This window comes from Oenanthe melanoleuca, chromosome 3, assembly GCF_029582105.1.
Source record: "Oenanthe melanoleuca isolate GR-GAL-2019-014 chromosome 3, OMel1.0, whole genome shotgun sequence".
NCBI classification, from domain to species: domain Eukaryota; kingdom Metazoa; phylum Chordata; class Aves; order Passeriformes; family Muscicapidae; genus Oenanthe; species Oenanthe melanoleuca.
The window spans coordinates 86,703,685-87,210,792 of NC_079336.1; the positions used below are offsets into that span (position 1 = coordinate 86,703,685).

The window sequence follows — 507,108 nt, forward strand, 5'->3', positions numbered from 1 at the left end:
AATCTTACACTGGTTGAGGGGGAAAAAAAAAACCCTGAAAAGGTTCCAACATTCAAGTCCTTTGGCTGAACCTCTCAGGGGCATATCCCATGGTGACAATCATTAGTCTTGACTATCTCAGCTGGCCTCTTCCCCAAAACTGTGCCTGTAGCACAAATTTCCAATTTCTCTTGGTGTAGATGTTACCATGATCCACCATTTCTTGATCATATTCTCCAGAGATTCCTACCATGGCACTGTTCCTCTGAACAGGCTGCAGGTCTCACACAAGGACATTTGCAGAGTGACCTCACCCAGATGAAGCCAGCCCAGGTTTCCACTACAGAACCCAAGAGCAGAGTATGAGCCTAGAAAGTTAGCCCCACAAATCAGCAATTAAACCCAAATTATTCAAGGAGGGAAATGTCTAGTCGATTTTGACTGCAAAGCAGATTAGATGGAGGATTTTACACCTTGTCTGCTGAGCAGTGAATATACAAAAGAGTGAACAAATAATACAGGGGGGCTCCCATCTTACAGACAGCTCAGTGAAATGTACATAGGTTTTCCTGGGCCAGTTTTTAACATAATGGTAAAAAAACTGATATACCAACATTCCTTAGGAAAATTTAACCACTTTTCTTCTGATAGTGAGTCTGTAGTAGTTTCCCACAATGCTAAATCCCCATCTTCTTCACTTAGATGAGTGACCAACTGAAATGATTCTTCAGGACAGACCAAAAATGGAGAAGAGCTTCAGAGTTCCTAACAAATCTGAATTTCATGAAACAGAAAGCTGGTTGTTACATCACTCCATGAAAAAATATTTATATTGGCTCTGGCTTTAAGGTTTCATTTCTCAGTTCATGCAAGTGACAGGAAACACACAGAATCTAATCAAGAGATAGTCCACAAGGCTTTTAAATGAAATGTTAAGTAAAGACTTCTTATGAAAACAAAAAGATGCAGCTCAGGAAATGAGCTTGGTCATCTCACAGCTTTGTTGCTCCACTGCCAAGCTAAACCAATGGCTAAACATTAGATTATCATTGTAAACAATACACAGGGAAATAATTGCTATCAGGATTTACCCAAAAGTAAGTCTGAAGAGCACCTAGGTGACTTATGAGGCTCAGCTTTATTTTTGAATCTCACTTAAGAGACTAATTCAGATCTTAATGAAAAATCAGAGAAAGTAGGTTTTCAAGTCATGCACTTTTAAAGAATTTACTTAAAATGTAAAATACAGTTTTATGCACAAGCCAGAAAAACCAACAAGAAAATATATTTACAAAATATGAGCTCAAGAAAAATCCTTTCACATAGAAGAGTCCTTCTTTAAGAAAGACTTTCTTTTTATTTTTCAGTGCAGAAGGTCGGTGTGACTAGAAAATAAATAACATGAAAGAGGCGGAAGAGGACAGGGGAAATTGCTCTGCAGAAGAAAAACAAAGAACAGCAGTCACAAACTTCTCATGAACTCCTGAACTACCAAGTTAACCAAGGTAATCTATTGCTCTCCTCCATACTTCCAGCCCTTCTTTCATCTCTTTGGCTCGATGCTGTAACTTGTGTGCATTTGTAAGGGTGAGCTGTGAATCAGCACAGTGAATGTGATCTGAGTTTCCAGGGGAGCTCTCAAACTGGTACACATCAGCCTCAGATGAAGCATTTTTTCCAGATTTTACAAGAGTGACAGCAGTGTCTAGCATTAATGTGGTTGCCTCTGTTTTTATTTGACAGCATGACTGCATTTACATTTCAGGGAAAGCCTGTACAAAGGGATGGCTTTGGAGCTTGGCTCCTGAATGAGCTCCCAGCTCATAACACTGTGAAATTAATAGCTACTTTTATTTCATCTGGCAGGGAGTTTTGCAGTCGATGTAGGATTGCATCTCCTGTGACCACAGGGTTTCTCAGATTTCCCAACAGTTTAATTGCTCCATGCTACGTGAGGTTGCATTTTCTGAGAGAGAAGGAGCTATCTCATACAGACAGGGCTCTGCAAAGCAGCCAGCACTCCTGAAACAGTCTTTGTTCACTGACTGCTAGGAAAAGAAAGTAAGTAAAATTTCAGTGGATAAAGAACCACAATCAAATAAGGGGCTTATGCTTTAAAATTACCATCAGACAAACTAACAAAGGCAAAAAAGTTTAAAGCAAAAACTTGAGTATAGAATTATTTAAACATCTTCATTTCTGGTATTAAAATTCCATAACCTCTTTATTTCTAGAAGGGGAAAAAGGGGAAAGATGAAAAAGGAGGCAACCAAGTGAGTTGGATGTCTGGACAGGCAATGAAAGATAGACAATCAATGAGACTACATGTTTTTACTTTCCTCTCTTCCTGAAAGAATTAATGAAACTCTTGAACTTTGGCCTCTGTTTGAGGCTAGAGCAGCAAAGAGACTGCCTGACAACCCACAGCAATGCCGATGGAAGATTTTAGTGTGAGAACACTGTGTGCTCGTTTGGCATTGCATTCCCGAGAGGAAATGTGATAGACAGTGTATAGATTAAATTTAGCTACATTTGGACATTAAGACACAATACTTGGTGCCTTGATAGAAAAGATCAAGAGAGGTCATACTATATGTGGTTTCCTTTGTAGGTTTATAATGCTTTTGCATTTCTCATTCCTTTTTTCCTTTTCTTTTTATGGCATTATTGTTGCATGGCAGACAACCACTCCATCTTTCTTAGTGATGCTGGTAAGACAATAAGGAAGCTTATGTCAGGAAAGTAATCAGAATTCTCTGAAGAACTCAAAGTCCTTTCAGCATGCCTCATAATTGATTTCAAGTGTCTGATGAAAAGTCACTGTGACACAGTTTTTTCTTGGGCTTCAAAATCAAAAGGAGAAAAATCCCTGCCACAGGAAAACCAAGACTTCAAGTCTGAAATAAGAGTTTTCTGGGATTTTCTGGTTTTACATGAAATTCAGTAGGAATCTTCAGCCCTGCACCAGCTAACAACACAACTATAGTTGTCTGTAGCCACTGCCTTGCAGACAATAAAACCACTCACTTTTAAGGAACATTGCAAAAACAGTTTCAGGTCATTTCCCTGCTGGCTTTTCTTGTCTGGAATGCCTTTCAGAGATTTGGCTATGTTGACACTGCAGGTTAAATTAAATAAAAAATCCAAACAGAAGCCACAAAACTCAACAACTCAGCCTTTTTAATCTACCTAAATGTTTTTTAGCCTGCTCATCACCACAGAATCCAAGTGCCCCTTTTCACATTTCGGTGTTTCCAAAAGGATCAAGTCATGGTAAGACCATAATTCTTGAGTGGCTGTTGCAAGGAAAGATTGCTCTAGAGAAGAACAAATCCTCTTCCCTAGAAATAACCCTGAACAAGACAAATTAGAGGTGGAATAGGAGAGAAAGTAACAGGGCTATTTTTGCTTGGCAAAAAGATTAGTAGAGTCAGCAGCCTATGGAAGCAGAGTTGTAAAGAGTTGGAAGAAAATGCTTTCCTCTAACCTTCAAGTGCAAAGGTATCACAGTTCTTTCACAGAGCTTCCCTTGGGATCATGTGAATATGGATCATCCCATACTTCACGGATTGAATAACCATCTGAAAGGAGAATAATTTGAGATAAACTGAGATTAGTTTCTTGCATTGACATCTGCTTGGAAAATCTAGTGCAAGGGTCATTTGGCTTGCTATGTTAATGGTAATACTGCCAGCAACCAGTATCAAAACACTGAGAAATTTGTAAAGATCTGGCACATTACAGCCTGCTTAATAAATTCAAAGATTTGAACATGACAGCATATTGTAATGTAGCAATATAATATAGTGAATTTGCAGAACCAGGTTGAATCCATAAGGAGACCCAACACTGATTTCAATACAAATGCTTACTGCAATCTGAATGAATTATTTGAATACATACTTAGCTGAATACATACTAACAGCACTACCTATGGAATAAAGAAAAATTGGTTCCCTTTTTTCTCTGTATTATATGCAATTGGAGGGAGGGAAATCCATTTTTTCATACATATTTGTATCTATATTTTTCCAATAAGAAAAGTATGCATTTAAATGCAGGGCAAGATTAACTGTTAAGATCTGGCATGCTTTAGTTAATGTGAGTTAACAAAAGCACAGTCATTCCAAAAGAGGTACAGTAAGCTTTCTGCTGTGGGGCAAGCAGTGAATCATAAATAAGATCTGCTTGAGTCACCCAACACAGACAAACAACTCAGGGGACAAGGAAGAAAGGGACAGGATAACCACCAAGCATCACCTTGGGAGAGACAAGTTACTATTGGTTTCTTGATTCCCCCCATCCCGCAGCAAATGGTGAGACTGATCACCCACTGGAGTGCATGAAAACTGTCTTACATTGTTACCTGGGGAGTCAAAATGAGCACCCAGGATAAAAATCCTCATTCTGGAAGTTCCATTGGCAAAGTTTTACCATAAATCTTCCCAGAAAGAGGGAAGTTTTCAATTATCAGAGATTCATCATGGTATTTCCACTGGGATGGGCTAACCACCACGATCATCTTTTCACTTCTACAGAACACCTGATGAGAAGAGTGTGTTCAGAGCAGGATTGCATCTGGAAGATCATTCCTTTTTATTCATTTACAGGCTGGGTATATGTCCTAGGTTACAATGTGTATTCTATCATGATCTGCTGAAACCAGGTGGGGCAGTGATTCTCATCTCTGTGGGAGATATCCTCTGCTAATGGGCCATCTGTTAAACACCAAGTAGGGCAGTGTTCTTTATCTTTTCCAAGACCCGTCCTTCCTCCATGAAGATATCTTCTGCTAATGGGCCATTGAGTCCCACTGCATGACTGATAAAATTACATCATCCCATTGGGAGGTGCTCCACCCAGGGGGAGGAGTCAAACATTTCCTACCTTGATAAAAACTGAGATTTGGAACACCAAAGCTGCCCTTACCTACTGGTTTCCAGAGGACAAGAGCTACCAGGACCACTGCCAGGATTTCTACAGGATCACTGCTTCAAGAAGACCACTTCATCTGGACTGCTACCACCACGCTAACTAGTGGGGTGTCAGGTTGTATTCTGACTCTGTCAGAGCTTTATTTTCTTTTGTACTATTACATGCATTTTATTTTTTCTCTTTTTCCTATTAAATTGTACTTCTGACTTGGAATCTCTCACTGGTTTTGATTTCAAAACCATTACAGCATAACATTGGACAATCCCTATGCTTCCACGAGATAGAAATGGAGAGGCATAAAAGAAAATGGCCATAGACTGACGGTTCCTGTTGTTCCAAAAACGGAGCTGTGTAAAGAGTGAAAGTTTTCTCTGAGTTCCTCAGTCAGTAACAAACATGGGAAAAGTGACCCAGCGCTATTTCATTATCCAAGACACCGGCATACCTCTTTGGCCACATGGAGAGAGCTGGTGGAGGGGGAAGCTGGGCAGTGTGGAGAGATGGCTCGCTAATCCTGTCAGGAGAAAAAGTGTTTCGTGTCACTCAGCAGCATCTCGGCAGGGCAGTCACGGGAGAAGCGCTGACAGCTCCTGAAAGGAATCACCCTCAGTCCTCCTCCAGCAGGGAGAGGTCAGCTTCCACACAAAGCTTATAGGGTGGGGGAGATGAAAGTGTGGGGCAGGGACATCTGGGCTCCATGTAGGATTTCACCTTCCTCTGCCCCACGAGCAGTCCTGCCTGCTTCCAGCTAGCCTGTCCTTTCTGACCCCTTCACTAAGCAGCTCTGCCATTCTCTCATTCCCCAACTCTCAAAGTTTAAACTTGCCAGCCTTGCTGCCAAAAGTAAAAACAGAAATAGTATTGGGTTTGAAAGCAATTTCAATGTAAGGAAGAGCTGCAGGGGCAGAGCAGGGATTCTTGCCACACGTGACACAGAGTACCTATCATACCACAGCACAGGCTGAAAAATACATTTCACAACCAATTTTACAGACTTATCCTGCTTTTCTTTAGAAAATGTTTAGTCAGACACTTTCAGACAGTGGTGCACTTGAATGATTCTCAGCAGGAGAAGTGGTAAATAAGTGTAGACAAAGAAGTGAAAGATCTACAGAAGGGATGAAGCCATCCAAGACATTAACAGGGTTAAATAAGAAGGCACTTTAATCACATCATAAATGTCTATATTGGCTCACAGTTACCACCTCCAATGTACAAATCAGAAATCATACAGTCTAATCAACATTCTACCTGAGGGTCACGAATCCTCCCTGAGCTCATGGGATTCATCACCCCCACAGCATGACAGAGCACTCCAAGGGACAGGGTGTTCAGCTGTGGCCAAGGACCTAAATTTTCCTCCCAGAAAGCAACTCATGTTTTAAAAACACAAAGGTGTCTGAGTTACAGCTGGGCATTTGGGTTCTTACACAAGATATTCCTAACTGTCTAGGAGGCTTACAGGGCATTTTTACTGCAGCACACTGCCTACTTTGTGCCACACTCTCAGTGGCAGCATTCACACATCCCTCTCAGAGACTCTTTGTCCTCTCCTAGGCCCTCAGAACCCCTTGAAAGAAACAATAATTCTTGCCTCAAAAAGCTAGTGGAAAGTGTTTTTTTCTGATACATGACATCATATAGGGCAGCCCCTCATCCAGTAGGGAATAAAATTCAGAGATCTGGCTGCTCCTTCGTTTCATCACATTTTCCCTGCTTTGGTGGATTAAAGCTGAAAGGCTTTACAGGAAATATGTCTGTTACAGGGATGTAAACAATAAATAATTATAGGAAAGAGAAAGAAAGACTGATTTATTGAAGACTATTCACATCTAGAAAGTAAATAACTGAACTTTCAATTTAAGTGGACATTTTTACTGCCGAATAAATCTGCTTCTACAGATATGAGAAAAGACTTCATGTAGTACACAGAAAAGGAAAAGTCAGAGAAATTCAGATAGTGCCAGTGAGCAGACAGGGCCAGCCTCTTGATAGATGCTGTTGGTTTAGACCAACCTAGGATTGTTTATACACTCATCTGCCATTGAATGACAGTATAGTGAGATATAGCAGATATAAACAAATTGCTGTTGAGTAAGGGAAAAAGAGCCACATGCCTATGTGCCTAAGGCTGCTAGCCTTCACATCACCAAAACTGCAAAGACCTTGATATTTGCTTTTCCCAAGTATGGACCACCAGGACTTTTAAGATAAGCTTCTAAAGTTAGGTACTGCATCTATCTTTATGTTTTTAAATGTCATGCTTTGAAAAGCATTTGAGTACCCAGCAGTTCACCTGGAACAAAAAGTGGCCACAAAAACAATAATTGCACCTGACTTATAACCTGAATCAGGTGCTACATTTGGACACATCCAGTTTCTAGTGAAGGTGAAGGTGACCTGAGTTTCTTATCTCTTCTGAGAAATGTTCAGGCCAAAACCTCAGGTCTTAATATCCTTTGCCAATTTCTGCTCTGCAGTTTCTATACAGTGCAATGCTAGAAATAACACCATTTTCTTGTTCTACATGGGTTATTTCAACATCCTTAGAATTTAAAACCTACCCTCTTTAATTTTCACCAGCTACTCCCTCTAACTGTCCTTTTCCAATCAACCAAATATTATTTCTTTTTTATCTCATTTCCCACAAAGTCAAAGTACAGTTGACACTCCCTGAAGTAACATAACAGATATGGGTATATCTAAAACATGTGAACTCAGGAGAGATTTGGAAAGTTTTATGTACGTGAAATAATTGAATTCACACAGCACTGACTTTTATCTCAAAGGATGGCCACACAAAAAGCTGAGCCTGATTCCTTAGTGGTGAGATATTAGATTTCCATCTGATCTGATGGACAGTCTTAACAATTTTATGGAATGTGATCTATCCCTCAGGCTTAGAGTGAACTTTGACAGGTCATAATTTTAAAGCTCCAAAACATGAATTTTTGGGAGAGACTTGCAAATCTAAAAAGGTTTTGTATGAATAAACCATAGAATAAGACAACTATGGGAGAAATGCAGGGAAAATAAAGGAATACATTCTGAATATTTTTTAATATTTGTTTTACTGTTAAACTTCACATTATTTTCAATTAGTCTACCTCTGCTAGTTTTTAAGGAAACAAATAGAAGAAGCCTCAATCTCCACTTCAGCACTAAAGAGCTGGGTAAGATTATTCTTCATCCATGTGCAAATACATGGATCTTCCAAAACACATAGTAGATTTTTTTTCAGTCATGGCTGGTGAATTTCAAAAGCTCCCTCTGTTTTGTGACCTCACACAAGAAATCCACGTTTCTATGGACAAATCAAGCAGATTTCAAACTTTTCCCTAGACTTGAAGCAGGCTTTGAAATCAGAGACTCAGAGTGATGAAATTAAAATGCAATAGGACATTAGTTCACTGAGTTCATCTACCAGCAAAAATCTGTTTTAAGATTTGAAACTGAAGTTAAAAGCACAATAAAGATACAAATTCCTGCTAATCTGAAACTTTCTCTTTCTCACCTTGTCATAAAAGCCCTTTGTGCCTGTAGCCACAGTCCCTTATCTATCCTGCAGACTCTGCCAAAAGGAAGCTGACACCTCATCAGAAGATATCTGGGGAGAATGGTACTGCTTGAATCCTGCCTCTATCTCCAGAATGATATTTTAGTCTATAAGGGATGGCAAAGGATTTCCACAGGCAGATGAATCACCAGAAAATGTAAGCGAACAGCTCATAAAGAACATGTCCTCCTCATAACCAGACAGTTGGTTTTCAGTTTCATGTTCTAACTTTTAAAAATTAAAAACTCAGCTGGGACTGCATCTTTGCCTGATGCCTCTGAATTCCATTTCCCTAACTCATGCCCTGGAATCAGAAACAATTTCATATTCATCATAAATGCAAATAGGTTTTTTGCGTTCGCTGGTATTTGCTGTGGAAATTGCACAACTTTAAGGTATTAAATGATAAATTTACAGTATTAAATGTTAGCTGTGGCCCTTAGCAAAAGCTGAGCAGTACATTTTTTCTAAGAGATCAGAGTGGGCAAAGCCAGTGCTGTGTGTGAGAGCTGATCCTGCTCAGGTACCCTGTGGTGTCTGCAGGACCTTGCAGGGCAGGACAGCAGGCACCAGTTAAGCTGCAGAAAAACAGGTACCCTTTAGCAGTAAAAATATACACAGAGCTACTTCATCCCTCCTTTCTTCTTCATTAGCAATATTTCTTTTCTTTCTTTTTCTCATGTGTGTACATAGCATTTCTGCGAAAGAAATCTTGGATGCCTGAGATTTTTTGCTCGTGGTTTTTGACTACCTGTGTATCAAAATGCAACTTTTCACAGATGCCCCTTTACTGCAATATTTGATTCCAGATAAAAAATTCAGCAGAGGCACAGACAATGATGATATGGAATAACAGAAAATGAATGATAGGTTATACTGATGTTTATTCAAGATCATCTTTTATTGTGTGTGGCACAGTTATTAAAAATATTGTTCTACTGAACACTCAGGAAAAACAAAACTTGCAGTTAGCAAACCCTTTAAGGGTGTGCTTACCTTTAAGCCTGTAGAAAGCCTTCCAAATATTTGCTGGAGTAGTCATGTGCCTGGAGTTAAGCATGCTTAGAAATACTTCACTGGACTCAGACCCAAAATCTGTTTGCATTATGGTTTGGGAACAGCAAAGGACAGAGAACAAAAAAACAGTTATTCAGAATTTGGACAAATAGCTGTAAATACATTTTTTTGTGTTATTAAGTCAATATTGGCTCTGCTCAGCATGCACTGACTGAACACACAATCCTAACAATCACAGCTGAAAAACACAGACCATGGACATTTATTGATTTAGACAAGATCACTCCTCGCAGGAGAGTGAGCCTCTAGTTTTACAGACCTTTTAATTCCCTGTACACCATTCCTTTCCCTTTTACAAATCTCCTGCTGTGAAACTCTAATGCACTCTTGAGACACTAGAAATCATGGAACTGGCTCTGCAAATTGTCCGTCAGCCAAAAGAGGAAGCAGCTCCCAAGACCAAGGAGTTTAGTTGTTGCTAACCGTGATGGTTTTGTCCAAAAATAAAACAACAGAGTTACTACATACCAAAAACCAAAACGTTGTTGCAAAAGATACAATAACTGCATATAATTGGGATTTTTTATTAGTGTTACTCTCTAGCCACATCCCAACACCCAAAAAAAAGGTACCAAATGTTTGGGGTGTCTACTGGCAGAAACTATAATTTCTTACTTAGGCAAATCCAACATTCCATGCAAATGGAAGTAATTTCTGCAATACAAAAAGTCCTTTCAGAAAATGCTGAACTGATTAGTATTATGGAAAAGTGGAACTAATTACTCTAGTGATATAACAAAAAAAAAAAAAAAATGAAGCTAAAAATTAAAGCCATCCAATTCTTGCAAAAAATAATGGCATATTTCCCAATTCTGCAGTGTTTGTGCAACTCAGTTAAAGGTATGGGTGAGATAATCATGAATCTCCCTAACCCATAAATGCAGGGCTCTTTCCAAATCCTTAAGGACCAGGAAATGTATCAAAAGCCCATACAAAAATGTTCATGCCTAGGCTCAATTATTCTTCAGGAACTCCCCAAAAGGACCAATTTGCTCCCTAAAAATGAGGTTCTCCAGCACAAACCTTATCTGTTCTTTCAATCCCATGTGAGCTCAAGGCAGAGACCTTTCACTGGCCCTTCACTCCATGGCAAATTTCACCTTTGGAAAACAGAGGCCACAGGCTTGTCTGAGCAACACGTGCCCCTTTTTTTTTTGAAAGAGGACTGTCAAGGCTACAGAGCCAACTCATTAACCTATCCCCCAGCAGTTCCATCTGGATGGTCTTATCTGTAGGAATCTGGCCTTTCATTTATTTTTTCAACCACCATTTGTGACAGAGTTTCTTAAGAAACAGACTCATGACTTATTATTAGCACATGGGCAGGTCAGCACACAGGTTTATTTGCTGTTAACCAACATCCTAACATGCTGTGCTTAAAACTTCCAAAGGGACTATGAATAGGCTGTAAAAGTAGGAGGTTGAATTCCTGAAGATAAGAGCTTGTGATGGGACCACTGTCAAAGCAACTCATATTTTCCTCTGATAACCCTTGAAAATCACTATGTAAAGACATATAATTCAAACACATGTGAGTCCCTGACAATTCTCTTTTTAAAGGCATTTTGATGACTGGCCTGTAACACTTCAGCTGTGCCACTTAGGGAATAATGGGAAAAAATAAAGTGTTATACTTTGAAAATACACAGCCCATCCAGAAAAGGTAAAAGAAGGGGAGAAGTCAGAATCAGGAGAGAAAGGAAGGAAAAGAGAAAAAGAAAATATTCCCATTAAAGTATATGCAGCATAGTGCCTGCAGGCTACTATGGAGAATAAATACTCCCATCTCTCTTTTCAGGGGCAAGCCCTAAGAACAGGAGTGTGACCCGATGGACACTGAGGACAATGCCTGGAAGGCAAGATCCCACTTTCTACCTGGGATATCTATCAGATCTCAGGCCATTCAGAGCTTCCCCACTGCAAACACTCTCCAAAGTAGCCATGTCCCTTATTTTGAGTTTATCACACGTGCACACAGCTGGACACCACATCCCAGGAAATTATTCCTAGTGGAAGAAAAAAATACAGCATCACCTCCAGAAAAAAATTATCCACTCACTGGCTTTCATCTTGTGCAGAGCACTGAAAAGTCTGGAGAGAGATAAATGTCTGTTATACAGGGATTTACACATTTCATCCAGACAATTGACTTAAATTTCAAGCATGAAGCCAGAATTGATCATTTATCAAGTTAATCTTTGTGATATATTTAGTGTCTAACCATAATACCTCCAATTGCTTTCACAGTCAGCAGAGACTGGGCAGGAGGGGAGCACCTGTTAAGAATCAAGAACTGAAAAAGAGCTATGCAGTTGATTGGAGTTATAAATACTGGCCTCGATCCTGCAAACTCTTGGCATCCATGGAGAACCAGTGTGAATGAAGCTACAGCTGGCTGCCTCAGTGATAATTGTCTGTCCACTTTAAGCAGGGACCACCTTCCTAATTCATTGTGGGGCAGGGAAAAGGATTAAATGTTCAGCCATGCTCCACTGTTCCTAGCCTCTTGAAATAAAGCAGCAAAAGAAGGTAACTTGATTACAGCAGTGACTTAAATCATTAGGATACCCAGCAGCTTCCTTTCACCACTAGTGTATTGGTGCTTAATCATCACTAGGAAACTTTGGGCTTGATTCTCACTTACTGTATTGCCCCTGCCAAAAGCAAGTATTAATATATATTCATATAACTGTTGATTATTCATCAATCATTGATGAATCCCTCCACACTCATTTACAAGACAGTTTCTGAACATGAGCTTCTTCAGCCTATTAGGGGTCAGAAACTTATTTTCTTTCTTGAAGGAATGAAAGAACAGTTTTGCAAGTAACATCTGAGGACCACAGTAGCAGCTAAAACTGAAACCTCTGATGAAAACCAAAGATTTAAAAAGTAAACATCTTTAAAACTGAATCAGTAATTTCCTAAAGTTTTGCATCTAAAAATTCAAAACTAAACATTTTAAATTATTTTTAACTTTGCTACATTGAAGCAAAAATACCAGAGGAAATACTTCAAGCTCTATATGGGACTTAGAATTTAAATCCTGCTGACTTTTGATAAAAATCTGTGCTCCTGAATCTCTTGGATATATTTTACAAAGCTTTTTTGTAAATGACCACTGCCAGTTTTTAACATTTGCTTTGTTTTTCAGGCTACCCTTCCTGTATGTGTCATCTAATTTTATTTTCATTGAATTATTCCTCTAGATCAGTTTGACTGTAAAAAAAGAGGGTAAACTGTTCATTCTGGAAATCAAAGTGTCCTGTGTCTGCCATCCTATTTCTAGAAGAGTGTGTGTAGGTCAGTTCCTTGGCTGTCTGTAATCATCACACATCAATAAGTGCTGAGTTACAAGAATACTACATGCTGGGGGGAAAAATGACCCCTTAGATCTCTAATTAAATCACCCTCTTCCCTCCATCTAGCTCTACCCTTTCATTTGATGACCACTTCCAGAGCAGTGGGAGGGAGAAAGCTGCTACTGAGGGGATTGAGCAGAGGAATGGAAGAGGCTTTGTGGGTTGTTTTCTATCCCACACATCATAAAAGATGGTTTTTCATTCTGATTTTGTACAACACCTCGACACCACAGAGCCCCAGATAAAGACAGGGTTTTCAGCACTCCTGTAATTCAATTAATGGACCTGGAGGCCACTGAAGTTGTTATTTGGCATCACTGAGTGAAGAGTTGGGGGGCTGCAGCTCTACAGATCTACTCAGATCCAGAGTGATACAATTACTTCCAGTCCAGACTTAAATATTGGCATTGATATAGTGACCAGTTGTGAGGGAGTGTTTTAATTACCCAGATGAATGAGAAGCTTACATTCAAAATAATTGCTGCAGCTGCATGGATTGTCTAAGCTGTACTTTTACATGACATTTTGCCTTCAGTTCAGTAAGCCCAAGCACAGATCACTAACATGTGAAAGTCAGACATTGCAGAGAGACTAAACCTGTGCATTTGCACTCGTGCATTTTTTAACTCTCTGGGGTTAGTTCTGGATTACCTCTGATATGCAAGGGAAAAAAAATTTAAAAAATAATAATGATGTCATGGTGAAAATTCACACATGTGGGTAGCAGTGAAACAATTCTGTTTTGTCCATTTGTACTCAAGAATGGATTTCATTTCAAAATGGGGGAAAAGACACAAGATCTGCATTAATTACGAGCAATTTGAAAAACAGCAAGAACTACGGGCGAGACTATCCAAGGCAGATGAAAGCTACTTTGGTCTGACTTTTGCTTTCTTTTCTGAGCTGCTGCTTCCCTAAGTGGCAAGCAGCAGAGGTCAGAGGCCAAAGGAAAAGGATAAGCATCAATGGGAGACCCTGTGGTGTGACACAAGTGCATAGTGGTATATTGTCCACAGCCCATGAAGAACTTGTCAACAGCTCAGTGAGAATCTCTCAGAGGAGCAGCTACGGTTTCATTGCATCCTGCTCCCTGGAGGCAGTGGCAGACACCCAGGGAAGCTGCAGCTATATAAGCAAGATGGCTCTCTAGGAGCTCTGCTGTCTTCTAGGATTTGTTTTTTTATATACTGGCAGAAAAGATCATCAGTAGGAAAGGCTTCCAAATAACTGGGAAGTACTATGCAAGCAGGAGCAGCTAGATTAAAATTTAATTATGCCTTAGAAAGCTGGGTGGCAAAAATACAAACAGTATTTACTAAATTGGTTCATGTTTAAGCCCCTGTAATATCTTCTTGTGACACCCCAATGCCCAGACTTTCAATCTCCTGTGAATCATGAACATACCTAAGCAGGACACCAGGCTTTGATGAACCCAGATTTCCTACAAGGGAAATGACTAAGACATAGTGTCCTTTTCATGAAAAATTAAATATCAAATTCTCATCTGAAATGCAACCTCTTGCAATAAGCAAGCTCTAATTTCTTCTCCCCATTGCAGTTATCAAGGAGAGCATGAAGAGCATCTACCATTAAATGATAATGGTCAGATTTTTCAGTCCTGGTGTACAGCTAATGGAGTTGAACAGAAGAGAATTTGTCTCATAGTTAAGGAGAAATTCTGCCTTTCTAGAAGAATAAGTTTTAAAAATATAAAACCACCTTTGTTCCAGTTTTATATAGCTCCTGGAACAGCCAAGTAAAATCCCAGGTAAGGGCTTTTAGGCCTAACATCATACAAGTAATAAATCATCATCCTGATTCTATTCTGAAGAGAAACCAGGAAATAAGCTTGAACTGAATTCTGTCTATAATGGTACAGACAATAAGGAGGTTCACAAGGAATAGAAATCAAAATAAATTAAACAACATCTGTTTGGTGGTGAGGCCCAAAATTGTTGAGGATGGATATGTAGTCAGGTTTGTTTTCATAAAGAAACAACAGGACTAATCAGAGAGTGAAAGTTTAGGGGGGGTAAATAGTGAAAGAAAGCAACATTTTGTCCTCTTGGCAGTGGATTTTAAACAAACTGCAGCTTGTGTTTCTGCAGAATGGGTAAGAAATGGGTTTGGGGCTGCAAAGCACATTTTGATGAATCTCTTCTGTCTCTTAATGATTCAAGCATCCTGTATTTTTTACTTTACTCTCCAACTCTCCCTTAATCATCATATTAAACACAACAAAATATGCAAGAAATGAAGACAGATCCCAGTATCCCAGTCACATAACTTTAATGCAAAGAAGGAATTTTTGCCATCTGACAGACTGAGTCAGATTTCTGTATTACTTTTAACCATTTGTAGTGGCCTACAGGCATTTTGGTCAAGTTTTCTGACTTCAGCTGCATTACTGCAGACCAACTGTGTTGAAATAAATGGGGTTATGGCAGCATAACCTGAAACACAGAGATGAACCAGACCCTGGCACTGTAAACATGATGCCATTTGTGAGATGAAATGTCACATGCTTGCACCCACTGCTTCCAAAGCCAGAAAGGCTCAGACTGTCTCACTGAGCAAAGATTGAGAGCAATGAGTTTTTGGAAAATTGACTGGCAAGGAACCAAACCATAGCTCATAAATATTAAAAGATGAGTTGAGCTTCTCTGAATGAAATACTGCCCAAGTCATATAAAATAAATACCTTATGATGGTTAATAACACCAGTAATGTACAGTTGTTTAAACTTCTGAGGGGTCTTGAAATGCTGGCAAATATCAGCCAGCCAAGCCTGACAGCATCCCACACCTTCAAGAGACACTGAGAGACAGTAGAAGCAGCATTTTCAACTGCAAGTCGAAACCAAGAGTGTCCGACCTGGATTAAGTCTGCTATTCACAATGCTGGCACCTGCATCTTCTGTTAATCCTAGCAAGAACTGTGGCTGCTCCAAATCCCTGAAAATTTGGGTTTCAGACCCAGGCCAAAGCTGCCATTGGAGCACAGCCCCTCTTGCTCCAAGCAAGATATTTGCATGGTTATGTCAGATCTCAGCAGACAATGTCCAGGAGTCCCAGCCCAGTCAGAACTTCTATCTTTGGAGCCTGCAACAACTTAATTTAAAATTTAGCAGTACAAACACTCAAAAAAACCTTAGCACTTCATCCCACATAGCTATAATGCAATCCTACTCTTAATTCTGTCCTTCCCTAGAAGCAGCCTGCCCAGAGAGCAGCTGAGAGCTGCTTGTTCAGGGAAGAGGAGCAATGTGGTGAGCCTGGGAAGAACCTGCCTGTCCTTAACCATGCTGCTGCTGCTGCCACAGGGGAACAACTTGTGCTTTTGGGCACAAGTGAAGTGTATTGTGCTCTCTGCACAAAGCCACACTTGGATCAGCTGCCCTTAGGAACCTGGAGGAAGTCCCTTTCATATACAGTATTTGAACCTTTGGCAATAGGAAGCTTTCTAGACTTTTTGTCTGAAAGTTTCCCAATAGGATACAAATGCTTAGGAAATCACAGCTATACTCACCCTCAGAGGCCACATTTATTGGTTTTGTCTCATGAGCTCATTCCCCAGTTACATCAACAGGACATGGATGTGGAAGCTGAAGATCTTAAAGAATCACTCTACTTACCTGTTAAGGCTAAAAGCCATTAAACAGAAGAGCATCCAAATTAACTATACACAGCTTTCAAATCCACTTTCAAAACTGGTCCTGTTCCCTCCACCTCCTTTGAAGTCAAAGCTGGCTTCAGTTTGTGCAAGAACAATCAGACTGTTTGTGCATCCCCACAGGCATAGGATCAGCCCTACATATGACTTGTCTCCCCTGGTTGCCACAATACACCAGCGGGTTGTGGTTCTGAACAGAACCACAGAACTCATTCCTTGGGATATTCAGAGTGGATGGAAGGAAGGAGAAGAGAATTGGAAACTTTTGTCTGCAACCCCACAAAGCACTCCATAGGATTTTCAAAAATGATAGAAAAAGTCAGTCACAAACCTCATCAACTGTTAAGGGATCTCAACACTGAAACAATGAACTCTTCAGAGCTCTTTGTGGAAAATGGATGAGAACAGTTTTTTGAACAAAGGCATAGTAATCTGGCCTCTGAACACAGGAGGTTGGCTGACCTGGGAGAAAACCAGCAACTTAAAGATTCTGCTGAACTGCTCCTCTGTCCAGCCAAAACTATCCTGCAAAAAGCCAACTACATTGGGTGATGGGCACTGTAAGGACATGCAGAACAGAGAGAAACCAAGCAGAAAGAAAACAAAATTTACATGAGTTCTATTCACAAAACCACCAATCCCTGGAAAATCATGGTGTAGGATATGCATTGACCTCTAAAATTCAAAACTATGTTGAAAGGACTAAATGTCACTGTAGAGTTAAAAGATAAACAGAATCCTTCCCTTCAACAGCACCAGTACTATGTGACTTTTAATAAATTATGTGAAAACAGATTTACAGGCTCATGCCCTAAACTTATGCCTCCTTTGATAAGAAAACATGCAAACATAATGATCTAGAGAAGCAAATTAAATTCCCAAGGCTGGATCATATTCAGAATAAAAACAAAGGGGTTCTTCAAAAGCTAATCTCTCAGAAGTCTCAGCACAACATGATACTCTCTCAAGGTGCAGATTTCTCTACCTTGCTGCTTAAGTATGCTTTACTATGCAGAGCATAACAATAAAGAGCTTTTTAAAATTCAGTTAAAAGGTAACATATTACCTTAAATGACAAAAGAGAAACAAGACCCTAAACCCTGAAATTAGAAGTTGTAGGAGTCAGATTTTCACACAGAGATGTCACTCTGCTTATAGGCTATTAGAGTCATTTATTTTACTAAAATTTAGCATAGTGCTTTATTGATCAGCTATGTCAGGCATTTCTGAATAAATATATTCAAAGATCCAAAGCAACACCTGCAATGAAAGGAAGTGAACTTTATCATTACACTGACCTGTAAACAAATCCAACTGCCAAAGGTGTCCCAGGGAGCATCACCCTAATGAAACTGGAGCTGGCAGTTGCCTTCCTACTAATTTCTCAAAATCCAAAATATGAACCTACAGGATTTACAGACCCACCTCCCCTCCTCAAAGCCTTCCCAATCACACCCTTTCCCACAGAATTTGCCTTCAGAAAGGACTAGCACCACAAAATGGGAAGCACCCCCCCTATGGAGTCTGAGGTCCTGTCCAGTTAAAGTTGCCATCGTGGGAATGCTGTACAGGAACCTCAGTGGCAGCAAATTTTCTGGCTGGTGTTCAGTCAGATTGGGACTTCAGGACTGGTAGTGAAGACAGAGCTGTAGATGTCTTATGTTCAAATAGACCAAAGGAGGTCCAGTTTCCTATCCCTCTGTGATGTGGGGGGTTAATTTCCATGGCACAGTGAGAGCTGCTATGGGGCAGAGGAGGTCTCTAGGACCACGTGGTGCTGAGCACCTTCCTGAGTGTTGTCAGAAATCCAGACCCAGCACCTCAGGGCAGCAAGGAACCCCTGTTTCTTTCATGACTTTGGTTCGTAATTTGTACTCCTGTACTGGCAGCATCAAGGACAGAGCCAAAAGCCATGACTCCAGATCTCCAGCTTTGCCAAGATGTCTTGTCTTTCTACATTTATCTCCCTGATAATCAATCTGACAATGCAAGACCACTCCAATCACTGTTCCCAACCACCACTGGGGAGAAGATGCAGCAGAGCATCTTCCAGATCCCTTCCATGGGGTCCAGCTTGACAAAAGATGAAGGCACAGACAGACAGTGCCACCTGTGCCCATGCCGACGGGAGGTTGTCCTGGTTTGAAGGACAGGTGTCTGCTAAGGAAGGCAGGAGCTTCTCTTTGAAATGGAGAATGTAAACCCCCTCCCTCCAAATTATTATAATTTTGAAATTAAGGGGCTCTCAGGCAAAGATATGGGAATTAGGAATAACAGTTCTTTACTTGGAAAATTAAAATAGAAATACAATATCACAAAGAACAAACCCAAAACACTGACAGTCAGGATACAACCTGACACCCTGTCAGTCAGGGTGTTGGTAGCAGTCCCATTAAATGGTGGCTGCATCCCCCTGCAGTGGCAGATGTGATTCAGCTGAAGCAGTGCTGCTGTAGAAGGTGCAGTTTTCCTCTGAAGGTCCCAGTATGATGTGGAAAGATTCAGTTTTCCTCTGGAATCCAGTGGAAAGAAGGCTGCTTTTATGTTCTAAATCTCAGTTTTTATCTAGGTAGGAAATGTTTGGCTCCTCCCCCTGGCTGGAGCATCTCCCAATGGGATGATGTAATTTTATCAGTCATGCAGTGGGACTCAATGGCCCATTAGCAGATGATATCTCCCTGGAGGGAGGATGGGCTGTGGAAAAGATAAAGATGATTGCCCCACCTGGTTTTAACAGATGGTGATAGAATACACATTTCTGGTTACAACCTGTGTTGCAACCCAAGACCAAGGGGCTGCACACAGCTGAGGTCAGAGCAGGCAGGCAGCTCCCTCAGCCAGAGCCTGCACACACAGGCAGACACAGCAGTGAGGTGCAGACTTGTTCAATTAACAACTCCTTCCCTGCTGTGGAGAGGAGACCACCTCCTCAAAATTTCTGCAGAACTACTACTCCAGACAAGTCTTTGAAGAGGGATGGGAGGAATAACATACTGCATATTTACTATGCCACTTCTGGGATCTTTGGTGTGGAAATTTCACCCACCCCTCTACCTTTTACCTCTCAGCTACCACCTGTCACAGTTAAGGACCAACCCTATGAAGTGCTGAGAGTATTAAATGTCTTTCAGCTTGGTTCATAAAGTATTCATTGAGTAAAGGGACTGTCCTGGAAGCCTCTTGAATCTAGACCTAAACACAAGGTTTACTGCCTTTCCTACAGTGTTTCTTTGAATCATCTAATATTGTCTCCAAAAGACCACAACAGAAGATTAAAGAAAAAAAGTATTAAATACCTGGTTCCCAGACTAGCTTCTTCCTACAAGCTTCTCTGCAGAGCAATCCCAACTTTTGAATCAGCAAGGAAGACTTACATTGGCATATCTTGCATCCTAGAGGCATCAGCTCAAGCACATGACTTGTCTTACTCCAGCTGGTCACTTCTGACCAGTTACAAAAGCACCAAAAAAATTTACTTTAACAAGTGACAATTTCTACACATTAGAAACACACATCTTTAACACACTCATTGTGTGTTCCTCACTCCACAGAGCCTGAGGAAAACTTAAGGATATGTAAAATACCTGCAGGCTGATATCCAAATAGCCCACACAGCTCCTGATTGTTCAATGTTCAGGTTGGTCTTCAGGCTGCAATCACTAATAATTGAGTGTTCATATTATCAAAACCTGGGTAATTGGTTAAAAGCATGAATCTAAAATTTGTTAAATCCTTTATTATGTTCTGTTGTTTGTATAGATATGGGGCTACAGAGTGGGGCACTTAGGTTTGTTTTTTGTTTTTTTTCAATGAAAGATAATTTTCTCACATCAAGTTCCTTTTATATACATGTCCCAAAACTTTCCTAGTCTGGGAGGACACTGAGGATTGTTCTTCAACTGACCTTCAAAAGTTAAAATTGGGTTTTGGCATTTTTGTATTTAACTAGGGCCTTCATTGGTACTAGCCTTGCATTGTTTTGAGAAATATCTCAAATAATCAAACATGACTGGAAAAAATACTAATTTGCTTTTATTGCTTTAAAATTAAATGTGCATAGGCATGATGCAAAAGCTATATTAAGTAATCCAGTGTAATCTGGATAATTATTTTAAATGCACACTCTAAACCCCCTAATGTGTCAGCCTACAAGTCCACTTCCTATGTTTTTCTATCTGCAAGATCTGCAAGTAATTTAGTCTTGTTTTCACAGAGCATAGAGACATTCCATTTGTTTACACTAGAGACAAATTTTACTCAATTGACGCAATTCCATTGATTAAATAATGGCTTTCTTCCTCATTTTAGACAATTTTAGCCTTATATCATGACATGAAAGAGGTAAGTGATTGTCATCTGTGCTCATACTATGTGACTGGCAGATGATCAGGTATGAGGCTCACTGCCCAGTGACAGGAACCTTTCAAGGGGTGATTTCAGTCTGAATGCTCATACCCTGTTCTGAAAACTAGGCAGATGATTAAATAAGTCAACAAAGGGTCAATTGTAGGCCAACTGCAGGTGATTTAACTGGAGGGACCTCTAGCAGGTCAAGTGAAATAAAGCAGATGTATTTTGTCCAAATTCTGCATTAAAAATACTGTTGAAGACCAGCTTCTGTGTACCTGCCATCTTTGTGATAACCCTTCTTCAACAAGATTATTGGACATTCAGGCCCCCTTTACAGACAAGTCTGCATATTCTGTATCAGCATGGAGTTTTGCCTCAGAATCAAATGCAGAATTAGCTGTTGCCTTCAAAAGATAAGGAAAATAAAATCCTTACAGTCCTAGTGAATAGAGCAGCGTTGAAATACTTTCACAAAGAGAAAGGCATTTGTCAAAACCTGCATGCATAGTGCTCATCCCAAAAACAGTCCTGTACCCATCCACAGGCTCTTAAAAACCTCAGCATACAACACAGTCCAATTTCCAAGCCTTAAGCTTGTGGGAGGAATTGGCCAGCACACCACGAGCCCGGGATGGCTCTGCTCCTTGGGCCAGCACAGGATGCCCCGTGGAGTGAGAGGCATCACAGCCCTTGCACAGGAGAGGAGCCAAGAAGGGTACAAGCACAGGGATGGTGCCCACTTGTTCTCCATCTTTTAGCTACCTACCAGAGAAGGCTGTTTAAACTTTATTTCAGTGAAGTACCAGTGACATCTAGTGGGCAGCTCTTCTGCAGTTGCACATCTAATGGGGCAAACCCAGTTATATTTCCAATTTAAGGGAGACTACAGAGCAAGGCTCAGACAGACTATGGTAGATTTTAAAGGAAACTTCAAAGTTTTCCTACTCAGTTTCCCTACTCTAATGCAGAACCAGCTACACTGGGAGATAGTGATAAGTCAAGGAGCTTTACACTGAAAGAGGGTAGGTTTAGATTAGATATTAGAAAAAAGCTCATCATTATGAGGGTAGCAAGACTCTGGAACAGGTTGCCCATCCCTGGACATGTTCAAGGCCAGGTTGGAGGGGGCTTTGAGCAACCTGGTCTAGTGGAAAATGTCCCTGCCCATGCCACAGGGGTGGAACTAGATGATATTTAAGGTCCCTTTCAACCCAGGCCATTCTGTGATTCTCTAATATTTGCTTTGGTCCTAACAAAAACACACACAAACAGATCTTAAAACCTTTCTGTGATGTAGCCACAGCCACACTGACCACATCTCCCCCGAGCACTCCAGCAACAAGCTGGGCAGTGAATCACTTGCTGCACTGTGATACTCTTTCCCCTCTTGCCCTGTTCATGCCAGACACAAAGAGCAGGGAGGGCTTATAACTTACCTGTTTACCTGGATGAGCAACTGCAATAGGAGGATATATAAATGGTCCAGGCAGCTTAGTTACTCTGCAACACACACATCCTCACTTTCTCACAAATGCATTGTGGTTTGTCCAAAACTGGGTGAAATTTCACAGATGCAACAAAAAAACAAAGAAACAAGCAAACAAGGTCATACCTAATGACCCAATCAAATTGCAATACTTCATTCCAAAAGGAAAAGCACAACCCCTCATTCCTCATTTTCAGCAATAGTTTCAAAAACAGCCTCCTCAAAGTGACTGCTCACACTGGAGATTTTAGCTCCACAAGCTAGGGTTTACACATGTGCAACAGCAGCAGGGATTTTAGAGGGGACAAAACCAGGCAGCTGTAGCTCTAAGTAGGACTCACCTGCATTTGCCTGTATATAATGTATCAGCAGCTAATCCTTTCCTAAATAACACTGCCCAAATGATATTTCATTTCTTAAAACGTGGTACAGACTTGTGAGGTTTCAGCAGTAATTCCAAACACTAAAACCAGCTAAAAGCTATAAAAACAACAGTAATTTATTTTCTGAATAAGATTCCACACAAGCACTTTATAGACACTGCTGAAACCTGCTTGAACAACACAAGGATTTTTTCCTCCTGAGCCCATATCCAGACCCTGGTGGTTTCAGCTGCTGTGTGTGCTTCACACCAGGCAGCAACATCTGCTAGCAGTTAATTTGGAAAATGGAAGACTGTCACCACAAAATGTAGACCTTTTAAAATAAACACAAGAAAAATATTACCAAGCAAAAATAAAACTGCATAATAAATATAAGTGGGTGGTAGCTACACATTGGTAGAGAGGATTTTGTAATAGATCAAACAAATCACCAGACTGAAACTGCCCTCCAAAGTGCCTGTTTCAAGAGACTGATGTTGTCAGGCTGAGATCTGGAAGTCTCATCTTTCCTTGCCATTTCTTCCCCCATGAAGAAAAGAATTTAAAAGAAAAGTCTTAATAATCTATTTACTTTCAAGTTATAGCAACATTAAAAATATAAAACTCCAAACCAAAATTTCCAAAGTACTCTGTCAGCAAGAAAAGCTTGGTCTTTCTTCTTTATGAGCTCTAACTTACAGAGGAGCAAAGGAGTACATTCCCTCTCAATATCAGTTGAAATATGGCTTAAAAATAAAGTCAGAACTCAGTTACTAGACCTTAGTGAAAGTATTGTTCTCAAATGGACAAAATAAATAATGGGTGTTGAGAAAAAAAGGCAAAGTTTTTCCTTATCTTTATATTCTTCAGGATGAACAAAATTAAAATAACTCTGCGGTCTTCAAAAAGAAAAAAAAATATTGTGAATATTTAAAATGTAGGTCCAGTATCAACTGACAGGGGTCATTTTGTGAGCCTTTCCAAGTGGGGCTTAGTAGATTTTACTGTCAGGATCATATTGAAAGCAATACCCTTCTCTCCTATGCCACTAGCCCTCAGTCAGGAGTCACAAGCCCTCCTCTGTTTCCATTTAACTGGTAAGCCCATTGGCAATAGGAAATTTTCAGCTACAGCTACTGATAAAATCTCCTGTACTGGCTTTTCTCCCAGTTTGGTGCTCTTAGGGAGCCTCCCCCAAGTTTCCATAAAGACTGTAGAACCTTTTTTCATGGTCTTACATGAGTCAGGCTTGTGCATGGCCCCAGCAGCTCAAACCTGTTCACTGACCTCAGGGGGTGTTACACTGAAATGCTAAGGAAGAAGGGCTTTGTGCAAAGCTTCTCAGAAATCACACTAAAAAGTATAACTGTTAAAAATAAAGTCAGAGCATTAAAGCTCTCAGCTGGAGCACTCAGAGTGTTTTGGTGCACGAAACAATTTGGATTTGGCCAGTAGGTTTGATAAAGCTGCAGCTGAAGATAGTGAGGAAAAATATTTGTACTATTATCAGTGAGGCAGAACAGAATCTCTGTTGAACATCAACACTGCTGGGGGGGAATTTAGACAAACAAGCAAACAAAACCCACAGAGATCAACTACCTATTTACCATTCACAGATATCTACACCTCTGGTGCTTTATAAGTAAAGGATGCTTTGGACCCCAAAGAGCTGGCAAAAACACAGAATAATGAAGTGAGATTCTGAATAATTGTTCATTCATCTAGTGCTGTCCATCCTGTCCCCCGTGCAAGGCTGAGCAGTCCCTAAAGTGCAATCTATGTACAGGTACAGAGGGCCTCCTCTGCAGTGAAAAAAGGCATTTTGGACAGTGTCAAGGGAAGAGTGCTGCACAGTGATTTTTTTTCTGGCCCCTCAGGTCTGCCAGGAGCTACAGGAAATGGTATTCCCTACAGCAAAAAGCTGGCTTTAGCAGGCAACTAAATGTGCTGCAACTGATAGCACTCAGGTCAGATGTCAGAGGAGCTGTGGTGCCAGAAGGGTGATATATGGCTGGCATGAAGGGGATGGGGCATCACCATCACCTCCCATCTGAAGATATCAAAGACACTGTTGGACACAAACAGATAACATCCACTCACACTCTGGGAAACAGGAATTCCAGTGCTTCCAAATATTTCTATCCCCAAGGTAGCCCTGATGAGTTAACCCCTGTAAAAAGTTATAAATAAGCAAGGATATATGGTTATCAGGATATAAAGAAAAACAGAAGAAAAGATTTCAGCAAGCAGTTTCAGGTGTGCCAAGTGGCTGATTTTGCTGTTTGATCTAAGTGGTGTACTAGCCTAGGGTCCCTCTTCCTTCAGGATGGATCCATCCAGCTGTGTTTTCTATGGGGAGTCTGTTATTGCATCCTGAGGCTGTCCCTATGGCCAAGCCTGGTTAACCACGTCAGGTCTGTGCTGTTTCTCCCCCTCTTCTGCTGCCATGAGTGCAGCTTCTCATTCATCTCCATCCTTTTGCTCTCAGTGGGAGATGGTCAGCACACAGCACTAGAAATGATTCCATGCAGGAACCAATCTCTGCTGTCAAAGCAAACTGGACCAGAGCTCTCCTGTCAGAGTCTTGTGTCTGTTTCACAGTGGTCATTGTGAAACTAGATCTGCTCACCTGGGAAATATGCTGTGTGTTGGCTGCTGCTTCACCCATAATCCACAGGAATAGCAGGCTGGGAATAGCACATCATCTGACACTTTTACTGGAGGTTCTCACTGCCCTTTTATTACTGCAATATAAAGATACAGTCTGGCATTTAACTTTAATGACCTAATTATAATTGTCTGAGGGGCTCAGCCCTTTCTCACTGAGCGTGGATGCCTCACATCTGTACTGAGGACTAGGAATCTTCCCAGTACAGCACAAGAGAATCCCTGGTGGCTTATCAGCCTTACAGGCTTTTACAGCTCAGATCTCCACATCCCTGTGTTGCAATCACTGCTTCTCCAGAAAATGCACTACACACTTCAGAGCTGTAAGTCATGTTCCCCATTTCAGTTCTTCAGAGCAGCCAGTTCTCCCAAGAAGCATTTACAGCTCTCCACTGACACAGCCTGGTTTGAAACTGGCAGGGGAAGATGAAGACACACACAAGTCAGAGCAGCCTTTGCTCACACGCTGGATTTGCTGGATTCCAGAGCTGGTTTTTATGTCTGTCACAGGGTGTCTGTCATCACTTCCCTTCAGAAGCCCAGCAGGGTATCCCAAACAATACCAGCTTTGCAACAGGGAAGTAGGTTCCCTTCTTCCCAAGGTTTTAGTGGTAAAATCTCAAACAGCAGAGTGAAACAGTGTGTGTCAGAGCCCAAAGTGGAAAAATAAAATAAATAAAACAAAAAACAAACCAAGCAAAAAAAAAAAAAAAAAAAAATCTTTTCCACCCACCCATCTTTCCTGTGAGCCTAAACACTCCCTGGCTTATGGCAAGCACCCCGGAAAATATAAGATTTTTCCAAATTAGAAGACCATATGTCCCAACCACAGTTCCTTTCCAGGGAAAATCATAGAAAGTCCTCCTGCATCATAGCCTTCTCCAGGGGGAACCAGAAAGCCTTGCTTACCCTTTCTCCTGGGATCCTGTGGGAGGAATGAGCAGGGAGTGGTTTCAAGAAGGACATTGTGGTACTAAGATCCAGATGTCACCAGCACCACTAATTTACAAGCAGATGCCTTGGAATTGGTTATACTCTGCTACCTTCTCTCTGTAAAAAGAAAACACAAGTTTTTCTTGGTTTCAGACTATGCTTTCAGCTCAGGACATGCACCACCACACTTTTGGTGACCTGTCCATCTGATGCTCTTGTCCCAGTTGCTGGTCCCTCTGTTACAGCCATCCCAGCATCCCAAGAGCCAGAGGGCCACAGGCACCCATATCCTAAAAACAATAGGGACCAAGATAGGTAACTCCTAAAAGCTGCTCTTCTTCTCCCAAAAACCTGACCCAGATGAAAGACCCTTCCCAAAGTTTCCTAAATCAGTTGCCCATGTAGGGTCCATTTAAAGTCCCCTCTTACCATTCCTTAATCACACCAAATATGTGCTGCATTGAGCCTGGGAATTGACTTCTGAATTCTAATGATTTCTCTGCAGTAATTTGAGGCTGTCCTCATTTTTTTTCCAGGGAGATTGAGGAACATCATATTCATCTGTGGGCTCCTAATCCCTTCAGAGTAAAGACTGCTTTAAAGAGTTCTTTTCAAATTACTTCCAACTTCTTTGGTTAGATCTCACAGGAAAGAATCCACAGAAGATCTTATCTGAAACCTGACATGCAATGACCTCTCTGCTCCATTTCATCACTGGTTTTACAGTCATGTTATTAGGGATAATACTGGGAATTATAGGATTATCTCAGGCTTTCAGATACATTTTACATTGACTAATTTATTCTGTCTGTCCTTTCATGAATGTCTGATGCAATATCAGGGACAGAGGGTTCATAAGAGTGAAGGTATTAGATTTTCCCCTTATCACTGCTGTCTGTGGCTGTATGGAACCTCAGCCTGATCTGCAGCAGGGTGCAGCCAGTGTGTGACCCCAGACACGTGATGGCACATTGCCAGTGCAGTTAAAGTATCTGGTGAGCACATCCATGGGTGGAAGTCAGTGAACTGGTGCTCGGTGCACGCCGCGGGCGGGTGAGCCGTGTCTGGCTGCCATGTGTGCCCAGAAGCCTCTCTTTCCCAGGGCATGCTGAAAAGCTCTGTCACCACAAGTCAGGAACACCCTTGATACTTTTCATAAGGCTCCAGAGGAAATTAAAGTTGTTTCTTCCAGGTTATAGCTTTTATATGATAAAAAAAACCCTACACCAACTGTATCATATGGGATCACAACACAGACAGGTAACATCATCCACTGGCAACTGATAATTCAAGTACCAGTCTGAAGTTCAGCATCTGGCAGAACAACAGAGAGGCCAGAGTTGTCTCCCTTCTCAAAACACTTAATATTGGTGGGAGAAATGAAAGCAGCACCAAAATGTGCAGCCTGATTGTGACAAAGTGAGCTGCAAAAAGGGAATAATCATTATTGAAGGTGACCTTTAGTGTGTAGCAAGTCCCCAGTAATTCAGTGTGCTTTGTGCAGGACCTATGTGACCAACCTGCAGGTATCAGATTTTCTGTATTGCACCAATTTCTGAATGACTGGGTGCTGAAGATGGAGTGGATATACAGTAGCAGCTTGTTAGTGCTGCCAGGCTTGTGCACAGGACTGAAAGGCACTCAGTTTATAAAGTGGCTGGATGCTTAATAAATGCCTTGATGAGACACAGAGATAAAAAGCTCAGAGGTCATTCCCATGGTGATGCATCAATATAAAACTGCTGGAATAATGCAGCAGTGAGTCAAACCAAGGACATACCTACCAACCAATTTGAGGCCTCATTTCCTGACATGCTGCATGTGAGATATGGGAGAGCTTCAAAGCAAACCCTCCAGACAGCATTTTGGGTGAACTATCCCTTCTCCCATTTAGTTACTCATTTGCAGACCCTTTTTGTGGAATAAGGCAAGATTATACATAGAGACAGGCTGTTTTATGGGAACAGAGGAGGTTTGCTCTTAGTGAAATACATCTTGTGCCCAAAACTCAGCACCAAATTTTTCAGTAATTATCTGTATTAGTAGCTTGTGAATGCACCCTTTAAATCTTAACTCAAATATCAAAAAAATATTTGAGTCCAGCTGCACAGAACATGACATTGTCCACACAAAAATTCCTCTTCAGAATCCACAATTACTCCTGTATCCTAATTTGCTGTTTTCACTATCTCTGGATTTGCCTCATCAGAAGAATTCTTCTTTTAACCTGGTTTCATATCAAAGCAAGGTCTATCTTCATTAACACACAATTTATCACAGAGAGAATGAGGATTTGCATCTTTTTTGCCTGAAACATGAAATTATCTACCAATGCAGCTCAGCATGTCTGCAGGTGAAAAGTCACTGGAGCTCGCTGTCCACTGGTAGGAAAAAAATCTTGGTTACAGAGAGGGCCCCACATTTTGCTAAAATTATAAACCTTAGAAGTCTAATTTTTGCATGGCTGAGCTGCTTCACCCATACAAAACTAAGCCCTTGAACTGGGGCTCCACTATTGCAAACAATAAATTAATTGTAGTTCTTAGATACCACGGCAGCAAACATGGCAGACACACCTGGCTTGGTATGTAGAAGGCAGGTAACAAAATTTACAGCCCTGTTCTTTTGATTTTGGTCTGTTTACTGTCACCCAGTGCATTCCAGCTTGAACCTTCTTCCACAGGCATGACACTAATAACCCAGCTTGGGTCAAGGAAGACCCAAACAAACAGCGTTTGCCTTTGACCAGACTGCTGTGCAGGCAGATCCTCAGTGCCAAAGCAGAAAACAGTTCCTTTTCCTTTCCCATTCCTATTCCTTTCTCTGCTGAGCAAAGGAAAGGGCAGAACTAAAAAAAGTGTCAGATTTATGGCTGGCCTGATGCATGCTCACCTAGCTTGCAATTGCATCACATGTGGCATCTAGGAATAAAGTGTTTGGTCTCAAAAGGGAAGGGGACACACACAGGAATGAAACCTTGTGTGGGAACAGCCACACTGTTCTGTCCCCGCTTAGCAGCTGAAAATGCCCTGCTTCAGCTGGGGCTGTGTTTTCTCAACTTTTGCTGCACTATGACCTCAGCTGACCCAGCCTGCTGTGAATCTGGCCAGTGCACACTTGATCCAGAACACTGAACCACTGGTGTCATTTTCAGTCAGGGCTAAATCCAGTCTGACCTAGATTGAAAAGCCCTTACATCCCACCCCTAATCCCTTCAGTTCCACCCAAGCACTGAGGCCTATAAGCAAACACAGCACATGAACTTTAAGAAAAGCAGGCAAACAAATCAAGTTTCACAGAAATCTGAAAGCTCAGACTTCAGGAAATCAACCTCAGTAAAACTCTCCATATTCTCCAGAACAACATTTCTCTGTATTGCTCACTTTCAGACCATTCTGTGACAGTAAACAGATTTTATCTGTCACCAGTCTCTCTATAAGAACAGACTGAAGCAACAAAATATTCATTACTTCTTTCTGGCCTTCTAAAAAGGTACATCTTGCATGAATCTTGCAGGAAGCTCAAAAAAACAAAATAGTTACAATTTTAAAACATTTTGCTTTAACATGCTAAACATTCCATTCCACGTTTTTTCCCGTAAAATCACCATTCTCAGCCACAGCCACTTCATCAGTATAGAAATAGCTGATTTTCCCACAGTCTCTCCAGCAAGTCAGACAGCAAACCTGCACTGAGATGGTTCAATTTCATTGGAGTCAGCACCTACTGAGCAATGTGGTTTTGGTTTCTTTTAAGCATTCAAGAACTTTTCTCATAACAATGCCAGATGGCCTCACAATCAAAACCTTTGCCTTCAGCCTGTCACCTCCAAACTCACTGCTGATAGTCTATGCACTTGAATTTGAATACAAATATACAAAAGCTGTCTCAGATTTATTTAAAAAAAAAAAAGAACAATGATCTCTGGAATGACAAATCTTCCAACTGTATTATCTGTTCTCTGGCTTCCATACACCTTTCCACACATTGTGTGAAGAAATGAGAAAGAGGGAAGCGAAAGAAAAATTTCTTGACTACCATCACCACAAGAAATTGTTCCTTAATTACAAACAGGACACCCTTAAGCTGAGAAGTGAAGAGAGGGGCAATCTATGTGACCTTTCCCCATCTTCTCACTTTGAAATATGGGGTAGGCAGAACCAATTGATGTGAGCAGATTTAGTAAGGTAAACACCAGTGGCAACTTTTGATATTTAACAACATCAGGCTTTCTGCAGGACAAAGAGTAAGAATGAGAATACTCATTATGCACTCTTGCAAAATGTACTGTGTATTTAAAAAGAAAATATTTGCTTACCAGTTGTTGCTGTATGATGTCCAACATACGGTAGCTACATGATATTTTAACCTGACCCCCAGGCTACAAGGAAATTGAGTAGATAGTTGGTTTTCTAGTGTCTTTAAAGTAACTAAACATGAAAGGTCAGACTTAGGGAGAGCAGTAGATAAGCTGCCCAACAAGGCTAGCAGAGCTGAGGAAACATGCTCATGTGCAATGGATATCCCAATGTTTGCTTAGAAATATAATAAATGTAACATTTAGTGATGGTTTAAAGCACCCCACACGAATAAGTGGTGGAATTTGCACAGGAGAAGGAAGGACATCAAAGACCTGGTTCAGAGAGTAGGAAGATGGCTGTTGACACTCTTAGACCAATTTTAATTAACCTTATGATATACCACCATAGTTACTGGTCTTGTGATCATGCACCATAGTTAATCATACTTCCCACAGATGGCCTGTGCTGAGACACTCAGCCTCAGAACAGTGTCTTGTAAACATTTTTTGCCACAGTGTATTAGCTCTTTGTGATGACAAAATTATAAAATGTGAAAAATGTTCCTGGACCTGCCTGGGAATGCTCCTGTCACCAGTCATGCTCCAAAGGTCTCCTGAGATTTTTCCATGTGCCATCTCAGTCAGACAGCATTCACAGGAGTACAGGAACAGGATTCACAGGACAGAAACATCATGTGCCTGCTTTGGCCATGCTCCTGAGCTAAAGCTTGGGCTGCACTTCAAACACACTGGTGAATGGATGTTGGAAAATCGCTGCCTTAAAGGAGGTGCAAGTGCCAATTTGAATGAACTCTGTTTCATCTGATATTCCCCCACTGCAGACTTGAGATATACTTTGCCCTAATTTTTATGAAAGTTTATTTAACTGAAGTTTTGAGTGCTCCCCCTGCCTTCCATAAGTTTGGGGTTTATTGTACACCAGTCAGTTCTCTCACACACAGCGTACAGTGCCCAAAAATTTCAGGTTAATTAACTCACATCTGGTTTTCCACAAACAGAAACACTATGTTCTGCTGCCAACTACTATTGCTAGCTAAAGTGCTTTGTGCTCTCTCTTGTTTGGGGATGAAACCAGGGCATCTTTGATTTTTAAGTCTATATTCTGCACGTCTGATACCTTGTTAGAAAGCCAAGGGTTATTAATTTCAAAAACAGAAGGTAAAGTTTAATGAGTAATGAATAGCAGCTGTTGGAAGCAAACCTTTGTAGCCCTGGGACTGTCTTTCCCTATGTTACAATTACACTTTGATTGACCTCAACAATAACTAACAAGCATGCCCAGCTGGATCATAAACCAAGTATATCCTATGTCCAGATATGGTGTAAAATTTCACATCAATGAAACACTCACTGCCAGTCTACCTTCGTCCCATCATGTGTCAATCAGGCTTACAAATAAACTTACTAGAGCTGGGACACAGTATTTTCCAAAGGAAAAAAAAAAAATGGTTCTTTACTGGCAATGAATGAACACTTTAGAAAAATCACAATTACATCAGAATGGCTTAACCTCTGAAGAAAAGCCTTTTGCCATGACAGACGTGTGGGGCTTGTTCACTGTGCAAATATTTAGGGGGTTAAGAAGTAGAGGCAGGTTTCCAGGCTGCCTGAAAGAGCTGTATCCCCATAGCTGGGAGGCTGAAAGCAGAAAAAGGTGAAGTTTGGACTGATCAAGCAGCTGACATATTTTCTCTATGAAGGAATGAGTTGCACTGGGACCTGGTGCTTCCAGGGGTCTGTGGGTGGGAGGCCCACAGGGTTCACTGGGGATACAGGTCCTCTCACCTGTGGATAACCACATAGTGTTACACCTAAATTTGGGATCTGTCTAAACAAATGGGAATATAAATCCAGGGACAAACTGTTTACACACACAAAACCAGAAAAATCTGGCCTGTGCTGTTTGGTGGATGGATTACTCAGAGTTTTACATCCTGTCTTGTCAGATAGGAACTTTGGTCTATAGCCAAACAATATTAGGGATGAGCCACTGGTGAATAAAACACTCCAGCCTCTGGATTTATATATACTCTCAACTAACACTTTATCCTCCCTCTCCTGACAGTTCCTAGTGAAATGGAGAAGCAACAGATCTTTCTCTCATTAAGTCATTGAGTTCTCCTCTTAAAACAGTTATATATTATTAGTATATGTTATTATTTGTATTATTATTTATACTGCTAAACAAAACAAATAGTCATCATTTCTTCCTGTCCATGAACTACATTATTACAGACACAAAATTCTTGTTACAGCACTTTCTCAAATGGCACAGCACAGCCATGCAAAATTACTCAGATAAACATCCCAGGTTTGGTTTCCCATTTTAATTTCCTTAATGTGAGACCCTATCATGGCACCTTATACAGTCTGAGGAAGAGTCAGCTAAGCTTGCACACTGTGCTCTCTGTACTGCAGAGCTGAAATTGCACATCCTGCCACTCTCCATCAGAAACCAAGGTCAAGCACATCCCAGCCCCTTGCAGCTTCCCCTCTTCTGCACCTGCCTTAACAAGCTGAGAGTAAAGCAGATGACACAACAAACACCAACACAGATTTTGTCTCTCCTGTTTTGCTTGTCTTCACTTTGCATTCTCCAGCTGACATTGATGCTCCATAATGGCTCATCACTGCTCTCAGTCTGAAAGATAAGCCTATTATCTTTGGGTTTCCCCATCTCATCCATCTTGACATAGAATTTCTTTATAGATTCATATCTGGCCTCAAATGATTTGCTCAGGGGAATAAATCCTACAACACCAGGTATAGGCTGCATACATTCACAGATTTTGATGGGACCAGAAATTTAATTAATTGAAAGGCAGTTGGCAGTGCCTTGGTTCTGGCCATATGATTGCAGGTATAAATGCAGCTATGGCTCCATTTCAAAAAGAAATATACTGTTTTTTCTAGCACAAAGAGAAAGGAAACAAAAAACTAAACAGTACTCACCAGCAGGTAAAATGACACACCACCCTCAGGAGAAAGCAAATTCCCAGTACCTCACACCATCCCCTACCTGGGCAGGACAGGCTGAGCTTGCAGCACACACTGAGTTTGGACAGAGCCCAGCCCAGGAGGGTGGATGTGGGAAGAGAATTCGAGATTCCAAAGCCAAGGTCGGGTGTCTCTGGCTGATTCCAGACACGAGTGCTGCGCTGCAGGAAGGGAAGCAGCCTCCTGGGTAACCATTTGGGGCTTTATAGGCTCCAACCAACACCTTGAATTCTTCCCAGGAACTTATTAACAGCAAGCCAGGCTGATCCCAAGTGTTCCTGGCATGGAGCTCCACACTGTGCAGCAGCTCCAGTTTCCAAGGGTCTCAGCACGCGGCTCCAGATGGAGCTCACGGCGATAACACAATCCAGTGTCGAGGTGTCAGAGGCATGCAGAGCTGTGACTGGGTTTCTCCACTCGACATAAAAGACACATTTTTCTTAATAGTACCATAAGGAGGGGAAAGACATGGATATTTTGTCAAAGACTTTTCTCAGAGTGTTTTTTATGCCCTGGACAGCACTAAGCTTGGAGTCCTTATAAAAGATTGATTATCAACCTGGTGTGTGCTTTGAGAATTTCCTGACCTCACCCTGGCAAAATTAATGAAGTTACCTATGTGTGAAAGCAGCATGGGGGGTCAGAGCAGCCCCAAAACTCCTCAGGTGTGAAGATTAAGTAGGATATACTTGGGAAATTTTAGGGGATAAAATGTCTGTCTCTGTTCTCCAAGAGCTTGTTCCTGCCATGCCCCACTGAAGGTTTAGTCAGTTAATTTCTTCACATTCTCAACTGAGGACTGAGATGTACTCAATTCAGGACTGAGGGGGTTTTTTTATTCTATTTAAAGTCATGTATACCTGAGCTGATTTTCTCCACATTTCTTATTTTGTTACTTGCTTTCTGTCTGTAACTACACAAACAATTCAAAGAGCTTTAGGACTGGAGAAAAATCTAAACGTTTCCCTTGATTCCAGCAGACTTGTTGGACCAAAAGCAGAAATAAATACTGCTGAGTCGACTCCTACACACATAATGGCAATTTGAATCTCAGACAGTCCAGCTACAAATGTCCAGCACAAGGCTGGGGATAAAAGCACTGTCACACACAGATTTTCTCTGTCACCAATTTAATAGCAGTAACATGCAGTAGGGGTGCTAATGACTCTGGAGAAAATCAATGAAATAAAATTCCTAGATACACAAAGCTAAGAATTATTTTAGTTCCTTGCCCAGGCTGTAATTCTGTAACCATTTCTTCTATGATTGAATGGATACAGCACCTTATAGGTAGGTACAGGCTCTGTGCTGAATTACCAAGAGTGCCTCAGAGTATTTGCAGTTAAGTATCTTCCTCATAAGTGATGAATCAACAACACAAGGCTCCTGGGCCAAGCAACAAAGCTGGCTAAAAACTAGACATCAAAAGACCACTTCAGTTAAAAAGCTTTCTAAGAGAAAGGGGTCACAGAAGCTATCTGGGGAGACACACTGACAGAAAGAGTGAATCAAAGATTAAGGAGTGGGACAGACTCCTTCTCCATGATATTATGAACAGCAACTATTAAGGAAAATTCAAGCATTTTGGTGCCTTTAAAAAAACAACACATCAACTTCTGATGCAAAAGAATTTTAAAGTAATTGTGTCTTCAAAAATATATCCTGAAAAGCCATTTATTCTACACTACTTGGCTACAAGGGAACTTCAGGTCACTATCCTCTTCTTGGAAAGAAGAAAAATGAATTAAAGTTCTGAACTGTTCCCACAGAAATGGTTGTATTTAGAGCTTGATACACAACAAGGAGATGATCTGAATGTCAGAAAAATGTGTGATTAGGGGGTTCTCCTTTATTTTTCCCTTGCCTAGAAAGCAATATGAGCCCATTTTCAAGCCCTGGTTTTCTCTGAATTTTCAATTCAGAGAGAAATTCTAGACAAGGAGAACTGTGAAACGTGAGTGTGCAAGGCAGATCCTTAGGGATAGATACCAGTTATTACTGTGCAATAGCTAAGAAAAAGTCATTATGTTCATTCAGAACTGGTATTTTCTAACAGCATCAATCATATTCACAAGTTCCCAGAGTCTCAACTCAGAGGCTTTGGAGGACTGAGAATGGGAACAGAGAAACTGCCCCAAAATAGCACTACTCAAAGATACTTTAGCAAAGGTGTCATGCTTCATGTGGTGCAAGCATTATTCCAGACAGAAAATCTGCAGACAGGTCATCCTTTAAAAGGTGAATGCTCAGATTCTACTAAAGTGAGCTCCAGCTGTATGAAAATTACAGTAAAAGTACTGCAGAACTTTAAAAAGCCCACCACCATCCACTCTCAAAATCTCTCACAAAATTATTACAGAGGTAACCATTTCTTTAGGGCTTCACTCTGAGACAAATAATTTTAATACATCATCTGAAAACCCTAAGAATATAGAAAAGCAAAGCTTTTCTCATGTTGCTGTCCATCAGCAAGGCAGAAGAGACACAGATATTAGGAAACAAGAGGTGCCTACAAGAATCACAACCAAGCCTTACAAAGCACACACAGAATTTACATTAAATACTTTATGAGTTTGAATGTCCTTATTTTAAGATTTATTCCACTTCTGTTCCAGAGTTTATTTTTACCTTGGGGTTTTTTAAATAATAAGACCACCCCCATCTTTGTCAAAAAATGTTGAGACAACCTAAATATAAATCTTCTATCCTAAAAATTTTAATGTGTCTTGTAGGCTGTACCAATTCTACCAGAACATACTCTACCTCCACTATAGGAAGAAAACATACAACAATTTGGATTGGATTTGGCAGGACTGAAAATAAACCATAAAAATACTACAGAGAATAACCAGTCACACAGCACTGGAATCCAGAAACACTGACCCAACCAGAAAAGTTTCCATTTGACAAAGAAGAATTCCCTGTATCAAACCCTATTGAGATACAAGATACCTTGCAGATATAGTCACAGTAAAAATGTTCATTTTGTAATTACAGCTCCAATTCAGAAGCACCCTGATTTTCACCAGGATTGACAGAAGCCCAGAATAGAGAGGTGTAAGAAATACTTGCTATAAAGCTGAAATCTTTCCTCCACTGCCAACAGCAAACATTTTTACATTAGGTCAGACTTTTACATTACTTCAGACTATTTGAGTACCAAATGAAAACAGGTTCTTCTTTTGCAGAGGTCTTAGATAACCTATCTTTAAACTATCAAAAGACAACATTCAGAATTTGAGGTGTTTTCAGTATTCACAGACTTATCAAAATACCGGTATTTACTTCAGTCACTAGAAAAAAATAAATCTAAAAAAACTGCAGGAAACACAACATCATACTACTAAAATATCATGAAAGTATTCTTTAAATTAAAAAAATCAGAACTTCTACCAACTATCTCCATGCTAAAAGAAATCAGAGGTCAGATGTGAATCTTAAGAACAGCAAGTTAATAAAGTGTCCTCCTCTGAGCTTCCAGGAGAAGAAAAACAGAAGGGGGTGTTAAATCTTTGAATAAATCTCCAGTAAAGACAGCCAGAAATTATGCTGCCTTTAGCCACATGAAAGAGAATAGAAGGATTTCTCTTTTTAAATTACTCTTTGTCTGCTTCGTAAATCGTGATCACATGTGGTATTTATTACAATGAAATTTTCTTGTTGCTGTAGCTCTCTTGCTTGCATTTGGTGCTTTCTGTTTATTTTAAAAAGAGAAATGTCCAGAAATCCTTCAGTTCTGTGACTGAAATGTTCTGGTGGTGCACAAGCCAGAGGGTCACGGTGACAACCAAGGAGGCTGTGTAAAATATAACCCACACTTTTCAAAGTTTGGACTCAAAGCAGTAGAAAAGGGTCTAGATCCCATTATCCCATCTCTCCATTTCATCCTCACACAGACAACTTTTTATGGGTAGGATGGGAATTGAAGTCCAACGAGATTTTTCTGTGCCTGTGTAACTTCAGGGCTTGCACTCCTTATTCTAAAGCCCAGCAGAACCATCCCATTAGGAACAATTATTTAAGACCTCCTACAAGTGACTTTACAAACTTGCCAAACAGGCAAAGCCAATTCACGGATTGACACAAATTCACCTCCCCACCAAGGCCATGAATCACCACATATATTAAACCAAAGAGAGACACTGATATGACCACGGATAAACACATTCCTTGCATTTTTTTTTTCCCAGTTGGAAATTGACCCACGTTTGGTTTGAATTAAAGATTCATTGCACTGAAACAAATAACTAAATGGAAAGATATGAGTGCCTTTGAAGAGCGTGCAAATCAAATTTAGGTGATAATTAGCAGCAGACAATTGAAACCTACTGTTTATTTGCACAGAACCTGATGTTACTGAGACACAGCTTGAATTCAGGCACACTGAATTTTCAGGAATTAATTTAACAGTTTAATATCTGAGGTAGAAACAACCATGCTTTGAACAAAATGAGACAAATTTACATGTGCTCAGACCCCTCACTCCAGCTACTGTCCCTTCCTGTACAGTTACTGCTCTTCCAAGGCTTTGTATGCTGTAATTTGTTTTTCCCCAGAATACTCCTCTCCTGGGAAAGCGATGCATAGGGATGCCATAATTGGGAAGAAGAATAAGCAGCTCATAGTGGAGTTATAATGAAGTATTACCTCCTAAAACGTCTGCCCAACTTAGTCCCTGTTTGTTTAACTTACTTTGCCAGGGAGCATAAATACACGTGTCATCAGCTGCATGTTTGGCAAACCAAGCAGTTTTTTCTCAGGATGTGCTTGGCCTCAGCATAAGAGGAAGCACAGTTTTGCAGCACAAGTGAAGATGAGAAAAATGTCTCTGCACAGAGCAGAGGCTGGAGTAGCAACTCCCATAAGACAGATTTGGCCAGAGCATCGAAGTGAAATTTTGGTGTATTTTTCAATTCACCACATGTTTTATAGGTTGTTTTTTTTCCAGTCAGCTTAAGCTACCACCAAATAGAAGTGGGATGATAAAGTCCTAAAATGTTAGAAATTATAGCATGTTTGCAATAAAGGGAAATAGAAATTGGATTATTGAATTCCACAGGGGAAAAAAAAACCCTGCAATCCTCAAGACACAGATCTCCTTATATCAGGAGATTGGTCCCAGTTTGAGGTACTAAAGCCTCCATTCCAAAAGGAAGAGACAGTGTTCATTCCACACACACTGCTGGAGTCTGCTGGAGTTAAGACCTGTGATAGTAAAATTTGATTCCTGTAGATTGTTACTGCCTTATTTTACATCAATTTTATAGCAATTTTCCATGCCAGCAGGGGTGGAGGGATGGCTGTGAACCTCTCTCCGTGCAGGTCCAGCAAGGGAGCAAGAGCAGCATCCCAGGCTGTGTGTGCTGGAGGCTGCTGGGCTGTTGGAACCCTGGAAACTGGGAGTTTTGAACTTTCTGTGCTGTCAGGCACTGACCTCCCCAAAAGAGCACTGCTTTTGACCTGAGCCCTCGGAGAAGGCTCCAAAATTGAGTGATAGAACTAGAATCACTTGAGTGTAGTTTGAATAGAAGTGTGCAATGTCACATGGTGGAGAATTTGGAGTTTTAAAATATAGTAATAGCTGTAAAGTAAGATGGAGGTTTTAGGGTGGAGGTTTCTTTCTTTTTCACCTTCTCCTTCTTGGGTATAGATGGTATATATATAGTATATATCATTTTTAATTGGATGGAAAATGCTGCACTGCGGATCATGGGTGTTTGGTCATTGGGTCAAAAGTAAAAATAATTTAGGTGTTAGTTTTTAATGGGACAATTAATCCTTAAAAGACCTTTTAACAAGTGAGATACATCACCATTTACCATTTTTAGCTTGTTAGCTAGAAGTGCTGTTGCACTCACTGTACTATACATAAGAATTAATAAACATCTGAGTCCAAACACAAAATTCCATCTCTCTTGCTTTTAATCCCGACTCTGGCAGAAGAGAAAGAAGATAAAAAGCAATACTGGGTCATTTCAAGAAGCACCACGGCCACCTGCTGAGAGGCTCTGCTATTGTTCCCAGCCCTGAGCATGGATCATCCCTTGCCAGGGAGAGGCCCTGAGTCTGGTCCTTGCTCCAGCCTGACCCTGTAAGGAAGCCACAGAAATTTCTCTGCAGCTCCTGACTGGGTTTTGCTCTGAATCTGCTATTATTAGAGAATTTAAGGCAGTCCCTCCCCTCATCACTCAGAGAAAGCTCTTCACCTTAAGAGTGAAGCCTTAAGGAGACTGCTGTCCCCCCCTGCTTCCCAAATAGGTATTGCCCAATTTGAGTCCTGTATCAAAAATAAAATAGCAAAGCCAACACACTTTCAGGACTCAGGAGAGAAGTTTTGACTCTCTGGGGACAGATAACTCACATAATTTAGCACAGCTCCAGAGATCAGCTATCTCTGGCCAAGCTTTACACACTTCAGAATAAATGTGGTTTTTCTTCAAGTAATTTAGAAGGTGCTCCCATACCCTTTCCCCTCCACCCAGAAAAAGCATATTACTATTAAATTTCCATATTACCAAAGCAGAATTATTTCTATGAAAGCTATGATTCTATTAATCATAAGTATGGTCACCTGAACTTTAAGCCTCTCAAGAGGAATTGGGGCCTGGTCATCTGACTGCTTTTACCACACTAACAGATTGCCACTAAAATGAGTCTTCTGTAAAAAACCACATTCTTTTAGCTGTCACAGAAGCTGGAAAAGCTTGATCCTGTAAACCTTCTTCAGAAGTTTACGTTGAGATTATTTAGCTGTCCACAACGTAGCATTTATAAAGGAGGAGAAATCAAGCCTCACCTGAAGATCATATATCCAAATTTTTTAGAAATTTCAAAGTCCTGCCTGTAAGCTGGATTAGTTACTATCATAGGTTCATCAGCCAGAATCAAGAAGAAATTATGGTTCTAACTAGCAAGGCTATGCTGGAAGAAGCCCCCATGTATTTTGGCCAAAAAAAAAAAACAAAACAACCTTTACTTCTTTTAAGGAAGTGGCACAGCCAAAGGATGGGAGGGGGGAGGGGGAACAAAAAAAAAGAGCATCAACTAAACCAACCAACAATTTGCCTTTCCTCCTGAAAAATAAAAGCTTTGGGACATAATAGAATACACTCCTTCCTACATTTAATAACATCTTCATGGATATTTTCCCTGATACAACGCTATTCATGAAGTCCTCACCTTCCTCACATCCCAGTTCTTTCTGAGCTCTCAGATGCTTCATTTATGGCTACACAATGCTTGTGGGAACACAAAGGCAAGCAGCTCCAAGAAAATGTTCAGGCTAAAAGGAAGCAAAATTGCTTTTTGTGCAAGCTCACAAAAGCAATCTTCAACAGGCTTCTGCCAATAACAGGATGGGCACAGGGGATCAGGTATGGAGGATGAAATGGCTCAACACCTCTTCCCAGCCTTCTTTCCAGGCATTTCAGTCTGCAGTTCTGCTCTCGTGTTCACTAACTGCAAATCACCTTGATAACACCCCATTCTAGTGACTTTCTATTTGGATACAATCGAGTTAGACCTGAAATGCTGAAACAACCTCAGCACGGCTGCAAACACACTTTAATGCCTTGAAAAGTAAGTCAAGTGATCTGCCATAAGATGAACAGGTACAACAGAAACAGTGGTGTGTCTCTCACATAAGAGTGTTAAGAGAGACTTTTTTTCTCCCCAATAGAAATCCACTGAATCAAATTTTAAAACTAGTGTTTTCTATTTTGGGCTTCACATGCTTCATCACAGGCAAAAATAAAAATCAGTTGGGTGAGGACTTCAGACAAGGAAAGAAAATTACAAATTAAATGGAGTTTTTAGGAGCTGCAAAGACTGAAAACACAGGACTCTGCAACAGCCAGTTGTAGCGATAACTGTTCAAGTTAAATCCTTCCAAATCCCACCACAGCCAACAGAAAATCTGAAATACTGTACATGAGTCAGAGCCCTTAGCAGGAATCTAGTCTAAGTTGGAGCATTTTAAATTACAGACACCAGCTGTTATTTTCCCTACTTGTACTTTATCCATAAAGAACAGCAGTTTGACAGTGAAACAGCCCTGTAGGACTGAGTACAGTGCAGCACAGCCAAGCTCAGAGAGCCAGGTTTATCCACCAGCCCCTGGACAGGCAGCACACAGCTGTGGGACCAAGCTTCTCCCATCACAGCCACTCAGCATCCTTCATGAAAGGATGCCAACCCTGCAGGACCACGAGGTGGGTTTCAAAGATCCCTGTGGATCCCTTCCAACCCAGCATATTCTGTGATTCTGTGCAGCCCTTCAAGACCTGCTGATGAACCATAATACCAAAATCCCCACTGTTGTTCCTAAAAGGAGTAAAGCAGAAAGAGCCCTTCCCTGCATCCTGCCTCCGTGGAGTGGGAGGGTGAGGGGGCTGCCAGAGGGAAAGGAAGGCAGCAGGAGTCCTGCTCAGCCACCCACAGCCCCTTCCCACATCACAGCACAAAGCACAAGCTGCTTCCTCCACCTCGTGGAGAATCGTGAGAATTATCTCCAAACCACAGACACCCAAAATTGATAAAATACACAATATTTAAACAAAAAAAAAATCCTTTCCCTGGCACAGAGTGTTGCAAAATTTTTGGAAATAATTTCCTGTTCCATCTGATTTATTGTGACTGCTTTAAAACTCACATTTTTCTTATTAGTGAAGAACAACATTAAATAAACAAGAGATTCAGAGAAGCAACTTAGAGATCACTGCTGAGAAGCAATGGTCAGATCTTAAGCTACCGGGAAAGTTATATTTATTAATGGCTTCATCATTTGAAAGTGTGGAGAATCTCCTCAGTCAGGGTAGGTTTCTTCATCTCACTGTGCTCAAAAGTTTGTACCATTAAATATTGTTGTTACTACACAAGATAGTAACCCTGTTACTACTATTCTGGAACTGTTATATTCTAAATAAAAGTGGTTTTACTTCATTGGTGCTTATCTTTGTTTCATCAGCTGTCTTGTTCTCCTTTATTTCAAGTTTACATGACAGATTCAGATTCCTCTTCTCCTGATTCAGCCCATTTGTCAGGTTCTACTGTATTTGATACCTTTGTGGGTTTAAAATTTCCTGTATTGCAACTCTGTTTTGCTGGGTTTTTGTTTGCTTGTTTGGGGGAAGAGGACAGGTTTGAGGTGGTTGATGGGGCTTTTTGTTTGTTTATTTTTAATAAGAGTAATTGACACTTCATTCAAATAAATTTTGATAGAAATACAATATTAGCAGTTTTTCTGGCATGTTTTTTGCTTTCATTGCCTCAAATTTTGGTTGCTCTTTGCTCAATGATTTACCTTACAAAGATGTTTTGATTGAAGTGTCCATAATGACACCCACCCCAAAGCAAAGTATAGTATCACACTGCTGAACTAATCAAATGTATTCACTGTGTGCTAATTGCATAGCAAGCAGCAGTGAAACTAGGTTTTAAAATCAACACTCCATTAAGATAGCCAGTAGATATTCACACTTTGCAGTGCTACTGTGCCTATAGAATCTATACATACTGTTCTTTTTGAAAGGTGGTCAAAATGTAGGATAAAAAGTGTCTGAACAAGGACTGTAAGTTTGCCATGTGTGCTCAGAGAGCAGCTGCCAGCACTGCTTTCACCAGGAGCTGAAGGAAGAGATTGAGACTGGAGGGGGGAGCTGGCAGAGGGTAACAGACCAGGTAGAAGAGATTGTGGATGAGGATGGACATAGAATATTTTTAATGGTGAAAAGAGACAAAACACGTTAAAATGAAGAGCATTCACTGTATCATCCAGTGAACGTTTTATGAATGGCTGCCTGGAGTTAGAGCTACAGCATGTAGGAGATGCCCCAGCACAGCATCAGTAGCCGCTGGCATTTGGTGAATATTCATTCACGAGACAACTCTGCTAAAGATGACACCTACTTGACTGACAGTTGTTATTTTCTGTAAAATACTAACCATTTGACTGGTAACAATGTCTTAACATATTTCTCACAGTACGTCCTCTTTCTAGGTCATAAAAAGCAGAAATTGATGTATTTTTTGATACACATCATTAGCTGTGTGACCCCATAAAGTTCAATTCAAAACTGCAGTCAGTACTGCATACTCAGATAACCTTTCTACACAATGTTAACTTATAATATTATTAGCATAGAGCTGTTAAGGATGGATGGGATGACTGGAAGTCACTTTGTCTAAGGCCCCTGCTGAAGCAGGGTCACCTGGAGCATGTTTTCCAGGACAATGTATGAGTACATGACAGAGTACTGCAGGATTTCCAGGGCACTGGAAATGTCTTAGTCAATCACTCCAGACGACATACCTTAAATTGCCTCATTTCTTCTCTAGGCCTATAGTTTTTAGTAGGTGCTTTTGGTGGAAGGGAAGGCATGAGACCACTGTTTCAATGCTCTCAGACTGTTGGCTGTAGCACTACAGACAGAGGGATAAATACAGTCTATAAAGGATTATAAATAAATAAATAAATAAATACTGCCTATAAAGAGTAAAAGGATAATTGCTGCAGTACAAAAAAAGCCTGTGTGAAAGACCAACTGGCCCAAAGTTGTGTAAGGGAAATAATATCTGGGGGGAAAAGTCTTCACAATGAGATTTGATTACATCTGTATAATGTTAAAACTTCCTCTCATTACTCAGAGCCCACCAGAACTACTCCATTTGGCACAATTATTTAAGACCCTCTACAACTAACCAAGCCCTTTACAAACTTGCCAAACAGGCAAAGCCAATTGACACAAATTCACCTCCCCACCAAGGCCATGAATCACCACATACATTAAACTAAAATTAAACTGATATGACTGTGGATAAACACATTCCTTGCATTTTTTTTCCAGTAGGAAATTGACCCACGTTTGGTTTGAATTAAACTCACTCATTGCACTGAAACAAATAACTAAATGGAAAGATATGAGTCCCTTTGAAGAGCGTGCAAATCAAATTTGGGTGATAATTAGCAGCAGATAATTGAAACCTACTGTTTATTTGCACAGAACCTGATGTTACTAAGCTGCCTCTTGAATGGACTAATAGATCTGCATATTCTGCTTTCCACTCTTCTCATTTTTAAACCTTTTACAGAACACTGTCAATTCACCAACGTCAAAGGTCCTGCAACTTTGTTAAGTAAATGAGGGGAAGGAAGAAGCAAGTGAAAATCCTCTTTTTTTCTGTTCTAAAAAACAGTAGACCTGTAACAATTTACATCTGCTCCTTCTCCTCTTCTCCATACACACAACAAAAATGGATTTCAAGATAAATCTTGTTTTGGATTGCAGTACAAACAAACAGGTCTGTATTTGAGCATAAGGTTTTAAGGCTCCTGGTCACACCATTTGTGGCATGGTTTATTCCAATCTTCAGTCTCAAATTCTTTCAATGCCTGGACCCTGGTACCAGAGACATAAAACTACTACTAATACCTTCAAGTCTGAAGGAGCATGGCACATGGGAAAAAAAAAAAGTAAATAAATCCAGTTTTCCCTGCCATCAACAATATCTCCCTGGTATTTATTTCTACCAAATCAGACAGGTAATGAAGAAAATACCTTCACTCTGATTGGGGCAGATGCTAAATACATCTGCATGCAAATAGCAGAGGGGATCTCCTCGCTAGACATTTTACAAATTGAAGACAAACATCAATTCCTCCAAAAGCTATGGAAAACTTATGGAGAATGGGAGCACAGGTAAAATATGACTTTTTTGTAGGATCCTGCTTCATTGAAATGGCTCCAAAACAAACCACACAGCCTCTGACAGAACACTGCTGAAGAAACAGGTCAAAGTGACTTAAGACTAGAAGCATCCAAGAATGCTTTATTACTTATATTTAGGAGATTAAAATTTGACTGCCAAAGGCTTAAACAAAACAAAATCAGTGGGATGGTATCTCCCTTTTAGCTTTAACAAAATCATATGTGTTAATATTTCACTTAAAAAAAAGCAGTCCTCAACTTCCTGGAAAGTGAGATTTAGACTGGTTGTCAGAAGACTAAAACTGCCCTTCTGAATAGATGAGAATAACATAATGCATTTTCATAAAGGGAATTCTAATAAGTATAGATATCTTAATGTTATATATTGTTTTCACTAAAAACTCAATCAAATCATTGGGGAAAATTTAACCTCAGGAAAAAAAAAAAACAGTACAGTAGCAAATAGATTCCATACCTTCCTTACCTCTTAGTAAAGACCTATGTTGTCAATGACATTCAGTACCATGAAAATACCTCCCCCATTCCACCATACTTTGGAACTGACTCACAGCTTTTAGCAATGCCCTTGCTCAAATTAACATCAAACCTTGCATATAGAGATATAGATATATAGGTATGTTCTTTCCTAAACAGCTTTCAAACTGTGTGAGCCCATCCTTGCAACTGTTAAGACATACAAATCCTCAGCTGAGTAAAATATTCACTGCACCTATTCTCACCCAGATACAACGGGAAAAAAGAACAGTGTGTTTAATATTATGGCAATTATGTTATCTAGTACATAAAGAGATACAGTACTGTACAACTTCCTGTGTCTACAATACATCCAATATTTTTAAAATCAGGTTTAAGTCATTTAAATCTCAGATCCCTGAAAAATCCATCCCACACACACCTATTCACCTTTCTGCTCACCTCTTCCAAACCCTGGAGCCTCTTGTCATTCAGCCTCATGTGAATTTCCTTCTCTGGACACAAATGTTTCCAAGTCCCTGTTCCTGAACACTCAGTATAGAGCCTTCCACAGACACAGCAGACACTTTATTTGCCCTTGGTAACAGAGGCCTCCAAAATCACTGATTCATTTGGCCATGAAAGCAACATGGCATTGCAATTGTTCAGCCTCAATAACATGAACTCTGTGAATTTCTATCTTGCTGGCCATTTGTCAGCCCCAGATACACTCAGCAATGCCATGCTGTGAGATGAGCTATATCAGGTTTCCAGTGATGGTGACTCCACTTCCTGGGCAGCCCAATCCAGTGATGAACAACCCCTTCAGTGAAGAAACATCCTTTATATCCAGCCTGAACCTCTCCTGGCACAGCTTGAGTCTTTGTCCTTGTTCTGTCACTAGCTGCCCAGGAGAAGAGGTCAATGCTCAAGCTGCATATATATATATATATATATATGTATGTATATGATATATATGTATGTATATGATATATATGTATGTATATGATATATATATATATGTATATGATATATATATATATGTATATGATATATATATATGTATATGATATATATATATGTATATGATATATATATATGTATATGATATATATATATGTATATGATATATATATATGTATATGATATATATATGTGTGTGTGTCTGTGTTTATATATATGTATATACACACAAAATACAGAAGCCTTAAATTCTGATGCAGCTAGTTCCTCCATTTATAAAATACGTTTCCCCTACAAGGTAAGATATGAACTCTAGAAAAAAAAATAAAATAGGGCTTATTCTCAGCAGTGCAACTGTAAAGGTTTTTGCTTTTACCAAAAATACTGGTTCAGCTGGATACTCTGTGTTCTTTGTGGGTTTTCTTCCCTAGCAGAGGAAGCTCCCTCAAGCTTATTTGGTGCTTACCTATTGTAACTCATTATTTTGTACACTTTTTCCATATCCAATATGATAATCAGTTGCAAGACTAGCAGCACTCCCAAATGCCAATCCATAAATCAGAAATAACTCAGTACCACTACTCATCTGAAATCTGTAAATGCATTGCACCTGTGCACCAGAGCTGCTATGAGCAGATCTTCACCAGATCTTGCTTCTTTTCTGCAGCGACTTTCTTTAACCAAGGTGAGAGTCCACCCCCCAGTCACAAAGACCATTTCTCCCATTTTTTGAAGGTGACAAATGCATTGTGGTGAAAACTCCAAGGAAACGTGTGTATGATTTGAAAGGAAAAATTCAAAGGCTTATAAAAAAAAAAACTTACTGAAGAATTCCTCTAAGTTTTAAAATTGTTTACTTACCTTTCCTTGTACCAATCTGATGGTTTTTCTTCATTAACTTCCTCAAAATGAATGCTGTTTTGACTTTCTTCATTTAGCTGAGCATTAACACACAAACCCAAATCTTCAGAAATTCAGCCTTGTAAATTTGAATAAACATAACAAGTGCCAGTATAAAAGTGCTATTGAAAAGCAATAAAAGATATACCATGTTCCTATAACAAGGATATTATTAGGTGAAGATACCTGCACAACAGACTTCATAAAATGTTTAGCAATGCAGAAGGTTTGCCTGGTGATTCTACAGGGATATGACAAAAAGGGCGGAAAAAAAACCAACCCAGGATGCTTAGCCATCCTGACCCAAAAAGAGCTTAAAATAATATATAACTGATTTTATTCCTTTTGTTACTGTCTGAATTCATGTGGGAAGCATTCAAAAGGCATGTTTATTTTGTCTCATTGACAAAATAACAAATACTAACCATGAAGATTTCTACCTTTCAACAGTGCAGGCCCTATTCCAAGATGAGAGGCAGTGCCCTTCACCAATGCTCCACTTCCACAGCCTCCAAAAATAAAGTGAGGAAGTTCTAGGCTTAAGTGCTTTACTCTATCAGAGTCTCAGCATACTCTCTGAAAAATTCAATCACAGTAGGAAAAGGTTCATCATCCCTCTAATAAAAGTAGGAAGATTTGTTGTAGCACCTGCAATTGCAGCATCTTCTCACAAAACACCCAAACACAGGTATCTATAACCAAATGCAGGTGACATGAGTCAAACCTGCAGCATGGGTGCAGCAGCCTCTTGGCTGACAAAAAAAAAAATAGTCCCCCCATCTTCCATCTCCCTGGGGCATCATGAAGATGATTCCTGTACCTTGTGAAAATACACCAGAGAAGGAGAGCATGTCTCAAGAACCTCGCTGTGGCAAGACTACTAATACCAACAAGGCAGGACCATTGGCTCTCTTTGGAGATTAACACTACTGAATGTAGTTATAATGCCACATGAACCAAATCCTACTAGTGTATGCTCAGAAAGATGCATAAGGAGTATGGAAAGTTGGCCTACTAAGTACATTACAACAGAGCTGCATCATGAAAAGCAGAGTAAGAATATTTTGTAGTCATATTACTTAAAACTGAGACCAATCATCTTTTGGAAATGTAAATATTCAACTTGGTTAAATCAAGACAATCACAGATAGACATTTTTTCCCAAATCTTTGGCTGTATTGCAATGGTTGTTTCAATTTGTAATCTCCAACTAAACATTTCCTATCCATGGATTAACAATATATTTACTGACTTGTGTCTTTTAACAGTATTTATCCAACATAACAAAATAAACTGCAATTTGTTATACTTTTTTTTTTACAAAACATTTTATAAATATTTTTACAAAATGTATACAAAGCAATTTCAAGTGAGACATACTTTACAAATGAAGGTATTTAAGCAAATAAAGTCCATACCACGCTGACAATAAGTGACACATCCTCTTTAAGTGAAGTCAGTCTGTAAGGCCTCCCTACTCTAACAGATAAATTATACCAAAATCTTCAAAATGAACATAGTTTTCTTAATTGCCAGTTTAAAATTCGTTTTAATATTAGGCAGTATTAAATAACATTGAAATCACAATGCTGATCCAGCAAAATAATGAAAACATGTTTCAAGTCATGCACATTCACAATACTTTGCTGGACTTGAGCCCATATGATTAATGAACTTTTTTTAAGCACCACAAAAATACAATTCTTTCATTTACTGCTTCACCACGTACCAGAATTCCTTTAGAATTGAATTCAAAGGAGTGAATGACAGAACACTAACAATCTAAGATCAATCTTACTAGGATTGTTCAAGGGGTTCCTCTCATCAGCAGTTCAGAGAAATGGGTCTGACCAAATCAACCACGATTACTTTTGTCATTTTTTACATGCCATTGTCCCCCCTTCCCAATGAGACCCAATTGAAGACACATACCCTGATACTTCAGTTACATATTTGCTGTAGAGAGGCTGGAAACCCCCATACCCATTTGAAGTGGTACAATAAGCAAGGGGACTGATGAATGTGCAACTTCACTTTTTTTCCTCAATAAAAGAAACATTTAACTAGTTAACATACAGCTGTGTAACTTACTGCTCTCCTTCTTAAATAGTTCAGAATGGTTAAGTTTCCAAAGAGATAAAATAAAATATGCATCAGGATACACAGCCATGAGAATATTATTAAATCTAAAAAGGCAATAGGTGAAGACTATCTTGTCAGTTTTGCCAATATGAAAACAACTAACTGCCTGAGAGTCTATTCTGTGGATACCCAACTTAAAATTTAAAACTGGCAATACTTATTAATATTTCATAGAACACTTGGGAATGTAGGGTTTTAACAAACACATACTTTTAAATTGGCACAATTTTTTTAAATGGCAATTAGTAACATACAAAACCAGTACTTCCATTCATGTTGAAGGGGAAATGAGTTTTAAGGAAGTTCATCTTTCTCTCATTGCTTTCTAGATTTGGTTTCCTTTAGTGGTCTGACAGTGGACTGTAGCTCAATACTGAGTTGCACTGTAATGTTCTACTATCTCAAGGGTCTAACTCTGCTTCCTTCTATGCCATTCAGATGGACAGAATTACACATCAGCAAAACCTTTTGGTTTCTCTCCCGGTAATCTGACTGACAACCACAGCTTGTCACAATGAGCCTCTTACATAATGAAAATCATACTCAGCACATCTGGGAAATGGCTGGTAAGGTTTCTGAGAAATGGTGGAGAAGTTCTGGGGGAGAACATGAGCATACCTTAGAAACCACAAAAGCTGGATCCTCCTGAGCAGACATATGTACTACACACACGTGACGAACGTCAGCGCGCTTATGTGCACAAAAGCACTCATGACCAAAGTAAACTAGAACAAAGCAGCATGGGCAGCAAAAAAAAGTCATAGATTAAAATAAATAAATAAAATAATAAGATTCTATCTTAACAACATGACAGCAAGCCAAATACAAACCATGCAATGGTTTCACTTGGCTTTACAATATGAATTAATAATTACACATTTTTTGATATGTTTAACAATGGGATTGCTGATCAACTTTGGTCTGTACATATCTTGATAATTATGACTGCTACAGTGGAAGATTTAACATTCTCTGACAGTAAAAAGCAAAAAAAGAAATCAAAAATAAACACTGGCCTTTAAATTTAATCAGAGTAAGGCTAATATCCTCTTAAAATATAAGCTACAAATACAGTTTTCAAATAAAAGTGCTTTTGACACTTGGTCTAAAAAAAACCAAAAAACAAACAACAAATTAAAAAAAAAAAAACATTTATACCACTTCAGAAAGACTCAAGGCTGACTACATCCAATTATAAAATGCAAAATCTTTTCCTCAAGAGATAACATATATGTATTATATATATAAATTCATGGCTCTATCATGGCCTCATCCTGTACACTTTGCTATTTACTGGCTTCCATTCTACCTTCCTTAGTCAAGCATTTATTATTCCATATCATGCCACTGTGACTAAGATCATATAATATCATCCCACAGACTAAAGTTACCCACTACAAATATATCAAGTACTAGTTTCTGCTCAGAAAGCAATAGAAAAGCACTTAAAGTTTAAATTATGAAGCCTTGTAAACACACTGATGATTTCCTTCCAACTTAAGAATCCAAGAATTCAGATTCATTAACAAAGCAAATAATCACTTCTGAATAGAGGTACAGTGGGTTTTTCAGAAAAACTAAAATTTTGATGATTTGTGGAAGAGAAGGGTAAGGGAGAATTGTTGCTTCCATCACTCTTTAAAAACATTTCCTCAATAAATATATCCTTTCAAATGACTGTGATTGTCAGTATATTATACCGTATTATATAGGGCCTAACGATCTGCAACCTTGTTATGTTGCAGTACTGCTCAATTACCAAAAGCACTATCATAATAATACTTGAAACAGTAAGGCCCTAACAGACTGCATTCTAACAAGGATTAACTTTACTTGGATATCTCACTGTAACCACAATGAGTATTGCTCTCAAACACAGAACAGAATCTAGTTTAGAAAGGTTAACCTTAAATGCATGTCAGGCTGTACTTGTGGTGTCATTCACATTTGCTTCTGCTAAGAGAAACATAACTTGTCCATGGTACTGTAACTATTAACACTCTAAGATACTATTTACAGCTGCTTCTAAAATAGAGTCAGTTTCTACAACACTTTCACTGTGGTCTGGAATAAATTTTTCCAGGCAGTTCTCTTGCGAAGCGATAGGTGAAAAATTAGGGAACTCTAAATCAACGGAGCCACTACTTGCTGCCTCATTTTGTGGCTGCCTCCCAGCTTTTTTAAGTTCCAAGATGTTTTTAAACGTAGTTTCTAAACTCTTACTGAGCAGTAAGTCTTGCTGGGGTTCACCAGAGCCTTTCCTGTTATCAGGATGCAAAACCTCATTCTTTGGAGAGCTCCTCAGAGTTTTGTCTTGAAGTGAATTATTACACGTTACCTTTGAGAAAGGCTGAACTGTGTTCCTCGATATTTTATTGTGTGTTCCTTGACTGCCTCTTGACACAATTTTTGACAAGTCTTCAGAACTCAAAGAATTCTCAGTGGACTTGGCAAGATCTTTCCCACTCATCCTTTCTTCTGAAACAGCCACGTATTGGCTCTCAGAAGAACAATTAGCTTTTTCAAACTTTAAAGCTTTAGTGAGGCTCTCAGATTTTTTAGAGGAAGCTTTTCCTTCTTGTGGTGTCAGAATGTTGTTAGGCACTAGAGGAAGTTTACTGTGATTTGTGGACTCTGCTGAGCTGGATTTTGGTCGGTCTCTGGCTTGGGTTTTGGTAGTCTGACTTCGAGAAGGTAATGTTTTGCTAGATTGATGGTCACTTTTGCTGGACTGTGCTTCTTCAGCTGTTTTCTCAAATGGTTTGGCAGAACAACAAAAATCGGCCTGATAACCATCTGAAAAGTAAGTAGCAACATTTTACTAAAATTACCTACACATCTAAATAACTGACACTCCAACGCAGTTCCTGAGTACTGAAATTCAAATAACATTCACAGCTTACAGATCTGGGTCTTTAAGAGATGTTCATATGTTTAAGTGTTCTGCTGTGTACAGGAGATTAGCACTAAATTAATCAGCAAACTGCTCACGTATGTGCACTGTAAAACCAGATTAAGGGCACTTCCCAGCATTCTAAATATGCAAATATGGTCTCTGGAGATTAATAATTTCTACAACACAACCTGTGAATATCTTTAAAAATATGCAGATCATGCAGAACCTCTAAACAAATCATAGCTGTAGTATTACACAATTAGTGTGTTTCCAGGTGCTATGTTTAACAATATCCCAGTTAAAAATGCTGCCATTTAAACAGCCATGACACTCCAAGAGCAACACTTCATTAAGATGAACATGAGTATTCACACCTCAAACAGTGCTGTTCCTTCGGGCTGCAAGCAAACTCAGACTCTTCCCTGCTAGAATGGAGGCACTGCAGGAGTCAGGACTGCTGTCAAACAGTAAAATACTGTTTCTGCCAAACATGTAAAATATTTTTTCCCCACAAATAACTGCTTCAACCCTACAGTGTCTCTGGATTGTTGGATTCTGGAGTCATACAAAGTTATCTTGCAAATGCTTATTCAGGATTTCAACAACTGGAATCCATAGCAATCAGTGCCTCACTGTGGCCACAACTATTTTTAAACACTCTACACTTAATTTAGAAGTTGAGCATTACTTACCAGGATCCACAAGTGCAAGACGCTTATCCCGGGTCAGAGATGCTCTTTCCTCCTGGTTAAACATCCTATCAATCATAACCATTTCTGCAGAGGGGTTTATCCGCTGGAGGGAAAGGGAAAAAACAACCAATCTCTGTAGTGACTCATGTTGGTACCAAATCAAAACATTGATAGCTTAGTTAATTTTCAGAGAAAAAGAAACTTCTTCTATTATTTGTGAAGAACACTCACAATTCAACAGCTGACTCTGACCCAACCACTACTGAAACTCAATCATGAAATATTATTCACATTGTACTGAAAATTTTATTTGGGAAAGACTTTAAAACAGGGAATTGCTATTCTAGTTGTATCACGACTGAGTATGCTTACTACTATATACCACTATTTTTTTTTTTACTTCGTACACTATCCTTCTCTTTTAGGGGATCAACCAGCAAAAACCTTAAACTGGGACCACCCTATCATCATCCTTGCACTTCTCTCCCATCCTTTTAACTAGCTGAGGCAGAGCTGCATTTTGCTACAGTGTCTTCAAGCCAGTTGGATCCATCCATCACAGAAAACATTCACTGCACTAGGCCGTCACACAGGCAACTGGTTTCAAACCTGAATGCTATGTGAAATAAATCTTTCAAAATTACTAAATGGTATTTGCCATACAACATACTAGATGCTAAAAAACCAAATCTCAACCTCCATCCTCTCTTTGCACCTGCAAATACTTACAAATATTTAATGGCTAGGACCTTTTACAACACAACTGCTAGCTTTAAAACCATATTAATTCTAACAGTTATGTATTACTGTCTCTATCTAAATGTCTATTATACTCAAATTCAAAACTTTTCCAGGCTTGAAAACTAGCATGTCTAAAGTCACAATGGCATTTCCTGATCCTTTTAAAATACATTCTTAAAGCAACTTTGTCAGCTTTATTTTACCTCATACCTGGGATTGTGAAAGCACTTAAATCAGAAGCACTTCTGATGAACTTGCACCTAGCTTTTAAGGACAAGGATTTCCTAAACCGTAACATGATTTGGCTACAATTGTAATATAGCTGGAGGCCTATGAATGGACAACATCAACATTATTTCAGGTTCCATGAGCCACAGAAATACACAAAAATCACCCTCCTGACTATCACAGTGTAAGAGCAAAGCAGAAGCAGAGAACAGAAGTTAATGTGCCTGTTCTGTAGGTATTTTTTTAACAAACTTAATCCCATCCCATAAACAGAGTGTACCTGGGTTCTACACCTTACCATTGCATCTTCTATAAGCAAACATCTGTATTTGTTCAGCATAGCCTGCGTCCTCTTCAGAAGCTGTGTAGCTACAGATTCAAATTCATTGTCCACTAGAAAGACAAAGGACACTTTCAAACACTGCTCTTCAATAACCTGCACAAATTTTAAAATTATCCTTTTCTTATTGCTCTAATTCACATTGAGAATTCTCTCAATATGATTACAAACTTACTGCCAAATTTTAAAAAGAAAGTTACCTTTTCTTAAATCTTCTTCTGTTGGCAACGATCCCTGGCACACATGGTATGAAAGGAGTCTCTGAACTGCATCATTTAATGATCTGAACCGACTTTTATCTGGTGTCACAGCATGCACCTGATCCTTCTGTAATTGTTGCAGAATACTACAAAAAAATTAATGATAGATATTTAACGTACTGTACAGTTTTTACATTGACAAAACTAAAAATTAAGGTTTCTGCAACAAAATTACAATGAAACGGTGACTTACAAAGCTCCTTTAGTTAACTGTTTAGCAGCAGGCCTTTTCTGTCCAACTAAATGACCATCCACCTAAGTTCAAGATAAAAGACAAATTACAATATATCCCCTCATTTGCAAAGCCTAAGTTTCAGGATTTGTTTCTCTCAATTAGGTACATCACCAGCACTAACTGTAACCACCACATAAGTATAAACATTTTCAACTATCTCCTATTTTCACAAGGCACTGTATCCACAAAAATAAACCAAAGGTCTGAAATGTTGTTTGTGGACTAATTCCACTGTTGTGCCTTATGTATTTCACTAAGAAAGAGACGATCAAATTTAACAGATGCAAAGAAGAGACAAATAAAAACTTTTACAAATCTGCTCATACAAACTGTCTGCATTTCTCAGAAGATACCATCTTGCCTGATATGATTAGAGTATCTGTGAGGAAAGCAGGCTAAGGTTGTGCACTTAAATTCTCAAAAGCCACAGCAGCTGGGGGGTAGTAGAAGTCATTCTAGGAATTCTATTTCAGTGTCAATGCTACAGATATACCTGTCAGGTAGAGATCAAATTCATTTTCTCCTTTACTTAGACATTTAATGAAATCAAGATTTTTCCTGGGAACACTCTCCTAAGACCTCAGGTTCTCTGAGGGGGGTAAAGAGTCATGGCAGGCACACTGGAATATTTGCCTCAAAAAGCCTCCAACTTCAGAGCAAAAAAAGTAGTTACCACCAAGCAGAATGAAATCTGACCAACTATTACACAATCAGGCTGAGCACCTAACTGAGCACTACTGTACCTTCTGCTCTACATGTACATTAATAAGACATGTAAAAACATTCCTGTCCTACTGCACTGACAAATACATTTACAAACAAAAATTCTAAGTCAGATCCTCTCCAAAAGAAACTCATCCTGGACAGTGTTTTTGTACACACTTTTGTTATGCGGGAGAATTTTGATGGCAAAGAAAGAGGACTGCAGTAAAGAATAAAACAGAAAAATATCAGGTGGAACTTTTCTACTTCTCACAAACCACCTTCTCCCAATCAGCTAGAGAACAGCTGAGTTTGGAAGAAATAATGAAACGAGTCGGTCAAACTTTTAGCCAACTCAATAAAGAATTGCTATGGGATACAAAATTATCTTCAGAGAACACTACAGTCAGAGTCCACTTACTGAATTGGATCTCAAAGCAGCATGTATCAATTTGCAAAATAACCAACATTTATTATGTCAAGGTAGAATTTGTTAAGTTTGAGAGAGTTCATATACTCTACAAAAAACCTACAATGATTCCTTACTTATAAGCTCACTACCTCCCTTCACCCCAGTGGAGAAGAGAATTAGGAAAAAAGTAAACCTTGTGGGTTGGAAAGAACAGTTTAAAAACAAAATAAAATAATATAGTAATGATAGTTATTATAAAGTTGTAATGAAAAAGAGAAAAAGGGGGAATTAAACCAGGAGAAACAAGTGATGCAAAATACAATTGCTCAGCACCCTCTGACCAATGTCCACCCCATTCCCGAGCAGTGATCACCAGCTCACAGGCAATTCCTACATTTATACACAGAATATGATGTTCCATAGTATGGGATATTCCTCTGGCCAGTTTGGGCCAGCTGTCCTGGCTCTGCACCACCTTAGTGGCACAGCATGGGGCACTGGAAAGGCCATGATTTGCAGACTAAGCATGGCTCAGTAACTAAAACACTGGTGTGTTATCAGTGTTATTCACATCCTAAATCCAAAACACAGCACTGTACCACCTACAAAACAGAAAATTAACTCTATCCCAGAAAAAACAATGACAGACAAGAAAATATAAATAGAAGTATTCTCTACCTGTATACTCTGCTGAACTGATGATGATCCTATCACTTTTTCTTGTGGCTGTGCTGTTCCTAGAGATTGTTGAATGATTTTTCCTCCAGAGTCCTGTCCTATTAAAAAAAGTTTAAAATACTCTTGTCACCCTAAGCAAGAGCAGAGTAATTTTGCATACCTATCCTGATAATTTTACCTTAGGTTTTAGAAAAGATAAAAGCACTAGTGCAACTATCCTGTGGAGAAACCAGCTCAAAAATCAAACAGGACTGATATTTTGTCCTGAAAACCACAAAAATCCTGAGGTATAAATCACATCATCCTACATGGTACTGCAACATAAGAAGAATTTCAAGTATTTTAAGTTTAGTGTCCCAACAATTTACCTAAAATCATACAGTAAATTTTATCAAGCTTTTAGTACTAACCCTCCATCAAGTGCATTACACAAATTTTTCTAGAGCTCTTGGAAGTACTTGGACAGCAAGCATATTTTTTCCCTAGATTTTTTTAGATAGGCAGACTTCCTCCAATTGCCTTGCTTCATAATCCAAACATCAGTCATGCTATGTTACAACTGGAACAAGTAAGAATTTGTGTTTTTTCCCCCAAAGAAACAGCGCAGATTGAACAGAATTGCCTGGACAGCTTATACATAACAGTACACAAGGAAAGAAAAAGCAAGGCAGAGTACAGAACCTTTTTCAAAAGGAACTTATGTACAAAGAGTACAGGAAGGTTACTGCATTTTTCTGCTTGCCTTGAATGTAGTGGTTTTGCTCTTTCAGCAGCACAGTCCTGCTTGAAAAGCTGCTATTTTGCCATGAACAATGCATGAACTATTCTAACTGAAAGTGACACATTCAAGAACAAAGTGAGTGATGACAGCCTGCACATAACCTTGTAATACCTATTTCTCTTCCCTCTGTAACTGAAGCAGCCACCACATTCTAGAAGTTTAATGGAATTTTAGCAGATATCTGTATTTTGAAAATTATTTGTTTCTACTTTCATAAGTTAAAAAAAAAAAAAAAAAAAGAAGAAAAATGAAAGAACATACAATTTTGGATTTTGTAGAGGGGAGAACTAACTGCTAATTTTGAAGATTCAACTTTTCACTCTAGAAAATGAAGTACCATGGTTGGGAAAAATCAAAGCACCATTCAATACTGAAAAAATATAGCTTGAATTCTTCTAAAAATAAGATTCCAACAACCCTTAGAATCCTATGAGCATCAGTGCAAGTCTGACACACTGAAGAAGAATGAATCTCTGTTGCTGGAGAAAATTAAGAAAATTATGTTAAAAAGACCTTAGTTGACCTGATAGTGTGTTGCTCAGAAGACTTGTTAGCTGAGGCTGTCTTAAATTGTCCTGTGTCTTCGATGCAGAAACTGGTGATGTCTGGTTCACAGCTTTTTTCTGTGCCACATACATAAAATAAAAAACAAATTTTTAAAAAAATCACAGTGAAATCTTTACTGAAAGCTTTAAGAAAAATAAGGAAAAGGCACCTAAAATTCATCTGTGTATACTTTTTTAACTTCAAACTCATCAGTGGTGAAATTTCACACATCTCAATCCCTCCAAGTTCTAGAATTTTATAAAGTAAATCAGAAAGGACCAGAAATTACACTAACAGCACAAATACATACCAGTTGCATTCTCTAAGACCCCTGATTTCCCACAAGTGGCCCTCAGAAAAGTCAGCTTCTCACAGTTCCCAAACTGCAAGACAATGCTGCTTTCCCAACAAAAAATACCTGCAGTAGAACAAACCCTCCACTGCTTAGCAACTAAATGATACATGGTTTAGTATAAAGTACAATGTTTAAAATGCAAGAACAAACAAACTAAAAAGATTCTGGCAAATAGTGGCATTTTTTTCTATGTAAATTCCCATTCACAGCTCTGAAATTTCAGCAAGAAAACAAAATGATCTTTTACAACAATAAGAAATATTCTGCTTTTATAACTGCTGAAACTCACTGACCCAGCACATAATCTGCAAACAGGAAGATGTAGACACATGAAGAGAAAGTCAGACCAGCATCAAATTACTCATCAGCAAATAAAATGTTACAACCTGCACCAGAAGTCTCAGCAAGGACTACAAATGTGTTTCTACAACATGCTCATTCTAATTTTTTAAATACACATTATTTTCTAAGACATTATTTAACTGCAGATTTGGGGTTTAGTTAAAAAAAAAAAATCCATCAGGCCTTTGGATAAAGAGAAAGATCTAAGTAAAAGAAGTAAAAGACAAAAAGAGAAAGATCTAATTAGTGCAAATGCATGCTGAGAGAGTGACCAGTATTTTAAAATAGAAAAAAAAAGTAAAAAAAAAGTTTAAAAATGTAAAAAAATTTTTAATAAAATTTAAAAGGACAAATTATTGCTAACTGTGTGAAAAGTCACTGAGTCACTGAGTTAAAATTGGCAGCTCACTCTGGAATTCTATTAATTTCTTTTCTTTTAAAATTTTGATTGTTTTTAAATTCACTTATGAAAACAGAAATATCTGAGTTTAATATATACTGCAAGTGTATCTACTGGACAAAATAGATCACATCCAACCTTCAAAGCAAATTCAGATTTTTTTTTTTAACTACTACCTTGATTTCTTACAGGTTAGAATATATTTTTGTTATGCTTGTACCAATTGCTTTAAAAGGGATTTCTTTTTAAGGATTCTAAGAAACATTTGCATCATTGTCTTTGCATTAAATTTGAAAGCTTCTAACTGCTCCAGGCATACACAACAAAAGTGCCAATGTGATAAATAATAAAAGGAAGCCCAAGAAATCTTTTCATCTCTAATTTCAGTATGTCAAACCTTGCAAATGCATAGCTTTTAGTGAGGTCAAAAGACTTTTAAGTGCTAAAAATGAATCTGAGCCTTTATGGTAAGGTTTACAGGAGAGCTCAAAATTGTATAAACTTACAATGCCCATTCCTTTAAACAGGAGCAGAAATGCATCAATGCTAAGCACTTTTGAAAACAATACTATAAATCACCAACAAAATATTTGGAATTAATCAAAGTGACAGCATTGTTCACTCAGTGACAGATTTAGAAAATACCAAGTGAAACGATGACTGGGTTACCGTAATCTTCAGCAGTTCCACAGTATTTGTAACAATACAAACCAGCAAAATTAACATTGAGTATTTTAGCACAGCTCACCCTCAAGCAGCTTTCATACCTGACCAAAGGCAAACTGTTGCTGTGTTACTGCCACAGAGGTGTGACTGAAGGTGCTGACAGACTTGGAGGAGGATGCTGGAAGACGATGCGATGCACTGACAGCAACTTGAGCTCTGCTCTGGCCCAGCTGATCACCTGTGAAGTTGCCTCCCGAAGCGACAGACTGCACTGATGCTCCCAGGCTGGGGTGTACTGAACCAGAAGAACTTGCAGCAGCAAATCTGTTAGAAGCTGACATATTTGAGACTGTGGACTGCCCAGGTGACATGGTGGTAAAACTCGATCTGCCTTGAGAAACGTTAGCTTGGCTGGGTGACAAATGCAACACGGTTGGCGACGCCTGCTGCAGTGGCACCTGTCCACCAACAATTTGGGAAGTTCCATGATTTACTATAACTTGATTTCCAGGAGCTGTGAATGTCTGGCCTGAAACAAGCTGAACAGCTGTGTTCTGATTATTCAGCATCTGTCCTGAATACGACTGGTTGGCTCTTAGCATGTTTGTAGAGTTCCTGTTGAGCATTACATGCTCAGCAGACACTTGGCCAGGAACCAGCTGGGAAGGCTGAGTCTGAAGAAGTTGTCCATTTATGGCCTGGACATGATGAACTGAATTAGAATTAACAGACAAACTTGTAGGTATGAGAAACTGGTTTTGAGGCGCAGGAGGCTGTCCCATAGGAGAATGGATAACAATACTACCTCCAGCATTGCTAACTGTCTGAGGTGTAACTGATTTTCTTGTATTTTGCTGTTGATTAACAATATTAACAGACATATGAGGACCAACTACTGAACTTTGAGGTGAGTTTGCAGAAGCAAATGGAATCCCTTGCTGTACATGATGTTGCTGTATTCCCAAGTTATTCACATTGTAAGCAGTCTGCTGACCCATCTGAATAGGCTTTGGTTGGATATTAATAGGAACTTTGTTAGAGTTTGGCGCCAAACCCCTTTGAATGATGATATTATGGACAGGCAATGAAGTCTGAAAATTTGTGCTGTTAAATGGAACAGTTACGGGTTGTGCTACTGGACTTGAACTTGAGTTACTGAACAGCGAGTTCCCATTTGGAGTTTGTCTATGAACCAAGAGGCCACTGCTCATGTTTGCAGGTGTCTGCTGACCATTGCCTTTCAGTATGATCTGAGATCCATCGAGGTTATTGATGGTCATCATGGAAGGTTGATTACTAAATGAACCAATCAGCTGTATCTGCCCAGAACCACTAATCTGGCTGCTATTAGACAAATGCTGGCCAGGAACACTAATTCCAACGTGTTGCATAAAGCCATGTTGCACACCGACTGTATTGCTTGCAAAAGATGCTCCAACAGGTTGCTGTACCACTTGAGTAACTCCTATAGGTTGCAACGTCTGACCTGAGTAATTAGAAACATTAGAAGCCTGAGTAAAGGATGCTGATGAAGAAGGATGAAGCTGAGCTTGTGCAAACTGTTGGCTAGAACCTACACTGGCATCCAAATATGCCTCTTCTGCCAAAGTCTGTTCAGTAATATTGGCCTCCTGCAAGGACTTCTGAAGAATATCAAAAGGCTGATCCTCAGTAAGATCAGGTAAAGGAGAAGACACAAGTTCATCTTCAAGAAACTGAAGGCTACTGGACAGCTGAAGTCCATCACTAGGCCCTTCTCCAAGCTGACCACTTACACCTTTTACAGACGACTTAGGATCAGTGTTCTGAAATGCAAAACAAGAAATAAATCACTTTCAGAAATTCCAGCATCTGCTTTGTTTCCTCATTAGTTATTTTTTCATGCAAGCAAACTTTCTAGACAGAATTCTACTCTTGCCATAGCATGTGCAGGGTGATGTTGACCCCATACAGTGAGCCAGCACAAACAGGTCATGGATATCCTTCTCAACCCTCACACTGCTGGAGACACTTCTCTCCTTTCCCTTCTCAAATCTCTCAACACACAGCTCTTAGCTCTACAGCTGCACTGTTTGAAGAGTACATGAAATGCTCTCTAAGTGCCATTTTCCCTTCCTCAAGCGGAGCACTCTACTGACAAAAGGATAAAAGAAACAAGGAGGAAAAACACCTCCACTCTAATTCAGTTTGGGTCAAGGCTTCAGTAGCAACAGAAGCAGAGAAAAGGCAGAAGAAAGCTTTCCTTTCACTGACTTCTATCAAACGAGATTTGCCTCCAAAATCCTACTAGCATTTCAAGAATCACTTAGCATAAAATAGTGACCATTTCAACAAGTTAAGGCATTATGCTAATTCCTTGTAAAAAAAAAAATTAGAAACAAGGGAGTAAGAAAAAAAGGTGTCAGATTGTGGTTTATGCTCATAAAAAGATCCTGATAGCAATAAACATTGGAACTACTACAAATATTAAGTGGCATCCTTAATGAAAAAAATCCTTCAAATCCATATCCATTAACACCATGATAAGGAAAATTAAAACCTATTTACTCTGGCCTACAATATCTTCCTAAAACAAAGTTCTGTCCAGAAACTCTACACAACACAAGCATCAGGCTTCTGCAGATAGAATTTTTAATTTAAATGCAGAATAATACTCACAATAGTTTTAAGTCAAAGTACTCCTTTCTAAACTGCATGATCACATCTCAGCTATTCAGAAGCAACAACCAGTTTCTTTTTAGGTCAGGATAAATGGAAACTGTGGGTGTGCAATTATCAGTCACATTCTTACTCTAAGCCTTCACTCCTTGAAGGTCATAGACGCTTGTTTTCACCTCATGTAAACAGTGAAGATGCTGCAAGCCATAATTATCACATGCAACGATGTCCCCACCCTAACTTCAGTTCCCCAAGCACATTTATTCAGAATTTTACCCCAATCTGCTTCTGAAAAACCTGTATTTTCTGAAACTTCAGTCATGTTTTAAGATATCAAAAGATTTTCCTGAAGATTAGATAAAATATGTTCAAGTTACAACTAGGAAATGACAGCAAGCTTTTAACATTTACGTTAATAGAGGAATTAAACCACCGCTTAAATGTCTCAGTGACTGAGGAGACTTCAGGAACATCTAAAGCTAGACATCAGGTTCTCAACTGTACCTAGCTACCACTGGGCAGAGTAAAAAGGCATCACTAATTAGGCCATAATTAGGACTCTTAGTGTCAGGTTCTGAGGAGAATTCCCTATTGCATCTGCAAGTTGTCTCCAAGGAAATGACCAAACCAAAACCTTTTACAACTGTGTAACTTAAACAGTGCAACTAATGCTATTCCAGTTAGTACAAACAATACAACTATTACTACTACCAATAATAACACAAATAATATTACATGCAATCAAGATTAATAGCTTAAAACTCTCCCACCGGAAGAGAGAATCACCAGCTTCATTCCCTGTTCCCAGGACTATTTAATATTAGAAAACAATTTTATATCAAAAATGGGAACCTTCCAAGTTAACATCTGAACCACTAGTGTCCAGATTCAGAAGAGCCATGCAGAATACCATGCTAATTTCAAGAAGAAATCAAAGCCTCTGCAGCTTCATGAATCTGCTGACCAAGAAGAAGAGCCTTATTCTCACTGGCTCCATGAATATTCTGTTCTCCTATGCTATCCTATTATACTGTAACAGGAGAATGGAAGAAGCCACTCAGTACAAGCCAGGTAACAGGGTAATGTCTAGGGAAGCCTCTCAACTACTGCCACAGACAACCAACCTGGAATCAGCAGAGGTGGTACAGACTCAATCAACTCAGGGAAGGTTGGGATGGGGCATGGGGGCAGTGTAAGAGAGTGGGAAGAGTGGATAGTGCTTTCTTTTCCTACAGTCAGCAGGAACTTCATCTTGCTTGTGTTAGGTGTTGGCTAAGCATGCTTACCAGCTGAGGCACTGAACCCTCGACACTGAATTTGTAAACTCTGCCACTGAAAGGCATGAGACGGGCAGCAAGACAGTCAATCCTACTTCATGGTAGCAATTCTGAATATATACAAAGACAGAACTTTCAGTACCTGCAAAAACTTTAAAGACAAAAGCTTCAGAAGCATGTAATTTTTCAGCTATCCCATTTTATAAGCAGGGACTGTGAAAATATCTGTTTATGGTAACACTTGTTTCTTCCCAATAAACTGTAGAAATCTGCATTTATAATCAAGTCATTCTTCACTTATGTCAGCACAGGGCTCTCACAGGAGGGAGGAGGGAAGTGAAAATGGCATTGGTGTTCCTTATGAAGATAAAAAGGATGAGGACAGAGCATGCTTAGGATTAAACTGTAGTATGCCATCCTGGGAACATACACTAGGAATCCCTGCTCCTCTGATCACCTGCCTTCTAGATTACCTACCCCCAATCTCATACACAAGAAAACTCTTAGCTTTCACCAAATATTTTTATTTCTCACTAGGCAATAACCCCACCTTGTCCAGAATCTCCCACTGCCCCTCAAAAGTTCTCAAAGAAACCCACTTTCTGAAAATACACCAGAAACACCTGACTCCTGCCTACCTAGTCATGCTTATGAGAAGGATATCTACAAAGAACAACTAGGAAGTCTAGGCTATGACAAATACATGTCATATGTCACACTTTTTTTCCCCAAACCTGGTTTTTCCTAGGATAAGTCCTCAAACCCCACATTTGCCAGTGCTGTGTACAGGAATCTGCTGTCTGCTAATGGCCAGCCTAGTATCAAGCTGAAACCACCGTTGCCTATCAGTTGAAAATTGGGCATCCCTGTCACTCTTGGTATCCTACTCCCTCACCATTATCTCAACCAGCTTGTCTGTTTCTTCTACAATATTTAATAACAATCCTGAAAGGGGAAGGACAGGACAAACTCTTCCCATTACACTACTGTGCCTACAGGAAAGTCACTGGTACCCCACACATGGATTAATAGTTTTCAGAATTTCTTCATGTCAATTATTTAAGGTCCTTACACACCTAGAAGTGTATCCACGTATCTGTTACAAATATGGAACAGAGTCAAGGTAATAGTACAATAGCAAGAGGAATTACCAAGAAAATCCTATTCTATGTACTCAACTTAATTGAAGGATTAACAATTCATTTTCAAAAACACACCAATGAAACCAAAGAAATGTGGATCTGAAGGGATCTCAAGTCATCCAGTCCAATGTTCTACTCAAAGCATGATTACCACCTACACTAGAGCAGATTGGCCTTGAATTTATCACCAAAGATTGGGATTCTACAACCTCATTGTGTGAAACATGATCCAGGGCTGCAATGCACTCCTGGCAAGAAGGAGCATTGAAGACTTCTTGCAACACCTAATGAATTTAAAGCAACTTCCCTAACACTGAAGTTACAAAAAGGACACATTCCAAATTAACTCCTAAGTCTAAAGAAAAAAATACAAAAAAGAGAGAAAAAAACCCCACTCATTAATTTAAAAAACCTGCAAGCTCAGGATCAATGTAAGTAGGAAACGAAAAGGCATCCTAGCATGTATGGGAAGCATGTAAATGACTAACTTTCAAGGTCTATCTCTGAGCACTACTACTCCTACAATCACTAAAGCTGTGAGTGCAGTTTACTGGAGAATTACACCAGAGTATTTTCACTGCTCAGCAAGCTGCTTTACATATTTACAAAACACCTCCCAACAGCGCAGTATTTTTCAATTAATTCCCCACTAACAGCACAAGATAGGTTCTGTGTTAGCATTCAGAGCTTTACATGAAAAAGCTGAAACCCACATCTACTTCATTCAGTTTTATAAAAGCAAAGCAAAGGCATACAGAAGCGTGCAATCTCAATAGTAATGCAACTGATCTCATGCCCACTTACATTGGAGTTGGCGAAAATTGAATTTGAGTTGGCTACAGAATACTCTGCATTAGTCAAGTCTTCATTGCTCTGGTAAAAGACAAAAACCATGTTTAGAACTAACACATTCAATGAAGCTTATCTATGTCTAACACATAGCAATGCTACTTACAGATTTACTACTAGGTCCATGTAGAAAATAATTCAGCGCTTGTGGGTCCCTGAAGGGGGAAAAAATAAAGAAGTTAACACTTTTTAGAAGTCCTTTTTACTAATGAGACTAATTTAACTAAGCCACATACTGTACTCATGTAAGTCAGGTTTCTAGTAAAAACACATCTTTCATTGAATCCAATGCAAAGCTGAAAGTTTATTTCATCTGGAAATCTGTGTTTCTCTATCAGCACAACTTCCAGATACTGATCATATCTGCTGCCATTATAACAATGCATTTCAAGCAAATAAACTATGTTGGTCACAAAATTTTAGTTGCACTGTACTGTATTTCCCTTTGAGGGTGATACTCATATTCTCTTGAAAAGCATGGTATTAATGACAGCACAGAGTAGAAAACCTAAGGAATATACTACCAACAAATAATGTGAGAACTAAAACAGGTACCACCTCTTCTATAGCTAAACTGTAATGCCTTGTTTAGCTATAATAGGGTATTTACAAATCTGATCCTTTGACAGGTTCTGTCACCTTTAGCACAAGTTAATAAATATTTATGATTGACAAAGTAGAAGTCCCATAATGAAAAAAAAAAGTGGCACCTTTTCCAAGTGAAACCAACCATAGAAATAATTAACTAAATATTATGAATTTGAGTGTATTTAACTTAGCACTAGCACTAAATAGAACTCATTTTAAATATATAATCTAACAAAATGAGTGTAAGAAATTCAAACAAATATAATTACATTAGTTTAGTTGTATCTACACATCAAGTAAAATGAACAAAAGGCTGTGTTACATGGGATTATTCTAATGCAACAATTATACAGCATTTCCCTAAGCAGAAAGAGTAAACTGACATGGATTTCTTTGATTTTTAAAACATGTTTACTGATTAACAAGTAATAATAAAGCATTTTTTAGAAACAGGAGATTATAATGTAAGAAAGCATTAGTTAAAAATGTCTCTTCCTTGATTGATGGTCCTAGAAAATAAAGAGGCATAAAGTCAAAGACCTTTCAGGTTCACAACTACTCTCCTAAAAGAACAAACACACCTCTTCTCTTTTCTTCTTTTAAAAAACAGACTGTTTTCATGATTTTACAAAAGACATGTTAGACACTACTTGGTGGGGACATTATGGTACTATTATGCTTACTATTATGGTTACATGTATTTTATAATAAAAATGTAACTTTCATAGTAGATTTGACTGAATTTCAAAATTAAGGAGCACAGAACTCATGATCTCATACAGGAATCTATTATGATCATGAATTTTATCAGTAAAATGACCAAGGCATTTAATACTAATTACTATCACTGTCTTTCAACAGTAAAAAATGCAATTAAAATTTAAGAACACTTTATCACCTTAAATATTGTCTTTAGTGAGGAAGGAATTTTAAATGGCACTTACCAAATCACAGCTCAGATGAAAAAAAATTGTTTCCATTTTTCTAGATACTTAAGAAATAATTGCTGCCAGCAGCAGCAAGAACACTAATTTTTCACAACACTCATCTGTATAGAGAGCACTTCATCTTCTGGACCACCTGTGATCTTGTAGCAAGACCCTCATGATGCATGCTCATGAGAGAGCACTTAACTGTCCCATGATCATCTTTATGTTCCAGGCAGGAAGTGTTTTCACCTGGCCACAATCAGTAACCTCACACAACAGTTACTTCACAGAATGGAACTGAGCCTTTACTGGCACAGCTTTTGTTACAGCATCCAGAGCAACCCTCAAACTACAGCAACCACTGTGGGGGGATTTTGGTCTTTCTGAAATTAAAGCACTCACTAGTTTCACTGGAAGTTTTCAGGTGTGTGAAAAAGGTCAAAAGTCTATTTACTTCCTACATTTAAGACAGTAAAAAATTCTTGTATGAACTGGGAATGACCTTTGAGCAACTGCTATGAGACTGATGTCAGTCTAGTTTCTAGCAGAGTTTGAGCAAAGTAGTGAGCATGAAAAGCTCAATTCTCTTCTTGTGTTTTATATGCATTTCTAGCATATTATCTGTTCTTGAATAATGACATGAATGGTAGCCAAAGGAAGGCAACTTGTCACATACACAGTCCACACAACTTGCTCGTGCTTCAGCTATCCTAATTATTTTTGGAGATTGCCATATAGAATTATAAATCTCCATATAAATCTGTTATGGAAATAAGGAGGAGGGGCAAAAAAAAACACCTCATCAACCCACATGACCGTTCAAAATCCCCAGTTTTATTAAAATCAAGTATCTTTGACCAAAATGATGGTAAATTCTTGTTTGTTGTGAATATACAACAGTACAGAGAGCTATTCTTTTTTTCTAACATTTAGATTCAAATGTGTATTAGTAGAAATTAAATAATTAAGTATTTATAATTAAGAAAATAAATTTACTTTTCCCTTAAAATACAAGCATAGTATTAATAAATTATGTAGTTCCAGTACTCAAAAAAATCGAGATCTTTGGAGTTTTTATTTAAAAAAAGCTACTTGCAGTGTAGTTTATAGTAACATGCACCAACATTGATCTGGTATTACCACTACCTGAGAAGATAATCCATTCTCCATGAACACACATTCCTTAGCCTCTCCTGAGGAGAATGTCAGCAAGTGGACTGTCAGCAACCTCCACTGGGACTGAAGGCTTTGCAATCCACACATCTCCACGTGGAAGATGTGAAGCATGTCTGCTCATCTCATTGCAAGTCACCTCATCTTCACACAATATTGAGACAAAATCACCTTCTAGAAGATGACTTTGCCAAATTATTCCAAATTTTTCTAAAATAATTCTTATGGAAAACTTACCCAATAAGATCAAGGAGACAGGATTCATCATCATCATCATCCATGACAACTAGAATAAAGAAAGAGAGGATGTATGTTTGATATGTATCTCAAAATTAAATTCAGTCACATGCAAAGACTTACAAAATGTCATGCAATGTTTTACCATCCAGGGGGTTTTTAGAATTTTAAATCAGAGAAAGACAAATTAATAACCAATCTGATTAAAAAGAACTGTTATGACTTAAAGTAGTAAAAATACAATACTTAATGCAATCTAAGACTCCAATTAAAATGCTTCTATAGAAATTTATTCCCACCTAATCCCAGTGAGATAATAACCAAACACTACAGAGCCTATAAAGGCTGTTACAAATTAGTGGCTGCAACATGGAGCAGCCAAAAAGGTAAATAAACTTAGGTTAGTGTAATGAGGATGCTGCTACAGTCTAGAACCAAAACTGTAGTCAAGACATGACTAAGCACTAAAAGAAACACTGTTTTCTAACAGACCTTTCTTAGCAATAGCTAAGTGACAATGTAGCCACTTGTAGTTTCTCCTCAGCAATACTCAGGAGTGTACTGAAACTTGTGCTTATCAGTACAGAGTTCTGACAGTCCTTTGAACAATGGGGTAGGGAGGGAATTTACATGCACTGCCCAACCTGCGTGCAAGTATCCACTGCAGAACATTTTAAGCCTCACAGGGTCACAACCACCAACTCCTCACACACTGCATACTCCATCAGGGACTGCTACACCAAGAACTCTCACACTCACTCTCCCCTCCAACTGCTGTTCCTTCAAAGCTTCTGTTTGCATATTCTGGGCTCTCCTATTCATTCCCCTAATCCGTGTCAGTACCTTCCAGGACCATCCCATATAATCCACCAGCTCAATTACCAACTGATGTCAGTGTTTCCAAAACCTCTTGATACCCTGGCTTCCTTTATCTCCAATCTTCACCATATTTTCAACTCACATCAAGTTAATCATTGCATTCCATGCTTGTTTTTTTTTTTCCTCAACATCCCTTAAAAATTGTACTGTCAATTGTACTGTGTTTTAACACAGCTTTGGGTTTTAACAAAGCTTTGGCTTTTCACATTCACTTAATTCCTTTTCACTTCTTGCAAATTAAAAACTTATTCTCCCTGACCAGAGATCCACATGAATCACTCCTCATTCTGCTCTCCATGATTAAAACTGAAGGGACTGAAGCACCTGCTATACAAGAGACTGAGAGCACCAGGACAGCTCTGCCTGAGGAACAGAGAACTATGGGAAAATCTTTATCTTGTGTGTAAATACTTGGTGGAAAAGTGACAAGAACACTTAGCCAAACATTTCTCAGTGGTATAAAGTGAATCAACAAGAGGCAAGGGGCACAAATCAAAACAAAATAAACCAAAAAGTCCATGCAGACGAAAGAGAAAACTTTCCTTTTTTACAACTCTGAGGGTAGCCAAATACTGGCACAATTTTTTCAGCAAGCTTATGGAGTCTCCATCCTTGGAGATACCCAGGACACAGCTGGACCACAGCCTTGACCTGCCTGCTCTGAGCAGGACAGGGGATAGGTAACATGATCTCCAGATACTCATTCCCACCTTGGCTGTCCTGTGAGTCTGTAACCTCCTTCCTGGAATTTTTCCATTCTCCATTGGTTCTGAAAATAGCTTATACTGTAGATTAGCAGAGGGTACCGTGTCCTCTATACTGCAAAGCCTTATTTGGGTTTTTTCTGTCTCTGTGGTTTAGCTTACAGTGAGGGTGAAGCAGAAATGGAATCCATGTAAGTGTGAGGATCATTCAGTATCACCGCTCAGGGAATACAGAAAAACAAAGCACAGCTACAGAGAATTACCTCTATGTTGACAAAAATCAGCATTCACAAGTTGATTATGTATCTTAAGAAAAGCAATTTTTCCCACAAATCAGTGTTCCAGCTGCTTACTCTTGCATAGAGCCACCAGCTTGAGCACTGATATTGCAATTCAATGCTAAGCAAATGGTATGACACAGTATGATGTCATGAAATTTAAATGTAAATGTGTATTATAACAGAACAAATTAATAAGCACTTAGCATTCTGCTTTAATTGATAGTACTACTTACAGAAAGCTACTTCCTCTAACTGCTGAAAGCATACCCATGTCTCAAGAACAAGGTTCCAAAATCTCCTAGCTAACCAAAAGCAAAAATTTATACGAAGTAAAAATTATCGTTGTTTTCATACTGAAAGCTTACTTTTGAATGTCCCAACCCATGTGTCTATGGCAATACTGGTTGCATTATTTATATACCATAAAATGTCTTTGCTTTACATAACCAACTACTTTCTGTGCTTTTATTACAATAAGGGCTCACCATTAGCTGAAGTGACACCACATAACTTTCTTCAATTAATACTCATGGAGGTATTAAAACAACTGACACAAATTAAGATAAATTTATTAAGTTCACTGAATTCTTCAAAACTTGCATAGAATGATCAGAAGGAAAATAAAATGCATGAAAATACTGATGTGAGAAAATCCTAATGGTAATATATAATCTTCACTATCACATCCATTACTGAACATACACCTGGCTTTACTAGCTAAATGTGATACAAGAAAAATTTACCCAATATGTTGCAAACTCCTATGAGTTTACCACCGACAATAAAGTTTTATTGTTGCACATGATGCCGTTGGTATGGCACTGCCCTTTGGCCAGCTGGGATCTGATCTGCTGGCTGTTTCCCCTCCCAGCTTCATTCACACCTCCAGTCTCCTCACCGGTGGTGCTGTGAGAAGCTGAAAGTCTTTGACTTGGTGCAAACACTGCTCAGCAACAACTAAAACATCAGTGTGTTATCAACATTATCCTCATCCTAAATGCAAAACACAGCTACTAGAAAGCATATTAACTCTACCTCAGTCAACACCAGGACAATATACACCCCTTATTCTATAGCAACCTCATCATGCCCAGGTCCTACACTTCCCAACGCATCCCACATAACCACAACCACCTTTCCTGCCTTTTGACATATATGCAGACGTATAGGCTCATAATCTATGGGCCATCCCTCTAAGACATCCATTGGGTTCATTTACTCAGGACTTTGGCCTGTTGTATCAGTCCTTCAAAGTGAAGGAGATGGTAAATTGGGTAAACTGCTGGGATTATTACATGCTGAACTCTGGTTCCATCCCTGCTGTGCTTGTCTGGTTCTATCATTGCTGCACTTTGCTCCGTTTCATCAGCACTCATTCTTCATTGATCTGAGCAACTCTAACAGCCATACCATTGATATGGCATAAAGCAAGCAGAGTAGTGATGAAATACAGTGTTATACAGCAACTAATGCCCTCACTGGTTGTTCTACCCAAAACCAAATCCCCATGAGTACATATCAGACTTAATGATCCTTCTGCATCACCTTCAGCAAGTGTAATCCCATGGATGGGTCTGCCTTTGCCCGAGACAGGAACAGCCCAGACTGCCTTCCACAACATAATTTTCTGTGTGCACTATAGGAACTTTACCTCCTTCTACAGTATGTGAAAGTTTTGATTGGGCAGGGCCAGCCCATTTAGCAGATCCCCTGGTGTTAATTAACCAGATGGCTTTTGCTAAATGGATATCCCAATGCCTGAATGTCCCAGTACCCCTTGCTCTCAGAGTGGCCTTTAACAGTCCATTGTATTGTTTGATTTTCCCTGAGGCTGATGCATGATAGGGAAGATGATATACCCAACTTTTTGGCCTAGGTGTCTATGAGGTTGCTGTGGAAATGGAGTCCTGTATGTCCTGTGGCTTTCATGTGCCAAATCCACAGTCCAATAAACCTGGTAGTCTCCTTCCTTCACCCAGCTAGAGACAGGGCCCCTCTAGTCTGATCACAGTATTTACTACTACTCTCAAATACAAATCAGCCCCCATACTGGCACAGCAGTACGAGAAAAGGCCTTGACTTGGTGCAAGCACTGCTTTGCAACAACTAAAGCATCAGTGTGTTATTCTCATCCTAAAGCCAAAACTGTTCCAGCCACTAGGAAGAAAACCAACTCTATCCCAAACGAAACCAGGCCACTGCAGGTTTAAATCTCTTTAACTGATGCCTATTTTCAACAAGGATTACCAAATGATTAGTGCCCTGTTAATTTCAGGAGAGCAGAGGCAGCAAACACTCAGAGTACTTGTACACTCAAAAGTAATCATTCAGTCTACTTCAAAAAGAGGAATTTGGGCAACACATGACCTTGACACAGATGATCATTTAAAAGTGTGTTAACAAAAGCAAGCCTGTCTTGAGGAATTTTCCTAAAGCTTTTTCCATGGTACAAATGATAGAAAATTTGTCACTTTTCTTGCCCACTATCTTTTCTAGTTTTCTGTCTTCCTCACTGTTTGTTAACATACAGTGGGCCAAAGAAATAGTGATGTATGAAATGGGTATAAACCATATTAAGCCATGAGAGTTTGAAAATAAAACCTGCCACAATGAGTGGAGTTAAAAATTTGTGAAGCCTAGACCAGTGTTCTCCAAAGTGGGGTGTGTGCAAGAAGAAAATACTAAAACTTCACTAGTATATGAAGTTTTAATATACACACATACTTGTGTATGCAAATTAATATACATATACTAGGGGTGTATGCTCAAAAATCTTACCAATAGGGGAGTGCAATCAAAAAAATTGAAGACCACTGGCCTAGACCCTTAAACATTGACTCAGTTCTATATTTGGATCAGTCTCTGGAGACTTCAGCCAGTGGAGGCTCTAGGTGAGGCCTGGCTGGGCCATTGGGACCCACCAGTGCATCCAGGGCCCTGCCAAGAGCCCACGCTAGAGAGAGCTGGGGAAAATACACTTTGGGAAGAGTCACACAGCCTGTTGGAGCACTGTTACAATGTAGCATAGCAAATATCTAATTATCAAAACTGGTCTACAGTGTCTTTAAAAAAAAAAAAAAAACCACAAAAAATCTGCTTATAAGAATTAGGCCAAATTCAGCCCTGCTGGTGCATCCAACTAATTTACAGAGGGCAATCCTCACTAATTAGTCACAATCCAGCACAGATATTCCCTGTAGCTTATTAGCAAAGCCCCTACCATTCTATTTCATATCTCTGCTACCACACTGGTGAATATAGCATATATTTCACTTGGACCACAAGTGCAAGAAGCCCTGCCTACCCCTTCTGGGAATAGCCAGAGTGCCCTTTAGCACATGCTCCCAAACAGAATATAAAAGAAGTTGAAAGTAATAAAACTGACAAGGAAATCCCAGCTATGCAAGCCAATCCTCTGGGAGGCTCTTATTACTTGGCCTTAAGGCCTCTGCCTTCATTTCAACACTGACCTACTACAGAGCAAAGAGCAACAGAAGATGAATAGAGCAGTCCTGCCCTCCTCTCACCCACTTTCCTTGGGTCAGCTCAAGGCTTTGAAGAGTCATCTGAAAAAAAAACTGATCTGATAAAATACATTTGATCTGTTTCAACTTATGATGAGCTTCTTGATTGGCTCTGGCTTGCCACAGGGCTACAGCAGTGCTAGTGCCAGCACAAGAGAGGGAATGAGGTAGATGGGTAGTTAAACACAGGGGAAGGCAGCAGTGCTTCAGTCAGCTTAAAGCATGTGTGGGGCTATAGCACGTATGTGAATACAACCACCACCCTCACATTAGCACAGTGGAGTGATTATTCCCTTCCTATCAGCTCATGAGCTCCCAGCTGAAATCTGGCTTTCACAAATAGACACAGCTCTATAAAGAAATACAAAACAATATGAAGGAGTCCAATAGAGTGGAAGTAAAATCCTGTGGTCAGGAACTGCCTTTCTTCAGCCTGGACAACATAAGGCAAACCCAGGTGCTACCTGCAGCCTGCTAAAAGAAACACCAAGATGAGCAAAGCAGGTCTCTCCTCATCAACACAAAGCAAGAGCCAAAACATGTAACACAGAAAATCCCAACCAGATGCAAGGGAAAACATTCACTAACAAGAATGTTCAAGCAAGAGGGTGGAATCATGCTCTCTGGAATTTTCAAAACTCAAATGGCCCTGCCCAATCTGTTCTAACTGTGAAGCTTGTACTGCTTACAGCAGGAGACAGGGCCAAGTAACCCCCAGTGGTCCTTACCAGCCTAAATTTTTAACCAACATACACAGTACTGTGGATTGTGTAGCAACACATGCAGGGCCTAAAACCTACAGTGCCATTAAAACCAGATTTGCCCAGAAGCAGTCCAACTATTCACACATGCTTCATATACTATCCGTATTCGAAGAGCTGTAAACACTGGATTTTAAATTTACTCAAGTTATATTCAAGCTTGCCACAAAAGAATTATTTTCCCTTCTCAAAATCACTTATAACTTCATACAGTCTTAACAGATCATTTCAGATACAAAGCAATAATCCACTATTTTCACTTTCTGTAAAAGGCACAAGCTAATGGATAGCTTAGAAGAGCAACATTTATAAAAATTTCCAGAAAGTGTGTTATAATCAACATCAAAACTTGCTAAGTCACACATAAATAAATGTATTTGCAAAGCTGTTGGAAAAATTGGGACTTAAAAGTTTTGTGCAAATACATGGGATCAATCCCTGACTGGCAGCATGACTCCTGAGAGTGAACACTGACCTTTGGAAATCGATGCTTTAGAGCAAGATAATAACTGCTGTAGCTAAACCTTTATAATGGAAGATAATCAAACCTGCACACTGTAACATACACAGCAGCTGAATTACTGCTGTAGTTATGACCTACACCCACTAACCCTCACAACTTCATATGCCTTTGTACACATCCTGTCAGCAGGATTCTGACGAGATCCCTCTCATGCTTTATAATGAACCTGTCCTATCAAATCTTCTGAATGGTTCTGTTGCTCTATTATTCTCCATTCAGAATTTTGATCTACAATCCCAACAGTAATAGTAACTTCACTATGGAGTATATGAGGAAATGCGTTGCCACTGGAACAATCACCACAACAACAAAACTAGAACAAATCAGTTACTGCAACAGCCACTGCAGAGAACAACACTGCTGTGAACTGAGTGTGCTACAACAAATTCATGGCATTTTCATCCCTCACAACCCTTCTGATGCAAGATAACTCTATTTAACCCAACCCATCCCTTGCCAAATCACATAAAAGGATTGCAGCAGCATTAAGTGACTCCACACTGACTGCAGAGGTGAATACCCAGGACTGAAGTCCTTCCCTCACACAAATTCCCACCACAATTCTCATTCATTTCCACAGTGCTAATATTTTGCTCCGTGTGCTTCTGAACTAGAGAGAAAGAGCCCAAGCTGTTTTATCATCCACTGGGTAACATACCATCTCAGTGTGCACTTCAGGTTGCTGAGGTGCTGTAACCTCTGCCTGCCTTACCCTGTCAGTTCTCTCAGGTTCCTATCCAACAGGCAACTTCGGATTCAGTGAAGGAAGCTCCTACACAGGAACAACCAGACCTCATTTGCGTTCTCTGCAACACAGAAGTGTAAGAAAGGAGTATCAACTCAAACCATTCTTACCATAGACTTAATTCTTAAATTTCAAGTCAATACTTCTTTTGAGCAATCTAGGATGTTGCAAAGTGAATTTCAGATTCTTGTAAGTAACCAAGACTCTATGTTATAATGAACTTAAAAGCTGCTCTCCATGTTAAGCCCTCTGTTTTCAAGAAATTAATTTTTACATGGATGGTATACAAGAATTGATATTAAGAGGTGTTTCTACTTCTCCTTCTCATTACTGTAGAAGAATTATATGCTGCAGAATAATGACACAGTACTCAAGGGAAAAGAGGTAAATATTGAAAAATTCATTGCAAACTAAAACCTCACTCCAAAGTCATAATTATCCAAAAATTGACATTTCAGGACAACAGGAATAAGGAAACAAAATTAATTTTAAAATGCACTTTGTAAAACACAAGGACTTAACTACTCGCTTATAAACTAACTGTGCTGTACTTATATTCTACAATATGAAATTCCTCCTTATGAATATTTTCTTTTCCAGAGTAATCAAAAAAATAACTACTACACTGTTGCAAAATCTACCAGGAACTGTGCTCTAAAATAGAGTTAAAGTAAGAAATCTGAGATCTAATTGAGTAACACAGTGCATTATGCAAGCATTAACTTTCTAATTATACAAAAATAAACTTTCATTCCAAGAATCTAAATCTGAACAGTATTTCTCAGATGAATTTACAATGCCTGAAATTAGCTGTAGAATTTAGCCATCAATATTTCAAAGACATCTGTATACGTAACAGAGTATGATAAAAAATTGGTAATTTAAAATATTCAAAAGAATTATGTAGAACCTTTCTAAGAAAAACTTTAAAAAGTAGAAACTATTCAGGAATCAGAAAAATAGCAAAAAGAAAGGACACAAAAGTGCTTCCTCTCAGGAACTGCCAGGCACAACATTACGCCTCTTCATGGTTTTTAAGATCTGACAGATGAACACCTAAGAGCACAGGCAGGATCCTCACACAGTTGTGAAATACCAGCTCCACACACAGAAGAGCAAACAAAAACCACACACAAACATGGACAGCCTACAACAGGCTGTTTATCCAACTCCCACATTCCCCCTTAAGTACACCACTATAAAAAATACTGATTTGAGTCTGCCAAATGCAGTAACTTATCAAGCTTCCAAAAACTAGAGTGATATTTTATTATGTTAAGTAAAAAAAAAAAGAAAAGGAAAAGTGCAGCTCAACTAACAGTATGTATGGTAGTAAAGGTTAATCCAGCTACAGTCAAGTACACATAACCCCCCAGTGTGGCTTTCTGCAGTCTGATTTCCCTCAGACACACATGTTCAGCACAGAATTTCTAATTTATTCAATGCAAGCTTCTTCCTATTGCATCCAGAACTGCTCTTGGCAATACCAAAATCTTGACAAGAATTTTATCAGGAAATAGATTTTTTTAACCACACAGAAAATCCAGCGTAACCTCCACCTGAAGGTCAGGATGCTTCCTTATCCCATGGAATTTCCCCAGCTAAAGGCTGGGCTCAGTCAGACCTTTCCCCCAGCAGTGACTATCCTCATCACTATGCTGTGGCCTATTTTGGGCTCTGTCTTTCAACCTTCAGGAATTTCAGTATCCATAAAACATTTTGAAAGGTCCCTGTTTCATCCCAAAAGATGCACAGGAGGTATGATCTCAGCAGGAAAGGAAGGAAACATTCACCTGCCCAGAAGATATTAGATGTTCTTAAGCATTTCTATAAACTACTGTATGCTATAGTACAGACTGCTAGTATATGTTATTTGTGCAAAACAATACTCCAAGGAATGTTGTCAGTCCCTCAGATGGTTTTTTACCTTGTTTCTACTTAAGAATACTCCAGTTTAATACTTCTCATTGTGAGCATATAGTATTCAGAGATTTTGAAAAAATATTCTGCAGTCCCATAACTTCTTTATGAATTGATTACTTCTCAGTTGATTTATAAACCAATGCCCAATTAATACCTTTTCATTGACACTCTAGTCCACACTAGTTTAAAAACCAATCTTTGCCACAAGCATGGTTCAGATGAGCTACTATCTGCTACCAACAATAATTAGCTGAACAGCCATTTATACTTCTTACAGTTATTATATTTGGGAAATCTACTGAAAATTGATTAGGATGGACTGACAGATGTGTAACTAATTCAGCAGTGCAGTCCATACCAACACCCCAAATTCAAGCTGAAAATCCTCCATGCTCCCTTCTTGAAGCCAATGCCTTGGTAAATGCCAATGGAGATTTTATCACCTATTTCAGTGGGGCCAAGATAACTTCTGTAGTTGACTTATCTCAATAAATACAAGCTCCAACACCAGATCTTGAAATTCCACACTTAGATCAAGTTCACAGTAAAACTACTGCAAGTTCCACCTGAGACAAGGCATAAGGTCAGATTTCACAAAAATAATCAGTCTCTTGTAACAAAGTTAAATCCTTCTCTCCAGACCTTTCCCCTCTTCACCATCCTTTGTCTGTACCTTCAATGAGAGAAAGTGTTATGTTTTTACAGTGATTTTGCCTGCTTTCTATTTCTTTTGGTACAGATTTTCTTAACTCTAGAACGTCTTTAAACTAGTAAAAGAACATAAAGGAATAAAAAACCTTGATAGCCTCTCTGTGCTAGTTAATGATGGCAATCTTTATTTTGTCTAAAAGATCAACAAGTCTCAAATAAAGCCAAGTAATACTGAGTAGTTGGGGTTTTTCCCAACAATGAAAGCAGAAACAAATTAACACTTGAAAATAAAGATACACATACTCATTTAACTATGTGATGACCTGGAAAAAACCTCAGCTTAGGTTGGTGCTTATGCATTTATGGTGGTGTAACAAGGGCCTTCCCAAAAGGCCCTTTTCAAACTAAAACAGTGGTGTCACTGTCTGAGGGTCTCTTTGTGTCCGAGACCACTCAGATGGACCACTCCCTGGACCCCCACACAGTGGCAGGTCATAATGAATGTTACAACAGTTGAACTGCTTTTCCTCTACCATAAGAAAGGAAAACACACTTGTTTCTGTAGACAATCACCATGTCTATGCTGGACCAGGTATAGGACAATAAAAAACCTCTCAAGTACAGAGGCAGCTTATTCCAGCAGAACCACTGTAAGGAATTCTGCCAGCTCTCTGAACAGAGACTACATTATCAAAGAGGCTCTTATGCCTGCTCTGTAGCTACTACTTAGACAGGAATGACACTTTCATGCTCACTACACCTACCCTAAAAAGCACCAGCCATTAGATTCACCACAAGCCTAATGCAGCATGAAGAAGCATGATCATTGAACATTAGAGTCTCACTGTGAAACCCAACCGCAGCTATGCAGATGCAACTTCTCTGGAAGTTGTGGAAGTACACCAGCAAAACTCTGGAAAGACAGAGGCAGAACACTCAGGCACCCCTGACTGCAAAGCTCTTCAGCTCTAGACTACAGAATTACCTCTGCTGGAAAACATCAAATACAGAAAGGGACCTTGGAGGAAACTGGAAATGCAGCTTATACTAGCACAACTTTGGGGTTTCCTCTCAGTACAATTAAACTAAATACATAAACTGTACTGGAAATAGGCATGTGAAGGAGTTGGGGCAGGGGAGCTGCTGATGTAAATACTTAGCTACAGAACATCCATCTCTGCAGCACTGAACTGAGTGCACACATTTAGCGAGAGTATTTTCAACCCAAGGATACAGGTATCCCATACAAAGCAAGCACTCAAAGTATGAACACAACAAGCACACACCTAAACAGCCGAGTATCACACCAGTGAGTAAGCCAAGGTGTATGAACGGAAGCACAACCAGGCTACTGTATCAACATGGCAAGCTCTGCACTCCTCCGGCAATGCAAACAAGCGATACCCAGTGCAAAGTGCTACTCACAACAAGAACAAACCGTCAAGCTCAGCCAGGCAAAAACACACCTAAAATTAACAGGTATGGAATACTTAAGTAGTAGCCAACAAAGACCTCAATGCAAGATGAGAACATACTGTGCTTTAAAGCAAGCAGGCCAGTGTACAGATTATATATAGTCATTTGGCAAGTACTAGGCCCTGAGAGAATATAAACCAGTCATTTTTATCCCATTTCTGCCATTTCTTCACTATTTTCACAAATTAATGAAGAAAACCACACATAGTCTTCCAGACATTAGGGCATAAGAGAAATTTTATTATTTAAAAGTATGCTACCATTAACAAAAAGAATTCACTACCTTGATCCCAAGATGCCTGCCAACAAAAACAATCACTTCAAGAAGCAGTGACTTTAATGAAGTAAGATTTCTGAAATATGTGAACAAATCCTGTACTCCACATTTAAAATATTTCCAAACAATTAAAGTTTCACAGCTGGTGGTTATTTCCAAAGCTAAAATGTTAACAAGTCCCCAGGAAAGTCTTTTTAAAAAACAGTTTATATCCAGACAATTTTTTGTATATTCCAAGCAATTAGTGTATTTCACAGAAATGTCATTTAAAACCCTTCAATTTCAAAAGGCAACAAAATTTAGAGTCTTAAAATTATTCCTGAATATTAAAAAATCTCCCACTTCCATCTGGAATGAGCAATGAGAATGGGGAAGTCCTCCTCTGATGTGTCAAAAAGCATAAACCCAAGAACTACACAAGCATTCCACACTCCTTAGCATTAAGTTGGTCAGGCAGCACACTTTGCTCTTCCCAGGTACAGGTGATATTGGTATTAAACTCAAGCCTAATGAGCTTACAGCAGATCATAAAGAAATGTTAAAAAAAAAAAAAAGTGGTTTTGATAAAAAAGGTATTTGCAGTGCTCTTCCTAAAAACAGCACCAAAACAAAACTTTAAAAATACACTAAGGTGGAGCTGACAAATTAAGTGATTTGGAAGAGACAGCTTCATCTAAGACATAAAGAAGCAGTAAAAATTTGAATATATGCTAGTCCCTCCCCCCACCAAAAAATTACAACATAACAGCAAGAAAATTAGCAACCTACCCACCAAAATATTACCTATGCTTTTATTTTTGCAAGGACTTGAACAGGTACTGAAGCCTCTTCAATGAAGAATACCTTGCCCTATGCACTACATCGGATTATTTTTTAAAGGTGGATTTCTTTTTTAATATCATGTTTTACTTTTTGGTCACCGTTCAGATGATGTTCTTTTAAATGGTTTTTTAATTCCTGCACGCTGAATGACAAGGAACACGTATTTCAGAGGTAAGCAAGCAAGCTTGGAAGGGATGTTGGCAGGATTGACGCTGCGCGCACGGGCCCGCATGAGCCGAGCCCGTTAAACCGCTCCTCAAGGCGGTGACCCAGGACTGGGAAAGGAGTGTGGGCTACCGGAGGGAAGCAGGGCTTTTAGGATTTCGGGGAGAGGCTCCCCAAGCCCAAGGCAGGAACGCTTCCCAGACGAGACACAGAAATACGGCCCGAGCCGGAGCGACGGCACCGCCCCACCCGGCGCGGCGACAGCAGAAAGGACCTTAAAATGGCGCCCGTGGGGGAGGAGAGCGGGTGAAACTGCGCAACAAACGCTGGCAGGGAGCCAGGCAGCGCCATCTTCCCGCTCCCCCGCGCCGCCGGGGCTGCCTGCCCGCCGAGCCCGGGCACGGCCGGGGCCGCCGCCGGAGCCGCTCTGCCTCTGCCCTGCGGCCCCTCGGGCACCCCGCGCTGCCCGGCCCGGGCACGGAGAGCGGGGAGCGGCCAGCGGGGAATGGCCGAAGGCAGAGGCCTCCACATCTCAGTCCTCCCCGCAGTGCTCCGCAGCGGCTCTAAGGAAATACAAACTGCCGTCTGTACCCTCGTTCGATTTTGCCCGGCTTTTAACATCTCTATACCTGTTTTCTGCCATCAGCTATAACTGAATTTTGCAATTAATACCAAAAAGCAAAATACAATTTACATAGTGAATACTGCCCATGACTCAATAAATGTGAACAAGTGACCATTACAGAAAATCCCCTTCACAACCCACTACTGTTTTAAGCCACAAGTAAAAAATCTATTTACAAAATATTGCTCCTTTTACATAAAATAACGCCAGAAGCACAAAGGACCGGATTCACATTCACTCTACAGCGAAGCCAAAGGGGTCACTCCAGAAAGAGACGCTTTATTGTGTTTTAAAGAGGCGTTACAATTAAATATTTTCTCTCTCAAAAGAAAAGGAAAAAAAATCAAACAAATAAAATAAAAGGCATATTGTAAAAACTTGATCCCGAAAAGGCAAAAGAAAAAAAAAAAAAAAGCGCATTAGCCCAAACCTACCGCCCGAGCATTTCGCGCACCCACAAAAAGCGACACCGTTTCCATTCCTCGGTTAAAAGCAGGAGGCACGGAGCGATTCGGAGAAAATTGCAAAAAAACCAAACAAATAAAATAAAATCTAGTGGCGACACCGAAAACGAGGAAATGAGTGAAAAATAAATCCCCAGAAGGTACAAATCTGAGACACAAGCTCAAAGAAAAGACAAGATTAGGGTGGTGGCGAGTGGATGGGGGAAAGGAAAAAATCAAGCCATGAGCGAAAAAGGAAAAAAGAGAAAAATCCTTCCCAGCTGCACAGCCAGGAGAGAGACGAAGTGTCTCCATTTTCCCGACGAGGAGGAAGAAAAGACTGTTTCACAGACCACAGAGCTTTAGAGAAAAGCAAAGAAACGAGGGGGGAAAAAAAGAGGGAGGAGATTTGAAAAGATTATTTTTCTTTCTCCCTCACACACTCTCTCTATCCCCCTCTCTCCCTCTCACTCTCTCACACTCACACATACACACACACACTCTCTCTCTCCCTCCTCTCCTCTTTCCATCCCTCTCTTGATGGCCATCAAGGGGGCGGAAAATTAAAAAAAAAAAAAAAAAAAAAAAAAAAAAGACAACAACAACAACTAATTTTAAACCGGCTCAATCAATGAGTCATTAAAAGAGATTTTTCTTCCCTCCTCTCCTGAATTTGCATGGCATCAGCAAGAAAAAAAAAAAAAAACCCACCCCAAACCTCTCCCCTCTCTGCAGCTATCAGCCTGGACCTGAAACCTTATCTCTCCCTTCAACCCCCCCCCCGCGCCTTTATTTTAAGAAACAACTTTTTTTTTTAAGTGCCCTCAGCAGCCACCACCACCAGCCTCGCGGAAAAAAAAATTAATATATATAGTTCATTTCCATGTGAATCCACATCTGCCCAAACAACAGCCACCCACAAAATATCCCTCTTCTTCCTCCTCGTCTCCCCTCTCGCTCGCTCTCTCTCTAGATATATATTTATATACATAGCCCCAGAGCCAATAGCTCTCTGGGCTGAAACCTAATATCCTGGTTTTGGCAACTCCTGGTTGTTAATTTGCTCCTCTTTCTTTTCTGTCTGTCTGGAGATAGATTTCCCCCCTCTCTTTTCCCTCCCCGAAGGAAGGGAGGAAGGAGGTTGTGTGTTTTTTTTTTCCTTGAAATTTTTATCACAAAATTATAATACACTCAAAGGGAAACTCACCGTCATGAAAAAGCAGTGCCTTGTCAACGGGGTTTCTTCGCCATCACATCAGGGGCTGGCAGTGTAGGAGAGAGAGAGGGAGAGCGAGAGAGCGAGGGAGGGAGGGGGGAGAGCGAGCGGGAGAGGGAGCGAGCGAGAGAGGGGGAAAGAGAAAGCGAGCGGGAGGAGAGCGCGGCTCCGCTCGGCTCCGCTCGGCGCCCGCACCGCCACCGGCACCAACACCGCACCGCGCCGCACCGCCGGGCCCGGCTCGGCACCGCTCGGCACGGCACGGCCGCGCAGCCCCGCCGGGACACAACGCCGCAGACCGGCGCCCGGGCACACGCACCGCCGCCCTGGCATGATGAGTCCCCAGCCCAGCGCGATCCTCGCTCGCGTTTAGAGACAGGCCTTCTCAGAAACTTTGGCTCCTTTTTTTTTGTTTTTGTTTTTGTTTTTTTTTTCTTTTTTTTTTTTGGGTTGTGTTTTTCAGAAACCCGGAGGTCTGGAGACTTAGCCTGAGCTGCTGGCTTTAGGTTAAAAGTTGGGGTTTATTTTACTTCCCTGTAACCCCAAACAAAGTTTTTATCCTATTAAAATTCACATTGATCTCCTTCATATTAGAGCTGTAAACCACTATAAGCTTTGTGGGTGGGAGGGGGTCCCCAGAAAAATAAAATGCAAGGTCACCTTGAAAAAGATAAGATTTGAGCCCCTGGCAAGGTATAATATTTAAAGCATTTTTAGATATGTTTTTATCAGCCTTGCTGGAAACAAATCACATTAATTGCAACTACTTTAAAAAGTTATGGGTAAACTAAAAATGTTAATTTGAAATCAAAGGTTATAGCACTGAGAGTTCATTGATGCTATTCTACAGTTTACTTCAACTAAAAGCCTTAACTTTATTCAAAGCTTCTTCATTATAGAAAACTAATCCAACATATACCATTCACTCATTCATTAATTGAAAACAATTCTAAAAACTATTTTTGCAGATAATTCAGAGAAGACTAGTTTATTTAAAAACTTGATTGAAAACAGATTTTCAGCATGCAGAGATATGTATGGTAATGCTTTAAAACAACAACAACAAAAAAATCTATTTAAGACCCTTTTTCTGCTAGCAGTGGTAATTCCCAAGGACTTTACTATTTTATTCCTAAGTAACTTTGTTAAAACTCCTTAGAGACAAGGATTTGAAGACTTTATTTAATAGCACATCCTTCTTGATTTATTCCCACAGCTCAAAAAAACTCCTAAAATTTTTTCCTCTTTTTTTAGCAACTGTATCAAAATGGTAGTGTACTAAGTGGACTTTCTCAAGGAAGTTGCCCAGATTGCTTATCTTAAAAAATCTCAGCACCTCAGCATTGTTTTTCAATTAGAATGTGGTTATATTAGTTTTTTAATTAATCAATCAATTCCAAACTTCTGCCAAAGCCAAGACTCACCTACAAACCTTATTTACATGCACACCCACAGTAGAAAACTGAGGTGAAGTTTCAAATCACTCCCTAAGTGGAAGGGCTGGGCCCAAGCAAACAAACCTTAGCACTAGTCCAGCAGATCCTTTGTGCAGCCCAGACTGAACCTGCACATGGCTGTGCCTCAGCCATCAGCCACAATATTAACTGCACATTTCAAGAATACAGCAAGACCCCAAGAGCCACAGCATGGACAGAAGCACCACATGCCAAAGAGCTCTGCAAGAGCTATAAGCCTATACTCCTGACACCAGCATTAGAAAATCCAAAAGGCCAACACTAAAAGGTTCCTAACTTCAGTAAATGCTTCAAGGCCAAACTCTGTCCTGAATTCAAACCTACTCAGCTTCACTGGCTTTGGAGAATACTGCCCAAGCCAGAACTTGTATGGAGGGACACCCACCAGCATTCTGATTTGCTTAACAGGAAGGAACTTTGCTTCAGAGATTAAGGCCAAACATCTGATCAGTGTGTTATTATTATTACTCTCCCAGTCCTAAGAAACCACAAATAGGAAGTAGGCAATACGATACAAAGAAGGAACTGGAGCAAGGAAGACAAATGATTTTGAATGGATTCTGTTATCATAAGAAACACAATGAATCCTACATAAATTTCCCATGATGTTACCATAACTTACTTTCCCTGAAGAGTGTTTCAAGGCAGCATTGACAATATTGTTTTGTACCTGCATTGTATTGTACCTGCATTACTAAGCAGGTACAGTACAAAAAGGGAAGGAGAGCTAACATCATCTATACAATGAAGCACCTTGCAGTGCAGATTTCTCTTTATCTATACATATTTGCTATATTCGTTCACAGGTAGAAATCAAAAAAAAAATCAAGGGTTGGATGTAACTTTGTAGGTCATATTGAAGTGCACACTTAATGTTACCTGCAATACTAAGAGGTCTGAATGCACGCATCAGCTGTAATGTTATCACTTTCAGGTAGTACAGAATTTCCCAGACCATGTTTATAAAGAACTACTGCTTTTTCCTGGCAGGTACTCATGCTGTTTTAAGAGCATCACGTGGTGTTTCAGACCTGGGTGTCACTGCCCCAAGAGGTTGCCCCTCTTCTCACTGCCTTACTGCATTAATACAAAAGACCCTTGTATGTCAACATTCTTCTACCTCAAGGTCACCTGCTCAGAGCTGTCATCTCCAATCAGAGTCCTAGGTACAATGCACAATCAGTTGCTGCCTTTCTTTAGCTTTCACAATCACATTAATACATTTTCCTGTAGCAGCTTTGTAAGGAGCAAAGGAGAAGAAAGGAAAGGCCAGTGTCAAAAGGAAAAAGAGACATCTTTAGATAGACAGAGAGACATTGGTGTAAAAACAGCTACTGGGAATGTCACGTACACCCATCACACCACAAATTACTTGGCTGTATTTTGACACCAGCTGTCACACTGTGACCATGCTGTTTAACAAATACCACTCTCATAGGTGTGCAAAGACACCAAGTGACATTTGGAGTGATCTGATACATTGCCCTGAAATGACAGACTGTGAAGAACTGAAAACTATGCTTAGATAATGAGAGGAAAAAAATAAGGGGGTACAAAACACCCTCATTCATTCTGTCCCCAGGTTTCTCCTACTTTGTGACTTTCTCCAGTCACTTTGTTGATACACAGCCCATTTTTTCAGGCCTGCATCACATGCATTCCATTCTTGTGCAAGCATAAATTGGTACCCCAAAAGAAGGTAAGGCAGCAGTAGGTTCATAATGAAGAATTTAAGGACTAAGCTAGTGTATTAAAGGAATTAATTCCACAGCCATCCCAAGATTCCTGCATGGATAGATGGTTTGTAACCCGAACTCACTGCATCCTTTCAAAGATAAATTGCATGGAAAAGAATGCCATTTGCTTCACTGCAGCCTTCCTTCCTCAGACTGAATCCTTCAGCTCTATTGATGGCACTTCTTCCCATGCACTTTTCATTCATTAACGTGTTTCTTATGTCAGCTCATCACCAGTCACACCTTTACCCATCTACATATGGCTTAATTAATTAATTATTTAAATAAGAATAAATAACTAAGCTTGAAGGCACAGAAACAAATAGGTCATCATTAAAGGGCACAAGCAATAGAGAGAGAGGTCACTTGAAAAGTGGGGCACCCAAATACAGTGGCATGAAGGCAGACAAGGACTTGAACTTGGAATACAAATGTACCATACCACATGAAAAATTCAGTTCAATATCCACATTAACCACCAAACTCTGAATAATTACCACCACTATTTTGATGACTCACCAGCAAAAATCACCTAAACATTACAATGTTCAGCTTGATACCATGCCTTCCTCACCCAAAACAGTACTTACAAAACCTGGGTCATAATTGCAAGATGTAATTTGTAAAGCTGCATGACTCCAGTATCAATCATCATACCAAAGTCAGGACTATCTAACCAAAGCTATCTTAAGGGGTGATTGGTAAGGACGTAGGTAAGAGGGGGTAATGAAGAGTGAACCTCAGAACAAGAGATCTACACCAATACCAGAAGACAGGTTTCTGTCACCAGAGACTGTGTGAAGGTCAACAGGGCTGGTCTGAGATTAATCTAAAGAGCAGATTTTGGAGAACTGTGCTTCTCTGAGATGGGGATCTGACATACAGCAGACAATTAAGTAAAGCCAAAGAAAGCAATGATGACTGGAGGTCCCATTTAAACAAAGGGCAATTCAAAATTATTACTGGAACAGATCGAGAATTACTATATCATTCTCTAGGTTATTTAAATATAGTCTCATTCTTCACCTTGCAGTACCTTAAAAAGAATTAAGTTTGAAAGATTAATAGCTCTCACTTCCAAGTTAGAATAATCTGAAGATATTCAGCCACTGAAATGTATCAGAAAAAAAAAAAACTCACCTCTGGAGACAGAGCTTTACTACAGAAGTAATGGAGAAGTAATCTTGCACAACTAACACTGCCAAAATTGATAGAAGAATTTAAATTAAAAATGATGGCAGAGACTAGGACAACCTTCTATCATATCCAGAGTTAACTTGGCTAGCACAGATGAATGGAAAAAAAATCATGTAAGGAAGGATACAGAAATATAGACAAGTAGAATGAATAGATGATGAATAGATCACAAGGGTTTGGAGTTTGTTTTAATATAGTAGTAATTTAAAACAGCAGCCAGGCAATGAAACTAACGAAAGAACCATTTCTAATACAACTGAGGTGTTGTGGATGATGTTTAAAAAAAAAATAATCAAACAAATAATAGGAGGAATTTAAACAAAAAAGGGAGGCCAAAAACATGAAATGAGGTGATATAGGGATACAGAAACACAGTGGAAATTACACCAAAGGCATTCATGTTCTTGAAAGGAACACAGGCATGCTGAGCTATACTTGTATAAGAACAGGATAAAATGGAGGAACAGAAAGCCCTGCCTAATTCAAAACTTCTGAGACAGCACAGCTTTACTTGGACATTTCTGAGTCCCTGCTATGAAATCAGTTGGGTAAGATTTGGATATGAATGAAGATTTCTGTAAAAGAAGTCTTTATTTTATCACTAGAAAGGGTATCAATATGAATGGAATTTATTCTCAGATTTAGACTGAAGAACAAATGCTAATAATAGGAGGAGAAAGCTCTCATTCAAAATGATAGCTGACAGACTTTTTCATAAGATGAATAAATGGCAAAAAGAATACAAGTATAGTTTTATCCACTAGGGAATATACTACAGGAGAGCTAATAGGAAAACTTGGATATGATTTGGAGTTAATTCTACTTAAATTACTCAGAAAGACAATTGGAATATGTTTGCAAGTAAGATTCACAATTGCAAAATAGAAAACTTTGTTATGCTGTTGAACCTAGGTGGTTCACTGAACTGGCTAGTCCAATAACCAGAGTTTTCTGAAATACACTTAAAAAAAGAATTGTAAAAGTATCTGAAGTGTAAAGCAGGGCAATGAAAAAAATCTCTCAGAAACTCCATAATGAACAGAATAATTGCCTCAAAGGGACAGTCCATAAAGCAGTATCTGTAGCTTACATACTAGGTCTTCAGAATTTAACTACAGTCAATTAGCAAGGCAGGATTCTAAATAGCAGTTAGCAGCTAGACCTGGACCAAACCTAAGTGATTTGCTGCTCTTGAGCTCTTGTGTTTAGCATATTTGGGCCTTGCTTTGTTAATCTGGAAGTACCTCTTGTCATAAAATGCTGTGCTTTGAAGTCTGTCCCTGGTTTGGAAGGGTAACTCATTTTTGTAGAAATTAATCTGTTTCTCCACCTTTGGCATTGGAAATACCAGGTTCTCAGAAGGGACCAGCTCAAACTAGTTTCAAAACAAGTGCACCTTGACTGGTTGGAACATAATTAGTGTCTTAAGCATTCCCAAGGATTACATTCAAAGCTTTTGCATTACTCACAGCAATTAAGTTGCACCAAGTAAGTTTCATAGTTTTAGCTTTAACACTCTAATTAGTGATTTAAAAACACATGTATTTTACATTGTGCTGGCTTTCCATATGGCCAGATACATAAAGCACAACATTTTAATGCAAACAAAAGTTTTCAAAAAAACAATCAGTATGCCAAATGTAATGTTCAAAGAATTTCTTCCTTCCAAATGAACCGAGATACAGTAACTCAACATTCACTTTTAATGAAGCCCCACTGCACCGTGAAAAATGTGCAGCCTACAGTATCTTAAATGAATCATAATATGGCTTACATCTTTAATGCCTGATCACAGTGCCAGAGGAGTTCAAAGAGCCCTTACTAAAACCATCAGTAGAATATGCTGGTTGCACAAACCACTGAAGTACCTACTTTGTAGCCAGAAGTAATTACGTTGCTCTGCTAATCTCTGCTGCAGAAACTCAATCTAACAGACAGATCACATCTATCAGATAAGAGCTCCATGCAAGGCACAGAGGCTGCTGCTTTTCTTGAAAACACACACAGCATTTTGTGTGTGTGGTGGTGCAACATACATGCATTACACCCTTTGGAATAAAAACTGTTGGGAATACATGCTGATAAGGAATAACTCTAGTTCCTTCCTTCCTCTGCTTGAGAGGCTGCAAATCTACATCTTGAGATCACACCACATGAATGAGGTTCCTGACTTTTACAAGCACAGGAACCTCAGGTGTAAGGATCCTTTATTATGAACCTGAGCACACAGTTACCTCTGTGGATCTCCCTTTTATTCCCCACCTTCTTAAAATAATGATGGAATGAGACAGGATCTTGAACCTTCAGCTGAACTATGCAATACATCTCACTTATGAAGCTGTGAGGTAATACTGTTGAGCTATAGCAAACCAGTATGAAATATTTCAGGTAGATAGCATTCCTGACTGATAACCATGGGACACAGATTTAAACCTGGAAGCGTGCACAGAGCTCATGTTTCAGAGTTTCACAGCACTACATCAAAGTCAACAAGTGCAACCTGCAACTTCACATAAAACAAACAGCACTGTACAGTCCAAACAATGGCAGAAGGTCTTACTGAAATGACTGCTTTCTACTTTCTAACTAGAGAGGAACGAAAGCACATCCAAGTGGGAAAAAATAGGAAAAAATATAACACAGAGAATTATGTATGTTACTTTTTTCTCATACCCTGAAACAGCCAAACTACTTGTTACAGCTTACCCAAAAGACTCCAAGCCTGAGCTAGAAGGCTTACATTTTATTCAGGTTGTTACTCTTTGGCACACTCAGCAGCCTCACAACATGGAAATTGCTGCCAGCAAAGTCAGGAAGAAAATTGTCAGTCTTTGTATGACCACAAAAAAAAAAAAAAAAAAAAAAAAAAAAAGCATATGCACATGCCAATATCAATTATACAAAAACCTCAAATTGCAAGAGTGGAAAGTAGTATTGGAACATCAAGATGAAACAGTTGGAAGAATTTTACAGCTCCCTTTTTAATTTTTCATTACAGTCATACAATTCACCTTCTTGTGTCTGGATATTTTTTTGCTTTTAACAAAAATAACCACTTGTGCGTGTTAGCAAGGTGAAAAGATTTCAGTCTCTCCATGAGGCTCCTATTCAAAAGTGTATTTGGTCCTCATCAATTTAAACCTCCAATCACCTATAGAAAAAATAATTCAGAATACCTAGCATTCTAAGTGCCCAGATATAATAAGGAGTATTACACTGCAGCATAAAATACTTAACATTTATTCTGTGTTGTGTACACACCAATGTTTGCTTGCAATCCTTCCACATATGAAGTTCTTTTACCCAGTGCAGTTCATCTGCTGGCTCACATCTGCATAACAATACCAAAGCCATACTCCAGGAATATTTGTGCATATGAAGAACAGCAAAAAACCTTTTTCTATCAATATCCTCATGTATGGGATAAGCACTTCCATCACTGTTACCACTTGTATTAGCTAGACTCACGGGAGCATAAGGCAAAAAGACCCTGCTAGCTAAAATGAAACTTCTGTATCTTTCAACAACATGGAAATAAGGATTTTATTTCTTTACAGAGAATTAATTGCACCATATTCCTGCCTAATGGAACAGTGCTGCAGTGACTGCAGGAGTGGATTTGACTACTTATTAGGAAAAAATACCTAATACTTACTACTAAATACATAATTTAAACAAATTGTTAGGAAAAAAATATCAAGTGAGAATATTTCAATACCGTTCCTTTTTCATGGCTGAGCACACTCCCCTTGTACAGAGTAAGAGGCTTTAATTTTTAAGGCTCAATCTAATTCTTTAGAATCAAAATTCTGAACATTGCAGTAGAGCAACAGATGTAATGCTGCATTAAGAGCTGTAATGCATCAAACACCACCCATCCCACTGCCCATCCAGTCTGCTCCAAAGTGCTGCTGTTACATAACTATCCCTTGCAAACCCCCTAGTTTATATGTTAACACTGGTAAGGAAAGAATATTCTCTATTTTAGTGAGCCCTCTATACATTGCAAGGATTAAAGGTATTTCACTGCCTTTCCTCTGTCATCCAAACTGGATTGACATTATGGCATGAAAGGTTCAGGTACTCCATACATTCTAACAATATGATATCATGTCTAACACAGAAATTAAACCACATTTCTAAGGAAACAGAAAACAACAGCTACTTTCAAGCCAAAGGTACTTTCAAATGCTAACCTTAAGGGACATACTTCCAAACTGGAACATTAAGCAAAAAATTCATGCTATTACCAAACAGAAGACAGAAAAATCAGCATTATTTGCTTTGGGTTTACCACCTTTTTGTTTCAATGGATAGTCTTAGGTCCTATGTTAATTTGCTACAAGTAACTTAAAAATGACAAGGGAAAGGAGATGGTATTCGTAGGAATGGACAGAAGTTAAATTTGTTTTGATATTGCGAAAAGAGTGCTTAGTGTTAACTTTCTTTGCACGAATTAAAACCAAAATAATAGAAAAACAACTGTCAAACGAATACAGCAAAACAATGGCCACTTTTTTTTTACTTTACAGTGTACTTAACTACTGGTTCCTGCTGCAAATTTACTTAAAACACGTCTCCTAATTGCACAAGCCTTCCTTCCCACGTTTCCATACAGGCCTCTGTGGGTTGTTCTCCCTCGGGGGCACAGTAACCCACTGGCACTGCTCCCGCTCTTCCCTCCAGAACCGAACTGTCTTCTGGAACAAAACACTCCAGAAGCCAAACGAGCGGCGAGGGAGACACGGATGCAGCAGGCAGCAGCTCTGCAGTTACCTGCGGGGCTCAGCAGCCTGTTCCGCAGCCATTCGCTGCGCAGAGGCAGCGGCAGGGAAGGTTTACGGGGCAGGGCGGCCGGAGCCCGCCGCAGGGCCGGCCGTGTGGGGCTGCCAGGCCGGGGGACCCGCCCGGCGCCTGCGGAGCGCGGGGGCGGCTCGGCTCCGCTGGGAAGGGCAGCGGAGCTCCGGGCTGCGGCCCCGCCGCCTCCCGCCGGGCCCGCAGCGAGCCGAGCCCAGCCGAGCCGAGCCCGCCCCGGCCCCGCGGGAGCCCCGCGCCCAGGGCCAGCGGCGACGGGCGCGGCCCGGGCGGGGAGGTGTGGGCGTAAGCACAGCAGCGGGGAGAAGCGAGCAGCTCCCCGCGGGCACTGCGGGGGAGCGGCGCGGGGGCTTATTTATGTCCCGGGCGCTAATTTGGGAAGCGGGCTAACCCGCCCCGCACGGCACCTGCCGCCAGCACTCACCCCATCCCGCGGAGAGGCGGCGGCCCCTTTAAGACCGCGGGAGACCCCTCCCTCCGGCCCTCCCGCCCTCCCCCGCCGCGCGCCTCCCGGGCCGCCAATCGGCGGCGGCGGCGCAGCCGGGGCTGCGGGCAGCCAATCCGCGCGTCGCTTGGTGACCGCAGGGGAGGCGAGCGGCAAGATGGCGGCGCCGGGCGAGGCGGCGGCGGCGGCGGCCGTGGCGGCTCTCTCGCAGCCCGAGGTGGCGGCGGGCTCGGCCGCCTCCGCCGTGGTGCTGCCGGAGCGGCTGCAGCGGCGGGAAGCGGAGCGGCAGCAGGGCGTGGAGCGGCAGCGGCAGAAGAAGGAGGCGCAGGTAGTGAAGGAGGAACAGAGCGAGTTCTTCCTGGCCGCCTTCGCCCGGGAGCGGGAGGCCGTGGAGGCGCTGCTGGCGGAGGGCACGCTGGAGGAGGCGGCCGCCCGCCTGCAGGCGCTGCAGAAGCTGCTGACGGACAGCGTGCGCTTCCTGGCGCCCTACGAGGTGCGGCAGGGGCAGGAGACCGTGGCGCGGCTGCAGGGGGACCTGGCGGCGCGGCGGCAGCAGCTGCAGCCCAAGAAGAAATTCGCCTTCCGCGCCCTCAAGAAAGAAGCGGCCCCGGGCAGCGCCCCGCGCCCCGCCGAGCCCGCGCCGCCGGCCCCCGCCGCGCCCGGCCCCGGCCTCGCCGAGGGCGAGTCGGGCGGGCCGCCGCTGTGCGGCTTCAGCGGCGCGCAGGACGCGGAGCTGGAGCTCGGCCCCGCGGAGCTGCTGCAGCGGGACGTGCTGCTGTCGGAGCTGCGCGGCTGCCGGGTGCGGCTCCGCGGCAACCCCAACACGCTGCGGGTGCGCGACTGCCGCGGCTGCACCGTGCTCTGCGGGCCCGTGTCCACCTCCGTGCTGGTGGACGGCTGCAGCGACTGCCTGCTGGCGCTGGCCTGCCAGCAGCTCCGCACGCACCGCACCGCCCGCTGCCGGGTCTATGTGCAAGTCACCAGCCGCGCCGTCATCGAGGCCTGCTCCGAGGTCTCCTTCGCCCCCTACTCCTGGAGCTACCCGGGTATCGAGCGAGATTTCGAGTCGTCTGGGCTCGACAGAAACAGCAACAACTGGAACCTGGTGGATGACTTCGACTGGCTGGCGGCTGACAAGCCTTCACCCAACTGGAGCCTGATCCCCGAGCAGGAAAGAATCACTTGCTGGGACTGACTGCGGGCGCAGCTCTGCTGTGCAAGGGATCCTCGTGTAAACGCACTGATCCACGAACTGTGGGACTTAATCCCCCCCGATATGCCATTAAATAATTCCATTCTGTATTCAAAGTTTGAACTATAATATATGGCTGGATTTCTGAGTTGAAGAATACCAGTCAGATATTGTTTACTTTTCTTGCACAAGTTGCTGCTATAATCTGTATATATCACTGTGGGATTTGCCAATTTCTGAAGTACCTCACTATGAGTTTTAACTTACTGAGGTGGGGCAGAGGCCACTGGTATACGAACAACAGTGAGCCTCTGTTAGAGCTGTTGTGCTGCTTTCACTCACCCAGGCAGGCTCTGAATTAGCTGTGAGTATTGCAAGCTGTACTGGAATGAAAAGATCAATTTCCAAATTTTCCATGTTTTTGTAGTTCTCATGCTGCTGACAGCAGCAATCTTGGGAGTGCAGGGCAGTACTGCTGTGAGGCAATGGGGCAGAAAAAGGTTCATTTGAAGGAAGAGTTTGTAACTGCACAGTGCAGCAGACTGAGATGCAGCCTAGGCTGTGATACAATGATGAGCCAATTTCTGTCGATTAAAGTTAAATCTGTAAGCTGGCTTTGAGAGAGATAAGTCTAAAGGAAGAAAGTGCTGTAATAAACATCTAATGCTCTCCTGATGTATTGACTACTCAAAATTAAAAACCTATGGTGTCTGTATAAATGCTAAAGCTTCACTATCTTGAGTGCTATGTGAAAGGATACTGCTTCTGTGAGCAGCTCAGAGGCATCCAGCAAGTGCTGATGAACATCACAGAAGCTGGGTTAACAGCTCCTCTGCAAGCTTAAACTTCAGGGGAGAGGTGTTCAGGGTTATCCCACTAGTTTTCCAGACAACAAGCTTTGTGTGCTAATTTGCAGCACTCTGCTGCTGCCTAAGTGCAGTGTTGATGGAGAGAGTCAGTAAAACAGAAAGATGCTATATTCCAGAATTGCATGTTATATTGCATAAAGTGCAGAACAATGTCTCTTCACTCCTGCTAAATAATAGTTGAAAAGTAGCAGCACTGTGGAATGCAATGTCTTTACAGTGCCTTGCTAGAAGTGCTGAAGTGACCACTGTCCATATATAAAGTATACATAGCAGTTTTAGGTTTCTAAAATCCCTCCTTAACTTGTGGCATTTTTCAAGAAATAATTATCTTGCCTTAGCATAAAGTTTAATTTTAAAACTTCAAATTGTTTATGCTGTGCAGCCATCATTTGTGTGCCTCTAACAGACACTAAATCCTAGCTGAACCATCAAAAACTGCACCACTGCCAGGAGAAGTACCTGAAGCTTCACTTAGGTGTTTGACTGGTTTTGAGCAGAAAATGTTTTTATATAAGTTCTTTTCAGCATGTTTAATTTAAAGGGGGAGGGCAAAAGGGATTTTTTTTTAATATTCCTGACAACTTTCACTTTTGTTTACTTCTGTTATTGTATGTTTTTTGACTGAATTGGATTTTGCATTTCAAATATATTTGTTTTGAATTATTTCAGTTGTTCCTTTACTAATGAGACTTTTTGCACTGACAGCATCATAAAATGATTTAAAGAATACACCCTAAGTCTTACTTTAATGTACATTATTTATACCCTTTGTTAGAGGGATGTGATCAGTTGAAGCTCTCAAGTATCTTCATTTTAACACATCCATTGTGGTACAGAACCTGCTTGTGTACTTAATTGTTCTCCAAAGATCCCAGCAGTGACAGATCATTCCTGTTAGCATCCTCTAGCCTTGAGACAGCAAAATATTTGGCCTGTGGGAAGTACAGTAATGGCTCTGTTCTACTTGCCCAAAGTTCTAAACATTTACACCTCCTTCCTGTGGCAATGCATCCTGGCAGATCCAAACACTTCCTACCACACTTCTTGTGGAAGTGCCATGTCCTGTTCCAGCTCCTGGCCCATGGCATGCAGTACTGCCTGGATAAACAGAGCAGGAGTCAAAACATGGAAGTTTAAACTTCAGTTTCACACATCGGTTATCGACATCCCAGCTCCTAATGTTTTCTTTCCTCCAAATACTTACTTTGGTCAAGCCACAGTTAGCAGGTAGTACTCTTCAGGAACATGGTGCCAGACAATTGCCCTAAAGATTTAGTATTTCCTTTGTAATACAGAACATGTAACTGGCTCTCGGTCTCAGGCATGGCGTGAAACAAGGAAATTCAGTTTGAGAGAAGCAAGTCCAGAAAAATGTGGTGAGGCAAATACCTAAATGTAATCTATAGTTCTAAAAATACAACTTCATGTATATGTGTATATATATATATATATATATATACACACAGAGTTGCACATGTTCCCATACACCTTTTTCAAATTGTACTTTCCTAATGTAGAATCATAAGAGAAATTCAAGACTATTTTGAAACAGAAGTCTGTTAGTGTTTTATGAGAACTTAAGCACTAGTAAAGGTTTGCTAGCATGTTCATGGGCTACTCAGTATAGAAATTGCAACTTTTTGGGGTCTAAGGAAAAGAAGCCAGTTCCCTAAGTGTTTCTAATCAACTAGCAATCACCCTGCATAATGTACAACTGAAGTGAATAGTCTCTTCAATAGCTCTAGCTCTGGTTTGCATTGCAGTGCCACCAGTTCCACCAGGAACTTCTCTAAAAGTCACATACTTTAAAGAAATTAATGATGCTAAACATCACAAGGGACTGAAAAATAAGTGCCTGCCAGAGGCATGGAAAAACAGAACATCAGCACCACAAACCTTGTGCAGATTTGCCCTGAAGAGCAGCTAACAGGCAGAAAGTTTATAAAAATAGTGACGGGCGTTGAGCTGCAGAAGCATTTTCTGCAGGGAGTCAGGAAAGCAGTCCTGCTTCAAACATTTTTGAAGACAGCCTAGTTGGACAGCCTTCCTCCAGCCAGTGGCCTCACCAAAATCTTTAAAGCCAGTGACACTTCCTTAGTCCACCACAGGGCTGTTACTCAGTGTTTTAGAGCTCCTGTGTGTGTCTGTGGAGGGAACAAAACAGTTCTGTGCAAAGATACACAACTCTGAACCCAGGGGAGAAAACTGAGGCCACACAGAGCCCTAAGCCTTGCCATTTGTTGGGGCACTGAGGGGTGGCACAGACCAAAACTTGTCTCCAGAGAAGCAGCCAGGAGGGCTTCCCATGGGGCCATCACCTCACCCAGAGATCTGTCCTGAGAGGGATCAGCCTGTCCCCTGGTTCCCTTTGGGCATTTCCCTCTGGCTGTCTGCCCCTGCTCCCCTGAGTAACAGGAACAGAAATGGAGTTACTTGTATTCTCTCTTTATCCAGCTCTCTTTCATTTAAATAGATTCTGATGTGAGCTGTAGTAGAATTGTTTTGTGGAAGAAACAGGTAAGAAATACATAAGACAATTTCCTACACAATTTTATGCATTATATTTTGGATTTTTTTTATTTAAGCAATAGCTGCATGTAGACAAGATTCAAATCTCAGTGGTTTTGCCTGGAATTGCTTCAGGTTTTACTAAACAGCCAATTTCGTCACCTACCAGGAAAGACAGAAATAGCAAGAAAAGGAATCTATGCAACTTGGGGAAATTTCAGCATTTCCATTCACATCATGATCTGATTTATCTGACTGACTGGGGGATCCACCTGTTGTGCTGAGATGTTTTCCAGCAGTAATGACTAGCATGAGCTTTTTGTAAGCTTCTTTTAATTCCCAACATATTTCTTTCTGTTTCTGCAAATACAAACTTTGATTTCTAACTCTTATTTTTTCAGCAGTGAATGCTGCACCCCAGGCACCACAATAATACAAAAAACACTCATAATGACTGTATTGGAGGTCAAAAAAAATAAGCTGTGTTTTCTGAACATTTTACACACCCCCACATGAATGATGGCTGAAATTCTGGGAGTTACCCAGAGCAAAACCACACCAAAACCCCCACAGTGTGCTCCAGCCAAGTTCAGGAGCCACAGAGTCCAGCAGGTTGAATTTACAACAATCCCAGCAGTGAATTTAGAATTTGCCTCTATTTCCAGCCTGTCATAAATCAGACTTTTCTCCACCTGATAATGGTACAGTGAGGTACAGCATTTTTATCACATTGTTCCTCAGGAGTGTCCCTGTTCACACCACAGAGTTACAATTGAAACAAAACTGTAAGTGAGGGTACATGAGCAAACCTCTCTACACAATAGCTTCCCATCCAAGGTAAAACCAGACATCATTATTCTTGCAGTGAAATATAACCACTCCTAAGGAAAGGGAAAAAAAAAAAAAGCTCAGAAAGGCACACATTTCATATCACAGAGCAGTGTGAAAGAAAGATTGGGCCAAGAAATGATTCTTTTTGCCATCTGAGGGTACTTCCATGGTTTAGGTATGCATGTGTTTTATACTCCTGAAGATGGAAAGATTAAGATTGGTCCAGGGCTGAGCACCAGACTGTTTAACAAATACTAGATTAAATTGTTTACATTCCTCTCTCTTAATTAATAAATTTGTAGCTTATGTGTAGGTTAGCAGGCATAGCTTTTTGGAAAGGTATCAATATTGTATTGTTATACATACACATTATAATTTTTAACTAGATTTTGGATTTGAACAGATTCATGGTGAGATCAATAATAATTTGAATATTTTACTCTACCTTTCCTTTTTTTTTCTCCAATATCAGCATATGAATTATACAATTGAATTTAATAGACAACCTCTGAGACCATTAACTCAAACATTCTTGCAGCATTTAGCTTTTATCTGCTATAGATCAATTTCAGCATTTTCTCTTTGAAATAGAAAGCAGTAGTAAGTGCCAAACTAAATTGGAGCCAAGAAAAAGCTTTTTAAGAAAAGCAGATGCCAGGCAAGAAGAGTTTTCTTTTTCAAACTGTCCCCACCCCAAAACCCTTCTGATTTCTCCATCACCTTCCTCTCCCTTGGGTGGCTCTGCCAGAGACAGCCCTTGGCTGGTGGGTTTGTGCCAATGCTTGCCCAGGGTCTGTCGGCTCCGTGTCTGGGATAATGGGGAAGAATTCATTCCCACTTTTAAAAGTGTTGAAAATCCCTTTTCAAACTCCTGAGCACGTCGAGCCAGCTGGATGGGTGGGGTAGTTTTTGCCACTTTAAGGCTCCAGCCAGTATTGAGCAATTGAAAACTACTTAAATAAACACCTTAAAACTGCTTAATATAAAACTACTTAAAGAAAACTACTAGAATAGAAAACTACTTAAATAAACAGCATTTTTCCTAATCCAGGTTGTTTTGGTGGTGCTGATTACTCTCTGTGATGATTTAAAGGTACCACCCAAAGTCTCACAGGTCTAATTAGTGAGTGTCCCTTCCTGAGCATCAGGTTCAGGATTTGTACTGATCACCTCCCAGCCAACACTAGCAATTTAGCAGTGATGTATGAGGACCCCTCCCGTTTCCTTTGTTTGTAGGCAGAAGAGTAAATCTGGAGGGATCAGCGAGCCCTGAAGCACGTCCTGCATGTTCTACTTCACTACTTTTATTCCTGAATTAGAGGAAACACTGTAGTGGATACACTTACATGATTTTGCTGCATCAGATTTATCATGGGTATCTAAATGTTAAATTATTAAACTGACAAGCATTCAGATTCATCTGTGCTCCTGAATACGAAATTACCCATATCCAGAGCAGCAGCAGGCTTACATCTGCTGTGGGCAGGAAGTATTTCACTGTATATCCTCATGACCTGCAGCCCTGGTACAGAATTCTTTTCCACTTTAATTACAGTTCCACTGTCATCACTGACAAGAAAGGAAATGGTTTCAAGTTCCTTTATCTAGAATTAACTCCAGGCTGTCAGATAAATACATTTTCCAAACTCAAGTCTCTTAGCTGAACCCTGGAAGAGTCAGTGAAACACAACACGTGCTACATTGGATGTGGGATATTTTGCCAGGAGAGATGCTACTTCAGCACCCTGACTTATTGCACAAAAGCACGAATAGGCTCTCTCAAAAACAGCACTTCTCATCCACTTCATGGCAAGAGGAGAGAATAGTCCCTGATGGATAATCACCTTCCCTCTCATCTTCCACACTCACTCCTCACCAGCAAGGGCAGCAGCAATGCAAACAACCAGCCTGGCTTTAGAAAGCTCCCAGTTACCAGCTGCTCTCCAGCTCACTGCAATAGCACCAGCATGGGCTGGGAAAGGCCCACCACAAAAACCTATTAGGACAGGAAGAAGCAGTGAGTTGCCAGCCTTTGTCCTTCCTGAAGGAACCTTCAGCATTCCAGGATTTCAAACGGTAGCTCAGAAGCATCCATGGTACCACAGAGCTGCATCAAACGTTATTTTTCTGTGCTTGGGCTTTTTAATTATTCACGTTATTGGTTTTCACACTTGCCTTCGTCCCAGCAGATCCCTTTCCTTCTCTGTCCCTGGGGCTGTGGCCATGCTGCTGGCAGCCACTAGAGGATGCCCCCAGAGCCTTGGGTGGTGGCAGCAGCAGGTCTGGCTCACAGGTGAGAGAGAATCCTCCCAGTCCCTCTTCTGGGCTGCTCCTTTCTCCCCCGCAGCATTAGCACCCATGCCCTCACACACCTGCAGAATAATATTCCACTGCTGGAGGTTGCCTGAGGTCAATTTTGCGTGGTGGTGGCAGGGATGAGGCAGTGCAGGAATTTCCCAGTAGCTCCAAACCCCTGTGTGGTGAGTGGGAGATGCTATTCCAAAGCAAGCAGAACTCCTCGAGCAGCGGAGGAGGCTCCTCTGCCTGCCTGGCACAGCTGTGTGCTGCCAGAGGAGCCACTGCCACGGGAGGGGTTGTACCCTCCTGTCTGCCCACTCCAGCATGAGAGCAGAGCGTGAGGACCCCCAGGATGCCTCCCTTGCAACTCACTGAGTTGAATTCCTCCCTGGTGTAAACTCCTGGATGGGTCTCCTTGGGCAGCCCTGCTCACCTCTCTGGTGATTATCCAGTAAGCTGCTCATGCCAGCTCACTTTTTATAAATGCATCTCTAGATTTCAGCCCAGGGTTTATTTATTGAGTTTCTCTGCACTTTTCCTTTCTCCTGCTCTCCTGCCAAGACTCAGAGATGGTACAAGCCCTGGAAGTAAATAGAAAATGCCAAGCTTAGGTTTTTTAGGTCACCGTAAATGACACGCTTATCTGCTTCCAGAATACATAAGCCACAGGATGTCATCTCAAGTCAACACAGAAGGATAAGGATAGAATGTGGGTTTGGCTGTAGATATGAATCTATCAGGATCATGGTGGGGAAGGGTATGTTTGTATACAAGCAACCTTTTTTTAATCCAGAGCTCTCTTCCTGTTTCCTCAAAGGTTCCATATTCTTCTGGCAACAAAGATCTTTTTATATCTCTGGGGTTTCATATTCCACCCAGCAGCCTATCATAGGAGAGCACAAATCTACTAAATAGTAAAATGAGGGATTACTTCCACTCATCTGTTGACAGACATTTCTCCAAATTGGATCAAATGATTAAAGGTATTAGAATGACGTCTTGCAGATCCAGATCAAATCATTTGAAACCTTGAGAGTGTTTCTCCTTTGCTTGGAAGAAACCACCAGAAATACTTGTAGGTGCTAATTGCCCATTATTCTCACTAATGTGAAATTTCTAATTGGGACCTTTGCATATTTTACTTACTTGAATCCTAACCAGGGGAGTTCAAGATGGAAGCACTGTGCAGTGGCTCGCTTCCCGATGTGCCGTTCGGGATCTCTTCCGACGCCTGAATGGTTCTTCCTCGAGTTGCTTACGCTGAGAAGAGGGGTCCAGGCTGTGAAATCTTCCAACATCTCCCACTACAAAGATGGCACTGCTGAAAGTCAAATTCAATCAGAAGAAACGGGTAAAACTAGCGCAGGGACTATGGCTCATGAACTGGTTTTCGGTGTTTGCTGGAATCCTTGTTTTTAGCATGGGATTGTTCCTCAAAATTGAGCTCCGGAAGCGAAGCGAAGTGATGGACAATAATGAAAGCCACTTTGTGCCCAATTCTTTGATATTGATGGGTATATTATCCTGCGCCTTCAACGGTTTTGCTGGAAAAATTTGTTACGATTCTCTGGATCCCGCTAAATTTGCCAAGTGGAAGCCTATGCTGAAACCTTACCTGGCACTGTGCTGCGTCTTTAACATGCTCCTTTTCTTCGTGGCCCTGATTTGCTTTCTCATGAGGGGCTCCCTGGAGAGCACCCTGGCCCAGGGGCTCAAGAACGGCATGAAGTTCTACCGGGACACCGACACCCCCGGGAGGTGCTTCATGAAGAAAACCATCGACATGCTCCAGATCGAGTTCAAGTGCTGTGGCAACAACGGCTACAAAGATTGGTTCGAGATCCAGTGGATCAGCAACAGATACCTGGACTTCAGCTCCAAAGAAGTGAAAGAGTAAGTGACTTGCTGGGGCTTGTGTAGTGTCAGTGTTTGGTCAATGCTGTCCCCAAGCGCCAACAGGCACTGGCTGGAAGGGGGTTTGTGTAAAATGGGGTCTTGTGTAATAAAGCATCCCAAATGACCAGCTAGATTGCTTCCTGCCCTGACAAATTCCTCCAAAGTCATCCATAAAATAAAATAAAAAGCACTCAACTACAATTCCCACTCTTACTCAGTGTGGTGGAAACAGACTTATTAGTTTTTACTGTCTTTTACTGCTTTGTAAACCCATTACCTTGAGCCACACTCCCAAAATCAATAGGAAAGTATCAGAACTTTACTAATCCTTAAGCAGATGTCAATGTTACTTATTAATTTCCTAAAAAAAGAATTCCCTGTAGATATACTGTTGATACCACTTTTAAAACTCCACTTAGACATTAGCAGCTAATCAGCTGCATGGAAATAAATAGAGGCAGTAACATTTTGCCAATAACTCATGTGTTTTAGGTCCTTAAGATTTAGAATTTTATTTTTATATTCACTCAATGGATCACTTCAGTGCTGTGATAATAGCTGTGAGCATCAATTGATGTTCCTAGCTTTACACAGTGGCCCTTGTAGCCATATGTATTTTAAGTTCTGTCCTGTGCCTAATTTTTTTAAACCTTTACATGAAAGCAGCACTAGTTTATTGTTTCTATACAAACCAGACCAGGTTGTTGACCAGAAACACCTTAATGGCTTTGATGTCAGTGCCCAAAGAGGCAGTAATCCCAAAATCAGGTTAGGTGCAGTAAGCTCAAGCAAAAAATAAACATGAGAACAAAATGAACCTTTGAAATTAAAAAAATAGCATTAGGCATAAATACCCACAACCTTTTAAAAAATTAAACACCAGGGAAAGAGATGGTTATTCCAGGTTCTTTGGGAGCATCATTCATTAATGTTTATGCTCTGTGGTTGCATAAGGGGTTCTGTAAACTGGAAGCAATCTGCCTTTCAAATATACTGCCTGTATTAAAAATGTCTGAAGTAATTTTGGAAAAAAAGCTTTGTGTATCTCTTGGGATCACTTGGGATCCCTGCCTGACTGTGTAAATGGTATTTCACTTGTGTGTGACTCTCTGCATGTTCTTTTGACTCGTTGGGTGGTCTGGTTGTTTTTGCAGTTGTGAATGAGGACTTTTTTAGTGAAAACTGTTACAGATTTAACCCCTTGCACTGCAGGGTGTTATAACAAATACATTCACTATTGCATAAGGGGGTGTTTCCATTGTGAAGGTATGCCCATGGGTATAAATAACTACTTGAAAAAACCTTGCCAGCATTATATGGAGATTTGAGAGCTGTAACTTAATCCAGCAGCAGTGGAAGGGCAATGCACAGGGGGAAAACAGGGTTATACTGTCCTTAATAACTGATGCCTTGTTTGGGACTGAGACTCAAGGTAATTTCTTTGTACTACTGAGGCAGGAAATAGGGCATTAAAAATCTACAAATGGGTTTCAGTGAATTCAAGGTTTGTATGGTGTGGTGGTGCACAATCTCTGCTCCCATTCCTGGTGGGATAGTCTGGTCCCTTTGAAGCCAATAGTGAAGTTCTCCTAAATTCCAAGGAAGGTGGGAGTCTGTCCCTCACAATGGAATTTTTATATTATTTGTAGAGCAAAGGTCTGATCCAATACCCAATCTATCAGAAACTGGTGGAGCATTTACACATGAATGGGAATTAGACCCAATCCAGAGCACACTTTACATTTAGAGAGAAAACTTCAACTGAGTTTGCTGCGTAGGTATTTTTAGGTCATGACTGCAAAGTGGAATTTCCCTTCACCAGGTTGCTGGAATCACCTCTCTATGACACAATTTTAAAATACCATATAGAAAGCTACAAGTGACACTCGGATTTTTTTTTTGTTTTTGTTTTTGCCTCTCTACAATTCTGGGTTTCTCCATTCTATGAATTTCTAAGCAAAGTGGTCTATTTTAAAACTGCAGTCCTTTTTGCAGTGTCAGTGGAACTATTTGCCTTCTATGTTAACTTGCATCTAAGTTAACTTGGAGGGCAAACCTCTCCTAAGACCCCAGGCTAAATGATTCTTTACAGAGAACAACCACAGTGTCAGATGAACAAAAGCTGGGGAGCCCCTGCAAGGACTTTGGAAATTTTGCAACATCCTGTTGCTGAAGCATATTTCATGTTTTCAATACTGGCTGCCTTCCCAAGCCAAGAGTAAATAAATGCACAACCCCTCCCTGGAGCTAGTATCATCAAAAAGAAGCTATTAGGTTTGCTGGATCAATGGTGGGTCCTAAGGCTGTTCTGGGCTCTTTTCCAAGCTCAGGTCAACTCCAGCACGTCCTTTCCATGCTGTGATCACTGTCCTCTGACAGCCCCTCCTAAATTATCTCTGCCATTTAATTTTGTTAAAAATGAGTTTATTTGAAGAAGTGACCCAAGAGTGTGCATTTCCACGGGAGGAGTTGATTACAGACTCAGTGTGGCTTTGACACAGGAAAGGATTTTGGGGAGAAAGGACACCCTGGACAAACTCCGCTGTGTGAGCAAGGAGAACCACAGTTCACTGCTATGTGAGCTATGGAGAACAGGCATGGTGGAAAATCCTCCTTGCCTTTGCTTTCCTTCCTGGTGCAGATTTGCTGCTGGATATCTTTGTGTGTGTGTGTGTCTGTCTGTCTGTCTGTGTGTCTGTCACGCTCCCTTCTCGCCCGCAGCCGCATCAAGAGCAACGTGGACGGGAGGTACCTGGTGGATGGAGTCCCCTTCAGCTGCTGCAACCCCAGCTCCCCCAGGCCCTGCATCCAGTACCAGGTCACCAACAACTCTGCCCACTACAGCTACGACTACCAGACGGAGGAGCTGAACCTGTGGCGGCGCGGCTGCCGGGAAGCGCTGCTCAGCTACTACAGCGGCATGATGAGCTCCATGGGCGCCGTCATCCTCCTCGTCTGGCTCTTCGAGGTACCCTCTGCCCTGCAGGAGCAGGGCTGCTCAGGCTCAGAAGCCAGCCTCTTGGAAATAAATTGCCCCGTGGTTTGGCTGAGAAAATATCTAACAGCTCAGTAAGGGCTGAAGCAGAGGTGGAGTGGGATCACAGACCCCTCTTAGCAGAGCCTCGAGTGTCCCACAGCAAGAAGGGAAAAGGAGTCATTTTCTGTCTGAGCAGGGAAGAGAGTGCAAGGGCTCTGCTGTCCAGATGCATTAACTTTACACGGGTCACCATTTGTGGGGAGTGAGAAATACAAAAAAGCAGCACATGAGAAAGATGTGACAGTAACTAGTGGGACAGAAAGTGCAGTTACAGGGTTTAGACACTGAATAAAATAAGGCTTCAAATGAAACTATTTCAAGACAGGACCTTCATCAGCTCCACCAAGGTTTTTGATCAGAAAAAGTGGTTTAGGTGGAGCAAATTTATTTTATTCTGCTTCCTAAAACCACAACACAAATGCAAACAGGTGCCAACACTGCCCAGGGCAGGTGTCTGTGGGCACCATAACCCAAAGTGCAGCTTGGCTGATAAAATACTGTTCATCCAGTGCAATGAACCTCCTCCTCTGGGAGATGGGCAGTTTCTAGCCAGGCTGTTTAATCAACTCTAATGCTGGGGGAGCGTGGGCTGGCAGTGGCACGAGGGCTGGAACGTGAGGTGCTGGATGTGGAGATCAGGCTGGTACAAGGGAGGGTGCAGCTCCCCAGGGTGCAGCAGATCCTTTCCTACCCTCAGCATGGCTGCTGCAAATGGCATTGCCTATTTTAAATGATTCAGCTGCCTTTTAAAAAATTTAGATACATGCAAATTAAAAAAAGATGAGTTACATTTTGATACCAGCACTGGCCCACAGCCTTCCAGGAATGAGGATGCTTTTTAGAAAATAAACACCTACTTAAATCTGTGAACTGGAAAAAAAGAAAATATCATAAAGTTACTCCATGTTGGGCTGTCTTAAAAATAACTGCTCCAAACTGCAGAGAAATGTACTACCTCTTTGCACTGTTCTGGTAAAAAAAAAAAAAAAAAAAAAAAAAAGGTCTTTATTTTAGCCTAGATTCAAGATAGGGGAATTTCAATTGTATTTGAAAGTCAAAGAAATTCAAAAACTCAGGGGAAAAATGCACAAAAATACCAATGCCAGCTGCAAAAAATCATGACTAGGAACCTGTAACATACCTCTGCTAACTTGCAAGAGATTAATGACAGTGATATGTTAACATTAATAGCAGTGATAAAAATGCAGTATTTTATGTCTAACTCTTCAAAGTACACCTGGGTATTTTTTTCAGCCTGTGGCATAACGGGAAATAAGATCTCTTCTCTTCTTTGTCTTTTTCAAAATAGAAGGTGATACTTTTTTTCAGGCAATCAGAGGACTTTTAGGGCAAAACTTGAAAGAAACAACATGATCCTGGGTTACAATAACTTGCCCTCCTGAATATTTATGATATTCTACCATAAAGGGCCCAGATTTGGGTCTGAAATTCCCTTTAGTTTTAAGGCAAACTTTGAAGGGAGGAAGATTTGCAGGAAACAGACATTAATTTAGTCTCCCTTGAAATATAACCACTTCCTTTAAATTCCAGCCAGGATAGGAAACAATTTAATGCTGAGTAGGAGGGCAGCAGAGATTCCAGCTCCTGGCCAAGGTAAGTGTGGGTCTGAGCAGGGTGAGCCCAGGGGCAATGGCTGTGCTGGCTCTGTGCTTCTCATTTCCACTTTGACTTCCTGGGAAGTCACAGAAAAGTGCAAAGGCAAAATCCTGGGTTGCTTTACACCTGCAGCCACCGTGGACTCAAACCAGGTTCTTCTCCAGCAAAGCCCTTCTGGGGGCTGTGGATGATTCTTCCAGCTGGTGGCTGGAACTGAGGTGTGGGAAGGGGGAGAGAACATGGAGGGAAATACTAATCACAGCTGTTATTTTGAGCTGTAGAAAAAGGAAACCTGCCAAACAGGCGCAGGGACCTCAGAGAAGGACATATCTGTTTCACCTTCCTATATTAGGCACAAGAAAGAATGAACTTATTTTGAAACATCAAAACTTGTATTTGAAAAGAATGCTAGTATCTAGAAGCTGCTTTTCCTAACAAAAGCTGAAGGCTTCCCTTGTGTGACAACCAGTCATGAGGGTGACAAAAAAAGATCACACCCTGCTCTGGCTAAGCCGCCTCAGGCTAAACCCTGGCAAACAGATGGGCTTGGCTGCAGAAGGTCAAGAAGAGCAAGCCTGGATGTCTTCTTGACCTGCCTCAGCCAGCAAAGAGGAGAAGAAGGGTTCAAGGTGCCCTGAATAAAGCATTTCCAAAGGAAGAGAGGGCTGAGGCTGGTTCCTGAGATGCTCCAGGTCCTCCAGTTGTGCAGACATGTGGATCTCAATAGGTCACAGCTGCTGCAACAGCCAAGAGCCCGGGATTCCCCTGACATGTGCCACAGAGCGGGCCAGGCTGAGCTCAGGAGAGCAGAGACATTCACAGGGGGCACACTGCATGTCCTGTGTTGGACAGTCATCTCTCTGATGCATTAGCAGCAGGAGTGAGCTCCTGTGGTCTCCAAAAGCAGCCCCAGGCAGCAGGAACCCTCCAGATGGACACAGTTGGCTCTGCTGTCCCAGCTGGAGAGGCTGAATGTGCTGTGGTGCAGGGCATCCACAGCCCAGCCTGCACAGCCCTAGCCCTGGAGAAACACTGTGGTCATGTCCTTCCTGGCACTCCGAAGTTGCTGTAAAATGACAAGAGTTTCCACGGGAAGGAAACATCCCTGAGCAAGACTGGCCTCACTCCAGGGCTCTGACACCCCAGCCTGCTGTGCTGGGCTTGGCTAAGCTCACACCTACAGCTCACACCTGGCCAAGGTTGGAGGTTTAGCTGTGGCCTCACCAGGGCTAGCAGGGGGGAAGAAGGATCACATTCCTCAGCCTGCTGGCAATTATTCATCCAATGCAGCCAAGGATACCATTTCCCCCCTTTGCCCCAAGGGCACATTGTTGGCTCAGGGACAGCTTGGGGTCATCCAGAGCCCCAAGGCCCTTAGCTGCCAGCCAGTTACCCCCAGCACCTACTGGTGCATGGGGCTATGCCCTCCCTGGTGCCAGACTTCAGCCAAACTGGTGGTCCCAGACTCTCTGTGATCATTCAGGGGATAGACTAATTTACCAGATGCTTGTCTCAAACCTCCTGGGCTCTTATCTGGCAGAGAAGGCAGGCTTAGATCAGTGGAGGTGACAAGAGCCCAGACATTTTGCATTGCTTTTAAGGAATCTCAGCTTCAGGGACTCAAATTAAGAAAATAAAATCTTAAACTGAGACAAAATGTCACAAAATTTTATCCAAGGACAGGTCAGATGCTCAGAGCTGCACAAGCACCTTCTTTTTTAAAAGCATGATAATATTTAGTGGCTTAGAGCCATTCAGGAAGCCAGTCCACCTACTTTGGCTGTCAAATAGTGGCACTTGGCAAGTGAATCATGAAACAAACTCCTGCTGACATGCAGCAAGAAGTAGAGAGCAACGTGGAGCCATTTCCTGCACCCAGACCTGTTAATCTGCACTTGCAACAGCCACTGATTTCAAAGATATCAGCCCCATGAGTGAAAGCAGCAAAACTGGGACTCAGAGTGGAAGGAAGATGTCAAAGGCTTTAAATCCCAAGACTAATGTGATGGGATTTGTCACTTGTTGTGACTTTTATAGAATAGTGCTTTAACTGATTTAAGTCATCATATTATTGGCTAGATGAGACTATTTCCAGACTCAGAGCCACTAGAAACTTCCATAGTTACCAAAGCCTGGCTAGTCATGCATTCCTGTGTTAAGCAGTGTGAACATTTTCCTTTGGATATGGAAGTATTTGATGAAACTTGTTTGTCCAATGTTTTTCCCTTTCTGATCTTGAGTGAAGGCAGAGAAATACGAACATCTGCAAATTTTGAGAGTAGCCAAGAGTTAATCTTCCGAGAGTTTGGAGACTCTGATCATACACAAGTAGGGTGACCCCAGTAGACAGGCTGAAGGATGGTCCATGGAAGCACATCCTTGGGCAGCCCCTCAAGTCCAAAAGCCAGATGTGAATTCTGCCACTGGCCTTGCCATGTGGCTGAATCCTAACCTCAAATCTGCCTGCCTCTTTCACCATCAGGGTTGAGGAGGACTAAAGGTCCTCTGTTCCTTGGGAAATTGGATAGGGTGACAGAGGCATCATACTTCTCTTAGGGAACAAATCCTATGAGGTCCTGAGAGCAGGAGGTGAGCACCTGAGCTTTACCCAGCACATGAAGGAGCAAACCAATCTTACTGCTGCCCCAGCCCAACCACCAGCCCTACCACATCACCAGGCTCTTCTCTGCTTTCCTCCTCTACTTCACTCATCAATCACTTTCTCCATAAGCACCACAAGGGTGAGATCAGATTGTTCTGAATGGTGTTAGAAGGCAGGAGACTGGTTAAAGTCACACTTGCTCTCTGAAGGCAGGTGCAGGGTGTTGCCAGTGTCAGCAGTGTTACTCAGCACAGTAGAAAAAGTCTCAGTCAGGGCTGCTGGGACCAGGTAATATTTAATCAGAAATACAAATTTGTTTAAGGTGGAACCAGTGAGAGATCACCTGCTGCCTTGGTTTCCTTATTTTCTCATACCTATGTTAAAACAAAATCAGAATCTGCAGCAGACAAACCAATGGCTCAAACCCTAACGCTGCTCCATCCTGCAGAGACGCTGATTCATTAATATCTCCTTAATCAGCTTAATAAACTCTCCAAACATATTAAGGTCAATGCAAAGCCAAAATATTCAGTTAAAACTAAGTGGTCAAGGACGGTGTCACACATCCTAACTGCCTGTTGGACGTGCAGGGCACAGCAGCCAGGGATGGATTAAAAGCTGCTGGGAAGGCACTGACACTGCTGGGGCAGGCAGAGGGCACAGAGCCGCTCGGGCTGCTGCTCACAGGCAGCCAGGCTGGCACAGCAGGGACAGCAGGGACAGGGAGGGGATCTCCAGCTGGCTGACAGAGCTCTCTGAGGGCGGGTTGGGATCTCCAGCTGGCTGACAGAGCTCTCTGCTCCTGGCACAGATGTCGGTGATGGTCGGCCTGCGCCTCCTGCACACCTCCCTGGAAAGCATTGCCAATCCCGAAGACCCCGAGTGCGAGAGCGAAGGCTGGATCCTGGAGAACAGCCTGAAGGACACTTTCAAATCCGCGCTGGAGAATTTGAAAAAGCTGGGTAAGTTCAACCAGGTGGATGCAGGAGCCGAAGGGGCCGAAGGAGAGGAAGGTGGGAAGACGCCAGCCATCACAACAGTCAGTTGAGCTGCTCATTGAGGTGGACTTTTTCTCAGAGGAAAATAACACAAACTGAGAATTGTGAATATATCTACATTTTAAAAGCTATGTATCAACCACCAGAACACACATTTCTACTCATGTTCACTTTTGTACACGGGAGCATACAGCATAGTGCACCTTGGGATAAAACACTTATGTGAGTACACCACATCCACATCCTTTTGGGAATATGACCCCAACTAGGACTTGCAATATTCACGTGTTCCCTTATCAGAGACAGTTAGTTTAAGGAAAAAAAAAAAAAATTAAAAAAAAAAAAAAAAAAAAAAAAAAAAAAGGTTTCTGGCATCACACGGCGATCCATTCCATCTTATTTTGAAATTAAAAGTGGAATTTGAAAGTTAATTTTTTTTTTGCTCAAGTTGTTTCATCTGAATACTTTCTGTACTTCAGATTTTAAGGACAAACAGATTGGGTTTCTGGAGAGTAACATGATAGAATTCAAAGAAAGAAGGATTTCCAGAATTGTATATAACTTAGCATACAGGTATTTTGACAAACCTCTCATATGTGATTTTTGTTAATGTGCTAAGCAATGGTATTTTCTGCTGTATTCTTAAGATGTACATAGAACAAAATGCAAACTTATGCTGAGAATTTATGTACTAAGCAAAAATTGTAATTTAATGAAGCAGCCAAGCATCATAAAAACAACATTCAGGTAAAATTCAGGGGGTTTGTTTCTCAGGGGTTTTTGCAGGCTGTATATCTTGGATACATGTGTCATAGATTTATGCTTCACCTTGTATTTAAATTCTTCACAGAAGCTTAGAAGATTCATCTTTTAGTGGGTGGAATCCAGGCTATGAGCATGTGCCAGTTATGGTTACTCTGGACATTTTACAGAGTATGTCAGCTCATAATTTGCTCCAGAATATTCAAGCCCAACTATTTTTAAGGCAAGAAAAAGACAAACCCAAATCCAGACAGGCCGCTTAGAACTCACACTTTAAATGTTTTCCAGGGAAAGTGGATACCATTCATCCACGAGTACATCAAGCCTCACCCTTTCAGGCCAGGGAAAACTAAGTTTAAATCAACACCCAATGTGCAAATTTTACTTTATCAGTCCTCATTATATCTTTTCAATCAAAAGGAAGGCACAATTTGCATATGCTGCATCTCTCCAAACATGTCATAGCTGGAGGATCCTGTTCTCAAGCTGGAATAAAATATGGAAAGAGTTTTCTGTGGTGTGCAGCCTCTAATAAGGGAACAGAGCATCATCTTGAGTTAATTTTCAGCTGCCAGATAATTTCAGCTAAAGGGAAAGAAACCCAAGGGAACAAGCCCCAGCCCCTGCACCAATGATTGCAGGCACCTCAGTCCCTCCCTGCAAGCCAGGCACCACACTTATTTTTCCCCTGGCAGTGCAAACCCTGCTTCTCAGGAGTGTACCTGGGAGAGGTTTCTCATGGGTCCCTTCTCCCTGGCGGGTGGCCAGCCCTCAAAGGGAGCAGTGTTTGCAGCTCCATCACCATTGCACAGCCCACTGGTTTTCATTCCTAATCACTTGTGCACTTGCCCCAGCAGCGCTCAGCTCCCCCAGCTTCTGTCCAAACTCCTTCTAGGATGGGCAGATCAGTTCAAGGCAGGACAAGCAGGGATGTGTCCGTACATCAAGCCATAGTTTCCATCTCAGTGCCCAGGCTGTCTCAGGCCACCTGCACACAAGGTGTCTGTGGTGTCCTTTCACTTTCTCAAAGCTGGTCAAAGCTTTCAGCTTCAGTTATGATCACAAATTTAGCTACAACAATGAATTAAGAAGTCACTCTCCCCTTCTGTGCATAAGACTAGGACAAGGGCACTGACAAAAGGCCAACTTGCTACTCACCACAGCCTATCGTCCCTCGCTCTGCGGAGGGACAGAACTGGACGAGCCAGGCAGCTCCTCCCTGCTCAGCAGGACGGCACTGGGGACAGCTGCCCTCTCAGCTGGCCCACTAGAGAGCAGGATTGTGGATGGCACACAGTGTGGCCACATTTCAGAGAAGAGCTTTTCAGAGGAGTCACTCCTATGCGGATAGGAGCTGTGTTACAAGGATTAATTACAGTCTTTCCTTGGGAGGCTTCAGCAAGCTGTGATCTACACCAGTTATGTGACTAGACTGACTTTTCAAAGAGATCTAGATATATTGCTGCCCTAGAAATCCAGCTTAGGCCACTAATTTAGACAGGAGTCTCCAATTATTTGTGGTCTCTATTTTTTTATCAGATTATTGCTAAAGCAACATAACAAATTTTCAAACCATTCTTTCAATGCCACACTGGAGAAGCCAGTTCCCAGAGCAATGGTATCAGGCAGGTAAAGAGAGCATCTGAGACAGGTTTATGAAGAACAGTACTGGAACCAGGGAACAAAGAGTATATGGGCTAATGCTGTCTAAAATAAAGCCTCCTGGTTGATGAAGGTCTTTGTGACATCTTATGATTACCACAAGATTGTAATACGACTGCTTTGTACAATATTACATGTAATATATCACTGGTCCAATCTTACACATACTTGTGATACTGCAAATGCTGCTCTAGATAAAGGTATTTCTGCTGACTGCAAATGTAAATTTAGGTATTAAAATGTTATTGCAAGTAAAGATCTCTTTAAAGAAAATGTTTAAATATATACAATTTAATACAGATTTCTTTAATTTGCATTACTGCTGACTTTTTCCTTCTGAATTCATTTTTTGGATCTGTTTCATGTGTTCCTGTATGTGGGAAGGTTTTCCCCACCTCTATATAAAGCTCTGAGAGAAAGCAAACCTTCCTCTTTTCATGTGCCCAGCTAAGCTCAGGATGTGCAAGCAGACCCCTAAATCACCTTGTTCATGCTAGAAACAGAATTTTCTGTGCTATTTTAATAGCATCCTCTTGTAGTACATAGGAATTAAAACATCTTCAGAGCCATGAAGGTGATGTTCTGGTCATGATGAACCAGAGAAACCACTGGCATCCTCAGGGTCTTTGACAATCAGCTGGGCTTATAACCTCTTTTTCTTCCCCTGTTTAAATCTAACTAGCAATGGACATTCAAAAGAGCACATTGTTCTTATTTTAAATTGAAGTCTAAAGCTCACAAAGTCAAATCTCCCTGCAGCAATCCGACGACTTCCAGAGCCATGCCCTGATTTTCAAACTAATAAACTTCAGAAGGATGTGAACTTAATTCATGCAAACCAGGCCACTTCTTTTTAGGTACCTCCATATGGATTAGCAGCTTAAATCCAAGTACCCAGACCTCAGAGTCAGCCCAAGGCCTTGAAGTGTCAACTCCTAAGAAATACCACTTTTAAAAGAATGACAAAAAGTGTGTTATTTTACCAATGACATTTATTTGAAGGGACACAGAATATTAACTAAAGTGCTTTAAAGGAGGAAATATAAACAGCTTCCTTAAAGCTATTAGTTCCTAAGTAGCCTTAATACAATGGATAAGATTAGCCTCCATGCATTACATGAGCTTGGGCATTTGGTAATACCACACAAACACAAGTGTGCAGCTTAGCAAAGAGCATGGGAATGCTATATTGGGCTCACAGGCACCACAGAGCTCCTAGTGATGGGCTGGGAAGATTTTCCAGGCTGATATAAAGGAAAAGGGATCCCAGCAAAACAGTTACTGATTTACACCCAGCTTGCTTGTTTAATGAAAGAAGCCAATGCTGTTCTTAGCATAACCAATGGAAAACGGGGACGGATCACAAATGCTTATTAAAAAAAAAAAAAAAAAAGAAAAAAAGAAAGAGCATTATTAGAGATTAGTTAATTAAGAGATAAGGCCAGAAAAATAGAATGGAACCATGTGATAACAGCCCCCTGTGGGGAAGATACAGGCTTAGGCAAATTTATTTCTGGCAACAGCAATGCAGCTATCTCAAATCTGATGTCATGTCTACGTGGAACATTTTCTGATTTATATCAGACCTGTAGCGTTCAGTCACTGACTGAAACACTGAAATAGTAAAACGCCTCTCTCAAAGCACCTGCATTTGCTGTTCCCAAGTCATTTCATAGGTATTTCTGAATCTGGATCCAAAGCACAGTTGGGAGGTGGGAAAGCTGGAAAAAACCCTGGCCTGGAGCTCAGTTTTGTAGACTCCCCATCACAGTCTCTGCAGCACCCTGCCCTGGGGAACACTCCTTTTTGCAGTTCCTCCCTAACATTTGGGAGGGCTGAGCAGGACTCCCACCCCTCCCATCCCATCAGTTCCCCACAAAGCACATGCAAACAACTACTCCTGCCTGATTTTTTCTAAGAGGATAGTCCATAAACCAGGAGGAAGCACGTTACCACGGATTGTCCTCAAAGCTCCCCAGAGCAAAGGGTGCTGCAGGAATCAGGAAGCAAACAGTGAAATAAGGACCAAAGGGCAGCTCTGCAGCCTGCCACCAGACTGATGCACACCCCCTGCACCAGGCAACACAGGGTCAAGCATTGCAAAGCAGAAGTGAGGAGACTTGGGCATGTGGAACTTGGAAAGGCACAACTGCAGCTGGAGGGTGATGAAAGGAAGAGAACAAAGCACTAAACAAAACTCAGGCACACAATTCCCCAGACTAACTCCCTTGGTAATAGGGTGAAAATGTTTAGCTCTTGAAAAAAACTCCACAGAAGTCACTTTGAAGTCTGTGATGATACTGAGTTTAACAGCAGCACCAAAGAAATGCTGTCCTTCCCAGCTGGGACACACAGAGCCCTTGCTCCAGCCAGGCAGCAATGTCAGGACACCCAAGCTTGGAAGAAGACTCTGGCAGTGTTCATTGATTCCAGGGCACACACAGTCCCCAAACACAAAGCTTTCCTCTAACAAATCACCCCCTGCCTTCCCAGCAACCTGTCCAGAGGGTGGCACAGCTCTGCCTTAGACAAACACTATTCCAGTGGGTGTGAGTTTTCCTATTTACACACGTGTTTTCTCCAGCACGAATAAAAGGCTGAGGCTAAAAAGTACAAAAACACACGGGGGAAATACCAACAAGGTCAAGATAAATTCACAACTTTGTATGAATGAACTTTCATTAATTACATAAATTAATCAAGAGCATAAGTAAAATTAATTCTGTAATGTTGCTGCTGGCCTATTTTAAGTAAATTCTGACAGCATTTCTTGTTTTCACCCCAGAATATTAAATGCAATTAAGACTTAAAATTCAAATTTATTCTCTATTTCTCAAAGTTCTTTTTTTATTATCAGAGTATTTTAGATTATTTTTGAGATCAGATAATATTAAAAATGGAAAAAATGCATTCCAGGAAGCATTTCATTCATTTTCATTTGAAAGAAAACTTGGATTTCAAATAATTACTACCACACCATATCCCCAACTCCAGTAAGAGGAAACAACTTTCTGTCCCCTCCCTCTTTGCAAGGTGGCACTTGGCCAGGAGTGCTACTTACACAGGTAGACATTCCCAGTGTCACACACCCTCCTCAAACACTTCACAGCCAGGTCCAGGTCTGTGTCACTGGTGAAGGTGGATCAAGTGGATCCTGAATCTCTGAGAGCAGGATTCAACCCCATCCTTGTCTCACCACATCCACTGCTGCTGCAGCCCTGGGAACCACAGGAACTCCAGCCATGCCTGGAGCAGGCACCTACTGTGCTCCAGGGCAGCAAAACAACCACACATGGTCTTGGGTTGCTGTCCTAAATGGATGTGACACACCTTTCAATGCCTGGATAACTGCTCTTCCACATCTGCCCAAGGATTTGAAATGCTGCCCACACAGAAATGTTTGTCTCACACACGTTGGCATTTACCAACAAGCAGTCATCCCCAGCCTCCCAGCTGAACACCCTGTGTTTCTGCATGCTCCAAGTGAACACAAGTTGCTAGTGTAGAGCATTTACCACTCCATTAGAAAAAAAAAAAAAAGCCTCGAAATTCCTTGTTTTCAGCTCCATCCTGTTCAAGCTGACAGAGTGGAGCTTAGAGCCTGGATTACAAAGTAGTACACAGAAAAAAAAAAAACAACAACAACAAAGTTCTTTGTTTCAGAGTTCATGCTATGCCCCAAGCTCTCAGCTATTAGAGCACTTTATGAATTACCAAAATCTGACCTGGAAGGAGTTATTATACACAGATGAGACGCCTGACTAGTTCAACAGCATTAAGTAGATGTTTAGCAATTACTGCAGATTTTTTTTCTTCTTCTAGTGTATTTTGTGCTAAATTGCACATTCATTCCAAGACTCTGATAAAATCAGTGCAAGAAAACACAGGCTTCTTGGAGCTGCATTTACAGGGAGAAAACAGCACCTTTCTAATGCAGGCATCTCTAGTTAGAGGACACCAGTGAATTACATCAGTGAACACATTGCTGATCCCCTCGCCCTCGTTATTTTTATATAATCTTCTCTCCTATTCATTAACACACTACCATCCTCCACACTTAAGAGTACTGCAAGTACAGAAATACGTTTCACACATTGTTCCTCAAATATATGGTGGATTTCAAACCAACACTTTGGTTTTATAAGTCACTAAAATATTCCGCAGTGGTCTGCACAGGCACCATCCCTAACCTGAGCTCAGCTGTCCCACCCTGCCCAGGGCTCTCTACCCAGTCTGGCTTTTCCTTCAGGATCCCACGCAAAGGACAAGCTGGAAAACTTACCACCTCCGAGCTCACGCTGTCTGAAAAGAGACTGTGAAAATATATATTCACAAACTGATGAAAAAGTAACATTTAATCATTGCTGTCATGGAGACGAAGATCAGTACTTGCCATTTCGTAGCTCCTACACCTGGCGCACTGCGAAACTCCTCATACTCTCCTCTTCTTTTTTCCTCCAAGAGAGGAGTGTTTGACAAATCTCTCCATCAAAAATGTAAGATTTGGGCATCTAATGTTTGCATGCCAGGAGAGGGGGAAAGGTGGCAGAAGAGCAGGAAAAAAAAAAAGAGGATGAATATGCAAAAGACTCAAGATAAAAATATGCAAAGCAGTTTTTATCTGTGGAACAAAGATTTGTAGAAATGTTAAAACTGCCACAAATGAAGTATGAATAGAAACGCACATGTATGAAGCAGCAGAAGAAATAACTGAGCAAGCCTTTAAAGAGCAGCATGTATGGATTACAAGGGATGTGACTGACAGCAATAAAGTGGGAAGATGCTGAGAAATGTGTTGTTTCCACCCAGCCCAGGAAGCCTGAGCTCCAAATGGCCGTGGTGCAGTTGCCTTCTCAGCAGCAGACCTGTGCTTTGGCAACAAGAGGGAGAGAGTGTGTTGTAATGTACCAACCAAGGCACCTGAAACAGGCAAAAGACAACAGGCAGCCTTACTTGACATTTAGGATGGATGAAACAAGATACAGAGGCAAAACACAGCCCCACAAGTCCTACTGAATATAAAGAATATAAAAGACATTTCCAAAAGCCATTGCTCCTGTCCTCTGTAGCACCCAGTCCTGGCCAGACTGCTTGGACACACATGCCTTGGTGTGCATGGGTGTGGGTGGGTGGATACAGTGAACTTCAATGAGATAAAATCACTATGCCCTTCTATAGGATCTCAAGCTGAAGTGAGAGGATGTTCTAGTACCGAGCTTTCATAAATAAATACATCATAAGCACTCAGCTACTTCTCAGGGCCAGCTGGTGATAAGGGGCACTGAGCAGCACTCACTGCTCACTCCCAACATGAGCAGCAGCATACAAGGCATGACCAAGTGTGGCAATCACAGGGCTTTGTAAAAACCTGAACTATTTTATTGCAGCTTCTATTCCTCTATCAGCCTGTCACACACTTAACTAATACACCTTGACTACTATAAGGTGACAAACAGTATTATCAGCAAAACTAGCTCAATGCTGTTCCATAAAAGTCACACTGAATTAGCCATGAGAGAGCTGATTCTCCCAGAAAAGAACCAGGAATCACTACTTCTCCTGACCCTTAGCCTTGGAATAAAATGGATAATGAAATCCCTTCTTCCTCTTACTGGAAAAAGCTGCATAACTGTCTGAAAAGCACAGCTCTGTGGGACTTTTAGTCAGGCCTCTTGGAGTTTTCCAATGGATGAACTTCCAGAACCTGGTCTGAGGCAGATGACAGATGGAGAGCCTCAGCCAAGACTGGGATCCCCAAGTTCTTCCCTGTCCCTGACCTGACAATTCAAACTTCCACAACAGCAGAATCCCCAGATTCCACAGGCATTGTTGGCTGGCAGCAAGGAGAGGTAGGGAGGCTCCAGCTCCTCCTGGCCATGCCTCCAAGCTCCAGAGCTGCCTGTGGTGTGTGCTCTCCCTGCAGTCCCAGCAGCCAAGTAAGTAACTTTACATAGTTATCCCAGGCTTACAAAGATGCCCTTCCATCAGTCATTCCCAGTTCAACAAGTGACACTCCCATGGGGTAAAGCTCACTCATAACCTGAAGTTACCAGCAACTGGAGATGAAAGTGTGCAACACATGCATCCATGTGGTTTCCAAAAGTCATTAGCAGATGGACAGCTTTTGTTTCAGCAACACTTATTTACAAAGTCCTTCCCGAGAGATTATTCCTGCATTTGCATGAACGCAGCCCAAAACGAAACATCAACTCTACTCTAATTCCTCAACATTCAAATCCCAAGAGGGAAAAAAAAACACAAAGAAGAATTCATGGTAAGAGAGACATTTCCCTAAAGACAACTTGCCTGTAAGGCTTCCCATTGCTGCTAAGCAACCTTTCTGTGTGCCTGTCCCTGAGGAGATGTAGAAGCCATGGCATGCAGCTTGAACCAGCTACCCAGAGAAGGCAGAGTCAAACTGCTAAGTGTTAGCTGTGCATGCAGAGGGGTGGCTGGCAGGCTCCCTGTTTTGCATCCCTCCTTCAGCACCTGGAAGCAGTCCTGCAGAAGGCAAGCCTGGATAATAGCTGCATCCAGTGTTGCTCCCATGAAGCCTGCAACCTTCTCCATACAGCATCAAGAACTCTGGGAAAAATCACAGTATTGAGCTGAGGAACTGAACAGCTAGTGGTAGAGAAGGAGATGCCTCCCAGTGAAAGTTCCTTTAATGTCAGTTAAGATATGAAAATCACCATTCCATTCCCACTGTGATGCAGGACTGGCTCAACAAAAGCTAAGCTGATTCTAATACAGAAATACTCAGATCCCAAGATCCATAGAACCCCTTAAAGATGATCCCAGTATCTTTTGCTATTACCAGAGGTGTCTGTTTTTATACATTTTGCTGTTGTAAAACATTTTCTCTGTGCAGCAGACATCTTACTTTAGAACTTTCAATATGATTTCTGACATCCTCATAATCAATTTGGGGAGATGTAAACTAGACAGACTGCAAGGTGGACAGATTCTTGGCTGGATTTTCAGGCTCAGAGGGTGGCAATGAACAGTTCGAAGAAAACCAGTTACAAGCAGAATTCCTCAGCAGCTGATATTCAAGCCCAGACTGTTTAATACTGTCATATTTGACTTCTATAATCAATAATCTCAACAGCAGAGTGGAAATTGAGGGTTACCACTTCCTGCTACAGGCAATTCCTAGAAAGGAGCAGAGGAGAGTCCGGGTCAGAAGGGGGGCTGATTGAAAACTCAGTTGATCATGACACAACACTACTGTGAAGAGATTTGAGATGCAACTTCCCTTGCACAATTTAATCTTCCAGAAAGGAAAACAGCTGGGATTTAATGCTGAAGGTGGGTTGAGCAGTTTCTTCTCTACACATTCAGGTCACAGAGAAACTTTTCACAACAGAGCTTCTAAACAGAACACCGTCATTTAACATAAAATAAAAAATAGAATACACTTAAAATGAGATGCCAGGGCTTGAGCACGAGAGCTGGCAGGGGTTCACATCAAATGAGAAAGGATGGCAAAGGGTCTTGTGCAGCTGCACACCCCATGTCCACCAGCCTAGGAAAAGGAGTGAACTGTATAGTGCAGGAACACAGTGAACCCTTCAAATCCAGGTGGTTCCCAGTGCTAACAAAGTGGGAAGGCATACAATTTACTTGCTTAGTGATCAGCATTCAGGACTAGTTTCAGGGACATGGGAGGCAGCTGTAGAGAACCACAGGAGAGCTGAAAATGGAAACAGTCTTGAGAATCCACAAGCACTTCATCTCAGCCAAATTCCCTGTAACATCACATGAAGTGGTTAGAGCGCTGGCACAAGTCAGAAGGCATCAGGGGTTTGTTATCTTGGTTAAAGACTTCCAGCAGAGTAAAAATGAGCCTCATGTGGCAGACTGGGGGGAGTAAAAAGCATTACCTTCTAGTATGAACAGAATAAATAACATTACTGATGTGAACCACAACCCTTATCCCTTTATAAAATATAACTTACAATCCTTTAAAAAGACGATTAGACTTTTTGGTAGAGGTCAAGAAAGCTTTAGCTGACTGAAGCAAGTGACACTAATAATATAATCATCTTACATTATAGCCAGGGAATTGCAGATGTTGCACATCCAGGTATTTCTGTCAGCTTGTGATTAACAAGGGGCACACTTGAAGGAACAAGCTCAGCAAAATTCTAAAAAGGACATTTAAAAAGTACTTATTGAATGTTGACATGAAAAGCCCATACTTGATGCTTTCAGCTTTGTTTTGTATTTTGTTATGGTGGTTTTGTATTTGGGACTTTTTGTGGGTTTTGTTGGGTTTTCTTCCTCCCCCTCCCCACATAATATATTCTAGATTGTACACATCATACATAAATATTAAAGTTATAGCCAATTTATTACAGATATTATTTCCCTGATACTGAAACATTGTTATATATAAATATTTCTACATTAATATAAACACATGCAAAACAAAACAGGAAATGGAAGTCTTGAGTAAAGAATGACCAAACCGCAAAAAAATTATAAACTGTGTACTTTGCAACTATTTGTGGTTGCAGTATCCAACTCTGTTCCCAGAGGAAAAACAAAAAAATCCTTCTTGCTGTCAGTATTTTGGTTTGCACAGAGAAATCTGTCAGAACCATCAATTATCTTTTTAATATTATGATTACAGGAAAAGAGTCTTTTAATGCAGTTACACATTATTTGAAACTGTGGCACATAGCTTAAAAAGTAAAGGAATAGTAACATCACCAAAAAAGTGGGATTTCTAAGTACCATGCATAGAAAATTGTTGGTATGTCAACCACCTTAAGTAGGGAAGGGCAAAGATAAAGCATTAAATGTCATTTTCCCCTGCAACTTCTCCATGTCTCTTCATAAAAAGTGACAACAATATATAAATGATCCAATCTATAACAGGTAATAGAGACAAAAGCAGTCTGTACTGATGTAAGAAAAGGAAATCCACATTGGCCAAGTTTCTTTATTTGATACTTCACATCTTCACTCAATACTATTACTGAATGTTTGAAAAATTGTCCTGTACACCATGAATATACAAAATTTATCTGAAGCATTAAATCTGTAAAAATAGGAACAATTCAGTCAGACCAAGTGTAACTGAAGATCTGGCAGAGAGTGAAGGGAATTGTTTATCCGGGCTGAGACGCAGTCAGAAATTAAGACTTAACTAAAAGAACCATAGACTATTAAGGAAACAGAACTATGTAAATTAAGATTTTACTACTTTTTCAGAAGATAGGAGAGGGAAAGGTAATGAATTTTATTTTAAATCAGTAAGCATAATGTCATTTTTAGAGACACCTTGGAGGTCTAATTACATACAACTAGAAAACTCACTGCCTTCAGGCACCCTCATATCAAGTGCAAATCTGCGCAGTTATAGAATATATTTATAAAATATACTATATGCAAACATCTTTACAGAGCTTTAAATCAAGTCAAAAAGTAAATATACTTGATGGGATAACAGGGGGGAAAAAAAAAAGGGCAGTGTTATTGTGACCCTTCAAAGCCAGAGGAAACCATTCAGTTTATCTGCAACAAAAAGGTGGGATTTGCACCTTAAGAGTTGACTGTTAACAAAAATGAAAAAAAAAATCTTCTGTGCTTCTGAAAATTAACATAAAATTAGCTTTCATGACTTTTACATATTATTGTTATCTTAAAATAACTTCTAAAGCACAATGTCAATCCTTGAGTATCAATAACCAATCATGTAATTGAAAGTGAAAGGGTTTCCCAGCTAAATTCAAATTAAAAACTACGTAATTCTAAGGAGTGCAGTGCTCTGGAAAAAGCTTTAAATTAAATAATTTTACTAGTAATGCTAGTGTTAGTGTTTTTTTGTTAAAAAACAACTGGAAGCAAGAAAGCTGCAAGAGTACAAATGACAAAATCCTTTTTAGATACACCAAGTGAAAGGGTGAATTATCCACTGATGCAGACAGAAACATCCATTTGCTACATTATTTGCTTCCTTACTTCATTCCATTGCATGTACACACAGCATTAAGTATTAAAATGCAGAGTAATAAATAAACCGGCTCAGATTACTAGCAAGGGGCAAAACACAATCCTGAATTGTGCTCTAGTTTCTGTTTCAGCAGTCTTTTTCTCTTCAGTTCATATGAAAAAATCATAGTCAGACTTCCAAAAAGAGTCATTCTTTTTTTTTTTATCAGAAACTTAAGTTCATTTGCCCAGGTTTATAACCCAAGACATTTATGAGAAGGAAGCACAGTGCAAATTATAGGACTAATAAAACTTGCTTACATAGAAAGAAGTTTACTTGATTAATGTTAATTGTTATCTTTATGAAATACATTGTAAAACAAAGATTAAATAACAGGACTGAGTTTGGTGGGGATTTTTTCCTTAGACTTTTTTCCTCATCCCTCCTTTGAAAAGCTTACTGAATTACAAAAATCTTTAATAAAGTTCCAGTCTTCAGCAGATAATCATTATAAATGCTGCCAATCAATGCCAACTAGAGTTTGATTTGCTTCTTGTGCATGTCCAATTTCCTCTGTAATACTGTGCTGCTGCCAGAGTTTTTGAATCTTTTTAAATCGCTCTTTGCACAGATGTAAGGGATTCCCACGTCTGAAAAGGAGATAACACTTATCAGGAATGATAAAACACTGCAACTAAGCACAAACACTCAGGTGTGACAACTAAGTATTAGATAACCCCATAAAATACAACAATATTTAGATAACCCTTTAACATTATTCTGTTGTCAGAGCAAATCAATAGGTATTTGGATGGGTAACCTGCAGTGCTACCTTGTTTGGTGCCCCTTCCTTACAGCTCAACAGTTCCCTCCAGCCTCTGGGAATCTGAAATCCAGCCCACAGATCTCCAAATGCAGGATTTTTGCAACCTTTCTAGGCTTAACCAGTTCAGATTCTCTGGTTTTGGCAGTTTCAGAAATAGCAAGTATTAACAATATGAAGTCCCTAAATTATCCTCACATAGGAAGGAGAGTTAAGACAATGAACCACATTAAATAAAACAATATCATATTATTTCCACTTGGTATTAAATTAACACAAGTTATAAAAACAAATGCACTAGATACAAATGAAATTTTCAGCCTTAGTTTCTAGTCAACTTCACAGATGCTAGAAAGATTTAAAACTTTTAGCAGTTTTCAAGACAACTGTTTTTAACCCAGGGAAGATCTTTCATGAAATATTTGTGACCTAAACCCACATATTAACATTAAAACATCTGAACATACTAGATGCAGCAGCAATGTCAAAATACAATGTTAGCTATATAATTAAAATTAAAAGATAACATAAAAAGTTTTTTTTTCCTAATTACAGACACTTCTATAATTCCTGTCTTTAAAAGACGTAGTTTTTAAAATATTTACCTGAGTCCCTGGTCTGTCTCTCCATAGTCATCAAGATAAGGAGGAGGATAAAAGCAGCCCTTTGTTTTCCCAGCTAAAAATAGCACCTGACATTCTCGTACTCTGGAGAGAAACAGAGAGAAGATTTTTAGGTATTGATTTTTAGGTGAATAGTTTTTCATACTTTCATTGACACTGCTTTTCCTGTTCTTACCTACTTTCATTCTGTATAATCTGCACATACAGATTTTTAAAGGCATGTTTTTTTAAAACTACATCTCTCATTCTCTTCCTGTTATCCCTCCTCAGTAGCAGCTAAAACAATGCTGTTTCATGTCTTATTTGCACTCTGTGCAAAATACTCAACAGAACCACAACAAAAAAAAAAAAAAACGATTTTGCTTCTCGCTGATCTTTGCCAAAGTGAAAATAGACATTATCTAACTCTCCCCTGTATGCAGGAAGACAACTAAAATGAATTTTTACGTTTTCACCAGCAACAGCAGCAACAAAATCAAAGCATTTACCTTCACAATTTTGTAATACTTGAGTAGAAATAAATGCACAGGCAAAACAAATTCCCTTGAAAATGAAATTTGAACTTTCTTTGAAATTTCATCTTCAAAGAAGCAACCTCTGAACCCAACACCAAAGCATAGGAAGATGAATACACTTCAGTTTTTAGGCAACCCTGTCATAAACAAAACACTGCCTTTACAAATCATCCCTGCAATCACATCTATAGAACTATTAATTCAATGACTGTACACACCCTCTAACCCAGCAATGAGAGGTGTTCAGCTCCTCACCTAAGGAATATGCCCACTCCAGAACCACAAGTGTATGTATGTGCAGTGCAGGCTCCAACATCTTCCCCTTCAAGCTCAGTCTGGCAGCAGTAACTCTGAGAACACAGCATGGTCCCACACACAAGGCACAATGTTGGGGCTCTGCTTTTGTCACCACCTGATTTCGGACACCTTTTGTCAGGAAAAAAAAAGGAATAAGAAAACCACTATACATGTAAACTCGAGATAGTAAAAAGAAGTACTTCTGAACATTTATATAGTTAACAGCTAAAATTTCTACTTCACTGTTTCACTGAAATACAGGGCAGTTTGGCTGATAAATGCTATGTGCCACTTATGATTCCAGACACAACCTTCTGAGACTTTCAGGTTAAAGGTCCCCCAGCTGATGGAAAGGGGCAGCAGACTTTGGGGTGCTCACTGTGATTGCACACAACTTACGAGAAATTGGATGCTTGGTTAATGAGGCAGCTGTAGTCGTCCGGAAGGTCTATTAATTTGTTGGATTCTCTTGCATAGCTGGAATAAAGCAATCAAATCAGCACTCATATTTCAGTGAATAACACACAAGCGACTTCAAACTCATTCATGTTTTCCTGACTCATCTAAACAGCATCTGTGAGTAATTAATTTTTTTAAGTTTCACTCTTTTCTGCCGTTCTTTGAGTAAAATGGAAGCACATAAATACATCTCTCAAATAAACCACCTCCTCTTTTATTGGTCTTATTATTTATGAATTTGAGAAAACACAGAGGTGGAAAATACATGTCATTTGTATGCTTTTAGCAAACCTAATTATGAGGTCACTACAGATTTAAAGAAATATTTTTTCTCTCCTGTATACGTTTGCTTGTATTTTTTTTTTTGTCACCAATATTGAATGGAAAATAGTCTGACTTTCAAGTTTAGGGAGCTTGTATTCTGAAGAGAATGAAATATGCATGCCATCAAAAGGCATTTTAATATCAAATACTTATATATTTGAAATATATTTAATATATTTAATATAATATATTTAATATAATATAATAATATAATAATTTAATATAATATATTTAAAAGTAACAGATACTATACACAAAATTGTAATAAACTTCAATTCTTGGAATACAAATTAGACTGAAATGCAAATAGAAGTTTGCCACAGAAGCAATGTACAAGAACATGCTGAGACGAAAAAGAAATCATCACTGTCAAGTTAGACATAAGCTTGGGAAGAGCAGATAAGAATCAGCAAATGGAACACATGGAAAAGATCTCAACAATCACATGTGGCAAGAAATCAATTACAGAACCAGAATATTCTTATCATGCAAGAAATTCTGTTAATGGTCTGGTGTTTCACAGATGAAGTGATTAATTTTTATTTTTATCACAGCCTTATTGTATGCACAATGTTAAAAGATTGGCTTTATGTATTTAACACATGAGAATAAAAAGCAGGGATATGTTTTTAATGACAGAACTGCAAACTTCCCATTCATTTCTAATTATTAGGATAATTGTTAACCACTGTTTTTACCCAGCCTTCAGAAAGAACACCACCCTAAATGGTTTTCTACACCCACTAAGTATTAAATGCATTCTGAATTCAAAGTAATTGTGCAGCAAGAACAAATGTCTGAAAAGCTGATTTTCTTTTCAGCAACTGACTTGGTGCTGGCTTTACAGAAGGAATTGGATTCTTTAAAAAGACAACTTAAAAAGCTCTTCAATGCCTGGTATTTTTAAAGAAAGGTTATATACACCTTTTAGCAACATCATATTTTTTGCATCAGAAGGTTCAAAGTAATAGGAAACATGAGATAAAATTTTATGACTTCTATGACTTCCTGCATATCAGTCTAAATAAAACCTTAATATTAAACTTTGCCTTTAAAATCTACTAATTTAAGCAATATTTCCCTTTCTTATAAAAATATTTTAAAAACCACTTCTTCCCTAATATCTTTATTACTCAATAAAGAAGAACACATGTTATTATAAACACCCATTAGAAAAAGTCTTTGGTTAAAATCTCTTTATGTTTACCTGATTGCATGTCTCTTGCCTTCCAGGTATCTTTTTACTTCATTGTTACTGCACCAACTACAAGAAAAAAAAAACAGAAAAGGCTTTTAACTTCAATAGATGACAGAAAAACAAATAAGTAAAAAATCCACAGTACATCTATTAAAAAACTACTACAACCAAAATGGTTTCTTTCAAAACACTTCTTTCATAAACACTTTTCAAACTCTACTATTCACTTCTATAGTATTCCTGGGAGAATACTTACACTACTATTTTGTGCAGGATTCTTTATCATATTAAAACTGAGCACAAAAACACAACTTACCTTTCTATTAACGTGTTCAGAATCTCACTGTTTTCTTGAAAAAGGCAAGTGAGGTTGTTTGGCAAGGAAAGATAGCTACATAAGTGTTCAAATTGGTTTGCCCCATTTACTGAAAAACAAAAAAATGTATAATTCTCATAACTTCATATTTAAAGTGTTTATTATGATCACCTTCAGATTTGCATTCTATCCCCACATATGCCATATGTGGAGGACAGTAAAGATGTTACCAACATCGATTATCTGGGGTGTAACATAAAATAGTGAATTTACAGAGATATCACAGAATGGTTTGGATTGGAGGGTGCCTTAAAGACAGACAATCTCATTCCATCCCCCCTGCCATGGGCAGGGACACCTTCCACTAGACCAGGCTGCCTCATCCTACCTGGCCTTAATATTAGTTATCAGCAGATGCTGATTGAATGAAATCAATGCAAGAAAAAGCAGGTCTAATTTGAAAATAGCAATCCATAGAAGCTTTGAAACAACCAAAATTCCCTTATTAACAGAAGGCAATCTAGTTCTGTTTTAAGTAATTTAGAATGGCATTTACTGCTATATTAAAAATACATTTTAAAAACAAACAAATTAATTTTTTTTTTGCCTTTTTCACTACGCTGATATAATGCTGCAACTGGTAGCAAGCCCACACCTATGCAATCCGTTCAGACAAGAGAGTTTAAATGTAGTTTATTTTGACCATTAACGTTTATGCCTTGAAAACTGATTTAATACAAAGCAGACAATACCTTGAATTTCTGAGGGTGCTGGGACTCCATTTAAGTAATGAAAAAACAAAGCAGAACATCTCAGGAAAGGCATGATTCCAGCTTTTAGATTCCTCCACAGGTGCCAGCCTGAGGAAATTTCTTTCAAGGCACTTAAGAGAATAAAAGAAAAAAAAGTTTGCTTTGATTTAATGATTTTAGTTTGAGAGCTATATTTAGTAAGTCTTCAGTCACTGCATACTAAATGACTGACTTCAGCTGAAACAGTCACTATGCAAAGTGTTTATTTCAAAGCAAACTCCAAGAAAAACAACAATCCGGAGATTCATAAAAATGTAACCAACTGTGACAGTAATTTAAGGAGAATTCTGCACTAACATTTCAGATCACAGAAGGGTTTGGGTTGGAAGGGGCCTTACAGACCATCTCATTCCAATCCCCCTTGCCACGTGCAGGGACACCTTCCAGTAGACCAGGTTGCTCTGAGCCCCATCTAGCCTGGCCTTGAACAGTTCCAGGGATGGGGCATCCACAAGTTCTCTGAGCAACCTGTTCCAGTGCCTCACCACGCTCATAGAAAACAACTTCTTCCTAACACCTAATTTCACCTAAAACCTACTTTCTTTCCATTGAAAGCCATTCCCATCCTAACAAGTTTTCTGTACTCAAACACTGCCAGATTCTGTAAACTGACTACAAAAATTGTTTCTGAGCATAATCTTCATGAGCAGGTATCTTCCTGATCACAGATGAATTTACAGGAATGGTTACTTAAGTGAATCTAGAAGTGCTGGATAAAAAGCAAGATGTAAGAGTTCCCAAGTTAAAATGTCATCTTTGACAGCACTAGTATATAGAATTCAGTCAGTAGTTAATGCTCAGTTCAGGAGGGAGAAAAATAACAAAATTTTATCAAAAGATCATGGTTTTACCTTCCTGTACACTGGCAAAGAAATTTATACAGTGTAAGCACGGCTACTTCCTCTTCACTGTTAGTGTTTTCTTGGTCCATGCCATTCTCTTCTGAAGAAGAAATAAATAATCAACAAGTTATTTCATACATACATGTTTACACAACAAAGAATGTATTTTGTCTAGTTTTGATAAAAATGCCCATACTCAGAAGTATTCCCCTGGGATAGAATATGATGTATTGGACAGCAGTTTTCTGCTGCACATCTCATGTGGTAAGCTTTTGCTATTGTCAGCTCCAGTGAGGAGCTGGTTTAGCTGTTCAATTAATTGGGTTTCTTGAGGTACTTGCTTGGAGTTCTTTGCTTTTTGGCAAACTATGCCTTATCCAGCTCCTCTTGCCAGGAGATACATAGATTCCTTACTTTGCTAACTGCAACTCATTCATAATGCCTAAGCCAAGCCTGCAATAAACACTCCCAGGCACTGCCACAGCAGTGGAAAGCCAGGATTCATTACTAGCTATGCGCCAAGAAACTCACAGAGTAGAGCCATAAAGACAACATGACTGAGTTTTGATGAGTACAATTTCCAATACTCTTTGTGGGCTCAAAGACAGCACCAATAATTTTATTTTGTAACTGTAAGCTGCACACATTTACCAGCAGCACCATAGCTTTTTCCTAAGTAAAGACTGGAGGAATCTTTTCAGTAACAGCTGAGACAAAGTGGCATTACCTGTTGATGAGGTAAGTAAAATTTGTATTATGTGTGCCATAGTGACAAGATGAAACAGGTGAAGATCTCCAGTGCCAAGACTAACCCCTGAAAAATCCTGACAATGTATGGCAGGGAATGAGAGCACCAAGCTTACCTGTGAAAGAAAACAAGGAAGTTGGTACATGGCTTTTCCTTTTCAATCTTCCCCTTTTCTCTGCTCATGCTGCAACTACACCCTTTGAAGGCAGCATACTACATAAAGCTAATTTTGAAGCTAATTACACAAATGTTGTTTTGAGTCTAGTTGAGTTTGTTGTTTTGCTGGGAGGCTGTTTTCATGTATTTTGGGGTTTTTTAACAGACAAAGAGCATGTCATCTCTCTCATCTTATTCCTTTTTAATTTACAGAAAAGAATACTTTTGTTCAATACTTTTATTTAATTTTAAAAGTCTTCCAAATTTACTAAGTAGTGAAAAAATACTAAAAACCTGAATATTTTTAAATGCTCCTAACCCAGAGTAAAGAGAATGTTTTCAATAGTTTTTCCTATCCAGTGCCTACTGGATCAAAACATTATTAATATATATTAAGAAATACTTACCAATAAATGAAACATGTCAATATCAAGTATGCAAGGAAGATTCCCGTTTTTTTCATTAGGCACCAGTGCTAAGTATTTTGGAGAGGAAAAAAAAAATTAATTGAACATTTATACAAGAAAAGATTTTTGCGTACTTCAGTGAAAAAATGAGAGCCATCTCCTTCATTTACATGCTTAAAGAACTTAAAATACAAACGTATCTGTTTTGGCCAGAGACAATTCAAGAACTGTTCAACATTATTGGAAAAGAATTTTGCCTACTTTATTGTATTAAAACAAAACAAACCCAGGTAGCCATTTCTACTCCCATGGTGACTTTCTTTCATTTCCTGGGTTTCCAGGGGGAGACAAAATGAGACAGTATCTCAAGCTCTCGCAGAAATAAGCTCAAACAATAGTGACTAAACAGGAACACTGATTGTTGTCTCTTGGACAGCTGCTCAAATAAAACTTGTGCAATTTGCTAAACTTCACAAGACTGCCTGAACGTGCCTTACATAAATCATTTGCCTTACTGACTCAAAAATGCATTGCTACAGTCTCTTAAAATCATCACTTTATCTCTGATTAAGGTAGATCTAGATGTTGGTCTCTCTGTCTCTGCAGTATTTACAGTAACCACAAAGTATTAACCAAACCACTCTAGCTGACAAAGAAATTCACACACTTAATGAATTGCAAGCACATTCATCTAAAAGCAAACACAAGTTCAGTGTTTTGAAAAATGTTACAAGGTATTTTAGGTAACAACCAAGAAACAGTTGCCTACTGGATTACTCTAAGCAGTAAAATCTGATTGTAATAAAGCTGCAGTTCTGGGTATATTTTACAATATTTTACAATGTACCTACAAGTATTAAGCTGCCAAGTTTAAAAACACCACTACATTAAAAAATAGCCTCATCATGACAACTTGAAAACAGTTAAAGACTGCTGCCTTGGTGGCCAAAAAAACTGAGAGCTGAAGACATGTGACATTTGGTTGCTATTTCTATTAGCAAACATTTCACCACGACTCAGATTTCAAATGCTTTTCCTTTTGTCAGCATATAGCCACAGAACTCAATCCAAAAGTGTGAAAAATGTCTGTATCAAAAACACGACCAAAGCAAGGGACTTAAAAAATCAAACTCATTTTCAATAAGTCATCTTTATATATTGTTCACAGAATGCAGACAGATCAAAGGCTCATAATTTTCATTATTCCTAGCCTGAAAAATTAAAATAGCAGAAACTTCCTTCATAAAAATAAAAGCAGTACAGTTGCTTCTGGCAGTTGGAAGGAAGGAGAGCTTTGAAGAAATACTGATTCAAGCTTTCAAGGAAACTCGAAACACTCAGAACACCATATATTTCAAAGTTCCAGCATTTTCTCTTCCGCTTCAAACAGAAAACAGCTCAACCATTACTGTTACACTGATACCAATTAAGTTTTTCCCCATAAAACTGCCAACTGTTTGCTGAAGTAGCTGGTATCCATCTACTAGTAATTTCAGTATATCAATGCATTTTAGAAGTTTCTCTGCTCAACTGACTGGAGATATTAAAGTTATCCCATTTTATAATACCCTTTCAGAACAGTCCTCTCATGGGCAATTACTTCATTAGGCTGAACTTCAGACTTTTCATCTGTATCTACTAATGCTTCAAGCTTGGAACATTTTGGCTGTTCTCATTAAAATTCTCAATTAGCATATGACATTACATAGTAAGTCCTGTCTTATCAGAGATCCTGCTTTTCAAAGAGAGAAAAGTTTGCAGATGCATTACAGACTTCTTCAAATATCCTTTCCACATTACATTAATCTTAACTTCTTCATCTTTAAAACTCCAGTGGATTATTTTTGTGAAGGACCACATTTCCTTCTCCTTTGCTCTATGTATCTTTCTCTAACAAAGAATCAACAGAACTCATTCACAGCATAACATGCACACTTCTCTTGGAGCTGCACTCCAAAAGAAATGTCTTCTTTTGTGAATAACACATATAGGTGGAAATAGAAGCTCTTGGCTTACTACTTAAAACCACTACCAAAATAATCATCTTCTAATCAATATTAGCAGTCATTCTGAAAGCACTCATGTGTATCTTCACAAAAAAACCAGCATAAGGTGGCAAACTTACATGCTAATAGAGTACAAAAGTGACCCTGTACTGCTGAAAGAGATGAAACTGTCCAGTGAGCTGCTGCAAATCTCGTTAGTGATGTAAGGCAGTCATCCTGTAAAAACAAGAAAAAGAGACACTGCCACAGTTAATGAAGTTCCTCAACATGAAATGGTCTTTTAAATTAACAGCATTTTTTCAGGCCTCTCAACTGCAGTTTATGGGGGCAGTTTGACTGTTTAAGCATATGACAGATACTTATGTTTATGCAAATATGCAAGTTCCTCTTGGCATTCTTATTTTGACTGTTACCATGAGAAACTACAGCCTTAATAAGTTATGTGTTTATAGGAAAAAAATGTAACAGTTATTCTAGATATGATTTTTAAATAGTTTAATAATCAAATACAGATCAACTAAACAATAGCATCCAACAAATAAAACTATCCAATAACCACAACTTAAAAATGTTGATATTCCTCACTAATGAAGCACAAGTCCCTCTATTTTCCACCAATTCAGAGAGGAAATGCTACTTGTTCCTCACCTGTCGACAAGGTAAATGACCAAATAATGGCTTATCTTCATCAGCTAAAATTCGTTCTGGAAAAAAAAAAACCAAAATTCATTGTTGTGAGCTTAACCAAATTCTGAAAATCTCCTATAAAGAAGCCAAATGAGCAGATCAGTACCTATAGTCTGTATTGTGTAAGCACAGCTGCCCCAGCACATTATAGGTACACGTGGGTCTTCCTCATTTGGATGAACCTTCAAGCCTACTTTGTATGTTGCCGTACCAAAAGTCGTCAGCATCTCTTTTATGCTCTCAGAATAAGGATTCCTGAAACAAAGAAAACAATATTACTAATTCATTATTTCCTCCAGTGGCAGCATAGTACCTCTAATGATAAGCATTCACCCCACAGATGAAAAACTGGAGTTTTAAAATTTAAGTGACAATTCCAATATCCTTCTTTGGATCTAGTATTCTGTAACCTCATTTTTTTGTGACAGATCCCAATTACCTTTTGATTATCTGTTTGGAACCAATCTCATTTTTAGTATTAACAATATCTAGTCTTCAATGACCAAGTCAATGCTAAATTACAAGAAATGTGTGTGACTGAAAGCTAAATCTATCATCAGCTGGGATAAGAGTCTTGCATTTTGAGTGCAGCTGGCAGACCAATGTGTGTACTACATAACAAGTTTTGTTACTCTCTCCTGAAGCGAAGAGAGTGTAGAACCAAATACAAATACACTTTTACAGCTGAAATTACATATTAATATTCTCTCCATTTCATAGTCTTCCTTCATGTTTTACATGTTGTGCTGGCTATAATGATGAATCCTTAATCCAGCTATGAGTAGTACAAAACTTAATCTTCATGCCATAATTTATAAGCATGTTTCTGAACAATGACTTAGCATATTCACTTCTCAAATTCTACTGAATTACTTAGAACTTTTGGACTGGACTTCAATGTCATCATCATAATAATATTAACTTTTCTAATTTAAGCAAAATCCATGTATTTGCCCTAATTATTGAGACCTTCTATGACAGAAGTTATGTTCTATTTCATGTTATGATTTCATTATTAATTTTTAATGATTTGTTAATATGTAAATACATACTTCAGTTTGAAATCTGGTCTAAATCCTTCAGGTAATTGCAGCTGATCCATTTTTTCTGAATGACCAGAATGGCCTGTACAAACAAAAAGTAACAAATCACAGATTATTCACCTATACATAATTCCTACATTATAGAAAGGTGCAGAAGCAGAATCTGAAATTCCATCACCAGAAACTGAAATCCCGAACTGTTCTTGCCACTTTTGCCATCATCTCTCTACTCCATTGTGTGCTTGGTCCCTTCCATGAATATTATAACATTTCCACAAAGAAATATACAGATTTCTTCAGACTTACTTGCACAGTCTTCATTTCGAAGTAACTGTAGGGCTTTTACTTGCTGGGATACTGTTTTGATCCACTGAGTTAGGTTTGGTTGGCCTGAAAAGTCTAACCTGTCAAAAAAAAACCCAAAAAACTGTTAAAACAGCCCATAGACAGAAATAGTATTTCATAAGCATTCCAACGTCATTTATCTGTTCCTCATTGGGCTCTTTCTCTGCTGCCCAAGCATTTTTCTACATTCAGTTCTTTTTCTGCAAGTCCTATGCTTTCCTAATATATAATAACAAAGTAAAATCCAGAAACCTAAATAAGCATACAGGTAATCCACTTGAGTTTATCAGAACAGAAGACAATGAACATTCAGGAAGGTCTTCTGGGGTGTAGCTGGTTTGGCATCTTGTTTTTTTTTTTACATTTATTGAGGATATTTATAAACCAAACTGACCTGTTAAACAAAACTCTTGGTGGAGGAAGCAGAGGAATAACAGTGTTGCTCAAGCATTCACAAAGTGGGCAAAGGAATTCACCATTTTCTACATCATAACTTGTGTGTACTCGTAATCTTTGTTGTCTTCGTTGCTCTTTTGCTTGGACTGCATCAAAATACCTTTAGAAAAGAGCAAGACATTAGCAGCAAATCATTATTACTTGAACATAGAAATTAAAAAATTTTCAGCTTTGTCTTTTCCCAAATATAGATAAGAGTATTATCAGAATCAAAAACCTCTACCCTCTCACTGAAAAAGCATTAGTGCTTTTGGCTGCCAAAATATACCCTAAAGTGCTAAAGGTCACTGGGCTGTTAAAATCACAATTAAGTCTGAACATTGCATTTAGGAAAAAAGGGGAAGAGATAGAGAGAAAGTTAAAGCATTAAAAACCCAAAACCAAACCAACAAACAAAAAACCCCAAACAAAACAAAACATCACAGGCAAACAAAGCCTCCCAAATAAACAAAAAAACACTAAGAAAGAAAGAAAGAAAGAAACAAAAACAACAAGAAAAACCCCAAATCAAAAAACCCAACTCATTTTTACCAAAATTTTTTAGGAAGATGCCATGGGCATTATCCTTGGGTTTTTTCCTATTACAGGCCACAACCAAAACAGCAGCAGTCAAAAAAGCTGTTGGCTGAACTCTCTATGAAAAAGGAACTGAATTCACTGCTTTGCTAAATGTAACTGCTATTCCAGAAGCCTCTGATGTGGTTTAAAGCATGCCCAGTGATGACCCCAAAATGATCTGAATACAGGCACTTAAGGGCATTTCCAGGAGATTATGGCAACCACAAAGGACTGAACACGAGCTACACAAGAAGATTAAAAACCTATCTTCAGTGAGCAGTGACATCAAAGACCACAAATGAAGCCTGTGCAATTACCTGTGTGGTAATAGCCACAGAATCCCTGGGAGCTCCTAACACTCTCCATACACAAGGCAGAATTTGAAATTAGGCACTTCAGAAGCCATGCCAAGGAGCAAAGCAAGGGCCTAATTGAAGTCAGAGGCACGAATGGTTTGAATTTGTCATGTGGCACTAACACCACACAGCACTAGGCATGTTTATATGCCTCCAAAAGTCAAAGAATAAAAATAACTGCAAAAGGCTTTCTTAAAATGCTAAGAAACGAAGGATAAAATCGAGTTTATGTTGAAGATGAACTTGAACTAGGTCATAGATGTTTCTACTTCAAATTAAACCTGTTGGAGGAATTAAGAGTGCAAGAAATACACTATCATTTAAAACTTCAGTAGATAGCAAAAGCAGCAGCAAAAGCATGTCTAGCAGTGAACTGCAAAAAAAACAACAAAAAAAAAAGAAATCTTGAGCTCCAGATACATGTGCACCACAAGGAATTATCCCCCAGGATAAACAAGGAAAGGGAATGAAAGTTGCCATGTATGCTTTGGACTCTTCTTTATCAAGATGACAGTAGATGAAAATTATTTTGAGTATGTTTACAGCATTTGATTTCTATTCCTTTTTTTTCCAACAGAAAAAACTGTTTTAAATTCCTGAAATTCCTTTTCAAGTTTACTACACTGTAGCAACTTTGCCATTGAAATTAGTGCCATTAGGCAAACTGCTTACACAAAATGTTATTTGAAATAAAAAACTTAAATATAACCTTTTACCTTTGCCAACAATGAGCATGCATAATATGCCCACAGCTACCCGTGTGTGTTCCACATGACAGATCTGGGTGCATGAATAAGGGGTCATACTTTTCTGTATTTAAAATAAAAAAAAACAAACAAATTTAAAATATGCATTTTTCAAAAGACTTGACTGCAGATTGATGCTACCATATTTACATTATTATCTAACTTTATCACAGAAGTGTAACACATCTGATGAAGTATAAAACACATTACTAATCCCTAACAATCCAAACTGTTTAAATAATTTATGAGTATCACTTTTACTTTGGTTTGAGGGTATGTACTGTACTTAAAGGCTTCAAACCACACTTTCAGAGGTGTTGGGCTCTGGTAATAGTCCCCAGGATGGACCTGCAGTTTTGGTGGTTCAGTACCATCAAACGATGAGCTCAAGGACATTCATCTTCAAAGTGAGAATGCAAAACAATTCAGTGCAAAGATTTCTATGTGTCTACACATACAGAATCCAGAGAAACCTTTGTAACAGTGGCCTTGCTCGCTGTGATCTGTTTCACAAAGCACCTAAATCTGAGATTTTTTATTATCACTAAGAGGCATTTCAGATTATATAACAGAGGAAGAAAATGTACATCTTGTGCTCTTAAAGCACTACATTAACACCTCCTCTCTCTGATGTTACAGGCATGGTTTAAGAACAAACACTTCTGATTTTAAGGGTTTTTTCAACAGTTATAAATAATTTATCACAAATGACTGGCAGAACATTGAGCTCATGCCTCAAAGTTATTTACATTATTTAGCATTTCAACTTCACCAAAAATATGACATTTTACCACTGATTACAACAAAGCCATTCACAAACAGTTAACATAAGAAGGCTATGTCAGTGTCTCAGATGAAAAAATGCTGCTGTCACCGAAACCCAAACATTCTTTAATATTTAAGAGAACTATGAAGAGTTACTTACCAGGATCTGGAGTAATTTTGTTTCTATTTTTAGACAACACAGTTGATCGTTGAATAAATGCTGCCAAGACCATAGCCCTGCTGTCCACTTTAACTTCTTGCTCCTCCTGGCACAATATACACATAACAACCTGTCTGGGTTCAGCTACTCTAGTTTGCTCTGGACCCAAGGCTGTGAGTTTTGCATCCGAAATTACAGGGCTAGAATATTCAAAGAAAATTAATAATCAAATTATTTGAAAAACATTATAATTCAGATCATGACTTAAGAGTGTTCAGTGAGTTTCCTAAATTTATGATAAATGCTGTCTTACAAAAAATAACTTTGGCATTTGTATCACAATTCTTATGTGCCCAGAAGTAGCATGTATTTTCCAGAAAAAATTCATACCCTCCCAATAGTACAACCCACTCCAGTTTAATACAGAAACTGAATCTGAAGTGCTCCATCATCACTATCCCTTAAGCGTCTGATATGAATTTTGAAAACACTCTCAAGTTCCCCACAAAATTATTAGCATTCTCTAATTCATATTTCCAACTACCAAGCAGATTCTCTTCCAGCTCTTCAACAGACATATAATCAGCCATTTCCAATTTACTATGTTTAATAGCATAGTGTCTTCAGCATCATTAATAATTTACTGGGTGATTTTGTATAAAAAATTATTTGTTTATGGTTTTATTTACCCCACAATTCTGACAGAGAGTGGGAGGGAAGCACTCCATTTACTGCTGGTTTTTTTCTGAAACTAATGAATAGTTTTCCATCAAGATCAAAAAACAACAACAAAAAAAAAAAAGAGCTTTTGAAAGTGTAACAATAGGACAATTTGTAAACATTAATGGGAAAAAATTTAAACAAGATGCCTTTACCTATTTTCATGGACTCCAGAGGCTGAAGTATCCAGCTCCTCCAGAGTTTGCTGAAAGAGTTCTTTGTTTTCATTAATGAAGTGCCGTTGCATCTCAGACATCTGGGCCATGATCTTCTCCCTGCGCAGTCTGGCAATCTCAGCTTTTCGCTTCCTTTCAGCTTTGTCTTTATCACGTGAACTCTGAAATTGTGTTGTTCACTCAGTCATTTTTCAAGTCTTGTTACAACAGATTATTTATTTTAGCTACTGCCACGTGTAACTTGCACAAACAATGAAAATCTCGTAAAAGACAAAAGAAGTCTACCAAAGAGTTATTTTGTGCCCTCTTTTCTTTAGCTTGTGCTCAATGCCAGGCAGAACTGCAGAGCTAGAAGGGGAAGTTCTTCCCCTCAACCTTTAACTGTATTTTGTATTTCTCTTCCCTTTAAGCATTCATAGGATAGAAGGGTAAGAGAGTGACATGTCTCATCTCTGGTGCTGCTCTCCCTCTCCAGCAGCTCCATTCCTAAATTGCACTACAGTGCTCCAATGTCTGTGTGCAGGACCTAGAATGTCATGTGGAGCTACACACATCAGCAGAGCTTATCTGGAATTACCTACATGGCAAAAAATACATCAATACCATTTCTTTTAGCAATTTTCCATGGAGTCTGAAGGTATGGGAACAGCAGAAACATTTAATACTGTGACTGTACTAAACACAACTCTATGGAGTAGAATTGCAAAAGAGTTGAAAATGACAATATATGAAACAAATAAAAATAGCTTAGGGACTTTACCAACAGGTTCTTCAAACAAATGAGTTTGATCTATAAACTGTGAGACAGATTTTCAGAAGTCACTGATGTTTCCCATGTTTGATTTAGAGCTACAATTAGAAATACATTCCTTTGCTAGTCACCACCCAGACCTGTTCTAGATCAGCTGTTACAGATTGCTTTTACCTCCTCCATAATATTTCCTTCTGTCTCGGCCACAGGACTTGAAGAAGAGCTTTCCCTTAGCTTTTTAATAGTATTAAAAGTCTGTAAGAAAAAAAAAAAAAGCCTTTAATTTGTTTGGGACATCAGAGTATAACAGAATATAACTGTATATACCATAATCCTGACTACAAAATGTACAGTATTGGAATCCAGATGAGTAAAACTAGGTACAACAAATTCACATGGGAAATTAGGAAATCATCCCTCCATAATTAGGAAAGTTTCCAAAATTTCATTTCCATGATTTTCAGTGGTAATATAAAATATATTTACCTTCAATATCCATCTGATCATGTCCTTGTGCACTTCCAGATGAGGTGCATTTTGCAGTGTTTCTAGCATAGCTAATATGCTGGGGGAGTTACTGGGTGCTTCTCCTGGTTCTGAGAGAAAAATTACAACGAGAACTGATTACACTATTATGGGCAAATTAATCACTAACATGAAAAACAAGAAACCCCAATGCTTGTTCAGCAACTGAAGAATTCCTTCAACAAATAGGCACAATATGTAATTTTTAATTCTCCCCCCTTGCAAATCTTTTAATGAATAACTTTTAAATTCTGAAAAGTTTTGCTCACTGACTATATTTTCTTACAAAAAAAAGCACTGTATGTGCTCCCTGGCTGTTGTCATCTTGGGAACCTCCAATAATTTATTTTCCACTACTTTAAATTGAACTTTCATGTGTTAGCAGTCAGATGATACAAAGGAGAGTCAAGATCAAAAGGCTGTTTAAGAATGCAACTATGATTTTTGCAATTGCATCTGATCATGGCAGCAATCTTTATTAAAATGCTACTTAAAGATATTAAGAATCAGATCTAGAGGGAATTATTCAAATTCTGGATTTCTCCTCTAGAAAACGCCTTTAGTATTGTACCATCATAGAATCTACTCATGTAGAAAGCATTTACCTATTGTCAACTTGACAACATTTTGATGGAGAACCAAATATACTTTCTGGTAAATACAGTTTCAGAAGAATAAAATATGAGATCCTGGCATTTTCAGTTAATTCAAATTTGCTATACATTTGAAAAGAAAGGCATACTTGATATTTTCTGAGTGAAGGTAAATGTTACAACATTCTCCTCACTGAGATTCTCCAGATGTTGTTTTTCTTCTTGTAGTGCCATTCCAATCAAATGCAAAACCTAGGGAAAAATTACAAATTTTAGTTCTTTTCTTACATAATTCATATAATCTTGTCATATAGTTTGAGTAATTCATTAAGAAACAGGAAAGCCAAACAATACAATTATATATTATGAATATATTTGAAGTTATTCCTATATACAGAATTCCAAAGCTACATTACACAGGAGCAACAGTGTTTGGTTTGAAACTTTGCCACATAAAATCCACATTGAATACTTGCCTCTTTCTGTTTGCTGTCCTGACTAGTGAGTGAGAAGTCAGTACTTCTTATCTTTCTCCCTACCCCCTGCATGTTACTATTGTAGTCTCTGGACAGAAGAAGTATGAAGTAGACTTTAAGCCCTTTTCACACACAAAGTTTAGCAACATAAGATTAAAATTTTTAAGTTAGATTTATTCTCTCTAGAAACACATTTTAAAATAACATCAATTTTTAGGTCAGTGAAGAGCTGTAATCTCCTTGAATTTAAAAAAATGTAATTACCCTATTTAGCACTATGATAGTCTGAATGGCATTTTGAAGCTGAGATACTTTGCTCTTGGTAGTGAACTCTGTCATGCTGCATCAGCCATTTTGCAGCCCTATACAAATTTGGCAGGGTGCTCCAGACACAAAGGTTTACTGATGCCTGGAATCAACACTGACACCATGTAAGGAAAGGATAATCATCTGAAAATCTGTAACAGAACTGGAATGCAACAGACCGAATAACTACAGAAAAAGTGACTCTGATGAGAGTCTTGACTTTTTAAAATTTGTTTTAATAAACAACAATTAATTCTTACCCAGTGCATCACATCTATTTAACAAGCTATCTCACTAGATATAGGCCACCTTTTTGCAAATGTCTCACATCCACCTCTGCAAGCACTTCCAAGAACAAAAGTGGTTGACTTGGGAAAGATGCATGGCACCATGACAGAGAAATGCCACAATTTTCTGAGCAAGTGATAAGTCCCTAATAAATTTCACAGTTTTGAGAATGGATGAAGACATTTTAATTCAGTCAAAAAAACCCCAAAAACCCAACAAAATTATTTTATTCAAAGTCACTCCAAAATCTAGCATTCTTATATTACCTAAATATAACTACATTGTTGTGATTTATAATACCAATATATCATTCCATTTTCAACTTTTTCTGTGTTATACAGAACTGCTTATGCTAATTTAAACTTAGCTGTAATATACTCAATAAGACTGGATGTCAAAAAACCAATACTCAGTTTCAAAACTGGGGTTTCCTTGCAAAATGTTATTTTAAAATCCATCAATACTTTTAAAAAGTTTGGAGTTGGACCCTAAACCAACAACCCTGTCCAATATAAACAGATTCTGGATGGCAGTTCACCACTCACATCTGCACACTCCAGAAAATTACTATTGTGACACCAAAATCTACAATAACCTTCCAGGTTTCTAAAGATCATTATAAATTGAAAAGAACAAACAGCTCAGTTAAGTTTTCCAAAGTGGATAAATTTTCAAGTTAAAAAATTCTTTTGTGCACTTTCATGTATTTTTTCTAAAGTGATTTAGCCTAAACTGAAAATAAGAAAAGAACCAGTATCTGCTTAATATGCAACAACTCAGATTAATGGGTTCTCTACCACAATAAACATTAGTGCCACTGATTCAAGCTAAATTCTTCTCTCTCATGTGTTTCCCATTAGAAATTTACCTGTGTCTTCCATTCACTTTTAAAAATAAATTGCATCCAGAGGCAGAGGGGTATCTCTAGTTTTGCTTATCAGGAAATACCACCTATTTCTCACTCACAGTATTCTGGATACTTCAGACACCAAGTAAACAACTCAAATCTATAAAACCATGATAAAATGTTCTAATGAGCATTCCTCCATTAACATAAGCATTAGTTTAAATAAAAAGCCCATACCCTTTGCAGCATGGACTCTGACCAGGCATAGCCATTGTGCTCCACTGCCCACTGCAGTATGGTTCCCATAATACACAGCATGACATCAGACTGCAGGATATTCACCAGGCTGGCAAAAAGTGGGCAGAAAGGAGGAAGAGCTGGTGGTGGAAGTGCTGAAAGGGAAATTGATGTGTTTGACATTTCTCCAAAACTTGCAACACCCATTTAAAATGTCTGATTTAACTGCTCAACCGAAGGCAGGGGTTGGAACCAGATGACCTTTATGCTTTCTTCCAACCCAAACCCTTCTATGATCCTGAGGCAGAACACAGCTGCTCAATAAACAGCATTACCAATACAGGCTGCACTAGCCAATGTGGCTTGTGTGTAACAAAAAAGCCAAAGGAATAAGCTCTTCAGAGAGCTGATTCCATGACAAAACATATCCCTGACTATAGCCAGGGAGACATAAGGTAAATTGCTTCATTTCTAACCAACTTCTACTCTAGCCCTGGAACAGGCTGTCAGTCTAAACATCAGGGCAATACACAGCTTGGTATGTGATTCCCTCTTCTCCCATCTCCTCTCAAAAACAAATACCTGTATCTTGTCTGTTCTGTCTTTTCAGCTTTCTCTGCGCTTCCTCTGCCTGAAATAGAAGAACATTACTCAAAATCTGTACTAATAATAAAACTAATTAAAAAGCATTCATGCTTTACTACATTGTTACTGGTTTTTCCCAGCCTTAAATAAACATAAAAGCTTTCAGGTCTTTTGAGTTTGTCTTACGTTCTACTTGTAAAGTAGGGCATGCAACTTCAAAATTAATCTTTCCTCTTGAGCAAGCCTGGATTCTTTTCCTACCATAAAACTGCAAGGCAAGTTTGAGCTAAAATGGTATTTTCTATAAAGGTAAGGGAAAATACAGATTGTTTTAAATATTTTCAGTAAAATAAGATGCAAGGGAACCCACAGACAAGCTCTTGGAATGCCCACTGATTTCAACAGCTCTGTATGGGGCACAAGATCCAGTGGCACAGAAATCACTGCAAAAACTTGAGCAAACATTTTCAAATATCCAACTGGTAATACTTCTCCACAGAAGCAAGCTTTGGAAAAGGCAAAACAAAACAAAACAAAAACAAAAAAAAAAAACAAAAAAAAAACAAAAACAAAAAAAAAAAAAGGCACAAAATAAACATCAGGAAGTTAAACTACCAGTTACCTTTGATTGCTCTGCCCTTGAAAAGTGATAGAAATACAGATTGAAGTTCTTGGCACATTCTGGTTTTAATTCATACAGCCCTCTGCCTGTTAATCCAGGTTTTCTATTAAAAAAAACAAACAAAACACTTTATGTCAACTAGCTCTTAACATCTTAACTAGAACAACTAACAAACACTGCCTAACAGGCATTCTAGAAATGAACTAACAGTATTAAGAATTTTGCACATGATTAAAGCCATGGGAAATCACCATGACTCAGCCCTCTTTCTTTCATTCTGTCATTTTCACTAATTTAAACATTCATGTCTAAAGTTGAATCATTAGAATAAAGGGAAACATACTTGAAACATGCCACTTCTTCAATCACACTTTCCATCCCTGTCTCTCTGTTCTCCTACATGGAGTGAAAAAGCAAGTCAGTGTGTTACTGGAGCTCTTGGAATAAACACATTCAAATATCATACAACACTAGAATAAGCATGCAAAATGAATGTAGTACAAAGTCATCTGTACTCAAGAGAACACTAAACCACATAACATGAAATGACATTCAGGAATACCATCTCTGAAAAAGGTTCTTTGAAAAAGTCATGCCATTCTAAGTGCTTCATTTGTACTGCTTTTCCCTGTCATAATGAACTCAGATGTAACAGTAGCAGAAGAAAACACTAAGTTAGCTTACTAAGCACATTTTTACAATACACAGCCAGAATTTCTGGTTTCTAAGCCTTCAAATTGAAATAAACACTGGAAAGCTAAAAAGACCAGTTACTGAAAAATGCTGAAACAGCTACAAAAGGCAGCATGAGACTCAGCTCAAATAAGTAACAATAGTTTATACACAAATTATCTTTTAATATTCCCATTCTCTCCTTCCAATACATATTCATAGCAGTTACCAGGCCAGGGAAAAAGTATTCAGGACTCAGAATATAATTTAGAACTCCAGCTTAAACTGAATTTGCTCTTTCATGCAACCCTAAATTATTCTTAAATAATTTAAAAACTTGACTTTTCAAATTGTTTCAGTTGAAAATATTTAGAAAAAAGAAAAATATTTCATAACTTACCATTAAAATTATTAGCAGTACAGTAAAACATTGACTTTGGAATTTTGACTGCCTTCAGAAATAGTTTTTAAAAGATTGCTTCAATCTTGTTTCAAAAAATATTAAAAGGAGAAAGGAAAGCAAGCTCTACAGAAGTACTTATAATAGAATTCAGATAAATAGTTCTGTTCATGTAAATGAAGCATTTATGTTACACAAGTCACAATACAGTGTCTGATTCCATGTCTTTTCGCTTATTGTCAGGGTTTAAAATATAACAGCTTACAGTTCTGGATAGTTCTAACAACCCACTTCCATACATCTAATTCAGGGTGTACCAGCAGCCTGCAGAGACTGCTGGCCAGATGGCCTGATTAGAAACAGTATTAAAAAGAGAAAGGAGCAGAAGAAGCTCTCAGATTCCTGCCTCTTTCATATGTTGTTCCTTCCTTGCCTCTTTCCTGTGTTGTTCCTTCCTTGCCTCTTTCCTACCCTTGCCACGAGAACTATTAACCTGTACTCATGCCAACCTTGCTCTGAGCACAATCGTGCTGCTCTCACTCCCCATTAAGCAACATGAACTCACATACGACAATTTTTTCCAGCAATCAGCCTTATGAAGTGGAAGTTGGTTCCCCCATCCACAGCCAGTTACTTACATCTTCAGGCAGTGCCTTTACCAATTCACTATGAGCCATTGGTCTGATGCTCAGCTGATGGATGATCTCTCGCTTGATTTCATCTGTTGCGTTCACCTGTCCTATTCCAGGGCTGAACCTTTCACCTGTAGACATAAAATACACTTTATCTTTTTGGATTTTAAAATTTTTTTAATCTTTTTCTCTAAATTAAAGGCTGGAAAATAAGGTGGCTTCTGAAATCTTGCGTTCACCCCACCAGTGTTTCTAAATTCATAGCATTGATCTAAGCTAGTTTCAAGGCTTTTCTCCTAGGAAAGAAGTCAGAGCTACAGAGGAAGTTCACAACAGGACTGAACCTGAAATAGCAATAAAAAATTGCCCTGACCATAAAAGAGCCTGAATTAAAAAAATTAATTATATTCTGAACTTACCAACAATCATTATAATGAGGTATAGCATCTCTTCTATAAGAGTGTTATTTTGTTGAACAACATCCTGAAGTAAAACAAGAAAAAAAGATTACATTCCTCAATAATTATTTCATATGCTGAAAATACTTTTTCAGTGATTCAAAACATTGCATGTTTTCACGCTTAGTACCTCCAAACTGAGCTATGCTGAAACACAGTCATAACTGCAAAAATTATGCAATATTTTCTGACATTTACCAGTTTGACAGGTAAAAACATTTATGCACACTTCAAACTGGCCAAACGAAATTAAAATAGGATAGGCTTTGCTTTTTTATCAAGAAACACCTCTGTCTCAGTACAACAACATCTGATACACTTTGAAAATCAAAACTGAAGATTTTTCTATTGCAGTAGTGCATAAAATACCTTGTTAGTATTTTCTGTGCTAAATCTTTTGCCATAGTCTGGAGAACTAAATATCTGATAAAGTTCAAAGCGACTCAGCATTATCATCAGGAAGTGATTTGGATCCATCATAGACACACCTGTCTATTAAAGGAAAAAAAGATTATAGAGAGAAAACAGATTGGGTGTTATCATAGCATGTTTGTATAGTTATATATGATGTTCACAGTATATTCTTCATAAAATTAATTCCTCTCTCAATCCTATGAATGAAGACTTAATATTAAAGTTTACCCTCCTAGGACACCAAAAACAGAAATGTAAGCCCATTTTACAAGCAGAATCCTATGCTTTATCAAGAATTTCTGATGCCCTTTTAAGGACATCATGCAAAGTATTCAGGGTTACTCCTTCTATCTTAAGCAGTCTAAACAAACTTCAGTAAAAGACTTTTGTTTGGTTGTTTTTATCTCTAAAATTTTGTTCCTGCTGGCTTATCTTCTAGCAGGCATAATATTAGTTAGTATATACCACCGAAGATTTTAGAAACAAATTCCAATCCTCTAAAGAAAGGCTGAAGATTGTAGAGCAAAGCTTCCAAAACCTTCTTGGAAAGAAAAATAAACTAAAGTTTCAATGCAGAACAAACATTGACTTTCAGAAATTTCTGTGTCTGAAAACTACTGGCTGAAGTTTTTTCTGTTTATTAAACAAAGCATTTAAGTTTGCCTATTACAAATATTTGTTATTAGTTTACTGTAGTTAATGGGACCATCTTTAAAACAGAATAAATTTCCAAGAAAGCTACAGAGTATCTACCCAAATGGGCAGTTCACAATGATCATTAAATTACAGTTGCAGATCAAGCCTCAGGGAATTATGTCTGAAAGCAGAAGTAACTTGGGGCATGTTTATCCTATTGGGTATTGCTAACTCTAGTTAAGATCTGAGAGACTTCCTGAGAAAATATTTTGCTGTCCAGGTGAACTATGCACCCCAAGCTGCAAATTCTAGATTATATTTCTCTCAGTGTAGAAGCATTACATCTGTGATAGAGCTAAACAGACTGCTGCATTTGCAAAATCTGTTCTGAAGGGGAAAAACAAAAAAATGAACCCATACACTGAATGCATTTCTGACAACGTGCAGACTCATTCAACTGCTAGTACAGCACTACCAATTAGTTAAAATATTGCATTCTTGAAGATGTGGTATATATACTCTAAACAGAAAAATCTTCACTTTTCAAACTGTAGTTAAAAAACAAGTATTACAACAATAGTTATTTCCTTTAAAAACTTTTTCATAATTATGTAGATAAAATATGAAAACTGAAGTCCTTCCACAAAAAAATAGACTTCCTTAAAAAGGTTCTGATGAAAATAAAAATAAACACAGACATCCTGAAAATACTTGAAAAAATGCAAACTGGTATACATGGTTACCTGAAGCATTACTATGTCCTTGTCAAACATCTCCCTCCTGCACTTCACATTATGATAGTAATAAATCTGAAAAAAATACCCAAAATACCACATCACAATCATTAACAAAGACAATATTTCATCTAAAATTATTTTACTTCTGTAAAAAATAAACTTTGCTATACTGTGTTCATAAACAAAAAATGAAACCTGTAATTTGAAAAAAATTTTACAATTACATCTGCATGCAAAAAGCTTTTTTATAAAGCACAGGACAATCATAGTTGCTGGCTGGGTTGCTGTCTGGATTGCTTAAACTTACAAGCAAAAATCTTTTTGAGCTCTTAGCTTATTTTTAATGTATTTGTTTAGCAATTAACTGCTTGAAATTCACAGGAGACAAAGCGCTTGCAGTTGAAGAAATGTTTTTAATCTGCTCCATGAATTGCTCTTTAATCATTTGAGATACCATCTTTCAGGAATTGCCAGTGTCAGCAAAATGTTAATATTGTGACAGAACTATATTTAACCCAAACCATCCCAGGAAGGAACTCAAGAGGACTGAGCCAGGCAGCAGCAATACCACAACCACTGCATGACACTGAAAGGTGGGAAAGTGTGATTCTACCACAATCGAGGAAAAATAAATTGGACTGACAAGTTTCTGCCTAGGCCTGGAAACAACTTCAGCATGCTAAAGTCTCCTCTAGACACATACCATTTCCACCAGAATTACATGGAGACAGCTAGGCATGCCTTCCCTTTCTTCTCCATCCTAATAATCCACACATATAGATGCCCATTTCTATTATTTGGGAAATATCCAAAAGGAGCTAGTGAACATGAGCTCTCCCCATAGCCAAAGTAAAGAGAAAGGATTTGCAGACTGTGGGAGTTATGTTATCTCAGCTAAACCACACTCTTAACTTCAAGATCCTGACCAGGATCTTGGGGAAACCAAGGGGAACCAGGAGAAATTAACAGAGACTTATTTCACTACCAAAAGCTATGCTGAAAATCCAGATTTGATGTGTGTCTACAACACTATGGGCACTGCTATAATTGTACATAACTAGAGCTCTTTTTGTTGTAATAACAACAAAGACACCACCTTATGAAGATCCTTCAAGAGTCAAGAAGTGTCAGAATATAATATATTTGAGCAGTTTAATTCAAACTCCTAGTAAATATACATTGCAATTATCTAATGGAGATGAGGGGCTGATGACACTGAAGGAATTTTCTTCCAAATAAATCAAGTTAACACCTCACAGAATTAAACCTTATTCCTGTTGTAATCTAAGTCTTGCTGAGAAAATCACTTGAGACACTCACCCTGGTGGGTGGTACTGATACCACAGTAATGCATTTTATAGCTGTTATGCTTGAAACACCTAATTTATACAAACACTGAGAACTGAAGCTTAGAAATGAAAGTCTCCAGAAATATTAGAGTTAAAAGCCAAGAAATACTTAGTTCTACACTGCTTCTAATGCTTCTGTGGGGTCTTCAGATTTCAATTACTTTATAAATCTAAACAGCCATAATGCCATAATGCTACATATTTTTATATCTGAGACACTTTTATGTGGAGGTGAGGAATGCATTACCACAGATGCACAGATCTAATTCTGCACTTCCAGGACAGTGCACAATAAAAAAGCTAGCAGTCATTAACTGCATTAACTAAAACTCTACACACCAAGCACTAAGTTCAGTGGTTACTGTAGCAGTCCTGAAATAAAAAAGGAACTTCTGACTGAAAAAAAAAATGAATCAAATATCAGTTTAAAAGCAAAAAGACTCAGATGATGTCAGTGCTGATAAAAACGCCTACCTCACATTGCCTTCCATATGACTGACATAAGTAAAATTTCAAATCAATACAGGAAAAGAAGGTTTTGAGGTCTGAAAGACCAAGAGCTCCCTCTGTACTCAGCACTGGTGAGGTCCCACCTCGAGTGGTGTCTCCAGTTGTGGCCCTTCACTTCAAGAAATGCATTGAGGTTCTTCCAGGCAACCAGTAACAGGACAAGAGAACACAACTTCAGGGTGTGCCAGGGGAGATTCAGTTTGGACATTGGGAGGAATTTCTTCATGGAAATGGTTGTTAAAAATTGAAATGGACTGCCAGGGAGGTGGTGGAGTCACCATCCCTGGAGATGTTCAAGAAGTGACTGGACATGGCCCTTCATGCTGTGGTCTAGCTCACAAGGTGGTGTTTGGCAAAGAGTTGGACTCAATGATCTCAAAGGTCTTGTTCAACCTAATTGATTCTGTGATTCTGTGAAACTATCCTGAGGGAGTTTTCAGGAAAGTGATTCTACAGCTACAGTGCACTTACCTGATTAACAAGAGAGAAACCATTCCTTCTCCACATCCCTGCATGCACTTGGGCACACAGGACTAGGCATCGTAGAGGATGTTCTATTAACATGGGTGGGCTAAGTTCACTCTGCATCAAGAAAATGAAATATTTTTATGTATACAGAGAAAATAAAAGAAAATGGGACTGAAATTAAGGAGTATGATATTTGTGACCATTAAAATATTTGGGCACTACAAAAGACAAACAAATCCAACAAAGAAGTTAGATGAGCCTATTCACAATATTTCAAATTGTTGATAATCACCCTTACATTCTGTCTTTGCTCCACACAGCTACTGCATGAGGGCTTTAGTTTATTTCTAAAGACAGCAGCTTTCATATTTTAAAACATCAACACAGCAATTTAATAACACTGTAATTTCATTTCTTTCATTTAAAGTTTAAGTACCCCTTCTTTCCAAAGACTTCTTCTCTCAGGTCTTATCCTCTATTATTTTACCTTTTTTGACTACCCCTTAAAAAAAATAGCATATCAAGAAGAAGAAGAAGCAGAAAGCAAGAAGCAGCTGGGGAAGAAAATTAGAACCCAGCCCAAGGAGAAGGAATCAGATCCTGCCTGGGACTCCTAAAAACAGTTTCTACTACAAAAAGGAGGTTATGAACCTGAGTCTTAGTTACTTTTACAGAGCAATACTGACTGCCTATGCTCCAGTTGTGAATATCTAGATATTAATCTTTTAAGAGGTAGTTTTACAGACTAAAGATATTCTGAGTAGAATTCACAGTACAAAGGCCTTTTGTTTTATTTAATAGTATCCTACACTTACATGACCAATTTCTTGTTCAGCATTAATTATATTTAATGAATATACAACATTTAATTACATACCAGGGGTAGCAGCTCTGGAAACTTATATGCCACTTCAGTTTTACTCAGCAAAACATGCAAGCCTACATAAAGACATGAAAAAAACATACAGAATATTACATACAATATTTTACATAATTAAAACAAGACAAAAAAGGTCATGTAATTTAATCTCAGACCATTTTCTGGACACAGCTACAGGTCTGCAAATTTATAATCTTGGAGCTACACAGCTATTTCCTGAAAAAACACATTACAAAGAGTACATTTTAAGAGAACTGAAGGTTTCCCACTGTATCTGTATAAGCCTTAAAGTACAAGTGAGATTTTTTTTGCCTTTTTTTTTTTTTTACTCTGTCATGTCCCCACAGTGAGAGCCAAGAGTCCTTGGTCTGACAGGACAAAACAATCCACAGCAGATACTTCATCCTTTTTATCAGTCCTTGGGGGGGTTTATAAAATACCTCAGGAACTAGAATAAGGCCCCTACAATACATATTAAGATTTTCTGGTTTGCTTTCTTTTGAAGTTACAAGGACTTTGCTCAAAGATTCAAATATTCAAAGCTATTTGACACTGAGCTGCATGGCACTTTACCTAAGAATTACCTTTTTCACTTCATTATTTGTGAATTTATTTTTATGACATTCTTTCTGATTCTGTAAACTAAAATTCACAAAGCTTTTTTCAACACAACTGCTGAACAAGATAGGCACAATATGAAGAGAAAGGCATAGCTCAATTTTCTAGTGACACATCTGTTTGATAAATCTGTTCTCTAACAGAATGTTGATTAGTCTATTCAATCTGACAGCTAAACATATTCCAAAGCAGTCAACCACAGTCCATATTTTGTCACAGTTCTTTTGCATCACTTCAGTGGCAAAAGCAGCAGTAGCTGCCTACAACACAAATCCAAAGGCATGAGACAATCTCCCCCAGCCCGAATGATGATAACTTCTCTAGTGCTTGAGAATATCTGGTCTAGAAGCTACCAAACAGCTACAAATGGCCAAAATCCATCTTATTCAGGCCTTAAACAATGCTTGTGTGTGTCTACATGTACACATAAACACAAATCACATTTATAGAGCCATTTTTCATTTCCTGGAATATTTTCCAACTGTTCATACCTGCAAGTAAACGAGAAACTGGGAGATGAATGCTAACTTTTTCCTGAGAAACGCAGTATCTGATGGTCTCAACTGAGTGTCCACACATACTGAGGACAATAGGCTGTTCTCCATCAGTAAATCCACTATGACACTGCATCAACACTGTCAGGCATTTCTTGTAAGCTTCAATCAGTACTTTTTCCTAAAAGAAAGATTGCAGTTTACAGAGATTATGAAACAACCACAGCTCTGAAAAATAATACAGACAACGTAAAAAAGACCTTGAAGGATTTGCAATTTTTACCTTTAACAACAGTCCTGCAAAATTAAGATAAGGAATCCAACAAAAGAGCTAAATTAAGGAGGGCACAAACTGCAAAACTTGCACTGGTATGTCTGATTAGAAAAACAGCCACTAGGATATTGTTTGGGTTTGGGGTTTTTTTGTAACTGACATTATGGTAACTTTCTGAGCAATGATCATGCTAGGCTACTAAAACCTGCACATTAACTACCAGTAACAGATTAAAGCCAGTCTGAATGTTCAGGTATTCCAGGATCACTTATTCCATAGCCATATTTTACCATGGTCAAGTTCTGAAATCCTAAAACTTGAAACACCAACAAAGCAGAAACATGATTTGTAGTCAGGCAGTATTTTGTAGATCCAGGGCCTACTCCTCCATTCCCTCCTCTCTGAAAATTGTAGCCTGATAGTGTTGTGATAATGACAATCTTCAGAAGTGTGACAAAACTCTTTGCAGTATTTGTAAAAGGCTTAACCATGTTGTTATGAATTGGTCAGTACAAACCATACTTGTGTTTAAATACAGAAAAGATTAGCATTTGCTCATAGAAGTTGTCCTTGGCTTATGGTGAAGCTGTGAGCTGTGTTTAGGTCAACTTTCACATGTATTAATATTTGGGTTTTGTCCCTCTTCACACAGAAAAAACAATTCAGAAGGAACTTACATCTAATGCACACCAGTCCTGCATCATTGAAATAACAAGAGTTAATTTCATCTGCAGTGTAAATGCTGCTTCCCACTCTGGTTCCATTTCAATATGTTGTCCTACTTGACGAGTTATTGGATCCATACCCTAGAACAAGAAGAATTATACATTTCAACAATGTATCACTGAAATACACTGACAGCATTAGCAGAGGTGCGAGACAGTGGTTAGCTATCCTTATAAACATATTGTTGCTGCAAACAGGTAAAAAGAACCTTGGGGCAATGAAAGGGAATGAAACCACAAGTGAAGAGGTCTATTTGTGTGTCAGAAACAATTTATTCCTCAATACAAGGAGCAACTCTGCTGACACTAGATTAATCAGATTTTGCTCACTAAATTAATTGTCTTGTCTGCCTCTACAAGCGCAAAATAAGCCCCAAATTACACTTCTCATTTTGAACAGCTCTTCCTTTTCATTGTCCTTTACAACAAAATTTTTAAAAGTGAGGCAAGATGTTATGTTTTAAGAAAATGCAATGGCTCCAAAAGTGATAATGCACTGAAGTTATAAAATGAACATTAGATCCAATTACTTCTATTTTGACATCATAATAGCTAACTTCTTGCTTATATTTTGCCAAATTTTATAATTCACAGTTACATACCTGCATGCATTTGAGTAATTCTAAGAAGGCATCAAAACCCTCCAGGAACTTGCGTCGCAAGTCATCCGACCACTCCGTGGGTTTACTTATCAACACATACCTGGGGAGATTAGACAGATGCAAGTGTTCATTTTGGATTTTTTATTTTTTAACGCCTCTGTTTCTCAGATCAGCACACAGTTAGTATACTTACTTAAGATCCAAAATAAGGCTCTGGACACGTCTGAATTTGAAAGCCTGCAGAGCAGTGTAACGTTCAAACTGAAACCTGCCTTGGATGTCACGGTGCCTTAAGTGGTCCATGAAAGTTTTGATGATAGTAGTCATGAGATTCTCTTCTGTTATTAGCATTCGAGCCTATGCCAAAGTACATTGAAATTTGTAATTAATAGACACAGCTAACAAGATTTTAATACTGCACCATTAAGTTTATAAAATACATTTTTTTATATCCAAAATAATTACATCAATAATTAGAACAGAACACTGAAAAGCACTGTATTCACAGAATCAGAGAAGACAAAAAAAAGGAATCTAGTCAAAAATTATCATAAGCCAGATTTCTTTTTTCACATCCCTTTTGTACGGAAGTCTGTATGTGGTAAGGCTCCTGCTAACCTATATAATTATGGCACAAGACATGTTATTATGTGTCTTATAATTAACTAGCACCTCCCTTTAAGTATGTGTTGTCTCCTCTCAGGTAGTTTGAGCCCTTTAGGGGAGTGACAGCTCTTCTGTTTTCTGTTTACAAACTGTCAAGAGCTGTGGTGTGCAGAGCCTCTTCCGAACCAGTAAGGAACTGCACATTCAATTTCCACATAGAAATTTCATTAAATAACCTCTAATTTCCCTTAAGGTCTACTGGATATATCCATGTGTTGTATGAAACAAATCAGCCAAGTCTGACAAAGATGGTCTTTATCACCCAGCCTAACATAGCCTAATTTCACAACAGAGGAGGGGGCACTAAGTTATGGCAGCTCCTGCCCATGAACACTTCTACAACTCCCCCATTCTGTTTGTTCTCCAGGTTAAATGGAATGAGCCTTGCAGTCCTTGGATCTGGCTAGTAGACTAAACAAGACTAGCCACTCTCATCTACCACAATGACATTGTGGCTCTTGACTAGAGCTTCCAGGTTCTACAGCTGCTAATGATAATCCAAAATAGTTTCTAAAATGCTACTGCAGTGGCGGAAAAGAATCTGCTGATTAACATTTTCCACCAAAAAAATCATCACAGATCAACAGAGCTGCCCCTCCACCCTCAAACCAAAAAAACACAGTTCTTTGAGAGCTCTAACTCTTAAATTATGAAGATCAGTTTGAAAATGTTACTGGAGGATGGCAGGGTGGTTTAAATTCTTTAACTTATTCATTTAGTTAAGAATGAGTGGCTATAAATATATTAAAAATAATACTTAGTTCATTTGGTAGAAGCTTATCTTAATTATTTTCATGTTATAATTACTTTCATGTGATTGACTTCCATGTTGTCAATCTATTCTATCATTCTGCACAACAGTCAAAATGCATCTGCTTTGCTTTTTCTGCATGCTTTTATAATAGAACACATATAAAAAGGGCACTGCAATTACTCCGCCCTGGGAAATCTTAAAAATTACTTTTTCAAAAAGTATGTATTGATACACATATTGTACCACCCAGTCTGCCAAAAGGAAAAATGCCATAACCAATTGAATAATATTAGTTGGTTAAGTCTAACTGTAAGTCTGAATATTGGCAACATTCTTATTGAAAGCATCAAAATTAAAAGAAGCAATACAATATTGTCCTGAACCATGGGAACAAAATCCTTAGCTCCAAATTTTAATTTGTCTAGTTCATAATACAAACAAAGACAGACTTAAAGGAGACTGGAACAAAACAAAAAAATAGTTTCCCAAACAAGCTGGTGAAAGACCAGCAGATTTAGTGAGCTGGGAGAAGGCACAGTGCTTGTAGCACTGAAACAAAAGTTAACTGGAAATCTAAAAGAAGGCAGTCTTGAGACTCAAAGTACCAAAGGAAGTAGGGAGTATCATGAGACAATTCTTGCTTGCATTTGTGTTGATTGGAAAATGAACATAAAATGGATCACTTAAAAAACTGCACCAGAATGGTGCTCTGAAACCATGATATGCAAACTGTAATATAGATTTCTACAAACAGCAAATGTGGCTCAGTATGATGAGGAATTTAAATGTTATGTGAATGTATCTCTAAATAAATATGAAAGCAACTCTCTAAAAAAAATTAAAAGAAAAATGTAAAAAGAAAAACCAGAAACACCGAGCCCACTCTGGGAAGCCAGACTGAAACTTCCCAGTGTTGAACACTTTAACTTCTAAACCCATAGCAATTTATGCAAACAGTCTTACTGTTCTGCATTTCCACAATAATGTAAAAGAAATCTGCAGCCTTGATTTATGAACCTTGAAAGGCTTTTAACAAATAAAGATTTCCTTTTTTGGTCTTTTAGTACTTACAAGAGAAGGCACTGTGAAAATCTGTATCGAGAGGTCAGCAATTGAGAACTCTCTGTCGTGGTCATCTTTCATAAAATCACTCTGCAATCGCTCATAGTTCTATTAAGAAGGAGGCAAAAAAAGGCAAGGAGTGCCAACTATCAGTTTTTAAAAGAAAGACAGGCACTACTCACCAGAGTAGGTACAGTGAAGAGTTGGACAGACAGAGCAGCCACCGATACTGCCCGTTCGTGATCATCCTCCATATAATCTCTCTGCAACTGCCGGTAATTCTAAACAACAAGGGGAAATTCACCTCTAATCCACACTGACCTGATTTTTTAACTTAAATGTCTGCTCTGGGAAACTTTAATGCCACAAAAAAGGGAAGAGTAGCTCTAAGGGATTATTATTATGGGTATTTTGTACAAAGAATATGACAACTTAATCAGCTCACATGTGAGATCTACTCGCTCTCATTTTCACAATAAAGGTAGTATTTTATTTTCTACTCGAGAGTCTGCAGCAAAGTGAGCAGAATTTTGCAGTGCTGATTTAAAGCATTTCAAATACCAGTTAGTGCAGAAATACTAATCAGCATAACTGAATTTCGGCACTATTTCTGAGCAGTGCTGTAACAGCTTACACCTCAACAATGAGCAGCAATTAGCTCTTAAGAAGTGATAGCCTGCATAGCTGATGGTGAAGACAAAAACATCTGAACTGCTTTAGTTCTGGGGCGTCTGAAAGGCGATTTCCTGCCCAGGAGATGAGATGCCATTATAACTAATATACTGAAGAGTAAAATAAGATTTCCAGCATTTCATTTCAAGTTTTCACCTCCATAAAAAGGGAAAAAAAGTGGGTAACAGCTCATTTAAATCACTGTATGCTAACTAGACTCTCTTCACTAGACAGTTTTAGCATTTAATGGTTCTTTGTAAGAAAGATACTTACTCTTGCAAAGCGGATAGCAAAAAGTTTCTTGTATTTCAAATCCATAAGAAGACTGCTCATGAATAACTGGTGATACACATTTCTAGCTCCTGTCAAGAAAAATGAATGAAATATTGCATGTCACTATTTTCTATCAATGTATTATGGAAACATTTAGAAAAGTAAACTTCTACAGAATGAGGTAAATGTGCATTTCAGAGTAGAAGCTGCTTTGATTAAGTCTGTCAGGTGGTAGCAAAGGATGAAGAAGAATAATAAGTCAAAATTCTTCAAGAGGCATTATTTATTACTCCTGTATAAGATAACACTGTTGAATGGGAATGTATATCATCAAATGTAAGGGAAGTCAGCAAAACAAAAACAGAACTCTGTTCCTCCCCAGTATAAGCAGGGGATTTAGATGGGAAAAGAAGAAAACACTATTATGAGAAGTCTTGGGAACCACAACAAATTTTCCTAGTTGTGAACATCTCCATAAAATAATCAGCTAAGCTATCTCTGAGTTTCTAGTCTGTATGGACAGGTTCCCAGAAAGTATTATCAATACAAATGATATTCATCTCTACGTAGCTTGGAAACAAATGCAAATATGCATAATTTCTTCTGTAGGTCACTTTTAAGTCAAAAGCCATGACACTATCTCCTTAATGCAGAGAACTATGAAATATAAGAAAAAGTAGAGAAATATTGATGTCAAAATAGAAAGGCAAAAGTTACTTCTTGCTTACATGAAAGACATTATCCTAAAAAAACCTGTATTAAAGATGTTGTAATACTCCTCAAAAGCAGTACCTTTCAGATTACAAAATTTGCAGTGCCATTCTCAAGATAAAGCTATTAGATAAACAAAACCTAAAATAATAATTTTCTCCATACTACATCCACTTTCCATCTTACTTCTTACTTATTTTATTGGTACTCCAAGAAGTTTCCTAGGCAGACAGATTGTGTCATTCCATACCTGTTTTTTGTGCTTCTCTTTCTTATACCTTGTCTTACATGCCCTTTCAGGAAATTAGACACAGAAACAATGAGGGAATAGAAATTATCTACCTCCCTTTCCACAAAATCACAACTTTTCCAGCTAATTCCATTATATCAAACAGCCTTTCAAAGTTTCAAGAGCTCTAAAACAACAGAACAGTAATTTTCATTGAATGTTCTCAGAACACTTAAGAATACTCATGAACACAAGTCAAAGCAGAAAGACTCTGTCCCTTAAAAATAGGCATTTTGGTAGATATGAAATGGATGCTGAGATCCTATAAAGCAGACAATTTCTCTATAGTTTACTCAATTTCCATTAACTATCACTATCATTTGCATATTCAAATCAGTTTTCATTTGACACCACTTTGAAAAATTAGACCTAAAACCAACTCCATCTCTAAATGGTCTCTGTATGCTCTTGTCTTAAATACACTTCGGAGTGTACCACAAAGGGAGAGATTTTAACAAATTAGGCAAAATTATCCATAATAACACCACAGTAAAAAATGATCAAACACTAGCAGATGCAGTAAAAGGAAAACTCTCTAGCATTTTCCAGAACTTTGAGAAAACTCACCTTTCCACAGTTTAGAATCATATAGCATCAGCTTATCTACAAGAGAAGAATTTTCACCATCTGGCCCTTCTTGCAAACCAACCTGACACAATATTCGGCGAAGGCCATCTTAATGAAGAGAAATGGTTACAAGTTAGTTACAGCTCAAACACAAACATGTGCTATTTTGATGTCCTGAACACAGAAGCCCTCACACTGCCCCCTTTTCCATGACAACTGAATAACAGCACTCATATTCTGCAAATACAAGCACAAATATTTCACACCTTGCAAGTTTCACACTAGCCTTATACAACATAGTGAAAATCACCAAATGCAATTATTTGGTTGAAAGTTATCATATAAAAATGTGTTTCTTTAAAAATGGCTTACTAAAATAAGAAACAGTTATAAAGCAGACTAATTTCCTAGGGTTTAGTTTTCCTGACTAGACTCCTAAGAAAAGGAAACTATAATCTATATATGAAATGACTCATATATTCATGTATCATTTTAAGGCTTCTCTGTGTATTTTTTTTCTAATGGAAAGAAGAAACAACTGTAGCTATATGAACATGCAAGTTATATGCTTGCAGATAAGCCTGCATCTGAAACAGAGCACAGCCCAGACATGCTCCTGATAAGAATGTTCAGCCTGGCTTTGCATTGCAGGTAATGCATATGCCCTTGGAACCATGGGCCTTACAGAGCCCTTACTTCCATACCCTGCTTGGAATCTCAGCTCCTCCGGCAGAGGAGGGTGTGGCTTAGTGCCGTGTACACTGCACCATGTGCTGCATGGTGCAGTAACACACTCTGAGAACCCCTACAGCAGTTTGGGGTTATTCCCTTTTGCCTTGCAGAGTTCAGTTCCAACTACTGTTATGAAGGATAACAAATTAATGGAAACTACTGCATTGTTCAGCAATTGCCCAACAGACTGGAGGAAGGGATATTTGCTAGGAAGGATGGTCAAACTTCTGACTAATTCCATAGCAAGGTTTTTTCCTTTTTTTTTTTAAATTTGTCATTCCTTTGATAGCAATCATCCAACCTAACTCTGGCACAGAAGACCCCTCCACTCAGCCTTTGTTCAGGGACATTTCAGTGTAATCACCCAAGCAGTGCAACTCTATCACCCCAAGTTACAAATGAAGGGTAACAGACTGTTTAAAAGACTGAGCAGAATTTAGTTGTTTGGGTGTGTTTGTTAAAAAGCTAAGGGAAACCAACTCTTTCAGAAGTGCATTTCACAAAACCAGACTCAGTGTACAAGATTGCATCCCAAGACATGGCAGTTCAAGTAAAAGAGCACAGTGGTCACAGACAAAAATGTTATGAGTGCTGTTTACAATCAAACATGCCTTTTGCCCTTCACTCAGCATTTAATAAGCTGAACTCTTCAGAACTTCAGAAACACTACATACACAACTCAAAATTCAATACTTTCTTCTGTAATATGAGACACAATTGACATATGCAAGATACTTTTTTGCAACTGCTATTTAGTGCTGAAAATTAATGCTCATGGCATCTAGCACAAATGATGTGGCACAAGACTGGGCTTAAAATGAGAAAGCCAGTGCCTGCCTACATGTTTCACTGAAAGGGAAATTTAATCACAGAAAGAAACTATCTTCATAACTCCTTTCTATTAATACCTGCTGTTTACTAACAACACTGGCAAATAGCTGAACAAACTGCTACCCTAAGTTTTGTTCAAAAGTTTGATTTACTTATCTTTAAAACTTAAACATAAACTACTTATGTTTCAAAAACGAGAACATGTTATAAAGACCCTGTGCAGGAAATCTTGGCTAGTTTTCCAGCTATCAGTCTAATAAAACACACAGTCTCTGAAGAAATGTTGCACTTATGCAGAACATATGTGCAATATGACAGCTGAGCGTGCTTTGCTAATACCTCTTGCTAATATTGCCAGATTAAAAAAAAATACAAATTGCAAGGGAAACTGTATCTACATTTCTCCATATCAGCAGTTTGTCACTCTTCCTTTTATTTTCCTTCATACCCTATATCTTCACAATCTTATGATTTACCAGGACAATGAGGGAACCAAGTCAAAACAAAAGCTGAGCATTCCTGTAAAATCTGATACTGTACATCTTGATTCCTTTGAAGAAACCTCTTTCAAAAAATCGATTAAGATTTTGTCAGCTTTTATACTTACCAAAACCCTCCACAATTCCTTGCATTTTCTCTGTTCTACTTAGCAAAAAATCTGAAGCAATCACTTTCATCATCATTCATCAAATTACTTCTGAATAATTTTGTTTTATCTAATCAGACAGGTTATTTTCAGCTTACTGCATTCATTTAAAAAGAAGTAGGGACTGAAAAAATAGCTTTTTGGCATACTGCATTTGACAGCAAGTCTCAGCTTCTGTTCAACAGCAGCTAAACAGAAAAGACTATGTAAGACTGGTAGCACTTTCACATGGAAGTTAGGATTCAGAACAGCACTCCAGTAAGAGAAAATAGAATGAAGTCTGACAAGTTATTAATAGCTTTGCCTTATACATTACATATCTGGAATAAGTAGACAAAATTGCTTCAGAAAATCAGCTCCTCTTGCAAATATTCTCTAACTTATCTCAAAAAGGACAATTTTGCCCACCTGAATATCCAATAACACTGCCAAGCCAAGTTAGGACCTTCAGACCAAAGCTCTGATGGGCAACAATAGATGAATGCATAACTTGCACCTTCAATGGCTTTGTCTGACGACTGGTATTTCTCTTAAAAAGAAAAGGAAAAAGGAGGCAATGCATATTTAAGTGAGAACTGGCAGATACTTCTATACAGAAATGCAGCATTCCTATGATTAATTTTGATAATTTATAATAATAATACATATTCCTAAAACCTATATAGCAAAACCCAAAAAAGTCTAAATTTTGTTTATCCTATTAATATTTGAAGGACCTTATTATGCAATATCAGCATATTTAGGTCAATCCATTTTCCACTCTTGGCCTGTTATCAATGCTCACACTGATCTGCTGCATTTTACTGATAAGCAATCCCACGCTCAACCCAAGACAGCTATGCATGTTTGTCCCTCTCAACATGACAGAAAAGTCACACAGAAGCCCTGTGATGGAAACTGACTGTCCACAGATTATTTTCAAAAATACAAATTGAATACACAGAGTTAAAACAAGAAAGAATTTATCCTCATCTATGTGCTAGCAAGCATAGTAGTTAGATATTACACATAAAAGCCATTTGTTCTTTTGCCTGCATGGGCAGCAAGTTAAAAATATTGCACAACACTATCTTTAAAAATATGTTAATGCATTCAAAATATCTTAAATAGTTAAAGAACTATAGTAACTCTAGTTGCAGGATTTGTTTTTCAATGGTTGCAGTACTATACATAAAATATATATTTCATATGATTCAGCACTGCATTGCAGCAGTTAACAAAAAATTAATTATTTTCACATTTTTATATGAAAGAATCTTGCAATATATAGATATTAATATATATACATACATAAATGCATAGATTCAAAATGAAAGCATTTGCAGTTTTACAGCTGGATTCAATCAGCAATAATTTCCATAACTTGCTGTGAAAGACATAACCAACTTCACAGTATATGAGAAAAATTGTAATAATTTATCTTCACTGATCTGAACTAGCATGTAATTCTAAAAGATTTAATTCAAAGTTCCAGGCCACATCTGTTTTATGAAGGAAAAAAATTGTCTACAAACTTCTTTTTAAAAAATTACTTTGTGTGTCAGGTAGGCCATAGTAGGAAAAAAACCCAACAAAAGACCACCAACAACAAAAACCCCATAAACCAATATTTTGATAGCTCTACTCTATTGTAAATAGTATCTCCAACACTTTGTATCATTAAAATATAATGAGTCATTATGATAACAGTATCACAAACTGGGTAGCAAAGCCTCCTTTTGCTTAAGATGAGGCAAGAAAGCAGATAAGATCCCTTACCACCCTTACTTACCACTATGACTGATTTTGCCTGATCACAGTATTGGAAGTCTCCGTATCGAACAGACCTACGGCCCTGCAAATTCAGAAGGATATAACATCACCACCAGCTCCTAAACAAGAAGTCTCAATTCTGTGTTTGACATTAGTACAAAAAAAAAAACACAGTAAAAGCTTCAGGTGCATGCTAACTACTCTGCCTTTCATGCTATTTTCACTTTTTTAAGTACTGTATATAGTTAGACACTTGGATTTCCCAAATGCACCCTTGTACTTTTTAAAAGATAAAATTGTATCACATATTCAGTTACTTGTTACATTAAATTTTCTGTGTATAACACTGTTCTTAAGATGAACAATTAAAATAACTACACTTCTTTTATTAAGATACTGAAAACATTAGTACAAAGGCATTATTCATTGGTTTTGATATAACTTAAAGATATTTCAGATATTTCAGTGCCTTTTAAAAAGCAGATATTAAAGTTAACTGGTCTTTTAAACATACAATTGGAGCACTTGTTTTATTCCAAAAGGAAGGTTTTTACTCTTTCTCTACTGTCAATCCATACAGCAAAAAAGACAGCTGATTGAATTTTTAGTGTATTACAGGCAGGAGAACTCACTGGTATTTTAGATCTGATGCCAAATCACTGCTTCAGGCATAACATTCTCATTTCCTTCACATACATGCTCCTGTATATATGCATTCATGTAAATATTTAGAAGTAGAAGGGATCAGTAGTAGGGAAAAATCTGAGTGTATCCCACAATACACAGCATGTGCTCAGGTCAGCTCATATTCAGGGATCAGATGTGAATCTTTTGGTTACTTGTATAACAAAACATAGAGCAGTGACAGCACAAAACCAAAATGTAGTTCAGTGCTAAGTAATAAGAAGTGGTTATATTTCCTGCTCCACTGACCTTTTTGAAGTACTTTAACCAGTCAAAATGACATTCCCACTGCCCTTTTGGAAAAGATTTTCTCCCCACACCACCCCCACAAAAAAAGACACAAGTCAATAAGCCAAGTTAAAAGGACTCATTTTTCATGCCATCTGCTTACAGGTTCATTACAAAAATAACAAGGTGCAGTTACCCAATGAAGTATCACTTTCTTTAAAAAAAATGCACATGAGCCACACTACAGACACAGTTGACAGAGTGCTTCTGAAACTGAAATACTAGTTACAATTATGTTCAGCATATAGTGACTCTGAACTCACTGTTCCTCCTAAAAACTGTGTTAAATGCCTCTTCTTGCCACTATAATCTGACAATTATGAAAAAGAGAATGAAATTAAATTTTAAAAAGCAACCACAAACCATTAATAGTTCCACAAGTACCAGAACAAAAGCAGTCAGTTTTGGATTTTATCCCTCACACTCAGAGTAACTGGTGTTATTCTGAGAAGCACTTCCTATGTTTGGAGCATATTTAGGGGCTCCTTCAATGTCAGCTCCCTGATTCAGTAATGCAAGGGCCAAAGCTGGCACCTGACCTTGACAGAGGAGTGAGAAACACCTTGGTATTTACATTTACAAGACTAACTAAAATAGATTTACATTGAAACATACTTAGTATCAGGACTAGTTTGGACTGGCCAAATAGTACTTAGGCACTGAGACATTTAGTATTTAGTATTTAGTATTAAGGCATTTTAGGGTATGACACACAGGACTCACAGACTCACATTAACCACACTCTTTGGGAAAACAGACTAAAGTAAGTACAGTCATAAAGCAAACATTAGGTCAAGGTAATTAAAAGTTCTAACAATTAATTCACTTACATCTCTATCTACTGTTGTTGCAAAACCAATGGCTTCCTTCTGTGTGCAGTTGACAGCCTTCTGAAGAGTATAAATAACTTGTTCATAGGTATGGACTTCATCATTAAACAGCATGCAGTAGTAAGTGTCACTCTTCTCACTTCAAAGCAAGGATTGAATTTATGTCATTCAAAGCAAGGATTGAATTTATGTCATTCAAAGCAAGGATTGAATTTATGTCATTTAAAGCAATGTTAAAAGTAAAAGCAAGAGCAGAGGAAAAAATATGAGAAATATAAACCTACTACATTTACTGTACACAAAATATTTCTGACAATTTTAAGAAGGGCAGAAAAGATTCTTAAAATCAGAACTTGCATTTTCAACTGTGAATATCTGTAAGCTTCTAAAAGGCTGAAGACAAATATAATACTTACATCATTTCTAGTCCAGGCAATTCATTTTCCTTTTCCCATGTTAATATATCTACTGCATATTTAAATGCAATGGCAAAAATATTATAAGCTCTTGCTACCATGTCTTCTGGTAAGTGCACAAGAGGATCCTGGAAAGTAAATATAAATAGCAAATGAGAAATTAAACAACATCCAAAACAAACTGACAAATTTGCACCTCTCTTTATCAAAAATGATGTAAGCATCTTCAATGTCTTTCTTTAAATGACTTTTCAGTTGAAAGGAACAGAGTCAACAATCATCCTGTTTTCTTCTTCCAGTTCTACACTGACAGTCACCAAAGCTCTAATCTAACATTCAGTACCTGAATTTTAACTTGCCTCTGATCACCCATTTACATTTTCACACATTCTTCCATTCTCACTCTCCTTGTTTTCACTCCTGCACACCTTCTAAGACAGTTCTTTGGAAGAACTTTAACCTCAGCTGTATTAAAATCTGCTTCATCTGCTATGCCTTCAAAACCATAATTTCAAATCCCTGTATCTTTTGTTCCACTTATCAATATTAGTAAACTGCAGAATACAAACGACCATGCATCTCGTGTCCTGTTTTATATGCAGCATGCATTAAAAGGCATAAGTCTTATCTCTCCAGACTTACACAACATGCAGCACACTGGCATCATGATTTATGATGCACGTCTCTTATATGCTGTGGTATATAAATAATTAACTGTGAAATGTAAATAGGTGTTTCATAACGATCTGTCCACATCTCAGTCTTGCTCACAGAGAGCTGCTCCCCTTTTGTCTGTAGATTGTGCACCCATTTGTGCCCATTCCATGCTCTCCATTTGACAACTGCAGCAGCCCTTACAAACTTAGCCTGCTCTCTTTGCCAGGGCACAATGGAGGCTGCTGCAGGCAGGGAATGGGAACGTGGAGGGGGAGGAAGAGGAGAGCTGCCCCAGCCTGCCAAGTAGAATGGACTGAGTTTTGGAGCAGCAAATGAGAACCACTGGTCACTCTGAATAAAACAGTGCAGGTACCACTGACATTTCTCTCCAGTCCATTTCAAGGATGGTGAACAGAAAACATAAACCTCTTCTCTTAAGGAAGCTGTCTTTTATTACATCAGAATTTTGAGAACAACTAGTTCCTCTTCTATAAACCTGGAAAGGGAACACTGCATGGCCTGCAGGTCACCTCGACATACACTATACACTGGGTCACTGACTCGATTCATCATTTGATATTTTGATGTACGTGTAATTGTTAGACAATTAAAATATTTAACAGTGGCCTAATTTCTGGTCTAGGATTACCTAACACTAAATTCTGTGCTTCACTACAGCTTAGGTTGTATAAAAATGGCCACAATAATCTTTTCTCAAGTCTGCATCATCTAAAGGAGGCTCCTGACAGTCAGAAATTCACCTGTACAAATAAAGTTTATCCTCTATACCCCAAGACTCTTCGGGAATATTTGAAAGCTTTAAAAGAGTGGTAACAACTGCCATTTCTCTTTTTTTTGGCCTTCATTTAAAAATTATCCAAGGTATGAAGAACTGTGAGCCACAAAAAGCAAAGAAACTGTAAGCAGCAGCTCTCACTCCATTCCCAGCACTTTCAGCAAAGGCACATACCTAAGCAAGGCAGAAAACAGGTACCAATAATGCTCAACAAACCATCCTCAATCTACCTCAAACACAACACTGCATAAGAGATCTCAATCTCCATGGTTCATGGGGAAGAAAGCCTGTCCAAAACTTGGATTTTTCTGTCAGGCACCCTCACTGTGTGAGTGTCTTTGGGCACAGAAGTAGCAGTCCACCCAAGATTTCACAACAGGAGTTTCCTAAGGCTGCTGACTAATGTAAACTGGCATGTACATCAAGTGGTGAGTCCAGTAACCATGCTAGAGCTTGAGGGCTGGAGTGAGAACAGATTTTAGAAAGACCACTGTCACTAAAAATACAATTACAGTTGCTTCACTTAAATCATCAGATCAGCAAAATTACTACCAATGCTTGCCTTAGATTTTCCCTTTTAAAAGTCCTCACAGAAGTTATACTATATAAGAACAGATGTGAGTAGCTAGGTCAGAAGCCCAATTAGCCACACTCATTCCTGAGATGTAATAACAGATAAGAAGAGTATAAGCAGAGGACAAAATGCTTCTCTACTCTCTAGTAACTTAAGACACTAACACTTCCTGCACCAAAGATGGTACCCAAAATTTTAAATGGTCATTGGTAATTTTTCCCTCTACAATCACGTTCAATTTCCTTTCAAACATGTATAAACTTTTAACAAGAGTGTTTTTGCAGTGGTTAGTCCAACAGTGTGAGTTCCTCCTGTAAGATGTGGCATGTCTGTCCAGGTTGTTATGAATCTTTGGTGAAGATTTACCTTCTCCATACCAAACAAGCTCTTTCACAGACTTCTGCCTTACGTCTCCATTATGATTTTCCTGTGACAGCAAGGTCTTTTGATTTTAAAAATCTGTGCACTTCCATTTGGTAAGAAACAGAGTATTTGTTGCACAGACAGCTGAATTTAGCTTTTTGTTGCACATGATTACATACAGATTTTTTTTTTTTTTTCACAACAGAATCCTTTGATCTCTCAGAATACACAGAAAAACAAAGAAACAGAACTAAAGCTGCAGAGGTGACCAAGTTTTAAGTAGAAAACATTTCAAGGAACTTCTTAAGATAATAATTTTTGTCTAACACCGTGGTTCAAATATTACTTTTGAAGTTCCTACAGCTTCTCATGGAGAGTATACAAGACTAAAAATAACCTCACATGAACAATTTATATATACACACATATACACACAGTCAACAATGTTTTAAAACATGATGCCTCAATTGTACCTCTTCTTCTGCAGTTTCTGAAGTGTTAAGTTCATGCTTTTGACAGTAAGGACCTTCCTTCCAAGCTTCTGTATCACCACAGTCACAGAAACCTCCTCCACCTGATGTTGTCATCTGAAATTATTTAAATCAGAACAGTTCATGTGAATATACATATATACCATGTATGCACATTAAGAAATGAGTAGTCACAGCAGTACTACAAAAGTATGATCACAACACCTGATAGCTTTAGACAGAATAGCAGTGGAATCTTGTCTATTTTTATGACGGCTGAAAGCTTGTCTACCTCATCAGTGTGCCTACATCAAAAGAAAAAACCCCGAACAACAAAACACCTTCAAACACCTCCATTGTGCCCCACCTGAAGTTTTTAGATTTTCTGAATCCATCCATGGCATCTGTACTATGCCATATTCTCAGAGTTTTAATTTGAACAAAAGGAAATCACTTCACATGGCACTATAATACAGTGAGTAAAAGATGTGCTTTATGACAAAAGGAATTGAGAGACTTAATAAGTGTAATAATATTTCTTTTTTGAATCACAAACTATTAACTCATGCATAAAAGAGTTCTTCTTTCACCTGTTTTTGGCATACTTGATATACTCTATACATAGATGCACATCTTACACTATCAACAAAACTAGATGGACATTTGAAAGAGCATTTGCTTACACTTTTGGATGTTACCTAGACTTGTAAATTCATTAGGTTCTAAATGTAAAAACCTGTGTACAAGAAGTAAGCTGATATCAGCAAATTTGGCTGGGTTTCTTGATAAAACTTCTTGTCTTGGAGGTTTTTTCCTGAATCCTAGTGCTCAGTGTAACCATGCAGTGAACAGATTCACATTAGCAGCAGTGCAGTATTGTCAAAAACAGATTTACAGAAAGGCTGCACTGGTAGTTTTCACTTAACTTCCTAGTTTAAAAACACATCAAGGTCTTCTTGGCTTTGTTTGCAGGGTTTTTTAAACTAATTTGTACTACTAGTAACAGTATATTACTAAAATAAACACCACTTATAGTTTTCGTTTTCTATTGTAACTTTATGTTTAAGCTTTACATAGAAGTGGCTTCTTAATAAAGGTTTTTCAATTGCTTTTAAAAACAGTCAAACACAAAAGTCAAAACAATTCAAAACCCAAGTCTCAACCTGTAAAATTCACTAAAGGGTATGTGTTTAAAAAAACATACATTTGTAAGATTAACTGTTGCACATAAAATTTAATTGTTCAATATTTTAAAGTGTTAACTTCCAGAAGTTACACACAGATCAAACACTCAACTGCAGAGACATTCTGAACTTTGTGTTCATTCAGCATTTGGAATACAGTATACATTCTTAAACTTGAAACTGTTTCACACGCACACAAAGTAACTAAAAACTATGTCATTATCCCACAGGATCACTAACCCTGTATCGGTGCTCTCTGTGAATGCTTCCAAGAAAGCATTCCATGCACAACACACAAGTTGGGTCAACTGCGCAGTCTCTGAAAACAGCAACAACAGAAAGAAAAAAAAAAAAAGCATTAAACACTTGCTTTTGCCATTAATTACACATTGTGCAACAGATAATTTTCAAGTATCCCCAATATAAACCTTCTAATGAATGTATATACTACTCTGAAAGAGGAAAGGGATGGCTTTAAAGAGGGGAAACAAATGAAATAGCAAAAATAATCTGTTCTCACAACAGAAAAGCCTTTAACATATTGTGTGGGTAGCATGTCTAGCTGGGTAATACAGACATTGCCTTCAAGAGGTGAGACAAGTACATAGGCAAGTAAACAGATGAATTACATAACCCAGAATAAACCCAGGTAAATTCTCTCAACTACAGAGTACCAGCATTAATGATCTCCAGCAATCAGAGGAGACATTTTTTACTGAACACTGGGAAGAAACATCTCATGCAACAGACTAAATCAAACCTCTCCTTCCAAGTTCAGCCCTACAAGCTCACTGGTGAGCTGCAAGAACACAATTTTCTCAACCAGGAGATCAGAGACCATAATAAGGTTTTGTCTACAAACACTCCTGGATTAGACAAAATGAATATTTCTAGTAAGAAGGGCTAAAACAAATGAGACAATTATGCATTATATTTAACTGTCTCCCTGAAAAACACTGAAAATGCATGAATTCATGTAATGCAACTGACTTCAAGGCACCTCAAGACTAAGGCAGCTGGGGTTTGCAATGTAAAAATAAATAGCAAGAGAATGTCTGTCTTATGATGATTATTATTAAAACCAGAATTCAGAGAAACAACTTATTTTGTTTAAAAGAAAATACTAGAGACCACATGAAATCTCATTATAAAAAATTCTTTTAATTTCATTTAACCAAAATAAATGATGGAAAAATCATCAGGCAATCATGACTTGCTATGCACATGCATTTTCTCTAGAGGAGCCACTAAAGATGAAAATCCCAAAGCAAAATTACACAGAGCTCTTCTGTTTTAGAATAGAATGCCATGTCCATGGCATTATTTTTTTCAGATTATAAAAAACCAAACAAACCACCACCTAATGCAACAATGTGCCTGCAGGATTTGGTAGTTCAGTTCTACAATATTGAATGCTGATTCTTCAGAGCTCTAAACTCGTGGCAGTGTACTTACAAATTCAGTACCATTTGTACAACAATTTCTCAGACAAAGCACTGTGCCCATACCTAAAGCAAAAGGAGACCTGTAAGCTGCACAAATGCACAGAAAATCCACTGCTTTTAATGTGGACTTGGAAAATAATTCTTTGCTGTATTTCACAAAAGCTTTAGTTAAACTCTCGTTATTCTTCATTACCATCCAAAGAAAATTAACACACAACAGTATGTTAATGATCAAATACTGTTCATATGGAGCAATGAAAACATTGTCTGTCATTTTCTTCTAAACACACCTGCTTTTTCAAGACCAACAACTCTGTATGTATCTGAAGTACCCACCAGTTTAATCTTATCCCTCCCTTATTATAATGAGTCTCAAAGCATTTCCAAACCCAAAGGCCAGTAAGGTATCATGTTTATAGAAGAGGAGAGCACTAGAAAGAAAAATTCTTCCACTATCATTCCCTCCTTGTAAATGAAGGGAATGGAAACCTAGACAAATAAACCCTTGAAATTAAGAGAGCTGTCCCCATGTCACCTTACCAAGTGTTCAAGTGTCCTAGTGAGTGGTAAAAACCACACAAAAGAAAAGGAATTTGTGACATAAACAAAACTTAAACTACAAACAGTTCAGAAAATAGAAGATGAAAATGAACCTATATCTAGTAATACAATGGCTTAAAACTGAAGATTCTTTTAAATGCTTGTAATTGGTTAGGAACCTTCTCTTTCAAGTAAAAGTATTTTTAGAGAGATCTAGAGATAGAGGTAGGGAAGGAGCTAGAAGCTGATATGCTTGCTTTAACTATCTGATAGATTGGTTAAGCAGGTCATGGAAAGAAAGAGGTCTAAAATACAAGATCAACACTAACAGCTGGTATTAAACATCCAAAATACACACACATACACTTGCCCACTTACTTCTGATTAATGCCCTTAAATGACCCTGAAAGATCACCACAAATTCTTTCTTAATCTTATATTTCTTTGGTACAGAAAACACTCAACATTATAGTAAATTAGTATTTTTCCACTTTTACACCTATAGTGTGTTAATTTTCCCCTGATTCCTGAAAGGAATCTCTTTTACCTGTCATGAAAGGTTACTTTAAAAATACATTTCAGCTATTAACTTTTTATTAGGACAGTACATCCTTATTGCAAAATGTTCCATGCTTTCACAAATCATAAATACTTCACAATATTAAGCTGAACTACCTGCAGGAATACGTAGGCTCTCCCACTTTAAAGACACGGCCACAGAGATGGGAAGGTCTGTTTGCTTGCTCCAGCTTTGGAAAACCAAATGCAGGATCTTCACCACAGAGATACCATTCCATTGGTCCCAGCAAAACATGTTGTGCCAGCATGTCTTCTCTCTGAGGGGCAGGGTTGGGACCCCTGCAGTAAATTTTTGGTACATAATAGGCCAGATGCTGGTATACCTCTTTCTGAAGGTCATTTGCTTGCAGCCATTTCTTTTATATTAGAAGAAATGAGAAAACAAATTCTTCATTAATAAACACACCAAACATAGATCCAGTCATTTCAGTTATTTCTAAATGAAATATCTAAAATGCCATTGCAAAACTAGAAAGCCATGCATCCTTCTAAGTGTTAAATCTAAATGATCACAAAAGGCAGACATTAGGAATCATTTGTTTTCCCTGCTGACACATTTTGTGCTTTTGATATATAGAAGATTTAAGAGAAAAATTCACTAAAATTTTCCTCCAGGATGAATGACCAGCAAAATGTTGGCAGTAATTTTTAGGACATGGCCTAGACTACGTTGGTCACATTTCTCTGGAGTGCAGACAGATGCTGCCAGCTTGGGACACAGAGGATCAGCAGGAGCTGGAGTTGGCAAGGAACAGAGACAAAAAGTACATGGAGAAAAGCAAACACAGCATTAGGTAACAGTCCTTTTCTCATTTAATTTCAACAAATCACCTGTGAAAATGAGGGAGTTTTGGTTTCTCCTGCAACCAAAATAACCCATTTGAATTACTATTTCAAGTTAATGTTAGATCCATGAATTCTTGGACTGGGTTTGTGAGGCAAGGTTTTGGTAGCAAGGGGGCTACAGGCTGGCTTCTATTAAAGCTGCCAGAAGCTTCTGCATGTCCAAGAGAGACAACACCAGATGGCTCCAAGATGGACCCACAGCTGGCCAGGCTGAGCCCATTGAAATCAGCAGTAGCACTTCTGGGATAACAGATTTAATGGGGAATAGCATATTTAAAGGGACAAAAAGAGAGCAATAGCAGCTGGGAGATGTGAGTAAGAATACAAGAGAATAACAGCTCTGCAGACTCCAAAATCAGTGCACAAGGAGGGGCAGGAGGTGCTCCAGACACCAGAGAGATCTCCCTGCAGCCCAGGGAGGTTCAAGGGGATGTACAGATCCACCTGCAGCCCATGGGGATCCCATGCCAGAGCAGCTGGATGCCCCAAAGAGGCTGTGACCCCATGGAAGAGGCTCCTGGCAGGACCTCATGGAGAGAGGATCCCATGCTGGAGCAGGCTTGCTGGCAGGACTGGTGACACCGTGGGGCACCCACACTGCAGCAGCTGTTCCTGAAGGACTGCACTCCCTGTGAGAGACCCAGGCTGGAGCACTTCATGAGGAACTGCAGCCCGAGGGAAGGACTGACACTGGAAAAGTTCATGGAGTTCATGGGAGGGACCCCATGCTGGAGCAGAGGAAGGATGTGAGGAATCCTGACCCAGAGAGGGGCATGTGAGGAGCTGGCCACATCCCCCGTTCTGCATCCACCTGTGCTGCTCAGGGGAGGATGTAGGGAAAACATGAGTGAACTTGAGCCAGGGAAGAAGAGAAGGATGGGGGGAAGGTGTTTTTAAGATTTGGCTCTGTCTCTCATTACCCTACTCTGATTTGATTGGTGAGAAACAAAACAATCTTTTCCCCTATTCGAGTCTGTTTTGCCCATGACAGTAATTGCTGAGTGACCTCTCCTGGTCCTTATCTACACCACAAGCCTTTTGTTGTATTTTTTCCCCTCTCCAGCTGAGGAGGGGAGTGAGAGAGCAGCTTTGGTGGGTACCTGGCACCCAGCCAAGGTCAACTCACTACAATTCTCTTAGTCAATCAATTGTAAAAAACAATTTTAGCAGTTTTTAAAAGGCATCAAACCACCAAACTGCCCTAAGCTACTTAAAAACTCACAGCTTCTCCTAGGATTTTTTTCCCCTGGTATATACACACAGAATAAATTTTAAAAAATTACTCTAGAACAACATTTGTTTTATTTCTGCCTTGTGGATAACAAATTTAGAGAGGTTTAAACTGTAAGTTAAGACTGAAAGGTTTTCATAATGAACAAATGGGAGCAAACAGATTCTGCAAGTGTCCACTGATTAAATCCTGTGTTACATAAACAGCCTCAGCATGCCATTTCTCATTGTAAATGTGACAACCAGATACCCCCTGGCAACTTCCAAAAAAAGAGCTCAGAATCAACCTAAAACTGTCATGAAAACACAAAATTAATTATGCCAAAATAAATGGGTTTAGTGATCAAATGTTAGAGCTTGATTTACTCTGAATTATTTATAACTTACTCGAAAGAACTTATGCTTGAGATAACACAGTTGTAGTAAGTTCCTTGGGATACAGACATTCGGAGTCAACTGAGCATCTGTGCAGACTGGCTGTACTTTTGCCATTTTTTTAATATACTGAAGTATTTTCACTTACTAGATATGTTTTCCTAAAGTAGAACTTGGTATTTTAAAAAACCTAATTTGTCAGGGTGCTTTCTTCACTTCTCCTGTCTTGTTTGACTTCTTAGAATCATGACTGATCTGCTTAATCTTTCTATATTCATCTAGCTTTGATGGTCAAAGCTCAGGTTTTTTTTCCCCAAGGAAGTCCATGGGAAAAGGTTGCCAAAAAGCCATAGCAAAGAAACTAGAAGTTTATAGACAATCTCACCATTCCCACCAGGATTCAGAGAATACTATAGGAAAAAAAGATTAAAAAGTAAAGTTTTCAACGAGAATTTTATTTTTCCCACCAGTCCATTCATCTTTTCCTTTCCTTTCATCAGTTTTGCCAAATAGCTACTACTGCAGGAACTGACCCAATCACAGTGGCAGTGACTTAATCTTTTCCATGATTTCCATTTAATAGGCTTGTTTTTGCATTATTTCTATAGCACATACTTGTTATCAAATGGGATTTTTTTCAGCAAAATATGTTTAACTTCAGCAGCACATTACTAATTTCTATCTAGAAAATACACAGTGCATAGCTACACTACAAGCTACACTACAAGCTCAGACAAATAACTAGGCAGAGAAAATTCTTGTTCCTTGAGTAAATGGCTTTCCCATTCCAAAAATTCTGGGAATAGTTGTCTGATAGCTAGCAGTGGCAACGATGAACATCATCACATCTACATCTGTCTGTGGAGCCAGGTCTACACACATAACTTTGCATATAGTATTGGAAATCAGATCCTGGATGAAATATTATGAGAAGGAAATCCAGGCTACTAGGACAAGGATGTGACTCTAAGAGCTGCCAGGAAGGCAACTCACAGGTCTGTTGTGGAAGTAAGACTGTTAATAGACATATATACATAAGTATACATATGTTGCACTGCCTTTCTATATTGCTACCTGGGGAGCACTGAACTCCAGAAAAACTACTCAAAACTTTGTTCTTTCATAAAAGCATTCTGCATTCAGGCAAGGTTCCAATTAGTATTTGTCTATCTTCTAACCTGAAATCACACGCAAGAAAAGCTAATATTCTACTCTCGCATGAGAGGTTTCTATTAAAACGGGAAGTGTATTCCTCTTCACTTCCTCCCTCCTCACACTTACTCTCCTGCAACAACTTTAACTGCCCTGGGAAAAAAAAAAAAAAAGTGCTTACGTAAGTAAATATCTAATGGTTTATCATGGTTTCTATTAAATTTCCATCTAAGTAAGAGATACCAAGAGAACAAAATGTATAATACAAACAAGCAATAAAACAACTCACTTCTCTGTTTCAAGAGCTAAAAGGTATAATTAACTATAAAAAAAGCTACACAAAAAAAAATATACTTGCAGTGTAGGCTCACATTATGTTAAAGAGAATTTATTTTTTTTATTTTTCTTCCTTGGAAATTTATCGTTAAGTTGTTGCCACAAGAAACTGAAGCCTTAAGTACTGTAACTATTTCTTTGGGACGGTATTTGTTTTGTTAATACTGGGCTATCAGCAAAGTAATGCTATCAGCAAAGGAGAAAGAGAAATCACACTAGATTTGAGTGACAGATTTCAGAATTGGAGCTTGTGCAGGTGATGACATAATAAAAATGAGAAGGAATTGACCAAATTGAAGTAGGCACTTCTACCTTCAGCAAATTCCTAAATGCATTCCCCTGGGAACATGATTGCCTTGAGTTTACCTGCAGTGTGACCCAAAAAAACCATCTGCTATTCACACAGACAAGGTAATTTGGGCTCAATTTGGACTACTTTCTAAATATTTGATGGAATTATTTGGTTTGCTGTAGAGAAGAAGGAAGATCAATCCTAGAGCTAAACTAGCTAGGATATAGCTAACTGTGCACATTTGCCTATCTAATCATACCTTTGTCGGCACTGAAGATATACAAGCATAATCTGAGGATAATCTGAATCATAACTGTCTTTTATTTTCATTTGGAAAGCAGCCAATGTAATTCCCATTGAGACAGATACAGACAGCTCTTCAAGGTTTTATTCTACAGATACACACATGAGCAGTCTCAATACTTTAACATATATATCCAGTTCCTCAAATGCCCAAGTGTCTAAACGGACAAACATTTATACCAGAAACAAAACTTCCTCCAAAGACTTTATCCTCGAGATTACATTCCTCTTCTTTGTAAGAGCAGTAAAAGCATATAAAGAGAAGGAGATTTCTTTAACTGTTACACTGATTTTACTAATACTTCCTCTACAAACACCCCATTCTAATAATCCTAAGATTAACTACTGCAAGCTTTTCCAGAATTGCGTGGAGGAAGGAAGAATCCTGTAATGGCACTTCCACACCGTAAAGCGCATTTGGGGTCAGACATCCACCTAAATTAATAGGGAGAGGGGGATCTCCTCCGGCAGAGAGAGGGGAAAGGCAGCAGGGGCGGAGGACCTAACTTGGGGAAGCAGCTAAGGAAGGGGCGAGATCCCTGCCCGCGGCAGGGGACGGCCACGTCCAGGCGGCTTCAGGGCAGCCACCTGCGCCAGCCGGCACAACAGGAAAAGCTGGCTGATCGCTGCCATGGATTTCGGCTGCTGCAACAGCGACGCTGGCGACAACAGCGCGCTGAGGCCACGGCGGGACGGCGCTGCCGTGCCCTCAGGGCCACCCGGCAGGGACACCCCGTCCCGGGGCTCGCTGGCCCCGCGGAGCGGCCTCGCCGCGGCCCCGGGAACGGCTCCGCAGGCCGGTGCCTCCCGCGGCCTCCGAGCCCCCGCTCCCTCCCCGCGCCGGGCCCGCCGCCTCACCACGGCGATCTCCTCGGCGGAGCACTCCAGCAGGCTCTTGTCAATGGCCTGCACCTCCGCCTCCAGGTCCGCCGCCATCTTCTGCCTCCTCCTGCCTCCTGCCCCCTGCCCCGCGCCGCCGAGGCCGAGGCCGGGACAGCCGGAACGGGGCCCGGCGGCCGCCCAGCCCGGGGAACACACACTTCCGCCCCGCCTCCCGCACGTCACCGCCCGCCGCGCCGCGTTCTGGGGGCTGCAGTCCCTGCCCGGCCCGCCGGCCCAGGCGCGGCGCTCCGGCTGCTGCGGCGCCGGGCCGGGCGGTACCTGCCCCCCCTTCTCGCCTCACGGAAGGCCAGGATCCCGGGATGGGCCACCCTGGAAGGGATCGCATCTGGTCCAACCTCCCTGCTCGAGCAGGGTCATCCCACAGCACGTGGCACAGTTTTAATCCAGGCGGTTCATGAGTATCGCCAGTGAGGGAGATTCCACAACCTCTCTGAGCAATCTGTTCCAGTGCTTGGTCACAGCACTGTAAAGAAGTTCTTCCTCATGTTCAGGTGGAAGTTCTGTGCCTCAGTTTCCACCCCTTCCCTCTTATTGCTCAGCACCGCTGAGAAGAGCCCAGCTCCATCCTCTTCCCTTCACATCCTTATAGACATTGAGGTCCCGTCTCGGTCATCTCTTCTTGAGGCTGAACAGCCCCAGCTCCCTCAGCCTTTCCTCATAGCAGAGATCCCCCAATCATCCTCATTGCCCTCCTGCTGCAGAAGCCCCACATCTCTTCTGCACCAAAGACCCCAGAACTGGGCACAGCACTCCAGATGTGCCTTACCAGGGCTGCGTAGAGGGGCAGGATCACCCCCCGGCCTGCTGGCAATGCTCACCCTAATGCACTCCAGGATTTTGTTAGCCACCCTGGCCACAAGGACACTGCTGCCTCACGGGCAGCTTGTTGAACACCAGCACCAGCAGTTGTTCACCAGCCTCCCCCAGTGCCAAGTGACATCTGGGACTGGGGACATCTCCAGTGTGGCTGGCACAGGGGGTGCCCCCCTCAGCTGAAATGGCCAGGTCAGAGCTGCCAGTGGCTGGGGAGGGCTTCCTGGGAGGCTCTGACATTCCATGCAGGTGAAAAGAAAATAAATCGGTGAATTATATAATGCAGAAACTAAGGCTTTAAGACAAATGTTACTGAGTAGCAGAAGCTGTAAATTCTGTTGCTCAGCTTCCAGGAGGCCACCCAAGCTGAGGCGTGGCTTGCTCACTCAGGTGGGGATGCCGGTCTGCATCTCAAAAAACAAGTCACTACCATCAAACCCAGCAAACAATCATCCTCCATAACTCCTTTTCAGCACATGGAGGCTCGGCATCTTACGAGGCCTTTCTGAAAACCTGTTGTACCACTGCTGTACCCATGGGCTTGCCTTGCACCTCTCTAATTACAGCTGGGCCCAAACCAAGCAGACGTGTCTGACCACGCGTGCAGCCACGGGGCACCTGAGCGTGCTGAGGTTTGAAAACACACCTTCCTTCCCTTGCTGGCAACTTCTGCATGGACCTAAACATTGTGAACAAAGTGAGCACTACTTCTACTTCCCAGCTCCTGAGAGGTTGAGATAATGACCCACCCAGCAAGAGCCTAACCTAGAAAATTCTGCTGAGGCAATCTCTGCTCTGGAGAATTTACACTTCCAAGTCTGGACAATGCATGGGAGGGGAATAAACAGGCAGGAAAGGCAGACCAAGTCATAATTGCCTACAGTACTAGCTGAAGGCACCTGTAAATGTCACCTTTGCCAAACAGTGGCATCAAAGTTACTGCAAAGTTACAGAGTTGAGAGTGAATGCTGCTTCACATCCTACATTCCTTAAAACTTTGTAAGTATTCTCATAGGGAATGTGCATAGTTGCTTCTTCCCTTTTTTAATCTCCTCTCCCTTCTCATTCTCCCCTCAATAAATAATTTACATATCAAGTTTCCCAAGAATAAGCATAATTTCCTTTTGTATGTACCCTTCCTATATGCAGGGTACATATTTTACTGTATTTATTTTTATCTCCTTTGACGCTTCTTAAGTAATTGTTCTTAAAATGGAGAAAATAATTATAGATTCCGTAGAAGATCAGTAAAGCCCACACTGTTTCTCATTCATGCACTATGCATACCTACGGAATACAGAACATGAATCTTCTTTGGAAAATAGCACAGGGTGAAGGAGACCTGTGTGATTTGTTTCTCTTTCTCGGCTTCATGAAGAAAATGTTAGAAAAATCCTGGAGTTTAGTAATGTGAAAGGCATCTTATTTTACCTAGCAAAGTGGGTAACCCAAAGAGAAATTAACCTGCAAAGCCATTATTTCAATATTAACATAACAACTTCCTGAGTATCATTTTTTACAACTTTGGGAAGAATTTTCCATAACATTTAGCCGGTGCCATTTAATTCATAAGCAAAGATACTGTTCAAATTCAGGAGTAATAATTAAGGTTGAGGAGACTGCCTTTATCTTCTGCCAAAAAAAGCCTAACTCTTACCAAAGCTATTATCGGATAGAAACTGAAAAAGAGAAAGCTAGACAATTATAATGTTTCAGCAGGGTTAATAGTAAACCTTCATGGCATTTCTCTGCTCTAGCTGAAATGTTTCTGGGTCTCACCATGCTTTCAACACACAAGATAGCCCATAGAATGCTACAGACCCTGGTTATGAAAGACGCACATGTTATAAAAGATGCAGATGTCATCTATAGGTCTTTCACCTCCTGACCTGTCTGTTCAAGCACTGCTTGCCTCTGACATTAAAAAAAAAAAAAAAAAAAAAAAAAAAGGGAGGTGGGTGGGAAATAAACCAATACCTAAATGGTAGCTGGAATGGAGATCAATTAACTCAATTGAGGTCCAGTATTTTTAATAAATGCTGTGTCCATTAAGAACACAATGCAAAAATGCTCTGTTTAACCCCAGACAGCAGCCAAGTGCCACACAGCCACTTGCTTACCCCCAACCAGTAGGATTGGGGAAAGAATTAGGAGGGCAAAAGGTAGAAAACTTGTGGGTTGAGATAAAGACAATTTAATGGGTAAAGCAAAAGCTGCACTCACAAACAAATAAAAACAAGGAATTAATTCACTGCTTCCCAAGGGCAGGCAGCTGTTCAGCCATCTCCAGGAAAGCAGGGCTTGATCACATGTAGCATTTATTTGGAAAGAAAACACCATCACTCAAAATGTTCCTCCCTCTTCCTTCTGCTCCCCACTTTATATACTGAGCATGATGTCTTATGGTCTGGAATATCCCTTTGGTCAGTTGGGGTCACCTGTCCCAGCTGTGTCTCCTCCCAACATCTCATGCCTCCTTACCAGTGTGGCAGCACAAAAAGCAGAAGAGGCCTTGACTTTGTGCTAGCCTCCCTCTGCAATAACAAAAAAACCTCTGTATTATCAACCCTGTGTTCAGCACAAATCCAGAATATAGTCCCATACCAACCATTGGGAAGAAAATTAACTCTACCCCATCCTAAACCAGCACAAAAGGCATAATTGAGGAAATATGGTCACAGTGGAGACTGACGGTTCCTTTCTAAAATCTGTTTTAGAAAGTGTTAATGAAGCACCCACTGGAAGACTGCTTCTCAATGCACCAGAACCCACCCATGGCAGTTAAGCTGAAGCCCAGCTGGTTTGAAAGGGAAAGGACCTCCAGTAGAGCACACTCAGCATACAGTAATTCCTGTTATCCTGGCTGAATGCTGCGTGAACGTGATCATCTTCAGGGCCTGTTGCATTTGCAACTAGAAAGGGACAAAATCAAAAGATAAAGGGATGTTGGAGGGAATTTGTAAGCAGCTGGTTTGCTGGCGTATCTTAGATGCAGTCAACTTGACATCACTGTATTAATTTGAATGTAAATAGAAAAATACTGCATATCTAGACTGCAGGGATAAATGTCTATAAAGAAGACTCAGAAAAACAACAAGCTATTTAATAGAGTTTTCTGGAAATCATTATGAAAGGTGAGTCTTGTGAGAAGGATTCAGAAATGTTTCTATTCACTGTGAAATGTTTCCTGGTACAGATAAAAAACATTTTAAAAGCACTTCCGTGTCTGTTCACTAAAACAATGATGCACTTGCAACTTAATTTGAGATTTAACTATTAAAGCAAATCATCAGCATTTTGCTGCATGAGGTTGATACTACATACTTATATCTAAAAGCATCACTTTGAAAAGACATTTGTATCTCCTAAATCTTCCCTAAGTCAGCAATCCTTTCCACCAAATAAAGCATGTGTCTCAATGTAGGATTCAGGTTTGTATTTTCAGTAACAGTAATTTTGATGAAACTGTTTGCTTAGCAGATACTGAATGACCAAAGTAGTGATTTTTACACAGCAAATACAATTTTTAAAGTCATTATCATTTACATGGTTTCCCTCCCTTCCTCTTCAGTGCCAGATTAGGTAGGTTTGTAGTCACCATCTCCTGCATAGTCTTCAGATAAATTCAGATGGTAATTATTTTATTTCTGTACTGCCAATTCCAATGACAAATTATGCTGACCAAAATAGAATTTTTCCTGTGATAATGTTAATTAAAAGATGAATTGTGAATGAGGTGAACAATGACACCCAGTACTTGGTGAATTGATAAGACATAGTTCACTAAGCAAGACATTATTCAGAACAAAAGAGCACACAGTAATCTGCAAACACAGGTTATTTTAGGAATTTGGTTCTGAATTAGACTATTAAAAATACTATCTGACAAACTGTAGGTGATTCTTTGTTCCTCTGAGGCTCTAGCGCTATAATATCAGCCCTTTTAGCAATAAATCCAAATAAGCTTTTTCTTTTCCCTGCTCTGTCTTTGCATGAACTTGGATTATAGGTGTATAATATTCTAAACATGATGTCGAGGAAAATTATTTTTAAAAAGACACTGAAAGCAGAGCATATTGCATAATAACACTGAACATAGGAGGCATAATGAAAGCATAAAGATACTGTGGCCATGTTCCCGTCTGGTGAATGCTCTCTGCAAGTCTAGCAAAGACAGTTACATAACTGATTTTTATTGCATTAGGCAACAGCAATATTGCTAAGCAAACCAATGTGCAGAATTAGAAAGCTTCTTCCACAGTGGAAATGAAGAAAAAAGAGGGAGGAAGGGCTCTCACTTACATCCAGTAAGAAGGCAGGGCAAGAGGATGTGCATCTTCATTAGTGGATCATGTCAGGGGGACAACATGATTTATTCTCATCACGCAGTGCCTTAGAAAAAATACAGTGCCAACTCAGTCCATAATTTCACTGCTTTCTGCAGCGTAACGTGCCAACAGTCTAGAGCTCAAGCTGGTAAGTTAGAGCACCAGCCTCTAAAAGACATTTAACTGGAGCTAAGATAATAGTCTCTAATGAGTTGCACAGGGGGAAAAATTAACAAGGGAGCAAAAGAAAAAAAAAAACTACACATGCAAAAATGTGCCTGATCTCATCTGTTTTCACTGTAAATTCAGAACACTGCTACTGTGTATTTAGACATAGCAGTTAATACAGGCTGGGGGATAAACAGATTAAGAGCAGTCCTGCCCAGAACTTGGGGGTGCTGGTGGATGAAAAGCTGGACATGACCCAGCCATGTGCACTGGCAGCCCAGAAAGCCAAACGTGTCCTGGGCTGCACCCAAAGGAGTCTGGGCAGTAGGCAAAGGAAAGGGATTCTGCCTCTCTGCTCCCTCTGGTGAGACCCTCCTGCAGTGCTGTGTCCAGCTCTGGGGTCCTCAGCACAGGAGGGACATGGACCTGCTGGAGGGAGTCCAGAGGAGGCAACCAAGATGAGTAGAGGGATGGAACACCCGTCCTGTGAGAAAATGCTGAGAGAATTGGGATTGTTCAGCCTGGAGAAGAAAAGGCTTCACAGTGCTCTAATTTTGGCCTTTCAGTACCTGAAAGGATCCTACAAGAACAATGGAGAGGGACTTTTCACAAGAGTGTGTTGTGACAGGACAAGGGGGAATGGCTTCAAACTAAAGAGAGTACATTTAGATTAGATACTGGGGAGAAATTCTTTATTGAGAGGGTAGTGAGGCACTGGAACGGGTTGCCCAGAGAAGCTGTGGATGCCCCATCTCTGGAAGTGTTTAAGGCCAGTCTTGATGGAGCTCTGAATAGCCTGCTCTAGTGGAAGGTGTCCCTGCTGACAGCAGGGGTTTCAGACTAGATGATTTTCAAAGTGACTTCTAAACTGAACGGTTCTATGATTTTAGGACACAAAGTGGTCTGTGGCTGGTACCAAAAAAGTCTATGTTTGTGGTGCAGGAGTGGTCAGTTTTCACACCCAGGAATGTGCAAGGACCGCTTGAAATTTGTTCCGTAGATAACGCCCTTCCCCTGCATTTATTGATGCCAATGAACATACAGGCTTATGTTGCAGCTTTCTCCTCCGCAGGACTTTCTTTCACCTGGTCGACTATTTTTCAAGTATGAACAAACTTAAACATTCTTGAGACTTCTGGCACTTGTCTTTGCATGGCAAACCAAGTGGCAGGAAGGGGGTAATACAGAGGGGCAGTCAGCCGTATGAAGCGTATGAAGTGCAACTGTTGATGCTGTGTTGCCGTAGGACCAGCCCTTTAGAGCCCTTGCACTAAGAGCAGTCACGGTATTTAGCACCTATTACAGCGCAAGTAAGTGCACTGTCAGAGCTCGGGGCGTCAAAGCTGCTCCAGCGGCTGTAGCATACGGTGAGGTCGGCAGGCTGAGCAGTCCACCCGAGCCATGGCCGCTGCGGTGGCTCCCACCGAGCCTGCGGGAGAGGCGAGGGCAGAGCGCGGCTCTCCCGCTGTCCCGCTGTCCCCGCTCCCCGCCAGGTGCCGGCAGGCGGCGCGGGCACGGCGGAGCAGCAGCGCCCCGCTCCCGCCGCTCCCAGCCCGCGCTCCCGGCTCCCGGCTCCCGGCTCCCGCCCGCTCCAGCCTCCAGCCGGAAGGGTGTGGGTGGGTGCTGGGCTGGAGCGGCCGTGCGAGTTCACTTCCCTCCCCCACCCCCCTCAAATCAAGCTTTAACTGCTTACAGGCTGATAATTCGGGAAAGTCAAGGCATTTTTGGAATGAGACAGATGTTAGAAGGAAAGAAGTGTGCTGTGCAGTGGCTGGAGGCCATGGATAGGGCTTGGGTGGTAGGAGAAGCAGACAGGGAGGAAGCTGAATTGGCCAAGGAGTTGCCTGCAGAGATGGATGGCAGAATGAGCGCTGCAGTTATCCTTTGGGAGAAGAAACTGGAGCAACCTTCTGTAGCAAGGTCCCTGCCTCAGCACTGCAGTGGAGCAGTGTCGGGAGCAGCTGGGCACCCGATGGTGACACTCGGTGACAGTGCTTGTTCTTGGATGATGGAGACCAGAACTGATACTGAACCGCTGAAGAAAGAGCTCTTGACTCCGTCTGAAGCCACATTTATGTGCAGTTATGCAAGGGATGCACAAAGGAAATGGGAACATACAGCTCACAAGGAAAAGCAGGGTGGAAGAAAGATTTATCTGGGAATATGAAAATGCTTTGAACAAGTGAACTAACTCTTCTTCTCCCCTTCATTCACACAACGGAGCAATTTTAAATTAGAACAGGTTGTAACAGATTTAATTTAGATCACCATGGTGCCTAGTATAATGCTACAGCATATTCTAGTTTATCTTCTTCCCCGATTTTAAAGGGCTAAACAGTTTTTAAATTGTGAATTTGTTATAGAATGTATGGCTGCTAGGCAGTCCTAACCAATTAGAAATTTTTTACTGCACCATGATTAATTTTGCTAGATAAAACTACTGAAATACAACTGAAGGTAGAAATAAAAAGCATTTAAGTGCTCCACAGCCATGATTTACTCTTCAGAGATGCATTTAACGCTGTCTCCGGCAGAACAGCTTCATCCATTTTCCAAACATTCATTTGTTTATTTCAAGATTAGTCTCAGTTATAAACAGACATTAAATCACCTCCAGGCCCTAATACATTGTAATGAAGTATTGTAAACCATGTAGTATGTTGGTTTAAACAATGTAATCAGAAAGCAACAAAACCATTTTCTCCTGGTTCTTGCTGGCTCCCTGACTTCTGTCTGTTCAAAGAAAAGTTCTTTTTAGTCTATAAATGTCAAGGTCACTCAGAGGTCAAGTTTGTGCTTTTGAGCTGTGGTTCCTTTCAGGTTATTGGCTTTGTTTTATTACTGAAAGGAACCATCCATTTTGGCATATAGAGCAAAGAAGTCATGTAATCCTATTAAATACAAAACCAACATGTACAAATAATGGTGAGGGTTTGACAATTGCACAAAAGCCCCCTTTTTCTGCCCATGGTTAAGCCTGCACTGAGTAATTAATGGTCCTTCCACGAGCCTGTCTACAGTGGGAAAACTGCCTAACTAGTTTTCAAAACACTTGCTCACAAACTGGCCAAGAGCCCCTTTTGAGGGAGCTGGCATCCTTCTACTGTGATGCTTAGGAATGGGAGAGGGACAGAAGCACCTACCTGTCACTTTCCATCTCAGGGCAGAACATGGCATAGAAGAAGACAGGCACAGTCCTCGGCAGAGGATCCTTGGAAACAGAGAGAATTAATTAACAAAGAAGGAGGAAAGCATCTTTAGAGTACTTTAAGTTATTAGAAAATAAACTTGCTTTGTTGGCAGGAGAGTGAAGTCTAAAGTGGAGGTTACAGCATGCAAGTTGAGATGTAAGTGGATCATTATGTACTGGGCACAAAAACTAAGACATAAAAAATTAACAACAAATAGCTCACTAATTTCTCTATGAAGAATGTTAATGCATAGTGCAAGGTCAGTAGAAGACAACACTAGGAAGAGGAAATAAGGTATAACCAGAGTTTAAAATGGAGCAAAGAAAGCATATAATGATTTAACTAAAACTGTCCTCAAAGTGGTATCTACATAGAGGTAACCAAGGGAAAATGCTGAGGATTTTCCTGGTCAGTTAGTTAGGATCAGATGTGAATGATGGGCTTGCCATGCTGTCTTTTCTGCTCGTCACTTCTCTGAGGACAGCCAGCTACAGTATGGGAAAACAACTGAAGGTTGTTTCATAAACAACATTCATAACACTATTTTCACATCCCTCAGACAAGCATATAGGTTATCACAACTTTAGAATCTCTGCTGGTAAGACAAAGCATTACCATCCTAGAGTGTATGCAAACAAAAGAACTGACTGGATCTATTACTAATAAAGAGAGATGAGCCAATTGGGAGTTTAGATAGCAATTACAGGCAAGATGAAAAGCTGCATGAAAGGTAGGCAGAAGGTGCAGAAACAAACCCCAAGACATAAAATTGAATATAACAAGTACTACAGAAGTGGAAATGGGAAACTGAGGAATCTGTATAACCCGTATTGTGAAACAAGACATACAAAAGGCCAGACAATAAAAGTTTCTGGCCTATCATATTGCAAACACAGATAGACAATAAAGATGCTTGAAGTTTAAGTGTGGAACAGGTCCAAGATCTTCAGATAGTCTTCTGATAGGAAGGGAAAAACACTGGCACACCACCAGGGAAGGACCTCCATGCAGGACTGCTCCTTAAATACAGACTCAAGAGGTTTTTGGCAGACACTTCAGTGAGAACAGCCTCTAATGGCACAGTCTTAAAACATGTCTGGAAGAAGTCTCTCTCAACCCTGGGTCTCCTTCTTGTGTTGAGCTTAGTTTAAGAAGGCCACAAGTATATTCAGTATGAGTAATTAGGGCTGAATTTAATTTTTTGCCCTCCTTTCTTCCCAGTGCATCACTCAAGTAGTGCATGAAAAGTGAAATACACCCACAACTCCTCATCTGGGGATTTCCTCAACTGATAGACAATCAGAGTATAATTAGCTCCTTTGCCCCTGTCTGGGGTGCAGAGGAATTATCAGTGCCTCAATCTTCAGCTCTTGCTAGCTGCTAGATTAGTCAACTGGCATGGGACTCAAAAATCCATGGAGCTGTACTTGTCCTCCCAAGGGGGTTTAGAGGACGTGTTGGCATGATAAGAGGACACATAAGCTGTAAAATATATACCCAGAGAAACACAAATATATGCCTTAGAATTGTTGTTAGAATTGTTGTTGTTAGAATTTCTGAATAAAGTGAAATGGATTCTGCAGACCAACACATCAACTAAAGCAAATGTTAATCTGAGAAACCTCTTTTCTTTCCCCATTTCTTCAAGCTTTTCTCGCAAGCTGGCAATGTTGTAGGTACTGCAGACTTAAAAGATGAGCCTCATAATCCCTAGGTTATCCAGTCATTATTGGTGGGTTCCCAGGGAGCTCTCAGATGTGGGAGGACCAGCTTGTACTACCCACAGCTAGAAGAAAACTTTGGAGACTTTTATAGGAAAATTCCACCCTTTAGTGACCCAAAAGGAGGTCTCTTCTTTTTCACCTCTGAAAAAAATCTCATGTTTAATTTGCACCATTACCTCTTTTCTCAGCAGAACAGACCCAAAAGTCTGAGAACTTTAGTCTCACAGACCTAACCTTGCATCAGGAGCACTACAGGAGATTGTTTTGGAGATCCTTTGTTTAATTTCCCAACTTCCATACTAATTTAGAGATCCACGGGCCATTTGAATGTGATGGAGATAATTTCCTTTTCTCTGGAAGCAAAACTGATCCATCAAAAAGACTTCATGTGTTTACATATGTCTGGATTTGTCATCTGCTGCCCTTCACCTGCTGCAGGCAAAACTCTTTCAACTATAGAGCAAAGTGGTTTTCCTCTACTATTAATTTTGTTAACCTGTTTTATAGGGGTTCCTTGCAGATCCCCGTCTCACTGCAGCTGTACAGTAACTTCACTGCATTTTCTGCTTTCTGTTTTTCAGTGCAGCTCCCACCTCCTCAAGTGTTTTGGGGTCACCAAACAAAACCAGTAGCACAGAAATGTAAAGGAGCTTGTCTTCTACTGTGAGTGCATTCCCATCACTGTAAAACTGGGAAAAAAATACAGCTTATTTCTATCTGATGATGTAAAGTGCCCTACATCACTATAAGCAGAAACACTGTATATATATTGGATATACAGTGTGAGTCTAGCCATGTGAGTTAATAGCATTTTTAAATCTTGACAGCTGTATCCCTATAGTTTAAATGCATGTCTGCCTGCTATCACATATGAAAGAAACAAATAAGTAAGACACAGTGAGACCTTGAAGTAACTGGTATATGTGACTATAAAAGACTTGTATAAAAATTCAGGTTACAGTTCTGAATGGGAAAGTTCAGAGCAAAAGATGTGGATAGCTGTTTTAAACTCCTTCAGTAAAATCTACACAGGGTACCTTCAATTTTGAATTAAATCAGCAAAATAGTTTTCTTCTGTGCTGAGGAATATAAAATAGAAAACAGAAATGACTGAAAGTGGGGTGATGGGATAGTTCTGATTAGAGGTTAGTGTCTGTGCTCTTCTACACAATATGCAGTGTGCTATTGCCAATATTGCATCTGCTTCCAACAGACAAAATTCTGAAAAAAGGAACAAAACTTTAATCTTGATCTCAGTTGCCAGTGTGGACTTAGACACATTGCATGTTGCAATAGAGAACTGCAGTGACTTAATCATATCTGTATTTAGATATTATCCTTCTGTTACAGAAAGTTAGTTAGATTAACTGTAACTTGAAGTTAATATGCATGCCAGGATTCCTTCTACTCTCATCATACATCTTTTCTATAACCTTTTATCTTTAGAAAATTTTTGATTGTAATCAGCTTAATTTTTCCTTATGTACTCAAAAGTAGGATTTCACATTAGAAGTTAATACAGCCCTCTGTAGCAAGCCATCATAAAGCTTCTTTTTTATATCATTTTTACCACATAACAGATTTTTAAAGCCAATACAAAACAATTCAGAAACATTGGTGGGGGCATTTAACAAAAGCAGTAGGAGAAAGTACCTTAAATCTGTCATTTCACTGGATATCACTGGATTTCAAGTTGATGGCGCCTCTGTAAAGGCAGTTTTCATTAAACAGTGTAATTGAATTGAATCTTTGTCTGCAAACAGGACTAGATATCTTCTTCCAACAGTACAACAGCAGCAGATTTAGAGTAAGGTGTGCTTCTCCATAGAGCAGTTTTCAGCTGTTACCACTGGGAGTGCATACAATGCCAGTGCATACAATAGCTTCTTCAGCCAAAGCTCTGAACATTTCAAATTGGGCATAAGATTTACTTGAACAATACTGGTCAGTCTTCATGACATAACAAGGTGCAGAGATCTAGGAGAATTTTTTTCATACTTTACCTCTGCAGCTACATTCCTGGATGACACTGAACCACCTCTGTTCCCTACATTAACCATCTGTAAAATGGAGACAGTATTACTGGCCCTGACTGCATTCCCAACTCAGATCCACAGTCAATGGTTTCCAAGTGCAGAATAGCTCAAACCACACCATCAACTTAAAATCTGGAAATTATTAAAAAAATTCACTCATGTTAGTTTTATGAAGATACATCAGTTTTATATATTTATGCATTCATAATTTACAAATGCATGTAATATAATTTATGCAATGTGTATATATTAAACAAATTTGTAAATTTACAAATACATATGTCAGTGTATTGTATAAAAATAAAACATTTCCCCTTTTCTGGCATGTGAAAAAGCCACACAAACTGGAGCATTGCTCACTAGGACAAGATCCTGCAAGATGGCCCATGTCACTGTGTCTCTTGTGTGCATATGCACATGCCCACAGATTGTTCCGGACAGCATGATGGTATATGCAACTCTTCCAAGAGGAATAGGAACTGCCACACACCAAATGAAGCAGGAATGTCTCTAGCACCTTTTCCTCTCTGAAGCAAGAATGTCTCTAGCACCTTTTCCTCTCTAGGGCTCACATACAGTTGCAAAACACTAACAGCGTTACTGAAAAAAAAGTCTTTAAGTTATCATTATTTCTCACTTGCCTATCTTTACCAAAATATTTCTAAACACTTTACATGGTTTAATTTGCTTCAGGGCATCCCTATGAAGGGGCATTGTATCTCCCATGTGCCCTACAGTAGGGAGAAGCAGAAAGGTCAAAGCCATGTCCCAGGAAGAGCTGCCAGGAGGGTCCCTCATCCAGCAGCACCACAAGAATGGGCTAGAGCCCCAGGGGCTCAGCTGCTACTGCAGGCTGAGCTGAAGGAGCACCTCAGTGACTAAGAGATGGGCAGCTCTCAGCTTGCTAAAATGTTCCTGAGGTTGAAGTTGAGAGAAAACTAGTGCTTGTGGATTTCCAGAGCTGACTGCAGTGCAAACAGCTGTGCAGGTTCAGTTTTCCTTTTGTTTTTGTGCACTACCTGGACTGACCTTCTTAGAGAGCATCTTATCTGTCAGATGAGGTAGCAGCTGTGGCTTTGAGACAATTAGAGGCAATTTAAAGTGGTGTGGCTGCAAATCCCATTTTTGAGCACACAGTCCTGCCTCCTTTTCTGTTGCTTGTCTGGCAGACTCAGTAAAGTTATCTATGGGCAAAATGATAGGGAATTTCTGCCAGCACTGGGAGGTGCTCTGGCTCACCAGGGAAGCAGTGTCAGTATTGGGTACAAAAACAAGGCAAACCCATGTAGCTGGAGACAGTAACCTCCATAGCAGATAGCAGGACCATAGCCATCACAATTCACTTTTGTTTTAGCCTTCATGGAAAGATTCATAGCATCATCCAGGTGTAAGAAACTCTTAAAATCATCGAGTCCAATCATTAACCTAATACTACAAAATCCACAACTCTCCCTTAGCACCACATCTTGTGTATCTTTTAAATCCCTCCAGGGATAGTAACTTCACCACTTCCCTGGGCAGCCGGTTCCACTGCTTGACTACACTTTCCATAAAGGAATTTTTTCCTAATACTCATTCTAAACCTCTTTTAGTGCAACTTGAGGCCAATTCCTCTAGATCCATTGCTTGTTAATTGAGTGAAGACTAACCCCCACCCTGCCACAGCCTCTTTCCTGGTAGTTGTGGGCAGCAGTGAGGTCTCCCTTGAGACTCCTTTTCTCCAGGCTAAATAACTCCAGTTCCCTCAGTCACTCCTCATAAGACTTGTGCTCCAGACCCTTCATCAGCTCTCTGGATAAGCTCCAGCACCTCAATTTTTTTCTTGTAGTGAGGGGCCCTGTGAGCAGGGCTTTGACCAGCAGTCTGAATGAGAGCAGCATGCTTTCATCCTCTCCCCTCCTTGGCACATTTCCTGCACCATTCCTTATGCTCTGCAATCAGCAAACCAATCTGGCTGAAAGAAAAAAAATAAAATTAAAAAGTCTTACTTCCAGAATTAGTTTTCAAATGGCAGCAGCATGATCTGAGATCATATTAGGCTGCCAGTGAAATCTGTGACTTCAGCTCATATCTGGAATCAGAGCAGCCACTTCACTGGCAAGAGGCAACTTGGACCAGCAAGGCTGGGATGCTGCTCTTCTGACACAGGCCTGCTCCTCACCTGGGTGGTGGAAGCAGACAAAGGGAAGTACGTGGTAGTTTGCAGTAGCTGGGGTCCTGACGCACTTCTACTAAAAATTATTCAGCTCCATTTCAACCCTTGGCCATTTTTTCTAACTTGCAATGGATGCAGTCAGAAGTGACACTGAAGAGGGCAAGCTGTTTTTTCCTGGAAGCTCTCCATATCCTGAGCTTCCAGGCAACAGGACCTAAGAGGTAGAAACACCACACCCCAAGTTACATGAAGGCAAGAGCACCAAGAGAGTGTTGTTAACATTACCTTGAAACAGAGCAGAGATACTGTTTCTTGAACAAAGGGACAACGTGGAATTAGCATTTGTTTTCTGAGCAAGCCCATTGCCAATAATAATGTATTTTTTTGTGTGTGTTTGGGTTATGGGGAGCTGTGGCTACTTCCCTTTTGATGCACAGGGAATGTGGCCACAGAAAACGTTTGGCTTTTTAGAACTATTCTACCAGTGTCACTCCTGTAGTAAGTCTTACACATCTAAAAGGAAAGAGACAAGTGACTGACCTAATCCAAGCGATTCACATGATACTAAACTGATTTAGAAGGGAAAAAACCAGCAACTTCACGCTGGAAAACCCACAAATTGAAAAGAAAAATCAAGGTCAAGCATTTAACCACGGGGTGGATCAGTAATTACACCAAAACAACAGCTACCAAAGGGCAGATCTGTCATCTCTTGAAATTTCCATAACAGCTTTTATTTTTTCTGAAAATAAGGCCATAATCTCAATTACAAATATAAAGGCCACATTATGTACAATCTCAGGTCCTGAAATTGAACTTGCTTTTAAACCTAAATTCATCCTTACACTTTATAGCTCAAAAGATCCCCCTTGAAACAAATCTAAGCCTGTCATTAGTCTTGTTCAATGAACTCAGATAACTATGGTCTGATCATTTTTCTGGGGGAGGGGGTCTAACATCTAACAATTCATAATTCAACCTGGAAACAGGCATCTAAAACCAAGAAACTGGATGAACATCCGTATTTTGGCTGCTGGAACTTTGACCAGTAGATACTTGCATAAATGTGGGGGTTTTTTTTAAGGTGTTTTAAGTGGTTTTATTTTAATGACTCTAGTTGAACAAAGGTATGCTCCCTGCTACCACAGCCATAGTATGTCTTTTTCAGCATTGTCTTTCTTGGAAAGCCTACAAATGCAAGGCAAAGCATTCTTAAAAAAAAAAAAAAAAAAAAAAAAAAAAAAAAGAAGGTGTTGGGGAAAATAATGACACAGCAATTCTGTGCAGAAAGGAATGAACCAGGAGGATGATCAGAGACCTCTGTCAATTCTAAATTTCTGTAATGCTTTCATTTCTGAAACAGCCCAGCTTAGGAAAAAAGAATTAAAACGCATTAATTGCTAACAAGGCTCTGACAGAGCAGTGGCTGTTCCTGTAAGACATTACTTTTGTGCTGTTTGTGAGCGCTGGCAGGTTTCAGAGGCAGCTGAGCCGCTCTGCCGACTTGCTGCAGGGCTGCCCCGGCCCTCGCTGCCCCACGGCCCCCAGCTGCCCCTGTGCTGAGCTCCCAGGAGCTCACCAAAATGGCAGGAACGTCGCCAGAGAGGGAACAGTGCTGTGGCTGGGCGGGCTGAAGCGGCTCGGCGGGCAGGGAAGAGAGGGCAAGGTCTCCCTCTTCTGACAGCAGCGGCGGGACCTCACCCCAGCCTGGGAGCTCCCAGCGCACCAACTCGCCAGGTATCCTGCCAAATCCAGCACGGCAAGCTCACAGAACTGTCCTGAGGCCGAACACTGCAAATCGCAGTCTGCCTTTTTTTATTCAGAAGTGGGAAGCTTGACACTCAACTCCTTAAAAGATTAGAAGAAGGATCAGGAAAACTGAGAACACAAATGAAGGTTTTGTGCTTTTGATGGAGACCAACTCATAACTGGCAGGATAAACACAAAGAATGCAGTCTGGCTGTAGCCAGCCCACACAATTTTATGGAAATGTTGTCCAGAGCTAAGAGTTTTGTGTAGCTAAATTTATGGCAGAGTAAGATGGGTCCAATTTACAGCATGTCAGAAGGCTGCCTGATAATCACAGAATATTCTGGGTTGGAAGGGACCCACAAGGATCATCAAGTCCAAATTAAGTGAATGGCCCATGCTGGAGGCAAACACACAATCTTGGCCTTACTAGCACCATGCTCTAACAAACTGAGCTAATGATTCTTTGTTCAAATATAAATATAAACTAGGCATTTACTTCTATTTTGAGTTATAGCACAAACCCTTGAATTTTAGGTAAACCAAGTAACACCTAGCTGATTCAACAGAGATTTGCTTGTATTGATTAACTGGACAAGTAGAGATGCTGAGACAAATCTAGAAAGACTGTTAAATTCCATTGCTTATTTTCAGAGGTCATTTTGGAAATCACAAGTAATATGGGCTATTCCGGGTTTCAGACTAGACACAAAAAACAAACAGAGGCAAAGCACATGTCGAGTTGTGGTTTTAATTCTATTTTCATCATAGTTTAATTCTATTTTCATCATAGTTTATATGACTTAGGATTCTAGCAAGCAAACAAGCCAACCATTGAATCCAAAACTCAGCATAGATTTTGCATAGCTCAGCACAGAGAACTTACAATATCTAAATGGTATTCTTCAGTTAAGTAATAATAAAATTAGAAAAGCAGTAGCTAGCTAAGAAAAGAACAAGCCTTTCTCACATTTGTGTATAGTTCAAAGAAATTTAATAGCCAAGAGGTGACAGCATACTTCTTCACTCTTGCTCTAATCTACACTGGGAATCAAAACAATCTCATAAAAGGTTAAATTATTAAGAACAGTGGCCCGATGGAAGTGTCATGCAACCAGGAAACCAGGATGACCATAAAAAGAAAATGAGGCTGCTGGTAACCATTATAATGTAAGGCTGAATCACAAATGCTAACACCAAAGACCTTTTTCTGTTCCAGTTATAACCCTTGAGAGTTGTGTCTGTTGGGGTTTTTTCCCTCTTTGAAGGCAGAAGTAGGCCTATAACCATCCCCGTTTCAGTTTCTCTCTTCCCAGCTCTGGTTTCTTAAGTCTGTCATTGTCTGTGAGCTCAAACAGAGCGCTGCATAAGCTGTATGCATCACATATCTGTCCCCAAGATGTAAAACCCTTCCCCGCGAGGGAACATTTTGGTGCAATCTAATGCAAATGCTGAGCCCAAGGGAAGAAGGACCGATGAGGTATTTCACCAAAATGTTTCTGTAGACTTAAAAAGAAATAATTTACGACGACCGGTGGCAAAGATCAGTGACCACAGGAGCGAGTTGCTCGCTGTATTAGAAAATTCACTTCTAAATTAACGCGGAGCGGAGGAGCCGCCTGGAGCCGGAGGCGGCCGCGGCAGGCGCAGCAGCCCTTCCCCGCTCAGGGCAGGAGAGCTCCCGGGTGAGAGACCGAGCGCGCCTTCACCGCGGCCACTTTCCCCTCCGGCGCCCCGCGGCTGGGGGAGCCGTCCCGCAGCCCCGGCCCCGGCACGGCTGCCCCGCTCCGGTTCCAGGGGAGCACCCCCCGCACCGCAGCCCCTCGGCGGCGGGACCCCTCGGCCCCGGGGCTGGCGCGCTGCCGGCCCCCGGCGCCGCCGCCCGGGCGGGAGCGGGAGCGGGAGCGGTGCCGGCCCCACCGCCCTGCGGCATGCGGCGGGATCCCGCGGCAGCCCCTCGCCCGCACCCCGCCGACCCGGCGGGAGCCGCTGACAGGTCGCCGCCAGTGGCCCCGGCACCTGCGCTGCGCTCACCGCCCTGAGAGGAGGGGCTGCCGGCCAGACCGCGGCGCGGCGGAGCGGGAGCGAGAGAGGGAGGGAGGCGGCGGCGGCGGCGCACGGCCGGCGGCGGGCGGGCCCCCGGGGGCGGCGGGCGCCCCTCGCCCCGCCGCGGGGCCGGGCGGCCGCGGCGCCACCGACACCTTACTTCCTGCTTCGCTACCCGGGGCCAGACCCATCGCGGCGGAGGGATCCCGCCGCCTCCCGCAGCCTCCTCCCCCTCCTGCTTCTGCTTTTCCCGGCTCCCTGCTGCAAGGAAATTATTTGACAGCGATTTGCTGACACCGTTTTTTTTTTTTTTTTTCTTTCTTTTTTTTTTTTTTTTTTTTTTTTTTTTTTTTCTTTCTTTCTTTTTGCATCACGGACTCGGCAGCGCGGCGGGCGGGGGAGGCCGTGCCGGAGGTAAGTGCCGGTGCCCGGAGCCTCCCCCGGCGCGGGCCCCCGCCCCGCTCCGCTCCATGTGCCGCCGCCGCCGGGGTGGGTGCCGGGCAGCGGGGCCGCGCCGCGCCGGGCCGGGGGAGCGCGTTTCCTGGCGGAGCGATATTTGTTTACAGGATGGGCGCCGTACTGTAAGTGAAGTAGGACCGAGCACGGGGCAGCTCCGTAATAAATTAATATCGCGATTTGCTCCCGCCTCGCCGACACCGCCACGAGCTCCGCGCCCGCCCCCCCTCCCCTCCTCCCTTCGCCCGCCTGCACTTGTTGCAGACTTCGCGCCAGGTAGGGGCAACGCTTCGCAAGTTTCGTTTTTGCAGGAGCCGGGGCTGCGCTGGGAGGAGAGGAGGAAAAAAAAAAAAAAAAAAAAAGAGGGGGTGGGGGAGGAGGCAGAAAAAAGTTTGCCGCTCGCAGATGACTTTCGGTCCGCAGCGCCGAGGCCCTGGCGGCTGCCGCCGCCTCCTGCCCGTGCGGCGCGGGCGGGCGGGGGGCGCTGCCCGGTACCTGCCCGGGCCGGGCGGGCGCGGGGCCGGCGCGGGGCGCCCCCGGCGCGGCGCTGCTGCGAGTCCCGGGCGCCGCCGCGCCGCGCCGGGAGCAGAGGCGGGGAAGGGCGGCTCGGCGGGGCTCGCCGCGGAAGTTCTCCGAGCCGCGCTGCCCCTCTCGGCCCCTGACACGAGTGGGCGACCCGCTCCTCCTGCCCCTCGTCCCGCAGCGCGCTCGGCGCCGTCTCGGTATCAGTGTTGGGAGCGGAGCGGTCGCGGGGCTCGGCTGTGGAGCCCTTCCCCGGCGGCACCGCGTGGGGCGAGCTCGTTTCGGAGGAATGGGAATTTCTCCCTCCATTCCCGCGGGAGAGGAGCGCGCCGCGGGCTGGGCGCTGGCGGGGCGCTCCGGTTTTCTGGCCCGTCAAAATTACGGGGCGGTAAGGAACAAAAACTCATAACCAGGTGTTTAAATACCGGAGAGGCGATTTGCAAGTGAAATTAATCGGCAGTTAACCAGTTAATAAATGGATAATGCCTATTCATCCTTGTGCTGACTTTACAGAGTGGTTTTCACGTCTGCCTGTCAAGTAACCAGGCTTGACTGATCGAGATGTAAACCTAGCCGGGTTATTGCCTTCATCCAGTAAAATCTGACCTGCACTTGCTGTCCTTGCACATCAGTGCTGGTCATCATTCAGATAGTACAGGTGAGGTTCATACATTTTTACAGACTGACACGATGGCAGAAAAATACATAGGATGACCCATAGCTGAAGTATTTATGGAAAATTTTGTGAAGTGCGTAACTGCATGATAAATGTTTTAAGCAGGTAATCACTGAGGGGGGAGTTTTATGCCTTTGGTAGCTACGATTTGACTGTAGGTATGGGAAGAGGAGAGAGTTAACCTGGCAAGGTTGGCCTGGCTGCTCAGCAGGGCCACTCTGCTGCCTGTGCCCATCGTGCTTGGGCCTCTGGCCCGCAGAGCTCCCCGGGGGATGGGGGATTTCTCTGCTGTCCTCTCTCGGGACAGTGTCGTGATGAAGTGACCCATCCGTACAATGTCAGTGTGTGCTCGGGTTGTTCCTGCATGCGGTACCTGCAGCTGTTCGCTGTCATTGCTTATCTACGTCGTGGTCTTGGATGTTCAGTTGGATTAGAATGGAGCCATTGCATTAATAAGGTGTATCTATCTAGAAAAAAAGCATTTTGCTTTGTAGTCCACTGAAGTGGCTGCATTTAATATGCCCTGGTTGGTATCTACCTTTTTTCTAGGTGTTGTCCAAGGCACACATATAACAGCAGAAGAGATGCTCCATGAGTGCTCTATGCATGCATACTATACAGCTTTGCATAAAGCAAATAAAGACTTTTCTGGAATTTAGATAAGCGATTTTTCATAAGAAGAAAATGTTTTGTATGCATTTTTCTTTCTTCTGTAGAGGATACTCCGATAAGCCTTGGAAAAATTAAAGGCCTCAACATAGCCTACTCAAAAAGTTTTGGTGCAAGTGAACACTCTAGAACAATCTGTTTGTTCTACCATTGATTAGCAGCTTGTTGAGTTGGAGACCTCAATGAGGACCTGAGCAGCACTGTGGTGTGGAGAGGTCAAACCCATGTATCTTGAAAAGGCAAAAGAAATCAGATATAAGTAACGCACTTCACTGTGAAACTTGGCCTGAGTGTGGACTGGAGAGCTGGCCTCTCAGTGATATGATAAGAGTGGAGCTTAATCACGCTGCTGTGTCAATGTATGTCCTGCTGTTGGCATCCCTCCCTGGGAAAGAGGGATGAGGCCACAGGTAGCTGGGCAGGCATCCTGCCTCCAGTGTTTAATATCACAGGCCAGCATGAGCATAAATAAACCACAGCATGACTAACCTCTCTACCTAACATTGACTCATGTTGTATTTCGATAGACTGAAAAAGTCTCCATGCCTAAGCCATTTCATTTTCTCAACCTGTATGTTACTGATGATGACCTGCCTACTGAGAATCCTCTAATATTCATTTAAGACCATAGAGCAAGTCCTTGTTTTAGGTTTGTTTTGCTTTTGGATAGTGCTCAACTAGCCTAGATAGAAAAAATGAATTCTTAGATTTTAAATTCAAAACTCTGATGCTTCTCTTCTCCTGGCCATTTTAATTCTTCAAGTGATACAGTAAGGCTTGCTATTATAAACTGGGCTCATAACTTGGCATCTGGCAGGGCATGTGAGAAAAGTATAAGAAGTGCAGTTCTGTAAAGTACTGTAGCTTTCCTAGAGCAGTAAGTTAATATTTTGCTGTGAATATTCTCAGCTTATTTTATTTTTTTTTTGTTTGTTCTAAGCAAGTGGGGGATATGTCACCTAAAAACTTAGCCAAGTGTTTGAGTATGTCCTTCTCTCCCTTTGCTAATACTGTAATGGGACAGTACAAAAAAGAAGGGCCCAGCGTTGTGGCTCCTTACTATGTGTCATAATAACTGTGAGATAAGACAGTTTCATTTCAGCTTCCTTAGAAATACGTGTTTGTTTTTTGGTTTGTTTTTTTTTTTAAAGCAAGCACCATTTGACAGGCGCAAAATAATGGTTGGTGTGGTAACAATTTGTTTCCTCCCTTTGCATTCTTTTGAGAGCTGCGTAGTTCCAATGAAAAATTATCATCAGAATTACATTTTTTTTCCATCCCTAAAATTAACGGATGCTTTTGCCTGCCCTCCATCTGAGAGAAGCAGGCAAAAGCATCTTCAAGTGCACATGTGAATTGTGCCTGGAGTAGCTGCCACACCCATGGTTATTTAGGAAAGGTGAGGAGCACAAGTGGTCACACTGACCTCCCTGGCACTGCTTACAAGGGTACAGTTACTGCGTGTGTGAGTGAGGGGCTTTTAGTTCAAAACTAAAGAAAAAGGAAGGCAGCAAATCCCACAGTTCTGCTGTATGTGAAGTTTATAAAACCTCTTCTTAACTTGTCCATCTCTGAGAAACCTATTACTGTAATCAGTTGCAGGGCTGTGAGGGGAAATCAGGCCTTCTAAGATAAAGACAAAAATAGCACATTCAAATATATTTTAAGAAAGGCGACTCTTCCTCCAAAGGGTAGGTCTGAACCTAGTTCAAAGAACAGCAACAACAATTTTATTGGGTTGTTTTTCTGCCTTTAACAACTCTACTTGAAACCAAACAAATTTAAGAGATTCACAGAAATTTTGAGCCGCATGTGTTTAGGCACCAAGTTAACTTCTGGAGCTTGTGGGAGTATCTCCTGTTAGATCTGAAATGCTGAGAATGTCTCTTGCACCATCATCTCCTTGCTGTTGCCACTGTATGTCCAGGCTGGCCAGGAGGACAAAGTGGGTCACACAGTTGGCCAGCAAGTCATATTGACACTGGTTCTTGTTGAATGTTGGTTTCTGTGGGCAGAAGGAATAGTGTTCTTGATAGCAGTTTCTTTTCTCTCTTTCTGGCTTGCCTATGTCACTCCATGATTGTGAGGATGTCGGCTCACCTGGACCTGCTCAAAACAGCAGCAGAAAAAAACCCCAAACCATTGATTTGGGTGGGAAAAAAACAGAAAATGTGCTCAGGTTACAACCTGCTGCCACACAAACTTGAAGGAAAATACATCATTTATATTATTATTACTTTCTTCTTGAGAGGATAATGGGTTGGGGAACCCAGGACATGCTCTTAAATATATGCCCTATTACTGTGTAATAGTGGGGTTTGTTTTTTTTTTTTTTTTTTTTTTTTTTAAGTTAAGACTCTTTGCATTAGAGTGGGGGTGTTGCAGAGTTTTGGAGTAGTCTTGTAGCGTTAGGTATATTTTGAGGTTCTGAGTGAAATGAATCTTGTGGTTTCAGCTTACTCTATAACAAAGAGTAATGTGTGGCACACAAACAGCCCACCTAAGTTTTCATAATTGACTGATGATTTGCTCTGGAAAGACCCAAATTCCTGATATGAGGCAGATTCAAAAGGTAGTTGATTTTTTTTTTTCTTTTATTTTTAGTTTGTCATTCTCCAATTTAGAGTTAAAATTTTTTTAGAATTTCAGACAAATCGCTTCTCTTCAGCCTCCCATCCACTGCTCAGGTGGGCTGTTGTCACTTCCCAGGGTGACAAGCGCTGAGTTTCCATACCCCCACCAATGTCTAAAACAGCCATCCTGGGTCTTGTCACAAATTTTTCTCCTGTCTGTTTAGTTCAGCAAGAAAATGGTTTCTGTCTTTCCCCTCCCTCCCCTCATCAACTGCTCATGGTAAGATTTTTTTATAGAGCCCGCATTGTGATATGTCCTTGAAGTTCAGAGCTGCAAGGTTTTGTTTTCATTTGCCATTTTTTCTCTTCGTGTTTAGAGTTCATTGCAACTACAGCGAAGCTGATGCTGAATATTTTTTGATTCCTTCCCTCTCCCCCCCTCCCTCCCCAGCCCCTTCAGCCCATCAAAAATCTCATGTTCAGTAAAAAGGAAGAACTCAGACTTAGGTACTAGAACTTATTCCAACTAACCCTGGAGTGTAGAGTGTAAAAATACAGATTGGAGAACGATTGCCCCAGTAAAACAGGTAGGTGTAAGTTAAATGTTAAATTATCAGCACCTCCTTTTTAAAAGATCCCTGATGGTGAAGTTTTTGTTCACACCATCTGGCTAGAACAAGGCTTACCAGGACTCTTAAAGGACAGGGGCCATTTGAGGTGCAGAATTTATATCAGGTACTTTCTTTTTAAGTGAATGTCAAATCCTAAATAATTTCAGCATCAGACTGTGCAAAAAACCCCAACCCTGTGAAGCAAATTGATAATGGCTGAAGTTTTCTGTCTTAAAAAAAAAAAAAAAAAAAAAAAAAAGGCAATTTTGTCTTTGTTCTCCACTCCCTCCTCTCCTCTCCTCCCTCCCCCTTCTCCCCCCCCCCAATTTTCATTGATGGGGAAGTTTCATTTCCTTTATTTATATATTTTTAGTATATGTGTTTGGGGGGGGCGTGAGGGTGGATAGGAAGGAAGTCTGTGTTCTAGTTTTTATATTTAAAACTAAAAAATAGCTAATGCTGGTGTGTTTAGAAATTACTTTATATACATTTTTCCCAGTAAACCACAAATTCTGCTGGTGAATAATGAGTGTTATTAGGGCATTGAGGGATTTTGCAACATTTCTGTGTCGGTGAGGGTCCTGTCTGAATTACAGTTGTACTAGCAGGAATGTTTTTCCAATGCTTAGAAACTGTTAGTTGTACTAACAGGAAAGTGTACTGTCATGTTTCACCTGCCAAATCAGAACTAGAAGTGCATTTTCCTGGAAGGATCTCTATTTACACTTGGAGGGTTATGCCAATTACAGCTACATTAGGCTTTTATAAACTTTTTTAATTCCACGCTTGACCTACATAGTAATTTCTTTCATTCTGTTAACAGAACACCCACTACAATCCTGGAATGTCAGTAAGGTAATCCTGCTGTCCTGTGGCTCTAATGCATATGGGTACTCTTGTAAGAATATGATTATAAGTGGGTCCTCATGAAGTGAATGCTGCTAGAGCTTTGCATAACTTGAAATAGCCTTCTGTTCTCCAGGCAGAATTAAATACAGTTTGTTGGGGAGCAGGGAATACATTATGAAGTATGTTATCCATACGTAATAATATTTTTTTCCTCAAAAGAGATCCCATGTACTTTAAATCTGAATACAATTTTAAAATACTGCAGGCTAGGAAATACTGCATTGCAAACCTATGAAAGTTTGGAGACATAAGATGAGGTGGTTTTAATATGTTTTTTGATGAGATGCTAGAAGTTATTTACTCTTTTGGACAGTGCAGCAGTTCATGGAGAAGGAGGAGGTGAATGGGGTTTCTTTGGGAAGTGTCTGTAGGTGCTGGGTGTTGGAGCAGGAGTGCAGCTGGCAGTGCTGCCTCCTGGACTTGTACCACCAGTGTTTCATTGTGCTGCTAGTTTGCTGTCTCTTTCTGCTGGAGATGTCCTGGTGGAATATCTTGTTTGTACCAGAAATAAACAACCCTGACTAGTAAATAGTGCTGTCGTTATTTTGTAAACAAATTTACTACCTATTTGCTCTTTTTGTGTTGTTAAAATTAGCATTGTTAGCAACAGTAGCAGTGTATTGAATTAAAAGAAAAGGATGCTGAACAGACTTTGCATGATTCACGAGTATGAATACTTAGAAGACCCTACATAACTAAACTGAACTTTCTTTTCACTAAAATGTAGGCTGCCAAAGCCCTGAAATATTTAGGATATTGACTAAAAGTTTAAGTATCATGTCAGTTGCTTCTTTTTTGGTCTGCCTCTTTTATATTTTATTTTATCCTGAGTGTGGAAGCTGGGCATACCTTGATAGTGTTTGAGTTGGTCCCTTGTTGCTCTCGGCAGGGAGAGGGCTGCATGTTGCACTCTTCTGAGAGACTGAAAGCATCTTCAATGCCTCCTAGGCCACAGTGGCCTTTGAAATAGCCCTGAGCTCTGTGGCCATTACTGTCACAGTGACCTGAACCACAAATACATGCCATGTATAGCTCAATGCTGATACACAGTTTTGTTGCTGCTTGTGCCCCTAGTACACATTTGGAGGAAAATGTGTAGAAGCAGTTTGGATGTTAACTCACTAGCATGATTTTGGGGTTTTTTTTGGTTACCTGTCAAAAGCTTATATTCAGTGTTGCAGGGGAGCCCTTATGTATCTTGATGGAACAGAAGAAATGGTTAATGCTCAGCCACGCTGAGTGGGGCAGCTTTGCAAGAGCACTGATGCTTTGCCCTGCCACGCAGTTCAAACTCAAGCAGAGGTCTCCCATGCAGTTGCTTACATGTGTCCTCCTATCTCTGTTTTGTATCTGCAATTTCGTATATGCTTCCAGAATGATTTTTTTATTCATTTCCAATCATTCTTCAAAGATAACTGGCAAAAACCATCAGGCTGGTTGTGATTTTACAGCAGTAGAAGGTAGACAACTTTGATCTTGTTAAATTAATTTTCTTCATGTGTGGGCTGACTGTGTAGTGAGCTGATTTAGTTTTTATTGATCATTGTAAAAATGTGAATTCAGCATCAGAGCAATGATAATAAACAAGTACTTGCAGTGATATTCTAATGAGTTCCTGGCAAAAATAAGGTGGAAAACCATCTCAGAGATTGTCGTGCTTTAGGTGAGGTGCTGAACCAGGATACTTTATTTGAAAGGGTTGAGTAAAGCTGTTTGAAGTTCTGGCTCTTTTTGGCAACACACTTGCTGCGAGCAGGAGCATGCCAAACGGGGCAAGATGCAGGCTCTTCATGGAGACATATGAGTGTCAGAAATGGCATTCTTGCCTCTTTCACCCCCTGATCACACCAAGGTTGTTGTAACCAAGTATCTGCTTTGGTAGAGGGTGTCTCTGAGCACAGGCGGTGAAGCACTAATGACTCTCCATCCCCATCCGCAGGGATGCCCTGCAGACCATTGCCATGTGTTTCAGTAAGTCTGCATGGCAAAGCGGGGGAGTGGAGAGAGGTTTCTGAATAAGCAGGCAATTTATGTCTGGAGAAGTGAGGTTCATATTCATAACTACATTAAACACATATTTCTGAATCTGGTAGGGGCATCGCTCCATGTAAAGTGGCAGTAATTCCTCTAACCCAAAATATTTGCAAAAGTATGGGCAGGCAAATTCTCTCTCATTCTTCCATTGATGCTGTGTTTCCAAGACTTGAAGAGGCTTCTCAGCTGAGATGGTGAACAGTGATTCTCTGTATTTTTTTTTGTCAGTTAAACTTGTTTTACACTTTGAGAGTTCAATAAATTGGTGTGTGAGCAGTATGGATCACAATGGAAAAGTATTGCTGCTGTCTGTATGAGTTTGATAAAATTAGAAAATGAGAGGCAAAATTTTTTCTAAAGTGAGGAAAAGAAGGTTTTTTTAGGACTATGAAATTTTGAAAGAGATGGTTTATAATGAACTTTAATACTTTTCTAAAGTTGCTGCTATTATAATGAAAGAGCATGAATAAGAGAATATGCCTTGCAGGTAAAACGAAAAAAGATTTCACCGTTTAAATACTTGAAAACCAAAGATGCATTGCAGAGGATGAATTTTACTGTTCCTATATTGCTTGTAGTAAAAAGTTAGTCTTTGAAGTTGAAAACTGCTTTAGATTTAAAGAAATAATACACCTGAAAAGGGAGGTGCACAGAAAAAAGACATTGGATTAAGTACTGTTTTGTTAATGAAAAGAATGTAAGTTAAGCCAAATGTGGTTGCCTGCATAGTAAGGTACTGCTTAACATGAGTGGGAATGATAAAATAAAATCTTAGCAGACTTTTATTTCAACGATTTCCAACTTTCAGAAGTTTTAATCTGGACGTTGCATGCACATACATAAACGATAGACTAATACCACAGAATTACTCTAATTTATGAAAGGAGCTGTACTTTGATGCTAGAAGTCTGTCAGCATATGATCCCTAGGCTAACTACTTGATCGTTAGTTAAAGTAGGGGTTCATTAAAATAACATGGACTCCTTTGGTTTTAAAGGCCACCTCTCAGCCAGTAGGCGATGGTCCAAAGCTAATAAGGTTGCAGTGCAGACATTATATGGCAATGGCACATAGATTACTGCATAAAGCTGTCTGATGGAAAGGCTTCCGTCGGCTTGCGTGCTCAGTATTGGACCAGACTTTCCAATTTTTAGTCATCTGTAGCAGTGCCTGCTCTTATTATAGTCGTTTGAACTACCTGTGTGACTGATTGAGAGAAGGTGCAAGGTTGGATCTGTGTATGACTGCAGTTCCTTCTTGTAATTATTTTACTCTGTTCTAATTGTATTCTTCTAGTTCAACTATCATAATTACAAAGTGGATGATGGGCTTCAGTTATGTAAGGAAACTCCTTACATTTAATCCCCGTACTATCCTTAGCATAAACACGTCTTTTTTCTGTTTTTTTTCAGGTAGAACTTTTACTTTCAGGTTATTTCTGGAAAATCTGTACTGCTAATTATGTAAATTGCAAGAAACGAAAAAAGAGAACAAAAGAGTGGGGCATCTTATTTTAGGCTTCAGCAAATGGAAAGTCATATATGGCCATTACAGCTATCTAGAATATGTACCTGCATTGTTCTGCTACTGCTTTTGTGACCAGTAAAACTTAAACTGGGCATTTCTTGTAGGCTTTGTAGGTTAGGTTGCCAAATGTGGGAACCGGGAAGTTTTTCAAGTAGCAGGGTCAGCTTGTGCCCCCTGGAGAGTCCTTCCCTGCAGGGCTCCTTCCTTGCATACACAGAAGTTTCTTGCTGAAAGAAAATGTGGGGCTTTCTTTTTTTGGTCTGTTTGTTTTTATGCTGTTGTGTAGACAAGCGTGTGTTTTCTTAGGGCAATCCTCTACAAGAGCAGCCGGTTTGTACCTGCACCTCTTGCCTATTCAGGCAGTAAGAAGCTCTGCTTGAATGGAGGAAAGGCAGATTTCAGACCTGCCTGCCGATCAGAGAGAGAGGAGAATGGCAGAAGTGGTGTTTGAGTGAATGAACAAACTTTCAAGCTGACTCAGTGATACAGGGTAGGCTGTAAGGATTAGTCACCAACTTACGGTAAATCTGTGTGGTGCTTGCTGGGGATGTGTCTCTATGGAGCTGTGCTCAGCGAGCTTTGTAGACTGAGAATGCAGGTAAATGTTATTTCCACAGTATTTTCCCAGTGAGCAGCAACAACAAAACACACTCAAACTCAAAGGCTTGTAAATTACTAAGCTAAAGGCAAAAAAAAATCTTTTGCCTATCTCATGGTGCTGCTATCTTCATCTGTGAAACTAGTAGGAAAATTAATAAATTATGCAACAGCCTTTTTTTTACTATTTAGAAACCTGTGCTTACATGTTATTAGTACTGTTCTACCCTGTTCTGTGCAGGTTGGTTTTATCTCGGGTTGTTTTTCTTTCAGTGGGTAGGTTTCAAGCTGCATTTGTGTAAAACACCAATTTACATGATGGCAACAGAATAACAATTACAGGGAAGGATATTCATCTGTTGAAAACACTATTTTCATTTGCCAAACAGAAATTTCAGTAAAATTACCCTCCAGGTTGAATGTTCTTATAAATGTTCTCAAGTTCTGAAATTATTTACTGGCATAATAGGTAAGGCAGCACTTACAGCAGAGTTCCTATTAAGTTACTTTTTCTGGGGGAAAAAGTGGGGGATTTAATTTAAAGAACGTTATTATTTTTTTAAAATGGTAAAATTATTCTGCAGCATTTCCTGAGTTACCCAAAGTTAGTAAATATGTTTTTTTTGTACTTCCAGACTGTTCTTTCAGCAGTTTCTTCTGTTTGGATGAAGTTTATTTTTGTTTGTTTTTTTCTTTTTTTTTCTTTTTTTTTTGTGTTAATTTAGCTGAGCATCTTTCATAATTCTAAGATGCCCTTTCTCTCAGATCTTCTGACCTGTTTTGCTTGGCTTGTTTAATCTGTCCTTAGAGAATAGTTAATTTCAGCCATAATTGTACCAAAAAATCCTTTAGAGCTGTTAGAGCAAGATTTTTTTTATATATATCTACTTAGTTTAAAATTACTTCCTCAAAAATAAAAAGCCCAAACCAAACATCTTGTTGAAGAGTGAGAACCAGACTGTGCTGGCACTGCTGGGTGGGACGGGGCTGAGGGTACGTGCCTGTACAAGTGGTTTGGCTCACTGCTCTCCCAGAGAGCTGATCCTGTCAAAGGGTTTGAGCCTTCTGAAGAGCAGGAGTGAAAGCTTTATTAAGTTTTGGGGTTATCTCACACTGCTTGTTTGAAATGAAAGCCAAGCAATTTATGTATCTCTGTATCTTGGATCAGAAAAAAAAAAAAAAGATCTTTTTTTTTAGATTTATTTTCACTAGCCTGTGTGTGGAAATGACATCACAGCTTACATCAGCCATGCTAAATTCAGAGGTTTTTTCTCCTCCCTGTTGGGTTATTAACTGAGCATTAGCTCTGTGCTGCAAGTCTTCCTTTGTTGGCGGTGGCGCATCGGTAACTTCATCATAAATGCTCTGAATTTTGTGCAGTGAAGAGAAATGAAGATCTGGTGTAGAGCCTTTTGAAACTGGTGGGGATGTAGCTCGTTTCCTTGCTGTGCAGCCAGGCTGGGTGGCCCCTAATGCTGCATTGTTCCCAGGATCCCTGCTGCAGTGGGAGCAACCAAAGGACGGCACCGTGCCTTTTGCCACTTCTGGTGACCAGGTCAGGAGTTTGCTGTGGCACATTGTTGGGTGGCTTATGTCCCCATAGCCCTGGAGGTCAAAACTTGCCCTGTGAGACTGAGTAGGTTTTGAACTAAAGCTATTACGTTGTGGCTGAATGTCCCATGTGCAAAGCTGAGCTCCGTGTCAGGGATTAGAGAGCTCCTCATCCCTCCAGAAATCCAGAAATTTGGAGCTGCCCTTCTGGGGTTGATGTAGGGGCTACAGCTGTGGCAAAGTTTGAAATGGAGGCATGGGGGTTTCCTGAGAGCCTGAGGACCTGGGAGGAGGGAAACAGAAATCAAATTAAAAAATGTGACATTTTGAAAAGTTGATTGCTGTGTTTTTTAATCATAAAGAAATCTTTAAAGTAAGTCACTTTCCAGAGGAAAAATAAATACATTAAGAAAAGGGAGAAATGTGATGTCGAATTTGTGCCCTTGAGTGCAGCAGACTTGGTAGTGAGCTGGTGGTGGTACCAGTGTGCACACCGACAAAGCAAAAGGACAACCATTGTTCTAATTCTCCTGCTAAATTTCCAGCCATAATGTCCTGTATGTAGAGCATTTTAATTTATCTTTACTATTTTGGGAAGGCTGAGGCTGTGGAGGTGGGACTCATCCCAATAACTTAAAAAAACCCCCCAAAAAACACAGCGAAACAAACTCATCTGACATTTCAATGGATCTGGAGAGATTTCCATTCTTGTTGTGTCTCAATCAGCACCCTCTGCCCTGGGAGGAAGGCAAGGAGGTCTCCAGGTATCTCCAGCAGGAAGACTTGCAGGAGCAGCTTTGGATTGGGCTCATTGCATGTGAAAGTTCCCAATATCTGTTCACATGCTTTGTATTTTTTTATGTCTCCTCTTCTGCCCTGGTCAAGAGCATGGGGATGCAGGGGGAAGAACTGAGGGGTGTGCTGGCAGGGCACACATCGGTGTAACCCTGAGTGTTCCTGAGTGGTCAGTGCTTGCACACACCATGGAGCTGGTGCAGTTCCTTGTCTCTTTTAGAGCTTGTGAGGAGCACTTCATTGCTGCAGTTATTTGTATAGCCATATGCTATTTTTTTTCTTACATATGTTCTCTGATAATTGTCAGTAGCAGGTGCCTGCGAGCCAAGGCGGAGCGGTATTTAAAAATCAGATGCTTAATGGGATTAAAGAATTGTGTGAGTTAAGCACCAGCAAAAAGGCCAGGTTGAAAGCATTGGCCTCTGAAGGTTACAGAGCAACAGCATGGCCGGTAGCAGTGCTGGTCTTTCAGCTCCACCATCCACTTAGGGATGTGACCTTCAAGAAGTAGTCAGGAGGTCTAGTTTTGGGTCTTTGTATGTGGTTTGGCTAAATAAAGGAAAACACAAAGTCCCTTCTGAGGTGTGTACCAGCCCCCAGAAACAGAATTGGATGTGTGTTGCATCCCTGCTTGGTGACTTGAGTGATGCAGGGCTGGTTGGAGATGTGACATGAAATCTCTAGTCTGGCAGACGCCCACCCTTCCAACCTGCCTTTCCCCCTGTGTTTGTCAAGCATCCTGAGCTGTTCAGGTTGCATAAGTGGTTGCTGTTACACTGCATGTTTGTGCATTGGATCCCTGTGGATCACTGCTGTGATAGTAATTGCTGATGTTGCATCTCCTTCCACCATCTGAGAAACAACCAGCAAGAGAAGGATCTGGGGAGACTTGTAGTCACTCTGGACTTGATCTTGAATGATGCAGCTGCTTCCACTGAAAATTATTTTGGGGCATTGCATGACCAGAATCCCCAGTGATTTTGATATCCATGTATCCATGATATTGCTGTCACATCATCTTTACATCTCCACAAATAGCTCTCTGAATTACCACTCCTTCTGTGTTTCAGATGGGGGGAACTTAGAGCTCAGTGTAGCAGATGTCTAGGTGACCAACAAGTCAGAAGTATCTTGTATTTCAAAGTGTCAGGAAAGACATAACGCCCCTAACACTCTTTTGTGGGGGGGTTGTTGGTTTGGGGTTTTTTTTTTTCTTCATTTCTGGTAAAGAACTAGTAAAATATAGAGCACATATGGAAATGGCAGACGTTGTTGGGTTTTTGATTTCTTTTTTGTTGTCCTTGTTTCTAAAATTAAGCACACAGGAGTTTGTGAGATCTTGCAAAGAATTTAAATCATATTGCACAGTCATGTGTTCAAGGAATCTTTTTAATCTAGTCACATATATAGTGAAAAGATCAAGTTTTTTAAAAATACATTGCAGTAAGGAGAGATAAACCAAACAGGATAAAGACAAAAGGCTGCTAAATATTTTCAACTGTACTTACCTAGTTTAGTTTGCTGCCAGTATTCTGTTTCCTTTTTGTTTGGTTGTCCTTCATATTCTTCCTATGTAAGAAAGAAACCTGTGGTATGAGCTGTTCTGCTTATCCCTTGCGTAATATTGGCAACTGAGAATTGGATCACACGACTTAAAGTAGGTCTGTCTCTGTGTCAGAAGACTAACAGTTTCTCCTTCCTGTGGGTGGGCACCCATGCACAGGGGTAGTAAGTTTTTATTCTGCCATGGTGTGTTTCTGTAGTATGTTTCTGAGCTGGATTGTAGGAGGAGGAGTGATCTCACAGCTTGACCACAAGTGCACTTGGCAGCACTCACACGGGCAGAGCTGGTTGCAGAATTTGGGTCAGCGGGACAGTATCCTGGTGAGCTGTCTGGCACAGGACCCTCTAAGAGCAGCTAACTGTGTTAATTTACCCTAATTCTTGCTCTGTATACCATGAAAAACTTGCTTGGATGTTTTTCCTGCTGCATCTGCAGAATGTTGACTCGGACTACTACAAAACCTTTGAAATAATTTCGATGGCGTGTCCTACACAACTTCAGAGCACGAGCGACTCAAGTCAGACAGGCTGAAGTCAGGTTTAGGCTTTGTAACTGAAAGGATGTGCAGCACATCATACAGCTGTAGGTGACATTGTTTTACTTGTTTCTCACAGTAAATATAACGAGGAAGTCTTGGCACAAGGCAGATCTGGACAGTGAACGCAGGCATACATGCATTGTCTTGTGATTGTTTTTGCTTGGGGGTTTTGTTATTGTTGTCCCTTTCACAAACTGTGAACTTGTAATTTTTCGTGTGCTGTTCCTTTGCACTCTCTGCCAGAGAGGCTCAATCTATCATGTTAAAAGAAATCAATAAAAAGTCTAGAGATTTATTTATAAAGTGGAACATAGAGAGAGGGTGCAAAAATTCCATTAAAATGGCAGTTTAGCACTAGCTACATCTCTTTGGGACTAAACTCCAATATTTTAAACTATTAAAATTGTTACAAGAGTGCTTTTAAAGTATCACAAATCACAGTAAAGCTTTCTAGCTGAAACTTGCCTTTATATAGTGCATTGGAATTTAGCTTATATATGTTTTTGGAGTGTCTGATGCTGCCCTCAAACACCATTTTAGCATCCATTTTAGAGCTTTATTATAGTTAATAATCTTGCAGGTTTATGCTCAAGGGGAAATACACGAATGTAAGAAGTCAGAATTTATTTTTCCTCAGAAATGTGAATGTATATATGTCTTTGTGCAGATGCAACTCTGAGCAAATTAATTATTTCTCAGAAGTCTATAGGCTTCTAATCTAATTCATCAGGATTGCCTGGCTTGGCACATGCTACTTGCTTACAGGGACTTACAAATTCCAGCAGCTTTGGGCTATTTTATGACATAGCAGTTTTCACCAGTGATGTGATGGTCATCTACTCCATTTATTCTATCCAAAGAAATAAATGTGTCCGTGTGCTCATAAATATGATGCTGGAAAGTTTATGGAATAGTGTCTGTGCTGAACCTCTCAAATATCAGAAGCAGTGTATCTGAAGTGTAAGCTTTGCCTCCACTCAACATTCTTTTGAATTTTTTTTTTTAATAGCTGAAGAAGACTAATCTAGAAACTGTTGAATTTAAAATGCAAATGGCACTGTATAGTTCTGTGTTGTACCATCTTCTGTCCTGGGATAAAATTATTTCTAGTGTAAATGCCCTTTATTTGCTTCCAAAAATACCCAGAAAAAAATGGTGAACTCTCGTTTGGGCCAAAAGTAAGGCTCCTCCTTCTCCAGGAGGCAGTGGAGGCTGTTGGAGAGCATGGCTCTTGGCAGGGACCATGGGAGCAGACTACATAAATGAACATGGTACAAGGCAAATGAGAAACTCCAACTCAACCAAATATTTGTGTGTGGTAAAAATATGCACCCTGTCACACAGTTGTGTCCATACATACAATTCAGTAACCCAATTCATCATTCTTGCTTTGTTCATCAATTTTTCCTTTGCTTACTGACCCACAGCCTAGTTCTAGCTTACTTCTTGTTCTTGATTGTGAACATTTTCCTCTTCCTTTGCTATGTGGAGTAAAGCAAAGATCCCAGCAAGCTTAAAAACACCAAAGCTATTAACACTGCCCTTTCACTGTTAATTAACATCTGAAGTTTCAGAAGAAGGGCTCTAACCTCTGTAGTTTCTGTGTGGTGGAAATGCTAAAGGGAAACCACTAAAGCTTACTTTTCTAAGCACAAATAGCTGAAACCTTTTCTGTAAGGTGAGTCTCAGTATGGAAAAGGAAAGCCTCTAGTGAAGTTATACAGCCCTGAGTAGAAGTGATAGTTAGCATCTCTGCTTTTGCAAAAAATAAGCAAGTTATGACAATAAAGCAGAAGAGCATCATTCAGGAGTTTGCCATGAAGTCTGAAGTCAGCATCCCTCTGGAACTGGGATTGCAGGTGGGTTAGTTAGGTTTGGCCAGATGGTGTTTGTTGCCAGCTAAGGTTGGCATCCCAGCACTGCTCTTCTGCTGAGGGGGCTCCTTCTCCTTCCTCTTCCTCCCCCTGGGCTTGCTCAGGCATGTTGGCTCCATCTCTCTTGGAGCTGGGCAGTGCTGCTGTGCCCAGACTGTGCCACACACCGTGATGTAAGGAGGGGAGTGATGGAAGTAAGGTGATGGTGTGGGAAGGGGCAGATGAGAGAAGGCAGCACAGCCCAAAGCTGCAGCCCTGGAAGGGAGATTTTCCTGTTTGAGCAGTCTGGGGCACAGCACTGCCCTGCTTTCCCCGTGGGGCGGTGTGGAGCCATTCTTGTGGGTTTGCCATGCTGAGGAGGTGGTGTGTTTTAGGGTGTTGTGATGACCTTGCTGAGTCAAACAGCTATCATGTAGCTGCTGGGGACAGCAAAGGATTGTCCTCCTGAAAGTTTGATCCTTTATAGGTTTGAGGTCTGATTATCATAAGAGTGGCTTTCTTGAGACAGTTAAGTCACTATTTACCCAAACTGGCAATACCACGTGTCCTTGGCTTCAAGGAGTTCTCCCCACCAGCTCTGTTGATCTTACCCTTTCTCAGGTGTGGGAATACCTGCACTGGCCTCCCCTGTGTTGGGGTTGAGCCCTCAGTAAGTGAGGGAGGATTGTCTCAGCTTTGCTGATGCTGGTGGCAGCAGGGAGGAAGTGGTAGATACCAATCTTGCCCTCTCACACAGCCTTCCTCATGCATCTTGCTGGTGGCCACCCAAACTGTCCCCTAGAGATGCTGCCCTGCCATGACTAATTTCCTGGCTTTTAATTTGAAAATGCAGTTATCTAAGTTGTGCCAAGTTCCAGCTTTTGTTGTACTTGAAAACCTAGAAAGCATACTTCTGGGAACAAGTGTTGGAGATTTTTTGGGTTTTGGGTATTTCTGGTCATTGGAAGACAGAAAGGGGATGAGTGAGTGTTGAGGATTTGAACAATTTAATTGGTACACCTAGATTTCAAAGCCAAGACTAAGTATGTTGGGAGTAGTAGATGCAAAGTCTGTCAGGTACAAAGACTAATCAAAGCTATGATTGCTAAAGATTTATACTGTTACTTGTAGTGCCATAAAAGCTGAATATGATTGGTGAGCTAATCAACCTGTGTGATAAACAGATTATCTTTCTTTTGTTGTTTATACAAATATTTTTGTGTGTAGTATTTTGTGGACGGCAGTATTTAATGAGCATGCATGTTAGACATAACTGTTAATTAAAGTTCCTGGGAAATATTTTAACTAATAGATGTACAAGCATGTGAATCTAGCAAATTCTTCATGAATTGTTTTCCCAGCTATAAAAATGTTCTAGTTAAGGGAAATAACTTTTCTTAGTAGGTAAATATTACTCCTAAGGAAAAGATTTTGTATTTTCTTGTGTATTTTTCCTTTGGGATATGTGTGTGTGTTTTAAAGATGAGTGCTGAGTGAATAAAAATCCTTGCTTGAAATATTGGTGAGTTAGTAATGCAGGGTCAGTTATTTGTGTTACTTTTATGACCACTTGTTTTAAAAAAAACAAATTCTAATATGCATTTCATGTGTATAAGCAACTACAGATGTTGTAAAATGCAAAGCACAGAGTAGAATAACAGAAGTAAGCTTTAAATGTAGATGCACTGAATTAACTGAGATGCCTGGGGAAGCAAATTTAGAAAAACAGGTATTGAGATGGCCCCTTTCTTTATTTGAGCAATTCAAATGTCAGAAATTGTCTAGAAGGAAATTTTTATGGCCTGTACAGTTTCAATATCTAAAAACCGTTTTTACCAGATTTTGCATTTATTGGTGGAGCTATAAATAGATGTAGAATAATTTTGCTGGGCTTCATGGAGTTTTTGCAGATCAGTATCAGCCCAAAAGCTCTCAGGGTCTGGCCTCACTTCCTCCTTGGCTGGAAGAGCCAACCCAGTTCTTAAAAACTGTGGCAAAACTAGCTGGGCATTGATCTTAGACAAACTGGTTAATTAGGGGCTCTTTTTGTTTTGTTTTTAATTAAAAATGTCTTTTTCAGACAGACAGTTTCCTGGGAATGCTGGGAGAAGTGGTTAACTAAGCAGTTTCCCATTACAAGTCTTAGTCCCAGAGTTGGATAAAGCAAAAAACAACCTCCCCACTGCCCCAGCCTCTGAGATGCCCACCAGACAGAAAGCCTTTGCTCTCCAGGGAAACCCCATTCTGAGCACCTCTGAGGGAAATGTGCAGCACAGAAAACTTAGCAGTTTGGTGAATGAAGTAAAGGGGAAAGTAAAGTTCTTGCTATTCCAGTGTGGAAATCAAGAGAGAAATAACAGGGTTGTCTGTATGTTAGCCTAAAAATCAAGGTTAGCAAGTTCCTTGGGTAGTATGAACTCAGGTTTTTTTTTGCAGGGAACTCTTTTAGATTGCCTGGCTCTTTAGGAATTGGTTGATAAATTATAATTTTAGCAAAAAATGAGTCAGTCGGTTACCTAAAATAACATTTTTGTTAATGCCTTGCACCAGTGTAAAACATTTGAAGTTTAAAAAAAAAAAACCAAAAAAACCAACCAAACCCACTTTTCTTTTTTCTGGATTTCTTCTGTCTTTAAAATTGTCTCTATGATCTGACAGCTAGCTGTGAAATGGTTGTGACACTCACTATCTTGACTTCAGCCCTGCATCAGGACTCCAGGGCAGGCAGTGCAATCATGCGATAAGCAGAGTAGTGAAACACGTCTTAATTGCTGCATACTCCATTTAGTTGCTTTTTAGGGCCTTTTCCTCGTGGGGTTTTGCAGGATCAGGACCAGGAATTAGCTTCTCCATACACTGCTTGTGACCCTTGACTGAACAGGGTAAAGGAAAGAAAAGATAGGCTGTGTACTCATAGAGACATAGCAAATAAAGGGACAGTTCACCTTCTATTTTAGCTTCTGGAAGTGCAGCTTTTATTGAGTTGCTGTTTAAGGGAGGCTTGGTGAGATGTAAAATGGGCTTGTCCTGACTTCTGCAGTGATCCCAGCACTGCAGTGCTGTGGTGCCTGTCCTGTGTTTCATGGGTTAAGAAAAGTGAAACGAGGCAGCAGGAAGCAGGGATGTAAACTTCTCAGAAGCTGCAGGAAAATAATGACATCACTGTTTTTTCAAACTTGGAGCAGTCTTAAAGTTCTAGAGCTGTTTTCATCATACCTGTTTCACGAGGAAAAATGTGCATTTTTCACAGTGCTTGATGTGATCATATTCTTAACTTTTTACAGTGCTGGCATTTACAGACATGGCAACTGCTTTGAAATAGTGTTTCTTTTATTACAGACCTGATTAGTTGGGAGGGAATGGGAATTAAAAATTTTTATAACAAGTGCTGGCAATATCTCATCTCCCCCCCCCCTTTAAATAATCTTCTGCTTTTATTTCTTTTTATTTGAACTCATTAGGTGAGGTGTATCTTATCCACTGAAAGAGAAGTACATGAGGCAGTTGGAATTCAGCATTCTTGTGAAGTAATCTGTTTCAGCAAAAAAAGGCCATGAAACTTTTAATAAAAAGTAAAGAAAAAAGTTCTGAAAGTTTCTGACTCTAGAAACCCACTTTCTTCTGAAAATTTTACTTGTTGGTGGAATTCTTTAAGGAGGTTTTACTGCTTTTAGGAAAAAAAAAAAAAGATGCTGAATGAATATCATGGATGATACAGAAGTCTTTGTAGATGTTCACTGACCTACCTAAGAAACCCAAGAGAGATAATTACAAACTTTGGTAGTCTACATGTAAATGCATCTTGCAAACTATTTTCCATGCAAAAAATGCAAACCAGTTATGTTTTGGAATTTGTACATATGTGGAAAATGGACTGTAAAAGAGATGCCTATTTCAGGCAACTTTTGATGAGATCCAGATTAAAAAAAAATAAAATTATGGCATAATAAATTATTAGGCATCTTTACTAGGGTATAAGGAAGATTTATGGTGCAATGAAATATTGCAGCAACCTGATTTAGGACTTGACAAATCTGGTTTTATAAGGTTGAATTATAAGGGATACCTCATTACTTGTGGGGAAAACTTCTTTTCTTGTTATTTTTGGCACCCTGGTCTTGTCTTTGGTTGGGCTGTGCTCTGTAGAAGCTGCTTTGGGCAAGATGTCTCAGCTGATCCTTTTTCAGGGGAGCTGTGCAGGATGAAGTCATAATTAAGGATCACATCCTGGCAGGCCTTTCTTACCATGTGTGGTTGCTGATTTCAAGATAAATGCTTGCAGTCCTCATTGCTCGTCTCAGTCAGAGATGTAGTTTTTCTTAAAAGCACAGAATTGTACTTCATTGTCAGATATTCCTTACTGATAGAGAATATCAAATACTGTATATACAGTATCAGTAGTTACAGAAAATTTAGCTACACCAAAATTACATGTGTGCTGCCTTTTTTTAAAATCTTCTGTTCCTTTCTTCTGCATACAGGCCTCTTGATTGCATAAGGGCATGCTTTGAGCTTAAAGTAAGAGGCATTATGGCTTGCAGCAGTAAATAGAGAACATTAAAAAAAATCTCATTATTTTTAGTTTAGGAAGTCTGTGAAAAATTTGAGGTAGCAAATACTTCAATCCATTTTGGAGACTGCTGAGAGTATTCTTACAGTGCTGCTTACAGGTTCTCATGTGAGAAAAAAACCTGGAAAAGAAGTTTGTGCAAGAGGAGATTTTACCTGGAAATAGTACTTCTTCATAGGGTAATAGAGTTTCTTGTGTGCATTGTTTCCCCCACTGCACTGACATACAGAATGATTGATCTTAAGCAAATTGCACACACGTGTAACTACAGCCATCTATGTGCACATACAGGAGCATGTGACAAAGGAAAACAAAACCACAGGCTTTGAGTACAGACAGTAAATCTTTTGAGGACCTTTTCTCCTCATTTCTGTGAGAGAGAAGTCTCAGCTTCTCCTGATGCTGTGTTCCCTGACCCTGTGGCTCCACAGGTGTGCTTTTTGGGGTGTTGTGCCTGCCACATGGGAGGGGCAAGGCATTGCTGGATGGCTTATGTGGCCAGGTATAAGAAGCAGAGGAAGTGTTTACATTTAGGAGACTCTCACATTGAATACTTAAATGACTTACTGGGAAGCACAGCTTCAAAAGTTTAAGGAGAGTTGCAGTTTGGTGTGTGTTGAATGTGCACTATGTTAAGCACTTAGCTTCAATTATAAACCATTTGCTGAGTTTTAGTGACTCTGATGTTTAGTCTTTGCCCCCCCTGTTTAGACATTAGTAGCCAAGTGTTTTGCCTATGTATGTAGCCTTAAGTTGCACTTTTTTCTGTTGTAGTCATCAGATCAAATTATTTATAAAATGAAGACATCCTTTTGGACTTCATGTGTAAACAGTCTTAAATATGTGCACAGGCAGAGAGATTCTTCTCTGTTTATCCACAGCTGAAGGCTAAACATTAATAAATGCTAACATTAAATAGTGGGGTTTTGCCTCCCCTCATTCTTCACTGAAATTTTCCCTTTAAGGTTCAGATTCCTTCTCTAGATTACCCAAAGAACTTTCCCCTTGTCCTTGAACAAGATATTGGTTGCAGTATGTCTCTGCTACTGTGATTATTGTGAGCTAGAGTAAGCAAGTGGTTCCTCTGGAGTGGTTCCTGCTGGACAGGTATTAATGTCATCAAAACCACGTCTGCAATGCTGGCACGTGTGTTTGAGGGTAGGACCTGCTGTCTTCAGGCAATATGGTGAGTCCAGGACTCTTAATTCTGGAATTCTCAGTAAGAACTGGAAACATGCCACCAGCTCACCAGAGTACCATTTGAAATTTCCTTGGAGCCAAGTTGGTCTTTGGCTTGGCTTATTTCTAAGATATCTCAGTGGGCAACAAATTTGTAATACGGGTTTGGGGCTGGTGGGGAGGGATTCTCAAAGATCAGAGGTGACTGATGATGGCTCAAACTGCTGCAGCAGAGAGACTCTCCTTTTGCTGTCTCTGCTTTTTGAATATGTGTTGCTGGAGACCTAGGAGATGCCCATCCAAGAAACTGCCTTCAGCTGGAAGGGAAGATGGAAAAGAAAGCTGTAAAAATGGGGTTTCAGAAATGTGCATCTTGCTTAGGTTTTAAAGGTACCTACTGCTGCCAGGGTAATTTCATTTGTGTGTTTCAGCTTTCTAGCTTTTGTTTTTTGCCTATTTTAACAAAATTTGAGACATCCTCTTAGCCAATGACAGCAAGGTTTGCAAATCAAAACCAAATCTGAGCATAGCACTACACTTGAGTGAGCTGTGCTAATCTAAGACAAGCTTCTGTTTCCTGCTTGGAGCTTCTCCCCCATGCTCTCGTTTGGCACATGTACAGCACTGTGTGCTGACAGGCACCTTTGAGGCACAGATCAGTTAAAGAAAGTGTCTGTGGTGGCAACTGCTCCAAGTTGTGCTCATTGGCTTCCTACTCGTGGCTAGGAAATAGGAGTTTGGAGTCATGCAGGCTAGGGAGAAGTCCTGCACTTGTGAATTAACACAGTGATGGAGTGGTCTCAGGTCTTTTTTGTGTTCTTATGATCAGACAAAAAGCTTAATCTGCCAATGGAAATATTTCCCATAAGAAGCAGTGTGTGAGCAGAATATTTTAGTGAATATTTTAGTGAATATTTTAATGAATTTGCTGAACTGATGGAGTCCTGCATAGCCCAGCACTGCAGTCCCTTGAAGACTCTCTGGTCTCATGTTCTATCAGCAACTCTATGACTGACTTTCACTTTCCCTCCAGTACGAGAAGAGATAGAGAATTTGCCATCAGTTTTCTCTCCCTGCATTTTTCCAGACAGTTTGGCCTCAACAAATTGTACAGCCTCCCTCTTGTCTGCGTGGGAGAGTACAGACTGCTGCTGGCGGCAAGGAGGAGAGATTAACATTCATCTGTTCTCTCCCCACTTGCTTTTCCATCCCGTGGGCATGGGAGTCTTATGAATGTTCTGCTCCTTTGGGGTGTGTTTCTGCTCCTTGCCCTGATGGGAAGACCACAGAGACACTGGTAAGGTTGTGCAAGTGTCACATTGCTGGTTAAATAGGCGCATGGGGAAGTCAGATGCAGTGTCTCCCTAGAAGGGGTCAGAGAGGAAGATGGAAGCACTGACATAAGCCTTAGGTTGGTTGCTTGCTCAGAGATCTCCTTTTCCAGAGTGTGTGCACGTTGAGGGCTTCATGGAAAATCTGCCTCTTCACTTGGGTCTTCCATGAATAGTCTGCTCCAAGCAGAGATTGTTACTTCTTTGATCTTTACTCTCTGTGTTAATGTTGCACATACAGCCAGGAAATCTGATGGGGAATATGGGGAAAGAAGTGATTGGTGGGGTTTGTTTATTTTTCAGGTTTTTTTAAGGAAAGTTTTTTCTGATGTGGAAGTTAAAGTTGTTACTGTATAAATGTCCATCAGTACACAGCAATGGTTGGTAACACTCAAATATAAGATGAGGAGTTTTGCTTTCACTTTGTGGCATTGTGCGGGACAAGGAAGTGTTTTGCAAACACATCTTTGTGAATGACCCTGCTGCAAGGGGAGCTCTCAGCTGCCACTGTCCTTTGGTACCCATTTACCCTACCTAGGGGTCAGGTACTATGGTGGGGGTGATGTATCATGCACACCACGAGGGGTGATGTGTCTGCTTGCTCCTTCCTTCTGCAGGAACTGGCAGGCTCTTGTCCCCAGCATCTCCTGCTGCTGCTGAATTAAGGATTCTCTCTCCTGAAAGAGCCAGGTATTTTTTCTCCTGCTGCTCCCCATCCTAAATGGGGAGTGGTTGATGGCCAGCATTTAGTAATTTAGCACTGTGGGGGGTTTGTTCTTTATGGCATGGAGTTGAGAGGTCTTGCTCCTTCTTCAGTTGGTAGTTCCTGCAGGAGAGAGGGCAGGAGGCCACTTCCCATCATTTCCAGTGCTGGCTGCTGCCTCGTGGGCTGTGATGAGCCAGGTGCCACTGGCCTGGAGGTGATGGAGCTGCCAGTGTGAACAGCAGTTGTGACAATTGCAGAACCTGGGGAGCCTTAAGGCAGCCAGCACCTTGCATGAGGTGGTGGAAGAGTACAAATGTGGTAATTTTTTGAGAGGTACAGTGAGGATTTTACCTAGGGTAGCATGTGTATTGCTTACAGTGGTAGGGAATTTCTACAGAGCTTGTTTGAACTTCTGGAAGGATGTTGCTAACAGGCATCAAGTATGGTGAGGTCAGTACAAGAACAAAACCTCCCATTCAGATAAAAGCAGGGAAAGGGAAATAGTGCCACGTGTGGGACTGCTTCAGGCTGAACTGGTCCGTGCAGTAATTAGTGCAGCTCCCCTGAAATGCACTATGGGTTTGAGCTTCCCAGCTCAGACAGGTCTATGTTCATGTTTCAGGCTTTGGGAAAGCAGGAACGTCACCATCTGTGTCCTACTTCATTTGAAAAAGAAAATTTAAAAAAAATCTTGAATGCCAGCCATCTGCTGATATTGCATCCAAACTTTATCCTGGTATCTGGGGGCAGAGGAGGAAGATAGTTTCTAAGGGGAGAGGCACTGTTCAAAGAGCCACCATATTGATGTCTGACACAAAAAGATAAGTCACTTTTTCCTTAAAGCCTGGTCATTGGGTGTAATGTTGTTTCAGAAATACACTGAGTTGTGGTTTTCTTCAAGCTGCCTATGAAAATAGGCCCACAATTTCAGTGAGAACTAATATGGGCCCTTGGCTGGACACAGAGCAAGAGCAGACTTGCTTCTTTTAAATTCTTATAACAGATCTCCCCCAGCAAATGCCCACTGAATTTTGATTTGAGCTGCTTTTTCTGAAGTCAGCATGTCATTTTTCTATGTTGTATTTTCTTCTCTGTATTACAGCAGTTGAGTGCTGCTTCTGTCCTGATGGCTCTGTGTGAATGTGAATACAAGTAAGGCAGTAGAAGAGTTAAAAAAATTCCATTAATTAAAATATTTACATTGGAAGCTGCAAAACATTTACTCTTTGAGTAAAACAAACTTCCCCATTGTTCTTGTATGATTGCTACAGTTGCTCTGAAAATAGCCAGGAAGAGGTTGTGCTCTGAGGAATTTTACTGGGCTGGCAGGGGAATAGGAGGGTAGGGATACTGAAGTGGGCTCTTGGTCAGTGGCTCTCTTTTGTTCAGATCTTTCTGTAACGTGGACAGAAGAGCTCTTCTTCCTAACGGAAAAACCAAAAAACTAACCAAAGAAATTTAAAAAAGAAAAACAAACCCCATAGTGGTGTAACTGTGTTGCCATATTATTCTGGTAATGCAAAAAAAATTAATAGTCATCAGTAGAATCTGAGAAAATGGCATTTACAGGATGAAAATTTTTTTTAGCACTTAGTGTGTACTAGTGTACACGTAGGGGAAGAAGGAAGCACCCCAGAGCTGGCAGTTTGGACCCTGGCTGGGGACCCCCATGCTGCCATCCCCCTTTTGGTGGTGGGGAAATGGCAGTGCAGTGTGGTGAAGGGTGTCACCTCTCTGTGGCACTGAGCTCCTCTGGGTTGCTGCTGGGGTCTGTTGGCATCATGGCTGCAGCTGCTTGGCATTGAAAAAAGACAAGTGAGGGTCCACCTTTTTTTTTTTTTTTTTTTTTTTTACTTTAGGCACTGGGATACCTTTAGTAGCATCACTGCAGGAGAGGAAGGCAAACATGAAAACTGTTTGCTTCAAATCCTTTAATTCCCACTGTATCTCCCCCCAGATAACTGGGTTGAAAAATTAAGCATGATTTGTTTGGTTTTTTAATAGTATTCTCTTGTGTGCCATTTCACTGTTGCACATTTCAGACCTTTTCCACTCTGGCACTGGACTAACAGGCTTCTGGACTTTGTGGGCAGGACACTAGAAGGGCTAAAAGAGTTCAAAGGGATTGGTTTGGTTGTTTTTTTAGTTCCTTGATTCACACTTCTGACTCTAGGCAGACTCTTGGAGCTTTTCAGGTTGCCAGATGGGAGGTCTCCCTTCTACCCTAGTGACTCATGGACTGGCTGGATTGCAGGTCATGTCATCTCTTCTTAATAGAAAAGTGTTTGTTCAAGCCTGAGTCTATCCAGACTGTAAATTTTATTGACAATTTTAAGGTTGCAAATATGTTGGTTAGGTGTTCCTTCATCTGATCCCAAGTGTGCCAGACTGTGTCATGTTTACCTATATTCTGAAAACACCTTGGTTGATTTGAAAGGTTGGTCTGTAAAGGAGTTAGGAAATTAAATGTACTTGTTTGGGGTAGGCATCATTTAAACTTGAGCATAAGAGTTTTGTTCCATCCATTTCTTGCATGCTTTACTGTTTTTTAAGAGAGGCTGCCTGCTGACAGTTTCTTGGCCTGGAGATAAAAAGTGCTGCTTACCCATGTTTGATAGTCTGATGGAAAATTGTCTCCACGATGTATAACACCACTGGGATTATTTCTAGCCATTACCATTGGTCTCATTTTACAACTGTTCACATTATGTAATTTGATGCTCATTTAATTTAATGAGAGGATGCTACAGACTTACTTATGACTCTGCAGGACAACCTGTATGCTTTGGCCACCTCTGTTAGCCCTGCCAAAGGAGGAAGAGCATATTTCTTACAGGACATGTTACAACATCTTTAATATCTTTATTATCCACGCTTCCCAGATTGCTGCAAACAGGAGGGTGACTTGCCTGGGGTGTAGATTATACTGGAATGGCAGGAGAAGCTTAACTTTTTTTTTTTCTTGAACTGCTTATTAGACTCCTGTTGTAAGGTTATCAGGAGGTATTAATGGGCTCTTCCTTTTGTTGCAGATGGAATTTCATGACTTGCTGTGTTTTGAATAGGACGAGGAGATGTGTCTGATAAGGTAAGAGAGAGGGTAAGATAAACATGTTCCTACACAAAACTGTCACACTAGTTTGTTTTTTGGGTTGAGGATTTTTTTTTTCCCCTGGCAGAACCCTGCAAATAATTGTGATAATTATTTTTAAGTTAAATCTGCCTCTAAGCCATCTCTGTTCTGTACAGCTTCTGACCAGTTCTTTCTCCTGGTGAACTGGTGTGCAAAGGCCAGAAGACAAAAAGCAATGCCCTTGCAGGCACAGGGGTTAGCAAGATAGTAATGATATTATTTTAGAGTTTTTTGTTGGGTTTTTTTTTAAGTAATAGAGGGTGTAGAGAAGTTTTTTCTTTTGTTTTGACATATTGCCTCCCCCAACATCCCCAGCCCAGATATTTAGAAGTTCAAAAGATCTTCGAGCTGTTTTAACTTCTACACTTAAAAACTTGATTTTCTGGTTGCAGTATTTTCAAATTTGGGCTGTTTTTTATTAGGACAGAGTATGCATGAGTAGAAGTGCTCTAGATTTGAGTTTGTAATTAATATTTGGTGGCACTAATGTTCTGAAGAAAGCTGCAAGTTTGCTGATCTTTTAAAATTGATCTTCTAATACTGGTTTTAAAAGGTAGTGTTTAGGTGGTTACTTTTTTCATTTTGGTTTCTACTTCAGAAGTTTCCACTGTTAGAGAGGAGGAGATGTCTATGAAACTCTTAGGTGTTGGGAGAGCCATATTCAAACAACAAACAGCCAAGCACAAAAGTTGTATTACCTAGGGATTGTCACTTCTTTCAATGTAAATCCACACTGCAACTATCCAGCTCTATCACTTGCTTGTTTCATTTTTGTCTCCCCCTTTTTCCTGAGTTCTGTACCATTTACAGGCCTCAAAAATCCCTATTGTTCTTTTTGGCTCTTGGTTGGAAAATGTCATGGAAACAGCTAAATGCATGATGCCATTGTATGAGGATCAGGACTAAATGACTTTTTCCTTGGATTCAGACATTTAGCTCTTGCAGATGCTCTTGAGTTTTTTTTGGCTTGTCAGGGTTTTTTTGTTCCTTTCATTTAAGTTTTATTTTCCAAGTTGAGTTAGCCTTTGGAGGGTGGCTCCTCAAGCAAGAACTGAAAACTTTGAATGACTCTTGGCACTGTGTGGTGTATGCAAGAATCCAGGACTTGGTGGCTGCCTGTTTTTTTGCAAGTGGTAGACATTTTGTCCATTCAAACCACCCTCTCATGCCACTGTTGGATCATGTAATGAATATTTTGCCTTCTCTACACGAAGGTGGTCTTGTGTGTGTGTAGCTGGTAAAACACAGCTCTCCAGGTGAGAGAGCTCACAGTGTGCAGCACTTTACACAAAGCACCTCACAAGCATACCTCCTTTGTTATGTAAACAAGCTGCTTCACTTGCACGTGTTCCAACCAGTCCTCCTGTGCTCCAAGAATGGGTAATTAAAATTGTTTTCAGGACACCTTATAGAATTCAGCCAACGTGGCACCCCTCTGCAGCACTCTGTGCCAGCAGCATGGCTGGAGGCTGAGGGTGCCCTCTGTGGCACTGCCACCAGTGTGTCTGTGCTCTTGGTGAGGATGGGACAGGTAGAAGTGCTCATGTTCAGGCTGCTTTGTTCAGATTCAGTTCACTGAGAAGTCTGTTTGTCCAGTGTCAAAGCATTGCTGGGGACTTCGGTCTGCGTCAGCAATTGGGATGGGACAATTTGGTGAGACAACAATTTGGTCATTCAGCTGCTGCTATTTCCTGAAAACATTATTCTCATGTATTATAGATGTATTAAATAGTGTACATATATTACATTTTTAAATTTTATGTACTGCTCTCGTCTGTGGAGTAAATATTGACGAATCTGCGTGCTGTAGCAGGGGCAGCTCTCGGAGCACAGCAGCTGATTGCTGTTGTGCTGTCTCTCCCACTGCAAGTTCACTCTGTGTCTTGTAGAACAACCACTGGGGAGGCTGTTTCTAGCAAGTTCTGAAACTTGAGGCCATGACACCTCCATGACACCTCTCACCCCTGCTTTATTCCCAGCCCTAGGCATGTGCAAATTGTAAGGTAGATCCCAGCAACTGGACTGGCATTAAAATGAGATTCTGTGATGAAGAAGTAGCACTTTCCACTGGCTGTCATCTTTCAGCTCTAAAAGGAAATACTCTGTCCTCATTTTGTGAGGACCTTCTCAGTGTAAAATTCAAATATGAGCTAGGAATGGGTGTATCTTGCTCTCTTGTCTCCAGAAGGGCTTTGTTTATCCTTTTCCCAGCAGCCTGAGCTGGAGAAGTGCTACTGTCCCACTCCTGCTCCTCCTGTGTTCTGGTCATGTTCCTTCTCAAGGAAGGATGTCATGAAGAGCTACTAAGGATGTCATCAGTGTTACTTCATATATTTCATTTTTTGACCTCCTGCTCCTTTCTGCATTCCCTCTCCTCATTTACATTTAGGTTTTCATCCTTCCAGACAGTCATCTGGATTCTGCCCCAAACGTGCCCTCAGGTCTTGACTCTGCCTCCTATCAATGTTTTTCCTTGGCTGCTGAGTTTTAATGGATATTTCTCGACACGTTCCCTTCTGTTTCTTCTTCTGGAGGAGTCAGTCTGAAGCATTCCCATATTTCTTGCTGCCATTGCAGTTAAAGGGGTTTAGATCCCATTTAAAGCAACAATAAGATGGTCCAACCTGTGCAGAAATAATCTTGCTTTAATGCTAGCCATGGTGACTTCTTTGCAATGGCTGGCTTTTGGCATCTGTTCTATTGATTACGAGATGGGGTAGAATAAAAAAATGAATAATAGCTCTTTTGATATTCTTGAAGCCTAGTGATGAAATTATGAGGCTTGGCAAGCTTGCAGCAATGTTGATAGGTGCCAGACGTCTCACCCAATATTTTCTTTTCCTTCCCCCATATTTCCCTGTGCCTTTATCTCGCTTCCTTCCGAGCAACCCGGAGCCCTTGTGAATTGCAAGTCCAGTTTTGTGTGAGGTCTGGGGACAGCTCAGATCATAAATATAAAATCATTCTATAAGGCCTGATCTATTTCTGGAGGGACGCTGATGAGATAAAATTACTTTGATGGCTGAAGCAGCATTGTGTCATTTTTGAAAGGAAATGACAAGGAAGTAACTGTTATCAGCCCTATTTTCACCTTCTGTTAGCTTAGACCTGACAAATGGTGTCTGCAGGTCTCTTGTCTTCACACTTCCAAATCAGGCTGCCAGTTAATACTATCTAAAAAGCAGTAGGTTGATGTATATTCTGTTATTAATAGCTGTTAATGCCCTCCATAATAGTAATCTGTTTTGCAAACATTTTCTGCTTGTTCTTTTCTAACGAGTCTTGGCAGTGAAACCCCCGATTTTACGCATGCAGAACCACAGTAACTCGTTGAAGTGTTTGTGTGGGTTTTGGTTTGTTGGTTTTTTTTTGTTTTTTTTTTCATTTTGGGTGTGTTTGTCTTGTTTACTAGGAGTAACGCTTGATTTTGATGAGGCCAAATAGAGGCAAAGTCCAGGAATTACTTCTGTCCAAACTGGTACTTTGTGGTTTCTTGTTGTGTTAGTGCAGGTCAGCACAAAACTCTTGCATCACTGCTGGATGAATTTTAATAATTCCCTTTGACATTGCCAGTGAATACTTTTGTCTCTACAGAAGCCATCTTAGGGAAACTTTCACAAGAAGAAAGGTAATTTGAATAAAACGGTAACAGGTAATTTGAGCTTCTTTTCTTGTGTTATTTAGCTGTTATATCACAATATGTGGAAAGTACCTGGAAAGCACAGGCAGAAAAATGGGAAATCTCATGCATGAGGAAAAGCCTCTAGATAAGAGTGTGTAGGGGGAGAATATATACATAAATGTAGACATCAAGGTAAATGCTTTTTCCTTTTCTTTTTCTTCCAGAAAATTTGAATATTTGCATGATCTGATGTTGCAAGTTTTAAATGCTTAACACTTCTAAAAGAATAAATTACTTCAGCGCCTGAATTTGTAGATAACTGTCAGCTTCAAAGGATCAAGTGAGTTGGAAGGAATGTCTGGAGAGCTCAGTATAGGCAGGTATCAGGCAGAATATAGAAACAAAGGGAGTATATCCAGCTAATATAACAGAGACCTAGATGTAATTTTGTATATGAATGAAGACTAATTATGCTACAAAAAGGAGATTTCTGTGGTTCTGCTTTTTGTGTAATGTAGGATACTCACTTCCCCCTCCACATCTCTGTCAGACTGGGTTTCCCAAGTGCTCGTTAAAAGAATTGTGTTCCTTTTGTAAAAATTAAGAATGAAAATTCACCTATTTAATACTTTTCCAACTACTCTTACAAACTGGACTACTTTTGGTTTTGAAATGTCCTTGCTGTGAGCTGTCTGGCTATGTAAGGTACAAATAACATTGGTCTCTTGACTAAGCTATTAAGAGAAACTGAAATCAGTACAGTAAAATGCACATTAAAGCTATAGGGATGAGATGGAAAGAGCCATTTCAGCTTCTGCTTGAGAAGTGGACTGATCTGAAGCTCCCCTGGGGGTGTGCCAGGCACAAAGATGAGGAGTAGTTGAGGTGTGCAGCCTCTGGGTGCTTGCTGCCTGTCTTTCACCCCACCCAGTGAGCCAGGGCAGGGGACTAAACCTGGCCAGAACCACTGGCTTAGACTTCTCCCTGGGGTTATTTTTCTGACCCAGGTTCTCTGGGCTTCAGGAGGAGCATGGGCACAGGGCAGCTCCTGGGGGTTTCAGCTGCCCTTCCAGGGTGGAGCAGGGCTGTGGGGTGATGGGAGCACCAGTGCTGATCCCTGAGCCCTCCCTCCTTTCATCCTTCCTTCCTGGTGGTGTGATGAGCTGGGAGATGAGGAATGGGCAGCAGGTGACCATCCCCTGGTGAGCACACAGGGTACCAGCTCTGTGCACTGGCTGCCAATTTCAGGGATTGAAAATAGCACTGGCAGCCAGAAACTTCCAACTGCAGCTCTGCTAATGACTGGTGTTGTGGTTTTGGGCAACTCCCTTGGTTGTCTTTGAGTCAGCTCCCCTTTCAGGAGAAAGAGGATGATACTTACTGTTGAAGTGATTAATTATTGCTCCTCAGATGTCAAAGCCCTGCCATGTATTCTTACCCTTGGTATGGAGAGCCTAGGGACTATTTTGTTTTGGTTTTTTTTTTCCTTTTTTTCCTGTTAATTTAGGAAATGGATCTGATTGACTCTCAGCACCAAAGTGTCAACCACCACTACTAATCTTTTGAATCTTGGCCCCTCTCTTCCTCTTTTCCTTTCTTTATCTCCCTCTTGACTGTTCATTCTTCCTATCAAACCTTTCCTAAATTAAAGACCAGATGCCAGAGTTAAAAGGAAAATTTTAGTGGAGGTTCCCAGCAGTGAGGTTAAGGGTTTGCTACTGGTGTAGTGAGATACAGAATTGTTCTGCTTTTTTCTCTGAAACCCATTCTGTGTGAAGGTTGTGAAGTTTCCAAGCTCAGACTTGGCTGCCAACTTTCAGATGTGCTTGTTGTTTTTTAAAAAAAAAAATAAAATAAACAAGTCCAAAAATAATATTTGGGAGAGTGGCTGAGTGAAAAACTGCAAAATTAACATATGAGATTAAATTTAACTTAAACTCCCCCTAGATATTTAAGTTAAAGTATTAGTTAAGGTACCCAGACAGAGCTCAAGAGCAGCAAAAGCTAGTTTGGTGTTAATCTCCCACAAAAAATGTGGTGTCTGGGTTCATGAGTGACCTCCAGCTGCAGGTGGTAACTTCCTGCTCCAGGTGGGAAAGAGGATGTGTTGAAGGGGCTGTTCCACCCACTGGGGTGGTGGGGCTGCAAGGAGCAGGCAGCCAAGCACACTGGGTGGGACTCTCTTTATTCTCTGTGGCCCTCCTGATGCTCTCACACAGTAGCCAGGGCTCTGGTGACTTGTGGACTTCATAAACCCCAAGGAATGGGTTTTATTTATAGAAAACATAGTCTTTCAAGTACATTCAAAGGCTTTTGTCCCCACAGTGAGCATCTGGTGTCTGCTCATCCTGTCCTGCTAGAGCAGATCATGAGCTCTCACTCAGTGATTTCTATAGTGAGCCCATAACTTCTGGTGTTAGCTTACAGAGGTGTCCTTTCCTGACTGTAAATGTCAGTAGGAGGCCTGTTCCATTTCTGTTTATCCATGCAAATGTGTAATATGGTATCTGGATGCAGTATAATGCACAGTGCTTTTGTTAAATACAAATTGCTATCAGTTAAAAAGTGCAGAGAGACATAAATGGCTGTCATGATCTTCATTTCCCAAACCTGCCATTTCCATGCCTGGAAATCATTTCACGTGCCTCATTTATCCACACAAAAATTTGAATCTCATTAACATTAGGTAGAGCAGCAGAACAGTAGATTGCTGTCTTGGAGCTCTGGCAAGAGCCTTGAATACCCTGAGCTGAGGCCTTGGGGCACTTTGAAGACAAATGAACTTTGATTTGAATATTCTGGCAGGGAGCAGCAGGTGCTTCTGAAGAGTTGTGCTCCAAGGGCCACACTTGTTGGAGTTAACTGAATGCAGAGGTCTGTATTTGTGAATGGACAGCACTGCTGCAGTGGGAAAGATGTAAATGCCAAAGGAACTGCACAAGGTTTTAGTCAGCTGGAAAAGATAGAAAGTGGTTCTTGGAGAACTGCATTTAGCAAGCTTGCTGTCAATGAGTTTCTGAGCATACTACGCATCATATCAATCAACTGTAATTATGCACAGTCAGGCAGAGAAGATTTATTCTGAATTCTTCAAAACCTTTTCATCTGACCAGAAGCATCTTTTGGGGGCCTAGCTTTGGCTAATGTATTTTTTATCTTCTGAGTAAATTTTGGTAGAGACATTTAGCCATTTTGTTGGTGAGGCACTGATAACCATTATCCTGTTGGATAAGCCAAGTATGCAGACTGTTTAAACTCCTGATATGAGATGTATTCTCTGAATCTTTCACTGTTCTTGTGATATTTTCCTTTCCAAAGTGAATAGACCAGAAATGCATGTTGCCCTTGTTGTTACTGTTTTTTAGATAACATTCTCCCTCCCTTCCTTGCCATATATGAAATAATGCTCTTATCCATCCAGGGGTTACACTTCCTCGCTTAGCTGTAGATTTGTGTAGGAAATTTAGTGTCTAGATGGGATCTGCTGTAACCCCCAGTCATTTTTTACAGGATTGCTGTCTTCCCAAATGCAGTTCTCCAAGGGTATCTCTTGGAGTTATTTATTTATTTATTTATTTATTTATTTATTTATTTATTTATTTATAATTCCAAGAAGTTTGTAATTTTGCATTATGGCTGTATTAAAACCAGCTGCTGCTCTGACAAACTATACCTAGCTAAAAGTATACTTTACCACAAAGTAACCTTACTAGTGTTTTTGCTTACCATTGCTGCAGGTTTCATCTTCTGTACAGATGACAAGAATTGGTTTCCAATTTTCCTTCTGATCCCTGGTAATGGCAATGGACAGCATCCCATCAGGCCCCCAAAATACCAAGAAAAAAATACAAGAGGAAGTACATGGTGTCATTACAAATAATACAGGATTTTGTATCACTGAACTTCTTGTACTCTGCAGTTTAGGTTTGTGTGAACATAATTACAGCTTTGAATTCTTTCTTTTAAATATTGCATGTATGTGGGGGAGTAGTTGTTTTGTTTTTGCTAAGTAGCATTTTTCCAGACAATTGCATTCATATCACTTGTGTTCTTTTTTGAAGGTTAAATTTAATATTGATAGGGTTTTTTGGTCTAGTTTTTATATGAGATTAAGTACCAGACAGTTGCACGTTTACCATCAGCTAATAGTGAGAAGGTACAGTCTCACAAAGACTTGGCTAAAACTAAATGAATAGCTCTCAATTTCCTGTGGGTGTGGGGTTTTGTGTGTGTGTGTGCACTGCTTACCAATAAAGAATGGAGCAACTTTTTTTCTGAGATAGCTATGCTGCCAACTTTTATACTGCTGAAGTAATTCTGTTAAACAGGAGGAAGAAAAAAAGTTCATAAATTGTCAAAAGGAATTTGAGTGCAAAGTGTGCCAGCAGGGTTGGGTCTGTTTTTCCTCCTCCATTTTATCAGGAGGAGAGTAGGCTCATTGCTTTTGTACTTTATTGGCCTTTTGCTTTCAAATGGTGAACCTTAACAGTATTCTGCTTTCATGATTTATTTCAACAGTTGCCTGTGAGTGTAGTATTTGAGCACACCTCGTGGAGATTAAAAAGGTCAAGACTTCTACTTCCATAGAGATGTTGTACACAGCCTCATTTTGGGCATCTCACTGTGAAGTGACTCAAGTAATTGCCTTAGGGCAGTGAGGGATGGCTGTGGGGATTTGAGTGATGGTACTTCCCACCAAAGCCATCTTCTGCTGCTCAGGGAATGCTCTGTTTGGTCTGTCTGTTACAGGCTCAGATGAATTTTACCTCTAATATATACTAGTGTTGTCACTTTGATCCTGTGCATTGCTAGGTGTTATTGTAATGGTGGCATGTATTTCTTTTACAAAAGGGAATTGTGCACTCTCTGCCTCTTACCCTAACCTTTGCTGTTAAGAGACAGGGAAACAAGTATACCTCACTGTGTCCCACTTAAACTTCCTCTGGATTTCTTGAGTAAACAACTTGGAAGAACAAATTATCTCTGTCCTTTTTCTCTCTGCTTTTTTTGTCCTGACTTGCAACTTGAAATGTCATCCCCTTTAGTAGCCATAAGAGAAGTAGATGATGAGGTAGAGAATACTTATTAGAAGTGTTCTCTGAAGTTGAATTAGTTACACCATCAATCCCACTGACAAAGCTCAGTGGAAGTAGAGCTTTTTGACACCATGCCAGGAGGATATCCAACAAGCTTTTACTGGTTAAAAAACATGCTTGGGATGTACCTGTGCAGCTTGCTGTGTAACTTTTTCCTTTCATGATCTTTTGGATGGCCCATGCTGCCTAGAAAACTTGGCAGTTCTACCAAGAGAGATTGTTGGAGAACTTTCCAGGAATGTCTGCATTATCTCTCTAGCAATTGTTAAATGTGTGCTCTGTGTGTCACTGAGTCAGGGAGCAGCTGTTGTTCCTCAGTTCTGGGTTGAGGGTCAGAGCCAGATGAGGGTGTTCTTGCTTCTCCAGTTTTCAGATGTGGTGTGAGGGAATGAAAGGAATAAGACAGCATGCTCTGAATAACCCTGATGAAGGGTGAGTCTTGAAATGATTTGTAGCTCTGATTACTTAACACACAAAAGGAGGTGAAAACTCTTGTTTAATGTAGCCTTCAGCAGGATCAGTAGTTAAGGATCATCTGTAGGATGATCTGAAGTTCTGACATTGGTTTCTGGTGAGACCTGGTATTACATGAGGTTTGAGTGAAAGTAAAAATGACCACTGTTCAGCAAACCATAGGTGATAGTGGTTTAATACAAGGTATTCTCTTACATTATTAAAGTGCTTTTATTAAAACAAGAAAGATGACTGTATGGCCATGTGTTGATGGATCCTGCTGCAAGAATCAAAGCAAGCAATACTCTTAGGCACTGGTGAGTCCCATACAGTTTGGAGATCCTGTGCAGTGTCATGCAAGACAAGTTCACATTTGCACAGGCTGCCTTTTTTTCATTCATGGCTTTGGTTTTCAGTACTGATTAAATTTTAAATTATTTCCTTATGTTTTTAGTTGTTGATGTGAAGTGTTACTCTTCTCTGATTGTTTTTCCTCTTTCATATATATATGTTTTCTTCTTATTAAAGAAATACACTTTTACTTAATTGTAGAATAGAACCTGAAGGATAGTTGAAGGTGAGGGATAGGCCTTCTATGTTACTTTTCTGCAGTTTAGAACAAATTGTGACTTATGTGATATTTACAAGCAGTCTCTTGCTGATCCAGGGAAATAATTTTTAAAAGACCAGGTCCTTAGAGTATTCTTTTCATTTGGAAGGGGTTAACATGAGCTTTTCATGTTCAGGTGGTATGGCTGGGACATAGAAACACAACCATACAGATTGCTGTAGGTGGGAATGTGGTTTGTATAAATAGTTTTCTTAGCAGGTGATGAACTTTTTCGTTAATCATTTAATGACTTAATTTCAGGAAATCTTTGGGAAAAGAGAATGGGGAGCTATGCCAGATACCTACATAGGTGTGGCAATAGAGAGAGAAAGGCATGATGGCATCTGAAGTTGGATGCTGGAGCAAGGGTTGGCCAGAAATGCAGAAATACAGATTTTGGGGAGGCAGGACATGAGGATTTCTGGTGGTTAGACCAACAGCAAGTCATTTAGCCTCAGAGTTTCCACCTGTGTGAGACAATTTATAATACAAGCTTCAGAAGTACTGTGAAAGCACTAAATTAATGCTTTCAGTGGAAGATCACAGGATGCTTTGAATAAAGCTTTACAAAAGTGCACAGTGTTCTTACACACAAACTATTTGGTATTAATAGTATCTCTTAAATGACAAGGAAAGTGAAATGTGCCAGATTTGTGAAGCTGGAGAAATGTTTGCTCATTATTTTGAAAGAGATAGAAGGTGCAGATGGAGAAGGGAGGATTGAAACCTAGGTTTAGAGCAAAAAGTCCTATGGGCTGTCATCATGGATGTGGTTTGGAAATCCTTCATTTTGTTACCTTGTGTCTGTCAATTGGCTTTGTAGGTGGCTGAGCATATTTCTGAGGAGGCTGGGAGGGAAGAGGGTGTTCACCAGCGAGGGGTGATGCAGGGCAGAGGAAGCTGCTGCGCAGACTCGCTGTTTGAAGATGTGGCCAACCAGGAACTGCTGTGCTCCTTTTCTTAAATAGGAAATACATGCAGCCACAAAAGACAAGTGACTGGCTGGAGCCTGTAATAGAAATATGAAGTTGCCAGAAGTAGTCTTTCAGCCTACTTTGGTGTTTGGATAATACTTCAAAAGCTGAGAAAGAGGCTGATGTGCAACCTGCCTGCAGAATAACAATTGGCAGCATTTTACCCTGCATGTCTGCAGTATGATTGTGCTTTCATCAAATCACAGAATGTTTTGGGTTGGACCTTATGGATCATCTCCTTCCAAACACCCTGCCATGGGCATGGACACCTCCCACCAGGTTGATCAGAGCCCCATCCAGCCTGGCTTTGAACACTGCCAGGGATGGGACATCCACAGCTTCTCTGGGCAGCCTGTGCCAGTACCTCACCACCCTCAGAGGAAAGAATTTTTTCCAGAAGTGTAGTGATGCCTGTTGGTGTCACTGAGAGGAAGGGACTCTTCATAGTGAGAGGATCATTGAACCCTGTCCCCAGCTTCAGTGTCTCTGTCCTGCCCATGCTCCAGTTCTCCTCTGCCACAGGCTTGATGTGGGCTTACAGAAATGGTTTGGTTTGCTTGAAAACAGCTCACAGAGAATGGGAGAGATTCCCATTGTCTCAGGAGGCTGGAGCTTCTTGCTGTATTTCAGTTGAGTTGGTAACAGTGAGGTGTGACCTTTGTGAGCAGGTGAGAAGTGAAAGTTCTGCCTCTCCTTTGCTTGGACACCAGCATGCTTGGAAATGAGGAAATAGCTTTAACTTTGTGATGGAAGCCAAAACACTAAAAAAATCCCCAAAGCCACTTATTCAGAGAAGTGAGTCCTCAGCCTGATTATTTAGGAACAGCTACGTGATGGTCAGGGAGTATTTTCCTGATGGACAAGTTGGCCATCCTTTGTTAGGTATGGCAAATGAAACATTTCATTTCTAAATGAGCTGTGGTAGATATGTTCTAATATCCTGGGGAAGGCTTTGTGGCTAGTAATTAATTGTGGTAATTAATTCTGCTGTTGGGCTAAGGTTCAACAAATGGTTGCACAGGTTTTACTTAGGCAACACTAATCTGAGGAGTTGTGTTGAAATTTCTTTGACCTTTGTTAAAAAGTTAAAACCTTATTAAAGCATAGCCTGGGAGAACACCTTTAGGTCTACATTATGTTTCTCTTCTGGAAATAAATCCATAAGGTAAAAACAGCACTGAGCACTTGGGTCTGGCATCTAGACCCTTGTTTTAGAGGGAATCCTCTCATGTAAGCTGTAACATCAGCTGACCTCACCACCTCTGACTCTGCTGTGACACTAGCTTCAGATTCTTCTTCATTCTGCCCCTGCTCCCCTTCATGGTGCTTTTCCACCACACCATTGCAGTGCCATTTGTCAAAAAGATAAAGTGCTCTTACTCTAAAAAAGTGAAAGTAGTACAACTGAAGTGCTACTTTTGTCTATAAATATTACTGCTGTTTAATAATGATGGTAGGAATTCTCTTTTTTGGGCTGAAAGCAGAAGCAGCACTATGTTCTGACTCAAGTTCAAGCACAGGGGTTTTTTTTATAGTCATTAAATGCTTTATTGTATTTAACAAACCAAAACAAATATTTTTGTTTTGGAAGAATGAGTATCTGATATGACAGCATAGAGCAAAAGTTTATTATGCATATACAGTTGAAATAAGTTAACTTGTTTAAACTGTACTGTAGAAGCAGTGCTTCTGCATTTGAAAAAGTTTCATGACTTCATATAACCATATCAACATGTTTCCATAGTTAATTTCCAGCCTACAATTGTATTATCCCTTGTCTAATGGAACATCATAATATTAAGTAAACCAATAACCCTAATGTTAATGTTGCTGATGCTTTATTAGATACTGCATAAAGAAAAAAAAAAAAAAAAGAACAAAACACCAAAACAACTACAAAACAGCAAACTGCAATCCTGCACTGACTTAACCAGGATATGTTTTAACAAGTTCAGTTTTTCTGTAGGGGGAAGTGGAGGTCACATCTAAAAATGCTGTATCCAATGCTCAGAATGGAGCAGCACACAGCAATATGATGAACTGCTGTGTACTGTTGCTTGAGAGGACATCAAATATGCACCCAGTGCTGCTCAGTGCTTTTCTGCAGAGAGGAACAGACTTTCTGCTGGGACTTCCATCACATTTATCTATGTCCACATATGTGCAGCAAATAGAGAATTAATGTAGTGAGTATGAATGGGTGATGAGGCAATGTGATTTCTTGGAAAGGGAAGGGAGAAGTAACAGCCTTTAGTTGGTAGAACTGAGGTAGTTACATTTCAAGGTCACTGGAAATTATACTGAACAAAGCTATTTCTTTCTACATTTGAAAATGCCTCCAAAAATCAGGGATATGGCAGATATGTTCTCTGTCACAGAGGGAGTTAATTTCCTTTTTTGTGGGCTTATTTGAGTAGTCTGAATGTTAGCACAGGCCAGTCCAGCCCTGTATGTTATGCAGAGGGTAGGGCTAAATTCATTGCATTGGAAGGGAGCTGGGGTGATGGGAGGAAGTTAACAAAACACAGAGGCCTTGCAGCACTGCTGAAGGACTGGATGCATTTTTTGGATGCAAAAGCCAAGCATGTCTTCTAGGAGCATGTAGTGTTTTACCAGTGTGTGATGGCACAGGATCATTACTGAAATACAGAGTCCAGTTCTTTCTTGCAGAAAGCTGAGAGATTGATTACAGTTGGAAAACATGTTTTACTGTTAGACTTTTCTAAATAAAAAGCTTTGCATGCTTCAAGTGAAGTGGATGAGTTGTATTTTGCAAATATCTATAGAGGAAAAAAGTACAAAAACTCTTCAGTTTAGTAGGAGGAGATGTAATGAGATTGAATAGCTGAAAGTTGAAACCAGATGAATCTGGGCTACTTGTAAAACACAAATTATTAAACAGAATGAATTATTCTCTAAAACAGCTCCCTTTGGACATGATGGATTCCTAATCACTTGCCTGGGCATTAGACTACATGTTTTTAGCAAGGGAAAGTATTGCTGTGTGTATGTTTACAGCAAGCCATATATCTGCATGTGGGTCTGTGGCACACCTTGGGTGCAAGGTCAGACTGGTGATTGCAGTGGTCTCTTGTTTTCCACATCTGTGGGAGATCACCTGGTGCTGTGAAATACTCTATCAGCCCAATCTCCTGAGTGTCATCTCTAGGAGGCTGGTAAGGTTTTCTTGGTTTGTTCTTTCTTTTCTCTCTTTGGCAAATCTGCTGGGTTTTGATTCGTGACTCAGAAGGAAGAAAACAGAATTTAAGTCCTGCCCACCCATCCATGTGGAGAATGGCTTCTGTAGCTAGTTTACATGGAGTCCTGAGGGCTTTGGAGTTTTTTTATTTAATAGTTGAGGATATAGGGTTCTTTTGGTTTGTTTCTTTGAGGCAGATTAATGGAGTCAGATAAATCAAATTTTGCATGGGTGCAGGTATCCTGCTGGAGAAAAGAATGGGACAAGTAGAATAGAGAGGAAAATGAACTTATAGTCAAGGATTTTATTCAATTTTTGTTTGATCATATGGGAAATAGAGGAATTTGCACAGGTCATAGAAAAAGAAAAGCTAATTCACTAGGGAGCTTCCATCATTAGATGGGTTTTCTAGATTCACTCCATATCAGTAACAATGGATTATTTTTCTTTTCCTGGTGATTCTTTATTCATCCATATAATATAAAATCTATGTTAATCTAATTTCAAACAGAGAGAGGTTTCCATCTTCTGTCTCAAACTTCTGGCACACTTTTTACAATGTGTTCCCAGATGTTCTGCAGGGAGAGGGAGATCAACAATGGTTGAGTTGCCTGCCTGCCTCTGAATGTGCCTCTTTGGGTTGGAGAAGGGGACACAAGGTAGAGCTATGCAACACTGCAGCACCTGGGCACTGGACCCAAGGTGGCAATTCCATATTATTCACAGGGGTGAAAATAAAATCCATATGTGCAATTTAAAAGCAAAGGAATTGCACTTCTTGTCCCCAGAGTAGCAGTGCTTGTGTAGAAGTCTCTATCTGGAGATATAGGATATATTAATATATCCTATCTTGTGTTGGTGGGGAGTGAAGTTTTGTGTTTTAATGACAATCCAATGTTCTCATTGCATTTGTGATGTTACAGCAGAGCTCTGTTTCATTGAATAAAGGAAGCTCCCTGAGGATGGTGGAGAAAATGCCACTGCCTTCACTTCTGACATGTATTATATGTGAATTATTTATGGTACTTCATTGCAAATGGAGTGTTCTGTAGTATATTTGTAAATAATGAATTCTTTATGACAGGACATCTGTGTCTGTGCATCCTGTGTCATGGAACTAGTTTTCTAAATGCACTTTATAATAAGATATCTATCCCTTTTCCCAGGCTATCCTGTAATAAAGTATCTTTGAATTCCTGCTATATGTTATCTATTCTGACTCCTAAATAATATATGGATGGATGGATGGATGGATGGATAGATAGATAGATAGAAGTTTGTACTGTTTCTTGTGAGTTGATATGGTGTTAAGTTCACTTTATATTTAGTAAGTACCTTTATAAGTAAAATAGTTTGATTTTTGTGTTCTGTAGAATGAATTTAGTGAAAGACTTACGCACCTCATAAATTAAGTTTGCTTCTTCTAACTTTCCTGAAGAGAATATATTTTGTAAGACAGGACTCATTTAAGAAAAAAAGAAATTATTTTTTTGATTAAAAAAAAAATAGTTTCTGGTTATGGTAATGAAAATACTAAGTGCCATGTACAGTTCAGATTGGTGAAACAAGAAATGTGGGATGAATGCCTGTTTGACCCAGTATATGACTTTGGGGATAATGTTTTCCCTTGCTTTTCTGTGCTGCCACATTGGGGTACTTGAGGTTCATCACCCAGTGGGTGGCTGTAGGGGTTGGCATTGCCTGTGCTGACCAACTGGCTTGTGCAGCTCTGTGGTGAACCAAGCCAGTGAAAAGATCCCAGCTGGAAAAACAATTTTCCCCAAGAGAAAGGCCAGTTTGCCAGCAGCCCACTTCAGTAAGCTGTTGTTCTGTGAGGTGCACGGTTGGATTGGGCTATCTCAGTGAGGGGGCAGCTGCCTGGGGTCAAGGCTGGGAGCTCTGCAGGGCAGATGTGCAGCAGGTCCCTGGGCCAGGTGGGAGGATGGCTGTGCATGGCCAGCACGCAGATGTGACCATGACTGGAGCAGCTCCATTACCATCTTACCTGATGAGTAATGGTGTGATATGCTGAGCTGGAGTGATATGCTGGTTACAGTGCTGCAGGGATGAGAAATGTGCCAACAGGGGAAAATGCTTTAGTTTTGGGATGCTAAAAAAATAAAGGAATACTGCATTTTCAACTTCCAGAAAGGATGAGGAGTCATCCATTAAATCATCTTCTGCATACCCTCCCTCCATGCGAGCCTGGTCCCTTGCTGTCCTCTCCTCATCTCCCCATCACCTCTTTTCCCTTTCTTCTCTCTGCCCCATAATTACTCTCAGGAGCTGAGCACCAGTGACCAGTTTTGCAGCTGTTGGAGTGTTGCAAGCCTTCTGAATTGCCTCAAAACGAGGAGCTGGTGCTGGGTGCCTGCCTGGCCCTGTGCTGCTGCAGTTGCTTAGCAGCCAGCGGGAGGCACGGGGAGGAGCGGCTGGGTCATCCCTGAATCATCTGAGGGGAGACAGGAGAGCTCAGCTATTACTGGGCAGCTGTTAGCATCTTGCTTTCTGCCTCTCCTGCATGCTCACACCACTCTCACCTGCCTCTGCTCAGCAGCTTCTCACCAGCTGGGAAATGGAGTCTCCTGATTCAAGGAACCCTCACTGCCTGCAGGCTTGCACAGAAAGAGGCAGCAAAACCATCCCAGGGCTTGGTCCAGAGCATCACTAATGTACTGCATGGATGTTCTTCCACCTCCTGAAAGAGTGGCCTTGGTTAGGTGCTTCAGCTCACAAGGTCGTGGATTTACACACTAACCTCTTTAAGTTTTCCATTTTTAGTTGTAGGTTGCTCATCACTTCTCATCACTTTTCCTTGTGGACTCTTACAGAGTAGTTCTTCTCAGTGTTTGTGCCTTTGGAGAAAGCTCCAGCTTCCAGTCAAAAGTTGTGCCTCTTCTGTCGCCAGGAGCAGCAGTGAGGGACACCAGCCCTGCCTTGGCCACACTGCTGCAGGGTGGTTGAGGTCTTGGATAGAGGATGGGCTGAGGCTGGGGTGTGCTGGATTACTCTGAGGTTGCCTTAGGGGAAAAAACACCCTGAAAACTCAGCAGGTGGCCAGAAATGATGGTGTCTGTTCAACTGCCATGGCAGTTCTGTTACACTTTAGGGCTGGAGGCAGAGGTCTCTGAAAAAGCACAGGTACAGAGGTGTCATTTGTAGAACTTCGGCTTTGTTCCAGAGGGATTTCTGTAAACCTGACCAGGGAAGAAAGAAATAAGAGTTCCTCAAACCCCTGGTCTATCCAATTAACCAGCTCACTGCATATCTCACCCTGGTTGTAAATGTCAAGGTAATGGACTGCTTTGGAGCAGAGGGCTGTCTCAAAGCTGTGCAGTGTCCACTGCAGTGGGATCCTTCCTTGCTTATTTCTTCTTTAAGAACATTTATTTCTGACGGCACCTCAGATTTCAGAGATGTGAATGATGCAAACAGAGCAGCTGTTGGCTGTAACAGTCTCACATCAGCCAGTTTGGTGTGTCATACTTTTCATTTTAATGCAGATTCCTAGATAGCCACAAACTAGAGTTGGAGGAACAAGCACATGATTTATATGGAGAAATATAGTAGTGCCTGGATTTTCTTTTTATAAGGCTAATTGTGTTAATTTGCTTGAGACACAATTATCTCAATGGGATTGATTTGTTTAATTAACTCGGGATGCCTGCAGGTGAAATTGTGAGTATAAATAGAAGGACAGTGGGGAATGCATCACTAATGTTTGTATTGCAGAAGGATTGACTCATATGTAAATGAAGTGCTGCAAGCCTGCCAGGCTAACCTAGTTCTGGGGTGGTTTCTAGATACAAAAAAAAAAAATCTCTCATGCTGTCATGCATAACACAGGGCTCATACACTGAGGAGTGAGTTGGTGAGGAGTGTAGGCTGTAGTACTCAGGACAAACACACCTTGCTCCTGTTGTAAATACCCCGAGTACGAGCACTGCCAGGGAATGGTGGCTGAAGGATGTAGTTTGTGCCAGACCCCTGTGATGGCACTGTCCCAGTGCAACCCAGCAGCTTCTTCAGTGTGTCACTCCTCTGTGCTGAGAAATCAGTGCAGTTTTGTGTTCCAAACCTTACAGGGGCCACTTCTGAACTGATCACACGAGTGAGTACCCTGCGTGCAGCATTCCTGGGATGAGAGCCTTGTGGCAAAGCTTCACGTGTTCTGCTGCTCCCAGATTGCTCTGCCTCACCATGTGGACATACCACTCTGCAGAGGATTAGGTGTCTTAATAGACCAGTTCTGCAACCTGTGTGTGTGTCCTTTGCCTGCTGTTTGCCAGGGCTGTATCTGACATTCTTAACGTGTCCCTTGTTCTGAGGTAGGTGGCAATGTTCAAGGCCCAGAGGGGAAATTCTGTGTCTTTTCTGTCAGTTTGGTCCTGTACCGTAAAAATCTTAATTCCTGCAAATATAGAAGACAGATTGTTATTTCTGATCTTTCCCTGCCTAAAGTAGATTACTAGTTTTCATAAAATTCTAATCTTTCTCTGAATCTTTCGGAGATCTTGGTCGATGCTTGTGGCTAAATATTGTGCAAATTGAATGTTGAATATAAACAAAATAAAACTAGATCAACAGAGTGCTGCCACAGAACCAAACCAACTAAACAAACACACATTTCCTTTTAGCAGCTCTAAATGTATTGCTGTTTAAAAAATTCCTTTTCTTCTGGATGACAAGAGTGTGTAGAAGCACTGTTGTCTTTACCACAATTCCTTTTTTTTTTTTACATCCTTAGTAGTTTATCCATCTCCCATTAGTGTGGTTGCTTCAAGCTTCTCCATTTCCTTCTGCACAGAAATCTGTCTTTGTTCCAAATTATTCTTGTCCCCGTTTTCTGAGGCTTTTACTACATCTGCTATCTCAAGAAGAGATCAGATGATAAGAGCTGAACACAGCACTCTGATGGAGAACACGCTTCTGATTTATGCTGTGGCACAAGTCTTGTGTGTCTTATCCTTTAGATAATCATGTGAATGCTTTCGTTTTGAAAATGGAAAAAAAATATTTCTGAGTTGTATCCTTGTGTATCTAGCAGTGTGTTTCCTTTATTTGCTGAACACTTGATTCAAATATTGAGTTACTCCAGAACTGTTAAATCCAGCAATCAGTTTTGAGTGCTTCACATTTTTCATTTAAATGCACTTTGCTTTTTATTGATCTGCGGTGAATTTAATTTGTCCCTTGGTCTTGCCTTGCATGGTTCATCTGGAATTCTTTCCAGTCTTCTCTGGTTTTCAACAACTGTAAATTTTGTCATCTGTGGGATTTTGGCTGTTTAGATTTTTGGGGGGGAGGGGAGAGAAGGTGTTGCCTTCCTGTTTTTCAGTTCATTCAAGAGTATATGATGCACTGCTATCCTGGTTAGAGCTGAGGGCATCCCTCTTTTGACCCTTTTTTTGAAAGCTGTTTGTTTTGTTCTCATGCATTTTCTGTGTCTCTCTGCTGCTTTCAAATCTACATGCATGCTTGCCTTAATAAACCTCAATTTTCTTAGCAGCATAAAAAGATTTTTTCAAATGCTGTTTCAAGTGCAATTCCCAGCCTCTTTGGATCCATATGTAGGTTAACAGGCCAAAAGTAATCATTAACAGCAAAGAGAAAAATATGGAAGTGTTTATTTGTTGGAGAAACTAGGCTTGGAAAATGGTGTTTTGTCAGAAATATTAGAGCTGTGTGCATGAAGTCTGTAGCTCTTCCACCTTCAGGACACTCTTGCTCCAGCCTTTGTTTGCCTTGGTTTTTGTTATATCCTAAATCTTTGCATAGGCTCATTTTGTTTTGGATGCAGAGAACTCGTTCTGCCTTTCTGTCACTTGAAATTGTGTATTTGAAATTGTCCTGCTTTATTATTTTCTGCCTGAAGGAAAACTGTGGTTCGGGGTTTTTGGGTGTTGGGATAGGGAAAGTGTTATTTGGTTTTTGTACCAAGTCCCTCAGCTTTTCCTTCCTTGCCTTGTTCTGAAAAGATTCACTTTCCATACGTGTCACTCAAAGCCAGGACATCTGTCTGTGTTTTAAATGGCTTACAAAAATATTGGAATCCTCAAGAAATGTCACACTTCTTCCATCTTGCCCCCAGCCCACCGAGTGCTGGTGCTCTGCTGTCAAGGTAGAGACCTTGACCCTTGTGGTGTTCAACACAGATGCTGTTTTGCCCTGGCTTGCAGATGTTTGTTTCTGTCCTGCCTGTCATGGGGTTTACCAGACTTTTGACTAGAACTAAATTTACCCCATAATGCCAGTTTATCTTTTTCAGGTTGATATTTCAAAGGTAGGGAGCCTCTGTAGCTCACATCACTGATCTCCCAGCATCTGTGGTTGTGAATAGGGGATTGGTTCCCTTTTGCCTGTTCTGTTTGGGTTAGGGTAAGATGACAATATCTGAGGATGATTTGACATCTGTTGAAGGAAACATTACAGAAAAACTTCCTAAAGTTTTTCTGAAGCTCAGGAGTTAAGGAATAACAACTCTTCTCCCCAGGACACAGTTTCTGACCCAGTTATGTAGATTTCACTTTCAGGGCTTCATTGACGTAAATGAATTTTGGTTCTGCCTTAAAACCACTGCAAGAAAAGGTCTTTGTGTAAGTTTCAGTTTATGTTTGGTTTTTTTAATCTGTTACACCATTGAAGTATTAAATATCTTAATACTGCAAGAGCTTATTCTTTCCAGTCCAAGGCTTTCCCCTGAGGAAAAAGTAAATATGCCTCCTCAGAGACACTTTGAAAATGATGCTGCACAGATGTGCAGGGATGCACACACACATGTGTACACTCACAGCACTGTGAGCTCTGCACTGGAAACCTGTGAGTAAGGGGTAAGATTGTGGAGGAGGCACTGGATCTGACTGAAAACCAATACTGAATTTCATTTCAGAAATCATGGAACTATCATGCTTTTACCATGCACTTACTTATGTGTTCAAAAATATTTTTCCAGTGCATGTTATTTCTGAATTATGCTTCACTTGCGTGGAAAAGTTGCAGCGTGCGTTTCTACAGAATTGCAAGGAGCTTCTTCCAAAGTCTGCAGAATAGTGAATTAAAGCATTTTTAGGCATTTTGTTCCTGTCTATAACTTGAATCAGGAAAATACATCCGTGATTGGTGCATTTAATGGCCTCTCAGGTTTCTTAAAGTCAGGTTCAGAAACTTACACAATAGTAGATTACTGTTGACCAGGGAAAGAAAACTGATTGTGAAAGACACGTCAGGCACTTCAGAGGAAGTTAAATTCAAATGGAAATCGTTATTTCTCTTGGGCTGGATGTTTGCAGGAATACAATCTGAGTAGTGCAGCTGGGTGGAGAGCACAGGTTGCATCTGCTGCAGGGGCTGCTTGGGATAAGGCAGTACGAAATGAAAAATATCAAAGGGGCCTGGACAAGGATTAAGGAGTATGTTGATTCAAATTCTGGGTTTATCTTAAAAAGTCCTCCAGGATGATGTTGTGAAACTCTGAAAAACCATCAGAAATGTAATGAAAAACTAGAAAAGACATCAGGTAGGAAAAAAAAGTCAGAGCACAAGGACAGTTTGGAAAAGGTTCAAGGTTTCTGATACAACAAAGGCGATATGTTGCTGCTCTTGAAGTGTGCCATGCAAAGCCCCAACTGTCTCTTCACTGCAGGAATGCCTTTCTTTTCTCTGTGGTATTTTAGAAAGCCACATCTTCTAGTAAAATTGAATCTGACTTGCTTTTGTCTATATATTGTTGACACTGAATTACTTGCTTATTGGATACATGCTTGTCATGCAGACCATCTAGAGGGTTGGTAACCTTGAAGGGCATTTTCTGTGTGGTTTTAACGATAATACATTCTGAAACAAAAAATGCCTTTCTCCATATTATTTTATGAGATTTATATATTTTTCCCCTGTTGCCCTCACTGAAGTGCAGAAAATAGGTTGACTGAAAGGCTGACTATCAAATTAAATTTGTTCATGTTTTAAATAACTTTTCACATGGCATCTCTAGAGATTTTTATCCCTGTATCTGCAGAAATGTCATTTGAAATTCTTCTTCCTCTGAGATTTTACCAGGGCAAAATTTCAAAAATGTATGCATTCATTTCCTTCACCCTCTTTCTTCCAGTTCTACACCAAGTTGTGCCCCTCTTCTCCCTTCTTTTGGGTATCCTTTCCTAGTGCTACTCATCCAGATGAGTTTAAGCTTGGGATACCCAGGCATACCTGGCACGAGGCAGCTCTGACGGTCTCCTGCATGTGTATGGATTTCTGTTTGCAATAAACCAGCTGGTTTATACCTACCATGAAAACATGGCTGGTGACTGGAGGAGCTTCTTAGCACTACATAATATTCTGTGTGAGGGGAGGTGGTTAGAGTTAGGAATAACTAGTCCATAAAGTAGGACGAAGCTGTTTTTACAAGAAAACTTGCTCTATTTTGCATCTTTTTCTTTTGAGTGATAAGGCAGGGGGAAAAAAATCATGATTTTTGCTCTTAATTCTGCAAATTCCTGTAAGGTTCAGAAAAGATGTGAGTAGAATTTACAAGATTATTGAAGATTATGCAATGGTCCCATATCTGTGAGGAGTTCAGGGAAAAAGAGTCACTGCTACTTGTACTGTCACTTAAATATGATATGAGAGAGACACTTCCCTCCCCTGCTTCCTGCCTCCTTTTATGTTCTTTGCAATGTGAATATACTAACATCTATTTGAAAGTTATTTTTGTCACCTAGGCCTTCTCTTTCACATCTTCCTCAGAAGCAACGCTTGCATCTTGTCGGCGTGTGTTTGTTTAATCTAAGGAAGAGCAACTTGTTCAGATGACCACAAAAGCAGAAACAATTGTTTGCCTCAAGATCATGGTGAGCATTTGTTTATCTCACCTTTAAGGTGTTTTGTAATCACTTTTTCCCAGATCCAAAAGATAATGTCCAAGGAGATAACAGCTAATAGATGCAAATACTGTATGAATTATACTTGCACCTACTTGCATCAGTCACCCTGTGCAACAACAAAGGAACAAAAAGAAAACAGACAGTGGTCCTTGTTCTGCACAGTGTTGAGGGCCCTTGACTTGCCCTGAGACAAACAAGCAAAATGGATGGATACAATAGAGTAGAAATTACGTTATTTTTTTCCACTCTCAGCTCTTCACCGCGTCTGGTTCTGCATAGATGTGATGGAACGGTTGTTTTCGAGTGTTAAATAATATACATACTTATATAAGAACAAGCTCAATCCCTTTTTGGTGGGAGTGGTACTGTGCATTAGGATTTTTTTTTTTCCAGACACGACAGCAGCGTTAAGGGCTGCTGAGATCCTGGAAAAATTGTTTTCCTGTTTTCCTGGTGCTGTCCAGTGGGAAGGGCCGGCTGGTCGGTGGCGCGCCGGGGGCATTCGCTGCCGCGGTGGCCTGGTACGTTCTTCCCCTCTCTCTAATTCCCTTCTCTCTTCCCTTCTCCCTTCCCTTCTCCCTCCTTCTGATGGAGGTGCTTCTCCAGGTGCTGTGCTGTGGGTGGGCAGCTCGCTGTGTTTGGGGGCTTTCAGCTGCGTGGGTGGGTGGGTGGGCTTGGTGTGTTTTCGTGTTGAATACAATTCCAGAGGTGGCTCTCTTGTGGTTCATCACTGTAATAACAACAGGGAGTGTTGGCTCTTTGATGTTTGCTTGGCAGAGAGTTTTCCCTCCTCTGTGTTTTGTACCACTTGCATCTGCCTCATCACAGCCTGCTTCCCTGTAACCTTGTCTTCATTAGCAACGTGCTGTAGCCCCTCCACGAACGAGGTGATGTCCCTAATATGCTCATAATGGCTAGCTGTAAAAAAGGCTTTACTGAACTTACTGCTGTTGGAAACAGAAGTATCAATAATGGAATGTTCTAAGTTGTCTTAAGTTTACGCTTCTGATTGGACCAGCTAATTTCCTCAGACAACTGACTTGCCCTTGCAATCAGTAAAGACAAAGGGTCTTTTCTTTAGGGCAGCTCAGAAGAAACTGAATTTCAGTGCTCTGGCCACGTTCTATTCTAGAAACGTTTTTTTTCCTTGTAATTTCTTTTTTTTTGTTTTCTCCTTTTTTATACTGGCTGTAGAGGAAACCTGGAGACATCCAGGCTGTTGGGGGTATCAGTTGCCCAATCGTACCCACAGTTACCAGGTAGGGCATCTTTGGAGGGTGACAATGAAGCATTGGTTGGAAGACCTGTTTCAATAGTTTGCCCAGTGCAAAGTGTTTTTTACAGACTTGAAGGAATGCTACATCTTAAAGAAATAAAGATCTTCATTTCTTGCTCTTCTAAATGCAGGCCTTTGTAAACAACAGCAATACAAGATCATCTCTAGAATCTTCTCTCTGTTAAGAGCAAAATGCAGATTGAAACTGTAGTCCTGTAGTCATATGGGTTGCAGAAAGTAACACATAACTCCTACTGCTTTCAATGAAGTGCTTACTAGCATATCAGCATCTGTATACAGGTAGATCCCTCCTGTGCTGCTGATAGGCATTTTCTATGGTATTAGAAGTTCCTTCAAAGTGTTCTGTCAGATGGTAGCCCAAAATGTAGGTGATTCTTTCCTAAGTGAACCAACAAGCCAGGGAGGGGAGGAGTGTTTGAGAGAGCATGCAAGTGTTTGACACAACCATGCGAATTTGAAAAGATGGAAAATTCTTTATTTGGCACAATTTGGAAAAGTGCTGTTAAACCAGGCAAGATTTATTTTGTTTCCCTTTTAAAAATTAAATTAAATTTGGCTGTAGGAATTTCCCCCTGTGATGTTACATTTGGAATAAAAGCATAACAAGCTGGACAAGGATGAGGTCCTCTGTGAAGGGGAAACTGTGGGAGAAATAATGTAGTTTGAGCCTGTGTGAGCCCTTGGACTGAGCACACAGATCTGCTGTTCACTGCTGCAGTTGCATGTTGCCTGCTTGTGTGCACTCGTTTCTCCCACATGGATTTTGTGGGAGAAACCACAGGGGTTTCCCTGCACTTCCTTTTACCTCCCTGTGTGCTGCTGCAAATAGTGCAGAAGGGGCTGCCTGGGCAGACCCAGCTTTGCCTCTTAGAACTGGTCTTCAGTCTGATTGAAGTCAGTAAGTGTGATTGATCTTTCTGATCTTTCTATCTCTAGTGGTCACTTCTTGTTGTGGGAGTGGAGACAGTGGATTCAACATTTTATTTTTGTGGAATGTAGATCTAAATTATTATTAAAATGAGATCTTAGCAGAAAGTGTTTATATATATTTATGGAGCAAAAAGGAACTTTGTTGAATAGCTCTTTGAGGTAAATGTACTTGTTGGAGAATTTATTATTTGAGTCCTGTGGTCTTCCTGAATGCATTTGACATAATCGTTATTCACTTGTACCATTTGTTTCCTGTCGCATTATATAAGTTAGCAAACCACGCTAGGGTTGCCTTTACTTTTATTTGCATTAGAAACTGCACCATAAAAAATGTTCTCCTTGGGTTACCTGCTGCTGAGCCAAGAGCTGTAAATAAAGTGGTTTCTAATTGAAATCCAGGAGAATCACAGAACTGTCATAATTAATCTACCCTCAGTTTTTTCTTTTTTTTTCTTTTTTTTTCTTTTTTTTTTTTTTAAATATTACCACATATCTTTTTTTTTTTTTTTTTAATAAAGTGAACCAAGGCTCTCTTCTTCTTAGTTACCCTTAACTTGAAGCAGTCACTTCTTGCTCTTACTGTTTCCATACACTTTTCTGGATAAATGAATTCTTGAGGCTGGGTGGTTTTTTGTTTTGATTAGTTTTAAAATTTTTTTTTTGTTTATTTTTAAATTTTTTTAGTTACAGAATTTACTTTCAAGAAGAACAGTTTTGGAAAAAAGTAAACAAAAAATATTTTGTGGGTACGCTTGGTGTGAGCATGTTGTGATCTATGGGCAGATATTACAGAGAAGTGGTTTTCTGCTTTTGACTGGGAGGGTGGGCACATGTTGCCACTCATGTTTTAATGGAATACTCCATCTGCTGTCAAGCTCAGTCTCTTTCTGAACATGAAAGTTTTGTGCCAAATGCAACATCAAATCCAGATAAAAGCTGTGGGGTGTTTGCTTCAGCACTCTGTAAATGTTAAAACCCAATGTGTCTAAGAGGCTGGACAAATTCAGATCCTCTTTTGTATCTGGTTCTTTGCTTATTTTAAAATGGCAAATACTTGTCATTCCAGTTGGTTTTAAATGTGAAACACATAGGCAGGTATTCTTTTGATCTGTAAATGGCTGTTTGGTTGGGGATTTTTTAGTTAACTAGTTTGGTATTATCTGCTTTATTCGTAGAGTTCTCATCACAGATTACCTAATGTGTTGGATTCCTGTCTCTTGTGCTGCATGTTATTTTTACTCTTTTTGCAAAGGCTGGTGCTATGCCACCAAAGAGATATTTTTTTTCTCCTAATGTTAAGGAGATGCAGCAAGTCTGTCATCCATTAAGGTTCAGAATCCATAATACTCATGCATTTTGCTCTAATCATCTGCAGTGTAATTTTTATATGTTTTTATTCTGCATCTTGACGGGGTAATTTTTTGTTCAGATATGACAGCCATGAATCATTCGGCAAGTTGCTTGATTCACATGGAAGATGATTTTTTTTTTTTTTTTTTTTAAGCAAGGTAAGGATGGCAAGAACTCTTTTCTTGCTGCTTCACCAGATTAAGGAGTGGGAGCTGTGAGAATCTTTGCTTACCTTGTTTATGAGGAACAAAGCAGATGCTAACAGCCCTGAGAGCCTAGAACTGGTCATCTGTGGTGGTTCTTTATTCATTGAGATGGAATCAAAATCCTGAATTATGCTAGGATTTCCCATCTTAGCTAAGGTCTTTCGGTTTAGAACCTTCCTCCCAGGAAATTGTGGCATTCTCAAGTCCAGGGTGACTTCCTTCTGATAATAACTGAGGCAATTTATCCATTTGAGGATGTGGCTAAAGCTGAAATGGAAATGAGCCTACTTTCCAAAGTGTTGCCAAAGATTCTATTTTTATTGAGCATCATCTTGTTGTTAAGAGCCTATTTAAGCTGAGAAGTAGAAGTGGGATCTAGAAGAAGTAGGTGATGGTGATTTAAAATATACAAAATTGTTCAGGTACCATGAATCAGAAACTTCTAGGTGGCTCAGTGTTTTATTATTGTGGGCATATAAAATACACCACTCTTGTGCTTGTGTGAATGGTCTGTAGCTGGGACAGCAGACCAGAAAGTCACGTCCATAAGAGTTACACTGCCATTTCCATTTCAGGTTGAATGGACTGTGTAACCCCATAAAGATGTAGAAATAGTCATCAACCACAGACCATAGAGTGAAACTGCATGTCTGTTACCACTGGACTTGATATTTGTGCTTTGTAAAGGATGGGTATCTATGAGAATTGCCAAATCACATCTTGCTCACCAGAAACCTTGAATTAGAGAGGTCTAAGGTCTGTTAATCTGAGGATTTCATGTCTTAAGTAGTCCTGTGTTGTCCAGAGAATATTTTTGGTCCTCTATGTTTTACTGTAAGAAATATTTTTTCAATTCATAGCTCACACTAGTGAATAAATCTCATGTTCAGATTTTCCTGACAATAACAGGTGTATCTATTGGAAATAAGGATGTAATCATTTATCAAATGGCTCTCCAGGACTATTCTGTGTATTTGTAGTGTGGTTTGCTGATCAATGTAGAGAGCATGACCAGCTGCCTCACCAATGCCTGTGCACAGAGTAACAGAGAGGTGTTTTTCTTCCTGCACAAACACAGAAAGATATTCTCCATTCATCAGCAGCTTTTGATATATTTGTGGGGAAGGAGACCACTCCTGGGTTGTGGCTTCTGCTGGTACACCAGGAGCAAAAAGAGGAGGCTGGAGCTGGCTGTGGAATTAAGGCACACCAGACCAGCACTCCTCTGTTTTCAACAGGTGTTTGTACAGGGCAAGGCCACTGTAATAGTTTTTGAGAAGAAAACATCATCTGTTTGTCAGAAGGTCACTGGGGAGTGATGACTCACACTTGCAGGGCTGCAGAAAGTGTCAGAATTGTTGGATAACTCAAGGTCTCTATGTGAAGGAAGATGACTATGCCATCTCTCTTCAGAAAAGGGAGATCTTGAAGGAACAGGGCATTGCAGTTGGTCTGTTAAGATCATTTCAGCCTTGCAGAACTCAGGGAGGGTTCTGTGAGAGAGAACTCTGGAGTTAATGAGATTGCAACTGAAACTTTCAATATGCAGAAAAATTTCAGTCCACTCTTGAATCTAGACTTGGTGGCATGGCTTAACCCAACCAGCAACTGAGTACCACACAGCCACACCCCATGGGATGGGGAGGAGAATCAGAAAAAGTAAAAGCCATGGCTTGAGATAAGAACAGTTTAATAATTGAAAGAAAATAAAATAATAATATCCATAAGGAAAAGGGAGATAACAAAAAGAGAGAGAAAGACAAGTGTTGCACAACACAGCTGCTCCCCACCTACTTCCCTGTGCCCAGCCAGTCCCTGAGCAGGGATCCTCCCCCCAGTGTGTATGATGCTCTGTGCTGTGGAGCATCCCTTTGGCCAGTCCAGCTCAGCTGCTCTGGCTGTGCTCCTTGCCAGCTTGTTGTGCACCTCTGCACTGGCAAAGCATGCAAAAACTGAGAAGTCCTTGACGAAGAGTGAGCACTACTTAGCAACAGCTAAAATATGAGGGATGATATTCCATCTCATCCTGAATCAAAAGACACAGCATTGTAGCAGCTACCAGAAAGAAAATTAGCTCAATCCCAGTGGAAATCAGGCCACTGGCTAAAACTAATGTAGAAAATGTAGAGAGATGCAGCATTTGACATAGCTAGGCATTGCTAGAAAATATGCCAGTGGGATAACGTGAGACTGCATAAACTGTTCTGAGTGCTGCTTTACCAGAGACATTAATGAAGGAGAAGATGAAGTAAAGAATGGCTTAAGATTTTTGTGTCAAATGGTCTTCCTCCAAGGCAATGCCCTATAAAAAACTAAAATTAAAATCAAATATATACAGGCGTTCTCAATATTTAAAAAATAAAATTAAAAAAAATAAAATTAGGCTTACTGAAATGCTTCACTTTTCAGAGATTTAGATATTCATGCTGTTGTTTTCTGGTATAGCATCTGATACTGACTTTTCTCATAGCCTGAATTTGCAGTCCAGAAATGCTAAGACCATGACAGAAACAGTACTCTTGATTATCTTTTGTCATGTGCAGTTACTGCTTTTCCAGAAGGCTTGTCTTCAAATCTCCTATAAGAACAATTGGATTTAATTTTTTTAAATGTAGGACCATTGCCTATTAAAAAAATAAAGCATTGTTTTGTACAAGCCAAAATCATATTACTGTTGTTCTAGCCTGATTCTTGGCATCTGAAGGAAAACAAATCTTTGTGCATTAGGTATTCAGAGGCAACTTTAAATCATGTGTGCAGTGCCTTCATTTTATGCTATCCATTCTTATTGTCTTTTGACTGAAAAACAGTAATAATAATTTTTTGGTAGCACCACTTCCCTCTGACCTCAAGCTTTCAGAGTGGGAATGGGTGTCACCATGGCAGGGATTTTGGGACACTTGTGCCCCTGCTATGCCTTCCCTTGTGCCTGGCTGTGTTGAAGCTTTGGGGAGACCCCAGAGCTGATCCCAGAGCTCCTTACTCTGGGTGAGAGAAGCTGAGGCACTGTCTGCTGAGGTCTGGCTGGTGTTGTGTGAGCTGCTTTTGCTTCTGATTTGATCAGCGCACTTCAATGTCTCTCACCTTTCATCTCTGCTGAAATTGGTTTTACATTCTCCTTTAGCTTTTTTAAAATCAACTCACAGTCCATCCTCACTCCCATTCTTCAGCTCCTGTTTATGTTTTCTGGTGTTTGCTGTGATGAGGGGTGTTAGAAATTTCATTTTTGGTTGTATTTTTCAGTCATGAAGTCCACAATCAGAACTAAAAATGCCTGAGGTCCATGGCATTACTTCTCCAAGCTCTGGTTGTACTGCTTGTAGCCACTGTTGCTTGGACAGTTCCCAGTTCTTCAGTGGGGAACACCCACACTGCTCAGTTACAAATTACTTTACCAATCAGATGTCTTGAGTAGATAATCCAGAGGTTTGAATCTGCTGTAAATGAAAAGTGAACAGAAGGGAAACCACGAGTGTGTCAGCATCACCATCTTTTTTCCAGAATCCTGTGATAAATCTGATAACATGTTCTGAGAATTGCTTGCCTACTAATTATTGGAAAAGCATTACCTTTTTTTTTGTGTCTGTAATTAGCATTTCAGCTTGAGTCTAAGGCCTGATGATAAATGAGTCTGGTATGCCATAGGTTCAGTAAATGATGAAAAACTGAAGTCTGTGTTTGCTTAGTTTCTTTCTCCATAAAACAAACAAAACTGGAGCTGATCTCTGAGTAGAAATGGTGTCAGAAATTATGTGGTCTAAAGGAGGAGGTTGGTTTTATTTCTCCATTTCCTCATCGGGTGGCTCACAGTACATGTAAACATTGCAATAAATAAATAGTCCAAGTCCAATCTTAGCTAAGATAACCATGAAAAATCTGTTTATGTGTTCCTAAATCAGAAGACAGAAATGCATCTCCTACAAACTGATGGGAGAATTATGGAGCTAGTCTTTAAAAGCAAGATCCGGAGCAGCCAAGATTTCCAGATAGCACACTCTGAAACTTAATATCCATGTAAAAAAATTGATAATAAATGTTGATGTACAAATATTGTACATTGAGATGTCTTTTAGGGGCAGAGAAGAGACTGAAAAGGCAAGCTCTGTGAAGTAGTGCTGGGTTTCTGTCTGCTGTGCTGGGTTGTGGGGTTTGAGATGCAGAACTTGGTACGTGGCCATCTGAAGAGCAGAGTGTCTGAATCAGGACTTCTCCAAACAGGATTTGTGCTAATTGTGTTATCTGGCTTGTTTAAGGATATGAACTTGCTCTGAAGGTGTTGAGGTCTTTTGCAGACTGTTTGAAGAGATAATTCATAGAGGCTTCTCTAAATGGCATCAGATGGGAAATCACAGAATTTAGCTGTAGTCTGACATCTCAAGGAGGGATAAACCAGTGGGCAGGCTGTGGAAGGTTATTCCAGAGAAGAAACCCCAATGGCTCAAGTAAACAGAACTTGAGAGTATGTCCACTGCTCCCTCCTAGCAGCCAAAACTTAGGAGGTTCAGTTGGCACAGATCTGCTTGCTTGGAGGGTGATTATGCATAATTCATGCTAGATTCAGGTCATGGTGACCTCAGACAAAATTTGGACGTGAAATGAGACGTTATCTTCTGGCTTTTTTTGTAGAGCCCCCAATTCCTTCACCTTCATGCAAAACACTGTGCCAGGGTGCCAGTGGGATCATGGGGAAATGTGGGCAGAGCCTGTTGGCTCTTGAATTGTCTGGGACAGTAATCCAAGCTCTGTCTGTGGCAGAGTTAAAAATCAGATGAAAAGGTTGGGCATACATTGCTTTCAGTTGGAGGCATGGTGCTTGGTAATATTTCAGTAATCCTGAAAGATTCCTTGGTCAGTTGGTAAGACAGAGACAGAGATGACAAGCAAGTTTATCATCATCTTCTAGGTGTTCCTTACTTCTAATTTACCAGAGAAGATGTTGTAGTGATGTACTGTGCCTGCCACAGAGAAGTTTCTTCCCTGATGCTTGTTAGGCACTCACTGGGAACTCCTTCCTCCTGTTCTACTAAGAAACAAGATGGCAGTTTGGTCAGAAATAAAGCTTTAGCTGTTAAGTTATTTAAAGGACCCTTTTCTTACTTGCTCTTGTGTTTTTCTTACCCTCCCCAAAAAGCTGTTCACAAAATAAAAGCAGACAAACAAAACCCCCAAACCAACCAACAAATAAACCCCTCTCACCAAATAATTATCTTTAGTCTTCCCAGGAAGAGAGGCATTACTCTCATCTGTGTGGGTTTGTTTATATTTCTCTTAAACAAGCCTTAAGGATGAACTTGCTTCTTGCAGAATGAAATCTCTTTAAGGTTTTCTGCCTGCTTTGTTACAAGTTGGCAGACTGGAGAGAGTGTTGTGCAGCTGGACCTGCATTCAGTGTACTTTGAAGGTGAAGTTCCAGGGCTGGGAGCACTCCTGCTCCAAAAGTGAGGTTGTCTTTGAAGAGGAATTGTAGGAACCAATGCTCAAAGCTTCAGAGGCTGAATGTCTGTACCTGGAGGGTAAATGGGTGAAACGGTCATAGCTTAGCAAGGAGTCTTTTTTGGGGGTATTGTTGTTATTTTTAAAAGTATTAAATGCAGAAATCTGAATTTGTTACAAAACAGTATCCATAAACTGCACCTAGCCCTTCTTCCTTGCTTGCAAACTGAAGGCACCAAGGTATTAAACAGCAGTGCCCTTTCCCCTCTTCTGTGCTACTTCTGGTTATGTGGAATACTTGGAAAGGAAACAGAGGATTGGCAAAAATAATACCCACCCTACAGGAAAGTCTGTGTTAGGGAGAAGATTACTACAGGGATGCCTAAGAGCTTTTAATGTAATGAAGAAGGAAACAGTCAGTGGAGCTAATACTTGTGGGGAATAAATTCTTCTTAGAAAGTTGAGAAATGTTCTTCTGAAAATGGTAAAAGTAATTGTAAAAGCTGAATGGCGTGGCATTTAATTATGTAAGGAACGAAAGAGGCTAAAAAAAATAATAACCTGGTATATCAGAAAGCAATTTAAAATATAAGCTAGGGAAAATGGAATATTTCTGTCACAATAAGATGAATTCCAGCACTGGCTGCATTGATTTCGTGTCGCAAGTTTTGTTCCAAACAGATCTGTAACTGGAGGGGAGTGGGGGTGTGGGAAAGGCATATTTTCGTTCCCTCTGCTTCCCAAGCCAACCCATTCCCCTGCTCAGCAAGAATGGTGAGAAAGATTCGGATAAAAATACAAACAGGATTTAAGAATTTAATTAGCTCTGATGGTCATCCAATCTCCAGTTGTCTGCTAATTGTCTCTTTCAAAGGGATCATTTGAAGCAGAGCTTCATATGCTTTGTGAGTGTGGCTAACCTAAGCTTGTTAGTGTACAGTGCAAAGGGCAGAGCTGAATTCTCGTGGGTATTCACAGCCTTTAATAAATAGCACAGCAGTGCTGAGGAGGAATCATTCCTCACACCCACTCGCCCTTAAGATGTTTCCCTTCAATTCAGAAATTAATATTCAGTTGAAAAGTTATTATGCATTTTGTGTCTTTCAAAATATTCTTGGCAGTGCATAGGAGTCAGTCTGCAGAGGGGTGGGATGGGTTGGGTTTTTTTTTTCCCCCACCCACCTTCTGCAGGGAAGATCTGGAGCCAAGAAGTAGCTGTTAGACTTTTAGGTTTGTCTGCTTGTTTGTTTGAGGTTGGGGTTTTTTTTTTTTTGGTCTCATAGTGCTGTTTCCTGAGGTGTGGAGCTCCTGCTCTATCTTCTTAGGACAGGGTTGGCATGCTAGTGTGGCACAAGAGGTCCAAACACCAGGTTATCAGGCTGTTGACAAGATCTTGCTGTGATATGTTCCTAACTCTGCCAAATTGGAACAATTAGGGCTAAAGCTCATTATGAGGAGTGCCCACTTAGAATTTTTTTTTCGACTGATTGGGGAATTTCCTTTAGGAGAGTGGCTGGTTTATAGTAATTTTGAAAGGGAAAGAGCAGTTTGAGGTTTTTTCAAGGAAACAGAGTTGTTTATTGATGTCATTTTTGGCAATGATTTTGTTTGAACAGTTTTAATCACCTCATCGTTTTAAGTAAGAAACTGAAATTTTGCAAGAATGTGGGCTTGAGGTATTAGGAATAGTGAAAAGAAGGGCTGGCTGAAATGTGTTGCAGAACACCTTGTACTGAATGATTGGATGATAAAATGCTGGAGGAAATTGCTTGTAGATAAATGAAAGCAATGCATGGAGGAGGAGGAGGAGGGCAGTCACAATGCAGTTTATGCCTGATGAATGCATCACCAGGTGTTAACTGCTCTGGAAGAGACTTAGTGGTTGTCCTGTGAAAATGGCAGTGAAATGATAGATAAAACAGGTATCACACTTGTTAATGGAGGGGCAGAAAACAAAATGGAAAGCATGAAAGTGCTGCTGTGCAAATGTGTGGTGCTCCCTTGTCTTCAATACCATATGTGGCTCTGGTTCTCCCTGGCTCCTATGTCACCTCCCCCAGTCCACAAAGTATTATAAAACAGAAGAGAAATCCTAAGTATGGGGTGACAAAAAGCCACCAGAAGTCCTTGGTCTGCAGGGAGACCTGCAAAAAGGATGAATGTCACAAAGGAAGAGATGAGGAGTGAGCATCTCCTGTTCCTCCAAGGAGGTGAGCAGGAGATGAGCACAGGAGAGCTGTGAAGGGGAAGACGATGGGTTCTGGGCTCCTGTGCTGCCAGCCAGGCTGCTCTCTGAGCTCAGTAAGGAGAGGACAAGAGGTGGTTATGTGGTATGAGGTTTAGGGGAATTTTCTGCTGTGTGGGCCAAGCTGAGCCCTGCTGGAGGGAGCTGGGTTGTGTTCTGGCCCGTGGCAGGGAGCAGCTGCCAAGGCAGGACCTGGTTATACACCTTGTGTTGTAACTGGGGGTCTCCTTTATGTGAGCACCCACTGCTTTGTGGGCAGGAATGAAGCTGACCAGTAGCTCAAGTCAAAGACACTTCAAAAATGATCTCACATTGTGCTGTATGTGTTATCTGAAGGTTTGGACCCTACACATGAAAAACTAATAAATTTTGGAATTTGTGATTTATCTGTGGAATAGCGTCTCATCTGTAAGATGCTTCATTTGTCTAAGCAATTTTCTCTGAAAATAAATGTCATGCAATATTCCTGAAGCATTTCAAAGATGCAGAAATGAGCACATAAAAATGATTATGCATGCATGAAGAATCCTGTCCTTAGAAGAGAATTTGAATTCCTAGAGTTTTTCTAGGAGGTGCAAGCAAGAAGCTGAACGTGGACCAGGGAAAGGGAGCAAATTCATGAGGCTGATGATTAAGAGAGGACTTCCAGCATGAGAGGAGAGATTCTGCTCAGATATAGTTGTGTTAAATGAAGTAATGGTATGTGATTGATGATGATAATTCTGGTAACTATTTTGTTGCTGATTTAGCCAGTTGATATTACAGTCTTTGTTGGCAGTGCTTGTTTAATACACATACTGTGTTGTTGTTCTTATGTTTCTTGTCTTACAATGGCTAACTTTTCCTGCTGCAATACTAATTAAATGGTGTTTCATCATAACCAGGCAGTTTAGATAAGAAGATGCTCTTCAATACTATGATTTTTTTTTTCTCCCTTTGGTTTATTCTCAGAAACATGTTTTGGATGCTCTGGTGATCTGCAGGAAGTCTGAGTTCCCATCTGGTTAAGTTTGTAATGTCAGGTGATGCAGAAGTTAATGCCATTTAAGTAAATCATTCAATCACAGAATGGTTTGGGTAGGAAGGGACCTTGAAGATCATCCAGTTCCAGCCCTCCTGCCATGGTGTTTTGGGATGACTTTATGACACTGCAAGCCCTGTTGTGTGCTCTGTGCCCAGACATGAGTCCTGTCTGTACCTGTGAGCAGAGGTGGGGAGCTGGGGGAATTCCTGGCGTGCAGTTTGTGTGCTGTGCTCACAGATTCACCCACGTTCACTGGGTGTTGTCTAGCACGGATAGAGGGAGTCCAGCCTTGCTTTTCAGCAGGACACCTCCCACTAATCCAGCTTGCTCAGAGCTCCATCCAGCCTGGCCTTGAACACTTCCAGGGGTGGGGAAACCACAAATTATCTGGGCAACCTGTTCCAGTGCCTCACCACCCTCACAATATCTAATCTAACCCTACTTGCTTTCAGTTAGAAACCATTCCCCCATCCTGTCTCTAAATTTGCTTTGTGAAGGCTCTTGCAGGACTAATTCAGCTTTCATCTGTAAATCTTCCTCTCGTGTGTTGCAATAACATGCAAGCACATGACTCTTTGATTTTTCTTTAGTGTAACATGACTGGAAAAAATCCCTGTCTTTGGTGTGATGCCTAGAGTTCTACTGCCATCCTCCATTTTATTCCTGGGAAAATGCCTGCTTTAACTTGCAGTGTGAAGCCTTGCTGATCAATATGTTACAAGCATAGTAAAGTTCAAGAAATTGCCTCCATTACATCTTGAGATGAGAAATTGATTCAGCTGCATTCTCTTTCTGCTAATTCATCTGTGCTTTACATTCCCATAAAAGGTATTATGTGCTTCTTATTTTCCAGCAGTGTCATCAATCCTAATGAAGAGAGAAGACTGAAAATTTATATTGTGTGTATGGGATAGCTGATCTCTGACTTAGGTCTTAATTTGTAAATGTTGCTGTAGGCTTCACTTCCCAGCTTCTCCTTACAGTGCTTTGTTTGTATGCAAAATCTAAGGGCTGGGATGGAAGCAAAACTGAAGAATATGGCAGAGGAATATAAAGTTAGATTGCTTTCTAATCTAAACCTCAAAAAATGAGATGGTGATTAAAATTTGATGGAAATAATTAAAATCTCACTTGTAAATTTGATGTACATCTGTAGTGTTTGTTCCTGCATTAATTATGTTGGGACTGTTCTCAGTATTTATCAGCCATCAGTTCTCTACCTCTGGCTCTAAAATGTCCAGAGTTTTACTTTTTGACTTTGTTATGTATGAGACCTTTGCATGTGTCTAATAATTTCTGTAACCCTGTGCAGGGGTGGTATTGTAGCTCTAATGATGAAAATGATACAGTGGGAAAAGCAGCCAGAACAAATATGAAAAACAGGAAAGGGCTTTCCTGGGTATTTCAGTTGTTGTTTTTCCTAGTGTCCATCAGCCTGGCCTCTGTAGGAAACTACCAGGAATGGTTTGTCTGCACAGTATTTTGGCATTTTTAGGCTTAATAGTAGCACCATTTGTTCAGAGCAGATGGATAAATGACAAAGAAAGCAAAATTATATATTGTGGCTTCGGTCATGGCTCATCATATAGCAGTTATTTTTTTTAAGTTAAATTTAAACATATTGGCAGGTTCTAAATAGCTGTGTTAAACTGAGGCAAAAATCGCCAACATTTTCCCTCTTGGTTCCACTGATGTTAATCTCAGGTTTTCTCAGTGTGTCTGAATAATTTTTCTTACAAACAAATGGTACTCAATTTTTAGTCAACTATAAGATTCAATATAAACATAGAGGTGTTTAAATAGCAGTGTGAAAACCAAGTCAGATAAAGCATTAAGTAGATGTGAGTTTATTAAAACCTTATTTCAACAAAGATTCATGGATTTGCCTGGAAAAGTTGTGAGCAGACAGGATGCAAGGGGTGATGAATGGTTTGTGTTTGAGGATGTGTAGCATTAGGCTCATGTTTGTTTCAAGACATGGGTACACACAGGTTTTAGTTACTGGGGCTCAGCATGATAATGTTATAATCAAAAACTCACCTAGACCCAAGGAAATCCATGTGATGCTACCAGCATTTACTGTCAGCTGAGGAGTTCTGTTAAAGAGAGATGTTTTAGGCAGGTCAGGCTTTGTAAGGGGCTCTGCTGTCTCTCATGGTGCAGGCTTTGATAGGTCTGGATTGTGCTCTGCTCTTTTCTGTGGGCTTGGGGGGAGGATGAAGGGGAAGCAGAGACTGGTGCTGGGTAGGACAAGAGAGTTGCTTGGGTTCCTTTCCCCCAACCTGCTCAATAACTAAGGGAGGGCACTTGTCCTGTGCAAGGATCTGCTGGACTTGGGGGTGGCTTCTTGCTGTGTGTGGCAGCATCACAGTGCTTGGGCCCCATTACCAGAGATTTTAAAAGAATAATTTTACTAGTGAATGTAGCGTGACAGTGAGAGGAAGTAAACGTTGGTTGCTGTCACTGAGGTTATCTCTGATCATTGCTGCATTTTCTTCTCAAGCCTGGAATGACTTTCCAAAGCCCAGCAGGGCTCTATGCAGATGAAGTGTTTCCCACTGATACCAGTGAGCTGTGAAATGCACCCCAAATTTCCAGGCCTGTTTCACAGAATCATAGAATGCCAGGTTGGAAGGCACCTCAAGGACCATCTGGTCCAGTCAGGAAGACCTTGCATGTTTTTGTTTTATTCCATAAGGTTCTTGTTAGCCCACTCCTGCAGCCAGTTCAGGTCTTGCTGCAGCCTGGCTCTTCTTCCTGAAGTGTCTGCTGCTCTGTTTAGTTTGGTATCATTGGCAAACTTCATCAGGGTGCATTTGATTCTGTCCTCCAGACCATTTATTAAACAGCAGTGGGCTCAGCACTTGTGTCCCTTTGCCCTTGGTGAATCCATGCTGGCTTTTCCCCATCACATGCTTCATCTGATTTGTGATAACCCCCTGCAGGATTTGTTCTGTAACTAAAGTATGGCTGACAGACCTGCAGTTTCTCAGGTCCCTCTTTAAGCTCTTCTTGTGGATGGGGTGGCATTGGCCACCTTCCAGTCTTTTGAGATGTCCCCAATCCCCTTGGCTTCTCAAAGATCACATAGAGTGGCCTCGCAGTGATTTCAGCCAACCTTCTTAACACCCTCAGGTGCTGAGGCCCTTCCCTCAAAGCCATCCAGGCAGCAGCATTGACAAAAAGAAATGTCTTGTTTTCATTTAGGTAATTTAAGATGCCTTGTCTAGATACCTCTTCTGCACTGGGTGACAGCCTGATTGTATCTCCCACATCTTCGACTTTCATTAATCCCTCCCTTCCTGGTTGCTGTACCTGCACTTGTTTGTGTGATACTTTTCATGTTGGTTGCAAGCTCTGGGCCAGAAATCTCCTCTCAGGGAGAGCATTCACCCTGCCTCTGGGCTCTGTCACAGCAGCATGAGGTGCTGTGAAATCTTTGTCTCTGCAATGGAGGCAAGGTGTTTTATTTATTGCATCAACATAACCCATTCCTCATTTTGCAGTAGGAGCCAAGCTGAGTAAGAAGAAGAGATTCACTTACTTTTATTTCAGTCTGTAATTTGAAGGTCTGTGGGTGTGTCAATCCTGGAGATTTGACAACGAAGCAGTCTCTCACAATCAATAAGAGAAAGGGGTTCTTGGTTGTTCTTTAAAGGAGTTGGAGTGCTGATAGTTGCCCTCTGCCACAGTGACTTAAAAGATAGAGTAACCTGGAGATACTGTATTGAATAGAAGTTAGTTTTTTGTTGTATTGCAGTAGGAAGCTCATTGTCACATATCTGCTCCTGCTTTGGGGTAAGCTGGTGCTGGGAGATAGTCACATGTGGGGAAAATCTCATTTCCATTCTTTTGCTTTGTTTAGATACGTTACTTTGAGATCACAGAATGAAAGCAGCATGAAGTGTTATGGCGAAGACAGCCCAAGAAGATACAAGAATCTCACAAATCCTCAAAAATCAGGTAATAACAGCATCATATGTCCAGTTTTTCAAAGGCTGTCTTGTTTAATAAGGTTCAGTGCTTTTTGACTGTTCTTCAAAATTTGGGCTTCTGAGTCCTTGTGAGTTTACTGATGGACTTCTCAAGTCTGGTTAGTTGTTGGCTGTGTATCTAAAATATTTTCTTTTCCACAATATGTATGACATGAGATATACACACGTTTATATCTTAAAGGACTACTTTGGCTATATTGTCTCATACAAGGACATTAACTTAAGAAAAAAAGAAGCAGCAACTATGGTGGTTAGGTTTTTTTAGCCATTGGATTTCACTTGGCTCCATTGCTGGGCACCAACATGGTGTATTTTAGAGGGATGGACTTTTCAGAGGGTCCTGCAGCTGCATTTCTCAAAACTCTCTCCTTTGGGGGAGATAAAAAGCTCAAAATAGCTGTTCCCTCCCCACTGATAGCCTAGCCATATGCTATCTTCCACATACTACCACTTGTGCTTGGTTTTTTTGATTGTTTATCTGTCTCAGGATGTTTCCTCCTTGCCTGTTTTTGCAAATCCTAGCATATGTTCTTTGACTGTTTCATAGCATTTCCAGTTTCAGAAAAAGGCAATCGCATTGCACTCTGCAGAGCATAAACACTGCAGAGGTCAGGAAGAAACTGCTTAAGTGCATTACAAGGGTGCTCACCTCAAACTAAACTTGGAGGCTTATCATGGCTGTGGTCACAGCAATAGCTGATGGATTAATGTTTGAAAATTTCCCCCTCTCCCCCCAAATCAACAGCAATGACCAGAGGTTGTAATGTAGCAACCTACAGTGACTGAATGAGGTCTGACCTCTCTGTCCTAAGTTCTTTTCATGTTTGCAGAACCAGGATCTTGCTGGGGAATGACAAGTGGCTCAGTTCAGTAATAGAAGTAAACTAAAATATGAAGCTGAAGGCAATTTTGATGATAGGACATGTTTATTTTCCAGGCAGCATTTGAGAGTATTGCCCTTGGTGTAGGACTCGGCAGAAGGGAGGACAGTTTGTCTCAACTAAGCAGTCAGTAAACCCAGGTTGGCTGAAGAGATTTCAAATCAAGTTTCACTTGATCTAATATGCAGTAAAGCATCAGCATATATTAAAAAAATAAAACTACTGTGTTTATCATAGGTGATCAGCCCCTTTAGTTAGTGCTGTCTTTGGTATGCTTTTTAGTCACTTAGTCATGGAGTATGCAATTCAAGTGCCCTTCTGGCCTTAAGTCAAGGCTTCTATTTTATTTTTATTTCTAATCAGTACTGTGAGGAGATCACATCATTTTATGTTTGCCATTTTTATGAAGTAATGTGATACCTGTTTCTGCTGCAGTTCTGTAAACCCTTCAGAGTACCTTGAAACTGTAACACGAATTCACCAACAGCAGAGATAATCAGATTTGTTGAAGCAACCTTCTTTGTTTTCTTTGGGACTCATGAAATTGTATCTTCCTTAAACTCAATTCAGTTAATGGCTTTATTTATAAATCTGCCTCTTCTTCTTGAATAACCAGAATTCTACTAGTTTGGGGGAAAAAACATTTTCAATAAATTACCAGTGCTTCAGAATGCATTTTTTACGTAGATCCAAGGAAGAGGAAGAGGTTTCTGATTGTTTGTCTTCCTCCTTTCTTCTCCCCATTTTCTAGAGACTTTCCTGAGATGATCAACTGTTGTTTTTCCTGTTGGGTTTATTGCATTAGGTGTTTGGTTTTTGGGATTTTTTTTTTTTTTTTTTGGCTGCCTTTTTTTAAACTTCATTGAAGTAGAGAAATTGCTCAGTTCCTCTTCCAGTGCCATCGTTGTTCTCCCCTCCCCCCAGGTCCAATGTGTTTTTTATTAAACTGAATTAGGACATTCTAGTCTCTCTTAAGAGTGGAAATGGGAACAGCTTAAATGAGCAGCCACATGAGACTCAGCAGCCTTTCCAACTGCACTGCAGAAGCTTAGCTGCAAAGGGAATGATAATTTTTGAAGGATTTGTGCAAGTGTTGAAGAACTACCAGCATTAATATTAAAAAGCAGCTAATCTGTTTTTCCTTTTCCATTTTAAGAGTGTATAGCTTTCTTACTATGCTTGCTATAAAAATCAGTCTACTAAATATTTTGCTGCCTTTCAATCCTCTTCCCTTTTGTAATTCCTCTATTTGCATACTTTCTCATGTACTGAAGTGGGTTTTTTGTTGTTGGTTTTTGCCTAAAAACGTCAACCTCTGGGTTTGAATGCAGATATGGGCGTGGGTTTGAAATCTCTGCCATTCAAAACCAGCCAAAACTGAAGTGCAGCAGAAACCATAGGAGCAATTGTATCCAGGATGGGGATGAAAAGGTTTTCATCCCTAAATGCATTTGTCCTTGAGGTAGCTGTAGAAAGTTTTTGGTCCTTGAAACCCATATTGCTACTTCAGTGTTTATTCTAACTAAAACAGTCATGAGCCTGATACCTTCTGACCCTTATTTTCAGTCTCTGCCTCTCTTTATTGCTATATCAGATGTCGTCAGGATTTCTATAGATACTTAATAAAAAAAAAAGTAGGTCTTTGAGTTATCTCTCTGTCCCTTTTCCTCTCTGCTGGCTCACCCAACCACCTTTCCTGGAATTGGAAATTATTCATTCTCTTTGACTACTATACTGGTTTTTTCACAGGCTTATATTCTTTGTCAAGAATAAAAAAAAACAACCCAAACAAAAACAGGAGCTGGGGCTTGAACTCTGGCTGCATGAAAAGTTCTGAAGGCAAACCTGGTATCCAAACAGCACACAGGAGCACAGGGTGTCTGAAATATGCCACTCTTACTCTCCTAACTCTGTGCTTCTCAGCCTTCCAGCATGACTCTGGTCTGAAGATGCAGGGACAGTGCCAGGTGGGCACCTGAGAGCTGTGTGTGTGCAGTGCAGTGGGTCTGCTCTCTTTCAAAGCTGCTGCTCTGGGTGGGGTCACAGTGGTGTAGTGGCCAGCTGAAAACTGTGCCTGTGCCCAGCTTAACCAGGTGGGTTATGGTCAGCCCATGGCTGGTGTTAGCAGAATGCAGGCTGTCAGGGAAGGAACTGCTGTTTATTCCTGTGTCTGTCCTAAAGGAAATCAGAGAGCAAGATGATGAGAATGATGGCTGTCTTGGTTTAGGAATAGCTTGGCAGGAGATCTGACATTTCTGAATAACAAAACAGGTCAATGAAAACATTCTCATAAAAAAGGCTAAAAAATTAATGAGAGAAACACTGGTTTGTTTCTATGGATGCTAAGTAGGGGGAAAAATTTAAAGGAAGGAAGGGAGAACTTGATTTGGGCTTTCATATTACCTGAAGTTAAGAATGAAGCTTATATTCCAGTGGCAGACAGACAGTCACTCCAGAGAGCCCTGTCAGCCTGTGAAGGGTGGTAATGCACGATTAAAACATGAGAGCACACAGCAATGACACATTTCTAAGCAGGCCTTAAGTGTTATAAAACACAGTTTAGGCTGCTCAGGGTGGTGCTTAACTTTGCTTTAACAGACTTTTGCTTTAACTTTGTTTTACCATCCCAGAGGGAGAGAGGGACACGAGGAGGGATCAGTATCTACTGATGCTGTCACTTGTGAGTAGCTGCAGATACTCTGTCCTGCAAAAGCTGGTTGAACATGGAAGGGTGTGGGCTTTTTTTTGCCATCTTATCCAGTCTTCTTTTTTTCAGGCTAGCTAGTAATTAATCTATAAAAGCATGTAGACTTTTAGCTTAAAGGGACAGCTGAAAAACGAAATAAGTTGGACAAACTGTAGGATCTAATTCCCTTTTGATACACAGCCATGCAGCCTACTGAGATGGGTTAGATTAGTGCTGTAATAACTTTACAGCCTTTTAGTGAGTCTGCTTCCTTCAGCATTTGCTCTCATAGAGTCTTTTGTCATCCCTCTCCCATTAACTCAGTTCTGAAACTGGCTCTGGCTGACATTCAGCTCTGGTTTTACAGCACACACCCAGCCTAACTTTTATGCATCCACTTTTTTGTAGTGGATGTCTTCTGAAATTCATGTGAATTCAGTCAGTTCAATTGTGTGACTGTCATTTGATCTGTAATTTTACTTGAGTTGAAAAATTCTGCGGGTTTTGGCTTCTGTGGTGTGTGATGGAGCCAGAAGTGTTTATTTTACAAAACTATCATCTTCTTAGTATTTCATTGCCTGTTGTCTTCTCTTAAGTTTGTAGAATAGCCTGGATTGGAAGGAATCTTAAAGGCCATCTAGTTTCAACACCCCTGCTGTCAGCAGGGACAGCTTCCACTAGACCAGGGGACCTTGTCAAAAATATGAGAAAAGAGTTGGAGCAAACCCTTGTCTCTGTTGAAATCAGTTGAACTGCCATTAGCATGAGTCCAGATTTCATCCATAAGCTTAAGTAGTGCATTTCTCTTTCTAGGCAGCCTACAGAAATGTTTCTGTCTGTTGGCATTTATTTTCATGTTTCTTTGTAATGATTGTGTAATTGGGATGTATCTGTAATGTCAGAAATGTAATAGGTTAAGCAGCATAAATAACTGTTAGGAAAAGAAGAAACACAGAACTACAGAACTGTGTTTGCTTTAAACTCCTACCAGTTTAGTTGTTGTTTTACCATTTATTAGTCAGAGCTGTTGTGATAAATGGCAGTAATGGGTGTTTAGGCACCAGTGCTAAACCCAGAGGAGAAAAACCACCCTTTTTTTCTTTTCTCTTAAATGGAAATCATTCAGTATGCTGCTAATGGCTTCTCAGTTAGCCAGAGACTAGGTTTGGTGCCCCTGAGCCTTAATGATGTTGTGATAGACTCTGGTTTTAATCTGACAAGAAATGTATACTGTTAGCATTTTGTTAAAGCTGACAGCAAATGCTATGCATACAGCATCAAGCCCTTGAATTTAAGGCTTTAGTTCAAGTACTGAAAAAACATTTGGTATCTAAGGGACTGGTTGATTACTGATTATACTTTTATCAATGTGCATATCTGGGTTCTTTTTCTATTACCTGAAGGTAGAATAACAATGCTTTTTAAACATTTGCATTTTTTCCCTCTAGATCAGAGATGCCTTTGAAAGGAATGTTTTCATCTTTCTTTTATTTTTATTTCGGGGGAGGGGAGATGGGTGTTTGAAAACAATGCAATTTTTTTTTCAAATGTGATTCTCATAGTGACTAAACATTACAGTCCTTTTGTTACTTGATTGATATTTTAATGTAATATCCCGTTATCATTTTTTTTCAGCTTTTTACAAATGTTTCTGTATGACTGTGGTGAAAACTTTGTAATCTACCTGACAGCAGCATGTCCTACGTCTCAAACCAGAGCTGAGTTGAGGATGCTAGAGCTTCTGGAGAGGAAATGATAATGAACCATTTGAATTTTTTTTTATTCTGAGAGAGGGGGAGAAAGGTGTCTGTGCTAATGCTACAGATATAAAACCTCTTGACTGCTTTCCAGTGTCCTGAGACCTGTGACCCCAGGTGAAAGGGTGCAGTAAGTGGAATTTGGTGCATGCCCAAGGGACAGCACTTTTTGTGGTGACTGCAGCACTGGCTGTGGCTGCTGGTGCAGTCCACAGCATCTGTCACCATGGTGCTCCTCCTTTGGGAAGAGAAGGGGTCAGGGGCCTGGTTGGCCCCTTGACACAGTTTTGGGATGAAATCAGGTTGTTTGCTGCCTTAAGACTCTTAGTGTCCTTACTTCTTGAATTCTTGTGGTCTTTTAATTGTTTTCTGGGGGCATTTCTTCTCTCTCACTGGTTTGTATTGTTTCTTGTCCTTTGACTAATACTTGTCACTAAATGACAGCTCTGTTAATAGGTGAAATGGGACATAGCTCCTATGCTAAAGGTGTACCTATAGATCCAGTAGTACTGTTTTTATGGGAAGATGTGTTCTGAGCATCTTGACTGAGCTTCCTTAACTTGGCAGACATAAAAGGAGATGCACGTTCCCTCTCTTCCTCTAAACCTTGATGGCCTTTCAGTGTGAAACACCACACAGTGTTTATTTTTATGCCCTTTTAATGTTTTGTGGAGGGTTTGTTTAGTTTCCCTTCATAATTTTTAATAGGAAATCTTTGAAGTTGGGTCGTGGATGAAGAATCCTGTTGGCAGCCTGACTATTCATTGTTGACTCCTATCTTCTTTAATTGTTCATCTATAAAAATCTGAAAGGGAGTGTGTTCAGAGAAGCTGTGAAGCAATGTATATTTCTGGAAAGGGGAAATAAACTTGCAATTATTCTCAGCTATTATTTGTCACGTGAAGATGCTACATACTAATGGCTGCAGATGGTTTACACAAAAACTATACACACTGCAAGCCCTCTTCATTGGGAGCTGTGGCTTTCTGTTATACATTATGCTAGAATGGAAAAGGTTTTTTTCTGCCTGCAGCTATGTATTACCCTTATTTGCTGTTGCTAGCACAAACTCTCCTTAATATGCATCCAGGAATGGTTAAAATTTTCTCTGTCGGTGACTTCACATTTATCCACGTAGATGGAGGATTCTTCCAAGGTTATAAAGGTAAGGACATCAGTGTGCAAGAGTCTTTGGTGGAGAGCACTGCAGAAAATCAGATGTGAAGGAGGCAGAGTTAAGGTTTTGGTTTAATATTTCTGTGTTCTTGTTCAGGATCTGCTTGTATTTTAAAATGTATTTATGAGTGCATAAGCATATTGTACCTTGATGCATATGTGTGACTGTAGACACAGTGATTGCTTCCTATTGTGGAGTAGTAAAACAATCTTATCATGTGCTTATGTATTTTTTATTCTTCGAAAACAGTACAGACATCTGTAGAATGTTATTTGAATTACAGTTTATATAGTAAAAATAAAAGGTTGGATTCAGTATAAATTTGCCTGTTAAAATTAAGCAACACAAAGAAGGAAGGATGAGAAGGTAGAACAGAAGTTGCAGTTCAGCATTCCTGATGCAAACTGACTGGTCAGAAAATATATCAATTGAGTGGTTTGGTCCTAGCAGACATACCCCAGGTCAGCCAGCCTCACCTGCATCCCTGGAAAGGTGATGAAACAGCTCATCCTGGATGTCAGCTCCAAGGGTGTGGAGGAAAGGAAGGTTATCAGGAGTAGTCACAGGGATTCACCAAGGAGAAATAATAGCTTGACCTATCTGATAGGGTTCTGGGATGGAATGTCTGGCTGTGTGGGTAGAGGAAGGGAGGGCAGTGTCTGCCTTGACTTCAGCAAGGCTTTTGACACTGTCTGCCATAACATCCTCATAGGTAAACTCAGGAGGTGTGGGTTAGATGGGTGAGGTGGATTGAGAGCTGGCTGGAGGGATGGTCTCCCATGGTGCAGAGTCTGACTGCAGGCCCATAGGGGCCAATACTGGGTCCAGCCTTGTTCAGCTTATTTATCAGTGATCTGGATGAAGGGACAGCATGTACTCCCAGCAAGTTTGTTGCTGATACAGGACTGGGAGAAGTGTCTGCTTTCTAGAAGCCTCTGGAGCTATTCAGCAAGAGCTGGACAGGCTGGAGAGTTGGGTGAAGAGGATCTTAATGAAGTTGCATGAAGGCAGGTGCAGGGTCCTGCACCTGTGGAAGAAAAACCCCCTAAACCAACACAGGGGGCTCAGCTGCTGGGAGGCTCAGTGCTGGGAGTTGTGGTGTACAAAAAGCTGTCCATGGGGCAGCAGTGCCATTATGGCCAAGGAGGTCAATGGTGTCCAGGAGAGCATGAGGAGGAACATTGCCAGCAAGTCAAGAGAGGTGATCCTGCTATATTTTGCCCTAGTGGGGCCTCATCTGAAGTGCTGTGTCCAGTTCTGGGACCAGTTCTCTATTGAATAAAGGCAAGAAAATACTGGAAAGAGTTTAGTGGAGGGTTGTGGAGGTGATACGGGCACTGGAGCATCTCTTATGAGGAGAGGCTGTTTATTCTGGAGAAGAGAAAATTAGTTTTATCAATGCATAGAAATATCTTAAGGGCAGGTGTCAAGAGGATGGTACCACGTTCTTTTCAGTGGTGCCCAGCAACAGAAAAGGGGCAACGGGTACAAGCTAAGACACAGGAAGTTCCATCTAAATATGATCCATCCATCCTTACTTTGAGGGTGTCAGAGCACTGGAACAGGCTGCAGAGAGAGGCTGTGGAGTCTTTCTCTGGGGATATGCACAGGTGAACCTGCTTTAGAAGGGGATTGAAGAGATGATCTGCAGAGGTCCCTTCCCACCCCAACCATTCTGTGATTTTGTGAGTCTATGACTTGCCTTGATAGTCAACTGTCTGACTAAAACTAGTCATGAGGGCACAGTATATGGCCAACTAAAACTGCTTGAATGTTTATGTACTTCAGGGGAAAAGACAGTTTTGAAGAATAAGCTTTTATTGGTTTGGCAGAATGATTTTATCGGAGCACCAGAGGAGAGGCAGAATAATAGGATGAGATGAAGTAATCTAACTGCTCTGAAATATCCCAGCTGCTACAATTTTGCATCTGATTATGTATTTCAAACTAGAAGATTTTATAGTTTCCTTTGAGGCAGTAACAATAACAGTTTATGGAAAGAGCCAGCACTTACCTTGTCTTTCTCTTACTCTGCAGATGCTTGGCACACTGAACTTACTGATCTGTGTAGGATTTGTGCTGTGGTCCATTTATTGAAGATGTGAAACAACATCAAGTCTGAGATTGGAATTACTGACAGACTGGAGGAAATTTTAGTCCTTGTGATGCACATGGACATGCTGAATTTTAAGTAACTCTAGCTTCTTCTCCCCTCCCCTCCCTTCCCCTCACTCAGCTATCTCAGGGTTCATAGAGATTTCAATGGTTTGTGTGCCTGTAAGTTTGGAACAGAAGTGACCAAAAATGGGGGACCAGCAATTGTATAAAACTAATCATACTGCCAACAACAATGAGAACTTGTACTACGAACAACACCAAATGAACTCCCTTCCATCTCTAAACCACAGCTATGGGACATCTGTTCTGGATGCTCCCCAGGCGTCCCCCCTCTCCCCTCCATTTCCCCAAGATTCAAGGGACAGTATAGCTTTGCCTGTAGGTTCAAAAAGTCTTGGGTCGATGGATACATCTAGACAAACCAGTTGGACACATTCTGGCTCAGGAAACCACGTCCCAGCGAGGAACAGTTTGAATAATCAAAGCGCAATGTGGAGCCCCCTCGGGCAGGGGGAGTCCCATGACGGATACCAATATTCTTACCCTCAACCCAGTGAAAACCGATCGCAAAAAATCACCAGTGGGGCCCTGCACAAATTGGACTCCTTTACACAAGTATTTGCTAACCAAAATCTGAGAATTCAAGTCAGCAACATGGCTCAGGTTCTGCACAGCGAGTCTTCGATGGTGGATAATTCAGGAGACAGTGCGCTCAGGCAGCTGCTGTCCCAGAAGCCGCCGGTTGAGCAACAGCCCAGTACAGTAACTTCCACCGTGCAGAGATACCAACCACTGCCGCAGCAAGCGCACCAGAATTTTGCAAGCACACAGCAAAAGCAACAAATGCAAGTCATGCAGCACCCACAGTTGTACTATGACTACCAGCAGCACTTATCACAGATGCAGATGCATTCTGCGTTCCAGCAGGGACAGGCGCACGTTCCGCAGATGCAGTCCCAGCAGCTGCTGCCGCAGCAGATGCAGCACCTGCAGCAGCCTCAGTACTACGCCCAGCCCCAGCAGGGACACCAGCGCCTCTCGATGCAGGAGATGCAGCAGCAGCAGCCAGCTCGGCAGCAGCGGCAGTGTCCCGTGCAGATCGCTCAGTATTACCAAACACAGCCTGTCATGCAGCAGTTGCAGCAGCAGCAGCAGCAGATGCAGCTGCCGCTTCCTCCGTATCACAGGGAACCCGACCCAAAGACTATGCATGAACCACACCAGTACTCTCAGGATCCCGGTCATCCTGTGCAGCTTATCCAGCTGGGAGCAGTGCCTCAGTATTGCTTCCAGGATCCCCACGAACAGTACAGGCACTTGTACCCCCAGAGCTTACTGCAGCAGCAAGATCAGCAGAAGCAATACCTGAGCGAGAGCAGAGTGCCGTCGCTGAACTCCCACCTTGGCCTCACTCCACCAGAGACCGCCGAGGATCCCGCGCGGCAGGACATCAACTCCCTAGGGAACGCCGTCCCTCATCGAACTCTTTTGGCACCCTCGGGAGTTCATCTGAACAGCAAAGGCTCTCAGCAAGACTCCCCCAGCACCACGTGGCCTCAGGTAGGTGGAATTGTAGATCCATGCCCAGCCAAATCTGTTTGCAGAGGAGTAGCAGAGTGTGGAAACGAGGCGGTTTCGGCAGAAGGTTAGGATGTGAGCTGTGGGCATCTCTGTGATGGGGAACTGTTGGGAAACTTCATTACCAGACTTTTGTCTGCAGCTCTGGGTTGGCTTTAGGCCAGGCTGGCAGCAGCACAGAATTGTTGCTTTCCTTGTGAGAGGCTTTGGGAAGTTCTGCCCAAAGCAGAGGCTCCAAACAGCAGGTGAGAGAAGAAAACTTGAACCAGTAGTGCTCACAGAGGCAGATTTGATGTCTGGCTCTCAACTCAGAGGCTTTTAATACTAGTAAAATTGTATGCAAAATGCAGACTTAATGCTGTGAGCACCTTCATTTACACAGTATTACCTGAAAATTTATTTTGTCAACTTTTTCCCCTCTTTTCCGTTCTCCTGTTTTGATAGCAGGTGCAACTGTCAGATGGCAGACTGCAGCCACTGTCCCCAGAACAAAGGTATTTTTAAAAGATTATTTTTGTCTTTCTAATTAAATATGAGAAATGCAAAGGAGATCTGCATTTAGGGGGAAAAGCACACAGTCTGGATGTGTAATAATTGTTGCTCTTCTAGAGACACCTTTAGTTTTGTGCTTTGTGATTTTAAGTTTGTATGATTTTTGGCATCCCCTCCCCAAAGCAATAGACCCAAATAAATGCTTTTTAATTTAATAAAAATAATATATACATATATATTAAAAAGGGGAAGGGAACCAAAGAAAAACCAAAAGCAGGGGAGCTCCAGTGTTGCATTTATAAGAAAAGGGATGCTTTGTGGTCTGAATTGCTATCTTTGGCAGCAGAGATCTTCTGTTTGCTTCTTAAGATCTCACCTCTGAAGGGCCAAGGTGTCCATCAGAGTGGTTGCCTACCATAAATTAGAAGCATTGTGTCCACGTACTTGTTAATTGCTGTCACCAGTGGGGAAATGCAGGTCGGTCATGCTAGATCTCATGGGTCTCAGATTTTTTATATTGATGAGCATGTCCTGCTCAAAACTTCCCTTTTCCCCATCTTGGGAGCAGCTGATTTAGGTTATTGGCCATGTGTTCCACTGCAGTCACTATGTACTTACTTGTGACTTCATTACCATCTAGCTGTAAAATTTTATTAACTTCCTTGATTAAAAAAGCTCCCTCTGCAACAAAGGGAACATGCTAAACTAATGCTTTTTCTTCTGTTTCATGCTTTAAAAAAATGAAAATAAAAATAGTGGCCAGAACAGAGAAACACTTCTTGAGAGAGCTGATGCGAAGAACAAGCTAATGTGTTCAATATGCTTGAAGGAATTTAAGAGTTTGCCTGCTCTAAATGGTCACATGAGATCCCATGGAGGAGTAAGAGCATCTCCTAACTTCAAACAGGTAGCAATCCATATGACTTCATTATTTGGCACAGTCCTTTTGTGTTGATGTTTGCTTGCTTTGCCATGCTTTGCTTTGCTGTCAAAACTTGTTCTTCTCAGCACTGTTTTGTTATGTCGTTCCCCATGGAAGTAGAAATGCACATAATTGTGTTAGTTTGTAGGCCAGAAGTCCTGATTTGAAGACAGAGGCAGTGGTGGAGGACAGATCAGTGTTTGTCCTTCTCTGTTTCTCTGCACATTACAGAACACCCTACCAAGTCTTGTCTAATTTTTCTCCTCCTCATGTTTGTTTATTATATTGGAAATACCAGGAACATCAAGTCTTCCTTATTTTCATTTGAACTACTTGGATGACTAAGGAATATTTATTGGAAGCCTTCCCAGGCTTTAACTGGAGGAGCAGAATTGTTGAATCTTTGACAGCTTTCTTCCAAAGTGTTTTAGTTGTATAGGTATCAACAAATACCAAACCAAAAATGTGTTTGAGTTGTTCTGCATAAAAATAACTTGCCCTGTCAGTCAGTCTTTATCCTGATATTTTAGAAATTCTGCCCTAACAGGGAATACCATAGAAAGGCAAAGAGCTACCAGAGTTCCACAGATTGTGTTTTTGTTTTTAGCTGGGTGATGGAGAATTCTGTGTTAGTAGTGATAAAAAGAGACATGTTTGTCTCCCCTCCTGCAAGTACAGATGCTTCAGGTGATGATTTGTCACCAAGACTGAATCCTGTGTAGGAATCCCAAGCAGCCAGCTTCATTTGAGGCAAAGAGAGTCCCAAGAAGGAACACTGTCGTGTGTTTTGTAACCCTGGCCACTTCTTTTCAGCCACGGTGCCCACGTTGCGTGGCGCATCGGTCCAGAAGCAGCGCTCCCTCCCTCCCTGGGGCTGAAAGCCTTTAATTGTCTGTGCAGGATGAAGGAGAGAAACCACCCCAGCAGCCGCTGTGTAAGGAGGTGGATGGCCTCGCGCCCATCGTCATGCCAGTGTCTGTCCCTGTCAAGCTTCTGTCACCTGAGCCCAGCACGCAGCCCTCTGCCAGCGCTGCCACAGTCACAGACAAGCCTGCCAGCTCTGTGTCAGATGACGAGATGCCCGTTCTCGTGAAGATGACTTACTCTCCACCGTGCAGTCCAAAAGTGGCCAACCCCTGCTCATCCTCTGTGAGTGCTGTGTTTCTTGCCACTAACTGTCCTGTGCTTGTTAAATCCCTTTGCTTGTAGTGCTGCTACTTTCTAAAACATCTGTACTTTGGAATATTTTCTGGAATCTTTGTTTCCTAATAAATAAAAAAAAAAGTCCTGTAGCATCAGAGCATTTCTTCCTCAATCGTTTGAAAATATTCACTTTCCTTTGCTGAGGAATCAAGATCTCAGTTGAAAACAAATAATTTGAAATTGGAATATGGTATTCTTTCATCCCACTAGAACAAAGGGATTTACTATCTTTTTACTGGTTTTGTTTTTTTCCTTTTCAGGCTGCTTCATTGTTTCGTTATTGCTTAAAATCGGCAGTTTTATTTCTTCCTGTTTTCTGAAGTCAGATATATGTGCTTCTCATTTCAGCCAAAGAGAGTGCAGTGCTTAGGCTGTGTGCTCTAATCAACATGAAGCTCAGAGTTTTGCAGTGAAGTAAATTTTTCCCTTTCTCCCTCTATGCATCATCTCTTAAGGGTTAATCACTGGGATTTCTGATACAGGAAAAACAGCTCTGCTTAGTGCTTTTATTTCACTTACAAAACTGAAATGGTCAGGCAGCACGAGGAATTGATGGGTGCCTGAATGAGATGTGAGAATGCTCATTATTATTTTCCTGAAGGAGTCCTGGAGCAAGCAATATTTATTTCGTGTTCCGGTGTAGAAATGGATTCTGCTCATTCCTTCAAATCCATTTTGGCAGACTACACCATGATAAGGGATTACTGGGGAGTATAAGTACTGTATGGTATTATCTGTACAATGCAGGGAAACATCCTCGTGATATTTTTGATTTTCCTTCTTCATGTGAGGCTGATGGGCAAATGAGGAGTCAGCATTATACCAGCATGGGTGACTCCTTAAAGTATTCACTCCTGACTTCATTCAGACCTACCCACTAATTTTAAATATATATACTTGTATATATAAAACCTTTCCTCTCTTCCTTTAAGACAGAAGTTTTACATATAATCTTCCACTTTACTGTGAAAGTCATCATTTCACAATACTTAGTAACTCAGCAATAGCATTTTTCATTTCTATTTCTAGTTCCTCTAAAGAATAGGGACAGTCTTTTCTGAATCCTCAAGCTCTGAGTGGGAGATCTTCTCTAGAGACACCAGAGTAGGTGGCTTGGGCTTGTGTATTTCTGCAATGTATATAAAGTGACTGTGATTAAATCTGCCAGTGTTTGGAGAAATGCACATTCATTCCCTCAAAATTATGCTTGTGGTCTTTGTTACTGCCCAAGCAAACCAAACTCATTCAGTTCCCTCTCTGGACTGTATCTTTTATATAAGCAGTAGCACTGGAAACATTAAGAGATCAAAAGATCCACAGTTTCCTCCTCTTCTGTAAAGAGGTTGTGCCATTGAAGAGGGATTGTTTTTAATACCAAAGAACTGAAGCTATGTTGCATTTATTTATACTGTTCTTTGAGCTGTCCAGAAAAGCTCCCACAAAACTCATGGAATCAGTAAAATGAAACAGCAAAAAGGAACTAAACATTCAATGAGGCTACAGGATGGTGAGCTGAGCCTAGCAGTAAAGTGAGGTTCATCAGGATCTGTCTAGAGGGGATCTATCAAGGTGCAGCAGCAGGGCCCAGAAATACACATTCTGTCTTGGATAATGGCAACCAGTTACTAGAACTTCAGAAAAGTAGGGTGGTTCTTCAGGGGTGGTTCTGCACTGAGAGCCCATGGACACCACTATCTCCTTTACTGTTCAATGGGACCTTTTTTGGAAGCAGTGTTGGCATAGGTATGCTCTAGGTGAAGCAGTGTAGGAAATGGAGATGTTTGGGATTTCCAAGATGTTGCATTGGTTTGCTTTACACTTGTGAGAAAGAAATTCCAGCTCTTTCACACTTGGAGAGGAGAACAAAATGAGACCTTAATCAAAGACTTGGATCTGGCCTTCTGGGTCTCTTTTTTAGGTTTTGGGTTGTTTGGAATGTTTTTCCTTGAATTTAGGGGTTTTTCCCCTTTCTCCTTTATGAACACTAAATGTTCACCATCTTGATGGACTTTATCTGCCATTACAGTTAACTTTGACTGTTCTGAATGTCCATTATCAAAAAAATCCTCTGCAAAGCTGCATTTTTTTCCCTGCAGAAGCAAACCTCTTCCAAAACTAAATTTTTTTACAGAGAAAAAATGTCAACAGCTGTTGGAGAGGATGCAGCCATGATCTAACAAAGAGGACAAGACCTCTGTAATCAAAAACATTTCCTCAAGCTGGAACTTATTAACATAAGGGATAAAGGGTGACAGTGGTAATGCTTGTTTAACATGATTTTTATTGGGTGGATGTGATTCTCAAGAACCACCCATGGTGTAAAGATGTATGTTGTCTAAACATACATTGTAGTAATTTGCTTTATGTATTAGTAAAATTTACCAGATGATGCAGCCATTCTGGAGTAACACTGTCAAAATTTTCTTCTGCTTCCCAAATTTATTCTAAAGATGGCCTACAGCCTAAGTACCTAAAATCATGTGTTCATCTACCAGCTTCTGTGTTTTCGTAAAGCACAACCTGGGGCCTTGTTCTTCCTACCTTATCCCCACTCCCCCAAGAAATCCAGATTCCAGGTTTGCATAAATTCTGTGCCTTCTGCTTCTGTATACTGTAGGGATTTGTTATTGAATTATTTTTAACATTCAAATTCTAGAAGTCTGGGCATGTTAACAGTCTGTGAATTTTCCAAGTGGTCATCTACTACCCTTTTTTCTCCAAGGAAAGAGGAGAGAGTTAAGTTCAAGATTTATAGCAGCTGGACTGTAATCAAGCTGATGGGAATGCAGTGATAAGAGGCAAAGAATTTGAATTTATTACATTTTTCTTCCTTTCCTACTGCTGAGTACTGCAGTAATTTCACTGAGCTCGTGTGTCCTTCCTGGTCTCACAAAATAAATGCATTAGAAAACCTCTTATATAAAGTTTCTAATAAACTGTGACTGGGTAATGAAGTGCCTATTTTTCAGTGAAAATAGAAGTGCCTAAAGTCTCTGGGTAACGATGAAGAAGGGTGTGGGAGACTCATGGTCTGGGGAGCAGTTCCCAGAAGCTGACAGCAGCCTCTCCATGTCTGTCTCTATGGCTCAGCCCTACCTTCATCCAGAGGGCTTGCTGCTGGAGGTAAAGGATAATTTGTCCCGTTTTTTCTCACTCCCCTGAGGTTTCTGTGTAGTGCCAGATACTGCAGTGGCCAGGGTTATTGTAGTGGTACCTGAATAACAGCCTGGTGACAACAGCTTTTCTGTGGCCATTGCCCAAAGCTGTAGAGAATTGTGTGCAAACCACATTTAAGCATGCCTGAATGATGCCATCCTCTGTGTTTTCACTTAGGAAACTAGCAAAAAACCTCATCCAAGCGCTGTAAAATTGGAAGAAAACTTCAAGCCGTTGCAGGACAAGAAGAAGTACCGGCACAGACCCGAACCCCTCTTCATCCCTCCTCCTTCCTTCAACCTCAGCGTGCCGCACTCGGGCGCCACTCTGTACCAGAGCCAGCTGCGCTCCCCGCGCGTGCTGGGCGATCACCTGCTGGAGCGGCCGCACGAGCTGCCGCCCTACACTCCGCCGCCCATGCTGAGCCCCGTCCGGCAGGGCTCGGGGCTCTTCAGCAGCGTCCTCACCTCGTCCCACAGCGCGGCGCACGCCCAGCTGCCGCTCACGCCGCTCACTCCCACCCCACGCGTGCTCCTGTGTCGCTCCAGTAAGTATGGCGTGGGCACAGCAGCACTCCTGTCTCCCCGTGCCCCCACACTGATGGGGTTTGTGTGTGCTCACATGCTGCCCCGCAGGGAAAGTCCATTGTAGGGGCAGTTTTCCTGGGGTTTTGCGAAGTTAAGGCATAAAGGGAATAGAGGAGCCTAATGTGCCAGTAAGGCTGTGATCATTCCTCAAGAAAGGACCACTTTGCCTCTCATGGCATCTGGGCCTTCTGAAGTGGAAGAAAAAGACCCAGTTTGAGACATGGTACTCAGTAATCACTCTGCTAGTTCAAACATTTCTATTACCTATAAAAATTCAGATTGTTTCTAAATACCAATAAAGGGTGGGTTTTGCCTCATAGACTGGAGTAATGCTGGTGTTAGTAGGAATGTGGCAGTGCAGCCTGGGAGGGTCACCAGCAGCAAAACAGCAATACTCAAATTCCAATTTCTGTTTCAGATAGTATTGATGGAAGTGTCATTCCAGTGACGCCTGGGCCTGGAGAACAGACTGTTGAACCGTAAGAAAAACAATACTTTTTGTCACCATTTTTATAGATTAGCTCCAACCTCAAGCACATGGCCTGAAGTGTTTTGAAATACTTCAGGAAGTATCCAACTGCCTGAAATCATGTTGGGCTGGATGCATTTAATGTTTCTGTGGATGGTGGCTAAGGACATTTGGAGCAAAGTGGCTGTGGAAGATGAAGGTGTCATGGCTCAAAGTTAGTGATGGCTGGGAAGAGTGCTATGAGGAAAACTTGCCAATCCAGTACTCTTGCTTTTGTGTATATATATATATGTATATGAGTGGAACTTTGGAGTGGTGGTGTTACCTGGCAGGTTCCCCAGGGCAAAGTGCAAACAGGGTTGTCCCTCAGCAGTAATGGCTCTTTTTGCTCTCTGCTGAAGAGTACCATTCTCTGTGGAACAGAAATTTGCTTTTTCTGATGTCTAGCCTCTTTGCTAGTCATGCATATAAACTAGCTTGGGTTGTCCCTAAGGTATGATGTCTCAGTATGGCTTAAATTGCATATTTAAATTTTTGTTTTTCCCCAAGAGATCAGTTCTCTCTAGTATTCAAAATACTTATCCCACTGGGAGTAAAGCATTGCATAAAGCAATCTGACACAATTTCCTGCCACTTCAGTGCAATAAAATTTTTGTTGGAAATAAAGTGAACACTAATCTGACTTTTATTTTTTCTACACATGTATTTGAATACTTACTTATTTATTCTTCTTTATAGGCGAATCAATATTGGGTCCAGGTTCCAGGCTGACATTCCTGAGCTACAGGACAGATTGCTAATGGAGAAAGATGTGCACAATGCTACTTTGGTTTGGAAACCATGGCCAGAACTGGAGAACAAAGTCTTCCAACAAAGAGGTACAATGACTTGCCATTTTGGAATTTCCTACATCAGCCTGTGCCTGTTGAAGAAACACACATTGATTTCTCGTGTCTGTACTGAACAAAACGTTCAAGAGAGTATTAATTGCTGAGAGTGCAGAGCAAGAGACTAGAACTACATGGTATAGATTCAGTGCAACAGCATTATGTAGTGGCATTTAAAGGGAAGTCTGTTTGAACTGTTTTCTGGCAGCCAAGGGAGAAAGGTCATCACTGGGAGGTTGGGTACTGAACTGCCTGGTAAATGCAGAGGTCACAGCTCAGAGGCAGCTGATGGATCCTGGGCCTGTCCTGTGACCATAGTTGAAAGGAAAAGTGACAGGCTTGGTGGGTTCTACCAGTCCTGAACACAATTTTTTCCTGCTTCTAACATGGTTTCTGTTTCTCCACTCTGGCTGGAGCCTTCTTGGCACAGCAACATCACTGGTATGTGCAAGTCATTGCCTCACTGGCAGATCTCTGGCTCTGGAGTAGCCTGCCCCATGCCAAGGATGTGCTCCCTTACATCCTCTTCTCAGTGATCCTAAAACAAGGAATGAGATGCTGAGGAGAAAATGAGTGAAAGAATCTGCTGGCCTGAACTATGTAGTCTTTGAGGGGCATTATAGAATCCTTGGCTCCAGATGTTTGACTGACAGGCTACTGTATTAGCAGTAAAATGTTGACTTGTTTCTGACAGTGGAAGACCTTTTAAATATGAGCTGTTCCAGTGTGTTACCTGGTGGAGGAACTAACTCAGAATACGCTTTGCACTCTCTCTTTGAAGCAAAAGGAGATATTATGGTAAGATAAAAAAGCTGAAAGGGGAGATATGATCCTCTTCTGCAGATAAATTAGCATGCTTTATTAAATGGATTTAGATATGGTTATATAAAAAAGATTTCTGATTGATTTGAAATGATGCTTTAAACATCCTGTAACATTTTTGGGGAATGACTTTTCCCTTTATTCTCTAATAAATTCAAATTTCAAAGCAGTGCCTCTCTGAAGGCTTACTGTATATTTCATATAGATAAGATTACTTAGTTTATAGCCTTGGGGCTTTGAATGTCTCCCAGTGCTTGCTCCAGCCCTGATATTTCACAGGCTTTATATTTGGTCACAGAGAGCTTAGTCCTCCTCTAGCCCTTATAAAAAAACCTTTTTTGGAGCAGCAATCACATCTACTTATTTGTTCAGAACTGTGAGGTAATTGCACACAGTTCTTATATAAATAATGCATTTCAAATATTTGCATTAGTTTAGTGATGGGAATGTTATTAACTAAGGCAAAACATCAGTTTTGCCCAGTGTTAGGGAAAGGCAAGGCCCCTTGCACCAGTTCCTGGAAAGCCAATATAAAACCAAATGCAACAAAACATGGGGCTGGAATGAGTCTCACTGGATTGGCTAATACAGTGAGTTTTAGCTTGTGTCCCAGTTTCTTTAGGCTCTGTTAGCTGTATCTGAGGGGTTTGAGAATGTCAGGATGTGGAATTTGCTTTACAGAGAGTCTGCATTTTCAGGGGAAAAATTTTAGGGATCCATAAATCTTCTGTTTTCCTAATCTGAAGGACGATTAGCTATACTTGCTGTCATTCTTGACAGATGTTGACCTACAGAGATATTCTAAAATATTTTATGGTATAAATATTAATGCTGTCAAACCAACCATTAAATATTAGTATTAATTAACATTATCAAGTCAAACACTATAAATGTATTTGTTTGTGGCAAGTAGAAAGGAGGGAAAGAGCTGGAAGTTGCAAAGTAAGAGTCACATTTGTGCTCATTAAGGCAGGACAGGTGCACATTAGGTCCTCTTCTGTGAGGTGCAGTGTTAATGGGCCTCTGAGTAATTTGATGTGATTTTATATGACAGAAAAAAGAGAGAAAATTAACTCATATCTTCATACCAAATAGGCTTCTAAATGCAGTTTTATGCCACAGCTGATTGCTTTTTCTAATTCTGTTTTTCCCTGCTTTTTCATTTAGGTTGCTCTTGAAAAGCTGCTGTTGAGAAAGCCAGTGAGATTGAAGTGTCATCCTTTGTCAAATTACCACTATGCTGGTAGGTTTCCTCGTGATCTTTCTATCAGTTACACAGTCCAAGCCTGGCATCCCAAGCTGGAGCATGGGATCATGTTGCACTCTCTGCTGCAGGGATGGCAGCATTTAATAGAGGTGATGTGGACAGTGCCAAGGGTACCCAGAGCCGTTTGTTGCAAGTTTAGCAGTTTTATACATGACTGACAATGTACAGAAGCTTTGCATCCGTGTTGCTGTGTAGGATTCTATGGATTTAAAACTGCCTCAGGCGATTTCTTTTCTCTTTTAAACTGAAATTTAACAATTTCATCTCCTTTTAAAACTGCTGCTATTTGTAATTTATAATTTAGTATCACTAATGTCTTAATTTTCTGGTACATAAACAATCTGCCGTCCTGCCTGCTTCTTCCGAGGCGATGGTGCACAATAAATGAATATGGAAATCATGAGCATCCTTCCAAAGAGGCAGGGCTGGGACTCTCACTAGGATTTCAGTGCTGCTTACAGAGCCTCTGTGTGGGGATCTAGCCAGAAAAGTCTGCATTGGTGACTTGTTTCATAAAACATAGCAAGAACTGCATTGTGGTGTGAAAGAGAGGTGAAATACAAACGTGGTGTTAAGCCATTGGACTTCAGTTGTGTCACCTGAGCAGAGATGGCAAATGTCTCTGCTCTGCAGCTCCCCATGCTATTGCTTAATGCTTTGTAGTGGCTAACAACTGCTGAGACACAGAATAGGGTTTTACATAAGGCATTTAGAACTTCATCTGCAGTTCAGGCTCAATAGGAAACAAGCCAAGAATCTTCTGGTGGTCAGTCAATCACAGTGTCCAAGGTCATGTACTCATTTCAGTTAACAGTCACTGTGCAAAGTGAGTGTAGAAGCAGTGTACTTCCTGGCTTCCAAGTAACAAGTCTTTGTGAAGCAACTCCTTAACCCCTTGGCCTGAGAACAAGAACAGAAGCGTGTTTGATGGTAGCTGATAATGACAGTGAATAAATACGAACATCAGGTTTTCAGTTTTGTCTGAGGGAGGTGCTTGGTGCCTTTGATAGCAGCTCTGTTGCAGTCAAAGGGTGGACATGAGAATGGAAGGAGAAGGAGGGCATCAGCCAGGAGCTTTGATCAGGGTCTCTTGCCTGAAGAGATGACACCAAATCATATGTGTGAGACAGTTCAAGGGCATGAGAGTAGGAAGATGAGGAGATATCCCATAACCTCCTCATCAGTAAACAATCAAATTAGTAGAGCAGATAAGAAATTTCTGCCTATGTGGCAGAGTAGGAACAGTCTTTACTAAAGCAACTTCACAGTAGTTTCACAAAGAATTCATTTGGATTCAGGGAGGAGCCAAGAGACTTTTTTTGTTTAATCTTTCGCATGAGATGATGCTAATCCTTGGTAACTAGCACTGAGACCTGTGGACACCTTTGAATCCCTGTTTCTTAGGCAGAACAGGAAGTTTGATTGTGCTTATCATAGCATGAAATAAAATCTCACCAGTCTGGATTTAACTGCCATAAAGTAACAAGACAAAGCACTACTTCTTAATGCTCTTGCATGCAACATGTGATTGCAGCTTGACAGTATTGCTTTAGCACTGTGCAGCAACTCTTGAATAACAGTTTATTCCTATGCCACTCAAGGCATAGGAGAATTTTTCACAGTCTAGTGCATGAATAACTTTAATATAACTTCACGTGGCATCAGTTTGGGATAACTTCATGTTTTCTGCTCCATCCTCAGATATCATGGCTCTCAGGCTTACCACATTTAAAGGTGGAATACATTGAAACAGAGCATGCAACTTACTCATGAAAATTAACTCATTACAGTACCACAAACAACCCAAACTCAGCATTGTCTTTGAATGAGAGTTCAGTCAAATAGCTCACCTTTGAAACTTGTTTGCTTCTGAAGGAAGCCACTTGTAAAACTTGAGGATTTTCTGTTGTGTGCCAGGACAGCTGGACATGCTGACCCAGGGCTCCTTGGAAGAACACCCTAATCTGTGTCCTAAGACTTTGCCATCTGTCAGGATGGTGTTTCAGGAAGAGAGAAGGGACCACATGCCTAATACAAGAAGGGCACTGTTGCAAACACTTGAATTGTTCTCCTTTGAACTGTGGAGTTTCCCTGTGGAGGTCTGAAGTTCTGCAGTGAGAACTGCAGGAGAGATAGTTTCTGACATGGGGCACTTCAGGCAGTCTGGAAACTTCTTGTATGTGCTGTGACAGGGTTGTGGGTCAGACCCAGCATTTGTTGTACGTAGTGGGTTTCAGCCACCACTCCACAGATCTCCCTGGGTGTACATGTAGCCCCCTTGAAACCCACAAATTGGGCCCAAAGTACACAAATAGAGTAGAAGATATTTCATATCAGTTCATCAGTGCACAGACTGTATAACAGGTAAAATAAAATGTAGACTAAATATCTAAATGTAAAGATCAGCTTTAAAATTTGATCTGTATTCTAAAGCCCCAAATTCTTTTTGCTGCATTGCAGATCTCTCTCTATGCACGTTGTCTATATCTCCCTCAAGCTAACAAGAGCAAAAGTGGTTTCCCAGCAACCAGAGTTAAAAACAGCTTTTCTTCTGTTTCTTTTCCTACACAGGATTTATTCTATTAATTAGGTTACTTCCAATTAACCCGCATAATCTTATAAGGGTCTCTGCTAATACCACAGCTATTGGGGAAAGTATGCAAGGCCCAAATATTCCATAGGTGTACAACAAAAGTAGTTCATAGAAGTGATTCTGTGTTATTATTTTTATTGTGTTGTCTTTTTTGGAGGGTGGGGTAGGAGCAGGAGATCAGAATGACTAGAAAAAAGGAAAATCTCTTCCGGTGTTGTCATGCTTTTTTAATTTATGTTTTAGCATAATAGAGTGGCCTCCTGGGCTGAATGGGTGCATTTACCCCTGCACAAAGGGAGGGTAAATGCAAATGACTGACAGCTTGTGTAAGAAGGAAGTGATGCTGGTTCAGGGTGGGAAAAGATGGAAAGGCAGTGTGTCAGCATAAAGATCTCTGGGTGATAACAGAATAAGTAAAACTTGTGGTTTGAAGCCAGTGCCTTTCTCTGATGCTTAAGAGAGCTTTAAGTGTGAATCTCTGTGGAAATAACTAATGAATGCTTCTATCCAGTACTGGAAGAGCCTACAGAAAACAGGTTGCAAAAAAGTTTTGTAGCTTTCAGCATATAAAGGAGTGATGAGATACCTGTTCTGAGCTTGTAAGCCTGGGAGCTGATGCTCAAAAACAAAACATTTGCAGTTAATAACATTGCTAATTTTTTTAGACAAAAGTAACTTTCAGAGTTTAATGCCATGTGTGGTGCCAAGACCCAAGTTAATTGAAATCAGTGCAGAGGAAAGCATTTCTATGGAGGGCAGCAACATTGACAGGAATATATTAGGTATCTCTTTTCATAAAACTTTAGATGTTTCAGAAATTCTAAGAGTGAAGTAGAATCTTCTCATAGTGTAAGTCACTTCAAAGGCATTACTTCTTGCATATCCTTGCTTTAATGTATATAATCCTGCCCACTCCTAACAAACAGAACACTGCTTTGATGCAGCAGAGCAATCCTGTGTTCCTTCTGTTGGCCTAATACTGAGAAAGCATAAATTCAGTTCAATTTAAATGTTGATTTCACATTTATATTCAGAAGTTTTATATACAGCTTCCATTAAATGATAAAAAACACTTAATGCATATTGCTACAGTCTCTACCTGCTTGTGACCTCTGCCACAGAGGATTTAAATGTCTTATCCCAAACTATTCTTATCCCAAGAGCTGCAAAAGGATCTTACAAAAGGAGAACAAAAGGATATATGAATTTCTGTGTCATCAAATGTAAAGTGGCATACATGGGAGTAAACAATTCAAGCCTTACATAGGAAATTATGAGCTCTGTGGTGGTACTTCTCAATTAGAATGAAAGTTTGGGATTGATTGTAATGCTAGTTCTAAGAAAGCATCAGCTCTATTTTACAACAGCTGAAAAAATAGTCAAGTGTTAAGAGGAAAGAAAACATGGTGATGCCGCTGTGAAAGTCTGGATTTTATGTGGAATTCTGTGTGCCTTTCTGGTCCTCTTTATCAGAATGTTTTAGTACTGGAAAAAGTTCGGAGGGAGACAGCAGTAATGATCAAAGGTTTGGGAGTGGTAGAAACTGCACACAATTCTGAATAGCATGGAGATGATGGTCAAGGTTGGGTTCACTTTCTCTTCCACTTGAAGAATGAAGGGTCATCCAGTGAAGCTACTGGGAGCTGGGAAACAAAGAAAGGGAGTTGGCTCTTCATGCAGAGAGTCCACTGATCTGTGAAACTCCTTGGCAAAGCATGTTTTGGGTACCAGAAGTTTAATTGATTAAAAGGAAGAGTGGCTCAGCACTTACAAGGGCAGTTACTAAATAAGCAAATTGCAACAGACTCAGGAAATCCCCTGTTCTCAACATGGTCAGAGGTTAGGAAAAATTAGGGAGAGGCATTGTATGCGCTTGCCCTGGTCTTACAGTTTCCTAGGGAACTGCCTGTCACCACTGCTGGAGACCAAATACTGTTAGATGGACTTCAGGTCTGAGTTTTGTATTTAGGTAGCAGCAATCACTCACGTGTGCTTACGACTTTGTGGTTCTTGTTTCCAAAACGGCATCAACATAAAGGTGGTGAGTTTCTGCCATTCATAATGATTTCACTTTCTTTTAAGGCTCTGACAAATGGACACATCAAGAAAGGAGACTGTTCAAAGAGGCACTATCCACCTACAGCAAAGATTTCATTTTTGTACAGAAAATGGTAAGGTTATTTCTATTCCGTCAATTGCTGGGATTTTTTTCCTTTTGCTCTATTCTGGTTCTCTTTATTTTGCCTACAGTGCCAGACCAGCTGATAGCAGGCATAGAGGCAGCAGTGGGTACAAGAACACAGATAGGAGTGGTATATTCATAAGGTGTACCTGTGCATTAGATACCAGTAAAAAACAGTTATAAATAAATAAAAGTTGTTCCTCTTGTTGTACATGTGAGAGTTTTCACACCTGGAATCCAAATCATGGTATTTTATGTGTGGGACAAGTCTGGTTTTCCATTATCGTCGTGGTGTTCTCTGGCAGTTTGTTACAAGGTACCAGAGTCACTGGCACTGAGCCTGGTGCCAGAAAGGGTTGAAACCTGTTAGTAAAGAGGAACATGTTTGGGCTTACATTTCATGTTCTGCCACAAAGCAGAAAAGACAAGGTTCTAAATCTCAGGGCACAATACCCTACTTGTTAGCTCAAATGTTGAAAAATACTTGGGTTTATGTGAATCAACTCTTGATTCCTAGATTTCTCAGTGATACTGTACAACTAAGCTACATGAGTGCATTCTGAGTAATTTTCTGTCTGGAGTTTAGAGAATCCCAGAAAAATCTACTGAAGTTGAAAAAGTCAACAAAAATTTGCCTGAAGATTTTGGTTTTTTTTAAATAATTATTCTACACGAGTATTCCTGTTGTACTCAAAATGCCTTGTTTGGTTTGTGGTTTTTGCCTTCATTTGAATGTGTGATGAATAAAGCCTACCTCTTTAAATATATTAAAATTGTGTTGAATGAAAACAAAAAATTAGGCCTGGACTATTTTTGCAATTCTTTATCTACAGGTTAAGTCCAAGACAGTTGCACAATGTGTGGAATACTACTATACCTGGAAGAAAATCTTGCGTTTGGGACGGAAACACAGAACGCGTTTAGAGAAGAAAAGAGATGAGTGCTTGGTAAGTCTAAAAGAAGATGAGAAAGTTTAACACTTGATAGTTTTTGTCCTGTTTTGAGGTGACATAGGTATCTTCCAAGGAATTACTCCATAACTCTAAATTATGTTCTGTATGAACATTTTGTGACCTCAGCTACGCCAAGATTTGTGTGGCTGGACTGCAACCAGATAAAAGTACATTATCTAACTGTAGTGCAGGGAAACCTGTAAATTATGCTTGTTGCCCATGTGTGCTCCTAAAGGCTGTTCTAACATTCCAGAACAGATACCACTTGGGATGCGTTCGTTTGTGGGTTAGGGTTTTTTCAGTTGTTTCTTTTGGGGTTTTGTTAAAGTAACTTGGCTACAAGTACAGCGTACATGGGCTTTCTGATGGCAGGAGGACAGCACTGAGCCTGGCATCTGTAGATCTTTAGAGCCACAGCTCCATAATACACATAGAGACTGTCTTGAGCACTGCAGAGAAGCTTTATGTGCTGTAGCTTATCCATTAAAGGCTGCTAGTTCCAGTGAGACCAGAAGTTAATTCAGGATGGGAAGAAATACTGATACTGGGAAGCACACTTGACTAAACAACATGCTGTTCCAGAACTGTGTATGCCCTACCATCCAGTGCTGTCCATATTTCTAGTGTTTCTATTGACCATATTTCTAGCATTCCTTAAATGCGCTGTCTATTTTAGACAAGTGGAGAAGAGGAAGTGTTAGAGGAAGATGAGGAGATTGAAGAAGACAGAAAGGAAGAAAGGGAAATGCAGAAGTCACCTGACCCACCAGCAATCTCTCTTGTTGGACCTATAGATCTGCCTGCCGTTCAGGGTCTTTCACTGTCCTCATCCTCCTTCATCTGTGAAATGCCAAACTGTGGCGCTGTACGTGTGTTTGATATCTTTAAAGGGAGAGGGTGGTGGTCGTGGTGTAAACTAGTGAATTGTGATTTTGACTGCTTTTAATTCCCACCCCACAAATTACAAGCAGTTTGATCTATACAGAAAACTGAATTCTGAGATGATGTACCAGTTAGAAATACTACATGGCAGCAGCTCCAATTTAGGTTACACAACTTTAATAACAGGATAGCTCACTGCTTTGTTTTATTGTGACTATCTTCAGCTATAGTGGGATATTGCTGAAAGCAAGCACCATTTGAGCAAGGAGATGGTGCATATTAGACGTGTACACTTGTTCTGTTGTCATATGCATTCAGCATCCTACTTTCTGCAGTTCCAGTGTTTCCTTGTGACTACTTGGGGTTTATTTTTGTGTGTGTGTGTTGTTTTTCTCCCCTTCCCCTGCACCCCTGTCCCTGCCAGGTGTTCAGTTCCCGCCAGGCGCTGAACGGGCACGCTCGCATTCACGGAGGTACGAACCAGGTGCCGAAGCCACGCTGCCTCGTTCCCGGCACCAAGCAGAAATCCGGTACGCAGAGCGGGTACTGCTCCATCAAGAGCTCACCTGCCCACAGCACAACGAGCGGCGAGACCGACCCAACCACCATCTTTCCTTGCAAGGAGTGTGGCAAGTAAGTGTGACTGTCTGCAGCATAGCACTGCCTTTGCCTGTTTAGATTCCAAATAGCAGTGCTGTGAACAAACTTAGTATTTTGCTCTGATTGCCTTGGAAGAAGTTTTCCCCCTAGATGATAAGTTTTCTTACCAAAACCGTGCATCTGCAAATCATGCATGACATTTTGGATACCCCCTGTAGTATTTACTCCTATTTTCCACTTACCTGCTAGAATTTCTACATCTGACATTCCAGCTTCCTGCTTCATCACAGACTTGGATGCGACTTTTTCTGTGTTTCTGTGCTTGAGTTTGTCCATCCTCACTTTTTCCCCTGTTGTGCAAGATGGTTGTGAAACTGATAGAGGAAAAAATAGGATGCGCATAGATACTGAAGCAGGTGTGGGAGCTACAAACTACCTCTGGCAAAATCAGACTAGGCCATTTTTGATATCATCAGGATGTATAAATCCGGTAATATGTCCCTGAAATTCGCACCATGGCATTGCAGGCTTCACTGACTTCTATTTCAGGACAAGGAAGCAAATGTACTGATAAGCTGTTGAGTCTTTTTTGGCTCATTTCATCAAAAGCAGTGCATTTTAATCTGATTTTTTTTTTTCCTTTAAAATTTAGGGTCTTTTTCAAAATCAAAAGCCGCAATGCCCATATGAAGACTCACAGACAACAAGAAGAACAGCAAAGGCAGAAGGCTCAGAAAGCTGCTGTGGCAGCAGAAATGGCAGCCACTATTGCAAGAACTACTGGGCCAGCTGGGCATAGTTTGATCCCTCTGGATCACATGAGTTTGGTTAAACACGTTGAAAATGTTGGTGACATTGATGATGATGTTGTTCCGGATCTGGGTGATGTCATGGAAGAGAATGAAGTCATGGATGCTGACCTCTTACTGGATGATGAAGATCCAGATCTACTGCAGGATGATGCTGAGTTGTAAATAAAGTTGTTTCATAGACAGCTACTGAGCACACCCTGAATGGATCAATCAGGAAACCTGGACTGCTTGTTTATTCCCACTGATTGTAAACTACCTGTTGAAAATTATAATTCTTTTATCCAGGTCTAGAAAAAAAAAAAAAAATCTGCTTTTTTCCTTTTTTTTTTTTTATTATTAATTTGTGTCTTGGGGGAAGAAATAAATAATTGGTACAAATATTCTTATAAGGTGTTTTTATCTGAGCTCTTTTTGCTGATAATTTCCAAGGCCACTAATTACAGAAGTTCATGGTTCTGCTATCAGTTCCTACCAGATGGTTCTGGTAGAATCTTTAGTCTTTAACTCTTCCAAGTTTCATTTTACCCCAATTACAAGAATAAATTTCACACACTTCTGATGAAACTTTTTTTTTTTTTTGCCTATATTGGATCATTTCCAGTATCTTCTAGAGAGTAAATGTCATCTCTCTTAAAGATATGATTACAAGATTTATCTTTGTGCTGCCATTTTAAGCGAGATGGGGGGGAAAAAATCTGGTTTAACTGTGAAAGAGTTAGTAATATCACAGTTCATTTTCAGTTCTGTCTTGGTTACACAGGACATTTTAGACCTTCCATTTTAGCAAGGTTGATTTTAAAATGACATAATTTCAAGGACTGAAGAAGGAAAATGATTGTTCTGTAGTTCACGTCCCAGGGAACACTGAATCAGGAACACTGCCTTGGCAATCAGATTGCACTGGAAATATTGTCCCGTGACAATAAATCACACTGTGGAATAGCCATTTCGGTGGTTTTGGGGGAGTGTGTGCTTGAGCAATGCTTACTCTCTCACCAGGAAAACACAGGGAAGCATTCTTGCCATTGGAAAAGAGACTGATACGCTTTCAGCACCTAGGTATAATGTGCTCTTCTTGTGCCATTTTCGGTCCTCCTCGTTGCATCAAATTCAGCTGTTCTTTATTTATTATAAACATGCTGCAAAGGTGAGTTGATGTTGCTGTTTAATGACCATTTCCCCTCCCTTAGGTTCAGATCTACATGCTGGACACCTGACACAGTTTATATAAATTTAGATTCTGTTCTATGATTAAACAGATTACTGAAAGAATTGTATATTGCAGAATAAAACAATTAAGGAAGAAATGGAGTTAGGTTGAGCGGACCTTTACAGAATGCTGATTGCAGAGTTCTCACAGGCAGCAGCACTAATTTTCTTGTGAATTTTGCACAGTAGAGGAGTATTGTTAACTTTATGAAATATTTTATAAGACTTATTTAAGATCTTCCAGGCTTTAGGTTTGTTTGGGTTTTTTTTTTAATGGGGTGGGTTATATTTTATTGGGTTCTTTCTGCCATATTCCTAATATCTTCACCAGAACCTGAGGGATGGTGAGTCTTATTTTCTACTTGTTATCCTTGTTTAACTATGCAAAATGAGGGTAAATCGAAGCACTTTTATAGGAGTTACCGGACACACAAGTTCAGAATCTGTGGGACCCACTGACAGAGAGAGGTGCCTTCTCTGTCAAAGCCAAATATGTGATGCCAAATGACCTCAAGTTTCTGCTTAAGGTCAAATGTTCTGATACTAAAGAACAACCTTCAGGAGAATGGAAATAACTTCTCCGTTTACGGTTAGTGAAGTTGCTGTGTACGAGGTTGTGTTGGGGGGTTTTCCAGAGGTTTTTGCAGTAGGGTTTGACCAGCAGGTGGAATTTCACTCCTGTCACATAAGAGGTGATGTTCTCAGTCCTTGTACCCTTGAGCTTCAGGAGATCAGGCAGCAGCAGCCTTTTCTTTCCCAATCTGCCACTCAGCACGTTCCCCAGCAGTTCCTGTCCATTCTCTGACATTTTACTTCTACAGGGGCCGTATGCATCCCAGGTTCAGCAGAGTGGGTGCTCAGCTGTGTATCACCACTGAGCCCCACTGACAAAAAATCTCATGGATAGTGCAAGTCTTCATGGTTTGCAACGTGGAGACTTTTATGAGCATTAAAACGTGTTTGCTTTCAGGGGCCTCTGTTAAAAACAGCCCAGCAGAGTCTACTCTTCCTCTCCCAAGCTTGTATAATTTTGAGCTTTTAAAGATCTTTGTGAGAAACGCTCTACCCTGGAAAAAGGACAGGTTTTCAGGTTCTTGGTGGTTAAAAACTGTTTAAGCAAAATGATGATTGAAATCAGAGTTCTGCTTGAATAACTGAGTGAAATACAGTAGAAACTTAGGGCTTGATTCTGAAGAGCAGCTCTGTATTAAAGAATCCTACAGTGGCACATTTTTTAGTAATAATTGGACAGGACCTTTGCTGAACCTAGTATCTATAAATATATATATACACACATACATATGCCTGGTTAAGTAACATGAATTGGGTGCTGTTTTATTGTACAGCCAAGAATATAATAGAACAAGGATTACCAAAGAAGTTATTCATAAAGGAAAAAAAAAAAAAGAAATGCACATGTTCTAAGCAGTACATGATTTAGGCCTCAAACATTGACTTCATCATTATTAAGTGTTGCATTGGCTGATGTTAAATGTGCTGTTCTGCCTATTTGTACGTGAGTTGAACATAGTTTTGTTTCAGAAAACTTTTTTCTTGATGATGGTTGGTGATGGAAAACTATTCAATATTGGATCTAGTCCTCTTTGATAAAACGTGTACATACAGAAGACATATTTTATGAGAAAAATCTTATTTTCAATATTTAACTGTTATTTTATTAGAAGATGGTTGTGTAAATATTTTAGGCGTTTTAGTGTAAAAAGCAGATTGTAATTTTAGGTGGCAGAGGAAGTAACATAATAAAAAAATATACTCATTTGATAGAGCTTGTGATCTATGCTGGTTTCAGGTTCCCGTTGTTAGCATTTGATTAGCACACAGCTTAATTTCGGGTTAATCTCACTCTACACTGCCTACTTGATTTTGTGTATTTAAGGATGGTTTAGCGGCATAAATTAGTACTTGTTTATTTCCCCACCCCCTTTAAAGCTTTGGTGCCGATCAGCAGCTTGGTTGTATTATTTGTATGTGTGCAAAGAAAGGGGGTTATTTGCCATTTCCAGTCATTTTTGTATTTCGGTAAAACACATCGGATGGGTTTTGCTCTAACGGGCTTGTATCCCTTTTTAAAGTATTTTTAAGAGCGGGGAGAAGATTGAAAACTAAGGTTCGTGTAATTGGTGTGGGTTTTTTTTCCAAGGATTCCCAGAGAACAGGACGGGGAGCGCTGTGAGGTGAGCGGCGGCCCGGCTGAGGGGGAGCGGCTGCTCCGTGAGGGGACGTGAGGCGGCGCTCGGCCGGGAGCGGAGCTGCGAGGGGACTGAGGCGGGGAGCGGAGCTGGGGGCTCGGCTCGTACGGCTCCTCCGGGCTCCCGGCCCGGCCCCGCAGCCCCAGCGCTGCCCGCGGCCGCAGCCGCCCCGGCGGGGCAGGAGGAGCGGGCGGCGCCGCTCTTCCCCTTCCGGGCGAGGCAGGGCGGGCGGGGGCGGAGCCAAGATGGCGGCGGGCGCGCTCCGGCTGTGGCGGCGGCTCTGGCAGGTGCGCTGTGCGGCGGGACAGGGGACGCCGCAGCCCCTTCCTCCTCCTCGTCGTCATTTTTCTCTTCATTCCTGAGCGGAGTGGGAGAAGGGGATGTGGCAAATGCTGTCCTTCGGGCTTTGGGAGGGTTGGGGCTGTACAGCGTGGGACTGTGTCTGTGCACGCCGTCATCGCCCGGCGGGTCCTCAGAACTCTTCCCTGCACTTCTGTGGTTTTCCCGCAGTTAGTCCGGGTGGAAGGGAGAGTGAAGAATAGGTGACTTTGCTAGGGGGGTTTCTAGTCTTAAAAGTTTTAAAGCTTGGAAGTTGCAACGTAAAATAACAGGGAAGCATTTTGCACTGACGGTTTTTACTAGTTTGGACTTAAAAGCAGTGATTGCTTTCTCTCAAATCGAGAAAATTGGATTTTCTGAAGCTCTGTACTCTTTTCTGTGTACGCAGTGTGTTAAGGCTATTTTGCACTAAGAGACAGATAATTATGTTTTGTGCAAAGTCTTGGTTCTGTTATGTTGCAGAGTCTTTGAGTGTCATTTCCACCTTCTATGATGGCAATTAGCAAGAGCACATCATTAATCAGACAGTGAAGCTGTTTATGAATTCCTGTCCACTGAATGCCATATCTACCCTGAGGTATTCAGTGTTTCATTTTGTCACCTTTAATTTAATGTTACTAAAACTTTCGACTTGATGCACATTTGCTTAATTACTAACAAAGGAAGGTGGCATATGGTAGGAATAATAGGCACAGTCATAGAATATTGGAAAGGCTGCAGACCTTAGTGTGTGGGATAAGACTCTACTGCTTCATCAGGTTTTGATTTATTCATTTTTATTGCATGAAGACTGAAATTTTTGTATCTAAAACCACATGGCTCAATACACTGTGTGTGCGTATATCTTTGCATTCAAATAAATCCTTATTACCAGGTCAAGCAGTTATAAGTAAAAGAATACATAGCACAGACTGCATTATGTGCTCTTGTCCCTCTATTTTATTAGATGTTGTTAGACAATTACTAGCTGTATTTCACTACTTTTAGGTATTAAGGCTCAGGTAGTTCCCAACATAAACTTTGAAACTTTCTGAATGACTATCAACTACAGTGACAAATACTCAGTGCTCCTAAAATTGCCTATTTTGTTGTGCACTTAAAGAACATAACAGTAGTGCCTCTGAAGATCTGGATTTTAAAAGATTGCTTAAGGGGAGGCATTTGTACCATAGTCAGCTTTGTAAACAGAAATCTCCTCTGCCTCTTCCTGCAGTCATCTTCTTTACTGGAAGCAGCATTTGGAGGAGAAACTTCAACTGAGGTAGAATTACTTGAGAAAATAGCTTTGCTCACTGCTGATGTATAATGATGCATACTGGAAAAGGTTAGGGACCTAGTAGCATCATAGAGTCAGTTATGCACATCCATGATCAGCTACATTAAGATTACCTGCAAAAGTATAAAGTCTGGCTGTTTTCTGATGATTTGATTAGACAGTCAACTATATAACTCTTGGGTGGGGTATCTGTTGTCTCTTTTGAATCTATGACTCCAGCACATGTTAAAAAAGAGCATCAAGGGGCAAGGTAAGTAACTAATTTGGCTTCAGCGTTCTGCTGCAACCCTGAGGTTCTGCTAAGTGAAAGTTCCTTTTCTCCCCCTCCTCAAGTAGTCTATAACTTTGCCAAATTAAGAATTAGTGGAAGGAAGCCAGAAGCCACATAATGTTCAGAAGGGAGCAATTATTCTAGTATGAAAGATAGTAATGTTACATGATTAACAACTGTATTCCTTTTCTAACACAGAAAATCATGTTATCTTCTAAACATGGTTCATTTACTTGTACGAAATATTTCTACTAAAATGTTCTCTTCAAAAGAACAAGTGTTCAAAATCACAAGGAACTTTTTTTTCTGAAAAACAGTAAATTTCCAGTTAAATTCACAGGCTGAATTTTGGATTTATAGGATACTGTTTTCAATTGCTTTTTAAAGTCCTGCTTTGACAGAACTTATACATATTGTACCATTAAAGTAAAACCAAAGAGAAAATATCATTGTATACAGAAATAGTGTCTGATGCTGCAAAAATACATTTTTATTAATATGCTTTGTGATTGCTGTTCAGGTGCCTCAGTAGTAAGTGCATACTATTACTGTGCCCTTAATGTGCTTCTTTATTTAGGTGCTGTTGTATACTGAAATATATTCCCATGCTCCCATTTTCCTGTGTTTTCCAATGGAGCAAACTTCCTAGTGTGTCAAATCAGTGCCTAGGAATGTGCTGTGCTTTGGTGTGCAAAAAAGTAATCTATAATAAACCTATATTAAGTGGCTGCTTTTTGATTTGGGGAAAAACCCCACAACATAACCTGTCTGTTTTATACAGGGATCAGCTTTTCCTGTCAGTTATGCAAGCAGAATTATGCAAAAGCAGCATTTTCTTCCGTAAGTGTAACAGCCCCTCCTTCTTCACTGCTCCTCCACAGTCCCTGAAAAAATAAAATCTGACTTTAACAACTTACTTTATGCTTTCCCCATGACTGTACTTCTAGGAGTTGCAACTTGATGGGAGCACGACTGGCTGGATCCCATAGTGAAACACAGGAGCCTAAGACTAATCCTTTGGTGAGTATTCTGTAACAGAATTTTGTATATTCTCTTAGTAGTAAAGAGGACATCCAGGAAAATTGAGCTCTTTTCTTGCAGCTTTTTGAAGGTCTGTCTTAGTGATGTCAAATTTGTCACAGAGAAAGAAATAATTTAGATTATTGGTATTTGACATCTTCTGGGTTTTTGTTTTTTTTTCCCAATAAGATTTCTGTAGCTCACAGTTGCCTTTCAGCAACTTTCTCCCTTTTCCATAAAGTTGTAACTCTATGAAATACCAACTTTTTGGCCATACTCAGTTCAATGCCTGCGGCAACTTAGCATCCTTTTAACAAGGGCTTCAGAAACATCTGACAGGCAGTATTAGATCTGCAGTGCTGATCCAGCCTTCCTGCTGTGGCTGGTACATGCTGGATTTAGTGTGCTAAACTGCCTAGGAGTGAACCTCTGGGAAAGTCAGCACTTCTGCACTCATTAAGGCTCTTCCAGTTGATCAGCAAGCGCAGGCCATCAGATATTCAAGCTCTTACTGAAAGTCATAAACTGGCACTTGTACAAACATGAAGGATAATACACCTGGGGAAGACTAGTGTGTTTAGAGTAGTCTTAGAGCTCAGTAAAGTGAGAATTCTGGTTGCTGTCTATAATGATCTATTTAATTTCCATACCCAAGCAAACTCTTGGGTATTTGCACACTGCTTTATAAAATACAAATATTGCTTCAGACTTGCTTCAACAATGAGTTTGTTCATGCAGTTGTAGTGTTGTCCTCCTTATATCTATCTGGGATTCGTTTTTTGGATGAAGAAATTTTACCTAAATGTTCACAAGTTAGATATCTCTTCACACTTTGCCTTCCCTGGTAGAGTGAGACCTGTCAGTCAAAGTAATACAGTCAGATTCTGTTAGATAAACTAAAATAAGCAGCTCAACAGGTCGTGGAGTGTTTTTGCTCTTTTACAAATGGGGCATGCAGGCTAAGGAAATACGCAGTGCATGCATTAATTAAGGAGAACATGGTGTGGTAACTCCTGTCTTTTCTTCCAAAATGCAGGTATCTATTTCAGATGAGCCAGAAACACTGTACAAGAGGTTGTCCATTTTGGTTAAGGGCCACGATAAAGCTGTGTTGGACAGCTATGAATATTTCGCAGTGCTTGCAGCTAAAGAACTTGGCATCTCTGTTGAAAAAGTGTAAGTAACTGATCTGTAGAGTGATATGGAGTGAGATGCTTCTTCTGTCATCTACTGTAATTCAGGTCCTCTGCTTAGAAGTATTTTTGTTATTTTTAAGAAATGGCTGTAATATGACATTTTTTTCAGATTATAGACCTAACACTTCTTTGATGGCAGGACAGTGATGAGAAAGCAGCAGCAGTTCTGCACTCAGCACTGCCAGAGTGGAAGTGCTTTTTATCTACATGAAGGGTACTGACAGTACTTTCAGTACAGCTGTCAGTGCTGTAGCTTCCCTGACCCAGTGCTGGTTAATGCCTGAGATATCAGCATAACCTTTCAGATAAACTTGTATTATCATCCTTTATATAACATGCAAATTTCTTTTTCTTCTTTGCTCAGAGATAAACCTCCAAAGACGATAGAACGATTTACACTTCTCAAGTCTGTACACATTTACAAGAAGCACAGAGTTCAGTATGAAATGAGGACACATTACATGTGTTTAGAGGTAAGAAAGAAGGAAACAAAATTGTTCTAGGTGCACTACTCAAAGATACTACTACATGCTAATACATAAATGAAAATTTTTTGGGGAGGAGAATGCAGGAGAATACTGGAAAACAGCTTACCTAGTTACATAAAATGCAACACGAGGTATTCTGAATGCACAGCCCACATAATTTTTGGACCAAAGAGTTTATATTGACCATCATCTTAAGAGCTGAAAGAATTACTAAAGAAAGTAATGTAGAATTGAGGGCTACCTTTATGTGTGTTATACTCTTGGTCTCCAAAAATCATTGGGATGAGAGTTTTCTCAGGAAGGGAAGAACATGCAGCTAAATCATTGGCATTGCCAGTCACTGAGGGTTCTGTTCTCTGTGAATTGGTTTGATGTTTTTGAGCAGACATACTTTTCTCCTACGCAGCATCATGTGGCAAACTAAAACTGCATGTAGGAAACAGAAGAAAGGAAGCATAGACAAACCACCAGCTCTGTGGCTGAAGACACAGACATCTGTATGGTTTAGAATGCAACTGTGGTTGACTTTCTTAGAAGAAAGGTTTACTGCCAGCATTTTGTGGCTCCTGGGTGTCTTACTGTATATTTGCACAGTGCTTAGCAAAATGGGACTTTAAGTCCCCTGACATGAGTTGGCTGGCCACAGGCCATAAAATGCTATTTTTGCCTTCCAGGAAAAACTAAAAGATCAGTAATTCAGTGGAACCAGGAGAAACTAAAAAATCGGTATTTCAGTGGAACTCTGGAGTTGCAGGATTTAGAATAGGTTTGAACTTTGGGAGTATAGAAAAGCTGGTGATTCTTGCATAATCTGTAATTCATTTTGTCTGATAACTGCAGTTTTACGATCCACCACTTCCATCATAATCAATGCATGTGCTCCCAGGCAGCAGGTGTAGTTCTGCAGAGTGAAGTAACTACTTTACACTTGCATGAGGGTTGAGCACAATGAACTGCTTCTGTTCAGAATATTGTGGAAGCTGGCTTTCTGTAAGATGTTTGGTCCCATACCAAGGGCTAAAGAAGCTAGGGCAATTTTTTGTTTTATTCTGTTTGAAGTATTATTAATAGTAGTTAATTTAAAAAAATTCTTTTTGTTTTAGTTAAAATACTTAACAAGCAGTACCGCTGCAGTTTACTTGGAGTACGTGCAACGAAACTTACCTGAAGGGGTTGCCATGGAAGTGAAAAAGGTCAGTTTCCACCCCACATTATTGTTAAGCAAATACCAGTAACTACTGAAGTCTTTAGAAAGTCAACCGAGAAAATGGGTATAGTTTCATAGCAAAGTTTGCCGAGGTATTACATGGTAAAGAGGCTGTATTGCTTGCAATTGCCACTAGATGGCATTTTAAATCTGGGTCATCTCTTAAACCAGAATAAATAAAGTAGTTAGATGTTAGCTAGCTGCTACAGTAAATGGTTGTTTTTCTTTCCTTTTAGACTAAGATAGAGAAAATACCAGAACACATTCAGAAACCTGTTTGGGATACACTACCTCAAGTAGAAGAAACTGAAGTCAAGTCATGAACACACCAGGTACTTGGCTCCATTAGTACTGAAATTCATTGCTCCTATCAACCTCATTTACTGAGACAGTCCATTGTTAAATAAAGGTTCTTGTATAAAGAAATTATATAAACTCTTGTTTCATCAAGTTATTCTTACTCATAACTCCAGTACATGTAGACTGAACTGCTATAAAGTGAAGAAATTTGACTGCATTCTGTGATCAGTGACTATGGTCATTTATAATATGTTTGTAGAAAGGTAAAGTTTATTTGTACTTACATATGTAAAAGTATGTGCATATGTACATAAATATAAATAGACTATCTCCCTTTGATACTAGATGGCTTCTGAATGCTGAAATACTTGCGAATCCACTTTGTGTAATGTTTAATATTATGGATTTCAGATTGTTATCAATTTATCAGTTTTGGATAAACTATTTCCCATCTTCTTTTCTTCTACTTATACCACATTTCTCCAGTTTTGCTTCCTGCCACATTTCTTAGTGGGTGCCAACGTCAGTACTCCAACAATTGCTTCAGGTTTTGTCTAAAGTAAGCTTCCTTCCTACTGACCAACTCCTGTGATTTTCAATCAGAAAATTTGTAGTTGCAATAAAAACCCCATGCTTCATACCATTTATTGATATCAGAGTTTGAGCATGCTCTGTTGTGTTCTTAGGAGTTAGACATCCAAAGTTTAAATGATCCCTGTCTGAAGTGCCCACTTTTGCATCCATTTAGGAAAATTGTCAGGATCAGCAATTTCATTCCCTTAAACAAAGGCAGTGTATGCCACATGGGATGTTCTGTGCATCACAGCAGAGCTGTGTGCTTCACAGGAATGTGCATCACATTCCTACCTTGCTAGAATTCCAGTTTGAGTATGAAAGGACTGATGTGCAGAAAGAGGAGACATGAACTCCTTTCTTACCCTTCTCTTTGCTACAAGCCAGCATCTTTCTTTTCATTATATCCACAGTAGTGCATACAGTATAAATAAATAAGCATTCAACTTCATAAGCTACGTACAGCAGTCCATTGTGTAATTTACTCTGCCTGAGTAACTTAGGCCAAAATTATTTGAAGTTTTAGCTTTCAATTTGTGAGCTTGGATAGAAAGTTTGTGATCAACACATTTGTTCCAATTAGAAGCATATACTAAAATCTTGCAAGGGAAAGGGCAAAAAGCAGAGGTGGAAAAGCAGGTATGAAGAAAGGCATGAAAGGGAGTTGCTGTGAGACAAAAGAGTGAAGGCAATAAGCCAGCAAGGAGGAATCTGTTCTGTTCAGATTAGTAGAGTTCTCTAAATTAAAGGAAGTGACTTTTATAAACCATCTGTCTCTGGAATGCCACGGAGATAAAAGTGCTGGAGAAACACAGGTAGCAGCAGCAGACTTCTGCTGACAGGGTTTAGTTGCGGTTGCTGACAGAATGGGGTCAGCAGAACAGATTTCAAATAATGCAAGCTTTTCTCCTTCCTTTTCTTCCCAATATTATTGCTGGAATCAGAGATGCTGGTGCATATGAAATCTGTAAAAAGAACATTGCTGGTGATATGTTAGCAACTAGGAGCTCCAGGTGATTTTACAAGTTCATTAAAAAAATTTGATTTAACATTTTAAAGTCGAGAAATCTAATTTAAGGAAGAGATTATCATGTAACAGTGGTTACATGTTTGCTGGTCTATGGGATATCAGCATCAGTGCTGCTCTACTGCCCATGCCTCATCACAGAGAAGCTGAGGTGTTCATTTGCTGGGTAACACATCTTCTAAGATACACATCAATGGCACCACAACGTTTTCCTAAACACCAAATACTGCCCAAATAGGATCCTTCTCACACGAGAAATGGGGAGGAGGGAGAAAGGAGTTGAGCAGAAAGAGGGAAACAATCCCAGGAATGTTATTGGTTTCAATGGTTAAATTGAAGTCAGGATGGAGAAAAGAAAAGGGGGTGAGAGTACAAGCTACAGGACTAAATCTTCTAGGCTGCTAGAAAAGCTTTCCCATTCTGGTGAAAAGAAGTGTGAATAAATGGCCACAGAAGCAAGTGCTGGCATTCAGAACGTCACAAAATAATGAAATTAATGCATTTTTAATTCATAAGGCAGTATTAAAAAGCAGAATGAAACTCCACAAAGTAGTGTAGAATGTCATCATAGCCAGAATTTTGGAAAGAGTGTACAAACAACACTGGAGTCCGAGCTACAGGCTTACTGTCACCAAGGCTGTCTAATTTTCCCTTTTTAACACCCAAGAATGCAATCCCCAGAGAGTTCCTGAGCTCTCCTGATTCAGCTCTGAGCAGACTCCTGCTCTTCCTCCTGTCTCCCAATGCCAAATTGTAAGTCAACAAGAAACAATTTTGCAACATAAAAAGGTACTGCCTTTTTCACACTCCGGACAGAAGTGGGATTGATTTGCAATATTTTTCCTCTTGCAGAGCATGACTGCGAACTTCACCAAAAAACCCTGGTAGTTGGAAGTCATTTATTTCAGTGTTGTTGCATAACATGTTAGCTTTGACACAACCTGCCAAGGGAATTTCTGTTGCTGCTGCTGTCTGTGCTGTGGGCTACTGGGTTAAGCAGGTCGGTAGGATGGTTTGGATTAAGACAATTCCCCCAAGACCGAGGGGTTTATTGAAGGGACAGACTGTGGGATTAACAGCACGCAGGAGTAACTCTTGGAGGCTTCTGTTTAAGTGCAGTTAATGTGCTTGCTTGCTTCAGTCAAATCCACGGGTGCCCACAGGTCAAGATAGTCAAGAAGTTACAAATGCTAAACTCTTTTCCCCTAAAATATTCCATGCCTCCATCCTGTTTGGAATTACGTTGCTCTCGCTTAGTTCTTGTATGCCCAGAGACAAACCTATTGTGTGCGCACATTTCAACACCTTTTATAGCTCCTCATTACTAAAGATTAGAGGAGTTTCAGCTAGGTCATAGAGAAACACAGGGATATAAAGAATATAAAGAAATCTTTATGGATACAATTTATGGTTGTTTCAGAAAATCTGTTTGTCTCTATTAGCAGTAAGGCACGCTTAAGCAGCGCTCAATAAAATTCGGCAGTGACATGTTAGGAGAGCCAGAATTTAGTGGGGTTTAATTTGGAGCTTTGATGGCACCTTTTGGAATAAGGCAGTCTGAACATTAAGGACTTGTGTTGGGTCTCTTCCTTTAGCCTGATTGTAGAGGCTTTCCCAGAAAATGCGTAGCGTTTAGCAAAGCACTGCAGGCCATGGGTCAGGTGGAGAAGGCTCTGTAGCTCCAGTAGCGTCCGTAGAGCGTCCAGGGATCAGCGCCAGGCTGCGGCTCTGCGGTGCCCGCCCCGCTCCGACCTCAGCGCGGCTCCGGCAGCGGAAACACGTCACGGCCCGCCCGAGCAGCTCCGGGACGGTGCTGGATTTACAGTCTGGGACAAGCGTTCCCTGCCGGCGCTTTGTGTTCCCGGCGCGGTTCGCAGGCACAAACACGCCCTCGCTCCCGGCACGGCACGCTGCCCGTGAGCCCCTGAGCTCAGCCCGCTCCGCCGCCCGCGGCCCCGCCTTCCCCGGGTGCGGCGCCGGGCTGCGGGCCCGCCCCGCCGTGCGACACGTGGAGCGGAGCGGGCCGGCATGGGCAAGCGGCGAGGCGGGCGGGAGCTGCTGCGCAGCCTGAGCAAGAAGCAGAAGAAGCACCTGCGGGAGTTCGGCGAGGAGCATCCATTCTATGACAAGTGAGTGCCGGGCTGGGCCGGGCCGTGACCGCGGTTCGGAGCGGGGCCGCAGGCCCAGGAGCCGCGCTCTGCCCCTCCCACGGTGCCCCCGGGCTCCCGAGGGAACGAGGGGAGCTGCAGCTGCACTGCCTGTGAGCCGGGAATCTCGGAAGCTGAGCGGAAAGCGGGAAATGTCGGCTCGGATTTTCTTAGAACAAATGTAAACTTGTGGTGCAGCGCGGAGGCTGCCGCGAACAGTGGGGAAGCGGAAGGATGGGCTCCTGTTGTGGTACCAGGCCGGTCTCTTGGCTTGTCAGGATTCCAGCTTTCCCGCTGTTTACTCACTGCTCCTTTCTGATCTCGGAAAGGGTGTGAAAACAGAGCAGCGGAGATTTGTGTGTCAGGAGCCATTCCTTCCTGGGCGGGGTGCCCGCCCGCCTGTCTGTCAAAATGACCACCTTCGTTTTGTACCCACGTGTAAACTTCTGGGGAAAGAGCTGCCTAGTCCAGATGCCGTGTGATCCGTGGTGCTGCTGTAAAGCCTTTAGGAGCGGGCACACGGCGTTAAGGTCTGTTGTCCGTGTGTCCCCTCCTGGCCTGGATTGGGATGCAAGGCCTGCTGGAGGGAGTGTCCTGTGTGTCACCCTGTACAGTGATGCTCAATCCTACACAAGACTGCATCTTGCCCAGCTTGGACAGTGGTTTCTTTGAAGAATTGCAGTCCCGAGACTGTTTAATTAATGCTGGTTTTCCTTTAGTTTGTATCTTTTTCCCACTTCCCACAGACGAGTATGTGGTGCTGGATGTAGTCTCTGTCTGGTTAACTTTTTTACAAACTACCCTTGTAGCTAGATTATTTTAATTCCTTTTGAGACCTCATCTTCTGATTAATACTGGATTTTACTACAAAATTTTTATTGTAATGCCTGAGGACCTAGGCTTCATGTACAGAGGGTCACATCAGCTGAGAGGGTGGCCCTTAAGGGTAAATGCCCAGTCTGTTTTCTTTGGGACACGTGTGATGGCTTGATTTTAAGCTTTCTTTCAACTTCTTTAAATTTGCATAACTGATCAATTCACTCTTCCCCTCATTTCTTTCATCCTGTGTGTAACGTCATTGGCAGAGTAACATATTTTAGTGCTTTCTTTTCAGGGTTTCTGGAAGACCAGAAGCAACTCAAATATGTGAACTGGTAATGTATTTTTACTCCTTCCTTCCTTTTTGTGTAGCTCAGTGAAGGAAAAAACTTAGCATTTCATGTTTCCAGCTTATTCATGCTGATTAAGTTGTTTCACTTAGAAAACAGTATTTAAGAGAAAAAAAATGAATGTGATTTTTGTGTGGCTCTGAATTGTTCTCTGTAATGTCTAACTCAAAACTGTAATACCATGAGAGGGCAGAAGCAGCAGGAAATAACAGCAGTTCTCAACTTTGTTGTGTATTAGTTAGTCACAGTGAAAATTAGATCATGCTTTAAGTTGTTTTAGTAATGTTGATAAACTAAGTGTTGCATGAGTTAGGAGACTTTGTTCCCTGTTGAACAAAGACGTGTTAATATTCCTTTTCAGATTGCCAGTGCTTTACTTTTCTTTCAGTCAGGATTTGGTAACCTCCTTTCTCATCATATTAATGAAAGACTTCAAAGTTTTAACTTGGAAAAATAACTACTCTGTTTCATTTGTTTCCTTTAGCAATTTTGTGCATTAATATAGTATTCACTGATTTTTTTTTTCTTTTTGGGCTGAAAGAAACTTAGAAAGGAGTAAATGGTGTTGTGTTGTTACTCATGGTTTTACTCTAGTTTTGGCTATAATCTGGACATTAGTTTGTGCAAGCCCAGGACAGAACTGGCTCAAGTCTGTCTTGCTGCAAGTATAGAGCTGTACAGCTGAAGCAAACCTGACCAGCTCCCTGGGGAGCCATTGTCACACTAACAGCTATTTCACTTACCTTCTTGAAAGCCAGAAACATTTCCAGCACACTCTGTTCCTTTTATGGGTGCCTTTCCAAAATTTTCAATCTGTGTGGTTTTCTTAAGAATCTGGTGCTTGTTCAGTAAATGCCGTGTTTGTGGAGATCAAATTCCTCATTCAGCTGAGACTGAAAGCACTGGCTTTTGTGATGCTCCAAATCAAATTGGTGCAGAAAGAGGCACTTCAGTCTGTCTCCCAAGATGTTTTCAAAATCTGAATGGAGATGCCCAGCATAATTATTAGCATAAAATGGTGGGATTTGAAAAATTCCATTGCATCTATAAGAGGGGAAACATAATAGTGCAAGTAGAGGTAAGGATATTTGCCTGCTGCTTTATAGGCTGTTACTATTGTTGCTGTTTACTCTTGTAAACACTTTGTTTACACTTTACAGTCTGAGGATTCTGATAAATCGAGTGCAGAAAGCGATTCAGAGACTGAAGTGGAGCAGGTCTCTGGATATCATAAGCTCCTGGCTACCCTGAAGACCTCCCCTGAGTCTGAGAGTGAGGAGGATGAAAGTGAATCAGAAGAAGCTGAGGAAAGTGAGGCAGAAATGGACAGTGAAGGGTCCCAGGAGATTGGAGAAGCAGAGGGAGGTGAAGAAGATAAGAAGGATGTTGCAGAGGAGGAAGAAGGTAGTTTGTCTTTTCCCATGCTTCCTTGGGGAATGTTGTTTGACTAACGTGTGTTTTTAGCCAGGATCCTGGTGTAGACTGGCTTGTTGGCTGGGTGCTCTTCTGCCTTGGAGACTCTGTTGTTCCATTGGCTCTGTGTGGGTGGAAGCAGCAGCTGCTAAAGGATTTAGCTGGGGAAAGGGTAGCTGTGTTCATTTTCTGCCAGACAGCCTGCTGCTGCTTCCTCAGATGTTGTTTGTGCTGCAGCACAGAGGAAATCCACATGGAGCAGCAGACCAGGGGTTCTCACCCGCTCATGGGAGATGCAAGCTGTTCTCTGAGCAGCATCTGGCTTGCCTGTGCCACGCCAGAGAGGAGGGAAAGGTTTGCCTCACAGCACAGGAAAGAATATGGAAATTGGAAGGAAACCTCTGCCTTTATGGTGAGGTATTCTCATTCATGAAGTCTGCAAAGAAATGCTGGGAGAGAGGAGTCAACCTTTAATCATTTCCAGTTATTTGACGTCTCTGGAAACTAAAAGTTAAATTCCCCAAGCAGGTTGCTGCATTAATTTTGTCTGGGGGACCACATTTTGTGTTATGTAACATTTAGCATGCTATCCAAAAGTCATCTTTATGGTAGAATACAAAGCCTGCTTTTATCTTTTTTGATAGAGTTTTGGGAGAAAAAAATCAGTAACTCAAAGGGAACAACATCTACAGACAGTAACTTTTCCAGGAGAAAATAACCTGTTTCTTTCTGACAATTGACAGCCACAGACAAAGCAGAGCAGATGCTCAGCCAGGAGCAGGCTGATGGCACAGATACCTCTTGTGACCCACGTCATGGAGTAATTGAAGAGTTTACTGATGTGAAACACGAATCTGAATTTAGCCTGGAAACCAATTTCATGGAAGAGGAGAGTGGAGATTGCAATGCAGATAGGAAAGACAGCAGTTCTTCACAAGCTCTTCCAGAAGGTAAAAGACTGTGTGTGTGTTTAGGGATCTGCCTTTAGAGGAGTATCTGTAAAATTGTTTAAATTGTCAGTACCCTAGCAATGGGCTGTAAAGTTCTAAGTTCTTCCACTGCATTATTCATGCTGCCCACATGTCAGCTGGTTACATAATGGACCCTTAACACTACTGCAGATGTGTAGTTGAGCCATTTGTTCTCTGTAGCACCTGGGGACTGGGATTCATGTGGGGTTTTTGCTGTGAGTGGTAAAGCTTGAAGTATCAAGAACCAGAGAAAGTGTGTGGAGTGTATTATCTTGTTCTGCTGCTTTACTAGTAGTTTTAAAAGCCACTGTAATACAGAGAGCTCTGCAAGCCTTGACTATGGAAGATATTCTTGGCACAAACAGCACAGGAGATAATCACAAAGCTGACCTGTGAGGGCATCCTTCACATCTCAGTGGAGTTAGAGGTCAGATTCTGAGAAGCTTGGAGCAGCCACACTAATTTAGACAAATGCTCAGCACTCTCAGAATTTTGAAGGTTATACAGAGGAGTCTGACTGTACCAGGATCAGGAGAGAATGAAGCATTAGCAGAGCACATGTAGCGTCTTTTAAGGGTGTATCCCAGAATCTCAGTGCACTGATGGATGCATCTGAAGCTCCAGTGTTGGAGTTGTCCCACCATATGTAACAAAATAACTGTGTTGCACTGGTGTGCGATCCTGACATGGCACACACTGGCACTTGCACAGCTTCTGCTCATATTTAATGCTCTGTGCCTTTAATATCAGATGGCATAGTTTGAGAGAGAGAAATATGTTTGTAGCATCCCTAGTGATGCTGGCTTGTCATCTTGGAGCAGCAGCTGACATTAGATCTGCGAGGCAGCCTGGGTGATACATGAAATGTGTGGAAGCATCAAAGGGCCATGTGATAGAAAAAACAGCTCGTTCTTGTTACCATGAGAATATGACTTAGGCTGCTGGCATTGCATTTTAATGAGAACAGTAGCTCTCCAACTGCATGCTAAGTATCCTAACAGCTTTGTTCCACCTATAAATGATGCACTACTTCTCAGTGGGTTCTTGTAGCTTGGAAGTGTCTTTATAATCTATTGCAGAAAATTAATCACCTAAGATAGCAGAAAGGGAATAAATTTCTACTCTGGTCCTGGGGTCACTAAAATTCCTGGAAATGCATCCCATTGCTCCCTCTACTTTATTGGGAAAATGCTGGAATCAGTAAAACTCAACTGAGGAGAGACCCTGCAGCACAATTAAATGATATCCAGTTCATTTGCATTTCTGGAAAGATTTTCTCAGGTTTTCTTCAGTGTCATGATCAGTAAATGCTTTGACTTTTGCCTGGGTAACTTGTGTGAGGGCTGGATATTTGTTGGCAAGCACCAGTGTTCACTAATTAGTTTTCTTTATGCAGCGAATGCTGCTGTGCTACAAGCAGGATACAGGGCTTGGCTTTCAAAATTAACTTTGCATGTGACTTTGTACGTGCCAGTGTCTTTGAGTATAACATGATTTAACAATTTTTTGTCTCTTCTTTCCCTTCCAAAAAGAAATGCTGATTAGATAAATTAGACTTTTTCTCACTTCAGGCAATTTTCACCCCCCTTCTCCAAAACTCGCCTAATGTTTTTCTGCTTTAATACAAACTGTGTTCATATCACTGGCCAAAGCCCTGGGCAGAACTGTTTATAAATTTGGAAGGTTAGCAAGTTCACTTGGGACTTTACTATTGACAGCCTACATGCAAGCAATGGACGTGTCAGAGCTTAAGGCAAAAACTTGCCACTGTTTTCCACTACATATTGTTTTCCTGTCTAACATTTGATTAGTACTTGAAAATTCTAGTACTTCCATAAGTGCTTCTTTTTCTTTTTCAAAAGCAATCTGTCAAATCTGTTCTCTCTGTTCTTTGCAGAGAGAATTTGACATCCTTTCTCTCATCTCCAAGTGCTTTGAAATAACTAGTTTTAATTGTGGTGTTAGCCAGCATAGAAACTATTCATCTCATTTGCAAATCCATTCTGCAACTTGATTCTACTATTAGCTTCAGTAGTTCTCAGGCTATTTTTTTGTTGTTACTGTAAATAGATCCATTTAAACAGCACATGGACAAAGAACTTGAAGAAAAGGAAATAGAGAAAATGTCGACGCTTCCAAAAACTTCAAGTCAAAGCCAGGTAATAATGTTCTGTAGCCATCCAGCATTCCTAAAGATGCCTGGATTAAAGTAATCCTTTTTTTTATACAGGTGAAGTAGATCACTATAATTATTAGCTACTGGCACTAGAATTATCAAGATTTTGTCACTGTGTTGTTGTTGAACCGTTTTCTTCACTTATAGCTGGGCAAGGGTTGAAATGTGAAGTCTGCTACTCTGGAGGTGTAGGTGACACATCTGAGACACATAGCTTTAGAGTCTGAGCTGTGGTCCCAAAACCTTGCCAAGGGGTAGAAACAGGGCTTGTTTCTGAGTGGTGACAGCACAATGCCAGGGATGTGCTCTGCTGCTGTACTTCTGAGGTGACCGTGTACTTTTAAAATTTGTGATGCACTTTCGCATTCTTGCTTCAGGATGGCTCTGTCCCTGTACACATTTACAAGCCAGTGAAGGAGAATTTATTACTTATATTATTTAATTCTGGCAATAATATATGAATTACAGTACCAGAAAAACACCCCATTGCTTGACAGAGAATACTGGTTTTCAAAAAACTCATTTTTAGACAAACCTTTGCTTCATAACTTTTCCACATCTGATTTTATTTTGGAGAGTTGCCTCCCATTCTGGTCAGCCATATGCTGGGTGACATTCATTGGAAGATATCCAATGGTTAGTTAGTCAGAGAGAAAGCTGTGATTTAAAAAAAAAAAATTAAATTTAATTTACTTTTTTTGGCACATGGTGTCCAAAATTACCAGTGCCACCTGAAGCAATGCATGATATATCTTTGCTTAAAGTGGTTTAGCTGCTTTAGGGGGACAGCTGGGGACAACTTGCATGGCAGAAGGCTTAAAGTTTAGAGTTTTTCCCTACTACACTGATAGCTGTTCAAAATCAGACAGACACCCAACAAGAATACATTTAACAACTGAATCACAGCTTCTGGGATTGGCCCCTAATGGGTTTTTTCCTCTTTGATCAAATTACAGTGGGGCCAGTTGATAAACACAGTTGGACTCCAGGATTCTCATCTTGTCCCTGGTTTGAGCCACTGATTTGCTGGGTGGGTTAGGCAGAGAATTCCTCAATTCCCTCTGGCATGGGAACAGTTACAGACACATCATTGCAAAATCCTTCCAAATCTACCAGGCTCAAATTTATTGTTCAGGCTCTAATGGGATTGCATATTGAAAAAAAGGTTTCCACTTGTATTATGAAAAGACAATTTCCTTAATTTTGTGAACTTGATTAAAGTTAATAAAAAGTTAATCACCAGCTGTGGTGATATGCTTTTTAGTGTGCAAGGTTTGGTACATATAACTCCTCAGTGTTGTTGGCTTATTTTTTTATTTTTTCAGTGGCCAGGGCTGGGTCAAGTAATTTTCTCTTCCACTTTGGAGAAACAAAAATCTTTGAAAGCAGACAAAGAGGTTGATGTGAAACAGCTTCATCTCCACAAGCCTTTGGAATCCACTTGGCCAAAAGTGAATAAACAATTTCTGTCTGCCGTGGACAAAGCGATCGATTCCTTTTTTACCCCGTTACAAAGAGAGCTCTTCTGTGTCATGAATTCATACCGGGACCTGTTCTACCCAGAAAGAACTGCTCTGACCAACGGGGAGGAGGTCCGGCACGCTTACTGCCTGCACGCCTTGAACCATGTCCTCAAGGCCAATGGCCAGGTGCTCAGCAACAATGCCAGGCGGAGGGATCGGCAGCCAGGGACCGACCCTGATGACCACAGGGATCAGGGGCTCACCAGGCCTAAGGTGAGAGAGCTCTGATCCCCACCCTGGCTGCCTGCTCAGGCTGTACAAACATCCTGGTAGTATATCCACAAGTATTGCTGTTGCTGCACTCCCACGTGATGTGTTCCTGGGCATATGCTTTTCTACATCCCTTTATCATGCCTGGAAGTTGTCCTCCATGGCCAGGGAAAATGCTGTGTGGAAAGCAGTGAGCTCAGGGTTGTTAGCCTGCCTGCTTCTGTGCCAAGCCATGGGTTTGATTTCTCTCTTTTTTGTCCCCCTGTCACCCCAGACTGACAGGTTTTCCTGCTTCTATATTTAAATCTCCCAGGCAGACAGGTGCCTCCACATCAATCTTCAGTATCAGTGCAGGTAGTGTAGGCTCACTCAATGTCACTCAATGTGGGATGTGCCAGAAATTCTTTTGTCCTTAGGCACTTGTAAGGACTTTCTGCATGGAAGGATCTTTCTGTACCTGGGAGTTCCTCAGGGAGTCCCAGCCCCACTGTCAAGGCCACCTATCTAATTGGGGGAGTGGGCCCCAAACCAATTCTCCCTGGATTCACAGCATCCTGTAGTTGATAACCAGGTGGATTCAGCTATGGCAGCCTGTCACCAGTGTGCCAGCTGCCTGTTGAACAGTTCCAGAGTTGGCTTTCAGTGTTTGCTGCATGCCTGGTAAATCTTTGGTTTCTGTGTTGATTCCTCCATTAGGCATTTATGTTTTGGAGTTCTGTGCAGAGACTACTGTCACCTATCCAGGAATTGTTGGTTGCCTGGGGGTTAGGGAGGACAGGAGAATGTGCTTAGTTTTCAGTTCCCCTGCACTGGTACCCTGGGGAAGCAGGCTGAGCTGTTGGCCACAACCAGTTCAAGAGCACTGCATCCCAGTGCATCTTCCCTCCCTGCTGCTTGTCAGAATGGTTTTGTTTTGGTTGTTGGGATGCTCCACAGAGGCAGATCCAAGCCAAAAGTTTAATTAACATACCCTTAATGGCAGATATTTGTATTTTATGGGTTAATCTCTTGCAACTGTTGGTCTGCACAGGTACTGATGATAGTGCCCTTCAGGGAATGTGCTCTGAGGATTGTGCATATTCTCATCAGTCTCCTCGAAGTGAATGACAAGAAAAAAATAGATGTGAGTAATAAAAAGCGCTTCAAAGGAGAGTTTGGCTCTGACCCAGAAGAGAAGCCCCCCAACCTGAAAAGGCCTGAAGATTATGAAGCTGTCTTTGCTGGCAACATTGATGACCACTTCAGAATTGGTAATAATCTACTGAACAGATGATTTTTAGCTTATACAGAACTGCTGAGTAACAAATTTTTCCAAATGTCTAAGAGCTATCAGGGCTGGAAGTTCTGGTGATACTCTAGGCTGTGTGGTATTCCTGCTGGTTTTGCCTTGGCAACCTGAATTTTTCTGAAAATCTTTCTTGCCTTGTCAGAACTTAAAAAAGGAAGAGAAAACAGAGAAGTAATTATTTTCACATCAAGTTCAGAATCATTTAAAATGCAATGACAGCTTTATTCTAGCAGGACTGCCCACACTTCATTTTGAAGATAGCCTTGATTATGCAGCAAAATCTTTTCATGTTATTAAAAAAAAAAAAAAAATCTTTTGGGTTTAATTAGCCTGTTCACAGTGTCTTGTGTAATGGTTGGAACAAAACTGAAGCTCAATACTGAGCAGCTGAAGAGTTTTCTCCTGTGCTTCCCATGGTTTTCATGGAAGCAAATGGGTAGCCAGCAAGTAGGAGTGTTGGACAAGCAGAAAAGAGAGACTGTTTCATATAATATTGTAAACTTATGCTGATTAGTAACTCCTTAAACAAAGAACTAGCTGGTGGCTTGGTTCCTGGAGCTGATGAGAAGGCAGTTTTTCTAACTTAACTTGACAGATGAGAGGCTTTTGAAATACTGCACCTTGCAAGATAAATTGGCACCCCAAGAAATGTAATGATACAGTGGAAGATATGAGCAGGTCGCACTTAGTCTTTCTTCCTTCCCCAGTGAATACCTCTCAGGCTGAAAACATCTTACTTTCAGTAGCATAATAATTTTCCTTTTAGTCCTCTCCCATGCCACACTGTGCTTGTTCCACTTACTAAGTGTTAAGAAATGATTGAAGAAACTTTCAGTACTGTTAACTTGCAGAAGCAAATTATAGAAGCAGAATAATTTCTCTTTCTTACATGTGCTGCACACCCTGTTACTTCTGCACAAAGATCTAATTTAAAGCACATTTGTTATGCCTTGCTGAAACCACCACTCTTTCACATTTTTAAACAGAAAAAAGACTTGATGTTTCTGAACTGTATATATGCTGTGACAAGTAATATCTTCTTCCTGGAAATTCAACCAATTGAACCTTCCATTTTTTTCTTTCTTTTTATATTTTTATCCTTGGGTTGAGATAGACAGCAGGAGGGGTCCCTACTGCTGTCTCTGAAATTTTTGGAAGGGCCTTCAGCTGTACACATGCTATCTGCCTTCACATGGATAGGGAGAGAAGTTGGAGAGACTTTGTTAGGGAGACTGAAGGGGGTGGTTTGAATGTGGTCTGGACTAGCTGCATTTTGAAGACCAGAAAAGTGTGGGTTCTAGAAATACTGCCATGTAGCTATGACACAGACTCCTTTGATTCCTTCCCTTCTGTGTCTATAACATGAGAGGTGATGCATAAGCTGGTTCAGAATGTACCCTGCAACATGTGTGAGAGACAGTGTAGGTGCAAGACTTTAGTCACTGTAACATGAAAAACCTTGTCCTTTGTGGGTTTTTAGTAAATCTTTCAGCCCTTTGCATAAAGGCAGTTGATAGTCTAGAGATCCACCCCAAATCTTTCATGACTGATTAAAGTAACCGTTACTATAATACCCAAAGGCAGAGACCAAAGTTCAGGATTCAGGGAGAAAGGAGTAGTTAATAATTTCTACTTTTTTTTTGTCTTAAGTTGTTCAGTTTCCTCGTTCCACTGTTCAGCAGAAAATCGGAAACAGTATGTTTCAGTTAAAAATTTTCATTCAGATTATGAAAAATCTTTAAAAAAATAATACAGAAATGCTTTGCCAAACTATATGAAATTTTTCAAATGCTTGTCAAATGGAGGTAGGGTGGGTAAGCACTTTTTGGGAAGAGTTTCAGACAAATTAGTTGTGTCCAGCTGTATTAATCAGTATGGAAAGAAGAAATGGGGGAAATTACTGTTCCAGAGCCTCCTGGAAGAATGTGGTTGATAATTGATGTTAACTGAAAAGTTGTTGTTGTTGTTGGACAGGAGTTGCGATCCTGCAGAAGAGCATGAGACTCTATGCACCCTTCTACTCCTCAGACATCATCATTGCCTCTCCCCTGGGCATCAGGACTGTCATTGGTGCAGAGGGGGAGAAGAAGAGAGACTTCGATTTTCTGTCATCAATAGAAATCCTCATAATTGATCAAGCAGACATTTACCTGATGCAGAACTGGGAACATGTTCTGGTGAGTTTTCCATATATATGTTCATTTTTGTGCTCTGCTGTGTCTTGCTGGTCTGATGTTACTCAATTTTGGCAGTGAGCAGTATTGCTGTTTTTTACTGACTTGACTAGACATGGATGTTCATTTCTTTTCCTCACTCCACCCTGATATTTTCCTTATAATAAGAATATTCTTTCTATAGATTTTTGGTAGTATTCAGGACATGTTCTCTCTGAAACTTAGCATGGTACTTTAGTAGTGTATTTCATCAAAGGTGTTCTTTGCACACTTGTAACTGTCTTGCAGCATTGAGAATGATGATTCCTTTAATCACATCTGGGAGAAGTTGTGCCAGCTGTCTGACTGCCCAGTGTCTCAGTCAGATTGCAGCCATGTGAGGAATCCGTGCAGCCTAATTCAGGTTTCCTCAGAAAGCAAGAGGAACTGGTGCATGTCTCCAATAACTACAGAGATACTAAGCATTAGTCATGTCCATATTGTTTGGAACAATCGTTCCAAAGAGAGTGAAGAGTTTCCTGTTTCTTGGATTGTGGCAGGTCTGCAGCAGTACCCCTGCTTTTTTACTTTAAGTTAGTAGAAATTTTCAGGATTGAAATGGTAGGGTTTTCTTTTCCACGTATAAACACCTCTGAGGTACTTGGACTGGAAATTTTGACTACATGACATCCCTATGCATTTTGGATGAGTCCAGAAGGTCTTCTTTCCTCAGGAGTCTCAGAACGGACACGTGAGCCTACACAATATCCAAGGAACGAGTCTTGGAGCCTGCTTTCTGTTTTTCCCTTCAGGTGCAACTGCCTGCCAAGTGGTAGCAGGGATGCCAGTCCTAGGCATTGTTCCCTGAGGGCAAAATGCGGTGAATTTCTTCAAACTCTCCCCAAATGTGATGAGAGCTGAGCTGTGCTTGGGCTTCTTTTAGCTCAGAAACCTTAGGCCCATTGACTTTAATACAAACAAATCCATTAGACGTGACCCAGGAGAAGATTAGGAGGTTACTGTTCCTGGTGACTAAAGAGATGGTAGCTTTCAGTTCTGTGGCAGGAAATCAAGTAAATTGCTCTTGCTGTGGTCAATAAATTCCAAACAGTAGTGCCATGGGAGATGCTGCTTGTTTATATTCTGTGCTGCCTTGCTGGTCCCTGTCCTCTTTCCCACTGCAGTCAAGGCTTTTGCAGGCAGTCAGGGATGTCAGCAGTGATGTGTCTCCATCTGTCTGAGCAGCACCTGATGAAGCACATTAACCTGCTGCCTCTGGATTCCCACGGGGTGGACTTCTCCCGGGTGCGGATGCTGAATCTCAACAACTGGTCCAAGTACTACCGGCAGACACTGCTGTTCAGTGCCCTGCAGGACCCCCAGATTAACTCTGTCTTCAACAAGCACTGCTTCAATTACACTGGGCAGGTGAGTTCACAGAGCAGCTGGAATGCTGCTGTGGAAGGGAGGGGGAGAGGAAGGGAAAACCCAACATGCAGAAAAATTCTGTAACTCAGTTGTTGAAAGACTGTGTGTGCCTGTAATTTCACTCACCCAAATGTTTCAGTGTGAATCTCCATGACATTACATACTGTGCCAGAGGCATGAGGAACTGCTTCTCGTGCAGTGATGCTTATTTGATACTTTTCTTTCATAGTAGCTGCTGTTTCATGTCAGAAATCGGATTTGGGTTTTTTGATTTGACAGACTCAAGTTACTTTGTTTTACTTTTTTTGTTGTTAAATAGAGAGTTCATCTGGTTCCTTTTATTTTTTTAATCTCCTACTGTGTAAGATGCATGAACTGTTAGTATTTTGAAAGGAAGAGGAAAAGTGAAAACGTCTCAAATATCCGGGATTCAGGGCATAAGCAGTCGTGTGTTTAACAGACCTGGTTTGTCTATCATGACTGTAGTTTTGTATTGGAGCTTTCTTAAAAACACCCTTGTGCACTGTTTTTCTTAAAAACAGCCTTGTGCTGGCAGATGTGAGCTGCAGAAGGCTGGCTGCAGTGTGCTGCCTTTGGAATGCTGCTTCCCTGACCACCCTACTTCCTTCTCACAGGTGGCCGTCCGCAACATGCCACTCACCGGCTCCATCAGCCACGTTGTGGTCCAGCTTCCTCATGTTTTTCGGAGATTGGAAGCTGACAGTGTAACCTCTGTGATAGATGCCAGGTACTGTGTGTCTCAGACTGTTTTGCTGTGCCCTAATGACTGCAATTTCAGATTTAGTGGAGCGTACTGCAGAGCACACTGGGTTCACCACACAAGTACATCTTCATTAGCCCTCAGGTGCAGGCTGGGCTCTGCACAGGTGGAGGGGAATACTGACCTTCTCCTTGCCAAAGGCACTGCAGAACACACTCTGGGGAAGGAATACCAATCTCTACCACAGTTGTGTAGTGCTGGTAAAGCCTTTTATCTTCTACACATATGGAACTCCCATGAAGTTAAAAGAAGGAAAAATGTAGTGAAACTCTTTATCAGTCTTTTTGATGATATTCCTGTCTGAGCTCATAGCAGTATTAGAAAGGTGAAGTTTAACTCTGGTTAAAAGGTATGTGTTTTTTACTTGAGGTTTCAGTTTTTCATTGACAAAGTTCTGCCCGAGTACCGCGATGCCATCATGTCCCACACGCTCGTTTTCGTCCCGTCCTACTTCGACTACGTGCGCCTTCGAAACTACTTCAAGAAGGAGGACCTGAATTTCACTCACATCTGTGAATACTCCAAAAAGGCTGCTGTCTGCAGGGCAAGGCGCTTCTTCCTCAAGGGAGAGAAGCAGTTCTTATTGTTCACTGAGCGCTTCCACTTCTACAAAAGGTGAATTGTGGACCAGGTTTTCCCTCTGAGCTGAGTGTGTGTGTGTGTGCTGTTCTGAAGGTAGAGTCTGACCTTAGTCATAGATGGGCTGTGCTGCTTTTTGAATCTATTGGATCCCTCTGAGGACTTCTTTGACTGAAGTAAGGGTTGTTAAGTTTACTTTCAAATTTTTCCCAGTTTCCAGCAGTCTCTTCAAAGACTTCAGTATTTTGTATTTTAGTATTTTGTTATGAGCAAAGCTTTATTCAGGAAGGTAAGTGCTACCAAGTTCCAGTGATGTCAGGTCAGAATGATACAGCCTGCAAATGGGATTCATTTGGCCTTTTATTTGTGTTCATCTGTTCCACAGTAATTTTATAAAATTTTGGAAGGAGTATATAATTGGCTCAGTAATGAAATACAGCAAGCTGAGGCTACTTGGAAAATTTGCTACATCCTGAGCAGAGCTGTTTACAAGTTCCTAATGGAACAGGATTTTTTTCTATCAGAAGATGTTTTGGCCAATATGTAAAGTTTCATGAGGCTTGGTCTGATCAGGCTTCACTGTATTAAAATCCAAGCTGAAGAGGCTGATTACTTTGTTAATTGGTGGTGGTTGTTACTTTTAAGGAAGTCATTGTGACTGGCAGTGTGAGATTTTCCCCCTAAATTCCACTTCTCTGTTTAGTCTTCAGTCTGTGACACAGGGTTTGTAAAGTTGAGCTACAGCTGATGTGCATTGAAGTTGATGGAAATAGAAAGACTTGATAGAGGATTGATGTTTTAACATGCATATTTTGTAAAATTTGCCTGAAATTTTTATTTTTGTTTTTTTTTTTTCTGCTACAGGTATACAATAAAAGGCATTAGGAACCTCATTTTCTATGAGTTACCAACATACTCCCACTTCTACAGTGAGATTTGTAACATGCTGAAGGCCACAGACAATGGGGTGGATGCTACTTGGACTTGTACTGTGCTCTACTCCAAGTATGATGCTCAGAAATTGGCTGCAGTGGTTGGCATAGACCGCACAGCTCAAATGCTACAGTCCAAGAAAAATGTGCACCTCTTTGTTACAGGAGAAAATGATTAAGTGATTCTACAGACTGGATGGTTGGATGGACCTGCATTTTACTCCTAATGCAGATTTTTATATTGCTTTTTAAAAAAGTGTTAAACTTTTTATCATTAAATATTACATTGAAATTGTTTGTATAGTCCTAAATTTTGTATTTCAGTACTCTGCCCAACAAGAAACAGAGGATGTCATTCAAAAAAGCTGGGCTTAGGAGGTGTCTTCTGTGGAACAAAATCAATCCAGAACTGTTTTTCTTGTATATTAAAAAACTCATGGGTCAGTAAAGATTCATGCAGTGATAAATAGCTTTTGATTGGACTGTTTCATTTCATTTTCAGGTGTACAAACTCACCTTTTCTCAAAGGGAAGTTTTTCTTCTTGTCAAGGATAAGAAAAATGCCCAAGTATTTAATGAGTCACTGTTGTGTAAGCCTACACAAGGGAGGTGCAGGCAAGGCCTCTGTAGCACAAGTGTGGTGGTGAATGAGAGTTGGACTTGCTTCAAGTTGACATTTGTGAGAATCATTAAATATGCTTGAGTAGGAGCTATGGGTTTGTGTTTTTCCTGGAATGATGTAAATATCTCTGCCTCCTGTTTCCAACAGACCCTCTGGGGTCAGTTTTACCAGGGATAAGTACAAAACCATGGGATGCAGTTGCAGATGCCCATGGAATGGTATTTGGCACCACAGGTGGAGGTGAGGTGGTTGGTTTGTCTGATTTTTCTCCTGATGGTCACATATGGACAACATGGAAGCATCATGGTGCTGCCTTCTTCCTTTTCTTCCAGGAAGCTAAGTCTCATTTAAAAGGAGCTAAAAGTAGAAGGATTAGTTTTTGTAGGCATGTGCTAAGGACTGCAGGAACACTGTTCTCCAGAGGGGCAGGTGAGCCCTATGTCAGCCCAGATGCAAGAAGGAAACATCCTGTAATAAGCTTTGAGGGAGTTCTTGTCTGGGAGGCTTAAGTAAATACACCAAAGTGAAATACACTCCTTGAGTAAATGAGGCACGTACTTCCTGCCAATTGTTGTCATATTCCTGATTCCTGTGTTCCTCAAAGGCTGTGAACTCGAGTAGGTATCATTTAGTAGACATGAAAATCCATGCAGTTTCTTGTTTTGCATTTTGAGTAATGTCTGTTAATTTTACATACCTCTGCTGTAGCACACAAGTATTAAGAGCCAGCCCCAGCAAACTTTTCCTGGTGGACAATTTGTCTCCTGTACAGCACAGAGCAGTAGTGGCAATCAAGGATTTTTATTGTATGGCTCAGGCTGGATGTAGGAGAGTTATGGCTATGCATATGAAAACAAGAGCACAAAACAGGATTAAGGAATTTCCTTTCTACACCGGATGTACTTAGCAGAGATAACAGCTGACCTCTGAGGAAGCTAAAGTGGGATAGCTGCTTAGGGAGATAACATGATGTGGTGCAGCTCCTGTTTAAAGAAGCAGCAAGAGGTTTGTGCCAGAACCTTAACTCTGCAAGGATTTTTCTGCCCACACTGAAACTAAAAGCCAAGTGCCTTGATGGGAGTAAGGCCAGACTGTAGACTGAGGCCCTCATGATTCTTTTATCAGCTATCTGGGTTTGTTCCTAAGACAAGCATACTTGGAAATTTGAAATCCCCCTGTCACATTTCTGATGTTGATTACTCATTATAGCACAGATTGCCAGAGCAGTGTGCAAATGCCTCTTCAGTGCCTTCAGTAGGTGCTGGCCTTGGAGAGCTCATGCCATGAGGGTTTTGTTCCCTGTCAGATTCTTACTTGCCTTAGTAGGGAGTCTCATCAACCAGCACTGATCCTAGGCAGGAATTCTGCATAGCAGCCTGTGGTAGTGGGTCAAACAGGTTTGCTGATACAGGGTGCTCTTATCTGTACTGATGTGAAGGTCTCTATCATCTTAAATAATTCCCTGGTACAGGGGTTTGTCCAAGACTGGTTCCAAAGACAGTTACTGGGGGGTGGTAAGCACCAAGGTCAGATTTTGGCACATCCTGGCTGTGTGCTCGTGGATACAAATGCTATGTTTGCTGGGACAACTGCTGGCTCCAGATGAGTTACTTTAGAGCCCATTCTCCTGGTGACAATGTGGCTTTTAGAGAGGTGGCTGAACCTGGTGCATTTGTGTGGGGACACTTAAGTTTTTATGGAATTTAAAGGGTTGGGGTGTTTTTTAAACTGGTCAACCCTTGTTCAAATTCTAACACAAATGGAATAAGAAAGGTATTAGCAAATTTTATACCCATTTTTACTTGACAGCATGCAGTCTATGCAGGTGAATATTTTGCCATTTTTTCACATGAATGCACCAATGATGAGTAATTACTCATCTTGACAAAAAGAATGTAAAACAATTTCCTGTTCATTTTGACCTCAGTACCATACCTTTGTGAGGGTGATGGTATTCTTAAGAATCCATTTTTTGGTTATTGTTTTAGGAGGATCTCAGAATAGTGACAGCTAATCCTGTATTCTCTGGGAAATGTGCTGTACCATAGTGAGAGCTGACTGCCTGTTCCAGGCCCTGGTTGCTAACACACAGTGGTGCCAAAGCATTAGCACCTTGCTTTGGGAAATTCAAACCCAAGGGTAAAAATAACTAGTGTGAAGATGTTAAACAAGAATTTCTCCTTAGTGTCTCCTGCCTCAGGAAATTTCTAAGGAAATCTTACTAATGGATGACCAAGAGAAAAGACATACCTGTCTCTGTAGGAAAATTGTTCTTGCAGCTAATGAGTCCGTGTTCTAATGGATATCATTTTTTCACTAGCAAAACCTAATCAGGATAAGAGGTCTATTACATTTTGTTGCTCCTTTCAAAGATGACAAAGAGGCATTTTTTTTTTCCTATGAAAATGTGTTTGCGGGATAGGAGCCAGCCTTCTGCTGCTGCCTGTATTAATGTGGAAGAGGGAGGAAAGGTGACTTGGGGACAGTCTGTCTCCACACTGGAGAGCTGCCTCCTGGGAAGAGGCAGGTTGTTGGTTTTGCAGCAGTTATTGGGAAACATGGGACAAATCACATGAGAGAGAAATTGGAGCATTCCTGTTAACAACAGCAGAATTAACAATTACTTTACAGCTGTGCTGTCACAGCCTGCCAGGGTTTCTCAGCTCTGCATTAGTCACACTCCATGGCCTCAGCCCTTGCAGTTAATCTCCAGGGTTTGGGGTTTTTTGGGGCCTGGTAACCAAGCGTGTCTGATGAAACAGTTTGTGGAGGGGGCAGTTGAGAAACCATCATGGGGGGATGTAGGAGCAGCCTGTGCAGAGAGGGGTGTGAGCAAGGACAGGATGCAGTCAGTCCCTGCTGTCCCCTGGAGAGAGCAGAGAGGGCTCCTCCCTTCCCTACAGGGATCTGGTCAGAGTTCTGCCCTGGGAAGGGAGCAGGTGCCCTGGGGAGGTCCCTGGGGTGAGTGAGCTTTCATCTTCCCCTCTGCAGAAGCCAGGTGACCCTTAATCCCATAGGGAAGGGGAAGGGTGCTGGTGTGCTGGCTGAGCTGGGCCAGGCTGCAGCCCAGGAGGGAGGCACACAGCCAGAAGCCTGGCTGGAAAACACCACACAGGATTTAAGATACACGTGTCTTACTGGGGCCAGAGCTCCTCCTGGCCAACAGGGGGCTTTGCCTGCACTAGATCCAGCACATACAACCCTGTGGCTTTAAATCTCATCTTCTGTGCTGAGCTTGACACTAAAGGTTAATTAAATAGCCCAGGGCAGGTTGTATCTTAATTAACCATTAGCTTCAATGGTGCTTGAGGGTTGCTTGTTTTATCAGGTGGACCAGGAATTGGGCTGAGACCACCAGCTCTGGGATGGATAAGCAGGAATGAGCTGGTAATGGGAATTGGTTACCTGAAATGGAGGTGAGGGAATGGCCATAACATTGAATGATACTTAAGGAACAAATATTTGATTATTAGAAAAGGAATTTCAGTAGAGGACATGAGAGAGATGAAGGTAAGGTACAGAAAAACAGCACATGGGACAAAACCAGGATTGTAAACATGGAGCAGTTGACAATATAATTATGTAGCCACAACTAAAAATAGGAATTTAGCCTTGTTCTTTCAGACAAAACAGGAAAATCACACTGAGGTCCGACATGCTGTGCATGACATTACATTTCCAGGGTCAAACCCTTACCACTGACAGTGGCATAAATCTAAAGAGATGTTGCCAGAATTGCTAAAACAGAGGTTTATCAGGATGCTGTAAGGTCTCTTATGAGCCCCTCCTTTATGCTCTTACAAAAGGGGGTCTTGGTAGCTGGGACCATAACTGAAACACCATTACCAGTACCTTGTTATTATATAAAGAAGCAGAAATTTCCATTTTATTTACTTGCCCTGGGTGTCAGGTGTCAAAAGCTGTCACTGACATTTAATTAATATGCCAGTAAAAAACATTTAATTTTAAAAATGTGTATTTTGTAAATCAAAGTAGGAAAAGCAGAATGAGTTTTGTATGAAGTTATGAACCTAGATCTGACATGGATAAGTGGGAACCAGTTAATGTAATGTATTTGTACTTTTACAAGGTTTTTGAGAAGTTCCTTGACAAGGGGGGCTTCTAAATTATTTGGTGAGGCTGGAAGGAACATAGCAGCTCGTTGCAACAAAACCCTCTAATTTGCTCTGTGCTATGTTCTCTGCTGACTATTTCTGTAGCATGAACTATCACATTTGCCTCTCCAGCATTATTGTGTGTTGGTCTGGCCCCACTCATTAGCTAAATCACAGAGTTAATGCCCTTTAGCCTGGGGAAGAATTTGAAAGGAGGGGAGCATACCTGGCCTTGCAGCTGTTTGGAGCTGGGCTTAACAGGTAAGACCTCTCCAGAAAATCCCTTTGGAGCATCAAGAAATGGATGATCAGTCAGGAGGTGTCTTTGTGAAAAAAAACTTTGTGGGTTCCTCTGGTGCAGCCAGTGCTGAGTAACTGGAGAATAAGCCAGATTTTCTGACAGCTCATGTTTCTTAGACATCACTGAGCCCAGCACTATGACTTAAATATTATAATTACCTGCCCTAAGCATGGTCTCACCCTTTCCCTGTTAAATTAAAGGACATGTTTAAATTAACTATAAAAATGACATTTGAGGTTGCAGGTCTGTAGCTTGGCTTACTTCTGCCAGTGGTAATTGCATCACCTCTTCTGCCATTCCAGATCCTTCAGGCTGCTTTGTGCTTAATTTCTCCCTCCCCTTCTCCCACATGGGTATTGTCAGCAGAGTTGGGTGGAATGCAGTTAAATGCTGGTAAAATGCAGCTAACCCAGGAAAAGAGTCCCAAAGGAATAAATTAGTGTCTGAATTAATTCCTGCTACAAGCTGGAAGTCCTCCAGTAACTTCAGAAGCTGCTTCTTGAGTCCAAAGGAAGGAGAGAACATTCAGAGATGGAGGTGCAGAAGCTCTTGAAGTGCTTTGTGAAACTGCTCACCCAAACTGCAGGCATGGGAGTGTTTGGTGGAATTAGCCTGTGGGCACAAAGAAAGCCACCTTGTCCACAGGGATGGGAGCTGAAGCAGGAGTGAGAATCCCAGTAAGCTCCTGTTTCCAAGGAAGGAAGACCAAATGATAGTGCTCCAACTTTGAGCACCTAAATACACCTCATGAGGTGCTTTTGGGAGGTAAAACAGCAGGGCAAGTCTCTGCTGCTGGGAGGAATCTCAGTGTGGGGAGGCTCCAGGGCAAGCACAAGGGTCAGGCTGTTTCAGTCAGCACCACCAAGAGTGACTGAAGCAGCAAAGGTACACAGCACCAAGTGCTCCCAAGCTTCCTCCTGGGAGAAGACTGCACTGGGAATTTCGCTGCACTTCTTTTAGAGGTACAGAACAGACAGAGTGTGAAAGACACTCAGATCCAGGGGGTTTTCCTCCAAAGCTATGCAAGAGGGAAGGAAATTAATGTAATAAAATACATATATTTTTCCCATCAGTCAGATGCTGTTAGGTATCCTTCCCCTACTGCTGACTTGTGCTTAAGGGAGGCAAACAGTGAAGAGCCTCTCTCCTCTAGAAACCTCTGAGGTCTGAGGCCAGCTCAGAACAAGCAGGGAAGGAATGTGTAGAGCCTCCACCAAGCAGGAGAGGTAGAGCAAGAGTCACCCTTCAGGTGTCACCCATTCACAATAAACACATCTGCTGCCAATTTAAGGGTTACACCACAACAGGTCACTGTGGGGCTGGTTTGCACATGTGCTGCTTTTTGTTTTTAATTTCCCCCTAGTCTTTCCATGTTTTTTTTTTTTTCCCTTGCAGGAGGGCTCAAGCAGAGTTTAGCAATGCACATTGGTATGGTACAGATGTTTTGTTTGTGGTGGGGAAATAACTGGTTTTGGCCTTCTAAAGCAGAGGAAAAGAAAGAGCAGCAGGATTTGCCTGGATGTTTTGTAGCAGGAATTTCAACAGACTCTTGGGAGAATAAGGTTAGTCTTTTCCTGGTATTGTATTTTACTGAAGTTGTGGAAATAGAGAAAATATATTCAGTGGGTGACAGAGAAGCATCAGTGATCATAGTCTGGGAACCTGCATCCTTAAACTTATGGTCTCATGTGGCAATTTTTCAAATTTTTTCCCTTGATCAAAAAAAAAGTCTTCAGCAGCCAAAAATGTTAACACATTTCACTTGCAAGTGGTGAGGAAGGGGCCAGGACTTTTCAGCAGCTTATAGAGCATCTAATTAATCATTTATTGGCAAGGTTTAGAGCAATTGAACCTAAAGGAGAGCTTTTTGCCTGGACTCACCTTCTCTGTGAAATTTTTCAGGTGCTTGTGCACATGTGTATTAGTAAATGAAACAGATAAAAGGCTCCCAGCTGATAGAACCAAACAAAAGATGTATTTGGAATAACTTCTTTCAAACTCTCTGGCTACATGTGCTTTTTCATTTCATGGGTGCAGGGGCCATTCTCATGTTAAGAAATGACACTTCAGCAAGTGTCACTGTGCTGAGGAACCCATTCCAAAGGCATTCCAAAGGATCAGTAACAGAGTAACTCAGGCATTTTCCTGTGCTGTGCTCCCTCTATTCCCACCTTTCCCAGCACGCAGATGAGCTCCTGACTGACCTGGCACATGGGAATGGTGATGAGGAGTCCCAGTCATTCACAGCTCCATTCCCTGCTCGTACTGTGAGGCAATTAATGCAATTTGTGCTGTTTGGCTGAATGAACAGTTTGAAATGAACCATTGAGCCATCTGTTCCTCCAGCTGACATCAGGAGTGGCAGGAGTAGCAGTCAGCTTTTGCTGGGAAAGAAATCTCACTGCCATTAAGGAAAGTTCAAGAAAGGGGGGTGTGGGTTTTGCTTTTTTCTTCCCCTTCTACTATCTTTAAAACAAACTCTTTCTTTCATATTTTCTGGTGGCTCAGGCTGTGTACCCCAGAGGCTTTTCAGGCCCCTGGTCTGTGTCTTGGCAGCACCTTATTTTCTGAATTTTGTCATGCATTTGATGAGAGGGAGGTGCTCAGCAGCATCTGAGTTTTGCAGAATTGTTTTGCTCTTCCCTTGTTCTGTCCATCTCCATGTGCTGTTTTCTTGAGCTGAGGTGTTGTAGAAACAGCATCCCTAGAAACCTGCTCTCATTAAGGTTTTCTAAAGGTCTTCTGGAAGTCATATTTCATCCCCTGAAATTATTAAAGGCTACCTGATACAAAAAAAAAAAAAAAAAAAATCATCATCCTATGAAAAATGTGACCTGCTCCTCATGGAAAAGAAGTGCTATGTCCAGATGACCCTCAGGAATTGGGTGTTTGATGCTTATTCTGTGTTCATGCTCACTGAAAGAGAGCTACAGGGAACAGATGCTCATGGAGTTAATGCTGGTGGCAAAGGGATAAAATGAGCTTAGGGCAGGGAAAGTGTAAGCAGAGACTTAAGCAGAATATTTTAAGATTAAGTAGGCCTGGTGGAGTGCATGTCTGAATAACACACAGAGAGGTGATGCAGCATTTCTCTGAACAGTTGTGGACAGGCAAGATACCAGCAGACTGGGGAAAAGCAGGACAGTGCCTGTCTTTAAGAAGAGCATCTGTGGGAATAGAGGAAAATTAGGGAATTTTGAAGTCTTTGAATCAGCTCAAAACTTTTAGGATGAATTCCCAAAACAGCCTGAAAGCACTTATCAGAGAACTGACTGATCTAAAAATGACAAGAAAGAAAAAGAAACAAACTACATCACACCAAGCTCATTTTTTTCTAGAAAAGAGTGGCCAGAGAAAAAGCCACAGATGTGCTTTATCTTGGTTTTCAAGGCTCTGGCAGTGTGGTACCTTCTGGTTAAGAAAGCTAGGAAAACACTGAAAAGCCAGGGGATGGGCCTGAGCTGGTGCCCAGCTGGGTGAGAAGCATCTGGAAGGCAGCAGGGGCAGCAGACATTACATCACAAGCTTTCCATCACTGTCTGCTCTGGAGCTTGTCTTTTAATGGGTTTGTTAATAGCCACTGCTGGGCAAAGCCTGTGCTTATTGCATCTGCAAATAAGAAGCTTCAGGATCTGTAAAGGGCAGGGTTTGAATGCCAGATGTTATCAACAAATAGGAAAAATGGCCTGGGAAAGAAAAGCAAAAAGAAAAGAAATTCAGCTAGGGCAAGATCAAGATCGTGGTCCTGGGCTGGAATAAACAAATGCACAACAAAATGTAATAAAATATGATGCTTAACAAAAAGATCTGCAAAAAACACAAGGTGCTATTGTCACATGCTAAACAGGAGTCTGCACTATAAGGGTAGTGATAAAAAATATTTTAGAGTTCTTTACCTTTATAGGAGTGTATTCAAAAACATCTATTCATAATCACCAGATACTGGAGTATCCATCTGATCTGGGACACTGCATTCAGAGCAGGTATGGGCCAGTTAGTCCAGGGAAAAGTGAAAAAAAAAAGAAGAGGCTGAGAAGTGAAATGCTTTGATCCTCAAATGCACAAATCTTGTTCAGAGAGCAGGAGCATCTGCTTTTTATGGTGAATTGGGTAAAAACCAGGGAAAATTAAGGTTCAGAATTAGGAGAAACATTTTACTGGAGATGGTATAAAGGCATAGGACCTCATTGCTCAAGAAGATGGGTTTTGTGTGAACTTTGCTGCCTTCTTGGCATGAACAGAAGCAAAAGTGCTGCTGCCATTGCTGCAGGAAGAAAAACTGCCCATCAGTGCCAGGGAGTGGGACAAACAGCACAGGGGGGTGTTTGTGTCAGAAATGGGAGCCAGTAAGGCTTGGGCTCTGGATTGAGGCAGGCAGGGGAAGTCCCAGGGAAGGCCATGCTTTGAGGAAACCCTGCCACAATTCCCTCAGCTGTTCTTTCCCTGTGGATGCCATCTCGTGTTGCTGGACTTCTCTGTTTCTAGGAAGGAAAAGACATTTTTAGCACAACAGTGTTTTCTTGGGAAAATGAACCAGGATTCTTCCTTTACTGCAGAAAGCTTTTGTGCTAAATGGACAATAATTTCTCCAATTTTATGGTCCATTATCCCTTATAGCAGAAAAAAGCAAAGAACTATCTTAAGCAAATAGATAACAAAATAATTTATTTTTTAATCCAGACTGAATGTTCACCAAGCCCTGTGCAGTCATTTTTTTTTTTCATACAGCAGGAATTGCAGCCAAACCAAGTTATGTGGCTCATCTCTGTTTTGTGATCATTTCATTTGTTCATAATTAATGTCCTACATCCTGCAAAGCCAAGCAGGAGCATCTGAGAGCTTCTTTTCTCTCTCAGTAGTCAGTAAACAAGCATCTGGCTGAGACATGCTTGGCATTGTTTAACCAATAGACAGTTGTGTTTTATGGGAGTGTGGCACACTGGGCCAAATTCCAGTCCCACTGGAAATCCTTGGGCCTGCTCCAAGGAATTCAGGGGAAGGACAACAGAGATGTCTGGGCCCATTTTTTTAATTCTGGCAGGTGGATCCATGCATGCCTTATCAATGGCTCTTCACTGTGCGGGGAATTTTGCTCTAAAGCTGCTGCTGCCCTGGCAGGTGAGGTGTGGACTTGGGTGCTCCAAGCCACACTGAGAGGCTGAAGGGGAGAGGGAGTGACTCAGCACCAGCCTGCTAAGTCATCCATTTACTGAAGATGGTGGGACTGGTTCCAAAACCTGCATCTCAACAGCACCCAGAGACATTCTGGCTGCCTGTGTGCTTGGCATTTGTCATAGCACATGAAATCCTTGTACCTGTTTGTTTGGGATTCCTTAATAGGCAGTGCTTGATTGGAAAAGAATGAAGAGGCCAACTGTGCTGCACTTCCAGCTGGAACAATTTAGGATGAAATGTCATGATTGTGTATCTATTTTAGTAGTTAAAAATGAAAATGTAAGTAATGCTGTCCTCCTTTGGAATAGATTTTATGTTATCCAATGCACTTTGCAATGTTTCATGCTTAATTTTATCTGCTCAAGGTAAACATCTCCTTAGAATCCACACTTACTAAACAGCCTTTCCAAAATCCTTTCCTATAGTATTTTACCAGGCTCTCATGGACAAAGCCTGTTGTTTCCCTGGTTGAGACAGGATTTATCTCTTTCCCCTGTAAAATGCATACCCTGATAAGATTTGCTGTCCAGGTAAAGGGTGAGAATTAATAAAGTGAGAGGATTCTTTTCCCAGAGTTAGGAACCAGGTCCCCAAAGGGCTCCTGATGGGGTCTTGGGGGGAACACTGGGTTCCAGCCTGAGTCCCTCCAGTGTCCAGGCAGGAGACCCCAGAGGGAAATGCTGCTGGAGCAGAGAGGATGAGAAGAGCTGGAGCCTCCTCCCCTCCTTCTCTTTTCCTCTCCCTCTCCTTGCTGCTGCTTCCCACGCTCCTCCAAGTATCAGAAAATTTTCATTAAAAGGAATGCTGGATTCCAACATTTGGCTTCCCATCCATCAATGAAACTATTTTATTATATGAAATTCAAATGGAATTCATCCATTTCTCCAGAAGAAGGCTAGGAGAGAGCAGGAGATTTTTTGAATACCCGAAGTTCCTCAAGCTTTCTCAGGTTCAAGACATTCTAGTGTGAACATGGTGATAGTTTCTTGCCAGCTAAATATTCTTTATGTTGCAGGAACATTTTTCTGTGAGGGCAGATGGTGTTCGATTGGTAGTCAGAATAATACATGAACAGCAGAGAAGATGTGGGTTGATTAAATAATTAGCATACTGTGACATTCTATTGCTTCACTGTAACTTAAAGCTAGGTCAAAATGTTGGTCTATATTGCACTTTCCTCCCTCCTTTCTTTCTTCTGGTTGTTTTTGTGCTTACTCCAAAGCAAAGTTTAACAGAAATCAAATAATTTCCTGGTCACACAGTGTTTGAATAGTTACTCAGCCCTGTGTGTGTTACAGAGTAAAAGTAATATATAGGAAATTAAATTTTGCTAAATGAATTTCAGTTACCCAGCAACGTATCATACCCAGTGTGGGATCCAGTCAAGCATTACTGTGGCTAAATATGTGGCACAGATCTGTGTTCAGGTCAATACCTGTGTCTTGGAAGCCAGGACTAGTGGGAGGGCTGAAGCCTGGTTTTCAGTCACCAAGTCTGCCCGAACAGCTCTTTGCCTTCAGAGTTTGTTTGCATGGCCACTAGAAGTCTAATTAGTTAATCTTATCAACTCTGCTACTTCCTGTCCCCCTGCTCTCCAATGGTACAATATCAATAATTACAGGCAGTTTGCCATCAGATGAGGAACAAACATAGGAAACATGCTTCTCTAAGCAAGGATATCATTATTCACTCACTAAACACAACCCACTGAATTACTCATCCTCCTCTCTAAGTCCTGCTGTCTATTCTGGGTTTTTGGAGACTTTCTGTGAATAAAAATGCCAAAGTTGCCCAGCTAAGGAATCACTGTCCTCTAAAATGTTAGTGCTGACTAAAAGGAGGGCAGTGTCTTTGGCTGCTGTGTGACCACTGGCCAGGGGGCAGGGGAGAAGTTGCTGTAGCACCTCACAGGTTTGGGGATCTGAGGCTTTGGATGGTGGGGTATCTCCACTAGAAATAACAAGACAAGAAGTGAAAGAAGTTATCTGCTACCTTCCAGGTGTTACTGCTGGCTCTAGAGTAGTCTTCTGGATGTCCCTAGTGCTGCAGCCTCTAGTGTCTTAAAACACCCAGGAAAAATACCAAAAATTGGGTAAATCTCCTTTTCTTATTTTGCCATGAAATCAGTTTTAAGGTAAGGATTAAAATTTTGTGTTTGAGAACAATCATGGTAAAACTGACCAGTCCATAACCTCTGCTGGGGTGGGCTGACACTGTGAAGGAAGAGCAGCAGTGCTCTGGGAGCAGCTGGAGAGGATGCACACTCCCACTCCATCTGAAGGAAAGAGCTGAATATGTCTGTGTCAAAGTGCTGCAAACCCAAACTAAATAAGAAATGCTAATGTGAATAGGTCCCCTCAGAGATTACACTTGGAAATCAAATTTCTTGATGTTCTTTTGCTTCTTTAGAGAACAAATGTTCAAAAGTGATAGTAAAGCAATCCAGTCTATTTATATCAACTTCTCTGGAAGATGTTTTAATACAAATGTTACAGTTAAGCACTGTTATTTCTACGACCAAACACAAAATATTTGTATAGTGTGGAAGTAGAATGTCAACCAAAAGTAAAAAAAAAAAAAAGAGCAGAGAGAGAAATCATATGCTTACAAATAGGTGTTGGGAAGGAGGAAACTGCTGCCCTTAATGGAAAGGGGATGATGGCACCTTCCACTCTGCAACTCAGCTTGAGGCTCATTTGCCTTCTCCTAGAGTCTGCAAAGCCACTTGCTGCTCAGGACTGAGGTGTAAACACTGGGTGCTATTCCTGAAGGCACCTTCGGCCTCCCAGATTTCTGGGTGAATGTTTATTTGGAAATTATGTTGGCTGATTCCTGTCCTAAATGACTAAATTCCACTGCTGTGAGAAATTATTCCAGTCTACTCCTGTTTATCATACAAAATACTACATAGCTTAATAAATGCATAATTTTAGGGTCTTTGAGTAATTACTGCTATTATTATTTTTTTAGTAGCTTTTTAACACAGCCAGGCCAGGAGGTTGGAGTCATTGATAATTTATGCCCTCCTTGTGCTTGAATTTGAAGGGATGACATGATGAAGACATTGCCTTACTCAAGTATTGAGACCCACAGCTATATTACAGTATGCAAGACAAATTGATTTAGATCACACACCTCACATTCATTTACTTTTTTAATTTATAAAATGCACCTTGACAAACATATTTGCTTAATGTAGAAGCTCAAAGTCAAATAAAGTAGGATTGGATAAGAACAAACATTTCAAAGCTGGCATCCCTTTACTTTGGTCACAAGCAGCAAACTCACAGTGTTCCTAAAGTTCTTATTCCCCAGATGAATTATGGGGTTAATTTTCTCCCTAGCCTAATGGAAGGAAGAAATTCAATTATATTCAGAATCCTCAACAAGAACAGGTATAGTTCTTCACCTAGTTATTTATATATACAGCTGTCTTTAAAGGGATTGTTTAGGAACACAGCAAATTCTCTTTCCTTCTTAACCTCTGGAAGATCTGAAAATTTGCTGTCCATAAAATATGAACAGAAATGGTCAGTTTCTTACCAGGGTGCTGAGATGCAGATAGTGAAAAGGACAGGCTGTGAGTATGAAGCAGATGATTTTTGAATAAGAATACTTTTGGAAAAATATGTTTATGGCATTAAAGCTGTGATTTTGAAGGTCTAGGAGGGCAGTGGATATGCAAATCTAGTTGAAAGTCAGAGGGAGTGGTGGCAGATTAATAAACTCAAAGTTAGCTGGTGATGCTCACCTCAATTTCATAACAAAACCCCAACTAAACAGAATCACACAGCAAAACATTCTTACCAAGCTCTAGATGTAAATATCTCTGCGCTCTCTTAATTTTGCTCTATCCAATAACCATGTTCTTATAATAAGAGAGGGATCATCATACTAGTGAGATGTGAGGGTTCAGGACTGAATGTCATCACTTAGTTTGGAGGGTCCCAAAGACAAGCAATAAATCTTATTAAGCATTATTGATATGTGTGGATCATAGTCCATGCAGGTAAAATGGCAGCAGCAGGCCTAAAAACCATAAAAATTTTCTATTTGAGTGTACAGAAGTAAAGAATCATGATCATGCACCACATGACATTTAGCAAACTGTGTCAGTTATGCTCCTTTAATCTGAAGAATTTATCTAAAGAAAAGTTCAAAGGATGAGGTCGATGGAAAAGCTCACAAAGGCACCAGTTACTGTGTACATTCATAATGATTCCTGGCTGCTTTCCTTTAGCTAAGTAAATCTGTTTTACTGAAGCTTGATACTGAGATTATTTCTCAGTGGCAAAAATTCCCATCCAAACAAAAAAATCTACCCAACTTCACCCACTTTCCTTAAAACAAAGGCATCATTTTGGGGTTCCAGTGGGACTGGGACCCATGTGATACTTTTATACCTCCCCCACATTTCCTACAAATTATAGTGAAAAGGAGTTTCTTCTCCTTTATTGTATCTTCATATATTTTTTCTACATTAGTTTGGAATATTACTGTTAACTGCTGCAAGAGTTCCTTGTAGTACCTCTTTCTTATTTCCAGTTGCTTGTTTGTCTGAATTATAAGGGGGAAGTTGCCATCTGCCATTACAAAATATGCTCAGCCATTAGTATCTATAAAACCTGCTAAAAAAAAACAGGGGAATTTTAAAGGTTGCTTTGTGGATTTTAGCATCCATCTTCTGATTTACTGAGAAGGTAAATGATGTGCATGAGGCATATGGATGATGTACTGTTCTGAAAGATGCTGTGACTAGAAGTGCTGAAACACGAGATGCTGACTCAAAGGTGAATTTATATAAACCATTATATTTCTTTGGCTTTGTTCCAAATAACATTGGAATGGATTTTAAAAGCTGCTCTTTCTGTCTGGAGGAAAGAAGAAAAACATTCAAAACCATCTTCAACTTGTTGCCTTTCCTTAGCATTGGCAAGTGCTACTTTTTTTACAGTTAGAAATATGAAACTTCATTGGATTTTAGTTTGTGCTGCACAAAACTAATTTTGAAACTATTTCTATGCAGGAAAGAAGGATCCAGCTTCCTCTCTGGATTGGCCCATGAACTGCACAAGAAGAGAAGCAGGTCCTGGTGATGCAGCCCTGCCAGCCAGCCTGCTGGAAGGCTATGGAAAGCCTCCAAAGGTAAACTTAATGCTCCCTGGTTGTTTGTCAGCTGCATGAAGTCTCTCTGAATAATTCAGAGATGTTTTAAGTTACTCTCATTACAAATGGCCTTGAAAAGGAAAACAAGTAGTGATCTGGTGGGGCCCAAAAATATCCTGCCCGTGTCCTTTACATGTCTCCACGCATTCCGTCCTGGCAGCAGGGTAACAGAAGGCTCCCTTTGCATATTCATGCTCAACTTGTGCTCAGCAGCAAGCAGAGGTCTGTTTATACATCAGAGTAGGCACACTGATGTCCAGAGAAGGATAGACTCTTCTGGGGCCACCCCACATTCATTGTAGTAACCCTGTTTCCTTCTGGAGAATTTGTTTGATGAAGGGTGGCAGCTCAGGTCCCACATCATGGTGTTTTGTGTTTGTTCTGCTCAGTACTGCCTTCAGCCCTCCCAGTTTCTTTTGCTCTTCATTTATCCCTGTGGTGTTCATCCCTTTTTGGACATATGAGTCAAGATAATTAAAGACTAGATGTTAAGGGTTTTTTTGGCTGTGGAAAATGAAGTGAGAAGTGTTTCATAATGATAAATAATAGCAAAATTGATATTATATAGTTACTTTTTCAAGGTGTAATTATGAGTTTGTATCTTCAATGCAGTCTCAATCAATAGTGTAAATTATGCCACAAACATAAAATCATTTTTTTATGTGAGTTAAAAGAAGTTTTTTAGATCTGTGTATGAGACTTGATATAAATGCTGTGCTGGTGCCAAATGGATGGTTGAACGTGTGGAGTGTGATTGAAGGAGACAGGCTGAGGTTTGGGGGATTGGCACTATCTGAAATGAAATTTTAATTCAGTCATACATAGTACTTATAACATTTTGTGTCAGTAGCTTCAAAATTAAACATGTAACAATAAAAGCTTTCCATTAATAAAACTCCATCAATCAAAAAAGTTGGTTTTGCTGTATTTCTCATCACCATAATCAGTTTTAAAAATGATTAAAGACCTAACCTGCTGATTTTTAAAAAGCCTCCAGGATAGCAAACATATTTATTGCATGAATAAATTGCCTGCAGCTTTTTGTGTTCTGCATGTTTGAAACAAATCAAGGCAGACTTTCTGTGTCAGGGTAAATTGATTTCCAGAGCATGTATTTCAGCCATTAGTACATAAAGATGGCTGAAATCTAGAGATTAGTGCAACACAAGTCTCCAGAAAAAAGTATCTTTTGCAGGGTAAATTGGGATGTTGAAAACTAATACAGATTTTTAAGACATCCCCCAAAATCAATACTGGAATATTATTTTAAGACTTGTTTATTTCCTTCTCTCTGCAAAGCATTTACTAGAGATCTGGTAAGCCTGGGACAGTTCTGTCATTAATATTACCACCCATGAAATGCTGTCACAATGTCCTGATGCCAGCAGAGCAAAAGACAAAACAGCAAAGAGCCTGTGGCCTATGCTGGAAAGCAGCCTTCCATTAATGAATGCACATATATATATATGTATATGTGTGTACATGCCTTCAGTAACACTGGGAGAAGCAGCTCTGTTGGCTACCCAGGCAATGGGAGCTCAGGCACAAATGCATATGTAACACAGATTATTAGATGTAAAGAAAGAGGAAACTAAAAATCTCTGTCAGAAGTTCTTTTATAGGGTAATCCATCAGTTTACTGGAGCCAGCATCTCTGCAGGATCTTACTTCCCCTGATTCTTTAGTGGATTTGTTGTTCCTGTGTTTTTAGCACATAATTCAGATTAGAAAATATAGGATAAGATGCAAGGAAAGAGAGGAATTTGCCTGAAAATCCTTTACCTTGTGCATAAATGGTGTGATGCAGCTCTGGAGGAGCACAGTCTCTATTTTTCAGGTTTGTGTTTCAGACTTCATGAACTGTACTGTGCTTGTAAGCAATGCATAATTGATATGGTATAATACCGACCTGATAAATTCCTGGCAGTGTTTGTATACAGTTGGTGAGTGAGATAAATTGTTTAAGCAAGAGCTGGGAGGTGACAAGAGAATTGGTGCCTGCCCCAGTCACCCTGAGTCCCATAAAAGCTGGGAATTATATTTCCAAGTATTATTTCTGCATGTATAGGAATGATTCAGTCACTCCCTCTGGCCAGCACACTAATGGAAGAGGTTTCTAAAGAGACCTGTACATGGATGCATAAAACAATACTGTCAGGCCAAGTGGAGGGTCGATTTCCAATTCAATACAAAGCTTTTATCTTAACTAAATACTTTATTGCAATGTTAGGTGGCCAGTGGATCAGGTTGCCAAATATGTTCCCTGTGTTGCAAAGTGGCTTAAGTGTGAGACAGTGCTTGCAACAAGTTAGTATGTAAAAGAAAGCTTTTGGTAACAAAGTAAATGAAAGGAGGATCACTATATCAGGGGAACTGAAATGATTCTTTTGGTTACTTGGTGTCCCTTAACTACAAGAAGGACTGTGGGGTAACATAGCCAGGCATAACTTTTGTTTGAATATAAAAAGATGGACTTCAGATGTTTTCTGTGGGTGCTATGAAGCAAATCCTTTACAAGAGACTTAAGCTAGGAGGGCCATGTGTCTCCTGGAAGACAGAAGGCAATGCTGTTTTCCAGAGATTGTCCTTTAATTGCTAGAACAGTTGCCTAGTGGCTTGGTGTGGCATTCTTTCCTCCTAAGCTGCATCTCCTGCCTGTGTTTTCCAGGGTGCAGGAGCCCCTTTCTGAGTTATGAAAATGCTGTGGGTAAAAATATTACAGAAAATGTGAAGAGTGGAAAACAGAAATGAGCAGGAGCAGAGCTGAAAGTGGATGCCCAGGGGATATAAGCAGAAAAAAGATTGCACATGAAGGACAAAGTTGAGGGAAGGATTTTTTTTCTTGTCCCCAAAACAGTTTTCAGTGGCCATAGGGATAGGGACAGGGCACCACTTCTGTCAGGGAACTAGAGAAAGAAATGATTGAAAATGATTTCTGCTATATCTGGTGAACTGAATCATAAAAGCTTCAATTTAAGTGTTGCATGGCTTACTCATGATGTATGTGTATATTTCTAACATCATACTACAAACACTATTACTTTGTGTAGCAGAGTTAGCAATCAGAATCTCATTATGGATGGCATTTTACAAATGCTTCATGTTTCTTGGGCTTGTAGCCTTTGAGCACATTAGTGTTTTACTGGAAGTTTTCCATTAGGAAAATATTTACCCTCCTAATTCTAATATAATTAAGTGTTTTGCTTGGGAATTTTCATGTCACTAATTAGGTTAATACTGATCATTATAACAAAAACATAATTAATTTCCCATAGTAGTAAAATTAATTACACATTTAAAGCTAAATTGGATCAGTCAACAGTGAGAATGAACAATGGCTGTGCTTCTGATTTCACTGTCTCAAGGTTTCTGAAATAAAATCTTTGCTTTTAATAGAGATAGACTATGTGTGTTTCCATAGCCATCCAATAGCAGAAAGCTAATTAGAGGGTAAAGAAGAGCAAGAGTTGACATTCCAGAAAATGTGAGGGAATCACACTTAATCTTTCGGGGAGATGAAGGGAGAATTTGATGTTACTTAGATGTTTTTGTTTCTTCTTTGCTGAACAAAAATAAGCAAGGGCATCTGAAGAGTAAATCCCCCTGACCTGTGCTCAGCAAGGGAGATTCTCTGGGTTTGTTGGTTTCCTCATACCATTTAGGAGACAATGTTCCTTGAGTGTCTTCTGCACATGTGGATGTGGTGTTACCCTCTGCTTTTTTCCAGAGAAAAGAGATAGTGGTGTGCCCTCTCCTGCAGCCTTGCTAATTGCCTGCATCCAGTTTCTACAGCAGAGTTTGGGCTCTGGGCTGTTTTTATTCTCAGGCCAAAGAGGGTGAGCAAAGCTAAATATTATTGCTTCAGGACAGTTCCTATCCTGATGTTTCTGATTCTTCAGGTTTTTTTTTCTCTCAAGGGAAATAGGCAAGAGCTCAAGAGCCAGAGCTTCCTTCTCCAGGCCTTCCCCACCAGGAACTGGAATGAGAAAACTTGAGAGACCCTTCTCTGCAGGTAAGCCTCACCATATAGTTCTTTCCACTGGAGGTGGGGAAATCGCTGCCTGGATTTAACAGGAAATGTAATTAGGGTTAACCTTAATTTAAATAATTGTTAAGCTATTAAAATAGCTATTAGCATGCCCTATCATTTGCTATCAGGGAAATGCAAATATGTGTCACCGCATCAATTCACGAGAACACAGATTAGGAGCTGATAATTGTTACTATAGTTCCCACCCCAGAGATCCAGAAGGTTTTTGTTATTTTATGTCAAACCTCAGCATTTGCAATAGCCTCTCTATCAGCACTACTAAGCTAAGGTGGGTGTAAGTAGAAATATAAAGGCACTTTCATCCTCCTGCATTTGCAAAAAAGATTTACCTTCAGGGGTGCAAAATGGAATACATCCAGAATCAAATCTCTGTACAGTTTTACATAGTTTTATAGTAATGATCCCATCCTGTTTCTATTAAAGATTCAACATTTTAATGAGCAATGGATGAACAAGATCTTTTGGCCTAGGCCCTAGAAGTGCACTACTGTCTATAAAATATGTGTTGTTAAGAGCCACTGCAGTCAAACTGAGCATTATGTAATTCCTTGGCAAATGGGCTCCCTGTGTAAGTACTTGGAAGTTATAAGTTTGTTAACTTTGCCTTCCAAGCTGCAAAAGAGTCCCATAATAGCAATTTCTCTCAGCTTGCCAGGCACAGAAATGAGCTCTAGAAAACTATGTTACAGAAGTTAAAAAGCAAGCAGTATCTAAAGATGCATTATCCTGTTACATGTTTTATTTAATTCCAAAAGAACTGAGTATCAGGTAAATAAAAAACCGGAATATTTTTTCCTTTTATAGATGAAAATAATGTAAGTTATAGTAGTTCTAAAGAATATTGATCTTAAGATAAAATTCAGGAGGTGGGTAGGTAGGTCTAATCCATGACTATTTTTCCATGAAGCAGTCCTTGTTTTTGAGAACACTGTCACCATGTATTAAGAATATGGTTTGATCTGTCTTTTTAAAAATAATGTATTTGAACATAGATTAAATTTCTTTTCTTGGCATTTATTCTTGTGCCACCAATGTCAAAACAGAAATGGCAAGCATTGTGATAAAAGAAAAATTATTCCATTTCCCTGCAGCTTCTGTAATTGCCTTTGTGTCCCTTTTTGAACTGCTGTTCTGCAACTCCTCAGTCCCCTCCTTGAGCAGCAGCTCATTGTTCAGAACTTCTGTGCTTACTATGGCAACAGGACCTTAAAACACAGTGGAAAAACTCAGATATCTCCAAATCGTGTGGTAGAAAAGAAACTGATTATTTCTCAGCTCGTATTAATAGATTCAGCTCCCAGAGCTTAATTCTGATCGCTGCCCCGAGCACAAATGAGAGTGCTCAGCAGAGTTATTCCGTGCCGGTGATGGAGCCACCCCCGATCTTTTCCCAGGTTGGGCAAAATTAGCATAAGTACTCCATGCACACAGCTGCAGCCTCCAGCATGCAGGAGCTTCTGCAGCAGCTTCCCTTCCCCAGGAGGGGGTTTTGCCAGCGGAATGGCACTGGCATGGATTCATAAAGCACACGCCTCCTCTTGCTTCCCACGCACTCTTTTGTACTGGCAGCACGGATCAGTGTGGAAGCACAGCTCCACAGGTCAGAGCCTGCTTAGACTCTGCTGAACGTGCTTCCTGAGCCCTGTTCTCTCCCTGTCCCCAGACAGCACAATCTCTTTCTCCGGGCAAAATGTAAGCCAGATGGGATAATGCATCTGAAAGCTTGAAAGTCAGATGCTTTGAATTTTTCTGCTTTATGATCTTAATTTATGCACATATGAAAGTGAAGCATGGCTTCTTTTTTCTCTCTCTCTATGTCTCTTTAGTACCCAAAACATTAAAAAAATCTTTTCCAATAACATTAAAAAAACTGCTTTTAGAATTGAGACAATTTTGAAAGGTAGCTCATGAAAAATTGTTCCAGCAAACAATTGTAAAACAAGCCATGAGCTTTATTTTTAATTTTCCCTTATCAGCTGCATGAGGAACACCTAAAAAAGTGTCTTGCTGTGACTTCCTGGGGACCACAAAAGTGGGCTGGATTTATACTTTGACTTGCTACAAATCCCAGTACTGGCTCAAGAAGTAATACAGCCAAATGACATCAGAAATGCAAGCATTAATAAGTAAACTTAATTGAAATTATCTTTTACCCTAAATGTGGTTTCACAAACAGCAAAAGTTTTGACTAAGCTTTCAAAGATGAGGCTAAAAATGAAAATGTTGGGCAAATTTAACAACTGTCTAGTCAATTGAAAACTAGAAGATAAAATTTGACAACTGAAATAATGCCATGCTGGCTCACCCCATTAGAGTTATTAGTAAAAAGTCTCTACGGTCATTCACAGGCAGCAATGGCAAATGTTTATTTCCTTTCCAGAAGCACCAAGTTTTAGAGGGTTAGCAGTTAGCACTGAGTTACAGCTCAGTGTATTTTTTAATTCAAAGAGGCATTTATCACTGGAGTCACTCAGGACTATTCTCTGCCTACTGAACATCAGCATGTAATTGCATACTCTCTATTCAATCATATATTGCTGCTCATTTGGGACACAGAGCAGTATATTATCTTTAAATATAGATGTCTGATCATTAACTTTCAAGATAAATTATATCCATTTTTCTGATCTGGCTGGTCTGATACAGCTGTAATATGCTGGCTTGGAACAAATGCAGACTTTTAGAAGACCAGTACAGTTTGTGGCAAAGCCTGTGTGTGGGATGTGTACAGCATGTGTATGCATTCTGCATAAAGCTGGTTTATCTCTACTCCTGTGACCTTAATCATATCATGTGGGCATATCCCTGTGACCTTAATCATATCTTGAGGGCATATATTTCTGCTAAAATTCCCCAGTATAAATACCTGCAGACAAGGTATAATGCAGTTAAGGACTTTCAACTGTTGAAAGTGGAAACCTATCCTCATAATTCTGGAACCCTTTTCTATATAAACAGGATGTTTTATTTGCAAATCATAGTTGAGGCCTTGATCTCTAAGGTGTGCCCACAGATAGCTAATTACCAGCTCAAAGAAACTGAGATAGAGGCATCCAATATCTTGCTCATGGCCAGACAGCAGATTAGTGGCAGCAGTGGGAACACCAAGTCTTATGACTCCAACCTTGTGCTCAGTGCACTAGATCACAGATGACTTGTTTATATTAGTATATTCCTGAAAGGTTGTTTTTTGGTGGGTTTTTTTTCTCTTCTAATCAGATGCTTGTAAATTAAGTTGCTGACTGTAATCAGAAATGTATTTATCACTGGCTTACAACCAAGCACACTGTTATTTTTGAAACAGGACAGCATGTTCCTCTCATTCCAAGGAAAAGTTAATTATGAGTCGCAGGAGGCTATGTCGTGATTTTGTTGAGGCCATTTGTCCTCTATTGTGTCACTATTGCAAAAGACAATTAGTTTCCTAATTCTCACTTGATGCAACAGCATTGCCTCCAGTGAGCTGAAGTTTTAGTATACTGAAGCAGGTTAATTTTATAAAGCTGGTGACAATGGCAGGAAATAATCCTAATGGGCATGCTTTATAAGTGAAATCTCTCACTGCTTTTATGGTTCAAAAATCATCAGGTACCCTAGCTACATACTATTCTTTTCATCAACCAAGAATATTTTGTGGTTTGTAGCTCATCACCTTGTCAGAATGTAAGCTCCAAACTCTGTTGGGTGCACTGTCATGGCAGCAAAAACACTTCCATATAAATGCTGGCTGTCTAGCCTTGGGCAGGTTTGCCTCACCTAAGAGAACTGTGCTCTGTGCCAAGGAAAATGTCCAGCAGGAGCAGCCTTTTGGATGGATTAAATGATGGCACTGGTCTGCTAGATGGAATATGCTGGATTTCTGTTTCTCAGTGCCTGATAGCAACGTTAAGTTAGAGTTTAGTGGCAGAGAGTTTCCATGTAACCTCAGGCCTCATGTGCCATCACCTCTTACAGTCTGCATAGCAGTTAATTTAATGTAAGACTGTGAATTTGTCTAAGTTCATTAATTCAGTTTGTTTATTAATTGACAGCTCACAAATTGTGAGTCTCACCAACATTACCAGCTAAATGAGTAAGTACTTGCTTCAAACCGTACTTCAGGCTAGAGACATGTAACAGAAATACCAGCACAGTTTTCATGAGGAAATACTAACCCAAGGGAACTCAGCCACCAGAAAAACATTGCTGAATATGACATCTGTTTGAAAATATATTCCCTAATGGCTTATGCAAGCAACTTTTCCACAGAGAGAATGAACAAAGGCAAATTGTTTTACACTGGTGTCAACTTCCATGTTCTGAATTGCCTGGTATCAGTATCACTGTGTTATCTGTACCCTGAAATACAATTTGTAATGTGTAATTCTCCATCATTTAGTTAGTATAAGAAAAATCTGCTCCATTGGATATTCATGGCTGGACAAACACCTAGCCCACCCAATAAGCACAGGGCCCTGCTTTAGGGAGTACTGATCCTTAGCCTCATAAAATGCTTGTAAGACATTTGTCACATCCAAATTGCCACCAGATGGTACAGGAAAAAAACCCATACCTTGTCCCTATAACCTGTCTGGTTCTCCAACACATTCCCAGCAGACTTGCCACCCTTAACTACCTTTGGTACCATCACAACCTGCCCAATGGCATGCAACAGCTACCCATATATCAATAAATGGCATGAATACACACTCTGGTGGACTGTATGTACCTCTTACATTATTTGAGACATCTGAGTAGGAAAAAAAAAAGCATGGACACAGTGATGATGTTATAGTACCACAGGAGCAGTTCATGAGACAAAAAAAGAACCCAGGACCATATACAGTATGGAGACACACAGGCTGTGCCAACTGACCCCAGAGATATGAGATAGTCCCTGGTCCTTTTTTATTGAGCAATGCGGTTACAGCTTTTATATCACTGTAATTTGTCTTTAAAATAAGGGAAACTTCATTTAATTACCTTGCAATAGTATTGTGTTGATTGATACAATGAAGATGTGACCAAGATCTTGACTTCTCTTTGACTAAAATGTTCTATTATGCAACAAGTGATTAATCTCATTAAATAACTTAAAGGAGGGCCAGATCCTGTGCTAAACTATAGTGATATAATTCCAGGGGAGTACTTTTCTCTTTTGGACAGTCACATAGGTTGCAGTTGAAAGAATATTGGGAGCAGGTTCAAGTGAAACACAGAGCCAAAGAATGACCTACCAAGGGCAAAAATGTGTGTAGAGGAGAGGGGAAGGAGCACACAGGTGATAACCAGCAACAAAGAACCAGTGACTTTGAGAGAATTGGCAAAGAAAATGGTGGCAGAGAATACTGCTTTCCCTTGGACTGAAAACATTTTTGGGATCCAACAAGAGCTGCCAAGGCAAAGTAATTGTGTAGATTGGGATCAGCAATGGAGGGGCTCCAGATGCGGGTAACATAGCTGGAAAGAATGAAAAATAAGTTTAATATTGGAAAGGGACAAAGAAGGCAGAAAGTTAGAAAGTGCCATTCTAGACAGCTGTTGCCTCATAGTTTAAAAAATATTATAGTGATAAATCCAGCTCAGTAATTTGGGATTCAGGATAAATATTTTTGAAGGTTCATGGTGGGTTTGTGAATATTTTTCACATATCCTTTGCATTTTCCGTTACATTTTTTCCCCAAAGGTACTTGTGTATCTACCTCTCTTAGAAAAGCTGTGAATACTAGAAGGTCATTGCAACCCAAGGTAGTCATTTAACACATGTGAAATTGAACAGTTGTATTTTAAGATGTCTTCATCGAGCTTTTTGAAAAGCAGAGAAGTTAAGACACATCTTTTTGGGGAAAACATTTGGATAGCTGCAGTAAGTTTATGACTAAGTCAAACTCACACCAAACAGAAATAGAGGTTTTAAAGCCACATGACTAATACCTTACTGCCCCTTCCTATGGTTCCCTGCTCTACAAACACAACTCATCCTTCCTCTACCATACCAATCCTGCTCTAGTGCCATCATTCCCTGGAGGAATCATGTTTACTTATCTGCTCTTCTAGGATATGAGATATTTCTCCATGGACAACCTCCTCATCTAAATGTAAGTTTTCAGTATTCAAATCCTCTATTACCATGGGGTATCGGTAGGATTATTAAGAGAATTAAGGAGATCAGACTGGAATATACATCACTTTATTTTTTTTGATGGAAGAAGCTTGGTCTTAGAGAAGGAAAAAAGCAGGTTGATCAACTTTAAAACAGTTTGTTTTATGTACTTGTGTGACAAACTAACTTTAGTTTGTTACCAAGTTTTTATTTTAAAAAATAATTTCTGTCTCTGTGAAGTTCCCCATTTATAAGTATTTGTATTTCAGAACTCTTCGTGAAAGTTTCTGCTAAATTACAGCTAAATTCCAGACTGGAAGTTGGGCAGTTTTTGAAAGCACATGCTTAAGCTAGCAAATATGAAATGGTTTTAATGAACTAATTCAGTAGCTTTTTATTAATTACCTTAAAAATGTAGATTAAGCCTGAGTACTTCATATACATAATAGTTTAACTTTGGGATTCAACAGCTCTTCTGCAGAATTCTTCATCTTGATGTAGTTGTACAGAAGAGCAACCTTTAAAAAAATCAGCACTATACTTCCAGTTTGTGTATAATTTGATTTTTTTTCATGGAAGGAAGCCTTTTAATAAGGCAATAGAAATGTAAATCAAAAAATGCATTTAAATAGGTTCCTGCATTAAACAGTGACTTTAACAATTCTGCAGGTCTCATACATTTTTAGTAAAAATTTTTCAGTAGATTCAAAAATGTCATTAATGCATCAATAGAATATTTGTGGTGCCATCAGAATGGATGACATATTCTGATAGTTATTTTAAACGTAAGAACAGAACGTATGTTCAGAAACAGCATTAAGAACAGCTCTGCTAAGTCCAAAAATCAGAGATGATCATATGTTGCTGTATGACTTTGAAATATTTTAAGTAATTAAAAGGAAGACTAAAGCTTTTATCAGGAAAAAGAAACATTAAATTAGATGGATGCAGCCTTTTGAATCTTTATTTCTTTTAAAACTATTTTTACAATACTGCTCCTGGGGACTAAGTTCGGTGGGAAAGGAAGTAACAAGTACTCCACAGGCTTGAGCTCTCAGCTGTGCAGGAACATACACAAAACAAGTTTCTGCAATTAGAGAGAAATGAAATGCAGATTATACACTTAGCAGAAGCCTCTCAGCAGGAATGGTTAAGGATATAATTTCGTTCCAGAGAGACCCTGAGAGGTCTGGCTGCAGCTACAGCCTTATCGTTGCTAAGGGGACAGTGTTTGTCAAGCACTTTGTTTTGTTGCTAGACACTGTCGCCCTCCTCTACAGAGATCAGCTTCGCCTCCTTTACATGCAGAGCAGCTAACAAAAGTACTCAGCGGAATCCAGGAGCGGCAGCTTGAGCGAACCAGGTTACAGGTGGGAGGGCAGAGAAGCAAAGCAGGGAAGCAGAGAGTGCACTAAAGGCAATTAGAGGGAGATGAAGAGTGAGAGCGAAGGAAGCTGTTTCATGGCAACAGGAGTGACTTTGTCAAGGTTAGCCAAGAAGAGTGACTGTGGGTAGGTTTGGCCAGGGCTAGTCAATAAACCAGGACTGGCATACATGCTGTGGGTAACTAACACTGTAAACCACCTTGTGAATCTCCTATCACTTCCCCTTCCCTGGAAGCGTGATTAAATCCCTGTGCTGACACCACCACCTATGCATGCACCACTTTTTCAAGCTGCCTGGGCCACAGGGAAGAGAATCTCTCCCACTCTTGGATTTGCAGTGCCAGTTGGTGAGCAACCAGCTTTAAGAACACCCTGACAGGAAAACTTCTGTGCCGTTCAAGCAATCTGAGATTTAAATGTTTTAATAACCAACACTGTGACAGCTTTAACTCTGCCTCTATGTCTGCTGTGATTTTACAGCTTGTCGCAGCTCAGTCTCTGTTCACACCATTTTCAGGCTCTCCGCTCTATCAGATGAGGTTGTGACAGCAAGGTCATTCATTTTATGCTGGCATGAACCAGGCCAATAGGCTGTTAGCATCCAGGACCTTGTTCTTTCTAAAAATAGCCCTTCAGGAGAACTAGATCATATCTTTCAATCCCCTTTTAATATTTTAAGTATGAATAACGGAGATTGAATTTGGTTTTGATCCATGGTATTACCTTTGATGGCTTTTTGATGAAGAAGACTTTTTCCATCAAAAACATAGGTGTGGCTTTTTGAATGGCTGGCTGTTCATAGGGTATATGTGCCTGTTTTCATACAACCATTTTACACTATGGCTTCTCTGATTAGATATTCATGTAGCTCTTCTGTAGGAAAGCACAGTAACCCTCATCTGTTTGTGTGTTAGGATATTCTATGTAATGCCTGTCTTTGCAAGAACGCAGGGTTTTTTGTTGGAAATTTGCATTAAAATGTATGCTTTGTTTTCTAAGTGTAGCTGAATGGTTCATTTTTCATACTTTGCTGGAATTGTGAAGGGTATTTGCTGGGCTTTGAGATTTTTAGTGTTATTTCCCAAGCAGATTAGGTTTATGTGAACATGTTCTCTTTGTCAAGTGCTTCTACCTGGGAAAGCTAAGGGAAGCCTCAGCTTTGGAAAAGTTAGTCAAGTTCATCAAGACCCCAGAAATATTTAGGTACCTTCCAGTTTCAGGGAAACTAACTTCTGTGTAGAGGGAAGAGAATGAAACTAGTACCCTCATTGCAGAAAAGGTCAGGAGAATTGTGCAATTTTGACAATTCATCATTCACACCTTTTATTTGACAGCTTCTCAGACATTCAAACAACTCGTGCAAAACTCTGGAATAATTGCAGTAATATCCTGTTAACACTGGAAATGTAGCAGAGGATAACATGGGGATAACCTAGAGATGTCCCACTGGGGAGGGATGGAGATAAGCGGTACAAAGCTACAACTGCAGGACACCCACTTCATTAGTTCAGCTTCTCAAGGAAAAGCTGGCATGTCTGAATGGTTTGTGCATGAATTTGGCATATGACTTTATTTTGCACACTTTTGGTTTACCATTTCTGTAGTTTGTGTGAGCACATGTGCTCAATGATCGGCATATTTCTTTGGAACTGCATTTAATAGTCTAACTGCATCTTCATGAAACTTTTGTTTTGGAGCAGTGCAAGGCAACACAGCAGAATAATATTAATTTTGGTTGCTTGAGCCAGTTAAGATTTTACAAGTGCACCAGTAAGAGTCATTATGTTATTCATCCAGCTCTGAAGTTTGCACGTGACTTATGGCAAACTGAACATCCACTAGAATTAATAGATATCAAAAAATCACATTTTTGTTTATGCTTTCAATTCCAATTTCTGTAGCAGATGCATTACCCATGGATTAACAATGTGGATCTGAACAAAAATCTTTTCATCTTGATTTAGCTCATAGGACCTTTTCCAACTGTATCCCAGTTGGAAATCTGACCTTGTGGAGTCCCAAATTTGGCAGAAGGAAAGGGCTGCTGGAAATACTATTTTCCAGTTTCTCAATCATTTATTCCTGAATATGAAGTTACACATTAAGTATTATTTGGCCAAATCATTTGCTCCAAGAGTCAGGTTTACATTTCTTTTCCAAGAAGTGGAAACTTGAGTGTATCTCTTACCACAAGTAACTCTGCAGTTCCAGAGGGCTAAGGTTGTCTTTCCTATCTTTCAAAAACTATGAGAAGCTAAATAGGAGTCACAGGTTATTTACTTAGTGCCAAAAAACTTGATAATGCAAACCTTAATATTGAAAGGTCGGGTGTTTAATGTCCTAATAAAGAACATTGTGCATGCGAAACTAATCTGATTGCAAATCTGATTGGCAGTGTTCACAAAATTGCTGCCAAAAATCCTTACGGGAAGTTGTAAACTGATATTCCAAATCAATTAGGACATAGCACAAAATTATAATTCTTAGCCATTTTTCATCTGCTGGAGTAATAATTTCTTTGGAGATCTTCCTTGAAGAAGTTAGAGAGGTCGTGTTTTAACTTCAACGTTATGGATTAGAGGTTTTGTCTATTTGTCCCTACACTTCAACATTGCTGCACAAGGGGTTTTTGCATTCCTATAGATAATCTGCAGGGAGATAACATTCTGGAGCTGCATATCATTGTGCTTCTTGCTGGGACTTCTTTAAGGATCCTGGTCAAAAAACCAGAATTTCAGTTTTGTGAGAGTTTTATTCCTTCTTTAAAATCTGTGTCTTTCCAGATTGAGATACACCCAGAGAGAAATACACAGGGAGGTGTGGCTGCATACACATGGTTTTGGAATGCTCTATTAAGGGAAATTTTAATAAAAGACTGAGTTTTCTAAATGAAAGATTTTATATAAATAGGATTAAGATGCTTCATTTTAATGTCATTATAATGTTAAAATATAATATGAAGTTACTGTACATTTTGAAATTAGAAGTTTTTGTCTGAAATGCAAGACAGGATCTTTCACCCTTTTCTCAATGGCATTTCAGTGAAATCACTGTGTTTCTACAGAATACCTATAGCTGAATGAAATGGCAACATTCTACTGGAAAGTTTACTTCCAACTCTTGGAAATTTTCTTCCACTGTTTGTTCAATAGTGAACTCACTTTGTTTGCATCATGACAATTATAGATACCTTATCTGTCTGGCATCCTAATTAACAGATTACTAATCTAGGGCTTCAGCCTTTCTGGATACTGATAGTCTGTATTTTCTAGCACTTCAGTTAGACTTTTCATTCACACATGCTGTGGTTTACATATATTCTAAGTTTTCACGGAGCACAGACTCTTAAATTATATCTGGTTTAATGCTCTGATTATGGCTAAGATAGAAGAGAAAATCCAAAAAGGCAAGGATCAGGCCTTAAATGGATCTTTAATGCATTTCTCCTCCTAGGGCATTCATGCCAAAGTTTCCAGCAGCTTTTGGCTTTAATAGCCAAAGTGGCTTCACATTAGTTCAGTGTGAGAAGCTTCTCCTGTGTAGGTAGTTTGTTGAAAAGTTTAGGGCTTATGGGATTAAATTTATCCTGTAACTGTCAGACAGTTGCATTGCTGTCAGCAAATCTGTTGTCACCATAGGTTCTTCCCTTTGACAGGGAACTCTTGATAACCTGTAAATTGCTTGTAGATTAAGGATTTATCACCTTTACTTAAAGTCTGGAGTTGAGTTGTAGTCATGTTTGTGTGCAGCTGTGCTATTCTCCAAAGGACATTCTTGTGGGATCACATGTAAATGCTTCCAGCAGAATGAATTGCCTACTGGACTCAGTAGAAAACTCCTGACACATCCAAACTGACCAGCTGTGCTCCTTTTGTGCAGGGAACAGATGAAGCTATGGCTTACAGAGTCTCAATTACAGCATAGGAACAAAATTAAAATAGTTGAATTTTGGAAGTTTGTTCAAGATTTTTCCCTCCTGGTAACACTGAAAAAAAAAAAAAAAAGAGACTGTTATGGTGGTGGGCAGGAGTATCGGCTGTTTGAATAAAGCTTAGAAATTTTAAACATGTACTTGTGAAACTTAAGCACAAATAGAACAGTTCTGATTCAGCATAGCTCCAAAAAGTCGTGTTTTGGTTCCTTACACATACATTTCACACCATCTCTTTGTTGATGTGGAATCATGTTTGTCCTGAAACTGTTTTCCAAACTCAGATTTCCTTGCTTTTGTGGAAATTGTGTGTTTCTTTTGTGTTTTGAAAACCAAAACCCTGAACCAAGCCTTACAATCATTAGTGTCAGTAATTCACAAACAGAGGTTCATTTCTCACCCTCAGAAAGAGTTTGTCCAATGACGTGAACTTCTGCATCCTATTATGGAAATTGCATACACGAATCATGGAATCGTGATGACATGTGAGGCTCTCAAAAAATTCTGGATACTTTTTAAACATCTCAAAAACTATATGCTGGATTCTGTATGGGTGGATGTCTGTGCCCTGGAAAAATTTGATGACATCTAACTGGTAGTTCCTTCATACTGGGGAATGCTGCCAAAAGCAAGGGGAGAAATAAAAAACAGAGCAGAGAAGAATAGTAACTCCATGTACTTGATTGCACAGGAATCTTCATCCCTGTACTCAATACAGTAATATCATCAGAAAGATGGCCATCAACACAAATTGTATGGAAAGCTTCGGAGCTGGATCACTTTCTAGGAGCAGGAGAGCTGAGGAAAAGACATGGAACGAAGAGGAAGAACTGCAAACCATCAGAGTATTTGAGGTAAATGTCAGTGCTGGTACAGAGAAATATATTTGCCATTAAGCTCTGCTGACATTTTCTCTTTGAAGATCTTTTTTACAGTTGGCTCTGGTCTGGACATATGTCTGTCATTTGGGACTTGTGTTTTTCAAGACAGCCATTTTGCTCAGGCTGACTGTGCTTTTAAATGCCTCACTTTTAAGTTTTCTTTTTCCTGAGGTGGAGAACAAATTTAAGAAAACACATTGATTTTTCTATATGACAAAAGATTTCTGAAGGCTGTGAGGCTGAAGGGGATTAATGCTTCCAGGATTTGAACGGTGACTAAACATTTGGCAGAAAGATGATATTGGTACAAAAGGTATTCCTTCTTCCCATCTTGTGAAAATTTTCCTATGTTTGGCCAGTCTACCCAAGTATGAAAAACTTGTTTGCATGTAGTAACGTGTTTCTTTATAGTTCCAAATGCTACCAGGACTCTCTGTCACAGTAACAGAATTTTATGTACATCCTACATCCCATAAAATATTATAATATAAAATCCATAGTACAGGCTCTCTGCTCAGTTGTTTTCTCTTAGTTGCAAGAGCCATGCGTGGTTTGCCTCAGATGTCCTTCTGGATCCTTGTGGTAAATGCTGCAGGGCATTGCAAAACCGTGTCCTCTGTGCTCACTGTGATGATCCTATTGCCACTTCTGGGAGGGGAGGAAGAGAGTGTAGAAGAAGGATGTCCTGGCTGGGACAAAAACAACTGCAGAACTCAAGGGAAAGAGGCTGGTACAAGCACAAGAGAGCTGAGGAAAAGGTGTGGAAGGGAGAGGAAGGAGTAGCAACAGAGGTTGCAACACCTCTTAACCTGCTCCAAAAGCTCCATAGCCTATTTATGTTGATATTCTTATTTGTGTTTTTTTTTTTTTTTTTTTTTTGTTGTGTTCTCGTGAGAGTGGAATGGAGGGGGAGAATCCCCTCCCTTTAAACTTACTTCCGAAAGATAGTTTCAGCATGGTGTTTTAAAAGAAAGGGGGAAGAATGCTGGAAAAGACAATCTGTAGAGTCAGTACTAGAGCTGCCACAAGCAGTTTTGTGCAGTTATGGATGTGATTAATTAATTCAATGAACCAAGCTGGTTTTATCACAACCTGTGCATGTTTGAGGTCACTTGGTCTGCTCGGCCCTGGAGGAGACTGAGGGGAGATCTCATGGCAGTTTTCAGCTTCCTTGTGAGGGGAAGAGGAGGGGCAGGCACAGATCTCTGCTCTGTGGTGACAGTGACAGCACCGAGGGAATGGCCTGAAGCCAATTATGTTGGAAACACAGAGGTTTCCAATTGGGCACTGGAACAGCTTCGCCAAGGAAGCGGTCACAGCACCAGCCTGGCAGAGTCAGAAAACTTTTGGACAATGCTCTCAGGCACATCGTGCGACTCTTGGTGTGTCCTGTGCAGAGCCACGACTTGGGCTCGATGATCCTTTTGGGCCGCTTCCAACTCCGGGTATTCTGTGATTCTGTGAAGCACGGCTTTGCTGACACTTTGTGCTCTCAGAGCTTTGGGTTTTATTTCAGCCACTCGCCTTGGGAAGGAAACCCAGGGAAGCGGCGGAGCCCCCCGGGCGGGCGGCCTGTGCCCCGGGCCGTGAGGGGCTGAGGGCGGGGCCGGGCGGGGCCGGGCGGGGGAGGGGCGCTGCTGGCCCCGCCCCGCTCACCTCGCGCCCGCCCCGCCCCGCCCCTCCCGCCGCTCCCGCCTGGCAGCCGCGGCGCCCGGCAGCGCCTGTGCTGCGTGCGCTCCCTCCGCTTGGTACGGCCCACCCCGCCGGGGATCATGGCGATTGATGGTAAGTAGGCCAATAACGGGCTCCTCTCTCTCGCCCCGAACCGCTCCCCTCCCCCAGCCCCCTCCTCTCCCTCTCCTCCCCCGGGCACGGGGAGAGGGGCGGCTCCGGGGGGAGGGAGGGCTCCCACCGCGGCGGGAGGTGGGGGCGCACCGAAGCCGAGCGGGACCCCAGCCGAGCGGGGCGGCGGGGAGCGCCTCCTCTGCTCCCCGTCCCGCTCGGCCCGGCCGCGGGGGCTGCGGGTCAAGGGCTCTTTGGTGATGGGGGAGAGGTGAGTGTGGTGCTCCCTCCTCCCGTCTCCGTGCCCAGGAGCCGGGCGGGGTAAATAAATCCCTGGCACGGTGGCCGGCATCCTTCCTTTTCCTCCTCCTCCTCCTCCTCCTCCTCCTCCTCCGCCGCCTGCCCCGGGGATGCTCGTGGGCGTCGCGGAGGGGACCCGGGGAGGACGGAGCCATCCATTCCCCGGTGCTGTGAGCCGCCCCGGCTGAGGCGGGGGCGGGCTGTGTTTCCCCCCCGGGCCGGGCTGTGTTTCCCCCCGGGCCGGGTTCCGGCGCCCCCCGGCCGGGCTGTGCCGGCCCTGCCCGCCGCCGGGCCCCTCACCGGGGCCGCGAAGGTCGGTGCCGGAGGTGCGCAGCCCTGTCCACCCTCCCCGCAGGGACTTTGCCAACTGCTCTAAAACTCGTTGTCACTCTGCTGGCCCCGGAGTCTCTGAAAACGGAGTGCCCAGGCGAGGGATGCTCCCTGCTCTCCGCCGGTTGCTGGGCGCAAACAGGCTGCCCTGGGGCTGCTGTCCGCAGATCTTTCTAGTCATCACTTAGAAACGACAACAACAACAAAGGAGCGAGATGTACTAGACACTTGTTGGGTTTGTTTGGAGATGCTCATCTTCAAAGGCAGGGCTTCTGGGCTTTGCTTTGAAACCTCTCCTTTCGACTGAGAGTGATTTTACACCTCGTTAAAAATCCTTTAAAAAATCCAAAAAAACCAGAACTTTATTTCTAGCCAGACAAGGACTTAAGGTGTACAGCTTCCTCGGCCGAGGTGTTTCTTTCTGAAAGCATCTGTTGTTGTAACTGAAAGGATTTAGGAAAACAGTGTGTATGTGGGGGAAACAAACTGTTCTGGTTTGTTTCGCATGTGGGAAGCTTCTCTGCTGTCAGTTTCCCCGGATTAGTAATTCAGGCCTCTGTAAGGAGAAGTTGCACTGATCAAGCAAAGCTGCGTGTTCACCCTGTCTTGGAAGCTGTGCATACCAGGAGTCTGAGCTGGCCAGCTTTGTGTTGGCTGGGTTCTTTCCTGCTGAAAAGTCCTCTTAATATTATCAAGAAGATAGCAAAAAAATTCTGCTGGGTCTGGACATTTTATATAACTTCAGCTCAGAAAAAAAAAAAAATCCTTCAAAATCTGTCTCTGTTTTCATTTTAGGCAGCATTATCCCAGAAATCTGTGAGGATCTGTTAGATCTGAAAATATTCACAATATGTGAAATTCGCGTGTAATATTTTCAGAGGATTTAGGGTATTATTTCTTTAAAGTTAAAGCAAATAGTCATGGATGAATAAAGCAATCTAGCCTTTGAAAAGAATGCAACACTTCTTATTATGGCCAGACTTCAGAAATAGCTCAACTGTCTTGTAGATGCTTATTTGAAATATCCAAAATGCTCTTGAGAAGATTGGGTGCATAGTTTACATTTAAATGTGAGGTGGGATTAAAAAACATTCCAGTCATGAAAGTGGTCTGCTAGGTTTTGATTTAAGACTCTTCCTGAAGACAGCAAATCCAATATATTTTTCTGCTGTAGCCTGTAGCAGGCATGCCTCCTCCTCTCATGTTTTCTACTGACTGGCTGATTGCTGTAGAGTTGTTGGTAGGTGTTAAGATTTTTATTCTGTATCTTGATGATCTCTCCCTCCTGTTTGTGCAACAGTACCTTTCCTTGACTGTACTTTTTAGCAGTACTGGTGTTCTGCCCAGCAGTGTTTAAAAATATGAATTTGTTTGGGTTGAATATTAGCTCTTGAAGGCAACATCAAACCATGGGGTTTCTAGTCTGAACTGTCAAAATACAGAATTTGCATCGTGTCAAAGTAAATTTGTAAATGTATTTAAGTATACAGAAAAAATATTTTTCTCAGTTCTAAGGGCACTGCATTTACCCAGATTTTTAAATATCTTTTTTATTTTTATTTTTTTTGGTAGAGGCAGAGAAAATAAGCAAGATTGAAAACTTATCTTTGAAGAATAACTATAAAATAGTTCAAAACTCCTTCAAGGAAGGACGTAGATGTGAAGAGTGCACAAAATTAAAAGAGCTCAAATTAATACAGAATTTGTTAGCTGCTTTTGCCTGTTTTTAAAAAATCTTTTAAAGTACTATTTCTAGTGTAACTTCTTCAGCAATCCAACTTCTAGTAGTTCTAACACTAAGCCCCAAAGTTTTTGTAAAAATGAGGCATTTTATGTGAAGTGTTACAGAGAACCAGGGTGCCATTGGCCATGGCCAGTGACCCTTTTGGTCAATATCAGTGCTTTGTTACACTCACTGACAGACACTTAAAACATGACTATTCTTCATGTGATTGAGTTCAAAGCCTTGATCTAGTGATTGCAGGAACTTTTACCTCTTTTTCTTTAGAAAGTTCATGTCATGTTAAAACATATTCCATTTGTATATCTTTATAAAGACATCCAGTTAGTTTGCATAGGTCAAACTCAGATTTGTGAGGAAACAACATAGAGCAACTCTATTGGGAAAATCCTGGCTCAAATGAGTTTAAAGAATTGTATTTGCAGTTCTTATTTTCTGTATAGTTATCTTCCAAAACACAATTAATATTTACTAGGAGCTCTGTTTTATGATGCAGGGTTATTTATTGCTTAATATTTCCACTTTTTCAAAGGGCAGGATTAATATGGAGGGTATCAGAACGGGGAGATGTTAAATATGGTAGAGAGTAAGGCCAAACTGAAAGCAGCAGTAAAAACAGACTATCCTCCCATCTACTGCTGCCCAAGCCTGGGTCTTGTGGCAGTTTGCTGAGAGTGGGGAAGAAAGCTGAGGAGTGACTTCTGAGAATCCTTCAGCACCACTGTGGTAGTGATCCTCATGGCAGCATTAGTGTGGCTGCTCTGTGCTGCTTCTCCTCTCTTGAGCAATAGCAAAGCTTTGGTGCCTGCCTTAAGAGAAGTCTGTTGAATTGAGGTCTGGGTGAAGAGCCAGCAATGGGAACCACATTGCATTGCATGGAGGTCACAGGTGGAATATTTTACAACCTGAGGCAGAATTGTGTATCTTATATATCCTCATGAGTTTACTTTTACCAGATTTTTGGGCCATACTTGAACATGCTGTAATCTACTACATGCCATACAAGTTTACATTTCTCAAGGAGAAGAATACATCTGGAGATGAACCTTCTCAGACTCAGCTAAACCTTTTTGATTTTAAACTCTTTCATATGGTTTCTATTGTGAGGAGTTAGTGCTAAGAAATGAGAAGTAGTATTAAAGAGAATAATGAGGTGTGCAGGTAAAAGGAATCTAGTAGAGGAGAAAGAATTACAGTGTGGTGTTGGTATTGTCTTCTAATAAGTTATTGTTAGAGTAAAGAGATTAATGAACATGGCTTCTCTGATTTTCTCCCCTGTGCTCATATCAGTTTAACACTTCTCCTTCCTGATATAGAGGTCAAGGTCTTTACCAAGTATATACCTTTTTGATCATTTTGTTCCTGAATGTCTGTGAAGTGTCCTGATCTATCTGAGATTTCTGTGAAAATTGTCTCCTTATTTTTCCCCATCTTCCAGCTGCTTGGATTGGAGCAGGCTGCACCTGTGTGTGCTGTGCAGGGATTTATTAGCTGATGGGCTGTCTTTGTGTTTGGTGGGGCTTGTGCTTGTGTTGTATTTGACTGCTGATTTTTATGAAACATTAAATTAGGTTCTTAAAACCTTCTGACAATTTTGTCTTAAATTTACCAGAGAATTTGTAAACAATACAAGGATGAGGCAGGAAGCGAACTGTTTAATTATATAACCCTCATTTCCTTGGGAAACAAAGACAAAAAATATGGAATGAACCTACTTTTTGTTTATGGATACAAAAAGAGTATTTAGAACATTGCTTCATATAGGTCATATGAAAACTATGCCTAGTTGCAAATTTCCAGAATCTAGAAAAGGAAACAACAGAGCAATGAGCTACTCAGAGAGCTTAAGTAGGAGTATCATGTGTAGCTTGTGGGTTGAATCTGGCCTGGGGAAGAGTTTTATCTTGACTTTTTGGTTACCTGGGCTATGCAGCTGTCACTGCGGGTTCACTGGAAGGGTGTAAGGTGACATGGAGATCCTCAAGTTAGTGCTGACCTGAAATGACAAAGTTTGTGTGGCCAGGGCAAGGGTTGAGCAGCAACATCAGTATTTAATGAAGCCTAAATATAAGAAGACATATTTTATGCTTAGGCCCAGGTCTTTGAAACACATTTGTTAACTTGTATGGTGGATCACATGTCAAGGAATCATATTGGATCAACCACACAGAATGGGTTTAATGCTGCCTTATGCCTGTTCATTGGCTGTGGTGGTATTCAGTGAGTGTTGCCTGGTAAAATTGTCATTGTAAGGATGATTTCCTGCATTATTTGCTGATGACAGTGAAAACTTGTGCCATAGGCAAAATCACCAGTTTCCTGGTTGTCTTACACCATCATCGCTGTAGTATTGAATCTATTGAAATAAAGAAAGCTGGTACGTCTCTTATCTTTTAGGTAACAAAGGGGGAACCATTTTTTAAAAAAACCCACCTAATCCCTAATATTTTATAGACTTCTTTTTGACAAGTTCCCCGTGGGCTGAGATGAAGCTATCATACTTAATATAAGAACAGTTGATGTGTTCAGAGTGAAATTTTTTCTTGAATTCTCTTAATTTTTAATGCCTAGCACGTCTGCAAATTGGAATTCTTGACTTTCAAGATGGACATGCAGGAAAGTAAACACGTGGTCATTACCTGATTAAAAATGTTTGCCTATGTTGCCATCCAAAACAGGGAACCTCTTAGAAAGGAAATAGTTTTGCTGTCTTCCAGAGAACATTCAACTCTTTTAACCATTAGGTCTTATTTTCTCTTCAACCTAATTCAGTTAAACCTCTTCCAGCTTTTGCAGTGAATGATGCAATGGATTCACAGCTGACACTCTCAAACCTCTTCCTGAGTATTGTCAGGTTTTGAACTGCATAAGGCCGAGGGTCCATGTTACATGTAAAAGTTGAAGTGGATTTCAAGTCAGCAATTAATCACTGAACCTCCTAATCTTTGTACATTTCACTCATGGAAATGGGAGATGTTTCCTAATTTCTGTGTAAATCTCTTTGTAGAATAAGAAGGTGAAGTTTTGGGAGTATTCTGAAAGTTAGTTCTAAGACAGCAAATGAGTGTTGAGTTTGTGAACTAATAGGTCCCATTCTGCAGAGGAGAACAATCTTGGATGTGCAAAGGGGTAAATTCAGTATGACTGACACATCTTACAAGTACTTTTGTTCTGTAGGCTAAAATAAGCAGTTTTCCTACCAAGTGGAATCTTTTGCAATACAAATTATTCATAGTAATTTCCCTTTGTATCACAAACTTATTGCATTATCTGAAATTTTTGAAACTGTTTCTATGACTATGTTTTTCACCATAGGTCATAGAGTCATTTTGAAAGAAGAAATGTTTCTCAGTTTACTTATTCTTGTAAAACTTTACTTTAGAGTAGTGATTAGTGTTGTTAATTAAAAACTGTAGGAATTTGCTAGAAATCATACTAATTTTTCATCCTTTTATTTATTTCAGGTTTTGTTGTTGACATCTTTTTTATTTTCTGAACATTTGATAGCATTGTGCATTGCTTGGCAATGTATGTTTAATCTTTTTGTCATTTTCAGTGAAGTTGTTTTCTGGTTTTCTTTCTATTTTTAGTACAAAAAAATTATAGGTTTTAGGTCATATTTGAACCATTTATACTGGATGTCTCCATTGCTTGTTATATTTACTGTATTTCTTCAATTCCACCAGTAAGACTTATCTGAAGAAGTACTTGACTGAGAACAAGGTGAAATAAAGAACTTACTCATATATTTTTTAGTGCTGATTGTATTTCAATTGCCAGAAGAGTAGAGAAAGAGAAGTTTGTGGTTACTCTGGATAGAAAGGAAGCAGAGATAATATTATTTTCATGGTGAGGGGAGAAGTTCCCAAATAAACTCTCTACTTTATGACTTAGCTTAGCAAATCCATCTCTTTTTAGCTGCTTTCAGTCCATATAGATGCTTCCATTTATTTCAGTGTTTCAGTAACAGAAATGGCTATGCTGCTCTTAATCAATTGTCACTGATTGCTAATTCATTGACCAGTGTATAATTAAAAAGAAAGTATTTGTCGTGAAAAAGTAAATGTTTGTCATTACTTTTATAGTTGGATAATAAAACCCAAAATATTCTTAGGACAGGAAGATAACCTATCCTTAGGCTAAGAAATTGCTAGAGAGGGATCTTTTTAAATGGTGCAAGCAAAGGAGACAGTCTTTACAGTAGGAGTTTGTATCATAAAATCATAGATTTGTGACTTTTATTCTTCTGGTCTTGAGCATGTCTGCTGCTAATTTAGTCTGATAGTTATTTCTCTTATTAGTGGGTTAGACAGAGAATAATTGCTCTATATTCACCTGTTTATGCCCACCATCTGTTGTGGTGTTTTTTTCAGGTCCAAGAGTCTTAGTCTGTTGAGTCACTCCTCATATGGAAACCATTTGTGTTTTAACTATTTTTATTGACTTTTTCTTTGGTCTTTCTCTGTGTCTTCTGTGGTTCTATTTTATTCTTTGAGGCTGTGAGACCAAGAAGAGACCAAAACAGCACAAAATGTGAAAGATGTAAACATATAAATAAGTATATAAAATAGCAATTTTTTTTCACTTTGCTGTCTCTCTCCTTATAAATTCAGATGTTGTTTGCTTTTTAGTTTGCTTTTTGACTAGTTCTCAGCATTCAACTTTTAACATTTCAATTTTTATGTATGCAGTATTATTTGTAGACTAAACTTGTGAAAAAGGATGCTAAAGGAATGCAGAGGTGATTTTACACCATGAGCGAAGATAGGCTGTGGTTGTATGTAACCTTTTCAGGAAAAACACTGATAGCAGCTGTAGGGTTGCTGTTGTGCAAAAGTCTTCAGCTTTCTTTATTTTCCATTACAGTTGGCTCTCCATTCATCCAAGCCCAGATTCTTCCATAAAGTCAGTTCATGCCATGAGGCAGTTTCTCAAGTAGATTTGTTGGTAATGGAACCCAGAAGTCTTCTGTTACAGTTGTCTTTTTAAATAAATTTGTAGCGTGTTGTGTGAAACTTACATAAGACTGGTATTCCTGTGTCCCTTGCTATCCTAGCAAAGCATTAACGTTTCCACGTGCTTAGACACGGTAACATTAACATTGTGTCAGGCTGTATCTCTTGTATCCTGTTGTATGTTTCTACACTGCAGCACCCTGTTCCTGCTACTCCAACTGCTCTGTGTAGTCGTTCTGTGCTGGAATGTCGTGGGTTTGCCAAGGGAAAAAATAGTTGTCTATTGTTGAATAAAATGTTAAGTAAATGTTTGTTGAATGTGATCCAAACTTATGAAAATGCTAATTAAAAAACAATTCTCAGCAGGAAAGTAATTTATCATGTAAAAAGTGCATCCGAATTACACCTGCTGACAAAAGGCTTTTGTGATACAGTGTAATGTTCTGCTGCAGCTACAAACATGGGGTTTTTTTCTGAACTGAAGAATAATGAATTTTGCATGCAGCAGCCTACGTTGTATCACGGTTTTGGTGCTGGAATTGGGACTGTGCGCTGTTTGTTGGTGGGATGGAATGTACCCTGGCTGAGTTTATGGATGATGCCAGGGTAGGAGTAGTTAAGCTGGAGGGCAAGGCTGCTACCTGGCAAGTGCTCAGCAAGCTCAGAGTGGGCTGAAGGATCCTCAGAAACTTCCACAAGAACTGGTGAAGTCCAAGCCCTGCACTGCCAGCTGCAGGAGGCTGGCCAGGAGCACATCTGAACAAAAGACCCTGAGGATGCTGGTGAACAGCAAGCTGAACATGGACCAGCCATGTGTCTGTGGCCTGTATCCAGATGTGTTAATGCAGCATGAGAGGCTGACAAACTGGAGAGACCTCAGCAGAGGGCCACTAAGCTGGGAGGGAACTTAGAGTACCTTGCACATGAGGAGAGGCTTAGGAAATACATTTGTGTAGCCTGGGGAAATCTGGCAGGCACTCTTACAGCCTTTCATTGTGCAAGAGATGGAGGTGGGTTCTTAAGCTCCCAGTGAAAGCATGTGGGGCAGTGGGTGTGAGCTGTGTCAGGGGGAGTCCTGGCTGGCTGTAAGGGAGAAGTGCTCTCAGTGACAGAGGTGACATCTTCCCCCTGAGAACCACGAGTGCCTGGAGAGGTCTTGGAATTGTGGTTTTTGCAGAGGCTCAGAGGAACTTTCTGTAATGCTGGTCCTGGTCCTGCTCTGAAGTCTTTGAGAACACCAGATGTCATTCATTCCCAGCCTAAATCACTCTGTGGTACTGCCTGTTCTAAATTTCCTTGACAATTATTATCAGCATCTAGTGGTGAAGTTCCTGCTAAACTCTGAACATAGTAGAACTTTGAATTTTGAATTGTACTAGTTTAGAAAGACATAAGATTTTCTATTAATACAAAATTCAGTATTTATCATCTTTGATGAATCTTTTTATCTTGTTGCTGCCATAGTCATCTTGGCAAATAGAGACTTGGTATACAAAACCTTTGTCTAAAATTGAGAAAATTAAACTTCACCATGTGTTCCAGCTGCCTCTGGAAAACATCTGGCCATTCTTTTTGTATTGAATGTTTGAATTATTTAGATTTTTAGGACCACTAGGTGATTCTTCTTGCTCATGAAATGAAAATGTTTTCTTGTATGTGCAGTTCTAAAATTATTTGATCTTTCATTATTTTTCATTTTACTTCCATTGTCTGGCATCATGAAAAGCTCTGTGTACCCAAGGGGGATTGTTTTTGTTCTCAGATTACATTTTGGACATTGTATTATGTTTTATATGCAAACTCACTTAAAACCTTAAAATCTTAAATAGGAAATCATGTTCATAGTCAAGATGGAACAGAAGTAATAATAATTTTTTTCTAAATCAAGCTTAAATTTTAATTAACCATAACATTATGGTGAACTAGCACTATGCTATGATAAATTACCTAAAAATAGTATTTAAAGGATAAAATTTAAATGTGTCATGCCACTGAACCTTTGGGATTTGTGGGCTAACCAACACAAAGCCACTATTTTCAGACTGAAATGCTAAATTAATGGTTGGCATGTTCTGCCATGCAAAATGTTTCCATATTTTCAGTTTGATTTCTTTCAGTGACTAGTTTATAGAAGCTGAGAGAATTCTTGGGAGATGTAAAGATGGAAAAGCTTGGGTTTATTTGTTAATCCATGAATAAAAGCAAGGTGTGAATAATGTATTAGTGCCACAAGGAAAAGAAGAATCTGTCCAGGTCAATTGAGGATAAAATTTAGTATCTTTAATACATTGTTAATTTAATATGTAAAAAATACTTCCTTAAACTTTTATATCACTTGATGTATTTTTATTTAACAGTTGATTTCCATCCAAAAGCAGTTTGAAAAAAAAGTAATAAATGAATCACCTATTAAAAAAAGAAATAACATTCTAGAATTTTCTAGGAAAATGAAAAGGAATAAAATCCTGACTGTATGCCTGTTAAATTACATAAATTTACTTTGTAGCCTTGTAGTCAATAAAAAGTAACATGTTGATTAATATAAAGGCTTTATTAGGTGGAACACTAACATTATCTTATATTAGAAGTTAATGTTTGAATAAAGATCTCTTGCTTTATGAAACAATAGGTAGCAATGCAGAATCCAAATCTAGAATTAGTATTTTGTGATATGATTTCAAACTGGTTGATTTCACTGAGAGCAGTGAATATAATTAATATCTACTGCTGCTCTCTTCCCTTAATCAGTTCTAGGTGAATCTTTATTTTTAACTGTTTGGCATCTGTGTAATGAAAAATACTTTTATTTTTTGCCATAATTTTAATTTTTTCTTCACTGCTGAATTTAAAACTAGCAGGGGGAAAATTCTAGGGAGAAGACTTTCAGTCAGTTTTCTGGTTTATCTTTTGTAGCCTGAAGATTATTGGAATGACTTTAAAGAAGATTGTAATCTTCTCCCTCTGTCTGGTTTTGGATTTTGTTTGTTTGTTCTTTAATGCTTTGTTATTATAAAAGCAGATTATATTTTTAATTTAGCTTTCCTTATATTTTCTTTCCAAAATCCTTTCTGAATGAAAATGATGTTGCCCAGCTTCTAGAATGCACTGAAACGAGGGAATTATATTGCTGTCACAACTGGCTTTTGTAAGGGTGGGTGATAACTCTAAAAACTCCTGGGATCCTCAGACTCACTGATACTTGATTTCCCATTCAAGAGTATGTTTGAAGTTTGTATTTCATATTTCTGAGTATGCTGACATAAAATGAGGATTCTTTTTTACTTTCATAGATGTTTAATTTCATTCTAGAAGAGTTATTTTTTATTCCATTTACTTGATCCCTTTTATCCTTTCTCACTCCAATACATGGATTTCCTACAGTTATTTCTTTAAAGTGTAAATTTAAATAGAAGTATAGGTATTTACTTAAAGCTTTACAATACCATCTGCTAGTGTTACCAGTTAAGAGTTTGAAGTATTGATTGATATCATTACGTGCTGTATTGTATGTCATGATTAATTTATTATGGAATGGGGGAGAGTAGTAAGTGCTATATAATGTGTTGCCATATTTTTGAGATGGGGAGACTTCTGTTACCTAAAGCTTGTTTTAGTGAATTTTGAAGTGTCTGGAGCCAAGGAGTGATTAATGCATATGAAATAGGTGTTTTGGAACTCTGTTTTGTATTTTCATGAGATTGCAGAGAACTGGGTATGAAAACCCAGGCAGTTTCCCTCAGTTCTGTATTCATATGCATGAACTCTTTGGTTGTCAGTGGAAAAAGTCTGAGTGGGTTAGGGTGTACTTAAGAGAAGCCAAAGCTTGATATACTTTGGAATTTTAAGGCTTGATTATGGGACATAACATTCCAAAATATTTTTAGTTTAGATATTACGTATTGTTGTTTTGTTTATGAGCTATAATTCCAATTAAAATGGTTTTCATTTAAATGTAAAAAAAAGCATAGTATTTCTATCAACAATTTTATTATTCTCATTATTCTCAAATATCTTAAGTTCTATGCAGCTGGTTTTTTTTAATTTAAAAAATATCTAAATGAGAAATTCTAGGCAAACCAAATCTTTGTTAATAGGACAGATTATTTTTGATTTTTTTTTTGCCATGGAAGGTAATCATAATGTTATTTTGGCATTCTAATATATTTATTATATTGGATTTTTTTTACTATTTTCAAAATTCTTCTGTAAATGCCATTCTATAGGGTAGTTCTCTCCAAGCAGGAAATTGTGTTTATACTTGGGAAACATTAGTGTGGCTTCAGTTAAGGTGCTTGCTTTTGTAATTTTATCTGTATAAGTTCAGTGTAAAGCTCTTGAAACCATACCATCATTAAGCCAAAGGTACATTTGTTGTTTTCTCCAAAGCATTTAATATATAATTTGAAAATTTGTTAAGTCAATTTTCTGCATTTTTATAAATTGACGGAATAGTGAACTTTCTTTTTCACTGTTTATAAGCATTATTAAGAAATGAAATACTTTTTATTTGTTACTGTTTTCTAATGGTGTCTTTCCCACAGGTGGAGAACGAACTTGTGGTGTACATGAACTGATCTGCATTAGAAAAGGTAATTGTGAAAGTGAACTCCTTACTTGTGAATATTGTGAAACGTCCCAGTGTTATGGTCTGACTTTTTTGTGGATCTTAGTGTTGCATCTTTGTGTTGCAGAATCTTTTGATGTTGATAATATCAATAGGAAAAAAATAGGAAATTATAAAATTAGAGTTTTCACAAGAGGAAAAAAATGCAGCGTTACGTGGAATTTGTTAATGTTTAGCTGTGATGGGTAACCATGAAAACTTTGATCTTTGTTTTATCCAGTTGTTTGTAGGATGATGTAATTTTTAGTACTAATAGAAAGTTGTGAGTAGGTTTTTAAAAAACTGATGTAATGAACTGGCAATCTCTGCCTCTGATTTCAGGTGAGATCCTAATGACTCATGCTTCTTTGAAACAGCTGCAACAATAGTAAGACAGAGCACAGAGCAGAGCTGTGCTCCAGGGAGGGCTGTTACAGCTTAAAGCTGAGCTACAGTGACTGAAGTTGGAGCTCGGCAGAACAGCCCAGCTGATGTAAAGGCTAGATGCTGTTCTGTTTTCTGTCCCTTTTGGCAACCCTGTGCTCCTTCCTGCAGCATTGCTGTTGAATTTCTACCCTCTCATCCAAAAGCTAATCCAAAAGAAAAAAAAGAAGCTTCTTCAAGGATTAGGTCCTTGAATTGAGTCTCAGGTCAGAAGAGTCTCAGTGCTTTCAAAAGGAAGGAGTAAGAAAGTGTGGTGGGAAAGGAGTAAAGCTGCAAGACTCTTTGGACAGCAACTTTGTGTTAGAATGGCTCAACAGTATTCTCAAACCACATCATGCTTTGTGGGAAGAAATTTTGTTTATCCTCTTAGTTTCCATTGCGTTCACGGAGACATTTTGGTAAAATTATTTGGGTTTATTGAAACATTTGTTTAACAATGCCTAATCTCAGAATTAGTTGGACTAGTTAAGGTCAAAACAGCTTTATGGTCACAAGTCATCTTTTCCAAATATCTGTTGAAAGAATTTTTGAGTGTGTATGTGTTACAGTACTGTAATTAAAAACATTCCTCTGCTTTTCAAAACTGTGAATCATTTATATCTTGCCTTTTAAAATTTTTTTCTCATTTTGAAAGGGAAGACAAATTTTCTCTTTTTATTGCTGTCTCTGTTTTTCCATTGATGGATAAGTTGGTACACACAGTGCTCTGTATTCTCTCTGTAATAGGTCCTGTTTATCTTTCTGAATTATGAAACTCATTGGAATTTCAGAAAGCTCTGATAAACTTCCAAGATCTGTTAATCTTGCTAATCCTTATTTATTTTAGGATGCTGTACGGATTTTAAGAAAAAACAAGTTTTCTGCATTCTTGGAGACAGTGCTGTATGGTTTTAATGTTAAGTGCTGGGAAGTTAAGTTGAAAATATGTGGGGTTTTGTTTTTTTTTAAGGATTCTGTGTTATATTTGAGCATAGAATTCTAAACTCTGTTAGCCATTGATACAATAAATTAAATAACAATAGCACAGGACTTTGTTTGAACATTTGTGGTTATAAATTAGCCCAGGGGCAAGTGTGATTAAAAGATAAATATCTTCTTAATGCCATTTATCCTTGTATTATATTGGGTTCCTTTTTAGTTCATATGAGTTTCCATGTGTATTTTAACCTTGTGTGTCCTTATGTTCCTGACAAATTTCTCCTTGTGGTGCATGGATTTGGTGCATTCTTGTCTGTCTTCACTCTCTACTCAATGTGTACCTTTAAAGTAGAAGGTGCCTGCCATTGTACTGAAAATCTTCCAGTCATGTAGAGTTTCGGTTACTTTATCTAAGACTTTACATCTTCTCATGCACATGCAAGATGCTTTTATTGACTGACCAAGGCCAGGCTCCTAAGGATTACTTTATTTGCCACTTGTCCAGCTCTTGTTTGCCAGGATAAGAGTGCAGACTCAAGATCACTGCTGCCATCCTCAGAGTAGGAAGGCATTTCCAAGCTGAGAATTCCTGGCTGCCAGCAGTCTCAAGCTGGTCAAATCAGCTTTGTCCTTAATGTCACTGAGTGCTTATGTCACGCTTATACAGGGTGGAGTTTCCCATCTCTTGGCTGTGCCCTGAAAGCCAAGCCATTTTTTTATCTGTGAGCTCACAGTAGAAGTTGAATGGACAGATTAAGTGTTCACATTGGCACATGGGTAATTCCCTGCAGTCTTGCTGGCTAAGGTTGCAGTGTGCCCTTCTCCTTTTTCTCTGGTGTGTCTCTGTGACTGTGGCACCAGGAGGATACATTCCCATTCCAGCACTCCTGGCATTCATCCACTCCCTTATTTTCATTGAATACTGTCTGTGAGGCTTTGAGAGCTGGTGGTGTTTGACAGAATGGTTCTCCTTTTGCTGTTTGCCTGAAAGCCTCTCCTGCTTTCTGCCAGGGGATGGTGAGTAACTATGAATGCCCATGTGGAACCTCTGAAGGAAACATTAGTAGTAAATAGCCTGCATTAAATAACTGGAGTTCTTCCAGTGCACACTTGTGCTTTGCTTGTCTGTCCATCTTTCTTACAGTCCTTCCAAGTACATGGTTTTTTTGAAGCAACTAATAGGATAAACAGTGATGTTCCATCTTACTTTTCCTGCATTGAATAGGGAAAAGGGAAAAGTAAGCATGCAAGCATGTGTCTTCTATGAATAATGCATGGGAAAACTTTCCGGTTTCAAGTGATGGAATGTAATTACAATTTATATGGGGATTATATGACTTGAAGAACACCTATTGCTGGTGGTTAATTTTTCTTTCTAGTCAGCAAAGTAACACATTCCTAAATCACATTTTTCTTGCCTGTCCTTTCATTTTTTGCTAGGAAAATAGGAACCTTGGAGTATCAGATGATGAAATGTGGAAAGGGACCAGAAAGCTCTTCAAACTATATGTGACTGCACCATTTAGCTCAAAGAACATAATGAAAACTTCTTAGCTGTAGTTGAAGGCATAGCTATAAAAGCAAAACCTAAGCCTTAAAAACAAAAAGTCTGCTCTAAGATTATTCAGCTGTAAAAATGAAAATAACTTGAAACCTCACTTTTCCTATTTTTTAGATTTTGTATTTCTCAGACTAATCAAAATAATAGACTCAAAGATTTGCAAGTACCAGTTGTAATGTTCATTAAATATCTGAGATTATGTCAGTTTTGCTACCCAAAGATGTAGCAATTTTCTGGCACAGGCCTCCTCTTGTGTCACATTAATGTTGTTATAGTTTGGTAGTTGCCCAAGAGACTGTGGTAAGTCTCCCTCTAGGATGAACAAAAAGGATTGCAGTACTTTTATAAGGTTTTTTACATGGTTTCCTTTTAGCAGATTCATACATTTTTGAGAAGAATCTACAAAGAGCTGATCAGGAGTAAGGTCACTAATTGGCTTTTCTGGAAGGCCTTAAAAATGAATTCTTATGTATTTTTAAAGAAGCTTCTTCTAAATGCATGAATATAGTGTGTGTCCTGAAAATGGGAGTATTTTGTGGCTGTTATATAACATCTAATAACTACAAAATACTCAACAAGTCACTTCCCAGCTTGTAAAAAGAACTTGAAAGATGTAGGATCAGCTATTTGGGAGTTACTGAAATATGTGTCTCCTATGTTTAACACAGATAAGTAGTTGAAGGGTTTGTGCGATTTTATATTTACACATTGTTGAAATTTGGACATTGGAAATAATGAAAAATAGATTCTTGCTTTTATTATAAATTAACTTCTTGTTTACTTCAATTATTTAATGCAAGTTTCTGTTCACACATTTATTCAGGTGTCTGACAATACAAATTGAAGACTTGACTGTGGAAAGAAGAGTCCTGCTTAGTTTTTGACAGCAGAAGGTGACAGAGTTTCTCTGAAACTACTCAGTTAACAGTTTGTCTTTTTGCTGGATATTCCTAGTATCCAGCTGGTTTTGAGAGAGTCAGGCTATTTGTATTAAGTTGTTCCTTTGGTAATTTGCTATGGACATAAAAGAATTCAGGGAACCTGAGATTTATGCTTGAGAAAAATTATCTCTTCTTTAGCTGTATAGTGCAGCTGCAAGTCTAACTTGGAATTAGCTGTTGTTAGATTCAGTAATATTTTAATTAAGGCTGTTTCAGGTTCTGTTTGTACAAACAATATGGGTTTGTGATGAATGTTTACTATATTGAGCTATAACTGAAGAAACTCCTCTTTAATATATTCTGCTGTGTATTCACTGTGTGAGATGGAAGTGTCTGAAAAGGAGAAAATATATGGCCATATTATTTTTAGGTTTCTTTCACCCAACATTTTTCACTTGTTTATTTTTGAAGTAGAGCAAAATGATACTTTTAACTCAGCAGTGTGTTTTGTACTTAATTCATTAAAATGTAGATGGAGTATCCAGGTAAGGGCTGAGTTGCACAGAGGTTTAAAATTTATTTTTAAGCCCTTTTTTCCTTTTGCAGGATGTTCTTTCCTTTCTATTGTTGTGGAAGTCTTGCAAACAAAGGAAATTATTCAGCAAACTGACTTTGTGACTAAGAATGGAACAGAAGTACTCTCTTTAATATGCAAAAGAGAAGTTGCAAAAAGACAATGTCTTTGTCTGACAATGAAAAATGTCACTTGTAATAATAATTTTGCAAAGATAAGAAGATGTGAATTTTTGCTTTGTCAGAAGTATGTTTTAAGTAGAACTGTTCCTCTTTAATGTTCTGGTCAACTATCCTTATCCATTTGCATATGTCTGAATGTTAAGCTGCCAACTGCATTTAGTCCAAATGGAATAAAGAAACATTTATTCATTAGTTTCACTTTACAGTAGAAACATTATTATGTTGAAAGTCAATTGCATCTGATACTCAAGTTATCTTACCCTATTTGTGATAGTCTACACTAAATGCCTCTGAAAAAGAAATAAAATAATTTTCCCCTTTCTTCCTGCTGTCATCCAGCTAGAACTACTTGTTCTTCACCAAGAAAAGGGTGATGCCACAGGTGATAGCAAATTTCTTTAAATTAGATAACCTCACATTAATGTAAAATATAAATGTATGTTGTTTCTATACTCATTTAGAGGTTCAGATTTGCACAGTACAAAGTGCACTTTCTCTTTTTACAAAGAGGAATAAAACCTCTTCATTTAGAAAGTGTAAGCAATTAAGCTACTTTTATAATATATGAAGAAAATATTAATTAATACTTTCTTTCAAGGCTTGAAAAAAAAAATTTATCCCAGGGAAAACTTCAAATACTTGGGAGATATTTAGACATATTGCTACATGTTTTAAAAAAAAGGTTTAAATTAACACTACCAGAATATATATTCTGAATTTGCACTCTATTGGAAAAGTAATCTGTATGTACATGTGTTGGGTTAGAGAAAATTCAATACAAAGTAAATACTTTGAGCTTACTAATGCCCATACAGGAAGCAGAATATTATTTCTATGTGTTCTCCTGTGTTTGGAGTCCTCTGGAAAGCAGCAACTACTGGGGTCACTTAATTCCAGCTATGGCAGTATCTTGTCTTCTGTGGCAAGTTTTGTGTGTAAGAACTTTGCTATATCCAAGCCCTGGCATTTCTTCACTCAAGTTCTCATGTTCATATAATCACTTTCACTATGCAGTACTTTGTTGTATATCCTGGTTAATTACTGTTGGATTACATGGATTGTGTCATGCTTTGTTGTTAATTGTAGTGTCTGATAGGGAAAATTGAGGTCTTAAAATATTTTTATTACACAGATTATTTTTCTTTCCCTGTCGTGGAGAGCTACTTTGTGATGGATATGAACTTTTAAACCACAAGTCTCTAGACCCCTGTGGGTCTTTAATACTTTTGCTTTGGGAGGATTATTTGAGAATACCATTAAAAAATTATAATCACTGCTGTTCTCTTACCCACTGCGTGGATAATAGTCATGTAATATGCTATGTAATTGCAACAGATTATTGGGATTTGGAAGTAATCAAGATGATTCCATGATCAGTGTCTATTCCAAGTGGCAAATGTGATGCTTCCTTCACTGCTCCTTTTCAAAGATTTCTGTTGTGAGATACTGCTTAATCAGAGATGAATTCTATGTAAGAGAGAAAAAAGTATTGAGAGACTGATAAATCAGCAGGGATAGCAGGCTGACAACATTTTCAGCACATGAGGATTTAGGAATTAAAAGATTTATGTCAAAAGTTTAAATCTTTGTCTCAGAGTATAGCTTCAGTTATTCCTAAATTCTTTCTTAGATCAGTAGTGTTTTGGAGCCAAGGGTCCTCTTTTTCCTGTAATTAAATTTATCAGCAAATGACAGTTTCAGCATGGTATTTTAAAAGAAAGAGAAAGAAATTGTGGAAAAAACAATCTGTAGAGGCAGTACTAGAGCTGCCACAAGCAGTATTGTGCAGTAATGGATGTAGTTAATGTAATGAACCAAGCTGATTTTATCACAACCTGTAAGTTGGAAGTGGCTGAGGTCACTTGGTCTGTTCAGCCTGGAGGAGACTGAGGGGAGATCTCATTGCAGTTACAACTTTGTGAGGGCAAGAGGAGGGGCAGACACTGATCTGTGCTCTGTGGTGACAGTGACAGGACCTGAGGGAATGGCCTGAAGCTCTGTCAGGAAGGTTTAGGCTGGATATCAGGAAAAGGCTCTTCACCCAGAGGATGGTTTGGCACTGGAACAGGCTCCCCAGAGCAGTGCCACAGCAGCAGCCTGGCAGAGCTCAAGGAGTGTAATGGGTTGGCACCACTCAATTAGTGGCTTGTCTTCATTTTCTTCTGCCTTCACTCAGAGTCAGGATTAAAACACAAAGGAGGCAGATTTCTTGTTTGGACTTAGTTTTTTATTAAATCTTATCTAAAGTACAGAGTTCTGCAACACTTCTAGCTACCAGCTGAAAAAGAAGTGAGCAAAATGGAGGTGAATCTAGCTAGTTACAAGGTCTTTTAGAGCTAAACAGTTGGATTTAAAGCAAACACACCTATATTATTTATACTTTTGTCCCAATAACCCTGTGACCCACAGTGTAGCACTAACTATCCAACCAAAAACTACTACCTGAAATCATGAAGAAAAAGGAAGAAGGAACAGAAAGGAGAAAGACACAATGCCCAAACCCCTCCATCTTGTCCCATACCTATTACCATATTCTAAAAACCCCAAATTTACAACCCTTCACCATGTGAAGTTACACACTTCTGTTCTAACTCCACAGCAGTGATTCTAACTCCATCACTCAGATTGGGAAGCCTTCTCCAAGGCCTCAAGTCAAAAGCAGTGTTCTCCTGGGGGTTAGTGTCAGAAAGCACAGAAAGTTCAAAACTCCCAGGCTTCTGGCTTCCAACATTGGAGCATTTGGACAATGGACTTCTTTGGGATGGTGCTGTGCAGGGCTGAGAATTAGACTTGGATCCTTGTGGGTCCCTTCCAACTCAGGATATTCTATGGCTCTAGAATTGTATTTTATGAAGTAAATTAACTCTATTATTTAGTCAAGTAACTTAGTGGATCCTAATAAAATCAAATAAACTGAGTTTGGTAATTAAAATATATTCTAGAATTTCTTCCTGTGTGTAAGAATTCCTGGAATCTTGATGTTAAAATGTACTTTTCTTATTAGTCCTTGTAATTAGATATTAAAGAAACAAAGGGAAAAAGAAGACCTACTTTGTCTTGGTAGCAGTGCATAATATCCCTCAGCCAGGGTGAAGTGACATTAACTGAATGATTAAAAAATTATTATTATTTCTGGTAAATTTCCACTGGAATAGGAGTGACTGGAGTTAAACCAGCGTGGCTTTCATGATACACTAATTCCAGTAGACTTTTCATGTAAACAAACACATGTATTTTTTGCTTAATATGACCTTTTTTAGAAATTAACTGAAAAGTGCCATCATGTATCATTCAGATAATGTAAATTTTGTGTATTCCTCAGTATTTCTTTGAAAGGTCCATTTGAAGGGCATTGTTATTCCAAACAGAACCACTTTCATCCTTGTTCATTCTTGCCAGACTTAAAAAAACTTCTGAGATGTTCCTGTTGGTAAAATTGTTTATAGCTTTCTTATTTAGGAGATGTGACACTCTTTCCAATTTTTACATTGAAATTGAATTACAATTTCAAGTTCAAGCTCATTGAAATTTCTGTATTTTAGGGTTGTATCCTGGATGTCAATACTTCAAAGTGTTGAAGTATAGGTTGCTCATGTTGCAGGGGCTTGTAATTATACTGGAGAGTGTGTAAGCTTCCTGTACAACCAAGTGCAAGATGCAGGAGCAACAAATCATAAGGAACATCATAAGACTGGCAGAATAAAAAGTATTTAGCATAGTGTGCTGAGAGATGTAGCCGTCAGTAGTGCACCAAAGTAAGAAGTCTATGCTGCATAAGGAAAAGCAAAATGTGAGTTTGAATTGGAGGAAGCAGGATCTTTATACAGAAAAGCTTCAGTTTTAATGTTACCTAAATGTAACAAAAAAATTAAAAGCATTGATATATGAGATGTGATTGTGTGTTTTAAGTTGAGCTAAAAGGCTTCCTGATGTTTGTTTTGGCGAAATATAGAAGAAAATGTTTAGAAGGGAATTACATATTCCTGTGTTTTGTATGAGAGATAGGAGAAAGAATAAAACAGGAATCATAGGATATATATTTGGAATTTTGCCTTTTGATGTGTCCGATAAAATGTTTAGAGTTTTTCGTCTATCACTGATTTTTAGCAGCAGCATCAGCTAGTCAATTTTTGTCGTACACTTGTTTTTTTTTTTTTTGGTTTTTTTTTAATAGGGGAAAGCATTCTAGTAGTGATGCTGCCATATATAGTTAATGTTTGTGAAATAGTGCAGGTAGTCAAGAATTTAATGTCTTAAGTCAGAATTCTAAGGCAACAGTGGATAAGCTGTTACCCCCTGTTGGTGTAGCATTTTGTTTAGGTAAAAAGGGTTCTATTCACTTGTTGCTTCTTCAACTACTCCAGCAAACAGAAAGATACTAATTATGTACTAATTCACAAATTGCTGTGAAACTTTGTGTATTGAGTTTCCATTATCAAAGGAAAGCTTTAGAAAGAACGTGAAATCTTGGGTAGCCTTCAAGTTCAGTTACTTACTTTTAAGGAAGAGACAATCCAATGTAATTAGTAAAAAAATTTTACGTGTAAATGGACACATATGAAAGTACAGTCCCTACTTCTGTTGAGTAATCAGATCAAAGTATCTCACTTGTGAGCAGACTCAGGTGTAGAGGGATTTGTTTGGTTTTTTCTGTTATGAGTTGTCTGTGAGAAATAAATATATCCTTTTTGAAGATAAATAATTCAAGCACAGAGAAAAGGCAATCAAGGCACAAATCTTGTTGTTTTGTTCAGTAACCTGCTCAGCTTTCTAAAAATCCATAATTTCTTGTGCAAGTGGCAAAGCTGGACAGAAGTGACAAGCAGCAGTGAATGACATTTGGATGAAAATGTTTTGAACTGGACCGCACAGATTATTTTCATGGAATATCAAGATGTAATGGTGTAAAAAATGAATAACAGTAAATAATTCTTCAGGACTAAATGCAAAACAACATTTTATACTTATAAATATTTATAAGTATAATATACAAATTGTGTACTTAAAATAATTTAAAGGGCTAAAGTGTCGTAGATCAAGCTCTAAAAAAAAAAAAAACCCAAACCCAAGTTATAATTAAAAACGAGCTTACATATTAAGTTTAATTTTTTTTGTCCTAGAATCCTAAAGATAATTGGCATTTTTCAGATCATAGCCCCTAGCTACTTGCTTTGTGTACAGAAGAGATAATATTGCATTTGTAAATGAATAATTGAAACATCACTAAGATAACTGTGTGGTTTTGTACCCCATTACTAGCTAAGTAGTGGTGTGATGTAGAGTGGTATGATGTGAAAGCTCCAAAAACAATTAACTAGATATTAACATCTGAGGATTTTTGTTGTTTTGGTCATATATATTTGAAGATGTCATTGTTTTCTGAAGAGTTTGAAATATCTTTTGTTAATGAAAAATTATGTCATAACAAGCAAGTTATTATTGGAGAAATAGGTGCTAATTGGATATTTAAGATGAAGAGATGGTAAGTTTCTGTGTTCTAATACTTCTGATTCTAGTGATGATAACAACAAAATGGAATTGAAGTGTTGTTAAGGTAATACTTCTGTAATGACTGTGACTTTCTATGTCACTTCCATAGCCAGCAATTTAATTAATCTTGGCAACTTTGTAGAAAGACGTTTGTTCTTTTGGTATTTCTGAGACTGCCTTATATTTTAATGAATTTCAAACAGAAACGCAGAATTTCATTGTTGTTTTTCTTAAGAATGGGAAATAATTATGAACCGTATTCAAGTAGGACCTCTGAATTTAAAGTATGACTTTGAGAAAATACTGAGTTTTCTACTGATTTCTGATAGTAGAAGAAAGCACTGAGACCCTCTGAGAGATTTTAGAATGCTTTTCATGGTACAATTAACTCCCAGACAACTCAGAATTTGTTACAATATGTTTTGAATCAAAATAATACTTCTGGTGAATGTGGCATAGATGTAATTTTAATGTAAAAAAAGAACTTTAAATTTTTTTCTGTCTATGAAGTGTACCTGCTTGACACTTAAGCTGAGAAACTAACTGAAGGATTAATGTCATGTATAAAATCTGTATTCATAGATGGCAATCTGTACACATTGCATGTGAAAAATTGAAGTGCATTTTTTCCCCCTCGCTTTATAATGGTAATACTTTACAGGATTTCAGTTTGATAATTTACCTAATCTGTGAACAAGTATTCTAAGACTCTTTACATGAGTGCAAATTGATACAGAAATATAATTTTCAAGTCCTATGTTCACACTGAATGACATAAATTATTAATTAGTTTTGCTGCAGCTAAAGTTTCATTCTTTTTGTAAGGTATCAGCCAATGTTTCTTTTTTCACTCCAGAAAAATGTCATCAGATACTGTGTTTCCATAGAGAACTATAAGGCTTTCAGACAGTGCCTTTTTTAACTACTTAGCGTCCAGGAAGTACTGGAGAAAAAAACCCCAAATTATTCACCTTTCAGTTCCTTTTAGGTTATGGTTAACTTCCTTAAGCACATATTTTGATGGATCAAAGCAGTTTAATTGCTGAATAATGTAAGCACAAGTAAAAATTTAAAAATTGCAATTTAAACCTACAGTTTTAAAAGATCAAATGTGGCATGTGAGAGTGTTTTCCCCTGAAGATATTGTACAGTTGATATATCCTATTAAAGGAAACTGTCACTGCCCTTTGTTGAGAATCATTCCATGACTGGAATTCAGATAAATCTCCTCCTCAAACCAGTGTGGACCCTGAATTTAAGCAAAGTTGCTTAGGACAGCCTGCTCCAATAAGAAAGCAGTCCTTCTCACAGTTCATTCAAAGGACCCATGATCTTTATCTGCCTTCTGATCTGTCTTCTTTTTTTGCCTTCTCATCACTTTCTGGCTTGTTCTGTATACCTCAAATTAGTGACACACTTTCTTCATATCTCACACTGACTTCCTTCCTGAGCATCATTAACCTTTGCCACCTTCTGCTGCTCTTTCACTTCTGCTGGTCCCTGTGTTCTGATGAATCACAGTTCCCTCCTGCTGCCTTTTCTGCCACTGCCTCTGTATTTGATAGGTGTTATGGCTGGAAGTTATTGAAGATGAAGATTTTCTGTTCTGGGCCCAGTCTCTAGTCTAATTTGGGTCAGGATCAATAATTCAGAGAAAACAGAGTGTTGTTCCAATAGCCTCAGATATTCTCAGTTATCCATATGCAGCCTTGGAAGGGATGGGAGCATGCCTGCTGCCAGCAGAACTCTGGGAGGTTTCATCTGTTAAGCTTTGAGGTCAAAAATTAATATATATGAACTGAGGCTTTTGTCAAATCTCAGAGTATTCCCCTGTGTGGGAAGATTCCTTGAAAATGGTAAGCAGACACCTGACAGACAATAAAACATGCCAAATTTCATGATAATTAGAAAAAAAGCAAAATCTGCCTTTTCTCTCTGTTCCAGAATAGTAATCCATTTTCTCACCTTGTTGCCCTTCTTGATGCAGCAGGATGTCTCATTTGTAGTTGTTGGCAAGTTCCTTTTCATGTGAAAATTTTCAGGGATGGTTTAGGCAAAATATTACATGATCTCTTCTGGTCAGAGGTAAGAAGTAAAGCAAAAAAAAATAATTATCAGTTTTAGATAGGTCGGGATGTCCAGCTCAAAACAGAAATGCAAATCTGTCCAATTTGTTTTTCATGGTGGAAGGCACATTTCTTTGGATCTTTCTTTCTTTGTCAGATTTAAAAGACACCTGTATAATAATTTAGGAACAGCACCACAGACACAAATGTTCCCTGTCATCCTGCAAAACGAACTGAGGAGTTTGTGGAACTGCATGTGTTTCTCAGTCAGTACTTTTACATAGATGTAGGAGCCCAGATTTACAAAGGGCATATGTCGAATCAGAGAATGATTTCATTTGGAAGGCTCCTGGGAAAGTAATTTGCAGTTCAGTCCCCTGCTCAAAGCAGGGATAACACTGAAGTTGGATTCTATAACTGATCTAGGCAATCTGTTCCAGTGATAAACTCCTCTCATTCTGGATTTTTCATGCCTCATCTCCAATTGGAACTTTTCTTGTAGTTATTTTGGACTCTTGCATCTTGTCCTTTTGTATTATATCTCTGAGAATGCTGAGTCTGTTGCCAATTTTTCTTTAATCCCACTCCTTTTTAAATAGTGAAAGATGCAGCATTATAGTCCTAAAGTGAAGTGCCAAGATCTTGGCAAACAGGATTTGTAAATATGAGAAAACTTAATAAATCTTTCTTAAATAGAAAAAAAAAAAATCAACCCCCAAGAACAGAATTTATGGAGTTGAGTGTAGAGTCTTGCAAAGTCAGCAGGAAGAAAAGGGATATCCCAGCTTTCATCCAGGATGATGCAGTTGTGTTCAGTTCTGAAAGATGTCTTGTCTGTGTGTAATGGCCACAAAATCCACTCTAGGTGTTACTCTTCCTGTTTAGAATGCAGGTTTGAGTCATAACTGAACCTATAATGTTTCTTAATTATCAGTACATTACTGATAAGCCAGTTAACAGATTAATTAATCTGTTACATATCACTAGGAATCACAGTTCTGTAATGCTTTACATGGTTGTTAATTGAATGCAGTTATTGAGTTCTATCACATTTTTGCCTATAAATTGCACCCAAATATTATTGAATTGCACTTTTATAACCCTTCACTTTAACCTCCCACCCTACTTCATAATTAATTTGCAATCCTAATTAATTTCCAATTTGGGAACCTTAGGAATCCTTCCCTCTGACATCCTGGCAGCCTTTTATTAATGAAGTACTCAGCTTCATTAAAGTCTTCGGGCATCTCCACTCCTTTCAAAAGATCTTCCCACTCATTTCTTGAACTGCCTTTATAAGTTTTTACTTATTTCTCACATTTCTAGACTCTTGTTTTTGCCGCTCTTCTATATCCCTTACTCTGCCCACTCTCTTTTCAAATAAACAAGCTGCCCTTTAGACACTATTTCCCCATTGCTTCAATTTGCCACATCCATTTGCAGATTTCATATTTCTAAAACCTGCTCCTTGATAATCTTGACCTTAAATGGTGTAATCGATGTTGTTAGATGCTCGTGGGTGTCAAAGATGCTACACCTTTCAAAGATCCCCAATACTGCCTTGCACTTACCTGCTTAACAGCAATTTAATTTATGCAATTTATGCAATTTTTAATTGCATATTCTTTATTTTACATAGTCTCTAAGACATGTCAGTCCACTTTGGCCTTTTTTCCCTCTACCTGGTTTTAAGTGTGCTGTATCTTTATTCCAGTTTCTATTAGCTCTTTCCTGGCTCATAGGCAAGTGGACATACATGGTTTTTCTCACTCTGTTTTTTGCTCATTAAGTATCCTGCTTACCAGGGAGCAGGGTGGGCCAGCTGGACTCTGAGGGAAGAGGAGCCAGGCGCTGAACATAGAAGGGTGGACAGGGCTAGGGCTCAGTCCCTCCTCAGCAACACTGTCTCAGAGCTGGCCCTGAGCAGAGTAGCCAAACTTCAAGAAGCTGGGGTGCTCTTACCTCCTTTCCAGTGCTGTCTCTCAGGTGTTCCATCAGAAATCATTGGTTTTGGCAGCTTCTGATGATCTCCTCATTCTTCTGCAGGGATTTCCAATCCTCCATCAGAACCACTTGATCTCAGTGTCAGTCCCTCTCAGATGCTTTTCTATTATTTGAAAAGATGGTTAAATATTAACTCAGATTTAAATGGTGGGGTTTTAGTTATTTAAATGGTGGGGGCTTAATTACATGTTGCATATAGGTTTGCATCTTTCAAAGTGTTTATAGTGATAATTTCTGATAATATTACAACTTTGCAAACTTCTACAAGGTTTTTAAAAATGTGTTTCTTTCTGTTTCTTTTAGTATCTCCTGAAGCAATTGGATTCCTGTCTGCAGTTGGGGTGTTCATTATTCTCATGTTGCTACTTTTCCTATATATTAATAAGAAGATGTGTATTGAAAATGTTAGTGGTTTCCCAGATCTCGATTCAGGATACACTACAAGAAAGAATTCACAAGATAAACTTTGTAAGTATCCAACGTACAGTGTACTACATTTAATTATAAGAATGAACATTTTTACAAGGATGTAGCAACACAACAATGTTGGCTTTTCCTGTAACTGCAGTACTTGAAAGGAGCAAACCTTTGTATACATAAGCCACAGAAATTCAACAGCTGTATAACCAAAGAGATGGATTTACTTATGGAGAGATACTTCTCTTGCACTCTGAGAATACCCTTGAACTTACTTTAAACATTCCATGATTTTGTATAATTAAATCTTTTCAGGTAAATTTGTGAATGGGATTATTGGATTTTCACTCAGCCTGTTAAAACCCTTTTTCATACTTTTGGGCAAGGTCTAGCTTTTGTTTACCTGGAAAATAATTTTAAGGAATAATTTCAGTGGTATCTTATATCTGACTAACACATTATTAAATATCTTTTAATACAACTAGGTTTTTAAGGATCGTGTGTAAGGAAAGAAATTAAATTTTGAAAAAGATATTGAGGGTTGGTAAAACAGTTTTGTGAAAATTGAACAGGCTTTGTTAGCTGATTTGAGAGAAGGAGACAGGCACCAGAGAACAGAATGTGAAATCAAAGAGGCCTTCTTCCCCTCTACCTCTCTAAAAGATGGAGCTAAATTTTTATTTTCAATTTTCCAGGAAACGAAAAAAAAAAAAAATTCTCCCCAGAAATTGTCTGTCATACTAACTTTCTTTTTTTTTGCTACAAAACAAATCTTGATATTCCAAAATACCTTGTGTCGAAAACAACAAATATTTTGGGGTGAAGAAGTCTCCGCAATGTGTTATGTTGTGTTAAAAGCTTGTTTTAGTGTGACATTGATGAAAATTTAAATGTCTCACAACTTCTTCTTCACAGGTTAGAATAAAAAAAAAAATCCATCTCACTCAATTGTCTTGTTTTTGAAAATAATGAATTTTATTATGGTTAGTTGATGCTGCAGTTGATGAAAGACTATGGTTTTGCTGGTTGACTGTGGCTTCATTTCAAGATGTTTATTTAGCTGTTTTCTTATTATTTTCAATGATTATTGAATGAAAAGAGAAAAGCTGCAACTTCCCCTGGTAAATATATTGATTTTTGAGATAGCAAAGGCTCTGAAATTGAAGCTGGAGAAGCAGAATGATCAGTTTGTGAAACAGAGGACCTCACTGAGCTTTGCTGCATAGGCTGGACAAATGGCGTTTTTTAGAAACCTTCACCAAAATCTGAGCCTTCCCTCTGTGTCTTCCCTGGTGGACACGCTCAGCAGTGCTGTGGATGACCTGGCCAGTGTTGTTGGGGAGGTTGGCTACTCTGTAGCTGACTCAGTGACAGAGCAAGTAACGAGCATGATCAATGGCCTGCGGACAGAAGATGAGAGCTCCAGAACGCAGGGTGATAAACCTGGGGAAGGCAGAGAGGAACACACACCATCATTAACTCATTCTCAGGAAATTAATATGAAAACAAAGAGAGGTGCTGCAGAACATGAAGAGACTCATAATTCTAATTCATTAGATTTTGTGAAAAAAGGTACAACTCAAGTTGGAGTATCTGACCATGTCTTGAGCAAAAACCAGTTAAGAGGCATAGATAATAATCCTCTCAGTGATACAGAAATACCTCAGGATTTGAAGACTGTAGAAGGACCTTTTAAAAGGGAAGTAGCAAGGGGAAGTAGTGAGTGTTTTGTAAATGATAAGTTCTTGAGGGATAGTAACCTGAAAAGTAAAAAACTTACAGTGGAGCAATCTATTGAGGAGCAAGATAATTGTCTATATGCAGTATCAGATAATTTGAAGAATCGTGAGCATAAAAAAGTCAAACCGCAATCACCTGGTGCTGATATTAAAGATTCTGATAAAGTGCACAGTATGAATGTTCCCCAAGATTTAGAAACAAAACAGAAGGCAAAATTATCAGACCCCAGCTTGAAGAAGATGCACAGTGACCATCCCAATTGCCTTAATGAAATCAAAGAAAAGAAATCTGAATCCTTCTTAGAGAGAAAAAGAAAACCTGTCTCAAAGGATGAAGACGGTGTGTCAACTGCAGTTGCAAATGAGGGTAAAAGGAAAAGCTCAAAGAAATTAGAAAGAGAGCTATGTAATAAGAAGACAGCAGGAAAAGGTGAGGAGTCTGTCAGCAAACTGCATTCTTCAGCCTTTCCTGAAACTTACGATATTTCCTACTTTTTTCACCTAATTTACACATTTAATAATAGGGTTTCCTCTGAGTGAAAGTAGGTTTGTTTCAGTGCTTCATTTTCTAATTATGTTGATATTTCTTGGAAGTTAATTACTTTCCAAAGTATTACTTAGAGGAACTGATTAATAAATGCCTTTTCTATGTTTTAACTTTATTCTTTCTCTATACAGTTTTTCTTGCCTTCTAAGCCTTGTGTGGTTTCTGCTGAAAACTATGAATTAATTAATACTGGAAATTAATACTTGTTCTGTGAAAGTGATTTTTATTTTGTTTCATTTAAAAGCATTGCATAAGATGTGCTATGATGATAAAAGGAATAACTTCTTCTGCATTTACATTACAGTAGATCTTCAGAATATTTCTGGGATACTTAAGACAGTGATTTCAAGACAGAATGAGAAATGAGAAACTCAATAAGAAGTGGCAATTTAGTGATTTTAAGTATAGAAAGAAGTGAATGAGGCTTGTCTTAAAGTTGAAGTCTTAAAAGAAAACCTGTGTTGTTGTTATGGATACTTTATGTGCCATCTTCGACATCCAATCTTAGTGTGATAAGGGAATTGCAATAATAGTTTGTGAGTAAGGGGTAAAACCTTGCATTTTACATACTTTTGCAGGCTGCATAGTAAGTTTTTAGAAAACAACACATGCTTTTCCAGAGGTGCCGATTCCATAAAGAAATGAATTATTTCCTGATAGAAACCCATTTCTTTTCCTTCAGTTGTGTGTGTTTTCCTTATCTGAAACTTTCAGTTATCTACTTTGTTGAGTTTTGGTTTGGTTTTGTTTGTTTGGTTTTATTTTTTTTTTTTAGTTTGAATTAGGAGTGTTTTCCATGTTTGTATGATTAACTGTGATCTTACCTATTTCTTTACATAATAATATATTTGTAAGGTGTATTCTCTCAAAAGTGGCATTTAGGTCCCATAATAAGCAAATTAATAGCATTCAATGGGTTAATAATTTCTCATTATCTGTGAAATAAAGGAAAGGTTTTGCTAAATAAATAAACATATATAAACATAAAGAGAAATTCTCTTAGCCAAGTTTCCAAATAAGGTATAAAAATCAAATAAGAAGTGGCAAGCAAAGGCATACAATTCTGAGATTTTTTAAATTTTTTTTAATGTACAGGAAGCTATTTTTTCCCAAGAAACTGACACTGATCTGCTTTTTAATTAAAAAAAAAAATTTGCATGGATAGCTTATGTTTAAACTTTGAGGAGGTTTTAAAGTCCTCTGAAGAGGTCTTGCTTCATGACTTATAATAATGTATACATTCTCATTTTTTATGGTATTAACTGGAGAAAAAAAATGCTGTCATTGAGAACTTCTGGTTGCTTACAAAAGTCAGTGTATTATTAGAGACATAACTTTCAACTCGTCTTTCAAACATGTTGCTGCCATATTTTATACTATTCCATTCTTTATGCAGGCTGATTAATGAAACTGATTTCATATTTGTGAATATATTTCTTGTAATGTTAAGGGGTGCACCTAATACTGATGTCTAGCACTGTATTTTAGGCCTGGTATGCTCTGTTTTAATTATAGTTGTGGAAATCTGTAGAAGTTTAAACGTGGCAGGTTTCAACTCCTGGAGGGTTGTATGAGATATAAAATTTTACTCTGTGTTACAGCAAAGGAGATTCCTTTTCTGGGCAGCCTCCTGCAGTGAAGGTGTTAGCCAGAATATATCCTTCTTGGTGTGATATTTTCAGTAAATGATCACTGAAATTGGACTTGCTTTATAGCCATCCATAAATGGGAAGACCCACATCTGCTAGACTTTAATTAATAGTCTAGAATTGAAAGATGTAGTTGCTCCTTAGAAGTCTTTTAGGGCTCCATTTTTACTATAAATAGTAAAATAAGTTGATGTACACCTTGTGTGTAGAGCTGGTAGCCCCACATGCAGTTAAGGTTTTCTGACAATTTCCCTTTCAAGACCTTATTATGAGTTTCCTAAATTGTGTGCCAAATTTGAAAGAATTGTGAAGAAATGAGGCATTCTTTCTGTCTGAGATCATATTTTTTGTTTTTTTCCTAAGTTGTAGTTTAAAATCTTTAATTGTTTCCAAAAATAGGCTATGGGAAAAACATGGTGGGTATGTGCAAAAAAAAAAAAAAAAGGTAGATTTCACCTCAGCTTAACAAAGATGCTGTGGCACTTTTGTGTGTTGGAATATGTGCTTGAAATGTGGGAGAGCACTTCTCCCATGTCAGAGATGTTTATATTCTTCTTTGACAAAGTTTGACAAAGTTGTAAATTTCTGGAAAGTTTGCTTTTTGAAAAGACATGGTAAACACTTCTTATACTTTGCTTGTTAAATTCACTGACCATCCCATTTGCACTCATATGCTTCATTGTGGGGATTGAAGAATGGAGCAGGTTTTACCCTGCCTTTGATGCTTATGGTTACTAAGGGACACTGGAGGTTTGAACAGAAGAATTGAGAATAAACATATTCTATGTGAGGAAAGACACTTCTTGAACAAATAGGACCTGATGGACATGGTAGCTTGGGATTTGGACTAGGAAGGGTGACAGCTGTGGAGGGAAATCATAACTTCATCTGAAGGTGGAAAGACCAAGGTTGCATGAGTAGTTGGTCAGGTGCAAGTAAGGTGAATTTGGGATTGAATAGCCAAAGGGAATAGAGAAAAATCACAATAAGAAACCAAAAGTGGGTGCTTGGAGCAAGAACCTGGAAATGGGGCTGGGAGGCAGGAACTTGGCAGAGGATTCTACTTGGATAAAGCAGAATCTTTCCAAAAGATTTCTTACCTAAACTTGCAGCAGAGGTTTTTCTGTATGAGTACCAGGGAGAAGAAGACCTCTATGGGGAGCTATTCCTAAAAGTAGGAATGATGAACCTCTGTAGTACTAACAGACAAACACTTGGCTGTAAGAGGCCTAGATGGCGGGCATACATTGAGTTAATTTAATTTTAACTGGCTTAATTTTGAATAAGCTGACTCTCTCTTTTAGTAGGAATACCCAGCCAGAGGAGTGAGACTGACTGGGCATGAAGACAGACACTCATGGGAGTGGAAATGCAGATCTGGAGCTGAGGGCCTAAAAGCAGGGAGGGGAGAAGCAGTGATATGTGGCTGGATAGCATGTTAGACAGCATTCCCTCAGATTCAGGAGCTGAGAAAGAGCATTACAGGCTCAAAGCTCTGCTGGTAGTGGAAATGCACTGACAAATCATATACCATAGATTTGCTCTCAGAGTAGAGGTAATGCTGACTTCTGAGTTTACATGAACTCTTAACTCCTCTTAGAGTCTGAGATCTACAGAACCTCTGCAAGGCATGTTAAATTTGGACAGAATCCATTTGAACTTTGGAAAAAAGGAAGGAGGAAATTTTCCCTTTACAGAAATAAAAATACAGCTAATCTGTGATTTGTGGGAGGAAGTCACACTTGAGATGTAGTCAGAAAACGTTGGCCACAGGAGTGGGCACTACAGAACTGCTATAAAAAATTTAATAGATAATTTTCTTTCACATGTAATTTTTGCTGTTGCCAGATGTTTGCAGTAAAAATCTGCATTAATTTCAGTTATTGAACAAGGAGCTGTTTATTGTTAGTTAAATAAAATTGTGCATGCAAACATCTTTCACTAGCATTTTTCCATTTGTTATTGTGAGTTTAAACACTACTGGCATAACCTTCCTAAAGATGATTTCATTGTAGACTTCTTTTTGTAAATCAGTTTCATTTCTATGCTATGCTACATGCTCACAGAAAAATCAGCTGAGAATGTAGGATCAGGAGCTGCTTGCTTGATATGTTAGGTATCCAAATGTAATATTGCAGCAGTGTTGGGTTTACTTCACATAAATTATTTTAAGCATTTTCCTACTTAATGAAGGGTTTCAAGAATGTCTATGTGCTGCCTTAAGTGAATTGATCTGTTTTCTGTTGAATAAGTGTTAGCATGGTTTTTTGGGGCTTAATGATCTTTCAGGTCCTCCAGAAAATGAGAAAAGCTCTCAGCAATTACAAAATCACAATGCTTGTAATTACAACAAGATATTTTTAAAATATTACAGAAATTTTAATTGAAATGGCTTAAATATCTTCAATGATAACCTCTTATGGTTATTTTCTTGTATTCTATTTTGAGCTGTAGTCGATTTGCTTTATTTTATTCAAACAGACAATTCTTATATGAGTAAAGACCAGCATGGTTCATCATCTGAGAGTGAAGATGAAGCACTGGGTAAATATCATGAGGCCTTGTCTAGAACCCAGAGTTCCAGGCTGCCAGTGGTGGATGGCAGACAGCAAAAAAACTATATATGGGAAACCAGACAAAAATATAGTCCCCTGTCTGCAGAATATGATGGATACAGTAGTGAAGCCTCAATAGATGAAGGTAAGAGTGATTTAAAAGCCTTCCTTTTATTCCAAATTTCAGAATTGTGTTCTGGATAAGTCAGTCCAAGATGATAGCAGCTTGGCTAGCAAATAGTCAATGTCTGCAAGAAATATCCAGACACCTCTTATATTAGTGCATGCTCAAAAAAAAAGAAGAAAAAAAAAAAAAGCAAAGCACACACTTGTATGCATTTTTCCAGAAAAACTACAAATGATACAATATCTTGTAATATTAAGTTTCATTTAATTTTATCATTATTAATTTCATTTTTGGGGCAATTTAAGCTGTTTTGATTTAGGAAGGAAACATGGCAACTCTTGTTGAATTTGTGGTATTATAAATAGAAAGAAGACATGGTTTTCCTGTATTGATAAGCTGTTTTAACAGCAAAGTAACTGGAATTGGTTATTGGCTACAGTATATATGGTCATTGCAGTGTGCATTTCTGGAATGTTCTGTATCTTTTCTTCTCTTGAAATGACAGAAAAAAATTACTGCAAAGATTAGATTAATGTGATTTTCAATGGTGCTAAAAGTTGGATTTAAACAGTGGATGTTTTCTTACATGCTGTATATTTCCTGATTTTGAATTGGGGTGACAGCTTGATGTAGAGGCTGAGAATTCTGCTGTCAATATTTTGTCAATATGCTTATTGTATTTGAAAATAGTTGTGTGAGATCTGTGTCTGTAGCCAGTTTCAAGCATGATGAAAAGTGAACTTCTCTGGAAGTTAGGTAAAAGTCAGATTCTGGTACAGGTGCTGGATTATAGTAAGGTATTTTCCTTTAGTATGTTAAAATGCTAAAGTTTTTTAGTGTTTGATGTTTTCTTATAAAAAGTGGTTACACGTAATTAAAATATATTTCACCTTAAATATTGTATACAGTCCAGAAGGGCTTGAAAAAATTCAGGATTTCTACAGTTTGGTATAATTAAATTATATAAAAGTCTGCTTGCTGTTGAAATTTGAAATTAATACACGGTCATTCATGATTCCAAGCTAAGACTTGAAGGACATGAAAACCATATTTCAAGTAAGTTGCAGAGTTTGATCATCAGAAAATTAATTTCTTTCCTTTGCTGTTAAATTGTAGGAAGGCAGGTAGTCTGAGTTCCAGCAAATAGTGAAGTAGATGCAGAAGTGCAGGTGGTAAAAACTGATCCTTGAACACTGTGATGAAGAAGGAATAGGGATAGTAAAAGCATGTTTGGTTTTGATATCTACTGAGATCTCTAACAGTGTTGGTGTCGGGGATATGAAAGATAAAGTACTCAGGGTTTTTTGTGGCTTTTTCACTGCTGGGAAAGAATGATGATGCATATTAACAGGAGATGGAAAAATTATTAGCAAATAATACCAGATATGAGTTGTACAAGACTTAAACAGGGAGACTCCTTTCAGATATCTAGAATAAGACTACTCTGCAGACTACACAATATTCCTCTTTTTATTTTGTAATTGCTCAGACTTTTTTATTAAATCTAATTCATCTTCTAAGTGAAATGTCCCGAGTTCATCTGAGCTTTTTACTTTGGCCCTATAGGATTTAGGCCTCAAAGGCATTGTATATCCAAATTATTTTTTTTTTTTTTTGATAATTGTGTTCCTTATCATCCTTTTAATTCATCAGAATTTGTAGTTACTAGTTTTTATCCAGGGAGTGATAGTTTCCAGTCTGGAAATCTGTATCAGGATTGCAATGTAAGACAAAAGAACCTTTTTGGCAAGTCCAAATACTACATCCAGAAAGTTACAATGGTTACCCCCTCCTCATTTTTTGTTGTACTTATTTTGCTAAGTATATCTTTCACCAGGTGCTATTCCTTTTCAATGCTCTCTTCATTATGGGAGCAGGCTGAATATAAATGCCATTTTTAAGTTTATTGTAATGAAAGAAAATTCAGGGTTTGGAAGCAAAAAGACTTCTTAAAAGCTATCAAAACATTCTAACTTAAAAACTTAAATTTTTAAGCACATAATTCTACTTGCACAAAAACTTTATTAATGTCAGTCTTTTGCTGCTACTTATGAGAGCGTTCTCTTCCCACATTTTACAAGGAATAGAGAATAAACTTTTTTTTTTTTGAGAGCCTGCAAGCATTCTACACTGTGTGTTCAACAAAATGCTTGCCAATTAAAATGAGGAGTTTGTCTCATTTTATTAATCCATTATTCTCAACAAAATTATGTTCAATACTATTAAAAACAAGTTTTGGACATGGTAGCAGATTAACAACCTAACATTTTTCACTTCTCAGTGACCTCAAGGTGGCATACTGGAATAATTAGTGTTAGTACTTTTTATGTTCTTCCTAAATTCCTTCCAAGAATCTTTGCACCATGATAAAAATGTTTAAGAATAGAAGAAGAGACAGTATATGCCTTATGCGATGATCATTACAGAGGGAAAGCTGCCCAACACAGAATTTTGATGAAAAGAGGTGAAAACCTAATGAAGAAGATCTGCAATCAGAAATAAAGGAGAGATTATTACTACCAAGCTGTTCATATGTGTTCAGAGAAGCAGTACACTTAATAGGTGACATTAAAAATCTCTGATTCCAAGGGAGAAGCATCAGTATTCCAGATGTTTCAGTGTGATTTTTTTAATGCAAAACTTTATTGTTCCTTAGACTTGGAAAAAAATTCTACAGAGAAAACTTGATGTCATAGGAATGCTGAATTTTTTTGTTAAATACTTGGCTTTTATGGATATTGAATTATTTTTTTATAAAAAGTATAAAGAAGATGATAGAACAATTTCTTGACTCTTCTGTGGAACAAGCAGTGTGTTCCTATGTGCTTTATTTAATATGAGAAAAAATTGTCAGTGCATTTGACTTTGTGTGCTTCTGTTTTCTCATGTGTGGTTTATCATTTCTACTTCTAAGTCTTTAACATCTTGGCTGTACTTCTGTGGTAAGGCACTGATCAGTCCATATGTTGAGTATATAACACTTGATAGTGTTAAAGTGAAGTGATGAGGGGACAGAATTAATTTTTGTCTCACCACTGATTTTCTCCTGCTCGTTGCCAGTAAAGCAGCCCCTGATCATTAAGGACAAGGGGGAGTGGTTTTAAGGAGATCTGGAAGATCTACTAAAAGAGAGTAGGTTTAGATTAGGTATAAGGAAAAAAAATATTTTCTGTGAGGGTAGCAAGACACTGGAACTGGTTGTCCAGAGAAGCTGTGGATGCCACATCTCTAGCAGTGTTCCAGGCCAGGTTGGATGGATTTCTGAGCAACCTGGTCTGGTGGAAGGTGCCTCTGTCCAGGGCAGAGAGGTTGGAATGAGGTAGTCTGTAAGGCCCCTTCCAGCACAAACCGTTCCATGATTCCATGACTCTCTGCATTCCATCAGAGATAGAGTAGTATGAATAATGAAAATTATATTTAATTTTCAGAAAATTTTGGATTTCTCTGCTGAATTTTCTCTTCAGCAGCTAATCTCTCTCAGATATTATATTTTGCAATAGTGATTTATGTTTTCAAAGGAGTCAAGAAACAGTTTTACTGATAATTGTTTACTCTGAACTTCTTTTTAAATTCATTTGTTTTGATGTGTGTACTTGACTGCATACACAAAATATAACAGAGACAAAAATATAATCTTGTCTTTATTAATACACCCTGTATGTTTTGCTTGCCTTGCTAAAAACATGTATAATATTATATGTTTGCCTCATTCAGACCACCAAAATGTCTGAACATATTATTTTAAGATGTGCTTATTATCAGTTCTGTACTTAATTTATTGATCCATTTTCTGGCTGCATGCCTCTAAAAGCATCATATTTTGAAGCCTGAAAAATTGTGTTGTATGTTTTCATAGCATTCTTTTCTCCTCTAGATGGCCATATTAATCTTTCTTTTCAGCATATTTGTATAGAACTCACATGGCATTTTGTATAACGTTTTTAATACTGAAATGAAGAAAGCTATATGCTCTGCAGGTTTTGTTGGTGTATTTTTATGATGGAATGTTTTAGTAGCACTTTTGGTAATTCTGTGCAATTCAGGGATTTAAATTTTCATTCACAAATACCTGTTTATGGCCAGGGTCTGATGGACTTTATACATTTGTATTGCACATTTTATGCATTTAGATTTTTGCATGTTTTACATATAGATACACAAAATGAAAGATAAACTACTACTGTGCATGGATGCAAGCACTTCTATAGACTGTAAGCCATTGTAAATATAAAATTTTTGCAGTGAACTCCTCATGGACAGCCTTAATTCCAGAGTATACTAAAGGAAAATCTAATTCAATAGAAAATCAAGTTGATGACAAATGTCAATATTAAAAGTAAAATGGTACAGAGGTTTACACCTGAAATTTTCAACTCTCAAAAGACCAAAGGTTTTTAATCTAAGAAAATAGAAACATGTGTAACTACAGGATGTGTGGCTCAATCTCTGTAGTCCGGTCCAGAGTTCCAGGTCAGCTGGAAATTTGAAATCTTAATTTTGCCAATAATATAATTTTTTGTACTTTGTAACATTATCCAGTAAAATATGGATACTTACAGAAGTGACCTCTTTTTCCTGTTTTCCTGATAAAACTTCCTTTTAGATTTTTATAATGTGTATCCTACTTCTTATATTATTTCCTACCATTTCAGTGTTGAATATGTAGTATTGTCTTTATGTGCTCCAACTATTTGTAATATTTTGGAAGAGGGAATTAATATAGATTGTAATATTACACAATTATTTCAGAAAATAAAGAACAAATTCTTTTGGGGGGAGTTTTCTTCCCCCCTAGGAGAGGGAGAAAGCAAGCAAAAACAGTAACATAAGATATTTCTGCTAACAAATAATTTATGGATTGAAATAGGCATCTAAATAAGCAAATGTAAAAATTTTATATTTAGAATTGTCATTAAAATTAAAATCAAAAATCTTTGTTTTCACAATAGAAATAGTTTTTAATATCTATATTGGGCTTTTAAATGGTCCATTCCTTCTAAATAACTTGAATTTTAAAAAAACATAAGGTATTATATTGAATTGGCCTCTTTGTCTCCAGCAGTGGCTTCCTTAACTTTGAAAAGTCAAGCATTATACTGACAAATTGTTTTCAGTATCTCCATAAGCTTCATAGGCAATGTATTTTCTCTAAGGAAATGGTCGTCAAAATTCCTAAAAATTGAAGTTTTTAAACTTAGAAATGTTAAGATAAGTGTATTGAAATTACAGTTTTGCTGGCATATGCCAAAAACTATAGATGGTTCTTTGCTTCTGAAATAAACATTCTCTGAATCCCCTGAGATGGGTTGGGTAGAAGAGGAGAAGAAAACTGTTTGGGTTTTTCATAGTTGTGATTTGTGATATGCTCTATCACAAATGCTTAAAGCATTACCTCTTCAATTGCTGTGCAAAATTCCTATTTAGGAGCAAGCAAGGAGAATTGATCCCACTTTGAGGCAAAATGTCACATCATGAAGGGAAAAGAAGTAAGCTCACTTGCTTATTTAGCATACTTAGATGTACTTTATTTAGCTATAGTTCACTAGTTCAGTGCAACCACGGGTTCCATCTCCAGCCTGTTTTAAAATCTTTTTCTAACTTCTCAGTTGTAAAGCCCCCTGGCTGAAGACATGTTATTTCTGAGATTGGCCCAAGTGCCTTACATTTCACAAGGTTTTTTTGAAACATATGGAAGCACTAAAAGACTGCAGCGAGAAAACATAAGTTCTCTTAAATGAGAATCTGCTGCTCTAGCAGGCATATGCTACTGGATTTTATCCATCTTTTCCATATTGTGAAGGTAGAATATGGTTATTTTTGAAGTTTATCTTCTCCCCTTCTATTCTTCTCTGGGCTTTTGGCACTTCATGTTGATGTGTCTGTGGACATATGTTTGCCTTGTTCCTCAGTGTCAATCTTTGCACGTGAAGGCGACTGTACTTCTGGAATCTCTTGGATCTAATTCTTTATGCGGTTTTCTGCCTTTTCTTTCTCTCTTGTTAGTTTTCATGTCTCAGGAAAAGTCTCCTCATTGAATTACTTCAAATATATATAGAGATTTCCTCTCTGTATCTTTCCAATGTAAACACTGAAAGCTCTTTAACTAGCATCTCAAAAGTGGTGTAGAGGTGAATGTCCCCAGTCTGTTTAAGCAACCTGGTGAGTTTTCATTAGTAAATAATTCTGTGAAGCAGGATCCTGCTAATTCAGACTTACCAGCATGAGGTGAAAGCCTTTGGACAGGCTAAGAGAGGAAAAATGGATCACTTAGTGAATTCCATGATAACCATATTTTTTGCAGCTTAGTTTCTATCACTATTCATTGCATGTAAGTAGATCTATTTTCAAGCCAAGTGTGAGTGAAAACTTACTGTTTTGAAATTATAGAGTGATCTGTATGGTTGTATTGTGTTCAGCAAAATAAGGCCACAAAGTTCTCTCAGAATTGGTCTCTGTAAATTTCAGATACTAAGAATTACAGGCCAAAAAGATGTCTGACATGGAAAGGAACTATGTACTGGTATTCACACTGGAAGACTGAAAGCTTGGTTGAATACTCAATCATAGTTATTTCTCTTCTTTTTCCTCTAATGGGCCTTAAAGAAATAAATAAATTCAATGAAAAGAGTATTTAGAAAGAAGGTGGGCACCCATTTTTTTCTGATGTGTCTTTATCAGATTACCTGTGAGATTTCTCTGGTGTAACACCTATTGGAAGTAAATACTGTTTTTGTCCTGTAACTTTGAATAGGCTTAGAGCTTCAAATAGTATATTCAAAGTACTTTGAAAGGGTCTTTAGTGAAGAGATTTAAGACAAGTCTTAAGACACCTTCAGAGCAGTATTTCTAAATGCTTCAGAGAGTATTTTGAAGGCTGAGTATTGCACCTGTGAATATTCCAGATATTCATACTCCTGTATCTTATCTGATAGTACTTGTGTACCATCAATTGATGTTATTGGTGTGCTTTTTGGAGACTTTGAGGGATTTTCTAGTTACACTATTTCTTTAATTGGTCCAGTTTCCTTATTCTTGTTTTTCTATTATGTGAGCATCTACCTCTGACATTTTTTTATTCTAGGAGTAATTAAAAATCTTTCTGTATTACAGGAGAATGCAGTGATGCAATACTAATGATACAAAGTTCTGATTCCTGATCATGTGTATCTGCCTTCTCTGGTTAATTGAAATGAGCCTTCATTGGCTCCAAGCCCTTAAAAATTGAAGAATGACAGTATCTTGTGATTTTGAAGCTTCTGGGGAGTGTGACTGTTGGAACATTTAAGGATAGTTTTGTAAAAAAAGGTACTTTTGTAATTGAAGGACCTGTAGAATCGTGTCTGTAACTAACCTGATTTGCAATACTTTCTACTTAGTGTCTGTGATACTGTGGGTTTGGGTTTTCTTGTGGTTTTTCTTTAGTCAGGTTTTTGCTTGGGGTTCAGTGGGATTTTTTAGAGTTCCAAAGTAGCTTCTTAGTGCATTATGACAGACCTCTATTGTTCTTCTGTAATAGTGGAAGACAGTTCTCTTAAGTGCTTGAAATTATGATGCGTGTTTCCACAAAATATACTCAACTTGCAGCTACTAAGATGATTTAAAGATTAACTCTTGCTCTGTCTTTTATTCAGTTTTTATTCAGAATTCATGTCTTTTCTTCCTTCCCAAATAAGTGTAACCCTTTGTCTTGTGAGAAATTCCTGATAGAAAGGAACTTTACTTGTAAGTAATTGGGCTGTGATCATGTTAGGTTAGCTTCTTTATATGTATGAATACCAGACATGCATAATGTTTACAAAATCTTGAGTCCTCAAATAGGCTGAATTCACAGATGGGGGTAGAAAGTACATGTGCAATTCAGTATTACTCATGTAATTTTCTTGAGGAATATTATGGAGGAGGCAAGACATAAACAGGGGATTTAAATGCAGATTTAAATACATGTCTGAGTTGAAACACAGTTTGGAAGAGAATGAATTGACATTGAGGACTTGTGAGTTTAAAAGCCAGATAGATGGTATCAAAGTTGTGCACAGTCTTTTCAACCAAAGGAAGCATATGAAAGTGCTTGATAGAATGAATTTGGGTAATTCTGAAACCCTGTGATGAGCAGCAGAGATGCTGAGAAAAAAAGATGCCATTAAAGTATGTGTATCACCAACTGCTGAGACAAGAAACCTAGTAACAAAACTCAGAATTAGGGATGATGACAAGATTTTCCTCAGAAAAATTCCTTTTCCAGCTAGATAAACTCCAAAGAGGAAGAAAAACTGTCTTCCAATGGGAAAGGGCTTTTTTTCATGATGTGCACTAGTGAGCAAAGCAGTCTCTCAAATTAAGCTCCTCCTGCCAGCATCTTGAAGTCTTTGAAGAAATACCCTTTGCATTGGTGTGAAGGCTTTGAAGAAAGTCACCCTTAGCAATGTGATATCTCTGAAGTGATGTAAGTCATACATTAATGATAACAGGAAAGTTTCCATTTTATTGTAAACTTACTTTTTAAATAGCTGTCCTATCAATTTGGATCTGGAATTTGTGAGAAGATCTTTAACTTGGAAAAGTTCACAGGCTGAAATTGTGACTGAAATAGTTCCTATTTAAAAATAGATGCTCTACATTCATAAAATGTAGAACTGCTTTGTGGTATAAACACAAGAGATAGTACTGTATCAGCAGTAAATATAATTTGCTTGATGAACCAAGTGCTTTTGCTGATTCTGAGGGTTCATGGCTCTATCATGGAAGGAGTGTCTAAGAAAAAAGATTGAAAGATAGACTGGAGATCTCTGTGTAGACCTTATTAGGTACATTGGAAAAAGGAATTTTACCCAGTACTGTACTTACCTCCTGATAATAGTCATGCTGCGTGATTAGCACTATGGAGCAGTTTAGGTAAATATGAGAACTGAAAACTAGAACAGCTTTTTAGAATGGAATAATAGAATATTTTGGGTTGGAAGGGACCTTAAAGATCATTTAGTTCCAAACCCCTGCCGTGGGCAGGGATTCCACCCACTAGATCAGCTTGCCCAAGGCCCCATCCAGCCTGATCCTGAACTTTACATAAGAATAGTACAAAAGAATGGCTTACCAATTCTTCCTCCATAGCAGCTGTAGATAAATGGAGCATTTTTCTTACCTTTAAAGGTTAAAACCAAAGGATTTTTAACTCTAGTCTGAAACTAAAGTTTGCCTCCCAGTTGTTCCTTTTCCCTGTAGGTTAAGGATAGGTTGCCATTTGGACTGTTTGTTTATATTCTGAGCATATTACATTTTGACCTTCTCTTTGGTAAAAGAAGAACATTAGGGGTTTTTTTGTAACTGAACTCTTAGTCTGTTTTGTTACCTAATGTAGATTATTTTCCTTATGCATATGTATCAGTTTCATAGACATGCTATAACTATCTTGTAAGTATTCTCTTGGAATGGTTTAATGTCTATTTTGTCCTTACACAAGTTGAACAATGTTACCATTTTAATCTGATGACAGATATTTTATTGTTAGGATAATTATTTTCACAGCTACTTTGCTGTATTATTGGAGACTATATTGTATCTGAATAAACAGTATAAAATTGTGTCTGTAGCTTCTGTGAAGGCAAAGATCTGTAATTTGTTTTCTTGCAAAATGAGTTTTTATTTGGTATTTGAAACACTTTTTTCTTATAAAGTTATCCTAAATTTTATGAATTATTGGAGCATTTTCCTTGAGGAAAGGGGTAAACATGATATGTTATCCAACTTGAAGTAATTTTTTTTTTTTTTTTTGCGTCCTTTTAGTTTGGGGCAAGCTTTTGATTTTGGTTTTTTTGGAGGTGAGGTTGGTTTTTTGCAATTACTTTTCCTCCACTGCATTTACAAGCTGGAAATAGATCCTTAACTAATGTCATTGCCGTGCTTCTGGTCATTTCAGTGCAGCTAAAGATTATCTGCTATGAAGGAATCATGATCTCATGAAAGCACATAGGAAAACATAAAGGGAAAATTATTTTATTATGGAAATTCTGATTCTGGTCCTTTGAGAGAAGTTAGACATGCTTAACAGGGTATAAGCTTTTCTGTGTGGTCACCTATACCCAATTCAATTAAAGCTTGATCTTTAAATTTGTAAGTAGGAAATCTTGCTGCATTCACCTTCTCACCACTTAGTAGTGCAGCAGCATGTGGTTTTGTGTATTCATCTGTACAATTTGCTTGAAAAAAGTATATTAATGACCCAGCTGTCTATTTTGACCTTTGGTTTCAGTCTTGTTGAACCATTCTAAATTTTGTCCTTAAAAGTATATTGTAAAAGATTTTCAATTATCATGATTTTCTAATTGTTTTAATTTTTAAAGAAGTTTTATTGCATTCCTTTGCAAATATATCAATTTGTCAAATAAAGGTTAAAAATTAGATACATTTTATTCATGTTAAAGTCACACCCAGCTTATTTAAAGGCAGCTTTGACTTAGAGTTGCAAGCCTGAGGATATTGATTTGAATTATGCATGACTGTCTGGTATGCAGTTCCATTAGCCTGCTGGATGGATAATGTAAACATGTTCAGAATTTTAAGTATCCTATATGAGCGGCAGGTTAAAAATAGAGCTGATAAGAGCATGTGTATCTGAAAAATCCAAATCTTGGAGAATGAAAACTACAAAAGGTTCATGTCTTCAAGAGGCTGACTTCAGGTGTGAATTTCTTTCCTTTGAAACTGCTCAGCCTGAACAAGTACAGCTGATGGGTGTGATTTGAACAGGTGACACGATTGCTGTTGGCTGCTGCAAAGCGCTGACATCTGTACCAGAAAACACTTGCCACCAAAAGGCCAGGACCAACTCTGCAACTGTTGGCAAAAAAAGAGGGGTTGTGTCTGTTCTGGGTTAAATTGGTCAAGATTTACTCTGGGGATCAGGCTAATTTCTTCATGTCTTCAAGGAAGATATGATTTGTAATGCTACTTGATTTTGCTCAAACTTTCTGTGGCTTTCTTTTCATGGTTATATCTGGTCAGTTGTTTGGTTATCCCTGTGTTTTGCTCAGTCAGTAGTTTGGTAGTAGAAATAATGACTTCTGATACTTCGTTTTTAAATCCTTAGCACTGCACTAGTAGGATTTAAAAACAATACCTTTTTTAGAGTTTTGCCCAAGTTCCTGTGAATTTTAATAGAAAAAGATCCACTGCTCTGGAGTGAAAAGTACAATGTCATCTATGTTACATTTTATAAAGATTTATTATATTTCCAAGTGTTTCTGTTGCATCTGCTGCATTTGTGGCAATTTGATGTGTTAAATGAAAACCAAAAAAATGCTATTGCACTTATTTTCAACATCTGATGGATACAAACCAGAAAAGTAGTCTAATTTTGCATTAATTTTTACCCACCTTCTCAAAACTCTTTTGCTTGGAATCCTTTATATTTGTAAAATGCTATACATAATGCCAGGGTGAAACTATTTTTAGATTATAAGAATGAGAGAGAATAATGATGTCTTTTCCTTGGACTTTACAATTTCCATTTACTTACATCTTAATATAGCAATAATCCCACAAAAATTTGCAAGTATACTTATGACTTCAAAGCTGTTCTTGATGATGAAGTTGATTATACTGCTCTGATATTTTTTTTCTTTTCCTCTAAAGTCTTGGGTCATGAATTGTATATCCACACAAAAATTTGGACAGGGGATAATTCTTGGGTAGTACTGGTAAAATTTGAAAAGGTGCTTTGTGTTGATGGTCACTTTACTGAGGAATAGTTAATCTGTTAAGAGATAGGCATCTAATGCTCTCCTTCAGAGAAACTCATCCTGCTATTTGATAATAGCTGTTATCTTGGCTGTTTTCAGAGTGGAATTCCTTTCACTTGCAATAAGAAGCACTGCTCTCAATCAGCTGCTTGTCCTGGTGCCATTTCTTTCCTGTGAAGAGAAGGCACTTTAGGAGAAGAAAATCTTTTGAAATAGCAACAGTAGTTGTCATAAGTGTTAAAGGCAATCTGTTGGCCGCAGAAGTCTGGAGAACTACAGTGGCAATTTCCAGAGAACTTCAATATTTTAAAAAGAAAGAACTTTAGAGGAATGGTAACAATGGTAGTGATTTCTTAAAAAAAGACTACTTTGCACTTTAACTCTTCTCAGAGGGGACTGGGGGAATCTCTTCACTGGGCACAAAAACACACAAGATAATCCAGGAGAATATTATACAGAGGAGAAACAATAGCATGTGTAACAGTGAATGTAATGGCCTGAATACTGAGCCATTCTGTAAATATCTCCATTGTTCCAGATGCTCTTTTTTTTGTAAGTGGTTCTGACATAAAACTACAGAACTGTAATATTTTGGTAGCACAGACGACTTAGCATAAATGCCACAATGTAGCAGTCAATTTTGAGTTCCTTTTCCTTGTTCTCTAGCTTTCAGGTACTTTTAAAAGAAATTTTCAGGAGATAAAAAAAGAAGTGAGATTTAATTCTGGTGGAAGTTCACAGTAAATACATTATGTGGCTTTTTCTTGTCCCCAAAAATGAGGTTGAGACAGTTAGAAGTTAAATTTAAAGGTTAAAAGAAAACCAAGGAAAGATAAATCTAGCCTACATTGACACTGTAACAAAAATGAAAATATTTAATATTTCTTTATTTCATAAAGTAAAGAACTTTATGGAAAACTTACAGAAAACTTGCAGAATGATGCAGTTATTCCGTAATGCAAGTAAGGGTAAGAGTCTGGGGTTTATGCATCAGTGTCTCTGACTCAGATATTGTACTTCAAATTCTCTGTATTTTAAAGCAAGTTTGAGCCTATGGATGAGAAGAAGCCAAGTATTTTTTTTTTTCTTTTTTCTGTTGAGTGTTTTCTTGTAATACTTAGAGAAGTTCAGATAAGTGAGGAAAAGAGGCAAGAGTGGCATTTGTCTACTCAATCTTCACTGTCTTTATTGCTCTTAGTTGCCATCATGACTCATTTATGCAGTTTATGTCTTTCCAATGATTTAATGCATTGAAAGTTGGGAGACAGTTCTGAGTCTCTATCAAGTTCATGTTACAATAATTTGTTTTTCCTTCTGGTTATTCCCCTTTTCACACATAAATTCAGATTATGCTATCAGCACTTGGTTTTTGAATACTGTGTAAATTTTGCTGTCTCAGTGAGAGTCTTTTGTTTTTAAGAAGAGGTCAGAATACAAAAAGCATAATGGAAAAAATCTGTTTAACTGCCCTCTTCTACACTGAATAAGTACAAATTATTCCCAGCTTGTTGGAAAGCAATCTGCACTTGAAAATGTCCATAAGAAATTGGTATAAAGAGGGAGTTTAGGGGAGTTCTATTTACTCTAGTTTATGCATAATCTCAGCATTTCATGCAATATTTCTGCTACTCCTTTCAGAAATGCTCATCGAGATTTGCCATGTTTTACATCTTCTGTGGATATATTGATATAGAAACAAACTCTGCCAACTCAAAATAAGCAGCAAACTCAGAATGACTCTGTACTCCCATTTTCATTTCAACACTGTTTCAGTGTTGGTGAGATTAAATTAATTTATGTCTGTACCTTTTTTTCCTATTGTTTTCCTTGAGCAAAATTCCTGGATTTCAGACAGAAAAAAACCTTCTTGTTTATTTCTTTACAAATGGTAGTATATGGCATACATGAATTTTTTTCTTTTTGGGGTGGAGTGGGGGGAGAGAGGAAGACAAACACTTGAAGGGGTTAGATATTCATCCTGTATAGATGGTTTAGATTCCTACTGTGCCAGTTTTCTGGTGTTCGATAAGGCACACAAAGCAGTTGTGGGAGAAAGCATATCACTTGTATCCATGGTAACTCGAAAGATACTTTGGAACTCAAAAGGATGGAATAAGCCAGAGTAATAGGTCTCATTATAAGGGCAAAATACATAAAAGGTTCAGGCATATGCTTTTAATTAGTTGCCAAAAATAGCTGGAATCAGGGATGATGCAATGAAACAATAATTCTTGATGTTAGAAATGTGCAACACTTGAAATCTAAAGATGTGCTCAGATGAAAGGCTTTATCTTACCATCTTATGGGTATTCAGTCCATGAATACTAATAGGTTTGCAATGCTTTCTTAATCATGCTTAGGACATGAGACTGCACGCTGATAAAAGCTCCTGCAAGTCTCACATGACTGTAAGTTTCTGAAGTTCCATACTGAAGGTAATTCTCGTGGCTGTGATGCATCTTCTTATGAATAGTATGTGCAAAGCATTCTCTGCTCAAGGGCACTGCTGGAAAAGTAAATGTAATGTGTGCTTCTGTGTAGGGATAACAAACAAGTCATTGAAAATGAAGATTAATTTGAGGTTAAAGATGCCATATTTTTCAGAATAAATAATTTTAATTAATTTTAAAATAGGAAGGTGAGCAATGGGGAAAAGTGTGAAAACTTGAATGGATGGACTAGAATTGAATGCTGGAGAACAAAAATAGTGCAATATATGAAGTACGAGATATAGGATATTTGAATAACCATTTTAATAAAAACATTTTAATATGGTGAATAATTTCGAAGTTTTCTATTTGAACATCAGTGTTTGTAAGGAATCCATCTTGTATTGCAGTGCAATTCTCCACATTATTTCCTCTGTTGCTATAGAAACTAATTCTAGTGCAGCTGTGATCGCTTATCAAAATTCTAATGATTCAATAACCATTTCTTATTTTGAGTTATTTAAATAGCCTTGTCTTACTTTGAATCAAACTGCACATTTCATCACTGCTGAATCGTTGACTGGTCAAAATGTTAATGCAAAGTGATGGCAAATGCTGTGGGGTTGTGGTTTGGGGTTTTTTTTTTCTTTTTGCTATCTAAGCTCTCATACTTACTGTTAAAGTTTGAATAACAAGCAAATTAAGGCTCTTTTCACTTGTTAAATTTTAAAGGTCAATATTTGCTGTCTAAATCAGCATTTTGTAATGCACATTACTTCCCCACTGTAGTCTAAATTACATTTAATATTTAATAACCCTTAAATGGTTCCTGTTACTGGTATGTGGCCATGGGGGCGTGTGTGTGTATGTATATATGTGTGTTTACATATAAATGTGTGTGTAAACTATTTTTAGGATGCTTTGAACCTAGAAGTATATGTCTTGACAGTTTCATTTTATTGAAATAAAATTTTAAACAATGCTACTGTAGAATGGCACCAGTTAGCAAAGTATTCTGGATCTCTTTTGCTCCTTGTATTATTTGTTTCCTTGGGATTGGGTTTGGGGTTGTTTTTTTAGTGTTGGTAGTGGTGGGTTTTGGGGTTTTTGTGGGTTTTTTTGGGCTAGTTGATGGTTTTGTCTATTTGTTTCTAACAATGGAAGCACTACGCTGATAGGTCATATGTATTTAATGCAGGATGCAGCAATGTTCTAATTGTGACCCATGTTAGACATCATTGCTGGTTATGTTTTCAACTGTAATGCTAAGATCTTAACTTCTCTGACACCAAATTACAAGGAAGGGTGTGATGATAATTGGCCTGGAGACGTGTTCTGTACTTTCTGCTGCTGCAGCACAGCTTACCGAGATGTTCCTGTAGTACTTTTCAGGATAATCACTGACTTTCTAATGAGCGTACACTAATTTCATGTAGACTGAAATAAATAATTTTCAATTTTGAAATTATCATACAAACATTTTGCAGCTGTAGCTATCAGACTTTGATTACTAATTAACTGCTGTGCACCACCTTTAAGTCTCTTATTTGGCAAGCATCAAACAGTAATTTCAAATTAGATATATAAATTTTTTCTAGTATGAGGAAGATCTCTGAGAAAAAAAGTTTGATGGATAGGCATATTTTCACTGCCAATGGCTAGTAGGTTTATTGTTGTGAGTATAAGACCAGGACAACAATATTTTCCAGATGGTGTTTTTGGAAGTTCAGTGTGTTGAAAAATGACTGTTCTTCAATTGTTCAGTGCTGTTGTTTCTTTGGGTGGATGGCATAGAAGAGCAGTTCCTCTCCTGTTTGGTGTGAGCTGAAACATCATGCTCTAGGTCTTAGGAGCCCTTATGCAACTTGGCCACTGTTTTCTCATCCTCTTAAGCTCTTGCTTAGCTCTTATGGATGGTGCTGTGGCAGATTGAAAATATCTTTACCAGCCAGACTCATATTCATTTAGTCACATCAAAATGCAGAAAATTACCTATTTTGTGAGTTGTATGACAACTATGGAAACATAGCAACACCTACATCATACATTATATGTAAGCCTAGTAAAGCAGCTCATCTGTGACAGTGGGAGGTCTCAGAAGCACTGTGAAGAAGTGCAAGAAATTTAGTTTTGAATAATTGTGTTTCTTTATGCCTGGAGAAACTTGTATGAGGCCTTGCTGGAGTGAGCAGAACAGACTGACATGCTCCCTGCTGCTTAATCTGTGCCTTTTCTGTGAATTCTTCACCCTCTTATTGGGTGTGTGAAGGAAAGATACCTTGGTTTTGAAGCATATCCATTTCCTGTGATTTCACAGTGTCTAATTTGCCTTTCTTTTCCTGGAGAGCTGGCTCTGTAAATGATACCAGAACCATTCCTAAGCATACTTTCTACAGACACCAGTATCTAAAATGTTTTGGAGCAATTCTTGACCAGTCATAAACAATTTTCTTCTATTGTTGACTTCTTAGGTGCTCCTGCAGACTGAGATCCTAGTAGATTTTTTTTTTTCTGGTTTCTAGCTTCTTTTTATTTGGTAAAGTTATGAGACCTGTTTCAAAACAAAGTAAAAACCCCCTGATTTATCTAGAATGCTTTTTCCAGAAATACTTTAATATACTGAAGAATAGGCAGTCCATTTTACTAGAGCAAGTTACTGAGCCAGTGTGTCAAGGAGAGAGGCAAAGTGCCTGAATAGATCAGAGAAATCAAAGCCCTTTGGAATTGTAGGATCTGAATAAATAATTACCACTGTCTTCCCACCCAAAGGAAAAACAGCAATAAATCTAAATTACAAGTGCAAAAATAAATGCTTATTATGGGAAGTGTCTTGCCTCTCCTGGAATGTAACTAGCTGTGTACTCTAGGTTGTGCAGATTTTCACCTACAAATATGGATATTCCCACCCATCATACATCACTGATTTCTCTTTTATCTCTTTGCTCTGTTGACATTGCTTTTTTCCTCAGATCTGAACTACTTTTTTGCATGTCATATGTTGTTTTATTTTCCCGTTCCACCTTTCTTCCTCTGTCACTTTTATTTTGTTATTTTACCTGTTTGTAATTTTTCATTGCATCTTCTGTTCTTTATTTCTCTCTCTTTGCACTTTTTCTCATTTTCTATACAGATCTACTAAACTTCTCTCCCTTTATTTCTTTTCTTTGTTCATTTGACAACACTTTTTTTTCTGAATCATTGCACTACTTTCTTCTTTTGCCTTTTTTTTTCCTCATTCCATGTACTTTTTTTTTGCCATCTGCATGATGTATTTTTTATTTTCTGTTTCTTCTCTTCCACTGCAAAGCTGATGATATTGGAAAATTCTGCAGGGGTATATATATGGGAGTTTTTCCATGTTGTTTGTGGTATTAATTTCAAGTGAATTTTAGATTAATGATAATTTAAAAGCCTGAAGTGTAAATAAATAAAAACTAAAAACAAGCAAACAAAACCAAACCTCCAAAAACCAACAGAAGAAATGGCTAGAATACTAGTTGTAAAATACTTGGTTTCTGCTTTTCTGTTCCACAGTTCTCTGAAAGCTTTCTGAGATGAGGAGCACTTCTGAGCTAGATTCACAATAATCTTTATTATCTCGTTTTCACTCTGTACTTCAGTTCTCCATCCCTAAAATGCCAAATATGTTAACTTCTAATATTATAAGACTACCATTATTCACCATAATATATATTTTACCTTTATCTATATTAACAGCTGTGAGATAGCCAAATTGTGATCATATAGCTAGCTGAAGTAGATGGAGAGAAAATTTAACTCATGCCCTACTGAAATGGTTCATGCATAATCCTTACAGTGCTGCTTTGTTAGTGACTCACTCCAGCAGAGCATCCTTGGCAGTCAAAATTGCTGTGAAAACGAGGCAAAGGATTCGAGCTTGTGTTCCTACTCTGTAAGCAATTCTTGATGGAAAGTATCTTTTATGGTTCATTTTCACCTGTTAGGGCTGATAATTAGAAAGGTTAAATGATGGGGAACTTTTTAATTGCAAAATGCAGCTATCAGGGCAAAGGTATTTTTTAAGAAACCATGAAGTTACTGCATTTAAGTTGCGGCAGGAATTCTCAATATGAGGGTAGTTTTATTTTACTTAAATTATGGAAAAAAGAATTATGGAACTCTGATAGGTAACTACTGTAAGTAGTGTATGTACTGCTGAATGGATCTTGTTTATATCAGTAAATTAATTAGGACCTTGAAAGGGGAGTTTTGTATCGCTTAGAAAACTTTTGTATTTTTTTATTTTTGTTAAATATAAAACCAAATGTGCCTGAAATGAGCTACAAAAGCATTAAAATGCTCAAGAAAATTATCCTCCCAACATACTAATCTTGCTTTCTAATAATGCTTTGTTTCCTCATTTGAGACTGAACAAAGTGAGAGCAGGAATATTACAGAAATATTAGCTGTGTGTTACAATACTTCACTGGGAATTAATTTTAGACCTCTGTGGGATCTTTTTCACCTTTTCAGCACTTCATTGCTGCTCAACTCCTGTATTTAATACCACAGCTGTAGTAGAATTAAACTGGACTGGAATTTGAGCTTTAATTTAAGGTGATAACTGTACTCAAAAGAAGTATAGCAATGACAGGAAAATATTTCCTAAGCCCACATCCTGCTGCTACTGTTTGGAGGTATGAGAGAGATGCTGCTGTGCACACACTGGTGAGAAATTGGGGTTCTCAGGGGCCTGGGATGATTTACAGTGGGGGGAGTTTTCAAAGCTTTTAGCTGTTAAGCTCTGAATTTCCCTTAAGCATCTATAAATGCTGGTGAGAGATCTGAATTTGGGAGAATTTTCACAGAGATGATAAAAGGCATTTCCTTGTCACAAAGATACTCCTAAGATTTCAAAGCTGGTTGTCAATCACACTCAGCAAGCAGGACTTCCAGCATATTTTAAAAGAGGGAAGGATAAATAAAAGGAAGATTCTATGAATTCATTTAACTTATTACCTTTTTGAAAGTGATATTTTTATAACAATTTTGATAACTTGGAAAAAACAAACAATGAGCAGAGGTGCATAGGAATACCTGTTCATTTATTAAGTTAGCCGACATAGTGATCTGAAAAGTAGTGTAAAGGAAAGTTGTCTGCTTATAAAAATCTAAATGGAACAGAAAATACATTTTTCTACCTGAATGGACATAATTAGTACATATGCTTTACCTAAGGAAATATAATTATGGAAGGGGAAGCAAACAATTCCACTCCTTAAAGATCACAGCTTTCAAAAAGCTTTAGAGCTGGATGGGGTCTCAGAAAACAAGAGGTTTTAAAAGAAAAAAGAAAGTGTTCTGGGACTTGATATATTGATATTCACATCAATAAAAGATTAAAAATATTGAAGCATTAGATTTAAGCATTATTTAGATGTATTCTGGAAAAATGAAAAGTATAAATACAGAACCAGAACTCCTTCCCATTCCAATTAATATCAATGCTGTAAAACAAACCAGAGAATGATACTTAAATGAAAAACAAATTAATTCAATAGATGGCAATGTATAATTTTCATTGAAAGGCAACAAAAATATTTGGGAAGGAAACAAAAGAATGTCTTTGACAGTTAGTTCGTGATAATGCTTTTAATAATGTATTTGTATTAAAATACTATAAATGGGGCTAATTTTGTAAAGAGATTTTTTTCACTAGTGCTGGGCTTCTCCGTATTGCTCTGTAAAACAGACCATAAATTCTTACAAATAAGAAGTGCTCTAGTAAGTACAGAGAGCAAAAGAATAAATTTCTTTGTAGGGAAACAAAACTGAACTGTAGTTCTACAGACTCAAGATGTAAACAGACACAGTAAAAAAAAAATATACTATGTGTGTTTCAGCTATTTCAGTTGGTCTTAGACTTTGCCTACAGAAGAAAATTGAAATTTTAAGGGCTGGACAGAAAGATAATTCTAAAATTTTTAATTACTTTTATTTAAAAAGCAAAAGAGAACCTTTTTATTACATGAATGACCATTAGCATTAGCTTGAGAGAGAGGGAAATGCAGTGCTAAGAGCATCATGTGACATCAGGTGTAAATAATTGCAATGCTGTTTTCATTTCCATAGGTCTGGGATTAAGCTCACAGTGTATGGAATTTTCTAAATATTAGGAAACAGAGTTATCTATTATTGGGGAAAAAAAACCAAAGAGTCAAACAGATATGATACTTTTTCTTGTTTGCTGTGAATTGCCTAATGTAGAAGATCTACTGTGAATAGAAGTCTAAATGAGGCAAATGCAAGAAGAAAACAAATGCAAAAAGAATTTTTTCCAGTTGTCTATAATCATCTCATACCACTCCTATATTCCCCTTTTTTTCATTAAGTATGACTCATGCCATAATTCTTCTGGGAAAGAAATAGAATAATGCTAAGATAATTTGTTGTTCTGTGAAATAATTTGAGTTTTGTCCTCACAAAAATGCATGTAAGCTTTTCATTTTAAAGTAAGGAGAGGCCTGAGGTTTCATTCAATATTTAATGTTTATATTTTATACTCCCTGTAAAGTGGGATAATTCAGTCAACATAATTTTTTTGGATGGTAGAAAAGTTCAAACATGAAAATTCCATTTGGACTGTCTGTGCTGCCTATCAGAAATCTCTACGGGTATTTAATCATTCAGAATAAGAAAGGTTTCTTTAATTTTTAAACACGTATTTCATTTTATGTTTTATTTAAGTTGTCTTAACATTTACATAGAACCCCTTGAAGGCTTGAAAACTTGAAATTTACGTTTGATTAAAAAATAAATAATTATGTAGCAGAGTGTGAGCAGAGATATATTAGAGAAAGGAAAGGTACCATTTGAGTATGAAGATATTCTGACAATTACAAAATATGACTTGCAAAAATTACTGATTTATGAAGTGATTATTTATTTTAAAGGAACTGGAAGCCAGATTCCAATAGGAGTGTTGTGGTACCATTACCTCCCACAACAATATGAATTTTTAAAGAAGTACTGTACATGAGAAACTCAAAGCTGCAGCAGTGTAGTTAATGATGGCTTATGAGACAGGGGAATTAAAGGCACAAGGTTAGTTTCTTTTTCCTTGTTAAGAGATGTGTGTTCTTGGAATTGCCCAGGAAATATGGGCTAAGGGAGGCCGGGTTGGTGCTGCTGCTGTGAACCTCTGGGAAAAATAATTAGGATAGGAAAGTCTAAATGCTGTAAACAGGGAAAAGGACATCAGGAGCTGCATAGTGAAATGTACAGCCTAGCATGGTCCACAAGAGACAGAACACAGAGGAGAAATGAGCAGCATTGGAAGAAGCAATTTCAAGTAGTGACCAAAAACGTAAAGCATTTATTATGATGAACTTCTGCATCTTTTAATTCCCCTCTAGCAAAATGACTGAAAATTTTCTGGATTTTCTCATGGTTATCAGTTGTATGTTCCAGGAATGCTCAGTTTGGTCTAAGTTGCTGTGTCAGATTTAACTTGAATCTCTTGAGGTTGATGGCAAGGTATGTATTACCCCCCTTTGACTTGCAATCTGCCCTTCAGGGGCTTCTGGAAACAGATGAACCTTCACTGCTTAACAAACAGTACTAAAAAGAAGATATTTATTTACTGCTGTCTTAAATGTGCTAAGGACAGCTTACATGCTGTAATTTCTGAGTGTACCAGCAAAATGCTGATCTGCTCAGATTTGTCAGGTGTTTCATTTATGGTTGTGGTTTCTTCAGCTATTAAGCGAGGTCCTTTCTATCATCACTGAGTGTTTTCCCAGCTGACTAAGGGAGGATTAAAACTTTTATTAAAGCAGTTAACCCTTTAAAAAGTATTTATTCAGAATTCCTCTTGGCACCAGTGTGTATAAATTCTCAATTTAGAATTTGCCAAATACTCATAACTAAACAAATTTAATTTCACTCATATCATGAGTATTTTCTCATACTTTTGGTGGAGAACTGAATGTGAGGTCTTTCTTTCTATTTGTCTTTTTCCTGTTATGCCATTTTCTGGCTGATAGAAACCTCAGGCTAAACCTGATTTTATTTCTCTATGATTAGATTTCCATGATTTCTCCATGTATCTTACTACCACTTTTGGGACATATGTTGGCTTGTTTTTTACCCTGTCTATCTAGTCCAAGGTGATGTGGTTATTTAATATGATTCATTCAATTTAGAAATGAATTTACAAAAAGTATTTTTTATGTGATTTGAAACTTGCATAGACGCAATGGAATGATTAATTTTAGATTTTCAGAGTAACCATTTGCTTGTAACTCTAGCAGATGTTATTAGCCACGTTCAGTGGTCTTTGGGAGGCATTCTTTGGCTTTGTCACAGTACAGAAGTATACACAGCTGTGTCTGAAGTTTACACCCTAAATAAAAGGTACAAGGTATGTAACAGACAGGGATTTCATGAGTAAATGTGCACACACTTCAGATCATGCTTGCTTTTCAGCTCCAAGTATTTTTCTCTGATACAGTTACTGATAAGCCAGCAAGCACGAGCAGTGGTTTTATATTTTAAACTTTTTTACATATGCAAAATTTTATTAGACAGATTGTCAAAGTTAGTCACTACTTCTGAGTAATTTTTAAGGAAAATACCCTGGATCAGATATTTAGTATTGCTGTGTTCACTACTGTCTGTGATATCATTTGGCTTTGATATCATCAATCATTAGAATGTCTCAATGGAACTCAAATCTTCTTGGTTTACAAAGAAGTGTAACAAAAAATCATTTTGTTGCATCATTTACTGTGGGAAGGGGAAAATGAAAATGATACATTTCTACCTTGAGAATTAATTTGAAAACTGAGATATCTTTTTATGTAGAGAAAGCTGTTGTTCAAAACCAGGTTATACCTCTCTAGATAGAGCTATCCCTAGATTTTAATCCCTGATATTAGTTTTAAGAGTTTACGTGCTATTTCAGTTTGTTAAAATGGCATTTGAAAAATATGTGGTTAAAACCTGCCCCAGTGTTTTAGCTTCTTCTGAGGTTTTTGAATCACACCTGTTTAATAAGAATTTTGTCTTTGCTTCTTCCACGCCTACATTAAAAGCATCTTTTCTGTCACACAGCCTGTATAGTTTTCCCATAGGGACATATAATGGAGTTCATCAAAGTGAAAAAAGTGAGTCACACAGTCATTTATTTACTCATGTAAGACAATAATGGTGTTGATAGTTACCTGGACACGCTTTCATTTCATTAGACTGTGGAAAAGCTGGGTGCAAAAATTCTTAGTAGACTTGGTGGCAACTGAACAGAAACTCAGAGCTGCCAGGTGGTTGCTGTGCTGTTAGTTGTCATTTGGCAGCCATGAGCAGAAATGCTGTTTTTCTGAATTTTCTAGAATATTGAATTATATAGATTCTGACAAAGAAGTCCAGTTTTCATAGTATAGACAATAAAATTATACATATTATTATATTTTATCATTGAAATATCAGTTTAGATTCTGAAATTATGTCTATCTAGTTTCATGGGCACAAGTCTAATATTCATAGATCAGGTTTTATGTTTATCTGCTAGACAGGTGACTGCAATTCAAGTATAGGATTCCCTGCTGTCTATCTTCTTTTCCAGCCCTTTGGGGCTGGATTTTCAAGAGTTAATAGAACTGGCTCACTCACAGCAGAAGACCTTTTACAGGAGTGCTGGAACAGTATTTTGGAATCACTCTGAATGGCAGGCTGGCTCTGATGGGTTTATCAGAGATGAGAGGGTTCCTGACAGTGGTTTCATCTTGTAGGAGTGTTTTAATTACTTGTTTGCCGTGGTTCTTTTAGGAGCTGTTAAAATAGAGAAAAGCCCTGCATTCCCCAGTTAATACTTTCTTTAACTTGCTTGTTTGGTAGGTTTTTCTGTGAGTGAAATGGTATATTTGACACCAGAAAACATTTTTGCTTTGAAATTTTTATGTATAAGGTAATTCTTTATGTCAGGGGCATTGAAATCTTCATTGAAACCTCTCCAGAAAATGTAAACAAAATATGAGACAGTTCTTTGCCTGTCCTTGATATTCCTTTCATTTCAGCTGCTGCACAACTTGCTGTCTTTTCCCAATTCTATTCAACTGTGTAATGCTGCATAGTAAAATATGAGATAAAAAATTGTAGTTATTTTGAATTAACTTTCTGTGTCTGTAGCTATGCATCAGGCTTAATTTCTGAGATATATAACCACATTTGTATCTATCTATCTATCTATCTATCTATCTATCTATCTATCTATCTATCTATCTATCTATCTATCTTGTGTGAAAAGCAAAGATGGTCAGCATCAAGTATTCATCCCAAGCACAGGATTGCTCATGATCCTTTTTCCACTGTCTTTAGTCACTAGAGGTAGTGTGTAACTTTCAGACACTGGATACATACCCTTTAGTTGTCCTTAACAAGTAATAAAGAATCTGAAACACTGCTTCACTTTTTAAATTCTCTAGTGAGCAGAGTTCACTTGTGTGAAAGGTTGTCTTTTTTAGTACCTTACTTGTCTTCAGAGTTTGATTTATTATCTCCCTGGTGGGCAACTGCATGGGAGGTAATCAGCTTGATATCATGGCTTTAGGGAGTGCATTTTGTTTCCATAACTGGCCTACATTCCATCTGCACAGAATCTGACTTAAGATATCCCAAGGTTTTTGCAAGGTAAGCATCCCTGAAATTCAAGCCTAGAATTTTTGTCATGTCATATCCGTGCTATATTTATTTACGTGTGGTTTGCACAATCCATTCTGACTCTACACTTAAAACTTTGCTTTTATCTGAATTTCTTTCATCTGAGAGATCACTCATTTCATTTTTTAACAAATTTTTTTTCAGTAGTATTTTTCATCTGATTTGAAATTTAAAGTTTAAAAAAAAATGACACACATAGATTTTTAAATTCTCTGTCCAGGCATTTAGCTTTACATTTTCCACAGAACTGTTTGAACAGTGAATAACCAGAAAGTAAGTAAAGCATTTTCACTTATTCTCAGCGAACTGCATTCAGAGGATGAGAAGAACGCCTCCGCTGGATGAACTGCAGCCGCCTCCGTACCAGGATGACAGTGGCTCTCCTCATCTTTCCTGCACGCCTTCCGAAGTTGGAGACAGCAAATGTGAATATTCCCAGTGTAGCAACAGCCCAAGGTGCTCATATAAGTGCCCAAGTGAGGGAAGCACAGGACACGAAATAGAAAGCTTCCATAACAAAGGATACGAAGAGGATGTTCCCAGTGATAGCACAGCGGTTCTTAGTCCAGAGGTAAATGAAAATACCTGAGTGTGGTGAAGCCGATTTTTAATCTAAAGATCAATGCACAGTTATATGGGCAGTAGTAGTGCAGCTCATTTCATTAAAAAAAAAAAAGTTTGTCAGCAAATATGACAATAGGATTTCAGATTGTTCAGAGTGCTGTACTTATCTTTGTGGCGCCTTAACTTTCAAACCAGCTCCCAGTATGAGTGAATTGTTTTTTAAAACATTTTAAACCAGTCAGAAAATTTTCTCACACTGTAAGGACTGTAGTCAAAATTCTTCCACATGATTTTTCAGACAACCCAAACAAAAGGTCTATTAATGCTTTTTCTAACAGAACACCCCATAATGTAAGAAGTTTCATGAGGGGGGAAAAAAAAGGTCAAAGTTTTTTTTTTTTAATTGTTGATATGGTGTAGTGATTTGGGCCCCTTTTTACTGCTATAAATTGTAATGATATATATGTATTTTTTTCTGTGAAGAAACCATCTTTTCTGACATGTATTCATTGAAATGCCTTTAACAACCAGTTACTGCACTGACATCTATGGGTAGGTCTAATTAGTGATGCCATGTGCAGAAGAAGCTCTTTTGGTACAAATTTGTCCTTTTTTTGCTACTGGAAGTTTTGAAGTGCGTGTTAGAGCTCAGTCCTGATGTTTCTGTCTAAGTCAGCCCTGTTGGTAAGCTGATGTTGTGTACCTGGGGTGTTGGTGCAAGGTCCAGAAGGCCCAGCTGCAAGGCTTTCCCATTTTGTGTCACTCCACTCGTTAATGTAAGCATATTCAGTAAGAACTGAGAATGCTGCCAGCTTTTTTTATAGCCACTCAAAGCTTCAGGAGTGAAGCCTTTAGAGGAATGCATTCCCACAGCTATGTGGCAGCCAGGTTAAAATAAGAACATTTCTTAGCCCAGAAGGCTTTGTTTTGGCATCCATTTTTGTGTGAACAAGCTTATCTTTTGTAATATGAAGACACACTTGAAATACTTTTGTTTTACACACTTAGAATAGTTTATTTTATGAGCAGTAGGTTAAGTTAACCTGTACTTGTAAATACTTTCTCTTTAAATATCCCTATCAAACTGGCTGTTGTAACTTTATAGGGGATCAGTATTTTATTCAAAACTTGATTTGATAATAAACCATTTGAATTTTAAGTTTACAATACAGTTTTAGGACTGATGTAGTTTACAGAGGGTTCAGAAGATGAGTTCAAAACAGATGCATCTTCTACAGTAAAATTACTTTAATAAAGCCACAATAGTGACATCCTTGGCCATAGCAGAGGGGTTGGAACTAAAAGATCCTAAAGGTCCCTTCCAACCCAAAAATCTTCTGTGATTCTATGATAATTTTTGGTATATTCATATAACTCTCATGGACTGCAACAGGAGCTATGTGTGCAAGTAGGCTTGTAATTCCTGTATTCTTTGCTGGCATCTCACTGTGCTCTCAATCATTGGCTGTCTCTTCAAGCAATGTGAGAGGTGAACTTTAAAATACATGTGTAAAATATGTGAAATAAGGTGATTTTATCTGGTAACAAATATATATACTTATTAACGTGTGGGGCACACAAGAAGAGATGATTACAGATTAATTCAATCTGAGTTCAGACTGATTGGCCTCCTGCCTTTTGGTGGTATTGGCCAGGTAAAGTCTTGATTTCATCTTGACTGCCAGTCAGCCATCTCCTTGGGTTTTCAGTGCTTAATAACCCTGTTTATGAAATGAACAAAAAGATCATAGTGCCTTTATATTGTCTAGAGTAAACCATGTATTTCCATGCTAGATGTAATAATAGAATGCAATAAATAAATAAATAAATAAATGGCTTTTTTTCTCTTCTTCTTCAGGATATGTCAGCTCGAGGCTCATCTTCACAGCTTCCTAAACCTTTTGATCCTGAGCCAGTAGCTAAATACGGCACACTGGATGTGACTTTTGACTATGACTCACAGGAGCAGAAGCTTTTGGTGACAGTGACAGCTGTCACAGACATTCCAACATACAGCAGGACAGGTGGAAGCTCGTGGCAAGTACACCTAGTTCTTCTCCCTATAAAGAAGCAGAGAGCAAAAACCAGCATCCAGCGGGGACCGTGCCCTGTGTTCACAGAGACATTCAAATTTAATCACGTCGAGTCCGAGATGATTGGGAATTACGCGGTTCGCTTTCGACTGTACAGCGTACGGCGCATGAAAAAAGAGAGGATTGTGGGAGAAAAGATTTTTTACTTGACGAAATTGAACCTTCAAGGGAAGATGTCAGTGCCAGTGATACTGGAACCTTCTTACAGTCTGCCTGTGAGTATTAAATGAGGCAGAATAAGAATGCAGTGAGATACAGTGTCCTGAATTCTGAATAAGAATAGTGTGTGTATTTATAGAGTCATCACATCCACTCATTTTTTTGAACAGTCATAGCACTTCTTTAGCACAATGAAAATTTCCTTAGAGCTTCTATAAGTACATTCACTTTCCACCTGCAAAAGCTGGCCATATTTTTCCTTTTAATTACTTAGAAATTTTCAATACATAAATAGGGATATAGTGGTGAATGCGTGTATCCATGCATATAGATATGTGTATATATATGTAATAGTATTATCTTTACCACCTGCAGCACTTCAATTTAAAGAGAAAAACACACCAGAATGGAAGAAAAAAGAAGCTATACTAGCAAATATCCTGTTGCAATTAACTCTTGGTTGCAAATAGGTATTTTCCTTGAAAGAAAGAAAGAGAGGAAAGAGGAATTTTGAGAGTATAAAGCCATTTTTAATAACTTCACATTAGAACCTTGGAAATTATTGATTTCTCGTTCAGTCTGAAGTGAAAAGTAGTTGAAACTGAAAAGGATTTTTTTCTGAACAACTACCTGTCTGATGAACAAAATTATTTGTCCCTCAAATATTTCTAATAAAGCAAAGCAATAGTAATTAAGGATAAACATAGGTATCATTGTCAATAAACACAGAAGATCACTAAACTGGCAGTGATCACCATCTTCTTTTTTGTTTTTGCAAGAATTTAAATGTGCTTTTGTCCAGAAAGAGAGTGTTTGTCATGTTGTGATCTTTTCATCCTAGACTAGGAGTGCTTGAGTATTCCTTGCTTAAGAGTTGCATGTGTGCTATATTACAGATATATTTTGGAAATTATTATTATCAAAGACATCCATATTTGGTCATTGTATGTATTTTGTGGGATTTTTTTTTTAAGCAATCAATAAAATGAAAAAGAGGGGAGAAGGGAAAGAAAGAAAGCAAAGCAATTAATTCGTTCTGCATTTTGAGAAAAAAAAGGTTTGGATCAGTCAAAATGGTGTTTCTGGTGAACATGAGTATTGCCAAAGACTCAAAATAAAAGGCTGTTGTATTTAAGGATTGAAAATATATTTATTAGTAAAAGCTGAGATTAAATCATGGATCTGGTGGGGCATCAACTGACAGTAGAGCAGATTTCTCATGGCTCCTTAAGAAGCACAAATCAGTCTAAAAGTGAAAAAATTTCCTCAGTGAAAAGTTTGCTAGTTTCACAGCTTGGAAAAAAAGCACCTCATGACCCAAAACATTGAATATTCTCAAGGTACTTGCCTAATTTGTATGTTTTCAATAGGTTTGTATATAAAATTTACTGAAGTCAGTGAAGAAGGGCAGTGATGGGCCAAGTTTGTGATTGATTGGTGTATCCTATATGTACACTGGTTATTCTTCAGTATTATTTTCTTGAATTTTTGTCATAGGTAGAATGAAAACAAATTCCATGAGGCATGAAAGATAACAATATTGTTCCTTACTTTCTATTATGGTAAGGCATGGGTGTGTCAGCATTTTGGCTCCTCAGTTTTTGGGGGTTGGAACAAGAATAAGGAATATTGGTAGAAAGTGAAGGGATCTTCCACAGTTGTTTGTTGTAACAGGATTTAAGCAGCTCTACCTGTTGCTGGAAAGGGTCTTTCAGTGTTGTGGTAGCTTGAATGAGGATCCGAGGTCCTCTGGAACTATGCAAATCAGTTTTTAAACCTTTGGGAATTCATTTACTTCTGAGTTTATAGGTATTTTTGTCTTATCATTTATAACCAAAATATTATTTTTTCAGTGAGCAGATTTATTGCAGGATTTAACATCTATTTGTTTTGCAAGAGTGTTAAAAATTCAGTATGTTTTTAGGTTGTCTGACTGGAAGTGAGGGGCATCCTTGGGCTCTTGAGCTCAAGCCCTGGTTAGTCAAAACAGCCAGGTCATCTTGATCACAAAATTGTGAATTTTCATCTGAAAACATCAGGTTTTTTTTTTTTGCATCCTGAATTTCTTCATGGCCAAGTTATTATCATTTGTTCTTCTGCCAGCATTGGCCTTGATCTTAATTAGTTCCTACCCTTCTCAGGTGTTTGCCTCTGGGTATATTTATACACATTGATTGTATTCCTTTTTAACTGTCCTTTTGCTAGAATAAACCATCAGTCTTAATGTACAACTAATCATAAATGTCAGGCAGGAGTTATTTAACAGGAAAAGGTAAGTGCTGTTTGAATTTTGAGATATCCAGTTGCTCAAGGATATTCGTAATTATAAGATCCATGATGAGGCACATTGTACATTCAGAATGAAATTTGCCTTGTTCAGCTGCAGAGGGTTTTGTTGCTGAGAAGTGTTTATATGTGACAGCTTTTTAATGAAGATATTTCTTGGACACATGACAGTTGTCTTATTTTTTCAACTGCTTCTCATTATATGGATTTTATATATTAACTATACCTTCTGTCACTGAAACTTCTAATCCATTGAAATATCTATGCTAATCTCTTCTGCAGAAATGTATTTTATTTCCTTCTGTCTGTGCCTGATATTATATTAATGTATTTTATTAGCTAATCATATGCATTCTGGTTGTTTAAGAACAGTTTGTATCCTGTGAAGTTCAGTGTTTGTTCAGTGATACCTTAAAGCTGTACACAAGGGAATCTGGCTAAAGGTAGATCAGCAAGTTCAGTGCTTTTCAAATGCTGACATGAGTGGGCCCTGTAAGTCTCTGGTTATTGTTAAAATGTGAGCAAGTGCATATTGTGGTGGGGACATGATACTTGCATGTTCCTTAAATAGGTTTCAAAGCTACACATGGCTTCAAATTTACAAATATATTCACAAAATATCATTTTCACCCAAGATTTCACCCTGTTTCTCTCCTTCCCACATGGTGCATAATGCCTTGCATTAGCAGCTATTATCCCCAGTTCTGTTGCCATTTGTTTTTAACAGCCCTGTGTTGCTGCAGTTCTCCCACATAACAGGGAATTCCTCCTCAGCCCCCTTATTTATCACACGTTTCTCCCAAGTTCAGCATATGTTTGAATGAGGAGGAAGCAGTGAAACTAATATGAGTTGGGCAGAATGCAGTTGTCACTGTTACCTGAGACTGTGTCCTTTCAGATTTAATAAAAATTGTCCATTGCATCAAATGTTTAATAGCAGGGGTGTACATTGTGGTTTTGTCAGAGTATGGTTTGTGTAGGAAGATATTTGTTGACTCTTTCCCTTTAGTACAGCAGAAGACAAATTTTTCTTCACCCATCTTGGGGTTTAGAAAAGCTGTTTATTCCTCTTCAGGAAATCCCTGTGGACCTGTTTTTAGTTACTCTTCGTTCTCACCCAGAGAAATTTTCCTGACAGTAAAAAACAGCCTCTAGTATGATGTGATTATGAAAACATATAAGCAGTTTATTGAGTGAAATCTGTTTGGAAAAGATCAAAGAAACATGCGTAATCCCCTTCACAATCCCATAGGTTGCTTTTTGGAATAGAATAACATCAATCAATCGTGGTTTTTATTTTGTGATTGATTTGGGAAGTACAGTTTGGGTGACCAAAACATACCTCTTGCTGTTAAGCAAATCTAGTAATCATTCATTATATATCATCAAATTACCATCACCATCAAAAGGTGTTTACTGGGAGGAATTCAATTTATTTTTCCTTTTCTTTCTTTCTGTAACATTCATCATTTCTAACATCTTGAACTCCCAGTGTGATCCTCATAACAAAGAACTGATGATGTAGGGAATTATAGGTGTTTAAAAGATTATTTTGTACACTTTTGCTATAAAGATCCAGAGTGTCTGGATAATTATTTTAATTAGTTTTCTTGATGAAGGCATTTATGCATGCAGTGTATAAAGATGGTCACCCTTGCACATACACATGCACTCTCTCCACTCTGAGGACAGTGGTTAATCATTTAGTGTGCACTGGTTTATGCACTGTGCTTAAGGCCTTTATTTCATGTTGCCCTTTATGTGTGGCGTGTTTTCAGTGTTCCTTGTAATGTTTATCAACTCATAAATTTTGCAGGAATAAAGGCTTTCAGAGTGGCATTTCTTTTTTGGGAATTCTTGCCCATTATGGAGTCAAGCTGTCAGGTTTTGTGCAAACGAAGTGGAAGAGTCAGTACTAGTGACTTTACTACTGTGTTCTTATGGTATCAACTATCCAGGATTGTTTTTGGAAGGCTAAATGCTAAAATTCATATGCATAAACAGAGCTTTATTAAATAAATAAAATTATTTATTAAAGCTTAAATTACCATACTTTAAGCTACTGATAAGAAAAATTACTAAGACTTGTCTAGGGAAAAAACAAGAAGACAAAATATTTTGTTATTAGTATTGTAGTTGGAATTCTACCTAAAACGAAGACTTCCTATGTGATATATGATATATAAATCCTCTTGGTTAGCTTGCATAGATTATGTCTATCAAAAAAAGAGGCAATTATGTGTAAACCCTGAGCACATTTTATCTCAGGAATAACTTAATTCATATGAATTAGTGATAGTATTAGACAGAAAATCAGAATTGATCCTTTGATACAATAAGAAAGATGGCTTCTGTCGATTTCTTTGAAGAAAGTTATTAAAGTGAAGTGAAGATTGGAAGATGGTGATAATGTTAGTGAGGCTGCAGGAGAACTTGACAGTACTTGGCAAAGAAAGCATTCTCTCTGTGTTTGGCTGCTCATGTAACATTTCATGGCAGTACCAGCAAGCAGCAGCCATTGTCTGCTCAGTGTTGTGGCTGGGGGTAAAAAAGTTGATTTTCAACTCCTTTGCTGATACACAGGTGGGAAGCAAGCTCCTATATGGGCAGCCAGATCTATTACCAGAACCCTGAAGGTAGGATACTGATTTTTTTAAGTCAGCAATGTAAAGAATTTCATCTAGTGGTCAAAATTATCACTTGGTCACACAGAGAAAAATAACAATATAAGAACAGGCATGCTTTGCCTTCAGTTAATGAGTTGCTTCAAAGAAATTACTTACACAACTTGGTCCCTTACAATCTTTGATATTTGCAAACAATGAAGCTGTGTTTCAGACATAGTATTACTATTTTGAGTGTACAATGATGCTTTTCAGTCTCTCAAGTGCTTCCAGTCAAATGACAGGCTGTGAATGACTGTTCTAGATCAACCCAAAATAATCCTCTTGAGCAATACTCTTAGTCAGAAAAGCCAGTCCATCAGTGGCAAATATACTGTGTAGGATTCCTCTTGGTCATCTTTAAAAAAATAAAGAAAATTTATCAATACATAAAGCTGAAAAAGTGAGGTTACTGTGAGATTCTGTCATTCTCTATAGTAAAAGTCTGGTCTCCCAACCTGGATTGTGATTTGTAAGAGCAGTAATGAAAATAATCATACTGTAAATTTCCCAGAAGTGACTTTTTAGAAGTTAAGAGTTAAGATTATCAAGGTTGTCCCTTATGCTAAATTTCCCAAATACTTTGTTTTCCTATGATTTTGACTCTTCTTGTTTGCATATATACATACACACAAGTATCTTCTCACATTTGTTTCTGTCTTTCAAGAAAACTAGGAAAGGTCAAAACACAGAGTTAGTTCTATTTGCAGTTTTGAGCACCCTTCAGCAAAAGCATGTGCACCATTTTCCTTTGATTTATTTCCAATGAGGGACATCCTAATCAGAGATTTTGCACAAACAGATGAAGTCACCTAGTCTGCAAATTCATAATGTACGTGGTTGTGGAACTTTTGAATTAGTTTTTGATTTATTTACTGGATGATTCTTCATATTACTCTGGTGGGCTTTGCAGTATAGCATAAATCTTCTTCATTAGCATTCTTCATTTCAGACTTGAGGAGCTTCAGGTAATCACTTCTTTTGTATGTTCAAACAGCCTGTATTTGGTATCAGAAAAGCATTTCTGTTCATAAGGTACCTTTAGCAAGGGATCCTTTTAGTAGTAGTGTGTCAGCCTCTTGTCAGGTTTGCCCTTTGTATCATTTGACCTTGAGCTGAATCTTTCACAGCTCCTGTCATTCTGTTGGGCTTAATCAGCTGTCAGCTGGCCCCAGGAGAATCCAGTTTATCTTTTCCCTTTCCTTTTTGTGTGTAGGACAGCTCTAAGAACTGAAGCAGATCCCTTCTGACTGGAAACACCTGGTGGTCCTCTGATTATGAGATTAAACGTGACCTGAGCAAATCAAAAGGGCACCACTAGCAATTGTTAATCACAAAGAGTTCACCTGACAAATACATTCTAAATGTACAGTTAATGATATGCATTTGTTCATTGTGAAAAATAATTGAATGTATCTTTGTGCAATGAAATACTAATCCGTAGATTGACTACTCATAAATTGTGCTTACTGTTTGATTGCTGAATAGTTCCCTTTTCCCAGACTGAAAGGGTGTAATCAAGAGAAAAATGAAATTATTTGCCATTGATCTCCCCAATAAGCATAGACTCAATCCAGCTGGACAGAGCATTGTCATTTAAAGAAGTCTGTGGTCTTGGAAGCTGTCCCACAGTAACATCTCCATGCTCTTACATATTTACAGGGAGTAAAGAGGGGGGAATGTGTGAGTGGATCTGGGTGGGAGCTGTTAGCATAGCTTCATCAGAAATGCAGGTAAAATGTCTGCATTTTGTGTCAGATGTTCTTACCTAAATTGCTAACACGAATCTCTAACAGCTTTTAGTGCTCGAATGTTTCTTTATGCAGCTGTCTTATCACAGAAAACAGAATTTGATAATAAAAGGCCTCTTGCCTCTTTTCTTTCCCTGGCCAATGGCTGTATAAAAAACAGCTAGACTTCTGCAGTGTAAAATTAGTACTTTTGCAAATGCTGTAAATTCCACTGTAGGTTCATTTCCAATTGCCTTCTCCAACTGCTGCTTGGGTTTGCTCTGCAAATTTCAAGCCCATTATGTTTGTGGAACAACCAGGTCACCTTTTGTCATCTGCCAAGGGTGTAATTTCCGTACAGACTAATAGAAGTTACGGAAAATGTAAAATATTTCCCTTTCAGTAGAAAATTAATGTTTTGTTCTGTAGAACTGATAATTAAAAAAAAAAAATTTAGGCACAAAGTACTGATAGCAAATTCTCCTGAAAAAGGAAAAACAACACAGAAATCTCTCTGTGAACTTGTTCAAATCTTTCAGAAAAGTTGAGTGATTTGCCATTATTATTTAGAATATGTTTTATTTTGTTATTTTAATATTGCTGCTAAGTTATAGTATCTTAAATTTGAGCCCAAGCCTTTCTTTATCAATACAGTATTCTTATTAGAAATCCCGCAAATATTTTAATTTTTAAAAATAATTATTTTAAATTATTTTGAAATGGAAACCTGTGTACTATCATAATGGGTCTTTGGAAGTCTGTTATAGTGTCTATGGTAAATTAAAGCTATGTATAGAATTTTTAAGGTTTTAGTCCTTTGAATGTAGTGACTCAAAGAATTTTAATTTGATCTCAGTTTTTCAGTGTTCCATCTGTGTGAAAACAATGTGTTTTTTAGAATTTTGCATCTAGAAGCTCTTCTCTCGAGAGTTAAAAATAGGGTAGAGCAGAAGCTTTTGAGAAATGGGAATATTGTCACTTCAGTTAATCTGATTTTCAACTACATTAATAGTATTTAATAATCAAGACAATCCATATTTGATGTGAATACCACTGATGTTGGGTGGATTTATTTCCTGAAATTGGAATCTTTGACTAGGAAGTCCTGGTAATATTTAACGCATGTCATTTTACCCAAAATAAATGTGTTTTTTTTCACTAAGACCAAGTTGCATAATGGAAAGGTTATTAGACTATTTAGTTTCATGTTTGTGGTTTAAGTTGACTTAGTAAAGCTGTAAAGTGTTAAGTACATGAATAAAAATGAACATTATACTTAATTGGAACATGCTTCAAGGAAGCTATTAAGCAAAAACCCAAATAATTACCTGTCATAGATAATGATACTTTCCTAAACTTGAATCTTTGTGAGATGCTTAAAACTATATGTTTGAATGTTTGCAAGTTCAGGTTATAAATTTAAAGCAAAATACTGATAACTGTGTTTTCCTAATTTTACAGTACAGGTCAGCTGGCTTTAAACTTTGATATTACTAATTATTTTACATCCCTCCATTTTCAGGGCTCAGTTCTTCAGGTGGTTTAATTTATCATTCTCAAGAATGATCTTGATATTTTTTTCAACAGCATTTTAGTTTTGAAACACGTTTTTATAAAGTATCTTGTGCTGAAGCCACTAATGAAGGATGTGGAGCCCCTGGGTTTGGTTTTCTCCTCTTGAGAACTGGTCTGGAGACCCTGTGGGGTTGGGTGCTCTCCTCACCTCAGCAAGCTCAGAAAGAAACAGGAGCTTCAGGGTCAGCCCTGGGGTGGTGATTGAGAGAGGAATGCTTTCATCTAAAATCTGTTGGAGACCTGGATTGAGGACCCTCCTTTGCCTGCTAGGATTCACATTTCCTTCCCTAACCTCTCAGTTGTATTGATCTAGAAGTAGGAAAAGTAATGTGCAAAAAAGTTATTTCGGAGATTAGTGGTATAACATTAACATTTAAAATTGGAGAGAGACATTTTGACAAGTAACATGCTGTGAATCAGATTTTTGTTGCTGAAGGATTGTCAGCAAGGTTTCATCTTTTCTGTGTATATTTTGAAAAGCCAAGAGAATCAGATGCTCTTGTTTCTTAAGCCTACAGAGACGGGATTTTTACCTGTGCATTGAGGAAAATGAATTTTTAACTGCCTTCAGAGCATGGTCACATTATTCCCTATCATTAACTCCAGTTGGCTTAAGAGCAGAATTTATAAGCAGAACTTCAGGGTATAGAAAAATAACAGTAGGAGATGAATATGTAAGTAACAAATACTGTGTTTCCATGGAATTGTGGGGAAGGAAGACAAATAAATACATTTTACATATATTACCATGGATGCAAATAGATGATTCTCTATGTTGAAAGAGGGGAGAGAAAAACACTATTGAAAATGCTTCTCAGGGGTTGAAGTCTGTCATCATGCATTCTATGTGTTCATGTCCATTGATATGAGGGCAAAAAAGAGTGTTCTTTTTTTGATTGCCAGCTTTTGTACAATGGGAACATCCAAAATACAAATCCTGCTTAATGGGAATCTTTTTAGTATATATTTATTAAGCAGTAATGTCTTAACCCCAGATAATATATACAAAGAAGTCATCAAGGACAATAGTTTGGAGAATTAGTAATTAAGTTTTTGTAGAATATTACACATACTACTTTTAGAATCCAGTGGAAAGTGGCAATTCTTGTAAGTGTTGATCAAATAAAATCAGAGTAACTTTATTACAAAGTACTATCCTGTGGTGTATATGAGAAGGGTTTAGGTCCTTGGCACACAGCTTTGTGTTAGACAACTCTGAAGCAGAACATTTTTTTATTTACTGCAGTAAGACAGATATATGAACTAAATATTTGGAACAGACTTAATTTTTTTACAGTGCTTACTGTTAATAATGTATTTATGGCTAAATTGACAAAAAAGGTTCAGGATTTAGTATAAATATACTGGAGGCAACCTCAAGAGACAGTTTCTTGCACTGTGGGCAGGTCAGTAACACTTTGTTCATCTAAGTTCTTAAAAATCCACGTACAAGGTTTTGTGACTGTTCTCACTAGGCTCTTCTGGTGCTTTACTGACCTTGAAAAGTCTTTGCTCTTACAGAACCTTAGTCCTTTTCCTTGCTTGTTAAATTACACACAGTGCTTATAGAGGATGAGAGGGAAGGTTTATGAAAATAAGCTTACATAGACATGATTTCAAACAAATAGTGACTTTTGGTCTGAATCTTAAGTTTCCCACAGGGAACTATCAAAGTGGGCTATGGATAGCTTTACAGATAGATTAAATGCAGTGGAGATGAAAAGCATCTGTTTGCACCTTGGTGTTGTATATTGGAGCTCCATCTATATTCATGTTGTACCAATGAGCAATTTCTGTGTTAATATTTTACAGTTTGGCAATTGATTTTTAGGTTATATTTTATAACTTCTTCTCTGGCTTTTCTCTTGATGAGTTTGTTAGTGCTCCTCTGGAATTCTGACTTGTGTAAACAGAAAAAAACTCTCTAAACAGAAACTTTATTAAAGCTGTTATTTCCAGTTCTAGTGCAGCGTATGATTTAGCACAATCAGCTTACTTACCCACAGATGTCATTGTCATGGAATATGTTCCTTAAAACAATGGATTTCCACAATTTGAACAATAAACTCTGTGCTGGAGAAAAATACTTCTGAGAAGATGTCTAATAATACTCAGTATCTCTGGTTTTAACTTTGTCCTGCAATGGAGAGTCTTTGTGCTGTTGTTGGTCTGAGCCCAGTTAATCTCAGCTTTCTCTTCTGATCCCTGATTCTGGTTTCTTCTCTTCCTCATAAAATTTTTCTTTTCTTTTAAAAGAAAAATGACAAAATGCAACCTTGCTCTCCGCTTTTCCTCAGGTCTTTCACATACTTGTCCCTAAATCCTCTGTTTTCTGAGTATACTTTGGTTTATGTTGTTTGATCTTTTTCTACCCAGTAACATCATTGTGTCTTCTTATCTGCTTCACTTTCCTTCTTAACTTTTCACTTTCTCTTATATTAGTATTTTCCAGCTCATAACTAAAAAGCAGACTATTTAGGTCAACATGAAACTAAATTAATTGAAGTTGAGATTCTTTTAGATCGAAATGGAAAACAACATGCTATTTAGATTTTTGCTTCAGTGAATTCGATAGCTTTATTTTAATGTCTTATCTATGTCCCCATAGTTTCATAGGAAGGAGATCCATAAATTTATTATAAAATAGGGGTTAACCAATATTAATTTGTTGGTTTTTTTTTCAAACCTGCAAAACCATTTTGGTCTAGAAAATATTGTAGCAGAATATTTAAGTTAGATGCTCTCTCCAGATTTTCATCTAGCTTACATCTACCAGTTCTTTCTGTGCAACATGTCTAAGAAACAGTCATTTAGTTGCATTCCCATCCTCTTAGAGTTCTGAAGCATCACCTTGGTCTTCTCAGCCCACCATCCAGCTGGTGAGATCCTTTTCCCTGGCCTTGAGAAAGGCAGTCTTGTTCTTCTCTATCCACTCAGGATTCTGCTGTAAAGGAATGGTATTTCTAGCCCATGTTTATGTAACTTTGTAGTACCACATATTGAATTTTTTGGTTGTTTTCCTCCTTCTCTATTTTACTACACAGAAGCTTCTTGTCTTCTCTTTCCTGGTACTTCAGGAGTCATTTACACTCAGTAGTCACTTATTTGCTATTCACTACTTCTAACAGATTAAACCTTACTCTGATACCCATTGTAGTGAGTTTGACTCTTGTCATGAACTGGTTTCTAAGTCTCTCTTAAGACATCATTAAACTGTACAAATAAATCCCAATTAGACAAAGACACTACAATCACCTTCTCTCAGCTTGTCAATGCTCTTTGAGGATTTGGGGACAATGTGACTCAGCTGCCTGATTTGTGTTACATCTTTTTTTTGGTGGGCTGGCAGCATGATCTCAATCAGATTTGACCTGAGCTTTTGAACAGTGTCAGGTGGACTGTGCTAAAATTCCTGGCTCAAGAAAATAATAAGGTGAATAAGCACCATGAGGATAATGGGTTACAATTTTAAAATTCCAGAAAGCTTAAGTAATAGCTGCAATTGTGACAGGCTGAGACTTTTAAGTGTGCTGTGTATACTGTGACTGATGAATCAAGTCATCTTTCTTTTAAACTTTCCATTTTGTTCCTTCTGTTGAAGTTAGGAATCAAAAGTTTCCTGTTCTATGAATGACAAGAATCAGAGAATGAATGTATACTTGTAATTAATTTTCAGCAATTAACAATTTGCAAGCAGTTTGAAATTTATTCTTGGCATTGAATAAAGAGCTTTTGGAAAAATAACCAAAGATTTAAAATTCTGAATTTGCAGCTTGGAAGGGGAAAGTCAGAGAAAATTTGTTGAGGTCCTTCTTCAGTAGTAAGAATACATTTGCTAACAACAGTGAATGTTTATTAATGAGGAACTGGATTCTTATTTGAAACTTCTGCTAGAATTTTGGGAAATGTTCTGTTGAAAAGAACTAGTTAAAATGTCAATAAGAGGAATATTATTGTAGAATCATGTCTTCTATAATTTGAGATTCTGTAATGCATGTGGGCTTTACATGTCAGCTGAAGTTACTTGCTTATAAAGTTAACATTTATCATGATGAGGATTTGTGCTATTTAGGTTTTAGGTCTGATCTTATGCCCATGTCAGCTGTTGCTGGAAATCATAGAGACATTTGTAATCTGGAAGAATCAGCTTTACAATATCATCATGACTCCTTGAAAGAGTGATGCCAGGTTTCCAAACGAGTCAAGCCATGTTTGAAAAATCTGTGGACCCAATTTACATTTTTTTTCTGAGAGACTCATAAAGGGATGTGCTGATAATTCAAAAGTCTCTCCTCAGCTACCAAGTACTTTGCCATTCCATTGGCTACTTGCCATCCAGTTTTTTGTTTTCTGTTGTTCCACTCTTATGTGCCAGTGCAACTGAAAATAGGAGCAACCATGGTGTGAATAGCATGGCAATGTAAAGAAGTGTATTTTTTTCCTTTTCTTAAGGCCAATAATGAGGAGTTAAAATGATAAAAATTAGTATTAGAAACTCCCATTAAAGATGTGATGTAGTGAGAATACATGAAAGATGAAAATTTGTGGAAGCTTTCAGGGTGGAAATTAAAGCTTTGCTTCCTGAGCTTTGGATGGCATCCTTCCTTCCCCACCCAAGACAAAGGTACCATTGCAATTTCTGTATCCCTGGATCAATTAAATTCCTTGTAAGCTAATTTATGCTAGACAGAGTGCATTTTTCTAATTGCCTGTGTTCTGTTGTTTTACTACTCATAAATTCTCAGTCTAGACAATAACCTTTGCAAAGGATGAATAAGAATTTTCTGCATTTTATTATCCTCAAGGTTCCACTGGTGTTTTCCATTTTTTGGAATGTAAAAGGTACAAGGTTTAATGTCTTCCAGGATGCTGGAAGGTCTTGCCTTAGAAATTGAAGTAAATAGGGACCATAAAGGCTGTTCTTCATCTTCCGCTGTTATTTCTCCTTAATCATGAAGCAGTGGAAGCACCTAAGAATTGTTTTAATTTCAGACCACTTTATTGTTACCTCTAACGTGTACAAATTAAGTATATTTTAAGAATGTACATTTCTTATTGGGTGATTGAATTGAACTTGTTATTGTCACTAAGTTGCTTTCAGAATTTTCTAGGCATTATTCTAAAAATGGACTTCCCAGTAACATAATTCCATAAGACACAGAACTTTTTATCTGTTTTATAGGGCTGTGACTCTCAAATGAGCATGTCAGAAGTGTCCTGCAGTGAAAGTACCTCCTCTTGTCAGTCTCTGGTACATGGCTCAGCTCCAGAAATCCTCATTGGCCTCCTTTATAATGCTACAACTGGAAGATTATCAGCAGAAGTGATAAAAGGCAGCCACTTCAAAAACTTGGCAGCGAACAGACCACCCAGTGAGTGAAAATCTTTTTTCATCCTAATGCTTCTGTACTGGTGGGGCTCTCAGTAGCAAGGACTTCAATCCTACCACTTAGTCTTACCCAATCAAAATGAAATAGAGCAATCATCAACTAATCTGTTTCATGTTTTATATTTCTAGTCAGTTGGGAAATAGCAAAAATCTAAAATTCAAAATATTAATTGTAAGTTGACAAGCCTGTTTTAATTTTTCATGATGACTGACTAATAAATTACCTTTATCATAATGATTAATTGCTAAATTACTAATGCCTCACATCACAGGCCAAGAATAAAAAAGTCAGTGTTTAAAGAGAAAGTGCATGCCAGTTAATATTAATATAAACATTCTGAACAGTTATTGCTGTTCCTAGAGGGGTTGATACTGCAGTTCTTTAATTGCTGATGTGCCTGTATATATGTGGTAATATATGTAATTTGGGAATGTCAGTAAAGACAAGGAGCAACCACTTGAGGCCTTTGGCATATTTACTGTACAGGAGGAATGTTCACTACCAGAAAGGACTTGAATTGTGTCTTCAAGCATTTGTTCAAAAATACATGTCTGAAATATCTGTGAACTTTACATACTTCTTAAGTGGAGCCAGATGGAATGTCACAGGGAGACAATGTTATTTTAGTCCTTAGGTTTTTGACATAGCTTGAGAAAGATCAGTAACAAACTTCTTAAAAATTTATTTTTTATTGTTTTTTTGAGATGGTGTGTCTGATTTACGTAAGTGTTAATAAAGAATACCTACCTGTTCCTTTTGATTTGGTCTGGAGGCTCAGGTTTTAGCTACTCTTTCTGTTTTTTAAGCCCCAGATTAGTATGGCACTGGCAGATTCTCTGCTACTGGATTATGTATCAGGCTGCCAACATTTTGTGAGTGGTTTGCACATCGCACTTCATCTTCAGAGTTTAGGAAGTAAGCCAGACTTGATACTGGTGCTCTCTTTCTCATTTTCTTGACCCATGTTTATTCTATTTATAATTGGGTCACCTTACTCTGCTTTGCTTTCTCTATACTTTTCTCACTGACAGAGCCAGGCTTTGTTAACATGGCCAGAGAAGGAAGGTGATAGATGAGTCTCTAATGCTTTTATATGATTGGGTAGATGCCCCAGGGTCACCTATTTGGAGACAGAATAGATAGATAGTGATGGGGAAAGCCAAAGAGGTCCAAGGCCACTGGGGTGTGGGAAGAAATGAAAGGGAGAGACCATGTGTTCCCTTAGAGCAAAACCAGGTCTTATCTTTCTGGAATGGCCAGTTTTTTATTTAATATTTAGAATGAAATTAGAAGGAGTTCAGTACTTTGGAAACAGAGATGCTCATACCCTAGTATGTTAATTCCCAGAATGTGCTCAGTGGGCCCATGCTGTGTAGCTAACAGTGATGAGTGTCACTGGGGTCAAAAATCTGTTTCAGATTGTAAGAAAGGAACATAGAACATGGCACAGTGCCCCATAAAGCCATGTTCTGTCTAACCTTCCATGCTGCCTTTTGTCCCCGTGAAGGATGGGGGGAAGATTTGATACCTGCTATAACAATAGTCCAGTTCTGTTTAGGGAAATGTGGCTTCAGATTTCTCTTGTTTCTAGAAAGCTGGAAATGAAAGAACTTTCTGGGTCTGGTAAAACCATGCACAGAACGTTGTGGAATCCAGATTTCTCCTTTGGGCTGTTTTGTGTCATCCCCATTCCCTTCCCCCAGCAGTGATGGCACCTTTGAAACTCGTGGATCCAGGTCCCTGCCACTGCCATATCCTAATTCCCTGCTGAATACATCATGGGCATCTGCCAGCCTCAATCTGTGCCATCATTTCCACAAAATGAAAACTAAGGCCTGTGGGGATAGTGATGATGATGATGATGATGATGAAGAAATGTCCTGGTTACATTTGTTGTTAGGACTATCATGGTCCAAAATCCTGAGAAGGACTGCAAAGTATATGAGCATCTCAGTTTTCATTCATGTATTGAGGAACTGTGGTAGAAATGGAAGCAATTACTCTTTCCCACATTTCTGTAGTCTAGCACTTGGGAACTTAGGAATTTTTGTGAAGTGTTTCTACATCAAATATGAGCTGAACACTAAATTTCTACTTCTGGCTAGTACATGCTCCTCAACTGCATATTTATGTTACATAATAACTCATTTAGCAATTGAGTACAGGCAAATAGGCTAAATCCTGCTGCAGTAACAGTGGATCTTTGTTTCTCTGTGTGACAGTTAATAATTTGTCTGAGAAAAAGATGTTTCTCAGTTTTCTTTAAGGTTTAGTTGAAACAGGGTATGAGCTTTTGCATATTAAATACATGTGTGTGTATGCATGCACACACGCATGAAATCCATAAATATGTGGATTTTAATAAGCAGGATTTTTACATCCTAAATAGAGACCCATTGCTGAATTTCAGATATGTGTCCCTCAGCTCTTTTTAGAGATTACATCAGTGTCATTCTTGTGCTCAAGTTCATCCCTACTCAAGAACTGAAGCACGACGATCAAATATCAGTAACTAGAAAAGCTAAGGGCAAAAGCAGCTTGGTTTTCAGTTCAATGATTTTTCATTTATTGCCTTTAATATATAAAGTTTAAATACTTTAATGTGCAGTTTTTATAAATATGCTGGAGTTTGCATGAAAAAGCATAAGGTTTGATAAGGATATAGTGATTTTTACCCAATCTGTTATAACTTAGTCATTTGCATGACTCTTGCTATGGTGTGGCTTAGAATCCAGTGTCTGTTAGTCCTAAGATGACCCATTATGTAAGGAATGTAATTTTTGTTAAAGATTACACAAAAACTGCACAAAATTTTCATTTCATTAGATTTTACCTAACAACCCTTTTGTTCAGTCCTTTTTCTGATCTGTGCTGCTAAGGTTTCATGTTCTTTCACTCCAGTGAATAGTGTTTCCTCTTAAACTTTAACCTTTGATCCTCTCTCACCCAACTATTGACATCTGGTCATTATTTCTTTTACTGCTTTCCACCCCCTGTTGTCAGACGGACTGTTCTGTTGTCTAAAACACTTGATAGGTGGACAGGTTTATATAATCCGAGGTGAGTTCCTGTAGAAGTTAATTGGATGTTGTCTTTTTCATGCAAAAGAAACCTGCCAGCAGTAAAATATCCACAGCTGCCTACCATACCAGTTTATAAAAGTATATGTTTATTTTTTGTGGCACTCTCTAATGCAAAAGTTGCATTTATCTCTGATTATGGATGTTGGGGCTTCAGTGTACCTGCAAAGTGAAAATACTCAATGTGGTTTTTTTAACATAAACTCCAACCTTTAATTGATATTATTCATTAATATGAAAAGATATTAATAAAAATTAAATATGAGATTTTTTTATATTATTTTATATTTCCTATAATTAGTTAACTTCATAAAATGTGCATCCTTCTGCCGGAGCATGGTTTGGTGCTTTTGGTCCAATGAAAATAGGCATTTAAAAATAAGGGTTTACATCCAAATGCAACACATAATGTGTGAGAACTACATTACTTACATCAGCTTCTTAAGTGAATGCTTAAAAGCACCATACAAGCTACTCTTCGAACAATCATCTCAAATTATGCAAAAACTTGCTTTTCTTTAAGCATGCAGTAAATGTATTCCTTCATGGATCTAGAAAATAATAGGGTTTTTTGTATTGTGTAAACTGACATCCTTGAATGCACTTTGCTACGTTTTGGTTTTCAAAATAAATAAAACTGAAAAACCCAAAACGAGAACCACATCCATGCAGAGATTATTCTTAAGCATTTTTTCCTGGCTGTTTTGATATCACCGCTGCATATTGACATCATTTTCTTTTCCTCTTCATTAATTGCCTTTTTTAATTGCATTTCATTTATGCATATTCTTTGAAATTTCAGTGGTATGCTTTACAGTGTTGTGGCTAGCTGGAGCTTGCTAAGTGTTAATGCCATTTAAGTTTCTTTTAGACTGAACAAGGGGGCTCAGTGGGAAGAGGATTATGAGGTATACATTTAACTAAACTCCATAGTACTGGAGCTAGTTCATTGTTAGCGTGTTTGCAATATTTTGTTTACATGCCATCTCTCCACGTGTCTAAACTAATCTGTGTCCAGCCATCCTTGTTCTTTGTAAACACCTCATCCTCCAAATCTTTCATTCCGCCGTACCTGACACTCCCCAACGTGACTTTTTTGCAGACACCTACGTGAAGCTAACGCTGCTGAACTCGATGGGGCAGGAGATGTCCAAGTGCAAAACCTCCATCCGCCGAGGGCAGCCCAACCCTGTGTACAAGGAGACCTTCGTGTTCCAGGTGGCCCTGTTCCAGCTCTCGGACGTGACGCTCATCCTGTCCGTCTACAACAAGCGCAGCATGAAGCGGAAAGAGATGATCGGCTGGATTTCCTTAGGGCTCAACAGCTCGGGAGAGGACGAGCTCAACCACTGGACTGAAATGAAGGAGTCGAAGGGACAGCAAGTCTGTAGATGGCATACTTTACTGGAATCCTAAGGGATGGTAGAAGGTGCAGCCGTGCTTCTGAGGGAGCTTGTTCTCCCAGGAAGGTGATCACCCCAGGTCGCAGTCAGCAGATGCCTTGTGGGAGTGAAAAATGGAAACTGCGGTCAACATTCCATCACGAAGGATGCACAACCTGCAAAATGGTGGGATTTAATACAGGAGCTTCACTTGGTGTCATGAACTTCCTTGGTGTCAGAGGAGCCTTGCTGTACACAGATACGATAGCGGTCCCTTCCCCATCCACCTGATGCTGTATTTGTTTGGGTTTGTTTTTGTGATTTCAATTCAGAAACATTTTGTGCGAGGTTCTCCAAATTAATGTAAGCTCCTCCTTGTGTACCTTTTGTATTGCTTTAATACTGTAGCTTCTGACCTGCCTGCATTCAGATTAAAGGTCAATAGTTTGCACTTCGAGAAAAAAGTTAATGGTCTGTAAAGCAAAAGCAAAAAAAGAAGAAAAACCACTGATGAAAGAACACTTAATAATATAGCAAATAGAAATATACTGTTGTTTTGCACTGAATTTCTTTCCAGGAGTTTGGTAAAGTTAGTTTTCATTTTTTGATATGCAGTTGGTTTGAAAAATACTAGCATTTGGGCATCAGGTGAACTTTGACATCAAAATAATGTTTCTTCAATATGTGACAGGAACGAGCTCTATATATGGCAAAAATTGGGGTTTTCCCTCTTGCCTGTACTTCTGCCTAATCCAAAGAGACCAGATCATTAGTTTGGTCCCTTCCAAAACTCCTTAGACAGGTTGTACTGTAAAACTATGTAACTTTCTGTTGAAAGCACTTCCTCTATTCATGTATTCCAATGTAGGAAGCTCATAGAGCACGACTTTACTAAAATATATTTTCATTAAGCAAATTGATACAGGTTTCTTTAAAATGTCAGCAGTTGGAAGTTAGGTTGAAAGATTGTGAAGGAAGTGTCAGCAGTTTAACTATTCTGAACGAATGCAAAATACTATGGCTTTGCTTGAAACAGGTATCCATTCAGGTCTCTTGTGAGCTGTTTTAGGCATTACCATTTGCTGTTTGTTGCAAGTAGAGAGCAGACCAGGAGTTTTTACCTTTCTTCTTGAAGAAGAGAACATCAGTAGGTTTTTTTTCCTAGTGATTTGCCAGCAATTGAACAAATGTTCACACACAAAATAGAAGTTTGCTTTGCTTGTGTTCAGGCTGGAAAACACAGCTTTCTAATGATGCAGTTGAGAAGCTGCTGTTTATCACCAGATAAGCACTCGTGGCATCCACCAAAATTGGGGAAATATCAGTGCTTCTGAGGTTCCTGTTTGTCCCAAAGCCTTTAGCTGGACTTACACTAATTTATTGACTGCTAAATCTAATTCATATTGCTAAAATGATGCATTACTGAGTAAAAGTATTTTTTAAAAGCTTCCAATTTTAAATATTCTTTTTTGCCTATTATTACAAGTTTTGTTTATTTTTAATTGTTCCAGTAAAGAAAGCAGTTTCTTTTTTCTTATAAATTATGGTGATGTCTTACCAATATGAGACCTCAATGACTGTTGTAGCACTTGGTGGGTAGAAGAGTAAAGTGTTGGATTTTGTTGAGACAATTTGTGTTAGTCAAAAGAGTTCTCATTAGGACAGATGTGTTCCTCTTGAATTCCTTTATAATACCTTTGAACAATCCTGGCTTTGGGTATACAGTCAGGTACAGTGAGACTGGTGATGGTGCATATGCTGTAATAAAGATATTTCACATGGTTCTCAAATTCTCACACTATTTAACAATTTCATTAAGTGCTTTTTAAAGGATTTTGTAATTCCACATCTTGATTTATTTGGTGTCATTTGATGGATTTATTTGCAGAGCCAGGCTTTCAGTTTTTGTTGATTTAAATATTTAAACATTATTACAGACCTTTGATTTTGTTTTTTTCCTCTTGATATTGTGCTGCTGCTTCATTTACAGAAGCTTTATTTACTAAATATAAATAATGCAAAAACTTTCTTTAAACGGGAATGGTCTTGCAGTAATACAATGCAGGTTGTCTCTCAGTCATTTTTGTTAGTCCAGTTTTAGAAATGTAATGTTGAGTGTAGAATTTAATACAAAATCAGCATTAATTTTATATGCATAAGGAAAATGTTCAGACTTTCACAATCTTTTCAGCTTTCCATATAATATAAGCAATGACATAGAAGCTGTTGTAAAGCAGCTTTTCTCTGGATGTGGAAGTGGTTTTATCTATTCTGTTTGTGGATATTTAGATGCTCTTTCCTAAAACTGAAAATTGTCTCTTGATTGTTGTCTCTTTGTACAGGTTTTGCTATTTAAAATAATGTACAATATTGAACAGCAAGAACTGGGTCAGGTAATTCCAGTGGAGAACAAACTTAACATCATCACTGAACAAATGAAGAAGTCAGTTTGGAAGGTGCAGCAAATAACCTCTTACAGAGCTAAACTAAACTGTGTCATGAGTTGGGTTTCTGTTTGTGAGTTGCATTGCTTCAGCTTTGCATTTCAACATTTAGATTTCTAAGGCACTGAATTCTTAATTTAGACACAGCAATGTCTGTGTTGGGCTAATTTGAGAAGAGGAATCTCTCTCTAGGACTTTACCTAAAGTGTCTGGGACCAGTCTGTGCTTCACAGAAGAAGGATTGGTTTACTTGGATTTATACTGTACAAAGGCTAGGAACTGAATGTGTAAAGGTTGGGAATGAATGTTTAATTTTTATTGCAGTAGAATATGGATTTGCCATGCAAAACCAGTCACACCAATAACTGGATTCATCCTGGGATTTTTATGAGTTAATTGTAGTAGCAATAGCTGTCATGTTGTTTTTTTTTCTTCCTAGAACCTATTCTTACTATTTGATTTGTTTGTAATTTTGTTCTTCATTGCTTATGCAAACCTACACCTTTGTATTTGAATTCTGCCTTCAGCTATTGTGGGTTTTTTAAACCCTACATAAGGGCTTGCACACACAGTTTTGTGCATTCAGTTAGGTCTTAAGCATGGAACAGAATTGCTGAAGAACAAAGTATCTGTGAAAAATTAGAGGCACTTGTATTTTCCCCAGAGTTGGCTGTGTTTTTTTCATAGCTTTTTGTTGTTTGCCTTTGTTCAAAAGTACAGTAAGTACTTGAAAAAATGTTTCAAATTAATTACTTTTCTGTGTGCCAGCAAATGATGTAGAAATTGCAGATCTTGAATTGAATCTGTTTCCTGTCAGTGTAGCCTTAAATAATTGTAGAACAGTGACGTTCCTACAGATTCTGTTCTTACATCCTTTCTGTATACGATCTGTTTGGTTTTAGTGCTTACAACATTTCCCATAGGTCATCCTGAAGTGTTATAAATGTGAAAAAGTTGGTCAGTTCCTCTCTGTTAAGGGCAAGGTTGTGAAGGGCAGGCCAGCCAAGCACGAAACCACTGCAGTGAAGGAGGAGAGGTTGTGCAGCGCCTGCAGGACATTGCTGTCCCCCACATCCACATGGGAGGCAGGAAGGCAGCAGAGCCATCCTGCTGCTCCCATTCAGCCAGGGGACACAGGGAACGAGGGGAGCACTGGAAAGATGCAAAGCTTGGTCCCCATGCTGCTGCCTCACACTCAGGGTGTGAGATGTCCACGTTGTAGCTGCACTGAGAGGTCTGACTGCAAAGGCAGAAGCAAGGCAAGATGTAAGCTCTGCTGTGGGAGAAATGTGACACAATTTCTAAATGGAATGAAAGTCCACTAAACTCATTAGTAATTAGATCTGGAAATTTAGGGAGCCCTTGGAATGAAGGTATGTGCTTTTGTGGGAGCTAAACATTATCAATTTAGAAAATGCTTGAGCTGAAAAGATTTTATGGCATTAACTGTTGAAATATTTTTACCTGTAAATTTTTGCAATTACTTTTGATGGCAGATGCAGTGTCAGCATCAGTACCTTCCCATTTTCACACCTTTGGAGCAATTCTTTTGTTGTCTAAAATTTGTGTTTGTGTTCTTGATTTATTCTCTCTTCTCCCCAATGGCTCACTCCTGCAAACTCCCCATGGCCCTGAAAAGCTGCCTGTGGCAGTCACTGGACCTTAGATGTAAGGGACACACTGTACACTAAGGTACTGGTGCAAAATTTATTTGACCTCCCCAACTCCCAAAGATTTCTGAAATACAAACCATCAGTTTTAATATAGCAAACCAGAAGAAGAAAACTTCTTTGATGGAGACATTTTCATGTAGGAATTGAGTATTAATCACTCTTACACATGCCAATTCTAACAAAAAGTCTGGAGTGAGATCAGGGAATGAGGTTGGAGTGGAGGCCTTTTGGCCTGAGCTGTTACAGCCTGAAACTAATAATAGAATGCCCTTTCATTGAACTCAGAGTTGTATTGAGCCCTCTACTTATGACACTTTTCTGGAGGAAAAAGCTGTCCTGTTCATAGCAGTCTTTAAAATCAGTCTTGTCACTTGTTTGTAAGGCAGACTGACTTCCTTCTGAAGCCGAAATCTCAATAACAGTTAAAAATCCTTTTAATTTTTCCACTGATGCATGGTGCATGCCTGCCTGCCATTAATGTTAGTGTGAGGAGCCCACAGGCTTCAAGAGGAGACCAGATCTCACCCTGAAGGTGTGAAGAGCAATAGGATTGCTAGGATAGAGGGGTGGCGCAGCCTAGCATCTGCAACAGTCAAATATTATTTCAGTTATAAATGGAGGCAAAAAACCAAACATCCAGATACTGTCACAAACCTGTTTATTCATTCATTATCTTTTTTTGTCTTCTTTTCCTCAGCTTTTGAAATATTTTTAAAACTTATCATTAAAAATGTTAAAGTAGTCCCTAAACATTCTTGATCGTTTTACCTGGAACATTTCAGCAATGTTTAGTTAGAAGGAGACATCAAGAATGTTCTGGTTTTTTGGTCTTTAACTCAACTGCTAGATTTTGTAGTACATCACAGCTGGATTTCAGACTGCTTTGTTCTGTTTTTCTTGAGGAAAAAGTCACAGGAACATTTCCTTGCCAGTGAAATCACCAATACCCATTGAAGAGATGTCATGTGAGAGTAAGAGCGTTAAAATAAGAGATGGCTTCCTACAGTAGCTGCAACAGTGACTCATATTCTTCTCTTGGAACCTTGTGGCCCTTGGAGGGCCCTGCTCAGACAAACTGTGACTTAGTTGTGGAGTTCATGCCTTCAGAGCAGTACTGGTCTCTGTGGATATTGTGTGGCTTCTAAACCAGTGTATTTTGCAGAGGGTAGATGGTTTTTTATTTGCCTTGGGTGAGTGGGGCAAGTGCCAACTGGCCTACAGTAACATGGATTAGTTTAGCCTTAAGAACTTATCACTGCCCCTCCTTAAATTCAAGCAGGGTTTCTTCCTTTCTGCAGACTATGCAGAAATCTTATGCACCAGTATCTGCTTATATTATGTCTACCTGAATATGGCACAATTATTAGTGCTGGCAAGCTTAGTTCTTATGTGGTGTGACTGAAGTAATGGATGGGCCTGGTACATGCTGGATCAAGTTTTGCTGGATCTAGTTTTGCTGTTCAGACTTATGCTGGATCAATATAGAAACATGGTCCTTATGCAGAGGAATGTGCCAGGAGCCAGGAACGTGGGTGGTACTGCTCTTGTAGGAATGAAGATCAGAGACAGCTCTGCCCAGAAAAAAGGGCAAAGCTGTCTTATAGCAAGAAGGATTAATTCATTTCCTTGGAAGCATCTTCTGGTTGAGCTGGCATAAAGGCCCTACTCAGGAGAGCAGAAGCAGTAATACCATACCACTGAAGGAATACCTCATGGACATTCAGGGATGTAATTAATGTCATCCTTTTCTCTCTTGTATCTGAGGACAAGAGTCTTGCCCATTGTATCAATATAATTTTTTTTCTGTGTTTTGCAAACCCTGTGGACACTGACTGCATGCTGAGGGTGTAAAGTGGATGGCTTTTTAACTTTTGGTTTATTTCCAGAGTGTGAATTTGAATGAACTTGAAGAATTAGCTAGAATCATTATCCTAGCTTTGAGATGCAATCTCTAGGCCATAGTACAAGCAAGGAGCAGGGCTTTGAACCAGTTTTGATTGTCAATTTTGCAAATGGCTTATTATGACATTTTAAGAAAATTTCTAAGCAGTTGAATGTATTAAGGAATATTTACAAAAAAGGAGATAGAGCAATGATCTTTTTTTACTATACAGCTAGTTTGCTGTCCTTTCCAGTAAACCACAAGGTTCATTAGTGCTCAGTACTGTTTCGTTTATGATAAATGTTTTTAATGTGATTTTCATAACAATGTGTAATTAGTGAAATCTTTTATTCAATTTTTCCCTTTATTTGCTTTTTTTAAGGAGACATTTCTCCTTATATAGTATATATACTTTCTTACAGAGCTTTCTTACCTATTTTTATATAAGATGATTTAACAATGTGAAATTAAATGCTCTATGAGCAAGCTATATCACTGTTAACGCAATCAAAAGTGCTAATATAATGACTAAGGGCCTGAACCTTCTGCCTTTTACTCAGGTCCTGGTTTAACCAGATGTCTTTCATGCTGTGTAGGACCTTTCCCTGTAAGCACTTCCATCTATTCCTGGGGATGTCTCAGAGAAAGGCACTATTAACATGAATAACAGTGGTAAAACTGAGCCTCCTCTCCATTCTTAGTGGGACATCTGTCATGAGTAAAGGCTGCTGGCTCTGTCCCAAAGTATAGTTTTAGATTATAGTTCCCTTGATCTTCAGTGATTTTGAACTTGTTTTTCTGGTGACTATAAGCTAATAACTGATCTTAGTGAATACAAATATTGAATTGTGCTGTTACCAGCAAGATTATTAAAATGTGTTTCACATTTTAATTCATTCTTTCATTGGGATATAAGGAGTTGGATTTGTGAAGCATTATGTTGCATAGAGATAGCACACATTCACCACATTTCTAAAAGGTATGAAATATACAGTATGTAGCATTTTCTTGCATACTTTTATACTGCCTGTACGTCACCGATGCACTCGGTGCCTTCCTTCTTTTGTATAAAATTTCATATGTAGAGAAACTGAAGTTATGGTGTGTAAGCAATGTCACTGCAACTGAAGAGATGTCTTAAACTGATTATTCCTAGTCCAGGAGGTTTCAAAGGGCAGTTCAGTTTAACACAATGCATTTCTTTGAATTTGAAGTTTTCCCCTTTCCTTCCTCGCCCCCACCCCAACCCCCATCCAAGAAACTTCCTCATGTGGCTGTTTATTCTTAATTGATTCCTGTGTCTGATGTAAGTCACATGGTGTTAACCAAAGAACCGAGCCTGTTTCTAATTATTTGGATAAATAAAGTTTGGACTTGCAATTACTTAAAGACAAAAATGATATGATGGATCTCTGTTAACAAATACAAAATAGGCTTCTGTAAATGTGACTCCCAGCTAAGAATTCCAAATACCTCTTTTCTGACTGGATGTGCATTGTTTTATCAGTAGCAAAGTGTTTGGGTTGTGTTTCTTGGTGCATTTTAATCAAAATCCTATCACAAACAAAACTATCAGTAAGTGCTGTCAGATTAGCTTGGTTTACCATGTTATACCTATATCTGAAGTGTGCTACTTTGAGAACAGATTTGGCTTTCCTGTGTCTGAAGTCCTGATGTTGTACAATAATTATCTGGTGTATGCTGGTCTCACAGGAACAGACTGATGCTGCATCATATGTACCAGTGTCCCTTTGTTGTACAACTTCTGTAATATAACACAGTTTTCAACTACTGTTTCAACCTGAAATTCCTTAAATTTCAATGCATGTATAGCCTTAAACATCTAAGACACCAAGCACAGTTTTAAAGGGAATAGGTTATATTTGCAAGTCCTGTTTGTCTCAGAAGTCATAGAATTATTTTTATATATTAGTCAGAGATTGTAGAAAATGGATACACTGCAGTTGTGTTATCAACCATGCTCCTAATTATATGCACTAAAAAATAAAAAAAAAAGTCATTTTTGCTAAATGTTTTGGAGATGAAGTATCAGTGCTCATTTCCTTTCTTGAGTTTGTTTTTGTTTTCATAATTTAATTTCTGCACAGAACCTTGGGTGCCCTTAAATAATACCTGTGACTGAATTCATGCAGATTTTCGGTATTCCTTGAGCTGCTCTTGTTTTTGTTCCTTTTTTAAATTGAATCAGTGGTAATTAAAATTCCCCTAAAAAAATCCCCCTTTTTTTTTTTTTTTTTTTTTTTTACATTTTGACAGTAACATAATTAGAGCAAATGACTGTTTGCAGCTGTTTATGCAGCTTATTAAAGCCTGAGAACTTTGTTTGAAACTGTCATTATAATCCAGATGAAGACATAGGTTTCATGGCATTTCAGTCCACATCAGGTGAAAGCAGGAGCTCTGGCAATGAATGTGCAGATCTGCACATGGTGTGTCAGGCTCTGAACCCCCTGAGGGATTTATAATTAAGTGTCACCTTGTATCTACAGTATCTCCAGTTGTGTGTTGTCAGATACTTGTTGTTTTGTTTTCTTTCTTATTACCTAGCAAAAAACTACTTTTATCATTTTTGTGCTACTGTATATTAATCTTGAGGGTTCCCAGTGTGCAAGATCAGTTTAATGTTGTCAGTTCTCTTTCTGTAAAAAACCCCTGGACTTTCAGCATACACATCCCATTCCTGTTCTGGGGAGAGCCAGAATGCCACCAGCTGGTTTTAGTTATATTTACCTGTACAGCACAGGTAACTTCAATCCCATGTGAGTTTGATTGAAACATGCTATAGTATATTTTCAAACCTTGGATGTGTCACAACATTAAAATAGTCATTTTGCATATCTGAAACTTTGCAGCTGTGAATTTGTATTTTGTTTACTCTATCTCTGTGAAATGTATTTTTGTCAGTTTGAGGACTTTGGATATTTCAAAGTATTTTCTGTACGTGAAAACAGCTTTTTGCATGTGAATTTAATTGCTGGAAAGTATTTGAAAAAAAAAAAGGAAAAACCACTTTTAAAACCTGTTGTTGTCACTTTCCTTTGGAATTCATTACCTTGTAAACAAAAACAGACTTCACTGTTCAGAAGATAGTAACGCTTGGTCAACCATTGAAACTTCTGTCTGCATTAAAGAAAAAATATTTTTTAATTTTGGCAAGGTAATCCTAGCCCTTACACACAATTTGGCTCTGTTTACAAATTACCTAAGTTTCTCCAATTCCCTTTTTGTCCCCCACCCTCTTTGTTGATGTCATGAACCTTCTGCTTAAATAACTTTAAATTAACCAGTGTGACAATGTTCTAACAAATATGATGTGTATACTGGCAAATAAAGACACTCAGGTGATCATTCTGTTTGATTTCCTAGAGTTTCCTTCTGGGGTCATCAGTGATTATTTGCTTCTTTGTCCCAAATGCATTTTTCTCAGAAAAGATCTCATCTAACACATTGATGCTTTACTTCTGCTTTCTAAAGAATAAGTAGGATGAAATAATTGAGGTTTGATTTAAACATATAAGAACACTTGCTGTAAGTAACAATGATAATTTTACTGTGACCCAACTTAGATCTTCTGTACTCTCCTCTGATGATTTTTGTGATACCTATTAGAAAAAAAAAAGCTTTCTGGGCTTTTGTGGCAGCTCGGCTTTAGGAGGTGTCTGAATATATGTACATTTTAATACCTACTAGCATGCATGAAAAAAGAATTGTTAGAACAATTTAAGCATTTTTTCCTATCCTAAATGTGGAAAGTATAAAAAGCTTTTATCATTTCTTCCCATTTCTGCAGATGAAAGGAGCATAGGCCAGTGACTTTTACCAGATTAAAATGGAGAGAGGGGTGCATTTTTTTGCCTTATGATCCTCTCTCTTTGGCCATCACCATCTGTGCAAATCCTAGAACTCCTGCAAGTAAGATAAAATGATAATATTTTCTGCTGTTAAGGTTCGCATTTTCCAAAAGCTGTACAGCTAAAAATAACATGGCATTCCATGTGCAGATGGCTACATATTTGGTGTTTGAGAAACTTTCAGTGGAGCTCTTGTGACCATATTCTCTAGAAGATGTTGCAAGACCTTTGGTATCCCTGTCTATCACAAAAATATAGCAACCCAGGGATGTCTAGATTATATAAGATCTGTTAACAGGTGATACTATGAAAAATATTCACTTTAAAATGAGGATTTGTGAAGCTATGAAAACATGGCAGAATAAGTAAAATAGAATCTGTTGATTGATAGTTGGTCACTAATTATGAACAGCAATTTTATACTCAAAGATCACAGAAAAAAGAGTTACTACACAGCTTCAGCTGCATGTGGGGTACCTTGGGGTACCATGTTTCATACGAGTAACTGAGCAGAATTACGTGTAATGCTCATAGTTGGTAATTAATTTGTTATGAAACAGTAACTGCTTCAGACAGGTAGAGCCAAGTTACATCACTTTTAGGCAGATACTCCTTTATCTGTCAAAGGTTTTCTCTGAGTGATTGTCTTCATGTGGCAAATTCTGAATTAGATAGCATTTAAAATCCTTTGGAAGTCACTACTTGGTTCTGAAGGTTCCTGTGGGCAAGAGATATTTAGCATTTTTCCATATGAAATTTTTAGGGTTTTTTTCTCTAGTATTTTTGTTTCTACAGTTCAACAGTGCAGTTCTAATTTACTGTTCTGTTCTTATTAGACATTTCATTTTACTTGTAAATTAGCCCTCCCAAATGAATGAGACTCTTGCTATGGCATTTTGTGACTTGATAATTGTATTGAGTAACTGCATTTCAGCATAGGGGTTCAAAACCTAAACTTACTGTTTTGGAATAAGAATAGTAAGGATAGAAGGAGGAAAAATTGCAGAAATGAACCAAACCCTCATTGAGTAGCATCATGCAACAAATCAGCTGGGCTTGAGATAAATGATTTATTATTAAATTTAAAACCTAATAGGTTTGTGTGTTCTGAGTGTCGTTTACACTGGTTTGTTTACTGCTTAATTAGAAGCCTTACATTTCATCTTATTAATTATGAAAATCCTCTTGTCAAATTGTGTAAGATCATGTTGAACTAATATGTATATTTTAGAGGCAGAATAAAATTTCCCTTCATAGCCTTTCATATTATTTCATTGCATTATGCAAAAATTATATTCTGCTTTTAATTTTATTAGTGTGAAGTAAGAAAACTTAATCTTCTATTCCTGTCTGAGAAAGTCCTGGTTTCAAGAACTGTGAAAAGGGAAACCAATCACCATGGCCCACTGTTTGCAATTAAAGGCTAACTGCAAACAGAAATTCAGAATACCAGGCCAACTGAGCTTTACAAATGTAATGAATGTGGATGTAAGAGATAATAGTCATCAAATCTAAAGTTATAACCTGTGATATCTGTTCTTGTTGCAGTGGTTCAGCAGTTCAAAAAAGGAACAGGCTTAAACATGCCAAAGGAGACCAGACTTGTATTCCATTTGCTGTTAGAGTTAAGTACACATCTCTCCTGATACCACAGCATTTTTATTTGCAGAGACCTAAAGTACCAATGGACTAAAACATCAGTCACACAAGCCTTTGCTAATTAATGCCTTCACCAGAAAATGTCTGGCATTCTTAGGAAATCAGGGAGATACAGAATGCAGAATTCATTCATATTTATATTTTTAAAAAATAGGCATGAAAAGGAAAAGCCACATAATCAGCTGTTTGATAAAGCTCCAAATCAATCAGCTAGGCTAAAGGTCATGAATATGTAGCTGGATCTTAGTAAGCCTCAGTGGCAAATCATCTCACATGCTTGCTGCAGTTTCCTGAGACCAAATAAAACACTTGGGAGCACGAGGCAGGCCAGTAGGCTGAGAAATGGCATTAACCATTCAGCCTTTGCCATCTGTCACCATGCAGCCAAGCAGACACTTCTGATGGAGTCTGTGTCTCCTCATCTGGGTTTTTAACTGAACTTCTTCACATGGGGCTTGCCAGTGAATACAAAGTACTGTCACCCACAGCACTGCCATTCTTATTCTCATTGCTAAAATTCCCTTTTTATTCCACGTCATTGATATATCCAGGCAGTAGATGACCTGTCATACTAGCAAATTAATCAGTGGAACTGATGTATATCTTTGAGAATTACTATGAAATACTTTGTAAAGCATTACTATAAAGAAATTGCAGCCCATAGTATTATATCCAGGAGAATGCTTTTCTGTTTATGCTGAGACATGCCAAATATATTTGCTGAATACCCCAGTTCTGCAGTCTTTCAGTTACGCTTACTATCAGCAAGTCACTGAAGGATCAGGATAAAACCTAAAAAGACTTTTTTAGTTTTCAGTGAGATCAGCTCCTTGATGTGACTGAATTGGAACCTAAATGAGTGCCAGCACAGGGAAGGGGCTGGAAGTGCACAGCTGGAGCTGAGCTGTCCTTCCCTGGCAATCTGTGCTTATCTCAGCTAAATACAACGTGGAAATCACTACCTGAGGAAGCTGTTCTGAGCATGGAGGCATTTTACACTGCTGACAGTTGCCTCTTGGAATATAACCAAACATTTCTCATTTTACTTTGAAAAAAAGCTTGTAAAAGTTGTTAAAAATTTAAATCCACAGGTGCAGGCAGGAACAGATCTAAATACTTTTAGAACACCAGAGAGTAATTTTGATGTAACAGAAATTGCTACTTGTTTCTAGTATAATAATTCATCCTTTAAAAAAATCAATTAGAAAATGTCCTATTTTAAAATTCTGTCCTTTTAATACAGTTGATGTTATTTTGGGAGTTCTCCTAAATCTCCAACAACATTCCCTCTTTTATTCCCCTCACTTCCACCCCCAGAATACACCCCCACAGCAGGACACCCTCCAAGGATATAGGTTGCCCTTGCCATCTGACACAAGAGCAGTAGAAGGATTGCTGCTGATGATGCTTGGACCTGGGGAGCCTTTTGGGAGGAGAGTGGTTGTGTGACCACTTAGGAGCATCAGCACCACTAAGAAGCTGAGAGAGAGCAATTACTGAAGGTAAATCAGAAGCAGATGTTTCCAGACAACCTGTAAAGATCCAAGGGTGCTGGTACCCAAACCATTGCACATCTCACAGACCTGCTCTGCTCCCTTCTTGGCTTTTCCATGGAATAGAGTGATCCACCCATAGGCAAACCTTTCATTGCCAGAAATATTTCAAGGAATTGTTCTCTGAGTGCATATCCCACCCTCTCTAATTATGCAGAACATTTCAGTGAAAGCTTTCTCAGTGGGCAGACACGTGGCATACGATTGACTGTGTCAAGGGCCTGAAATACAGAATGCACTTCAACTGTTCACTGTCATTCTGGACAAACCAAATTAAGCATCCCCAGCAAATGCTGCCATCAAAGAACAAAAGCTGTGAAGTGATTCAATGAATTTATAGTCTGTGTAACCACTGGATGACAAACATTTCTGCCTTGTACCAAAACTAGGAATGTGTTTGTTTATGCCAGGGATGGATCTGAAGCAGTGTTAACTCATCGTGCTGGTCTGCAGTTAGATCTTCAGCCTTCACTTGTGTCCACTAACTCCATTTGCCAATAGATTTCTCAGCAAATTTAGAGCAAGTGATCTTTTCTGGTTTTTTTTCTTGATACAGTGTGGAGTTGTGCTTTTCACATTAATTAATTAACAAATACTAATTCTGGTATATAGTCCTGAGTCAGGTGAGTGTATTGATGTTCCTAACCTAACCCTGAAATCAGCCAGTTTGGAGATGAAGCCTAGAAAGCTCTTCACAGTTCAAGCCACATCTGCTCACCAGTTTAAGGGAGGAGACAAATCCATCAATCCTAATTTAATGGGAGAATGTTCAGGTAGACAGTAATTGAGTTGGAAATTGGCCAAAGCCTTGGGGTTAAAGAACCTACTGTTATGAAATGTGTTAGAGGATCTTTAATGAATACAAACAATTGAGCTCACAGATTCTTCTCTTCTGCAAGGGGCAGCAGAAAATTCTGCTTTGCCTCCAGAAATAATTTGGTGCCTGTAATCAGGCTGGAGCATTGAAAAAAAATATGCCACCTTCTGAGACACCAGAATCATTTTTTTACCAATGAAGATCTCAGTGCGTTGACCTGTAGGAGGAGTAGCTGGCCCATGTATTTTAGTAATAACCTTCACATCAGCATTGGGAAATAACCACTAAACAAGTAAAGAAATCCTTAACTAACTTGAATTACATTAGATTCAACTAAGTTGGGGATTTCTTCCCTGTTTTTTAGTCTCAAAAAATCTGCTGGTTTTCAGAATAATTTCAAACAAATTTATTAAGCTCTTCAGTTAGGCTGGATGAGAAGAAAGTCTCCAGAATTGTTGTTTTCTATAGATAGGTATATCCGTAAGTTCTTCTGGATTTCTTACACATATTTATTTCTAAATATAGCTAATGGTTGGAAAAAGGGGCATGACTGGAAAAGTCCTTGGCAGCCTAAACATGAGAGAAAATTGATGCCTTACAGATACTAGAATTGTTTGCCTTTGAAGCTCTCTGGGTGAAAAGAATTGTGTCAGCCAGCTGAAGCCCAAATGTAACTTACTGTGTGCACAGAGGGGGGTGAATTTTGGTATTTTAAACCGAATTTAGTGTAGGATACTTTATCAGCTGAATCAAAATGCTTATGAAGGTATTTACTTCAGAGATTAAAAAAAATGCAAGTCAAACTTCATATGAGCGCTTAAATTTTTCAATATAGGACTTGAAATGCCAGATGTATTCTGCTGCCTTTCATCAGCACAGCCCCCCAGAGCAGCAGTGATTTTGTAATGCTACTTGTTAAAGCAAAATTCTTGCTAAACTGGCAGAGATACTGGTTTATTTGTACCTTCTTTAAGTATGCATTTAGTTTTCATTTAAAGCTCATAGTGGGTGTGTAGTTCCCAGCAGCCTGACAGAGAAGGACCTGACGTACCAAATACCTCCAGGAGCTCTGGAATTATTACAAGCTGTAACATTTACACCTCTGTGTGTGTAATGGCTCAGGTGGTACTGGGTGAGTCATACTTAGGCCAACTAGTGCCCTGCTACAGAGTATAGTGGGCCTGAGAGTGAACCTCAATCCCAAAATCTTCATGAAAATTTATATATTTAACTTTGGGCTTCTATTAAAGAGAGTATTTCCTTTGTACAAGCATACTTTGAAACATGTATGTGTTCTGTATTACCGGGATTAGATTTTGGAAGGCAAAAATCAACTTTATTTAAAAACATACACAGTATGTAAACTGAGCAACTAACTCAATTTTAGTGCCCTGTCTGAGATTCCCTGCATTCCCCTAATGCTTTCCTCTCCAGACTCAGTCCTTAGAAACAAACAGACAGCAAAACCTGGGCAAGTGGTTAATTCCTTCAAGATGACATGGACTTGGAATCCAATTAAATATTATTCTTTATATTTGATTTTTGGTTTGGATTATTCCAGGATATTTATCCTTCTCTCTTGGAATAATTTTGCTTTTGGAATAATTTCAGACAACAAATATAGTACACAGTTTAACTTACTGCAACCCACTGGCTCCCAGAATAACTTCTACCAACATATTTCTTAACTGTTGGCTGTGCTCTGCTGATTTTTAACTCCTTTTGTGCCCCTCAGATCTGGATTTGCTGCCGAGATATTTTTCTTGAGGACCCTTTATTCCTGATTTACTGTGTGCTTCTCTAAATAAGGAATTTCTCTCATGGCTGTAAAGCAGTAGGAAGCTGCTGATGCTTTTTGAGGGCAGAACCACACATAAGAGACCCATATAATTTGCTTTGTAATTGAATGGTACATTTCTCAGCATCCAGATTTTTAGCTGTTGGGATTTCTCTTTTAAGATGATAAATCCTTCAGAGGTTGCAATGCATTCCTATTAAAGGCAACTTAGGATGTGTTTCCCAAGCTCACAATAATTATTACCCGAGCTCAGAACTGCCAGAGACTCTCCCTTAGAGTTTTGTGTAATCCTCCAGCAACCTTGTGCAAACTTCTGGGATGTAACAGAAATTTGGCACCTTCTTCTGGCTGTCCCCAAGTTGGGCTGGTGCCTCTCAGAGCTGTGCCCTGCACCATTGCTGTGAGCTTGTTTTTATCTTTGGACTGATTGGCTCTTCCTTCTGGAGCAGGTTGTGCCAGCTTTTTCCGGGCTGAGCAGTCCCACTGTGCTCAGTGAAACTATTCATGGAGCGAGGTGAGCTTGAGGAACTGCTCAATGGGAGCTGGGCTGGCACTGTCTGGCCCTTGGAAGCAGAGAGAGGAAAGTCTTTTCCTCCTTTTGTGAAAAGCAGAGAGCATGTGTAACTGAGAGGGATGGTGAGCAGAAATGTGTCAAGAAGTAGACATGGGAAGGAAATGAATCTTCAATTCATTATCATGAACAGCAGCTAAGCTGGAGCCAGAAAATACTTGAGAGATTTAACATGAGATCTAAATTTTATTTTAGAGTTCATACTGCAATTTCATTGCAATGACAAGAATGATTCAACTGAATAATTGAACTGAAGCTGATCATTATTCAGTTTTTCTTGGTGGTTTGATGGGTGAACTGATACTGAAGTTTAAAAATCTCTCTCCTTTTAGCAAAAAAAAAAAAAAAAAAAAAAAAGAGTCACTGTTCTGTTCCCGAGTGCATGCTTGAGAAGGACTGGATATACAGTGTCTTTGCTATTGCTGCTGCAGATGTAGGTGAATTTAGATTTGGACACTGGAGTGAGTATCAATATACTGTACAAATCTTAAAAATATAAGGGAACACACAACTGCCTCTCCATATCTTCTTTTTATTCCCTAGTTTTTCTTGGGTTTTTTGTTAAATTTGGAGAGCAGTGCATTTCACTGAAACCATAACTATTGCTGCACAGGTTTGTTTAAACCAAAGTAATTATCTGTCCCTAGCCATTACTCATAGCAGTGAGAATACTTCACAGGACTTAGTTTAGGCATCTCCCAGTCCCTGGAGCTTAGATATAGTCCAGGACACACCATGTGGATAAACAAGAGGGTTGACACAGCTGTGCAGGAGCTGTGAGGAGGTTTTGGAGCAGGCAAGCAGGAACAGCTTTGGGTAATTGCCATTGCACCAGATCCTGCTCTGAAAATGCTGTCCCTCCCACACACAGCACTGTCTTCCTTTCTGGACACTGGAGACTACCCGGGTCTGGGACAAAGGAAAGAAAATTCTCATCATCATGCAGGGCCCAGCACTTGGTTTCCTGTGCCCCTTTCCCCCGTGCAGAGCAGGGGAGTCTCCTGCAGGGAGCTGGGTTATTCCAGCTGGAGCACAGCCATGTGCTCCCCTTCTCCACGCACACCTGGAGCTGCCCTTCCTGCCCACAGCATGCACTGGAGACTCTGCCAGGACACCTGGTCCTTCCTGGGCCCTGGGAGTGTCAGCCACCTTGGGCTGCACTGTCCCTGCTCATGGGCACTCCTAAAAAATGAAGTGTTAACAGACACCAACTGCTGGAGGAAGAACCATTGGTGTGGATCAGAGAAATCAGATTCCCAGCCTCCGTGAGGACACATGCCTCAAAACAGTTCCCTAATTGAAAATTAATTCTCAGAACAACTTCAAGTTTTTTTAAGCTACTGCTCAAGTAAAAGGAATAATCACTTTCTGTAGCACCAGCTAAATAATTGAATGCAGATCTTAGCAGAATATCATCCGTCCAAGGACAGTGGTTGCATAATTATTTCATATAATATAAATATTTAGAGATTACTTTTCCCTTAGCAATTAAATCAATAGATTGGACTTTAAATCAAAACTGAATTTAAAATGCTGGATTTTTAAAAAAACTTAGTATTTTTGGGTCTGCAGTATAAATTGAAACATAAAAAAAGCCCATGATATTTTGATGAAATTGATTCTTTTTTGCTTGCTCTTGCAGGTTGTAAAAGTTAAAGTCTGAAAACAGGGATACTGGCAAGGAGGACTGAGAAATGAATAGGCAAAGTCATGTAAGTAAGAATTGACCTGAATGCTGAAATTCAAAAAAAAAAAAAAAAAATTCAGTCAAATATGAAGTTCTGCATCAAAATTTTATATGTTCTCTTAGCACTATAGCTCGTGAGGCTACCCCAGAAAACCTTTCTGAGATGTCACCAGAGCACAGGGGTGAATGACTATTCCACCCCTGCCAAAAGCAGCTCCTGCTGATTACAGGTCATGTGTGCTGCCTGGTTGCCTCAAGAGCTACATTGTGCATAAAAAAATGGATAATCAACAACACTGGTATCATAATTTTATAATCTTTTCATTACTTGCACATTTCTCTTTTTCTGAAGTGTTTTATGGGCATTGCAAGTATTTACTATGGAATGAAAACATTTTAAAATGTGCTTTTAAATCAACTCCCCACGTCCCATAGCAAGGTGGGCTCTCTCCACTCTTTCCTTTCCAGCTCCTCACTGCAGTTTTGCCACATTGTTGTGGCTGGGAGATTTTTATCCTGTAACTAAACTTATTGTGCCTAATCTTTACAAAAATTGAGAGTCATTCCTGGAAGGTGCTCCCTGCAGATGCCTCAGGCCAGGCAGACCATCAGGGATATTTTTGAACCCAGAGGGGTAGAAGCAGTGGTGCCTGAGCAGGATTGGATCCTGGCCAGCCTCTTGTGGCTGTGGCTGCTCTGGCTGCTTCAGGAGGATTCCGGAAAGTGGAAAAAGCTGAGCACAACAAAAGGCTGAGAAAGGGGGTAGCCAAGATGATTACAGTGATTTTTGACTTGTGGATCATGTTTTCTATCATGTGCTTGGCTTTATCCCTCTGCATTGCCTTCCCAGCTGATCCCTCCTTTCTGTCACTAAAATGAGCAGCCTTGCAGTGATGAATATTAAAATTCCCCCCCTAACAGTGCAGTGAGGTGGGGTCTGAGCAGCTCCTACCTCCCAGCCTGCTGTGCCACCCTGCCAGCAGATTCGGGAAGGCGACACCACACTGGTTTATCCTGGTTTCCTTCCCAGCCCTGACAGCTGGTTATAACTGGTTGAGCGATGGCTGGAGTTCAGCACAATTCAAATGTCTCAGACAGTCTATATAAACATCGTTCCTTGCTTAGAGGTCCTGTTGGAAGCTGTTTCTGTTGGACACTTAGTGAATTACAGGCTTTAGAAACTACCTGGCAATGCCTTGAATCAGACACAAAACTTCCACTAATGCAACCTTTAGAGTCTTAAGTAGGTACTTGGCTGCCAGTTGCTTTCAGGCACGCTGTAAAGGGACTTTCTGGGGGGGGAAAAAAAAAAAAAAAGAAAAAAAATCTGACTCTGGACCAGCATCACTGTTTGTTTCATCTCGATTTGGAGTGGTTAAATAGGAATTTGCAGAGGAAATGAATGAGGGGACCGGCTTCTTTCATTTAATAGGCTTGTCTAAGTAGAACCAAGCAACAAAGGAATTCTGTGTAAGGTTTGCAATTTCTGTTGCTCTTGTCTAACCAGATTTAAATCATCAAAAACAAAACAAACAAACAAACCCCCCAAACCAATATGAGCAAGCACGAGCGATTTAGTCTGTGTGCATTACAAGCAATACAGAATACGCATTTATGATTCAAAATTTTAAACAGCTGAGAAATAAATATGCAAAGTAGATTGTTCTGTTTGCAGATGGTAATCCTGCCGCACTGATTTTGCTCAGCTGTCTGATTTTTCATTCCTGGTTCCTGGGATTCCTGATTAAGAAATAAAATACGAGTCACGGTGCATGTTTACCTTCTGCGCATCTGAAAGGCTAACTCGGGGACTGAAAACAGATTATTAGAGGCTGATCTTGCCCTGCTGAATTCGATTCGATGTCAGGGGATTTGGGGAAAAGAAAAAAAAAATCCTTTCCCTGCTCTGCCCTTCATTTTTACAGCTGTAGGATAAGCGTTCCTGCCAGTTCTTGTACTCCTGTCGGAGATGGATGCCCGGCCCTCCCTGCCGGGGGTCTCGGGGTGGGGACGGCCGGCGGGCAGCCTGCTGCTCGGCAAGGTGAGGCACATCCCTCTCCTGCCTCTCCCCAGCGTGACTCAGTCGGTTATTAAAGATTGCCAGCTAAAAATGGCATCAGCAGCGGTGCCCCAGAGGGAAAAAAGGGAGATGTGAGAAATGGGTTCTGTTCCTGTCTCCGAGTGCTAACACACACTCACACACACTCACACTCACTCACAGAGCTGATGTGGAGCTCATCTGGGAAAAGTTTATTTTGCAATAAGAGGGTTTAGTATTCTGCTAAAGGCTTTTGCGAAGACTGGATCCAATTTTCAGAGCCTGTTGCCAATATTCGTGAGTCATTTCCTTGGAATCCTACCTTTGGTGTTTATTTCCCTTAGAAGGAAACTTGTAAAAGAATAACAATAGCTCTCATTCTTCGTGGAAAGTAGCACACAGCAAAGTGGGAGACAACTCGCTCTTTGTTCCAAAACACTTTTGTGTTTGTTTTGTTTACTTTCCTCAGCAGACAAAAAGTGAAGAATGCGATATAATTAACTCCATAAACCATCTCATTTACGGTGCCAGTGACATGCATGTGCTGCGCACCGGAGTGAGAGTTGAGTGGGGAAGCGTTTTTAATTGGTACCTCTCTTCCAGAGCAAGTGATGAGAGCTGCCTGGTGATTTGGGAAGGCTCCTTATGTAACAGCAGGGCTTTGCTTTTTCTCAGCCCCGCCTGGCTACCGGCACTCCTTTTTCTCTCTGGTTCAGTCCCAATAATAACACTGGGAGCACATATTCAGTGTTAAACCCCCTGACAAAGGTTAACTAATCAGAAATGCTGCCGGTCACAGTTTGCAGCGAGAGGAGCACCTTTTGCCCTCAGGATGCTGAAGCGTTTTGAAAACTAAACCCCCACTGAGCCCGGCGGATCCTGGATGGAGTTTTTTGTGTCGGGCGAGGCCACGCAGCCACCGCCGGGGTGGAGGCAGAGAGCAGATGAGACATTCTGGCTAAGAACACTGGAAAAAATATTTATGCTTACTGAAATGAATACCGTGGGGCTTTATTGTTCTCCCAGACCAGGCAGGCAAAGCAGCCTTAGGGAGATGGCTGCAGTTAATGTGATGGCACCTTTTCTCATATCTGCCAGAGCCCTGTGGCAAAATAAATTGCAATTTTGCTTTCATTTTCATATATTTGCATAAATTCTGAGGAAAACTTTAACTGTTAGAACCAGCATTTAAGAGTTCATCACATACTGGCTACCAAGATTTCTGATAGGTAACATATTCCTACAAGGAAATAAGAGAGGAAACATCTTTTCTACCAGAACAGAAACTTTCTCTTGTTCTGTCTCATAGAAACCAAAAGCGGGAGAAAGCACAAGTGTTAAGAATCCAAAAGGACATTTTCTTTTAAATCTTTTTTTTTTTCACTGATACCCAGGGGTCTCCGACATACCAGTCCAGAGTAACTCCATGAAGTCTTTCTGGAAACAATTCAACTGAAAAGTATGCAAAGAAAAAAAAATTAGCATGTGAGAATTAGAAAAGTTAGAGAAATATTTGCTTTGAATGCTGTCTGGAGAAAGAGACACTTAAGTGTTTGGAGTTGTATAATCTAAATTAGGGTAGAAGTTAAGTGAAGATACCTTGGAAAAACTTCCATAAAAGGGCTGTATCTTGACACTGAAATGAATTTCTGGTTTCAAGTTAATTCCTTTTCCACCAAGCAGTAAGTCCAGCTCTAGAAAAAGAAGAGAGGGAAAAAAAAAAAAAAAAAAAAAAAAAAAAAGGCAAAAGAAAAAAAACAGTGGATTCCTTGAAATTCCCTGAAGTAAGGGCCAAGAAATACAGGGAAAAACACTAGACTTGGCAGGTCTATAGTTTATCTATACCTCCAAAGGATGAAAAGCTGAATTGACCCTGCTGGCACACAGACCTGTTGTTCTACCAGTCTAGTTATTTCATCCAGCCTTAACCCTTTCATTTCTCCCTTGGATCCTGTGTTAGATGGTGTTTTATACATTTCTGGTAGAGGTACTGCTGGAGAAACAGAAAATCATCCTTGCCTCAGGCCCAGACCATCTCACTGCACCTGTCCTCATTCCCCTCTTCCCCCTGCTGCCCAGATGACTCTGGCTGGATGACTCTCCCTCACCACAGACCAGGACTGCTCTGCACTGGTGTGATGCAGCTCTCCTCAGCTATATTATATCAGTAAGAGAAGGAAGAAGTCTCCCTGTCTGTTCCCAGCCATGGGCTGTCTCTTGGAAGTCCAGTTTTCTATTTAAATCCATCATGGCCAATTCTAGAGGATTTTCCACTTCTTGCAGCCTTGCTGCTCAGTTTGCCTCCAAAGCCCTGAGTGCAGGGATTGTCTTTGATCCTTTGCTTTCATTTCCTGTGACTGGGCTGCCCCAGTGTGCTGCAGTTAGGTGTCCTCTGCATTTCCACTCTTCATTTATAACATTACTACAAGTCCATACATATCTATCCAAACAATAAACATTTTAATCAAGGCCCTCGTTATCTCCCATCTCTGTTTGTGACTTCCTCGTCCTTGAAGCTGTGACATATCAGCCAGTTTGATCTATTTAAACACAAGCTCCCAACATCCTCTTCCCTGTCTGCTGCTGTGGTCAGAGCCAAGCCACCTCCTGCCTGCCCTCCTTTTTTGCCTCCATCTACTCTTTTATTTTCCCATGTGAGGTTGTCACAGTTCTGGCATAGCTGTCATCACCCCACCATTGTCTGTACAGCATGGCTCTGCTCTCTTTGCCAGTGATGCTGGCGTCCCTATGCCTTTATCTGCTGCTCCCAGGGGAGCCTTTATGCCCTTTTCCATGACGCTCTTGTCCACAGGATGCCCTGCCTCAGCTAAGTTGGCAACACCAAACTTTGTTGCATCAACTATAAAGAGCAGATAGTTTGCAACGAGGTTAGCCTGGACTAGTTTACAAGTAATACAGTCGGGATTTTTGTTTTTAAGGGAGGTACATCAGTCTGGGTATGTGTTTGTGCCTTTCCCATTTCTCTCACCAGCTGTCATTGCTTCCTTAGACAGTGGGTCTGCACAGCCTGTGTGCAGTGGCATTCGTTATTGCTTCTGCAGTGTAAATTTCCTGAAACACCAGAAAGGTAACAGCCACCAAAGCAATGGCAATTTTGTTTTCTAAGCACTGCAATCCAGATGTTAAGAGTGGTATAGCACAGCTAAGAAATGCTATTCTCTCCTCAAGCCATGTTGTTATGCAATGGAAATGCTCAGCACCATGTGATGGAGACTGAACCTGCTGCAGTACTTGGGTACAAACCCAGGGATAAACAAGGAATAGCCGTCTTAAGGCTATCCCCTTGTTGTTATTGCAGCTTTATAGTCATGGGCATTTTATATTTAAGTTTGGGTTTTTGGAGGCATTCTGGAACTGTATAAAAAGCCCCTTTCTCTGACATCGCATCAGGCTTTTTGTAATGTGAATGGCATCATTACAGTTCTCTCATTAACATCATAATGGCTCTGGAGGAATAGGGAGTGAAAACCCCAGCAAATGGAGTAGCGTGGCAATGTATAGTCGTCTTACTGTGTGAAACTGAACACGGAAAAAGTTTGACATTTTAACCTTCAGGCTGCTATAGATGCCTCGGGGTGTCCTCACACTGAATGCATTTGGCTGACAAAATGGAAAAATTGTGGTAGCCTAAGGATGGAGGGCTGGGTTCAATAAAGAACTGTGCCTGGCTTCCATGCCACTGAAGCCCACACAAGGCTCCCAAATGGATTTTTCAAAATTGAATCCAGCCCTAAGTGTCAACCTTTTGCTGTAATTTTGTATAGTAAATGTATTGTATGCTCAAATGTACATCTTTCATCCTTTATTTCCAGAGGCGCTAATGGAAATGTAACAATGTGTGTGCTGTTCTGCAAAGAGTCATTGAAACCAACGGGATTTTGGATGAAATCCCTCCATTGCATAAGATAATGCAATATAAGGGGGTTGGGCTTACGGCTGGAGGACGATGAGATCTGGTTCTATTTCTGGCGCTGACACTGATTTGCTGTGTGACTTCTGGCAAGATACTCAGGAATGGATTTTGCCACCCTTAACGGGGAAAAGCAGAGGGCTGGCTGTTCGGGAGCAGTGCCAGAGGTCCCGTTTGTGGAGCTGGGGCTGGTGGTGCTTCCTCAGTAAACACTGGCTTACAGCTCTGCTGTGTCCAGCTCTACCTTCAGGGAGACCGACTTTCCCCAGGTGCTGGGTGCTTGCAGCTCTCCTCCCAGTCATTTGCAGCAGCTGGAGGTCAGCTCTTCTGAACAACTAAGGGGAACAAATAGCACTCCCAGAGAAACGAGCCCTTTATAAAGCCTGGTTCTCAGCTTCTATGTGCTGAAGCAACTCCTCTGCCACAAAACATGACTTGTTTTGTAGCTGAGAGCCACCTCTAAATCTTTGTTACACGTGCTGAGACCTACAAGCTTTGTTTGGGGCTTTGGTTTTCTGGTGATTGGGGTTTTTTTCTCCCAGGGAAGCTCTATTATCTATGCCTTGTTTTTATATAGTTTGGAAACGTGGAGAATGTACACGGACAGTAGCTGTTTGTGGAAGTGAACTGGCTTGCCTCTATTAATTTTGCATGTTGTAAATAGCAGATGCAGTTCATTTACCTTCGTGGCTGTCCAGAGAACTCAGTTTTTCGAGATAAATTAGCAGCACTCTGCAGAAGGCATCCCAACACTTCCTTCCTTCCTTCCTGCATGTTTCTGCTTGAGCTTAGAAAGACCTATTTGTGATGAAATATGGTAAGAAAAAGATTCAGACTTGAAATCTCCGATTCTCATTAGAAAAAAAATAAATTCACAAAGAGATGCTGAATTCATTATGAGCAAAGGAATCCTGACTTCCAGAAGCAGCAATGAGTTTCTTCCAACCTTTATTCTCTCAGGACAAACACTGAGTGTTGACATCTTGCCAATGTGAGAAGATTGATGTGCTCCTGTGAATGATTCCTCCATCTGGATTAATGAGAGGAGTCCATTGCTGCTTTCTAATGACGGTGTAATCTTTTCAGACACAAAAGATATGACTTTTCAGCTGGTTCTTGGGTCATTTCTTGGCCCTGCTGTTAGGTCAGCAAACTGACTCACTTGTTTTGACCACTCCTTCCTCCACGTGTTGGTACTCAGCTGGTAAGAAAAGGTGTGGGGAATAAATAATATACATTGTCCATGTCAGGGATAATTTCAACTGACCAGTCCAGTGGCTTGCCATTCCATGTGCTGTTTCTTGGTCCAAGAAAAGCAAGATGGCAAGAAAACAGACTGAGGGCTATATGCAGTGCATTAGCAGTAAATTGGCTCTGAGGAAGAGGTTTAGGCACCTGTCAGTCCGACTGCAGAGAGGCTGGTGGCCTTTACTGAGGCAAACTGCTCGGGGACCTCTGCTGCCTGCGCCTTCAGCTCCCGTTTCTGCCCCGGTGAGGAGGCAGGGCAGGTCCGTGCACGCAGGCATCCCAGGCACAAACAGCGCCCGCTGGAAGCCGTTTCTCAATAAAGTAGCAGCCTTGTGCTAGGATTTAAGAAAACAACCGGCAGATGTGAACGATTTATTTTTCCTCCCTCTTCTGCTGCGGTTTATTTTTTCCTCTTGTTCGAGAGCGCTCAGCTGCTAACACAAACAATTGCTGAAATTCCACCTGCCCACCTGCAGCCCCTCCTTCCCGCCGCCTGCTCGGGCCGTCGTCTTCCCCCGGGAGGGCTGCGCCGAGGGGAAACTACATCCCGCTTTCTTAGAGAGAGGAGGAGGAAGGAGAGGGAGGGGCCGGGCCGCGTCTGGGCGCATTGTTCCGCGCTCCTCTGCCAAGAAGTAGGTGACTATGAACTCATCCCTCGCCCCTCGCAGAAAGTTTGCCGCCTTCCCCCCCTGCTCCCCTCCCCTCCCGCCCGCTGGCGCGGCAGGAGGCAGCTCGCAGCCCGGCGCTGGCCCCGGAGTCCCCGCTCCTGCTTAATATTCCGCCCGCTCCGCCGATGTTGTGCTTGGCTCCGGTGGGACCGCAACTCACGGCGTGAAACCGGAGCCAATTTTCTGTCTTAGTCTCGCAGTGTTTTGACTGGAGGCAGATCCAGTTCAGTCCGATCGGGGCTAGTGGAAACAACTACCTAAGTCTCCGCTGTCTGTGTCGTTTGGGAGGGAAGAAAGAAGAAAGGAGCGCGATCCCGGACTGCTGGGCGCGCTCTCTCACACACACACGCACCGCAGACACACGCACCCAGACAGGCAGACTCGCACCCCGCCGGTGCCGAGCGCGCCGTGCCACCGCCGCCGGGAGGCAATGGGAAGGCAGTGAGCGATCCGTGCCGGTGTGTGAGCGCCGCCGGGGCCGGGAAGGGGCGGCGGGGGGAGCGGGGGCGGCGGGAGCGGGGCCGGGGGAGCGCGCCCCAACTCCCGCTGCCGGGGACCCCGCGCCCTTTGTGGAGAGGGCTCCGCTCTTTCTCCTGCCATAAGAGGGGGCGGGGGGTGGGAACCCCGAACGTGTGTGTCTGTGAGATCGATACGCGTATGTTTTCAATATCCGTGTGCGCAGAGCTCCGGCTGCCGGGGGCCGCGGGGGGCGGAACGCGGCGGGGCGGGGGGCAGGTGAGGGCGGCGGGCGCTCACCGCGCTGCTTCGCTTCCAGGTGCCGGCGCCCGCGATGACCCTGGTGCTGCCCATGCAGCGGCTGGGCCGCCCCATCGCCGCCGAGGGAGCAGCCGACCTCGCCGCCTACCGCGCCCTCTGGGAGCCGCCCTGCTGCGGCCGCCCCGGCCCCGCCGCCCCGCCGGCCCCGACCCCGGCCCCGGCCCCGACCCCGCCCGGGCCCCCCGCCGCAGGTAGGCACCGCTCCGATCCGTCCGCTGCTGGGGACCGCGCGGCCTCCGGGCACCGGGGCTGTGCGGGGAGGGCGGGGGGCTCGGCGGGGCCGCAGGTGCGCGGGGCCGCGCTCGGTACCGGCGGAGCGGCGGAGCTGTCCGGCCGAGCGCCCGCGGCGGCCCCGGTCACACCGATCCCGGTCACACCGATCCCGGCTCGCACCGGCCCCGGGGCGTGCGCTGGTCAGGAGAGGGGTTGTTTCTGATCGCCGCGATCAGATGCGAAAATTCTGATTCTGATGCGAAAATATGCGGCGGCGTTCTCCTGTAGCGCGAAGGGAAATGAAAAGTATTTTGTTTGGAGAACCTCCGGCAAACCGCATGTCATTTGTCATATCTGATTTATTACCCACAGGATCACATTACAGGGGAATTTCAAATCCTGTAACAACATCCAAGATCACATACTTTAAAAGGAAATATGTGGAAGAAGAGGATTTTCATCCGCCACTCAGCAGCTGTACACATAAAGTATGTTTTCTAATAGTCATTATTTTTACTCTGAGTCTCAGATGCTTTGTAACACTCGATTGACCCATTTCCAGAAGGCTGAAATACTCTGCTGAAATTGGGAGAATGATCCAGCTGTTTGCTAAGAAACAAACAGTTGTCACTTCTTCACATTTATTGTTGTATTGTCATCAATTGCAGAAGAAGCAAAGGCGTTTCTGCATTTATAACAACTGCAAATGGAAATGCTGAGAATAATGTTTTTTTTCAGATTATTTTGTTCTTAGCTAGTTCATGTCATGCTTACAGAAACAGCTCCGTAACAGCATTTTAACAGCAGAAGGGAAGAACATAAGTAAAAGATTTCCCACTCATATAAAACTTTTTTTCCAGGGGGGGAAATAGTAAGATGTTCCATATACCCTACACTGGTTACAGATCCTCTAAAAAAAACAGAATTACTTGGAAAGCAAGTACAAGTTCCTTCAGTATTTAATTGTATTTATTGAAAAGCTAATAACTCCCAAAGAACAGATTAACAAATGCAAGAATTTTTTTTTAATGAAAGTTGTCAGGGGAGAGATTAGAGCAAATGTTTCCCAGGCCAGTGAATACTTAAATTGAAATCTGACTTTTTTGGCAAGGTTTTATGCTCCTCTTCATAAAGGGCTCAGTTCTGCATGGAACTGACTGCCTGGGGTGAAGTGCATAAGGATAGCTCATGCCTTGAGACACCGTGCTTGCCTTGTTGAATCCTACCTGGCCCATGGAGGTCCAGTGCTACCCATGTTCTCTTGGCAAAGGAGAGGGATTTCTGTGGAGGAGAAGCAAGCATTAATGCTGAGCTCAGTTCCCAAGGACATTAGAGTAGCTGAAGGAATTTTCAGCTACTAATAGAGTTGTCTGGAAAAAAGTACCTGGACCAGGAAGGTGAAAAATTGTCCTGCTGTTAATTTCAGAAGATGTCTGGTCTGCTGCCAGAGCAGTAAATAAACAGCACCAAGGGTGTTGAAAAATGTGCTCAGGTTAGTGAGTGTCTCACACATCTCACTTCACTCTCCCAATTTTCAGCCAGGTTGTGTTTTTTTACAAGATTGTTGGATTTTTGTGTGAGTGATTAATTTCCTTACAAAGAGAGGGAGGAGGAGTAGTTATTTAGTCCTTTTTAACAGCAATAAAAAGCAGCTGTAGTGGTATTGGTAAGTTAAATGTAGCCACTGTTTTGTGCTGTTGTTTGCAGAGATGTAACATGTCAGAAACCCTGGGTCACCAATTTCTTCCATTGAGCCCAAATATATTTTCTACTTTGCAGCACTGAGCTCTGGCAGAGGGAGGATGCCCACCAGCTTTCCTTGAGTTTCTTACATGTTTATACCTCTGCCACCCAGTAAAGAGTTGTGTTCTGAGATTACTTGTCCCACAGAGGGTATGATGGTAGGGCCTGGAGCCTTTCTCCAGAGGGCTGCTGGCAAACATGTAAAAGAGAAAGCCTTTGACAACTTGTTCCTACTGGTGTCCCTCCAGTACATACCTCCAGGAGAATCCCAGTTCGAGGCTGGGATTGGGCCAGTAGTGGTTTGCTCCAGGCTTTTATGGCTTCCCTGACTGTTGCTGCAGCAGGTACAAAGGATGCAAAGGAACCTATAGGCTTAATATAATTTAAAATGAGTCATTTATTATAGAAAATTACTCTCTCTAACAAAGAGCTTCAGCTGTGAACTCGTATGAAATTATGGCCAATTTTTGTTTTTACGAGGCACTGTGCTGCTTCTAAGCCTCACAGACATGACCAGGCTGTGGAAAGAGCTAGAGGGCTGAGGAGAGCTGAATGGATGTGAAAAGCAGCTGTGCTTTAAGCTCTTTCAGTCCTCATAGCTACGACTTCCACTCTGCAAAAATGCTGTAACCATGTGGGAAAGGGAAGAATGATCAAGCCACAGATGGGGGGATTTAGAGCAGTCTCTCTTTGTGCTGTGCTGCTCTCCTCCTACGCAAACCAAATTCTTACTAAAAATGAAAATCAGTTAATGGTGCTTACAGTAGTAGCATGCATTGCCCCCTCTCTTATTTTAATTCCCAGGGTAGTGATTACAGTGCAGAATTCGGGGCCTCCCGGGGCAGTAACCTGTTCATGCTGCCAGTGCTGAGAAAGAGAGTCCTGGAAGGACCATGGAAGGGAGAACAAATCTATGGGCATAGGGCCAGGATTTCTGCAAATCCCTATCCTCTCTGTTTCCTGACCTTATCCCTGCCTATCTGCATTCCCACCGGTCCTGCAGAGCACAGGGCGCAGTACACAGGCCAACAGCTGCTCTCCAGATGCTGGGATGCTTTGAGATGGGCTTCTCCCTGCCTCCCTCCCTGCATGCACTTCTGTGCACCAGAGCAGCGTTAGAGCCTGGCAAATGGAGACCTCCTCCTCGCTGGAGGGCCTCTTCCACTGGCAGCAGATGAAATGTTCCAGCACTTGCTGCTGGCTGCCTCTTGCAAACCTTGGCGCTGCAGGAGGGACCCTTGCTTGGCTTCAGAGCTTTCTAGAAGCCCCACAGGGGATGATGGAATTGGGTCCATTTGCAACAAAAGGCCCCCCTAGCCATCACTGGAGCAAAACTGCACTACAATTTTATGTTCTAATCCCAAATGTAATTAGAAAGCCAGATGTGTGCATCTGGATTTCACTCTCCCACCTTGGATTTATGCCCTGCAATTGCCTTTGTGGTGTAATGCTCAGCTACTTACCTCCTAAGCTCAGCTGCTCGCCCCTTAAACGTGGGGGAATGCTGTGGCCAAAAAAAAGCAGGTCCCCAGGTACATGGATGTGCAAAATGACAAAAAAGCCAGTTTTAGATGTCTCAGAAAAAGAACAGAAAAGTAGTGACACAGAGGGAATACTTCACTTAATTTCCTTTCTCCTTGTCTGGAACAAAACCAGTTGCCTTCAGTTCCATATCTTGTGTTTTTTGCATTTTCAGACAATCTCTGTGTTTGAGGAGCGGGCCCATATTCTTTACATGTCTTTGGAAAAGCTGAAATTCATTGATGATCCTGAAGTCTACCTGCGGAGATCCGTCCTCATCAACAATCTCATGAAGAGAATCCATGGAGAGATCATCATGCAGAACAACTGGTGCTTCTCCACCTGCTCCTTCGGAGGCACCTCCCCACAGGAGTGGTTTGTGCCCCAGGACTGTCCATATAGAAAACGCCTTCGGATGGCCAAGGAGGAGTACGAGAAGCTCCACATGTGCTGCTTCTATCAAGAATGTGGCAGTCACTATTTAAATCTACCCTACTCTGTTAATGCTAGTACAGAAAGTAATTCCTCTTCTTCCTCCTCCTCTTCCTCCTCCTCCTCCTCCCCTCCCATTTCTTTGCCAAGCTGTTCCCAGCAGGTGGATTATGAAGTTGGCAGTGCACCTTCTTACAGAAGTGATGACCAGATACCTGCTAATGAAATATTCATCACTAATGGCAGGTCTCACAGTAATCAGGAAAAGGCAAAATTTAATGAGGAGAAAGGAGGTAATGAACCTGAGAGAGAGAGCATCGCCCTAAACTGTGAACCTGTAAGAGGCACCCATGCTCTTGAATGTAAAGGCAAATTTTATGACTATTTTGAGACTGGATGTAACGACAAGAGCAACATAAGTGAATCTTGGAAAAAATCCTTAAGGAAAAAGGAGTCTTTACCAAGTAATAAAATCTGCTGCAACAAAGGAAGTAAAATATGAGGCATCTTTCTTGCTCTGTTGAAGCATGCACAGCATGTTCCTTCTCTATCAAATTTTTATTTTGAACGGATTTTTTATAGTTTTCTACGAATGGTACAATCATGCCACAAACATGACGCGTAGAGTGGAGAGCAGATTGCGTAAAGTGTCTCTGCATCAGCGGCTATTTATAAATGTGGAGGCTTCAGAAAGAACACAGTTGCATTGCTGCTGAGCACTGTAGTCTGTGCAGCTATGGTGGAGCTTTCCTTGCTGAAAATGCCAATCAGCCAGATGGGGAAAACATATCGTTTTACATATCCCCGCCCCCAAGAAGTCTGCCATTAATTAAGAAGAACCTCCGTTATGTTTACCAAGGAATTAGAAGTCTGGTAAACAAATTGATGCTACCAGCAAGGATGAGATGCTCCTTGTAACTCAGTATTCGTTCTGACAAAGGACTGTCTTCATGGATTGGGAATAAACCATCCTTACGTTTTGTAGTGATACTCTTGAATTCCTGTATTCAGCGTCTTGTTCAACTGACAAAATAGGACATAGCATAAAGAAATAACCTGTTTGTGGAATCCTAATCAGAATCAAACATGCAGCTCAAGTACTTGCATGTTTGCACCTCGGCTGTAATAACTAGTGAGGTTTGTTGTTACACAGGGCAGGTTTTTTTTTGGTGCCTTACTTTTTGTCTTAATTTTTGCCAGTGTGAAAATTAAGTATGAATCTGATACAGCAGGGATTTAACCTAAACAGAGATTAGAAAAGAAACCCACAGGGTGGATCAATATTATTAGAAACCTTTAGCCTTTGAAGTACTGAGTTCAACTTCCTATTCAAACATCTCTGTTCTTCCTTTTTGATGCTCAATTGCTTTTTGATTTGCCATCCTTAGGAAGGGATTTAAGAAACAATAGAGAGATGTCTCTTGTAAACAAGCATTCGATGCTTGAGAGTTTCTATGGCAACTGTCTGTTGCTGGGGCTCTTTTTTTTCCTTCTTCGTATAATGAAGTTCATGACCCAGTGGCATGTTTTATACTTTATTCTGTTTCACATAATTTCTCTTTTAGATTGCAAAAGCATGCGGGAGTTTTCTATGACTTTTGCCGTTGATTTGAAAAAAGACAAGAAGGCAAAAAGCACAATGTTAATTAATAATGTGGCGATAAACACAGTTTTATCTGAATGAATGTAAGGGGTTTAATTTTAAAAAAGAACATTTTGGAGATTTCAGTGGCTGAGGACAACATTTAGTCATCCCTCGGTAGATTGATTGCAAAAGTGTGCTGTGTAAAATGCCCAGAAGACATTAGTTGGGGTTGGACCAAGAGTGAGTCTTAGATCCACCAAATTAATTAGTTCCCACAGTCCCCATAACAACTGGCAGGATGTGCTCAGCGAAATAGCCACATCCAGGCCACAGCTGACTCACAAATAGCTGCCTGTTCCCACAGCATCTTGCATTGTGTCATCTCTGCTTGCTCCTTGCCCAAAGGGTAAAAATCCCCTCTGTGCTGGGGGAACAGCCAGTGCAGGGCATGAGTGTCCCCAAGGGGACACAGCCCCAGGCTTGGTACTGGAGTCAGACAGGTCTCTGGTCTGAGACCTCCTTCTTTGGGTTTCATGGGTTCAGCTGGAGGAGTCCTGGGCCATGGTTATTTTGGGTAGCAAAATACATCTGCAAACTGTATGGTCTTTGTCAGAAAGCCCAGTGGTCACAGGAAAAACCTCCCCCCCCCAGCCAAGGTGACCACAAACACAGCAGGATATAAATCAGTGACAACCTTTATGAAGTCAGGTGAATTTAAACTGATAAGTTTGTAAGGGTTATCATTGTGAAAAATGACAAATAAAGAAAGTACAAGTCCCACCTGATTTCTCCAAGACAGAAGCTTTTTTATTAATAATAATAATAATATTAAATATAGATCTCATTCATACAGTGTATGAGTAGGATCATCATTTAAACATTTGTCCACAAGGACCAATTTTTTTAAAAACCTGATTTTTCTTGTGTTATATCCAGATAGTCTAGTAATGTCTGCTCTTTTCCAATATTTGATAAATGCTTGATGTTTTAAGCTTAAATATTAGATGCTTGTATACTAATGTGTTGTTGTAGTAAAGTGAAATTTCCTTGATATATATTTATTAAAATGACCAAAATTCATTTTAATTTTACATCTCCAATGGCTACTGGGTCCTTTCCCCCATGTTCACCTCCCTCACCAAAGAAAATGCCTTTTAATCAAACTGCTCCCAGCTCAAGAGATTACACAGCAGCTGACTGTGCACTTCAGGCTGGGTCTGTGAGGGAGCTCAGCCTTGCAGGGTTTCAGGAGCATTTAGGACAGTCTGAAGGTGCACTGAGAAGCAACAGATTCTCTGTAGATTTGCACAAACAGCCAAGGAAAACACCTGGCCAAATGCTGCCCAAACCACAAATCAGCTAACACTTTTGGGGGGGCTGAAAGCTTTTTGACCCTAAAGGGCTCCTTGGTCTTCTAGAACAAGCCTGCACACATAACCTATGGCAGAGGCTTCTCAGGTGAATTTGCACAAGCTGAAGTGAGGGATCAGCAGATCTTTGTCTCCTCTGGCCTCTCTAATGGTTTCTTTAGTTCCAGAGACATCTGGAAATTAACCCATTACAGCTCTGGACTGTCTTGTTGTCATCGGGGTCTGTAAGGCAGGAAATGCCATCTAACAAAAGCTGGCCGATGGGTAAGTGGGGGTTTTTGCCTTTCTCTGGATCTTGCCTCACAAAATAATAGCAAATACTGAAAGTAGATGTATTGGACTCAGGAGTCTGCTGAACTACCCTGTTGGCCTCACAAGAGACAGAGGCATTCCATGTTAGAAAAGGGAGCTGGAAACACCCTTGTCCCATTCCCAGAAATGCAACAGACCTTGATAGGATTTCCTGCCTGGGCTAGACTGGATGGACTTTCTGGTTTAAATTCAATTTGATTTATGGCATGTGAAGACTGTTAGCCTAATAGGCCTTTTCTCCACTGTACACTCCAGTGCTAGGGATATTTTGCTAATATTAAAAATTTTCAAGAAATAGTTCTTTTACAAGACTATATGAATGCCTTTCATCCATATGTCCCTCACATAACTGCTAAACGAGTGCTCCTGAACTTGATCCTGACCTACCCACCAGGAAGAACTGGACAGAAGCACTTCTCTCTAGGAAAATTGTATTTCTCTCTGTTGTAAGACACTTTGCTCCTAGAGTGTGAGACTATAAAGTACTATGTCTTTCAGCACATGCCAAACAGCAACAGAAAAAGATGTTTCTGTTGTCACATCAATTTTGCTGTCGCTAGGAACAGAAGTGTCATTTTATCTTCAGGATCCAGGTAATACATTTCCCTTGGAAATGCACAGTTCATTTGAGTTTAAAAAAATCATGTTTCTTTTTCAAAGCATGTGGCATAATATCACTGTGCTTTATACATGCTCACTACTTTTGGTAAAATTTTACTATTTTTACTGTATTAGCTAATCTGTTGAAACAGCTTAACATGGGTACTTAAGCATCCCCAGCACTCAGACAGCCTCAGCTGGCAGTGATGTGCAGTGCCAGCAGAGCAGCTGGTTCCACAGGGGAAACAGACACAGCCTGAGCCACAGAAATGAAGTGCTTCTTTCAGTCCTGAAGGTGTTATGCCCCTAAGCTAAGTTGTGGCACAGACTTTTTCCACATTTCTTCTTCCTGCATGCCCTCCATCCTCTTACACCCCTCATCCACCATCTGTCCTTTTGTGTCCAACCATCATGATGACCATGACACGCTGCCAAAGGTGCTACAGTGTGCCACCACCCTTCAGATTTGTGCAGGGGGTGCAGGAGCTGGTTCAGAGCCACAGCATGAGCTGAAGTGGTATTCAAACAGTAACCAGTGGCTGCTCTGTGGTTCCCCTGGACCCTTGTGCCAGCTGTGAACCCCCCACACCCAAATGACTTTTCCAGCTGCTTCGAGCTCAGATTGTCACTATGGAGTGATCTGGTGATCAGAGAGTTATGGCTGAAGCAAAGAGGTGAAGGTGATTTCTAGCCTGCATTTGACTTTTGTCCTTTCATTGCCTTCTGGAGCTAAAGGCAGAGCGAGAGGTGTAGCAAGTGCAATGACTGCTCACTCACACCAGGAGCCTTGACAGAAGAAGTTTCTTGTGTTTTATCACAAAAAAATCCCAGAACCAAACCAGTCAGTCACATCAGGGAAAAGTTTAAACTGCTGAGAGATAAAGGATTTCATCTGGTGCTGAATGTAACTCTCACATGGAGACCTCCCAAAGGGACCTGACCTTTTACATTGTCCATCCCTTGCTTTGCAACCTCTGAGACAGGGGCTGCCCTCCCTTTCTGGAGGTCACTCCTCAGTACTGCTATGAGCTTTTCCACAGCTGCACAAAGCACCCCAGAGGCTTTTCCTGGCAGGGTGTGCACAGCCTGCTAAAATATCGTAGCCAGGGAAGCGTTTCAAAGGATCCTGCTGGAAATGTTAGGAGATGCAAATCTTCCACAAGGCATCCCATATAACAGCCAAGCCGCTCAGTCACGACTACTTGGAATACACAGTAATTTCCTGTGTTTTTTCAATCTCACTTAAACTTCTCTGACAGATGGGGAAAGATGACTAAACCAAGGGAGTTTACAAAAGTTCGTCTTGTGGTGTTTGCAAACTGTCTCTGTGAGGTCCATTTTCTCTAATGTAAACACAGCCGTGGCTGGGTGCCCACTGCCTTTGCAGCAGCTAATCCTGCTCAGCTCAAGGCTGCTGAGACAGGGAGTACCCAGCCAGCCAGCCCGCTCTGGGGGCTGAACATGAACCAGCCCTGGGGCTCAGGGATGGTAGGGGGAGACCTTCACTCTCTGGGCTTTAAACAGCATGAAGCAAAGCAGCTGTGGCTCTAAGACCAGACCAAATTTACTCTGCTGGGTCAGAGGCTTTCCAAAGGGCCTCGGGTCAAGTGTGGAAGGTTAGATAAAACAGGGCAGTAATCATGTGAAAGCAATTGCCTTTGGGGCTGTAGTTGGCCTGTTGTTGCTCTCCCTAGTTTTAAATCACTGCAAGGAAGGGTGCCCACCTTTGGGGAAAGTGGAGTTTCAGTTTCTTGGCTCTGCAGAAGTGGTGCAGACTATGCAAAGCTTTTTCACCAGCTGCAGCTGAAAGGCCAGGTAGGCAAATGTTTTAACTTCTTTTATTGCTCAAGTTCCCCTTGCTGAGGAATGCAAGGGGAATGTTGTGTGAGGAGGAGCCACAGATGGGTGGTCTGTGTACACTCAGAAGTATGCATGAGCAGAAAACCCCAAAGCAGAGAAATACTGAATTTCAAAAGTAACTCATCTTCTATGGCGAGTAGTTCTTCTCCATTAATCCAGCATAATTTTCCAGTTTACTGCAGAGAGCATTTATTTTGTCATACTGGGATTGCAGCAGGACAATAAATGCTCTGTCTGCTCAAGGTCAGTCCATTTACAGCTGCCTCCTGCAGTGGTGCTTTCCCTGTGGAATACCCCACTAGGCTCATACTTCTGTAAGGTGGTCTGTGTCTGCCCCCTGAAATAACTAGAGGCTCAGGTCCTTGCAGAGGACAATGATGGGGACTCTCAGTATCTGGTAGTCTTCTCCTCTCCATGATACTGGCCTGTAGCTGCCAGAGTTGCACTCAGCAAGCTTAGAGGGACCCCAATATCCTTCTTACCATCCATTCACTGCCTTATATTTCTAATACATTATTTTCCCTTGTGAACTATGACATGTCAATGGTCTCTAGCAGTTTGCTGGCTGGTATTTCAGAGATTTTTGCAGCTGGATGATGGGTAATGAGACCCTTAGCTGGCATGAGATGATGCTGTGCTATTGATTTTTGGAGAAATTGTGCCTGGTCCTATAAACTGACCACCTACACCTTTGTTATTGTTTGTCTTTCTCCCTTTCCTCATTGTCTTAATTAGAATTAGGGTTTTAAAAGACAGTCCCTCTCTTCCACCTCACATTTTGTGGGGCTGGCAAGTCTGTATTTACCTCTTTCAGTTAGGAAAAACTTCTGCCAGTGGGAGTTGAAATTGTGCAGAAGATTGTTTTCAAATCCAGTTTTATTCTCAAACTCCAGAGTGGTTTGTGTCTCTCAGTGTATGTGTAAAATCTGTGTCCTATTCCTTCATAAATGCTAAAAGGCCTTGCAGTTATTTTTCCCCACTCCATCCATTTCTTTTGCAGGGCAAAATCCTCTGTACTTTGGTCTATGAGTAGGTGCCACTAACCATCATCCTCTTAGTTATATTGCTGCAATAGGGCCATTTATTTCTTTGAGTACAGTAGTGTGGGTTTGGCTCAAAATGTAGTTGTCCTTTATCTTTCCTACAAACCATCAGACAGTGAACATAAATCTAAGTGTTGCTACATTCTAAGTATAATGTACTTTCAGCATTGTTTTCTTCAGACTTATCTCCTGTGAATCTCAACAAGTATGGCTAAAGCCACCTGCATTTCCCAGTTTGTGTTAATATTGTAATTAGCATTATCCTGAAAATAAAATTTGACTAATTGTTAAATCTTGAGCAGCCTACATTTTACCTGTGGAGGCTGAATATGTATTATTCCTTCTTTGACCCCTTCCTCTGTGTAACAGATTGGTTTCTGATTTACCAGCGGACTAACTGGCATGATGAGAAATCTCATTTTGTCTTTGCTGTAAGAAGTAAGGCACATAACATTAATACAATCCTCTCTCTCCATTGAAAGATTGCTGCAATACTGAAACTTTAAGATAACCTGTATAGGCATCACAGGCATGAAGAAAATCTTAAAATACAAGTAGGGCATAAGCTACTGTCAGATGGCTTTCCTTACTCTGCATGGAGGCTGAGACAAGGATTTTCATTGTATGAATTTATCCACCCATTGGAAGCGCCTGTGTGCTAATACTGAGGCTTAAAGATGACAGTGTAATGTCAGCTTTTGAGGTATTTCACTGGTGACCATTATAAATAAAGCATTCAGCTAACAAGCTTGCCCTCCATTCCCAGTCATCCTCTGAGCCTCTCAAGCTGCTGTGGACCCCAGTAGCACCTTTCCAGCTCCCAAAGCTCCTTTTCCCCCTTTGAATATTTCCATATGCTGTCAGTAAGATATGTTTCTAGGCCCTAGAAACACAGGGACATGACAAACTGTATTGTAACTGAATATCATCATAAGTAATGGAAAGGCAACTGGGCTGATAATTTTCTTCTTTTAATTGTGAATATAGGAAATATTTTTAAAATTACTATTATTTTGGAACTTATTTTTATATATTGCAACCCCAGAATTTCCTGACTGCCATGAATCTGACACTCATGCACTAAAAATCCTTCTTGATCACACAGCGCTACCCTGGTGGGTGCCAAAATCAGAACCTCAGCAGAGCCTCTGAGCTTTGACTGGATGTTTTCCCACACTGCCTCATTTTTCCCCTTTGCACAGAAGCGCTGAGAAGATGCATGTGGAGGGGGATGGTACCTGAGAGAGAAATGTAAATCATAGCAACCTGACTGTCAAGAGGGTATCACTTTTTATTTCCTAGCTCATGTTCCCAGCAACAGCGGAGCTGCAATATTAAATTGTTTTGTTTTACCTCTCGGCTTGGTTTACTGGTGTCAGAATAGCTGCAGCCCCTCGAGCACAGAGGTAAGGGGACCTTGCAACTGCAAGCTTGCCTGGAGGTTTTGTTCCCCTTTGATAGGTCGGGCTGGCTCTCATTGCAGGAGCAGCTGGGAAGAAATAATTAGCATAACAAAGAGCGATATTACAGTATTGCATTGTGCATTTGGAGCCTTCACATACCTTCACACGTTCGGTTACATGCTACATAAATCTGAATTCCGGGTAGAAATGGAAAAACACTGACTGAAAAGGAACTCAACCTTTAAAATGAAAATAATTTTAATACCCTAACTGCAATGTAGAACCCCTCTGTGTTTTGGGCATAGCCGTACTGCAAGTGCCAGTGGCTGTTGCCACTGTGGTGGTGCTGTTGGGAATGATTGGCCAGGGAGAGCCGCTCTCCCAGGCTGCTGGGGGAGGAAGGTTCTGGGGGATGCAGGGCAAGTTCTGCCTGGCATACATGGCTCATGGACTGAGGGGGTGATGATCCAGGCAGCCCAGGAGCAGCTTTCCCTCCCAGCCCAGGGTGGTGTGTTACCAAGGGGAAGGCTGGGTGTGCAAGCACTTTGTGTTTTGCTCTATTTTCATTGTTGGCAAACAGCAAAGCTGTGCTGTGGGAGCGTTGGCGATTTGTACAGATTTAGTTGCAAAAGAGGTTACAAACCCTGCAGAAAGCTCCTTTATCTGTCCAGGTGCCTGCCCTGGGGGCTCCCAGGCATAGAGCCCTCTCCTCTTGTCTTGCTCACAGCAAATCTGCCCCGTGTGTCTCTTGCTGCCCCATTGTCTCTTACTGCCCCATGGATGGAGCCTAGTACAGGCTGCGGCATTTGCAAAACCCGTGGTTCCTTCCCTGGCTCGCTGTGAAATAAACTCATGCACCATGCCTGCCCAGCTGCCTACTCCCTTCAAATTTCTCTCCTTCCTTTTTCCCCCCACTTTGACTGAGTTTTGTTTTTTGTTTGGTTGTGGTTTTTTTTTTTTTTGTTTTGTTTTGTTTTGTTTTTTTTTGAGGAAAATTACCCATCCTTGGCTTTAGAAGGAATGCACAGAATGGAGTAAAAAGGAGCAAAAATTTCCCAGGGAAGATTTTTCAGAGCTGATCCTCCCCTGGGTCCAATATCTGTCAGATGTGCTTGCAGCACACAGTTGCATCATGCTGTCAGAAAGAAGGATTTAAAATCTAACCCGCATATGCAAGTCTTTCTCTTGCTCCCTTGGACTGAGAATCCCTGGCAGGGCAGGAGAGTAAATCCCAGTTTAGGAGGGCAGCTTTGTCAGCCCTGCAGGCAGCTTGTATTGCAGCAGAGAGCTGAAAGCTCCATCATTTGTTGTGGTGGTGTGATTTCTATAAAACCTGAATGTAGTCTACCCAGATATTTGTATCTGTACTTTACTCAGATATGTGTATTTGGAATGACTCATCAAGCAAGGAGATGCAAATTGAGCAAAGACCCTTGAAGATCCTAGTGTTGTGTCCTGGTTGTGCATGAGATAGAGAGGCTGCTGTGCCTCTAAGTGAGGTAATTTGAGGGAAGAGCCAGAGATAGGCTTTAAGGACAAGACCAGAGCATTGTAATAGCACTTGATGGTTTTTAAACGATTGTGGTAGTTTAGGAAGCAAAAACTTTCAGACAGTTACTAAGGACATAATGTTGTTCAGGCTTTTATGGTTGTGATGATGGTAACAAAATTTATCATAGAAACAAATTTGTCAAAACTAATGAGACTTTTTACATTTAAAGCACACTGACATTGTGTTGTGCTTTCCTTCACAAGTAATGTCTAAAATAAGAGTTGTAGTTGAAAGAGATCCGTGAGAAAAAATTACACAGATCTATTCTTTTGTTTACTTGGTGCACTTGACAGCCCTGAACACAGTCAGGTTCTCTGCTTTGCCTGTACAGTCTGTCAGTCAGCTTTCTGACATTTGTTTGAGCCTTTACATAGCAGCAGAGAAGACAGAACTGGATTTTATAAAGAAAATATGTCCATGGAAACACAAAGGGTGCTGATGGATTCAGTGGTAGGGAGTGTCAGTGGGTGATATTTTGCATTCATCCATTTCAGGGGAAAAAGAATTCAGCATGTCGGGTTTGGGTTTTTGGGGTGGGGTTGTGGGTTAGCATTTTTTTGTTTGCTTGTTTGTTTTGTTTTGTTTGGTTTTTTAAGCAGAGACTGCTTCTTTGCAGCCTGAGAGAATAAGGCACCACACATAAGCACTGGTGACATTTTAAAAAGCAAGAATTGTTAAAACAAGAATCTCAGCTAAGTTCCTGGCTGGTGTGGGAGCCCACAGGGCTTTAGTCCTGTCCTCACAATGTACAGCTACAGACCCTGGGATAGTTTTCTTTGTCCATGATAAATACAGTGTTCCCACATGTGAAACATCTCTTTCCTAGGCTCTGCAATGGTAGTTACTCTGAGTCATGTAGAGGCACCACCAGGTCTGTTTCCTCTCAGCCTGTTTCTAGCACTTCAGAAACTCTGTTGTTCCATTCTATAACAACCATGTAGCTTCATCAGCCACATACATCTACAGTGCCCATTTCCTACAGCTCACACAACTTAGATGGAAAAACAGGCTCTATGACTTCTCTTATCCCATCTTCCCTCTTTCATAAGAAGTGTGGTCAATTTAAGCAGAGCATGTTAGACTGAGCAGAGGAAGGCATGTACACCTCCAGTGATATCAGCAACCTGGCACAGGGGCAGACCCTTTGGGCAAGGCTTGTCAGAGGAGATCTGTTGGGCCAGATACCATTCCAGGACACCCATGTAGTTATTTCCTCCTCCTCCTCACAGAGATTAACTGAAGAAACAGAAATTGAGCAGGATTGAAAAGTTTTTGAGGTCAGTGAGAGCTGTTGGCTGCAGTGCTATAATCCCTTGATGCTTGCCAGACTCACTGTACTTCCTTCAGGCCAGTACTGCAAAACTCTGTAAGGCATGAAAAACCTTCCTTGAGAAATGGGAGATTAGAAAAACTGGAGAGTTTTGTATGTGGATGTTTTGGTAGGTATATCTGTATGCATCTTCTTGCACCTCCAAGGCTTGGCAAATATTTGGAACTGTTTGGTGATTGCCAGGCCTGTACATTATGAAGGACCTCTGGGTCCAGCCCCATGTATGGCTAAGTGCTCTTCTCTGACTGTCCATTTGTCCTGGGATCTGACTTGCCTGAGACACTAAGATCCTGCTTGAAAGATCTGCTCATGTTCAAATGAGCCTTATTGGGGAAGAAACAGCTGCCTTTAGCTCTCATATGGTTGTCTGGAGAAGAGCTGCAGGCTTGCTAAGGCTCCCAGAAGTGCAGCTACACAGCATCCAAAGCTGACTGCTCTGACAGGAAAATGCATCTTTGGCACAGCCCTCTGCTACAGGTGACCCCATGCATCAGCCCTCCAGCCCTGTTCTGCTGATCCTAAATTCTCTCTGAATTTAGGTGCTCAGTGGCTGTTAAGGTGCCTTGGAACCTGGGAAGCAGAGGTGATTTGTGGTGTCTGTACTAAGGCCTGAACATTATTATTTTTCTTCTTTTTTCTTCTTTTTTCTTCTTTTTTCTTCTTTTTTCTTCTTTTTTCTTCTTTTTTCTTCTTTTTTCTTCTTTTTTCTTCTTTTTTCTTCTTTTTTCTTCTTTTTTTTTTCTTTTTTTTCTTTTTTTTTCTTTTTTTTTTTTTTTCTTTTTTTTCTTTTTTTTCTTTTTTTTCTTTTTTTTTCTTTTTTTTCTTTTTTTTTTCTTTTTTTTTTCTTTTTTTTTCTTTTTTTTTTCTTTTTTTCTTTTTTCTTTTTTCTTTTTTCTTTTTTCTTTTTTCTTTTTTCTTTTTTCTTTTTTCTTTTTTCTTTTTTCTTTTTTCTTTTTTCTTTTTTCTTTTCATCAACACTGCTTTGACTCAAATTCTTTCAGACTCCACATCATTGGACAAGAACAGCTGCCAGATATTCTGCTTTGAAGCAGAAGAGAAACACCTCCATAATTTGCTTAGCCAGTGCCAGAATATGGAGGAAGTCTGCCACAGTGCATGCCCTGATCCTGCTTTGGGGGAATCACTTAGAGCTGTTCCTGTTTTGACAGAGCTCATTTACCTCTCCCTAACTGCTGTAATCTCTTAAGAGTGCAATTGAGGTTGTTAATGAGAGTACCTTCATAAAGAATTTCCATATGCAAATTCCCAGTCTGAACTTTACTACAACAAAGTCTGTGTTGCTGGAATATATTTCTCTGCACCCACAACCATCATCTTTTATTCTCTGTTCACCGTACCCTCCGCTACCTGCTCCGAGCTGCTTTCTACAAGCTGGAAGCTGTGAGTGTGAGTCTAATTTCACCCTTCAGTAAGCAGGGAATTCAGAAAATTTAGAAATGCTGGGATCAACACCAGGCACTCACATCTGTGATGGCTTTTGGAGTTAAAGCTGTGTGTGTAGCTGCTCCGCTGTCATTTGCTCTGAGTGGGAACCTGAAACCTCTGCGAAGCCGCCTGGCCGCAGGCAGCGGGAGGCTCTGTTTGCAGTGCCTGAGGGAGGCTGGGTGTAGCTTGTTGGAGGACATGCACGTGTGTGTACACATTCTGTGCTGGGCTGCTTCCTGGAGCCCTGGCCTTGTTCTGTCTTGTCTCTGGGCTCCTTAAAGCGAGGGTCATTAGGACTGTTCACGCTGGCATCTGTTCAGCCACATCCTTCTCTGCATTAGACAATGTCTACCTTGTAGTGTTTGATCCTGATCCAGCAGAAAATCTTCCATTAACGTGACTTCAAGAGAGGAATGTATTTTTCCCGGCCTCGGTCTGTTGGAGCTAATGGCGGCGTGCTGCTTTGTGCATTACGACCGAATCAAACTTCCTTTCATCGGCACCAGCTGTGGTGCTTTGCACCTAAGCCTGGGATGCAGAGTAGAAAACTCAGGGATCCAAGTCAGAGCAGGAACTGACCTGAAGTCATCATGCAGCCTCAGGTCGAGTCTGCATCCATCTCCTGCTGTACTAAGCTGTCAAAGATGATTATCTCAAGAAAGCCTTTCTTGTATCTTTATAGCTCATTAATTGGCGGGTCCTGCTCTCTGTCGTGCTGGCACCTCTGGGGCAGGAAATGACATGATGAGTTAAACAGCAGAAATTCAATGTCCTCTCTCAAAGAAAGGCTAGATTGGTTTAACACAGGTTGGAGAGGGCATAGCATACATGGAAGGGTGCTATTTAGTCTCTGCTGATCTTGATCTCGGGAAATGAAAACAGAAAAACAGATGTGAATTTATGAAGTGACATAAAGGCAGAAAATAGCAAGACAAAGACACAGTGGGAAAGAGGGCTGTTTAAGATGGCTCTTGGCTATAGAATGGAGCAAGATGAAATTAAGTAAATATCAGCAAGATCTGCTAAAGTGTGGAACAGCCTCCAGAAAAAACCTGGGAGAGCCTTTACTTGAGCCACTCAACTAGCCTGAACAAGGTGCTGGAAGAGAGGCACTACAGTGAACAATTCTGCAACTGCCATAGGGCTGCAATGATCTAATAGCTCTTTTCCATCTTTAATCTCTGTGATCCTAGAGTTAATCATCACATATTCATTGTGAAATCTCTGCTCAGACCATTTGTTAAGCCTCTATGTAACTAGTGAAAATTTTATACTCTCTGGAAGAGGACAAATATAGGAGTTTTCATCCAAAATTACACCAGCCAGTGGGCTTGAAGCCATAATTTTGCAGGCAGAAATTTGGATCTAGGTCCAAATTTTGTGTCTCTACAGTGGGCAGATCTGAAACACAGCTTCTTTGTTTCTGTCTTGTGACACTCTAGTAGCTGCTGCCAAGAAATATAGATAGTGAATCAGAGATGGGTGCTTTTCTCAGAGCAGTGACAGTGACTATCAGTTGCAAAGAGCTTTGAACTTTTGAATGTAAAAGGGTGTGAACGGAGGTTGTTTTTTCCTTATGCTGTTTTTCCTTTACATCTTTTTCCCACCATTTCAAGTGTAGAGGTTGGGTTTGGGTGCAGTGAAGACAGAGGTGGCCAGAAGAGAGTTCAGACTATTTGGAGCTACAGAAAATGCTGCCTCTGATTTGTGACCTGCAAAGTATTGAGGAGGCAGGAGCAGCTGTGATCCAGGAATTTTGTCACTCTGAAAGACAATTATGGATCTGTAAGCAACCCCATGGTACTATGTAGGATTGCACAGCAATTACTTCTGGAATTATTTCTACATCACCCTGCTGGTTGTAAGCTTTTAGAATATTCCAGAAATGAGAGTGAGTTTTGGGCTGATGGGTTTCCAAAGCAATGGGGTATCAGATAAGCTGTGCCCTGTTGCTCTTCCTCAGCTGTGGAGCCGGTGCAAAGCAAGTAGCACTGGTATTCCTCCTAATGAAAGGCTCATTGCTGGATGTTGTCTGTAAGTTGGAGAATGTGGTAATGGCAAAAGGGCTGCCAATAGTGGACTGGAAGGACATAGAGAGGGAAGAGAAACATACTGGGTCATGAATTGAAACATACTTCTCTGAAATTTGCTGCCTTCCTTCTCTAACTTCGGTCATGGGCAAGTAACTTCTTATTAGAGTTTCCATTTCCCTCCTTTATTTCACCACCAGCTTCACATCACTCTTCCACTGCTCTCTTTAACCTGATCTTCTCCCTGATAGTGCTTTTCCATGTGCACGGACTAGTCCTTATGCAGCCACAGCAGCAAAAAGGCCTGCCCTGCTCTTAACCAAAACTTTCTGAACATTTTTAATAATTCCCTTTTCCTTGAAACAAAGGGTCCTGACAAAAAAATGAGGTAACTCTGACTTCCTTTGCAGACTTAACCATTCCATGTTCACTCCATAGGAGGACAGATAAAAGAAGCCAGGTTTTTCCATAAAAGTTGATACTTTGTGCTTCCCACAGTGAATATGACAGGATATAGTTTAACAATGTACTGATGTCTTGATGATTTTTTGCATCCACATTATGCACATTAGTAACATGAGCAATTCCTGGGTATGAACAGATGAGCTTCTCATGGGGTTTTTCACTATGTCAAACATGGGAAGCAAGAGAAGCTGGAGGAACAGGAAGGAAGCAGTTTTGCTTGTAGACTGTAATTTTGAGTTCAGATGGTTTTGTTTTCACCCAGAAACTTCATGAACTGAAGTTTTCAAGTGGGTTTTGCATGTGGGTTCATTTTCTTGCCAATGATGCCTTTTGGGTGCAGAGGGGAGGCCAGGGCGAGCTGAGGCAGCTGTGCTTTGAGACATAGTACAATGCTGATAATACTGTCCACGTTCCCCAGCCCCTGACTCGTTGGCTCCAGGAAGAATAAGCAGTTGGTTATCCATGGACTGCTTCAGGAGACGTATTGCATATCATTCTGCAGCTTCTGCAGACCATCTGATAAAAGGTTAGAAAGCAACTCTGCAAAAATAGAAGCAAGCAAAAAAAAAGGAAGAGCTTTGCCTGTATCGAGCCTTAGTCATAGCCCAGAACACTTAGTGCAGAGGTCAGACAACCCATAAAATACCCCACAACTCACTTATGCCTGGAAATACAGTAAACTGAGATCAGCAATAAAACAGCTTTTATACAAGTTGGGAGGATGCTGTAACATGCCAGGGTATTTTGCCAGTAGTGCCTTTTGGGGCTGTTACTGCAAGTTACATTTTGCACAGGGCTATGTCCTGAGATTATCTTCCTTTGGTGTTTCTTCTTTTTCCATTAATACATTTTCTGCTGCATTCAGGCACAGAGCAGAGGCAGTTTGTGTGCTTGCCTGGCATTCTTAAGCAGTGGAATTGGAAGTCAGGCTGAAGGAGTCCTAGGTAGAAAGGACAGAGGAGTGCAGTAGTGCTACATTTGCCAACAGATACACCGGTTAGAAAAAGTTGTGAGCTAAACCCCATCACAATATTTGGTACTATTTTGGGCCCAAGAAGGGATGCCTTTATACAACCTTTCCAATTATACTGTATCTTACCAGTCTGTGCCATTCTTGCTTTCTTTCATGATCCTTCTCTTCAATGGACACCTCCTGGAATGCTTCAGGAAATATTCTGTCTTATTTAAGAAGGTTGTCTCTGGGTAGGAGGCAGGGATAGCCTTCCTCTTGCCAACTAACTAACTTCCAAACCCATAAATTCAACCTCATGATGAGTGCCTGTTGAAGTGGCCTCTGTGTCCAGGGCAATCCTCTGATAATGGCTCAATTCATCAGGAAGCAGCATGAGCACCAGGTCAGGCTGCAGTGCCAGAGTAACTTCTGTTCTCCTCTTGTCCTTACTCTCTCCTGTCTCCTGATGTTGGTCCAGTGTATGATTGCAGTGGGTTGACCTATGGGCAGCTGCCACATGCCCATCCAGCCATCCCCATCCTCAACAGGGCCATGGGAGGAAATAAGATGAGGAAAAGCTCATGGGTCAAGATAAAAACAGGGGTACCACTTACCAGTTACTGTTATAGGCATAGCAGACTTGACATGGGGACCAATCAATTGATAATCTATAAAAATAGATTGGATAGTGGGGGGGGGCGGGGAAAAAAGACAAGCCAGCACCACATCCCCTTCATTTTTCACAGGCACAACTTGACTCCCAACTTCTCTGCCTCTTTGCTCATAAGGTGGTGCAGGGAGTGGGAAATGAGAGTTGTGGTCAGTCTGGAACAGTTCCTCTCAGACACACGTTCTTCCTCATGCTCTGGTGTGGGTCCTCTCCATGACCTGGGTGTCCCCACAGAGGAATTTCTGCTTTGGCACCTGTGCCACCTCCTTCTCACACCTGGGTGTCTGCAGGGCACCTTATAATCTTCCTGACACACTTTCCCTGAGGTGCCACCATCTGGTCTGTGGAGTTCAGCTGTACCCTGGGATGGGCCCACAGCAGGGAGAGGGATGTTTGAGGGGACCCTTGTCAGCTGTGTGCATGGCCAGGGTCAGAAATCTTTGTCCTTCAGAGGTCCCAGCTTGCCACCAAGTCAGTTCCTCTCTGGCTTCTCCTGGTCAGTCATTCCCCATGCTGTTGTACCACAACAATCAGTGGGGATTTCTCAGAGCTGGGAGCAAAGAAGGGAGGATGGTTTTTTGCCCAGGGTGAAAAAAAATGGCAGCAAGAGAGATGCTCTTGAACAGGAGAAGTGTTTCAGGGGAAGGCAGGGAGGAGGCATGTGTGGCTGGAGAAAGGCTGGGACACAGGTATTTTGGATTTCCTGGAGCTGCGGGTTGTGGGAAGCGCTGTGGGTGACAGACTTGGCCGCTGGTGAGGAAACGGCCCAGAAGCCATGTCGGCCCTGCTGCGGGAAGGGGCCCTGAGCAGCCACGGTGAGGAGCATCACAGCCCCAGAGGGGACGAGACGGGGCGAGGCCGGCAGGGAGCCCTGCTGGCTCTGCAGGGCTGGGCCCGCCATTCCCCTCAGGGCCCGGCCTGCCCGCCTGCTGGAGCCCTGCATGGCTGGATGCAGGCCCGGGGGCTCCAGGGCTGGGCACACACCCGGGCAGTGCTGGGCACACACCTGGGGCAGTGCTGGGCACACACCTGGGCAGTGCTGGGCACACACCTGGGCAGTGCTGCTGCCAAGCTGGGCACACACCTGGGCAGTGCTGCTGTCAGGGCTGGGCACACACCTGGGCAGTGCTGGGCACACACACCTGGGCAGTGCTGCTGTCCCACTGGCAGTGACTGACAGCACCAAATACCTGCTCACCAGCCTAACTTCTGACTGTATTTTACATTAGAATCTCAGAGCTTTAGTGTTTTTCCTTCCTAATTAATGATTCATCAAGACAGCTGCAGTTGAGCATGGTTTAAAGTAACACGTTCACTTGGGCTGCTGTTGAAGTTTTGCAGATGGTTGCGTTTTGTAACAGATAGCAACATGAACCAAACTTGGATCCAAATACCTCCCAGCTTTTGGATCTGCATCCTTTAAGTTCAGAACACTTCTACTTAATCATTAGTAAACTAGAATATTAAAAATGGCATCAAAGTGTGGCCATGAGCTCGAGGTTTTGTTGGAGAGGTTTATCCTTGGCAGTTTCAGAGCCAAAGCTTTGCATAAAGGAAGAAATTCTAGGGTAAATGTAAATAACACACGTCTGCAGGATTAGCTGTCTCTTGTCCAGAAATGCCACACCTTGTAATTAAAGAAGAGGCTGTTAGTATGCGACATAGGAATGCAGAGGGTGTGGACCATCTCAGATTTACAGGCTATCAAGTTTATGAAAGAGACTAAATACTGTTTAGTGTTACAAAGGTGGTAAGACCTTTGTTCAGCATTGCCCCAAAAACCTGGCAAGCCTCTGATGGGAAAACACTTTGCAAGTAAGATCTTGCTAGAAAAAACATCTGTAGGAAAAATTCAGTAGGGAAACTCCAGCAGCTTCTGAAATGACTGCTTTTCTTCATGCACTGCAACAGGATAATGATGTATAGGCTGAATGTCAATGTGTGTGTGCAAGTTGCCTACTGTGAACTGGAAAGTTTGACTGAGTATTTTAATTTAACTTTACAAGTATCCATTAAAATAAAAGTACGTGAGTGAATTTTAGTGCCAAAATGAAGTGGAAGAGAAGCATTTCAGTAAGTGAAAAACAGTATCTGTGATGCAGATCTGAATGTAAGGCACAGGGCTGGGGAAATAATTTTGGTCTTGTCCTTTGCAGTGAGTTGCTATACCTCAGGATATTTATAGCTTTGTAGAATAATGAATATTAACACTTGTCATGTCACATCCAAAGTGTCATGTTAAAAAAGGGATTTGAACTCTAGAGATTAATGCAGTGAAAATTGTGACAACACTTGGTTCAATGAAAGAAAGGCTTTGCTTTAACCATAAAAGGCTCAAAGTCACCACCATGGTGACTCTCTGCTTCCCACCTTTGTGTCCACATCTCAGATCTGGGTAAGGCTCCAACACTCTTCTACAGGTCAGTTGTAAAATCTGTCATTAAATCTGGTGAGTGTTATTGTGGGTTTGGTACTCATGAATGGGCTGGAGAAAAGAAATAAATGTGTTAACAGGGTACCAGGAAATAATCAGAGACCTTCACTTTCATTGTGTTCACACAACACAGCTGTGTTCACAAGAAGTTTTCATCAGGTCTCCTGCAATGAAGGCAAAATGAAGAGACTTGATTGCCTTACTTTTTTGCCTGGTGTTTATGCTGTCTTTTTCATTCTTGCACAGGCAAAAGTTTCACTTTTCTGAAAGAATCACAGAAATCCCCTTCTCTAAAGGCAATTAGACTTTAAATGGGATAAAGAAACATTAGCTACAGTGCTCTGAGTGAAGGGGGAAGCAGCTGATTCAGATATCTGGAGACTGGAGGGCACCATTATAATTCAAAGCTTGACCTTCAGTTGGATGGTGTTTCCCTAGTCCCGCTAGGACTGGGTTTGGTGGTGTCAATACAGACACACCATTGTGAGACCAGATTTTGCCCAGCTGCTACATGGGCACAAAGAGCTGGGAAAGCTGCAGGGAGCCTCTTCACTGTGTGCTCCTGGACAGTGGCCAATCTACCATCAAAGGTTGCTCAGGGCTTGCTCCATCCCCCAGCAATGCCATGACTGAAAGGTGTTCCAAGAGAGTTGCAAAGGATGTTTCCAGTGCCCCATTTGTGGACTGGAAAGGGTTTTCTAGGTGGGCTGGAAAGGGAAGTCTACAGTGACACAGAAGATAAGCAATGCCTGAATGGGAGGGTGTGGAAAACCATCTCTCAGGGACAAGCTGTGAGGCATGTTAGAGCTTTTAATGAGTGAGCTGTCATCAAATGTCTTGTAATCTTTAGTACTGTGTTTCCGTATGCCTTTGATTTTTTACATGCATTTGCAAAAACTCCTGAAGCTCATCTATAAGCTGGTCTGCTTCTGACCAGAACAATTCTTTGTGTGTCTGTGTAAGTTTGCAGCAAATACACTCTAATTCTTATGTAAAAATTCCATGGGAAAATCCAGGAATGACTGCATAACTGATTTGGTATGGCACTGGGCTTTAATTGTTTTCAGATTTCAGTTTTCAAGGCCAAGAAACCAGAACCCTAAATAATGTTTCATTTCTATCCCTCTGCAAACCGAGTCTCTGTGGAATGCACAACTGTAGCACTCAGCACTGTATATAGAAAAGCACTTCCAGGGTCCTGCAGATGTCTGCTCAGTAGCTTCCATATGGCAAATTACTTGTTATTGGACCAGACTCTGCTCATGCTTGTGCAATTCTGTTGCAGTTGGCGAGGAGGTAACGCAATCACAGCTCGATCTGGCCCGTTGGGTCAAATAAACTCTCTGCATACTCGAGTGGGGGTTTTGAGTTGAATAATGTTGCTGGAATAATTTCCATCCCTTGCTCATGCTGGTGCAGCCCTGCCTTCCAGAGCAATTGAAAGGCTTATGGGTTCGGGAATAGGTTAAGGGTTTTCTGCCACCTGAGTGCTGGGTGAGAGTGGAAACTCTTGGATGTTCCTGGCACAGGAGAAACCTTTATTGGCTCAGTGCAATAAACTGGTGGTCTTAGTGAGGCAAAGAACCAGATAATTATAGAAACAAAGTCTTCCTCCAGAAACTGTTCTCCCTGTCAAAGCTGAAATATTTTGGCAGGGGCAGCTTCCTCAGTGTTTCAAACTCAGTTTTTTTTTTTTTGGTTTTTTTTTGGGTTTTTTTTTTTTTTTTTTTTTTTTTTTGGGGTTTTTTTTTTTTGGGTTTTTTTGGTTTTTTTTTGTGGCTCAAGAGAACACTGCATTCACTCAGGCTTTTGAGCCACCTAATTCCATTCTGTTTTCTATTTATAATATTTTCCATGTTGGGTTTGTTGTTTTTGTTTTCTCGGTTTTTCGGGATTTTTTTGGTTTGGTTTTTTGGTTTATTGTTTGGGGTTTTTTTTGGGTTTTTTTTTTGGCGGTTTTTTTTTTTTTGAGAGACTTCTGTGTGTATGTCTGAAATGAAGACCAAAATTTGATTTTTAGACTCTGCAACCCAGTCTTGCTAGTACTGGCAGTACTGGTGTCTAAACAGCCTGGCTCCATGCCCACTTGGTTTCATGCTGGTGGCACTAAGATTTGAGGAGGATATGTTCTGTGATGGTGATGAGTGATGGCTGGAAATTGTTTCTTACATTCAAAACCCCATTTTGAAATAGTTTTGATGTAAATTTGCTGGCTTCAGGCGAGTTGCACCTGCCTGGTTCAGGTCAGGCCCAACCTAACAAGTTCACCCGAATGTCCACCTGAGGGTACCCTGAGCTTTAGAGATTTAATAAAAGCATTATAGTAAATCAAAGCTTTGTCCATTTAGAAAAGATGAATTTGACCTAAAGTTTTTAGATAGGTACTGCAGTTAAAGAAGAGTTCAAGCAAGGCATTATGGTATTGGATAGACAAGGCAAAAACACAGTGATGCTAACTTGTCCGCTTTTGCAATACAGGCAGTGGGCACACATAAATAAGAAGCTTTTTTCTTTTGGCTACCTTGGTTTGGTTTGCAATTTGCAAATTGTATTTGTAGCTCAGCTAATTTGGAAATGGCAGGGAACTCCAGTCTAGTTATGAAGAGACACTTGCCATCTGCAGTCTAGCAGTACTTGCCAACTATATGTTTGGGATACAGCAGTCTAGGCAACAGTGGTATCATCTGACCCTAATATATCTATTTCTCAGTTTATGGTGTTGTAAGCATGTCAACAGAGTAACTCTCAAACATGGCACATTTTGAAACAAGTAAATTATAGCACAAATCGAATGCCTGATTTTCGTTTTCTGACCTACTTAATTAAAACATCTAAAAATGGAAATGCTGTTTAGCTTAATGTGAGGACAGAACTAGCTTTTTTTTTCCTCCCAACATCTGTGTCCAGAAAGGAAGAAAAATCCTGTTTTGACTGGCCTTCCTCCACCAGTCTTTTTTTAAATTTTTTTTTATTTCTTGTCTAAAGCAAAGTAAGTTACATAAACATTCCACCTCTTTCCATAAATTGGCTGCAGTTTCTGAACAATAGAGTTACTGTGAAGAGAAGAAAACCACAGACACACCCCACAACTGTTGGTCACACAGCCAAAGAGAACTAAAGACACATTCTTTGAAAGTACCAAAAAGGAAATCCATGGTCTTAAGGCAAGACCTTTTATGTTATGTTTGGAAATGTTTCTCATTTCTCTCTTTCTTCCCCCACCCCCGCTTCTGCTTTAGCTTTCTTAGTTCAACATGTTGGAAGGAGTGAAATGGCTCTAGACAGAACTTTATTCTTTGTCAAGATGTGTTGATAGTATTTGTCAGTAGTTACTAACCTGAGATGGGATAGTGAAAGAAAACTGAAAAGTGGGATTTTAGAAAGAGAAAAGAAAACATGTTACTAATAATGCCTTTGAGGCTTCCTCAGTATAAAAAAAATACTTCACTTGCAAGAAGAGAGAGGCTAAGACAGAAATCTCTCTTTAAAGCTGATAGTTTTCAGTTGTAAAAGTAATAATTCTCTTCAGAGAACAATAACTCTGTAGAAACATTTGTTTGCCTCTCTGAAGTATCTCAACACGCTTTCCAAATGGGAATTCACCCCCATCACAGCCTGTGCTCCCCAGCTGGGCAAGCTAACACACTAGGAGGTTGGATGGCCCTGTGAGAGTCACGCTACAGCAATAAATACACCCCGAATTACTCCCCTCTGCTGCAGACACCAGCCTGTGCAGCCCTCTAAAAGCAGAATACCAAGTGGTTTGGCACTGCCTGTTGATAGTTCCTCTTGGAGGCTCTGGGATTACGATCTCAATGAAGGCAAAGTTGCTGCTGATCTTAGCGGGAGTTAAGCAAGCGTAAAGTCAGCAGAATCCCGCAGGCACCGGGAGCGCACAACAAAGCGGTGCCTATAAATCAGCGACAAGGTGTCTGCTGGCCCTCTGCTCGCTGCTGTGTGCTGGGGATCCAGCTGGGACACCCAGATGCTCTCCAGCCAGCGTGGGAGAGGGGAGGGCGCGGGCAGCTGGCCGGCTCGCCTTGGCGGCAGCCCCGCTGCACCTCCCCCGGCAGCGGCAGCCGGGCTCCGGCAGCTGCCCCGCTCTCCCTGCCGAGGGCTGCCGGCGGGGCTGCCTTCTCGCCAGCCCCGCCACCCATTGCCAGCCCCGCCGCCCATCTCAGCCCCTCTACCCATCCCAGCTCCGCTATCCATTGCCACTCACCGCAGCCCTGCCATCCACTGCGGTCCCGCCGCCCATCCCATCCCCGCTACCCATCTCAGCCCCGCTACCCATCCTAGCCCCTCCATCCATTGCCACCCATCTCAGCCCCACCGCCCATCTCAGCCTCACTACCCATCCCTGCCCCGCAATCCTTTGCCACCTATCCCATCCCCGCCGCGCATCCCAGCCCTCCCCAGCAGTGGCGCTTCCCCTTGTGCCCCCATCTCTCACTCCAGAGCCAGGAGTGACAGGCAAATTATCTGCGGGCGGTGTGCCTGTACTTCTGAGTGCATCTCTCTGTTATCCAGCATGTTTTGTGCAGGAAAGCAGCAGAAGTGAGCAAATGCTATACCGTGTAAGGAAGAAAACAAAATAGCAATTTTTCTGCCAACAGGATTGGGCCCCTTAAAATATGCAGTGTATATAAGCTGCTTCCAGACCTCCAGTTTAAGACAGAAGACAAACAAAGGAGCAGAAAAAATGTGGAATTATAATCCCTTGCATGCTATTAAGTTCAGATATACACAGAAGCTGACTGGTTTTAGACCCTGCAGTGACTGGTAGCTGCAGTACACAGCATGTGGACTGAAAAAGGTTAATTTTTTCCTTTTGCCTGGCAAATAATTTCTCTGCTCCACCCTTGGTGTCCAACTTTCCAATCCCTGAGTCAGTGTCTGAAGTCAAAACAACCAGCTGGGCCTCACTGAACCTTTCACTGTGGGAAAGCTCAGCTCAAAATGGCTGCATTGTTTCTCTGTAATCTTATCTTGACTGTTTAATGTCCTCAGCAATTCACAGAATTTTCAGGATTGTGTTTTGCCCTATGGGAAATGCTGACCTAGATGATGTAAAGTTTTTCCTCTTATAAGAGAAAATATTATGAAAAAGTAAACTATCCATTTACTATCTCTGTTGATATAATTTACCTACCACTTTTAGCAGAAAGCTGCAGGACTGTACCACATACACCTTATTTTAACCATAATTCCTTAAACAGAGTCTGACAACCTCCTAAGGTGAAAGACATGGCAGTGGAAATGTACCTGTTAGAATATGCCATAGTAACATCTACTAACTAAAAATAGTTTGTCTCAAGATTTTCAAACCCCCTTACAAAATTACTCATGGCTAAAACATGCAGTATCTATTACTGTCCAATTATTGTTATATAGGGAAAAAAAAAAAAAAAGAAAAAAGTGATTAAGATTAAGTTTACAGGACGCAGGAAAAATGTGAAAACAAGAAGAAACATATTAATTTTGGGGATGCTTTTATGTTTCTGCAATACTTCCAAAATTTTCAATATTGAGGTACAGCAAACAAAGGCCATGTTTGAAAAAAACCATAGGAGAATCACCAAATGCAAGGAGATAGAAAATGTAGCACTTCTGTACAAGTGGTGTGTCACATTTTGAAGGCTGGGAGGAAAGCTCTGGGAGTATTTGCCATGTGTTAGGCAAACAGGCGTTCCTCCCACTGAAGAGCCAATTTTTGTGGTGCTGCTAGTCTCAGGGGTGCACTTGTTGGAGCAGGTGTCAAGGCAGGTCTTGTGGGCTGACCTCAGCTTTGGCAAGGAAAACTCGAGGAGAGTCCTGTTAGTACAGTTTTATTCTCAGCTGTGAGCTGAAGGCCAGAGATCCTACCTTTGGTGGTGATGTTTTTTGCAGCCAGCTGCCCAGTGAGGATCTGTTCATGTACCTTCTGTACAGATTGCTCATATCTACTGGGGATGGCGCTGGTCTGGCAGGCTGGAAAGCAAAACCAAGATTTTCAAGCTCAGGTGGAGGGTTGAGGGGGGTGAAAAGCCCTTTGGGTTTGGTTACTGTAAGCTATCTGATTTCCTCATTAAGAACTTGATATTAATGCAGTATCTGTGATTGACTTATGATGTAGGAAAATCACATTCTGGAGCAAGTCTGAAAAGCTCTGGTGCTTCTCAGTCATTACAGATGAGTGAGTACTGCTGGACAGTAAGTCTTAGAGAAGCCAGCTGTAGCCTTCTGCTGATGCACCTGGAAATGCCAGTTTCTATCCCATTTCATAGTCTTACTCCTGTGTATGGTCATTTTTCATTGGTAAGAACTTTCTGTTTATGGGACATGTACCCCTCCTGTATTTAACTTGTGTTTAACAGGGCACACTTGTAATCTAGCCTTGGGGATAGGAGCTCAGGTCTTGAGATATCTGATGACTGGGTTTTGTTTTGTGTGCTCAACTTGGAGAATTAGGCTATAAGCATCATTGATGCATAATGCATGTATGTAAATTAAGTTCCTGCTGTGAAACGTGTCTGTGAAAGAGCTGGTCCTCCCCATTTAGGGTTTTTACCCCCTTAGGGAAAGGAACCCATTTTAGAAAACATACTTATCAGGATATGCCCAGTTCAAGTTTTCACTATTACTTAGTGTGCATGAAAAACTACCCCTGACTCATTCTTTTGCAATTCAATGTTTGCACAGCTCTCTTCCCCAGTGCTTCTGGGGGGATCCCTCCTCACCAGCCACAAATTCAAAAGATCAACTGTGTTACAATTGCAGAAAAAAGAATGTTGCAATTGCTACCACAGATGATGGCAAATTACACCAAAGGATGCCTTGCTGATCTATACAAAGAATGTTAAAGCCCTTCCAGAGCTATTTGCTTTGGTGTTACCCATGGCACTGCCCTTGGGCACTGTGTGAGGAGCACGCAGGCGCCATGCAGGCGATACTTGGGTTTTTGGCTTTCGGGAGCAGTCTGCCAGACGTATCCCAGCGATTGTGCAACTGAGAATTCAAACAGATTAGACATGTGTTTTTAAGTGAAATTGGAAATAAGGAGATCAGTGAAGACAGATGCTGCATTATGCATAAAAGTCTGTAACTTGGTTAGATTTGAGTTTCACATGACGGTAGGTCCACACAGTGATCTTAATAGAAGAGAACTTTCCATTTTACTGCATTTTCCTACTTCTGGTCTTTATGCTGCAATAGCCCTGAGCCTTCTTACTGTCCAAATCCAAGCAGATCTCAGACCTCAATTCATACAAGGCCCTGTATTTATATGAAGGCTTTATCAGTTAGTGTAATCCTTAAATCAAAGTAGCCCACCATAAAAATTACACCAACAGGTAAATCCTTGGAACCTGCCTGCTGGCACAGCTGACACAAAGTCGCAGCTCAAGGGCATGTTCCACCCTGCAGATATGTGAGGTAACTGGGCACTCTAATAGCATTGGGAAGGAAGTTGTGTGAGGACCATTGGGCTACCATACTACTGAAAGATATACTTGAGACCATTGCTTCCAGTCTAGGCAGATTTGTGTTTGTATTGATTTGCAGCTTCTCATTTCTAAAAAATGAGAAACCCCATCTTTCCTTGTGCAAAGTTGCAGCCTGGTATAGAAATACTTGTGTAGGCATAGGCAAACATCCCTATCTTTTCAAAAATTGCTGTATTTGTGATAGTTTTTGGCGCAGTCTTGAATAGCTACCTGAACTCCTAATATCAAAGCTGCAAGAGATGCACTCCCAAGTGAATCAGAAACATTATTTTCAAGCTAAATTGTGCACAAATGTCCTTATATAGTTCATGATGCCATTAAAACTTTATTTCCTTGTTAGTTGAACCAGGCAAGTTTGTGATGCCCTCAGCTGTAGTATAATCTGCTCATGCACCTCACTGTGTTCATTTTTATCACAAGTACGTTATTTCCATTTGAGAGAGTTTGTATTTTTACTTATTTAGCTTTAGCCAGAAGTGTCAGCTCTTTCTACTTGAAGTCCCCAGTCGTGCACTTCCACTGTTTTTCCTCAGACCAAAACATAAGCTTTGTAAACCTTACCACCTTCTACAGCAACAAAAACATGTTGTGTTTTCCAGTAAAATGTCTCAGGTGCCAAGCACAACTCAACTGGCAGTCTGAAGAAACTGTCTCCCAAAAAGGTTGGTGAATATGTGCAAACATGAGCTGTTTTTCTAAAGGCACTTGCCAGAGCCCTTCTGACACACCAAGCTTAGAAAAATATTTGGCATCAAGCCCTTCTTGCAGAATTTCTCCTTTTGCAGGCAGTGGAAAATGCCTTCTTTTCATGTATTCAGATCTTCTGGGTCAAGGCGTAAGCAAAGCTTTCTATCTTTAGTTCAGCAGTGGCTGGCAAACACACCCACTCTTTCAGCTTTCACTCACCATACCATTTCTTGTGTAGCTGGACCATTTCAACTCCACAACTCTCCCTTAAATGGATATTTCCTAGGGCAGGACTGTAGGGTGCATGACTTCTTTTGGCTTTTTTCTTTGCCCTGGGGGAAGTGGGGTTCCCTGCATCACCAGCTTGCTTCTCCTCCTGTGACAAGGAACTTACAGCATTACATAACAGAGACTATATCTGCATTAAAAAACATATGCTATGTGGTTTGAGCAGGTTGAAAGACTGGGGATGAAGATTTCTGAAAGCCAAGTAGATTTGAAGACTCAGGAGATGAAAGAAGAAATTAACTAAGGTCACTTCTTGTGCCATTAATCTATCACAACAATCTGACTGTGTTCATGTCTCAGTTTCTTCCCATGGGGCTTGCAGGTCTTCCTGTAGCCTTCCTGAATTTTATCAGTTACCTTTTATACACTATATCCCACCATGTGGGCTTTCCCTGTATTGCAAAATGTGAATTTATGAAGTAGGCATTGTAAAAATTCTGAAGATGTCCACAGCAAGCTGGTAAATAGGTCAATAGAGCAAGCCAAGCTCATATGAAGACTTCTCTAACTATGCTTTCCAGGCATATCTGCCACCTCATTCTGAATTGTAGCAGAATATCATTTGGGTTTATGACTCTTTCATGACAAACAGTATTGGTCTCTGTCAGAAGCCATTGACCCAGCATGAAGACTTTCAGATTAGACTGGCTAGATAAAACCCAAATAATAATTGTGACTTTTTGCTAGTTTCATCTCTTGCTACTCACATTTAAGTCATTACAGAAGTCATGATGAAAAACCCCACAGGTTTATTTCTGAAGAAGCCAGGGTGCAATATCAATAGTCTTTTATTGCTAAAATTTTTATGTAAAGTAAGACCTTTCTTGCAGCTGATCACTGTTTTTTTCCCATAATATCCTTATGCTGGCAGAAACAAGTGACCAAGAAATGGAAAGAAAAAAAAATTTGGGGTTTAATTTCCAAAGAACAATTCCTTAAACAAGCTGTTTATAACTCAGGCTACTCTGTAGTTATTGTAAATCATATATGGCCATATATTCTGCATGCACTGGAGACAATGTGATTTCAGTCAGCAGATCCTGAATATTGCCAGCATCTGTAGGGTCAAGTGAACCTGCAAATATTTAATCACAATCCTTGATGTTGTAATTGTCCAGCTACTACATAAATACATCAAGGTCCAATGGTTTTGTTGCATCATTACCCAACTAACAAAGCCGATGACACTTTTCTGTACTGAAGGTAAATCTTCATATATAGTCACACCTGCTAATAAAGCTCTCCTATCAATTAGGCTGTAATAGATAAATTTTAATTTTTTTTTTTAATTTTAATTGCTGAAGTTTCCCAGTCCTCAAATGCTCAACTCAAGACTGGATGGAGGCCAGGTCTGTAACATATATGTTCCTCCACCATAGTGAGCTACTACACAGGCAGGTAGGAACACAGTCTAATGTAGGCAAATCCTGGATGAATACTTGGTCCATGAACCTAATTTCTGGGTAGCAGCAAAAATAATTACTCAAAGTCAGGGTTACTGCTGTGGGCTCTGAGTGATAGTAAATTAATAAAAAGTGGGGTTTGGCTTTTTTTTTTTTTTCTTTCACTTGTGATAATGAAGTGTAAAATGGCTTCCTGAAAGGTCTTCTCATAGCTGGAGAGAGCCATAAGAGATTGTGAGATATTCACCTTCCTGATTTACACCTGCCTGCAATTTCTAGCAGCTGTTTGTCTGCCTAAAAACCTGCAAGGATGGGAATTGCACAGACTCTTTTGGTAATTTGTGCTGGTGCTAAGCTATCCCTTTAGCAACTGCCTGCTCCCTGATGCCCTGAAACAGGTTTGGTTCTTCAATTTGTTTGCTCTGCAGACCTAGCAGGACACTGGTGACTCATCTTAAAGCATGCAGATAATACGTGCTTTTCAGGGAAGAGCACACTTGGATGAACAATCTGTAAAGCTGATGTTTCTTCCTTTTTCGATTAAAGTGTTTGGCAAAAATAGGCATTGCCTTTGCTTTCCTGTTAAAAAAAACTGTTTAGGAACTCTGTGGGAACTGGTCCCACCCAGCTTGCAACCCAGCTGTTTGTCAATGGCTGTAAGTTATCCAAGGGCCAGCTTTTTTTACATCCCTGCAACTGTCCTCCCTTGTGTGCTTGTGCTGTTTTGCACACAGGTTGCAGCCAAGCTGCTTTGTCCCTCTCATGCTCAGACTCAGTGCCCATGAACTCTGTAGAGCCAGCTGCCCCCTCCTAAGGGTCTGCAGACTTTGGATAGGTATGGACAGGATAATCCTCCCAGGCAAAAAGAAAAAAAATAAACAAAAAAAATCCACCCCAAAACCAGAACAAAACAAATGACAACAAAAAAACCCCAAACTTCCTTGCAATTCTTAACAGAAACATAAAATAGAGCATAACAGAAATAAAGAGAAGCCCTTCTATGTGCCTGCCATTTTGTCTGGCAGCAAACAGAGACTGCCTGTTTCACACAGCTTGGTTGGAGGCTGTGTTCCTCATCTGTTTCCCATAGTAGTTCTCTGTCAACTACCAGATCTTTAAAAAGAAAGTCACTTTTGTCCCTCTGTTTCAGTTTCAGAGGCCTTTATTATGCCCTGAGTGTGGAAATGTGAATTTTTGGCTTGAAACTGGAAACTAACAAAAAACCCAACCAAAAAACCCTGAAAGAACAACCCAAAAACTTTTCTGGAAATTAAACCACCACAACTAAAGGATGTCTGGGATTTTTTTATATATCCTTTATACATGGACTGTTATGTGACCATGCTTTACAATGATTTTCTTTAAGTAAGCTTTTTTTTTTTTTTTATATGGACCGGAGACCCAAAACTCTCAATAGGCAAAATTTCACTTAGATATTGTCAGAACTGGCTTAAGTAAAATTCAAATTCCTGGAAAATACCATTTTCCCTGGAGAGTTCTCTCTGTCAATGGCAGTTAAGTAATAGACAAAACAAGTGCTTCCAATAAGGTTGCTTGGGGATTCTCTCCACAGGCAATGTGAAATACTATGGGCTTGGGAATTTCGTGTTAATTCCTCTTAGAGTGAGCACTATAAAACTGTGGGCCCTTTATCAAAGCAGGAATTCCCTCAGTGCAAATACACTTCAGTCATCTCCCAGACAAACTGAAAGCCACAGGAGAGAGGGAGCAGTGTAGTTGGTGACAGGAGATGACCTTGACCCCCTTGGCCATTGTGCAGGGGTGGCCCAGGGTGAGGGTGTCCCTTGGCACACAGCAGTCACCCCCTGTGCCACAAAGGACCCTTGAGGTGGCCTTATGATCATAGCTATTGCAGCTTCATGCAAGGGTGGCTCACAGAGATGTGTTTCTGCATTTCCCACCCTTGCAGCACTTCCAGGCTGTGGCAGGGCATGAGGGGGCACACTGGACTGCTTGGATAAGAGAGACAGTTGGAGCAAAATGGAGAGAATCTAGTCAAAGGGATGTGAAAATGGATAGTGTAATGAGAGAAGAGGGAGTCACTTTTACTGAACAAGCAGCTGGGAGGAGGGCGTGATGAAAGGGACTAAATCCAAACCAGAGGCTTGTCTGGCAATCTTTGATCCTCCTCAGAGATCTGGTCTGTTTTCTCTGTAGACCCAAGCTCCAAAGAGCCTTGTGTAAATAAAGAGCCATTTCCATTTTTCTGGGGATCAGGAGATTGTATAGTATTTGCAGGGAGAGAAACCACTAAAAACATTGATGGTAGTGTGTGTTTGTTTAATTTGTTTTTTTCCCAGCAGGGCTACAGTTTCCATTGTTTTGTGCTGCAATTTAGGGTTTGTGATCTGTGGCAGTTGTACAGTTTCACTCCAGCAGAGTTTTATTCAAATATCAGATGGTTCTTAATGGATGCTTGAAATCTAAGAAATATTTTTTTCCCTATATCTTGACATTGCCGTGCATATGCTTTTCCTCTTTCTTCATGAGTGTCCTGATGATGTGGTATGATAGCATGTTCTGGTCATAGACTGGAATAGCAAAACCACTTTTTTTTTTTCTCCTTTCTTTCTTAGACCAACACTCCATTAGTAAAGATGGTGAGTTTATTCCTTACCTCATTTGGTCCTTTCAGGCACTTATCTAATAATATTATCTGTTATCGGATGATATTCCCTTCAGTCAAGTTACATGCTTGCCTTTCTAAATTTAGAGCTTGGTCAGTGAGCACAGTCTCTGGTAGGAATCCATCAGTCAGCAAGTTTGTTGAAGGTGTGTGATGTTATCAGCAATTCAGTTTCACCATTTTCCCTGTGCTGCAGTGCTGTACAAGGAAGGCAGAGTAGCAGGGGAAGTGGGTATGTTAGAGAGGATAAGAGTAGAGCAGAAAGCTTCCTCATTCTCAAACAAGTGGGAATTCCTTCTGATAACATGGGATTACAGTGGATTTACAAGCAGGACATTGAGTTTTACTAAGTTGGTGTATCAAAGCTTTTCCCCCCATTGTCTGCTGGTTGAGTGACGTTTGCCTGTTCTGTTTCAAAGGAGAGGTTGGAAGTTGGTGTAGGACTTTGCTTGCCAAAGCTTGTAAGGTGACAGTGACTGCAGGGCTGGGGGCTAAGGGAAGGGGGCCATATGCACACTCTTTTTGTACTGTGGAATAAGGAGGGGCTCTGTTGGGAGAGCAGAGATCTGGGAAGCACAGCACATGTGGGCAGGATCCTGCTTCATACTGTTGTGTTTGAGGACATACCTACACTATGAGGGCTCATATTAAAGCTCTGGCTATTTATATTGGTGTGGCACAGTGCTGAGGTAGTCACCCACTGTCATCCATAATGTAAATGGGGCTTGAGAGCACCCATTATGACTAGAATTTATGGTGAGATCTTCATCAAGTCTGCACAAGGAGCTCCCTGCACTTTCCTGTTCTTTGGTTCCCAGGAGATAATAGTCCTTTATATCCCACTGCTTAACTCTGGAAAGTTAAATTAAATGGACAATACAAAATACAAAATCCTTTATATCCCACTGCTTAACTCTGGAAAGTTAAATTAAAGGGACAATACAAAATCAGAAGACAAAATGACATTATTGCTAAGCTGTGCCTTTAATTTCAGGGTTGCATGCTGTGGCAGATTGTGACTGCACTTTTGTCCAACAACTTAGATTTAGGAGGCTAAATAGTGGGTATGTGTCCAGGGGAGCAAGGAGCTAGAGGTCAATGGCATTGATGTCACATTCACTTTGCCTCTGTAAGAGAATTAATTAGGCTTCACACAGGCAGAAAAGTGAAGGGTGAATGAACTGGTGAATGAAACCAGAATGAAAGGCAACACATTTTGCATATTTACTCATGCTGCAAATCTGATTGAGTAAAAGACAGGCCACGTTCTCTCCCCTTTGAACCTAAGAATAGCTTAGGGACTCAGAGCAGAGATTTGTCTATTCCAGTGTCTCATTCATTATATGAGCTAATAGTATAGCCCTGGGTAAAATGTTTAAATACTAGAGAAGCACACAATCTTATTTCTCTCAGTACATCCAGTTTCTGGCAGTAGGCAGCTGGGTTTTTTTTTGGGTTTTTGGTTTGGTGGGAGGTTTGTTTGTTTGTTTGTTTCTTTGTTTGTTTTTGGGTTTTTTCAACCAGTGATTGTGTTCTCATCTCCATGCTGAATATTTATAATGGAGTTTTTCAGGGTGCAAAGTCACTTAATTGAAAAAGCTGTCTTTGCTCTTGAGGATGGGACTCCAAATGGCTGTAGAAATACAAAATACCAGGAGCTGGTACTTACCAACTCTGTGTTGTGGAAATGAGTTTAACTTTTTTGGTGTTACTCATGGCTCTCAATTCTTCAATGTTACTCATTTTTCCTACAGATGTAAGAAAACCAGGAGTATTTAGTATATTATTTAATAGGCAATGCCTGCACACACAGCAAAACCTTTAGATTTAGCATATATGGTTTTATAGTTCACCTGTTAACAATAATTTTTTTCTCAGAAACTAATTTAAAATTAAAAAACTGAAGATTGCCAGTGAAGTCTGTGACTGGTATGAAATGAGAATAAAGCACACATTTTATGGTGGAATACTCAACTCCATTCAGCCAAATACAAGGAGAAGCAATATTTTATATTCCTAAATTATCCAAACTTTCATTTTGGCTGCATGTTATACATAATTATGTGTGTGCCCAGAAAGAAAAAAAATCAGATCATCCTACAAATGTCCCAAGACCTTTCCTCTCTATCACCCCCCACCACCCCAACCCATATGGATCTTTTCCAGGTGACTCTAAGGGGGCTACTTGTCCACTGTCATTATTATAGCACACAAGCACATTGTGCTTGTACCCTTGTCCAATTACCAGAAATTTCCTTTCAAATCAGATTGCATTGTTAGATTCCAGTACAAATCCTCAGCCTATGTAATACCATAAGTTCTGTTCAGGTTTGAAATATAATTTGGTCCTTTGTAGAAAAACAGAATTTTCAGAAGAAATGTAATGCTATGATGTGATCTAATGATTTAGACTCACTATTTGAGTAAATCACAAAAATATTGGCAATATTCTCTCTTTGGTAATCCTTTCTTAGAAAAAGTAAGCTTCTTAATACATCTCAGTAGTCATGGATGGAAATTCACTAATGGCAACAGTATTTATTGACCTTTCCAAAGTGCTAGATTTAATTAGACATTCGTTAATACAACTGTGCATAGATTTGTCGAGTCAGCTCTTTTCCATGTTTGTGTGGAGGAGATTCCCAGCTCCTTTTATGCTTGACTGGTTGCTCACTGTAAAGGACATGTTTGCACTTTTGTCTGCAGTGGAAAGGCACTGAGCCCAGATACTGGGATAAGTTTAAGTGCAGTGGTCTGGAGATGAGCAGAGGGCTTACCCAGCCTTCTTGGCTTGGTAAATGTTGGGCTTGACCCTGCCCAGCATTTGAGCAAGCTCACGTAAAGCCAGCTCAGCCATCTCTACACTGCCCTACAGTTGTAGAGCAGACACACAATACAGCAATTTAGTGGTGCTTGATCCTTTGCTTAAGCACTCGCTTAATCAACCTACTGAGGAGCACTAGGCACCAAAAAAAACAGGAGTTTTCCTTGTATGCTTCTCTGCTTTCTTCCATGCTTTCAGTGTCATGCCACAAGCAGCTGTACTGTTCTTCACCTACATTATTAGAGCAGCGCAGCTATGGAAACATGACTGCAACATTTAGGAAGTCTTGCTAGCTTCAGTCTTATGGTGGACTTTTATCTTTCCATGTAAAGGGGAGTATGGAGTTGCAATCACAGAAAAATATCTGAAGTTACACCCAGACTGAGGTATTCAACCCTTAGTTGCATTGACATATTTATTGTGAGCACTTACCTATGAAATTGCTCATGGTACCTTTTCAGGTTTTTTTCCCCTTAGTAACACTGTCTTAAGCTGTAAGAATAACTTTTCATACTTAATACTGACTGGAGCCATAAGCCCACATTCTCAATAGCTACAAATTAATATTTCCACAGAGGTTTATTTAATCCTAGAGATACAAACACATAATGTGTTAAGGCTACCAAAATTGATAAAATACTTTAAATAAAATGCTTTAGTTCAATTATTTATTTTGTCTGTTCAAAGCACACAGCTCCAGTGCTTTTACAGACATTTTCTTGCTGTTGAAAATCTTCATGTGTCCATGTTGGAGAGGCTGTATAAATGTATACAAAGGTACTTACTGATGTATATAGTATATATAGTATAGTATATAGTGTATATTTTGTAGCAAAGAAGTCAATTTGACATCTTGTTCTCCAGAAGACCATACTCTTAAAAGTTCTAGGATGTAAGTTCAAAAATCCTCAGAAGTTTCTCACCACAGTTTGTGGCAAGTCAACTGTGTGAATATTGTATATACAGTGCAGATCCCTGTGAGCTGTTCAGCCACCCAGGATTTTCCTCAAACACTATGAAACACTAATTTAGATCTTCCTGGCTTCCTTCATGGAGGCTTTGATTAGTGAAATAATTAAATGTGCTGGTATTTGGAATATCAGCTTTCAGAAGGGATATTAGACAGAACTCCATTAGGAGGGTATTGTATTTCTGAAATATGTTACCCAGAGAGGTGCTGAAATCTGCTTACTTGAAACTTTTCAAGGGTTGGCCAAGTCTTGGCTCTGCTGAAATACTTTCTTTCCACTAGCATTGTCTATTTTTCTATGCAAAAAATCTCTGCTTTTCCCTTGATGTGTATATACCATAATTTTTGGTATTTCATGTAGTTTAAGAGTAAAAATTTAGTCTAGTCATCTGCATTACACAGATTGCAGAATTTTACCAGGATTTCCTGCTGAAAGCCATCTTGTAGTCAACTGGCTGTGTGCACTGTAATAAAGAAATTCAGTCTTTCTTTAAGAATTGTGGGTGGTTGTGCATATCCTAGTAATGTGAAAGGTTGATCCAGCAGAGAATTATCCTTACAGCTGCTAATCTGAAATTTGTCACTGGAGTTTTTTTACTTTTATGCATTAGTTTCTCTAGTAGCTGATAAAATCTTCCTCTGCAGTGTTTATAATCCAAGTTAAGACATTGTTCAGTACGTTTAATTCCATTAATTCTTGTTTATAGGAATTCCACTTTTTTTTTTCTGTACGGCTTTAAGGTGGGTACAAGATCCAGAACTCTGTTATGATTAGTATTGATACAAGTCTGCAGAAGGTCTGTTTAAGGGGCATTGTTTCTGTCTAGTGTTGTGAAGGAGTAAAGCAGAATTCTCGAAAAAGTATTTAAGTACATATATATTTTAAACAGCTGTGGCCTCAGAAGGATTTTAGGATACATTCTTTGGAAAAAGTTCACCAGTTTAGTTCATTTTCTACTCCTCACATTGAGCAAGATTAAATTGTACTCCTCATCTACAGACATCTCCTTTTTAGACTAAAAATCTCTTCATAGCAGAGAGCATGATTCTTGCTTCCTTATGAAATCCCCTACTGTCCCTTCAGGTGCTATCAGAGAGATAAGATGTGCAGCTTGCAGAGAAAAATTTTCTGAAAACAATTACAGAATCACAGAATAGTCTGAGTTGGAAGGGACCCAGAAGGATCATTGAGTTCAGCTCTTAAGTGACCAGTCCATACAGGGATAAACTCATGACCTTTGCATTGTTAGCACCATGCTCCAACCAACTGAGCTGATCTCAGACCAATTATTGATTGTTATAGATTAGTGAAAATGTGTAGCAACAGTAACAGGAGAGAAAGCATTCCAGAATTAAAACCAGATTTTTTCATTCCATGTTTTCTCAACCCTCTCAAAATGGGAATCTGTTTGTGGCCTTTCCTCATCTGCCTGGATCAAAATGTGTGTAAACATAATTCCTGGTGTGATTCCAAAGATATTGCCAAACATTACCATTTTGAGGACTACCATGGCCGTATTGTTGAGGATATCATCTCATACATTGGTTCACCTAACATGTAATCTGCAGTGTGGGTCAAACCCAAGGCTGCATTACTGGAGCCTTTCAAGATCCCACAAACCAAAACAAACTCTTAGACTGACAGGAATCAGCTGTGCTGTGAAAAATACTGAAATGCTGGGGAGGGGTAAGGACAAGCCCAGACATGGATGTGATACCTCCAGTGGGGGAGAAGGTGGAAGTTACACACCAGAGTTCAGTGTTGTGTTGCTGTATCATGATGGAAAAATGAAAGCTCAATGATTCATTTTTTCATTGGTTAAGTGTCATTTGATACCCTGATGGAGAGCTTTCTGCAGGGGAGGGAGTAAGCCCTGTGAAACCTCAAAGCACTTTCTTTCCATTGTGGGCAGCTCTTATTAAACTGAGCTTTTTCTGATTTTGTAATTCACCTCCAGACATTTGCTTTTGCTTCAAACACAATGTTAGCTGTAGATGTTTGTGTTTGTGGTGTATTGTTTCATTGTTTGTTGTAATTTGGTTATCTTTTCTACTGTCAGGTATCAATTACATATTTTATCCTTCTTTGGCTATAAAATAGCTTGCTAATCATCAGATTAATGTTCTTGAATTCAGGATTTAATTGAGGTTTACAAATGAAAAATAACTGTATTTAGGTACATTGGAAGTAATGTGTTCTTATTGTAACTTTTGTTTACATACAAAGATCCATAAGCTGTATAAATCTTCTGGCACTGAAGACAAAGTTAGCTGAAGTAAATTCATTTCAGTACTATTTCTTAATCTGCCAGAACATGCTTCCCTTTTCCTAGAGTAAAAGCCTTTTCAAATCAGTTGCCTGAAATATTTGAAGTGACGAACTGCAGATTCGTCACTGAGCATTTGTTTGAGTTCATGCTTATTACAGCAGTGTTCTGGAAAGTGTTTGTGCTTAGGCTTTTAATAAACTCCCTCTAGAGATCAATTACCGTGATTTGTCTAGTTACTATGGATAAGAGGTTTTGGGGGCTTGTTGTTGAAATGTTTTGTTAAAGTGAGAGTCCTGAATGCTTTTATTTAGGCAGAATAAAAAGAGAATGGGAAGCAGAACACAGAACCTCCAAGGAAAATTTATAATTGAAATGGTAAAAAGACTCTGCAACATTGCCAGGTCTTGTAGGACAATTTTGTCTGTGTGTTTTAGCCTTGTTCACAGGTAGCCCAGAATGTAGGTCAGCAGGGGAAGATGTGTAAGAAGGAGGGAGGATAAGCAGCAATAATACTCTTGACAAAGTTTTCTCACTATAAGGTTTCAGTATAATCAAAACCAGTTTAGCATTTGAGGAAAAGCACCATGAAATGTAGTAATGGAATTAGCTTTTATGTTTTTCCAGGAACCTAAACCACATTTCCTGTCACAACTGTAGATTATTAATACAAGGCATCTGCTAAGTTGGAGCTGCCCTAAAATGTGCACACATGTAATACGTCTGGTTCAAATAATTATTTTTTTTTTATGTTTGCAATAAAAAACTAAAGCATGATACTGCCTCAACCCATCATAAAAAAGAGTTTGATTTGGAAGACTGCAAGTTTTCGGTATGGTCTCAGAGACAGATAATATAATTCTGTTAATTTTGCTGTTACAAGACTGTTACTGATTCCATTTTTATGTCTTGCTTCCCTTTCATTTTGTATTCTGTGGTTGCAGCAATTAGTTTCCAGTCACAGAGGGCAATGAGCAGCTATCTTGAAACTCCCTCTGTTTCCCAGACCCCTGTCATTTAGAACTGGGTGTAGAAAGTTGTCAGATTTTTGGGGTGGTGGTGGTGACACATATCATCTTTTCTCATGTTGTAACCAGCCTCCACAGGCTTAAGGTAAAGGGCACAAAATCTACTAATGAAATGGGATCATCTCAGGAACATCATGTCTGGAATATGATTTCCCAGGGGACTAATACCCTATGCAGAGATTTTTCCACATTAATACCCATTCTGAAAAAATTTGTTTACTGCATTTCCTTTTAGATTGCTTCAACATATGCCAAGAATTACTGAGAGCCAGTCAAGCCTGGAAGTCTGGTACCAATTCCATTGTGAATCAGGAGAAGACTCAGAAATTCTTGTGTAGTTTCCCAAGCCCTCTCCCAAAGGCCTGTGTGGAAGGGCTCCACGTGGTGTCACAGGTATCTGTCCCTGTGTGCTACTCACATTAATCTTTTTAATATATATGTGCAAGAGTGGGAGAGTGTACCTGAAATCCCACTTGGTTATGTTAGATGGCTTCCCAGAGGCCTTGCAGATTGGCATAAACTTCAGCCAAATGTAGCTGAGATAACACAAGAGGTCTGACATGGAGACCAGCTCCCTTGTACAGCTCGTCATCTGGTTTTCCAGCCCTCATGTCCCTTCCCGCTATGAAAAGCGGAGCCAGGAAGGATTCTTTTTGATAGATTTCTCAGACAAAAATAAAGCACACACATAGCAATATTACATCTGAGAACTCTTTATTGATAGAGGGTAATTGTTCTTACTAAAGGGTGACAGAGAAGAGAGCAGAGAGGGAAAAACAGAGATGGAGAAAGAAACAGAAGACAGGGGCAGTGTTACCACAAGAACCCCAGCATTGTTAGTGCCAGCTCAGCAGGTGAAACATGTGAGTTGAAAGTTAAATGTATTAATATGTTGTATATTTATAGACTTTTATGCGTTATTTAAAATTATCCCACTTCCAACCTGTAAATTAACTTTTTTTGTGGCTCTATTTGTTGCCTACTCTTTGATCAGTAAATAATTTTCTTGGAGTTTTGGTGTTTGTTGCTTCTCTTTTTATTTAGATAGGATAATCTAAGAATGTGAAGATTTTTTGTTATTATTTTTTTACTATTTTTTGAGTTAATTACATTAATAAAAGTCTTAACATTATGTTGTAGTTGAAGCAAAATATATTTATTATACTACTATTTTTTACTTTTGTTAATTATAGAACTAAAAGAAACTATATTCATACAGTAAAGCTTTTTAACATTATGCATATAGCATTCATTTTAATATTTGCAAAAAGGCAATAATATAAAATGTACTTATAACAAAGGGGAGAGAAGGGCCAAGATGATTTTCTGAGTGAGCCCCTGAACCCTCCAAGAAATCAAAAGCAAAAATGGTGCTTGTTGTGTTGCAGCTAGCTGCTTTCTTTTTTTTTCTTTTTTTTTTTTTGGCTAAGGCTCCTCCCACAGCCTGAATTCATGGGTATTCTACCCGGGCATCCTGGCATTTGCCCCACCAGCAAATACAGGATGGGGGGAATGTTGCTCACAGTCAGATTGTGGAAGCATTCTCTGCCCTGACAGGCTGCCAGGTGAAGCTTCCCTGGGGGAAGAGCTGCCAGCACATGTACAGCTCTTACAGAAATCCCTCACCTCATGTGCAACATATGTTGAGGAATAAGTAAAAATCAGATTGGTCCCTCTCACCTAACCAATTAATTTTTTTGCTAACACCAACCTAATCTTCTTTCTCTCCTGCTTGTGGTGGCAGTGCTGCTTGATCATCTTAGCATTGGTCTTTTCTCTGTCCCTTCTAAATAGCTCCAACCATTTCCACAAACTGTGCCAAGAAAAAAATCCCCCCAGCACTTTAAAGGTATCGTTCTTAGTGAAAAATGGAAACATACTAAAGAATGTACTAGTTTGAAAGCAAACCAGTGGGAGATCCCAAGTCAGAACTACAATTTAATAGGAAGATTAAGATAAAAGCAATAATACAGAAACACTGGATACAATCTGACACTCATATCCAGATAGGAATGCTTAGTTCCTCCCACCAGGCACAGCATTTTACAATGGGATGATGTAATTTTAGGAGTCATGCGGTGAGACTCGATGGCCCATTAGCAAAAGATAGCCCTTGGATGAAATTATCAGGGGCGAATCGTGGAAGAGAATAAGAACATGGCCCTACCTGTTTTTGACATCTTATGAGTATGGTGATAGAACACATACTTTTGGTTGCATCTTACATTGTAAACTAAGACAAACAAGAGGTTTGTGAAGCTTCTCTTCTGCCCCTTTAAGTATTGAGCTTCATCTTTTTTATCCTTGGGCTGGTGTGAGCCCTTGGATGTGTTATACCTAATTTAGGGATTCTGAGATTAAAAGGATAAAAGTCTTAGCTAGTTCACGTCTGCAGTGCTTTGCAGGTTTATACCAGAGAGCATCTGAATTTGATTGTGCTAAAAACCCTTTTACAGTGTAATCAAGTGTCAGTTCAAGTGTCAGGAGGGAGTAACTTGCCTTTCCACCTGTGCAGCTAGTTTGAGCCCTGAGTATTTTGGCTGTAAAATAACAATTATATTTTATAACCTATTTTTAGAAGCAGATTGGAGGATCTGAAAGCCAGGCTGGGTGTTTCAAGGTTGGAACATCTACTGGATAAAGATTTTGCCATTAGAGTTTATTAATAATTTTCTTGGATGATGAATTATAACCAAATCCTGTTTATCCATTTCAGGTTGTATAAAGAGAAAATATTGTTTGGAATTTGCTCTCCAATGGGGCTAGTTATTCTTTATATTTCACCCATCACATTATAATCCTCTTAAGAGAAAAAAAAGAAGAAATGTTCTCATTAAATTCTGAAACAGGCATTTTTTTCTGACAAGTTGCTCTTCATCTGAAGAGGCTAATATCCAGTGATGGTAATTGTAAAGAATAAATAAAAAGGCTTTGTACAGAACAATTTGCTTAAAATTACACTGTCAAAGAGCTTTTCATAGTAACCGAAAAAAATCACTATGTTTGTGATGAAAACACTATTGAAACTGCAACCTGCTTGCTCACCTGGTGGTATTTTCATGTTCTTACTTAATGAACACACTCTGTGTTTTGTTATTGTAAGGCTGCCTGGGAGAGCTGGGCTGGTAGCATTGACTCTTTCCTCATAGACAGAAGTCTCAGTTGAGCAAATCAGTTCTATACAGCAGTGAAATAAGAAAAAACGTGAGCATGCTCTCAAGTTCCATTAATTCAAATACATTTCTAGTCTGGAGGCTAAAGGGTCCCTAGTAGCTACACATACTTTTGCTCTCATTTTTTTTTGTAGTAGGACCAGATGTTTTGGGCACAGTGCCTGTGTATCAGGGTGAAACTGGATGGGAATCCTCTCCTTAGTAGCTGTGTACACACAGTTCTGGTTTCCCTGTGAGAGCAGTGTGTGTTGACATCCATTGGAGAATGGACTGCTTGGATAGATGAGCATTACCTCTCATACAGAACAGAGCAAAGTCTAACACCTTCAAAATCAAATTGTTCTGGTACCATGCCAATTCAAACATGAACTCCCTTAGAAGGTAGACATGGCCAAATGAGGCTCATGTGGACCATTATGAACTTGGACTTTTCCTCTCCAAGAGTAATTTCATCATTCCTGCAACCCCATTGTATAAGTGTTACTGATGAGATGTACCTCTTGGCTGCTGGTGAAGAAGTAACTTCTCCTTAGTTAAGGACTGTCTGTCCAGATGAAGAAAATCAGATCCATACTTAGCAGATCTATTTATATGTATGAAACAGTGTAATTTAGAGCTGTATGATGTTCCTACGTGAACACAGGATAAAAACTTCCCTCTTATAACTAGAAAAAACTTGTCTTAGCTGGGAAATAATCTGGAGAAGTGTAGTTTGAAGTAGGGAATAGTCATGTTCTTCTCCAGGCCTGCTTGCCTGCCAAAGTGTTACTGAGGGGCAGAAAATGTCCCAGAGAATTTCATGTTCAATTTTGGTGATACTGTGGTTATAGAATTATTACAGTTCTGTAAGGACAGCTGTAAGACTAAAAGGTGTTTGTACCAGTTTGACTGAAGTCCCCTGAACAACATGTCCATGTTTTAAACAGCCTCCCCACCCTGTGCCACTGCTCCTGCTATGTGCTCTCCCTTAGCTGTAGCACTTCTCTGTAGCTTGTTCTACTCCCAGCCTTGCAGTTTGTCTCTGTGGGTACCAGGTCTGGATCCACAGACTGTTGCTGTGTCCTCTGTGAGTTCTACATTACAGCTAGTCTTATCCCTCAAAACAGGAACCATTGCTTTTCTTTTTCATCTATATCCTTTTTCAGTCTGACTTACTTTTCATGTAATTTTCTATCGCAGCTACTACCTGGTGTTGGAAATAAACCACTAAGGCTAGAAAGTTATTGCAAGGATATCATGGCAGGGTACCACAATTGCTCACTCTTCACTTTTTGCCCTGGTGAATGGGATCTTGACAGCTGACACAAGCTGCCCTTTGGGTTTGGGGTCAGAGAGCTGCAGAGCCTACTGCTCCAGGGACATTGTCCCTTGAAAAAGGCATTGCAAGGTGCCAACATTGCTGTCTCCTCACTTTTTAATCTGGGCCATCTATGGCAATAAAGACTTCTGCCAAAATGCCAATAGGGTTAGAGTTTAAGTTAGTATTTAAAGAGGAAAAGAACCTACGTTTCTTGGACACGGGGCTGAGAAACCGCATTGCAAGGGCACCATGGCAGGGTGCCAACATTGCTGTCTCCAGACTTTTTTAATCTGGGCCATCTAAGGAGATAAGGACCTCTGCCACAGTGCCAAGGTGTTGTTTGGGTTAGGGCTGAGAGAGTAGAAGAACCTACAGCTCCAGGCACCCTGTGGCTGGAAATGGCATGCCAAGGCAATCCAGGCAGGGCCCCAGCTTTGCTGCTCCTCCATCATTCTAATCCTAACCACCCACGGTGATGGGGAGCACAGTCCCAGGGACAAGATGACATTCGGCTTATATACAGGGTTGAGAGAGGAAAAGAGCCTAGGGCTCCAGGGACACTGGGGCTGGAAAGCACAGGCCAACAGAACCACGGCAGGGTCACACCCCCAGACCTCTAAGATTAAGCCCATGGAAGTGGATGGGAACATAAGCTGCAGGCCCAAGCTTGTTTACCAGTTAGGGTGAAAAATCCTAAAATTATGAAATGGAAACAAATGGAATGGAGTGAAGTAAAGAGCAGTGAAGTAAACTGAAACTTAATGAAATGATACTCATAGTAATCTGCAGATTTCTTTTAGTTTCATAAAATGCTGAGATTCCATTCCATTTCATGAAATGAAATGAAATGAGAAATAATGGAATGAAAGGGAAAGTAAAAGAAGGGAAAGGAAATACAATGAAAGGAAATGAAATTGAAAAATATAAAATTACTTACGAAAAGGAAAATTATTGAAATGCAATAAAATGAAATGCAGTGAAAGGAGCTGAAATTTAAGGACATGATACTTCTTAAAATCTTGAGATTTCATTCCCCTTCACAAAATAAAGCATTTTCTTTTCATGAAAGAAAATGATACACTGAGATTTCAATTTTCTAATAATTTCATAAAGTATATAATTTTACAATTTTGGCAAGTTCTGGTCCTTTTCACTGCATCTCGTATTTTTAACTCCCTTGAATTCTTGCATAACTTTGGATAAGTTCTAAGGGGTATTGTGTGAAAAAACTCAACTTACCTTTGTGTTTAATAGCAGAGTACTTAGCACAGTTAAACTTCACCCCAGATATGGCCCCCATACAAAAGTGGTCTCTGCACCCATGGTGAGAGCAAGGATGTAAAACCTCTTACAACAGTCATTTTGTGGGAGGGAAGAATATGTTATCAGTGAAGAAATCCCTTAAAGGGCTCTGAGCAGGAGCTGTGGTTGGCAGAGCTTTAGTTAAGAAAAGCAGGTAGTGTATTGGTGAGAATGCCTCTGAGATGTTCAGCATTAATCCAACACTGAGCTACTTAGTTACAACAGTGTAATGATTTATGGTACTTTTTCCAAAATCAGTTTTACGAATTCCTAATCAAAAGAGTGAAGGCAATTTTCCAACTTTATTACATGAAGCAAGTTCTCAAAGTTATAAAGAATTCATTAAGCATGTTCAGAAACAGTAACTTGGTGAATTGCAAGGCTCTCTATATAAACAGTATCTACAAAAATATGTCTAAAGGTGATGATGAAAAAATGCTTGGCACTTCATAACAAGCTTACTTCAGGGCTTGGAGTCAGAGGAGAGAGGACCCTGTAAAGATGGGACTCTGTAATGCTGCCAACTTAGTGTAATGTCAGCTTTTCATTAAGCCAAGCCAAACAAGACAAAAGGGGTAAACTTGCAGGTTGTCTCCCTACTTCCATAACTCTGTATTTCAGATCTCCAGACAGAGAGAGGTCCATGTTAACCTCAGTTGTGTCCTATTTAACTTGGCTTCTGGAAGACACACTTGTCTCTCTTGTACATACCATACCTTTCATATATTTCAATTTTCCAGTTTTAATACTGCTGGTTTGCTACATGGAGATTTCTTGTCTAACTGGTGATTTCTCCAAAATAGACATAGCTTAGCCTCCTATTTGCTGCTG

At 40.0% G+C, this 507,108-nt stretch overlaps 9 protein-coding genes and 1 long non-coding RNA gene across 30 annotated transcripts; 8 read left to right on the forward strand and 2 right to left on the reverse strand.

Moving 5' to 3' along the window:
- The first annotated feature begins 910 nt into the window (after nt 1-910).
- On the forward strand, nt 911-4,585 carry LOC130251114 (uncharacterized). Of its 2 annotated transcripts, none has more exons than XR_008840104.1 (3): nt 911-1,076; nt 1,347-1,484; nt 4,518-4,585. It is a non-coding gene; the product is annotated as an uncharacterized LOC130251114 (long non-coding RNA). The 2 variants fall into 2 exon arrangements; XR_008840105.1 differs by lacking the exon at nt 911-1,076 and adding an exon at nt 1,111-1,178 and having other exon boundaries at nt 1,352-1,484.
- A 46,305-nt stretch (nt 4,586-50,890) lies between these two features.
- BICRAL (BICRA like chromatin remodeling complex associated protein) lies at nt 50,891-93,697 on the reverse strand. 6 transcript variants are annotated; one of them, XM_056489000.1, is made up of 13 exons: nt 93,671-93,697; nt 76,393-76,486; nt 69,009-69,057; nt 66,188-66,236; nt 66,037-66,105; nt 60,257-61,960; nt 58,370-58,469; nt 57,066-57,163; nt 55,232-55,293; nt 54,979-55,124; nt 54,737-54,831; nt 53,470-53,572; nt 50,891-52,677 (listed from the first exon to the last, which is right to left on the reverse strand). In XM_056489000.1, the coding sequence occupies exons 3-13, from the start codon at nt 69,050-69,052 to the stop codon at nt 51,875-51,877; spliced, it is 3,273 nt and encodes a 1,090-aa protein (XP_056344975.1). In that variant the 5' UTR covers nt 69,053-69,057; nt 76,393-76,486; nt 93,671-93,697; the 3' UTR covers nt 50,891-51,874. The 6 variants fall into 6 exon arrangements, with proteins under 6 accessions (XP_056344975.1, XP_056344971.1, XP_056344972.1 ...); XM_056488996.1 differs by lacking the exon at nt 93,671-93,697 and adding an exon at nt 84,015-85,194; XM_056488997.1 differs by lacking the exon at nt 93,671-93,697 and adding an exon at nt 82,799-83,557.
- Nucleotides 93,698-93,802: 105 nt separating this feature from the next.
- On the forward strand, nt 93,803-96,415 carry TBCC (tubulin folding cofactor C). Its single transcript, XM_056489002.1, has one exon. It carries the CDS (start codon nt 93,849-93,851, stop codon nt 94,884-94,886), a length of 1,038 nt encoding a protein of 345 aa, XP_056344977.1. The 5' UTR covers nt 93,803-93,848; the 3' UTR covers nt 94,887-96,415.
- Nucleotides 96,416-102,701: 6,286 nt separating this feature from the next.
- PRPH2 (peripherin 2) lies at nt 102,702-111,827 on the forward strand. Its single transcript, XM_056489004.1, has 3 exons — nt 102,702-103,282; nt 106,007-106,253; nt 111,353-111,827. The coding sequence occupies exons 1-3, from the start codon at nt 102,702-102,704 to the stop codon at nt 111,587-111,589; spliced, it is 1,065 nt and encodes a 354-aa protein (XP_056344979.1). The 3' UTR covers nt 111,590-111,827.
- Nucleotides 111,828-122,558: 10,731 nt separating this feature from the next.
- On the reverse strand, nt 122,559-177,898 carry UBR2 (ubiquitin protein ligase E3 component n-recognin 2). Of its 2 annotated transcripts, none has more exons than XM_056488993.1 (47): nt 177,717-177,898; nt 172,421-172,680; nt 170,001-170,079; nt 168,580-168,693; nt 165,717-165,844; nt 165,301-165,439; nt 163,518-163,580; nt 162,155-162,275; nt 159,538-159,645; nt 157,971-158,059; nt 157,035-157,133; nt 154,737-154,900; nt 154,544-154,643; nt 153,894-154,022; nt 152,940-153,123; nt 151,828-151,889; nt 150,954-151,064; nt 148,630-148,695; nt 147,206-147,328; nt 146,798-146,861; nt 146,385-146,509; nt 145,018-145,070; nt 144,675-144,777; nt 144,050-144,098; nt 143,468-143,622; nt 141,463-141,565; nt 140,682-140,791; nt 140,370-140,450; nt 139,424-139,605; nt 138,549-138,748; nt 137,594-137,687; nt 135,902-136,063; nt 135,469-135,566; nt 135,172-135,244; nt 134,226-134,374; nt 134,081-134,136; nt 133,552-133,648; nt 131,427-131,494; nt 130,843-130,978; nt 130,125-130,215; nt 129,214-129,344; nt 128,462-128,570; nt 128,155-128,211; nt 126,564-126,641; nt 126,123-126,293; nt 125,335-125,436; nt 122,559-124,556 (listed from the first exon to the last, which is right to left on the reverse strand). In XM_056488993.1, the coding sequence occupies exons 1-47, from the start codon at nt 177,792-177,794 to the stop codon at nt 124,415-124,417; spliced, it is 5,256 nt and encodes a 1,751-aa protein (XP_056344968.1). In that variant the 5' UTR covers nt 177,795-177,898; the 3' UTR covers nt 122,559-124,414. The 2 variants fall into 2 exon arrangements, with proteins under 2 accessions (XP_056344968.1, XP_056344970.1); XM_056488995.1 differs by lacking the exon at nt 157,035-157,133 and adding an exon at nt 157,208-157,306.
- Nucleotides 177,899-196,031: 18,133 nt separating this feature from the next.
- Nucleotides 196,032-291,485, forward strand: TRERF1 (transcriptional regulating factor 1). 8 transcript variants are annotated; one of them, XM_056487320.1, is made up of 17 exons: nt 196,033-196,385; nt 223,665-223,720; nt 262,949-263,046; nt 271,617-273,257; nt 273,720-273,769; nt 274,524-274,674; nt 275,590-275,838; nt 279,226-279,595; nt 280,054-280,114; nt 280,843-280,982; nt 281,686-281,789; nt 282,981-283,056; nt 287,756-287,844; nt 288,689-288,802; nt 289,485-289,673; nt 290,115-290,323; nt 290,943-291,485. In XM_056487320.1, exons 4-17 carry the CDS (start codon nt 271,884-271,886, stop codon nt 291,262-291,264), a joined length of 3,498 nt encoding a protein of 1,165 aa, XP_056343295.1. In that variant the 5' UTR covers nt 196,033-196,385; nt 223,665-223,720; nt 262,949-263,046; nt 271,617-271,883; the 3' UTR covers nt 291,265-291,485. The 8 variants fall into 8 exon arrangements, with proteins under 8 accessions (XP_056343301.1, XP_056343295.1, XP_056343300.1 ...); XM_056487325.1 differs by having other exon boundaries at nt 273,723-273,769; XM_056487321.1 differs by lacking the exon at nt 196,033-196,385 and adding an exon at nt 196,404-196,703.
- A 3,254-nt stretch (nt 291,486-294,739) lies between these two features.
- Nucleotides 294,740-300,753, forward strand: MRPS10 (mitochondrial ribosomal protein S10). Its single transcript, XM_056487329.1, has 7 exons — nt 294,740-294,808; nt 297,189-297,247; nt 297,355-297,427; nt 298,464-298,603; nt 298,988-299,096; nt 300,215-300,304; nt 300,555-300,753. The coding sequence occupies exons 1-7, from the start codon at nt 294,767-294,769 to the stop codon at nt 300,639-300,641; spliced, it is 600 nt and encodes a 199-aa protein (XP_056343304.1). The 5' UTR covers nt 294,740-294,766; the 3' UTR covers nt 300,642-300,753.
- A 3,246-nt stretch (nt 300,754-303,999) lies between these two features.
- On the forward strand, nt 304,000-319,697 carry UTP25 (UTP25 small subunit processome component). The gene is made up of 12 exons (XM_056488167.1): nt 304,000-304,347; nt 305,480-305,519; nt 306,695-306,938; nt 307,691-307,897; nt 309,989-310,077; nt 311,420-311,830; nt 312,858-313,077; nt 315,090-315,292; nt 316,514-316,696; nt 317,332-317,444; nt 317,847-318,092; nt 318,921-319,697. The coding sequence occupies exons 1-12, from the start codon at nt 304,247-304,249 to the stop codon at nt 319,165-319,167; spliced, it is 2,304 nt and encodes a 767-aa protein (XP_056344142.1). The 5' UTR covers nt 304,000-304,246; the 3' UTR covers nt 319,168-319,697.
- Nucleotides 319,698-352,390: 32,693 nt separating this feature from the next.
- Nucleotides 352,391-440,693, forward strand: SYT14 (synaptotagmin 14). Of its 6 annotated transcripts, XM_056488197.1 has the most exons (9): nt 352,391-352,482; nt 364,347-364,394; nt 378,832-378,996; nt 385,362-385,580; nt 410,706-410,974; nt 412,826-413,275; nt 426,656-426,845; nt 429,867-429,923; nt 431,046-440,693. In XM_056488197.1, the coding sequence occupies exons 1-9, from the start codon at nt 352,470-352,472 to the stop codon at nt 431,357-431,359; spliced, it is 1,725 nt and encodes a 574-aa protein (XP_056344172.1). In that variant the 5' UTR covers nt 352,391-352,469; the 3' UTR covers nt 431,360-440,693. The 6 variants fall into 6 exon arrangements, with proteins under 6 accessions (XP_056344172.1, XP_056344173.1, XP_056344174.1 ...); XM_056488198.1 differs by lacking the exon at nt 429,867-429,923; XM_056488199.1 differs by lacking the exon at nt 385,362-385,580.
- A 16,152-nt stretch (nt 440,694-456,845) lies between these two features.
- SERTAD4 (SERTA domain containing 4) lies at nt 456,846-464,523 on the forward strand. 2 transcript variants are annotated; one of them, XM_056488470.1, is made up of 4 exons: nt 456,846-457,130; nt 457,942-458,134; nt 458,529-458,644; nt 461,596-464,523. In XM_056488470.1, exons 2-4 carry the CDS (start codon nt 457,957-457,959, stop codon nt 462,352-462,354), a joined length of 1,053 nt encoding a protein of 350 aa, XP_056344445.1. In that variant the 5' UTR covers nt 456,846-457,130; nt 457,942-457,956; the 3' UTR covers nt 462,355-464,523. The 2 variants fall into 2 exon arrangements, with proteins under 2 accessions (XP_056344445.1, XP_056344444.1); XM_056488469.1 differs by lacking the exon at nt 456,846-457,130 and adding an exon at nt 457,141-457,624.
- Nucleotides 464,524-507,108: the final 42,585 nt, after the last annotated feature.

What these genes read in the sequence shown, in the direction of transcription:
- BICRAL (XM_056489000.1), bottom strand. Translation starts at nt 69,052, where the DNA reads ATGGATGATGATGATGATGAATCCTGTCTCCTTGATCTTATTGG. An exon ending in AACAGTTTGCCTTTGGTCAG is followed by an intron (nt 58,470 to 60,256) that starts GTATGAAAGCTG and finishes TATGTGGCACAG; the next exon opens with AAAAAAGCTGTGAACCAGAC. An exon ending in AGAAGAAGATTTAAGAAAAG is followed by an intron (nt 54,832 to 54,978) that starts GTAACTTTCTTT and finishes TTGTCTTTCTAG; the next exon opens with TGGACAATGAATTTGAATCT.
- TBCC (XM_056489002.1), top strand. Translation starts at nt 93,849, where the DNA reads ATGGCGGCGCCGGGCGAGGCGGCGGCGGCGGCGGCCGTGGCGGCTCTC.
- PRPH2 (XM_056489004.1), top strand. Translation starts at nt 102,702, where the DNA reads ATGGCACTGCTGAAAGTCAAATTCAATCAGAAGAAACGGGTAAAACTA. An exon ending in AGCTCCAAAGAAGTGAAAGA is followed by an intron (nt 103,283 to 106,006) that starts GTAAGTGACTTG and finishes TCTCGCCCGCAG; the next exon opens with CCGCATCAAGAGCAACGTGG. An exon ending in TCCTCGTCTGGCTCTTCGAG is followed by an intron (nt 106,254 to 111,352) that starts GTACCCTCTGCC and finishes CTCCTGGCACAG; the next exon opens with ATGTCGGTGATGGTCGGCCT.
- UBR2 (XM_056488993.1), bottom strand. Translation starts at nt 177,794, where the DNA reads ATGGCGGCGGACCTGGAGGCGGAGGTGCAGGCCATTGACAAGAGCCTG. An exon ending in TTGCCTGGACTAGAAATGAT is followed by an intron (nt 165,440 to 165,716) that starts GTAAGTATTATA and finishes CTTGCTTTGAAG; the next exon opens with TGAGAAGAGTGACACTTACT. An exon ending in TAAAGGCACTGCCTGAAGAT is followed by an intron (nt 145,071 to 146,384) that starts GTAAGTAACTGG and finishes CACTCCATGTAG; the next exon opens with GAGAACAGAGAGACAGGGAT.
- TRERF1 (XM_056487320.1), top strand. Translation starts at nt 271,884, where the DNA reads ATGGGGGACCAGCAATTGTATAAAACTAATCATACTGCCAACAACAAT. An exon ending in CCAGCACCACGTGGCCTCAG is followed by an intron (nt 273,258 to 273,719) that starts GTAGGTGGAATT and finishes CTGTTTTGATAG; the next exon opens with CAGGTGCAACTGTCAGATGG. An exon ending in GTCAAATTACCACTATGCTG is followed by an intron (nt 283,057 to 287,755) that starts GTAGGTTTCCTC and finishes CTTTCTTTTAAG; the next exon opens with GCTCTGACAAATGGACACAT.
- MRPS10 (XM_056487329.1), top strand. Translation starts at nt 294,767, where the DNA reads ATGGCGGCGGGCGCGCTCCGGCTGTGGCGGCGGCTCTGGCAG. An exon ending in CAAAAGCAGCATTTTCTTCC is followed by an intron (nt 297,248 to 297,354) that starts GTAAGTGTAACA and finishes CTGTACTTCTAG; the next exon opens with GAGTTGCAACTTGATGGGAG. An exon ending in GGCATCTCTGTTGAAAAAGT is followed by an intron (nt 298,604 to 298,987) that starts GTAAGTAACTGA and finishes TTCTTTGCTCAG; the next exon opens with AGATAAACCTCCAAAGACGA.
- UTP25 (XM_056488167.1), top strand. Translation starts at nt 304,247, where the DNA reads ATGGGCAAGCGGCGAGGCGGGCGGGAGCTGCTGCGCAGCCTGAGCAAG. An exon ending in AGGGGCTCACCAGGCCTAAG is followed by an intron (nt 311,831 to 312,857) that starts GTGAGAGAGCTC and finishes TGGTCTGCACAG; the next exon opens with GTACTGATGATAGTGCCCTT. An exon ending in CGCTTCCACTTCTACAAAAG is followed by an intron (nt 318,093 to 318,920) that starts GTGAATTGTGGA and finishes TTTCTGCTACAG; the next exon opens with GTATACAATAAAAGGCATTA.
- SYT14 (XM_056488201.1), top strand. Translation starts at nt 380,181, where the DNA reads ATGGCGTTTTTTAGAAACCTTCACCAAAATCTGAGCCTTCCCTCTGTG. An exon ending in TGAAGCCTCAATAGATGAAG is followed by an intron (nt 385,581 to 410,705) that starts GTAAGAGTGATT and finishes ACTTATTCTCAG; the next exon opens with CGAACTGCATTCAGAGGATG. An exon ending in CAGCGGTTCTTAGTCCAGAG is followed by an intron (nt 410,975 to 412,825) that starts GTAAATGAAAAT and finishes CTTCTTCTTCAG; the next exon opens with GATATGTCAGCTCGAGGCTC.
- SERTAD4 (XM_056488470.1), top strand. Translation starts at nt 457,957, where the DNA reads ATGACCCTGGTGCTGCCCATGCAGCGGCTGGGCCGCCCCATCGCCGCC. An exon ending in GCCCGGGCCCCCCGCCGCAG is followed by an intron (nt 458,135 to 458,528) that starts GTAGGCACCGCT and finishes TATTACCCACAG; the next exon opens with GATCACATTACAGGGGAATT. An exon ending in TCAGCAGCTGTACACATAAA is followed by an intron (nt 458,645 to 461,595) that starts GTATGTTTTCTA and finishes TTGCATTTTCAG; the next exon opens with ACAATCTCTGTGTTTGAGGA.